Genomic DNA, 576,716 nt, shown 5'->3' with positions numbered 1-576,716 from the left:
TTGGTGTACCCCTCTGCTGACCTGCTGAAGGACTGCTAAGGGGTCCAAATCTACCAGTGAAACTCTCTCCAAGTTTGTAACCCTACCTGTCATTAGAGCTAAAAGCATTTTTAGTAGGAAAAGTGGGCTGCCTATTAGATGAAAAAATAGGATTTGGTACTGGAAGGGAAGCATGTCAAGGAGATAAAGGAGCTGTCTCTTCCTCCAATCCTGGTCCCCTGTCCAGAAGGGCACCCTAATATCTAGCAAAGGTTGGAGGACAAGCACTGGGCCACTGTAGCCTGTGGGTGAGGCCATTGAAAAACATCTGTGTGTGAAAAGATAAACCTTAAATGCTGCCAAGTTAAGTGAGACCTGTGGCATGATGAATTTCCTGACCACTCATTTATTAATTATTTTAAAGCTGCCTGTGACGTGACAGCTTTGCTTTCTTTTCTGGAACCACACTGAGTACCCCCACTGCACTGTGCTCCACCTCAGCCCATCACTCTGCCCGAGACTGATGTGCAGAAGACAGCAATAACCAGCTTGGAACACACAGAGCCAAGGCAGAGTGACAATGAATTTGACCTTCCTTCCAGACCTCAGCTGACTCCATGCAAAATCAGTTTGCAGAGCACAGTGGAATTACTGTGCAGATACGTCCACTGGCTCTGCAAAGAGCTGCTTTAAGTCAGCTGAATGTATTAATCTGGGAAAACATGCTTCCAGATAAGTCCAATACCAAATTGATCAGGCAAATATCCACACTGCTGGATCTATATCCAGTGTAGCTAGTTCATCCATTGTAGATTGTAGTCTGATTTCTGAGAAATCAGAATTAATTAGATCTTAAAAAAGCCAAAAACCCAGCAAAAGAAAAAAATTCCCTGAGGTACTTGGTCTTGTGAAAAGCATAAATATTAGTTTGTTCATTTTAGTTGCATTTTGCTTGCAAGATAATCTCGTGCTCCTTAAGTCAGAACTCAGTTTTAAAAAGGGGATGAATAATGCATATTTTTACATTGATGGAACATATTCTGTTGGGAATCTCTAAATATTTTGCAAACACTAAAGGATAAATCTTTCCAGCAGACCTCAGACGGAGATAATTATAAAATCATAGACATTTTATAGACGGCAAACTAGAGGGACCAGTTTAGCTCTAGGACCCACAGGACAATCTGCACAAAGCTGAAAATGCACACAAGGCTCTTCATATTTCTAGCATTTTCTGCCTTGCTTCAGCTTGACACAGCACTTCTGTGACATATTTACATTGCCATATAATACTTGGTTCTTCCAGATGATAAAGAGCTAATTCTCATTTAAACAAATGACTTTTCCTATAAATCAGGAAGCAGGCAGCATTTCCTCCAGCTGTCATACAGCAATCACACCATTTGGAAATGGTACCCAGTGATTTGTGATAGTGTAATCCCTTTGGAGTATGAAAGTAGTTCCAGAGTCAGGCTTGATTAGAAATGCCCAGCTGACTGCCAGGGACACATTTCAAACAGGCTTATGCTGGATTGCTGCTATAGTTGTAGGCATGAATCAAACAGCCAAACATACAAATGACCCAATCTGCATTTCAAAACTAAACTGTGCAGCTCTAAACCCATTTTCTGGCCTAAAGAGTGCTACGTGTCAAGTGCATAACCAGAAAAACAGTTCCTCATGTGCCCTCAATATTATAATAAGTGAGCAATATTAATCCGTGGAGCTCATCTCTATTTGCAGACTGTCAGCTCCAAACTCAGGGCATTTTTGTACCAGGAGCACCCCTCAAACATTTTGAAACTTACAGGCATGAAATGTTTTGCATACCCACAACATAAATTCATTCAGAGGACAAAACTAGTATTTAAAACCTGTGCCAGAGCACCTCAAAGTCTCTCCTCTGACTTGAAACCAGGCTTTGAACTACAGGGCTTTTTTTCTACCCTTGTTTAACATGAGACAAAATCCAACAAAGCCAAGGAAGTGACAACAGAAGAATCTCCGTGTGTTATCACTCAAAATCTTACTTGTAATATAGCCATTTTGTTTTTAGAGGGAGAAACCTGAGAGGTATTTTAGCGACTGAAATCAAAATTGTTGCACATGTGAGTAGATGAGAAATGAAGCAGATTCCTAGTCAGACAATTGGCCTGGGGACACTGAACCTGATGTGTGTGATTTCTCTCCTGAGTTGAACTCTGCTTTCCCAGGTGCTCTCCAGCAGAAAATCACACCAGGTGCCTTCCAAAAATCTGTGTGCAGCTGATGTAAAAACCCTCTGGCCAGACACCAAAGAATGCAGCTTGCTGAAAATAAACTGATTATAAGCTGCTGCTCTATCCTGGCAAGCAGATACACTAGATACCCCTCTGAATAGCTATAAAAATGATTGGATGTGTTTGGAAACCTGGAGCAGGAGGACAGTAAATTCACCAAAATCTCACCCAAAGAACATGAGGGAGAGATGGATACAGAAATATTAATTAAAAAAAAAAAAAAAAAAATAATTTAGAAATATGTGTTTATTCATTTTACTTGTGCAGACATTACCTTTCTACCTCCCTTAGAGGGGTCAGTGTGACTGTGGAGCACAGGAGAAGGGATGCTGGATGTGTGGGTCACATGTGAAGTCCAGCAGTGATGCTGAACCAAGGACCCTGAGCAGGCTGTGCTAGCACCAAAGCTCATCTTGATGCCCAGTGTGAGCCCTCCTGCACAGGAAAGCAGCTGGTTTCAAGTAACTCTACAGCAGTGCCCAGATACCCCAGGCCCTTTGGCTGTGGCACAGCTGCTGCTGCCTGTGCTCTCGGATGACCAGGGAGGGCTGTGATCCCATGGTCTCAATAGCTATTTTGTGGTGACAAGAAATGCCTTCTAAAAGCAGTGCAGCTCTGCAGGTCTTATAGCAAACTCAGTGGGGAAGAAAAAAGGAAGGATTTTGTTCTATGTCATACGATAAGAAGTGCAATACCACTAATAATAATGTCTGCATCACATTGAATTATTACCTTATATCTGGCTCAATTTCCATTTCAAGTTTTCATTTATTTTTCACTTCACTAGGTCTACAAAATTAATCTGGCATCAGACACATCCATTAGAAAACAAATTCTGACTCTGAGGGGAAGTGTGACAGGACTTTTGGGAGGGGCAGGTTGAATCTCCTTAACCTTGGTCTGCTGGGATGTGAGCACCCTGTCAACTTGACTTTCAACAGCATTATATGCCTGATGAGCATCACTCTTGGAAATTGCCCCAGCTATCACACTGCCTACTCACACTCACTCATTTAGAGCAATTTCTTTGGAGAGCTGACTTCTGAGTTGGCAGATATTTCAAAGGGCTGCTTTGATTCAGTCCTCCCTCTTAAAAACGGTGTTATTTTTGTTTAATCATTCTTGGAGGTAGGAGGCAGAGGCAGGTTTTGCCCCTTGAAGGGTGTGTTGCATGTCTGATAGAGCAACATAAGGGCCCTGGGTTGAGTTATTCCAGGGCGAGTCAGGTTAATCAAAAAAGAAATTTCCATTGGCGAGGTGAAAGAGGTATTAGATGCTAGTTATGATTACTATATGAAACAAGTAATCTCTTCTGACAGAGCTTCAAACAATGTGCCAGGCAGCCCAGACCTTAGTCTTGGTAAAGCTGGATGCATTTCTTCACATGCAAATAAATGTTGTTTCTCTTTTGATGGAGCTCTTCATATTTTCATCTCAAATCCCGTTTCAGAGGTGCAATTATGCAGAGCCTTGTTTACCAAGTTCCTTACCTGAAACAAGCAACAACTGCCACGAGTGTTCTCCCTTTTGCCTCGACATCAGGGGGATTTGGTCTTTCCCTGCTGAGCCACAGTGAGTTTTCCAGGAGCTTTTCATGGAAGGTGGCACCAGTCCAACCCCAAGGGCATTTCTGTTGAAAATGTGTATTATGTACAACATGAAAGTCACTCATCTTTGAGGAATCCAGCCCTACCCAGCTTCCTCTCAGGCTGCTGTTTAGTGATGAACAAAAGTGGAGCTCAGACTTCTTTGCCCCACAGTTCAGGACCACATACGGCTTCCAGTCCTGCTCAGGCTTGAAACTTGGAGCTGAATGCTCCATTTGCACATGTCCCGAAACCATCATAGATAAACATCTTCCTGATACTGCATAGCAGAGGAGCTACATCAGGGGGGCCCTGAAACCTCTCACACTGAAAAAGGGAGAGTGTATTTACTTAGATTTCGTGCATAGAAAGTGTCAGCCCTTTTGCCCACCTACAAACACATCTCAGCTTGGACCTGCCATGGGATGGAGAGGTATCACAGCTGCAGGACTGATCTCTCACATCTCTCCTTGCAAACAAGAGTTGTTACTCTGGGGTTCTTTTCCTACTGCTAAAATTTACTGCCCAGTTAGAGTTCACCTTCTGAGAACCCTTACACTTGGACTGAAGTGAGCGCAGATGAAATAAAGAAAGGAATTTTGCTTGTATGACAAGTAATTCTTTGTTCTGGCTTGCTTTTTTATTTATCTACTTATTCCTGCTTTACATTTTCAGTCCCTTTCTTTCCTTTTCTATGTGTTTCTCCTCACTCTTTCTTGTCACTTTGGCAGTAGTCCCTTTCTGATAGTTTTCAGATTAAGTTTAATTCCTTAATCACAAATACAAGTAACCATGGATTCCTCCTGGTCCTGATACTACTTGAAGAACCAGCAGCAGCTGATGGTACTGCTGTGGTCACAGCACACAGCTGAAGCTATGTTTGAAGTAGGGCCAACATGGGAACACTTTCTGGCATGTGCTTCAAGGTGTTTCTAGTTGTCATGTTCAATTAGTCTAGCTTTATTTATTCTTATTGGTCATTTTGCCTACAATATATTCTGATAAACTAATGAAATGACAGGACCAGACAAAATGATGTCCCTAAATTAGACACAGCTGATCTTCCCACATATACAAAGCCACTTTCCCACCTTGCCCAGGTCTTGCTGAGTATGGGCAGTAGCAATCCAAAGGAAGAGGGAGGAGCAGACTCTCACAATTGAAACCTCTTTTTCCTGTGCCCTGGGGAGGGAACTGTAGAGCCGCAGATAACTGCACACTGCGCAGCACACTGGTTTCCAGAGACTTGGTGGCAGCAGTGAGCAAAGGGTTCAGGTACCAAGCACTTAGCTGGTATTCAGAGCTAGAAAAACCTCTTTTCCCTGTAACTGTTCCCAATGCCCAGCCCTCCAGTAAGAGCAAAATGGCACAGGAACACTGGGATGTGCCAGGAGGAGGAAGAGGAGATACAGAGGAACAATCCTAGCTCAGACACACTTTGCTTCAGGGCACATGCAGCCAAATGGGAGCACTGGAGGGGACTGCAGAACCCAGCCTGTCCTAGGCCTTCACCCTTGCCTACCCTTGCTGTTCCTGTACAGCTCCTAAAAGAGCTCCAAGAACAAGATGCTGGTGATGCTCGGATTGTTTAACCCCCAGCATGGTGCTTGAGATGTCAGAGCAACAGATCACTGGTGTAGCCCACAGAGGTGTGTGAAGTTTGGTGTCACCTGCCCTCCTGGCAGCACAGCACCCCTGTGTCCCTCTCAGCTGGCAGGCAGCAAGGCACTGCAGTGCAGCCTGCCATCAGCACCCGCCTGCAGCTGAAACTTGTTTCGGTTTACACACCTCACACCTCCAGAGATCTACAGCTCCAAAACATCAAACTGCAACTGCTCTGAACCTATTGGCTTCAAAGGGTTACCTGATGTCATGGCAAAACCATGTGAAAGTGCTGAACTTTGTCAGGTCCCTCCAAACAAAAAAAACCCCAAAAAAACTAGCCAACCAACCAACCAACCAACCAACTAACCAAAAAAAAAAAAAAAAAAAAGGCAAAATAAAACCCAAAACAAAACAAAAAAAATCATACCCCAAATTTCTAATTCATGACTGAACAGAGTTTCAACCAAAGTTAATACATTTCATAGTGAAACTTGAAAACTTTTGCATGGGTTCATTCAAAAATATCTGTACAGCATCAATTACTTGTAGCTGTTCTATACAGCACATCTTTATACTTTGGCTTTATCTGCTGCTGAGTGAAGAGTATGTGAAATAAAAGTGTACTATTAAGACTAGCTTTTAAAATATCTTCTTAGAAATTTAGCTACTCATTATGGATTTTTGGACAAGTAGGATAAGGAAGAACAACAACAGCAAAAGAGGCAGCTGGCAGCTGCCTGGGGAGGAGCTGCAAAGCTGGGAAGAGCATTCATGAAAGTCAGGGCTAAGAGTGAAGGGCCAGACTTTACCAGAAGACATGGGAAGATGAAAGTACAGGATGGTGCTACACAGTAGCCTTTGACCAGAGAAAAGCCAAAACTCTTCTGCATCTAGCACAAAAGACAGGCTGGAAAATTTTCTTTCCTCACCTCTAATGAAATCAGTGATTTCTTCATTGAGCTGAAAGAAAAGAGACGGCAGGATAAAGAGTATAAATTAAATGTTTTCCTGAAGAACCTCAGGGGCTTCATTATTCACGGCTTTACACCCTGCCTTCCGTGGAAAACATGGCCAGTGGCTCAATTTTTACTGAAACAACTCTGTAAATGGAGGTCAGCATGAAAAGAGAAATCTCCTGATGGAACCAGAAGCATTTTAGATGACAGCATCTTCATTCTGAGAGGCATTGTAATGTAGTGGAGGCTCTCTTCTCACTCATGTAACACTTGCTGATCCTGCAGTGGAGTATATCTTGTGCAGCAGTACATCACCAAGGGTTACTATTCAGAGACACAACAGGAATATTTTCAGCAAAAAGCAGCAAGGGGTTGGTTTATGGTGATTGCTCATTTTCCTGGGCTGACTGTGCACCTCACTGTGCCATGCTCAAACCACCTGGCAGAGAGACTGCTGTACAGCAAGGAATGAGGGAGGAGAGGGCAAGAAGAGAAGATGCTGATGTGGAGATTGCATTCCAAGTGGCAGAGCTGGAGCCTGGAGGCAGGGATCAGTCCCCACAGGGAACTACACTGGTGCCACCTGGTTACATTGATATGAAAGGAGCTGTGCCACTGTGCTCAGTGCCCTCTGTGGAGGCAAACCATGAGATTTCCCTCGTGTGAGAATAGGCAGCAGTTTCACAACCCTGTATGTGCTTCTGAGGCCTGAAGGCTGTGCCAGGCTCTCAGCTGCTTTTCCATGCCTTCACAGCCAGCTCCAGCCAGCAGCTCCATTTGCCCAGGTGGCACATGCTGTGCCACAGCCCTGCTAGCCAGATGTTAGCTTTTAGGAGGTGTCCTGGAAAATAGCCATGTTCTGTCCTGCATGCGGTGGAGGCATCAACACTCCTTTCTACAAGCACACACATGGAGTGTGATTTTGCAGGAGATCTGTGCCCTGCCAGCTCGCTCTCTGCCAGCAGTGTTGTGCCGTGGCCCTCCTCCACTCAGCCTCCAGGGAAAGGCAGGAGACCTGAGAAACTCCCAGAGGACAGGCACAGAAATGCAGACTCCTTTAGGGCTTTATGATGGCACTTACTATCAGGGGCCATAAGCAAGACAGAGTTCTGGGCTGTGCAAAGAGTCCTACAGGTGGGGAAAAAGCAATCCCCAAATGCCTGGCAGTGACACAGCTGAATTTTGGCAATGGTTTGCTGTATAAATTTGTGTTTCATCTCAGATGTAGCCAGCAGATAGGAGAGCACAATGGCAAGTGTGTCTCATCATTTGAGACCTCACACACAGACCTACAGCCCCTGCTCCTCTGCCAGCATGGCTTGTGCCACCACAGGCACAGTGTGTCTGCTGGGCCACTGCTAAGCACTAGAAATGTTCTTGCATGCATACTCCACATCCATGCCACAGGTGTAGAAACCTCCCTCTGCCCTGCTCCCAGCTGCTGCAGAGCAAAAACATCCCATAAACACACAGGATCAGCATGTGCAGGCAGTGCAAGGCAGCTCTGTTGGCCCTGTGTCCACACCAGAAGTCACCACCAAGGCGGCTGGATGGGTGCTGAGCTGCACTGCCCGTGGTCTCAGGCTATCCAGGTTTGCTGCATATGGGGTCTTGGCACACTGCCACCTATGCAGCAGAGGCACCCATTAGGGCTCCTTCTGGAGGCAAAGGAGCTCTCTGTCTCATTTACAGGTGCTGTCCTGAACCCACAATCTTTCAACAGTTGAACCAGGCTCTTCATTTGGCTATAAACACATGTACTCTCACCTTGTTCCCCTCATCTCTACTTCCTTTCTTAACTCATATCTCGCAAGTTTAAGGTACTTCTTATCCTCCTGAGCCCATATTTCTCACTCTTTACACCTCCCTACATTGCAGAGGATGTGAGGAAACCATTTGTCACCTGTTCTCTGCCTGACTTGCTGTGCCCAGGTCTCCTTTGGAAGGACACTCAGCGTGGCTTACCCTCGATCAGCCCCTCTCAGAGGGCCATCTGTGCCATCCTGACAGCGTACAGGCAATTCAGCCCACACCAAGGCACAGCAAGGCAATGCTGCTCCACTACTTCAGCCTCCATGCTGAGTGTTGAAGACAGGGAGTTTTCCTAAATCATTGTGGCCAACTTTGACACAGTTGTAGCATCAGTCATAGCATCACAGAACGGTTTGAGTTGGAAAGGACTCTAAAGATAAGCTACTTTCAGTCCCCCTGCCATGGGCAGACACACCTTCCACTAAACCAGGTTGCTCACTCTTCTTACTGTCCTCCTGCACGGCCACCATCCATGGCATTTTGGAAATGCAGTAACAAGACTCATCTGGAATAACCTGTTAAGTCTTTATATGGTTCAGCTGCTCCAAAAATAGAAGGTTTCTAGAATAAGCCACTGCCTGAACTTGATTGGCCATATCTGAGCTCTTCTAACTCGTTAGCCCTGAGCCGATTATGTGCTGAAGGATAAGCATTAGCCACACAAGCCAGCATTCAAACTCACTGACTTCCACATGGGACATGGAAGCTTTATGGTCTCTATTTGACTAGTGGGAGTTCCTAAAGGATGTCAGGAGCTACCTTTGTTTTACTGTGAGTCACTTTCAGTGTTGGGAAGCATAACAAAAGCAGAGGAATGTATTAGGCACCAAATACACTTGTAGTAAAAGACACTAATCAGTGGGATTGAGGTGTTACAGCTGCCTGTGCAGACTGTGTCCTGGCAATTCCATCACTTCACTGCTAAGTGCTGTAACTCATATGTCTCACCTGGTCAGGCATTTTTTGGAGCAATATCTAGTATCACAAGGAAGAGAATCATACTGATTTTTCCACTTGCCTCCAGATGAGGATAGTAAAGCCATACACATATATTTTGAAGACTCCATGTGATCAGAGGTACCTACCTCTCTCCTCTCCAGTGAGCAAACTGTGGTGGTTTCCTTGTTACGACAGAAAACCATCAAAGGAACTTACCTCCCTAAAATGTATTGCACAACTGAATACCAGCCTTTTGCTATAGCAGAGTTCTGGTCTATGACATAACTGGATTGGTGGTCTCTGGAGGGATATATAAATAAGGCTTATGCCAAGCACTCACCTGTGTTCTATGTGACTCCAGCCATGCACATCTGAACTGGCAAAACTCCTTCAAGTACAAGCCCTGGGCTCATTAGATATCCTGATGACTGGGGGTTAAATCCACATAACCACAAGCAACACTTCCTCCAAATATCTTCTTTTTTTTTTTTTTCTTTCTCTGTGAGCTGAATTTGCCAGACACCTATTGACTCCCAAAGAACATTATTTTGCCTTCCTTTGCAAACCCTGCTTACAATGAATGTTCTTCTGCCAGGAAGCCTGACCCAATTGTCTCTCTCTGAATAGCCAGTGCCCATGCAAAAGGACTAATCAGTGATTCTGTGGGTGTTTTCCACTGAGTGTCAAAAATCCTGAACAGCTGATTGAGTAGATTCTGTTTGTAATAATTTTTTCCTTGCCAATGCAGAGTCTAATAAGTAATAAAGCTCTGAAATAAATCATCTTCAGCTAGAGCAGTAACATTTAAGTTAAACTTTTCTTTTAAAAAGGCAATGGAAATAAGCTAGAGGTCTGATGCTTTTTCATTTTTAAAGGAGGAGGAAGTGGCACTCAGAAAAAGAGGTGTTTTGATCAAACTGTAGTCAGCTGTCAGGGGCACTTAGGGACATACAGAAGTGTTGAGGTTTGGTTTTTACATAAGCTACAAAGATTTGACATGAATGAATGAGTTGATTAAAATCCCCACGCTCTCTTTGCACACACGTGCACTGAGTTGCCAGTACAGTGATAGTAGTTAATCCCCAGTTACATCTATTTTAAAAGACAATTTTAAACATATGTTCGGTGCTGATATATTTCTCTGTAGGTGGCTTTCTTTTAGCACAGTCTGTAGTTTACAGCATTTCAGCCAATTTCCCTCTGGGATATCAGTTTTCAAGCTTCTTATCTTGGTTGGGAAATTAAAACTCAAATGAACAGGCTGACATTCAGAAAACATGTCTGGAGCATTTTTAGTACAAGACAAGCAGACGTGAAAGCACGGGCTAAACAAGGAAAAATCAGGTGCAGCTATATCCTACCTAGTTATAAATACCAGGAAAATAATTGCTTCTATTCCAAATAAGTACAAACAAGTCTGTCCTTTAGCTACATATCAAAAGCCATATTTTTTGCAGATCTGGGTCCCTTAGTAGTAAATCTCTGGACACAGGTAACACCTACCTGGGGAAAGATGGGGGCTAGCAGACAGCTGGTCTTCGATTGTCCCCTCCCCATCTTCCTTTCTCTCCCTGCACCCAATTTTCAGACATTCTGGCATTTGTGTGAGAGTAAGAAGGGGAGAGTTCTGGGCACAGCTTGAGTGCAAGGTTTTTTAAGATGGGTTGGAGAAGGAGAACAACACAGTAGTGTGGGAGTAGCTGGAGCTGGCTGAGAAATGGCAAGGAGCTCTTCTGCTGTCAAGAATTGTTGAGCTTGTCAAGGCCAAAAAGGGCATTGGTTACCAAATTGCAGAATGGACTTTGGAGGAGCTTAGGGGGGCTGGGAGCAGGACATAAGTGCCCATGAAAGGGCAGTGAAGTGTTAAAACTGAAAGTACCAAAACCCATGGAGTATTTCCTGAGAACCACCATCCTCATGGAGTCTCCTGCAGAATGAGAGCTGCAGACACCACAGAGAAACTAAACATTTTGAACCTCTGTTTTCTGGCAACCCAGAAAGCAAGAAGCAGAGCATTAAGCAAGTTCTTAAGTTCTGGATATCCTTAAAGACACTGCTATCAAGACTTTGATTTTATCAGAGTATTCCTTAAGCAACTTTTTCTCAAGGCAGCTCAGCACTCAGCCCAACTGAGCTGTGAACTACTGTTACCTAAAATAATCTTACCACCCATTTTCTATGGGTGTTACGGTTTCTACCACGCCTCTTCATTTTTACACCTTGCCTGTTTGTGTTTTATCCAGCACAACAGTTTTAGGCTGCTGCCATCTCTCTGATTAGGTTTTCATTCACATTATGTTTTGCCTAAGCAGGAGAAGTGTGATTTAATCTCCCATATATACAAGTAAATTAAATTAAAAGGAGGGAATAAATAAGACATCAATTGCAGATGATAAATCATGAATGATTCATGTTCTCAACTGTGCTCTTTGAGAAAGCCATGACAGAAGCTGTCCCACTGTACTTTCAAGTGAATCTACTCCAAAGCAGTAAACTGCTTTCCCAATAAAACACATTCATTAAAAATTGAAGCCTGGTGCATGAATGCTTTTCTTCACAACTATCAATTGTGAAGAATTATTATCTTTTTAAGAAACAGGAATTATATTTTATACAATCCACACCAATGTAGGGAGACAAGACTGGATAGATTTTTGCTCCTACTCAGATAGTTTTGAGGAATTCCATTTTCCATTTTGATGCCTGAAATGCTGTACTGCTTCCATGACGAGCAGTGGTTCCAGCCTCCATTGTCCAGGACTACTTTAAAAGAAATTTTTTTAAAAAGATGCAGACTCCTTTTCTTTTGTAAGTTTATTTTAAAAGAAGTCAGATGAAGACAAGATAGAAATGAAGAAGAAATGTAGGTAAACCTGACTTTTTTGTCATAAAACTAGAGAAACAGGGAAGCACATTTTTATTGGGCATGACCCCAGAACTGGGTCAGCGCACTTGCCCTGCAGAGGACCTGCCATGTTTGTGATGTTGAGCAAATCCTTCTCTGCCTGCTATGGTTTCCCTGCCAGCCTCACACTTCTTGTCTATTCTGCACATCCCCTGGAGCTGGGGCTCTCTCTTGTCATTTGTTTGCACACAGCAGGACATTTTTAAGCACCAATAAATGCCTTTACTTTTGCTTGAGTTCAGCATTGGATCTCTGCCTGTAAAAGCCTCATGTCAAGGTATAAATTTGCTGCCAAAATTAAAAGATAATTTTTGCTCATTTCAAAGTGAAGTTTTCATCTCAACCCTCTAGCTTCACTGGGGAAAAGAGACATATTACTAAAGCTCCTCTAAACTGCTTTTTGTCTTATCTCTGCCAATTGTGTGTGTGACCTTTTCAGGGCTCCTTCCTGGTGTGAAGAGAGGGACATGGATTCTGGTGGGGGAGTTTATCAGAGCACAGTAAAGAACCACACAGGTGTTATATGCACTCTACTTTGATTGTCCCTCCAGGAATCAGATCAGGGGAGACAGATCCCAATTAATAGCTGCAGAACAACTTTTACAAATGAAACTGTTATCATTAACGGAATCCAAGCTACTACTTTTAATAGCAGGCACTTATATCAGGCAGCACACTCAATTTTTACACCCCCCAGGCTGGAGCCTGAGCAGGGAGGCCCAACACTTCACTCAGGAGTGGACAATCATCCTGATGTGCCACAGCTTCTGGGTGGGTGTTTGAGCAACCCCTCCATGGCTGCCCACTCACACCAGGTAGGTACACACATGGTCTTTGCACATTCTTGGTGGTGGCCTGAGTGTGGGGTGGCCTTGGACACTGTCAGCCAATTCTGGGTGTCCTGGGTTTCCCAGCCCTTAGAGATAAGCCAGGACCAGTGTGCAGGATGTTCACACACTCCTGAGCCCATATTTTTTCTCTCCTAGACCTGCTGTTTTCTGGTGACTGTTTCCCCATGCACCCTCACAGGTACCTACAGGTTCTCCTCACACAAGCTCACACAGAAAAGGTGTTTAGGAGGCTTTATGCTTCAGCACTTCCCCAGTTCATACAGCTGTTAAAAACTCTGAGGACCTCTAAAATGAAGTGACACACACTTTTATTTGAACTAACACTTCTAATTTTAACTCCTTTTCTAGAAGTAGAACATATCCTGAGGTGGAATTTATAACATATTCAGTAGGGTATCTTTGCTTTACCTCCTCTGGGGAATGAGATTCTGCCTACAACAAAAAGATGGAGAGAGAAAAGAGGAACTCTTTTGCTGTAGGAAACAAACAAAAGAAATACTCTGATTTTCCCAGTCCTTGTGCAAAAAATATGGAGTGAAATTTTATATGCAACAGAGAATATGTTGGGTATTTGCAAACAAAAGATTAGTTTCACTTTGTTTAGTAATTTGTAATAAATGCTACCAAATGCAATCATATGAGTGTAAATTTTTTTAAAAACAATTTTTTAAAACTTTACCTTTTCCATTTAGAGTTTTTATTTAATTTCAATGAATCTAGTTTCTGAGCATCATGGCAACCAAAACCCTGAAAAGGTGTTATCTGTGTAAATGAAGGGTATGTATATCATGACACACTTACAATTTTATTACCTGTTTGTGATTTATAAAAGGGATGGCAAAAAAAAAAAATTTTATCAGCCATTTTTCATCAGAGGCTTGTTATTCCAAAATGAGGAATAGTCATTCACACAGGAGTGATAATAAGAAGAATAGAGAGAAATGGCAGTTCTCATAGATGGACATTTTTTATGGTGGTGACTTCACAATGGACACTTTTTCCCCCTTTCAGACCTAGTCATGGGGAAAAGAGATATGCTAACAAAAACAGGGAATTTATTTGTATCAGATTAATTTAGGAAATCATCAGTGACTTAAAAGTGTGACTCATAATGATGCCCAGAAACTACTGTCAACAGAAGACCATCATCTTCAAAAACAAGTGGGTCAAAAAGAAACTCATTTTTACTGGGCAATTTCCCTCAGGCTTTCCCATCTGAAATATAAAAGTTTCTACTGAATAATTGAAGAGAAGAGCATATGAAACCAGATATGCTTATACATAAAAAGAGAATATGTTACAATGAAAGGAAGAAAAAGGCTACCCAGATTCTCCTAAAACCTGGAACAGGACTAGAAATTCAAGTGTTTGTTGAGTGTCAACAAAAGAATTCATTAGACTGACAAATTAGTAATAATTAGTGCATGGGGACAGCCAGATGCAGAGGTCTTGGTTTCACAAAACTTTTGCTTACATTTAAGAGATAAAGACTATGTACAGAAAGTATAAATTAAGAAAATATAAAAAATGTGAAGGAATTCTGCCAAGATGACTCTTAATACTCAGATGTTTATGGGGCTTTCCAGTAGCATCATGTGTTGGGCTGAAGCTATTCATTTGTCTGAACTTAAGCAAATGTTAAAGTCCTTGCCAAATGAAGGCCTAAATAGCACTAACTCATTATTGCCTGGAGCTTAAAAACTCTTGTCTATGTGGAACAAATTCCTGCACCTCTCTTTCTCCCTTCTCCCTTCTTGTAACCAGTGTTGGCTATAGTGAGCCCTGAGTCTGAAAACCCATTGGCTGAGCACAATAAATAGGCTGTGTGCATCACTGGGTCTCTGCAGGTTTTTATTCATCCCCAGAAAGAGCCTTGCAGCTCAATTGCTATTGATAAGTAATCACCAGACTCACTGAAATATGGGAGGTGGATAGCTTTATAGCCACTGCAAAGCATTACAATACATAATATTTCTATAAGCCATTATTTCCTTTTTAATGGCTTGCTCAATGTTTTATCACAATGAAAAGGTTCACCACTCAGCAATAATAATATCTAACTCTTGTTACTAGCGTGGCATAGACTATAAATATTATGTGGTGTCCAGGCCTTTCTAGACAACAAACAGATTTAGATATTTGACCTGCATGAAATATCTAACTCTGATTGCATTAGTTTAAAGTCTGGAAGATGTATTCCAGATGTGCTATGCTAATAGGATTATTTTATAAAAGTGCAGACAGATTTTAGGAGCAACACCCTGATTAAGCAGCTTGGAGTCTCCATGAAGCTTTTTTTTTTTTAATTTCTATCTGAATCAATGGTTCTTTGGTTTAACATTCATTTCATCCAGTTGTCATAGATCACAGGAGAGCTGTCATTTACTGACAAATGGTCATTTACTCTTTTCGATTTCTAGACCTCCTTACTCTGATTCAAAAGAAACATGATGGATGCTTTAGGTGGAATCTTGCTACACTCAGTGAGGATTTTATATAATTTATATATATTTATATAAAATATACACAATTTATAAATTAGTCAAAATAGTCAAATGCAAAAGTCAAAAGTGCCCAATGCAGTTTGCCACTCCAAATTTTCACACACGTGTACACATAGATACAGAAGAAGTACATTTTTATGTATTTGTGATTTATGTGTGCATGCACTTTTCCAACTGTAAAGAGCAGGCTAATATTAAAGATTCAGAATAAAGTTGGACAGTGTAAAGGCTGATATTTCTTCTTTGTACTTCATTTTAAAGCTGATGGCTGGATGAGCATGATTTTTCCTTTTGGTTTGTATTTATCCCCAAAGCATATTAAAAGAGTTTGCCTCATTTCTACTTTGAGTGTATCTGGTGCCCTCAAGTGAAGCCACTGACTCATGCTCCTTCAAAAGCCCCCTGGTGATCATTAATTCAGGAAACTAGACATAAGAGAAAATACTTGGCTTTGCTGTCTTGGAGAAAGTTAATATAAAAATCCTCAGCCATAGGACTGTCCTACAAGGACTGACTTTCTTTCTTCATTGGCTGGCCTGTTGTAGACAAATACCTTTCCCTGTATCTCCTTTGTGGAATTATGACAGAGCTGCTGTTTCTTACACACCATGTCAAACACAACTCAGCGATGGCTGCTGCAAAGCACTTCTGCAGGGAAGCCAGATGTGTCTTCCAAGTCATACTTACCTTTCATAATCCAAGATTACTCTAAGAAAAAAGAAAAAAAGACAGGAAATGAAAATCATAGAATCATAGAACATGCTGAATTAGAAGAGACCTATCAGGGCCATTGAGTCCAAGTCTTGGCCCTGCACACAGCACCCCAAGAGTCACACCAGGTGCCTGAGAGCATTGTCCAAACACTTCTGGCCTCTGTCAGGCTTGGTGCTGTGACCACTGCCCTGGGGAGTGTGTTCCAGTGCCCAACCTCACTCTGGGTGAAAAACCTTTTCCTGATATCCAACCTAAACCTCCCTGACAGAGTTTCACACTGTTTCCTTGAATTCTGTCCCTGGTTACAAGAGTGAAGAGATCAGTACCTGCCCTTCTGCTTCCCCTCCTGAGGATGTTGAAGACACACTGAGGTCTCTGCTCAGTCTCCTCTTCTCCAGGCTGAACAAACCAAGTGTCCTCAGCCACTCCTCACAAGGCTTCCCCTCAAGGCCTTTCACCATCCTCATGGCTCTTCTTTGGACACTATCTAATAGTTTAATACCTTTTCGATATTGTGGCTCCCAAAACTCCCCCCAGGACTTGGGGTGAGGCTGCCCCAGTTCAGAGCAGAGTGCAACAACCCTCTCCCTTGACCAGCTGCTAGGGCACACTGCAGACTCATATGAAAATACAGTGAAATTAATTTATTAAATTCCTATTTTTTATTCTAGTTGCAATCACATGGTGGTTTAAGTGTTGCAGTGGCTCTCACAGTTTTTATGGTTTACAGTTTGTCTTGTCCTTCTGTATATGAAAGAAAGAGATTAACAAGGAACAACCAAGAATTATCCTTCAAAATTTTTTGCCCATCATCTTCACGGAAGACTTTCTTCAGTGCCAGAACCAGAATTAGAAGAAGCTTTCCCACATGAATTCTGCACCACCTACTACTTACTGGTGACAGAACCACCTTATCCTCTCCTGCTTAGGCTAGTATTATAAAAGTGGCAATTCAGAATTCCACCCCCTCCAAAAAACTAAATCCCTGATTATCCCATCCTATGTATTATCACATGAAAGTTTGCTCAAAAAAAAAAAACCAGAGCAGCTTGGATAAAAAAAAGTTCCCTTTTTTTTGTTTGTTTTTTGTTTTTCTTTTTTTTTTTATTGTGTATATTTGTCGAACTTCAGCACCTAGACAGTTATGCATATGTTGGCTGATCCTTCAGGGAGAGCTGATAGAAAACAGTATTTTAGCTCATTATTTTTAATTCAATTAATACAAACCAGACATCAGGCTTGAATTATCCCTTCTGCCTTTCATCATGAAAACAAGTGTCTAAAACAGAGATGGGCCATTATATATTCTCTATGCATAGACCAGAATGCCAAAAAATACCTTGAACAGCGAATCATCATTGGAAAGCCTTATTTCTTTCAGGCTATATTTGTACATTGGATAACAATAAGCTCTGTAGAGTTTAATAAACTGTAACTGTCTATTGAGTAGCTTTCTGGATTAAAATATACACAGTCCATAAGCCCTAAAACAAGACAAATAAAAAACAGCTTCTGCTGGCTGTCAGTGCATAGACACAGCAGTATGCAGTAAAGGCCTCCAAAATAGCAAAATGGCAAAGGCCTACACCTTATATATTTCAGACACAGGATTTCAGAGAATGTAAGTAGAATAACCAGCACAATAATGGCAACAATGCTAATTTCAAAATTTTTTATGCAATTACTCTTTTTTACTCAAATCATATTCCAGTTTTCCTTTCTTTAGTCTCTCCCTTATGATTGGGTGCTAAGAAAACCTAAGGTTTTGTCTTAAAATGTTGTGTGAGTGGGAGTTAGGTAGTTTGACTTTCAGACACTGATGATCAAGATGTGAACAGCTGACCTTCTCAACCTGGCTCCTTCCTTCTCCAGTGACAGAAAAAGGCACATTTTAGGGAGCTATTCATTAGCCCTATTTTAAGCATTTGCTTTAGGGTAGGTGAATCAAACATTCACATGGTTTTTGTCCAGAGGGAACCTAAATGACAAACTCTGATGGAAATGCCTATACTGGATGCAGTTATTTCTCTCTATTGCCATCTGCTGCTGTGAAAACCCCCAGTCTTGGGGTCAGGTACCCTTTGGTCTGATGGCAGAAGGGACATTCCACTTTTGGGTGGCTCCTGGGCAGACAGCTGAAGCATGGACTCGTGACAGAGTCACAGCATGTGTTCCTTGATCCATTTGCTGCTAACCAGAAAAGTGGTTTGTGTGGAGAGAGGATTAGCTCAAATGAGAGGCAGGGGAGGTGGTGAGTGAAGGAGAAACAAGCTGGTGGTGTCTACCTAATGTTTTTCCCTAGAAAAACTTCAGACTTGTCATGTTTGACTCCCTAGGCTACCTTGGTTGTTGGAGAAGAGCTTACAAAATAAATAGTGAAACAACTGGAACTATCCATGAAACAGCTGCAATGACAATGGTGGGTTACTTCCCAGGGGCTGCTTGGGAAATGCAAAGGAAAACCTTGCACTGCACTGCCAGAACTAGGAGAACACTTCTGTGAGACTGAAGCCATGATCGCTTAGCCCGGTCATATAATCACACCCTTCCCTTCACTTACTCTTATCACACTAGGTATGGATTTGATTATTCTGTCAGCAAATACCCTATATCCTTGAAATGGATGAGCATGACATGTCTGGAAATATGGAGAACCAATAGGTTAAACATAATTCACATAAAGCTAATAAAAAACCAAAAATATTTACATATTAATCGCAGTGTTCCAATCTTCCAGAAGACAGTTGGAAAATTGATCTCTCACAAGTATAGACTGAGAAAATAGGTTGAAGAGGGAATTAAGCTTAAAGACAGGACATGGCATGACTTTCATCACAGGCAGCCTGAATTTAAAAGCTACCAATTTGGTAGGGAGGAATCAATTATCCACAGTGCATCAGCTCGTGCCGAGCACATGGGGATTCCGTAGTTGCTCTGAAGAAATTCACATTGATGGGACAAAGAGCTGCTTATACCCTGGTAAGCATGAGAAATCCATATAAACCTAGTGAGACGGACACACACTATGGTCATTTTAAAAATTACTAGATAAATTACAGAGTGAGAAGTTAAAGAGCAGCTCAGAAATACTTGTTGATCTTGTTCCTGGGATTAATGGCTATTGTGTTCTGCTCCTAAAACAGTTGTCAGCTCAGACACACAGCACAGGTCTGACAGCTGAACATTTTGTTTGTGTATGTGTTTGCACATGTGTGCATACACTGGAAAAGAGATGAGCTGAAATTACTAACTTTGCTTCCAAAATTAAGACTCCAGGGAGGCTAATTACAGCACATCATTGCTAGTAAGAAGGTATAACAGATAGAAGCATACACAGAAGTATAGTTAATGCACCAACACAAATAGATATGTGCAGTGCACAGCTCTGCAGATTATTTAGGCTTGATTGTGGAGAGATTCGGTCTATTGGTAGAATATTAATTGTACCATCATTTCAGGAAAAAAAGGAGGAATTCTTTATTCACAAAAGATTGGAATTGGCTGTGGAATCTGCCCCATACTAATTTCCCTAATGCCAACAAGTGTCCAGCAATACGTCTTCTGAAATCCTAACTATTTCAACAGATCCTGTCCTTGAAAACTCATTACTGTATCATTTGACCATGTGCTGTTACTAGTCTATGAACCTCACCTGGGTTTTTAGCTGAAGTTTTCCATGTAGCTTTGTGTATCAAATCACACAGCCTCTGGTTTTATAATATATATTTTATAGATATCTATTTTATAATACCTATTTTATGATATCCATTGAGAACAGTCTGGCTGCTTTTGAGAGGAGTGGTTAAAATAAGGTCCTTTGCTTATTTCAGAGGGGAAGAAAAAAGATTAGGATGACTTTTTTAAAGTGGATCCATGCCTTGTAGAAGACTGTGAAATTTAGCAAGGTGACACTTCTCCCTCCCCCCAGATTTAAGCATATATAATTTTAAAAGTTTGGGACTCTGTATGGTTACCACTACGTTTTTTTTTTTTTTGACAGAAGTATGATTCCAGGCTATCACTGAAATGAAAATATTGAAATAAAATTAGGCAACAGTCAGCCAAGGAAAAATGAGTCTACCTTTGTTTTCCTTTGTCCAAGCATGTACTGAACAAACAAGTGGTCTCTGGGTAGGAGCATCCAGTACACTGGGAAGCAAAGAAGATGCTGAGAAGAGGCAAACCCTATAACAAATCCAGTGCCCTTAGTATAAACATGTAGATCCTCTGGTATAAGGAATGTACAAAGGTAGAAATTAGAGTTTTTATTTTGCACTGACTAATATAACCAATTATTTCTTTAGCCACCTCAGAAACCTGAGATGCCCAGAGAGCTGGCCTTTTCATCTAAAGGCCAGCTATTTACAGTCACAGCCTATGATACGTGAAATACATATTTTCATTTTTAGCAGACTTTTGAGACATGTCTACCATTGTCCCAGGTCATCCCAATGATTCTTTCCTGGTATTTCTTCACCTGATCAAATAATAGTGAATGGGAGAAGGCAGTCTGGAAGGCTCACTTTCTCATTATCACACACAGGATTAGGCTGGGACCCCACACATAATGAGAGTGAGTTTTAGAAGGTCTACAGACATTGACACATACAGATGGGGGTTAGAAAACAACACGTATTTCTATTTTTGCCTGCACAATGCCTAAGTAAATACATGTATTGGCAGAGATCAAAGGAGACAATTACAGATCCACTTGCTCTGTAATGGGATGTATTTTACAGAAAGAGGTTCAGTTAAAGCTCTCCAGATTTATTCAGGCTTCCTCATGCTGAAGAATGTCACACTGGCAGGTTTTCTCCTGCCTCCTTCTGTGGTCTGTAATTTGGACCTATAATACAAGATAAGCCATGGTACTTCTAGTTACCATATTGGAAATAGGAGTTGCTTCAAGCACTGTTGACAGAGATAACTGTGGGGCAGCATGAGCTTTATTTAGTCAAATTAGGTCTGCCTGATGCTGCATAAAATTCCATTGAGACAGTTTATTCAGCATAAGCCAGGTGAGTTTCTTTGGCTAAATATGCATAAGGAAGGTAACAGCAGAAAAGATCAAAGTGCATCAAAACCCAGAGGTGATATCCAGTACTGGTTGTTTGTGGATATTTAGAAAACAGTTTAAAAACCAGCTTGGCCAAAGGTGATCTTTTCCCTAAAATATCTTTCAGCCTAAGCAGTCAGACACTTCTTGAGCCAATATGAGGCTTGAAATTGCAGAACCAAAGTTTGCAACACTGCACTGTATTTGACTGTCTAAGAGATCAGTGTTCTTCTGAGAAGGTGGACACAATTCTGCAGGCATGGAGTTACCTACATTTCACTACATTTTACTTACTTAACTCACGTCAGGGCAGGGGCTACCATAGGATTTTACACTACTCCCAAATTAAGCCCCTGAAGTAAATTTTGTTACCACCTACATCAATTAAAAAATGTGTTCAAATACTTCCTGACTCTGTGGTCCTAGTCTCTCAGAAGACCTGAAGGTGGGAACAATTGTGGCTGACCTTAGAAGATATTTTATCTCCCAAAATGTAGACAAACAGTTTGTATCAACACTGATGCAGTCTAGAAAGGGATAAGGACTCTCTTTTTGTACCTGTGGAGCACAAGAAGCGGAGTGTGAGGTTATTTAGCATCAAGGGGGCAAATGGTCCAGCTCTTTAGGAGATCTCTTGATTTCAACACTTCTCCAAGGCTAAGCACTGCAAACTGACTCCTCTGTCAGTCAGCAAGCTGGCCAGTGAGAGCTATCAGGTCTCTGAAACTGCCTGGAGAACAGAGAGATTGTTCCAAAGGAGGAAAGTTCCATGGTGTTTGTGTTGGCTGTGGGATCTAATTACCCAGCACTAGCGACATTGGTGCAGGGTCTAGAAGAGCTGGAGAAGGCAGGAAGATGAATGGACACACTTGACATTTCTCTTGAAAGAGCTGAAGTAGGAAGAGACTTCACCTCACATCATAAGCAATCCTGTACCTTTTTATGCCTTCTCTCTGAGCATTTGGCTTATAAACCAATGCAGCCCTCAGGCAGGGTCAGCCAAGGCAAGTTCTGTTTCTGGAAAGGGGAAAGGCATGCTCTGCTTCTCCAGACTTTTCTACAGCTGTCACTCATGGTGGATGGAAGGAACCAACTTACACCAGGCACTAGAGATTTTTGGAATAGTTTTCGTTCTGTCAGCAGCTGGTGGTTACTGTTCACGGTCAGGCTGCCAGAGCTTTTCTATTTCAGGTCTATATTTGCCCCTAGTCTGACTGGTGGACTCACAAACAGGGAATTCAGTTCTGCCCACATGTCTTTGAAGCCAGGAGAAACACGTTTCCAAAGCAACCAGGAAATGGAGCAACAGTCGAACAGAATAATCTTCCATATGCACTGTTCTTCCCTGAAAACAATCACCTGGAGGTTCCCCAGGGTCATCTCTGAGCCCTGTCCTGTTTTCAGGACCCATACTTGTTTGTTTGTTCATGTCTGAAAAGCTCAGCAGAATTCAAGTGTTACAAATTTCACCTCAATGGGCAAAACAGAAACAAGACTTGACTGAACAAGAAACAAGACTGAAGGGGAAACCTTCCTTTCCACCCTGCTCTGCAGGTGCAGGTTATTCCCTCCCTGTGATTTTATGTTGGCTGTAGCTGCCAGTAATGACACAGAGCAGACTCAGAGAAGAGATGTGGATAGAGTAGCACTGCAGCATACCCTATTATAAAATGCTAAGATTTTGTAGTAAGGTAGTTTGGAAAACCTTTCTCTGGCATCACACAACCAAATAACTGTGTCACCTTCTCCAGAACAAGAGTTTCCTGTTTTGGACACCCAGAGACACACACCAAACAGAAAAGGCAAGCCCACAGCCCACAGCCCACAGCTACATGCTGCCACGCTATGGGAAAGCAGGGTTGATCCTCAATCTTGCAAAAAACAGGAACTATTCTGACATTTCTGGAATAGATAAAGCACATTTCTGAGTGATTTTAAACTTGTTTAGTTGGAGATCTGTCTATCTGAAGTCTGGTCTTGTCTGTTCAGCTCTGCATGTTTTGAACTCTTGCACCTTTAACAGGCCCTTGTAGAGGCAGGGATGAAGGCCAAGCCTGCAGTTTGCATGGAATTACAGGGCAGACAGCTGCAGCGTGCTTTGGCTCTATGAGTGCCTTAAAATCTGAGACGGGAACATGAAATTAGTCTCAGGCAGCATACACAATTGTTCCAGTCTAAACTGGGGTGATTCATTTCCAGAGAGGAATAGGTTTGATTTAATTTGACAAGGCTCTTTTCAATACCAGTGGCTTTATCTTTCTAAACTTAACAGAATGAGACTGACAATGCCTGAACCAGGGTTTTCTGAGAACATCTGGGCCTTTATTTCTATCGTGCTTCCTTGCCAAACAAGAAGTTTTGTTCTGCAAATAAATACAGGAGCTCTAGACAAGGGGATGCCAAGTGGAGAGTGGTCAAACCTCAGCCCAGCCTTGTGGAGCTGCAGAAAAGCCAGATTTCAGCTCTAGCCAGCCACCCCACGTGCCAGGAGTACCTAGGGCTGTGGGAGATGATGGGACCTGCAGGACACGGGTCCTGTTCCTCTCCCCTTGCCTTCCATGGGGCCCTGAGGCAATGCAGACCATGGCCATACAGGGGGCACAGACTCTCAGGTGAGTCCTCCTCTCCTGTTCTGAGCAGGACTCAGCCAAAGGCAGACACTGGGCTTTGGCCCCAGGGGCTGCCACGTGTGGTATGGCATCAATTACATGTGAGGTGTTTTAAGAAAGGCAGTCCCCTGCAGGAAACTTTTCCCCTAGGGCAAGAAAAGCTCTTCTGAAATCACAGAACTTCTGATTTTGTCTGTTTGGTTCACAGCATGACACCTGTGTATTGTACAGGGCATAAGGCTATGGGGAATAATGGTTCCCATCTGCTCTCTATTCCTGAGCCTAGCAGCTTTCTCCCTGACCCTCACATCTCAAGAGTGGCTGCAGCTATGACAGCACTGCTGTGGTGACCAAGCTCCTCCTCCAAATCTGACAACAGATGCATAAAGGCATGCAGGCCAGGGGCTTAGGACAGTGATAAAATGGCTGGTGTCTGCCTACCCTGCTAGCCTTTTTCTGCCTCCCTTTTGCTTGGACAGCTTAGATGGCATTGAATCACCTACTTGTTACTTCACAATTTTCCTGGCTATCAGTACCAAAGATCTGACCCAGGTGATGTTCTGCCAGGACTTCTGGGGAAGAGCACACATCTGAAAATAGGACACCTGAAAATGCATGTGGATGCTGCCATTGAGATTTCTAATCCACTCCTACATAACAAGATGTAGAAAACGTACTATTCTACAAAGACAGCGAGACAATTCCATCTTTGTGGCCCCAGGAAGACAGGAAGGCCTGCCAGGTCAGGATGCAGAAGAGGCAAGAAGCTCCAGCCCCAGACCAGCACCTGCCAGGAAGGAGGTGTCTGAGGCACTGGGAATGGGATTGCCTTCTTTTGGTATCCTAGGAGGCCTAAGAATTGAGTTCAGCTGTTGCCTTCTGTTGAGAAGAGGTGCAGAAAACTGCTGGCCCTTCTCCAGCTGACCTAAGCCAGGCCTTTGTACCAGGGTGGCAGATTTAAAAACAAATCATTCTGATCAAGGACCTAGTCATACAAAAAAATGTGCAAGACCTGGCAACATTGTGTGAATGTTTCTTATAAAACTCAAAATCCCCAAGAGATCATCTGAGAATTCTGTCTGGTACTTCAAATCAACCTGTCTGAGTACTTATGGCTGTGGGTCATTGTGCAGAAGCTCCCCTCCAGGCAGCATCCCACCTTGGGGCAGAAGGCAGAGCAGCACCACTTGCCATGTCCTCTGAGAGAGGCAGTGGTGCAGACAGGCAGCCATCCTCCTCCTCCTCCTCCTCATCTGTTGCTAAGGGAACGTGGGGAGATGAGCTATAATTATACCAATAAAGCGTGAGAGACAGACAGAGAGAAGGAGATGTGAAATGGGCATTTGTGATGGTTCCCTCTTTAGTTTTATTTCATTTATTGCTCTGTAAATCACCAACAGAAGGCATGCAAAACACTTCTTGTGTTGGCAAATGGCTGAAATTTAAGTGAGGCCTTTTGACCAGTCAGCATCTTACTAAACACAATGGGATGAGCAAAAGTGATAAACTGCAAAATTTAACCCAGTCACCAGCACCTCCCTAGCTGAAATTCACAGAAGCAGAGAATTTTATTTAAATAATAAGGGGGGAAGGTATGGAAAGTTCATGGAATATGACATTATTTAAGGCTAAGCTGCATTTTGGGGAAGGGAAGTCCCCTACTCTGAATGCCAGCTTGTGCAGTGGGAATCACGCTGTTTCAGCCAGGGGTTTCCTGGGGAGAGAAACTCTCAGAACAACAAAGCAGGCTGGAGATGCTGTGGCACTTCCCACTCTTCTGTGAGAGTCCACCTCTCAGTGAAGACAACCCGTCCTGCCCTGGCTATGGGAGCCTGGGACAATCTCACACCATGGTCTTGGCTGGTGCTCAGGCTTTATGGGAAAGAGCAGTTCTATCACAACACAGTGCCTCAGCCTGTTGCCAGGGAATCCAGCACAGCCTTCCACTTCATTGAATAAACAATCAATTTCCCAATGGCTTAATCACTATTCAACAGACTTTACAATAACATGCTTATCCTTTGACCTAAAACACACCCTTTCTGGAAGAATACAGGCTGTTACTGTAAGCCTTACCCATCTTAACCACTTAATGCAAGCTACAGGGAGACGCTCAATCCAGGAGCACACCGAGTCATTCCCATGTGGAATTCCCATGGATTTGCTGCACAGCAGCAAAAGACAGTAGCAAAGAATCTACTAAAGGAAAGGGGGGGATAGAGGGAGAGAGAGGTTAGGAGGTAATCACAGATACTTAACAATCAGCAGTTCAGCTGAAGCCACTGACTCAGAAGACATTTCACTCACAGAAGGGATCTGCACATCAGGAGGGACAAGGAAGCACTTGCAGGGTTTTAAAGCCAAGCACCATCCCCTGCTGTATTTGTAACTGCAAGGAAGGGAACAGACCACCACAATGCTTATTGCCTGTACCCAGAAGTGGGATAAGAGCCAGTTAATGCCACTCCTATGGCCTGAGTTCTGCTCCAGCTCTGTGTACAAGGACAGCCTGGAACAGCCAGTCTTCTCTGTGCAGCAAAAAGGGCAATGCCCACAGTCCATCAAAATTATTGGCTGGCATACACTTTTTTGCATACACTGATTTTTATAAATTTTGTTTGGTTTGCATTGTTAAATGGATATACTTTATCAGTACCATTCTGATGCTACTAGGGAGAGAGCAACGTCAGGGTACAGCTCGGAAAAATTAAAAAATAAGTATATACACGCACACTTGTGTTAATCTGAAACATCTATTGAGTATCTGGCCAGATCAAATCTCAGATGAACAGACACTGCTGATTGCACCCAAACTGTAGATAGCTGTGCAGCATTGCAGTATGGCACTGTGCTCAGTATATATTTCTGCCATCACTGCAGGAAACAAGAAAGGCTTGGAAACAGCTCTGCTCTGACTCTGCCAAAGCAGACAGCACTGCAGTGAGGAATTTGGCCCCTACACCCCTGGGAGCCAGGGTGCTTGCTACCATACATTTCTCTTACTGTCCTATATGTGTTAGTGCACACACATTAGTTAATTACTGACTTTAATGTAACATGTCAGTACAATGCAGTTCTCTCAAATTCCTTTTAACTTACCCATGCTGAATGCTTGAGGTGGAGCTATTCTAAACATTTTGCATAATTTCATACGTGCCATTCCCGAGAAACACTATGCATCTTAAACAATATGAACGGGCCACAGCACTAATGAAGTTAAATGAAGCTGGCAAATGATAGTGAACTGGACATGATTTAGCAAATATGTCCTGAAAGGACAATATTTATGAAGGCAAAAATCTAACTGTGTGCTGAGGGGAAGCTTTCTGCAAACAGATGACTGTGGTTCCCAGGATTTCAGCTATCAAATATGCCTCTCAAAAAGAAGACCTTTCCCCCTCGTTGATTCCTCTACACTTTCAATCCTAAAATTTCCCATCTCAACGTGCAGGGTATTGAAGCCTCCCAGTGGAATCTTATGTAACCTCCACAGGAAACTATAAAATTTTTAGCCTCATCTGTCATTTCTGAGACTGAACAGTTTGCATCCACTCAAGTGTGTGACACAAAATCACCTTTTTTCTCTGGCAAGTCCTGCTTCTATCCCCCTTGTCCTCAACCTCCATGTGTTTTACAGATCACTAGTTCCTCAAAGCCCTTAATTTTGGTTGGGAGTCCAGATCCCACCTTAATACTTGCCAGTTTGAATTTTCCACACCAATTTGACTTTTCAGCATGTTGCTGCCCAAAGCAAGACAAGCAGCCCACGGCTGAACAAATGAAAATCCAGCCTGGAGCCAGACCAAGTTCTGGGTGAGGCATTTTTTTTTGACAGCTGGAGAAAACTTTTGCTGTGGTGCCTTTGAGAGCAGGTGCCTGTGCTGCTCTGCACACCCCTGTTCAGCAAGGGGGGCAGTGGGGAGCATTGCTCTCAAGGAAAGCCCATGGGAGGCTGTCAAAGAGGTTATTTAACTTGACAGAAGACAAACACAGAAGAGTTACTGAGTATTTCTCATACTTTCACATGCAAAACTTGTGAGCAGGCTTAATTTAAATGCAGTAGGGGAAACAATGAGGGTGCAGGCTGCCTAATGAGATGTCTGTGGACTGCAGGCTTCAGGCCTGGCCTAGAAACCCTGGAACAGCTGGAATAGGACTGCAAGCAAAGAAGACTCTGTCAGGGTGCCAAGGCATGGTAAAATGCCAGCAGCAATGACTGCAGAAGTGCAATATCAATCCAGGCATGAGGAAGAGTGATGTAGAGGGAGACTAAGGTGAGGACATTCCTCCTAGAGAAGGGCAGCTGTGCAGGAATGGAGAACCCTACATAGGACAAAAGAACCAAATGTTTTTAGTGTTTTATCTAGACCTAAGGACTTCTTGTGCCTGCTAGAGCAGCTGGGTTTATTTGCTTTACTCTTCACGCTCTCTGGGACAGATTATCAGAGGCATCATCCATCAGTGAAACTAGGGATAATAAACCTTGAGTGCCTTCTTAGTGGCTGATGGAAGGTGTGTTTATTGTGTCTTTCAGCTCAGATCAGTTCTGGATACAGGGGTGGGAGACTCTCATGTTTTCCAATATGAAACTTACAGCTTTATCTGAAGCCCACTGGAAATAATAACTTTCCCTCGATCTCACAGTTTTTCTAAAATAAATGGCCAAGAATAGTATCTCAAAGGCTCCTATTTTCTCAGCAAGTATTTCCATTATCTATCTTCCCAGTCACAAATACAATAAAATGTACTAAATGGAGACTGAGCCATTTTGAGCAAAGTAAGACTAACATCAGTTGAGAAAAGGCATAGAGGAGAATGATCAGTGATATAAAATTCTCAGAGCTAAGAAGCATTCCTGCCTGAAGTGGAACAAATTTTCTCCTGAAGGGAGAAATTTTAGATTTTATTTTCTTCGGAGAGAAGTGGAAGTTGTGATTGCACTTGTTCATTTACCAGTATATATAATATCAATGGACGTGATACTGGAACCCAGACAGATACAGATGGAGATCAGAGGCACAGCTGGATACCTGGCACAAACAAATGCCTCTGTGCAATTTCTGATCTTTTAAGTCAGTACTCTGAGGAAAAGGACAGCTGAATAGTGACAAAGGAAGGAAACATTTCTAACACCACTGAAACATCCCTCCCTAGTTTTCATATACCACTGATCCAGGCCTCTGAACTAGCAAGTCATCCTGTGCCACTTTAAGAGTTTTCCTGCTCAGGAAATTGTTATACCTCTGTTATGTTATGTCAGGTGGATTGTTATGTTCAGTCAGGTAGATCAACACAGTTACTTTGAAAGTCAGTTTAACATGATGGTTAGACTTTCCACACTGCTAGAAGTGTCCATCATTCCATCCATTTGTGTTTCCAATTACACCCAATCAACAGATAAAGAACACCAACAATGAGCTAAGCAGAATGACCCAGCCACAGGGAAACAGAAGGATGCTTATTGCTTAGTGATTTCCTTCACAAAGTGATTTGATCCTTGCTTTTAGGTTATTTTAAGCATTTGTTCATATAGTGCATAACAGCTGCATTCAGACACTGTTTTAAAATCATCTGCTGTACAGAGCAGGTGAAGAGAAGGGGCTGCACCTATATATCTGCCTTTCACTGCACTGAATATAGCTGCACCAGTCCTCTGTGTGGCACTGTGTTCTGCCAGAGATGGCTTACTCGGGATCCATCCATCTCCCCAGATGTGTTGACTCCAGAGGGTGAGCCCCCATTGTGGGGAGGTGGCTGGTGAGCAGCAGTGACCCCTGCCACAGAGTGTGCGAGCACATCCCTGTGATACACACCCACGGGCCAGAGCTACCAATTATTCCTGGACCTCAAAGACCCAGGATGTGAGCTCGTGGCATGACTAACCTCTGCATCCACCCACTCCCTACCCCTGCCTGCACTCATTCTAGAGGTCTGCCTCTTAACAACTGTATTTGATACTTGCTAAATTACCGTAAGCCAGAGATAAACACCTGCTTGCCTACATGACGCACGTGTTGGAGACCTGTGGATGGCGAGGGCAGCGTTTACTGAGTGCTTTAGGGCATCACAGCCTCTGTTTTGAGGCAGGGAGATCCAGAATCCCCAGATTCCCCGTGTCAGTTGATGCTGTTCGTATTCCAGACAGAGACACATTCTTTTGGCAACAGTATGAAAAATCTCAGGACATTCTCTGGGTATATATTGCATATTTACAAACTGTACTAATTGATTGTTTATCTATACACACAATATGCATCCGGTTATTCACAGAGTGCTGTGTGATTTGGAAAAAATCCCCTCCTAATTAATGGAAAAAAACATAATTTTCTTTGCTGTATTCCTCAGCAGTAGCTCAGACAGAAAGTGAATGACTTCTCATGAGGAAGATGAAACATTAATGAAACTCCTTAGATACTGACTTAATCCAAGTCAAAGGCCAGCAATTGAGGTAACTCCCTTTGAAGCTGTGGTGTTTCCTCATTGTTTTGCTGTATTTACCTTCTTGTTTTTAGAAAAACTCCATGCTGATATAGCAGTATGCATATGAAATATTGGTCAAGTAGTGGAGGAAATCAGAGAAAGGAATTTACATTAGAAATAAAACATTTTTCCATCATAAAGCTGAAGCATCTGTTATAAGTAGAGGGACAAAGAGAGTCGAATAAAAAAAGCAGGAACTTCTCCTGTGGTGGTTCTGGACCCAGGAGTTAATCATTACGCTTCCAAGAGTGGATGGGAAGCACCATAACTTCCAGTCATTTCCAAATTACTGTAATTCTGTCTGCCTCAGGAGGAGGCAGGCTTTCATGCATTCCCTAACCTGGGCTGTACATTTCTGCCTGCAGGAGGCTAAGCAGGAGTGCTTCTTGGTATCACAGGCTTGGGTCACAATGTCATCATGGAAATACTGCTCAGACAATACTGATATCAAATCATACGCTTATTAAGAAGGTTGTTTTTTTTTTTAATGGAGAATGAAGAAAACACAAAACCAGGCAAATCTTATAAAAGATCACTAGTGGCTATAAAGCAAGTACATATGTGGATGTGTGTGTATACCTTCAAAATATAAATACATGTAAATCTCTATGTGTCCATCTCTATGTATCATACCTGCAAGGAGCAGCTAGATAGCACTAGGCAAATGCTAAACAAAGGCAGATAGTTTTTTTTGAGAAGGAGTGCCCACTCATATTCATGTGTAGAGAGAAGCTGGCCAGCCCCAGAGGTAAAACAAGGAATAATACCTGCCTTGAGCTGCATCAGGTTTTCCAGGCTCTGCCATGCTCACTGCCTACAGGGCTGGAGAGTGAAGCTGTGGCAGAATGGGTGTAACACTGCAGTGCTGCAGAGAGCCAGGGCAATGGGTTCAGGCTTTCCAAACCCACAGCAGGATCACAGAGCTCCAACACTCTCATTTTTTCTAATTCAAAAAAATTAAAAAGAAAAGGAAAAAAAATAAATAAAATATCTATCCCTCCATGGGTCATTTAGTGCCAAACTTCCACCTTTCCCTGGATGCACTGAGGAAATAAATTTCTGCAAGGGGATTTAACTGAATTTCCTCCCTCAGTCTTCCTGATGGTGATTTGCCCCCACAAGCTCCAGCTAGAGATTATGTAGATGAGTGACTTGTAGATGAGTGGGAAGCAGGGGAATCCTGGTTCCATGTTTAGCTATTGACTCACAGTCAGACTGTGGAGGAGTCACTTGACCTTCACAAGACAGCACTCAGCCTAGGACTCAGCCTAGACAATGGGAAGAAAACCACAAAACATTGCTCTTTGCTGAAAACCCAGAAATCTGCTTTTCTGGGTGAAGAATAGCTGTAGGTTTCTGTTAAAGTGTGGTTCATCAGATGCATCAGCCACACTAAATCCTTTATGAATTCAATAATTTAGGAGGGTCTCTCTTGTTCTGTGGTCACTAGATGTAAGGGGGTCATTTGTTTACAGTGAGGAAAGTGTGCTAATTGCAAAAGAAAATCTTCCTGCTCCCGACAGTACTATCTCACTTTCCTATTTAAGCATTTCAAACACAAGGTGCATCTTTTGCTCATCTTCATGATTACATGAAAATAAGGGAAAAGAAAAAATACCCACCACAACTAAGCTGTTTACATTATAATGGCTGCCATAATTGCATTTAAATGCAATACACTTTTGCTGATTAATTTGCATGCAACTGAAACAAGAGGGTAAATAAACATTTAACAAGGGCTTTATTTTGCTCTGCTGTAATTGGTGTTCATCAGAACTATTGTGGTGGAGGTATATGGCAGCTAAATTGCTTTCCTTTTTGTTGAAAAAGAAATAGGGAAATGTAATTTATTTCTGTACAAGACCCTCCAAAGATAGCACAGTCTGAGAGTTTCCATCAAGAGTCAAGTGGATTCAAACACATCTCGGCATTCCAGCAGCCCCCTCCCACATTTAAGCTGCTATTCCCATGTGTCTGTTACTAAATATAGCAGCAGCTCCTCAGATTGACAGAGAGTTCCTGATCCAGGCTCCTGGGCTTTGCTCCATACACTCCTAATATGGTAGAGCACTGCAGCCAAGCGAGTGCTTGGGAAGGACTCAAGAGGGTAAACTGGGACCACAGGATCATCCCTCCCCATGCCATGGGAAACTGAGCAGCAGCAGGCACAGAGAAGCTGTGACTTAACCTTTTGGTGTCCTGGCTCCAGATCAGCTGTCAGCGAAGCCGACTGACTTGTCACGGAAGGGCACGGCTGTGCAATAACGAGTGACGCCAACCTCCAGTTGACACCAGCACCGAGAATTCCCACTTGGCCCCTCCATCTCTCACAGCAGCCAACCAGGCCACAGAAACATCTGGCTGGGGCAAGAAGTGGTCGTTGTGAATATGTTTTAGGCTCATAAATGGGTGTGTGAAGCAACAAGGGGGTATTTTAGTCACACTTCACACCCTGGTTTTACGAGTAAGATAAAGCTCATATGCAGTGCTGGCATATACATCTCTGCAGGGTATTGTGCTGTGGAGGCCATGGGGATAAAGCCCAAGAGATTATTACAGAGAGCAGTAGTTATTTCATCTCTAACTATTTGCCAATGTTTGTATTACTAATTTAAAAACCTTTCCTGCATGATTGCATGAGTTTTGCAGAAGTCCCTAAAAACATAGATCCTGAAAAATCAACCAGCAGAGCTACATGGAAGAAATTTCCCTCCCTGCAGAATGTCAGCAGGTTTGCATGAAAAGAAGCCACAAATATAGCACAGGCCTTTTTCTGCCCCTCAACCTCACAGTGACTATTTTTGCTCCAAAGTCTCAAGCATCTTTATCTTATTAACATCTCTGGTCCTTTCACCATCGTTCTGTAAACACCAGGATGCTCTGAGAATACACCATTTGGGACTTTGAGCTGCAGGCTGCAGTTTTCCAACCATAAAAGCACCCTCTGGGCATACAACAGAAGTGTTCATTCAGACACCTCCAGCTCTTTGGAGGCCCATAAGGAAACATACATTATAAAATACTGTTGCACAAAGGCCAGATGAAACAGAATTCATTATGGAAAAGGCATGGTGAAGGAAACTAAGGTAGCAACAAAATGTAACCACTACAAGCGTGCAGAAGAGAAGAAGGAAAAATTTCTTTGACACAGAATGTACTATTTAGAAGTGTATAATTTATAGTACATTGCATCCATTCTTAAATGGCTGTGAAAACCACTCCTTGCTTTTCACTGGTGGGAGGGAGAGGAAGCAATGCACAGAAAATCAAAAGAATTTATTAAGATTGCAAGGTAGGAGAAAGAACATCCCAAATTTTAAAATCTTAGGATAAAGGTCATCTCTAGCAGGGTCTAATGCTCAGGGAAGCTTTCACATCTTGAAAACATTTCTTTGTGGCTGCTGTGGGTGGATATAAGCTCCTGTAGCCCAGTAGGTAAAGGCAGATGGAAAATCCCTGCAGGAACTTCTTGCAATATGTTAAAGCTCCACTGAAGCCTATAGGAGAGTTTTCATCTTTTTTATTTTTTTTTTCCCTGTGTTTCATTTCCACTTTCAGTGATGCATGAAGGAAGCTAAAACTGCAAATAAATAGAGGTTCCTGTCGCTCAGGTTCCCTCAGTACTGAAAGTGACAACTACATATTATTTATAGTCAGAACAAGCTGGTAGCTACTGTGTGTTTCTAGCACTATAAATTGAGTAAATAGATTGTCCTACACCACCTTGTTAAGCCCCAGTGCAGCAAACTCCTCTTTATACATTGATCTAACCTACCAGCTAGAGCTCATCAACAACAGATCAAAAGTGTGATCTAAAATACCTGTCTTCATAAGGTAAACAGCAGTGGGCCACCAGAAAAAAGGTACAGATTGGATGTATTCCTCTGAAATGAAATACTCCGCCAGTGGCTCTTGAAAATGTTCATTGAGGGAAGATAATAATCTCATCTTTTTCAATATACTTCAGGTATGCATTTAGGCAACTCAGGGCTCGAGGGTATGAACACCCCCTCACACTGGAAGAGTTTGTTACAATCACCATCTCAGCTGACTTGTGCTGTACATCATTATTCTTTGATTCAAATGCCTATTTACTCAGGAAAACCTTAATTCTGTATGCATCTATCAAAATTGTACGTATAATACATAATTTCATCTCAAAAAACCAATTTGTTGGTTTTTGAATATCTTCTTCAGATAAGATCTCCACAAAAATCAGTTCAACCTATTTTGGAATGTTTAAGCAGAAACTCTGGGTTTCTAAGCATTTCTTTTTTTAAAAAATACTCAAACCTAAACAAAAAACAAAACAAAACAACCCAAAAAAACAAAACAAAACAAAACAAAAAAAAGAGGAAATAAGGTGGTGGTGCCAAATCCAAGCTTTCTGTAGAGAAGTAAAAAGTCTGCTATGATTGTTTCCATATCTCCCAGACTTAGATTGGTAGGCACTTCAAATTGTAACTGGGAGCTGCCCAAATGTCATAACAAAGTTGATGAGGTAGGCTAGGTAGAACAGATTCCAGAGGCAGCTAGAAATAGATGAGATATTGCTGATGCCCTCATCATGGCCAGGCAGCTCCTAGATTCTCTCCTAGAGGAAGCCTCACCAGGCTTGTCACTTGCAGCTGCCAGGGCAGCACCTTGCAATACACTAACCTGAAAATGAGACCAAGAAAAATCAGGGTACATCCTGTGGCTTGAGGTGTTGTGTAGGAAAATACTGCCTGGAATGTTCATTAGCCAGGAATCCAAAAGCCAGCAGATTTTAGTAAATACTAAAAAATGGCCAAACTCATTGGCAAAGGTGGCCACAGTTGGGCTGTGACAGTGCAGTCACAATTTGCAACTGCAATTTGGGTTGCTCGTCTTGCCCATCTCCTCACACCCTGCATGTCACACCTCCTCTTGCTAGGTTGTCTCCCAGCTGATTCTCATCCAGACATCTGTCTTGGCCAGGTTCAGGGAAAAAAGGGAAATTATACCATCTGGATCTGCTTTTAAAAAGTCACGGAGCAGAATGTCACCAGCATGCTGACGGCACAGCAGCCAAACCACAGCTGCCATGTGAACACTCAGCAGGAGCTGTGACAGAGCAGGTCTGGTGGGAAGCACCTCTAAGTTTACTGACAAAGGAAAACTGAGCTAATGATCAGTTCTTGCCAGATCCTGTCAGTAGAGGAATTGTAACTCTCTGATCAGCTTCATTCAAAGTTGTTGGCAGATGGAGCAAAGTTAGCAATGCCATTTTGACTTTATCATTTGTAGCAAGAAGACCTGCTCAGAGGGCAGTAACACCTCTGAGTCCTTAATGTGATCGGGGGAGTACAGAAACAGCAGCTGAGCCCTGGGCAGTGCTCTGGTTTCACAGACTCTCTCGAGCAGGAAGCCTTGTGCTGAGGCAAGAGAGCAATTAGAGACTGATTAAGACATTTTAGTTAGAGGTCAAGAATGGGAGTTGCTTAAGAATACTTCTGTAGACATCTGCAGATCCCACCCACAGCAGACCGAGGTGTTCACAGTTATCTCTTTCTCCTTAATGTACTCACCTACAGCCCCCAGTTCCCCTCATGCCTCCATATCCAACACAAAGCAGATCTTGGCCCCAGCAGAGGCAGAGAAAGACATAGTTTGGCACAACCCAGCCACTTGATGTTTTACTCGTCCTCCCAAGCTCTTCAGCCTGCTACATCAAGGCTGGGTTGGGAAGCTCTCCATGAAGCCACTGCAAGAAAGACGAGCACTGGGCTGTTGTTCGTGAAACTGATGAATATTTTGACCTTTTAATTCCATTTCATCTCTGTATCTCAGACATAAAAGGCATCCTGCAGAGGAGTTCCTGGTGGAGAGAAGAATTGAATACACAAACTCCTACATTCATGCATTTGAATGTACTGGCTGACTTTTTCCACACCAGAGACATGCTGTCCTTGAAAATGACGGTGATTCATCTCAATTCAATCACACACAGACATTTTAAACCCACTCATTTGCCCTGCATCATACAGACACTTGCAATCACATTATTATTTTTCAAAACACAGAGTGCTCCTTGGTTCTTACTGGCCTCCTCGCTTACCTCCTAGAAATTTTATGTTTTTTAATATTATGTGAATAGTGTATTTGGTCCGTTTCTCTTTTAAATCCTGAACCTCCAATTACACCAATATAATCTAAATTTTAAAAAATATATATATTTTTATGGACTTTCTTACGCTGACACAGAAAGCATGCCTTGGTCAGTCTTGGATGTAAGAAAGGGTCCTGCCACATGGATGTGGAGCTTGGAAAATAACTTTTATACATCAGAGACTCTTATACATCAGAGAGTGTAAGGACAAATGAGCCACATTGGAATTAAAGTCATCTGTGATTCCAGACAAGAAGGATTTGACCATTATCAGCCTGTGTAATCTCCCAGGGGTATATGTTTAGGGCTCAGTCCCTCAGTTATTCCGAGCCTGGAAGATGTTCAATTTTTTAAAAAAATGTTTCTTCTACCCCTTCATATTACCTGAGACTTCTTACAATCATAAAAAAGCCTATAAATTCTGGTATAAAATTCCTCTGTTTGTCTGTGAGGCAGGATACTGTGACCCTCGTCATCTCAGCTCTGTGCTGTCTGGAGTACCATGGAGCACCGGGAAGGCTGTGGAACTTGCCCAAGGTGATGGCCAAGCTCCTTCCATGGCAGTCCTTGCAGGACACACCCTCTCAGGGTGCAAGGCACACCTGGACATGCATGATGAGACCCCACAGCAGTGCTGGCAATGTGGTGGAGAGGGATGGCTGCTTGGAGGGTCACTGGGAAGGTGGCACTAAGGCCCTCCAGCAAGAGCCAGGCTTTGCCTCTCTCAAAAGGAAAACATTTCATATTAGACAGAGATGACATCTTGTTCTATCTAGAGCTGCCTCCCAAGTTTTGCTGTTCTAAAATATAAAGGTTAGTCATATTTTTCAACAAAGAGGACAATTACACCAAAAAGGAAATGCACATGCTGCCAGATGGCTCAAACATTGTGCAAACAAAGAATAAAGTTTATCAATGCATTATTTATAATCTTCAGACTGTAATGAGAAGTTGCTCAGTCTGGCCAGTGAAAGGCATGGAGAAATTCAGTTAAGAGTCCTGAAAAGATGAGTTCAGTTCATGAAGCAGCAAGAAAAGGAAAAGAAGATAGCATGGTGGCTAAGGAAGCTCTAAGGCTGCAGGTTTAGTTATGTGATGGCTGAGAGAGGAAAGGAAGTGCTTTAACCAGTCTTCAGTGCTATTCCAACACAGGTTTTATTTTCTTCCCCAAAACTATATGGACCAAAATGAACTTTGTATTAACTACAACAGCTTTCCATTCCATTTTCAGATCCCTGAAGTTCATTGACAGCCATGAATGTCACTTTGATTATACCTCTATTTCTGAGCAATGTCTACCCTTGAATATGTGTTCTAGTGACATTAGCTGCTCCACCATGTCCCTGCCCTCCCTGTAGTATCTGGTTTCACATCCTGCACAAGCAGGTCAGGTTCCTTTATTTTGTTTCCAAGGTGCCTGGTGTTTACCATGTGTGCAAACATTTCCCTTGGCTCTTTGTGATCAGCACTGAATTTGGGCAATGAAAACTCAGTTGACATGGAAAACCATTTAATTTTCAAGTATGAGATGTGATAGATGAGGATAGATAATCCTGCAAGAAAAAAAAAAAGGTGCCAGTTTGTCTTGCTACCATCTTAGGGATAAGTAGTTTATTCACTTACAGCTGGTGGCTGGCAGTCTCGCTTCTGGAATTCACAAATGTACAGAAATCCAATGTATTTACTTCAAGGCTCAGCTGGGGAAGGCTGGGTTGACAAGCACAAACCCTGATATCTGATTACTCCAATTTCAGGATTCAAGGCCATGGATGGAATCATTTGGGGAGTTGTATATAAAGAGCACGAATTCCACGAGGAACTAATCTGTGAGTGCAAGCCCGTGGTCAGTGCTGTATATTCACTCTGTTAACAACTTACAAACCTGTCAGAGGTTGAAGTCTGCCAATTTACACTTAGCTAAACAGAAATGGCAGCTTAAGCAGGTCCATTCTGGTCTGTCTTTACAGATAGTGATGAAATAAAACCTTTCCCTCTTTTACTATCACTAGTGAAACTCTATAATCATCTGGCTATCTTTTATGCATGTGCTCATTTTACAGCTGTATGATAGTTTTATGAGAGGATTCAGGGACACCCACACATTGATCCAAGGTAGAGAAAGCATGGGACCAAGCAGCGCACATTTTCTTTCCCATGCCCGCCAACAAGCTTCATTTTTGTAGTAGAAAAACCAGCCATAAAGACCAGGAAGCAACAACCTGATCTGCTCAGACTTTCACCCTCTGGACTCCAGCCCAAACTGTGATACATTCATTACTGAGCTGGGGCAGCTCCCCTTCCCCCACACCCACAGTGCCATCCATTCAAAGCCTTCCTGGTGGTGACGCCTATCACAGCAGCTGGCTGGACAAAGCACCTTCCACACTGAAGGCTCCTACAATGTTATTTTGTGACAAAAAGCAGCAGATCAGGTTTGTCTCTCTCACGGATTTTGAAGCACACTGCTTTCAAATGGACCCTGCTTTTTTATTAGGAGTGCAGAAGTGTATGCTTTTTGCTGTAAGTACTCCTTTTTGCAATCCTGTGGTTAGAGGGAACACAGGTAGCAGCTGTTATGTATGGCTGATATTATGCACGGTTATTTGTGTAAGGAGCTGAGACTCAGGGAATTTACTTACGCCTTGTTTGAGGATAGGAAAGGTGATCTTAAGTCGTTCCCCTCTTGTAATCAAGCCAGTCACCTTTGACATCGATTATAACTGGAGCTTGCTGCAAAAGTTTGGATTTGCATACATACATTACTTAAATCCAATCCCAGTGAAAACCTGTCATCTTGGTATGTTACATATGAATTTAAAGACTTAACCAGTTTGCCTCAGACCCACAAGCAAAAAGCTCCCCCCTCTCAGCAGGTTTAATATGTTCTTTACAACCAAGCCATCAAAGGACTCCTCCAGCGAAGCCCACCTGGGCTGGCCCTGGCAGGGGAACAAGGATGCTCTTCCTGGCTGAGAGGCTGCAAAGGCAGCCCAGCACTGGGAGCTCTGCAAAGGCTCCCCAATTTCCTCTGGAGAGCCAAGGGCTGCTCCTCAAATCCGGTGTCAGACGCATGCAAAGCCTCGTGCAAACAGCACATAACCGAGGGCTGACTCGCAGAGAGGGCAAGGACAGGCTGGCCTGGTCTCAGCTGCTGCCCAGGGCTGTGCACCCGGCTGGCCACGCTCCCTCTCGGCACAGGGAAAGGCCCAGGAGAGCAGCACTGCTCCGCTCCTGCTGGGGCTATGGGAACAGCAAAGACACCTGTGCTGGACAGTGCAGGGAAAACCTGGAAATGTGCACCCTGGGGACTCATACCTGACAGCAAAAGCCCTCCAGTCATCTGAAGAGTATTGCTGCATTGCACTGGTAATAGTGCAGCAGAGGAAAAAAAAGAAGAGTTGGAAGAGGAAAAAAGCAGTGGCTGGAAACATCTTTCTAATAAAGAAAGACAAGGACAAATGTTTTTTCTACTTATGGCAAGCTTTTCTGTGTAAAATTTAATTTTCAGACTTTTTAAAGTCCCCTTCAAAAGTAAACCTTACCATAAGTGTTGATACATATATATATATATATATATATATATATATATATATATAAAATTATAAATATGTAAAGTTTTGGCTTATGCTCCCTGACCTATCCAACTTTCATGACCATCACAACTAACTTTTGCTTCAGAAAGAGAGTAAATAATACAACTGACATTTATTAGGGTGAGCCTGAAAGTGACTTTAATAAAAGTGACTTTGAGATAAGCTTAAGGCATTCGTATAAATGCCAGTGATGCAACTGAATAAAAAATAAAGCAATTTGGGATTTTTGCTTATTTTATTCTTCTCCCTGAAAAGAACTTGTATGAATACACATATGTCCTTCCTTCCCTTCTCCTGTCTCTACAGTCTTCTGGTAATCCTGGTGGTCTGCATAAGAAATAGTGATGCCCCCTTCACAAACCCATTTTCCCCTTCCCTCTGTTCCCTCTGATGCTCTTCTGAAGGGTGTTGTACTCACAACTGACATGACTGGGAGTTGTTTAGACACTTGATCTTTCATAGAATCATTGACTCATAGAATGGCTTGGATTGGAATTCTCTCCTTAAAGATTACTTAGTTCCAGTTCCCCTGCCATGGAAACCCATGGAGGGTATCCTCCTGCAACACCCCAAAAAGAAAGGCTGTGGAAAAAGGAATCACTCCCATTTCCTCCTCTCACACTTTCCTGCACAGAACCATCATGCAGGAATAGAGAACAAGCCACTAGCACTTCTAGGCATGCACTGGTATAGCTTGTTTGGTGTCTGGCTAATTCGCTAGTGTCTGCACTTCACTGAGTTCACGTGTGTTCAGTGATTTATGGCAAACTTCTAGTTAAGAGTATAAACACAAGATGACACACCAATGAGTAACAAATCCCACAGTATTCATTTTTTGTCCCTTTATCCCTTAACCCAACACAACACTCAGAAAAGCATCTAATTGGATGGCTTTATTTTACAACTCACAGGAGATGAACAGCTGCTAAACAAAACGTTTGTGTCACCGCTCAGTGACAGCTGTCAGAAAGGAAGGGAAAATCCTTGGGACTCTTCCCCTGTAAGTTGCTATTTGTAGCCCACTCTCTGTATGGTCTTGCAAGCCTGTGATTAAATGTTGTGAAAGACAGGCAGCGCTAAGCAACAGAGAGGACAACACACAGGGAGCCAGCCCCCAGGTTGGAACAGACTTTGAGCTGTGAACTCAACATTTCCAGCTTTCGAGGAGCTTTGAATTTTCTCACACAAAGATTAGTAACCAAGCATGCTTCTTAAAATGGCTTAAAGCTAGTAAGGCTGAATCATGAAGATCTTTGATGCCTAAACAGAGCCTTCCTTCCCATCCACAGCTGTGCATGAAAAAGATGATAAATCAAATTAGCTATTGTTTTTCCCACTGTTTGCCCTGACTAAGAGTATGATTTTGGGAAAAAACCCAAACCAAAACAACTCTGGAATTTAACAATTAAACAAAACCATTCCCATTTCTATATTTGTATACATAAACTGAAAAGAAGAATTCCCTTCCATTTTTTCATTGTTCCCTCCCTACTCCCATAACAATTAATGAATATACATCAACTAGCTGAAGGATCTGTTGTCCAAGATTTTTCATTTTTGGCTTAGTGCTGATATACTTGGCATGAATCACACTAATTTAGAAGTTATTTGGATGCTGTAGCTTGCCATTATTTCATTATTTTTTAAAGTGAAATCCCAAAAAATGATTAATGCTCCAAGGAGAGGCTCAGTTGCAAACAGTGGGACTGTGACGTTCTGAAGAAAATAGCTCACATTCCCTTGGCCAGAAAAAAACATGCAGATTGAAGCTGGATGGTTCTTTCCTCCTTGCCAGATGCCTGGGCTACCACTGAAAGCACAAAGAAGGAAGCATCAGCTTTGTTATTTCAACTAAGTAGCCCCCAAGTCGAAGTAAATCACTATTACAATTCTAATGGCTCTCCTGGGAGACAGAAGTAGAGCTGGAAAATCAAAATGCAAAGGTTCCTCAGTGAGGACAAACAGCTGCAGAAGACAGGTGCTGATGGGTTCAGCATTCACCATTTCAGCAACAACCTTCCGAAGAAGCAGCAACTTCTCTGCAGAGGAATCCTCTGAATTGAGAGGGTGGAAGACAGTCCCTTCCCCAGGGGGCTGGCCACAAGCTACAATCCCCCACCTGTCTCCAGTAGCATTTCACACCTCTCAGGAACCTTAAATACATCTCCCAGTCCAGTTTTCTTTTGCTGGGATACAAGGAGTCCTTCACTTATAATCTTGGCAGGAAGGCTTGCTTCATTAACAAGTGTTTAAAAAGAAGCAGCAGATGCCCTTCTCCTTCAGCACGTAACAACAGCAAATAGCATAATCAGGGGCTGATTGCAAGGCTGATTTCCACTCTCTAATTTAAGACATGGAGCAGGTAATGGCATGTACTGCACAACCTGTGCCATAGCTTGTGTGCTGATCATTCCATGCCATGAACTCCTGCAAGACAAAGCATTTTCAACAGCATTTCTCATTTCTGAAAGGCTGTGAGTGACAAAATAATGTCCTAATTTTGCCTGCAACAAAGTCCGCGTTCTGAACACTTAATCCACAGTCCATAGGCTGAGAAGATCAGGAAAGAAGGAGGACTAGTAAAACTTGCAGGATGCATTGTGAAAATGTCAGCAACCACACAGGCTGTTCCAATGGCAACAAGCTCAAACAAGGTATTTAAACACAGTGATTTAATCACCCAAATGATAACCCTCATTATACTCTGTAAACTGTGTCACAGGTTAAACTGTGGCAGGAGCAGAAAGGGTATCACAAAAGGAAGATAACCAAAGCTGTCCTTTAAACACTGAGTTCTGAGTGAAGAAATGTGAAAGACAAGAAGCAGTTTCAATGGGAATTATCTAAGTTTGCTGAATAGAAATTGACAATGAACTAATAAACAAAATAAAACCTGAGCATAAGACATTTCTGGTACCATGAATCAAACAGGGGCAAGGAGGCACAAGATTTTTGAAGCTTGTCAGGCCACACTGAACATCCAGCTCATCCCTGGAGTGCCACCAGCATGCTCAGCACCACCTAGCAGAGGGACCTGCATGAAATCCATGGGATCTGCTGTAAGAAGAAGAAATTCATTGCTTGCAACCTGGCAGAGAAGCTGAGAGATGGTAACTTCACTGTGGAAGTTGAAAGGTATGCAAAAATAAAGAAATGCTATTTAGAGAGGAAAGCTTGGAGGTCTTGTTATATTAAACAACACAGTGTTTCAGTAGTTTGGGGCCCATTACACTGAACTTTAGCTTAATTTCACTTTCTACCACATCACATTTTTTGTCCTACCTCTCAAACCCCCTTGGGATACAATTCCTGTCTTGTCATCGTATTTACTGTCACTCCATCATCAGGATCATCCTTGGTCACCTGAATCTCCACTTCTCCCATGAGCCCATGTTTTCCCTCTTCACTTCTCCCCTTACCACCAGAACAATCTCTTACATCACTCATGAAAGCTACTTCCACTCACCCACCTCAAAGAGTGCTTTCCCCACAAACCACCCCAAAATAAACAATCTGAGGAAGGATGGTCATGCAGCAAGATGTGCTTCCACTCTCACAAGACGAAAAGAGGGTTCACACTGCCCCTCTTCCTGTTTCCTTTTGTTTTGCACATCACATGTCCTTGAAGACCAAGACTATGACTTTCTACACGTAACACTGCATGGGACCTCTGCCATGACCAGCTTAACTAAGTGCCATTGAATGAAAATAGCAGTACATTTCTAGTAATGAGACTTATAGAAAAACTCCCCTTGCATTTTACAATCACCTTAGTACCTGGATCTAAATTATATTAAAAATTTATATTTTCTTTCACCAGCATTTGTGAAAAACTTCAGAACTTGGAATCACAACGAACATGACATGCATGTATGCTCCTATGCATACACACAAAGACCATCAATATTTAGGCTTGCAGATCCTCTTATTAAAAATTAGGACCAGTTTTTAATAAAGATCAGAATTCACCAATATCACACACCAATTTTAATATTTATTTAGAGCAACTGTGACCTTTCAGAGGCTCACTCAAGAGCTTATTACATTTACCTAACCTAAATGAAATTGCTTTAATTTTAAGGCTTTATTTTTGCTACAAAGATGAGGAATGGCAGGGTACAATCAACTGTAATATGGCAGAATACAATAAATATGGTTTAGTGTAGAGGCTGACTGAAGTAACCCACAATACACGACACTGAATGAAAGCAAGCATTTTCAAATGGAAAGAATAACTAGCAAAGGTCTTCCAGCAAGTGAAAGAGCCATGGAAGGTGAGCTCTGAGTATTGAACTTGCCTCCATCCCCTTCCAGAAGCTAAGAAGGGAGAGGAAGGGCAAAAGTTTTTCATCAGAGGATCTGTTGTGGAAGCAGTAAGAGAGGATGCACATGCCATCAGTTTGATGGCTTTATGGACACCCTGGTCTCAGCATGTCCCAGGCAGGTTTGTGTCAATATTACCCAATTAGTGTGTGCAATGAGGTGCTCCATTTGATGTTTTTTAAAAACTCAATTTGATTTCCTCTTTCTTTCAAAATGCAAGATCCTAGGAGATCTGAGGCAGCCTGGCAGAAAGGCTGCCAGCTTTCTGGCTGTGTTTTGGCAGAGGTTTGCTGACACATTTATGCAAAACCTTTTAGTTTTCCTGAAACATTGCTGGGTGGCTCTAACAAACAAATCCAGCTTCTCGCTTTCCTTGCTACTATCCAGTGATATGCAGATCTCTATGGAAATACAGAGAGAACATACACTCATCTGAGAGCAGAGACTGAAATTCTTTTTTCTGAATCTTTTTAAGGAATCTTTTCTGGAAAAAAGGCTTTTGTCCCTGGAGAAGTTTTGTTGTTGTGGGAAGCAGGCTGGCCTTAAGCTCACCTTGACCTCACCTCTGGCTCATTCTGTCAGTGCAGCAGCTGGAGCCTCCTTCAGCCAGAGGGAACAGTTTCACTCCAGGGCTAGAGAACTCCAAGCATATTTATTTGCTGAATATGAATAATCTCCATGTGTTATGCAGCTTGACTATCTAATGTCAGTACTCACTCGGCACAGAAGGTAATAACTTGAAGAGACCCATCCCTGCCAAATCTATCAAAAATTTTCTTCCTCCTCCATGTTACAAACTGAATACTGTATTTTAAAAAGCTCATCTGTCTATCAGGATATCTACCACATTCTGTATTCATCCCAATAGCTGCTGAGCAGTTATTTATTTGTAAGCATTTGTCTGTAAAGTGGTAAAAAATATCCATTTAATTTTGACCTTTAAAGAAAGGGGGAAATTCTTAAATGGCAGACTGGATTGCGAAAGGACGGAGAGCCTTCACCCTTTGGACTGCCATCTAAAACGAGTAGCTTGTGGAGGTCTTTGGTGAGCTCAATCAGACCTGCAGCAGACGGCTGTGTGGCCTGCACCAGGCAGATCGCTGTGAGGGCTGTGCCAGGGCTGCAGTCCATCTCTCCCTGGCTCCTTCCTGGGGATGGGCTGCTCCAGACTGAGATGAGGTTGTTTGGCTTAGCTGGGCTGCACTTCTGCTGCAAGGGGGTGAGTGGGTTCAGTGGAACCTGGAAGGTATCAGCCTCTGAAAAATTGCAGAGCTGGGGCTACTGCACTTACTTCCCAGGGCTCAGCCTAGGGGTCAGGAAAGATGACAAAGAGAGAATACGTGAAGGGACGTAGTGAGAAGTTATTGCCAGAATTGTTATTGCCTTCTTCCATTTCAAAGCATGAAACTGAATTTCCTCCCTACACCTCTGATATAATTTTTCAGTGTTCAGCACTCTGCGAGGACTGTTAATATATAAACAACTAATTAGATAAGGCTCCATTTATCTGAGAAAGCCACAGCCTTCTGAAGGCAGGCTGACATCAGAACAGAGACTGCATGAGTTGTATAATGCACTCCTGGCTTTTGAAAGAAAGCCAGGCCAAGCCCTGTATCACTTTGTTGACTGAAGGCATACTCTTCCAAAAAAAATCAAAGCTGAAGTTGAATTCCTGAGCCTGTGTTTGAGCTTCAGAAGTGCAGCTGGATTTTCAACCTACCAATACCCTTGAAGTTAGCGTGTGTTCCAAGTATGCTGGAAGTCAGAGGAGTTATGTAGGAGCCAAGGTCTGGCAGCATGGCCAAGATGTCCAGAATGCTCTTCAGTGTTTCAGAGGTATGCAGGAAACCTTAGCTAAAAATCCTAGCCAAGGCATGGGCAACTATGTTGTTTTTCTTGCCCTCCCTAATACATGAAGGATTTTGGTGAAAACAGTCCTCAGACTTTCTTGTGCCCTTGTTGGCCTGAGAACTGTCCATCTCTGCTGGTGAATCACATCTAGGGTCTGGTCTCTGTTTCAGATTCTGTTATGTTTCAGACTCAGCCCTGGGACCTTAGACACAAATGGTGGGAAAGGGGAGAGATAGGAAAACATTAGCTAAAGTAAAAAATTAGAAGAAAACTCTGGCAGCTACCAAGCTAGATTTGCCATATATTTATCTGTCAGAAAGGGATTAAAAAAAAATAAAAAATTAAAATATCAGGCTTGAGAAAGCCTGTCTCTAATTATATGCTCTCTCTGTTGCCAGAAAACATTACAGTGAGCAAGAGGAGAAAATTCCCTACCCCTAAAAAAGGTATTTCTTATTGAAAAAAAAAAATTGCTCTGATCATTTTTGAGGATTGATGATTGACAAGGAAGCAGGAGAGTCTTTCTCAGATCTTTAAAGACAGGTCTATGACACAGGAATGTCTGAAATCAAGGACAATTTCTGTCTCTGTCTCAGTCCTCAGCAATGAACATAAATCAAATGGTATCATCTTGAACGATGTCTGCCCAGAGAGGTTTTTAAAAGGATCTGGAGGTGGAAGAGTGTCTCCAGACAATCTACAAAGACCACCTTTCAGGGAAGTTTTGGGAAAGAAGGGACATGCTTTGGTTTGCAGAAGGCCCAACAGCAGAGAGACATCCTGTGCCTTCAGTACAAAAAAAGCCTGTGCTGTCAGAACTTGCCCAAAGCAGCTGCCCAGGATCAGGCCTTATTGGCTGAGAGCTTTATAGATGAGCAGGTGAAAATCTTTCTGCTAACTCTCAATTTATTCTTGTTAAGAAGGTTATCTCTGCTGTATATACTCTGCTGTATATACTCTGCTGTATAGGCACTGAACATTTACTCAGCTATGATGTCTCCCTGTGCCGAGTGTACTGCAGTGGCTCTTGGTGCACTGCCTTCTCATATCCCTTGAGTATTTTCTACACATTTTTTTTTATTTACTTTATAATGCTATGCTACCATAATGAGGATGTTTCCTGTTTTGTATCATTTATCATCAAGACAAAGAGCAAGGAAGTTAAAGGCCAAAGAAATGCAAAACAACTCTGTCATAACAAAATAAAAATAAATTGTGTCTAGAGCTGGACACAGCTGGACTGCAGATTCTGTGCTGGCAGATGTCACAGGGGAATCTGTAGGGATCCCATCCATCCCTACAGGTTGAGGTGAAAATACTGAAATATTGTCTGCACCAAGTGGGGGTCCACCCTGCAATGACCTGCAAGATGAAGCGTGTGCAATAGTTAAAATGGGCCAAGATCTGACAGTATGTTCTTCCTGACACTGCTCAGAAGAGCAGATGAGAATAGCCATTATTTGCAGAAGGTGGGCTGCAGCTGTTGTGCTCCCTTCCCTGCAGAGGGGTGTGTGACAGGACAGGGAGTGTATGGCCAACGTGGTGCTAGCTCAGGGCTAGCGCCGGCCCTGATGCAAGAGACAGATGGGCTGGGAGAACGAGCCATGCCACGGAGCACCAGTCTGGCAGCAGTCACTGGAGCTTGGTGAGTGCAGACAGATATCTTCTGGTGCTCACAGGAAGTGCTGCAATGACTGCCCTGGCAAAAGGCACCCCGCTCCTTAGTGAGACATGAAACTTGGGGCAGACATCAGCACCAGCAGCTGCTGGCAAGTATCCTTTAAGCCGTTCTGAAAAGAGCTCATTGGGCATGAAGGGGATGGTTTTATCTGTCTTTTCAGCCCTTATCTTATTCATTCAGTCTGCTAGAAAAGTTGACAAGCAGTTCAAAATGACCTTGGCAGCTCTGTGACATTATTGGACTGAGACTGACAGCTGATTTCAAGTGGTCCAAGTAGCTCTACAGTTAAAGAACTTCCATCTCCACCAGTACAAACCCAGCAGATAGAGCCTGGTGTCCCATTGCATAAATGTCTTACATCCAGCATGTTTGTCCAAACAGTGGACTGTGGACCTGATTTTCTCTGAGCCTGAGAGAATTACAGCCCATCAGTGGGTGGTCTGTTCCCAAGGGAAAGTTTCTTGGGAGATCTCTCACTCAAGGACAACATTTGTAAACCATTTTACTTTCTCAAAACAGTTCTGTATAACTGCAGATAGTGTGTTTTCCTCTTGTGCCACCAATTGGACAAGAAGTGGTGTTCCCTTGACCAGCCATGTTAAACCTGTAGTGTAAGACCTTATAAAAGCTGAAAAGTTCAGAGAATAAAAGCCCCTTTTCCTAGCAACTCATTCTGGTGCATGCTGTGAATCCACACTTCTACATCGTGTCCAACAGCAACAGTGGACATAAGTTGCAACAAAAGAAATCCCAACTAGACATTAGGGGAGAAAAATCACCACAGGATGAACATACACTAGACTGGTATCCAGAGGGGCTGTAGAGCCTCCATCCTTGAAGATATTCAAAACCCAACCAAACAAATGAGCAATGTGTTCTAAGTTGGACAAGGTCTGAACAGGGGATCAGCACAGATAGCCTCCCAAGGTCCATCCAACATAAATTATTGTCATTCTTCTATAATTTCTTGAAGACTCATGATAAAATTACCTAGGCCTACAGTAGACAGCTTGGGGATATTGGGACTTTCCTACAGGAAAGCATCACTTGAGAGTCACAGCATTGGAGCGCACTTATCCAGTCCAAAGGCATGCCAAGAAGGTCCTAGAAAGCTATTTTCTCCTGGAAGGTTGAAAGATTATGTCAGATAGAGTGAATTTTAGCACTTTTACATGGATCTTTTGCACAGACATGGCTGTTGTCAGAATCTATCCAGACCGGTTGCCCCCTTGTTGGTCTGTACAATGCAAGGGCAAATCACAGCCTGCAAGATGCACCACGAGTGATGCCAAACCAGCATGGCAAGTATTGTAACAACGCATATAAAATTATACACAGGGCTCACAGAATCACAGTTACTAAATGCTTTAATTACAAAACACAGCATGAACAGCCCCTAGATGACGAAATCCATTCCAGCAGATCTGTGCCAGAAGGCTGACTGGGACCTTGATCAGAGCTGTTAAAAGCAAATCACAACAGTGATTTATTGCTCACACCACCCTCAAAAGATCCAGCTCAGTTGCTGAAATGATTGCAGTGCTCACAGGGTGAGAGAATTTTCTTTTCTTCTGCAATTAAGGAGTATAAAAATCAAAAGATACTGTGTGCAATTGTCTCATTGCTACTGTCATTGTGTTCATGTTGTATTGGTCTACAGTGTATCCACCTATAAGAAGGCCTAACTTTGGTTAAAAAAACTTTGTCAGATATATTCTGGCATAAATTTCTATACTTTTATACATTTCAATAAATCAGAGAGGGTTATTGTTTTGTTTGTGCTTGTTGTCTAGTATTTTAAATCATTTATTAAAAAATGTAAAGGCAGGTTGCAAAAGTGTAGTTATACAGACTGCACAAGTCATGGAAATAATTATGCTGCATTTTACATATGATAGCAATGAGCAACTAGATATCAGAATGATAGAAAGTTCTTCCAAATTGTTTCTTGCCATTAGAGAATAATGTTCCACATGATTTTTTTGTACTAGCCTTACCATCACAGTATCTTCAAAAAGTGGTTAACATCTTCCATAATGTTGCTTTCCCTTTTCTTATCCTCTCTTAAGAGAGGATTGTATTTACTGCCTACTGCCATGTCCTAATGATCATTACTTCTGCTGTTGTTTTACATCTTCTATTTACATTAGAGAAGCCAAAGTCACTTGAATGACCTGCAACCAGGTCACCAACTGGGTTTGGAAGGACTTAGGGAAGCTGAAGGGAAATGCTTGGGCTTGGAGGGGTGCAAGTGGAGCAAGTGGAGCCTGTCTAAACTCCCGTGCTGTCTGTCACCCTGGGGCAGTGAACACTGTGACTCCAGTGCTGGTGGCAGTACTACAGAGATGAAGAAGCAGGTAAGACTAGTTGGATGTTATCTATTTAAAGCTTCACATGAAGCACTTTTGTTTCACATTGAAAGCACATGCTGAGCATGATATCTGTGGAGGAGTCTGACTTAACAGATAAATGCTTACAAACTGTTCGGTATAAGACACAAGAGTAATGCTTTTATTATTCTGAAACACAGTCCAAACCCTAAACCCTAGGCATTGAATCCTTTGCAGAATGACATGCAAAGCCTCTCAAGTACATATCAATGCAGTCTTGAAGGGAAGAAAAATGTAATGAAATGATGTTAGTGGGGGTGTGTGTATGCATGCCACACCAGCCAGTGTGCTAGCACTCTGCATAGCACTTCGAGAACCCAAATTCTTCAATGCACTGTTGCAGCACATTGCAATCTGGATTTTTTTTTAGCAGACTTCAGGAGCAGCAGAAGGTACTGAGAGAATCTGCAGTACAGTTAAAACTACTCAATATCTATTAGAGTACTTTATTAGAGCCTTCCTTAAGGGAATCTTCTGTTAAGCATTTGAAATATAATGTATTGTCTTAGATAAATATGTAATATGAATTAGGAGTTATTAATGCATCATCAAAAAATCTATTCCAGCAAGAGTGGTTACCTTATTAACTAGAAATAGCAATCCTGAAGATTCTGTTATTTATATGATTTTAATTTAGTTCAAATTCTAAATGAAAGTTTAATTATAGTTGCACCTAATTTGCCCAAAAAATGAAAGGGCCCATTTAACAAAGGACATTCTGCCTTCATTAAATGATTACAAAGGCAACTATGAATTGATGATATTTTACTATATTGTTCCAAATCACAGGGGACTTGCATCAGATATGCTCCGTAACATTTAAGGGAATCCATTCTGGAACCCCAGTAAATGAATCCATAAATTACACTTTAATATCTCAAAGTGCTTCCCTCCTCAGATGGAATTTGTCACTCCCAGGATCAATATGGAGAGGACAAGGTTAGACAAGCTTTATGGAGAGCAATTCATGAGACTGCATCATTGCACATATCAGCGTGTCACGTTGCCAATGTATTCATATCTAAGCGAGCAGAAATCCCATTCTTGGAGCGAAGTCTAGCTATAAAAATTTTCTACAGGTTAACCCTGTTTTACAGAGGAAATTAGGGAATTTTTTTTTAAAAAAAACAACTTGACAAGTGTGTGGAGAAAAGCCACACCCATAAAAATGATTGAAGCACGTAACACTGTAGATTGGGTGTTGTGGTCTCAGTGCAGAAAAATCAAAATGAGTACCCCTATTTAGCACCAACTTAGTGAACACATATCTCTCTCTGGAGAATTAGACTAGCAAAATTACCTTGCAGTAATGTCCTGATAACATCAGCAAGTGAACAGCTTATTTAAACCACACAGAGGGAAAGGATTTGTGCCCCCTTTGTTTTATTGCCCCAGCAGTGGGAGCAGAGCGCTGTGAGGGATTTATTCGTCGGGAGTATCAGGCTTGTGATAGGAGCTCTCGTACTGGGACTCGGACTGAGGTGCCTCACTTCAAAGGCATTCTGTGTGGGTAATGCTACAGTAGCTTTGATGAGGACACTGGGACCTGCTGCACTGACACCAAAAGTCAGAGAGCTGAGAGCAAGGGAGACCTGTATAGAAACGTAAGAGTAATCCTATGCTGCAGCTGGGACATGCCAGTGCATATCCATGTGTCTGGCCCTGAAAAGGAAGACCAGCATTTTATTTTCCACCTACAAGTAAGGGAGAGAGTATGCAGGTATGGAGAGGAAAAAGGAGAAAAATCCTTGTTTCCTCTATAATAACTTTGTAGCGGAGTTCTCTCTGTTAGTGAGACCCATGGTGCAGCAGTAACCTGTGGCTGCTGGGAATCCTTTGCTTGCACTGCAAGCATGTGTGGATTTTTACTGTGGACTGGACATACTCTGTGTCCTCCAGGATTCCCTGCACATGGGTTGGGGGGTCCTGGTTGGAGGACACCTGCCCCACACTGACCACAGGAGCATATTTCTGCCTGCCATTTCTCACTCTAGAGGGTCTCACACCGAGGCCAGCCCATTTCCTCCTACAACTCATGCTCCTGGATTATTTCTGCTTGTTTTGGTTTGAGTTATTTGCAAGCAATGGTTCAGTGCCTGCTTGCCTGAGGGCTCCCTGGCCAAGCTGAGGAGCAGTAGAGCAGTGTACAATGTGGTCAGTCCTACAGAATGACCCCTGGCCCCTCCAATGCAGGATCCTGCCACCACCCTGTGTTCCACCAGGATTGCACTAACCCTCATCCCTCATTCTTCAAAGGGAGTGAGTTAATGGGGCAGACAGCAACAGACATCACTGGGCATCACAGGAGATGGGCAAAAGCTGGCAATGTGCTCCCTCGCGGTATAAGGGCTGAAGGTTTCTATTCTTTGTCTGCATATATATCTGCAAAATTGTCAATCAGTGCTGGGTTAATTGCAAAAAAAACTTGAGAAAATCTCACTGGTAGGTTCCCAGCAAGCGACTTCTTGTATCCACACTGCTTCTCACACTCTGCTACTTGCTGGGTCAAGAAAACCTGCTCCTCTTCATCAGCAGCTGACATCCCTTGCACAGGCCTCAGCTGCTCCTTGCTTCCTGAAAAATGGTGCAGCAGCTTTTCCTCCTTCTTCCTTTTCTAGGCTATATTGCCAGGGAAGTGATGCTCACTTTACCTAGGGGATTAAATGGAATGATCTTGAAGAATTCAGAGTAACAAATGGTGGCTTGGTTGCTTTTGCTGTAGAAACAGCCTGGACACCAGCTTTTAGTCACAGGCTGGTCCTATTATGTACCACAGGCATTTATTTGTCATGTCATTGCTTCTCATCTGGCTCTGGCAATTGCATATAACTGACAGGAGAGGCAGGCATTTTGTCTTAAAGAGGAAAAAATCCCTACAGAGTCCCTTGTGGTTTTCCAGCCTCTTTTAATGCTACCTGCACCCAGCACAAATCCAGTAATGAGACAGAGCATTAATCCTGCCATCAGCACAATTCACCATAGTATTCTTCTGTTTATTTTTGGAAACTGGTGCATTACCACATGCACATCCTTTTTCCCTAAATCTCTGCACATAAGACAAAGAACCACATTTTAATTTATCAGATGAGAAAAGAGAAATGTCTCCCTGTGAAAAGGTGCAAGCACACAAGGGGAAAAAGAGAAAGCAGCAAACTCCCCTCCTTTGACAAAGTTATCATACAAAAAAATGTAACATTTTAAGTGGTTTACTTTCTGATTGTCCTCCTCCACTTTGCTGAAAGGAGATTTTCTCAGAGTTACTCAGCTAAATAATTGAAGTAGTTAAAGTATCTCTCCTTTTACTCTCATAGTTGCAGTCAACATGTGATTATAAAGGAAAATACAAGTATTTTGGGTTTTTTATTTTTTGGGTCTGGATAGGAGAGTAACCTTTCATCTAAGACATTAAAGTTTCCAGAAAAGAAAATTTCACAGATTTAGGGAACAAAAGAATTATAGTATGGAAAACATTTTATATGTTGCAGACAGCAGTTCTCAGACAATGAAAAAATATAAATCCAAAATAGCACAAAACATGGGTTGCAACGAAGCAGATTGGCCTGGAGAAGCTATTCTGGCTACTGTGAAGTATGCATGCTCAAACTTGGGGGCAGGCAAGACCTCTGAAAGTCAGCCTCTGGGAGGCTAAATTTGGATACACAAAATTAGAGACCATTTTTGAAAATATAAGACTGGGTGGAAAATTTGGTACTGTACATAAGTAACATGCCATTTTCACAGTCTTATAACAACTCATTCCTATACCCATGTTTATTCAAATACCAAGTTTGGCCTGGATGAAATTATTTGACTAGTCAGAGTTCACAAAGTAAAGCAAATATAAAACCCAAACACAAACAGTTGCAGAATTGTAGTCTGGTATGTGGAAAAAATAGTCACCTTGTGCTTCACCAAGAAATGCTTTTAAAAGCAGACCCAGAGAAATAGACATCAAATTTGAGGTACCACAGTTTTTCCTTTGTGAACTCTGGGCTGCATGGGGCATGATGGCTTTCCTCCTCTTGGAAAATCAGCCTCCAAGATGCAGCTGCAGAGTGGCACTGGGTGATGCAGGGTGAGGTGGCCCAGCCAGCAGGGAATGGTTTTAGTCACCCCATGGGTTAGTTCCTGGCACCTGTGGGAGCCAGAATGATATCCCATATCAGCACTTCTGTCCTTCCTGCACAGACAGACATGTGTCCTCCACTCGGGCACATGAAATATTCTGGGGAGATGGATGGGCTCTGTGGGCAAGTGACTGAGCTGATTACTAAGAGGACATTCTTCTGGTATGATTATATGATACATACATTGTACAACAGTATGGACCTGTGAGCACTCACTTTCCTTTGCTGTTACCCAGTGTTATCCAGCACCAGTTTCAGTCATTTTTTTTAATTTCCTGTGTCTCTCTTAACTTGCTTCCAGGTAGTGGGAACAATGTTGTATTCTCCATTTACATTTAATTTGCCTGTATTTCCCCCCTGCATAGTTTGTACAAAAACAATCTGTCAATTTCTCCCTCAGAGAGTTAACACTCAGGCTGTCTTCAATTTCTTTTGACCCCTACTATAAAATTCATTTTGATGAATTATTTATCACTGGAACTCCCCAAAGAATTATCATTTGTGTCTTCTATAGTTTCTGCCTGCCACTGCCTATTACTGAATTACATCAGCTGGACAGCAGCTGTCAGTAACCAAACCATGTTCCTCCTCCACCCTGGCTTTTTGCGTCACCCAGTGCACACAAACCCGCCGGGGCTCCTAGAGCAGCTTGCTTTACAAGCCTGGCCCTTGCCCATTTTGAAGGCTAAAGTCAAGTTGATTTTTTTTTTCCTAATAACCTTGGTATGAAAGGCAGCAAAAAAGAAAAAAAAAGAAAAAAGATATTAAGTGCATTATAAATAATGCAAAAACCAAAATCTATTTTAGCATTGGACCGATATTTAGTTGCACCTTGCTATGTTCATTGTCAAGTAGAAACATCTTTATTCTCCTAAATTGATTTAATCTAAACAGTATCTTTGGGAAGCAAATGCACCTGCAAGCTCCCTAAGCCCTCCTTGAAAAATAAAGCAAACCCTTGGGTGTGAATATTGACTTATTCAGCAGTGGGCCTTGGTTGTCATCTCCTGTGTCATTCATGAAGCCAGACCATAATATTGTCATGTTTTCCTGTCACCACACAAAGGGAATTCTTTTGGGCTTAAGGTCCTTATTGTGACATCTCAGAGCAATTAGAAGCTTTACAGAAGCCCTTTGAACATGATTTCTAATCCACCCTGGCAATAAGAAATGTTTATGTGCATTAAGCTAAACAAACAATAAAATCTTAGTAGGATTTGAGTTTTAGTCAGATAAAACCTCTCTGTACAGAAAATCCAAATGTAGATATGCTTCATTTGTTTAACTGATTTTTTCCAGCAAATTTTCTCTGTCTGGAAATGAAAGGTCTATGCAAAATTTTCGCAGTGTTTTTAGTTTCATGTTTAAACTGACTTCCTCTGACTTCTTTCACTTTTAATCTGTTTTTGTCTTTCACTTTTAATCTGTTTTCTTCATTTTCCAGGCTCCTGTGGCAAAAAAAAAAAACCACCAAAAAACAAGTGCTGAAGAGGAATGAAAAAATTCTAAAGTGCAGGAATAAAATCAAAAGAAAACCTAAGATGTAAAAAATCCTGCTTTTGATAATGTTTCAAAATAAATATTCAAAATGTACTTAAATTTTTTTTCCCCAACTTTAGTTCAGTCATCCATTAATACTGTCTTGTGCTTCAATTCACTGCATTCTCTTAGTTTGTCCAGGAAACTTTGTATTGAAGGAAAGAGCTGGAAAAAAATCCCAAGCAGAAGTCTTTCTTTGCAAGAAAACTCCATTCTTATTTTACTGTTAAACAGTATAAAAAGGACAGGCAGCGAACACCTACACTGAAGCTTCCTCCTGGTCATCAAGGTGTCTTTGCTTGTTTTAGCGAAATCCCTGCCTTTGGGATGAACACAGAACAGCACAGACAGCACTAAGGGTCAATACCATCTAACCATAACACCTGTGGAGACAAGCCTTCAAATCTTTTCTCAAACTGATTTGTGAATCCTTCTCAAGCCTGCAACTTGGCATATCCAGCCCTTCTCACCAGCTGCAACCCTTTCATGAGTGACACAGGAGTGGGAATTGGCAGAGGCAGGGCCAGCCCATACATGGTTTTCTCATGACCCATGATAGGAGCATGCATTGCAAAGTTCAGCCTCATTATCAGTTCCTCACAGGCACTAAACTCACCACAGCAATTTTAAATATTTCCTGCTTTCCATGGCTGCTTTATTCTTATCATCTTCCTTCTTTGTCTCTTTTTAGAGTAGAAGAGTGTACCTGAGCCCTCAGCATAAGTCATTTCAAGGCAAGATAGCCAGGTATGGCTCAGCAAGCCCCACCACTCCTGACTTGATGTCTCTCCATGAAGCAACTCTAAATTAAATGTCTAGAAAACCAGAATTTTTGTGTCAAATAATACTATTTCATATCCTCTGGTGGCACTGAAGACTCTAAATGCTCTGAAAACCTTAGCACTATTGCTACATGCCCTGTAAATTCAGTAGTGTATGACTTACACCTGCTTTCTTTTTGTAACACCTTTTAAGTTGATTGGAATTGTTCTCTGGATTTGGGTTTTACAACATACTTCTTTCTGAAACTAGAAACTTATTTCAGTAAAAGTTAAAATAATTTAAATTGCAATAACAATTCTAGGAGAGAGGATTTGAGGAAAAACACCAGTTGAAGTCATGAGACATGGCAACATAAGTTGTTTTTTTCTGGTGTAATGGCAACACCTTGATGCACCAATGTTGATTAGAGCCAACTGCATCACATCTGAAACATAACTCTGAAAAATGAATGCTGAATATGATTATTTTTTCCTTACAGTCACATAATTTCTAATGTTTTAGTTCTGGCTGCTCCAATTACATATACTCCTGAGAATCACGAGGTTTCATTTCTCACAATAATAATGGAATTCTAATTGAACAAAGCCAAGTGGGTGCATACCAGCCAAGAGAAATTTTACTGTAACGTGCATCTCATCATCTGTGCACAGCACAAAGAAGGAGAGGCAGGGGAGCAGCCAAACAACTGAAGAATGGCCTGAATGGAGCTGCTGGCATGACACAGAGAAGAAAAATCCTGGGATGCTCTGGGTGAAGTATGGCAGTGGGCAGGGAGGGGTGTTTTTCATACTGCACATAGCCCTGCTGGGACTACTAGCAGGATGCCAACCACAGCTCCAAGAAAGATGAACTGAAGCTAGAACAGGTGCAGACATCTAGTAGGACAAGCATGGGGAGTTAGTTTTACTGATGAGACAAATATAGCTTAATAGCACTAGCAAAGGAAAGGTTGAGGGGGGTATGATTGCACTTTATAAATATATGTCCAAATACCAGCATGGCAGAAGAATTATTCAAGCCATAAGACAATACTTGCACAAGAACAAATAGCATGAAAAAAATCATCAACTATTTTAAGCTAAAAGCACATTTCTAACCATCAGAGAAACAGATAGCAGTCTTTCAACAGAAGCAGTAGGTACTAGCAAGCTAACTACTTCTGTAGTAAACAGGACATTTAGATAAGTGATTTTATTAAATGATATCTGCAGTGATAGTGAATGCCCTTGAGGGCCTATGCTCCCAGAAAAATTCTGCTTGTCTTGGCTAAAAGATTTAAAAGAAATTTACAAATATAAAACTCTGAAAGCTGAGATCCACGAGGGAAATGAAATAGTACTCCGCAGGTAACTTCTATTTTTAATCTCCTGAGCTTATGTGGCTTGTATCTGGGGTTTTTTTATACATAGGGCACTCATGGCTCAAGCAGGTGATTGCATTTTGATACCAAAGTCCAAGGCAAGAGACAGCTGGATAAAACCACCAAGAGGAAGAAATGATCCCTTTTTTATTACTTACTGCACGTTTTTGCAACCACCACGCTCCCTGTCTCTCCAACCTGCCCATGTACAGACAGGGTGGCTCACAAGGATTTCCTCAGCTTTGTCCAAAAGGGGAATTTGTCTGCCCAGCAGACACCTCCCAGATCCACCTCAGCCAAGGCCCACCTCAGCAGACACAGATCCACCTCAGCCAAGGGAAAAGACAAACACTGGGAACAGGAGTCCTACATTGATCCTCTGCTGCAGCTGAGATGGATTGTGTGCCCAACACCTTCCTGGCCAGAATATTCCAGATGCCTGTTAATGCCATAATTTCACCAGAGGAGAAAAAAACCCGTATTTGTATCTCCTCGAAGGCACATAGTAGCCATTTTTTTCTGTTTCTAATCTTGCCCAAGTGAGCCCACTCCAGAACCACCTTTTTGGCAATCAGATCAAGTATCTTCTACCAGGCGAGGAAAGGCTTCTGCCTTGCATCCTTCAAAGGGAGAGGCACACTTGCCTTCAGCTTCTTTTCACACAGAGTTCATTCAAGGGCTCTTACAAGGCTGCCAGTACCCTACTCCCACATAATAGACCATCAATAACTGCACGGGTAAGTATTCTGCTAATGGGCTTTGGAGCAAAAACCTGTGACTCCTGTAGTCATTGGCCATAATTTGTCTGAGTCACTATGAGGAAGAAGGAAATTTGGGATTGCAAGGTATTTGCTTCAAGAAGACACCAGTGTGCTTTTCTGTCAGCTCTGCTGGCATTGATTTGCTGCAGGCAATTCTCAATCAACATATGAAGAGCACTGGCAGGAGCTACCTCCTAATTATAAATAGTTTAGTCAATCAAAACATAGCTCCTAAGCTACGTAAAGATCTTATTTCTTCTCAAGAGCCTTATATGGACAAAACATGGAAATGCTGTAGCAGGAGGAGGGAAAAAACTTTATTTAAAAGTGACAAAAATGAAAGCTTCAGGATCCTGTTTGTGGTGTAACTTAAAGTAACTTAGGTACTTGTCAAAGCTAATTAAGACAGGCCATCTGCAAACGCTTGTGATTTGCAACATTCCCCCCTGTGCCAATGGAACAGTGTGTTACAGCTTCCTCACATCCCACCCTGACAGGTGCTAAGCTGCTCTGCCTGATGCTACCAGTCCCAGGGTAGGGACAACTTTCTTCCTCCTCCTGCAGCATGAGAGCACTCACCTAAGCACCTACACACACTTTGGCTGTGCTGTACACCAAAGGACAGGGAAAATGTCCCTGCCTCCACACACAGCTAGGGACAGGAACAGCCCAGAGGGAGCAGGGCCAGTGCCACCCCTCCACATGTGCACAGCTGGGCACACCCTGCCCGGTGCTCTATGGCAGCAGCTTCACCTGGGAAGCACCAGACCAGCTGTTCACTGCCTTTGGCAAGAAATTTGCAGACAGAGCTGTAGGCAGTGACGGGCTAGCTCAGGAGGAATGAGACCTGCTGCTCCACCCCAAAAGGGCACAGAGAAGGGTGCTGGCAGGATTGGGAGGTGTCTGTGGAGGAGCAGGTCCAGTGGGAAAGAACAGCTCACAGGACTGACATCCAGGCAAGGAGCAGGGCGGTCTCCTGTGCAGTGTGCACAGCCCTTGAGACACAAATGTTTGGTTTGTCTTTAGCAATGCTTCTCAGTGGTTTTGTCCATGAAGTGTTCTTTGTACCTGAAGGAAGCCAGAAGTGCTGGAGGAGTGCCAGTCTCCCAGGGCAGCCAAAAGCAATGCCATCTGTGAGCAGCATACACAGGGCCATCAGTCAAGGGTTGTCTTGGGCAAAGCACTCTACACGCTGATCTTTGGAAAAGCCTTTCAAATCTTAAAGGCCATTTTATATGTGTCACAGTTGGATAAGACAAGTACTAGGATGCCTAGAAACCCATTTTTAATTCCAGCTGTGGACCTTACAAACTCTGACTCAGGATTTCTTTCCTAGCTGAAGTTTACCAATCCAAGTCTAAGCACATTTGACTGAGGCTTTAACCACAAAGGAATTATTTCAGTTGCCAAGCAGGGTAAGCTATAAAAGAGCTCTCTCACCAATGAAGGTCCACTTCGGGAAAGGTGACAGGACCACCTGTCATGGGGGTGACACCTGACTGCTGCTCACTGAGCAGCCTCTGCCTCCAGCAGGAATGCTGAGGTTCACTGTGCACCCCTTGGTGAAATGACAACAACAGTGAGAAATGGCTTTAATGTGTGTGTCATGCAAAAATGTTGGACTTACACTGAAACTTCAAAGGGGCAAAGGGAAAACAAAGCTACATCTCTTTTTTTTTTTTTTTTTTTTTTTTGTAAAGCACTACAAAGAATACCTGCAGAATTTTTTGGTTTGTTTTCAAAGAGTCATATATGTGTACATACATGCATACCTATACATATATATTGTATACACACACATTCCTTAATTCTGGGTCCTGCTTGTCCATCAGGAGCTCTCTTATACACATCTAGATACATGCATACCTATACATATATATTGTATACACACACATTCCTTAATTCTGGGTCCTGCTTGTCCATCAGGAGCTGATATTAGAGTAGATGCCTATACCTAGATGGTTTGAGGAAAGTGTATTTTGTAGCATCTGCAAGAACCCACAGTTGGTGGGAAAAATAATTAAAGGAATTTTTACTGCCACACTGAAGTTGAAATAAAAATATTATTATTATGTCTTTATTCAGACATATTCTATTCAATTAAAGAGGTAGTCCTAAATTAATCAGTACAATACTTGAAACCTGCTCAAAAGTCTTTATAAAACAACTGCCAATTGCTTTTCTGCTTCAGGGACATTTCTCTCCCATACTATGTTCAATCACAGTTTAAGAGTTCAAAGCAAGGCTTTGCATTTAGACAGTCTTAAATGGATTTTGGGTGCTATGACGTTGGGTCAGATGGTCTTGTCTCTGAATGAGAACCTTTGGATTTCCCAGTGCCCAAGTTAGTGATAAAATAGTATTTCAACTCTTTGCAGCTGCTCCAGACAACATCTTTAGGTAACTAAGGAATGCATAGCTACCTGCAGCTTGCAGACAATCAAACCACAGGAAGAAATGAAAACAGTCTGCAAAACAGAGGAACCAGTTCCCACTCTGTTAGCAGGGACACTGTATTTGTCACTTCCCAAGGTGTTATGCAGAGCCTTCCAGTACAAGAATTTCTCAACAAAACCTTCCCTAGCTCCATCTCTATCCCAGATTTTCTCAAAAAAGATGTCATGACCTTCAACGGTAGTATCATTTTCCCCCTCAAAGTGATGGACACAAGCCATTTAATTCTGCAGCACCTGGCATTTCCACCAGACTTCAAGCAGAAGTTAAACAACAAGGTTAACAGCTGGCGTGGACCCAGCAGCTGGAGGTGAATGTGCTTTCCCTGTCTTGGGAGTTTGGTACTGAGCTAGACTTTCTGTTTATTGCTGGGAAAAAGCTAAAGAAACGTTTTTGCAGTATTCCCTATCCCAATGTGTTCGATAGCTGGCAGAGATCCAAGAGTTACCACAGCCAGAGGCTGGAAAGCACTTCTTAAAAACAAATGAACAAGCAAACAAACTGCAGACAAAATCAAAGAGGGAAAATGACACAGAGAAACCCCAGTTCCAAGAGTGGCAGAGGATTTCTGCAAAGGAACAGAAACCAGTTCTACCAATGCCACTTTCACTCTGATACAGTGTATCTGATGGCTGGGAGATGTCTAGTACCACGCACTCGAGAAAAAGACAAGGAATGTTCCTCCTCTCAGGAACTATAAAATATGAAACATAAGATTATGCTAGCAGCATAACAGCACTGTAAATCACATTTCGAATAGAAATGTATAATAACGCTTATAAAGCTCTGGCTACAGAAAAGATTCTTTAATGCTATTCTTTAATTATTAGCATAGAGTTTAAATGACAGTCTTCCAAAATACTGTTTTTTCCACTGAATTAATAGTTTATCAATTGTTTAAGACACTGAGAAGCATTTAAGACTTTCACATTCTCAACCTGATACTGCTGAAATTCTTAAAACATGCACTGAACCCTGAAAGATCATGCTTACCCAAAACTTGGCCCCATTTGTCTTACTGGTGCATATTTTCCTTCTCCATACCAACTCCTGACACAAACAGCCCTACACAGACACATTCCATGGTACCTTTTTCATCTCTTAAGTTTTGAGCAAGAGTAAAATTCTGCTGCATGTTTCAATAAGCAGATCTTTAAAAAGTGGGACAAGACAGCATTGTGAAAAGAAGCAACAGCACCTTGAAGTGAACACAGCTCCTGATGATCATTACACTTCTTGCATTCTTTACTGGGTTTTCTGTAAAAAACAAGAGATGCACAACCGATATCCAAAGGGAGACAGATATTTCACAAAAGGAAGCACTGTGGAGATAACAGCAATACAGATTGCCATTCAGGGTGGGATTCCAAGGGTCCCATTTTAGGGAGGGATCTGAGCTCTTGAAGACTAGGGAGGAAGTGCTGGCAGAGGGCAAAACAATTTCCCCACCAGCTACTGGTAGTCTCAGCAAATGGCACAGGCCAAAAGCCAACTTCCAGACAACTGAACTGAGATGGCCCTGACCGTTCTTCAGATGAAAAAGCAAAGTTGACAAAAAGACTCCTAAAGTTGTCAAGAGAATAAGCTGGAGTTAGTTAAACTTTTTTCCATAAAGAAGTTTAAAAGACCTTTGTCCTCAGAACACCATCACAAGTAGGCCACAAAGATGTAATTTTTTACTCATTGCTTTTTGGGGCTGTAAACTGTATTTAGCTATATTTAATATTGGTGGGGTTTGTGCTCTAAAATCTCCCAACTATGCTGAATAGGAAACACTAAGGAAGTCTAATTAAACTCCTTGATTTCAGCCTGGGCTCACCCAAAGCAGCAGCTTTTCAGAGACACTGCTCCATGTGCACACGGACATTACCAAGTAGAGAATGTGGCCAATCACTTATAAGACAGTTTCTGGTGAAATTACTCTGGATGTATTTGTGAACAGAACGTAGCTCCGTCTAGTCTGTTCAGTATGTTCTCATTATCCTGGGACTTTACAAAGTCTGACAAGCTCTGGAAACTCAGTCTGACACAAATACTCAAGCAGAAATCTGGGTATTTTAAAAGCAGATTTAAGAAAAAGAACATATACTGTACCTGTCTCAATTGAGTCTCTTATAAAATCAAACCTACTGTTATTTTAAAAAATCTTTCAAAAGCAGCTAAAAAATGTTAGAACAGCCATGTCCACAAAATTCCTGCCAAAGATATTCTCTCTTGAATATGGGGCAAATAAAAATACAAAACGTATTACGTTCTAAGTACTGAGAAGAACTTTAGAAACTTCAGGGCAAAAGCAGCCTTTGGGCAATATTCAAGGCTGTCAAGGCACATAAAGTAGTAGAAGAGTCATCCTCCAGCAATGGGTGGTTGCTCTATACAGATACCAGCAAGAAGCTTGGGGACAAAGGCACTGCTGCCACTGACTGAGTAGGAGAAGACCTTCCCCCATTTAAGAAGTGTCAGCTTTCCAAGGGCTCTCTTTACGACTACAAAAAAACCCAAAGTACAGTGGAGAGAATTAAAGTAGGACATAAAATTTTATTCTGAAATGATCTCTGGCCACAACAATAAAATGTAACAAATATTCACTAGAACAGTCTTAACTCCTGTCATCAGCTGTACAATACATACAGTATCATAAAACTGGCCACTAGGATTAAAACCCACTTCAACATCTTTAATGTTAAGTGGCAACAGCAGCATCTCACAGAAAATTATACATAAATATATACACAGTCCACATTCAATCATTTTTCACATGTTTTCAGTACACACAGTTGCAGCATATTACAGTCACGTGTCTAAGTCATTGCCCAATAAAAACCCAAGCTACTGCTTAGACGAAAATTGTAGCAGTTGAACTGAGTAATTACAATTTGTAGCAGAGATGTACAAGCCCCTAGAAACAATAATTCACAAATGTTATTTTATTTAAATGCTACCATAGTATTACACTGGGCAATATTCTAATCTTTGTTGACTGTAAAAAGAGTTCTTTTCGTATTTATCACAAATATTACTGATGGAAAAAAAAATTAACAAATGGAGAGCATTAAATAATGCACACCCTTTCTTAAAGATTTTAATATTGCCCGATGCTACTTATGTCTTTTAAGTGTTTTCAACATTCCCATGAAGTCATTTATAACTCCAAACCACCCACCAAGTTAAAAGTGGCTTAAGTGCCTTGCACCCAAATTGTAAAAATCCCTGGTCACTTTTATAAGAGCCAGGCACATATAAAAGGAATGCACTTTGGTTCATACCAAATGCCCTGGGATTAAATCACACTATAAAACTGAAGAGTTTGAGGTAAATTTTTACAAATACAGTTGATTTCTGTCTAGTGTCACTACAAGAAAAAATTATTTAAAAAAAAAATCAATTTGATGTTAAAGTACAACCAATGAGGAAGGGCCATCTTTAACCCCTTAATGAGACGGTACTACAAGAACAGAGTGTCCTCACCACCCTAACAGTGTGATTGCCTTATTGTTTCTATTAAGGCCTCGATCATCTACAGGATGTTTTAAGACAGGTATAGCACTTAAAAATAGATTTCATCCCTACTAAGCAGTATTCCAAGGGTTAAAGAGGCCAAGATGCATTTATAACAAAAGGCACATTGTTAACACCAAGGGCACAATCCATCCTCTATCCTTAATCTACACATCTTGCATCTCTCTCTTGTTCCAACACTTAAGTGGTAATGAACACACCAGTGGTGCAAGAAACTGAGCCAAGTGAGACTGCAACCAAAGACAACACTGTGCTGTTACTAAATCTGAAAATAGCTCAGACATCTCCAGACAATGGTAACATGTGAGACTAAGCACTGTTTCCAAGCCAACTTCTATCAGCCTAACTATCAGAGCCCTTAGAATAAAATCACATCAAAGCAAGAGGCAACGTCCTTCCCCCCTCCCCCCATTTTTTTCTACAGGGATAAATAAACTACAATAAAATGCAGCTACATCACTTAAAAACCTTGATGTAGCTGCTCCTTTAGTATAGAGGAAGTTCCACTGTATCTGGGTTAAAAAAATAGCTCTTCACACTATATTTTGGCCTTTAAGTTTCCGGTAGCATTTATGAAGAAGGTGGGTCATAAATGCGTTATTGGCATTAAGAACTGGTTACATGAAAAAGAAAATTTAGTGGTTGTAGCCCATTAATGACCCATGAACATCATGAATGTTTTCACCTTAAGTTGCTGCAAAAGGCAGGAAAATGTATCAATGTCCGCTTTTAAAAACATCAAGGGAGATGATTCTTCTTTCACCCTTAACATCAGCATCCCTATTTCCTGACTTTTGCAGGAAGAGTTAGGTAGAAAGGAGTGGTAAAGCCAAGTAGGTGGTGGAGGAAGTAAAGATTCCCTGTTACTGTAGAAAAACACATAGTAATGTATTCCTACAGTCATGAAAGTTAGTTAATTTTACATTAAAATTAATATATCTCTTTTCCAGACTTAGAATTACTGACCATAATTTACTGGATATTCATATTCTAAACTCCACTTTTCTTAGAAGTATTATTATATTTCATTTTTCACATGATTTCATACATGTTTACATATTGCACTTACACATATTGTATAAAGTTGTGAACAGTTAACACTAAATAATTTAATTTGACTAGAGGCAGGAAATTATTTTTTTATTTTAAAACGTAAGAAAAATGGTTGATTGACAGTCTAACTTTTACATTTATCAATCAACAAATAACATCCTCTACTCAGAAATTATTTTGGAGCTTCTTCAGGTGTTGACTTTTTGGCAAGAAGTTCAGCGATATGTTTCCTGAGAATTCTGTCATTTTTTTCTTTATATCCCTCCCCCAGTCATACATTAATTAAAACTAACCAACAAACAAAAATTAAGCTGTAAGTGGTAAATTAACGAATATGAAGGAGAACTTAACCGGAAACTTTCTTGGCCTCTCAGGGGACCATGCTTTAAGTAAATTTCATAATTCGAACAAGAAACTCAGTAAAATCTGTGCATATAAATGTTGTTTATAAGTAAAATTACTGAGGTTTAATGCAATCTATTCTAGTGTGTCTTGTTCTAACCCTTCTGGATTATTCTACTTTGTTTAAAATTCCCTTTATGTTTTATACATCCAATGTAGACCACAGCCACTGTACGCATTACAGTAGTGATCTCAGATTTCAAACTGTTCCTGTTGAAAACATGCTACAACATGTGAATACCTCTCTCATAGGTCTAGATACTATTTTTAGTAGACCATTTTTCTTCCATGAATGCAGTTGTAAGTAAAAAAACCCCAAGCATTAGCACACACACATGAACAAATCTACACATCTCTAACTCTTCTTTCAAAGTTAATTTTCATCTACAAATGCCAAAGATTAAATCAAATTCCAAGCACCTAGCTTTCCTTTGATGATTTTCCCTTATTAGAAGCTATCTAGGATGGTGTCTTCCAACTGAAAAGCTTTCCACTGAGGATCTTTCCTTTTCCAGTTAAGCTGTCTAAGGTGAAGTACTCCTCTACAGGAAGCAATGTAGTAACATCGTGTTTGCCCCTACATGCAGATTTGATCTGAAGTGTAAATGTACCACAGAAGTCACAGTCGCTCAAACGCTGTCAGAGGAAATAAAAGCAACCTTGAAATCCATGTAGTTTAACAGTCTGGAAGTTACAGTATAAAACTGACAGAATGAGCACTTCTGCCTAGGTGATTTTAGGCGATCAAGCTGCATGTTAGAAAAAACATAAGAGAAGAGATGGGGGGAAAAAAACAAAAAAGGAGAACCTGTGTGAATGCTCAGTGTTACGGATCTTAAACAAAGTTCAGAACATTTTTCTTTACCAACTAATCAGCCACTTTCAAATTCAGAGAAACAGATATATTGCCATTTTCATGCTTTCCAAGACTACCTGTTCCTCTCACTCTACCACATGGCATGCAAGGTAAGAGTCATTTTAGCCCCGGTGTTATTTTTTGCATTATGTTTAAATGATCATTTTAATCAAAGCCCATTACTTTTAAATAGAGAAAGCATTCCATAGGAGGTGACAGTATCCTTAGTGATTCCATGACTTTCTCTGGGCTACCACATAAAAAATGACAATAGAACACGCTATGGCTCCACTTTAAATTACAGGTTTACAAGTGTTTAACTGAATTATTTGAGTATTCTCTCTGGAGTCCAGTCAGTCATAGATGTGAGTGTGCACAGAAGACAGACCAAACCCATAAAATCCAAAAGGTAGTCTTTCAAATTTACCCCAGGTTAAAACTAATATGAACCATGGAAGAGAAAGGTTAATACCTTTGATACCACGCTGCAATGAATGACAGTCATGTTGTAACCAGTGGCCTGCCACTGATGTTTATTACTGTGTCACACTAGTTACAGTAAGGCTAATTGTACTGTAGAAGACAAACATTTTAAAAAATAAGTAGAAAAACTTAAAGCATTGTCCCCGTATTTTTATAAAAACAAAATTAACATTTTAAATTACATTTAAAATGAGTGCTGAAAGATACAAATGAATAGATTTATTGAGCAAATAAAAATGCATATCTGAGCTAATTTTTCATACAAATAAGGCTCAGCCACATTGTATCTCTCATATTAACAGCATTGGGTTTTTCAAACTCAGCTAACAAGTTTTGGCAACACTGTTCTTTGCTGAATATTCCCATTGGCATCCGTCATCTGTGCCAAATTAGTCCTCAGTTTTGAAGCTGAGCTTGAAGTTGGAGGTAACTTGGAAATTGAAGTTATAGCACCAGTACTCTCTGTAATTCTCTTTGCTGAGGCCTTTTCCCCAGAAGGGGGTTTTGGCAATCGTCTCCTTAGCCAGGGATGCCGCAAAGCCTGGCTGGGTGTCATACGGACAGCAGGATCCCATTCTAAACACTGTTTTAAGAAGTCAAGGAAGAGGGGATCATCACATCCCTTTAATGCGTTACCCCACTCTCTGCTCTCTGGCGGGCCACGCAGTTTTCCCCTCCGAGAGCGTCCACCATTAAGTATTACAGAGCCATCAGACAAGGTTGTGATGCTGCAATAGCGGGGATAACCCTTAGAGCTCACAAAGTTTTTTGCTCGCTTGGATGCATCTAAGAGTTTTGGAGAAGGCATGCCCAATAGCTCAATCATACAAGCCAGCTGGTCTCCTTCATCTTCTCCAGGTAAAAGTGGATAACCAGTCAGAAGCTCTGCTAGGATACAGCCCAAGCTCCACATATCTATGGGCATCCCATAACGAGCACCAAGGATGACTTCGGGTGCACGATAAAACCGTGACTGAATGTAAGTGTAGACACGCTGATGCTCGTAACAACTTGAGCCAAAATCAATCACTTTAATACCACTTCTACCCTGTTGTTTCAACAGAATGTTCTCAGGTTTAAGGTCACAGTGAATGATTCTGTTTTTGTGCAAAGCATCCAAGCACTGCAAAATTGAGTGGGCAAACTTCCGAACCAAAGGTAGGCTAAAGCCCTGAAACTTGTTTTTCTTTATTAATTCATAGAGGTTCATGCTCAGCAACTCAAATGTCATGCAGATATGGCTGCGGAATGTGAAGTTTTCCAACATGTGAATAACATTCATGTTGTTATCCTTATCTTGTTTCCGGAGATGTTCCAGGATCTTAATTTCTTCCGCAGCTTGGCGGTGGAAACGTTTTTCATTTCTCACCATTTTTAGTGCCACATGCTGATGCATCTTGTGATCATAGGCCTTCACCACCTGCCCAAAGCTTCCTTTCCCTATAACTTTCAGCACTTCATACCTGTATGCAATATGATCATGGGGTACTTGTATGTAAGACCCCTGGTCATCATCATACCCACAGTTGTTTGAACCACCAATCACACCTTGCCGCTTCTTCGCATTTGGACCCAAGAAGTATATTTCAGGGTAGCTAAAAATCTCATGATGCTCAAAAGCTGTTAATTTTTGCATGTATTGCTTCATTGCTTGCTCTGGTGTGGAAACAGAGGATTTCGCCTTCCCTGTTCCATCTGTAGATTTTAAAGAGCTGGAGCTCCCTTGTCGCCTGTGGGCACTCTCTGACTGTCTGTCCTGAACCACTGGCAATCCAGATTTGCCTAGCGTTGTAAGTCCATTTGGCTGAGTTGTCAGAACCGTCCTCTTGTTACTATTATCTTCAAAGAGCTGCTGAACCTGGATTTGTCCATGGCTACCAACATGTAGGTGCTCATTCATTGTGTGCTTACTGCCTCCAACCTAAAATTGAAAATAAATACATACCCAGTTAACGAGAAAGACATGAACTCCATGCTTCTACATTCACTCTCCAACCCTCCCTTTTCCCTAATCACCTCAAAACAAAGTGTCTTCTTAGATGCCAATTGTTTACAGAGAAGCTAAAAAATACAGCATGTATACTGTGATAGTGCTGGATGCTATTAAATTTCCTGATTCTTGTTTCTCAAGTGCTATTTTCACGACTCTCCAAAATGTCTGTAACAAGGCAACCACAAATGTGCTACCATGAGAAGCTAACAATATCTCCAAGGAACCTTCAAGGCAGCAGACCTGTAACATCAAGATGCATGCTAGAGGGACAGCAGACTTCATAAAAAATAGTAGCTGTTTTACAGATGCTGATGCTAACATACAATGCCTGCCAGAACTTACATGGCTTATGCTCTCATCACCTGTTCTCAGAAATCAAGTTCTTAACTTGTTCCTAAATTTGCTGTATATCAAAAGTTCCAGATACATTTTAAAGCAATAATTAATGTGCTGTGACATGCACAAAGAGGAAAAGAACACACCCATTTCTCAAGTTCAAGAATGAAACTTACTGCTTGCAATTGAGACGGTCACAATTCAGCAAAACATTCTGATCAATGAAGAATAAAGCACATCCTTTAGCACTTTCCCAAACCAGTCTAACAGTAACTTTTAACCAATACTCTATTTGGGGCCTTATGCAGACTTGAGTAGAGAGCAAATCTTTGCCTTGAGGAGCATACAGTAACTTTATTTTAAAGGAATGGAAAAATAGCATTAATAGATTTGAGAAATTAGACTTGCTCTTGACAGCATGCACACGGGAATAAACAGTAGCATTCAGCATTTTCAAGCAAACAAACAGCAAAGTACTGGGGTGTGAAAGCAACTATTTCTTCAAACCTTCTATTTTTAAGAAGAAACAAGAAATCTACAAGCATACCTGCCACTAAAATAGCTGTCTTAGAATTCCTCATTTGCTCTCTAGTAGAGGATAATTAGTTTGTCTTCTGCCTGGTCTTACACAAATGTGGGAAGAATTCCCCTGCTGTCTCTCCAGCTGATTCACCAGTCTTAATATTTATGTCAAATTACTACCGAAAAGTTCACTGATACTGTCAGACAGATGATCAAGCCGGGTTTGAGAGCAGTTTTCATCTGAACCGTATTTTTTTATAGGCAGCTAAGGATAACACATTCCCTGTTCACTTAGGGTTGCTGAAATGAAATCAGAAAATGACAGTTGTGTGCTGTGATATGAGGCAATGAAATCTGTGCTGCAACACAGAAGCGCTTCCTAATGAGAAAACCCAGACATGCGAGGCAGACTCAAGCATACTTTGTGCTTCTGTTAAGGCATCAATCTGATACGGCAGAAGCATATTTTTGTATATTCAGTAACTTGTTCCCAAAGACTTGCCAGCTGGACACCAGCTTCACCTTTGGACAGTATTTTGAAATTTGCAGCTCTGAAACTCACATAATGTAAGAACAAGGGCTCTCAGGGACTGCTTCTGCCAAGCTGACTGCTCTTCTGATTCCATTTTGACTGATGTCGAATAACTGGTTCATTCATCATTGCAGTTGGACTGTGTATGCTTGTTTGCAGAGAAATTTAGGCTCACGCGACCAAATTTGATCAATCTCATAGGAAGCACTACCACACAATCACAGTTTAGAGCAAAGACGTTTGTATCACTTAAGCATTGAAGATACACAGGAAATCAACAAAAACTCCCTTCTTAGTTTGATGTCTCAAAAGCACCAGAAATTAAATCATTAAGAGGACTTAATCATGCCTACAGGCAATTCCTTCAGGTCAAGTTTGAGGCGCACTGCAGTAGCAGTTTCCTGAAGGCTGCCCTGATCCTCTGTATAAACAGCAGTTACTGCAAAGAAAAAAAACCAAAATTGCCCCAAGAGCTGCTAAATCACCCATTTCAGAAGAACCAGATCTGGTTAGTAAGATGTGTCATAGGTTCAGCACATGCAGCACTGCAGAACTGTGGAAGAAAGGCATAATGAAGAAGCAGAGTAAACATACAATTCCAAAGACTCAAGCTAGGAAATTCTAGGTACAAAAATTTATTTTCCAACACTAATTGAACAAAAGCAGAACATATCCTGACAAACAGGGAGTAAGCAATACTAATGTAGGCAATGAGGAAGAAAGAGTAGCACTGCAAAAGTAATCTTTAAGAACTTTTTAACCCAAGTACTCATTGCCACAGCTCACATCTTGAATTTCTTTTTCCTCAAGTCACCTGTTTTCACGGTTAACTATTTTCCATCATTCCTAAGCACATCAGTATATGTACTAAGAAATTCTTCAGGGCTTGGAAAAAACCTGATATATTTATTCCCTCTCAACAGGGACTAAGAAGTTCTTTTTTCTGAAAGTGTGTTTGTGAACACATTCTAAAGTGTAAACCATGCCACTCTGCTTCTGGCATTTTCAGGCAGATTCATGGTTTCTCTTGATGCTAATAGGTTGGCTTTTTTTTTCAAGCAGCAGAATGAAACCACCAGCATTATTCCAACTTCAACCCAAATCCTAAATTACTGGTTTTGCCAGTTTCAGTCAGCTGCTGCTTGGGAATGCAAATGCAGATGCAGACAGTAGCACTAGTTTTCTTTGTAGAAAACACCACATTATCACAGGCTCTATTCCAAAAGCTGAGCAGGAGAAGAGAGCCCACTCTTCTTTCAAAAAAGTCCAACAGGAGTTTTAGAGCTATCAGACACAACACAACCACAAAGTCCATATGAAAAGCGGACTTTCCTCATCTGCTTACAACCTGGACTTCCACCAGTCCTTTGCTCTGCCTATCTACTTCTGGCTACTTGGGTGTCTGAGATTGCTGTCAAGCTCAGGCTTGCACAGCTCGCAAGCTCCACAGGCTTCAGCAGCAACACCTGAAGTTCCTGAACCACAACTAATGGGCTTGGCAAGCTACAAAAACTACAGCCTTCTCAGCCCAGTACCAAACTGTTCTTGGTATGCAGAAGCTCCATCAGCCTTTCAACCAAAACCACAAGCCTGAGAGGTTTATAACATGTCTCCATTTTGCTTCTGCAGATGGACCTGTAAATTCCAGAACCAACAACCTACACAACTGATTACCTGCATTCACTTATGAAGCTTGCCAATTATATATTGTATTGTCTGTGCTCAAACCCATCCACACCTTCTAAGATTTATGTATTTGTGTAGCACACATAATCAAAAACCTACTGTTCTAAGTCAATAAATAATAACTAAAAAACTATAAATAAAAAATAACTGATGAGCTTGAACTCATCTTCCTGAATCTTCTGACACCATCAATTACATAACAGCAAATGTTACGGTATTCCTTTTATTTCTTAGCGGTTTCTCATAACTTCAAAATCAACATTAAGATTTTACTTTTACTTTGGTATGTTCATTTTACAGAAGCTGATGACTATGTCAGAAACATTCACCCAATCTTTGAAGGAGATACACCAAGCAAAACAAAACAAACTACACCCTAAACTATGATAAATACATAAAAAAAACCAACAAAACTTTAATTTGAGGGTGGTGTTATTTGGGTTTGTTTTGCCTTCACAAATGGATTTTGGAACAGAAGTAGAACAGTAACTTACTATACTTCAGCTACAGACCTGTAACAACATGGAAGTAGCATAAAAATGAATCCAGCTGGCTAACAAGGTGGCAAACCCATTTACAATTCCTTTCCAGTGCATTCACCCAGTGCATTAATCTGTTTCAAGATCTTTTACAAGACTACTTACAGGACTGAACCCCACGAAGCACATACCTCTTCTCAACTTTATCCTCCAAATGCATCAAGATATTATGTAATTGTATCATATTTCATCTTTGTAACAGTCATTTTGTGTGATTATTAGTACCCTATAAAACTATCCAAGACAGACACATGATTCAGCTATATATTATCATTTTATTTTGAGCAAAACCACACAAAAAAGATTTTGCTGTCAATCAAAATCTAAAAAGGTTTGTAAAATGAATCTTAATAATAGAGCAATCATGATGGCCTGCTGAAATACTGCACAGGAATAAGATGTCATTATCAGCTATTACTTAGCACAGATGAGGACAAAGGGAGAAACAGTGTTCTAAAGTAGTAACTTAATTAAAGAATAATTGTTACACTATATACCCCTTTCTTCACAGCATTTCTGCAATGAAATGAAAGCATTTCTGAGTGTGCCAGTTTCAGCCCTACTGTGTCAAATACACAAGAGACATATGGTATCAGGTGTAGAATGCTTCACTGCCTATTTTGTTGACTACAAAACAAAAGCCTGAGCAAATGTACAAAAGGCCTTCTTTCTCCTTGATAAACTAATTCAGCAACATTCCTCTGTTCAGAACTAAAAATACTTGCTAATTAGTACAATGATAATAATACTGTATTATCCCTAATGATTTTATCTTGAGTATGGGTTTCATACACAAAAAAAGACTAAGCCTTTGCTGAGCTTGTGGCTCAACAAGAGTGGTAGAAGGAACACACCATTTGGATTTTTGCTGTTGCTGTATCTGGTCCATATAAGCTCATTTTTTGAAAAGTTTACCTTAACTTCATATAGCAAATGCTTTCACAGACTGAACTATGCCTCAAGAGTGATATGGATTCTTAATTTTTTTTCATTCTGTTAGGGGTGCAGTGAGTTTGAACACTTCTGGGACACCCTGCATTTATTATACATGATGAAACTCAAAAGGACAGTTAATGCACACAAAATTGAGCCCCTTGGGTTAGGTGAACTATACAAATATGAGAGATGTGCCCAAAAGTACTGCAGTCCCCACAGCACCACAGTCACTATCTGCTGGAATCCAAATTTCACAGCCAATCCCCACAGCCCTTGAAAGTTAAGACAGCCTCATATTCCCCCTAGATAAAATTTTTAAATAGAGGAAGAAACATCCCAAGAAAACTAGATATAGTAAAATCCAGGTCATGGCTGCATAGTTATTTCCACTCTGAAATGTGTGACAGCATTTCTGTGGCAATTTAATACAAGAAAACACCACAATAAAAAGGTATTTTCATTGGTTTTACCTGCTTTAAAGCAGATGACAACAGCAAAAATTGACAGCATGTGATCTACCAGATCTTTGTACGGACGGAGTCCAGGAACCTCTGTTCCATTATAATGCAAGTCAATTAAAAAAAATTAAATTTAAAAAAAAAATCAAGATTAATACAATTACTGATGCAAAAGTATATGGGTAAACACTCAACACTAGTGGCAAAAGAAAATAGGCTTACTGTACAGAAATTTTAGAAAGGGCTTGAAGGAGGGAGGGCACTGAATCATGCATTGTAATGGTTCATTCTACAGTACTAGACAGGAGGATAAAAACATTAATACTGCTCAAGAGAAAAAGGAACAGTGCAGAATGCAGGAATATATACCAAGTAAGAAAGAATTCCGACAGAGCTAGGCAGAAGACAGAGACGAGTCTGGAAGAGGGACTCACAGGTTGGGATTTACACAAGCAGAGCAGCAGGCAAGCAAGATAATCTCTACTGCAGCATGTCAACTGGATGTAAGAACATCATGAAATAGGAGAGAGTGAATGGAAAAAGGTTCCAATCATCAAGGCAAGAACTTAAGGCTTCCAAAGAGAAAGCAGTTACTTTGGCTGGAAAGGAGAATGAAGAGGACAAGGAGTTGGAAATAGGTTCATGTTTTCCACCATGAGGCTAAAAAGACAGCCAGGGATGGAAGAGTACACAAATAAGCCTAGGATGAAGGCACATTTAAAAAAAAATAAACAAAATCTTTCCCTACTACAACACACAACCCTGCCTGCTTAGCAACAAAGGCTGCTGTGCTTGTAAAGCCTACCACCAAAACCTCTGTCCCATTTTATGAAGCTTCTGTAAAACATCATCTTCTCCCCTTCTACCCATGCTATTTACAATCTACCAAAAAATGAAATTTCACTTGACAGTAGGAGACCACGGTTTCAGCAGAGGCTGGATCACACAAGCAAGAAATATGACAGGTAGTTGATTTCTTCCCTGTCTGCATTAAAGGAAAAACCCTCTAGCTAGCTTAAACAAAACATAAGTTCAACCCCAGCTTCTCTCACAACTAGTATACATACTATGCACACATATATAAACACCAGCAGTTCACCCACTTACGCACACTATACCTTCTGAAAGTTTGAAACACAATCAGAAATACTGTTTTTAGCTATTAAAGAAGCCAATAGATACAACAGAGATGGAAACAGGATAAACAAATGAACTCAGAGAAGGAAAATAATTTAAGAAAACTGAAAGGACCTATTTTAAACAGGTCTGATTGGAGGAAGTGTTGGGATGCAAAGCCAATGGTTTCAATCTGTCAGTGTCAGCTGAGGTCAGGAGGCCTAAGATTACAGAACAGATACTGCCCCCCCTTTTTTTTTTTCAGGTTAAAATCCAGTATTCTGGTGTCATGTCTGATCCTCACCACAAAAAGTTATGTTAGCCAACCACAAAATAACCACCTACAAAGGCAGCATGAGGCATTTCTGTAACAGCACCCAAGGCTAAATAAACACTGTAGAGCAGGCTCTTCTTTATCACAAAGGAAAGACAGACTTTGAACAGTCAGAATTTAGAGGGACACAGATTCTGATGCATAGCCATATAATGCTTGATCAATCCTGGATGCTTCCATAGTATGCATATATATGCTACATATAAACATACGCACACACACAATCATATACTTGTAAAGATACTTGAAACACAGAAATGTAGGACTTAAACACCCCTTGAATGCTTTTATAAAGACTGCATCTTTACACATATATATATATGCACAGATAGTATATATAATACACTAACACAAAATCTTCGTATAAAAATACCAAAATTCTGTACTTTCAGAATTAATAAGCAGTCACAGATAAAGCTGGACCACCATGCTTTCACAAATCCTAAATTATGTCTGGGCTCTGTTACATGTGAGCCCCTGATATTTGTGGGCCCTACTGTAAATGCACTTGCATGACTGGTGCCCAGGCTGTTTGTATTATGTTCCTTCCTTTACGATTTTACTAAAAACAGCCCCTAAGCTGTTGCCACAACTCTAAATCAGGCAGCACTTAACTGGTATACAAATGTGAAAAAAAATTGACCTTTTATACTAGCGAAATTCAGACATGTACTCTAGCTACATAAATACACAATGAAGTTGATCTCAAGTATGCAGCTCCACCTTGAATTTGCAGAATACTCTTCACTCCTTTTGGGAATACCCTGTCTAAATACTAATATTTTATTTTTATTTTTTAAGACAATTCTTGCTCTAAATGGATTCGAGTAAGATGTTTTACCCCTGAAGTTATATGGAAAGCCACTGGAACGCTAGTATCTAAATGCACAGTTTCACCTTCCGCTACTAGCTCATAATCACATTACCATTTAAAGCTCTGCCATATGTTTACAAAGATAGTATGTGAGCATTCACGAAGAACTCATTAATTCTAGGAAAAGTATGCCATCAATGCCTTTTGGGGTCAGTATGAAATCTTTCAGAATTTAAAAGGAAATGTATGCAATAAAAATTTCAGATATTTAGTGTTAACATGACAGTATATAGACCTCTCTCTCTACTTTGTCATGCCTTCAGGACAGAGATACCACCTCTTATCCATATATAGTGGCATACTTGTGAAGTTTCATTCCTAGTAGATTAACTAGGAGTGGGAGATAACGTGAGATATCACAGAACCGGAAAATAACATTCTTTTCACGCCATCAGCGGTTCTTTATAGGTAAACTACTGCAGCAATAAAGGCAGATTCATCCAATCATTGTCCCTGAGCACAGCGATTGCTATTTCTAGGGAAGACTGCGATCGGCCTGAGCTATCAGACACGTAAAGGGGAGAGCAGCCTTCATTTTTCACCACAGTTCATCCGACACTTTAATCACAGCGACTAAACATCTCAAAAAATGCATTCACCAGAACATCTCCTCTACGCGAGTGTGAAAAATCGACTTTGTCACTGAAAACGAGACACAAAACCAGACTGAAGGGCGGGGGGCGAGCTGGGGAGGGAGAAAGCAATGTGTGCAGTTCCAGGGTCCCAGCCTCCCAAGCAGCATGCACATTTCAGCGGAGCCTGCAGAAACCAGACGCGTGTTACTCCAGCACCGTGCGCTTCGGGGGGCCCATGCGCGCTCGGTCCCGGGGCAGACGCCCCTTCCCCGCACCCCGTCCACACCCCCCTGCCCGGGCTCACCGTGTGGGAAGCGTTGTTGGCCCTGAGCGGCGGCAATGCGAGGGGCGACGGCGGGCCTGTCCCAGCTCCTGCCCGGGAGACCCCGGCTCCGGTGCCCGGGGAAGACGGCAGCGGACGGCCGCTGTCCCCTGCCCTGCCTGCGGAGAGCAGAGGGGTGAGCAGAGCGGCGGGCGGCAGCGGCGGCCCCTCGGGCAGCGAGCCCGTCGGGGCGGCGGCCCCAGCGCTCGGCCGGCACCGCCGCCCGTCTTGCTTCGGGCAGAAGCCATTAAAAGCTAATCACCGCCGCGGCGCACACACGCACCGATCCGGCTAATAGCGCGGGCGGGCCGTGCTCGCCCGGCTAAACCCTTCATCCGAGATTAACCCGCCACCGGCAGGCGCCTAACCGGGAGAACGAGCCGGCTCTGCTTCGCGCACGCCTCGGGGCTGGACGGCTGCCCGCGCCCCCCGCCTCCCCCCGAGCCGTCTGGCCCGGCGAAATCCCGGCGCCGCCGGGGACCCGCCAGGAGTTCACAAGTCTGCCGCGGGAAGCGGCGGCGAGCACCGCTGCCCCTTGTCAAACGCAGCAGCTCCGGCGCTCGCGGCGATCCCCAGTTCTCCTCGGGCCGTTTCCCCAGGCGATTTCTCTCGGGCCCCCGCTCACCCCGCCCCGCTCCCCCGAGGCGAACTCGCCATCCCGCACAACAGCGGCTCGCCGGAGCCCAGCGCGCAGCCCCCGACGGCCCCCCGGGCTCGGCTGCCGCGGGGGGAGGGCGGATCATTGTTCGACACGCACGGCACCTCTGCGGCGGCGGCAGCCGCGGGGCCCCCGAGCGCCCCCCGCCTCCGTCCCCCTCCGCCGGGCCTCCGCAGCCCGGCCCAGCGGTGGCGATCGCGGCGGCCCTCGCTCGCTCTCCTTACCGGCTGGGAAGGCAGCACCAGCGGCGGCGCTAGCCGAGGGTTTTCTGGTTAACATGGCCGCTGGAGAGGAGGGAGAGGAAAAGGCATGTCAGGGTGGCTCTCCTCCGCTGCTCCTCGGCCTCTACGGGCGGCGACTGCCTCTCTTCTCCGATCAGCTACACCCAGACCCAGACACGTCCTGCGCTGCATCCCCCTGGCCCCGGGCCGGCCGGACAGATCCTCCAACGGCCCGCCGTCGCCTCCCGCCGCAGCCGCAGCAGCAGCAGCCACGCCGCCGCCGCAGCCCCCGGCCCAAGCTCATCACCTCCCCCGCCCCCGCCCCGGTCGCCCCGGTCCCCTCGCACGGAGGAGGGGGCAGCAGCAGGCGGCCGGACAGGACACTCCTCCTCGCGCGGCGGAGCGGGGACAAACAGCGCACAGGATCGGCAGTCCCCGCCCCGTCGGCCGCGTCCCCCCCTCCCGTCCCCCCCCGCCGCTCCCTCCCGTTCCCTACCGCTCCGCCGCCGCGGAGGCGGCGCGGCCCGCGGCTCCCCCCGGGCGCCGCACGTCCGCCCGCACAACGGCCGCGCCGGCCGCGCGCCCCGCCCGCACAACGGCCGCGCCGGCCGCGCGCCCCGCCCGCACAACGGCCCCGCCGCGCGGGCCGCGGGGCCAGGGCGCGCCCGGCCGTTGGGCAGCGCGGCCGCGCAGCCATGTTGGCCCCGGCGGGCGGGACGGGCTCGGCCCGGGCAGCGCCCGTGGCGCCAGGGGAGAGCGCCGTGTGTGGGAACCGCGTGTGGCGGCGGAGGAGCCGGGGGATGGCCGGCTCGTCAGGCGGCGGGGCCGCTCCGTCAGACCCGAGAGACAAAGGTGGACCCGTGGGACGAAGGATAGATAACTTGAAAGGCGTAGTGTTTAAGTGAAAACTTAAAAAAAAAAAAGGGAAAAGAAGCTTTTGGGAGTGCCCTGGAGGCGTAAGTGCTTCAGCCTAGAATGGGAGTACGAGGGGGGTTATTGGCCTTGTTTCCAAACTGCACGACGTGCTTTGTGGACTACAGTGCTTTGAATTCCTGGTTTGTCAGCTCCAACGTCATTACTGCCAAAAATAGAAGACTAAACATTTGCCCCGCTTGGAACAGCGTTGAAGTGAACTGCCCTACCTATGATCAGCCCTTTTTGAAGTCCTTACAGATCTCGCAGGTTTTTCTTTTTGAAAGAGCTGGTGGATGTATATATAGACCTCCCTTCATCCCCTTCCACAGAAAAGACAAAAACTAATCTCCCCTTTCCCTATGTCTAAGAAAAAAAAATAAAAAATAAACGAACCCATGCCTTTGCCTCTTCCAGTGCCACAGATACATGCATAAGCAAAGACGTTTCCTGTACTGGCACAAAGAAATAAACAATTTCTCTAACCCCTCCTGTCACGCAGAGAAAACAACCATACCTTCTCCTGTCCACACCCACCTAATCTCTTCCCTTCACTGTAGCTGAAAGAAAGCTTTGTCTTCCTCAATATCACCCCAGATGTCCACGGGCACTCCCAATGTGCCTTCCCATTGGCTGGCAGGTGTATAAATGGTGTTTTTTGATTACTTTCCGTATTTTCTCATTATTTTCACAAGCAGTGCATGCACGTCAAAGGTATCTGCACATCAAACACTCTGATAACATTAGTCTTCTGAGATACCTTAAATGTTTCAGGAATGGCAGACAGAAAAAAATAAAAGATACTTTTCTAGTTATTCAGGGAGGGGAGGGGAGGAGGGGAAGCTTGTTCATGCTCAGGCTGGATAAAAAAACTGGAATTGACACCAATTATCTTTTCGTAGGGCTTGCAGGAGTTCTTAATCTTGAATGATGTGTCTTTTTTGACTGTCAGTGTCACAGATGGATTCATGCCTGTTCAGAGGTTACTTGCACCTAAACACTGAGATAAGACAAAGCCTGCTAAGTGCCCTGTTTCAACCCTTTTCCAGTCGAGTACACCATCCACAGTGTGCTTTCCACAGTTTATTCAAACATTCTTGGACTGCTATGAAGACTATGTAAAAAATGGAGCTAGTCTATCACATAGTAAACAGTATTTAAATTAACTCAGTGGGAACACATTACATTGGTACCTGTCCAGCTATCCTCTTTCTAAGACTGCATGCGCTTGTAAGCATTAATCTTGAATCCTGTGAGTGGCCTTGGGCCTGCTTGGATGCCTTTCTTTCTCTGTCTCTTTCTTCATCTGCAACCTATCCTGACATTTGCTGTCAAGGGTAGTACCTGATGGAGTCTGAATTGCAGCTCAAGATCAGGGCAAGCCCACCTTGATTCCTTCTGAACGCAGTGCAAGAAACTTCAGTTTAAAAGCTCCTTTAATGCAGAATTTAGATTGATAAAGAGGAGGAACATGCTAATATAATCGCAAAATACCTTGGCTTCAAATAGGGCCGTTAACAGCCCTCTTTAAAATCATAGAGGCAGATATACAAGGAAAAGCAGAAAGCAAAACCTAAATACTCAAAGACGAAGCAAAGGTCAATTCTTTCATGCCAAGTCTTACACTAAGAAATCTGAACTATTTCCTGTTGAGTGTCCACAAAACTTTCTTCTTTGTGATACTGGCCATACTGAGCATATCGGCACTTTCCAGACCAGTGCTGCATAGGAGGAGATCAACAGGATTCCCAGGACAGAAATAAGTGTTAGGCACCTGACAGGAGAAAGTGTACGGTGCTCAAAATTAGAGAGTAAAATGAGTCAGGATTTTATTGATCCTTTTTCCTGCTCACTCAGCTTTTATTACCCAAAGGTGTGAACTAACCTGTAATGATAGAAGATTAGTCTTCCCTTTCTTGCAAACAAATCCACTGAGTATTCATGAGTGACAGACTACTGAGAGTCTTAGAATAGTTTAGGTTGGAAAGGACTTTTAAAAGCAGCTAGTCTAACCCTCTGCAATGAGCACAGACAGTTTCAACTAGATCAGGTTGCTCAGAGCCCCATCCAACCTGACCTTGAATGTTTTCAGGGATGTGGCATCCTCACCTCTCTAGGGGCACCAACTGTGACGGTGTTTCATCACCCTTGTAAAAGATTTCTTCCTCATATCTAGAATGTTCTTCTAGTTCTTCTCATATCTATAAATCTACCTCAAGTATAAAAACTGCACCCCTTGTCCTGTCGCAAGAGGTCCTACCAAAAGGTTTTCCCCATCATTCTTATAAGTCCCGTTTAAATGTCAAAAGGCCAAAATAAGGCTTTCCTGGAGCCTTTTCTTCTCCAGGCTGAACAACCCTGCCTGTCTCAGCCTGTCTTCATAGTGGAGGTGCTCCATTCCTCTGGTTGTTTTTGTGGCCTTCCTCTGGACCCACTCCAACAGGCCCAACTGGTACTTGCAAGGGACTTGTAAGGTAATGTCATCAAAGCAGTTGTTTTTAAGAGAAGTGTCTGAAAACTTTCTTTCCAGACAGGTATCCAAAGAGGCCTGTTGACTGGAAAGTTCCAGCTCAGTGGGACAAAGGTGGTAACTAGTTCTGTACTACAGTGGGCACCTAAGGAGGAAGGTGAAGGGGCAGTTGGAAGTGCTGGGAACAATTAGAAGGCTCCTTGCCACAGCTGTCTTGAAGAGGCTTAGGTTGGTCTCTTACAGATATCATCCTCCCATGATAAACTGCACCAAGTGTCCTGATACAAAAAATAACAAATATTTGGTAAAAATAAAGTGGCAAAATCACAACCATTAAATGACAAAATTAAAATTAATTTCAAAAAAAGCCCAACAGAACCAGAACATTCTAGAATAAACTCTGCTATCTGTAAAACCTTGTCTAAAAGTGTTCCTGCCCACATAGTACATTAAAATGCATTATTGAAGATATTATTCTAGTAGAGTGTGTAGAGACACAGAACATGCTGTGTTTCTTGAGCCATTCAGTCAGGGCCCTTGTGACCGAGACAGACATTAACTCAAAGCAGACTGTGAGGGGTTGCTGAGGTCTGTTCTGTCAGGCTGCCTGGGGACCCAGTTCATATCTAGTTGCCCTGTTAGAGCACGGTACCTCCTTAGCAATCCTGTGAAATCTCCCGTGCCAGTCCACTTACCTCTCCAAAGTGGATGGGTTAGGGTTTAATTAAATGGGGCTTTGGTATGTAGTTGTAGGGCAAGCAGGGCTGGCTGGTCAGTCACAAAACATCTCTGCCACTGTGGTATTAGCAAATGCTTATGTGGTCAGGCACCAGGGAATTCCTGAGAAGCCATGCGTGTCCAAAGCTGGGGTGATGACACTGTGGGGCTCCCACAGGGACAGGTGCTACGATTGCTCAGCACCTTGCTATGCTTTGTCCATTCTCACCAGGTACAGCAAACTGTTTTGGCTGTAGATAAATCACCACTAGGTAAAGCAAATACAAGGCAATCAGGGGGTTTAAGGACATTGCACTTAGTGACATGGCTTAGTGATAGACTTGGTAGGGTTAGGTTAGCTTTTGGATTTGATTAAGTAAAGAGCCTTTTCCAACCTAAATGATTCTGGGATTCTATGAAAAGTAGAGGTCAGACAAGCCTGGAACACAGCAAGTAAAAATGTGGTTTTCTGCCACCTTTAAATCATCCCCTCCTACTAATCAGCGTTTTCATGAAGGAGGATCTTTACTAATTCTCAACATCTTTTAAAATGTTCTTGTGAAGCAGACCTTAGATGCAGAGCTGGAGACATTAAAACACTTAGAATATGTCTCACCATTAATTAAACATGGGTCCAAGCCTTTTGTCTCAGCCAGTAATACGTATTTTAAAAGTAAACCCTTCAGCCCAGTAAGTGGTTGCTTCAGGATGGCCTGAACACAATCAGCACCAGATTCTCATTAATTTGTTGTGTATAATTTAGGCATGAGCAGGGCTGTGTATACTACAGTGTTGACTTTCAGCAGATCATTCTGAGAGCAGTGTAGGCACTTTAAAATACAGCAGCCTACAAATACTAGCACTGCAGATGGAAAGCACACCAGTCAGGACTCGACTAGCTCTCAAACATGCGCTTTGCTGTGTGGTACACATGTAAGGTTTGCAACTCCACACTCTTTCTGCTGTTCCCAGAAACTAAAAATTCCCAGCAGAGCATCTGCAACAAAAAATAAAATTGTATTTCAATGCAATTATAAAAGGTAAACTTACGTATTCAGAGCAGGAGTGCAGAGAGCTATTGCCACAAATCAGCTTACTAGTACATATTCATACTGACATGAGAGTATATGAAGCTAAACTGGCTTGCCAGGTTCAGATGTTTGTTGGCCTTCATTCCACTGTGTGTTCTGTTGAGGTTAAACTTCATTCTGTGTTCAGGGGTTTAAGAACTGCTGTTTAAGAATACATAATTCACAATTTCTATTACACTATTAAGACACAAGAAAGGATGTTTTAGTGGTCAGTGAGTAACCCTGAAAAGAAACTCTGAGATCTTGTAAGTTTGCAAGTATAAAAATAAATTTTGCTCTTCTGCTATTACAACTATTTTGTGGGAGGCTATCTCACAATATGTTTGTATTTTAGTGGTGTCAAATTGCATATTAAGTAAAATGCTTTTCCTTTTCACCAGACTATGCCAATGTTTCTAAATTTCTGTATTATATATTTCCTATATAACTTCAGGATTCTTATAGAATTAATATTATTGGAATATTAGACTTAATTCCTTTGTGTATACTCCCTGCACGTCTAATGGGAGAAGAAATATTCCTGTTTTCCTGTCTCACACAGCAGAAGCAATTTTGATGGAGTCATTGGAATAGCATTAATATAAAACTAATCTCAGGGAAAAAGCCTAATGCTGGTTGAATCTTTTCAGCTGATGCACAGCTTTTTTTGTGTTCTCAGTAGAAAAGTGAACCTCGAGAAAAATAAGGAAATTATGTATGTGTCTTTGGCTCTTCCTCTTCTGTGAAACCTTCCCTCCACGTCCTGAAGCTCCTCTGTTCCCCCAGCTACACAAATAAGGAAGATGTGATAATTGGAGAAACATAGTTAAAACTACTGGCTCTCTTGTCACTTGAATGTTAGTCTTTGCTAAGAAGGTCCTATAAAGCAAATGTTACTGCAAGTTTAGTCTGCAGATGATACGTAGGATTTCTACCAAACTGTTTCAGAGAGAAACCACAAACTTGTTAAACCTTATGTCATTTCTGAATTCAAGTTGCCTATTTATAACCACCTTGAAAATGAATACAGAAGCTCAGTGTAATCTTTCTTGCACTCATTGTGTGGGCCACTCTGTTTCAAAACCAGCTGTTCACACCTGGGGCTAGTCCCAGCTGTTGAAGCACTGGTAACCTTTGCTTGTCCAATTCCACATATGAAATGAAACAGATTTAACTTTAAAGGGTTTGTGGGACTCAGCTACACTTCACAGCAGTGTTTCATAGAAGCTGGGATTTAATTCTGTCAGGTGCTGAGAAGTTTCAGCTCCCCTGACTCAGGGATCCCAATATCTCATAGGGTGTACTGAAATTGAGAAATTACGTATCTCACTCACTTGTAATAAAGCTCATTAAAATTATTAAAATCACTGCCCTATGAAAGCACAAAACTGAGGCATAATTAAAAGATAATGGGTCAGAGGAACTCAGAGTCCAGAAGGAACTCCGACCAAGTTATTTTCCTCACCCAGGCTCTCTCTGGGCAGCATTTATTTATAATAAAGGGAAAATGAGTCATTAAGTCCCAGGGTCTGAGTGTTATATTATTAATGAGTATAATCTACCGTCAGGATTTACATGGTGACTTTTGAGATAAACCATGAGCCACCTGCTGAAAAGCAAAATTAAGGCTACATGCTGGGAAAGCACTTTCTCATTAAAATATAATCAAGATTTGTTAGGGCAACAAAAAAGAACCAACCTGATATGCTGAATTAAACTGAGTATAAGAACTGAAGGTATCAGACAGCTGTGAAGAGTTCTTCAGCTCCCTCTTTTGCAGGGTGTAAACCCTACATGGGCTAACCATGGGAAACACAGACTGCATCTCTTGAATGTACATAAAAGAAGCCCCTGGCCATGTTTCCTAAGAATATTATGTGCAACACATATGCTACTTTTTCTTCTGTAATGAGCCTCCTTACCCTTCTCCATTGATCACAGAAGTGAGCATGGTCAGGCTGATATTTGAGTAACAAGAGGGGATGTGCAGGCATGTATTTATAGTGTGGAGGGAAAGCTAAGAGGGATCTTCTCAGTGTTCCCTTCAGTACCACACTTCTGTTTCTTTGGTATGGAAGTACCCTAAGCTGTCCAGCCTCTCATTTGCACTGCTGTGTGAATCCTTGGAGGATGTCTGTATTCAGGTGTGAAGGGTGGGAAAAGAAGAATAGGAAATATGTGATGTGAAAATGAAAGAGAAGCTTTAATTTACTATCATTTGTAATCTCCTTCCAAAGGAATAAACGTGCATATTAACACACAAACAGTTCACAATAAATTCAGAAAATTGACACTTAAAATCATTATATAATTTGGAAAATAAAGTAAACAAAGGAAAATTCCTGCAGGCATTCAACAGATAGAGAAAAAGAGAAAAGAAACCCAAGGGGACACTTCAGTATGTGTGCTATTTTGTTCATAAAATGAATCCCAGTGATTTAAAAAAGACCATTCATACACAATTCCACCTTTAATTAGGATCCTAGTTATAAATTATAGAACACATTTTTTGCTTAGCTGAGATACTAATTTTAATTTGCAGAAAGGCAGAGGTTGCTAGCTACAGGTAACTCCCTATCAACAGATTTAGTTGTGTATGAAATGGGCAACACTAACATGTAGGGCTAGGCCTAGTAAGTAGGTAGCTCATAAAAGGAAATCACATGTGGCAGAAACAATAGGTGCTAATGCCCATGCTAGTGCCTGGCAAAGTGTGCTGGGGTGTCAAAGCAGAGACAGAAACCATAGGTGACACAAATACCCAGGAGATTCCCCCCTGCATGAGCTGGCCAATTCAAGAACATCTGAAGATTCTTTGGAGAAAAAGAGTCACTGTTGTCACAGGTTCCTCTTCTGTGCAGTAAAATAATGCCAAAAGCATTCATTTGGCAAAGTTCTGTGCATTGGACCTTCAGCCTCTGGAGATGTGCAGCAAACTACAAGCTGCTGAATTTGGAAGCAGGAATTCATGATTCACTGGGTCATAGAAAGAAAGTGTTTCAAAGAGAAATTAAAGATGAGAACGACTACTGCTGTGAGGTTAGACTTTAGAAGTATGTTTTTAATGTTGCATAAAGCACAGTAATATTCTGTGTCCCCAGTCCAGTCATGCAATATGCAAAGTTTTGATGAGTATTTTGAATCAGGTGGGTATTTTCAAATAGTGTTTAACTTCAGTTTGTAAAGGCTAATGGTCTATTCCTGTAAACAAAACACACTGAAAAACATGCAGTAAAAAGCCAAGAGGCAAGAAAGGAAGAAAACAAGGGTAGGAAAGATAACATGAAAAAGATTATGAAAAGCCACATATAAAAAGAAAGAGGATGAAGCAAAGCAGCAAAACACAATCATCTTTTATTTTCTGACATTAACTTCCTGGTAGTGTGACCTTTGTCTTTTTCTGTCTCTCTCCATTCAGTGCTGTTTTCACTAGTGCTCTCCTCTTTTAATTCAACATTTAGTCTCCTGGTCTTTGTTTGCTCTTCTAGTATTGTCTTTCTGTCAGTGAGGAGGCTGCAGATGGGCCACAGCTGTCTGTCTCCCAACAAGTGATGCCATTACAGGGCTGCTCCAGGAATTAGTGGGTGAAGATTGGAGTCCTGCTCTTTGCAGGGCATCAGCTAAGGAAAAGGAGAGCTGAAACTGTGAGAGAATGATGAGAGTGTCAGTGGTCTTAAGGCTGCTGAGCAAAGTTTCAGGGGGCTTTTCCTGAATGAAAATATCCTGCCTCTTCAGTTTATTTCCTGAGGACTTTGCTAATCCTACCCCTTGAACTGCAGAATTTGTGTCAGGGGCATTTACCCATGAGAGTTGCTGCAGCATAAGGAAACACAAGGGAGCAGGAGCCCAGCTAGTGACAGTCTTTTGGCAAAGGAATTGGGGCCCTGACAGATAAATTTTTTTTTAAAAAAAAGTAAGTTTAAATTTTCTAATAAACTGATTTCCTGAATGCTCTTCAGGTCAGTTAATTTTTTGCTAAATCCATATTTTTTTTGTTTTATTGTCCATTTTTTTTCTGGGTCCTTCCTTCCCTCTCACCCAGCTTAACAGATTTATCCTGTTTGCAATTGTAGGGTTGAGTTCTTCCCACATGCTCAAGTCCTCTGTTTCCACTGCTATGCTTTTTGTTGGCATGGAGTACTATAAAAATGAATGTTACCCCGGCAGCTGGGTGTTCACTGTTGCAGTGACATCTTCCCAGTTACCCTTCTGGACCAGATTTTCACCTTGCATTTCAATTGCTCTGCTCACTAAGGCACTTGTCACTGTGAGATAGGTGGGATATCATGAAGGACTCCACATTCCCAAGAAACACTTGTTGCAAATAGACAACAATTCAGAGCTTCTAAACCTGATGATACCTCAAAATGGCACAAAGATATTAATTCCTGAACCACTGTACACATAAAGATTCATTCAGACAGCAAAAAGGAATCTTCTCCTTCTGGAAGTTTTAATGAGATGCTAGACTGGTAACTTTACCTAACTGCAGTTTCAAGAATATGTTCTAAATGGTCTGAGATGTAACACAGGCCATGTGAGGTACAGCACATGTCTAACTAGGACATCTTCAGTACCCAGGGAGTGCCACTAAACAGAGAGGTGATATATATATTCTGCCCAAATGAAAGTGAAAACATTTTTTTTCATAGCAAGTGCTCTCTTCTGGCTTTTTAATGAAGTAATTCAGTATTGATATGTGTCACTAACTTTTTCTTTCTTCTTTTCATTTTAGAGATGGAAGTCTCTATTGGCAAACTGCCAGAACCACAGGAAGCAAACCAGAGGACCAGAGGCACAAGAGCTGATAGAAGGGGAGCACAAATCCCCCAAGGACAGATGATTATTTTTATGATGTATTTTTAAAAATCATTTTCCTGCTTTGGCTTTTAGCTAAAGTTGTGTTTGCTGCCTCCAAGACATAAAATAGAAACTCCACACTGCTCCACACATTTTCCCAACTCCTGTAAGAATGCAAAATTTGTGCATTTCCTAGGGTTTTCCCATGGCATTCATTTCAGAAGAGCTTTCTTTTTTCAGACTGAAAGTTGAAGTACAAATGCAAACTGCTTCATATATGTGCATACTTATTTTTTTAAATTGGAAGTGATCAAAATGCATTGATCCCTTGAAAAATAATGTTTCTGAGTAAATATTCAACTGTCATACCAATAGATGTGCTGAAACAATACCAGTTGAATATAACGACCCTCCCTGCTCATTTTGAGGGAGTTAATAGCGGTGGAGAGGAACTTTTTTGATAAGAAGGATATTCATTGTGGCCATCAATATCAGGCTCCACATCTGACTGCTTCATGGTCTTTACAGTGAAAGACATGAATGTTTAGAAGTTTTGCTATGCAGATTAGTATGGACAGAAGAAACTTCCTTTATTTATTTTCACCTATGCTGAAAATTTGAACCTTTTGCCACTATGGAGCAAAATCCTTCGTGATCTACAGGAGAGGGTAAGTGAGGATCAACAGAATATCTCAGCCCTGAAACATGACATCCTTTGAACACATCCCCAGGAAACATTTGCTTGGGAAAAAAACAAAATAAAACAAAGCAACAAATAACCTCGAGGAAGCAGATCTCTCAGAAGGAGGCATTTTCATCTCCCATGTTCCCCAAGGACTGTGATGTGAAGTCTTTGAAATGACAGTAGCTGCAAAAGACAGGAGCCCAGGCGGAGAACATGCCCTAGGGACATGTGGTTCCAGCAGCTGTGAGGAAGATATCCTCACAGCTTAGAAAACAGCACCCAACACAGCACCTCTGCCACAAGCATCCAATGGAAGAAGGCAAACCTAATTCCCAAAAAGCCAAGCCATCTGCAATCAATGCACTTAATAGTAACTTGTGGAAGGAAGTCTATTAGTTGTAAAAATGCTGTTCATACAATTCCCTGACTAAAACAAAATTGGTTTGACCACTCATATTAAAGCTTAAGGCATCGGGACATCAGGTGCCTCACTGAACTCTGGACTTCACATGTTTGTTCTCAAATATTGCCCTTTCTTCTGAGTATTATATATATTTTATCCAGAAAAATATCAGAGGTCCAGTTTTATTTAAGACCAGATTTAGAATATGACAGCTTCTGCTTTTGAAAGTAAATTTCTTTAGACACCTCTGGGTCTTGTTCTAAATATAAATCACCCATGCTATATGCTTGTCAGCTTGGACCAGACATGTTGTACAAAGGTTGGTTGCATTTGGGATTTTTTTCTATTTTTCACCTAGATATAAGCAAACCTTAATGCTGAAACTTGAACAACAACCAGGTTATTGTCATCTTCAGCTGAGAGAAAGAAACAGAAGCACTCTGCCTGAATCCTTCTTTCCCACGTGGCTCATAATAAGTCAAAACTGCCATTTTCTTCTCCTGAAGTTATTTTGCAGGTAATTTCTATTTTGATACAGATCCTGGAGGAACAGATAGAACATCCTGGCATTGCTTTTTTCTTAGCAGAAGAATGACCTGTATACTGACATATATACCAGACATCATGGCAAAGATGGAATTCTCTGTGCCCTGAATGGGAATGTTCAATACCAGCATGGTTCTGGTAGAGCTTTAGATAAATGTACTCTCCATCCAGGTCTAGTTAGGAAACACAGCTTTGCTGTGCTGTCCCCAGTGATATCGGGCCAGATAACAGAACTACATTTCTACAGTCTGCATCTTTAAAACCTGTTTCAAAACAGTGGTTTGATGCTTCTTAATCATTGGTTCATAGCACATATAGTCAGTGCTTGCAAAAAATTTAGCTTTGTGTCTTTAAGGGTTGCATGTTTCCTTTGAGACTGACACTAATTTTAGCAGAGCCTTGGGCAAGAATAACATGAATGCTGCAAGCCTGCATTGGGCTCTCTCCTCAACAGTGCTGTGGAGGGAGGATGTTTGCACATCCATGGCAAGCCCTAACCTTTCCTCCCACTCTCAGCTGAATGTGACTTTGCCCCCTCAGGCTATGATTGCCCCATCTTTCCATTTTTGAGGCTTTGCAGACTTTGATGATGTTGCCGACAGTGCTGAAAGCCAGGAGCAGGGGAAGGATGTGGTAAGGAAGAACAATGTGTTGAGATTGAGAGGGAAAACAGGGAATTCAGTATTTGACATGGCCTGTCAGTATCAAGTGGGTGCACAGCATGGAAAAGGAGGTGTGGACTGAAGGAATAGCTGGGAATACTCGTGGAGCAGGGCTCTGGGAAGATGGATCTCCCCATGAATAAATAGACTGCACACCACAGTTAAGGTTTCCTATTCCATTTAGTACTAATACCAAGGAATCCTTGTCAGCTCCTGAAGACTTTTTCACAACATATTGGATACCCTTTACATATGCAATATGAAAGAATCTGGCAGGCACATACAGGTTTGTCAGAAAGAAATTACAACTTTGTGGAAGAATGGATTGACACCTTAAACACAATGAGCTGTGAGAATGGGTCAGTAAGACTCATTCTCACTTTTGGTGTGAAGGAAATTGCCTTGGGTTGCAATGCAAGGTGTAACCAAAAGTATGTATTCTATTACCATCTGTCTAAACCAGATGTGGCAGTGTTCTTTATCTCTTCCATGACCCATCCCTCATAACTCCAGGGGGATATCTTCTGTTAATGGGCTAGCTGTTAAAACCAGGTGTGGCAGTGCTCTTTATCTCTTCCAGAACCCATCCTCCCTCCAGGATGATATCTTCTGCTAATGGGCCATTGAATCCCACTGCATGGCTGATAAAATTACATCATCCCGTTGTGAGATGCTCCACCCAGGGGGAGGAACCAAGCATTCCTACCTGGATATAATCTGAGACTTGGAACATCACAGGCAGCCTTTTTCCACTGGATTCCCAGAGGAAAACCAGACTGCTTTACATCACCACTGGACCTTCAGAGGGAAACTACACCCTTCTACAGGACCATTGCTTCAGCAGAACCACATCTGTCACTGCAGGAGGACTGCAGCCACCATTTAATTGGACTGTTATCAACACCCTGGCCAACAGGGTGTCAGGTGGTATTCTGAATGTCAGTGTTGGGGTTTTTTTGGTACTACTGCATTTTTATTTTCATTTTCCTAGTAAAGAACTGTTATTCCTATCCCCATACCTTTGCCTGAGAGCCTTGATTTCAAGATTATAATTCAGAGGAGGGAAGGGGGTTATATTTTTCCATTTCAAGGGAGGTTTCTGCCTTCCATAGCAGACACCTGTCTTTTTCAAACCAAGACAGGAACAAACTACTTGGATCTCCAGGAATCTCCTGTCACACACAAGTGACACAAAAAGTTGACAGTTCTGTTTGGTAATTTAGATCCTCCTGTAGGTTTTGTCTTTCTAGCCCGTCTGTCACATCTCACAAGATGGTGAAGTGGGAGCAGTTAAAGCTATAGACAAGAATTAGTCAAATCTGTGCTACCTGGTGTCTTTGATCTCCTTTCTGTTACCTGTTCTTTCACTTACCAAGCTTTTCTAATCAATGCTCTTTTATCAGTCTTGTCCTTGTTCTGTGCTTGAAAATCAACTGAGATATCCTTCGTGTAACCAATCTATCAGCCAGATCTAGATCAACCATTCTATTTTCAGCCCACAGGTATTCTTCTTGTTAGACAGCTCCTGCATCTAGACTGTCTCTTCAAAGTTCACCTTGCACAACAGCATCTGAATGGCTAGCAAGAGAAAAGGATATAAGAAAATATAGCTGTTGTCAGAAATGGAGACAACTCCAAAAGTGGGTCAAGAGAGTATTCTCCAGCAGGAGCTCTAAATCTATGAAATGGGTCAAAATGTAAATTAACCCAGAACTCTCAGCATCTACCTGGGACAAGTGCCCACCAGCACATGGATTTCAAAGCTGTTTCAAGATGCAGTTTCATAGGTTTTGAGTTCAGATGGCTCTATGATGATCACCTGGTCCTGCATAATACATGCCCTAGGACTCACCTAAGAAAAATCCTTCTTTAGACCCCACAATCAGTATTGTAAATACAGGAACTACTGAACAAACAGTCAATCATATTCCCAGTGATAGAGAACTCTTCAAACCCCATGTGTTGAACTTCAGTGACTATCCCCATTGTTACAATACTTTGACTTTGTTTCTGATCTGAATTTGTCTAGCTTCAACTTCCAGCAATTGCTTCTTATTCTAAATGCCCTGTATTACCAAAATTTAGCTCTCCACCTAGATTATCAAAGGCTTCTCTTACATTTGTATTGCATACCATTTTTGTGAGATAAGTAGACAAAGTAAGATTTATTATGTGTACATTCAACAAAAATACTAAGTTTTTCAAGATCAAATAATAAAATACTACAGGACATATATATTTTTTTTTTCAGAATGAACATTAACAGTCCTCACTCTTTACTGCACAGGTCAGATTTTGCTTGTTGACAGTAATTTGTGTTCTGATTGTGTCGTGGTTTAAAACCAATAACTAAGAAAATTACTTATTTCTTGCTGTGAGATATGGATTAGATTAAGGGCAAAACAGGCATAAAACTTAAAAGGAATAAAGAAAGTTTATTGACAAACAACAAGAATAAGAACACCAGAATAAACTTCTAGAAAAACCTTTTCATCTCTTATCTATTTACTATTCTCTCATTCACATGACAACAGAGACAAAAACTTTGGAACTTTGGTGGTTAAAACAGTCTCAATTTTTGCTACAGTCTTTTCACCTGTCTTTGTAGAGAAACAGAAGTTTTTTCCTGTTAATTTATGGAGTTTCTCACACGAAAACTATTTTTGTTATAGTTTTCCATTGCCCTGATATCAGCTGCCCAGAGCTGCTGTTATCAGAGCCCACCCCTCCCATTTTCACATCACTCTGAGATGTGTATGGGTCATGATTCGAGGGATAGCATTTTTAAGGATGAGTATTCAAAGGAAAAAAAAGTCTTCTTCATCTGCTTCTGTGAGCTTCACTAGACAACAGTTTTCTCATTGCCTTTCAAAGCTTCAAATGTCTCAGCACTTCACTATACCATAATCACTCAAGTTTACACTTTAAATACTTTATTCCTCCCTGCATACTTATCATGAATTAAAGGAGTTTTTTTCCAAGACTTCATTGTCCATCTCCATAGTTTAACAGAAAGACATTTCAGCTAAATTAAAGCATCTTCTTAATTCTCTACCTTTCTTGAAGTTTTTTTTCTTTCTTGTCACTGGTAGTTTATAAAGTCTCTTTTTATGCTGATCATTCTCCTTTTCTCTCCCTAGATAAAAAAGTTAATCCGCAAGTCTCATCTGGGTAATGAAAGAGTTAAAATCTTGCCCAGGCTGTTGTAGGTAGTTCTGTGGCCTCGGCTGGTGCAGGAACTGGAGCCGTCTGTGATGGAGAGTTCCTCATGGCTGCTCTGGAAAGTGTGGTCACCGTTTCTGCTTGCTGCAGGCTCAGAGCCCCTCTCCTTCTTCACTCGGCAGTTTCTAATAAATTCCATCACGGCAAAACCTGCAGCCAAGCCAGGAACCGGCCCGGCCCGGACAGGGCTCGGGACAAGCCCCCCGCAGGCCCCATCTCCCAGCCGGGAGATGCAGCAGGCCCGGCCTGGCCCCCGCCCGGCCGCATGGCCGGGCAGAGAGCGAGAGGCCGGACCTCTGCTACCTTTCACCGCCAGGAAACAAAGAGAACTCAGAGAGCTCTGGTTTTACACTTTAAAGTAAAGTTCACAAGTTGATCCCACTTTTCAATAGCCTAAACTGCTGTCAATTCTTAGAAATGACTGATAATTGGTCAGGAAGAAGAACTCTCATCAGCTATCAGCACTTCTAACTTCCCCTCTTTCCTCAGCTTTGCTTTAAAAGTAAAGCTACCCCATGACAGATTGCTACTCTGTATAGCAACCTAACATCCATTCTATTGATTGCAAAAATCAGATTGTTTAATTCTTGAGAAAAATTGCTTAAGCTAAGAATGCAAAAAACACAAGTCAAAAAACTTATATTTGTCTGACTACTAGATTATATTTCACCATCTAATGCAAAAAATAAATATATAACTCTGAAGGTAACAAGTGACAGAAATCTTGCCTCAAAGAGCTATTAGACATTTAGCTGTGAGCATAACCTCATTCATTTTTGTAACCCTTAATTTGATTTCAAAAGAAATGTATGATGCTGTAGCTAATTTCATCCTGATACCAAAGCTAATTTATTTTGCCTTTACATGCAACACCACATAGCTGGAAAGATTACTTTATTTGGATATGGAGTTAAGGCAAAAGTGCTCATTTTATTCTGCATGTGTACGGGTGTTTTCTCTGCAGCTTAGAACCAGTTGATTCCATTCTGTGCCTCCCTTTTTTTCAGGTCTGATCCTATTGCATTCTATTCTGTCTAATGACAGCAACATTGGAGGTTTTAGGCACTACATTAAAAAACTCTCAAGCAAGGGAAATAAAATCCTTGTTTGTAAAAAATAAAGTTATTTGTGTAGTAGCTATTTTATATTTATATTTCATATACCACAGCCGGAACAAAAAGATGTTGAGAGTAAAGGTGTAAAATATGTGATATACAAGATATATTTATGTAATTAGATAATGTACATTCAAAAAATTCCAGCCAATTATAGGGAATTAAATCTTTCCAAAGAATGCATAAACAACACCAACATCTTTCTCACACCAGAACATCAATCAAGAACAGCCTTTAAGAACTATGTTAAGTAATATATTTTTGTTTTCCATTGCTTCTATAAAATCTTTATGTAATATTGAGGTAGTTTTAGGTAAACAGAAGTTAATTTCTAGGTAAGGAAAAGTACCAGAATACAAGAAAAATATTTTCTGCAGGTACTCACAAACTAAGAGCAATCAAAAGCAGCAGCAGCAGTAGCAGCAACAACAATAGAGAATGTCTATTCTCTTTATTCTCCATACTTCCAGAAGTTTTTTTCCTGAAGAATGAAAGAAGGATGAAATTCAAAGCTAAGCGCTTAACAGGTGAAAAATATATTAGTACACCATGATTGCTTGCCAGTGTTTGTGGACATGAATGGGACCAGACAAAGTACAGCGAGACCACTTTGTGTGACTTCACACAACCATGGCAGTGAGAAAGAACTCACAAAGACTATAATTGTTATTTATTGCCTTATTGAGACCTGTCTTTACAGTCAGGGGAGAGATTAATATCAGTGAGAGTTAGGCTTGCAAGTGTCCAGAAGTACACCGGGAAATATGAATTGAAATAAGATATATGAAGGAGAGGCATAAATGCGTGTATTACAAAGCATTTCAGATCAAACAGTTACAAATTAAAAATGTGGTATTGGCTATTCAGGCATTTACTAGGAAATAAAGAGAAACCACATTGTCCTGATTGCTCAGGCCTCTCCTCTTCCTGTCAGTAAGCCAGGCGTCAGCAAACCCCCAGATCCAGAAAGGCACTGTCATCTATTTGGCTTCCAGGCAGAACTTTTCACACTTTGGTGAAAAGCTGAGAGCAGGGATGGAGCAGAATGCATTCTAACACACCAAGAGGACACTTGTTGCAGGAGAAAAAGATCCAAAGGTCTCCTGAGGGAGGCTCACACTTTCTTAAAGGGTCTGAGTGTTTCTGATGGAGCTTGGCAGGGGCATAGAGCAGGGCTGTTGAGCCCTGAGGAGGCCTGGAAGCAGTCTGTCAGATGGACATGGAATTCAGGTGGTCTCGGGCTCTGAGGGCTGATATTCAAAAGCTTGTTCTGTCCTTCTATCATTTTATCTGTTGGGGATGGGTAGGAAGGAAGACTTCTGCTGATCATCAAGTTAGTCTTTGGGGCCCAGAACACATGTAAATAAACAGTGGAAGAGTTAGATGAAGTGTGGTCCTAAGATTAGAGAATCATAGGCTAGACATCAGAGTATTATGCTTCTAAATGAAGAGGATCATTAGGGCACATTACTGATAGCACTGACTACCAAGGAGATCCCTTCCATTTTATGTGTTATTAAATTTGTTTCATATCTGGAAGCTAGTTTTAGGAAAATAAAATCTGCCTGATTAAGCTCTCGCAGGTACATATACAGCAATTCAGGTTCAGCTTCAGTCTGTGTCTAACAAATCTCAAGTTTTTTTCTCCAAGTGTTGACTATGGAATTTCTTTTTCCTTGGATCTTCTGGTGCCAAAGTCTGTCAAGTTCAAGCTGCACAAAGTGGCACTGTTTGTAGAGCCAGCATGACACATGGCAGTAGTGTGTGTGTCACTCGTTGAGTAATAATTGAAACTAGTTGTATAGAGCAAAAATGTTTGGCAATATTTAGTATAAAAAGTTTGGTATAGACAAAATTCAGCTTTGTGGCTTTATTCAGACACTTTCTGGGAATGTCACAGTTGCAGGCTGTTGTGAGCACCATGTATTGAAAACCATGTTCTCTCCAGATTCTTCTTCAGGAAGTAATTTTATTTTGATTGTTTCTGTTTTGTTGAGCAACAGTGTAAGTTTTTGCACGGAATATATCCTGTATCTTCCTGATACAGAGATGGGAGACCTGGAGTTTGTCTGCCAACATTAGCCAGTTTGGTTCCCAGTTTAAACTGAACTTTTTTTCTTTCTCTTATCAAGAAAGAGTTACAGACACAGCTAGAGGAGCTCACCAGTACCTATGTTTTTTGCAAGTAATGAGTCAGGAAATTCCAAGCAGCAGTTTCAAGGAAAAGGTTGGTTTAATCTTTTTTAGGAAAGGAGTGTCTTCTTCTTGAGCTTCATGGGTGACCATATAAGATAGAGTCTGCAAATCAAAAATAGCTATATTTCCAAATATAGCTCTGCTGTAGGCTTGGAGGGAGGTTGTAACACTAGAAAATGACACTGCTTCTATTACTATATGGATGACATAGAGAAATTATTCTTACTAAAAGTCTTACTAAAAGGTAACAGTTTCTCAAAGAATTAAATATCAAAGATTAAAACTAATTCAGCAATTCATTTTGTAGCATAAAGCAGTTTTTAGCATACAGATAAAATCATACATTTTTTAAACTAATGATAGGTTTTCAGGAGGCTGGCTGGGGAGTTTCATATCACAATATATATTTTTAGCTGGATGCATTTTCTTCAGTAAGGCTGCCAGTTTGTAAATTAGACCTATTTCATGAAACAGCAATCATTTGTTTAAACTTTAGCTTTCTATTTTTGCACATGAAGTTTCTGACAAAGTTTTTGAAATCTGTTTTCTTTCTCATCTGTGTTTTTCAGGCTAGGCATATTGCATCTAAAGTCTGAAGCAGGTTTTCTGGGACAAGCTATCTGGGACATTTAATTTTATTTAAACTTACTCTCCCAGTCCTATTGTCTTAGAACAGTAAATGCTTGGTAATTGTTCTGTATGCATATGCAAGACAATATCAGCCATTTCCCCAGTACAATATCAATTCTGTGAATTTTTTTTTGTGAAAGATGTACAATTCTCCTGGCTGTTTAGCCTGGGATCAGTATTTAAATGTACTCCAATTGTGGACTGCTATACACATTCATCAATGTGCACTGCTTCCACACATGAGCTGTTACTGCTTTAGAGCAGCTGGTCATGCATGATTATAAGCAGATCTAGCTCTACTTTCATCCTGTCTAAAATCTTGACATAGCTGTCCTCTGCTGAAAACGAGTGACACAGCTCCATGACAATTCAAGTGTCATCATGCTGTGTTAACAAGGCCTTCATATCAGCATCAGGAGGAAATGTGTTGACACCTTGTTTACAACCATTCTCTGTGGACAACCAGAACCTACTCGCCTTTCACTCACATCTATTTTACACTGGCACAGTTCCACTGGGTTTACAGGTATTTTTCTTGAGACCCATCTGAGATGAGAGTCAGATTCTTAATTCTCTGGTTTTGCTCATTCTGGAGTTCAATGTCAGTTTAAGATCTCAGACTTGCAAAATGCTTTGAATGACTTTGTGTGAAGTTGTTTTAATCATAAAAGTGTAAATATAATAGCGTAGTTATAAATTTAAAAAAGAATGTTTAAACGTGAGACTGCAAACATAATTAGGCATAAGCCTGATAACCATGTAAACCATATTTTTTGTTATCCTAGAATGCTGAAGGTTAGCAGTTTGATCCAGCCTTCTCATATGGACTAGTGATTTCAATATTAAGTCCCTGACATTTAATAAGATTAGGACTAAAGAGAAATTCCAGGTTTTTTTCTCAGTGATTAAAATCTATTTTTAAAGTTTCATGGCGTGGTAAATCTAGAAATAAATACAGATTTCTCTGTGTCTCTGATGCCTCTGCTATCATAATATCTGGCTTCAGAAGCTTCAGCACTCATCAAGACATCCCCACTACCTGTTAACCATCTGCTTATTGTGTTTTACTTTTCAGTTGATCCCAGACAGACCAGTAGTATTCACTTAAGTGCCTTAATACCATTCTTGCTACAGCTTTTGGGTTTCTTTCTTCTTTCAGACATTGTGTTTGCCAGTCACAGGGATCTATGATTCCACTGCTGCAAGAATCCTTCTCTTTCTCTCATGTTGCCTTTCCACATTCCCTCTGCTCTTCTGACACCTTCATTCTTCATTCATAAGGTCTGTTCTTTTGTGCATTTTTTCACCCCTTTCTTTTTTTCTCTTTTCTCTTATTACAGCCATCTGTATTATTGCAGCAGTATGGCTTTGGACCCATTCCTTCACTCCTCTCTATAGGATCATCTTGATTCTTTGGATAAAAGAAATCAGGGAGGAGGGAGAAATGGGCACCTGAGCTACATTCTCCACTAGCATGCATTCATTGTCCTCGTCTTTTCTGCATCGGAATACCTCTATTATTCTCTTCTGACTCATATAAACCATGCCTGGTAATATAATCTTCCTTCTGCATCTTGCCAACCCCATCATCCCTCAGCCTGACCCTGGTTGTGAGTTTCCATGTTCTTGCATTCCACCAGAGAAAACCTCTTTGCCCACACTCCATTTTGCTTCTTCTCTCATTGCTGTAGTGGCATAGTCAAGAAGAAATCAAGTCCAGCAGTTTCTATATTGGGCAAAAAAAAGTGTTTTTCCATTTCTCCCTGCCCAGACGGGAATGCAAGTGAGGAATTTGCACAGCTCTGGCTGCAGCCTCCTACTCGTGTCCCCAGCAGCTGCTGCTGCCCCTTTGCCAGCTCCTTCTCCAGCAGCCGGCTTTGCCAGGCTCCTCCTGCCTTTCAGACTCACCGGTGCCTTCAGGTGTCGCAGCCAATATTCACTTACAGCTCAGGGGACTGAAAATATCTGCTTACCTATAAATATGTACACAGGCACACGCTTACACATACAAATGTGTGCATATTCTTTTTTCCCGTGTGTTCATACGCATATATACATGTCTACATTCTCACATGGAAGCAAGTGACGTCCTGGTCTTCTCATTTCTCTCCATAGGACATGTAAGCAGGTTTTTTAAAAGTACAGGCATGGCACACCAGTTTTATCTCCTGGTTTCAAATCTATTTCAGTGAAAAATTACACCTTTGCATGTGAGTATGTATGTTTTGCATCATATGGACTTGGCTGGAGCAAATTTTTCCAAACACTTTTCATGTCCTGTATTTCCCTCAGTCTTTGCATTTTTTGAGGCAGGGTTTGGCTTTTCATACCTGTGGGCAGACCAAAGAGGCTCCAAACACTACTTGTGCTGGCAAAGTATGTTTTAAAAATAAATTATTTCTAAAAATATAATTTTCAAGAATAATTAATGCAGCTAGCTTCTGAGGTCCCAGGCTTTTCAGAACCCTCACTACTAGGTAGGGAAAAAAACCTCAGCTGAATACATTACAAGTGTGTTAAATGCAGCTTCAAAATTGTTGTGCTGTGGCCAACATGCTGTAATTTTTCACAGGCACTGCTGTGCTGTGGGAAAGAAGGAGGAACACATTTCTTTGTGCAGGAGGCTGGGTGTTTCTCAGCAGCTCTATCCTCTAGGCTGTTCCCTCACAAGCTTGACTCTTTGCCTGAGGCTGGCAAGAGGCAAGTCTCCTTCTCTTGTGTTCCTTGCTTTCTCTACAAAATCCACCGAGGAGCTCCACCCCTGCATTCTCACGCTTCTTAATGTGGCTATAAACAGCACCTTATTTGCTGCCAGATCAAGTTATCTGCATAGGTTATTTCAACCTAACTTTTGTGCCAATCCCTTTTTAATTCAGCCAGAATACTGGCAACAAGCTTTTCCTTTCCTTGGATTGCAGGAATGCTGCCAAATAAATTATCTACTATTTCAGAAACAAGAAATGGCTTAATGTAAGAAGCCTGATCTCAAAAGGGATGACTACACTGAGGGGAAAAAAAAAAAAGAACCAAGCTTGTGCTTTTCTCAACTGTACAGTCTTGAGGCTCCTTTCTATAAGTGGATCTTAATCCACTAATATCAGGGTTTCTGTGTAAAATCCCCTGTGTAGAAACAATTGATATCATCATCAGTATCTCTTTTTGTTGGCCAAAATCCCAAGGCAGACTAGGACTTGCCCAGAACAGTTTATTAGAAGCCTATGTACCAGGAGTCCTTAGCTAACTAAGCCAGAAGAAGCAGCAAATATCTATTTAAAAAAAAAAACCTTTTCAGCTCTCCTGGGTATAGCCTAGAGGCTGCAGATAGGACCACATCATAACTGATGGTTTCATGCATCTTCAAAAAAATCCCAGTGAATAAACTGACTCATTCATGTTACCTCCAAAGCAGCCCTGTCATCAGCAGAGACACTCCCTTTTGGCAGTGAGAGTCTGTAAGATTGCAGCTTCTCAATTGGGACATAGTTCTGCCCTCTTAAAACAGAACAAGAAGGGGACCCCAGGGTAAGAGGCAACTGTATAGTTGATTTCCAAAGCAGCTTATGTTGGGGACAGAAAGTTGTGTGTCTGAACACTTGCAGTCCAGGCTTAGATTAAATAGTGCACCTTGAGCACGCCATTGGGATGCTCCACAGTTGTACTCCTCTCTCCTTACCTACTCTTGTTCATCAGCATGTTTTGCCTCATACATGTGTCATCTCTATTTTAAATGGGCTGCAAGCCATGAGAGCTCTTTTGTCTGACTTTCCCTGGTAAAGGCCTCTGTGGCTTCGTATGGCCATCACACCCAGAGCCCAAACCAGAAGGCTGCTGGTCTCTCTTTTTTATATCAAATCCATTGTTGCAAATAATTAAAGAGAATATTGATAATGAGAATCAGGGTTAGTTCAGGTGACATTTCTGTCAATGTGGCTAAGGTTTTCAAACAATTAGGAGCCACACTTAATACCTGCAGTTAACTCATACAATCAGTTCTCCTGTCTCATTTCTCGACCAGCTCCACCTTTCTTTCATGCTCCCCTGCTTCAAGTTCATTTAAAAGCCTTGAGGGAGGGAGAAAAATACATATTCTCACAGGTGTTTTTAGCACTTGATGGAAGGAGGGGATCCTGTTCATGAACAAGGCTTGTGCTCTTATAATGCAAGTCAGTCAGATAAAGCAGTACTAACGATAATAAAGAACACTGTAACTGAGAGAGACAGTGGTGATATCTGGGCCCTGTTTTGGATTCACCTTCTTGCAGGTTTGAGCAATCTGAAAATCCAAACATTTGCAAGGTAACAATGTAAGGTCATGAGGAAAAATTGCGGAAAGAACTCTCAAAACAATCTTTCCAGGAATCTTTATGGCCTGAAGAATTCTAGGGGCAAAGACAACCCACAGCCAGCAGGCAGGAGGTGCAGGCATGCCTTGTACTGAGGACAGGAAAACAATGTGTGTTCTCTGCTGGAAGCCTTTGCCCTGGGGAAGATCAGCAGAAACAGTGCACACAGATTGTCAGTGAAGAAGCAAAGGGATTACTTATGATAGCTGTACATTTGGATTTTCTTAGGGCTTAAATATGGCAAAGCTTAGATGGGCATAATTGTTGGACCCTGACAAGCTGCTTCAGATAGAAGGGGCCAGTATGACCTCCTCTGAACTTTCCACCATTGCTCTCTGTGACGTCTTGGTCTTTCATAGGTGTGCAATAAGTCAAGGAACCTCAGGTGTTAAGTCTAACTTCAGGAGCCCTGTCTGAGGCTCATAGTTCAAATGACTGATGCATGATTATATTTCGGGTCTCAGCAACAAACAACTTGACTATTGTTCACATTAGAGGCCTGGGTGTTAGTGGGATTACACTGCTGATGTTTTGGCAGTATGCTGAAGATGACAAAATTTAAGTAAAATTAAAGCAAAAGCTTGTTTAACTGACTGACACAATGGACACCAACAGGGGTGGGAAAAAGCAACAGCAGGTCAAATTGGAACAGGAAAATGACAGGTTAGAAAGTAATTGCATACACTACATGTGTCCAGTTTGTCTTTGCCTGGTGAGTTCTGCCCCAAGATAGGGAAGGAGTTGGCTGAGACAGCCTTAAAGCTGCTTTCAGTTGTTCCAATAGAACTGTGGCAGAGCAGTGAGCATCCACAAGACTGAAAGGGGGCTAGGCTAACACCTACTCAAAGGGGAAAGCAAGCCACTGAATTGTCAGGCTGGAAAAAGTGAACAATCCCAGTCTTTGTGACCATCTCAAAGAACACAAAGTGGTGAGTAACAGCTGAGATGGGTCAGAGCAAATCTGATCTAATCCGGTCCAAACAACCTAATTTCACATGATGAAAAGTGGTCAGCTTACTGTCACTTCTCAGGCTGCTGTCAGCTGAGGCAGGTAACATATGCTTGACTCACCCCATTTGCAAAGCAGAGCTCTGTCTACAAATAAATGTATTAATTGATATATTTTTCTTCACAATTTGTGGGAGGTAAAAAGGCACACAGAAAACATCTGTTCAGGATTTTAATTTTTATATTTAGAGAACAGAAGATTTTCCCATTAGTCGTGGCAAAGAGAAAAAGAATAATCTGATCTCCATATGTACAATTCAAAAGAAAAGAATAGTCAAAGAAATATACTTAATGTGCAAAAGGAAGAAATCACATTATATAGACCAAAACTCTCTGATCTTAAGGATCATTTAGTGTTGGATTAGATAATGCAAATGCCATCATTTGTTCTTCTTAAGAACTGATGAGACAAACACCTGCCAAGAATCACATGGTTATTCCTCATACTTCCAGCTTTATTTTCTCTGGTTTTCCATGATTTAGAAATATTTGTGATCTCTCCTAGTGCTGATTAAACAAACCACACTTCCTCTGTCCAAGGAGTAAGATGCCTTGCACTTTGGGGAAACTCTAACTACCAAAACAGATACCCAAGGCAGTATTCTGTGACCCTCTTTCCTAGATTCAGTTCCCAGTCACAGCCAGTTCAACTTCTCTGGCTTTTTTTGATTTCACTTTTGCAATGTCTAAATCGGCAGTAGCAGGCAGCCCCATGCCATGCAGAACACTGTGTCTAGGGCAGCTTTCTGGTGTTTGTGTTGTGATGAGTAAGGTAGAGGGATTCAGTGTACTGTAACACCTGGAGAAGGGAGTGCATTCTCATAGAAGTGCTGATCTTTTTTGGATGCACAAGAATGCTAGATGGATGCTCAGCTAACACTGCTTTATAAAGCACCCCCTGCCTGCTATGCAAGTGCTTCTGGCAGGACAGGGCAGCTCCAGTCAGGCAGGGAGCCCTGGGCAGAAGCTCTGTGTTCTCACCATGTACCTTCAGCATCAGCTTCTGTTTTTAAGTCTTTCTAAGACAGGCCCAGAGAGCTAATGAACAACAGTTGGGTCTTGTGAAGAATAGAGCCAAGACAGCTGCAGGGGCTTGATTCAGCAATTTCTTTAGTCTGATACCTATTTCCCTCCCCCCTTATGGACTATTTTTCCCCCCCCACCCCCAACTTCAGGGTATCGTTTTTTAAGGGGCAGCAGGTTCAGTTGGAGGCTGGAACTCAGGGCAAAAAAGTAACCAAGAAACATGTATGGCAAAACCTTGCCCTTTGGCATTTATCCTTCATTTTGCTGGGCAAATATTTCTAAAATCAAATCTACTCCACAGGATTAGCTAGAAACACTCTCTAGAAATGAAGTGGTTGTGTTTCCTACAGAAAATTCCAGCTGAGAGAGCCATGTAACTTCTATTCTTCTAATTTCAGCTGGAAATCGGATTGTAAAACAAGTAATCCATTTAAAATTATTCTTCACATATTTGTCTTCCAGCAGAAAATAACAGAAGAAAGAGTAATCCACAGAGACCAGCAAAGATTCCTCTGCAGCCCAGTGGAATTCCCATTAAAGGATGACAACTGTCCTGAGTTAGCAGTTGCTGTCTTTGGCAGGGAGAAGCTAATTTTACTGGTACAGCCCTGTCAATTGCCAAAGAGATCATTCAAAAAAAGGGGTTGGTAACTGGCATTTAGGTGAGAAGTAGTGCTGAGGAAGCTGAATAGAAGTGCTTTACAGAAGGGAAATTGAAAACATGGAACAGGTTGTGCCAAAGGAAAAACCTGAAACAGACTGTTCTGATCAGCAGCAGGCAGAAATAATGGCTTGTAGAGGTAGGAGATGCCAAGGAGCACACTAATTTTCCATTGCTGGGAGTGTGCCTGCCAAAGACCAGCCTCAGTAACCCCTTCTGGCCCTTACATGTTCCCAGGTAACAATAAACTTTCATGTCTGAACTTGTTCTTTGTCTTAGAGTTCATCATCTTCTCTCCTTCTGCCTTTTAAATTGTATTTGAAAGGTTTCTCTGAAGGGTGCTCAACTTATCAGTGTCATTTATATTATCTACAGGGAAAACCAGAGTGTGAACAGCTGCTTCTACTCGTGATACACTCCTCTCTTTCGGCCTTCTGCTGATGACCTCTACAGTACATGTGTTGAAATCTAAAACATTTATCCATTGGAATGACACTGTTCTTCTAATTAGTGCAAATGATGTTTCATGTCTTTCATAGCATCTCCTCTGAGACAGCATATGTGATCAGCTGTGGCAATAAATTTGTTCTCTTTCTTCCCTTCATTCTCTCTTTCCTCCTGCCGTGCTTGAATCTGTTTTTATTCTTGGCTGAAATCCCTTAAGTTTAGCACTGTCACACTTACTGAGTATCTCAGATTAAAACTTGATCATATTCTCTCCAGAGAAGCAAGTAAATGTCTCTATAATAAGAGCATGGCTAAAGCAAGAGGAATAGTACAGAACCCTCAACCCCTTTAAGGTTGAAGCCGTGCTTTTGAATTTGTCTGGGATGCCAGATCTCGGGTGCTGTTCCTCCAAGTGATCTTACACAACAGCAAGCAGGTGGGTTGGAAGCAAAGGCAGCGTAAGCGATTGTGCTAGGACTTGTGCTCTGGAAGGAGCTCAAAGCCCTGCACAGGTTTGGCATTTTGTGAGCTGGAGCTTGATCTTTCTCTCTGGCTGTGACTCAGAAGCCATCTGAACTCTGTAATTCCAGAGAGCCTGGAGCCCTGTTCTACCTTGGGTCCACATAAGCTCTGTGATCAACCTTGAAAAAAACCAGAATTGGCTCAACACTGCCAGGTGTCATGGGTAATACTAAATTGTTTTATAACTTTCCAGAAGGCTAAGAGAGAAAATAAGCAGACCTGAAATAGATGCCATTCCAGCTGCTCACTGAAAAGTGTTGTGTAACACTTTCCTCAACACTGTGTAAATACGAAATCCTTCTGCCAGTACCCATGAGAGGAAACTAAGCATTCTTACACTCAGATGAGTAAATTGAGGCACAGAGGAGTGAGATGTCTGGAGCAGGGCAGTGCTGGAGGAGGCACTCCAGCAGCCTTCCTCCATTTACATGTTCTGAACTCTCCATGTATGTGCTCTACCTGCGGGGCCTCTATTGAAGCACAGTTTTTGATTGGGCTGGATTTAAAGCAGCTTGGTCATCTTTTCCCTGTGGCACAGCTTAGGGCAGCTCTGTCTCTATTCCTCTGCAGCTTCCCCCTGCCATGGATGGCCACACTGGTGCCCAGGGTCAGGACAATGGGCTGGCATGGTACAGCAGTGAGACAGCCAGGCTTTGCTGCTCCAGTTCAGCATTATCACGGCACAGAAGGTGCTGCTTCCTCCTTCTAGACCTTCCATTCTGCTCTGGCAGAAGCATATGGGTGATTTGGATCTTGATTTATAGGGCAGACTTCAGCAAAGTCCATTTTAAAGTCTGTAGTTGAACTGACTTATTTAAGCCAGCCAGAATTTTGTGAATTTTCTCATTCCTACACTGTCTCAGTTGAAAATTTATCAGCAAATTCAGTCAACCTTTTTGTTCCTGTATTAGAATGTACTGATTGTGCTTTCATAAATTGCAGCATGTGCTGCTTCACCAAAGTGAAAGTGTAGCAATGTTCTTTTTCAGGACTAATGCTTGGTTAATAATAATTTGTCACTAGGCAATATTAAAGTTTTCCTACAATCCTCTGTCTGCCTTATCTTTCTAATAAAGGGTTCTTTTGCCAGTGCTTTTTTCTGCTTTTCCCCTACCGCTTCACACAGGTACCTTTCAGCATCTGCATTTGGCCAGGCTGAGATGAGGGTGAGGGGACACCCTGGAGCACCCCACTGCCTGGCCATGGCAGGATGCCTTGGGTGGCACCAGACAGGGCGAGATGTCAGGCTCTGGTGGGGTGGATGGTGCCACAGGGCTGTCTGCTGGGCCCATCCAGGCTGACGCAGCTAATCCCTTTGCTGTCAGGGACAGCTGTCAGACCGTGCCGGCTCTTTGGTCACTGCCAGCCCGGGCCAGATTTAAGCTGGTGTCCTGGGAATGGCCTTGGATTGTTCCTGTGAGGGACTTTCCCTTTGTTTTTTAAAATGGAATTTATCCTGCCGGGTAGGCAGTGCTATAGGTGGTGGCTATAACTAGGTTGCTTGAACCTGGAGAGATGGGAGGCTGAGCCAAGCAGCTCAACATATTTTAATCTTCAGGCTTTAATCAGCACTAGTCTGCACCAATGCCTGCAAAATACAAACAGAAGGGTGTGTCCAGCAGTCACTCCAAACCACATCCCTGCTTATTGTAGTTCTGGCTGCAAAGGTCATGAAGCACTCAGATGAAGGCTCCTTCTAATTATTATCCCATTTGCAAAAAAAAAAAAAATCAAAACCCACAGTGCAGTCATCCATGAAGAAGTGAAGGGAGAAAAATATGTCTTATATAAGCAGCACCTTTGGGGATTTGCTTGATTTTGTGTGTGCATATGTGTGTGTAACATTTGGTGAAAAACGCTCTTTCTGTTGGAATGGATATTATTCATGAATATGGTTCCAGTTAAGCTAATTGCTCTTGACTTTAAAAAAAGAAGGGAAATTGCTAGTAAGCTGAAATACCTTACTTAGACATCCTTGAAATGAAACATTTCAAAGTGTCATTTTAAAAGAAAAAATTTGCATGATCATCAACCTGCTTCATTTTTTAAGAAAAAGGATTTGAGGTGAGGTAGAAAAAACTAAACAAAAAAAAAAAAAAAAAAAGGAAACAGCTGACCTAAAACTAAATTTGTCAGATATTCTCAGATATTCTAAATTTGGCCATCTGACTAAATGAATCTCTCTTTCACAAAGCCCCTTCTCAGAAGAGGTGAATTGTGATCTAGCCATTCAGGGTGAGCCTTTCACTCAAAAGCTGCTTGATGGAGAAGCCTCTGCATACCACAGGGAGGAAAGTAGGCCAATCTTTGTCCTTTAGAGAGGCACCTGAAGCTGTGTAATCATTGAGGATTAAAATCTTCTGGGACTCTCGCCTCCAAGATGGACAGATGGCAACTTCATGAAACAATAAAGGCATCCTTGCAAAATAAATGAAAGACAATTAGTCACTTCATACATATCAGAAGACCCTATTGCAGAAAGCAACTGTTGGGGATTTGAAAGGAATCAAACAACCTCTTAAGCTATATTTTTTTTGAGGCATATGGAGGGTAGAATTTAGGGCTGTGCAAATAATAGGACTGTTGGGTTTTTTGTTCTACAGCTGAATGAAAAAATCAGAATAGGAAATTACAAATTGGACTGAATGCTAGTTTTTCACCAAAACAAGACTTAAAAAAATAATTACATGTTCCAACAGATCCCATATATTTCATCTTCCCGTCAGCCATTTAAAAAGCCACACCAAGTAATGGTCCCTTTAAGAAAACACTACACTGTTAATACCTCTGTTTATTGTGATGTTAGTGATTACAGTGTTGGCTCAGGATGAGGAATACCAACACTGACTATCCCACTCTACTGAAGGGTCTTTCTGTGCACTTTTCCTGGACAGGGCTCATAGCCATGTGTGTGCCCTGGAGCTTGCTCTGCTGACATTATTCTATTTATTTTTATTTCCAAGCAGATGCTGGATTTTGAACAGCACTCCACAGCCCCAGCAGGAGTGCAGTCCTGGGGTGATAAGGATGAGTGCTGGTCCCTCCTGGTGAAGGTAAGTCAGGGATGCCAGGGGTAGTGACAGCTCTGAGAGCAGGATGGAGACCTCAGCTGTATGACATTGCAGCCAAGCACCTTCCAGCTCCACTTGAGCTCTGAACTGAAGCCTTCCTAGGGCATTATAAAATGCTGTCAGAAGTGTAGAGGTTTCTCCACGAGTATGCATGAATTTGCTTTCCTTCTGGCTTTCAGAGTCAACATTATCATGCCCAGAACTTGCCTGAAAATTCAGCCCCTCACTCCACCAAGTGCCACTACCTCATTCCTCTGTAACATTCCCCTTCACCCTTCTCCAGAGCAGCCCAAAGTGCTGGTACCAAAACTGCTTTTGTTCCACATTGCTCTGATCACACCAGACCTGTGAATTCCTTTACGCACCCAGGGGTGTGTGCATCAGGTTCCGAGTCCTTGTGTTTTCTGTAAACAGTTTCACTCCACTGTCACACCTGGTTCTCACAGCGCTAGTTCAGCCCCAGAAACCTTCCTCACCTTGGCCTTTGTGTTACTTCATACTGCTCACCAGGCCCTGCTCATTCCACATCTCCTGCTCACATCCATCTCATTCTCTTCCACAGTATCTGGCCACATTGTCTCCAGTGCCATCTCTTAGCATGGTTAAGGAGGCTTCTCACACTGCTCTCGCCCCAGGAAGCCTTAAACAAGTCACTTCCCAGAGGACAGGTCCTTCCTGGGATTTGCCAGGTGCATGGCAGGGCTGGCAGAAAAATTTTGATACATATTTCTTTCAAACCTCTACCCCTTCTGCTGCACTCATCAGTGCAGTGTTTCACTGACTTCCCACTCAAAAGCAGTGAGGGAGCAACTTCTCTCTGCATTTTTTCCCTTCTCTGCTCCTGATTGTTCAGCCTACAAACTGGCTGGGGCTGGTGTTGTTTCCCATCACTTCCTAGCAGTCTCTGGCACAAAGGGACTCTGATCTCCACAGATCTAAGCCCTGCTGTATCAATAGCTAATTAAAGTTTCTTCTGTATTTAGGACCCTAATCATCCCTTTACTGACAGCTCTGTGAAATGGCAGTGACTGGAAATCAGACTCAGTGATATGAAAAAGTAACCGACCAGACTGAACACATCAAACGTTTTCTGACCTGTTTCACTTTGTCTCCCTTATCTGAACCACTTGGGTGGAATTTAGCGCCTCTATTTTTAAACCTTTAACTTAGGCATTGACCTCTTTACTGCAGTCACCCTACGTTCCCTTTGCAGTCAAAGAAGAGAGAGGCACTTCTGGGGTGCAGTTTGCATGCCCTACTTTTGGGGTCTACTCTAGGGCAAGATGAAAGGGACCCCAGAAATGCCTGCTTCTTCTATTCACTGGCTGTGAACAAAGTCTTGGTAGTCATGCCACATGCTTACAGTGTCAATCAAAAGTGAATCAAAATGCTCTGAGCTTCCCTTTATACACCATTGTGCACAGGTAGCTCAAAATAAAAGGATTATTTAGAACATGCAGAGTTTTGTATGTTGCTCATATTATGTATTTATATGCATATAATACCAAATCCATGTGTTCATCTATTACTGGGAAGCTAATCAAACAGCTCCAGTTATCACTGTCACACTTTTCTTACAGTTTATAGGATGAGAACTGCATCTTCCAGCAACTCAAACTAGTGTTGATACTAGAGGAGAGTGTGTGGGGTACAGACTTGCAGGGTCCACGTCCTTGGTGATTCTTTGCCTTTCTGACAATGTCATTCCAGTGCCAGCCACAAAGTCAGAGCCACTCTCTGAGGAGTCTGGCTGGGGGTATTTCTTTATGTCCCTTCAGGACTGCATGGCAGCTTGCTGGGGAGTTTAGCTGGAACTGGTACTACTGAGTAATAGTAGCAATACCCCATGAAGCAATTCCTTACCTGGGCACTCCTGCCAGTGAAGCTTTTGGGAACAAGGGCTTGATGTGTCAGTGTGAGAAGCCAGACTGTTCCCATTTTTTTGCTGCAGCTGACCAAAATTAGGTCTGGAATTTTAAATTTACATTTTAATCTACATGTGGGTCACTTGATGCTGAGACTCACCATATGCAAAATTAGTAGCACATCAGTGCCACTGGATCTGCCTGATGAATGTTGTTAGCCACTCACTACATTGCAGCCTTCGAAAAATGGAAACAGGTACTTAGAGAAAATGATGTTTTAAAAGCACTCAAAATGCTATAGCCTCTGAACTAACTTTGCTGCTACATTTAATGCAGAAGAGGAGAGGATCTTGGGGGAGGCAGGCTACATATACCTTCTTATAGATGCCTAAACAATAGCTCTGAAGAAAGTTTTCATTTTCCTGTTCAGAACGCTCTGGGAGGAAGTAATTATTTGACTTATTTTTTCCCCAGTATGCACATGAGAACTGGTATCAGTCACAGCAGGATCGATGCACAGATGAGGGCATACATGCTACCATACATATAAATTACATGCATGTCCTAGGACCACGTTCTGACATCACTAATTTGTTTAACCTGCCTACAAGATAATATAAAAAAAATGGAAGGAAATAAGCTGCTGATATCACTTTTCAGCAACAGCAAGTCATTTGGTCTTGAGCACAAATATTACAATAAAACCTCTTGATACAAACACTATTTTGTGACAGACAATTCCATTTATTTCCTTGAGTTGGAATGCCAATTAAATCTGTCACTCGTTCTTCTGCCAAAATTCTGCTCCTACATCTGTGGGCAAAACTATATTTAAATATCCTTAAAGTCAGTAGTATTTCAGTGATTTGATTTATGAAGGGAGCATAACCAGGGAAAATGTATTCTGTTATCTTCTCACCTAGGAAAACAATCTGATAAGCAGATCCTTAAGTGGAGACATCTTTTGGTAATGGGTTTAACTCTTTGTATGGCAAATGAAAGTATTATGAATAATACCTTATAGTTTCAGTGTTTCTCTTTACAGTGATAAACTGCACTAAAAATCCATAGCAAAATATATTCCCTTTCTTCCTAAGAGTCATTGTAGCTGTTTTCTTTTATGCTCAGTGGAGCCTGCAGAAGTTATCCTTTGTGTGCAGCAATCCTGGCGCTCTTATATACCTTTAAAAAAAAATTGGCCAGCTGTACTGCATTTCTTATGGAAAGCCCCAGAGATCAGTATTCTCCTTCTAGCTCAAAAGAAGCCCAGACCATCAATCAATATCCCACTGCATTTAGGAAGTGGGTTTCCCTGAAGGAGGAGGACTTGATAGGCTTATTTGCATTTCCCCTTCCTATGATGTGGCTTTATGCTAAGTTTCTGAAAGATGAATAGCAGGTACTTGTACCTCAATCATGCTGCAATAGTGAACTGCAGCAATGCCTGTGCTCAGGCAGCTCCTAGACAGGGCATTCCCAGCTTTTCCACGGGGACCAAAACTGTGGACCAGGTCCCACCTTCTCCCTGTGGCAACACACTGTGACATGAAGCATTTTACAGGGTGGCAAGGGACTGGGTAACTTTTTCTGGACAAGCAAAGTGGCGTGGGGAATGACATCTGTTCTGTGAATAGAACAGTTGCAGCGGCAAGGTGCTCATGAAGGTGGATCTCGGAGGTCCCAGACATTCTGGCCCTGTTGGTGTTGTCAGGACCCCAACATGTCCAAGAAGGTGCTTGTTCTATCACTATTGCACTAAACTGTTCATGGGGCTAAGCTTGCAGGTTCTCACTGGGCTCCTTGTTTATAGGAAGGTTACTCCCATCCTGGGGGCTTATCTGGTGTTACAGGGGTTTTCTAGCTTGTACATGCACTTTGTAGCTTACAACTGCAAGCAAAGTATGGGCAGCTGGACCCTGAGGCTGGCCAAGGCCCTGATGTCTCTCCTGTTATTTAGGACCTTCAGAATTCTGTGGGATTCTGTTTGACCAATACAACCCAGATGTCCCCAGTGCAGCCCAAGTGTCTGGCACGCTGTGACTGCTCCTCAGACCTTTCCTCCTGACCCAGGCCCCCATGAGAGGCCCCTTCCTGCAAGAGGGCAGTGGGGATCCCAGGGCCACCATGGGTCCCTCTGCAGCTTCCAATGCAGCATGGGGGGCTGTGGGTGGTGTGGGCAGAGCTGAAGGGAGACACACAAGCAGAAGCAGCAAACACAGCAGTACTTTGCTATATTATTTCATACTTGGAAGCAGTATTTCACCATTATAGCAGCACACATGATTCCATGTGAGCCCAGAACAGTGCTTTCCACGGCAGTGGGGAGGAGCAGTGCAGTGGTGGCAGCTGGCTGGTGCCAGCAGCCTGCCATAAGAGCTTGGGATACACATGCAAGGCCCTCACTGCAGCTTAAAATATTCGTGATATGTAAATTGAAAAGGTTTAATTTTTCAGGACAATGAAAGCACACATGTCAGGTCACTCAATTTGGGACTTGCATGGAGCTACAGCAGCACTACAGTGGATATAAAGAGCTCTTCAGCCTCTCTAACTGATGCTCAGCTTCCTCCTCACCCCAGCTACCAAAGCATGGAGAGGCTCAGCTGCATTAGGTAAAATCTTTATGCTGAAAACCTATAGCAGATATCTGAAGGCAACTCCAGAGATTTCACACCGCTCAGGGATCCCAGCATCTTCCAGCATTAAGTCAGAATTATGGACCTTTAATGACCTCAGGACAGGGTCCTCAGAGCAAAGGTCTGCCTTGTTGGCAAGTGTGATTATTGTCCTTAGATGTCCATCAGCAATGCAGACAATGGATCTGTGTGTCTGGCTAGCAGCTGTTATCATGTAAGGGATCAATACTGCCTGCTGTGGCCCAGTATTTTAAGAAGGACAAGAGAGGTGCAGAAGGTTGCATGCAATGTCTCCTGTCCCTATACCATTCTTGGTCATAGGTCACTGGGTTATTTTAGCATCTGATATATGTAGGCTAATCCACTGGAAATCAATCAGATCAGCTGGGAATGGGCATCCAGTGATGACAGACTGAATTAATGCTCTTTATCACTGATTCAGTGACAAGGGTCTAATCCTGGTATTCCTGCCATGACATGCAGAACAGAGCACCCGTGGGAAAGCACGGACAAGGTAAGTGCAAACACGCTTTTAACTTCTCAAAGAGATGTACATATGAGTGGGATTCCAGCTGATGCTGGAATGAATAACTTACCCTGTATTTTTAGTAGAAAGTCAGGTCCAAGCAACATGTTTGTATCTTCCCTCACTCCCCATTTGATAGCATTACTGAATGATATGTACCTATTTCCTCATCTAGATACACACATTTTAATTATAGAGATGTTCCAGTTTCAGTCTTGGCTCCAAATATATCAAGGCTTTTAATGTTATCACACCTATCTAAATACTTTGTATGTCATACCTAAGTGCTGTCGTGGTCTGAGTTGTGTGTTATTTTATGTTGTCTTAATTTAAATACTACTTAAACTAGATTTTTTTGTTTTCCTTCAGCATTACCATCTTTCTGAAAGTGATGCAGCAGAAAAATGTAGTCTGTGTTTTCTCTGTATTTTCCCAAGGTCTGTTCCCCAAAGATCAAGAGGTAATTTTTTGAGTAACAATTGAGAATATCTTGAATTTTGACTTTTCAAGGGAAGTTAAAAGAAGTACCCAAAACCAGACAAAGTCACCAGTCATCTTTTAAAGACTTCAGCATGTCCATGCAGCTTTATCTGTAATTTATCATCACAGCTATCATTTGTCTAAAAAATAGGCTTATACACATGAATATAAGAAGTATCAGTGAGACTGCTGATAAAGGAAAGGTCAGCAGGATCAGACCTTAATATTTTACATGTAATCCTGTGAATATTAGGTCCCATATGCCCTGCTAATTCCAGCTTTATCTCTAATACGTGGCTTATTTCTTAGGATTAGATTTAGAAAAGCAATTGGCCGTTCAACAAACAGTGCACCAAAGCACCCATCTTGCAGCTACAATTGGCTTCTTCTGCTGGGATTGTGAAAAATAATTCTCCAGCTCAATATCTAAGCAATTGAATCTCTCTGTGATGAAATCTGTGCCTCCTAATGGCCCGTATGTATGTGCAGAAGAATTCCCTGATCTGCTGGCAATAATTATTTTGCAGCCATGGAGAAATCTGCGATGGCGACCGTTGTCTGAAAGCAATATCCAAGCCATCTATTACACTTGCCAAAATATTTCTGCCTCGGTGTGGCTGTTGGGCTGGGGTTTGCTGTGTGCTGCAAGCCCCTTTTTGCCTTTCACCATTGCTCCCTGTCAGGACAGGCCACAGCAGCGTGCCACAATGCTGCACAGGCTGCCAGCTTGGGTGGGAGCAGATGGTGTTTTGAGCTGCATGAGCAGGGAAGTGAGCACATGAGGCTGGGAAAGGTGCTGGAGGGTAGCCTGGACACGGGGGACAGCAGCTGGGCTGTGGAGACAAGGGTGCCTGTGCCTCCCACTGCAGAGCCCATGCTGCCTTCTGTCAGAGGCTGTTGCTATGTCCAGATTTCAGGGTACAGTGCCTGGGGCCAGACCCCTGCAGTGACCTCTCCAGGCTCCACATCGCGTCCTCACCCACACAGCAATCCAGCTCCCAGCTCCTTTTCTGAACGCCTTGTAAAGGCCCATCCTAAAGATAAGCTTCTTGACTCATGGACACAGTGAGAAAGAGTGAGAAAACAGCAGTTAAACAAACACAAGCAAGGCACGAGAGCACACAAAGTATTAGTTCACTTTCACATCATCCAGTTAGTCAGTTTTGTCCTCTGTCATTTGCATCATATGCCCAGGCAGTTATTTAAATGTTGGAGTTTTTCCTTTACCTTTTTGGCTTCCAGGGTAATATTCCCTTCTGTTGGTTGGCTGGACTCAGTGTCCCTTTTCCAAGGTCAGGATGAGCTGTGACAGTGGTGTCACCCCCAGGTAGGGTCCTCAGGCTGCAGGCTCATCTCCACTGGCTTGGGACTGGAGGTGCTGCAGAGCTTCACAAACAGCAGCAGTTTTTGAGGCACAGATGGAACAAAAGAAAAAAAAAAAGAAATTTTGTATTCATCTCATCTCATTATTGAGCCAAAACAAAGAAGTGTTTGGGCTTTCTTAATTATTCTTGTGGAGGGACAAATGCATTTCACTTATCCAAAATGCAGTGATTTATTTCTTTAGGTCCCAAATAGGCAAATCTCTTGAGGGTGTAAAATGGATACAGTCCCTCCAGCCCAAGCAGAAGGCTCCATGCCTTTCCATACCTCTTGGAAAACGAGGCTGCCCCCCTGAAAGAGAAACTTCTTCCTAGATACTGAAACCCCTCAGGACACAAGTAACTACATAACCTCCACCCTGTCCCTTTGTCCACCTCTCACAGTTGTTTGGCCACCGCTGCAAGGCTGCAGGCAGTGGCACAGGACAGCAGGCAGTGTTGGATTCATCAGCACTGCTCTGGATGGGGCTCCCATCCAGGTGGGATGCCCATGGTGTTCCAGCCCACAGAGGGCATGGGCTCATCCACTGCCTGCACAGCTCTGGCCAGACCCCCAGCTAGGGCCCTCAGGTTGTTCTGCTTGTTCAGCACGTGTGGGTGCTGCATGGTGAAGGCACGAGCTGTTTCTCGCTTCTTCCTCTGCTCTTTTTTTCCCCAATTTAAAGCGGTTTGCTTCTCAGAGCAGCCAACTTGTTGGGGAAAGGCTCCTGTCTGTCCCCCCTGGCACGTGGCGTCTCCCCAGTGCAAGTGAGCTGCAGGTATAAATAGCACCAGCCTCCACAGCTGGTGGTCAGCTGCCATGCAGGGGCTTAGCCCAGGGCTAATCCACTCCAATGCTGTCAAAATCCACCCTGTTAGCCTGTGGTCCTTCTCTGCAGAGAGGAATCATCTATCATCTTCCCAGCTTCCTGACTCTGCTGCCATGCAGGTCTGCTTCAAGCATCTCTCTGAGCGTGCAGGTCCCTTGGGAACAAGAAGCCACGAGCAGGCTGCTTACTGAGCACCCAGCCCATGGAAAGCCTCTTCAGTCTCAGCTGAATGGGATGGGACTGAACTGATAATCACTGTGCTTGTCAAAATGCCTGAGTATGCTCTGTGACCCCATCACATAAGAGCACACATAGCCTATTTAGGCTGATGGGCTAGATCTCTTTGTATTAAGCATTAATGAAAAATTTTTGCATTACTATTGAAAAAATAGGATTATGGACTTGCTGGGGTTTAATACTAGAAGGTAGAGGTTTAACATAATTTTGCTTCCTAGACTAATATTTTATGCAAGAGAGCAAGCTATGGCCTTGACACATAATGTTGCTGTTACCTGAGATTCACAAAATCCCAAGGACGATCTCAGTGCAAATATAAATATGTATGTTGCATCAGCAGCAAGTGCCAATATTTTGATAGGACATACAGGTTAAGGACTTCGCTGTGGATTCCTCTGACTAAAATTAGGACGTGGCAGACAGTGTCTGAGCCCTTAGCTCCAAGCCCCCTTCAAAATCAGTGGGGAGAAGTAGGCACCTCTATGATACAATTCACCTGATGTGGATTAGACCTGCCTTAGAATCCACAGATATCTGTGTGCCTGCTCTAACCACAAATGAGTCCAACTGAATAAGTAGTCCAGTGTGTGTGACTTTGGTTATGTGAGCCCCATCCCAGGTGAAAATGTAATCCCATAACAGGTGTCCTTATAGCAGAAAACTAGGAGAAGAATGGAAGGTAGGAGGCAATTGTTAACCATCCTCTAAGCTCTCTTGCTGTTGGTTTGCTCCTCTCAGCTTGGGTCAAGCACAAGACCCCTGCAGTGCCCTAGAAAGGAGGTACTGTCCAGTGGAAGGGAGAAAGAATAACACATGCCAAAAAGCCCCTGTCCCTTTTGCTGTCAACCCAAAATCCATTCAGCCTAGGTAGTTCTAGAGAGATTTTAAGCACAGGCAGGAAGGGTGGGTCATGAACCTGGAGAGGTGTTTGCAGACACAGTCATGCCTTACTTCAGTGGCTGCTGTTCAAGCTCTTCCCACAGCTGGCTCCAGCACAATCAGTGGCCTTGGCTTTCTGTATCTCTGGCACATCTCAAGCAATGATTTTTTTCCCCCTTAGACCCAGAAGCCTCTTTTCCTTAAAGAGTTTTTTTTTAAATAAAGCCTTCTCTCAGCATAACTGCTCCATCCCAGCAGCTGTGAGCAGGTCTTGACCCCCGATCTCACGGTCTGAGGACAGATTCCCCCCTGCAGAATACCTGTAATTCAAGCATTTGATTTTTCCCAGCAGGAAACCATTTCTGCAAATGAAGTCTATTTGTGTAATGAAACATCAAGTAGTTCACACAGGGATACAGAACAGTCACATAGGGAAAGAGCTCTCAAATGAAATGCCATGCCAGGAAAGATTTAATTGTAGTTACCAGACAATAATAAAAGAAAAGAGAGGGGAAAAAAAACCAAACAAGACTGCAGGAACAGGCTGTTTTCATTTCCCAGCAATTGCACAGCAGCAGGGCCGTCTCAGCGCTCAATAAGCTCCTGTTGGCACTAATTGGCACCCTTGGTGGTGGGTCTGTGTGGATGAGCTGAGGTCTGAATGGCTGGTGGGGGCAGAGCTGCCCCCACACCTCTGCAGGCAGCTGGGCTGCAGAGGGACAAGGTGCAGCAGCAGCTCCTGCTTGCGCTTGGCACCAGCCCCAGCCCTGGCAGCTCTCAAGACTTCTGCAAAAGAATGTCCTCAGATGTGAAGAAAGCAAGTGCTTGCACAGCCATGCTGGTATCAGATGGAGGACTCCTGCCAGGATTTTAAGTATAATTAGCAACTTTGAGGTGTGCAGGGACACCTACTCCTTGGGTATAGCAAGCGTGTAGATACCTGTATAGCTCAGAACATATGCTTCAGTGCTTTCTTCCATGAGGACCTCAAGAAGCCCAGAGTTCTTCCCTATCTTATTTACTAATAGCAACCAAGGTGATCACAGGTTTTTCCCAAGCTAATATTTACAGTGTTGTTTTTCACATTTCTTATTTCCTATGAACCTCCCCTTCTCTCTTTGCAAGTTGCCACTGCATTTCCTACCCTTGTCCCTGACAGGGTCCAGAGTTTTTTGTGTGGAGGGAAAGTTTATTACTGATTCTCAAGTGAATCTTCAGCTCAGGTAACCCAGGCTCTTCTTTTGTCCAGAGACCAAACCAGTCCCTTCTCTATGGTGTTTATGTACCAAATGGCAGCCTGTCCCAGAGAGAGAGGGTAGTAAGATAGCTCATGCATAAAGGAGTCAATGCTAAGTCTGTCTGTAAACTTTGAGTCCAGGTTGCCTTCGAACAGCAACTTGGGACTTTTGGAAAAAACTTTACTATGAACACAGAAGCACTCTGTCAAAAATTTCAAACTTACCAAATATTTTGCCAAATCTAGGTTTGTTTTTTCATTTGCTTGTTGGTTTGTTTTCTTGGTTTTTTTCATAAGAAAAAAGAAGAAAGAAATGTTCCCATGGCTTAAAATTATCTCTGCAATAGCTCTGTGTAATTGCTGGAAATGCACATTCATATATGAGGGATATCTTGCTATGCACAATAAGTAACTCTGTGAATGCATCAGCAATAAAAATGCCTGAGTTGTAAAATAAATTTCTTGCAATGAGGTGGAGAAGAGGAAAGTCTGATTGCCCACCAGTAAGCAATTTATTTTGTATGAAAATAAGCATTTCCATTCCTAATGACTGTGTAAGCAGAAGTGCTTATGACAGCTACTTTATTTCTACAATAACTGACTTCATGGGACTGGACAGCTGGTAGAATAGGGAAACTGCATGCACTGGTATTTGTCTGCATGTATTTTAGGTGGTTAAGAGGGAAGAGCCCTTATAAAGACGTCCCCAGTACCACAGTAGAATCATAGAATCACAGAATATGCTGAGTAGGAAGAGACCCGTCAGGATTAAGTCCAACTCCTGACCCTGCACAGGACACCCCAAGAGTGGCACCATGTGCCTGAGAGCCTTGTCTGAATGCTTCTTGAACTCTGTCAGGCTTGGTGCTGTGACCACTGCCCTGGGGAGCCTGTTCCAGTGCCCAAACACCCTCTGGGTGGAGAACCTTTTACTGATACCAAATCTGAAACCTCCCCTTATACAGCTTCATGATGTTTCCTCAAGTCCTATCACTGGTCATGAGAGTGAAGAGATTTGTACCTGGGTGATGTTGAAGACCGCAATGAGGTCTCTCCTCAGTCTCCTCCAGGCTGAACAAATGAAGCATCCTCAGATGCTCCTCACAAGGCTTCCCCTCCAGACCCTTCACCCTTGCAATTCCATAGAATTCCATACAATCTGTGCTTCTCTTCAGGTCTGTGCTTGCTCCTGGCCTTGGATGGGATGGGAGGGAACAGGGTTGGGTATCCCTGGCCAAGTCTGTCTGGTGGGATCCGGTACTGGGGCTTGCTACCAGGTCTCTCCCCTGCTCTGCTACCTCATCCAGCTCCTCTGCTCCCATCCCTGCTCTGCCGTGGGGTTTCTGCCAAGTCCCCTCCTGAGCCTCAGAAACAGCTGGCAGTCCCCTGTCAGGTATCTGTGTCTCCACACTGGATTCTGGCTCAAAGAAAATGGAGCCTCACTAGTGTTGTAGACAAGGCCAAAAATTAAGCACTTCTGGAAAGGCTTAAGATCTTACCTTCACCTCTCTGATTTTGGATCCCCATGCTTTAATTCAGCTGTGGTATGTGAAAAATATATTAATGACCAATAATTGTTTTGTAGGTAAAATAACTATGCTGCAAATCACATTTTTATTTTAAAATTGATAATAAACACATACCATAAATAAAGGTAACAATACATTACATGTCCACAGCAGTAGAGGATCCAAGCCTATTAAAACAGTATCAATCAGGCACTGAAAATGGTTTATATTTAGCACATCTCATTTTAGATTAAACAGACTCTGCTCCCAATTACGCAGCAATTACCTAGAGGCATGAAGGCATGTACACAAAGCTACAGCAAAGCGACTCTGAGCACTGGCTTACTTTGCTGTTGGTAAACTTTGTTTTGTCAGGATTAATTGGAGAGAAAGCTGGTGATGAACACATGACAAGCACAACACTCAATAATGCTTTAATAAAGTGATGGAAGCAAATGTTTTCCATCAAACCTCTTCAGCACGGGAAATGTGATTAATTAGGCACATTCATCTAATTACGGTGTGAATTCTCAGGAGGTAAATGTATACTCCAAGGCAAATGCACTGAGTTGGATTCCAGAGGCTATATTCAATCTTTCTTTATGTGGTGTTTTTATGCAAACATTAGATAAGGGCTTTTTTAAGGAGAGATGTTCATGGTGATTGGTTTCCAATGCTGGATCAAAGCCGATCCTATTCACCAGTGTTCTTCAGAGCTAATAGCTGGTCTTCCTTCAGAGTAACTCTCTGGCTTTTTTATCATCTCCAGTGAGACTAAGTTGTAGGAAAAGTGTAACCACCAAAATCTTTGTTGGATATTGCCCATGTCTTACAAGCCTTCTGCTTTCCTTTGCATTAATCGTGTTTGGGTGTTCAGGGCTGGAACTGCTTTTCTAATTAGCAGCAGCAAACAAAGGATACCAAGCTCCAAATTGTGTCCTAATGCTACTGCCTGGGCACAAGCCCTTTCAAAGGCAGGAACCATAATACTGCTGTCATTAATCTAGGCACAGCAACCCTACATCAGCAGCTTTAGGGGATGCTGAGCTCCCAGTCCTTTCCTCAGCCTGGTGAGGGAAGCCCACAGGCAGGGCAGGTGTGGTGACAGCAAGTGAGTGCTGGTGGCATTCTCCTCTGCCACCACTGCCAGCCCATTGCTGTCCTGGGGCTGCCTTCTAGCCCAAAGGAAAATTTACTTCTGCAATGGAAATCCTCATTTTGCTTGGGACAGGAGAAGCAGCAGCTGCAGGAACAGTTCAGCCAAGTGACCCAAGGGGCAGTAACCCCTGCTGAATCTTCCCTGAGGGCTGCTGAGGGGCTAGATTCCCTCCCCAGCTGCAGGGTGGTCCCAGCCACAAGGTCACAGGGTGGGAGGCTGAAGGGGCTGGCATGTGGGGGACAAGCAGACCTAAAATCACAGCAGTGCCTTGCTGTGGCTTTGTGCAGAAACACCAAATATTTGAGGTAGTGAAGCTGGGGAGAGGGATACCAAAACTAGCAGAGAGGGAAAAGCCGTGGCAAATTCCCACCACTTCTTTTAACGCTGCTTCTGCTCCATCCCCCTCTCCCTTCCCCAAGGGAAAACCCATGCCTGGTGCCTGTATCCTCAGAAAGATCATTGCCAAACTATAAATATCCAGCCATCAATTAACTTCATAAATGCCCACTGTACAGAGAGTTGTGCTTCTGAGCAGCTAAGGTGATTAACATCAGGCAAGCTCACCATCACAGGTTCTGCCATATTTGCCTCATTAAACCTTGGACTTTACCAATGTATTTATTTTAGAGGTTTATAGCAATCTAGTCCATAGTGCATTTAAAGTTAACAGAAAGACTCTGCCTGACTTCTGTGGGCTTGGATTCCTTCCAAGGGAAATATTTTCCTACTTAAGTAACTCTGAAACAAGGCAATCACACCAACCAAAAAAAAACCCAACCCTGGAATGTTTCATTTAAAAATATGTTGTTGACAACAGAAAGCAAAGGGATCCTTAGCACCGGGGATGTATTTTTAATCCTGCTTCAATCAAATGCTTCAGAATAATGAAGGACTTGCAAAATAAATTTGTTTGCATTTATGGCCTTCCCAGCTATGGCTGGGAGGGGATGGGGGGAAGTTCTGTGAAATTCTGGTCCAAAGGAAACAGCTAAGGAAAGCAAAAGCTTTCTCAGGCAGCCTGGCAGCTTGCTGGCTTCCCTGAGAGGGGCAGGGAGAGCAGAGGCTGGGGGAAGCCCCACAGCGTGATGCAGTCCTGTAGCACTGTATCTGCCACACTGGTGTGACCCCTAACCCATTGTAATACCAGCTCCTGGCAAAGGTCTGGAGACATTCCAGAGCATTTCACTAGGGTCGCTGTGCCTGGATGAACAGAAACAAGAAGGAATCCCCACGAGAGAAGGCAGGGCTCTGTTTGCCTTTTATTTGCTGACAGTAGCCCTGGGAGGATCCCACACACCCTAAATTGTTCATCACACATTGCTGATGCACCACAGGTATACAGAGCAGCAGCAGGTGGACATACCTGTGGGTAGGTGGATATCTGAGAGGGCTTCTGTAATCATTCCTGCAATGTAATCTGTTCTCTTCTCTATACTTAGTGCGTGGGTCCTTGCGTCACGCCGGCGAGATAATTAGTGCCACTTCAGCAGGGTGAGCCCAGACACACAGCATTGGAGCAGCCAGGTGACTCACCTGGGGCATCTGTTGGCTCCTGCCAGTGATAACCAGACAGTGTGGAGGAGGAAACACCTGCAGTGCTCACTGGGAGGGCAGGGATAGCACCTGCCAAAGTACTCAATGGTGCATCAAGATTCAAGCAACATCAAGTGAAAGCCAAACCTGCAGAAGTTTCAAGACATGCACTACTAGGATTTGGGAAGGCTGTATGATAGAGAGGTGACACATGGGCACTGGAAAGCCTGCAGGCATTTCTTGGCTCTCAGGAAAAGGAGAGGTCTGGTGCAAACTTGTCTGCCCTATTTCATAAATCAAACCCCTACCTAGGTACTGCTCCAGAGTGGTTGGTGTCTTCCATTGTGGGCACACTTGTGTGTGTGTGTGTGTGTGTGTGTGTGTGTGTGTGTGTGTATGTGTGTGTGTGTGTATATATGTGTGTGTGTGTTCTGGCTGTGAGTTGGGACACCAGATTTCTGTGTGTCCTGCTGGCATGTGCTAATCTTCTGACATCTTTGTGCTAGAAATAAGCTGGAATTGCTGCTTCCCTTTCTGTGATATTTGGTGATTTTTGTCTTGTACTCTCTGTCCAGAGGTGGACATTTCATGTGTGGCCAAGGCCAGTAAAATGCCTTGGGAAGACCTGTGTGCTGTGTTGTCTCAGATCTGTATCTAATTGTATGGGATACCTGGGAGAAAGGCAGCAATCAAACCCTCACTGGAGCGTTGTGAAAAGACAAGTGAAACTGGTGGGATGTGGGCTGCAAAGCCACAGTTTTTCCTCAGGTTTGAAAGAGCAATCCCAGAGCTCACTTTACTGACATTCATGAAGGGCTCTTCTCTCCCACTGTGCGCTTAAGGTGTGGATGTCAAGGTAACAGTTCTGCCATTTGGAAAGCTGCCACCAGGGATATGTTGCTTTGTGACACATATTAGGCAGGCACTGTGTGCCTAGGACATGTCCCATGCTCTCCTCCTCAGCACACCTTTGCTTACAAGAGGTGCCGTTTGAACTAGGCCCCCATCATGAAAAGCAAGGGGATTACAGCATCACAGTCCAAAAACTGGGTCTGTGTCCTGTTGAGCACATAATAGTAGAGGAGGGAAAATAATAGAACAAGTCCTGGAGAGCTTGAAAACATAAGAAATAGGAGTTGCATTTCTCAGTCCTGCCAGTGCCACCAAAATGGCATGAAGGGACTGCCTGAGGAGGGGCAGCTGTGGTCGTAGCCCCAATATTTCTACAGGAGGTGACCTGCAACCTCAGCCAACAGAGACCAATAGGTGTCCTGCAGCTGACACCCAGAAAAAAAGTCTCTGTGAATAAAAGGATGAAATAAAAACTATGGAGATCTCTATAAAAAGTCAAAATACTAGAAAACATTGACTCAGGCCCCTGCCCATCTATAAAGTGATGCGGTGCTGGAAGGGTGAAGGGCTGGGGCTGGCAGAACATGGGGGAGATGTGGTAGCAGGAGGATCCTGCCCTGGACTCCAGCTGGGCTCGAGTATCAGCAGGGAAAGGTTTGGAGAGGAGGCACTTTGCATTCAAAACACATATTCACATCTCTCCAGTTTTCCTCAGCTTCTCTCTCCTCCCACAGCTGATGGAATGGGTCAGTCCTTTACAGAAAACAGCCTACACACAGTTGTGAAGGCATCCTCTCTTGTTTGGCTGTATCCAGCTGTCACAGTTTCTTAAATATGGGCATATGGGCAAAATGCCATTTTGATGAAAGACTATAATATCCAAGAGAGCTGTGTACAGAAATAGAGTATGGGCTTTTGGAATAACTGGAATATCCGGACATGGAAGGATTACTAGATGCTGCTCATGCCATTTCTAAGGTGACTAAAGCAGCATGTTATTTCCACTCCATTGCTAAAGCATATTACTTATCAAACACATCCTACAATTTATATATAGTGAGAAATGGCTTGAAATGTGTATGTTTTCCTAGTGCTGGTCTGAATGAAAAAGAAACAGTTTTTCATTAAAAACAAGTCAGAGGTGTCTCACAGTGTCTGCTTCAGATTTATCCCAGAATTAACTGTGGATGTCCCAGGGCACATATTTGCTTTTTATTCCCCTTTTATATGATACTGAGCACAATAGGGCCCAGGCTTTGACAGTAGTTCTGAGATACTGCAGGAGTATAAAGGAACATATGGACCATAATTTGGCTAGGATTTTGAAAAAAAACAACCACAGTGATCCAGTGTCCAAATCCAAGGGCAATTTTGAGATGACTAACCTGTATCTTTAATTCTTAAAGAATGAAAATTACAGGAGGGTGTTCATGACTACCACAATGCAAAGCCCACCTTGTTCAACAAGCTCCTCACAGTACAGAAAGTGAATAATCACACATTTCCCTGCTACAGCCAAACTGTCCTTTTGTGTTTTGAGTGAATCACAGATTTCTCTAAATGTTTTATACTACTGACACCACAAACTGCAAAATCCCTTCTTGTATCGGTAATGCAGGTAATAGAAGAAGAATAGTACAGGATGCCAGGATCTGTGTGGCGTGCAACTTCAGAACAATAAAAAAACAAATGCTAAATTAAAAAAACTCAAGGTAGAGCAAGCATTTAGTGAACATTTAGTAAATACCTGAGCTCAGGGTAAGAAGACAACACATACATAAGGAGAACTGCTTTAAGATCCTGGGGATTCTTCTGACTAAGAAAGAGACAATGATTTTTCAGGCTTCCTGCCCAGAAGAGCAGTCATTCATTTCCAGTCCAGCAGTTCAAAGCCAAAGGTGTGCTAACCTGGCTTCTTGACATTTGAGAACAGAAGCTGTCTTTGACCCAGCACGAGAAACAAGATTAGCCTTTCCAGATGAGAAGGATAGTATTAGTAAAGTACCAGAGGGTTTGACATGAGGTCTATTTAATAGTGGCAGGCCTGGACGATAATGATGAAAGCAAAAGTTGCCAAGTCTATAAGGCAGGATGGATAAATTAATTTAGTTATTGCTTAAATGCTTCATCTGATAGTGAAATGCTGGTCAGGATAGACTGCTATAAAAGAAGGGGTCTTGGAGTGAGGTCACAATATACACCAAGAGTAGCTAAAATAATAAAAAGAAGGATTTTTAATCACCATATGAAAATTTCCAAAGCTTTCAGCTAAGTACATCTGCAAGGCAAGTAAGAAACATGAAACTGGGTGACCTGGCCCAAATGAGAAAGGGGGGCTCTATTTCTAATATCAGGTGTGCCTCTCCAGGGATATAATACGTAAACAAAGACTGTGTTAGCATTTGCAGACCTGCTAGTAATCAGAAGACAGATTTACCTCACTGTTTTGGAGTTTTCTACAGATTCAATAACTTTTCTTTTGACTTACTGCCAAATCTTAAACTAAGGACAGATTTCCTATGAGACCATAGAATTATGTGTGTGTGTTTTAGTCACTAGCTCTGGGATTGCACTGACCTTATTTTTCTCCTTGAGTTATTTCATTAACAAGATGACCCAGCAGAAGATAGCCAGATAGCCTCCACAGTGTCATTTTTGTATACAGGCATTGCTGAAGAATGGTGTCTCAATACTTTTCATCTAGTAATTTTTATTTGTTTGTTTGGCAGAGGGTGGCACAAGCTGTATGGCAGAGGCTTAATCCAGCAAACACTAATCCCTCAGATCAGGGCCAGAGTGCTGTGCTCAGCTTTGACACTCTGCTGCAGGATGTGTGGTACCAACCCTGCTCTGTAGTGTGGGCCTTCCCATGGAGCTGCATCTCTGTGAGGTGCAGCTCAGCTCTGCTCCCTTCATTGTGCTGTAGATACACTAACATGAAATAAAAACATTGGCCTTTACGTGGCAATTCCAACTGTTCACGTTGAATTAGCAAACAAGAAAAAAACCCATCAAATATCTAAATAGTTTTTATTTGACTGTGGTCTTGAATAGCAATGCTGAAACATGCTGCAAACTAAGATGTCTGTCCTCCTCCCAGAAGCTGAATCAAATCAACATAATGCTGTGCATTTGGGGCATCTTTCCCTCTTAGCTCAAAAATCCTATGAAAAAAGCACTGCTGGATTTGAAATAAACTACAAATAAATTGAGTTCAAATTCTAATTAATTCCTTGCTATGCTCATGGACAAGCACTGATTGGTTTCCAGCAGAAGCCAGGCCCTGTGGTGTGACATCCAGTGGGCTCACAGGCTCACAAGAGGGATGCTAAACACTGCTCATGCTTGGCACATGTGGTCAGTAGCAGCAGGCACGGGGTTTGCTGTTTGACAAACATTCATGAAAGGCAAAATAAGAGAATAAAAACTCCTCTGAGTGTTGCAATGCGAAATTGCTGCCCAACAGAGGTTAAAATAAGTCATGTGGATTCATGCTGCCTACCTGAGCCCAGGCAGGCTGCCATCAATGTGCACCATTTCTCTCAAAACCAAGCTGTACTTGCACAACTGCCTCATGCCGGGTTCTCCCAAGCACTTAACACCCAGGGTGGGCAAGAGGGCATGTTCTGTGTCCTCCCATCTGCAGGGGAGAGCAACCATGTCTGAGAACATGCAGCTTTTCCTTTTTTCTCTGACTAGCAGAGCACTGGCAGGCAACACCACTGAAAGCTCTCTGGTGCAGCCCAGGCACATGGGAGCCAATCTGGCTGCCACCAGTCTGGGAGATTGGGTGGTGGGCTTGGGTTTGCCATGTCCATAATTCACATGGAACACAGACTTGGCTGGTTTTGGGGAAAAAGCTCCAATGGCAAGGCAGCTTTTACAGTCAGAGGCTCCATTCTCAGAACGCTTTCCAGCAGTCAGATGAGAGCATCATCATTTATTGTCTTGGCTTAGTGATGTCCCAGCAATAGCTCTGCCCCAGCAACAGGGCTGTCTGTACCAGCCTTCTCCTTCCTCTGGGCAGCTGCCAGACTGCCAGGCTCCCTTGGCACTGCTCCAGTTTCACTCCACTTGTTGCTGAGAGCTGCTTCAGGTGTTCAGGGTAAGGCTCACTCCTCAAGCTTTATACTTTCTGTGCTAGGGTAACTGACCACTAAAATAAAACCTGACAGGACACTTATTTTTCTGAGTAAATGATTTCAGCAGAATTTCACGTATTGCTTCACAAGCACAGTTATTTAACATAGCCTGGAACCTTAATCCTTCTGTTTGTTTTTTTACTGTCAATAGAGGCAGTAAAAAAAAAAACAACTCTTTTTTTTTTTTTTTTTTTTTTGGTATCAATTCTGCTTTTTCTCCTTTAAAGGTAAATTCATTCTCAAAGTCCAAATAATCAATGTAACTCCTGTTATGGCAATAGTTGAGCTGTGCTCAGTTTCTCTCCTCTACCCAAACTTGCCTTTCACCTTACTAGCCCCTGATAAGAAAACAAGCTCTAAATCAACAGGTAGCAGTTAAGATATGTGGCTCACTGACTTTCATGTTGTTTTTAACAACATAGAGAGCCTTGACTTTCTGTGCTCCCCCAGCCAGGCCATGAACCCTGTGGGAGCCCAGGAAGCCACGAGCAGTAAGAGGCTGGTACAAACACAGCACCTGCCTGCGGGTTCTGACGGTGTCAGCTCTTGCAGGCATGGCTGTATTGCTCCAAGGAATAGGAAAAAGACAGGTAAAACCTTTCTGACAATGTTTTCGTGTCTTGCTCACAACCATGATGCCTGAAAACACCGATTCGGAATAAATTTCTTCTGAAAAGCAAGGGGAAATAAGGTGTTGAGCTAAGCTCACTGTGGAAACATATCAGTCTGGAACACTTCAATAAGATATTTTCAAATACTTTGAAATAAAAAGGAAATCAAAACTATTGTTGAAAAAACTACATTATTTCAGATTATATTCTCCAATCAACAGCAAACAGTCTAAAATTTAAAGGTTGACATAGACCCAAAAATTATATTTTATTGTGTTTTGAATTTTTTTTAATTTGAAAATTCTGTGGAGCAGCTCTAAAGCCAACAATCAGTAGCCTCTTTGCAAAAAAATAGGAATACATTTATTTTTTTTATTGTTTTTGATTAGTCTGCTTTCCCCTTCCTTCCATAGAGAGGGTTCTTATTTTCCATGCTTGAACAGCACATTTAAATTTTGTATTTTTATAAGAAAGCTTAGAGGTAATTTTAGATGGAGATACAAAGTAAGAACAGGGATTTTTATTTTTTTTTTTCTCATGTATTTAGATTACTGAACTAGTGAAAAAGGACACCCAAGATAAAGGTGCAGCGTGACAACACATCTGAAGCACAGCAATTTCAAACCATCTCTAAATCACCTCCTCCTCACAGAATTTGCCTTTGTTTTCCAGTGCCTGGAGAAAAAATGAAATTCAATAACAATTGAATTTCATTCAATAAGTGGTAAAACATGATAAAATGAACTCTGCAAAAATGAACTCAAATAATATAACTTGCATATTAATGAATTTGTGGCCTGTCAAGGGCTTCATAGCAAAACATCCTTTTTATAAACTACTTTGTCCAGGAAGGGTCACATCTTTTTTTACTCCCAGGGTGTGATGGCAGGTGCCTGCATTGAACCCAGCTGCCATGGTATGGCTGGGCAATAAAACTGGTGGGCAGGAACAAAACTGGTACTTAATCGTGTAATGAGTGCTGAAATTTGATGAACACTGCTCCGTGTGACCAGGTTATGGTGGAAGGGAGCTGTAATGACTGCAAATCCTGGTAAGGAAGAGAATTCAAGCCTTCTGACATTTCTGGCATTTTTCATGCTCCCTCCAACCCACCGCTTGTCTGAATTGTTGCACATGTGAGCTGCCTCTAGGTGAGAAGGAGAGGTGAGATGGAACACTGCACCTCCAGACTGAAAATCTGGCTGCCTTAGGAGCTGTGCCCTCAAGAATGCCCCAAACCACCCTTCTTTCCTTTTTTTATGGTGCTGAAAAAGAACAAATGGGGAAAAGCAGCCCCTCCTCGTGCTTAAACACTGGCAGCTCTTCCTTCCAAGACCTTTATTCAGTGTTTTTAACTTAGGGGAAGCAGGTGAGGAGGGAACACAGCCTCTCAGTGCAGAAAAATAACCCTGATAAAAATCCAAATTGATGATATGTGAGGCCATGCAGTCAGGCTGGGCATCTTTTTTAGAAATTGTCTGATTTTAAGCCTCCAGCTTACCCCTTCCCAGTGCTGCCTGCACTGCAGCAGTGACAGGTGCTGCTTGTCCCTCTCTGGTGAGTGCAGGCAAGGAAAGCTCTCTGGGCAATCAGAGCTTATTTTTCAATGCTTTACAAGTTCTGTCATCTCCCCAGAACACCAGGCACTAGTTCCCAGTTTTTATCATCCTCTCAGATCACAGCTATTTGAATGATATCTTCCACATTGTCTTTGATTCACATCAGTAGGGAAAGGGAACGGGTTCCTGCCCAACAGAGGTTTGGTGGGTTATAAAAACCCAGGCAGTCCAAGTGGCCTCTGAGAGTTGCTGCTTCTGGTATCTCTAATGCCAGTGGCAGCTTAGTCCCTGGGCATTTCACTGCCAAGTTAAAAAGCTCATTCATCACTTGATCTTAAAATGGCAAATTTTCAAATTTTCATATTTAATTTATTTTTTTTTTGTGGAAAAACCCACCTCCATAAATAAAACCGAGTTAAAGAGATTTCATTCAAGCTTTAAAGTGAATGAATTGCTTACTTTTTAGGCACAAAGCAAGCCTGGGAGAATTCAGGTGGCAGACAAAAAAAACGCCATGGAAACTTAAGGTGACAAATTACAGGCTCTGTGGTTTATCAGCCTGTCCTCAAGTGGCTGCACACAGCAAAAAGTTAGCAGCCCACAGATGTTTCAGCAAGTAGGGAAGCTCTCAGATCAAGTTTTTACTGTGAAATGACCATTTGAAAAATCTGCTGTCTTATCTATTTCTAGATTATACACGATTAAAGAAGTGTAGGAAAAAAGAGAAAAACTGCGATGGTATTTCAGTCTGCCTATGGTTGGAAGGTCAATTACCAAATAAATGAGGGATTTATAAAATCCACCCTGTTGGTCCCATCCCTCTGCCTGTACTGCACATTCACCATGACATTTTGGTCCAAAATTGATCAGTTTTGCCTTACTTCTTAAGCACAGTTTTCTTGTCACACACTAACCTGTTATTTTCTCAGTAATTTCCTCTGTGTGCCTCAGTCACACTAAACCAACCCAAAACCAGATATTTACTGCCACTGTGGACACAAATAGCATTTACAGCCACACAGGGGTCTTAGTGAGGTAACTCTTTAAGCCTGAGAACTATATAGGGGTTTCTAGGAGCAAAGTCTTGCACAAAATCTGGCTGTGGATCTTTTTATGTTGTGAGACTGCTAATGCAGTCTCCATGGGAGATGCCGTGGGGCCTCCTTCTCTCCAGTGCCCATAACATCAGCCTACACACTCTCAGCCTGGCTGGGCATCTGAGCTTCAGTTTTGGGGTGAATTATGTTGACAGACACAGGTCAAGCCAATGGCAAAGCCAAGAGGTGGCTCTGCCTGTCTATCCATTGAGATAAAACCTGTTCTTCTTCTGCACAAGTGCTCATTACCACAACCCTTGCTTGGCAGATGGGAACACCAGCATGTTTGTACTGATCTATTTGCTAGCTTTGCTAGTGAAGCTGCCCTCTTTGCATCCCTGCAGAGGCCTCACCTTTCTTTTTATTGGGTGTCAACATCAGATTATAACCTTTGGAGCCCTGCTATCCAGACTTGCATGAATTATAAACATATACAGGCCACGACTCCTGCTGAAGTGAAGGCACATCCCAGCATTCATTTCAGACAGTTTCTAAGATGGCTTCAAAGATGGCTTTTTGAAATTATGTTCCTAGGAGAAGGATGGAAACTCCAATTTCTAGTCTCATTGCTGTCACATTCCATTGAATCCCTGCTTCTCCTTGCAGCACCTGGCAACACTCCAAAAGTCAGCCACCTAAAAACAAATGCTGTGCTCCCTCTGGGCAGCTAGATACTTAACACTGTTAAGGATCTTTAGCTGTGAGTCCTCTCCTGGACTGAAGTCACAGAGCTGGAAAAAAGGAGACAGCAATGGGCTTCACATCAAATATTAGGTGACAGCAATGTTGACGGAAATAATGGGTGGCCAGGTTCAAGTCCCACACTCTTCTTAAACTTCTTCTGAAAGCAGGGATCCAAACCCCAGTGTCTCTGATTCCAATTCAGTCATTGGATACCTTTTTATGAAGATAAATTGCTCATGGTAGTTGTTCCACTACACATAAAAGAAATAATCACATTTTAAGCTGTAAGCAAAGTCAAAAGGTTTTACAGGTTGGTATTTAATCCCCTCAGAGAGGATAGCACAGTGAAAGCCTTTGTCATCCTAGCTAGAAGTGTGCACTGCTAAACCGTGTGAGCATTTTGGGGTGTGTGTAATCTCCACCCCACTCCTCCCAAACAGACACTGGTTTTGACAGCAACTTTTCAGTTCCACCATGACAGTCATTTCCCCACAGCCACATCGCCAAGTGTGTGAAAAACAACTCAATTCCATAATAAATAAACAAACAAACAAGCAAACAAATAATGCATTTCCTCCTGTAAGTTCAACATGAAAATACTGTGTTCTTGGCAATGGCCAACTAGAGTAAACCATTTGAGCATCATTTCATCAGCCACTGCTGAAATAGCCAGCTTCAGAATGGATCTTTCTGGTTATCCTAATGCTGCTTTACTAGTATTTCATTACTACAGTATGATTTAGTAAATACAGTGAAGAGTGAAGCATGGAAAGGTCAGAAAACTTGAGTTATTTTGTTTATTTCAATTATTCCTATAGATTATGGTCATTCTCCTAGTTCTTTTCCAGTCTCAGCTATCTCTCAAACGTGCCCAGGGACATCATTGTTCTTTTCTTAGAACAGCCTCTCTCAGGGCAAAACCGTGCCTTAGGCTCCTGCTGCCAACAGCAGCTTCCTGCCTGCCCCAGGTCAGACTCAGGCTGGAGGAGAGGCTGTGTCTTTGGGAATGTGCACAGCCACCCTGCAGTCACTTCAGGCAGACTGGCTGGTCAATGAAGGGTGACAGGCCAGAGAACTCAAGGCCCCTGCCCAGGGGAGAGGAGAGGGCAGCAGGGGTGAAATGTGCAGAGGCAGAAATTGCTTGTTGCTCACAGGCTGATATTCCCTCAGTGACCACCAGCATTATCAATACAATTGTCATTTCAAGTCCCCCAGTATCACCCTCCTCCTTTTGGACCAACCACAGTCAAAATTCCCTTTGCAAAACCTGACCTGTCATGAGCTGTTATGAAAGCACAGCACCCCAGTTAAAAGAGGAGCAGTTTGGGCGATGCTATTCTTGGCCAGACAGATCATTGTCCTGCAGACATCCACAGAGGCAGAGCTGGCCTTGCACCGTTCCACTGGTCTTCCCAGCTGGGCTGCCTCTGCCCTGTGCTCCCCAGCAGTGTGACATTACATACCCACTTGTCATTCTGGTGTCGGCTGCTTTGGCATCACTTTCAAGCAATGTTAGCTTCTGGAGGGGAAGGATAGGCTGGGTGTGGGGGAACCTGCCTGTTTACCTTCAGACATGTCAGTCATTGAACATAATCTAGAGTTCACCAGCAGCAATATTCCTGTTTCATGGGTTTGTTTGCTTGTTTTTCCCTTTTTTCTTTAATTTGAAAAACCACAAAGTAAAACCGAAACACAAAAAAAAACCACAAAAAACCAAACCAACAGCAAAAACCCCAAATGCCCCAAAAACCTATACCTTTAAAATTAATTTCTTTTGAAGGCGTAAAACACAGATGACTGTACCAGATTCAGTCCAAAGGCCAGCTTTTCAGTAACATTTTCCTGTGTTTGCAGCTCCTGCAGTGATCCAGAGCAGCAAAGAACATGGCACAATGCAGCTGGTACAGCTGCCTGCTGCAAGCCAGCATCCCCATCCACAAACCAGCAGCACCAGGAGCCCTCACAACTGCTTTAGTTGTACATCTGCAAGGGTAGTGAAACACAGTTACAAGTTCAAAAAGGCAACACAGCAAATGTTTTCATTTAACCACTTTCCTAATACCTCAATGGAAAAGCTGCTTGTTTTGAGAAGACCAAACAACTTGACTGTCAGTCCATATCTTCAGCTGGTTCTCCTGCAGTGGAAAGCAGTATGTGTGCAAACAAAGCAAGTGGATAAGTTTGATCACATTCTCTGTCCCTTATGAAAATAAGGATGTTCTGTGCAAAACTGTAGGCTTGCAATGAAGGACACTTTTTGGCAGTCTGAAGCAGAAAGCTGTGCCACAAAGAAACCATCATCTGTTTGGAGACTGAGGAAATATCAAGAAAAAAAGTGAGCTGTTTTCCCCTCTGTACACAGATATACCCCTGCATACTGCTTCCAGAACCTGGGAACCACTAGTGAATTTGTCCTTGCCAGACCAGCTGACACCATGTTACATTGGAGGAAATCTTTCCAGGATCTGTTGAACTGGAAAATATTTATGTTCTAATACACACTTATGTTTATTTATGCCATTTAGGCAGCAAACTGTCTTGTTCAAGGCTACAAAAGAAACTGTAGAAAAATCCCTGAGATGTATTCTGGTACTGGACCCCATCCTCCTAACCCTTTTTGAAAGTCTCAAATATCTGTCACAAGATAAACTGTAATGTTTTCACTTGCAGTTTATAAATAACCTATTTTGAACTCCCCGGTACAAGGTCTAACCCAGAAAAGAGAGAATGAGCCCAGCCCCTTTCCCTACACAACTACTCATGGTTTTGGACAGGGTACTCTCTAGAATGGCCTTTCTCTGTGCTTACAGGTAAATAACAACATTTACCTACTTCAAAATCATGGCAGTGGAGTCAAGACAGGATTTATAAGGCATTTGAAGGTTCTTGGAGAACAGCTATTACAGAATTACATGCTGATAGAGTATCAGGCAGAACACTTATTATTTTATTTAGGATTACAAAACAAGCTGCTCTGCCTTATAGCAATATTAAGAAGTCAAATGGAATGCTCTAAGCATGAAATCCAGCACATTTCTCTTCTGTAACAGAAGTCCCTTCATCAAAGGTTCATAAAAGGATGAATTGCTTTAACCAGTTGATGTCATAAGACAAGTGTTATGGGCATTGAGCTTAACTTAGAATTTCACCAGATTTGTGGATTTAAGTTGGAATTGGAAATGCTTTTGAACGTGCTTGTGCAGAAACGTGCATATTGCAGAGAAAAAAAAATTCAGTGAGAACTGCCAGTAACTGGCTGACAACCCAGCACAGGAGGTATGTTAGAACTGATTCACAGTCTTGTGCAACAACTCTGTTTTGGGTTAAAAGAGGGCAGAAAAGACAAACTCCATTGAGACTGTGTTACGTGAGTCCATGGACAAGGGCTTGACTTTTGATGTATGTGTATTTGGCAGTCAGTGCTGGAGATTTATTTACAGGGTGTCATTTGAGGTTTGCTCTGATATGCCCCACAGGATAACCACTGGGGTTATTTTGCTTGGGGCTTGCTGTTTCCAGCTGCCTTCTTTAACTTTCTTCAGCTGCCCAGGAGACACTTCCTAAAGGCAACTTATTCCTACCTTGCACTGGGCTCCAACATTTCTGGTGTTCATTCCTCCACTGCTCTCTCTTAAACCTTGCCTGTCTAAGCAAATAAACAGGAGGCCTAAATATGTCCTTATGTATGCACATGCCAAAGAAAATACACATTAATTCACCCAAGGCCATACTGCCCTGCTCCTAGAGGGCCTGCAGGCCCTCCTAAGGGAGTGTGAGTTTTCCTTTGCTGAAAATCCCTTTATTGCTGCAGCATGGTCACTCCTGAAAAGAGGTTACAGATATTACATGTTACCCTAGGTATGCTTCAGATGATGTAAGGCAGAAAGGTTTAACTTGGGTCAGATAAGGCTCTAACTCTGGAATATGACTTGACAGGTGAAGACATTTGAAATCAGTCTCAGGTCTGATTTCAGTTCTTCATCTGAATTGTTCAGGCCTTTATCTCACTGTGAATTATTTTATGGTTTCCATCTACAGCTTGTTATTAAATCAGTGAGTTCAAAATATGTTTATATTACACGCTCGATGAACACTTCTCATAAAGTTACACTAACAGTTGTGTAGCCTGTAAGAAATCACTTGTTTTCACTTAGTGTGAGATTCCAGCAAGAGCCAGTCAGGCACACAGCATCCATCAAAAATTGTCTCTGCTGGCTGAATCAGCCTTAAGGGACCACCAGGATCATCTGCCACCAGAGAGACTCTCACAGTCACAAAACCTCTTATTTGTAAATGAAAGCTAAGCTCTGCCTGGTGATGGCACAGCCTGTCCCTGCGTTAGTTTTAAGTGCTGCACTGAAATGTCACTGATGCGTAGTAGTGACTCCATTTCCCCGTGGAGAAAATACAGCCACAGCTTCAGCCTCTACAAATCCTCTCGAGGTTAGAGGACCATCTCTCATAATCTGATGTGGCTGTGTGTGCTCTACAAACTCTTTCCTGTTACTTGCAACTAGATATCACTGGCCATGAGGCCAGAGAGAAATGAAGGCAGGACTTGGGCTACTGAGCCCTGAACTGCTGGAAAGGCACACCGTTTTCCTCTGCTCTCCCTTCTTCCCTGGCTGGGACTGCTGTGAATCTGTTTGTTGGGTAGTGTGGCCAAGCACAGGACCTCTCCAGATGGGAAACAGCTCCCTGGGAGGTTAGCATGGGAAGCAGCACACAAGGAATGGGGCTGGGAGCAGCAATGATGGAGAGCAGGAGGAGCAAGGAGCAATTCTCCAGAGCATGAGAAGGACCAGTGCCAGTGGAAGGAGAACAAAAATGACCTTACAGCTTCTGCCTGTAACATGGCACAGAGGCAATTCCAGGGCTCCTGTGAGCTAGTCTCTGTTCCTGAATTACCTTCTCTCAGGTATTACCTTTCCTTTAATGTAGCTTATGAATAATAAAGAGCATATGTGCTGAAAAAATTTCTACAAACTTGCATGTGCAATTTTTTTACCAGCCTCTTTTTGATTTTCAGTTCAATTGTACAAGCAATTATTTCTAACAACAATTACTCACATTTTAATAACATTTTTCACATGAACATATCACCACTCAGTCCACAATTGAAGGTGAAGACCACTGCTGCTTACCAGCTGATGATCAGCAAAAGAAATGGGCCTGATCTGATCTGTTAAAGAGAGACAGATTTAACATTTTAGTAGAACTTATCTCTATAAAGCATCCATATTCTCTCCAGTTGCTGACCGAGAGAGACAGCATTTATTCAATGGAAAAAGGGATTCATTTATATTGATTGGACTTTCCCTCCCACCATGCACATTGTAGAACATCAGGGTACACTTATTCCACATCAGTAACTCTCAGCCCTGCTGCAGTCTAAGTGCTCTCCCATTAAATTATTCAGGATGTCAGCACGGGCAACCAGCTCAAAAAGAAAATTCAGAATTATCTAAAAAGAAAAGAAGGTTTTTATCTTATAAAAAAAAAACAAACAAAAAAACCCAAACCAAAACAAAAAACCCAACCAAACCAAAAAACCAAAACAAACAGAAAAACCCAAACAAAACCAAAAACCAACCCGCAAACCCCAACCCTAAACCAGGAATTGTCATGTTATTTTTACTTACAAAGATCTAATTATGGCAATATTAACTAATTTGTTTCACTAGACAGAAGCCTATAAAAGAAGTCAGTGTCATCAATATCTAGGCTAATGCTAATTTTTTCTTTAGCAATGAGACCTTCTTGCTGTAACTGAGGTTAAAAACAGACGTGTGAACTACACATTATTTTAATGTGTGAGAACGGAAGCAAAGGATGGGCTGGAACAATAAATGAGTTGCTTGCTTGAAAAGTAACAGTGAAGGGAGATCACTGTCTTCGTGTCCTGGTCACATAATCTGGTGATTGTTTTAAACAAATTAAAGCAGACTGCTTTCTTTTTGTGAGTTCAAGTAAAACAGAATTTTCAGCCAACTCAATTTTCCTGGCTAGTTTTTGGATGCGGGCCATGTGTGATCAGTGACCTATTTTCACTGCAATGAGATCAGCTATGTTTGTAGGATCCTGAATCAGCAGATCTGTCCTTATTCCTGGCTCTGCCTGCCAGAGCACTGAGCCAGGCTCTCCAAAGCTACTGGCCTGCCATAGATCTGTAGCAAAGGCTGCTTGGTCATGAAAGAGCTGTGCTGAAACCTAACAGGCCAGGACCATCAGGATCTATGGTGCACAATCTGTTGGTACTGCTGAACTTGAGATTTTGTTTGACTAATTGAAAGGGCCTAGGAATAGAAGAAATCTGTGCTGTTTATAGGAATTATAATTCTTCCTGGATAACAGTGCTATTAAAAAACGGGAGGGGCAGAGGCAAGAACCAGAGTAAAATCCTAGGGCTTCAGCTTCAGATCTGAAGCAGTTTTGGTCACAAACACCAGACTCTTGTTTTTGGCATATCTTGCAGTTTGCTAGTACTGCATGAATTATCATGTCCAAATGCAATTTTGAGGTCAGCTCCAAAGTATTCTGCTGTTGTTTGCCACCAAAGCCCAGTGCAGCATCTGTGGAAGCTTGATGGTGCTACTTGGACTGAGCCATACAGAAGTGGTTGAAGCCTCATAGGAAAATTTAGTCTGGAGGGAACTCTGCAAAGGTCTTCAAGTCCAGCTATCCACCCAAAGCAGGGATTGCTGAGATTGGGCTACTTGGAGACCTCTCAGTTAAGTTTTGGTGACTTAGAATTAAGTGCACTATGTCCGGGATCTGCTCTTCTGGAATGAACCTCATTCGGATTAATATATTTAAAGAGAGTTTTGAAATAAATTATTATTCATGTAGGGCTGCAGTGGAGACCAGAAATCTGACTGCAGTTCTTTTCACCTAGCCCCACAGCTGCCAGTGCCAGCAGCACTGGGCACTCAGCTGTCAGGGAGGAGAGGAGCTGGTGGAAAACAGGCAGTGGTCAAACTTGTCCCCACTGATCAGCCAAGGAAAGAGAAGGAAATAAAGATAGATTTTCCTCCTAGCAGCCAGGAAAGTGAAAGCAATCGGCAGTGGTTCACATCCTGCCTTCATTCACCTCTTATCCCGGGGCTGTTGGCAAAAAGAGTTGCTTTGTCAGGATTAGAGTATGGATTCTCATTTTCATTTCCCAGTGGACCATCTCTGGGATGAAGTGATGTAAGAAGGGATGAATTTGGTCTCGTGGTCACCAGTGAAAAGTATTGCTATGGATCACCTGGAATGTCCTCACAGTGCTCATAAAGACCCCATCATCACCAGCAACACTGGAGGCTTTGTGAGGTGCCATGAGGGGCTTCCTGGTGATGGAAGTCCTCTGGGTGGATATAGTTCTCTGAGGGAAAAATCATTTAATCCATTGGCAGAAGCTAAAACCGTCTCTGGTGAGTGTTGTGTACCTGTCTGCCTCTTACTGGAATCCTGTGGTGAGTAAAAGCACCGACTTCTGTGAATTTTACTCAAAAATACATATCATTTTGTGACAACCAACTTACACGCTGCCTTCCTTCATTCTCCTCTGTAGTTCAGATTACAGTAATTCCCTGGTAGCCTTTCTTTTTCACCACCACCCCTGTGTGATCCCAAGAGGCCATTAAAATGCCAAAAAATACCAGTGTGACATGAAGAGGGCTGGCGTCTCTGCCAGCACAACTTCACTGACGGCAGTGCCCTGGGGAGTTGAGCTATGCTAGGGGAGCATCTGAGATTTTAAATGTGAGCAGTGTCCCCTTAGTGGCATAGATATCCTCTTTTTGTATTCACGATGAATGACAAATAGAAATTCCTGCCCTCAGGCGTGTGGCAGCAGCATGGGATAGCAGGAAAAGCCAAGTTCCCTCTGAAACGCAGAGAATGATTTCATTAAGTTAAAATCTCCGAGGACTCTAGGCAGATGCAGGAGTGAGAATGACAAAAGCCATTACATGGGAGCCACGCTGTGGACAGCAGATAGAGCTGGAGCTGGGCAGGAGGTGAATGCAGCATGGGTTCAAGCGTTGTGATCTCCTGTGCCAGGAGACTGGGGAATTTGCATACATTTTACAAATAGCTTTGCTGTGACCCAAGTGCTGAGGCTTTCCTTTTGGATAGGCAGCATCTCTGCAGTTTAGCCATTTCTTTGTTGTTTGCTGCCTCCAACAGGATTACTGGGAAAATTTTCTCCAGCCAGTGACAAAAGCTGCAATAAGAGCCTTTGATACTCACAGAGGAGGGCAGAATGGTCCTGTGAGACAAGCAACAGATTTGCAGAGAAGTCAAGAGATGTCAGCTAGAAATTAGCACAACTCCAGATTAAAAACTCTCTCTTCATGGTAGTTTAACTATTAATGAAGTCACTGTTTAAAAGTTCATGAATAACAACAGATTTAAAAATCAAATGCTTTTTGGAAAAGAAACTAAGACAATTCCCCCAGTGTTGTTCTTGGAGGTTTCATCTCTGTGAAAGGGCAGGGAAAATAGGAGAAGATTGCTGTGGGTCACCCCTCAAGCCACCCCTTCAGATGCTGCCTAAGCTGCCTCTATGTTCTTACACACCTGCTAGCACTGGATCTTGGAACCCAAGTGCAAAGTCTTGGTTCATTAGGATTAATGAAACTTGAGCTTAAGCCCAGAGTTTCAAGAAAGGTCTAACAGATTGCTGTGTGCTAGAAAAAGCTGAGAGTGCTGCTTGACTTGGAGTGCAACTGCTAAACACAAACTCAAGTGTAGGTTAACAAGTGTGTGTGTGTGTGTGCATGCAGATTCACACACACACACACACACATGAAAATGAGAGGGGATAGAGGAAAAAACCAGGGGGAGATGTGCAATACCCATCATGTTCCCTACAGAGGACAAGGCAAAGAGATAAAGGGGATTTCTCAGAAGGGAAATACATGCACCAGTACAGAGTGGCCCATGGATGGATGGATGGATGAGGCCAGCTGCAAGTCTTCTCCTGAACCACGGAGATCCCTACCTCCCAGAAGCTCAACTCACTGGTCTACTGGACCCGTCAGTCACCCATTAGTGATTTTCTTACCAAAAAGGTGTTCCATGAAGAGAAACAAAACCAGCAAAGGAATATGAAAGAACTTCATTTCTGCTTTAACTCTGATTTTTCCACTGTGTAAGCAAGCTTGAATCTGGGGAGACATACAGATCTCAATATTAAGGTGCTTGAGAGCTGTGTGTTTATACAAAATTGTATTTAGATTAAAACTCTAGGACCTCTTAACATACACAAGTCTAAAAATAACATTAAGCACATGCTTTTTATCATGGTTAAAGCTGTTGCAATAAGCCCCATCCAACATCACACCCAGCTATTTGCTGTTATGTTGCATAGTAACAGTATTTGGCAAAAACAAAGAATACTTTTGGTCGAATGAGATGAGGAATGAAGATCTGAAAGCAGCCCAAAAAGCTCCATGAAGCGCTTGAAGCAAGATATGCAGCTGATGCTGTGGCATTTAACCTAAAGGAGACACAGGAAAGAGGCAAATGCAAACTAGAGACCAAGCCTAGTGCCATGACACCCAGACAGGAAATGGGATGGGGTAGGAACACATTTTCCTGAGAATCAGCAAACATTTTTTCAGTCCCAGGTGCAAGGAAAAGACACAGCAAGGCTGCAGCATCCTCCCCCCTGGCTGTGCTCTGAGCCATCTTGCTGTGAACTGGGAGCCAGCAGAGGAGCCCTTATTTCAGGCCACTCAGTGGGAAGGAAAGAGGGTCAGGTTGTGCCCACTTGAGCACATCTTCATGCAATAGAAACAGCATAAAATTAAATTAGTGAAATGAAGAATCAGTCCACAGACACAAAAGCATCAAATACCATGTCTATGATGAGCCATGATGATTGATTTCTTTTCAGTGTGACCCAGCTCATGCCCAAGAGTCTGGTCACATCCAAACTTTCAAATTCAGCTTGTATGGAAAAAAGAATTAACTCAGATATCATACACTCCAAAATACCTTCAGTGACATGAACTTCAGCATCTGATCTACTTTTCTGAAACTCAGCCAACACTTCTCTTCAGTTACTTAGGAGCAGAAAAACACTGTTTCTCACATCTTTCAGTTCAGCTGAGAGGCAACAGCAGATGCATTTGGCACTTTGTCAGTCAAGAAAGGAAAATGAGTTTATAAAGAAAATGCTGACACAAATGCTGGCAGGGCTGCTGGGCATCCCTGTAGTACGGGTGAAGAGCACAAGCTGTTACTGCAACTGAATTCACCCTTGGGAAGGCTTGCTGCTTGTGGCCACATGTGAGGGACACTGCTGATGTCTTTGTGCTGCTCTCAGCCTTGGAAAGGCTGCTGATGATATGTTTGATCCTCGTTGACCCTAAGTTAGAAGCTAAGCAGAAGGAGATAGCTAAAGGCTATATTCATTGTGAGAATGAAGTCTTAGCTACAACTCATAGCTGCCAAGGTTAAACTCCCTACTTTAAGGCAGAGGTGTTTTATACCTTTGCCACACTGCTGAGCATCACTGGTGTGCCACTTACAGTCCTCAAGTGATAATTTAAAACCAGCTGGTGAAAGTCAAAGAGTAGGTGAAGGATTTTCTTCTGTCCAGAATTTGCTTTATCCTTCCCTCATCACCTCTTTATCACAGTTCCACTTTGTTCCTGGTCTCCAACTTGCTCCTTTCCATTTCCCTCAGTTTTCTTGCCATATGGCACCTCTTTGTCTACTTACATCTCCCAGAAAAATCTGGGGAAATAACCTTGCCTTTGCCACTGTCCTATGATCCACTTCACTTGTCTGCATCTCCCCAGCCCTCTGTATGGCTTGTTGTTGCACAGGCTACAACAGGAACTGCCTGCTGTCCTCTGCTTTCACAGAGGGTGCATGCCCAGCTGCTCATATTGTCCGGCACACAACAGGCTTTTTACCACTACTGGGGCAAGGTTAGTGGCTTGAGAAACATCATTCGGCACAGTCAGCTATTTTGGGTTTCTTTTCCTTACAGGTGGTAGGAATTCCAGCCCACCCATCAAAGACCCCGTTTGCTGCATGACTTCCCACACTGGTCAGAGGTGGTCACTGATTCCTGGACTGTGTGGGCAGAAGATGTGCTGTCTTACACACTCTCTTTGCACCTGATTTTGTTTTTCCTGAGAAAGAAGCCACTAATTTTGGTTGCTTCTGCACAGACAAAGAGCAGATAGGAGAGTAAAATGAAGTTACTCAAAGGCACAGAGAAATGGGGTAGAGCTGCTGTCTGCTTAGGAGCTATTTCTACATCTATGTATAAAGATTTTAGTATGGTTTTGTCCCATGTGCCATCACCTTTGGAGTGATGAGTGGGAGCCAGGAGAGTAGAGGAAGATGCTGGAGATTATGAGCTCCATGGGTGCAGAGGCCCCTGAGAGCAGCCCCAGGCAGCTGCTGCTGACAGGACTCCTCATGGCCTCTATGTGTTAGTCTGTCATTTGTTAGGTATTTTTCTCTGAATTCAGCTTTTTCTTTCCCAAGGAACAATGCAGTGCTTTCTCTTTCCCCCTGTTTCTGGGAGCACATAGCACCAAATTATCCAAGATTTGTACAAAACACTATCCTGTGTGTGATTCTTTCTTGAAGCTGCTGGAAAAAAACAGCCCTGACTTGTTTCTGTCAAAGAGCTGGGGCGGGTCACCTCCATCTTCCACCACTCACAGAGATGTGCCCATCCACCCTGCAGAAAGGGAACTCTACCCACACCATGTTTTACTGCAAAGCTGAGGAGGCAACTTGAGCCAGGTCCCAAAACTGGGATCTGTTCATGCTGTTGGTTCCCTTAAGGCCCCTGTGCCCATGGCTCTGCCTGGCAGGAGGGTGAGCCCCTGCCTCCAGTGCCTCAAGGATGACTCGGAGAGGGCTGCTGCCATGCCTGTGGTTTTCCCCCACACTCCCCTCTTGCTGCAGACCCTTCAAGTCTCCCATGAGGTGTGTGTCTCACCCCACAGCTGCTCGGCCTCTGTGTTTGTAGGGCAGTGCCACACTGTCCCCTTAGACCTACGAGCCAACATCCCACATGCACCGCAGCCCACTCCCACCTGTGACTCCACCAACCTGCAGAGCCAGGCACGTGGGGCCTCAAAGTTGGAAAGAAGCTGTCAGACATCAAAAGAGGTTATTTTTTACTAGTGAGAACAGCACAGCTCAGCAGTGCCCGTGGGGCCAGGGGCCCTGTGCCCAGGAGGCCTGTGGGGTGTCAGTAGGTTCCCAGCCTGTCCTAGCTTGCTGTCTGTGGGACAGAAACCTCCCTGGGCTTCCTCCATCAGCTCCTGTCACACAAGGCACAAACAATTCCCCCCAGGAACACAGAATTGCTGTCATTTCACTTGGTTTCTAATCACCGGTCCGCACTTGAAACGCTCAGTAGATTTTATTTCCTATGGAAACACCACCAGTTCAAATTTGTAAGATGCTGAACATCAGCACAATCCTGTACCAGGCCCTTCTAATTAAGAGACATTTTCAGAGAGGGGTTGAGGCAAATGAGAACGGTAATTAACTGAGAAACAACTTAAGTTGTTCTCTCAATTCCCTACACACCAGGCTGAAATGGTATTATGGCTTCCTACAAAATTACATGTACCACATCAAAAGTAAACACTTAATCTAATATTCTAATTGTGAGTTTAGATAAACATCACAGTTATAAATCATTTTAATGAGTATATAAAAAAGAAGCAAATACCACATTAACTTTTCATTACCTTTTTAACATCCCCCATGGATAATGCAATTCATTTATGGGTATAACAGCCCCCTCTACTATATGCTGTAGATACACAGAGGAATTAAGTAGTGCAGCTCTGGGGGTGGTTAAGGTGTTTTAGAGTAAGAAATGGCTATGGCTTGTTGATGCAGTGCTCGTAAAAATAAAGGTTATGAATTTTAACGAAGAAGTCTGGGATGGAAACAAGGATAATTTGATCCAATAATTAAAAAGAAGACTTTTCTTAATTGCTGACCCTATACAAAAAGGGTTCTTAATGAAAGTAAAAGTGAACAGTAGAAAACTCTGAGGGAAGTCAACTTTTCTTGACAAGCTATTATTCTAAAGACTCTACAGTTACAGTCACGTCATCAAATCCATCCCAAAGAAACCATTGTTAAGGCAAACTAAACATCCCAACGGGTGGCAACTTCTTTGCAATAGTAATTTAATGGCTTTCAGAAGTGTAGCCACATGCTTCAGTAAAGATCAGAAATATCAGGGGGAAAATCATGCAGTTCTGTAACTCAGCAGAATTTCAACATTGACTTCAAAGGTGATCAGGCATTGGGAGGTGTTTTCAGTGCTGTCTTTTAGGGAAAAGTCCCTCTTTAGGTCATTTGGCTGATAGTGATAGCTTAAAAGCTATTCATCTTCAGATAAATTTGGGTTATCTGAGCAAAAGCAGTATGAAATTCCTATTTCTTTGAAACAATGTAAGCAAATATACCATGAAGCCTTCCTACAGCAGTACAGCTGTTGTTTCTGATCTCACATAATTTCTTTTTGTCTTACTCTTAAATTTATGTTGTAATATTTGTACAGGCAATAGGATTTCACACAGATCTTTGCAGTAGCTGAATCAAATAACAGCAATGATGAAGAAAATAAATTCTTTCACTGTATCCTAATTTATTACACTTGACTGAAATGGTTTAGAGGCATCTCTGAGCCACACAGCCAGTAATTCTCTGCTTCATGGACAAGACATGTTTTCCTAGACATAAACTAAATTATTTATATAATACATAGAGCACATGAACCATCCATTACCTGATACCTTCGAAACAATAGGATGGAGAGCAGCCAGCATTAATTGATCATCCAACTGTCCCTTACTCTGTGTGGGCAATTTATGCCAGATGCTATATAACCACGCTTTGAAACATTTTCCACAAATAAATCTTCCTTACAGAGGGAGGTGGTTGTCTTTGGAAAAGCTATTTATGAGCAGTGATTTGCCAGCTGCAGCACTTGGGTAGGACACGAGCCAAGCTCCTGTCTGTGCTGTACAGCAGGGCTGGTGCTCACATCCAGACGCACCTGATGGAAGGGCTGAGTCAACAGGGCACTGCGAAATTCTTCTAAGACAGGCTTCTGTGAGGTGTCAGAGGCAGTTTGGCCTGGCTAAGAAGAATCAGTTATTAAAATTATAGCTACTTTTCAAACCAGTGGTAAGAAAACCACCTTTGACAGGCTCCCCTGATGCCGGTATCTCGACAGGGCTGGGCAGGCAGGTAGACCTGCTGGTCTGTTCCCCAGAGCTGGTGGTCACCATCTGAGCAGCAGCTGGCTCATGTGGCTGAACCAGGCACCCTGGGACAGAAACAGCTCCAGCTCTGGGGCACTGCTCAGCACAAAGCCCAGGTTAAACAAACCAGCTAGAGCAGTGTGCCCCTGTGCACCAGCTTGCACAGAGCCACACTGCCTGGTCCAGAGAGGCCTCATGTGAGTGTCACCCAGAGCATCTGAGCAAAATCAGCTCCTGTAGCATCAAAGCATCACCTTCCTGTCCTATATCAGCATGGGCTATTTCATCCCATGCAAACACAGTGATTAATCAATTCATCAAATAACATGTTATTCCAGCCAATAAAAATGTCAACAAACTGGTTTTCTTTCTCTGATTGAGCTGAAATAAAAAAATTAAAAAAAAAGAAAAAAATGTCTCAGAACTTTCTGAGAAACTTTCTGCTCTATCAGTTCTCTCTGTTCAAATTCATGCCCCACATGAATACTTGGGAAAGGTTTAATTCCTAATCTCAACTTTCTATTCCACCAAAGAAAATACATTTACATCCAAGACCATCTGCCTGTTAAGTTTGCAGCCTTCATCTGGTTGGGTTTTTTCACTTCACAGGAGTTCTTTCTTTGGAAAAATCAGCCTTTGGAACATTCCTCAACCTACAAGGTGATCAGATGCTATACACAACTCAAATCAGGGTGACAGATCAACATGATATGTTTTAATAGACACCTACACCAAGTCCATAATAAGTTTCTAGTTTATCTAGTAAGATATTATACACAGTATTTTTTTTATTGCATATGGAAGAATACTGAAAAATCTGTTATGACTGCAGTGTAAATTTTCATGTGGCCTCAGCAGGAATGCCTGTGGGGCAGACAGAAACTCTGTCATGCACAAAAAATAATTGCCTTTCTTCATCTTCTCCTTGCTGCTCCACAAAACCTGGAAACAGGTAATCTTGATAGTCTGAGCAATTCACAGCTAAGCCTTTGCAATGACAAACTTGTCTTTCCCTGCATGCTGCAAGTCCCAGTTTCAAATGCAAACCATTTAGGACGTTCCACTGGCACCTACAAAGCAGAGCCAGCTGGTGTGCATGGGCCCTCCTGCTCTGGGAGGGATTTCTTTCATTTTCAATGTATCCTGCAGTTGCTATGTCCCTTCCTTCCATTTTCAAATCAGTTCATCTTTTCTTTTCTTCCTGACTCTCTCTCACATCTTTCTATGCCTACATTTTTCATTTTTTCCTCATCTAAATTTACATTCTATTCACTTCTTCCTTTATACTCCTAAAATTCACTCACTGTTTTGCCCTACTAATCCCCAGGAGAGGAGGTGATGGTGGCAGGACAATGCTGTTCCTCCAAGACTTCTCCTCCACCAACCCCTCTTCCCCTTAAAAGACATTTTAATTGTACAGAAAGTGATTACAGACATTATGAGTAAAATATGACAGTATCCCTTTTCCCCCATAAGTTAATTTAGATGGATGATTCAACTCAGTAAAGGTTTTGCTAAGGTACAGGAAGACTGCTACCTTTTCTGGACTTCTCAAGTAGAAAAGATTGCCCTGTACAAAATTATAGTCCCTCAGATCCAAGGACACACAAATGTTTAGTATTGTTGTTTATAAGAAGTGCCACTTAAATCAGTACCTGGGGTCTGAAGAGGTTTGCAGTGAACATGAGATCAGACCTGTCCACACAGATGTGTCTGCATACTTGAGCTCCTTCTCCCTCCTGGCATGATATGAAATAGTGAGATTCCCTACATGGATTTACCATGCATGGAGCTCAGCCTGCTGGCAGGCAGTGTTCTGGAGCTAACCCACTTCCCCATTTCCTGCCATCTCTGTGGTGAACTGACAGCTCCTCCAGGGATGCTTAAAACCAGAAGTGAAATACACCTGGTGACCAACTATTTTTAACAGAAGGGTTCAGTGTTTTCACTCACTATTGAAATACAAGTTGAGGCTCATGTGGCAAGGAAAATCCCCAGCTGAGCCCTCTCAGTGAGCAGGAACACTCAGTGGGTCAGAGCATGGTGCTGATCACCCTGAAGTTGTGAGCTCAACCTCCATTTGAGCATTCACTTAAGAGCTGGCCTTGATCCTTGCAGGTCCCTTCCAAGTCCAAATATTCCGTGAATCTGTGAATCTGTGAGCAAAAATGACAGCCAATTTTCCACCAAGCAAAGCTGACCAGCAAGCACCCTGGGACATGAGTCCTTAGCAAAAGGCAGGCAAAGGCTCAGCCCTCCAGGGGCTGCAGGGAAGGTTCTGGTCCAAGCCCAGATTTCCAGCCTGCCTTAGGAATGGATCTGCAGACCACATTCAAAGCGTGCTCTCACTGGCTCCAGCTCTGAGAGAGCAAAGGGCAGAACTGCTCGTGCATGGGGGAAAGCCTACACACCGAGGAAAAAGGGGATGTGGGGTGGACTTTACTCTTCACTGCTTAGACCTTTCTTTTGATGTCTGCTTGTCTGGTCCCAGAGAGCTCCAGAAAATCACAGAAAGGAGATGCCAAACTACATAGCCTAGATTTGATCCAAGATTCTCTCTAAAATTTGTTTTCTTCGCAGTCTTTTTCTACAAAAGGGGAATTTATTTACTTTTTATGGAGCCTTCTCATCTTTGCAGGACAGCCTAACTACCTAACTAGCAAAATATAGAGCCATAACAACACAGGATAATAACTGCTTGACTGCTTATCTTAATGATAATTTATTCTCTAACGAAGGAGGCATATAGCTGTGAGATGGGAATTTATTTACAGTTCATGCCTGACCTTTTTAACGTCTGGTAAAATCATGTTATGGAACTGCTTGAAAATTTATTGTCCCCATTTAACAATGCTGACATTTTGTGATTATTGGCTTTGGAAAATCTGCTGGCACTGTCAGGCAGAGAAAGTTCAGAAATTGCTTCCAGGGAACAAGAAAGCTCTGAATTTTAGAGTGCTGAACACTAACAGATCCTTTTTATTGCCTATTTTTAATATACACAAATAAGGAAAAACAAGATGCAAAGCAAATCTGAAAAAGGAAAAAAGAGAAATACTCTTGATTAAATGCAAATTAGAACAGGGCTTCACTCCCAGCTGTCTGAAGTCCATGGTAAAAAGCATCATTACTTCAAAGCCAGAGTGACCAGGTCCAGGGAGGCTCCAGGAGCGGTCTTGTGCCAGCTGGGGCTGAGGACAGGTGGAAAGCAGCTCAGAACAGTCCAGCTGGCAGCAAAGCAGCCCCACAGGAGCCTCAAGGCTTGTGGGGGGCTGCAGGCAAGGAGCCTTGGCAATTAGTGCTTGTGAAACTGTCCGAGTGCCCAGGCCACCCAGGCAGGGCTGAGGGTGGTCCCAGCAGGGTCTGCAAATCACCGGGGCCAAGTCACAGCCTTTGTGCATTTGGGGGCCAAGGGGTGCCCTCAGCAGGTGTCTGGCACACAGCAGTGGTGAGGCTGCTGCACAAGTAAAAATATAATCCATAAAATTGTCAGTGGGTACTAGCCCGACACGGTGCTCAGGCTGGTGTTGGAAAAACCTTTGGCAGGATACTTCAACTGTGTTCATGTACAGCAGCAAAACATTACTGCAGAATGACCACTTGCAGGCTTTGTTGGAAGATATCATGGTTTTCCTGACCTTTTGTTCTCAGTGATCTTACTTTTCAAAATTCTCCTTTAGCTCTTTACCTTTTTTTTTCACCTAATACTACAGAAATAGAGCATTATATTTGTAGAAATCAACAGCTTTTTGTAGAACAGTAAAAAACTACCTCCTCTGTCAAAGTGTTCTTACAATCCAGAGTGATATTGATCCACAAAATCTTTTCCACTGCCAAGATGAGGCAGCAGACCTCAGCTCCTGAAATACAGGTTCCTGGTGCCTGTGCACTTCTGAAGGAATTAGCTAGGCAGGGTTAATAGCTGCTGTGGAAAAATGCACAGTTAGCTGACCAATTAACCAGTTTACCACTGGGGGACATGAATTTCCCAACACACCAAGCTTGCCACAAGATCTTTAATGAAACTGGATTAAAAATTCTTTCAGAATTGCAGCTACAAAGAGAACCAAGAAATAGAAAGATTTAAAGCCTTTCAAATATTCCCTTTTCAGACTCAGTTTGCCATCACAACTGCAAATTCTGTAAGAGGAAATGGCCTCCCTATTGCACCAGGGAAGGTTTAGGTGGGATATCAGGAAAAAATTCTTCACTGAAAGGGTGGCCAAATATTGGAACAGGCTGCCCAGGGATTCTCCATCCCAGGATATGTTCAAAAGGCACGTGGGTGTCTCAGTTAAAAACATTGTTTAATGGTGACCATGGCAGTGGTGGGTTAACAGCTGGGCTTGGGATCTTAGCATTAGTCTTTTCCAAGCTAAATATTTCTGTGATTCTTCTAAACAAAAGCACAGAGTACAACAGATACCATAGCAGTGAATGACAAGAAATATGTAAAACTCTACAAATGGAAATTGTGAAAATTATGTTTATAGGGCTTTTTGCTATGATAGTTCTCAACCACTGTTATTTAGAACCAGCCGAGCACCACATTGATTTCATTGAAGTATAATGGTTTTTACAACTGTTCCTCTAAATGTAGTGACTGATCTAACGGAAAGTTCAATCAAAATAATTCAACTACTTTTTCATAAAATGCAGAATTTGCGCTTTCGAAAAAAGCACTTCCACTAGAAGCACACTGCAACTCAATAAGTGCAATAATAAACCTAAATGAGTTTTTCTTCATGGTGGTATCAGATCTATTCTCTCTGTTCCTAATGCACCAAAGTTATTAATCAAAATCTCACAATAAAACATCCAGGAGAAATTTTGACTCAGCTACTCTAAAGGTCTGGGTTGCAACGTGGATCATTGTGCACTGCTGCTGTCATTTATACAACAATAGAAATCTTTGATTATATTCTACTATCCTGCTTTGTCTGCTGCAGTACAGAATCCCATGGCTTTGCCAACACTTGAATTAATATTAACAATAGCTTTTGACTTGATGCAGCACCTCAAGAAGCTGTTAATTATAGGCCATTTTCAGGCTCTTTCGGCAGATATAAATATATTGTGCTCTCTGATGATATTTTTCATGGTACCAGTTCTTCATTCTTTCTGCAAAATGCACATCTTAAAAGTACTTGGTCCAGTATGAAGGATTGGAAAAGCAAGGTAAAGTAATGAAAGCCCCATCCCAACCCCAGTAATTGTGACAGGCTTAAACTCAGCAGGAGGAACACAGATAACTTTTGTGTAACTGAGCTTTGAGAGTAAAATGTTTATAAGAGTGACTGTTGTAAGAACTTGCCCCATTTTATGGTGGAGGTGATACCAGTTTGGATCAGCCTACACTTTTCTTTGTCTAACTATTGTCAGCCCCACATGCAAGTGATGTGGCCTCTGTGCCTGGCTGGCAAGGAGACAATTTTCAAATGAAATGTGACAGTCTCCAAAGCTAAAGTATGAAAGGAACAAATTTCTTGCTTAGGACAGACACGAACAGTGCTGGAAATGACGCAACAGCTTCTTTCTGCAAAGAGCCAGCAATGACTTCAGTACCCCCGGAGCATTCATGTTACCCTGTGGATCACTATTACTTCAAGTGCAGTTAATGAAGTTTAGGGCTGTAGTGAAGCTGCTGGTGTCTGGCATGCCAGAGCCAGCATCCTTGAGGAGGTACACTTTATCTGGTATTTGTTACCTAAACAAGAGCATTTAAACTAAGCAGAACAGCTCTAATAAGGCACCTTGAGGGAAACTTGCCTCAGATTAATCTATAGTTTCATTTTAGACTAGTGAAAGTTAAATCAAAGAAAGAGCAAAACCAGACTCTACTTCCACAAGATTAAATTGATTCTCTCATTATTACCTGCAATCTCTTTTTTGGAAATTAATAGAAATGTGAAATGCTCTGAAGACATTAACATTAGTATGATGCATGCAAATATTTGAACCCACAGAAAATAATTAGAAGTTATATTTCATTTTCTCTCCTACTCACCGTCTAGAACTTTCAGTGATTACTCTGGATTTTTTGCATTTTCCAGCAGAAACACTGAGACAGAAGAATATCATATCTCTTCCAGTATTCACAGCATCTTTGTCCAAATAAACATAGGCTATATTGTAATTTAATTTGTACAGTCTTTTTTTTTTCCCACATAAGAGGAAACAGAAAATATTCTTTCATTTAAAAAAAAAAAAATAAATAAAAAAGTAATATCATTAAATGTGGTAAGTGACCCCATGGCAATGATATGTCAGCCATTGGCAACACTGGGAAATATCTGGCTTTTCTTTCATTAGCACCTACACCTGTCTGGTGGCCATTCTCCTTGCTCACTTGGGCATGGGTGGGAAAGGGCTATTTCTTGTATTTTCTTTGTCAGTATTAATCAATTATTTTAAAATAATTTTTATCTCTATATGTGGATTTTTTTTACAAGGAACTACAGTCCATTTGTTCTTTCCTTAAAGGCTGACATTAAATCAGCAGCAAGGTCATGACTTGGCATATACTGTAGTACTTCTTGTCAGTGGTATCTAAATGAGAGGCTGAGGCCAGCACTCATTATTCACTTACATGTGCACTTTGATAAATTCCTATCAAGTAGCTCTCTGGATTTTAAAACAACAGTATTCTGAAGTGACTGTGCAAGAGCAGAGAAAAACCCAGCAAGAAAAGTGCAGCACTATCTCTACTAATCAATATTTCCATTTACATTAAAGAAAAAAGTGTTATCTTTGATTTTGGCATAGAACATATGTCACTAAAGGACATGGAATGATTCACATGGACACGTCTCAGTGGTATGACAAGAAAAGAAGTAACTTTATTTTCTGACTCCAGTATTTATAGATTCTTGACAATGACCAGGGATTGGGTAACTAAATTATCACCTTCCCAATCACACTGGTCATGCAAAACATCCATCAAAGACATTTCTTAGAAGGAATGTGCAAACACGATGTTTATAATTACTTTCCTGGGAAAGTAACTAGAACTATGAAAACAAGATCAGAAGGTTTAGTTTCCAGGGTGACAAACATGGTTCTTTCAGTTTTGCCATTACTTGCATGGAATTTAATTCTGGCCAGGGCAGCCCATTTTCACTCCTAACCACATAAAGGGGAACACTGTCAGAAAAGTGCCTGTGAGTGCTGATGGACACCAAGCTGGGCAAGAGGCAGCAGTGTTCCCTGGTGAAGGCCAAGAGCCTCCTGGGCTGCATCAGGCACAGCCCTGCCAGCCAGGAGAGGGGGGGTGATCCTTCCCCTCTGCCCATCCTGGTGAGACACACCTGGGGTGCTGGATCCAGTCCTGGGCTCCCTGGTGTGAGGGAGACATGGACAGACTGGAGCAGCTCCAGGGAAGGGCTGTGCAGCACCTGACATTGGGAGGGGGAGGTAAGCAAGAAGAAAAAGCTTTGTGAGGAATCTCACCCATGTGTGTAAGTTCTCGGACTGGGGAGGCAATGAGTAAAGGTCAGGCTCTTCTCAGTGATGTACAGTGACAAAGGGCAATAGGCATGAGTTGAAGCATAGATGAAACAAAGTAGGAATGGTCTCAAGTTTCTTGTTTGTTGGGATTTTGTTTTTTAATGGGGGTGGTCAAGAACTGGAACATGTTGCCCAGAGAGGTCCAGAGGGCTATTCCTGATGTTCTATTCCCAAAGAATTTTATACCTCTGGTACAGGGTAGTTTCTTTGCTGGTGTTTCATGGTCAGCTTGTAGCCTAGATGGATCAGAGAATGCCCCATCTCACAGCTCCCCCCAGCCCTAGAGATGAATTTATTGACCACAGCCCTACACCTGTGTTTACTAAACTCCTAAAAGCAATTATCTGAGGCTCCACAGCAGCTTCACACCGTGTCACTGTTTCTCCTTCAGCTGCCTCTCTTCTGATAGTAACTCTTTCCCGAATTCAGGATGCCTCCTTGCTCTGGAAAGAAAATCTTTATTGTCAAGCCAGTGCTGTGCCATTGATAAAGCACGCTAGATTGTAAGAGCTGAGTCAGATAACCTCTGCAGGGACAGAAAGGAGAACAGTATTTTTCTATCTAACTTGTGAAGTTCCTATAACTACTTTGAAGCTAAAGCAAATGCTTTAGAAAGTGTGAGATAATATGAAAATACTATTCTCAGAAGTTAACTGACATGACAACCACAGAGGATGCTATGTCCTTTTGTTATCCATTAATATGCACTTTGTGTTTTCATGGCCTCTGTAGACATGCTCAGATGTAATCTGTTTAAAAAACATACCAAAGTTAAACCAAAAGAGATATATTAATGTGTGTCAATGTAATCTGAAATTTAGAAAATTATAAAAATGGGTGATTTTTTCATACCTAGAGAAATTAACTGGATTATACACAAGGCAACTCACAGCAGATTTATGCTCTCAGTAGCTCACTAGAATGAATATTATGAAGGAGCTGGATCTGAAAGTTCAAGGTGAGCCTTCACATGCAGGAAACTACAATTCAGGCAGCAGAGCTGTAAAAACTGCAAATAAAGGCCCATCTTGGTCAGAATGATGCGATGTAACCTCTTTGCCATTATGGAAGCAAACCTACTCCTGAAGCTGGAGATGCAGACCCTACCAGAGATGACAACTGCTAAACAGTCACTTTTCCTATTGTTAGGGCAATGGTCATGTTCCTGAGTGAAAGGAGCTGACAGCCTGTAAATGTACAACCAAAGCAGCCCTTGTGTTTGCTCTATTCAGCTCCTATCTGAATTGCATTCTATCGTAGTGGTCTAACCACTGGCACCAAACTGTTTCACACTGAATTTCAGTTATGAGAAAAATTAAATCTCAAACATTTTCTTCTCATTGGCTTTTAACATTACATGAATTTAGCAAGAGAGTTTTTGCTTTGTCAACTAGATAACAGGTTTTTTTTAAATGGACAATTTATCCTTACTCCAATATTTACCATATCATTTTGGACCTCCACATATAGGGGGACATTTGAAGGCTGAAAAAAAAGCTCCTCATTGCATGCTTGTACATCTAAGATTACCCATTCACTTCTTAATAGCTGAGAGCACTCAAGCATTTCAGCTTTATTACATTCTCTGCAGCTTTATATGCTTTGGTTCTCCCACAAACAGCACACACATGCTAATTAGCACAAAACTGCCCCATAATAAGTACTGAGCAGTCAAGTAGTGTATACTTTAAAAAATATCTTTTTCCTTTTTGAAATTTCTCAAGCCTCAGGATGTTCCAGTTTTCCTTTCCAGATAAGGTGTGTTGGGGAGCAGTGGGGACACGCCTTGCCCCCCTCATCTTCTGACTGAATGGGATGATATTTAGAGCATCACTCTACGAATGAGAAAAAGACAGTTCTGTTAAACTGAATTTAATTTTGTTTTAACTAAGATAAAATTTCAGTTGGTATTTTTTTACTCTGAGGGCACTGTGAGAGTCATCCTTGACAAGCTGTTCATACAAAAAGAATTGTCACTGTCTTAGTAAATTCATTAAAATTTTGATGCCTTAAATCCAGGCTGTTCCTGTAAGGCAAAACTTGTAGTTGAAACTAGGTTCTGGCAAAACCAGCAAGTTCTGATGGCAGCTTAAACAGTTGGAGCATTAGCACATCCAGGTGGTAGGACAACTTAAGACTGTATTTGTAACTTGAGCTTTGAAATGTATACAAATGCTAGTTTCCTTTCCTTTTTTTCCCTCAGGTACACATCTAACTCCAAAACTTGCACACAAGTTTTTGTTGCAGTTTCCTTCAGCAGTTGTTCAGCTATAACGTTTGGGCAGATTAGCACTGAGTTTTATTACATTTAGACCCCAAGCAGGCACACAGAGCCCAGTTTCTATACCCATGAGAATAAATAAATTTTAAACTTTATTGTCTTCAAAATCTTCATAAATTTTGTTTCTGTTTCATTCTGAAGCTGCTTTTCAGAGACACGTTGAAGTTGCTCCCTGCATTGTACTTGACAGGAGAAACCACTCAGTGAATGAAACTCTTGATCTAGGTGAAATTCAGGAAAACAAGGTAGATCAGAGACACATCCCATCAGATGAGAAAACTCTGTTGATCTGCCACAGAAGCCAAGACATCGTGTACTTTTACTGAGAACATTGTAAAGGAATACCAGCAACAGTTCTGGGCTCAAAGAGACTGGGTCAGCATAAGAGTGACAAATTTAGATCCTGCTGAGCGAAGGAATCCCTCTTCAGGGGAACAGCTGTGAACAAACAGTGCTGAACAGGAAGTTCCAAAGAAAAACAGGAGGCTGATGGGCATATTGTATGCTCTGAGCATCACAGATGAAGCCACTGAGGAGCACAGGCTTGTTGGGCTTAAGCAAGCAGGGCAAAACAGCAAGGAGAGCTGGATGAGTTAGAAAATCAGAATCTACTTCAACTCACCAAACTAGTCCTTTCTGGCATTAAGACCTTCTCTTTCAAAATCTCCTTGACTGAGAAGGAAAAAACTCCTTCAAGATATTGGGAAACTAACAATGAAACTATGATGGAAAGGGGCAAAACGTGCTCAGGACCCTAGCTGGGAGCAGTGAGAAGTCAGTCCATGTCTCTGCAGTTTTCCCTGACACCTGAGCTCAGTACTTGCTGCTCTGCCTTTTTCCCCATTAAGAAGACCCTAACCAAAACTCCTTTACAACACAATGTGATGACAGACGTTATACTGTCCTTGGAACAAAGCATACTCCAGTAAAGGCATCCAGGATTTTTATTTGGTCTGGTGCTGGTTTGAGCTGTGAGCACCTAAGAGAAAAGCTCTGCTCTGAAGGCTTGAGGACCAGATAAAGGCTGAAATTAAAAGCAAACAAATAAAACAAAACCCTCAGCAAGACTGAAAATACAAAAATAGTTACAACTGAGATAAAACAAGCTTCAGCCAGACATCCAAATTCTGCTGTCTCTCATAGCAGCAGATGAGAAGAACATCTGCAAGGATGTGTTTTGGTCAGTGTTTGTCCTTACACCGGACTTGCCAGCTTTCTTTCTGCCTCTACTGCTGCCTGGAGAAGAAAGCAAACCTCCATCTCTGGTCATTTCTGCCCAGTTACTGCAGTATGGACAGATCATGCAAAACACTAATCACTTACTTTTCAATGTTCAGCACCAAATACAGAGATTTATAGCAACTATCAGATTTCTGGGGCTTTTTTTTTTTTTTTTGTCTTTATCTACACATTTGTATTTGCATTTGTGTATTTCAAATAGAATCCTATCCCTAAGAGCATCTGATACAGCAGCATTTATTTCAGTACTTGCAACATGAAGTGCAGGTCTGCCAAAACCACCTCAAAAGAGTTTGTGACCTCCTGAAGCTGCTATTGGGCTTGCACAGACATCTCCAGGGAAAACTTATGGGTAGTTACCTTTTCCAGCTTGTGTTACAATTATGGTACAAGTTGTGGTTCATTAGGATCACATACAGCTGGTTCTAGATTACTGGTTTTCCTCCCTTTGGTCAGCTTTTCCAGAAGGGAAACCCCAGTTCTGTATCATCAGAGAATATTACCATTGGAATTGGGGTTTTGTTGCATATTATGTTTAGTTTATGGTCAAATTGCAAAACAGTATCTGCCTATTAAAAATAAATAAATCAGTTACCAGGGCAACTTAGATAAGAAGTCTAAATTAAAACCCATCCTCTCTTGTTTAAACTCCAGACCTGCAAAGTAAGTCAGTGTCCTGTTGCCCAAACACCTGAACTCTACCATTTAAGAAGTGAATGCACCCAGTCAGGGAAAGGCAATCACTGCTGACACATCCATCTGCTCAGCAGAATCAAAAACCTGGTTTTGTGAGGTCTCTCATGTTAAGAGCCACCATTCCATTAAGCTGACTGCTGAAAGCCTGCAAGAAGGGAAATCATTAGCAAGGTAGAAAGGAAACATGGATCCATGCTACAAAATCTGCTTTTTCAGCCATGTAACTCAGCTGGTGGGGCCCAGGGATTTACCACACTCCTTGCAGCAGTACCCATCCAGACTGGACCACCAGCAAACACGTGGCGACCAGAGCACTGCCTGGTGGCCACCCACCTGCACAAAATTAACACTACAGAAATGAACCTTAGAAATAGCTTGCAAAGGATTGAAATAGAACTTTGAAGCAAGCCAGTCTTAACAGAAAGCTTCAGTAGCTTGTCAGGAAAAATAAAATTCACTAGATCCATTTCAAATCCATTTTTCGGATACCTGCAATTCCTTATCTGAGAAGAAACCTGTCTGGTTTTCCCCTCCCGGTTCGTTTGGTGTTTGTTAATGAGGCTACAGCGCCATCGCCTGGGAGAAAACAACTTGATGCAATTGCTGCTGAAACCTTGCATTTCACTCTGCACCAGCTCATAGGGTGGGTTCTGCCATGGCAGTGCAGCAACGGGGTGGGCAAAACAAAAAAGTGCTGACCTTTTTGTTTTTCTTAGTAGATACACTGCAATAATGAGCACTGAGAAAGAATGGAGAGGTTGATTTTAGCTTATACTCCACTTTCAAGAGACAACACAAGCAACACACTATTATAGGATCAGCACTGGGAGAGCACAAGCTCAAAAAACATTCACTGATTCAAATAAAAATGAAAGGGTTTCTGGTCCAAGAGGTACATATACCTTTTGGTCAGAGGATATAAAACCTGAGGTATAAAATGGCAGTAACACCCCATGATGAAATAAAAATACCTCCAGCAATGTTTTTTAGATTTGTGTCTCACTGCTTTAAAAAAACACTGAGAAACTATTAGCAATAAAACTACTTTCATATAAAAAGGGCCATTGTCAGAGTTAATTTTAGCTTTCTTAAACAATAAAATATTACTATATGGTTTAACACCTAGCATTGGAAAACTATCAAGGAATTCTTTGATTATTAGATGATTGATGTAACTTCTACAAACACAATTCTGATCATACAGGAGGAACCGTAACTTCAAAAAATTAAAACACCAAAAGATGGGAAACCCACTCTCAGTATATGTGCACAAATATGTACAGACAGTGGAGAATTTAAAGAGAGCCACTTGAACAAACAGAACACATTAATCAAGAATTACTAGCAAGCAGGTACTTTAATCTTGCAGTGATATGTAATATTAATAGTCCCAGGCACTTTGCTGTATTCATGGAGTATTCTGAAAACTCTGTTATGGGGCATAAAGCATGTACTTTATCATCCTGGGGTTACTACTGGCATTATCAAAAAGAAATAATAGTTGTTTCCTGGAGTAGTATTATTATTTGTGTATTACACCACTGAGTGGGACTGTACACACTGTGCACCTCCAACTCTACAACAGATTGAAAAAACAAAAAATACTTTGGTTACTTAAACCACCTTTCTTTCATTAAAAGGCTTCAGGGCTTTATATTTAAGGCTCTTTATGAAAAATGCAGAAAGGAAAAATTATAGTGATTTTTATAATCTAAGCAATGTAATATAAGTCTCAGGCATCATGGATCCCCGCAGAAAAATCCCAGTGCACTAAAACTGTATTCCAAAACCCTGGTAAAAAAGGTAACTTGGGGCTACAGGAATACCCTATCCACATCTTGCTTTTGAGCACAAAAATAACCTACAGCACTGTGCTTTATTCACCAGCACAGGATAGTGTATTTACTGGTACAGGCAGGCAGGAACAGCTGGATCTTCCTTTGGCAAAGGCCACTGATGAGCTGTGCAGACAGACTTCACAGTGCATAGCCTTTTCTTCCGCCACACGATCAAGCAGCTGTAAGAACAGATTTATCAAAGAAGCTTCTGATGTTGTTCCCAGATACTGTACTTTTAATAAACCTATTTCCACTACTTTGTCAAAGAAATAGCTGGTCTTCAAAATGGAGTGCCTTACATGTGACAGCCTTGTAGTCAAACATACTATTCTGCATGCAGACCTCAGACATTTTCTAGAGCTTCTGTGCTTCTCTAACATCTGCTTGTGTCAGAAATGGATGTGTTTTTATTGCTATAGGCTCAAATCTGAATAAAACCACAGAAAAGTACGCAAGATTTAAACAAGACAAGCAAGACTGGATTGTGTAGTGACATAAAACAAACAGACATTGCCAATAAGAGCCATAATCTGTTTACAATCCTAAAGTCCATATGTTGGAACATTTCTCTTGTAAACAAACAGTACAGAAGCTCAGAAGCAACACTGTGAAATTTAAGGCTAACTCTGCAAATAAATACTTAAATCTTGTATTATATTCTTTTGCCTTTTCAAAGCACCATCCAGAGAGAGTGCTCCTTGATGTGGTTCCAAGTATTAGCTGTACTTTACAACACTGGCAGGGCACTTTCTGAAAAGAGAGAAGTGGTCAGCTTTGAAGTTAACTGAAACAGGTTGCTAAGTCTGCAAATAAGTGTATTTTTTTTATTTTAAAAAAGCAGTGTAAGCATCCTTGATTTCAAACCATATTTATTCACTAGACCATGTTAAAACTCAAATAAAGGAGATGAACATAGACTAAATGCTCTCCCACTTTCTCTTCAGCACTTCTGAAGGCGGAAGGTGAGAAGAAAATTTGACTTGATTCCTGCAGAATCTTTCAGCTGATCCTAGAAACTGTGCATTATGCTTGTCTGCTTTACTTCATTAGATGCCATAGCAACATTTTAAGCTTCTTCCTTGGAAATATATTTAATTTATTAAATTATTAAAAATATTAAATCCTAGCTTCAGCTACTAATTGCTGCCAGAGGAATTTTTTTTTAATTTATATTGAGGTGAATTCTCCAAAAGAAGATCCATTAAGCTAATTTTTAGGACAAACCTTCTCTTGAAATGTAATTGTACACTTACTAAAATTACAATTAAAAATACACATAAAAAGTAGAGTATTGCATCCTATCTGATGTAGCTAAAAACATACAAAATGACATCCATATTGCAGTGGCAACCTTTGGGGGTTCTTTCAAACAGGTCTGATTCTCTTCTCTAAGTTTCAAGGAGACACTTGTTTCTCTAAGTTTCAAGGAGACTTCTCTCAGCTGGGAGGTCTGCTCCCACAGACATGCAGGATATTACCAGGTCTGTTTGGACAGTCATATTAGAATTTGCTCCTGGTATGCACTTCAGGACAGGAAAGAAAGAATACTTTGACCAAAGAATGGTCACTGTACTCTGCAGTGCTCTTCTTGACCTGTTGATCTGTACAAGTACCTGAACCTGCCAATGGACCTTTTATTTTCCAACCCTTCCACGTGCTGATATACCACAAAAAAATCCCAGCCTGTTGCCAAACTGTTTGACTCCTTCCAATCCCTCTGACAAAGACAACTTGGGTAACATGTCAAATACTGTGTTGATAGCTAAGCAGTCTTGGAGAAATAAAAACCTAGTGACACCAGTATTAAGAAAAATAGACTAACAAATACAAAACATTTGTCAAACAGCACTAGAATGCAGATTCACCTTTGTATGTGATAGCCTGCCTTTGCCCTCTTTTTAAGTTTCCTGAACCAGCCATGTTTAGCAACCTAACACACCTGAAAAAAGTAATTCACAGACAATGGGAAATTCTTACAATTTCAGAAAATTGTCTTTACATGGCCCTTGATGAATCCAACTGTTTTAACTTGAATACATGCGTTCAAACCATTAAAAACATTTTCTCCATGTATAAATAACCTCTCAATTGTTCTTGTACAACCACAGAATGACTGGATGCACAAGAGTGAAAGCTACTTAAATTAATATTCAAAAATCAAACACCAACACCACTATAAAATTACACAATTGTGGGGTTTTTTTCCTCTTATTTTAAAAAGTTTGGAGTAAAAAACTGCAAAAATAATCTGTCGTCTCCCTAGAAGACAAGGCCACTATCAGAACAGTATATAATTTTCCATGTCAACCAGCTTTTCAATCTTTATATTGGCTACCTTGAGATACATATATTCTACCATTTTATTAGAGTTGAACTCAACCCAATTTATATGTCCAAACTGGTACCAAAAGCAAAAGCAGTACAGAGTATTTCACTTTGGCTGCCCCCTGCCAAGGTATTAAAATCAACCATCATTCTCCATCTGCATCTTCTGCTCCTCATTTCAATTCTGATCACAAGATGGCTTTTGCAAACAAGTCACATTTCAAACCAGAGTCATGCATTTTCAACCTGCAGTGTTAGGACAGACAGGAATTCTGTAGAACTCAGTAACTTTAGTATATCCCTCTTTAAAAAGACTCATTTCATCATCTCCACGTTTGGAAAAAAATATGGTAATGTTGTTTGATTTTGAAAAAGAATTGATGATGGGAAATCCAAATTATTTTTTTTTCCCTTCTGTCAAATGTGGCTGACACTTCAAAGTTGCCAGCTGTGGAGAGAAAAGAATCAAAGTAGCTCCTACCACACATACCACCACCAGCAGGCAGAATTTAGCTGTTAAAATTCAAAACACCTTCTTATTGGCAAGCTGGCCTAGAGCTTTAGATCATTTGATACAGTGTGAGCATTCTGAAACTGAGAGGCAAGAGGAAAATTTCCATGAAGCCACATTCCATGGAATTCTCTAGAACACATCATTTTGTTTTGTCCCTAGATAACGTTAGGTATTTTCACTGCAGAGGGGAATGCCTGAGCTACAAACTCCCTCAAAAATAGCCTTCAGTTACATGTTAGCATGGCATCTCTGCATGAAATCCTTCTGTAAAATGGATACTGCATGCAATAAATGAAAACATTCTCTTGCACAATGGCATTATTGTCGACACAGGAGACAAGCCTGAACCTCCTAGCAAATAACCTCAGTAAAGACTGAAGAAAGAAAGTCTTCCAGAAGACTTGAGATTACAACATCAGTAATCCCCAGGAAGGGTGGCATCCGAAGTATCACAAATCAGATGATGAGGAGTCCAGTGTTTGTTCAGTTGAAGAGAAGAAAGGCTGGATGTTGAACAAAACTACAGACATATAGAACTGGGGCTTTTTACTCTATTAATAAGAGGCAGTGGAAAAGAAGGAATTGCAAATTTCTTCTAGAGGATTATCTTTACTGCATTGAACCAAGTGACACAGCTGATTTCCTAATGTCTTCAGCAGCTTTATTAAACTGACTCTCAGTTGTCAAGTGGGAGAAATCCACCTAAGAAGGGAAAAAATTTCTGCACAATAAAAGAAAAAACCAAAAATGTAACAAAACTAAATATAAACTCCTTCAGAACAAAAGTATTTTCAAAATTACTATACACTTTTATCAAATTACTCTTTTTAAGAAGAAGCAGGGAATAGAAATTACCCCTTTACGTTCTGAGATCACAGGCCACCACTTGCCAATTACTTTTTCTTTCCCTTTGTATTTCCTATTCTTCAAAAATATCAAAGGCAGAACACAAAGAAAATTATTTTAAATTAAAATAACCTGGCTTTGGTTTTGTCTCTTTCTCAGCAGGACATTTTAGTTAACATCTTCCAGCTGGTGTCCATATTGTTCTCAGAAACATGCTTTTATTTCTTCTGTAGTTCAGTGTCACGTTCTAAACCACAACACACAGGTGAACATCAGCAGAAACCCTTTGTTTTGGGGGATGGATGTCCTTTCTGATTAATGTTTTCTCCACATTTAAGATTATGTGGAAATAATAAAACTTCATGGGGTGGAAACAATTCTAAAGTAACTCCATACCACAACAAAATTGCCCAATTATCACACAAGACCCATTTGCAGAAAGCTTCCCTGTTTCACCAACACTGCTCATGGAAGATTAATTTAATTCATTATTCTTAGGAACTCCCTCCCCAGATTAAGATACAATGAAAAATTATAAATGGATACTGATGAAGAAGTTGGATTTTAATGTGAGAGTTATAACTATACACAAGAGCTCTTCTAGGGCAGGGAGCAACACTTGCTGCCAGAATTTCTACGTGCTCATGTTCAGCAGTGCAGCACTCCAATCTTCCCATCTCATAGCAAGGAGGAATCAAAGAGGGGAGAAAAAAATGTAATAAACTGGCTAGCATTTTTCATTTTTTCAGAATTAATTTTAAGAACAGCAACAACAAAATAGACATTTTATCTGAAGTTTAGAACAATAGGGAAATAAAACCCAGAGGCTGCAGATTTAACTGTTTGGTATTTGGCAGAAACAAGTATTATTTCAGTCAGAATCATCAGGACTCACAAAATAAAAACAACCCACACAAACACATTCAAGGCCACATGTTACTTTGCTTTAAAATTGGAGGCAACAGAGGGAAATTACCAGTAAATATGAGAACAGTTGCTAAATCCCTACTCTAAGTCCACCAGTACAAGGTGAACTTCTTCAGAGCCTCATTATTGAGAACATCTGTTAAGGCAAATACAATAGGAGCAGGTATGGATTTTTAATTCATATCTTCAAGTTGATGAAATCTTAAAATAATCCTTCATTTGAGGGAAGCAATGCTGTTTACATGCCTATGTGCTGCTTTGTACACCTCATAAAAATACAATTGGAAGTAGTACAGCTCTCTTTATTTTGCCAACTGCTATATTAGATGCCATACTTTGAAGGAAAACTATATAAAAAATAAATTTACATGATTGAAGTGCAATGTTCTTGAACTACTTGTAGGTTTCAATTTGTAATTTTAGAAAAAAAAATCTCTTGTAAGGATGGCAAGTTCTTTCACTGAAAAACAGAGCATGAAGTATTTTTGAGATACAAAAATATTTTAACCCAAGAATCTACAATGCAAGGACTGGCCAACCATTTTTATATTATGCACAAGCTTATTAATTGGTCTCAATTGTCTGTGTGCAAAGTGATGAAAAATACTAGAGAAAGTTCTAATTTTACCAAACATCCTAAGAATAGCCTTTCAGATTGCTAGTTTTGTTTTAGTGAGAGAAATTTCCTACTTCAGTTTCAAATATTTAGCATTTAAAAAACAGCTACAGGTACTCCTGACATCTTCTTTAACAGAATTACATGAATGTAATTGACCTAAAAGTATAAACACACCAGATTTATACAAATACTTGGATATACAGAAGGAAAACCAAAGAAAACTTTCAGTCTAGTGATCCAGTGAAAACGAGTGGAATTCCAACACCTAACATGGTTAGATTTTGTAACACAAATAAATTCTCTCAGTAATTATGGTGCAGTTAAAATCTTTATGAGTCTGTCTTCCCACATCACCAAAATAATTAACTGCTATGTGGAGACAACCACACTCAGAATTTCTGCAATTTTCAGTGAAGACTTAGTTCTTATGTTCCCACCTGCTTCATCAGTGGTCAAAGTGAAGGTTACTCTTCTGCAAGAAAGCATTCAGCAGGTAATATAGCTCAACCTTCCCTTCTGTCCGTAAGCTTGCTCCCCTGTAATGTACTGTAAAACAAAGTGAAGGTGATCTGCCTCCAGCACACCAGGTGTTTGTCATGGTAGTGCATAAGCACACACAGATCTGTCAACTACAATATTCTGTTCACTTACCATTGTTACCTTACTCCCTTTTCCTATTTTAGCCTCACGGTTCATGTTTGTCATACCATTCTCACATCTACCTTTAGATCTATAAAACATTTTAATATGCTCTGAAAACTTAACACAAGAAGTTCAAAGATTAGTTTGACAACTAATTAGCACAACAGATTCTTAATTAGGAGGCCTGTATATTGCTGCAATTGAAGTAGATGAGTTATACAGTAAGATAATATACACCTAATTCACAGTGCTTTTTCTACTGTATGGTTTCTTTCTAGTCATCCCACTCCTTTGTATAACATTTAGATATGTTGGTATGTTTAATCTCATTTATTTCTACTTCTAGAAGACAATTGTTACATTAGTATGAAGACTTTGGAGACAGAGAAAGCTACATTTTCAAAAATTTCTACAGCATTAGAATTGTTACTATTGAATGAGTTCATAGACTTCTTTGTTCAGGTCCTTCTACTAAAGTAAAATGTACCAATATCTCCTCTGCTTTTCCCAAGCTACAAGCATGTAAGGTGAAGATTTTGCCCCCAAGCCCCGATGCTCACAGGAAACTGTCTCTGAGGTCATAAAAATGAATGCTTTTTTAGTCCCGTAGCAGCTTATGCCATGTACCCATGTAAAAGTTTCCAAAATACCAAACTAGCTAAAAAAATACCAGTTAACTAAAAAAATTCAAATTAGTATCTGACCTGGGGGTGGGGGGGGAGAAAAAAAATACAACTAAGTAGTTGCATTAAACAAGTAATGAGGCAGTGGTCCCACTTCTTTTTGTTATTAAATTCCCAAATCCAGTTCATTGTGGGACTGCCAGGTATCCACTTCTGGTCCATTTCTAAATTACTTCAACATATCCACAGAAGAATATTTTCTTCTGTTTGCTCTCTCTCCAACCTTTTGGCCATTCCCTGTTTCCTGTCTCACCAGAATACTGTATGACACTGGCATCATTGCAGCCTACTGGTGCCAGAACAAAATGAGGGTCTGGCAACACTCGTCTAGCTCACACCATATATGAGTGCCTTAACAAAAGCTGTCAGATGAAGAATAGGAGATAGAATCCACTGAAGAAACTTCCTTCATACTTTTATAACAAAAGCAAAGTTGAATCCCGAGTTCAGGAACCACTGAGCAGCTCTTGTTTTCTCTAACTCATTTTATCTCCATCTTGTTTCCTTCCTATCTTGAGGTTTGTCCACCTCAATTCCAGTGGATTCAGTCTTTGGGAATGAAAACTGCAGAAATTGTCATGTTTACTGTAAGAACATCTGCATGGTCATACTACTGGCATTTTAAAAAGCCAGGTTAAGAAAACAAACCTTCATTCATCCCTTCCTGTATGAATGGCCTGTATGTCAAAATACCTGAAAACTGCACTGATACAGCAGAACTTATTTTAACTTGCATTACGAATAAACTGCACATGCTGTTTTACAGACAATATATATTTGTAAACTTGCTCATGCAAAATTAGTGTGCACAACAGGGATATTGGTTTTCTAATCCCCACATCTGTAAAAATGACATTTATGTCTGCTCTTTTTGAACTGTGCCCAAACTCTCTTTTTAATATAATAAATCTTACACATAATTCATCTGCCAGCCAAACCAATTTATGAAGCTGAAACAAAAAAGAATAAAAAGTTATACAAAAAATATGGTGCACCTGGACACTTGATTCCCACCTCCCCCCCCTTTTTTGTTTACAAGTAGAAAGAATGAATAAAAGAAAAAAAAATCATGGTCACAAAATTTCGACATTTTAATCCTAAACATTACAGGGCAAATGGATGTTGGAATTTATTTCCATACACCATGAGTCAACTTTTTAATTCCCAAATGTGGCCAAATCCACTAAAACAAGAGTGGTTAAACTCTGGACTATGGAAATACATTTCTGGAATAAATGCTAGAAAAGCAATTATGGGGAAAGCCAACTGTCTCCATAAAGGTAAATAAAGTGGAACAATGTGTAGATTAGATACTTTTTCTGTTTCTTACTCATAACCTGTCAATTCAGTGCATCATATGGTTCAACATAATGGTCCCCATTAGACAAACATCTAACTAGTGTCCATTGATTCCAAGTTAGTAGATGATGAATCTTTTTGGATACTTTCAAAGATGGCAGCCAGCTCAGGGTTAGAGCTTATCTGTGACTGAAATTCACTCATTAATGGACTCTTCTCTGCTTCTGGAATGGTTAGAAGTGCTGCTACAGCTCTCATAGCAGATCGTTTTAGTTCATCTTGCTTTTCAAACTCCTGTTTCACTGAGTTTGCCTTTACCTACGGAAAAAATGAAAATATGTTTGAAACTTAACTTTCCCTCCGGATCAATCTTTAAAAACGTACTTTAAAAAAACAAGTTTCCTCTCAAAATTATCTAAGCTCTTAAAAAAAACAACCAAACAAAAAAATACCCCAAATATCCTGTTAGCAGAATTTTTACCAGCAGTTTACAAATAAGACTGAAGCTTCAATACTGCAAGGTAAGCCGAAAAAAGTTGTAAGCTGCCAAGTCAACCACCTAATCAAAGCAACTACAGCAGCCAACAGCAACTACCACTTTAGCTAGTAAGGTCAGTAAATTACTTTGAACTGCTATTATCACACCCCCAGCTTCCAAAGAACAGACCTTTTTAAAGAAGTTGACCTTCATTGGAATAACTGCTTAACCTTCTGTTGTTATTCTCAAATATATTTCAGTGATACAAAAATAAATTAGAATTAAGGGCAGTCAATTTTCATGATGTGAAATATAGCAGACTAGAGTAATGGAAAAGCAAGGTAAATCAGGAAATAAATGACTGTCAGAGCATGCAGGTGAATCAAGACCAGAGCAGGACTGGAAGGAGACTAACTACAAAGATCCAATAATCCTGTAATATAAATGAACAAAAGGTTGGGTAAATGACAAAAAGTCTAAGAAAACTCTACACAAAAGGTCTAACAAAACCAGGACTACTTTACACTGTCTTCATCAGCCAAAGACTTGTCTGAAACAACACTATCATCAGAAATCAGAGAAAGTCTCAGTATTCCAGTTTCACTATTTATAATGAAGTGAGATTTCCAAGTTGCCCAAGTGGCAGCTAAATTTTTAAGGAACAAAAGAAAAGGCATCAAAGAAACAGAGGATTTTTAAAAAGAAGCTTACAAATCTACCTCTCCATCTGTAATTTAAATAAATTTAATACTTGTACAAAGATGCATTCATTTCTAATCTAATTATCCTGCCTACTGCAGCTTATCAACTGTAACTCAGGAAACGCTGCAGCAGTACAGAGGCATTCTTTAAACATGAGTTCATTTCTATTTCTATAAGAAAACACAAAATAATGAACTTAAATAAGCTGAAATACCTTAGTTGTACATGTAGCACGCAAAGGTTCGACGAGCCTGTCCAGTCTCTGCAGCACCGCGCTCGGACAAAGGGTAGACAGTCTCACCAACATTAAAAAGGTCAGCATCTAGGGTGAGGAAAAAACCCAGTTCTACAAGTTAGGCCTGGCACATATATGAAGATATATTTCCTATGATACTGTGTAACCTTTTGAACAGTCACACTTTAATGAAAATGGCAAATACAGTGAAGTACTTAAGCATATGAAGTAATATTTTTACCATTTCAGTCTATTCACTATTTGAAGTATTCTGACAAAGACACTGCTTTCACAGAGAAAAATAAAGCTAACCTTAATATCATAGTGATCCTTCAGACCATCTTCAACATGGTTTAAGAATTCAAATATATCTAGTCTATCCAAACAGCTATCCAATAGAGTATACATGCACTCAAAAGCTGCTTTCCTTATGTCCAACCCATCATCAACTGTATGCTTAAATGGTCCCATTTCCACCTGTCAGTGAATAAAAAAAAAAAAAAGGTTAGGTAATACACTTCTTTTAAAAATAATCTACTTACATATTTGGCACTGTTTTTCCTCACTTAACTTACCTCTCTGATTAATTCCTTTCTGACTTTTGTTTCATTGTAAAGATGAGGAAGCACAGTATCTAAGAGGTCCCTTATCAAAGATGGTTTATTGTGGGCAGCTGAATTAAATGTCACTAGGGCTACTCTCCTGACATTGAGATCTGGGTCCTCCAGAGTTTTCAGAAAATCACCTGCAAGCACATACAGAAAGAAAGCAACTTATGAGGATCTTTTTCATTTGAAACTTTAAAATATCTTTGCTTAGTTTTAAACTTTCAAAAATAGATACCTAATGCAGGAGTTATTTCAATGTAACAGACACCTGCTATTTCAGCATGATTGCACAAATAAAGGATTAATTATAACAATATGAAAAGTATTAATATAATCGATACACAGTATTTCATATAATGAAAAAAGTAGTAGAAGAAACACCATCAAAATAAATGGCCATCACAATGACATGAAACTTTTTTCTGGAGATACAGAACGTAAATTAATAGAAATTACATTTAACCTTTCCTTTTCTCCATTTATTAAAATTCTCTCAAAATACACATTAGAAAACAAATTTCAATTTCTACAGTTCAGGAATTCAAGAACACCCCTTAAGGAAACAATCAACATACTGATTTTTAACCCCCAAATTAGCATATACTGAGAATGCCTAAATTACTATAAAATAGACCTACTCAGCATGTATTAATGTAGCACCACCTCTCCCATCTCACCCTATCTTTGGGCATTTTTAAATTATATTTCTCAATACTTCTATAGCACAGCCTTGTTAAAATAAATGACTGCATGAATATATCCTCAACGCTTGTGGAGACTGGGAAGTCATGAAACAACTTCCCTGAGGAATGAACATTTTTTTAAAAAAACCAACAAGGTGTAAAAACAAAGGGACTCTTACTTCCACCAAAAAGCTGGGTAACAAAACTCAGAATTACAGATTTTTAAAGTACTAGATATTGATAGCTTTTTGATTGAATAATCAGTAAGTATTTCCAGAAACCAAAGGGGCAAGGCAGCTTCAGTGGGAGGGGAAAAAACCCTACAAGCATAATTCTTGAATATATTACTTAAAAAAAAAAAAAAGAAAAAAAAAACAACTTAGTGATAAAAATAACACACAGTAAAGTGACTTCATTTCCCTAAAAGTAAAAAACTTGCTCTTCATAAAACTTTATGCTTTTAAGCATAAATTTTTCCCTCCTATTAGGTTAAGAAACAGACAATTTTTTTACAGATCTTTAGACCTGTAATTAATCAAGCGCAAAACATCCGTAACATTAAAAAAATCTACAATACTTTGTTATACAAATGAGAAAAGAAACAAAAAGCCACAGCACTGCAAAAGTCTTTGTTATTCTGATGTTACACTGAAAGCTCCGATTACCTTATCCCTGTATAAAAATACACACAATTCCAAATGCTTTCAAACCACGAGCGTTACAGAATCACAACATCCTATATTTACAGTTCAAAACCTGATAATACTCAGAATAATTCAAACAAGCATACATGTTTTAAGCGACTGAATGTCAAATATTTCCAAGACCACCACATCTTACTGTATCAAACTGATATAATTTGGCAAAAACATGGGAAAGGAAATCAGCTTTTGGGTCCCATCCTACTAAAAGCATTAGTTTCTGGTATTTCCCGTCACAAAGTCAATACACAGAATTTTTAATGACACCATTTTTACTGCTCAGAATTCAAATAAATTAGTGTTAATAGAAATAAATTGGCTACTATGGAAATATCTCGTAACTCTTCCAACAGTTATTATTAGCAGCTGATTTTCAAAATCTTTATTTCTGGTAACACAAAAACCAAATTTTAAATGTAATTCTCTTGCCTGAAAAGATGGAAGCTGACAGTTTAGGTGGAGTACTTACCTATGCAGTTCTTCAAGAGTGGGTCTATGGGTTGTGGATGATCAGAAATAGTGAACTTAACAGCAGTAACCACTGAACTTCGAGCATATGAGGACCCTAATATGAAACAAAAGGGTGAACATACAAGATTGAAACAACAACAGAATCTAAATCATGCTCAATACCACTCATTCCTCTTAGACTTCTAACACTCTTAAGAACAGCAAACAAGAAATGCTATTTATTACTAGCAAGGCAATATGTAACTCAGTATGTAACTCAAACCCAGGGATGGAACAATTTAAACAGGGAAAAAATACCATAACATTGTAATAAGCATGTAATATTATCTCCTATAGAAAATTTGAGCAATAAGCCTATCAAAACAGATTATTTATGATCACATAAAGGCCTACAAAAATTCTCCTCTTTACAGCTGAAGAACATGAAGAAAACAGGTGAATACAGTTCTTGATATGAAACTGATTAATGAATTATGCACAAAGATCTTTCCTAACTCTTAAAAACTTCAGAGTCCTTATCTGAAAACTAGGAATATAGTAATTTACACCAGAAGATCAAAATATTGCAATTGGTTTTTTAATTTGTCCCTTAGTCACCCATGCTCCTTCCTCTTCAAGTTTATAGCACTTTCTGAAACATAACATTGTTAACAGAAATATGAAGTCTGAAAGCAGAACACAAGTAATTCTTCTTGTGTATGACTAACAACTTCTAGTAAAAGCAGAAAAACTTAACCTTTCATTTTAAGGGGAGGGGAGCACAACTTCAAGCATAACATTAAGCAAATAATTTGAAAAACTAGACCTGTTTATTAACAGGTATCATAAAGCCATCTGCTTCAATACTTACATGCATTACTATTCCTCACCTGATGCCAAGTATCCCTTGAGTCGTGGAAGCAGAGTCTCTGGGTCTATCAACGTAAGCTTGCCCAAGCATTCAGCAACAACATTCCTTGTACCCTCTTCTGCACATTCACAGTGTTTCAGGAGTAAGGCCCAGATGTTCTCAACATATGGTTTGAGACCAATCACTGACGCAGAGCTAATTATTTCTTTCAAGGAATGCAGAAGAAGGTATTGCCTTTTAGGCTGACTGGTTATTTCTTGTAGGACAAAGGGCAGGTACTCAGGAAGATTGCCAACACTAATACTGCCTAAGGCGTAGGATGCCGCTGACTTGACTTCTTCACTAGGAGAAGAGAACGCTTCCAGTATTACAGACTTGAGCTCTATTTGTCCACTTAAGTCAATGTGATGCCCAACTTCCCCAAGAGAAAGCAAAGCCAAAAGACGAATGGAATCTGTGGACCTCGAGTTCTTAACGTCTTGAATGAACTGACCTACAACAGCCGGTCCTTCCTTAGGGCAGGCTCGGGTAAGGGCAGCAACACATTTGGCAATGGAATAGTAAGACTGCTTGTGAGTAAGTGCTGTGCTCTGTGAGTACACTGGACCCGTTAACATGCGCAGTAAATCCATATAGCCTAAATTATTTGTACCAGTCACAACCAAAGCTTGGAAAAATTCTAGCATGGCACTAAGTGCTCCACCCTGAAGAAGGGGTGATCTTACCAGCCCAATAAGTTCATTGAGAATGGAGCCACTAATCTTTGACAGGGAGGAAGGATATACTTTAGCCAGCGTTGTCAGAAAACTGATGGCCATCTGTGATACGTGCATATCACTTTCGCTAATCAGAGGTGGGAGCTCATCCAGGACTGCATCAATCATGGCAGCTGTCAAGCTGTCACTGTAATTCTTAATTAAAATATCTAGTGCAGAAAGAGTGCCCAGCTTCAAAGCTCGCTGGTTCTTTCTCAAAAAAGAAGCAAGAATAGGAACTCCTTCCCCAAGGATTGGTCTCAAATCTATCTTCAAAGGAGAACCAGCAATCAATGTCATGGCCTTCACTGTAGTTAACCGAGTGATCTCATTCTTCAGTCTCTCTAGAAAGATCTGAAGTGTACTAGGCAGGTCTGTGCCTAGACTGTCACCAAGGCTACAAATTATTTGACCCATGCAAGATATTGCCCTTTCTTTCACCTCCTGGTCAATGTCAGCAGCCTTTAATCTCTTGATTGTACAAGTAAACAAATCTTTGATGTAAGGAGTAGCATCAAAGGAAGTAGGCTGGTCTAAAGGACGAATAACCTTCACAAGTTGTTGGGTAACCAAAAGTGCCTCTGATGTTATCTTGTAAAATGGGTCACCAACACAAGCTACAACTGGAGGTACCAATGCTTGAACATGAGGATGAAAGACTTGGGGAGAATGATTGCAGAGGATCACATACAAACAGGACAAAGCATCTATCTTCAGATTAGAAGAACTTGATTTGTCATTCAGTGAAAAAATTATTCCTGGAAGAAACCAAAAAATGTATTTTTAGAGCAGGTATTTATAGAGCCTGCTAGAACACTTCAAAATTTCCCAAGGAAGGCAGCTATACAGAATTTACGCCTTCCGGCTCCCCATCTTTCTGAATGCTTCCAAACCCCTTTCATCACTTTATTCAACCGATTAGCTCTTAAGCTACCTCATCAAAAGACATGGGCCATTCAATGGTTTATGACATATTTTCTTAATTATAAAGAAATTCAGAACCTTCAATATTTCCAGCCTTACTTTTCACCATTACTTCAAATTTTAACATTTCAAATTTTAAAAGCTAAACAGTGGAAAATATTTTTTTCTGTTCAGATGGAAAAGAAGGCAATTAGATCTTGTAATTAAGAATCAAAATAGCTTTTTTTTTTAAGAAAAAAATCTTCAATCTTCTTTTCAAGATTAATGGAAATACATGACTAAAGCAACTCTATGGATACACAGAATAGCTGATTATTTTGCCATTTTCTTTCAACAGAAGCCACACTTCAAAGTTTTGCAAAAAGCAGAGTCAGGACTTAAATATTTTCATGTTTCAGAACTCCCCATACCATTTATTAGTAAGTATTTAAGTTAATGCTGTGTTTCTCTTACCTGGAACAAGTACAGGAACATGTTGTGTTAGGGCTCCAGGTAACACATTTACTAGCTCAGTCAGCATGTTAAAGCAGCACTGACGAGTCTTCACACTTTTCTCCTTCATCTGTTTGTGCAAGGCTTTAACTATGTTGGGAACCTGTAATCATCACACATGCGTTAATTGATTCAATAGCTGCCATTTCTTTCATTATTGATCACTGGGGGGATATAAAGAAATATATGCATTCTAACTCCCAGATTTCTCTACAGAACTAGAGTAGTTGTAGAAACACTAGAAAATAGATTCAAAATAATTGTTTTTTTTTAAAAAAAAGTAATTTAGCTTTGAAAGGTGATTTGCATTAATAAAACTGTAGAGAGCAACAATTGAAATGTCACCTAAATAATTCACTTAGAAGAAGTTTCTCAGCATTATCCTTTTTATTCTGCAAATAAAATACGTTGCAGCAGATAAAACTTTATCTTGATCATTAGTGCTTACATCTGAATGCACAAAGGAACTTTTGCTTTGGCAATCTGGCTAAATGACACAGGGCATGCAACTTTTACAGGGGAGCAAACAATTTTGATTTAATAAGCACATTTGTATGAGTCAACTGCAGTTTCTAAGACTGCTGCATTTTTTTGGGCCAGTTTACCCAGCTTTCTCTCTACGTTAGCACTACAGGAATAAACTGTGACCTCTATATGAAGGAAGCATGACAAAGCACATTGAATGCATTTTCAACATGTCTTCTCAAGACACAAAGATAACAAAAATGTTCACAAATAACCTGACTCTGAAGCATTGTCAAAGGTGTCTCTCCTTGTTCCATTGCATCAGGATCACAAAGCCAACTTTGCACAGGTCGAGTTTGTTTTAAAAGAGAAAGATATGCATGAAAAACATCTGCTTTAACATTCTCTTCACGTTCTTTGAATCTGGCTATTAAAGCAGGAGATACAGTTTTGTAGAATTCTGGAAGCATTTCGTGTCGTGTGCTAACCACAGCATCCAGACATTTAGCAGCTGCACGCCTCACTTTCCAGCTCATGTCATCATCATCACTATATTCATCATCACTCCCTTGAAAAAATAAATTATGCATATGTTCAAGTCTAGACAAGCAAAGCATCAAGTTTTATTTTAAACAATTAAAAAGAACACAGTTGGGTTCTTTGCATAAGATGCACGAAGAAATAGGTTCAAAATTACGTTAAAAGCCACACACATAAAAACCCTTCTAAACAGCCTAACTTGTAATTCTCAGCCAATTTTTTCACTCTAGTCTTCCACACATATTAATTTAAACTGTAAATAGGAAAAGGAGCATCCCATCATATTTCAAGCCTGACTACTAATTTAAAGCATATTCTTTCTTATTCATGACATAAACAACAAAGCAACAGTGAATACTAGCTGATTAAGATTCAACAAATTATTCTGTCTGCTTCTTTCTAGAGGTTAATCAAACTATACAGTGTCCCCCAAAATAATAAAAAAGTATAAAAGAAGCAATATAGATTTTTCAGGTCTTAAAGCAACAATTACACAGCTCACTCCTTCCTTAAGTAATGAGAATTTACTCATTCAGTTCAGATCACTTGTGTGTCCAAGTTTTCACCAAGCTTACATCTGACAATGCTTGCCACAATATTAGCAATAAAACACCTTGTGCCTTTCAGTCTGAAACACTTTTATCCTACCAAAAAATACAGAGTCATTTTCAATCTATTCTGATTTTATGCATTAGGTACCAATATAGTGGAAAGCAGTGAGAAGCCTTTCCCATGTCATATGTGTATTTTCAATTCATTAACTGATGTTCTCACTTTAGTTCTATCATGCCACACACTTCTGCATTTTTCCACCTTCCAGGCTTTTTAAAATATTTATCTTGTATTTTATGCTCACTCTCAGAATTACTGATCTCCAGCAACAACATCCTAGACTTTTATTCCAAAAGTAAGTTCATTAGCCATGTTTAAAAGAGGTACAAAATTTGAATGGAAGTACACAGGTCATTCAAATGCTGGTATTCAGGAATATTACCACCCATACCAATTTTCTCAGATGGGTGCAGGATCAAAAGCTCATCCTCTCCCGCAAAACAAAAAAGAGAGCATACCTTGATCATCATCATCACCGCCATCAGCATCCATAGCATTTTCATCTTCATCTTCATCATCATAATTGTAATTAGGATCATAAGTAAGATATTTAAGACAAATGTTTATAATAGTAGATACATGAGGATAAACTTCTTTAGGACATCTGTGTAATATAAAATACAATCATTGTCAAATTACTTTGAAGTACTAAAATATTCCTAAAAGATTTCATGTTGCATAGTGTACTCTAGAGAGAGCAGCCCAGACAACATCAAGGCATCCATCTGAACTACAGAAATTCAAAGAAGGGAAGGTCAGAAAGGGCAATGCCACTCTGCAACAGGATCTGTTAGATTGGAAGGTTGCAAAGGACTCAGATATGCCTTTGGATACCAATTTTTTATCACCACTCTTGGACACAAATATTATCAGAATACTTCCCACCTCTTGTTTGTACAAGTAACAATGGCACAGTAGAAAGTTGGTAGAGTACAGATATAACATACTGCTTAAGAGTTAAGTTACAAGACAGAGTCATAGGAACTGTTCCAGCTCAGAGCTTGTAAGAGTATTTTGTATGAAGGAGGCTGTCTCTTGACAGCTTACAACTGAATGCCACACTATTAGATCTTAAGAAAGCCTGAAATAGGAACCCATGAATGACTTACCTCCTAACAAAAGATTCAAAGGCTTGAATGCAGTACTCTCGTAGCTCATCATCATCTACATTACAAAACTTTACAACCAAAGGAATTATTTTCTCAAGATATTCACCTGGTAAGAGAAAAAAATTAACTAAGCAATTACTCTCACTGAAAAACCTCAAAGTAAAGATAATTTATATATTTTTCTTACCTATTCTATGACCTGCTTGCCTACTGATAGCAGCAATACACTGTATATAGGTCCTAGTTGTTGACATGGAATCATTTTTAGACAGCTCTGTCAACAGATGTTCAATGAGGTCAACAAAAACCATATTGCCACAACTCATAACCAGGTGACCAAGAGCAATGATGGTTCTTTTCCTCACAGCAAGTCTTGGGCTGGTCAGCTGGGGGAGCAGACAGGTCAGAATTGAAGGATGGAAGTTAACAAGCAGTCCTCCTTGCCTTAAAACAGACAAAACACAAACTCAAAACCAATTGAATCTAAATAACTTTGTTCATATACTGTAAAACAATCCTTCAAATATTCCCCAAACATCACAAAGATTCCAATCAAATATTTAAATTTCTTTCTTTTTAAAAGAATAAATGAGTTTAAAATAGACCCTCAAAGCAATAAACATTAAAATAAGCTTAAAACTAGAGTTCTCAGAAGATGAAATAATAATTGATCTATCAACCAATTATCTTCAATACATTCACTTATTTTTTCTAAATTAAGTTTCATCTGTACTTAATATTGCCATATTATTTCATATGACTTTGAATAATTTAATTTTAACATTTGGAAAATTGAAGTTCAAGCTTTAAGGAGTATTTATGAGCATTCACCAGCATATTAAAGGAGGGATGTTTACCTGCTCAGCATATCAGCCATGATATCCAGTGCCTCCAGTTGAACAGACACATCTTCCTGCTTGGCTATAGCACTAGTGAGACGCCCTGTGATCTTTTTGCAAACATTAGCTGCTAATGCAGAACCTGAAAGTACAACAAAACCTCAGCATTTCCATTATATTAAAAATATTAATAATAAATATGAATACTATTTAATATTAATAATATAAATAATACAGATTTATTAAATATTGTTAAAATGCATAATATTAAATATTATGTATTAATAACATGTAATATTACAAAAATACAGCTTTTAACATTGGAGATGATGTTTGTGACTATGGAAAGCAACTCAATCTACAGAAAGAAGTTTTTTCTAGCCAACAAAACAAGCTTAAACAGCCACTCTGTTTGCTAATGTCATGTATGCTCTGCATTAGAGCTGAAAGACTATCTATGTAACTAACATACTAAAAGCAGTAGGGCTTCTTGTCCCAGAAGGTATATACACAACAGAAGAAAACTGCTTTTGGAAGGGCAAGCAATGGAAAGTGAAAGCCACAACAAGTACAGAGCAGTAAATGAAAGGACCATAGGTAAAAATGAAGGCATAAAGTATAAGGTAAGGAAAAGCACAGAAGTAGAGCCACTTCTAATGGCAAAGAAAAGCAAAATAAAATTATTTTGCACAAGAAACTACTTAAAAAGTAAGTACCTGAAATACTACTGAAACATTTGAGAAAGGGGGGCAGTGAAATTTATATCTAAAGTATTTTAAAATACAAGTAAAAATGTCTTTATAACAACTTCATAGTTCCCCCTTCCTCCAATTGTCTAAAGTTGTTTCAAGTAATTATGGTATGAGAAGGAATTCATATCATGGCAACGACTGCCCAGTGGTTAGTACTCATCTTCACCTGCATGAAATTCTTCTAGTCACATGTTGTAAATTTCAATGTGAAATCAATACCATTCCATCCTAGTTTACTTATATAATGGCTGATTCTTAACTACAACTAAAATTATAATATAACGAGTGGACAGTCTCATGTGTTACTATGGAAGCTAAGAGAAAGAGACAATAATCTGTGTTTGAGTTGGGAGCAAGAAATAACATGTTGTTTATTTTTATAGTAGGAATATTAATTATATTGAAAGACTTTGCCACATGTTTGTTAGAGCTTTACTTCCACCCAAAAATCCCCTTTTGTTTTGTGTAGGCAAACAAAAGAGTAAAAGCTTTAAACAACTGACTTAAAATTGGCTATTTATATAAAGCTTATGCATCTCACTGCAGCTTGATAGAAGCAAGATTTACATGTCAATTTTCAAAAGGGATATAAAAATCAGAGCTCTTGTTTTAATTCAAGAGACCTCAGTCTCTAAAAATATAATTTCCAAAGCCTTTTTAATCACTCTCTATTCTCATTCATATCCTGCAATATGATATCTGAAAAGCACTTGAGTAAAAAAATAATGCTATTAACTGATGAGCAGTTCAACATTAGTGTCTCTTTTAGAAGAAACACTGCCTTCATTTAAACCTGTGGGTAAGACTTTCACCAATTTAACGGGCAACTGTCAGGAACACAAGGTACTTCCCAAAACAATTCTGAGAAAGTGAGTCAAGAAATCAGATAGTTAAAGAAAAATACAGGAGTTATAATGAATTTTGAAGTGTATTATCAACCAAAGACCAAGATGAGATTTAGTTATTACTACGCCTAGATGTACTCCACCTGGTAATTACTAAAATAGAAGCTTTTACAACTTGTTATACTGAAGTTCACAATCTCCAAGTTTGTTTTCCACATTAATGCAATCCTTCAGTAAAAAAAAAGTTCTTAAACTAGTAAAAGTTGGCAATATAGTCAGAGAAGGAGAAACTGAAATGGTATTTGTGCCATGTTCTTACCCTGAAACTAGTTCCAATGCTAAATTAACTGAATCCTCTTCCCTAAAACCCCCAACCTCTTCATTTTTTTGAATTAGTAAATGACAGAACTACATAAAGTCTTTAGTACAAAATGGCTTACCACTGGAAGCTGGGGGAAGTTCTCCAATCACAGTTTTAAGACCAATGCTTGAAATGTCACGTAATTGTTCTTTATCTGAAAGCATGTTTGTACAGAGGGTATCTACAATGGTCTCCACTTGATACTCCTTCACTTTACTCACCAGAGGTCCCAAGCTGTATGAGCAAGACAAGAGTATTAAATTGACAATATTATTTCAGAATTTTGCATTAAAATTGCATTAAGGTTGGTTTTGGTAGCAACACAAAGCAGAATTTTAAAAACTGAAAACTTTAATCTCATTGGACTGCCATTAACTAACATAAATCTAACATTAATCTAGTAACAAACTACTTGTTTAGGACATGTTTTTTATTTGGAGCTGGAAATTAGTTTTGTACGGCTGTTCTGCTTCAGTCTCAAAACCAGAGTCCCTCTTACTTCTGAGTTCACAAGAAGATTTATAACAAAAATTAACCCAACCAGAGCCATCAGTTTAAATGCTTGACTATCAGTGACTGCATAATTCACAGACAAGTAAACAATATTCTTAATTACTGCATCTTTACTCTATACAACATCTGAATTCAGTCATGGCTCTATGCAGTAAGACAAACCCAAAATACATATTCTATTCCCAAAACTGTTGTATGTATCCCACTGCTGCTACCCTCTTTTCCCATGTCTAAGAATTAACAGAGAGAAGACCTAATTATTACAAAAAATGTCCAGCAGAGCAAAAGGCAGAAAGCAAGACATGCAAGCAAGTGGAGGACATGGACAAGTAAGCCTTTGCTCTAAAGCGCCGTGTGTGACTTACTGCACTATAGTAACCAGAGTAAGGATCAAAGTTTTGGCATCAGTGGTCTGTCACCATGTTAGGCAAACCTGGAGCTTCTCTTTTGATGGCCACGCTCACTACACCTTACCTCCCATGAACTCAGAACAGTGTTTGCAATTGAGGCACAACACTTAGATTAACACCCAGGCAATTCCCAAGGCAATCACACCTAGCAGTTTCCGTGCCTTCCTTCACAAACCATAACCTGCTTGGTTTCCTTCCCTCCTTACCCACCCTACTCATGTGGTAAAACCTGCTGAAAATACATGGCAGAGCAGGGGAAGAGTGGGCGGAGAGGCAGCAAAGGCAAAACGTATTTGCCAAAAATGAAGTATCACTTACAACTAGCTCAGTTTTGTTTTTGACATCTGAAACTGATGCTTTATGATCACATCAATGCACAAATTCAGGAAGATCGCAATTTACTTAATTAGCAGATTATTTAATGGAGATTTACAGATAAATACATGAGAACAACTTTGGGGTTACATTTTTAGAAGATACAGCATACAGGTAATCTCAAGAGAACTGTTAATTGAGATACTGACTGGTACCTGATCAAAGGCATAAAAAGAAGCCCTTTAACTGCACATAAATGAAGATGTAATGGATGGTTTCTCTCTTGCTTCAGCAGATCCTGCAGAAATTAACAGCACTGACAAAGCCCCCTTCCTTAAAAGCAATCAGAACTCATGCCCTAAACTGACACTGCCCTTTAATTTAGGGAAAGGGCACTGTACTGGATCCTTTAGATTCAATCAAACTATCTCTACAGTCACTAAACCCCTGAAAGTAGGGAGGGGTATAGAGGACTATATCCACAATCTAATCTGGTAATTCTACTGCTTAAATTATGTTAAATTAATAATGTAACATTAAAAAAATTTCTGAACACTAATACTGGTAAAGACTTTTTGCCTCTAACAAAAAAACTCCTGATAAATCTGTACACAAACACCTGCAAACACAGATTATTACCAATAATTATCTCTGAAACACGAATACATCAAGCCATCCCGAGCTGCAGTTGAAACATTTTCTCCAGTTGCTGAAAAAGCTCACAGCTTTCTTCACAACTTGATTTGACTCTTCAGTCAAGCTTTCCCTTCACTGTGATTCACTGACACATCTATACATAGTTTCTCTTCAAATACACAACACTGTCAGTCAGGCTACTCATAGCACTGTTGCACACATGTACTCTCAGTGCATAGTAAATTGTTTTGCAAGCAACACAAGCACAAATCAACTCCAACAGAAACCTATAGAATTCCAAGGTACAATGACTCCATAGTAGTCCAGAGAAATTAAATTCCCTGTGCATTTCAATCAACAAACTACAGTATACAAGGTTAAAATCCCCTTGTTTTAAACCTAAACTGCTGAACAACTACTGAATTCTTTTGATTTAAATACGCTTATTTTTCAAATGCAACCTATAAGAATTAATATAATCACAGCAAAGGCCAGTCAATCAGATTCATCTCAGCTAAGGATCGGAAACACTTTTTTGCTAATGTTTTAAAGATGACCAAACCACTGAATTATATTAACACACATTATAAATTACAGTTCCTGGAAAGTATTAAGCCATATTTTAACTGAATCGGCATCTTTGGTCCTATTTATTCAACCTATTAGTTCAGCAGAGCAGACATAACAATCGTGAAGTAATTTTACAAAAGATTACCTCAAGCTTTTCTGCTCTTCAAAATCAGTAAATACCACTTGTAGACCTTACTATTAGTCCCAGATTACAATCTTACCAGAATTTAAAAATAAACTATAACCTTCTTGTATCAAGTAAGTTCTGACTATAAAGCTTTTGCACTTAAGCATGTATTTTACACACTTGAAGGCTATTTTGGATAGTTTTGAGTGCTCTTCGATCTTTTCCCTTTCACTAGCCAGTAATTCGTGTCTAGGTTTTCTCAAAGTAAAAAGCTCATTCAGCTGCCTATGGAAATAAACAGCAACACACTGTCTCCTTTAAGCTACACACACCTGGAAATAAAAGAGTTCATAGCACAGCTCTGTATTAGGAAGCCGGAGACCAACATATAATCAATTATGATCTCCAACTGGCATATTTTAACAGCTATCGAATAAGCACATTTATTTACAAGGAAAAATTAAAATTCACAAATTAAAAAAAAACAAACAAACATTATTCAAATAACTAGCATAGCATGATGTACAGTAGTGTATTACCAAAGCATACAAAATGCTTTAAAGCTGCTGAACTGGATCAGCCACACAGCAGCCAATACATGCATCATCCTGTTCACACTAATGACTCAGAGCGTCAGGCAGAGCTCCCTATATTGAACAACTGCCCAGAGAAGTCACTCTGATAAATGCAGAGAAACTACAGTACCACAAAGGAAGAATCACTAAGAGTGCCTACTTTAATCCCATCTTTTCTTTAAGGATGGATAGATATGGGTGCATTTGGCTTCTTACTGGTTTCAGGAAACATTTCACAATGTGAACCAAGAAAAATTTCTATGTGTAGGTTTAAATGGCAGAATATCAAAGTGTTCAAAATGAGAAACAGTTCATCCTTAAACTGCAACACTGAACATATGAAACAATTAATATGCAATTTGGGCCAACAGAGCATTACCAATATTATCAGCAATGAGGAACAAGCAATACCAACAGAATACCTATGCTCAGGCAAACCACACTGCTTGACTATGCCAGATGCACATAATCTTAATAAAGCCACAGGCAGCATAACTACTGCTGCCATCAGCTGCACAGGATACCATCCTGGACCACACTATAGCTATAAACTAAGGATATGCTGTAAGAATAGCATTTTCCACATTGTCTGATGGTAAAACAGCCTATGACTATCAGGTAAAACATAAACCATTCCTTCAAAAAAATGGAGACAACAAAAATACATTGACTATTTTACATGCAATTAAGAAAAGGTAAACAACCTGCCGTTACTGACATAGGTTTCATCTACTGCCTGCAATAAAAAGCTTAACAAATAGAACTCAATTCCCTTCTTTGGGGTCAAGATTAGAGCAAGCCAACTTTTACTTCAAGATTATTAATGCAGCTCATTAATTTTTATTTTTATTCATATATGAACTGGACAATCATTTTGCAAGGCAGCTATCCAAATATCCATGAACTCAAAAACTGACTTCTGCTTTGCTTTTACATAGTTTATTCTGCCCCAAACTGGCATAATGTAATTGAAAGGAGCAAGACCATAATCACCAGTGTGCTTTGTAGAGATAATAAGAAAAAGGTTGATTGGCATTTTAACCAAAAGAGCTCTTTTTACTCAAGTGTGAAAGCAAGCAGCAGATAAGGCAGAACAAGGAACACTGCTCACTTGTTGTTACACTCACCTAAAAATAAATAGTGCTTTATGGTTGCTCCAAGTTGTTTCAAATCTGCTGTGTTCAGTGACCTCGAGAATCAAATCTTCAAGGAGTGACTCTTATGCAAGAGTTTTATTCAGAACATTTCCACTGATCTACCTGTAGAAGTTCCCCTAACAAGCTGCAACACTTTTCTCCCTTCCTCAAGGAAAAAAATATATCTCAGGCGCTGACTGAAAAGTACATTGGGTTGTCTTAAATCCTCTTTCTATGAGAGAGGGAATTGATACTTTAATGGGTCATCAAGGGTCAGATGAAAGTTACTGCTGACAGTCTCTAAAGCTCACAACATTTAAATTAAGAGAGAGCTAAACACAGTTTATGCTCTCCTTAGCTGGAAGTGCAAAGAAATCCTTAACAGAAATACACAAGAGCAAAAAATACTTAAAAAATAAGAAAAGCCAAGAAAAATATGCTGGCTGAAATTAACTTCCCAATGAATCAGACTAACACCCAGTGTTGTAATAGATGGAAGATTTCAGATCAGCTTGAACTGTCTTAAAAAATCCTACAGCTTACTAGTGTTTAGCCTCTCCCATCCTTCACCCCCACCAAAGCTTCTACCAACTAAATTGCGGAAGGAAAGCACTAAGCCAGAAGAAAACTAAGTCCCTAAACCAGTCTGTAACAAAAACAGGTAAGAAGCAGTGGGAGAAAAGGAACAAGGAGTACAAGAACAGCAAACAGCAAACAGGAAGCAGCAGCAGCATTAGGCTGCTCATGAACTGTATTGTGAGTACAATACTGTAAGCTGCTTTAAGAAGAGAATACTGGAGTGCTGAGTGGTTTTTTTTGTATTCAAAGCATAGCTGCAAGTGATTGGAACACAAACAAAAACCAAAAACCACAACTTGATGCATTCCAGAATGTACACATGTCCACCTTCTATATGGATGTTCACAATTCACCTGAAAACCTTCCCATTATGGTTCTTGCCCCATTAAAGTAAATTTAACACTGCTCCTTATTTGGATTTCTCAAAAACACTCCAAACTTGAAAGAGATTCAGTCACTTCAGTTAAATCCAAGAGTTTTATCAATATATCAAAGTAACCTTTAAAAACTGAAGAACTGTTAATAAGAACAGGATGTTCTTATTAACACACAGGAAATCATCTATTTTCTCATTCTCTTCCCTTTGCAATCTTTCTTTAAAGTTTTAGTATGCATTAGTTGTACTTTAAGTTCTAAATTCTAATACTGCCATTAAAGATTGTGATATTTGTGTCTATATGTATATCTAATCTAAACTTCAGGACAACTTTAGAATGTACATTAGAAATGAGTTTTTCATGTATGCTAAAATGTAACTTTTCCACAAAATGCTATTGCACACAAAGACAATTCTAAGCCTGAGCCAAGTTTCACAACAATATATTCTTCTGATTTGAGCTCACAAACACGAAACATTCTCGGGAACACTATATGCCTATTAAGAGAGCCCTCTTTAAAGCACACAGAAAGTCAGAATGGTTAAGAACAGAAACTCATAAGAAATGTAGCACATCTTCAAAAGATGCTCTGGAAAAGTCAAACCATATGTAAAGCTCAATAAAGTGAGGAAGAGAGGGCAGTGAAGCAACAGAAGTCTCTGAAAGGCAAGTACATGCACCCTGATCCCATAAAACATTTACAGTTCCTGTAAAGCTTGTAAAACCATTAGCACAATATTCTGAGTGTTAGTGAAGAGGTGAGTTCCACATTTGATAACCTAGGCCATATCTTTACTGTTTCATGTTTTCATCTCTGTTTGAAAGCAACTCCAATACTATAATTCTTCCCCTGCACATCATCTAAGGTCTCAGCACCAAGTATCAGTGTGGGAACTACCACTGAATTATAAGCTTTTTCCATCTATTTAACAATCAAGAATTAACACCAAAGAACAAGTGTGTCGCTCAAATACTTTCAGCAAAGACTGCATGTGCTACTTGGTGCCTGAAACCCCAAATATTAATCTCCAATGTCAACAAAACATAATTTTTTACATTACAACAATTAAGGGAGCTAGTCTACCAGAACTAGGTTTCATTTGTGGACATCAATTTCAAAATCATTTTGTGTAGCAGTGGTCTTCTGAGTTTTCAAAAGTGCTTTATATTGTTGACTCATTACACAATTCTTTACATCATAGGAAAATAATACCTACCATTTGACAGCTAAGTTTTGCACCTCACCATTTTTATCTTCCAGTAATTTCAAAATCATCTTCACCACCTTTCTTTCACTGTCATCATCCAGCTTGATAGAATCTTTCTGTAGTTCTGTCATCAAGTCATTAGTAGCCATAAACCTGACAAAAGATATGAGATAGTTATTGCTAAAGGGATATGGGTTATTCACAGTGCTCAGGATTCAAGATTCTCAGTTTCCATAATTTGTTATCAAACAACTCACATTTAAAATGGAATTATTGTGGTCTGTTTTGTGATGCATACACATTTACAAAACAGAAAGGAAGAAAAACTGCATTTGAAAATGACAGTAACTTTTGAGTTAGGTCATTATCTTTCTCTTATGATAACAACTACATATTTCACTTCCAGCATTTACATTATACTCCACATGATCTCTGCACAGAAAAACTAACACTTCCACAGATTTTAAATAATCCTTCGTAAGCTATGCTGATGTTGTAAAAAACAAGCTTTTTTTAACTTTGTTAAAAAAAGTTTATTTCTGCTCTTGAGTTTATTTTAAACCAAGTTTTAATCAAGAAGAAAAACTGTTTCTCAAACATTCTCCCATAAAATCCACAAAAGCCAAACTTTAATTAATGGAGAAATAAAAGTTAATCTTATGTTCCACATGTTTTTCATTTTCTTGCCTTGTACAGACTAGCTTGTTTACAGCCCAGAAAACAGCTGATCACATTTATCCAGCTCACAATACAGGGTACAACAGTAAAGAACAAAATTAATTCTTGAGAGATCAAGCAAATAAAGTCATCTTTCATATAAATTAAAAAAAAAACCCACAAACATTTATGCCTTCTGTTTCTTTTCCTTTTGAAGTCTGTTTCACAATCCATTTTTCTTTTGTAAGTGCCCTCTCTTCTCAGAAGCAGCAATACAGATGCATTACTCAATTAGAAATCTCACGGGCTTTGGTACTGACACCAACCTCCATTGAAAACTCTAAACAAGGGTCTGTAGTTAAACAGTTTTGGGTGACATTTGGACTTCAGGCACATCAGCCCCAAGCAGACATCACTTTAGCTCAGGTCATGCTTGGCAGGTTATCTCTGCAGCTTGACACGCCAGATACTTTTACTGAAAACAAAAGACTCTGCATAATCTTAATATGCATCACAAATACCAGATGCCTAACCTCACATGATGGACCTCAACTTGTTCTGTTTTTTAATAATTCCAGTCTAATGGTTCCAAGGTGTTTCTAAGGTAAGACTTCATCCCTTTTTCACTCATTCCAACAGTCCCACTGAAGCAAACCTGCAGTCTGACAGGAACCAGATGCGCACAAAACCAGGCTGTGGATGCAAAACATCAGCTTTTAAGCACAGTGATGGACAAAGGCTACTTGGTAAATAAATGTAACAAACAGATAGGACTTAATTTAAGGATATACATGAAGTCACACAGTACTAGAACATTCAAAAACTGTCTCCAAATTCCTGCTGTATTTACCTCCTTTTCTTAAAAACTGAATAGCCTTCTCTCACCTACTTGGTCAATAGCTCCTATTTACTAGCCTTAGAAGTTCATGTCCACTCATCACCTACTTGTCAGTTCCTAAATTAAGCAGCGCATGCACATCCTCAGCGCACCAGCAGCCTCTGCACTCAACTGCAACAGAGCTCTCCGGATAGAGTCCTCCACTGAAACATGCAAACCAACCCAAACACCACAATGGGGTGGCGAGGCCAGGCGGCATTTAGAAACATAGTTTTAAGTAGTTTCAATGTGACTTTTAGTCAGAACTCCCCCTGCCTGCACATCAAACTCTACCTGGTGCAAAGCAGGCAGCATGTCAGCAGCTCCTCACAGCCTGTATTCAGAGCAGTCATTCTCCTGCTACAGTAAGGACACTCCTTCTCCCGCAGCCAGACTGTAAACTGCCACCTTTCCTGACTGCCCGTTTTAGAACTTAAGCCCAAATTTCCGTGTGGACAATACAACCCTAAGTATGGACATCTTCCAAGAAGTACATGCTCCAGCTCTGCATCGGACAGGTCAGTAAATCCGAAAAAAGGAGGACTACATTTTACAGTAGACTGCTTACATGAATGGTTGTTTTACACTCTGCTTCCTGATATCTACAAGGTAACTACACTGTCCCTATTCAAACAGACGTGATCTAAGAATAAATGCACTTGACATTACTAGAACTAAATATTATTTTATCTGTTATGCAAATACACAAAGTTTCCTAAAATGTTACTCCACAACAGCCAGTTGGTAAAGGTCTATCATCACTCATTCTTTTTATGGTTTATGAAGTTAGATTTTAACCTGTGTTAAGAATTTTTTTTTAATATTTGAGAACTTCAAAGTTGTTCACAATTACTAGAACAGGTAATTTCTGAAGTGTGCTCTACTAAAGGAACTACGCAAAAAGTTTTAATTACACACAGCTAGGAAGAAAAAAGTGTTTGCTACAATAGCACTGGGCAGGTATAACCTACCCCTTCCATACAGAAAGTTTTTAACTCACAAGAATCAGTATTTACCATAAATTCACTGGGACTTACTGTAAGTCATCCTCCCCAAAAGTACAAAATGGAAATTTCACTTAATCACAGAAACAAATTAGCATGAAAACAGTACAAAATCTTGTAACATTTGGAGGAAAAAATGTTTCAGTCTAGTTTCAGAACACTTTAAAGAAATACAGCAATTTTAGTTTGTCTCTTTAAAAAAAAATAAGTAAATTTCTATTCAAAAATTTCTAGCCTGAACTCTCCAGATAACATAATGCTATTAAAATTTGAAAGAAATTCACACAAAAATCCCACATAAAATTTGTGTCCAGTGCTAAAACTGCCAAAACCTAACAAGATTATTCAAAACCCAACTTATATATCACCACCTCTTCCTTTAGATTTTAATATATTAAGAAGAGACTTGTTTGGATGTCATCTACTTTAATCATAAACTAAGCATTGTGATGCTGCAACAAAGCAACAAAACACAAGTGCATTTATAGCCTTTTCCCTGTCTGTATTGATATTGACAAGTAAAGCCTTCGAACTTGAATTTCTGGTTGTACTCAATACCAAAACAATGTAATTCTTTTTAATCTAATGCTTTGCCATAGAGTAAATATGATATCACGTAAATGTATTATCTGCTGTTTTTTAACTGTTTACTTGTATTATTTCATTTTCTGATATTTTGCCTTTTATCTATTAATTTATTACAAAGCAAGCAAATGTTCCAATGAAAAGCAGTGCTCCTGTGACAGATCCTGAACTCAGAATTAAATTCCAGTCTTGTCCCCATATGACTCAACTAGATTTCTCTCTCTGGATGCACAGGGGCAGCACCAAACTACATGAGGAGCACAAAACCCCACTGTCTTTTAGATGTAGCATCCAGAAGGATATGAGCTTAAGATCACAGAATCATCTGGGTAGGAAGGGAGCTCTGGAGATCATCCAGTGCTACTCCTCTGCAAACACAGGGTCACCTAGAGCAGGTGTCACAGGAACATGTCCAGCTGGGGTTCTAAAGTCACCAGAGAGGGAGACGCCATGACTTCCCTGAGCAGCCTGTTCTAGTGCTCTGCCACCCTCAGTGAAACAAAGTTCTTCCTCATGTTGAGGTGAAACTTACTGTGGCTTAGTTTAGGGCCATTCCTGAGCCCTGTCATTGGGCATCACTGAAATGAGTCTGGCACCATCCTCTTAGCACCAACCTTTCAAATAACTATATGCATTAATGAGGTCCCTTCTCTTCTCTAGACTAAGCACACCCAGCTCCCTCAGTCTCTCCTCATAAGAGGGATGCTCCAGTGCCTTTATCACCGTGGCCCTTCACTGCACCCTCTTGAGTTTGCCGTCCTGGCTGTCCCTTCCTGCTTCTATTGGTAGAATCACAGGACCTGTGTTTTTTGAAGCTGAGAAGAGACAAGGGAGGTCACCTCACCCGACCTCTGCTGCTCAAGGCAGGGTCAGAGACAGCTGATTGCTCAGGGTTTCGTTCCTTCGGCTTCTGAGCATCTGCGAGGTCAGGAATTCAGACCTCCAGCTTCTCCTGTCCCCACGCGAGTCAGCAAACCTGGCGGCCGCTCGGCAGCTCCCGGCTGCTGGAGATCTCTGCCCACATTGCGGGGAGGCCGCGGCGGTGCCCTCACCGCCGCGCCCCGTCCTTCACGGGCAGCGAAGGGGGGAGGGGGGTCCCCTCACGGGAACTTTTTTCCCGGCGCAGCACCAACAGATTCGCGCCCAGCCCCGCAGCCGCGGACAGCCCAGGCCCGCGGCACCGGCCCCGCCGCCAGGCACCTGCCCCCGCCCGGGCCGCCGCGGCACCAGGCCCGGGGCCGGTGCGCAGGCGGCCGCGGGGGCAGCGCGGCCGCGGGGCCGGCGGAGGGCGCGGAGGGGCGGCGGCGGCGGATCCCACCTGAAGTCCTTGTCGCTGGATGTCATTTTCTCCAGCAGGTTGGAGATGTGGTACGAGGCGCTCGCCATGTTGACGGACCCGGCCGGAGCGCGGGGAGGAGGGAGAGGCGGAAAGCAGAAGGCGGCGGCGGCGGCGTCTTCCCGGCCTCACCGGCTCCACTTCGCCCGTGGCTGCAGGGGCCGGGCCGGGCCGGGCCGGGGGCGGCGGGGCGGGGGCGGCAGCTGCGGCGGACGCGGCGGGAGGGGCGGGGAGGCGCGCGCGGCCGCTCGCGCTCGGCGCCGGGTCGAAGGCCGGCGCTGTTGATTGGGTCCGCGGGCGGGCGGGAGGCGCGTGCAGCCCTGTGACACCATGTGACGTCAGAGCGTACGTGGCGCAGAGCCTGCGCGGGAAGTTCAGGCGCCGCGGGAGAGTGGCGGGAAGGGGGGAGGGGGTACCGGTGAGGCCGGGCAGGACTGCGTGTCCCAGCGTGCATCGCGCTCGCGCCCAGTCGGGGCCATTAGCGGTGCACGCCGGGACGTGTAGTTCGGAGTGTGGAGGGTGTCCCGTTCCGCAGTGGCCGCTGGGATGCGGAGCCTCGTTGTGGCGCGGAGGAGACGACGGCGACGCGGGCGCTCCTGAGGGAGAGCGGGCTGGGGCGGGGCTGGAAACGAACCCTCGGAGCCTGGGTGCTCTCCACGTCGAAAGCGTTTGTCTCGGCTGCGGGGGCTTCGTAGTCCTCTGCCGGGCCATTGCGAGCCCGCGACGTACCCTAATGTTACAGAAGCCGCAGCTCCTGTTCCAGGCCCCCTCAGAGATGTACAGTGGCTCCCGTCGTATCTGAGCACGCTCAGAAAAAGTGTCAGCTGAAAGCTGAAAATACTGTGAAAAATAATTTTCTTGGTAAATAAAGGCATGCTTCCATCGGTTGTGGTTTGCTGAAAGCAATTTGAAAATGTGACTGCTTTCAGAGGCCTCGGAAGCCAAAGGACGTTTCTTGTCTACACCCTTACTGTTCATGTCAGTCTCATTATTTTTCTAGGCCTAATTTGTGATTTATAGATAGATTATATGTAGCATTAGGAGAACTGGGGAAATAGTTGCACATTATATCTCCCTCAAGGTTGATATTGAAGTTCAAGGACATAAATAAATAGACTTAATCCTCAGTTATAGGTGTGTACAGCAGAACTGAAGAAGTGGCTTTTAATCCCACTATTAAAGACTTGAACTATAAAGACAATTTCTTAGGCATTTATTGCTGCAGCTTGCAGGCAGCCTTGCACAGCAGCTAATGGAAAACGTGCTTGTTACTCAGTTGGTGAAGTGTGTCACCACTGTGGCCTGTCACCCAGCCCCAGTGTGCAGACAGCTGGCTCAGAAGATGCTCATGCTGTTCATTTTCTGGTGGCTGTGCTGGACAGAGAGTTTAATATATACTGGGGTCTTCCCCAGAGCAGCTCGGTGGGAGGCTAGAAATGCACAGCAAGAGCAGGGACAGTGAAAGAAAGAGGTGAGCAGCGTGGTGTTTAGTGGCACTGCAGTCGGGGTGGTGTAGGGATGGAATGAAGATGGAGTAGTCTGGAGTGAAAGTGTCCTGAGGAGGGTTGAGAACATCAGTGTGGTGGAAGTACTGAAGTGAGGGGGAGCACTCAAAAGTTGAGCTGACCCAGTGCTGACTGATTTTCAAATAGGCCATTCACTCCCTTGAATTTGCAATACTTAATTTAGTGGTTACCTTTTAGAGAGGGAAATTCTTGACTTCATTTTACTTGAATGCTGGAACAATACAGATGAAGATAGACTCAACCTTGACTTGGCTGTGACAGCTGAAAATAGTTTGTGACGATATTTTACACACACAGAAAAACTGTGTGGCTCCTCTTTGAAGTACTGAGGCATGAAAAGTTGAAGTACACATGTCTGACGTTTGCCACATTGATTCACATTTTGCCATGGCATGGTTAGCACTATTCTAAAATGTTTTGGTGACTGTGACTTTTGAGCATCTTACAACTTGTTTCTGGGACATTAATGTCCCACAGTTGACATATAGTGCAGGAAAGGAATATTCTAACCTGGTCTTTACTTACATTCATGACTTTGGTACTAAATGGGGATTGGGTGAAAGATCGTCTGTTCCAAAACATTCTGCCCAGGTGGTTACCATGATTCATTAAACTGCAGAAGCATTCTAAAACCAGCCAGACAAAAGAAAATCCTTCATGGCAGGTAGGGTTGAAGGGTTGATTGCTGTTGTAAAGCATTGCCAGTAGTCCCTTTGAACCACTCTTGGGATTTACATTTTTAAATCCTTACCATTTTCAATTAGATGCTAAACCAAGTTATTTCCCTCTTTGGGAATCCTACATGCATCTACTTATGAGTGTGTATGAGAGATTAAAAAATGAGAAAAATTCTGCTCTGGTCTGCTAGACAGCCTTGAACACTCTTAAAATTTTTCGTAAGTTCTCTGACATCATCCTTCCCTTGCCAGTTCCCATACCACAGTCACCTTATCCTGCCACTGCTCAAACCCAGTTACTACAAGAAACATAAGCTTTCACAAAGGAAGAAAGGATTTTTTTGTTCAAGTACATTTATTACGATTGGGATTCGGCTATAGGAGACATAATGTTCCAAATAAAGTTAAACACAGAGAGAGATTAATTGAGTTGAGATTTTTTCCAGCTGATAGCAAACAACTTCACAGAAGGAGTGGTACTCCTGCTCTGTTCCCTGTAGACATGCATATTAGATGCTCTTCAGTTCATTCACAAAGATAGCTGAAAGCTTAATTAAATGCTGTAGCCTGAAAGGATTTATCTTGCTTTACACTTGCAAATACATTCCCCAAATGTTGAAGAAGGGAGAGTTAAGAGATGCATTCGTAGCCCTAGAATGTGAACCCTCCTCATTCTGCAGTTTCGCATCACATGGGAGCTGTGGGGCCACTGATGGAACAGAGGATATCGGGAATGTGCTGCATCTCAGTCTCAATCCCAGTGTGGAGATATACCACACAGCTGAACTCATCTTTAAGGGAATCCTTTTGGATGACAAGTTAAAACCTGGTTATCATTTCTTTACAGCTGGTTTTGGGGAAATAAAAGGAAAATTGCTGCTCTAATTCAAAAGCTGCTCACTGCTCCAAGCAGATATTTGAACCAGAGAACCTTACAGTTGTGGTTTATCACTTAGATGCATGTCTGACTTTGAAAATATGAACTCTGAATTTTCACAAAGATTCCTGGAAAGAGAGTTTTACAAATTTATTGACTGGTTTTATTAACAAACCACAGATGGTTCAAAAGAAGTGATCTAGATTTAAATATTGAAGGAATAAAAAGGAATGGTATGTCAGTATTTAACTTAAGGCAACCAGTTTTAAAAAGTAGCATAACCTACACTGGAATGGTCTCATAGGTAGGTTTCAAGGCATAGGTGTGTTTCAAGGCATTAAGGTTATTATTGTATTGCATTGTATAGACAGTCGTGTTCCAAGACTTGAAGGTGAGTTAACTGTAGAACCTTTTTCTTGACTTTGGAATATTAATCCTAACTATATTCCGCCAAGGGTGGGTCTTTTTTCCCCTCCCTTATTTTCTATTTTCCTTATTTTTCAAGTTAGATGACATTTCACAGCAAATGATAGCAATTTCCAAGGTAGGACACATTTAGAACTAAGTAAATCATTATCTGCCTTTAATCTCATAAGTAGAAGTTTTAGTTAAGGTTTTCTTTCTTTCTGAAACAGAAATTTGTTGATGTGCAAGTAAGAGTCCCAAAGCATCATTTCAAATGGTGCTCCTCTGATATCCTGCTGATATTCACTTAAGATTGTTTCATTTCAGGACAATTGAAGGTACTGTTGGTTTCATTTAGGAGATATTTCTACACACTTATCAAGAAGAATAAACAGTATCTACAGCCCTGAACTGCCTTCCTAACCCAGATAATCCACTGCTGAAAAGCAAAGCAAAGCAAAACAAAGTGAGTATCTGATTCCATCAGCTTTAAAAAGAGAAAGATAGGAAAACAGTGCTGAAAAGAATGTATTCATCTGGATAAGTAATGGACTGAAACAACTGTCACATGAGCTCAAATTGTTTCTCTAAAAGAACAGAGTTCCAATAGCACTCTCATCATAAGATTAAGTTTCAGGAAACATAATATCTTAAAGAAAGAAAAATAAGAGTGTTTTAGTTAAAAGGTTAAAAAACTTTTAAAACCTCTACAATAATGCTAAAAGAAATTTTCCTTCTTATTGCTTAATGCTGCATAGCTTTTTGCAGCATCTGTGGTTATTTTCATATTCATACCTCAACCACCAAAAAAATAAAAAAGATCAGTCTTTCAAATGAAATCTGATTTGAAATATGACCCAGAAATTTAGATTCAAAGATTTTTATCGTATTATTTTCATGCTAAATGAACTTGGTTTTCAGAGCAAAAGGGTTTTTTCTCCCTCAATAACTCTCCTGAAAATCAGTCCAGGTTGTTTTTCTTTTTGTTTGACCATTTGCATTTTCATGCCTTATCACAACTTGAAATTTATAATTCCTTCAGAGCCAATTATGTTTCCCTTTATGTCAGCATACCCAGATTTTTTCACGTAATGATCTCAGCAATGCTTGTACTTGAGACACTTGTCTTCAATAAACTTAAAGCACTTGTTTAATTGGAACTTCTGTTATTGAACAATATTCTCTGTATTTCAGAAATTGTAAAAATACCAATTAAGTGTTTGCACTACTTAGGTTTATTACAACCAGAGGTAGCTGTACTATGGATTTTCTTTATTCTGGAAAGAATAAATATAATGATAAATTAATATTATTAATAAAATAATATGGATTTTATTTATTCAGGAAAGCCTTGACCATACCAGTAATTTAGAGATTTCTGTGTTAGTACATTGGCTAATTACAATATGAGTCAATGTTTGTCCAACTGGACATAAGGGCTAATCTGTTTTGTTTCCTGGCACAACTAAATTCTGTTGATTCTTGCCTTAGAAAAGCTTCACTTCAAGCCACAGAATGTGATACCCTGCATTTATGAGACTCAGTAACTGCAAAGTTGAAGAAATACAAATACAATTATTCTGCTATGCATCAGTGTGAACAGAGAGGGCTAAAATGAAATTGGAATTAATGAATCGAGGGAATGGAGTGTAACTGTGCAGAGTATGATTTCTCAGAGCAAAATTGACTCATTTGCAGGATCGTCCAAGGTAAATTGGAGCAGGTGATGCCTGTTGTCAGCCTACCATCACTTGAACAAGAAATGCAGTCCACTGCCTGTCAAGATGTGCCCCTGTTGGCTGCCACAAACTGATTCATGTTTTGATCTTTTCCATACTCTGTGAATGTTCTGCTGAAGGGCTTTATTAGTCTTTAACTCATATGTTGAAGCTGAATGGCTCTTAATATATAATGTGTGCTTTTCTTTTAAATTTGCTATTTTAGAAATAAATTAATAGTAATTACTCAATATACACTGTCACCTACGTTCTCAGAGCAGAATCTAAAAATAATTCCTGGCTTCCATATGCTCAGCAGGAGTCACTTCTCCAGGCATCTCTATGTAATTGACTGCAGTTTTTAGACCTGACATGTAATACCAGTGCTCAGATCCTCCTGAGCAGGAACACTGATCTTTATTAGAGACTTTTCTGGGACTGAAAACTATTTTCAATCAGCTCAAAAGTTCTTTGGTTTTTTGTTTGTTTGTTTGCTTGTTTAACTTTCTTTTTTAGTGAAATATTTTTGACACATAGTAAGCATTTATTATGCACAGAATCTTGTCAGGGGAGTACTAAGTTCAAGTATTGATTAGAGCCTGCCTGTTTATTTTCCTCTTGTTACTTAGTTTTGCAAAGAGAACAAGGGTAACAGTACCATGCACAGGAGCAGACTAGAAAGCTGCAGTAAGATTCCTTTTGCTGTTTGCACTGACAGAGCAGCCATTTCTCCATTCAAAATCTTTAAGTGCTTTGAATGGAAGCCTTCCAAAGGTCAGAAGTCAAGATCCAACCCCCAGAACTTATGAATCTGCTAATATGTAAGAAAGCTTCGTAATTCCTTGTCCTCATTAAAGCTTTTCCTAAATTTAGCTAATTCATTGCTCATTTATGCCAAACCTTTTTTCCACGTTTCCCAGGAGGCAGGACTGCTGAAGGGTCTGGGGTCTCTGGTGTCTTTCCATTTTCTGGCTGTCTTGCAAGGAGGTGGTGGCACCAGATTAGGGATGACCAACAACTAGTCTCTTCAGCTGAGCACTGAAGGTCTTCGTGTGTGTCAACTACCATTTTAACAGAAACAAGAATTAATTTATATTGCAGAAAAGTCTCACCATAACTGTTGAACTGTGGGGCTTAGAGTCTTTCAACATGATTTTGTTCATTCGTATAAATCATTAACCACATTTGTTTGCTACGGCATATGTTTGAACATGTCAGAGGCACCATTAAAATTTTTAGACCCTCTGGCTTTGTAAAATTTCTCTTCATAATAAATTTGTATTAAATTGAGGTCTGGCAAGTACCAGTGGCTTATTTGTGGATTTATGTATCTGAGAGGCAAATATGAAACAAAGTATCAAAAGAAGCATGAATGTAAGTTAATAATCTGGTATATCTCATGTGCATTATTCAAGGAAGAGGAGGGTCCCTAACAAAAACATCTACAATTAGTTATAATACTTTTGAAATTATTATATGCCAGGAAGAAAAAACATATATTAATTTTTAACAATAAAATTTAAACAACATGTTTAAATTTCAAAACAGTCTTAAGAAATGCCTTCTAATATTTTGCTGTCTCTTGGGGGGCTAATGATGCCAGTAGCTGAGAGATCTGATATTTTTTAATAACTTCTATCACAAAAGTCAACCCACATGCTACAATCTGATGCAGAGGCATGCCATTTCCAAAACAAAACTAGTTCTCCAAAACTTCTTAGTCTTTTCATTCATTGGAACTTGAGTCATATTATTTATGCTAAAAACATCTCCTGCCTGTCGCAGTGAAGGTGACTTACATGATTTTTAATTTTTTTACCACTTTTCTGGTACTGGCAGTTTAAGGATGTCATTTTATCTCTGTGTTCAGCTATAATGGTACTAGATCTGGGCTTTATTCTTTTATCTTGTAGAGCCAAAATTAGTCATTTTTTCTAAGATTTTTGCATTACTAGACAGTGCTTCAGAGAGACTAGAACAAATATATTGTTGAAGCAATGCCATTTGGAAGGATGAGATACAGAGAGACAATTGTCTGCTCACATATTGCAAGATAAAGATGATTTTGTCTCCCAACGATTTGTAAAAATGTCCTTGAAGTCCATTCCTACTGTGTTTCTGGAGGCAGTGCTTCCTGTAACAATAGAAATAAATACGCTTCTTTTTTTGTTTTCCCTTACCTGATGTCATCATTTACACCAGCAAATAGTCAGTGTGAAAAAGCTGCTCTGATGGCATTTTGCAGTCACTTTGCCCTGCTGTGAATAGTGACACCTTCTGCAGCTGTGATGGGCATGGATGGAAGAAAGATGCAGTTTTGCAGCCTTATCTTCCATCAGGAGGTCATGCCCAGATAGAACTACTGTCAGACCAGTGGATCTAGTGTCCTTCAACTCTCTCTTGAAACCTATGCTGCCAAGGACCAGAGAACTAGATGGAAAAGCACCTACTGCATTCTGCCAGTCTTGTCTCTGGCCAAGTTTTTTTTCAAGATACAGATTTATCCCATGTATAAACCACATAATCTCATTGTTCTCAGGTCTTTGACATGTGTTGCTTTCATTCTTGTCCTCTCAGCTTTTCTACCTGGTGTTATCAGGGTCATTTTGAGAACCCATCAAAGGCTTAGAACTGTTTGAAATTTGTATTATGTTTAATTTATACAGCATGAGTAGCTGGGGCTGAAAGAGAATTTTCATTACCCCTCAGCAATGTATAGTCTGAGGCATCTATCTGAGAAGCTGTGATACCATCCTGAAGGAATAGTTTGTACATGCTTCACGGTCAGCTTGTATATACAGATATTTTATTTCAGTTGAAGGATCCCATTTAATGTTCATGAGCAAGACATTACTAGAAGAATACTTACAGGAGTAATTTTTTTTTTTTTTTTCTGTTCAGAACTATTTGTCCACATCTGATGCAAAGAGTTTCTTGTTTCAGGAAGCCATCTCCAAAATTGTATTTCCTTGAGATGATTCATCTGGTGGTGCAGTAGTGCCCCTGAAAGGAAGTCAGAGGAGGTTGGCAACAGTCCATAGTGTTTCAGACTTCAGTGAATCATGGAACATGGTTGGCTTGTGTGAGACATCTTGGTTGATGCAAGGCTGGTTGAAATACAACAAAGAACTTAAGCACATTACTGAATTTTAAACCAGAGTGGCATCTTATGGCTTCACATCTGCTTATATACTGTGTTGGGAAAAGATGTTACTGTGTATTGCAGGTGTATCAAGCAGGGAGAACACCTTTATCACTATATAAGATCTGAGACTCAGGTCCTTCTTTAGTTCCTGTATTTAATTCATGTGCTTCAGATGTCAGGAAAAAAAAAAGTTTTTCTAATTTCCTTAATGAGTCCCCAGCTTGTCAAAGTTCTTAGCTCAAATTAGCACTTTACAACATGAATCCCATTTTCAGCATCAAGCAGGATAAAACCCTGACACATTTGCAAAACCAAGTGAAGTCAGAGATAGCAAAAACATTTCCAGAACTGTGGGAAGTAATCGAAGGCAACATTAAATCTACTTGATTCTCTTTTATTGGCAACCACCTGGGTGTCCAGATAGGTAATTCAGAACAAATGTGGTTTTTTGAGTGACTAGAAAAAACTGGAATGAAAATCCATTTTCACATCAATTGCTAAACACTGACCAAAGGAGCAAATATGATGCTGAACCATGTTCTATCTAGGGGGGGCATATAGAAGTCTGTCTGTCTGTCTGTCTGTCTGTCTGTCTATCTATCTATCTATCTATCTATCTCTTTTTAGATAAAGCACTGGATCATGTTTGATCAACTGCTGGAAGACAGAAGGAAAGAGCTACATGTCACAATTATTTCTGCATTTCCCACCAACTAAAACATCTCCTGTAAAATTGTTCTGTTTGAGGTTTCTGTCTCTAGATAAGTTTTGTACCTGCTGTTCAAAGATTAAATTGCATCTGTTGAAAAGAAACTGCCATTTTGGAATTTCACGTATGTTATCAAATGACTTTTTTAAAATTTATTTGTGCAGCTAGGACTACTTAATTAGGAAATCTGGCTCTTCATTTTGAGCTTTACTCTAAACCTTCATCATAAAATATTTTTGAGACAGTGAAAACACTAAGGCACTAGGTTTAATAGCAGGAAATAAAAGAAAAAAAGGATGTAATTTCTTCCTGGATTTCTCTATAATAATATATCTGTATTATTAACATTTCAGTTGCATAAGTAACTCTATACTCATCCAAAAACACTCAGGTACCTCAAAAAGTTATAGATTTTCATTATTAAATACTTGATTCTTTTACTGTCATCTCTAGTACATACTTTCCTCCTTGCCATCCTCACACCTTTGAATGACATTGTTGTCAAAGTAATATTTATGCCAAACACCAGTTCAGCATCCTTCTTGATGTGTGCAGAATATGGAATAAGAGCAATAAAAAGTAAGAGCAGTGTTTGCTTCTTTAAAAATAAGCTTTATATATGGAGATGTTCCCAACATACAGTCTTTTAGAATTTTTGCAGAAAGCTTATCATGTAGTTATTCCTAATATAAAATTATATTTCTCCAGAAAAGTTATTTGATGACAACTATAGTTCTTTATCTTTGTACAGATAAAGAAATAACTTAATTATTATAATCATTATAATAATAATTTATTCTAGAATAACTGGTCTTTGTCCAGTTATTCTAGAATAAATTCTTTATGTACACAAGCTCAGTAACTATCAACATTAGTAAACTAGAGTTATCTACATTCACTGTTTTTAATACAAAAAAGCTGAATAGCCAGAGCGCTTGACAAAGCAGCAGAGGAGTAATGCCTGAAAATACACCACTGTTTTTAACCAACTGGTATGAATTGCTCACTCCCTCCATGTTGCCCCCTAAATGTTGCTTTTTCTTTTGACAAGAGAAGCTCAAACTGCCTCTTCTGATACATACAGTTTATATCCTATATAAGATATAAGAGTCAAGTAAACCCCAGGTTTTCATCCTTTTTCCCATCCCAGGGATTAAAATTTCTATTTAAACAGAATCTGGTGATGATACAAAATGGAAGCTAGTAATTCAATTTGATATGATCTTAGATCTTGTAGTGTTGGTATACATTCATAGTTACTTCCAACTGAAATCTATCTCATTCCTATTTATTTTGTTTACCAACAGTTCCCAGGACAAACTAGTGTAAGAGGCTTAAAATGCATTTACCATTGTCCACACACATCTCATCTTAAAAGTCATCATAATTTATGCTCAATATAAATGCCTAAAGAGCAAGACTGTATTTCTAGGAATTGGAGCAAAATAGGGCTTCAGCAAAAAAATATTCTCTGGCTGGGTTATCTAGTACTATAAGATTGTCCAGGGTACTAGCAGTGATTAAAGAATGCAAATGAAGTGCAAAAGAAATTCATGTTGTCCTAAGTGCTGAATGATATCAAGAACTAATGAAGCAATCAGCCCTTTTATCCAAAGAGTCATTTTACAATAGAGGGAGAAAAATGTGGCAATCACAACCTATAATGTGATGATGGAAGATGCAGTGAGAATCATATTCCATTAAAGTTCATATTACATTTTTCACTAAAGATCAACAAGTTCAGTGATAGCTTAAGTCAAATTTCTATAGGCAGTTATTGTTTCAGCTGTCATTACCTCTTCATTACATGCCATCAATGAAAGTTTTCAAGCAGCAGATCTAGTCTTTGGCTTAGCTGTGCTCAACTGATAGACCAAAACACACTCAAAGAGGAAATACTCCAAGATCATTTGATACACAGTGACTTAAACATGAGGAAGAATTAAAGGAAATAATAAAAACTATGCACTGAATCACAAAAAGGAAATAGTTTCTTTTTGCTAATAGGGCTACATAAAAGCAAAAACAAAGCAGTGGATATGCTTCTGGTCCAATTGATGCTGACAGAATTAAGGTTCCTGATATTTAAGATTGAGTCACACTGTGTGGCAGTCATGGTAGATTTTCTCTTGGCTATACAAAACCCTTGTGATTCCAATAATAAAAACAGTTTCACTCAAATGCTGCAGCTTAATTCTTTTCCCTTCAAACCAAACCCAAGGAGCTGATGGCACAGAAGATATGGGAATTATATATCACATCAGTGCAGAATGATCTAATTTGCTCTGATGCAAAAGTCCTAAAGAAATATGCTACTGAGGTGATCCAATCAGGCAGGGCTTCTTCTTTTCCTGTTCTAGTTTAGAAAGCAAAAAAATGATCTGAAAACCAAAGCTATGCCCTCCAGAGAGTTACCTTATCACAAAATCAGTCACACATGAAATGCTTAAATCTTTCAGGGAAAATAGACATCAAATCCAACCTGGTGTTGTTATCTTCATTTTAGAGCAGTAATGATATTCCAGAGAAATTTATAATGAACCCACAAAAAGAAAGAAGTCTGGAAAATTCGTTTCCATTTCATACTTGAATTAAAACAACAGCTCCCAGACTGAGATCGTTCTCTTTAATCATAGTAAGCAAACCTACGCCTAAAGAACTGTCAAATAAAATCTTCCTAACATAAGTAGAGTGTACCAGAATGTCTTCAGACTTCATTTAGCCAAATGCAAAGGTACTGAAGTGTGATGTCTTTCTCTGCTACTAATAATACAACCAAGTATGAAGATCTAGAAGGCTCAGTGTGCTCACAGTTGTTCTCTTTTGTATCTAAGGTGGCAATTCAAATCCTGAAATAAGTGAAGACAGTGAATTCTGTTGCCACATCTGCTCTCAGTGAATTGGTCAGAGTTCCTGGGAAACTGGTATTATTCACATACAAAATGTCTCGTGATAAATTGTTGCCCCCTTAATCCTCAGAGAAAGAAATAATATAGACTGAAGCAGGCAGGAATAACAAAATTCTCACTGGTTCCGTAGGTTGTTCCCCTTTGGGCAACATATTTATATTGAGGAATTGAGCCAGGGACAGCAAAAGAAATCTAGCAACGCTTCCCACCTATATCTTCTAGTACCAGCCTTATGTGAAGCCAAACTTGGTCAATTTTGTTTCAAAATTCTTCATGAAAGGCATTTTCAGGTCTACATAGAACCACTAAATGACAGCTAGAAAAATAACCAATGGCAACTAAGGAAGTCAAAGCAAGAAATCTTTTTTTTTTTTTTTTTCCCACTGAGGAAAATACATTTCAGATTTGCATTCTACTCATTCTCTCTTAGTCGTAATTTATTCTTTAGTCTTGTGCAACAGGTCATTAACCTGCTTAACAACCCTAAATCTAGACGTTTTGCCTTTAGAGAAATGTAGTGAAAATAACAAATCTTTCTTCCACTTCATTTTCTTTGATAGTTTACAGGAATGCACGAACTTGGATTTTTCTTTCACAGTGCCAAATAGTAATTTAGCTGTTAATTACATGGTATCTAGATTTGGGGCCACATTCTATGCACAGTCTTTTTATCTGCTGAGTGTGATTATATTCAGATCAATATTCTCTAATGACTGTTATCATTGTTAGGTTATTTTAAAGATATTTCAACTTCCAACACCATTTGATAGGCAGAAGGTATTACTGCAAAGTTATTTGGTCATCTTGATCTTTTTTTTTTTCCCTAATCAGAAACAAGATGAAAATCCTTGAGAGTATAATTTAAATTTTTCATCCACATCTCCAATATTTTATCTGCATCAAAAAACTACATTTTTTCTTTTTTAATTTTAAAAATTAAATGCTGTTTAAAACAGAAATCATGTGAAGAAAGCAGAAGCTGGAGCTACTCCTGAAAGCCTAGTGACAGTTCAAATGCCTTCCTGGGTTTTTCTCTCAGTGGAACTGGTGGACAGAAGTTGCTATTCTAAAGTTATGTTTAGATTTCCTATGTTTCCTTTGAAGTTTTCAGTTTTGTTCTCATCCACATCAATGTTCTTTTCAAATGCATAACCTGGAGGCGAAGGCCAAAACCTCTCTAGCTTAGAAGCAAATGTATTACTTGTTTTTCTTGAAGGATTATAAAACTCCATCAACTCTCTGCCAGAGATGTTCACTGAGAGAGATGCCAGCCAATATGTTGTTCCAGGATTAATTAAAGAGTTTGTCTGCCAGACATTCTTTAAGTCTGCTATTTCTCATTTTATTTTTACTTTTTGGCATGTAATAGTGTTTCCATACTTATTAAATCCTGGCTGATAATTACATGCAAAAGAGCAATTAGCAGCAGACAATTTAGTGGCAAAGAATTTATAATTTGAACTGTTTACCATTCAGAGATGACTGAAAGTGATAGCAACTGCATTGAATGAAACTTCATCAGTGATATTGTTCCAGTGGAGGTTCCACCTGGGGTGCTCTCCATTTCTTCAGTCTATCTTTGCATTAAGCATAAAATCAAACCTGTAAGTGGACAGTTACTGAAATATCCTGTGGCATATCAGGTGTTTCTTAAAATCAAAACCTCATTTCACTGTTCAGCACTGTGTGTGCTGAGGGACCTGTGCATGTGTTGCCTCCTGTTCTTATTAGAAAGCCCAAGTGTCACAAGTTACCATAAAAGAAATTTCTTAGTCAAAGAAACCCTGGCTGAGTGGTTGAGATCTACACAGGTTTTCTCTGCTTGTTTTCTATACTTATTTTAATAGAAGCTTTACTTTTCTGTCTGCAGGAGCATAGATTCTGTGTTCCAAAAATAACAATGCCATTTCAAGCACAGTCATTAGGCCAGCAAATGTAGAACCCTTATCAATCAGTTCATATCTGAAAAAAGGAAAATATTTGATGGTTAATAAAAGGAGCTCATTCTGAATGAGACGTTGAGGGCAAGGATTTGAACACCTCTCTGATCACGAACTAAGCAGGAACCAAAATGTCTCACCATTTTGACAGCCCTTTGAGCTTGAAGTGCTCCAGTCCATTTATGTATGTTCAAGAATATGCACAGGCATTACCAGTTTGATAGGAATAATTATCAACTTTCTCTCATCCTTCTGACACATGTCAGAGAAAAGATTTGAAGATAGTGCTGGATAACCAAAAAGAAGAAGAATGTCTGGAAAAGAGACCCAGACTTTGAGGCTTAATTTCTTTATAGTATTTGCATGCTTTAGTCTTTTGCTCTTTTTCCTGAAGTTACACTGCACTCCAATTTATAATGCAGTTATCCAAGATTGCTTCCCCTGTGTAAACCTTGCTTTCAATTGTCACTTTTTATGGTCAGCCATCCCATTAGAATCTGCATAGAAAACTCAGTTCATTTATGATTCATCATTTCAAAGCAATTTGGTACTAGGTTATTAAGAAATACTAAAAAAGAAAAAGCTGAGATAAGGACCCAAGTTCATAGATCCCTCTAAGATGGGCAGGTAGCAGAGTGTAATCATGTCAGTTTTAATGCCCTTGCACCTCTAAAAAGCCATTGTGATGGGTTGTCCCTGGCTGGATGCTAGGTTCCCACCAAACTCACTCTGTCATGCCCCCTCTCAGCTGGGCAGGGGAGAGAAAATGTTAGGAAAGTCTGTCTGGTTGAGATAAGAGCAGGGATAGATCACTCACCAGTTACTGTGACAGGCAATACAGACTAAACTTGAAGACGTCAGTCTAATTTGTTACCAAACAAATTCAAGTAGAATAATGACACACAAAACCTAATCTTAAAATACCTTCCACCCCTGCCCCTCCCTTTTTCCCAGGCCCAAGTTTACTCACACATTTTCTATTCCTCCCCTGGAGCAGCACAGCAGGAAGAGGAACAGGGGCTGTGGTCAGTTCACCACCTGTTGTCTCTGCTGCTGCTTCCTTCTCAGGGGGAGGACACCTTGTACTCCTCCCCTGCTCCACCGTGGGTCCTTCCCATGTGAGACAGTCTTGCACAAGCTTCTCCGATCAGTCAGTCCTTCCCACAGGCTGCAGCTCTTCACAAACAGCTCAAGCATGGGTCCCTTCCATGGGGTGCCAGCCTCATAACAGACTGCTCCAGCACTGGTCTCCTGTAGGATTACAAGACCTGCCAGCAAGCTTCTCTCCATGGGACTGTGGGTCCTGCCAGGACCCTGCTCCAATATGGGCTTCCCACAGTGTCACAGCCTCCTTCCAGCATGCCCCTGCTCTGGCATGGAGTCCTCAATGGGCTGCAGGTGGATCTCTGCATCCCTGTGGACCTCCATGAGTGCAGAGGGGCAGCCTGTCTCACCATAGTCTGCACTATGAGTTGCAGAGAAAACTCTGCTCCAGCATCTGGAGCACCTTCTGCCCCTACTGCACTAATCTTGGTGTCTGCAGAGCTGTTACTTTCACATATTCTCACTCTTCCAGCTGCATCTGTTCAGGTTTTTTATCCCTTTCCTAAATCTGTTATCCCAGAGGCACTTGCCCCTGTAACTGATGGACTCAGCCTTGACCAGCAGAGGGTCCATCCTGGAGCTGTCTGGCATTGTCTGTCTGACATGGTAGCAGCTTCTCACAGAAGTCACCTCTGTAGCCCCTTGGATACCAAAACCTTGCCACAAGAACCCAATACAGTCACGTAGATCTTAGCTCTGTGTTGACCTGGAGACTTGTGGTGGCATAGCGCCCTTTCAAATACTAGTTGAAGGCTCATACAAAAGGGAGTCTGCTATCTACTGCTGAATGTTTCCTTCCTAATTCACCTACTATGTGTTTCCAGCCAAGTATTGACCTAATCAAAACTCATTTAGCTCATGAGATCTGATGTGACTGCAGCCTGACAGGTATGATTTGGAATATTTCAGAACTCAGCAGAAGAAAACATACCCACTTTGTATGTCAAACATCCAACCCTGAGCATGCATTTTGATTCATTATGAAAAAGCACACTGATGCTATTAACAGGAAAGCAGAGAGGATCAGTTTTGAGGCTGTGTTAGTTTGTAGATTTATTTGCATGTGTAAGTACTTCTTCGATGTAACTGACATAACAGGAAACTCTTGTTTGCTTTACAGTTGAAGTATAAGTGTAATGAAAAGCATCCTTCAGCATCTATCATGAATATACACACACCTGTGGCTCCATAATGACCTTGCAAGCCAAAATCAGGGAGCCTGGGAAAACTTTGGTATGGATATACTTGTTGCATCAAAGTCCTTGAGGTTATTGCCTACACTGTACTTAGCAGCAGTTTTAAAGCACCACAAGAGTTTGTAGCCTTCACATCTATGATCTATTGCAGAACGATAACTGCAGACATTTGGTTTAATTCCTCTGAAATCAATGTTCACTTTTACTCTGCTAACCATAACTCAAAACAGATAAATCCAGCAAACTATTCAGACAATACTGTTTTTAAGACAAAGGGTGTGTTTCTTTAATAAAGCAAGAGACAACCATGCAATAAGACATCAAAACATTTACATCTACAAAAAGGCAAGTAAGCACAGTTAGCCAGGCAGTATTACTTAATTATATTGTAATAGAATCTCCTGCTCTACTGGATGGATGGTTCTTTATGGAGGAGATCCTCATCCATAGAAAACAATTCCATCTGCATATACAAAAAAGGCACAAAACTTTTCAAAATAACAAGGGATCATTCAGGCATTGAGTTCTTATAACTTCTCTGTCCTAGTCTGGGAGAAAAAACAGTGTTGATGGTAGTTTGCAGGAGTCCATCTGGTCGGGAGGGGTGTGGTGTGTGTACCAGTCCTTTTCCCCTTTAGTGGGGAGATGTCTGTCTTTCCACAGAGCCCATTCTTCCCTGCCTGGCTGCCTGTGCATTAATAACAGGGAACAGAATCCATTCAGTGATTGATACCAGCTTATGCTAAACAATTTCCTCTCCTGTTTCCAATAAACATGGCTGTTCAAATAGATTATAGTGTCTCAGAGTGTTCACATCCCCTCCAATCCCCCTCCCCACTTCCCCCCTCCTGCCTTAGATGTCCTTTAGCTGCTCTTTTGAGATGGTAATGAAGCTAAACAGCATTTCAAAGAGGGCTTTGATTAGCATGATAACCATGTAGTGGCTTGATGGGCAGCATGGAATGGTTGTCTAGCCTTCCAGCACCAACAGCTTCGAAGAAAAGTTATACAACTTGTTAAAGGGCATGTATGGATGTAGATATGTATGTATGTGTGTTTGCATTCACGTGAATGAGGTATCAATAAAACCTGACAAGGTCCATTCATTGATACTCCCTGTTGGAACAGTGTTTTCTTGATGCACAGGCTAATTGCAGCAATTTGCCAAAACTTGCCTGGGTAATCCGTATGCATTTAAAGAGGGGACAGGAGGTGAAACTGCAGTAGAGCTCAGTAATTACTCATCATGTACAGCATCACCACATTGCTGCTACTCAAGCTGCTGGTCATTGCTAGAGACTGGACTTCTGGAAATGGCATACAACAGAAGGACTGCAGAAAACTCCATGTCTCAACACCTATGTAGTGGTGTCAACATGCACACTGAGGGCTGAAACTAAACTGACATGGCACCACTAAAATAGTCCCCCAGATCAGATCATTTAGGTTAAGAGCTTATGCTGAGAGAATGCCCTTTCTCCCTTGTGAGATTTATTCCTTTTTCTGAAAATCAAGTGCAAAGCAGGAGTTTATGCCTGGACTGTTGTTTTCTGACCTGCATTGTGGTTCTAAAGGCTTAGAGCCCCTCAATGGGATGGGGCAAGCACAAGCCCATTGGCTGTTTCACAGTAGTCAGACTTTATGGGACATGACTGACTCCTCTGGTTTCATTCATTTTTGAGTTTCAGCTTTTAGCTTCCCTGTTGTAATTATTTGAAGCACGACCATGAAAAACTGCCTTAATTGAAATAATGTTTCCTCTGGATTTCTTTTTTACAATGTTTGTACATATTTTGGCAGCCCATCAGGATGCTATGTTAAGCAAGTAGATGACAAGTGACACCTTGCTAGTCTGCAAATACTTCAGTTCCAGAGCATGAAGGAACTTCATGCCATTTGTACTAGCAACATCTATCTGCAATCCAAACAGAAAGTAAGAGAAGGTACATTGCAGAGGCAACAGATGAGTTCAGCAGCATCATGAAGCTGATCATTGTGACAAAAAGCAGTGTCACCTCTATAATGTACTCAAAACTGGCAGCTATGATTACTAAAGAATATCAAAAAGCCTTACAAAGTGGTTTATTTGCTTTAACTCTAGAAATACAAACAGCATTAATCCAATATACACTTTGTTATCGTATATGTGGGTTTAAGCAAATATTAACAAAAATATTCAAATCAAACCAACAAACCCCAAGGAGTTATTTGGAATAGAGAAGAAAACAGTGAGTAGCCTGATGCTGCTGTGTGAATTTTGGATGTGGAGGGCCCTGTGTTAACAGCTGGATGATCATGGGGGACTGAGAGCCTGGGGAACAGCTCTGTGGAAAGGGCTGGGATTCATGGCTGACAGCAGGATCAAATATGAGTCAACATAACGCCATGTGCAGTGGGGATGGCTGGGAGCATGTCCAGCTGTGTCAGGAGGAGCAAAGTGGCCAAGAGATTATCGCACTTAGAGCACAGCTGGAATTCTGCATCCAGTTTTGGGCCCTACAGTACAAGAAAGACATCAATAAACTGGAGTGAATTCAGTGAAGGGCTACCCTTGAAGGTCAAATCTGGGGCTCTTGCCTTAAAGGAGATACTGAGGCACCAGGGAATCTTCAGTCTGGGAAAGGGATGGCTATGAGAGAACCCGGCAGCACTAACTAACTACTAACCAGTACTTACTAGCACCTATCAAACAGTACCCCAGCCTTACTGAGAGCTTGGAACCAGGGTTTTCCTGGCAGTGCATGGCAGCAAGACAAAGGAAAATGGCCATGTAGAGCTGAATGGCAGATATGACTGGGTATAAAGGAAAATATTTTCCTGATGAGACTAAAAAAGTACTGGAACAAGGAACTTGTGCAGTTTCTACCATGAAGGTTTTCAATGCCTCACTGGATAAAGCCCTGAACAACTTAATCTGACCTCGTAGCTGACTCTGTTTTGAGCAGGAGGCTGGATTACAGTCTTGAGGTCCCTTCCAGCCTGAATTGCCCAGGGATCCGGTGTGTCACACAACTCATAGCAAAGCTGTACAACTTTGCTGCAGGATGCTGCAGACACTGTGGGTGTCCATGTAGGTTTCAGGTGCTGGCCAGGGTCACCAAAGGAAAATGCACTGATGTTTTGGATCTGAACCCCAAACACATGGAGAATGGAATGTGTTCAGAGGAAATACTACTGTAGGCTTGCTATAATCTCATATTCTTCCTTGTGCAGCTGCTTGTGGCCACTGTCTGAGTTGGGGACTGGCTGTCCATTTCCCAAACCAGTACAGCTCTTTTTGTCTTTTTATTTCTATAAACCACACCATCAGCATGATCTACTGTTTCAAACCTAGAATTTTGCAGAGCTTTTAATTACAGGGAAGTGGAGCTTTTAGAACGTCATCCCTACCCTTGGAAGGAATAGTAAAATAATGAAGCTTTTCAGACTACATTTTTCCAGTCAATTTTCATAATGACAGTATTTGGGGGGAAATTGAAGATTGTAGCATATTACCAAAAAGTACCAGAAATGTTGTAGAGAGATCTATTTTTATTTAATTTTTTTTTTTTTTACTTTTTCAGAAGTTCAACAAGTTGATTGCAATCTGCCTTTCAAGGTCATCCATCTGAATCAATGATCTTAGCTCCACCAGTTCTGATTTTTTGAATAAAATTGTAATTACCATCCTTTTAAGCACCAGCTGTTCTATTGAAACATGATACTGGTGGTGTACTCAGTCCTGGTGGAAAAATATCTGTGAGCTGCTCTTCACTGAAGCCTCAGAGCTGATTGCAAGAAGCATTTATAGTCACAGAATTAAAGGGGCCACAACCAGATCCTTTATGGATACAGTTCCTTCTCCTTTTGTGCATTACCCTGTTCAAACACGCCTTTGAACCTCCTGTACTCGTTCCTTATAAAATAAGGAAAAAACAGAAAGTGCAATATCATGCAGTGGAATGTGCAAAGGAATAATCTATGAGCTTGTCCACATGATGAGCCACATGAGAGCAATGCTCAGAAACAGAAAATGTTTCTCTGCTATTCTTTAGCAGGACCCATTTTTTTAGCAGTATGTACCATCTTTATCAACAGGCAGCCAAGGTTAACAATTTAAGAGGAAGGCTATAATCTACGTACAGTAGGATACTGCACTAAAGAAGAAATCAGTGATGAAAAGAGAAGCAGAAGAAGTGCTTTTCTAGCAGGATTTGCAGGAGAATTGAAAGGCTGATTGGCACAGGAAGTGGCATGGGAAAATAAAAGCAAGAGGTAGAATTTGTCTTGGCAGGAAAGTGATGTTCTACTATTAGAAATGCCTGCAGGCCAAAAAGAAAAAAAATCCTGTGCTGAGATTTAAAAAGGATTTTCCAACTGCTGTAAAGCTCAGATCCTACACTATCTTCCTAAAGCACAGAGAATTTGAGAAGTGCAGAAGCTTTTGGTCATGTTCAGGGAAGAGTCCAGTGAGTATTTATCCTCTCAGACTGGGATAGTGACAGTTTCAGTGCAGACAGGCAAGGTGCAAAGGAGCAGCCGGGCACTGGGTTGCACCTGCCAACTGCTGCATCCCTGCCTTCCCTCCTTTCCCCAAAAGATTTTTTCTTTGCATATTATATTGTAGTGTATTTTCCTTTTTACTTCTATTTTTATAAGAAATTAGGACAGTGGTAGTTCATCTGCTGTCTGAACAGTAATTCCTGCCAGGTCAGGGTGCTACCAGAGGGCACTTGGGCCTGAGGATGCAGAGGAGGGAACTTGCCTCGTCAGCTGCAAAATGTGAAGCATTGCAGTACTGCTGACTGCTTAGGCATTGCTATATTTTTCTCTATTAATTACATGGCCTTTTCTCTTTGCAAAGCCAGGAAAACGTCCACGCTGTCAGAAGTCTTTACCTATGAGGACACTCATCCCTTTGCAGTGTGCTACCAGGAATCAGAGAGCCTGGCAAGCCCCTGCTCCCTGTAAGTCTTTCCCTTACACAACAGACCTTGATCAGTATTCCTGTGCTCAGTGCTCCTGATCATTAACTCATAAGGCCCCAGTTCAAGACAGTCTTAATGCACATAATGACATACCTCTTTTCCTTAAGATTGCACATATTGAAAATACTGGTACAATTGAATGGACATAACAAGATTATTTCTTCTGTGATATTACTGTCTATCCCTGATGCAGATATTTGGCACGGTAATAATATTTTACTGCTTTTGTGTACAGCAGCTTTTGCCACAGCTGTTCTTGATCTCATGCCAGATCTTTAGGCAGTGCTGAAGGACAGGTGATAATAACTGGTAACAAGTATGGAGGGCTCTTGTATTCATTAAGGTATTTCTGAAAAGCAATGAGAGGAAAATCAGAATGACCACATGTATTAATAAAAAAGACTTGCTGACTAGAGAGATTAAATTATTTCATTTAAGGTAATATGAAAGATTGAGAATACATTTTTCTTTTGGAGATGCTAATTTTGTCACTTCTTTGATATTTGCTCTTTCTTTAAACAGTATATTCTTCTATCTTGATAACTGGGGTTGAATGGAGAGTCTTTTATTTTGAGGTATGTAACTCATCACATCTCCAGATGGAGCCACTGCAAATAGTCTGAGCACTTCCAGTTCCTACTTCTCACTGTGCCTGGCTTCTGCTAGCCAACACGAGGTCATTTTTTCTTAATATTTCATTGAATTGGTGTATTAGTAATACATCAAAGATGATGCCTTAATGAAATGCAGCAGCTGGATATAGTCACAGCATTTGAAAGCAATGTCAGAAAAAAAGCTGTTTACTCTGCATGGAAAGAGGGAGGGTTGGTGATATTTGATCTGCCGGAAGCTGGAGGCTCCAGCTCTGCAGTGGGTGAAATAGACAATATACATTTGGTGTTATGTGAATTTTAGAGCTGGTGATAGACATGTAATCTCAGTCAGCTGGCAGAGATTCACAGAGCAGGCAGAGGCTGCTGCAACCAAGTAAGCTTCCATATGCTGCCTTGTCTCAAAACTAATCTGGAAAGCAGGCAGAAAATACTTTGTCATACCGTAACTAATTCTTGGCTTAATAGCCAAAAGTCCTGCTGGGCTTTGTGACCAGCATCAAACACGTGGTACCTGCATTTCTCACCTGGGTGCTGGGCTGAGAGCACTCAACTCGTCCCACACAGGTCAGGGGTGATCTTCAGGGGTTGGCAGACCTTGGCCACTAGTGACTAGTGGCTGGTGTTGGAAGGAGAGTTCAAGGTGAAGGATCTCCATATTCCACTGTGCTCCAGGCTATCAAAACATTTATTTTTTACAGGAAAAATAAAGACTCCAAATTGTCAGTGGATATTTCATTAATTTCTTTTATTAGTGTGATATTTTCAACTCATAAGGATATTATCTGTTTGCAGGAGACCACTGCTTTTCTTCTACATCTCTGAGATTATGATTTTAGAGAAATAAAAAAGGGGTCCCTGCCAGCTTTTATGACAAACAGTGATTGCAGGAATACTGTACTTTGTTTCTCCTTGAACAGATTTCATGCTTTTTTTACAGTTTGTTCTTCCTGGTCATTTGATATCTGAATGTGTTTATTTCTGAAAGAACCTCACCCAGAAATCTTGAAAAACTGCTTTCCTCTAGAGGCCAGTGATATAGCTTATATATTACTTACAGATGCAATAAACAAAGCCTCTTCTCAACTGCAATCTCTTAAGATTGCAGAATAACTAATCAGGCTGTTGGCTCAATTTGCTGTCTGATCATTTAGTTGATAAGGTGAATCCTGACTCAGATTTTCTATGGTGGATCAATCAAGTGATGGAAGCTGAATATCACATTTTCTCACCCTCTGATAATCAAGAAAAGCATCAGCATCCAGTAGACATCTATTTTGGCAGGTAGTTTAAGCTCTAAATAGTGATTTTTATCAGGGACTAATATCCATTAAAAATAACTGCATTTTGGAATGACAGCAATCATGCTCACTCTGCTGTTGTGTGAATAGCTGTGTGAAGTGGACAAGTCCCAGGGGTGGCCCCAGTGTGTTTCTTACCAGTGACCCACTAGGTCAGTGTGTTTTACTGGTAGATAATTCTGCATGAGATTGCCTACAAATAACTAACAGGTGGAACACTCTCAACTAATAACAGAAGTGTGTAGTAGAAGTGATCTACACAGGGAATTATTGCTTTATTTTTTCCTTTTAAAAATAATTTTATCTTAAAAATTTATTCCTTATCAGTAAGAAGCCAATAAGAAAATTACTTTTGGGGGAACATAATGGCAAAGCAATAAAAAAAACCAAAAAACAAAAACCCAACAAAACAAAACAACAATCCAGAAAAAAAATCTAAATATAAAATATATCCTTCCATTAAGACAATAAGTGGTACAGTAATTGTACAAAGTTCTCTTCAGCTGATCAGAACTGAACGGTAATCAAATGGAAAACGTCTTCCATCTTAATAAACAAGAATTCTCCCTTAATATAGAATGCACTATCAATTACTGAAAATGATACTGAAACTGTGCATTAAATTCATTGTGTACATCTTGACTTTTGGAAATATTTTTTAACAGACTTTCCTAGTTTACACATTATTCTTTCCTTCCTTCAAAAAGTGTGCAAATCACCATGAAGTCCAGGCAATACCTATCCTTTACTTAACTTTTCACATTTTATTGCAAAATATCTTAAATCCTGTGGATTCCAAGCCCCTCTGAAATAAAAAATAATTCTTTAAAAATATATTAAAACAAAACATAAAATTTTCTGAAGCATTTTAATTAATTGTAATAATAGAAAAATTAGTGGTTTCTTTTGTTTGTGTGAGTATATAGATAATTTTTAGTGGCAAAATAAATAATCATTGATTTAAAATATCTTCACTGAAAATGAAGCTATCCAAACAAATAAAACATTCAATCCCTTGTCTATGTGCATCCTAATAAAGTTTAATTAGATGTAATTACCTGTCATTTCCGCTTCTCTTGCCTTCTGGAAGTGTGACATTATATAAAACCAGCTTGCCTTTTCATACAGGATTCAATTTCAGGAAATCAAAGACGTGTTTATACGGTCTGAATTTCTATATAAAGGTTTTTGAACTATTGACCACTTAAAAAAACCTCTTAACTTCTTACTTAGTAGATATTGCATCCTTGTTCTCTGTAAATTCTGATCTGAATGATTGTTACCTGCTATTAAATTTATCCAAGGTGGAATTGTTGCCTGTAGATTTTCCACGTTATATCTCAAAGTTACCAAAGTTAATACTCCTGACAAGTTCATACATATTGTTTTTTCTCTTTTTTGCCTATACGATCAGTTTGTTTGTATATGATTTTATTAGGAAATTCCTATTAGTTTAAAGGCATAAACGGCAGTATTTAGTTAAAGGAGAAGTAGTACTACTAGTTAAAAGTTATTATTCTGTGTTTAGGCTGAATCCAAAACTTCCTTTTTGTACAGCCACACTTCTGTTGTAATTATGTTCCAGCAAAACCTCGCCCAAATCTGCAGAAGATTGGTAGTTCATTTTATGAACTTTAGTACTTAAAACGGAAAAAAAATATCAACTCATCATTTTTAGGCCTTTGTGGAATTCTCTGTACCACATGGAAATTAACTCTCTTATCTGCTCAGAGACTGGTGTGAGAAAAAGCAATATCACCTCTGAATACATTACCAGGATAAAAGAGCTGCTTTCCAATAGAGGGAGAAAAGGAGGATGCTGGCCATGATATCCACATGCCTGTAAAGCTCTGTGTTTTGCTGATATCTTTATTTCCACACCAAGCAGAAAGATGAATCTTCCAGTTTCTAAAGGAAGTGATGCTGTGAAGTTGCTGTGAACTGGGTTTGGCATGATTTTTTTCCCATCATTCTCTTAAGTAAGTCCCAAAGTCTTAAGCTTGCTTGTTAGGCTTATAAATGCAGACTGCTTCCTTTTCCGCTCTGGCTGCTTTCCTTGATATTGACTGGCTTCAAAGGACAGGGAAGAGGAAGAAACATGCTGACAATGCTCACACTTTCTGCGAATCTCTTTCATTTATTGTAGCCTTTAGCTCATACGAATTTCAGCTTTGAGGCGTTTGCTTGTACAGCTGTCTTGTCACCGACAGTTTCTCCAGCTGCCCCAAATCCTTTCCAGCTCCACTCTATTTTAAGGACCTGGCTGCACCACATCTTCTGGGTGAAGAGAGAGATACAAAAATAAGTGTTTATTTGCCAGTGTCTTCTGGATTTAAAACAACTCAGCAGCTAACCCCTGCTGGGGAAATAGTTGCCACATTCGTTTAGTTCAGAGAGACCAAGCACCTTTCCTGTATCAGGGACTTCAAGCATTTCATTAATAGCTGCTTCAGTGTTTGCACACTTAATCCTTTTTATGCAGAAGCCACTGGGGATATTATAGATTAATTAATAAACCTAATTTTAAGTGTCTCTACATGGATGTTGTCATGTGGGTTTGAAGAGCTTGTTACAGGCAGTGGAGATCTGGACACTGCAGAACATTGCAGCTGGCCCGTGCTGGGAGTCTCAAATGAGATGTCCACACCGAAGTATTTTGTGCTCTCTGAGCTCTAACTGAGGCATTCACACCATGATGGTAGACATGAGGCAGCACCTCCAGGAGGTCCACATCCTCCCAGAGCAGCAGTGGAAGGTCAGGAGGGAGGTGCTAATGTGTCTCAGCACCAACTGCTTGTCTGTATCAGCTCCCTAGTCCTCTGCTCTGAAAGGAGTTGAATTTCCCTCTCACAAGTGTCTGACTCCATTGGTTTGTCATGTCAGCTTAAACACATGGCTTGCCTGTGGACAGTCACAATAGGCATGTGTCTTTAGGTGTCATAATCTGGAGCTGAATTTCTCCACAAGACTTATTGCTAGGCCCTCACTTTTACTGCTTTGTAGCGTACTGGGATTACACCACCAGGTTCTGGAGAGCTCCAGGAGTAGGTGTCACAACAAGGCACTGCATTCTCCAAGGAAACTGGAAATATGCAGTCAAAGAGCTTGTGAAACATGCAGATTTAGAGTGCCCTGAGTGCATGCACTGGAATACAATCAGGCCTTAAGGCAACTGAGCATACACGGGGCATGGGCAAATGTACACAGACAGGGCACTGGCTAATGCAAGTTAGAGCCGTCCCTAAGGCAAGTTGGTCCTAAATATTTATTGGGATTGATAAGCCACTTTTGACTGTTGTTTTTTTTTTTTGCCATATGACTCCTCAGACCCTCAGTACCAAGTATAGATTGCAGGATCCAAAGACTGGACTATTATTCTTCAGTCAGTCTTACAATAGAAAGCACAATTAACTGCCTAACTTGTCTGATGGTGAGAGAAAACACAAATTTAATACTAAACTCTACTGCCCAATATATTTAAAAGACTGCATCCTAAATGAAAATGCATTGGAAAGTACATATTGAATACCCTAAAAAACACATTTGAAAATATATTTATATTTCTGTTTCACACAACTCTCTGTCAGAGAAATTGGTAAGAAATATCAGTAAGGCTCATGTTGTAATAAAACTAAGATTTCTGGCCAAACTGACATCAGACTGGCTTTCCTGGAGTTAGTCTGTTGAGGAATACAAGAGTCTATTGTGCAGTAACACACAGAAGCTGTTCAGATCTGGAAATGTGTATCTGCTTTGGCGTGGCACTGCCCCGAGCATTTATGCTCCAGAAACAATATCTGAATTTCTCTGAGCTTTGAACTGCTGGCTCTGTATAATGCCAAGCTATGGCATGGGGACCTGCTGGCTCAGGTTGGCTCTAACTCAGGTGCTTCATTATACACCAGAAACTCTAACTTCACTATACCCCAGAAATGTGGCCTTCATGTCTAAAAATAAGCAGGTAAAAAAATTCAAATACGAGCTAACCCTCTTTTCTTCAGGGACTCTGATAATACATATAGGTAAGATAGAGTTGATAGGTTCAAGCAATCAAGACAGATTGCTCTACTGCCAAACTACAAACTTTTACATATTCACTGGTTGCTTAAATTGTTCATAAGATATTTGCCACCACTTCAATATCTGGATACACAAAAGACTGATTAACTCACATTCACATTAAACTATACAATGTATTTCATTAGTGTTTTAAGTAAAATTTCTTTGCTACATCCAGATTTCATCTTCTGTTGTTAACTGATGTAGAACTTATTCCAGGAGGGCTTTACCTCTCAGCAAAGACATGTGGTTTTAAAAATTCCTTGCGTTGTGTAGCAGACTTAACTGATGTGGTCCATTTATTTCCCCTTCAGCACATTATCTCCAGTATGTAAAATGAATTATTACCTCTTCTCCAATGTAACAGCACATTATGCTCCACAGAAGACCCAAAACTTGTAGTCTGTGTTCCCACAAAATGTTCCTCCATGGTGTCTGGGTGTATCTAATGACACTTATTTCGCTAACTGGTCATTCGTATTGTTCTAATCGTATTAAAAGTATATGTTAACATTAAAACTTTATTCAACTGGTTCCCAAAGGACATTAGAATCTAAGGGTGAAACTCATTCCCATGCAGCTCATTTGCCAGCCAAAAGAATACAGATTTTACGTGTGATTTATTGATGCACGGCCCAGCTGTTCAGTGTCTGCTTAGGATGTTCTCATCCTGGTTGCGTGAACTCTGGGTAAGACCTTGCTGCTGTCTCATAGGAGTCTTATAAATTTTAAATAGTACTATTTAAGTGTGTTAAGTGTGTAAAGCTCATGGCATTTATGTGAGAATCACTTTGTCCAGCCCTAAAATAGAAACCGCTTCTGACATAAAATACAACTGCTATATAGTACCTCTAAAATGCTGTAGAAATTTAAAGGTATATTCCATATTTCTATGAAACTACTACACTATGAAAGCAGTGTAGTAGACAAGAAGAAAACAAATATCTTTTCTAATATTAATACCATTATTCTAATTGGTAGTAAATATAAAATTCCTTCTAAACCCTTGGTGTGATCTGTTTTTCCTAAGTGAATCAGAAGAGAGATTTAGCAGCTATTGAATCATCAGCTGTGTTTTCAATAGCATGTGGGATTTCTCCCTTAAGTACCAGTGCAGCCCAATCTTGCTTAGGTTGTGAGAGCTGATTAGATCACAGCTTGAAGCATACACAGTAATTGCTATTAACTTAATTATTTTACCTTATATTAAACATGCTGCTGCATTTCCACTATTCTCTCTCCCACTATTCCATTCTTATCTTTTCAGTTGGATGACAAAATCATCCAAAAGTTAACCAGCATCAAAAAGAAGGCCACAAAATTCCACTCTTGCTTATTCTTTCAGATTTTTTTTTTTTTAAGGAGGCAGAGAAGTGTTGGTTAACATATGGCTACCCTTTAGGTTAATGCTTTTGTTTTGATGATGTTGCTAAAAGGGCTTAGAGGAACTTTTTCCAGTGTTTCCACTTACTGCAACTGCTGTCTTGGGAATTGTATAGCTTTATTTTTCAATAAGGGTTTAGATTTTATATTAGTCATACTGTTGCACCTATTCAGTTAGAAGATCAAAGCATGTTTTGCAGAAGTGACTAAGAGTTTAGAAAGAGTGGATCTTGCCTGAGCTACATATAGCTCTCCAACTATCTGTTTTGTCTGCCTATCCACCTACTGTGTAGTGTTTGCTTTGTCTTTTGGGGGTCTCTTCTGGCTTCTCTCTTCTGACCTTACAAAAGCTCAAGAGAGGAAAGGTCAGAAGAACTTCCTGCTTTTGGACATGCGGTAAATTGGAAATCATTAACAATGAAAGGCACATTGAGCCCAAATAATATGTTGAGATCCTAATTTATGGTGGTAAGGCATGGGAACGGGTCACCCAGGAAAACTGTGGTTTTGTTTCATAGCAGAAACTGAGAATGATAGAAGCTGAAAGCAATCAGCTGTGCCTGCTATTTACTTGCACTGTAGTGTGCTACTGGGATATCCTGATCATGGGGCTTCTTCTTGCAGGGAAGTCACCATCAAAGCCTGGACAGTGGTGTGAGTCCCTAAACTGCAGGAGCAATGATCTACAATGATGAGACGTGTGGGAGCAGGCTTTCTTTTTTATACAGGTGTAAATTTGTGAGGAAGATCCATCTTTGTTCAGGGTAAGACCATCCCCTTTTCCACTTGCATTTATCCTACAGGTTTGGGCCTGGATGGAAAGGAAAGCTACATTAAGACTAAGCTACACTGAGACTTTGGTTTGTGTGGTGAAGACAATAGAACAGGTTGCCCAGAGAAACTGTGGATGCCCCTTTGTTGGAAGTGGTGCCCATCACAGGGCAGGATAGGAGTACAGACAATTTTATTCATGTTGAAGACTTTTGCCAGTTTTACATTACAAGAAAAGCTCCTGTTCTTACTCAAAGTTCATTAAGGAAACGGCTCTGGGCACATCTACAATCGGTATCAACTAATTTTACACCTGGGTAGCTAATGGAGACCATCACATATTTTGTCTTTTAAAGGCAGGGAGTCATAGTGAGGTGGTCATTGTGAGTATTTGGGATCTTCAGACTCTTTTATTACTCCCAATGAGCATTCCCTGAGTGCAGCCCCATACCCTGAGAGTCTGTCCTGTTCCTTCCAGTGATTACTTATTAAAATGTCAAGAGTTCTTCAGAATACCTTTACTAGGAAAATTAGGCTAAAAGTTACTTTATCTTTTAAGATATATATATATATATATATAAAAATACTTTTTGTGTGCATGCATACGTGTGTGTCTATATATTTGTATATAAATATATGGGAGTGTCTATACACATGCACATGAGCACATACATGCACACACAAACACACTTCTGTGCCTCCTTCTTTTGAAATCTATTTTACTAAGCATGATCTACCCTTTTAAATCCATGCAGAGCCTCATGAGTCACTTTGCACTTGTCAACATTTTCTAGCTTGTTGCTGATCAGTGATACCAAATCTTCCTCCATATCAATGTCAGATAGAAAAAAAAACCTCATTATTTTTCTCTGGGATATCTGTATATTTGAGAAGGATTTTATTATCCTATTTTGGGCTCTCATTTTTACTTCTCTTTTAGACCATTAATTTGAACAATCCTGCCTTTTTTATGCTTATTCCAGTGGAGAGATATAAATATTTTATCTTAAATGTATTTCAGCAAAAGCAGAGTGAATATTAGCTGTCTATAAGGGTTAACCCATTACTGAAAAGCATGCCTGATAAATTGAAAATGTGGCTCTCAGCCAAGAGAGATTGGTATATTCTGAGCATTCATTTTCTGCCTTAGGAGTGGAAAACCCTGTTGCTGGTATCATATGTGATACAGCTTCTGAAACAAGCAACCTCAGAGGCAAATTCATACTTCACTATTCAGAAAATTATTCACTAACAGTGTACATGAATTAAGGGCATGCCTTACTTACAAAGTTATCGTTGTATCTGGAATTGGAAATTGTAACTGAGAAACAAAAAGAAGCCATAAACAACTTTTAAATAAGTCAACTTCCATTTTCAAAATATCATGTGGTGTGTCCAGTAATGTAAAAATTTTAAGATGCATTTATTAAGTGCTCCTTGACATATTTTTACCCCAAATATCAGTAATATTTTCTTCCATTCTGAGTACTAAAATAAGTAATTCAGTATTCAGGTGCCGTGATGGAATTGTTAATCCAAAAGCATTCCCATAGTCCCAGAGTGGATCAGATCTGGAAGTGAAGCTGTCATAGAACAATGTATGATTTAAGAATAACTAAACAGCAGTTAACCTTCCCATTTTAAAAGAAAATAAATATTCCACATTTTTTTCCGTACAGACTCGTTTGGCTTTATAATCCCTATTGCATAATTCCCGATCTGCAAACTTTAATTCAGGAGCTTTGTATTTAATTTACATTGTGTTTGATTTACACTGTGCTTAATTTACATCTACACAAGAGCAAGGAACAGAAGTCAGGCTTTGACAAATCCAGGCCATATTTAACCCAGGCAAATTCCTTCCAAAGGAAAAAATGCAGAACCCCAGTGCTAGTATTTCTTTGATGTACTGGAATTTATGGAAGATTATGTTGCTCGTTTATTTTAGTCACAGAGGTCTCACAGGAGGCTTTTGGGGGGCCTTCAGTTTCTTCTGGCAGACTATGAAGAGAATGAAACACACCTCCTGGGCATGGTGAGCACCTGTGTGCTTGCTGCCTGCTTCATCCAGTCATGCTGAATAAAGCCTTCACCAGTGCCTCCAGTGCACCAACGCTGTGCTGAGCATCAGAGCCAAGCCTATGGAGAAGGGAAGGTCTTGTGTGATAATAGGAGAGGTTAAAGTAGCTTCTCCCAGGTTTCTCTGCCTCCTTCTGCTCCTTCTCCTCCCTTCTCAGCTGGTGAGGTGCCTCTGTCAGCCCTCAGGCAGCTGAGGAGTGTTGGCAACAAGAACATTGCTGCCTGCAGCAGGCGAGGCAGAGCAGGACAGAGGTGGACGGGGGTGGGGAAGAGCATCCTAGGAGAGAGGGATGGGAGACCAGAGGACGAGGAAAAGTAGAAGGGCAGAATTCCATCCCTAAACACCCTTGAACTCTTTAGCACTCTACAGTAGCCCCTTTTCTCTTACTTTTCAAAGTTAGTTACCATACTCATTAATCCACATGCTTTTGCCTTTCCTGTTAAAAGACATAAAATCTGTTTTCCATATGAAATCATGTCAATTTTCTCTATAAAAGTATTTTATATGTTCAACTATTGCAGGACAAGCTCACATATGAATATATCAGGCTCTGAAACATCTAAACTCTATACTCCTGACATGCAGTTACTTGTTCATTAAGGAGAAGGTAGATATATTTTAAAGAACTTATATTTAAAAGGAAGTATTTTCTTTATTTAAGGAAAACTCATGTGTGCATATAGTTACAGGGAATGTATTCATTTATCTATCTTTCATACAATTAAATGATATTTGTAAAAGAGGCCTAATATGTAAAATACGATTGTTTTGACATTTATGAGATGCACTGACTAATAAGATTTTCTAGTAGATGTTCCCTATTGTTCAAGTAATGCAGAAGGAATATCGTTCCTGTCATTTTGCAAAACGCAAAATAATTTCCCAGTGAATGTTCTATATTTGCTCTGTCTCCCTAACATTTTCTGGCAGGGAGGAAAACATGTCAACATTTCATGTAGAATATGTGAGAAAAATTTCTTTTTCCCGGTGTGATTACATACTCTTGGTATTTCAGCAGTCTGTGGAGAAGAATCCTGTGTATTCATGCACTGACATAGACAAATTATCATTCTTATTGCCTTCAAGCTATTCAATGACATTATATACCTATCCACAAACAATTGTAATCACTTTGGGTTCATAATTCACCATTTGTTAGAACTTTCATACAACTTGTTTTTCTTTCTCAGAAACCAGACTTTGCAAGTTTCACCCGGGGATGAAATACTCTGAAAGAAATTTTACTACAGTATGGAAATCAAACCTTCAGAACTAAAATTCCAGCAACAACAGTTTTCCAAGATGGTTTTGCATCTTATTTTCTGATTTATTTTATTTCATTATGTATTTCAATAGTTATATCACTTTTTACAGAATTTCTGGGTACTGGAAACTGTTCCTTTGCAGTTTAATACGACTCCAAAGTGGTCAGAAGTCCAAGGTGGGTCTGTCTTCATTTTCTCTTGAAAGCAAACATCCAAATGCATGAAAATGGACTTTGGCTTTTAAATGCAGTGTTTTGTTTGAGCAGAAGCTGTAAACATTATTCCAAATATCAAGCTGTTGGCTTAGACATAATGTTGGTGCAGTTTTCCTGTGAAACACTTTTTTGCAATGTGAGATTTTTTTCCTTCAGGCTTGCTTTTGGTCCAGCAAAGACATCCTGGGCTGTAAGGAAACCTTTAAAATCCCCTCTGAACCCTAGAAGTCTTTGTTTTAGTAACCTCCAAGACCTGTATCCCTTAGGGACCTGCCACAAAGCCCACGAAGTTTTGGTGGGTCTGCAGGCTTACTCCTTGCTGGCTCCCCTACATTCCCTCTCTTGATGTGCTCTTGAAGCCTCCCCTCCAGAGAGTATTTCATTGCCCTTAGGAGCAGGGAAACTCATCTCTCTGCAAAGGGAGCAGCACACACTGAAACCAGTGCACTGCTGGCAGTATATGGTGAGCAGAATGCTTCCTTGCCACCCTCGTGCACTATGTCAAAAGGAGAGGTGTGAGCAAAGTAAAACAAGTGGCATCCACTGTATCTTGAAAGAAGTCCAGTAGTATGGTCATTGTATGAGAACAACTGATGAATGACACATTTGCAAAATAGGCACTTACTTTTTGCCAGCTGCCTTTGATTCAAAACCAAAATCTACAACTTGTATAGACTACCACAAAGAAAAATGATGCATGTAGAAAAGAAGATGGAATAAAAGGGTTACTCCAAACCCTTACCATACTGAACCTGCTTTATGATGCTTGACTTGTTTACTTTTTTCCTTTATTTTTCCTTCCATGCAATTACAGTTCCTGTGTGAACTAGCAGTTGTCACTAGTGCTTTTACAGCAGCACCTTAAAGATTCACTTGTTATAGTTTCAACTGGGGTAAAGCAAATCCAAGAACTTCAGCTGAGAAAAATCTCAGAAAATTTACAGTGAGCTTGTGTGCTCCGTTTTCAAACATGGGCAGCAATATCCTTTGGAACATTCTATATTTAAATTTCAGCAGTGATTATTTACTCACTGTCCACAAATGCTCCATAAATGTCTTTGTACAGTACCTGCTGTGAAGAGTTGGACTGAGATGTTCAAACTGGAAAACTGATGTCCAAACATCACTGGCAGAGGTGTGATGAGGAGAGGCAGTGGGAACACAGTAATTCCCTCATGCCCAGTGCATACTTTTCTGTAGGTTTTGATCCTGTATGAAACAAATCTGTGCTACTAGTTACTGTCATCTGGTCCTGCTACTAGCTGCTACTCCAGGGTGGTTCACTTACCTCACAGCTCTGGGCTAGGTTTGGTATTGTCAGCATATGCCCAGCTCACTGGGGGCTGACACAGTCAGCATTCACATGGAAGTGTTTGACCTTCTACAGCAGGAGCATTTCTGTTGTTTCACTCTGTTAATAATAACTTCCACTGACTCAGGCTTTTGTTTTTTTACCTCAGAGGTATGAGGGAGCTTCAAGGCTTCCCTGTTCAGACCCTGAAGAAGCATCTGAGAGTTTTGCTGGATTGGGAGGAATAAGAAGGTGACATGTAACCACACCAGGATCATCTCCGTGGTGGCTGCTTCTTGCTGCCCCTGTGAATTTTATGTTTTAGAGCAAAAAACATGGCAGTATCATGGCTCATGTGAGTGTTTACCTGAACACAAGCACAGGTCTGCACTCAGTGTAGTTTGAATTAAAAGACTGCTGTCCAAGCAAATGGCATGTACTACCTGTGAGCACGTGGAGGTGTCTTGGAAGATATTCCAGATCTTGTCAGGCCAGCTTTAGGTAAAGGCTGGGTGTGAAAGCAATGGCCCCCATCAGGTACAGGCTGCAGCAGCCCCAGGAGGTGAATCAGGAGCAGCAGCTCTGTGCCCCAGTCTGGACCTCTGCCTGCTGGGACCTGCAGGACAGGGCTTAAGAAGGAAGGCACAGGTGGGTGAAAGACTGGGAGAAATGCTCCCAGACCATTCCTTCCCTAGGAGCCCTAGTATGGGGAAGTGTAATACTGGATTTCTTTCAGAGGCCTCAGAGGCTATGGTTTTGATAAAGCTAAACTGGGCTATTATCCCCCAGAAAACATCAGTGTAAATATCCATTTTAAGCCACTAGAGTAGATTGAAACATTGCATTTGAATTACTTGTAATAGCTAATTTGTTGATCTACACAAAAGGTTAGCTGCAATTTCAAAGCTGGCTCTATTAGATTTTATATAATGAGCCACTTTATCACATTATAGGGCAGCAGATCCCATTGTTTGTGTGCTGTTTCAAGTGCTTTACTTTGCTGTTGAGACCTTGCCATCACACTGTCTTGGTGTCTGTAATCTGTTCTGTGGGTCAAAAATGGGCATCAAAGGACTTTCTTTTTTTTTTTTGAGTCAGTCTTCATTGTTACAAAGGCTTTGAGAAAGTTTCTGGTATTTTTGTGCAGGAAACTTGTAGGAGACAAAGCAATAATAGGCTGAAAAATAAAAAGCTCTTTCCCAAGTAGCATAATATCACTCTAACCTCAGGATGTATCACAGTGAAAATTACTAGTTAGGGTCTTTTATTAAGATATTTTCCATCAACCTGCTTATTATATTATACAAGAGAAGGTTAAAAGTGACATGTTTGCATTGTCTGCCATGGAGATGCTGTTTTCTTTGACAAGATGCTGTTTTCTTTGTTTTCTTTGTTACTCAATTATCATTATCTCACATTTCTTAATTTTCTAGTCTAACTCTTAATAAGGTCTCCAACACAGAAAGTTCTGTTCAGCAGCAGGCTGGGAAACATTCTCCAGCTCTTTTGCAGAGGAGGGTACTTCCAGGACTTGGTCTCCATTAAAAGAAATGATCAAGTTTGTGCCCCAACAGTTCACGATTCTCAAAAACATGCTGCTATTTTAATGTTCATGGTATTTTCCCCCTAAATATTTAGACTGTGTCATGGCAACAGCTGCTTTTAGTTCTAAATTTGTTTTTCCATCCTTCATTTAAGAAAAAAATGGCAGTTTCAGTTTATTCTCCTTAAATTCAATATTTTAATTTTTTATTAACTATAAACAGCTACCTCAATGGTTTGTGATCTGCTTTGGATTCTCTATGCAAATGGAAATTGTTATTAATTATGAAGAGGCACCTAAAACTATAAGATAAAAGCAAATATAAAGCATGTACAATACGTGTTGTAGGTTTTTTGGAAGGGGGATGACAAGTAGAGGGTAAGTAGCAAAATCAGTATTCCCAGTACATATTTAAAAATCAAGGAGTAAGCTAAAAATAATCGCATCATAACAGGGACAATCAATGGTCCAATTTTTTCCAGTCCAGTTAACTTTATTATGTTTACATGAGTGTAAAGCAGATTGAATAATTGAATGTACAAATTCTTGATATCAACAGCTGAACATTTTATTGCCCAAGACAAGGCTAGGGAAAAGGACATTTAAGATCCTTAAATGTAACTCTTAATAAATGTACCACAATTAATTGTTATTAGTGTCATTATTTCTGTATTAGGAGAGTGCTGGAAGTAAAATGTAGTGGATTCAATAATAACTAATTCTGAAGTGCATTTGGATGATTGCTTACCTTGGTCAGATAAGAAGAGACTTAATTCTGAAGCAGAAATCTTACATTCCTTTTCTGAGTAGTCTGATCAGCAAGTAAATCAGTCAAACAAATTTAATGAAAAAAATGCATGCAAGTGTTTTGCCTATATAAGCAATACACAAGACCTTAATGGGTATTTTATTAAGAAATAAACTGTTCTACTCAAATTCTCATTACCAACTGATTATTATAAATATTTATTCAACTTGTATTTTATATATATATTTATAAGGGAACAGGACAATGTACAAATATAAAAAGGTGCAATGACTTAATATAAAAAAGGAAATTTTTTGATTTTTTTTAAAACCTAAGTCTGAGAAAACCCTACTATTCTACTACCTAGTAGTACTGAGACTTCACCATTAAGTTGAAACATGATGCTATTTTTAGCTCTGAAGTGCCACTGCTTAATGACATGGTTAAGGCATGGTTAAGGATGGTTAAGGATGGTTAAGGCAAGGTAAGTACTAATGGCTGATGGACAACAAAAAGATTAATAATTGGATTATGCTTATTATCAAGAAACTACACCTTACCACAGGAGGAACATACATAATAGACATACAGATATTTCATACCAGTTTATTCTATGCCACACCTTCCCCTATTCGTTTTAGAGCAAGAGCATGAATCTATACATGCCACTGTGTGGACTGATTTGCATAGAACCTGCTGGATTGCTTGATCCAGGAAAGCTCCTTTCACTCTGTTAGTGGAAGTAACCACGTCATTAAAGTTACATTTTGTCATATGTGCATCCTCCTCTGAATCAGGGCTGTTAGCATTGAATAGGACTAGGAGTTGATCCTAAACACTATGTCTTCTTTGTAGAAATTTCATGATAAAATACTTATTATGCCTCTCTAATCTTAATGTTTTTTCAATGTTTTAAACAATTTCTGTAACAGTTTTTTACTGCTGGAAAGTATAATTGCAGGTTTTCTTCTTCTTCTGATGCAAGGCTTACAAACACATTCTTTAAGATCATTACATTATCTCAAGTACCTTTAAAAAAGCTTCTCTCTGATCAGCTCAATGTTCTGTGTGTATATGAGATACAGATAATAGAGTTATTCACATAAATTTGCATTAATGGTACCGAATTTCCTTAAAAGACTAAATTTAATCTTCATTTCAAAAAATGAAAAAGTGTGACCAATATTTTTCTGATAGGCACACTAGCTGAGCATCAGCTTTTTATGGCTGTTTGTCAAAGGAGATAGAAAATAAAAGCCTTTTCTTTAAGATTTAGGGCAAAACTTGGAAATTGTAAATGCATCTAGGCAGCTGAGGTCCCAGTCTTGAAAGCCAGTTGGACCACATCTACATTGCTATGTGCTTTCATGTGCTTTCATGTTCCAATTTGTCTGCTTCTGGCACAACATCAAGTCTCACATCGCAGTGGGGGCTTTTTGGGGGCTACTCCTCCCTCACCCTACAGTTCTGAAGATTTGGTGCTAGGGATGATGGGCCCATAACATCTCAAAACTTGCAGGTATTTCTAAGGTTTTCAAGTAACACTAAGTCCGTGTCCCTGTGCAATGTCAGTAGTTTTAACTTAGCTCTTACTTGAGGTACTCTGGAGATTGCACACTGGTTGTTTTCTTTCCTTCCACCTTGCTGCTGTTCATTCCAGCTTCCCTTTACGCTCGCCAAGCGTTTGTACAACAGGCAGATGTTCTGAGAAATGCTGGGTGCTGAACAGATTAACTCTTCAGTTGTAAAGTAGATTTGAGAGAGGTAGAATTGTATCAGTGTGGAGCAAAGGGTGACAAGCAGTGTCTCCACATCTTCCATCCCTGGAGGCAGATAGATTTCACCAGCTGTCCTAGGCCACCAGAAATGGGACACTTCTGCCCTGAAGTGGAAACAGTTGCCAAATAGAGGAGGTTACCCATCATAGCTCTAAGTCCATGACTGGGTCAGCACTGGCCTGTCATTATTCCTGGGCTTGTGAGGATTCATCAATCATATGGCCTGTGTGTGGATAATGGGTATAACTAATGTGCCTGAAATAGCAGCTGGCTTTCTGATAATGGACTTCCCAAAGTGCACTGAGTGTCATTAATAGTATTCATGGCTGCAGGTTGCTTGCCAGAAAAAGTAAGTAAATACATTCATCAGAACTCATCAGACTGGCATCAAAATGAAATATGCAGGAAAGACACGTAAAGAAACCATAAGTACCTCAGGAATCTGAGGGGCCAAATAGAGATTGTTTTGCATGGGCTGTTCTCTGTTACTGTGTCTTCTGGAGACGCGGAGGTGAACCCTGATAGGCTGCCGAACAAGGAGCATAGGAGAGCTGAAAGCAAAACTGGCACCCTCTAAACCCCTGTGCCCTCACCCAGCAGCATGCTGAGAACAGGCAGAACCAGGACCCCAGGAAAAATAGCTTTCTAAGTTTACCACATAGATTACCTGACATCCTTAATTTTGGATTGTCAGGGAAAGATTGTCAGTTATTTATCTGCTCTCTCTCTCTCTCTCTCTCTCTCTTGTTTTCCCAGTCCCTCCATGAAATCTGCCTTGGATCTTGAAAGACTAAGGGAGAAAAAGGTAACATGTGAGCTCTTCTCAAATCTGAAAGCAAAATCCCGTTTCATTACAGGCAGTTTCCTTGACAATAACAGTCTCATTAGTCACAATGAAATCAGAAATCATTGTCCATAATGCCTGCAGTAGAAACACCATGAATGGCAGTTAACAGGGCCTGGATTTGTTTCCTCCAGGTTGTCTTCAGTCTTTTCCCTAAGCATTCCTCATCCCAGGATGGCCATTCTTTTCTGCAGGCTGATCCCAAGTTTTTGACACCCTGAGTTGTACCCAAAACTACATTCCTTTTCTGCTGCAGGCTTTATCTCTTTCCTGTAAAAGTCAGCTTGACCATGTAGAGAACCAAGCATTAAAATGAAAGCCTTTCCTATGCTGACCACAGAAATTAAGCAGAACTTAAATTCTGTGGAGCCTTCCTCCAGGCAGGTGGCAGAGCCCTGAGTGATGGGTATCATGGACCTTGGTGCTCCTGAGTAGGACTGTACAGAGGGTTGTGATCACTTAATGATCTATGTTATTTATAATTCAATATCAGCACAAAAAGGCAGCATTAAGTCAGGGTATTAAATATTTGTGTAATTTTCTTTTTTCATTACATTGGTAATTGTGTAGCACTTTGCAGCTGATTTACACTACTCATTTTTTGTGCAAACAAAACAGTTATAAGCACTAATTAGAGTATTTTATTTTAGCAGTGCACAATCCCCAAAATTTTGATCTTGGGTACCTATATCTCTTCAGAGCTTAAAGCTTGAGCACACAGGGAAATGGTGTCTCTTTGTCTTGGAGCAGGTTACAGAAAGAGGAAAAGGCAAGTAGGTAGTCCCAAGAAGTCTGCTGTCTAGTGGGATTTGTGTTTGTTTGGCACAAAGATGCTGTAATGACCAAGAATATACATCCTCTTCTTCTAACTCTGAGCTTGTTTGCTGTAGTTCAAGGATATGAGATAAAACCTTAAAAATGTTTTCTTGTAAGGGAAATAGAGAAAATCTTCCTGCCTCCTTAAAACACCAGACAGCTAAATCCAAAGTCACACAGGTACATAACATGGGCAGCAGGTGGATTGCAGGTTCCTGAACACACACAGTCCATCAAACTCCCACCTTCTCTTCTTGCTTATTTGAAGGCTGTAGCAAACTTCCCTAAATGAATTGTGCTCATGTTTTGTCTGATTCCTAAATCTTTTTGGAACTTGTCTGATTCCTAAATCTTTGGAACCAGGTAACTTGAGTTTTAACTTCCTGATGGGCCCATTTCCATAGGCAGGCTCAGACATCCTCCTCTTCTGCTGGACTCCCCAAAATGCAAGAGATTCATGGGACCATACACAGAGCAAGCCAAAGGGACCATGTCTCCTACACTGGCCTAAGGTGAATATTCCCCATTATGGCTGATGATGACTGGCTACCACTCTGTGGCAGGATGTCCAACTACATTTTTTTAAACATTTGTTAAGAAAAGTCCAAAACTATGTCTAAAAAAATTAAAAAAAAAAAAATCAATTGTTGGTATACTCCTTATGTCTCATCTGTGAACTTTTTGACCTGATGTTCAGCAATGTGACAATAGCTTTTAAGATAAGACAATTTTATTAATAGAAGGGAAAATGTCAAAAGAGAAAATAGAAGAGCAATGGGCAGAGAAGATGCTGTATGGAGTTCATCCCTGGTCTGCCTAGTGCTCAGTTCTGGCAGGATTGATATCAGTTTTTTAAAGAAATCACATCACATTTAATGTGACTTGCACACATTTATGTAACACTTAGTAAGAATACAATAACACAGCCTCAGGTTCGCAATGGTGACCAGTCCACCTAAAAAAATCAGAACTTACCCTTCTCCCTAGATGGCACAGCCAAATACAACAGAGCCATCAACAACAATGTGGTATGCTCAAATATTTTTATCAGAATGATATGGAAGTTCTGATCCAGAAACCCATAGAAGTTGCAATATCTTAAGTTATTTTAGGTAATTTTTGACTTTTATTTGCTGAAGAGATTTTCCTTCACACCTTCTAAAGCTCCTTGTAGTTAAAAATGTGTATGCAAACACAAAAATATCAGTTACTTAGTAAAAAATAAAATGAAACAAACCTAGTGGTTTAGAAGACCCAGAAGCTGAGGCATCTCTCCTAGCTTAGAGGTAATTTATAGTGCAAATCTCCAGTTACTGAGAAACATTGTAATCCTCCAGCAACTGAATCCTCTGCCTCACCATCTTCATATTTCTCCTGCCTAACTTTTAGGAAATGCGCAAGAAAAAGGAAATTTTTTAAAAAAATAATCTCTTCTTTAGAATGCTCATAGAATAAAACCTTTCCTCAGGAATATGATACTTCTTTTGCTTTTAATTAATTCTAGGGTTGTACATGCTTCAGATGACCTGCATGTTGCAGTATCAAATAAGAAGAAAGAGTACTTCCTTGAAAATCAAGATTTGATTAGTTTAAAATTCTCTGGGGAAAAAACCTGTAGACAGAAGATTGCCAAGAAGTTTATAGATACCTGTGTGATATACTCGCCATAAAATGCACATCTAAATCAGGTGGCTGCTTTCTTCTATTAGAAGCATTGGGATATGCAGAAACAGTTGTTCAGTGTAAAACAGCTCATGTGGGTTAGAGAAAGCAATTAAATTAACTTGAACCAGGCACCCATGCAAGCCTCTCCCATGGCAAAGAAATGTGGAATTATAGTGTCATTGCCTTAAAGGATTTATTTGTAAAGTACTGCATAAGACAGAGAGAAGCATACATATTCTATTTAATGATGCAAGTATTGTCAACTATTTAATATGTAATCTATTTGTTCCTGAGAAGCCAGTGATATTTAGAAAAAGTAGGACTTATCCCTCATTTTGAAACACATTTCTGGAGCAAATCCAAACCAGCAGCTGGGATTTTATGACTCCTGCAGAATCCTGAAAAATCCCACATTCAGTCCTAAGGAATTCTTATTCACATTCAAAGTGATGACACTATAAAAAAATAGCTAGAAAATGGCTTATTGTGGACTGAAGAGTAGAGCAATCTACTTCTTTATTCCTCTGACCTGCAATTTTGCAGAACTCCAGTGCTGGCAAAAAAAATCAACTGGAGGATCAGAACTACAGTGTTAAGGCTCAATGTTTGTATTTTTATCATTCATAATGGAAATGTTAGGAGTAAAAGGTGGACATCAGAGGTAGTATGTAAGATTTAGGACATGCATGACACAATCATCTGGACTTTTATTTCATTCCATGGCCCTTGAAAGTCCAGGTGTCTTTTAAGAAATGGCAGAGGTAAATGCCAAAGTAATTTTCTTTTTAAAGTAGTTATATTTCTATACACTTTATTGCCTTTAAACCTGTTCCTGGCTGTATATTCTATGTGTTTTCTGCACCTGCTCCTTGTGTTGGTGCCTGCTGGGCTGAATAGCTGCAGAGTCTTCTCTCTCCATTTTCTCTGCCTGAACACCCCAAAGGCATCGTGTGGAAGTTTTGCCCTGAGTGAGCAAAGAATCTAGATGGAAATCTTTATTTTATAGTGCTTAGAAATTCACATACGCACTGATATTTTTCTTTAGAAATACCAATATCACCGCCCCCAACACACCCCAAACATTATTTAAGTAAAAGGACTATGAAAGGAAGGAGAAGATTAGCATAAATATATCTCTTCTAAAAGAAAAGACTATATAATTGTGGTTCAAATATGCAGGAAGTCCAAATTCAGCGTGCCCAATAATGAAACAAAAATATCAATAGTCACATGATTCAAAGCTGACATAAATCCAGTCTGACACTTGTAACTTGGTAAAACGTTTTTGGTTTGTTAACAGCACGTTGCTGGGTTTTGGTCTAGATCAGGTATCACCTGGCTGCAGGAGTGTTGTCAACAAAAGGAACTCTTCATCCCATTCTCTTAATTCAGCCGAAATCCAGGATATGCCTCCTCTGTTTGGATCACTGGTACTGCTCAGTGATCCTGCAGCATTGCTGATGACAGGACTGCAGCCCAAGTGCAATCAAGGAAAAGCCAGGAGCTGCAGCTTTCATCAATGGGATTTTAAACAAGGGGTTTTCATGAGTACCAAGACACATTCTGCTTGACATGCTGGCACAAAGTCAACACAGAAGAATGCTGTGTCAGGAAATTGTCATGATATTTACAGCAGAAATTAAACCCTTCAAATTTTCCTCTGAATAAAGGGTTCACATATAGTTGTTTGATTACATAAAATCAGATAATTTCTATAAATGTGAGGATGTTACAGACAATATAAAAATAATCACAACATAATTGTTAGGCAGGATGAAGCTCTTATAAGAGTTCACTCCCAAAAGTGGCTCAGAAAATTAAAAAGCTTCATCTGTATTGCTATCATTATTTTCAAATGACATTCAAACCTGCCACTTTGAATTTCTTTTCTGTAAAAAATAAAAGGAATATTTAATCATCACAACATTAGTCTCCTGTTAGGACATGGCTGTGTCAGAAATAATTTTAGTAGTGAGATTTAAGGCCTTTTAGTCAAAAGGAACTGCCTGTAGTACTGACAGAAATTTGACCTGTCACAACCGGGTCCTGGACTCTTTCTGGTGCAAATTCTGGTTTATTTGATCGGGGCCCGTCCCTGCCCTTCGTGGGAGCTTGCCTCTGTTTTAACTCCTTGTATCCCAGCTTTCGCACACCGGGGTGCGGGGAAAGTGGCCACTCAGGATTTGCGGGGGGAAAGGGACGAGCCCTTGTGACTGCAGCGAGCCGAGGGACGGCGGCACGGCCGCGCGGGGGCCGAAACTCAGACCCTCGCAGCGGTGCGGAGTGTCAGGGAGCGTCACGGCCACAACCACAACTACAGCCCCAGTCCCGGCCCCGGCCGCAGCCCCCGGCCCGCTCCCCCGGCGTGGGGTCGCTCCGGGCCCCGGCCCGCACCTGGCGGGCGAGAGGCGCCGCGCCCGCCCCACCTGGCCCGGCCGTGCCCGCCCCGCGCCCTCCATTGTGCGGCCGCCGCCTCGGGCCACCTGCCGCCGGGCAGCGCTCTCCTCTGCCTCCCACAATCCCCCCGCCCACCCCCTCCGCTCCCCGGCTGAACCGGGGCGAGCCCGCGCCTTCCTTCCGCGCCTGCCTCCCTCCCGTCCCCCGGCTGGCGGAGCTCCGCCGCCTCCCCTCCCCCGCCCTCTCTCTCCCTCCCACCGCGCGGCCGCCGCCCCTCCGCCGCTGCCCGCCGGAGCCACCGACTTCCCCCGAGCGCGGGTCGCCGCCGCCTCGCCCTGCCATGAGCCGCCCCCCGTCGCCGCCGCAGCAACGCTGAGCGGGCAGCGCGGAGCCATGCCGGGCTGGAAGAAGAACATCCCCATCTGCCTGCAAGCCGAGCCGGAGCGAGGTGAGCGCGGAGCCCCGGGGGCGCCGGCCGGCCGGCCGCCGCCAGGGAAGGCGAGGCGTGCGGGCGGGCCGGGGTCTGCGGCGCCGCCGGGTGCCCCCTCCGCAGCCCGAGGCCGGGCACGGCTGCAGCCGCCCCGCGCTGGGACGGACGGGCGGCCGGCCCCGCGCCTTCCATCTTGCTCCGCCGCCGGCGGGAGCGGGGGCTGCGGGGGGCGGCTCCCACGCCGGGCCGGGGGCCGCGCCGGGCCGGCCTCAGCAGCAACTTTACTTTTCTCCGCGGTGCTGCCGCCCGCGCTGCCCCGGGCCGGGCTTTTCCAGCCGGGGGGGCGTGAGCCGGGGGGCTGGGAAGGTAGCTCCGAAGTGACTTCGCGAAACTTCCCCGCGTGTGGCTCTGCCGCGGGCCGCTGCTGGACCCGTCCCGTCTGTCCCGGTGGGCGCCGGTGAACCGGCAGCGATCGCGCCTCGGCGCCGAGCGGTGCCCGCAGGAGCTGCCCCGGGTCCCCACAGCGGTCCCGGGATGGCCTCGGGTCCCCGAACCCCGCCGTACGGGTCGGTGATGTCGGAAGAGAGATGGTTCCTGGTCACTTTTAAGAATAATCGATCTATTTATTATAGTAAAATGGTATCTTTGCCCCTTCCTCAGAGAAGGCTTCTGTCGTGGGTGGGTGGTGTGTCCCTTGCTCCGTCTTCAGCTTGTGAGTCAGAGACAAAAAGGCTGGGACATTATTAACTCTCAGGTACGCCGGTCGAATTATGCCTTTGATTTGCAGGTTAGTTCCGTGGTAGCGTGTGGAGACCTGAGGCAGGACATTTGGGTTTGGTTGCTGCCGTGTTGGATAGCTCGCTCTCCTGCTAGGAACAACAATTCACCGAGTATTAAAAAGGAGGAGGTTCTGTTTGCTGTGTGGAAGAAGTCTTGTTCCCTTGTATTGGAGGTGGAGGTCTTTTGCAGAGCTGCTGCCCTTCTGACTAGCAAATCCTATCTCTAATGGGAAGTTCATCCCAAACATATGACATCATGAAAATAGTTGCCGAAATAAGTGCAAAGTATTTCAGCTGTGGAAAGCGAGCTTATGAGTCTTTACTCTTCGTAAATACATCATTACTAAAATCTGTGGTCATATTTCTTTGTGTCACGAATGCGTGTAGCGGAGGAATCACAGAAATAGGATGGATGACAGTTGTCAAAATATATCAGATGTGTTTACAGATGAGGGAACTTTAGAAAGGGTCTAATCTGGCTGTGTCAGAAACTGGAAAGATTTTCTCATTTCATTCTGCATAAAGGTTGTGTCATGAGCTGTAACATGCAGACTTGTCTTTACTCAGAGTAAACAATGGTGGTGGGTTTGCTCTGATGGGTTTAATGTCAGTTAGAATACTGATTTGTTAACAGTTCTTGTTTATTCCTATTTCTCTTTAACCTCTTTCATCTTCATTATGAAGCCGAATAGATTTATATGTTAATCGTCTTACCACTGATGCTTTTCTTTATTGTATTTCAATTGTGTAAATAAAAAAAAAACTACTGTGCCTAAAGTAAATTATTGCCTTCTGAAGTATGTTGCATTGTATAGTGCTTAAGTTTAGCTAGTAATTTAACAGGATTCCAGTCACTGGAACTTTCTTGATTTAGTCTTGAAAAAATATTAAATGGTCAAAATATTTAATCAGTATTGAATTTAATCCTTCTTGAGTATGAAGAATAGATGAAATAAAGCTTTCAAGCTAGACAGAAAAACTGCCAGCGCAGTAATGAAATGAAGGTGCATCTTTAGCTAATGCAGGAGTTTAGTGTGGCATTGAGTAAAAGGCAATTACAAATACAGTTAAATTCTGGTTCAGAGCCAGTTGTGCTAACATCCCCCTCTTCTGTTTCTAGAAAATATTTCCATTCAGTTAGTCTGCAGAACGTTTTATGTACATTGTGCTATCAGAAGACTTTTGTGAATGTAAATACTGTTATTTTAAACTAACAGCTGATAGCTGATAGCTTTCTGTGATTTAGATATGGAGTAATACTGGATGTGAAATATCTAGTAATTTAAATTGTATTTATGTCACATATACAAGTATGCCTTTATTTAAGATACAAAATATCCATTTATCCATCCCAAATGCTTGTGAATATAGGATAAGAATACTCATACAGAATATAAGAATAAGAAACATTCAAATGCTTGTTTTTTGATTTTATGTTCCTGTAATCTAATTTTTTTAATTAGTGTTTTGTTCCTGTGAGAGGAGCTAGTCTTTATTCAACTCTGTGAGCACCAGTAGGACTGACTAGTAGTAATTTTCCTGTATAACAACACAGACCTGCTAAGTTAATTTGGTGCTGAAGTTTTTTGGGGGTGATCACTTGTAAAGCAAACTACAAAATGAAAAGGAATAGAACAACCCATCGAAACCAGAAAAGTACCCTGCAACCACAAACCAAACAAGATCTCAGAAAAGTGAGCAGGTAAGTAATGCCAGTTTATCCTTGTGCCTCCTGCTGGCTTTCCCCTTCAGGGAAGCCTCCCCTGCTGGCTTTATTATATCCACAGTCCATACCCTCCCTTCTCTGTCATCATAACAGGTACTGTGCTGTTCTAATTTCAAGTCTAGTTGTAGCAGCCCATTTCAGCTGGAAAAAGTCAGCTCTGGAGGTGCTGGAAAAACTGGGAAGGCAAAGATTTCCCTGTGGTGAATTATGAGTGGCCTGTACCAGACTGTTTTTCCCTAGGCTTTTTCCCCTGAAATGTTTCAGGCTTTCTTGAGAGCTCTGTGTCTCCTTCATGCACCTGTAGGAAGCTGATCAGGCCCTTGGGTCCTCAGCAGTGGAAGGAAGGAAGGAAGTTGTGGGCACTAGGATGTGAGGCTTGAGAGGTGGGGGGGTTTGTTAGAGGGGATGTGGGGGCTGTGTCCCCAAGGCACTGCAGCACAGAGGGTTCACTGGGTGCCAATACTCTTTTCTTACTCCAAACCAGTGCAGCATTGCTTTGGGGAGCACTTCAAGGCTGTTGTATTTCCCTTGATGCTCAGTTCATCTCAGGTGTCAGGAACTGGATGGCAGTGCTGCCACACTGCAGTGCAAACCACAGAATGTTCTGGTGCAAGGGATCGGCTAAAAAACTACCCGAGGAGCTGCATTGTTTTGGTGTGAGGAGCTCCTGGGATATTGCAAACGGTGATAACCTTGTGCAGACCTCCTGAGTTTGCTGCAGGTGGGGTTATTTTAGTGTATTGGTATCCTTGTTTGCCCCTTCCTTGCTTCAGAGCCCCCCTTCTATATTGAATATCTGCTGCAAAAAGTCCTTAGCGCAGCCTGTGATCGTTGTTCCTACGAGTCATGCGCTGAAATGGAGGTTATCCAAAAACTCGATAAAATCAGAATTTTGCTAATGGAAATTGGCCAGTCTTGCTGAAATGAAGTAGCAATGGTCAACACTGTTGGCTCACCTTGGCAACAGCTGATATTCTGACTAAAGGAGAATAACCTGGGATAATGTTTCAAGCATCAGAACCTGTAGGGTTTAACATTCGTGAGAGTACTTTCTGGTGGGGAAGATTCTCTTCTGAGGGGTGGCAATCAGTGGCATTTCAACAAGTATTTTTAGATGTCTTGACTGTGGAAATTATGTGGGATACTTACGTCAACTTAAAAAAACCCTCATATTGTGCTGGTTTTCAGTGACTAAAACCATATTTAAAATAGGAAGTGGAGAGCTGCTTTTCTGTGTGTACTGCAGCACAGCTCCTGGTATTCTGATGCTTGCTCTGTAATCGAACAGTACTCTGCAGTGGCTGTGCTGCTTCTGGCTCCCACTGCCACAATTATCACAAGAAGTCCTCTCCTTCTGACGAAAGAAACTGTGCTCTGTGTTAAGTAAAATATTTGTAACATATACCTGATCCAGTGTACTCTGTCAGTTCAAAAATGACATGAAGATGTGCTAGTGTAAGACAGTGTCTTTAAAATTCAGGCTGCATTTCCCTCCCCAGTTTTCTGCCCAAGGTGTAAATCAGATCTTGTTGTAAACCACCTAAAACACTTCCTGGGGCAACATCTTTGTAAATACTTTAAGAAGAAAAATGTTACTGGAATTAATTTTGTTCAATATTCCGTCTAATCAAGTTAAATGAAGGTGTTTTGTGGAACTCCTGTTTCAGATTTATAGTTGATCAAGTTTTCCAGGAGTACAGAAAATACTATTTGTACATCTTGTTTGCTCACTGTGGGACTGCTTGAGATTCCTTAATGTACATGCATGTTAATTTTATAAATTAAAGCATCTAAGTATGCTTTGGTATTGATTTTATTTTTTAAGTAGTATTCCTTCCGCAGTTGTTTTTCCTCTGTTAAATAGACCGGTTAGGTCAAGGAAGAAGGAAATACTGTATTTTTATTTTCTGCTTTTCTATTCACCATTGCCAGTCAAGGAAATTAGGTGAACTTCAAGGAAACGTTTTAAAGGAAACATTAGGAAATGTTTTAAACCCCAGGACTCAAGGATAAAAAAATGTGCAGGTAATTTGTGAATCCTGCCTCAAATACAAAACTAGCATGTTCTCATGGAAGATGTGCTGACAACAAGCATCTACCCCTGAAGTTACTGCTGTGTGAGCTTGTCTGCTCATCTTAAGCTGGAAGAGAATCAGTTTCTCAGATAAGGGAAAGATATGTTACTGAATTTAATCACGTTATTGTGGGTTAGCAATTTGCATCTGATCAAATGAGGCCACTTCACAGTGGATATGCTTCATGCTCTTGCCAGGTATATGTTAAAAATCAGCTTATTTTCAGCTGAAGGCTGAGAGGTGACTGTTCTTTGTATTTCAATATTTCACCTAGTAAGGCAAGAGGAATCTTTTTGTTCTTGAGCTTACATGGGTTCTTGGAAACTGAAGAGAGCTGCAGACCTAGGATTAGAAACCTTGTACAGAGGCTTTCTGTCTGTCTTTATCTGCTTTCTCATGTGTATCACGTGCCTCCTGAAAAGTTAAAGTATAACCTGGATGACAAAAAACTTTTGTGAGGAGAAGATGTGCTCACAGTGGCAGCCCTAAGAATCAGGACTGGGTGTTGGGGATGAATGTTTGGAAAGAGATGCATGAAAGATCATCTTTTACCCCAGGGAAAGCATTGCCTAGACTTAGTGTGGCATGTAGATACCAAATATGTTCACACAGGTGAGACATTTGGTCAGTTGTGGTATGCAAAGTGCACTCTAGTTGGTTACGTGTAAGGTGAAGAAGCGATAAGGACAGAAATGGAAGGAAACGTCAGGTTCTCAGCTGCTGACACGAGAAGCTGGATTTACTAGCTTCATTCCTCTCCTCCAGTAGCATCTGAAACTGCCACTAAATCTCAGATTGGAAAACACTAGGAGATAGATTATTAACAAAATACTAATTGAAAACTGTATATATTTTGTTCTTGCTGGGACTTGCGCCTTTTCATCTCAGTCTTGACTGAACTGTGTCTTGGACATTGCTTTCTCCATCTGCTAAACTGAGTGTTGGTGAAGACCATTTGCCAGGTGGGATAAGATGGCTCTAGAGCTGGCTTTCAGCGGCATGCAAAGGGCACAGGCACGCTGTGTCAGTTTTTTCCTTCTTTCTCTTAAAACCAGCTGGGGTGGGGAAGATGCTAACACAAGGATGGAAAAAAGGCAACAGTTGCTCCCTACTTTTAGCATGAAAGGAACTGAGAGCGGGCAAAAATCGTCTACATCTCTTGCCATCTGCATAGCCAAGTTAATAGCATTTTATGACCAGTGGTCTTAAAAGAATTTGTTAAATCTTGTAAGATCTTCATGAAGGTCTGGTCTTCACTGATAGCTGAGAGATGATCATCTCCTGTGTCTGGGTCATAACCAAGGTTTTTTCCCCTCCTGTAGAAAGTGTGAGATAAATGGAAATGAATGATTTCTGTTTTTTGCAGAGGTAAAAGTAGTTTTTGTTCATGTTTGTAAGAAATGCAGTTAAGATTTGTCAGCAGAGAGTGATGGCAGCAAAACTCCAGCTTGCCTCAAAGAACTGCGACATGTAGAATTTGAAGCAGTAACAATATTTTCCACTGACAGGCACAGTTGCTTTTTTGTTGGTATCTGGGATCTATAAAGGGTATAAGTTCTGAACAACAAGTTTTTGATCAGAGTTTCTTGCACACTGAAACCTTATAGACACGCATAACTGGAAATACAGAAGCTTCAGTGTTAGATCCTTCAGCAATTTACATGTAGACAACTTCTCTTGAGTCTCGGTGCATAATTATGTCCCTACTATGGGTTGTTTTCTATTATTCAAGATGATCTGAGCTGCCACAGCTCTAGGTTCTCCCTGATGAGCTGTGAAGACCATGTTGCTCTCCAGTGGTTGCGGGAGGTAAGGCTTGATGATGCACCTTTGCCCCACTTCTTGTATCTGAGTCCTCTTTAGCTGTGCTGATGCTTTTGAAAAAAGATGCACTGAGTCAGCAGGTATTTGTAAGGGTCTGTTGATTGTGGTTGTGAAATTTGGATGTGTTTGAATGTTTTACCTAAGTGTTTTGAATTTATGCACATTGAAGTGTCAAGAGTACCATCCATCCTGACTTAAGAAAAACAGACTAATGAGATGTGTCAGCACCCTGTGTGGATGGGGACACGGTGATCATCTGCTTAGCCTTTCATTTGGGCAAGATGAATGTGAGACCCTGCAAAATTCAGGGTAGAATAATAACATTTATATCAGATACATTTATGTTATGATTACTGTATCATCCTGCTGGTTTGTTTTTTTGGTTTTTTTTTTTTTTTTTTTTTTTGTTGGTTGGTTGGTTGTTTTTTCCTCAGTTTCTCTTTCTGCTAGCATAGACTGTGCTGGGTGGCTGAAGAACACAAACTCACAAACTTGTGGTGTGTCCTCTGGTATGAGGTTGCCAGCTTTATTATGGTTCTGAATGACAGTGATGGTCTAATGTCTGGTTTTTTTTTTCCAAGTCATTATCAGTGCAAGTTCTGTGTGTCACTGATTGTGCATCACAGATTAGAAGCAGTGTCTTTTGCTTACTGTTGAAATAGTTTAACGAGACCATTCAAATAGAAAAGACAGGTAAGCAAAGGGTGACAGTTTTGGTACCAATGCATATTCCACAAGGAGTTTTGTTGTCTTTTCTGTTTGGAAATCACCACAGGAATTGAGACTGCCTGGTATGACTGACTCAATCTCCATCTTTTTTGTGCCCTAATTTCTTGTTATTAGTAAAAATCACCACTGAGAAGAATCTGCTACTGTGAAGAAAACTGCAGAGAGTATTTTAACAGTTTTACCATCTTCTTTACACACTGAAATCCCACAGATTCCAGAGTTCCTCAGTTTCTACATGCAAGTTTAAGTCTTCTCTCAAAATAAGAGGAATTATTTCCTGAAATACAGGGATGTAATGACAACAGTTAAAAGTAACTGTCAGTGAAACTTCACAGATTTTGGTTTTATTTCTCAGTGGGGTGAGACTGAAGTCTTACCACCACTGTTTTGTGGGCTAGTAAATTTCATGTTGTGTAACTGAACACAAACATTTCCTTATTGAGAGATAGAGTTTTGAATGTTGTAAAGTATTGCCAGAATGTGTCTCCTCAGTAGCTGACTTTCCTAGGAAGGCAGGAGAATTTAAAATAACTGTTTTTGTTTACTAAGCCACGCGCTGTAGTTAGCACTTTCTTCCTGATGCAGTTTCCCAGCAGGTGAATGTGCAGTGGGACTTGGTCTCTCTGTCCCACACTGCAGTGTGTGAAATAAAACCAACACGTTTACATTTAATCAACAAAATGAAGAGGAACATATGGGTGACTGGTGTGTAAGTGAAACAGATCTTGTTTTATTTCTGTGGATATCATTTAGTGACACAGAGGTAATGCCAGCTTTTCTACAATTGCCTGACATAGAGACAGGTGTTCTGCAGTCCAGCACTTGTTTGTTTGTCAGTTTAGCAGCTTCTGCAATTGGACAGTATTCATGAGAACAATTTTTGTAGGCAAAAAAAATAAGAACAATAGCTGCCACTTTTGTGGGGGCTGTAATAACAGCTGACATGACACTGAATTCAGCAGTCAAAAGTATCTGTGTGATGTGTTCTGCATAGGCAAGAAGAAACAAGGTCATAGGAAATGGTTATTGGAACAGAAATAACAGATTTGTGGAGTATTTGAATTGTATTAATCTTTTTTTATTTGGTTTATTGTCTCTGTGGACCAGTTACTAAGTCCTTTGTATTTCTGTTGTATTTTGTATTTATGTTGCAAAGAACAGCTTCCCCTGCTTTTTTCACCTTGATTACCAGCTCCCCTTTCCTAAAGGTGAGCAGCAACCTGGTGCTGACAAGTGCTGCCTCTCACCGGAGAAGTTTTTTTGGCATCTGAGCAAAGCCAAAGCCTTTCCAAGAAGTGAGTTGTGTCAAGCTCCCTGCTATGCTTTCTTGAAATCTCTTTAAAGCATTGGTAACTGGCAGGATTTTGTTGTCTCTTGTACCTGTGCTCCTCACAACAGGGTTGAGACCTGAGTTTGAGAGGAGGCAGTTGTGGAATAAACACATTGTTTTACTCTGACAAAGGTTTAATCTCAGTGGCATTTTCAGTGAAGTATTTAGTTGTTTTTGTGTTAGGAATGGATTATTTACAAAACAAATGGGCAGGAAGTAGAGTGGTAGTCACAAGAGCAAATACTCTGGGGAGTAAAATTCACTGCCTGTTAAATGAATGCAGTTGTGCTGAATTCTGAAGGTTAATTCACTTGTGACAGCAAATTTACTGAGCCCTTGTACCTGTTAGTGGAAGCTGTTTCTTAGTCCAGGCTCTCTTCTGAAAAGTCAGAGAAGACTGTTGCCAAAAATACATTGCTTCCCTCATGTATATCTGCCAATTTTATTCTTCTGTATTTTTACATTTTCTGGATCATATTTGTAAATGCCTCAATGTTATTGAATGCATTGAGAAGTTTTGAGCCTGAGCCTTTCAAAACACCTTATATATTTGTTAAAGCTTCCAAATTTGTGAGGAATATACCTGTAATTTACTTTGACTTTTTTTTTGTCTAATATTAAACTCTCCCAAACCAAATGATATACCCAAGATGTGGGCTTTAAGTTAACTGCATTGTTAAAGATTCTATGTGCATCATGATTTGAGGAACTGAAGAAATGTCTCCTCTCTTACAGAAATGTGTTTTGAAATTACAATTTATAGTTCTTTTAACTTCACCTCCTATTAGGACTGTTTGCAAAATGTGCAGGCCACAGAAATGTGCAGGATTTGCATGTCAGAAGTGAAGCAGTTGATGAAATACTTTCAGCTGGGGTGTGGGCAGCTCTGTGGAGAGGAAGAATGAAATGGGTAATACAAAAGGATAATTCAATATCTTTATACTTGCAGTTTTTGTGAGTCAGTAATTCAGGAATGTTATGGGCCTCAAGCACAAAGTGTTAAAACTTGACTCATGTTTTTTATGTATTCATTTTTATTTATTGAGAGAACACATCTTGCGACTTAAATTTCATATTATCTTGATTTGAATACTATAGGGCTTTAGTATTCCCAAGCTTAGCTGTCATTGCAGCCACTGACAAAAATGGTGCACTAACTTGGGCTTCTCTTATGGTCACTCTTATTTCCTTTGCCTTTCTTGAGCGCACTAATCGTAAAGTTTTTGAATTTTCCTGTCTGCCTAAGGTGTTTCTTTCACATGTCCACAGATTAAGGCATGCAGTGCTACCTGTATTTATTTAAAAAGAAATAAAAAAATCAAGAATCCTATATTGTAGTATTCTTGTATTATATCTTGTATTCTAGTATTAATGTATCAGTCTGTTTAGATACATTTCTGATACATTCACTTCTGTTTGTTTCAATATTTAGTGTGAACTGGTTCCTACTTTTCAGAATACTTTAATATGAAATGAGCTTTAATTTTCAGATAACTTTCCCCCTGCCATTAAAGATATATTTTTCAAACCAAAGAAGGAAGATTCAGCTGCTGGCTCTGAATTCTATTTTCTGCTTTCATCAAAGATCAGGGTAGTAGGTAAGTAGTGCCTTAAGCTATGTTCCCATACATATGTTTCTTTTTCGCAAAGTGATTGAAGTAATTTTAAAAAACACAACCTCTAAGAATTTTGTGATGTCTTCCTCTGGTTTAAATATAGGAAGCATCTGTCTAGGTGAGTTATGGATTCCCCTGTCATTTAAAGAACCAGTCTTGAAAATTTTTTTGCCACCTTATAATAAACATCCAGGTACTTTTGACCGTCGTCCTTTTCCTCCTTTTCCATCACTCCTTTTTTTTTTTTTTTTCCCTGATCTTACCAGGGTTGGTGGTATTTTTTTCTGACCCTTTTTTGTACTTAGGCATATTTAGTTCCTAAGCATATTTAGTTCCTCTTTAACTGCAATGAAAGGAGTCAGCACAAAAACTAAAAATAACTTGATTGGTCTGTTCATTGAAACTGAACAACTGTCTGGTGTTTAAGCTGCTACTTTGAGGAAAAGTAGCCTTTAACTGAGTTATTTCAAGTGTTGCTTATTATTTCCTTAGTGGAAGTTGCATGAAATAATTACATAAAATGTCTTTTTTAATATGTATGGTTTTGCTTTCAGTTCTTAAAATGAAAATTCAGTTTGTTTATATGAAACTTCTAAATCTTCTAATGGACAAAACAGGATTTTATGAATTCATTATAGTTTTTTTGGAAGCTGATGCTCAGTTATAGACTGTTACCTACATAATTGTGATACTCAGAGTTGTAGTTACACACGTGTAAGGCTTTGCAAGGTTAAATGTAAGCATTTTCATTATATTTAAGAGTATGCGTTTTGTCATATGCCATGCTAGTAAAGTACAATACACAGGGAGTAGAAATGAAGGCCTTTTCCTGGGATTGTTTGTGACAGTATTCTTTAAATTGAACAATTTTTATCCTAATGTAATGAATCTGTGTGTTTAAGTTCAAACACATAAATTAGCATATTGGCATGTAGATTCCAGTTAATAATCGATAGCACACCGAGGATTAAAAGAAAAACAAAAACTTGTCTTGGATTGACAGTATGTCCAAAAGATGTCTGTTAGCACAAGGTGCACATGAAAGGGTTGAGCCAGCAAACTGTCCTGCATGGAGTGCCTAATCCAGCAAAGTATTAAAAAATATACATATTTTCTGGGTCAGAACACAAGCTAGACTCTAGCAGAATGAATGGATGATGCATCTGGTCCCAGTTAATTTGGTGCTCATCTGAGAAAGTTCTCTAAGTCAAGGGTCAAGGTCACCGAGATCTTTGCTGCTTAAGTGTACAGATAGAATCATAGAATGATTTGGGTTGGGAGGGACTTTAAAGGTCAGCTTGTTTGAACCTCTGTGCCATGGGCAGGGACACCTCCTACTAGACCAGGTTGCTCAGAGCCCCAGGCAACGTGGTCTTGAACAGGGGCAGGGTAGCCACAACTGCTGTGGGAAACCTGCTCCGGTACCTCACCGCCTTTTCAGTAAAGATCTTCTTCCTAATAGCTAATTGAAACCTACTCTTTTTCAGTCTGAGGCCGTTCCTGCTTGTCCTGTCACTGCAGTTCCTGATGGAGAGAGAGAGTCCTCCTCTGGCTTCCTTGCAGAGCCCATCTAGATACTGGAAAGCTGCTCTGGGCTCTCCACACAGCCTTCTCCAGGCTGAACACTCCCAACTCTCCCAGTATGGCTTCAGAGGAGAGGTGCTCTAGTGCCCTTGCTAACTTGGTGGCCCTCTGTACTTGCTCTAGCAGTTCCTGTCCCTTTGACAAGGGCACCAGAACTGCACACAGTACTCCAGGTGGGATCTCAGGAGAGCAGAGGGGGAGAATCACCTCCCTTGACCTGCTGGCCATGCTCCTTTTGATGCAGGTATTGAGAATGAATAATCCTTCTGAAGTTAGTGTGCTTAAATTTATGCCTGTGACTTCTATGCTTAAGTAGATCAAAGGGTAGTTCTAAAAAGAAACCATTTATTTTCTTTAATTAAAGATCATTCTCATGATATGTGCTAATATCTGTTTTGGGGGGGAGAGAAAGTCAGTATAAAGGATTTAAAATACTGTAAATTTTTTCCCTGTGTTTTTACTAAAATACTGGGGTTTGTTACCAGAGAAAATGTAAAATATGTTTTTATTTTGTGATATTTCTCTGCTTATTCCTCATAATCCTTGCTTGAAGAGAAGTTAAATGTGTTTAACTGCAGAATGTTAGACTTTCTTTATTTCTGGTGGAAAAACTTCTTTTGTGGTCATTGAAAGCTGTTGCATTGTGAATGTAAGTAATGTGCAAAAAATGTTTACTTAGAGCTGGCACTTTTATCAGCAGAAGTAACACGTACTGTGTACTCAAACAAGTTTGTGATCCCACTGGGTTTTCAGAGTTACCTGATTTATTAGCACAAATTCTATATCATAGTAGAAGGAACAGTCTTTGTCAGAGTGGAAATATTGAGAGGGTTGGATTTTTTTTAAATTTTTCTTTAATATGAATTCTAAAACCCACAGACTTTTCCCTACTGTATATTTGACTGTAATAGCACTGAAAGCAGAAATTATCAATATACAAAATAGGGTAGCATCTTGGTTGAAATCAATAAGAATTTTCTGTTGAATTTGTTGAAAGTAGGATACCCGTGCTGTTGCCAGTTGGGAAAGCTAGAAATTTGGCATAGATTTTTTTGAAAACTGGAGTATGGCATTGGATGGAATGACAGGATCACCTCTTAAGAAAGAGAGATTAAACACTCTGGGGCTGTTGCTGCGAATTGGCATTGAAAGGAGGAAAACTAGTGATGCTATTTTTGTGCCTTGTTCCTTAATTCCCAGGTAGTTAAAATAGGTATACTTCTGGATATTCCTTCCTACTTTGATTTTGTATTCCAGTCTTTCTGCTGACTTTGAAAATGTGTTGACACCCAGGAGGTGTTAGTGAAATTAAGTAATAATTGAAACATTAGAATTTCTAAGGAAACTTATAAATGCTCCCAGACAAGTCCAAATGTCTTCTGCTTTGTGGATCAGAAAAGAGGACTTTGAGTTCATTAGTTTGTTTCATCTTCAGAAATGGTTTAAAACCTTAAGCCTTCCTTCTTTAAAATGAGGTAGGTATTTGTGAGAGAAAAAATGGGACGGATGTGTGGTTGCAAGGTCATGGTAAAAGATCTGCTTTGCAGTTGGAACTCTCATGTCTTGTTCTTCAGTCAGTAAAACACTGTAGTCTCTAGTCTTTCCTGTATGAAGGAATTCTTAAGGTTTCTCTTTAATAGTTGGTTAGAAAATACAAATAGAAGAAAACAGATACCGTTTTTTTTTTTCCCAGAAAAAAATCTAGACTTACTTGTGTGAATACAGTATGTGGGAAAGATTGTAAAAATCTGCATAAACCCAATATTATTCTGCAGTATGACATTGCCATAAAACTCTTCTAATGCTTTATAGCTTTCCAGTCATTTAAAAAATTAAATAAATTCTCTGCTAACATACAATACTCATATGTCTTTAAATAGACTTGAGTTTTGCTATGGTAAAGAACACTGGTGTATAAGTCATTAAAGCTAATGGATTTTTATTTGTGTATGCTAGTTTCCTCTTCTACTGGTGCTTCTCTGTGTTTATTGAAGATTTCCTTGAGGAAAAAGTCTTAAGGGAACATAATTTGAACATAAATGTTTAATCAGGGGAGAGAGGGGCTTTATTTTCATAATGAAAATGTCATCTTTCCCCTTGAACTGAGGTGCTGCATAAAAGGTAGACAAGAATAAAAGCACTTTTGCTTGTCTGATCTCCAGGGGCAAGTTTATGATCTGTCATTGCATGGTTTGGGAGCTGATAATCTATGAGCCCAGTTGAACAGAAGAGAGGAAGCAATTTTTTCCTTCTCATGTAAAACCAAGGATTTACATTTAATCTTGTGAAAAATATACTCTGCCAGTACTGAGATGAGAACACCAAGGTACCTAAATTTGTACAGAAGAATTGTACCAAGTTAGAGTTGGCAGTGCTAGCTTTATGGTTGGACTTAATTGTCTTAAGGGTCTTTTCCAACCTGAATGATTGTATTATATTAAGTTCATCTCTAAGAGACTGATTTAGCTATTAATCTTGATTCTTCCTCCTGATGTCCCAGTAATTTGGGTGATGCTGGAGACAGCTTTGGTCTCAGACACCTTTAGGTTTTACTTCTGCTTTACTGAGCTTCTAGAGTTGTCTTTTTCATGGTGATGGACTTAAATACCTCAGCTTCTTCCCCCATAATGTGTAACACAACATTTACCATTTGTTTTCTGTCTGACTGAGCAGGTACTGTTCTCTTTTCCCACAACCACCCTTTGGCTTCCCCTAAGCTGAGAACTTCATTTGGTGTAGAAGAGAGCTGTAAATAGTTTTTGCATTAGGTTCTGCATTCAGCTATCAGCATCATGTTCTGCTTCTTCCTGAAACAGTTTGGAATGCAGTTTTATATAATTTATCCTTTTTGTGATATTTCAAAGTTGCAATGAACTAGAGCAGTTACGGGAAGAATTTGAATCTTCAAGGCAAAGGACAGGTACAGTGAAAAATACCTATAAACACCTATAGGCAAACAGGTAGAATATATTGCTAAAGCAACCTTATTAAATTGGCAGTGATGAGAATGCCAGATTGATTACTGCTTCTTCATAAGATGTTCTATTAAAAAAGAAAAAAGTAAAAATCACAAAATCTTAGTAAGTAGGGACTGTGCTATGATGTTCAAAGATGTGAACTAATATTTACCCATTCAAGGAAATACTTTGAAAATGTCACTTTTATTAGAGAACAACTTAAAGGTCTAGAGGTTCCTTCATCTCCTTCTTTGCATACAGTATAGACTGTGTAAGCATAATTTGAGATTCAGAATAGGATTTTTTTAAAAAGCATTTGTAATTTTTATTCATTAAAAGTCAAATTAAGATATATAAACTAAGGAATAAGCAAAAAAATAATGGAATGAAATTGTTTGAAACTGTTTTAATTATGTCTCATGTCATTCTGCAAATGTTTTAATTTCTTTTATGGTGAAGTGTTTAATGAACATAAACAAAATGTTGTTTAATGTTTTATTTAGTTACGTTAAAATGAGCTATTTCTTAAAAGGAAAACCAAGAAACTGTTTTCTAGTAATCCACATAACCTTGCCTAAGCCCATAGTTTATCTAATATTTTCATTTTCCATTTTGTCTATTAGCCTTGCTGTCTTCATGTTATTGTATTTTGCTGTTTTTGTATGGTTTCATAATATTTAATTGTTTGTTTCCTTTATCAATCCTCAGCTATTGCAATGCTTTTTTTTTTTGACTGATTTTTGTTTTAACAGAGAGAAGAGGGGTGGGCGAATAATGTTCAAACAGAACACTGTTTTTCTTGGTCGTTGTGTCCCTGTCCTTGTCACTGCTGTCCGTGTTCTTTGTGGCAGAGGCCTGCTGCGCACTGATTGTCTCTCCTTCACACCTATGTCATTGGTCACTGTCTTTCCTCAGTCTGGAAGACTTGGGTCCAGAACAACATCGAGATTCAGATCCAGATGTTCCTGTACTACAGCATTTGAAATCCACAAATCCATCCTTCTTCCTGCTTTTAGAGCCACTGTTGGGCTTTGAAGAGAGCTCATCACTGGATTGTCCATTGGTCCTCTGCTATTGGGTTACCCAATGAGTACATTTTCCTCAGATACCCTGACATTGCTCATAGGTTGCTCTTCTTTATCACTAGAAGTCTGTACTGATTATGCAAGAATTATTAATCTCATCAGTTATCCCTCTTACATGTTCATTGTCAATGTTTTTCTGTTTTGTTTCCTTTTCTAAAGATCTTTTCTTCCTGGTTTAAACACATTCCTAGCCCTTCCTGGTCCACATGAATTGATGGAAAAAATCCACCACGACTCATGGAGTTAAGAAAAGTCAGAACTCATCCATGAGCATTTCTTTGAACTCAGTTAAACCAGTGATAAGGTTGATAATATTTTTATTTTTTTTTAACTGGGTTGACTATACCTGCTTATATGTACCTTGCTGATGTAAGATTTTTCTTATTGTTTGGGCTAAATGTTTGAATTTGCCTTCTGCATGATGAATATATATAATTTTAATTTATGTATCAGTCAGATAACTTGACTATTTAGGAGATGAGTGGGAGAAGAGGATATTTCTGCCTGTGTATATAGGAGTGCTTGGAAAACATGGCCCTCTGATTGGGAGCTTTTGGTTTGGGATTCCTTGCTGTTTAGCTGGAATAGATTCCAGCTCCTCTTACAACTTGAGCTGTGAGTTTCTAAGCTCTGTGTCTGGGAATAGGGAAGCCCTGAAAGCCCAGATAATTTCAAAGTGTAAAGCAGGAGCTCTGGAGCCCTCTGTCGCTAGGCACTCTGCATATTGGAATATCCTAAAGCCGTGTATCCAGCAGCTCAACATGGGAATTACCAGAATTCATGTATGTCTGGATTTTTAATAAGCGTTCTGTATGGTGAGGTTATGTTGTTTCTTTTTCTTTCCCTTGAAGCATTTATGTTTTGACAACTCAGTAATTGGGAAAAATGTAATTGTCATTGTAAGGATTGATAACAAATAAAGTTAATATGACTGGCAAGATGTGAATTTACTGTTTGAACTCAGAAGAATTAAGTTCAGTATAGCACTTTAGAGAGAACGTAACAAAGAAAATTGTCATCTGATCATATCTGAAAAATGTGCATACTGATGATGAAAGAGGTAACTTCTAGGAAGATGACCAAATATCAAAAAGCGTATAAGTTGGAATAGTTGGGATTGCATGCTTGGTATTGCCTGTGGTATTGCTTGTGTCTTTCTGGAAGTAGGATAGATGATTTGATGTGCCTTGGACTGACTTCCTCACACTGTCAGCCCATCTGCACGTGTTGTGAGTGCTGTAGCAGAAGTGAGCATGGCTCCTGCAAAGCCACTTTTGTCTCTTGCCTTTAATTGGAGGTTAACTGCTCCTGAGAACATGTGTGTTCAACAGCGAGCAGAACTGAGCTGCTCTGGCAGCGTTCCTGCTTCGCTGATTGCTTTGGAGCAGCAGCGGATGAGTCCTGTGGCAGCCATGGTATTAAAAGTTTAGGATTTTCTGTGAGTAATTATTCATGAAAATAAATAATTAATCAATGTACTAGCTTGTCTGTTTTTTGATTTTACTGTACATCTGGCTTTGTCTCTGGCCTGGTATGTAGCAGGCACAAGCACACCCGGCAATACTGGACAGTTTGCTCTGTTTCAGCAACTTGATGGGCACTGATTGCTGTAGTTTACACCCAGCAAGAGGAGCAATTTCAAGGAATACCTACAAAACTCAACAGTTTCAACTGTTGATTTACTTGAGGTATTGGAAAGCTTTTTCCACTTGAGATTCTGTGCATGTGGTTTGCCATTCTGGGTCCTTTTCTTTGCTTGCTTCTTCCAGCTCATTTCAAGAAAAGGGTCTCTGAACTGCTTCCCCTCTTGCATGTCACTTGTTCTCCTTTTTTCTTTCTCTGTCACTCTTTTTTCTTTTCTCATTTTCTGCCATCTTTTATTGTTACTGCAGGTCTTGAGTTACCTCTTTAGACATGCATTATAAATAAGTTGCACTGTACTAAGAGTGAAGACAAGCTGAATAAGATGAATGCTTGTTACCTGGGCATAATCTACAACAGTTTTGCCCACCAAATAATAATATACAACAATAATATATGGGCAAACTGCTGCAGAGAATCAAGAGGCAAAATGCTGAAAAGGGACTGTAAAAGTAGTTTTGTCTAGTGTTATTCAGCCTGTGGTTCATGAATCCCTGCTGGTCCATGAATCGCTATATAGTGGTCCATGAAACAACTGCAGCATGCCTCAGGCACACACATGCTCCCACACACTCAGCAGGATTGTGTACAAGATCATGGACAGGCACAGTCAGCAACTGGCTCCCAGCCTGCCTGTCCAGGCCTCATTAAAATGTTTATTGCTGTCCACTCTGAACTTATTCAAGTTCTGTTCATTTACCCAAATATTAGATATCCCTGTTCTGAACCTCCTGTGATGTCAATACTTAGTTAAACCGCACACTTTCTGTGTGTGTCGCTGTCTCTGGCTTGCAGTCCAGATCTGGTATTGCAGAGAGTTACAGGTCTGATATCTTGTCTTTTAGTAGAATAGTTCTAGATCTCCTGGTTCCATAATACCAAGTTTTACAAGTTTTGTTTGATCTTCCATACATACGCGGCTAATATATTTTTTCCTATCTTGCTTCCAACTTCCCCAAGTTGTTGTCCTATTCTTCATGTTTGCTGTCAAGCTTGTGGTAGTATGGTGGTCATAAGGATCACTGAATTTTTTATGTTCTAGCACCTACATTCTGTATCTGATTGTAAAACTTCGGGCGGTAATTCTTGGAGGAAAAGTTTGGTTTTGTCCTTGTAGGCTTGAAATGTAGTATGCTTAATGAGATTGTAGCTAATTCTTTCTTATGGGCATGCATCAGAAATCTAAGAAATTAATGTGATAAATTCTTTCTGGCGAACAAGTCTAAGTACCTTGTTTTGTGATTGGTTTTGGACTGTAGCTAAATTCAGGTAATTTTCCATGCTACATGTGTGACACAAATTTGAAATTCTTAGCCTAAAGTGTGTAAATGGGAGGATATTCTAAAGAAAAGGTACTGCTATTTTGGAAAATAAAACTTCAAGTATATTCACTTACTTAAAGTATGATAAAATCCTTCCAACTCTCTGACCCAGTTGGTTGAAGCAAGAGCAGTAGGAGCAACAATCACCCAGAGGCAGTTAATTAGCACAGATTTTAGTGCAGTTAAGATTTGGCAAAGAAACAGATACCTACAGCAGTCCTATGTTGTGAATAAGTAGCAACAGTAATAATAGGCAGTACTAATAATGAAAGCATTGCAGGAGAAAGTCATTCCTGCAGAGTTACCAGAAGCTGATTTTCACTGTATTGAAGGAATATTGTAAAGAATGAGGTCATCTGGTACGAATTGTACTGTCTGGTTTTTCTTCCTACATGGGAAGGAGTAGAATTCAACCTCCCTCTTCCAAGAAGAGCAATTCAATAATATTAAGATTGAACAAGTCCAGGTTCTTGCTTTTATTGTTACAAGGTGAAAGAGTTATCTCATGCAAAAAAAAATACTTTCTGATAAAGGCTAAAACTCTAATTTAAAAATTCCTGGCATCCAGAATGAGCAGGCACTGATAAAGAACACTTTTAGTAAATATTTCCCCATTGGACCTGCAAAGGAATGTGACACTAATCTACACCCTGCTTTAGGAGGATGTAATTAAAATAGAGTGGGAGCTTCTGAATAAAACAGGCAATGTGTGAAACCTTACAGGTCTGAGGAAGAAAAACCTGTTTCATATTCATTTCCCCAAAGTAATGGAGGAGAGGCTTTGCTCACAAAAGATACTCTTATACCAACTGCATGAAGGGGGTGATTTTTCCTAGGAAATAAATAGATAAATAAGTGGAATTTCTCAGGAGTAATGATGGGATATCAGCTATGCTCCAGGCAGCAGTAGATTCTGCATGGGTTTTTCAGGGCTCCTAGCCTGAAGACCACAGCCACACCGTACCCAAATGGCTGGGTTTTGGCAGTACTGGTGGTGTTCAAGTGGGCTTCACAAATTGCTGCTTTGTGGATGTGTTTCTTGATGGTGCATTTCCATTCTTGGATATGTCCAGATGGTGGCCAGAGCAGGACAGATCTCATGGCTCAGTCTTAACATATATCACTGCAGTGTCCACTGGCAGTAAATGTGCATCACCACAAGAGGCCGAAATCTTGATACTGTCTCAACCGAGACAAAAAATTTTAAAATCTGCAGTTTAATACATAATCATGCTTAAGGAGAGAGGTAGAAATTCTAGAGAAGCATCATCAAATTTCATGCATAGTGGAGGCTGAGTAGAGCAGAGATGTACAAATTAATACATCTTTAAGGTAGTAATTAAAATGATATGTTACATTTAATGGGCACATGTGGCTTGGCAGTCAGCGTGTATGTAGCTCTGAGCTTGTCACAACATTAACTAGCCTGCCTTGGTAGGGGTGTTAAAAGGGATGTGGAGAGGAGCTTCGAGTGTGGAAGAGTGTTCATAATGGTGAAGGTGGAAGAGGGGAGTGTGTGGAATTCGAGGAGGGAACTTTATCAGTGGGGAGGCAAATTCATGGTTGTGCTGCTGCTGGTACAATTCTGTTATGTCCTACAGCTATCATCTCTCTGTCAATTGTACTTTCTGCATTTACAAAGGCAGACTCTGCCTTTATCACAGGTCTCTAGGAGGAAGATGACTTTGCTGTATCAATTTTGGTCTTTTTTTTTTTTTTTCCTCCAAAATGTTTTTAAATTCACGTGCTCTTTAAAAATAAGAGGTGAATTCAGACTAATGTGTTGCATTTATTATGCAGAATTTTACAAGGGGAGTGGAGTCAAGGTTGCCTTAGAAAAAGGCAGTAGTCAGACTTCACTGACTGCATGTGTTAAACATTCCTTAATTACTGTGGATGTGTGGGTTATATATTCCTGCATATCAAAGCAATCTGCTAATTTTTTGGCCACTGCTCACATGCTCCCCTAGTCCTTTTATCGGGTAACAGCATTAGGTAAAGGTTTTCTGTTCCAGTTGCTCAGTTGTAGATTCATTCCGACTTTGGCAGACTACAGGGAATTGCTGCAGGCTGGTGTTTTCAAGCTTTGGGCAAAGGAGGAAAAAGACTGGATAGGACTGGGTCAGTCTGTCTTGAGACTGAGGTGCAGGGATTTTCTGGGAGGGGAAATGAAGGGTTACCTTGAGGGCAGTGTTGCAGGAGGACCAGTGCATGGGTAGTCTTTCTGAAGTCCTGACTCCAGTAACCTTCAGCCCTCTCCTTTTAGATGTTCATGATTTACACTGGCTCCTGTTTCAGTGGTTCCCCTTCTGTTTTCTGAGCTTCTGTTCCTGCAATGCTCTCGAGCACTGTGCTACAAAAATGCTATAAAATTTGTATGTTTGGAGTTTGTTATGGCACCAGTTGTGTCATGGTCAGAATGGGTTTCCCTGTGTCCATTTTAGCTCCTGATCCATTATCTACTGCTGCTGCAGACATTCTCTGCCTTTGTCCCTGTCGTCCCATGCTCATGGGAATGGGTGTCCTCTTCCAGGCTTGGGTTCCCTCAACAGATTTGCCTGTGAATGGTGGGTGCATGGACAAATATCCCCAAATGAATGGATTCTGCTAAAATACTGATTTTTAAACTCCATAAGAGCTTTAACAAATGTGTACAATTTAAGGTCTAAGCGAGTCTGTCTGTCAGCCACCGCTGTGTAAGCCTATGCAATCCAGGCTCTAGGATGACCCTGCTTGAGCAGGGAAGCTGGACCAGATGACCCATGGTGGTCCCTTCCAGTCTCACCCACTCTGTGATTCTGTAGGGTTTCTCTGGAAAGTCTATGCAATCTTTAGTACAGAACCTTCTCTGCTGGGCTCCAAGTGCCCTGAGCTGAAAAGAAAGTATCTAAAGCTATTGAAAGAAAATGTTGCCCGAAAAGAAAGTTAATGTTATGTAAAGGATTCATCTTTTCCCAGAATGTCTATTAAACATAAAAATGGAAGGAATTTGTCATTTAAATCTGAACATACCATGAGAAATTTCAGCTCACCAGTTAAAATCCAGCCAAGCAAGAGGCACATAAAAGCTGTGTCAACATTAATAATTGGCACTGATATTGGCTAGAATAAATATATATATGTCTTAAAATTGAAAACGTTTTAGTCTGACTAAAAGAGTAGATTGGCTTCTCCTGTTACCTGAGGAGCTGATACTTTTGACATCAGTCCTGTTTCCCAGAGGGAGAACTGAGTTGGTGTGTCATTTCTCAGGAAATAAATGAGCAAGTAGGATATTTATTTTTACATCATCATTAGTAGAACTTGCAGAATGCTTATTGCTTAGGTTCTGGTAGCGTGCTTGACAATATAGTATGAATTGTATTTGAAGCTAGTATATGTTGACCTGATGCAATTGTTTCAGAGTGCTTTTTTGGGAAATGGTTCTTCAGATTCTTTAGAAACTCAAATGTCTGCTGAGAAATGGAAACAAAGGACTTGATAATGAATGAAACTTGGGGTAATGAAAACATCTGTTTTGTTTTTCTGTAGTCTTTTCATCCTACCTTTTATATGAAGGTATTTTATAATACTGCAAAGCATAACATCCCAGGGTGCCCTTTACATGTGCTGTAGTGATGTAGGATGATTAGGCAGTCTGACCTCATGGAAGACAAATTGCACAGTGCCTCTGAGTCTTCAGAAAAACTTCCTTGTTAAAGTCATGTTTTGGATTTTAAAGACTGTATGTGGTGGCTCATTTGTTTTGCCTGGTTATTGCTTTTTTTTGTGCAATGCATTATTTGAGGAATAGAATTCTTTCAAAATCAGCATTCAGAAATTGGGAAAGGCTCAATCTTGTTGTACAGCTCCTGCTGGATTTTGGAAAAAATATTCTTTCAAATTATTAGATGAAAAAAGAAAAAATACAAAGACTGTGCTGCTGTGAAAAACCAAACAAATTTAGCATTTTTGAAATGTATAGTTATAAATATTTAGAGAATCAAGCACTTAGAAAAACATGAGGTTGGTGACATCAGACATGTTCTGTATTTAATAACTTTTTAATTAACAAGTATAGTGAGTTAAGGACTCAGGACAGATTGTCATAATTTCCTAATGTTTTTTTAGCTATTTAAGCATGTATTATTTGCTTACATAGTAAGCATTGTAGGCCTTGTCTGTCTTAGATTTTCTCAAGAGTATTGCAAGTGCTTCTACCTGTTAGTATTGAGCACTGTTAAAATCCTGGGGGAAGTTGCTGCTCAGGAATGCAGCTAATTTAGACCATACATAGTATTTTTATATGAGAGCTGGCTGCTGGCTTTAGCTTTGGCTGTCATCCTTGCTTACTGCTGGTTGTTTGAGGCTAGACAAGCTGCAAACTCAGCTAGACTTGGGTTTGCATTTATAGACTGCAACTGGACTGCTGTGCTCTTGGACTGGCACTGTCCTGCTTGAGCAACTTTATGGAGCACACTTGGCTGTATTAGGTAGTTTCTTGTAGAAATGACAGATTCTAACATTTAGATCTCTCCTCTGGGCAGGCTCTCTTCTATCTTCTCTTCCAAATACTTTTATCTGTTCTTCAGCTGGGCTTGCATTCAACACCATGCACTGACAGTGCAGCCAGTCTCAGCTTCTAAGATATGCTTCAAAAATTCAAATTTTTGTTTCTTCTCCCTTCCTTCAGGAAAAATAGCTTCAATGAAATTTGTATTTTTTACTTTAGTTACCATAATTTTCATGGTGCTAGTAAAGACAACATTCCACAGAAATACCTTTCTTGCATAAAGTGGCTGTTCTGGTAGCTTCCATTTTAAGCTGTATGACACTTGAAAAATACAGACTTCAAGTTTTTAGACACAATTGTGCTAGAGTGGGTTTATTTCCAGTCATGCTTCTATTTGACTGGCTTCAACTTGCTAGCATTGTAGCAAAAGCTCATATAGAATATTTTGTGGAAATGAGAGGAAATATGTCTAATTAATAGACAATTACCCTGTGTTTTAATCTGTATACTGGTTGGGTAAATTGAATTTGTTTTAGGTGTGGTCATGTAAATCACTTTGCTGCTGAATGCATTCTATTTGGCTTGAGAGTGCAGTAGGTATCTTGTTTAGAAAGAGGAGGTGTGGGTGACACTCCTGGGAAGGGATGCCATTCTGCTTTGCACATAGGAGTTATCAGGACTCCCATCTGAGAGTAAGGGCAGTAGCTAGTGCTACACATTGGTAAGATTTATTCTTGCTTATTCTGGAATCAGCTGCTAACCATATATGGGGACTAAACTAATTTCAGTGTTAAATGGTTCATTAATTCTTAGCTTTCTCTATCATCACATAATGCAAGAGACTGGAAATGAAATGTTTGAATGTTTTAACACCATGGGTACATTTCCCACTTCTTGTCAGTACTTGGTCACTTTGTATGTTTTTAATTTTTTATGTATTTATTTTTAGTTAAACCCAACCATCCACCCAGAAATATGTCTAAGTGCATACAGAAGTTATTGGCAACCCACCTTCCCTGCCACAAACCAGTTGCTTTTTTTTCCACGATGGAAACAAAATTCAATTGGAAATTCAGTTTCAGCAAGCTGTGTTTGCATTTTCGGATGATGTGAGCATCATGCATGTGTGTCTTAAAGGAATGGTGCTGTGCCAAGTGCTTTCAGTGACATTTATTAGCAGAGTCTCACTACTAACTAGTTGCATTTCCAGGGCTTCCTGTGCTCTGTTTCAAAGTACTACACGGTCTTTTTTCCTGCTTCTTCCTCTATATGTTGAAAAGCAGTAGTATCTTTACTGCTAGTTTGGGTGAAGTTAATATTTTGTTATCTGCTACCACTTGCAAAAAAATTCTGCTGCTCTTGCATCTTTTGTTTAAGCTTTTACAGATGACCTGCTATTACTAACCATCTAAGAATAAAGTGCAAGTGGGGATGAGGATCATGTTGCAAATGTACAAACCAGCAGCAATGCTGAGGTCCTTATGTGCTACTCCGTTGTGCTGAAATCCTGTCTGTCATTGCAGGACTACAGGTTATTGTTTATCCCATTTTGGGTTTCTGTGTCTCTGCTAATGGTGCACAGTAATTGTGTTTTTCTGGGTTTGCATGGGGGAGCTTTGGAAGATGATTCATTCCAGAGGTAGATTCAAGGTTTGTGCATGTAAAGAATTCTACTTATATGAAGCTGTGGAGGATCTGGGTGGGCCTCTTAGGGACATTAATTTTTCCCAGTTATCCCCTAAGCAGGGTGAGCTTAAGTTTATATCAGAGGGTTTTTCTTTGCTTGGGATTTAGAACACAGCATTTTGTTGTACTTTCTTTAAAAAGAAATAGAGAAATAAATCATACTCAGTAAAAGTTTTATAAATGGCCTCTTATTATGTATGTTTGTTGTCTTCTCATTCACTGGAGCTGCTGCTTGACTAGACAGGATGTCTGTTCATTGAAAGCTGTTGTGCTGTTGTCAATCAGTGGCCATTGTCCTGTAGATTTGCACTTTGAAATACTACCATTATTGGCAGTGAGTTTTGTGAGTGCATGTTTGCTGTTTCACTTTTTTGTCCCCATTCCTTTATTGCTCATTTACTTGCAGGGATTTGAATTGCCTGACTTCATTGAACTTGAGTTTGAAGTTGCTGATTCTGTGTCTTGGGTCTAGACTGTCCTTTTAAATAACAGTAACGAAGCGCTGTCACGATGAGTGTGTTGCTGTCTCCAGTGTGGGAAAATCGTCTCTGCTGCTTCGGAAAGCTTTGCCTGAGGTGCCTCCATGTAATTGTAACATTTTAGATAATTGTTTGTAGCTTGTACTGTGCTTTTTGCCTGGACTGAGAACTGCTTGAAAATGGATAGATTGAAACCCCATCTCTTCCTTCTCCACGTTGCTAATGACATAATTGTGCATGATTGGAGTTTTAAATATTTTTTGGAACAGATGCAGTTTGTGTCATTGTGTTTCTCTAAGGTGGATATGTTGCCTGAAGAGGACTTGTATGGTGTGAGGAGGTATGAATTAGACCTCTTCGGTCACACAGGGGTTTCATCAGACAAGGCAGGTGTTTTGGTGGGATTAATGAATTGTGATTTTTGGTTTCACTGTCGGAGTCAGGTGGTTTATAGTGTTTATAGTGTTAACTTCTGTTGTCCAATAAACTCTGTTCTGCAACAACTATAGGCAGCCTGAGGTTGCAAGTCCCTCACTGAAAAATCTGGGCTATACATGTGGGATTGTAACTGAAGGGCTATAGGAGCTGGTCCCTGTGCTATGTAAATGGGGGTGTGGGAGGATTCCCATGCATTTGTGCTTTAACCTTGCTTCACTCATATCAGCTGTATCAGTTTAGCAGGGCAAGGTGTGCTTTGGCTGCACTGCTGCTCTTCTGTCAATAGCAGATCTATCTAAACTGGCATTGTTTTCCCATTTCTCATTTGTCCAGCTGTCTCCTTCCATTTCCCCAGAGAAGGATGTTGGTTTTCCTTGTTGTGGCAGTTATTCTGTAGGTTCTTTCTCTAACCTTGATCTATAAAACGATCCAGGTTAGGAAAAGAACTTCACACTGGAAAAAAGGGAAGAAGCTTCAGACTGATCTGTCTACATTGTAAGAAAAGTATCAGCACTTTGTGGAGATGTCCTCTGTGTCATTACTATTTTTATTTTTTTAGAAAATCCAAGTAGGAACAGAATGCAGGAATTACTCATATTGAGTCAGACCCAAAGTCTGTCTAGCCCCATATCCTTTCTGACAGTGGCCAAAAATGAAAAGCTTGAGAAGATTACAGCAACAAGGTAATGACCCCACCATCTGTCTTCTCCCACCCTTCAGTGGTATGTGACTCTGGATATTTTCCTGATAGGGGTGATTTCCATGTGGATATTGACTGTTACTGCATTTCTCTTTTGTAACTGTTGGGCCTGTCCTTAAAGCTGTAGGGTTTTAGTAGCCACAGTATCTTATGGCAGAGTCCCATGACTTAGATCAAAGTTGTGTGAATACTACTTCTATTTCTTCATTGTGAGCATGCTGCTGCTGGTCTCCAGCTCCTGGGCCACAGGAGGCACAGCTCTTCATGCAGGCTGTGCCGGCGCTGAATTTTATTAGCCGCTGTTATATCCTGGCTCCTTCGTCCCCTTTCCAGGCAGTGGGGGATTAGCTGCTCAGCCATTGATTATCTGAGGAGAACACCAGGACTGGAGGCAGTGTTCAAGGTGCAGGCCCACAGTGGGTTTAATGGCAGTGCTAAGCTTGTCTCTGTCTTGTTCTCTCTTCTGCATAGCTTTTAATAGCCTGCTGTTTTGTTGTGACTGCTAAGCATTTAGCTGATGGTTGCCTGAAAGCATCTATTTTGTCTTGGAGGAAAATACATCGTGCTGGGTCGGACAGCCTTAGAAAAGCAAGGCAGCTGCTGCTTCGTGCCTCAGGGCCGAGTGGTGTTGAGGCCGAAATGTATCCCCAGCAGGCATGGATGTGCACTGTGTGTGTATGCCAGGGATAAGGCAGGCAGAGAGCACTGAGACAGTTCTCTTTGAGCAGGAGGGAGCTCTGGGAGTGAGAGTATACGTATATACATGTTGGAGGAGCCTGCCGTCAGCTGAACTCAGGTGTTGGGTCTGCCAGGCTGTCCTGGTGTTCCCAGTTGCTGCCACCTGGACATATGAGCTCCCTGGTCCCACAGCCACCATCCCAGGTGCTCTCATCTGCAGGGACATGCAGGTGTTCTCAAGCCCATAGGTGGCCCTCAGAGAGCCACTGTAATCCCTTGCTCCCAGCCACTTCTGCTCTCCAGCTGGGTCTTTGTTAGCACTCGCTGGCTCATGAACCTTAGCAATCCCAAAATGCCATTCCCTTTCATCCCACCATGTGCTGTACACCCCAAGGCTCCTTAGTTGGAAAGGTAATGAGGGGCAGCTGCTTCCTGCAACTCATCTTGCTGGGTTCCATGCCTGGACACTGTGGCTGAGATTCTCCTGGGACAGAGAGGCTGTTACTCAGCTGGGGCCTTGCTTTGAGGTCCTGCCTGCTTCTCTTCCACTGCTCCTCTACATTTGTTGAGATGGGATTTGGATGGCCTGGGAGTAGTATGGAGATATATTATTTGTGTACATGAAATAAGATTATAAACCCAGAATTACACTTCCAAGTTGAGTAGGATCAGAGCCCATTACTTTATGTGTGAAATGAAGATTGACTTTTTTCAAAGTGCATGGCCTTTTTTAAATGTAACTTTTAAACCTTTTTTTTTTGCAATCAATCCTTTTTTTTTTTTGCTAATTTAAAATTGTCAACAAATCTTGCACCTTAGTATTCACTTTTTTTTCCCTAGTTGTATTAAGAATATTCTGAGTAGCACAGATCTTAATGCAGCTCTACCAAAGTACTGATGGCTTCCCCCTGACAGCAGATCTTAATCTTTTCTGATTTTGAAAAATTATCTATGCAAGAATAAATAAAGTACTATTTCTATCTAGAAAAGAAAGAAGTTATCCTTATTTTCAAGTTTTGTCTGGTGTAGTGTTAGGCTTGTCATTGGCAATGATGCTTCTGTCATTTTCTTTTGGAAATTATTTCATAATCAAATAGCCTTTTTTGTCAGAATTTATGTACTGAACAATTTCATTCTGTCATTCATAATAATTTCCCCAGCCCTTGTAATTTTCTGAATTAGTCCTGTCATCCTTCAGTGTGAGGAGGTTCCTATTCAACTTCGTTAAGCAGATGAAATATATTCAGCTTTTCTAACTTTTCCTTATAAATTCAGTGCTTCTCTCACATTTCAGGTCTTAAGGACTTCCCTCCGTCATCCAGCAGAGCTGAGTGTCTTGCTCCATCTGTGTTCTTTCCTATTTGCAGGAAAAGCATTTCAGAGCAATATTACACAATGACCCACTCTGGTTTTTAGAAGTGTGAAGTGAATTATTAGAAAACTTTTGTGTTGGTTAAATATGTATATATGTATTAACTTTTTTTTAAAAAAAAGTAATATTTGCCCATGTTTTACTTAGGGAAAAAAATTACTGCCATAGTACACTAATTTTGAAAAGGCATTGCTTTTTTTTTTTTTTTAGAAAATTATTATAGTAAGTGCAGTAGGCATACAAATAAAGAATGCATGTATTCCTCCCTAGTTACCTTTAACATAGTAAATTGAATTTTTTTTATTCTTAACATTTTCTACAACACAAATAATAATAAAAAAAATTGACTTTGTGTTATCATTTTCTCCTAGTTGAGCATACCCAGTTCTGATCCTTTTCCTGAATTCTTTGCAGAACCGTTGTTTTCAATTGAATCTATAATTAAATATGCCTCTCTTGATCATTCCATATCTCTAGTCATTTGACTTTATTTTCTTCAGCTTTAAGGATGTTTGTCAAGAGTTTTGTATTTCTGTAGTGTATCTGCAGCTTCTAGTCAGACCTTTCTGAAGTCCTTCAAGCTCTGCTGTGGGATCTGCAGCAGGGCACTGAATCACCTCATGGGCAAATGTGCTTATGCAGTGGCTGGCAGGAAAGGCTTAGCTGGGTTAAAGTCACACATATGCACAAATAACATTCACTGTGGAGATTTTTCTTTTTTCCTAGCCCCAAGCTATAGTGATCTGTTCCTGTCTGGAGTTTTTGTCATTGGAGATGGGAAATGCTTTTTGCCTGAATTGAGCTGGGACATTCACATTTTCTGGTATAGGAATTCTATAATGATCTGCCTGGAGCTTTGGAAATAATTGCTGATTAAACTTAGTGCTCTGGTTCTGATAGGGTGACCGAGTATCTGTTATTTTAGCAGACATAAACTTTGTAGCCCTTCTAGTTTGGTTACTGAAGATCCAATGTGCATTAGGCTGAAAAGGAATAGCATGCCCTGGTGATGTATGTGCTGTGTTGTGTATGGCAGTGGAAATCTTCAGATACAAAGACATCTCCATCTCTGATCACCAGTCCCTCAGAATTACCTCAGAATTGCTATTTTTTGGTTTTTTAAGCAGCAGCATTTCTTTCTGCCATTATGGAGCATTCAGAACCAAAGTTGTATGCCTCAGCTTAGCTTCTTTGAAATATCAAGTACTCGTCTGCAGTTCCTTTAGAGCTCTTTTCTAAAATATGGAAGGTTGGAAGATTGTTGTTGTAAATAGAGATAAATGAGAATTTTTTAATCAAATGGAATTTTGTAAGTGGAAATGTACACATCTGGAAGTAGATTTACTACCGGTCTCCTCATAAGTGACTTCATTGGCAGCTCCTATCTCCTTGCAGCTGTTTTTTTAGGTAGTACAGAGCCTGTGAAGGTGGGAGTGAATGGTTCCAGTGGTCTGTCTCCCTGTGTTTCTGGTGAGAAACAGGTGCTAGCGTGGCAACTACTGCTTGGAAGCTCTGAGCAAGACCAAGCTCTTTCTGTGCTAAGTGCCTCATATACAAGAGCCTGTGCTTAGGAACTGGTTGTACAGACCAGGTCAGAGTAGGGAAGAGGAAGCTCTGTTCTACCCTTTTTTAAAAATAGTTGAAGCTAAGGGTGACTTAATACGATGTAACTTCAGATTGGGAGCTCTTAGGAGGGGAGAGGATTAAGCCCAAGTATTTGGCATGGTAGAACACGACTGATTAAACCCAGACTTTCATCTGACTCTGTTATTGGAAAAAAAATAAAACCAAACTGGACTTTAAAAGTTGAAGCTGTTACTGGAATGTAAAAGACAACTATATGCTAAATTTCATGCATCTCACTTAAGAAATATTTTGCACAGAATTAGCTACAGCAGTGCTAACCACTTCTGAACTGAAACACTTGTTACAGGCCAGCTTAGAGCTTGAGGTGTTGTTTCACATCTCCAGGCTTGGTGGAGGAGCTGTGCTTTATTCTTAGGGCAGTAAGTCTGCAGCCACACAGAATGTAGTATGATCTGTCTCTGGGGAAATTAGTCCATTCTTCTCATCAGAAACTGGTTCTGGCAAACAACTGGTAAATGTTATGACACATTATTGTCTTTCTACTGTATTCTCTCTCTCTGTCTCTTAATATGTGTGCATATGAAATGTATGTGGTGATTTGAGGTTATAAACGTACTGGTATAACTCACAAGTGAAAAATGAGCATCAGTTAAAAATTTCACTGATCCTTCCAGCAGTAACAAATTACAGAAGCAAGCAGCAGTGTGAGTCACTTAGCTGGAAAAGAAGAAATATCTAGATGCAAATGGCATTTGGCAAATGAGTGATAGTATAACAATCTGAATACTGTACAGACCATGACCCAGCTATTGGCATTACTTTTAGTGTCCTGAATTGCTCAGCTGCCACACTCTTCTGAGGCTTCAGAACATCATAAATACTTAAGTTTGTATTCACTGGTTTAAGATGTTGCCAAAAGCATTAAAAGAATTGCTGTCCTAAATTAATTAACTTTTGTTTGTTGAACCTGTAGCGTGGAACAGAAATGTCAGTTTTATTCAGACAAAAGGGAAGTTTCATCTCCAGGCCATAACTGATTTTGCCCTGGCTTAACGAGTCATATATTTCCACTCGACCTGAAAGAGAAATTTTTTTTTTAAAATTATTGCTTCAAGCCACATATAACCTCATCATTTGCAGCAGTGCAATTTAAGGGATTTAATGTAAACTACTTGAAGCTTTTTGATGATGTGATTGACCTAACCACAAGGAAAAAAAAAAAAAAAAGCCTAACCTTCAGTTATAGTAGCATAAGAAATAAAAGTCAGCAGATATGAAATAGTTTAAAATGGCACAGTCTGCCTGCTGTGCTACATGGCTGCCCCTTCTCTTGCTTTGAGCACATCATTGCCCACCCTCCTGCCTGGTGACATCTTTCCTGAGGCAGAGGCAGGGGATGTGTGAGGCTGGGTCCTCTGCCTGAGCTCTGCCCACCTGGCAGCCCTGCGGGGCTCAGCACCATGTGCTGCCCTCCCAAGGACTTGCCATCAGGAGTGAGCACGGTGATGCAGAATAGCTTGCTTTGATTTACTCTGCTCTTTCTAGGTGTGCTGTGATCTTTAGCCATAGGGACAAAGCACGTCAAAGTGAGAAGGCTGGAGTTTGCCATTGTGCTTGTTCTTCTTCTATTTTCCCTGACAGTCTCTGCCAATCTGTTCTTTTTCAATTCCCTTACACTGGGTAGGGATTGCTTTGGGGTGGCTGGTGGAAGCACTGCTCTCACCTGCCTTCATACCTGTGTTTTCCAGCATAATTCCACTTGAATTAGTTCATGTAAGAGGTTTGTAGATCTTAAGAAGAGGTTTTGTAGTCACAAGGTTTCAGGTAGACTGCAAATATGTGATTTTTTAACCTGCTGTTACTCAAAACCATAATATTGATCTCAGCATTGCTAAAATGAACTTCTTCAAATAAATAAATAAATTCTTCAAATAAATGGATTATAAAAAGTGAAATTTCTTGTTGGTATGAGGAGCTATCGTATCTTTTCAAGTCTTGTAAATGGAGGGAGTGGATGATGTGGGGGTGTACTGGGAATTGATGGCCTTTTGGAGCACTAGCTCTAGTACCGTGGATGTGTCCAAAAAAATCACTACAGTCCCTTCAGCATCCTTGTGTACATGCTTTATCAGGTACAGGAGAAGTGCCATGATGCAATTTAATGACATTGAAATGCAGATGGGAAGGAAGGAAAGTGAAGCAGAAAAAGATCTGTATATTGACTTGAAGAATTACATGCTGTATACTTATTTGTCATGCAGCTTTGAATGCTGCTTGTTTTTCTGTCTCTATGTCTTCATTCTTTTGTATTATCTTTGTAGTGTCAATATGAAAGGGAAATGTTCTTCACCACAGGTTGTGAAATCTTCTTCCAAAATCAATTCCTCCACTAGGATTTTTTCTTTCTTGGATAGGCCTTATATGTTCTTTTGTAGTGGGTTTTTTTTGTTCTTTTTGTTAGTGTTTTGGTTTCTTTTCTTGGTGTGTGTGTGAGTTCTTGTATCTTGTGGACTTAAATGGCAAAAGATTATCATTTTATATCTCAGGAAAGGCAGGTATTGTTTTCTGCTGGGATGCAGTATTTGACTGTAATTGAAAGAGTCTAAATCTTTAATATGAAATACTGGAGCTTTTGTATTCTGAGAAGCTGTTTTTGAATATTCTGGAAAGTTTTAAAAAGGTGTTAGCTGTATTTTTCTTTTCTCATGAATCCTGGTAAGTGTTGAACATATAGCACAATGAAGTGCTGTGCTTTCCAGGAGGAAAGAGAAAATAAATGGAGAGTATTGAAAGCTCTGTAAACAATTGCTGAAGTAGTATTTCAGTAGAAGTATGTTGTGTCTGTAGAATATGTGTCTTGTTGGACAGTAAAGATTTTTTTTTTCCCATCTAATCAGGACACAGGTGAATTGAACTCTGTACCTCATTTGGACATTGAGGTTGTACCATTGTAGGAAGTCTGCAGTTGGTACTTCACGATTCATTCTCTGCTTTTTTCTGAATCTGTAATTTTATAAACTATTTTCATTTTGTCTTGTAAGGATGCTTCATTCTGCAGCAGTGAGTTGTATGTATGTATTTTTCATTACTTTAAAAAGTTTGTTTAAATATTTATATTCTTAATAGTGCTGAGCTTTGAATTCTACACTTATGTTCTATCCTTCATGGCCTGAGCAGAAGTAGTGGAAGTAGTGGTACCTATTGCTGCAGGTTGTTTTAGATGAATTTTAAAGACTTCTGTGGGTTGCTGCATGTGTGGCAAAGTTTCTAACATTTTAAGCACTTTTAGGCAAAGCGGTTTAAGGGTGATTTATTTCTTGGAGTACATGGATTTTAACAGTGTTATTGGAGCAATGAAATCTTAAAAAGCTGATTCCATACACCCATTAAAGAAGTGTTGTTTGTGTAATGTTGAAATCATAGAATGGCTTGGATTGGAAGGGACCTTGAAGATCAGCCACTTGCAGCCCACCTGCCATGGGCAGTGACACCTTCTGCTAGACCAGGTTGCTCCGAGCCCTCTCTGACCTGGGCTTGGTCACTTCTAGGAACTGGGCATCCACAGCTCTTCGGGCAATCTGTTCCCATGCCTTACCCCCTCACACTGAAAAATGTCTTGCTAATTAAGCTAACCCTTTTCATGTTCAAACCATTCTTCCTTGTCCTATCTACAAGAGCACTGCATGCTCCTGAAAATTTTCTTTCCCTGTCTTTCTTGTGGGCTCCCTTCAGGTACTGGAAGGCCACAATTAGGTGACCCTTCTCCTCCTCAAGCTGAACAAACCCAACTCCCTCAGCCTTTCCTCATAGGAGAGGTGCTCCATCCCTCTGACCATCTTGGTGGCCTCCTCTGGACTCGATCCAACAGGTCCTTCCTGTGCTGGGGACCCCAGAGCTGATGCAGCCCTGCAGGTGGGGTGTCACCAGAGCAGAGCAGAGGGGCAGAATCCCCTCCCTGCCCTGCTGGCCAGCCCAGGTGCAGCACTGTGCACTTGGCCTTGTTAAACCTCATGAGATTCCCACAGGCCCAGTTGTTGAGCTTGTCCAGGTCCCTCTGGATGGAATCCCATCCTTCAGGTGTGTCAGCTGCATCACTCAGCTTCTGCAAATATGTCATCTGCAAATGTGCTGAAGGTGCACTTGATCCTTTTGTCTCTCTCATTAATTAAGATATTAAATAACACTGGTCCCGATATGGACCCCTGAGGAGCACCACTTACCCATTGAGACTCTGAGCCACTGACCATTATTCTTTAGATGTGATTCTCCAACCAGTTTCTAATCTATCTAATAGTCCACTCATGAAATCTGTCATTCCCCAAAGCCATCCATGTCTTCATATCTTTCAAAGTGAAGGAATGGTATACACAAACATAATAACATGTCAATTTTTTCAGCTTTATTTTTTAAAGATTTTAAATTCATTTCATGTCTGTAGAAATACTATTTTAAAAATGGCAGCAGTGATGCAGCAAAATATCCAAAGAAGATATGTTTTGTGGTGTGCTTTTCCTCCTTGCTTTTCTGAGTTGACTATCTCATTAATGAATTCACCGTAACTCAGTTTATTTGGATGAACTTTAAGTTACCTGGTATGACTCAAGATCCCTCTTTTTCATGTATGTAATTAACATAAAACCTCAAACTGGAAGTCTGCAATATAGTGTCTCATCACAAAAGCCAGCTAACTGTAAAAGCTGATAATGTTTGTAAAGCACGTTAAGCTCCCTGGGTGAAAGGTACCACAGAAATACAAAGTATTAAGCCAGTAGTTTAATTATAAGATAAGAAGTAATTGAAATTTTCCAGCACGGTTGCATGTAGAAGACATTCTGGTGATTTGCTTTGTAATATTTAGGTCAGTGAATTGAGATGTCTTTCTAAATCCTTTATGAATATTCTCTCATTTAAGTGCATTGCTCGAAGGTGTCTGATACATTTATTTGGCTGGCTGATACTGCAGTTTAAAAATACCACATTTCAAGTAGGCAGGGAAGTGCTGTATAGAAACCTTTGAAATAACCAACCTTCATCCTTCAAAATGACAGTTATTGTGCTATAATAATTGTAGAAGTACTGAGTTTGCTTCAATTGATTTTTTTTTTTTGAATAGTAGACTGCTCATTTAATACACAATGCCTTCAGAATTTTAATCTCCATGTCCCTCTTGTGGTTTACGATTTGGTGCAGATTTCCCTTGAGATATTTTTCCTTGCTTTATGTATATCTATATAAAAACCAAACATTTTATCCCGAGTACTAAATCCTGCTTTATGGCACTTAATGTGCTGTCAGATAGAATGATTCATAAGGTGAAATCAGTACTTTTATGTGGCATTAAGTCCTGAAAACTTTTGTACTACTTCCATTTACAATAAAAGGTAGCCTGTAACAGCTGTATGATATTTTTGATTCTGAAATGTCCAAGACAGATCTTAATGTTGTAGTAGTTCCCTCCCTGTTGCTTCTGTTTCGATGGTAGGAACGTATCAGTTTAGGTGCAGCTTGGATCATCCCAGCATCCCTGCATTTCTTCCCAAGCTGCCTCCATGGTCAGTAATGCTTGACACAGCAGACACCGTGTGGGACAGAAGGAGGGATTTGAGTCTCCATCTTGCTCTTAGACCCTCAGGGGGAATTTCCTCCTTGGTCCCCTGCAGCTTTTCTCCTCTTGCAGTCATGGCAACACTGCAGGACCAGGAGCAGCCTTGTTTCCAGCCCAAAACTGTCTTTCATGACTCTGCTGGTGGGAGTTAAAAAACTAAATGGATACCTTACTGCATTCTGCATGCAGTAGGACAGTGTTTTAGCTAATTGTTAGTTTATCTTTATTAGGAAAATAAAAACACTGAAATATTTTAACCCTTTTTTTTCCCTGCACAATAATCCTTTTTTCTGAAGAGGGAAATCTCTTTATTCTTTCCCTTTCCCTGTGATTTTCTGTCATGGAGAAAGAGCCCTGTCCTGTGGGACATGGCTGCGGCAGAGTCGGTATTGGCCGAGGTGTGCTGCAGAAACGTGGCTCAGACGGTGCCTTTGCCAGGAAGCTGCTGAGCCAAGGAGAGAGGCTGTTCTCAGGCAGTGGTCAGGGGTATTTCTAACTATGGTAAAAGCTGATCTCTAAAATCTTACAATCTTGAGCTCACAGGATGCAGAAATTTTTAGGGAGAGCTGAATTTGGCAGAAATGGCAAAAGATTCTTCTTACTAATGATGTAAAGAGTTTTCAGGTTTAAATTTATAACCTGGGCTGGACATTCTAAAACTTGAATGTGAAAACCAGATTAAGTTTAGCTGCTCAAAAGTTGTCTTGTGGCTGCAGGGGTTTAAAGACAAATTTAATTTTGAAACTAAGTATCCTTAAAGATTTAAGTTTTGAAGAGTTGACCGGATTTGCTGTGAATTTCAGAATGTGGAAACCTAGGGCTAAGTGTGGGGGAGTTGTTGGTATCTTCATGGCAAAAGGCTGTGGCCTCCATTTCTTGCAGCTGTGCTCTGGGGCCATGCTGGGAGGGCAGTACGCTGCAGCCTTACAGGCCTGGTGCAGCTCAGTGCCTCTCTTGACAAGTAGAGAAACTAAAAGGGCCATTAATTCTCTGAATTATGGTTTGCAATGCAGGGTGTCCTCTGAGGGATGCTGAACAGTTTGCCTATGGCATCACACAACTCGAACTGAGCTCTAAGCACCATTTGCAGATGTGCAATCTTGTCGCTTTATAAGGAAAACAAAATTTTTGCTATGAAGTTAGGGGGAAATTTGATTGTCCCAAAAGGAGGAAGCCTTCCTGAGAAGAGCCAGCTCAGTTCCTTCTGGCATCCTGGGAAGCCCCCTTGGCAACATTTTTGTCCATACTCTCTATGTACTATCAATCCCCCTTGATTTTCCTGCTCATTATCCTTTCCCCATGTCCTTAACCCTGTTTCATCCTGAATCCCAGAGGAAAAAAAAAAAAAAATCCACTGCAGCCACCCTGCTGCCATTCCCCCAAGGCTGTTGCTTTGATAAACCCTGCCTATGGCCTTGTATCCCAGTCCTGGCTGTGCTGTAAATCCCCTCCATGGAGGGGCAGAGGGGGTGTGGAGGTTGTCCTGCAGGGCTGCAGCCATGCCACAGGAATGAAAACCTTGGCTCTTCAGCGTGGTGCATGGCAGCAGGTCAGCTGCAGCCAGCCAGCATGGTTGGAATGGAGCACAAGGAGGGCAGGAATGTGGAATCACTCAGTAGTGTCTGTCAGCAATTTCTTGCCTTATGTAATGGATTGAAAATATACTTAGTCATAGTCTAACTCTGCAAATCAGTGCACTTTTAAGATAGAGTCAAGTGTAAGAAGTAAGAATTCCAAGTTTTACTTGGAATGACAAATCTTTCATTACTGTGATTGAATGCAATTGAATTATCTGTTTACATACTTTATGTATTTGGTAATATTGAGGTGACCCTGTGTCAGTTGGAATTCAGGCAAATTTTATTGCCTGCATATTCAGTTGAATGCTATCATGCTTCATGGACCATGAAGTTTAGATTGTATCAAGTAAATGAGCAAATGCTTTTTATAAATAATTAGTCTTCTGCTTAATTACTGGACTAGGTTTTCCAGCACATTTGTCATGTGATCTATGTATATGGTGTTGCTGTTTCTAATTGAATGTGAGAAATAATCGGCTTTCTTTAAAACTTTTGAGTCAATACTTGCCTCATCAAACTGTAGCTGATGGATTTAATTTGCTATTTACGGGGTTATTGATTAAATAACTTAGAATTCTTTGAGAGAGAGGCAGTTACCTGGAAACTTAGAGTACTTCTCCTCTTGAATGCACTGGTAAAAACAGCTTTCTAAATGTTACTGTTGATTAATAGTTCACTTAGAAATAATAAACCCAGCCTAAATTAAATATAATGCGGTGTTTCACCATGTAGTAGACACTTTCTCTTTTGAGGTCATATTTGATTTACTTGCAAAGTAGCTTCTACTTTTTACATAGTACTGGGAAGCTAAAATGTAAGGTGTTTGCTTTATAGGTGTTTCATCTCCAGTTTTTATTGAATAAAACCCAACATTCCCCCCCCCCCCCCACAAGATTGTTAGGGGTTTTGTTGAAAAAAATTAGAGACTGGAAAATTACTCAGTCTCTTAAAAATATTTACATTAGGGAAACTTTTGAAAGATGAGCAGTGATGTGTATGATGCTTAAAAGACTGGTAGAATTCAAGAGCTTTCTTCCTCTAGTAGTGTCTCTTGGTGCCCTCTGTTTATAAAGCCTGTCTAAAGTCCTTCTCATTCCAGGCACCTGCAGGAGCAGCTTCTTCACACTCATCCCAGCCTCCTCACACTTTCCCCTCTGTCTTTTATAGGTGATCCAGGATAACTACTAACCAGTGTAATTACCTTGGATGTCCTTCTTATGATATAGTTTCCATCTTTTGGATGATGGAATATTTGTCTTTGGATATCTGTTTGCATAAACTACCAATGTCAAGTGACATTGAGTTAGTATTAATAACTGTAATCCCTTCTTTTGTAGTAAACACTAAAATGGAAGCATATCTTTCTTTAAAGGTTTGTTTTAAAAATAAAAGATTTCTATGTCAAATGAAAAATTTTAAAATATAGTTTCATTTTGTTCAAAAATTAATGTTTCAGCTTCAGTTTTTGCTTACTTTTCTAAGTGCTGTCTACTGATATTCTTGAATCTTTCTTTGGTAAAATTTGCCACTTGCGAAAATAAGGATATACATTAATCTTTTTATGGGAAACTCCTGTAAAGAGAACAAAAAAAATAAAAATTGAGTATTTTGCAAATTTATATCAGTGATATGAAGGGAGATGAGGACAACTGAATGGTGATCAGAATCTGATTTTACTGTGGGCTACATAAGCTTATATACCATTCTAGGAAGGCTAGTAATTTTTATTTTATTTTTTTTTTACTACAATGATTGGGTTAAACATCATACAGACATACAAACAAACTTATGAACATCTCTTCTACTTGATTCAATCTTTTTCCCTGTAGCCAGGCTTGATTCGATCTTCTTTCAGTCTTCAAAACCGTGCTTGTTCCTGCCAAGGCGTCTTGACTATCAGATCTCTTATGCTAATCAAGTCCAAGGTACTTTCTGACTTTACCATAAATTTATTATTTGGTTAAACTTGTGTCCTGTTACAGATCTGGATATCCTGAATTTTTAAAATGAAAAATCCTTATTAGAAGAACCCTGCCATATTTTGTCCCAGTTGCAGTAGTACTGTGTGTACAATTTTTCTTTGACAAATATGCTACTGATCTAATGTGCATTTGATCACAAACCTTGGCTTAAAAAAGAAAGGAAAGCAGTTTTTCTGGAGGTGCCTTTTCTAGCAGTTCGGTTTCAAGAAACCCTGAAGCTCTTTTGTCTGATTTTGCAATTAGGTTGAAGTGAAGTGGTGATTTTGTGGGGACTGTTAAAAAATTGTAAATCACCACTAGAGGAGAGTGCATTATACATCCTGCTGCTCTGGGCTCAGGGGGAAGGAAAAGTTGCTGCCCCTCCCCACTGCTCCTGTACCAGTCCCTCCAGTGGAAAATCTGATGGCTTTCACCACACTTCTGATAGATAGGTGTGGTTCTAGCAGATCAGAGAAGCCTTTGGCTTGGTCTCTAGTACTGATATTCTGGCTGACTCTGCAGGGTTTGGTACTTAGATTCTTTTTTCCTCTGGAACATGCGAGTTAGGCAAACCCATACCATTTATCTTAAATAAATAAATATATCTGCTTTCAGAGCTCACAGCATGTGCAGCAAAGGAACAATAGATTGAGAAGACTTGTACAGTTGAATCTATATTGCCATGATTTCCTCAAAACATTTGATTTCCTGTAAGCCTTAGCAGTACCATCAGTCTGGGATCTCAGAAAGTATTTTATTTTATTTTATTTTATTTTATTTTATTTTTTTTATTTTTTCTCCATTTCTCAGCTTCTGATAAATCACCTACTTCTACTACTAAGTCTGACAGCTTTTTTGTCTGATTCCTTTCATCCTCAGTTGATATCTTTGAGGAGCAGATTTTGCTGGTCCATGCAGAGCTGGGTACTGTTCTCTAGGTGCTGGAATGCCTTTGTTTTCTTTCTGTTTTGGAGTAATGCAATCTTCTAAAATGATGGGAAGGTCTTGAGATGTATCCGCATAAGATGATGATGAATAAGCATTCCATTTAGGCTTACTTACAGCAATGCTGGTTGGAAATGTTTCTGTGGTTCAGATTAAATGGGGTAACTTTCTTTCCTTTATGCCTTCTTGAGCACAGGGCTTGTCCCTTTTCCTGTCTCAGTAGTGTAGGGCAAACAGTCCTGGTATCATAGACCCCTCTCCAGAAGTAGCAATGATCTTGGACACTTTTGTATCATTTAAAAAAGTTTCAAACCTGTGTTTTAATTTGATAGACTGTGTTTACTGATTGACATATAGCAGCTGTTTCTGAACTACGGAAGTAAACACTATGCACAAATGTTTTTTTCCAGAGAAAGGAAAATAGTTGCTGTGCATCTTTACATCTTCTATTCAATTTTTGTATATGTTGTTTCTGAGAATTCTAGATTAAATTTTTTCATGCACCCAGAAATATTGACCTGCAAATTTAATGTGGCTGTTCTGTATTACGTATGGTTCCCCTCCTTTCTCCACTGCCCAAGTTTCATCTCTCTCTTCTTTCATGTCTTTCATATATGTACACCTTAGGACCATCAAATAAATCCTGGCTTTTCTTCTGGCAGATTTCCAGTGTGCTCTATTCTGCCAGCTGCTGGAAACACTGGAGGAAAAAAACTTGTGTCAATCTCATCACTCCATTATTCAGCATGGGTGAGATTTTAAGCATGTCACAATCTATGTGGTAGGACTTACTGACCTCCTGTTTCAGTGATGCTGTCTTATCATGGCTAATGGGCTCCTGAATGAAAAAGCCAATGAATGGGACCATCTCTCTTACAAGGAGGGGCTGGGGGAGCTGGGCCAGTTCTTGTTCTGACATGACAGGGAGGGGACCTCTTCAGTATCTGAAGGGAGAGTGTCAAGAGGATCCAGTGGTGCCCAGTATTAGGACAAGAGGCAGTGAGCAGAAACTGATGCACAGGAAGTTCTACCTGAACATGAAAAACTTGTTTACTGTGTTGGTGACTGTGCACTGGAACAGGTTGCCCAGAGAGGTTGTGGAGTTTCTCTTGCTGGAGAGAAACTTTCAAGAGAAATTTTCAAGAACTGCCTGGACACAATCCTGTGCAGTGTGGTTTTGGATCATCCTGCTTGAACAGGGAGGTTGGACCGGATGATACACTGTGGTCCCTTCCAATCTGACCCATTCTCTAATTCTGAAAAGCAAATAACAATCATAAGGCGTAGCAGTTGGGTTGCTGAGCATAAAAACTAATGAAGCCTGACTTCGTTAATTGTCAGCACATTAACTGTTCTGGCCTCTTTTTTCCCTTGCCAAACTCCTGTCCAGAATAGGGCAAAAACTCTTCTCCCAGCTGTATCCTAAAACCTGTCCCTTTTATGAGAGCTGGCAGGTGCAGCAGCCAGTGACAGTATGGCAGTCAGATGCTGCCAGCACTTAGAGGGTTGTGCTGCAGCTCCTCCATTGCTCTGTGGAAGCTGCAGGTATTGACACTTCCCAGCAGCTGATTGTTGTTGTTAAATTTATAGAAGCATAATTATTTCAAAGGGTTTTTGTCCTGCATAGAATTAAACTAGAATCAGCCAGCGGGCTTAGAGAGTGCGTGGGCAGATAATGTGATAAAATAATCTGAATTCCTTTGGAAACATATGGTTAATTTTAAAAAAGCTCTTTTACATGAAGTTCTTAAATTGAGTAATTCAATTTATGCCACAGTGACAGGAAAACTTCATAGTACTTTGAGATCCTAACTCATGGGTGTAGGGAAAAATTGGCTATAACATGGGAGTTTTACTTCCTAAGTAGGTGTGATTTCGTCCTTCTTAATAGTTTCGTTGCTGGGCTGGAATAGACAGTTACCTGACATTACTGGTGGGAATGACCTCCCATATGAAGGTAAAAAAATAGGTTATCTTTAAACAGATTTCAGTAGCTAGTGTGTATTTGAGATTTTTGTCAATACTTTATCACCAGATGTAAATCCTAATGCTGGATGCAGACATCATATCTGATAGCAGAATTTAGAAAGCTTTAGAAACAGGCTGGGGTGGAAACCTTGAAGATCTATGTAACTGAAGCTTCAGAAGGAGAGAGTCTGCCTGTAACATTTCTGTTCTCTGATAGAAAATGTCATAAACTTCCTTTCATCAACTAAAAGTAGACACAACAAACATGCTTCCCCAGTGGAAGTTGTTTTGTGAAAACAAACAAAAAAATAAAATTGATTTCATGTATATATATCCTCTACAATATCCTCAATGTCCTGATTTGCTCAGTTCAGTAATCACAAGAATTATATTTTCTAGTTTAGTACTAAGGGTCAAGTACAAATTGCTTATTTTCCATGCAGCTGTCTTCTTCCCTATATTCCGTGACATAGTGCCACACCTCCCAATGACTCCAAAAACAACCAAGAAACCAAATTTTTGTGGTTAGTGACTGCATATCATAGAATGTCAAGGATTGTGAGGGACCTTAAAGATCATCTAGTTCCAGTCCCACTGCCAAGCAGAGTAAGAGTTGCAGCATGCAGATTGGTATGCCATGATTTCATTTCCAAGCTCATGCTGCTGATTTCTCTTTTCTCTGAGGGTATGGCTTCCCTTGGTGGGTGCTTCCCATAGCCTTGTGGTACATTGGCTATGCTCCAATAGCTGCCCATGTGAATGGACTTGCCCCAGGGTAACAGTGAACTTGTGATATATATCATAGGTTGCAGATCACACTCTATTCATACTAGGTTGTTTTTTTTTGTAGCTGTAGCATTAATGTGTTTTGGACTGTCTGTGCCCTGAGATACTTACAGTCTGTGTTTGCTTTGATAGTGTGGACAAGCTGCCATATGCAGCCTTGCTTTTTGGATAGAGACTGCTGTTAGTATGTGACACTTCATTTTGACCTTATATGCCTTTTGGGCAAGTCAGCCTTACTTGTTATTGCTTTCTTCCTTGAGGGTAAAGCACTTTTCATCTCTTGGGACGTGAAGTCAGCTTCTGGAAACTTACGTTAACAGCCAGATAGAAACTGTAGTTGAAGTGGAACAAAATGTGTTTATGGACTACAGAGGACAAATAAAAGGAAAAAAATATTTTATACCAGATGTGCCCCTATGTTCTGGTTGAGTAAAGTCACCCTAGCAGTACTGAGGTATCAAGCATTAGCATTAAATAAATTAGCATTTGTTGGCCTATTAGAATGCTGGTGCATAGGGTATGGTGTGAAGGGTAATAGTGATGTTAGCTAGTTGCACTAGGTTTTCTGGGTATGCATCATTGTCTTGTGGGTGAAGGCTATCAATACTTACTCAGGGCAGCACCACTTGAGAGGCAGAGCTGGAACAGATATTTAGGCCATGACTTTTTAAACATTGGAAAAAGCCAGGCTGCCTATTGAAAGGACGGTGCTTGAATGAGAACATGGGAAAACTGCGCTTAGTTTGCCTGAGGACAATGTGCTGTGTCCTTTGGGAACTCTTCCTGTCTTTTAAAGCTATTGGCTCTGCAGCAGTGAACCTGTTCCTGTCCTTGCCATAACAGCACGGGGAGGAAGCTGCTTTGCCACTGAGCAGGTGTGCAGTGCTGATCAGGAGCAGCAGCCTCCTGACACTTCTGTAGGCTGTGTGCTCTGATCCTGGGGCTGCCTGCAGCTGCTGTGCACCATGCATGGGCCCATGGCTGCTGTGCACCATGCACAGGGCTGGCTGCACCCATGGCCTGGATGGCTTGTTTGAGTGGACAAGACCTCCACTGCAAAACTTCAAGTCAGCCAAAGGAAGGACATAAAGTTACTGCTCATCTCTTGTTTACTGTCTGTGCATATCTGCCCCTTGAGCATTTATTTTCTCTTTCATGAGGAATAACTCTCCTCATGATCTCATCAGAGGCATTATATTGAAGTGTGGTGTGGGTTTACTGGGTCAGTGATTTCATTTGTTTAGTATTTCTTACCAATCACTTTGGATGACACGCTTGTTTGTGCACATTATCTCAGTTGTCATCTAATTAACATGTATGTGGTTAAGACATATTAGAGATATTTGACCTGCTTCAGACTTCATTTTCCTTTTGGGTTGCAGAAAACTCTGGTTTATCATTTGACTGGGCTTTGGGACTGTGTGGGACTGTGTTTTTCACTGCCCTCTCAACCAAGGATGGAATTTTGTAACCTCTTGTTGGGTCCATGTGCACTTTGGCTTCCTATAAAGTACACACGCTGGTCCCAGAAAAGCATATGCATCTCTTCTAGCAAGTGTTAAGTGTACAGAGGTAACACTTGCAGAATTTCTAGAGCTGTCTGAGAAAATGAAGCCACATGTTTTGAGTAGTTCACCTGCAAAATTCCCATTTTCATTGTTTCCAGCAGCTGTGGTCTCAGACTAAGCCATGCATGATTTTGAAATTGTTGACCATATGAGTTGAAATACATAGAAGCACAAGAAATTTTCTTTAAAACTTTTTTTTTGTAGACTCCAGTACCTCAAAAATAAAATTCTGATTGTTTTTGCAAAACTGTAGCTTAATTTGCTAAAGGAAATTGGGAAATTTAAAGCAGTTTAAGGAGAGTTAGTGTCGTGCCAAAAGCCCACCCTGTGTTGTCTTTCAGGTCACTTGGGTTGGAGATACATGGATGTATCTCAGTGTTTGGTTTGATGGCCTGGAGCAGAACCACTTTTAGAAAGCTTTTGTGAACTGACATAATTTCAAGGAGAAGTGAAGCTTCTCAGTACTGCATTCAAATGAGCTAATGGTGTTTCACAATGCGCTGGGAATAATGAGCAATGCTTGTTTTCTCATCAGGTACCATGTACCCAGAGAAGAGGGATGGGAGAGTGTGAGAGCATTCTGCAGTATGGCATAAATTACCACTAAATTATGCTTTGATGCTTTTTTATTAGTATTATTTCTGCGTGTCATATATTAAATATATGATAATTACATATTCAGGGATGAAATGTGTTTTAATATCCTGTCTGATGTTCCCTTTGGGAAGAAAGAAGGTAATACTGTTAGCATTTTGCCAATTTGCTGTCATATCTAGGAGTTAGGGGTATTGTCATAGAGTCAAAGGTAACAAAAATACAGACAACAATAAAACAAAATATTCAAGATTTTTATAGAATAGCTTTCTTCTAGATGTTCCCTTTGAGCAATTAAGCTGAACAGAAATGAAAAGGAGGCTAAAACTTAATTAGCTATTGCAAAATGGTGAGTCTGAGTTTATTTAGCTCTTTAAGGCTGTGTCTCTGGTCAAGCATGAGAACACAATGACACCATTTGGTGTTTGTAGTAGAGACGTAATGTTTTGTTCAGTATTTTTGTTTTGTTTTAAGCAAAACTTCGTTTTCTCTTAGACAATTTAATTTTCCATTAGGCAGAACTTGAGCTATGTTCAAGATTATTTTGAATTAAAGGAAAGTGTTTACCTGTAAACCTAAAATGGATGAAAATGAGCATCTATTTCGCAGTCACTGCTTGTTTATATGACATCCTGGGACAAGAGAGATTCCCTGCTCTTCTGTTGTGCTTTACTGCTGCTCACACAGACTCATATATGGAGTCAGGCATTTCTCTTGCTGGGGCTGGCAAAGCTGCTGATGCTTCAGCACACACTGATCCCTGCGGCTGTGCATCAGCTGCCCTTGGGGAAAGCCAGCTTCTTCCCTATTAGATGCATTGCTGAACTGCAGCTCAGCAGCTTTCTTTGTATAAATAAAAACATTTGAAATTTTCCTTCGCTTCTGCCAAGATAGCAGTTTGATCTGTAACTGAAACTGTAAATATTTGGAAAAACTAGAAATGTGAGAAAAGGAGCTACAGCTTCTGAATCTGTATGGCAAGCTACTATCCATGCTTTGGTGGGTACCTAGGAATAGGTCACTACACACACAAGTCTGCCAAAATGCTAACAGATATCTAGTCATCTTCCAGCTCACCATTTCCCTAGTTTTCCAGGATCCTTTGTTTATGGCCTTTTCTAGTCTTTGCCTCAAAAACCTTGCCTCTTTTCCCTTCATATCTTCTTAAAACTTGGTGGCATTCTTTTGCCATTTAATATGTTAAATTTTCACAAATAGGATATGTGCCCAACTTGACTGCTCTTTCTCCTGCAGTGTAGTGCATAACATCCAATGCCACTTTTTCAATTATCACCTGAACTTTACAGGAAAATTCATACACTCCAGCGTTGTTGAGGCAAGCCTATGCAGTCTTGCTTTATGGAGGACTGCATTCAGTTTTTGTCTTAATGGTCAGAAAGCATCAGATGGCCTTACCACAGTTCATAATTCTGTACAGTAGTAAAGATTAACATAGACTGAATGAGAAAATGCTGGAAATAGGTTCAAATACTATGTTGAAAACCTTACTTACAGTGGAATTTTTCTTTCTTCCTTGTAATAAGATGAGTGCAACTGCCTAATCTTTCATACTTAACTGTTTTTGGTTTGTGTAAGTTGAATTCATGACCATAATCAGATATGGTGAGTGTTAACTAAACAGTTATTAGTAAGTAGATGGGGAGATCATATAATTAATTTGGGTAAATCAGAATATCAGAAGCAGTGAACCTTGCTTATAGTAATTTGCTGCAACACACATATGTGCAACACACATATGTGCAAGGGGTAAATATGCATTTAAATTGTCATTGTGTTGGGTAGGCAAGAACTATGGAGCCTTCTCTGAGGATTGCAGGAAGCAAAATCTTGGATGCTTTGATCAAAAATATCCATGTACCATCCAAGATGGTCCTTTTAGTCTTTGGCTTGGTAGTTCATAGTGTTACTAGAGAAGTATCTGAAAGTGTTTGGGAGCCTTTAGGTGATGCACCAGAGCAAGTATGTGGCATAGGTGTATTTTGCTTTCTCTTTGAAATGGTGAAGGACTAAAAAACCCCAATACCTTTACACTCAAAAGAAAAGAAAAAAAAAAAGATAATTTCATAGGCCTAAATGTGAATAGTAAGTCTGTGATATGATTAAAGAGGGTAATTGACATGGTGCTTGTGTGGTGCTGAAAATTGTATTCCAAAGATAAATAGTTATTGGCTGTGGTGATTTGATTCTGGCAGGATGCCAGGTATGCACCAGAGCTCCACTGTTTCTGCTCTCTGCAAGTGGACAGAGGATAGAAAATATAACAAAAAGGCTCATGAATTGAGATAAGGACAGGAAGAGATCACTTATCAATTACTGTCGTGGGCAGAACAAACTTAGCTTGGGGAAATTAATTTATTACCAATCAAATCGAAGCAGAATAATGAGAAGTAAAACAAATCTTAAAAACACCTTCCCCCAGCTGCTCCCTCCTTCCTGGGTTCCATCCCCTCTTCCCGTTATGGCACAGGTAGAAGGGAACGGGGGTTATGGTCAGTTCAGCACAGGTTGTTTCTCCCATTGCTCAGGGAGAAGGGTCCTTCCCCTGCTCCAGAGGGGGCGTCTCTTCCACAAAATACAGTTCTCTGGGAAATTCTCAAGTGTGAATCATTCCCGGAGGCTACAGCTCTTCATTAATTGCTCTGTAGTTGGTCCCCCACAGAGTGTAGTTCTTCAAAAAAGCCTCCCCTAGTGTGAGTCCCCCAGGGTCAAAGGTCCTACCAGGACACTTTTCCAGTGTGGGCTCCTTTCTCTACCAGTCTTTAAGACCCTGCCAGGAGCCTGCTTGAGCACAGGCCTCCCACAGGTTCACAGTCTCCTCTCAGGAATCCACCTGCTCTGGGGTAGGTCTCCTTCATGGGCTGCAGATGGACCTTGGTATCCTCATGTGGCTGCAGGGCCACAGCTGCATCCCCATGGGCTGAACCACAGCCTGAAGGGGAATTAGCTCTAGCACCTGGAGCACCTCCTGCCCCTCCTCCTGTGACCTTGCTGTCTACAGAGCTGTTCTCACATATATTTTCACTCCTCTCTTCTCTGAGAGCAATTACATCTGCCTAATAACCTTTTTTTTTCTTCTTAAATATGTTATTCCAGGTAATTTCTACCATCTCTGATTGGCACGCTTGGCCTGGGCCAGCAGTGGCTGTGTCCTGGAGCTGTCTGGCACTGGGTCTGGCAGACATGGGGGAGGCTTCTTGGGTTTCTCACAGAAGTCACCAGCCCTGTAGTCCCCTGCCACTAGCAAAACCTGGCAATGCAAACCCGGTACGCTGGTGTAGACATAAAATCCTGAGCAGCATTTTGGCAGACTTGTGTGTGTTGTGATGTGTAAGAGCAAAACAGGTGGAAAAAAACAGAGCTGATATCTGTAAAACTACATCTCCAGGTCTGGCCTGTGGCTGTCCTCACTTTGACCATCCTGCACCTCATCTCCGGCTGGTGCCATGTGTCTCTGGGTCAGCTGCGGGTCAGATTTCCCTCCTGCTGCTTCTTGTGCTTTGCTGAAAGGGTTTTACTTTAGAAGAGGGAAGCTCTGGGGCTTGCTTTCTTTGAGCAGACCTACTGATCCTGGAAAGCCCCACTCCTTCCTGGCCCTGCTGGTGCTGCCTGAGGAGGGGGATTTCTCCTGCATATGGTGGTGGGTCCTGCTGCTCTACTGCCCAGACAGTTGTTGGTGGCTCACGTTGCCCTGCCACCCCTTCATCTTCCATGACCATGAGGGGAAAAGGGACTCTCAGGTGGACTGGTTGGAAGAAGGGACTTTCCTGCCCTCCCTCTGGGGGCATTTGAACATCTCAGCCCAGGAGCTGCCCCTTCATCTTGACGCTCCCTTAAGGACAGTGAGGTGAGGTGACACCCCAAGGGCTGCTGACACAAAGTATTAGGGCAGCATGGGTCTTCAGGAAGGAGCAAAAAGACTTTGTCTGTCTATGGTGCAAGTGAACAGTTGTGGTCTAAAAAAAAAAGTTAGAACATAGAGGTTTTGTTATCTATGTTATTCTCCCTCATATATTTTCCTAAAATAATTGAGAAAGTGTCATCTGTGTCTGGAGAAGTGTGGCATTTGATCTCAGATCTGTGCTGAGAAGAAGATGGGCATCCTTAACACAGAGAATGTGAGAAAGTCTTGTGAATCTCCTCTAGTTCTAGGTTATACCATTTTTGTTTTGCTGTATTGTTTTCTTCTTAACAATTTTTTATGAAGGGTCTTCTGTGTTTTGTAGTACTCATTAGTGGCAGTGCAAGTAAAACAGAATTGATGGGAGATGAGATCTTTGACCTAAGGAAGTCTTTATCATGTGCTTACAAATACAGAAGGAAATTAATGTGCTTGACTTCATAATGTATAAAACATATGTACAGTATGTGGAAATTTATTTTTTAAGTGGAGAAAGGCATTCCAAGTAAATAAAGTATGCATGCATATTTGCCTCTGATAGTAAATTTTATTGGATGACTTTTTCTCTAAACTGAATCACAGTTGTTTACAACATTTGTTACCAGATAATATGCTTTCCCTTGGTAGAAATCTTATCATAAAGTCTCAAATTGGGATAATTTGATACAACTAAACTAGAAATAAATTAAATCTGACAAATCTGTCATAAACTGTAAGTTTTAATAGAAGCCTAATACAAGCTTTCATGACTTTGTCAAAACCAATAATGTGTCAGCAGCTAGCTCTAAAACTGGTTATGTTGTACCACAGGACTGCAAAGGTTAACAGGTTTTTAAGACCCAGCTGTGAAGTTGTATACATTTTAAAATGCCTTTAGCAGAAGGCATATTATGATCAATGAATGGAAAAATATTGTGTGTTGATACTTGTTTGAAAATAATGTTCTTTTACAGCTAATTTGATAATTCCTTGAATTGAATATGACAGTGGCGACTGGATAGAATTTGGGCATGAAGAAAGTAACAACCATATTCTGCTGTCTGTTTCTAATGAAATAAATTCAGTGTCAGGGCATCCTCAGATAAGGCAGACAAACCATAAAACATGATGAGACTTTCAACAATGCACCACAATTCTTGTTTCATAGGTGACACACATAGAGAATCAAAGGTTTTGTCACTGACAGCCTATAGAGATGTTGGGATATCATGGCTTTGTAGCAATCAGATTAAGAGAAATACTTGTTAAAAGAATATTATAGAATGATGAAAGTGCTTCATGAGACTATTTCTTCATTAAAATTCAATACAATCTATGTGACTTCAGGGAGAATTATATTGAGTCAAAAGAATAAACTGACCCAGTTTCTGTATTTTTAAAATTAATAAATTTAATTTTTTGGAGCCACTGCGAAAGTGAAAACAAAAGCGTTGTCCAGAGAGACCAAACAAGGAAAATTCAGGTCTTGAGATGACTCAAGAACAATTATATGTGCACTAATTGAAGTTTTGTATCAAGCTAAGTAAATTTGACATGATCCCCTGTTTACTGTGAAAGTGTTGATACTTTGCTGGTTTTTCGGGATGGAAGGAGGTTTTCAGGGAATTATGACTTAAAAAAGAAATTAGCAATGAAATTATGCACAGACTAACACACAGTTTTAGTATTTGTGAGGATTATTAATAGTTAATGTTTTGTTGGTGGTTGGTTGGCTTTTATTTATCATAAAACACAGCTAATGAGATGTACTCTCTCTGGGTGTTGATGAGGAGAAAGGGATGAAGTGGTACGTTCCTGTTGTGGTTACTTTTCTGCTATCAATGTAAAAAGTCCAACACTGAAGAGTTCTTAATGAAAGCTGTGTCTTTTTAGGTATAGAAGAGCAGTGATACCTACTTAGTTAAAAAATGCAAATAGCAGTTCTAGTGTCAGAATAATAATAAAAGTCAAGACAGATGTTTCATTTGTAATAAATTCATAAGTTTTTTTTCTTAAGCACATAAATTTAGGCAAATGATTTGTGAAACAAACTGTAAAACTGATGTATGTCAGACATCTGGCTCATGCTTAACTTTTTAGCTTGCAGTTGGTATTTTACGCATGACAGCAAACAGGTGATCATGATTGAGTGTCTTTCAAAAACATCAGCAAAAATTATAGGTTTCTGAAACGCTAATGGTAAGGAATGACTTACTGTAATTGATGTTTTCTCCAACTCTTTAATGATTATAATTTCTAAGTCATCTTTTACGTTTTATTTCAAGCTTGAAAATCTGGAAATTCTGAGGTAGGAAGTTAAATGCTGAAGTAGAAAGGGATGCAAGTGTCAGTGGGCTGCTTGATATTTATCTTGTTTTTCTATATGAAATTCAGTGAAACTGTTTCAGAAATTAATCTGTGGTTTGTCACCTGCTCTGATTACAAAGGGTTTAATCAAAATCTTTCCCCAGTACCTGTGTGACCAAGCTGAGTGTGTGATGGCTGGCCCTGTGCTGGTCTCTTGAGGAGCTTGAGGTATTTGGGTTCATTTTCTCAGAGTCTGACAGTCTTTGCATGAAACATGACAGCTGTACCTCTTTTCATTGAAAACTTAGGTGTTGGTGTAGGGCCTTGGTTTTGTATAGCTCAAATATGAAAGGTATTTATACAGTGTAGCAATTTGCTTGTTTTGAAAGAATGGACTTTGTTTCAGTGCCTTCATCAATATGAAGGACTCACAAAAGAGATTTTGCTGTTAAGGCTCAGTTGTAACAGGGTCATTCTTATCTCCTGTTAGTGAAGTTGTGCAGGAAAAACTTACTCATAGAGCAGGAGAAAACATGTATGTGGAAGAACATAGCTCCTCTAATCCACTGTGTTAGAAAATTCCTCTGGAGGAGGAAAGTTTTTACTTCTGCAAGCCTGGGCTTCATTTGTTTGATTTTAAGTGGCAGTTCGGTGAAATGTGTAGATATGATACTGTGTACATACTGTGAGACAGTATTGGGAACTGTCTCAGCTATCCCCTTTTTCAGCAGAATGCTCCTGTCGCTAAAATACAAGTTGCTTTGTGTTTTCTTTTTGTGGCTCCATAAATTCCATAAATTTGGTATTTTTCAGAGTGGATCTGAAAGACTAATGTCTTTTCTCTTGCTGTGATTCCAGTCCCATTTTCCCACCTTCCTTTCTTCCCTCCCTTGGTGGTCACAGCCCTCTTCTGGAATGCTGGACTGTTGAAACAGGGGCTGATCTGTGTCTTACAAAGTATAATAAATGTATTTAAATATAATAAATTAACAAAATGTATTTAAATTTTTAAGATTTATTTTAAGAACTCCAAACAGATTTTAAAATTTAGTCCAAGCCTGCAAAAGAGACTAGGGCACCTGAAATCAGGAAAGATGTGAAGTCCCATAGCCCAGGTGCTTGTGGATGTTGGACTGAAGGCTGCAGAGGGACCCTAGCCCCAGGGATGGGAGCAGTTTCATATGTCTTGCTGTCCTGAGTATGGGCAGAGTACCCAGCTCACCTGGCACTTGTTGGATCCTGTGGCTGACATGCTGGGTCTCCCAGCTGATCTTGCTTGCTGCTTTGGAAGCCTAGACATACACTGTAATGCTGCAGATTTGCTCCTGTTGGAGCAAGGCTCTCAAAAGTGTTGTCCCTCCAGTGTGTGGATCTAGTCCAGACTTCTATTAAAGTCCTCTACCATTTAAATGACAGGGGTCCTGTTTATTTTATTGGGCTTTTAAGCAGGCTTCAGAGAGTGTGGTCTAATGAATTTCTTGCTGAAGAAGCAGCCTTACCCACAGCATCACTGCTTGTGTGTCCTTCTGGAAACTTTGCTCTGGAGGGTGAAGCAACGTTTTTGGAAAATAATTATTATCTGTCTTTATTCTGGTACGCCAGGATATGAAGGTGCTTGGCAGTTGGTTTTAACATTTTTGCAGAATCAACCCATTGGTTATCAGAGTTAACTGCTGAATAGACTAATGCATCCTGCTGTGTGTTCATATTCATGCTTATATTAAAATTGTCACAGTTTTTCATTTTAGACAAAAAAAATTCCCCAGAAAACTCTGGCAAACTGTTTACTTTGGAAGGTATTCTCCCATTTTAGAGTTTGCTCTGTTTGCATCTGCTGACAAGTGTCCCCAGGAAAAGCAGAGTGTGAGCAAACATCTAATTGTGATGTGTTCACAATGTGACAAGGAATCAGAGTCTGTGTGGACGATGGGCCTTGGTTCACAGTGGAAGTCAGGCAGACACTTGGATTGTCTTTAACACTGATGGAAAAGCAGAGAGTAAACACTACTCACCCATGAAAAACAATAATGGGCCAACCCTTTCTCTATAACCTGTGGGGAATAAGAACAGTCACTGTCCAAATTGTAATCTGGTTGGATTTTCAGTCTGTTGGATGTTTGGCCCTGTGTGACTCTCAGCCAGTCTGGGAAGATTAGTGTGAAATGGATGTCTGTAATCAGGGTGACTTTGGTGCTTTGATAGTCTCTATCTTTCACCCTTTTCCTATTATATATAAAGGAAAATTTTTATTTAATTATAAAAGAAACATTTGCCCCTGGTCTCCTATGTTAAAAAATCAAATAATACAATAAACTCATGGGTGCTTAAAGGCTTCACAGCTTTAGAGACTTCACACCTTTTCACCTTATGCAGATTGACTTCCATGGCCAGTTACATGGTTTGGGATGCTATTGGCAAATTCAAATTGTAATGTAGAAACCAGAGGAAGCAGTTCTGGATGATACAGAAAAATTGCAAACTGAACTGCATTTGTGAAGCAGTAATGTTGAACTGCTTTCATTGAAATTGTGCTAGTTCTAATAATGAATGTGGAATTTAGTCTTACAGCTAAGTTAGTTGTGTGGATAATGTGTATCACAACAACATCCATTCAGTTCTGGCTCAAAAAGAGAGTGCTACTCTCTCAATCAGAGTAAAAACATTCCAGGAAGGAGCTAACAGCTGACTGTGCAGAGGGCAAAAGTGATGAAAGAGGGGTTTAAATTTTTCTGAAAGAACAACCAGCTCTTGGTTCCCCATGCTTGGTTGAGTGAAGGACAAAGCTGTCCTCTGCATAGACTTGAAGAGGTTGCCCTTTGCAGAACGGCTGCCTTGCTCTTCTCTCTGCTTTCTAAGGCAGTCCCCTCTTTTCACAGTTCCTGTTACAGTGTTCCTTAAGGGTAAAAACATGCTCATACAACACAGCTTGCACCATTCTGTGTCAAACTTACATATTTTATTCTGTGCATTCCAGTTTCTGTTGCACCCAGTAGCAGAGGGTAGGCTGCCATCACATTTGAAAGCAGTGGTGTTTTCTAGTAACCGTCCTGGGAAAAATGAGAGTGGTCTTTGGGGAACTGGGATTTAGCTTGTCAGAAGGCACCACCGAGTTATCAGTAATTCAAATGCCTTTTTTCAACTGGAGTCTGACAGGACTGAAAATAGAAACTGTCAGCCTCCTGATTGTCTGATTATGTAAAACCATCAGTAAAACCAAAACAAACCAGGTATGATAGGATTATGTATGTGCATATATTTTTCTGGGAGATATTTTTATAAGGTTTATAAAGGAAAGAAATTCACTTCCAGCTGTAGATCTTAGTGTTTTGGAGAGTGGGCAAAAAAAATGCTGTAAGTCTTCCAAATGTAAACTCATATTTTTGATGCTGTTACAGGTTACAGTGGTAGTCTTTGAGGCTGATCAAAATAATAATGAAATGCTTAATGATTAGAAAAACAGACATCTTTGGCAAAATGATGTGATGTACAAGACAATTTTCAGCTGTTGCCCAAATGAAAACTAAAAGAAATGTCTTGGAGGATCCTCTACTAAAAGAGTGTTTGGTTTTGGATCAGCTCTGGTCTGTCTGTACAAAATATGTACCAGAAACAGTTAGAGATAGGCAGGTACAAGTCTGTGACACTGTTGTTACCCCAGAGGGCAGTGAACTCCTCATTCCTGTCTGCCAGAATGAAGAAATACTTACAAAGCCTTCATGTAATTGCTATATGTAGCATTAATATACAGCTAGGCAACTTTTTATAACTCTAAGCTATCAGTCAGGAATACTTCTGTACTTAATGTGTAATATTGCGGCTTTGCTTTTGCTCTCAGTTACTCTGTTTAGAGTGACTGTTTCCTCTAGTGGTGAAGTGAGCCCAGTATTTCATTAGACTTAAAATTCTTCAATTTCTAGAAAGGAAGTTTCCCTAAGAAAAAAAGATACAGTGGATTATGTGCTGTTTTAAAACATACCTTCACATTTAAACAGTAGCCTTTTTGAAGTGAACAAGAGTAAATAAATTATGTTTAAATGTTACTGGTGAAAGTAAAAACAATTTGCAGCGTCCATTTCAAATGGTAGAGTTGCACTTTGCTTACTTATAAGTAAAAATTACTATTTTTTCTTTCACTAGTGAATAAAATTTTAGCCTGGGCAACCCTGTTCAATAAAAATACATGTTAATAAAGCCAGATTACTACTTAGCATGTAGGGTGTTACTGCTGCTGAATTACTGAGAGATCTGATTTAGAGAAATCTGTTTTTTCATAGACTCTGGTTTAGTAAATTTTATGGAAAAGAAAGTTACATTTTTGAGACATAATAGTGTTTGACAATATTAAACAGGTTTTCTGAAGAGTGAATTTTATTCCATCTTAGAGAAAACCGGAATAAATCGGTTTTATGTAAAGACCTTACAGGTGGCCTACAGTTCAGTCCCAGACCTCTGTCAGGCCCTGGGCTGCATCAGAACTGTCCTTTGCAGATTTATATTCTTGCCTTCAAGGGTGGCTGAGCAGCCTTGGTCCCCAGGGCCATCTGCAGTGCAAGGAGACACAGCACCAATGTCCCAAGAGGGTTTGTTCTGAAGGCTAAGCCTGAAAGACAGGCCACGACTGTCAAATTCATGCCAGCTTTGTTTCACTGTGCTACTCTGAAAAGTTATTCTTGTTATAATTGCATTTTGTGAATGTGACTAAATAATTCCCCCAAAGTTCATGCTGATTTTGACCCTAAAAATGGACTTGTCCAATCTGTTGTCATTTAAGTGCATTGCTAAAAGAATAATCAACTTGGTGGACTAAAATTAAACTAGGGAGGTGACAAGTTTTCTCTTTAGAAAAAAACCCAAACAAACTGAAGAAAAAACAAGCAAACTAAAATCCCAAAAAACCCCCCCAACCAAATGAAAGATGCTGAACTGAAAACTAGCCAGCCCTCGGTTTCATCTGTTTTCTTCAGGTTTGATCAAGGGAATTTGTCCATTTCTTTATTTGTCCTTAGCAATCCTCAGCTAAAGAAAAGCCAACAAATTTCAGCAAATAATATTGTGTACAGTGAAGAATCACATATCTTCTGCTTTGACCATTTTTAAAGATCCTCAAATGCAGGGCTATTAAGAGCAGAGAATCAAAACAGTATCTCAGCTAATGTTGAGTTTGACTGAAAGTGCTCTGTGGTCCCCCAAAGTTTTTTTTTTCTGCACAGTACAGACACTTTGTTGTTTGTTTTTTTTAGATAAACTTTATTGTGTGCTTCCTGCTGCAGTTGATAATGATTTGAAGAGAATTAGTTGTCTGTACTATTGTGACTCCCTTAACTTCAGTAGGTAGAAACAGATTATATAGAAAAGAATGGGAAAATTAAAAACACAGAATAAAAATGTGATCCTGTGAATATCCTTTTTTTTTTTTTTCCCAAAAGGATCAATGAAGCCTCACATGAGAACCTAAAAAAAAAAATAAATCGTAATTCAGCTGCTGTTACACTGTGAAACTGAAGAACTTTCATGGGTGTTTTGCAGTCATGCCTGAGTGGAAACTTTTATCACATAAGGTACCATCAGAAGCTGCTTGAGAGTTTTACATTTATTATTAGTCTGGAGGAATGATTGAGGTATAGTATTAGTTTACTGTACAAAGGATCTGAGAAACAAGCTTCATAAACAAACTGTCAACAGCATTCATTGGCAAATTCCTCTGTTGCTGGAGTTCAAGAAGTAAAATTATTTGTGGACACCAATAGTTAATTACTATGTACAAGCCATGAGTTCAGATTGCTGAAGAAATATCTTGCTTTGAGATGAATCTGTTTTACAGAGAATCTGTTTTACAACTGCCATGCTATATAATTTTCACCGTTTTAGAGTAGAGAGATTTTGACATGTCAAGTTATTGACTGAAATAATCTTCCTTTTTCAAGAGTTTGGGAGTCAGGATGACTTGCTTGTGCTCAAGCCCTACTAGTGTTCAAGTAGTCATGTCAGACCAACTATGCTTAGTTTTGTTTTCCTGCAAAAATCAGTGGGAACACAGAAAAGATAATGGAGAGTGTACATGAGCTGTGGTGTTAATGAATCAGTCCTTATTACTTTCATCTTTGGAACTCACAGAAGCTGACTTGGGCTGAAAGTAGGGGCAGCTAGAGCTGAGCAAAGCATTGTGTACAATAGGTTTTGGGAATCTGTGTCTTGTTCTCATGGGTTCTGCTGCAGCCAGTGAAATGCAGGGGGAAATCAGAGCTTGGAGAGTCACCTGTGGGTTATATATCTGTAGCTGTATTACACAAATAAGAACAATAGAAACAGGACATCATGATTATTATTATTTTAATTAAAACAGGACTTTAATTACGGAAGCTTTGTTTTCTGGATGAAAACAGCAATACTTTCTAAACAGATTACTTGAAAAGCTGTCTTCTCAAATGGACTGCAGTGTATTGATTTAGATATTTATTTTACAAAAATCAGTTTGATTTCCAGTTTATGCTTCTGAAGCCCAAAGGAGCTATCAGGGCATAACTCTGTAAAAGTATCCTTTCTCTTATATTTTTCATTCAACTTTTTTTTTAGAGCAAAGGAAGTACGCTGCATTCTGGGGAGTGATAGTTGTTTCTGGTGGCTGTCTTCAGAACTGGGATTTAGTTTCCTGTTGTGGCTGGCATTTTTCCAGGTAAATTCTGTGGATGCTGCCTGGAAAGAGGCATGGAAACCTTTGCTCCTTGTTAAGACAATGTACAGCTAGACTTTCAAGACCTAACTGATATTTTTTCATCAGAATAACTTAGGTTTGTCTATTTTCCTTGTTTAACATGCAAATTAGCTATTCAGAATGTTTTGCTGCTCTAAAATTCTCTCAGTAGAGTACATTAATTTGCAAGCAGCATCAGTAATTTAGCAGCATACATTTCACGGTTGGCAGGGCTGGTGTGACTCCAGAGAAATATTTGTACCTTCTATAGTTAGTTCTCTGCATGTTCATTTTGTAATTGATGAAATATCACGGTGGGTAAATCGGATACGTTTAATATGACAGCAGCATCTTTCATCACCTCAAAATCTGGGTTTTTTCCCATGTCTTCTGCTATTGCTGTAGAGACTGGACAACTCCAGCTTCTTCCACCTTCTAAAACTGAGTCTAGATGCACTTGCCATTATTGAGATAGTCAGGAAAAATCAGTTGCAGTGTTACTAACCATCTGCAGTATTGTCAAACCTAAGCATTTGAGAAATCACAGCATAAAATTAATTTCTTTGCTATTTGAAGTTTATTTTCCTGTTTCTTAGCACAATGTTCTCCAGCATTTTTATGACTGAAAATGAAAACTTGACAGTCATCTTGACAGTCATGAAGTTTGCTCATGATGTAGTATTTGAGATACATCATCCTCACCTCCATGAAGTGTCCATACCTGCAGCACTTTTCATTTCATGTAACAAAGAAACTGAAAAAGTGTAAAGCAGTAGATTGAATTCTTTATTGTTTAGTGAAAGATATTTGTTGTAGGAGTTTTCAGGAGAACAGATGCTCCTGAGAATGGGTTTGAAATACAAGCACACTGTGGTGGTACTTAGTTGCATGAATAAGAATATATTGGAGGAAGAGCAGTATGGAGCAGCGTTTCCAAAACGTCGCAGTGGTGCAGTGGTGCCTGTACCTGCAGGATGCTGAACACCTCTGGGTGCTGTGCATGCATCCCTCCTTGTGCCTGCAGGGAACTCCCTGGGGCTGTGCTGGGGAACTGCCCCACACACCTGGCTGTCTTTCCTGGCTCTTGCACAGTAGTAAGTCATGGGGAGAGAGGCTGAAGTGCTGGGAGACCTCAGATGTTGTTAATGTGTGCTTGGAGGAGTAAGTGCTACTTACAGGCTGGGTTTTTTCCTGTATTGGCAGCTCATGTTACCATTTAGTGGCAAAGGCAGAGCAAATGTGTCTGTTCTCCAGGTCAAAGTGAACTTTTAGGCACTTGAAAACAGGTCTGTTTAAGGTCTCTGGGGAAAGAAAATTCTTAATGGATAAGGAAGGGAGACCTTGAGAATGATTCAATTGATAAGGGTGGAGTAAGAATATCTACAGATAAGACAGTGCATCTCTATTTATTTATTTCAGTGCAGACTCTGATGAAGTAATTATGCTGTTACATTAACCCAGAGATTTGCTGTGAACATTTAATTGGCTGTCTCCAGGGACATGCTTTTTTCCTTCCTGTATTACCCTAAAATATATTAAAAAGTATATAAATCAGGTGTTTATGACAGACACTGTAAAGTGGAGCAAAGTGAACTCTGAAAATTGGTAGCTTTCTTTGCAGTTTGTGGTGGCATTGGTTGTTAATGAGGGAATGCAGTTAAAATGCATATTAATATTTAATTGAAGAAGATTCACGTAAACCCCAGCTGTGACCATAAAAATTGGTGCTTTTTTCTGAGAAATAAAACCAGTGGTTCCCTATGGTCTCATTTGATTTCTTTATTCAACAGCCACCCTATGTTAGCATACATCTGTGTAGCTTTTTGTAAACTTGCAGGATGGAATATGCAGTCCTCAGTCTTATTTTGGTTTAAAATGCTAGTGACAAAATTGCATGTTGCTGATGCTCAAAGGTTTTAAATAACTGTCATGAGGTTTTCTTTGTCATATTGGTGGTTGGAAGAATTGTACATAAACAAATGTACAGCAGATGGCACTGCACTGTAACTGTAGAATGAGAGGTTTGGGTAGAATAAACGTGTTCATTTAGGGTTTTGTCCCTATGTATGAAATTTTTATTTTCTTGTAAACAGCAATAAAAATCAGAAGGTCTGTGTGTTTTAAAGCAGAATTTTTTTAAACTTGTGTAAGATACATGTCAAGTCAAACTTTCATGATTTTTTACTAATGGTGGTCAGTGCTGTTTCCAATGAGTTTTCATCTTTTAGTGAAGCTCTGCTGCTAAGAGCTTAGGTGTTACTGAGAAACACTGGAACTAAGGCAACACAGAGCTTTCTTCTGCTGCAGGACACCAGATCGAGAAGTTGAGTAGAAGTTTTTAGAAGAGAATTTCTCCAGGACATTCTTCAACTGGGTAGGAATTTTTAGCATGAGTTTTATCAAAAATTGAGAAACAAATACAGCTATGAGGAAGGAGAGCATTCTGTGAAGCTGCTGCCATCTTCCCTTTGCTCCTTTTCTTCCCATACCTCTGGCACCTGTAAGAACACTGACTTCATTGTTCCACTCAGACATGAGTGACACATGAAAGGAGCGGCAGACCTCAGGCTGCTCTGCATTTCTACCTCATACATGTGTGTATTGAAAAGGCTTTCCAAACCTGATAGCTTTTCAGTGGGGGTAGTAAAAAATTACTCAGTGTCGCTGCGTTCCTGTCACCTCATTGGAATTTTCCCCTTAACTAAGTGTAGCCCTCACTACCTCTTGTAGTGAGGTGAGTCTAGTGAGCACTAGATTACTTATGAAGGACCTAGAAGGCTTAGTGAGTGCAAGTTTTTGTCATTCATGCCTCAAAATTTGTAAAGTTGGGTCAATGTTATGTGCATCCCATACAAAAAAAGAAAAAACAGGAATTGAAAGGGTTAGAAACCTTGGGATGATTTCAGCTTGCTGCTTGGTAGGTCACTTCTGAAAGTGGACACTATCTCTCCAAAGACTGAGCTACAGCCAGTGACCCCCTTCCTGTGATGCTTGGTGGTATTATTTAGCTGCAGCCTGATTCTTCTGCTTCCTAGGTGGATTTAGGGTCAAGTCATAAACAGAGCTGGGTCTTAGGAAGTAAAAATGGAATAAAAGAGGAGACATCAGCCTTTTCAGAACTGATAGGACCAAAGCAGAAATAGTCAGCCAGTCTGCATGCTGGTAAATTTAGCAGTCCACATCCCTTTGGTTGGACAGGAACATGGTTATAGCTAATTTAGAAATGATTTTCTGCAGAGGACTGTAATAGTAAGCATTCTTCAACACATCTTAGGTGGCTGTAGTTCTTAAATCATCTTTAAAGTAGAAATTCATATTTCATATTTCGTAGCATACCAACTTAGCATTATAAGCAGAACTTGAAGTCAGTGGTAGATGTTTTATTCTTATACATTTAATTATAAGAGTTAAAAAATATACTTAAAGATCAATTTGCACTGCTGCTTCAATGTTATCAGAAGCAGAAATTTGAAATGGGAATATGACCAAAAATGTGGTGAATGCAAGGAATGATGTTTTGTTGTCAACAATCATGGTATGGTGCACATAAGGTCCTCTAAGCCTGGACAAGTACTGCTTAAGAAAATTTTCTTTTATGCATGCTAGTGTGCTTCAAGGAGATTAAATCAAGATGTATTTACAGTGAGTTTAATGGCTTTTCTTGTTTAACTGGAGTGTGATGTTAATAATGAAGCACTTCTGAGAACCCTCCATTAAAAATTGACAGCGATATTCATGGGTAACTACTTATGTGTAAATCTATTAGTAAATTAATCAACTGCGTGATCCTGAGAAAGGACACTAAAATGCTTTATTGGTTTGCTGCTCATTGCATTGATTATTGAGGGCTCTTCTGAATATGCTTCTTTGATTTCTGCTGCTTGCCAATTTGTCATGGCAGTAGTTAAATAACATTTTGCTAGCTCAGCATTCTCGTCCTTGCTGGATTTGTAGCAATAACTGAAGGTGATTCCCTTTTGCAAGGGGGACATAATTCTCTAGAGAGGGGAATGTAAATGCACTGCTAGCACTGCCAGTGTGTATTTTAATAGTGAACTTGTCTTCATTTACATTACCTTCAGATCTAAAATTATGAATTAGTTCACTTTTTAAAGTAACAAAATTAATATATATTCATCTAAAGGTCACATTTTATTGCTGAATAAGTAAACTATCATGAACTGAAATCAGATGGGTTTTGTACTTATTTGTGAGTACAAAGTATTTCAGTTGTAGCACTCAGGATTTTGCAATATGTAAATAATTATTCTGCAAATAATATTGCAGAAACATTTGTTTTCATTCTTTTTCATGTCTTAAAAATGTGGAGAAAACTGAAATCACTAAGTAATGCAGGTATGAGATATTGACTTTTTTTTTTTCCTTCATTTGAATCCAGGGGAGTTATGATCAAGGTAAAACAGATCTTTATTCTGTGATCTGTTTCTAGTTACATTGTCTTTATTATTAGTGTTCAGACTAATAGGGTAAAGTACACTGATATTTTCATCCTCTAATAGTATTGAAATTGGCATGTGGGATGTAAAGTAGTATTGATTTTGTCTTTGAATGTCCTAGATTATTTAAGTAGATGATCTTCAGTGTATATTTATCTAAATGAAAAATATAGAGGGTTTTTCTGCATTTTTTTGAAGATGTGCATTTTCACTGGTGGTGTCCATAAACCCATCCCTCAGTAAGGTCTGCATGTCCTGAGCTCAGGGGAGCTAATAACTTACTGACATGGAGAACTTAGCACTGTGTGAGGTATTTGGTCAATGGAAATTACTTGGGAAGATGAGAATAAAAATGGATGTTTGAAAAAAACCAGTACCTATCAACTGTCACTTGTTGGTCTGTTTTCTTCTAAACCTCCCAACCTGTTTTCCTGAGGAATGAAAGAGTGTGATTTTTGAATTCCTTAGAAGTCTGATGTAGCTGTGGTGTAAAAAGGGCCAGACCCAGCTGTGGGGTATTACCCTGGTTTGAGCACTGGCTACGACCTCTTGAGGCCCTCAAGGGCTCCCTGGGTTTCTGGGAATCTCTCAAAAGCAAAGCTGAGTCTCGGGGAGAAGGCTTACTTACAAGCCCTCTGCTCCTGTGTGCCATATGTGAGCAGATAACCTCAGCTGTTATTTATATTAATTACCTGAATTTCATTAAAATTCTTTTTTTTTCACACAAAGCAGTAAATATTGAATAGCAAGTTATAAAATAGTAAATGTAATTATTTCTGCTAGCCATTTAATAGAGGCAAGTCATTAATACTGATGTATCTTTTGCTTCTTTGTTCAGGCTGCTCCTCTTTTGAAGTAGCAGTGATACATAATAAATCAGGTCAGTCACATAACTAATCGACTGTGAACCAAGGCATAATTTTCTCAAGCAGGAAAACCTCACTGAAGAACTGACATCTCCTGCTTGCTTTGAGTCAAAAAAAATAAATGTTTTATTGAAGTTTGATTTAAAAACTCCACAGCCTTTTTTCTTCCCTAGTGCTGTTTTTTTACCCCCAAAAATTTTAATAAAATTTTAGTAGACACTTCAAAATAAAATGACTGTTTAAATGGAAGCCTTAGAGATGCAGTATGTATTACTGCACATAATATGTAATGTATTATTTGAAATTATGGAGTGATTCAAACAAGTCTGGCTAATATCTTTAGAACAGTTTTCTCTCCCACCTTAGTTTTCTTTGTGACTTGAGTTCAGGTTTGTGAGATTTGCATGACATTGATCCTTTCCTTGGGCGATGCACAATTTCATAATTCAAGTGCGACAGCTGCTGTAACCATCATGCCAGCTGTCCCTGCAGATGCTCAAAAATCTCCAGCTTCTCAAAGATGTGTATATGTCCCTGGGGCAAACCATTTTTCTAAGAGGTAATGTATGAAGTATCTTTTAAAAGGGTTACTGTGCTGGCAGTTCTGAGTGCGTGGTGCATGTAGTGCTACTTTTCTTGACTTAAAGCTCTTCTGTGTGTCACCCTACATGGCCCATAGGGGAAAAAGAAAAGAAAAATTGTCTTCTAACCCCCCAACAAAGCAAAATACTCCTGTCCATCTGTTACTGTTTAATAACTAAAGAAATGAGGCTGTTAAATAAATAAATAGATGGTAAAATTTGCCAAGTAGGGTCCAAACTTCTGTCCAAGAGAGATGTTTACAAATTTGGTTTTCCTGTTTACCAGCTTGCAGAGGATTTACCTCATGTAGAAGAGATCCTGGATGAACTCTTGTGTCTGCCGGACAAAGGATCATTCCTGCCTGGATGTTTAATGGAGCAACTGCTAAGCTCCACTGCAGTTTGGCTGGTTCAATTTCCAGCTAAGCTTTGTGAATTCAGATCATCCCTTTGGGCTGGTGCTGATCCGTGGTGCCAGTGCAGGCGTGGGCTGTGAGCTGCTGTCTGCCTGTGTCTGCAGCACTGAGGGAATGAGGTGGGGTCTTGCCCATCTGGGCTCTCCATTTCCATCTTGTGTCCAGGGCTCTGCACAGGGGCTGGGCTGCAGTGCTCGGATCCTCTGAGGCAGAGCCAGCACATCACTGAGCTCCTGGAATGATTCATGGCTTATGGATGAGTGCAAAAGCCTTTTCAGTATGTTGAGGAGTACCCTGCATTCAGACAAGACCTAATGGCCCTTATATGAATGGAACTGATTTTTTTAGTGTGTATTCCACAAATCATCTCCTTACCTTAAATTAACAATATGTGAAAATTGTGGAAAATTTTAAAACATTTGTGATTAAATAATTCCTTAGAATTCCTAAGAAACAAGGAAATAGGAAAGTAGCAATGTGAATATTCCACGTATGAATCCATATCCCACATGTTTTACTGCTTCTCTTCCATGACAAAAAAAAATGTCAGTCATAGGAGTCCATTAATAAGAAATGCCTCTAGAGGCTGATGTTCCACAGAACAAAGGCTTGGAACAATTCAGGCTAGAATTAGCCTTTTTTTCTGCCCAGTCCCTGCTTAATGTTAGGCTAAAAAGAGGTAAATACAGGTTTTATCTAAATTGGTCCTATCTGAAGATAATCACTGTGGTTGTGAGGTTAAGCCTAAGTTGGAATGGCATCCCTATCTGTAACTTATGTTTCTTGAATCCTATTCCCTCCTAGTAAGAATTAATAATCTGGTCTTGCTACTGCCTCTTCTTGTTATATCCAGTTACCTTCTGAGATCCTGAGAACAGCCAAAAGTCCTTTTCCTCTGCTGTGACAGAGTGTGGCAAGTGTGAATTTTATAGTCAAGCTAACATTCTGCCTGGAAAATGCAACTTGCAGAAAAGAGAGTTTATTTCTAATCAGACCCAAAATTATACATATAACTGTTTTTGAAATGTGAGGACTGTTTTTGAATTGTGACTAGAAAAATAATTGCATTTATGGTTTTTTTAAGTACTGTGCCAAGTCCCAGCCTCTTTGCTTTACAAATGTGGAATTTTCATGATGCCATTCTTGCAGTTGAAAAAACTGTTCACCTAGGGTTCAGTTAAAGATCATTAAAATCTACTTATTTTTCAAAGAGGTTTCTGTAAGATAATTTCTTCAGAAAAATGTTTTCACTTTTTTTCTCCTTGAGAGAAATCCTTCAGAATTCCAAAAAGTAGTAAATTTGCAAGAGAGGGAAAACAACAGTGCCAAAACCCAGAATTTAATAATAATTTAATTTATAATGATTGTTTAGAATGGGGGCAAAAATTGCCAGCCCCAGAGCATGGTCTTTAATAAGTAAGCTTTTGATGTTGTTTTATACTTTATTAGCAGTTACAGCTGTCAGGTGAATTTCTTCTCATTATTTCACAAATAGACATTTATTCTAAACTTAGAAACAATTTCTTAAGATTGGAAGAAAAAAAAATTAGCTGATGAATGAAGGTTAAATTAAGAACAAGAAGTCACATCCTCTGAATGCTTTTCATCTCAAAACCAAGCCAATTTTTGAAATATCGTTGTAGCATAAGATAATCATTTTATTAATCAGACTTTGTAATTGTGTCAGCAGTTGGTCTTGAAAGCAAAATAAAATGAGGGTATGAAAAGTACTTCCAAAAGAGACTACAATATCAAGAAAATTTTTCCTGAAGCTATAAATACCTTAGGGCAAGAATAGTAAGATCCCAGTTAAAGTTCCTAAAAGCTGGGCTGTTTAGCATTTTATTTTGATGTATTGGAGACCTAAGGGCCATGCCATAAAGTTTGCTTAGTCTCGTGGACCCAGGTTTTCCTTAAAGTGGGTGCTCTTAACAAAAGTGTACTTTTCAAAAAATGTATTTCCAATTATGTAGTTCTTGCTGGAATGGAAAATAATCAGTCTTTCATTGTAAATGGATGGGAAATAAGCTGCTTTTGGGAATAAACACCTTGATTTCGCTACAGTGTTGCTAGTTTGCAGCAGCTGTTTATGTCTCTAGGCAGAATTTTTCAGATAATTCACTTTGACTTCCTGTATAACACGCATTTTTTTGAGTTACACCATTTATTCCATCGCTACCGTAGAATTTGGTATGTCTGCAGTGATCTGCACCCACCATATATGCTCTGAGCTGTCAGCCCTTGACCTTCTTAGCTCCTTGTGTGCTGCAGAGTTCATGTACAGGATTGTTGTCTGTCCCAGGTGCTGCTCTGGGAGAAAAGAGGATTTGGAATAAGGGTTTGATGAACAGATGTTGAGCAGCTGTGTGCTGGGATTCTGGCACGTCTGTCTGTCATTTATTACTTTTGTAGACTCACACCTGCAAGCAGGCTCTTCTGTCTCTACTTATCCCCATTAGGCTGGGCAGACAGACTGAAGGTGTTGAATACACCTGCAGGCAAGCTACAGACTTTGAGTCCCTGCTTATTACTGCATATCAGGCTATTCAGAAAGAAATTAGATTAATAAGCCCTTAAGCAGCCATTCAATTTTCTTCTGTTCACAGAATTACATGGTATTCAAATAAAACATCTTTTTTTCAGGTGACTCTAGAAACCATTGAACTAGATATTATATATATAGCTATTAAATATAAATATTAGGTGTTTAAGGTGGTGGGCAAGACGTCAGCTGTGGTATTATTGCCACAGGGATAGAGCAAAAGCCCTTTGATTCCTCACTTAAATTCTGTGTGAGGGAAGAGAAGTGAAAAAACAGCAGGACCTGTAAAGAGAAATATATGTGTGTGTGTGTGTGTTTGACCTTTATGCCATGCACTGAGCAATGAAAGCGATGTAATTGGGTCCCCTTTAAAACTTCATAACGTCCTGCAGCAATAATTTGTCAGCTTCTAATGCCAGTGTACCTTCTCTTGTAAGTAGCCTCTGCATCCCCTCATGAAACAAAAGAGATGCTTCAGGGAGCAGGGGCACATAATCCATTTCTGAGGGCTTCCCTATTTGAGGAGTCCTGCAGGGACTGGATGTACACCAAAAATCAGATTTTTGACAAACTGATAATGTCATAATTATAAAACAGATAATGCTGCCTCTGCGTCACATCCTTCACCTTGGATCCCCATCCCACAGGTCTAAGTCTCTGTTAAGCATATATCCTGTAATGCTTTGCTGGATGGCACAGGGGAGAGCGTCCTGGGATTACTCTTCAGCAGGCTTCTCACTGTCTGCAGGGAAAAGGCTGCCACCAGTCCACTGAGAATCCCGCCAGCCAAGCTGTATAATGATTTCAGCTTTAATTATTGGAAGGTGGTGGTTTCCAGAGGCTCAGTTCTGCTGCTGATCCCCTTGGCTTTCATGAGGAGATACATCTGTTTAGGCTGTTGCTTCATAGATGCCTTAGCATTACATGTTCACAAGTTTTGTTAAAGCATAGGACACTGGTTGGTATTCCTGCCACCAAATATCCCTCTCGAATAATTTTCACTTCTGATCACGTACTAGTTTGTCTTTTATATGTCTCTCCCAAATGCATTAACTGGAAGATTTCTGAGTAGGTATAGATGTGAAAAAACTGCTTTGGTATCAATATTTTTTCCCAACTTAGCAGAAGATGATGGCACAGAGCTCTTTTCCCAATGGGATGCTCACAGAGTTCTTAAAAAAGCAGGGTATTTAGTGCATCTTAGCTGTCATTCCTCTGCATCAAGGGGGTTAAGAGCAACTTCTCTGTGTGACTTACAGCTGTAGTTGCAGGACTGGTGTCAAAGGAAGTGGAAATGTCTATGCACTTTTGTCAACTTTGGGTCAACAGAAGCAACTGTTTGCTTTCTGGGTTTGGTAGCTTAGACGTATACAGTAATAAGTTAATAATTTAGACCTGACTAGATGAGTCTTTTTTCTATGGATCACAATTTTGTTTGTATCTTGTTTTCTTCATTCCCCACAAAAAATGTTCCACTTAAACCCTTGAACAAAACATCAGTACTTCCCCCCCACCCTTTTTTTTTTATCCTGGGAAGCTTAAAAACAGAATGAAGAATTTCTGATTTCGCATCTATGAAGTTTAGTGGAGATGACATAATTAGGCTTGAAGAGTGAAAAATAAGGCATTATTGGTATTGTTCAGCTCAAACTCAGTTGCTTCTTATGGCTTTGCAGTGGTACACGGGAAGCTTTATCTTTTAGATTGGTGAGTTGTGATGAAATTCACTTAGAACACCTTTAGCCTGTCGTTCCCAGCATTTGGTTTCTTCCTGCAGCTCTTGTGTATGTATTCTGTCCTCATATCACTTGCATCCTTTAACATATTTTGGCCAGTTCCTGTGCTCTCCCAAATGCACCTTCTCTCCTCCCCACATGGTCCACTCCTCCCAGTCCCTGAGCAGATGTGTATTCTTACTCTTGGGTGGCAGCCAGCCTCTGGATGTGGACTTACTACTTCCTCTTCTGTCTTTACTCTCCCTGTTTTATTTTTTTTTCCCTACTCTGCTGATGACTTAAGTGAGGAAAGTGCCTGAGTCCAGAAGGGCACTGGCAACCAATCAGGCACAAGCTCCTGTCTGCTTGCAAAGGCCTTTTGCAGTGACAGAGTTCCTATTTATTATATTTGAGCCAGATGCTGTGACTTTCCTTGATGCTGCACTTAAAGTTCTTTGTGCAATCCTGGCCGAGGGCTTTTGGCAAGTGCAAACCAGAGGCAAAGAGGGTATGAACTGCTGAATGCTGTTATGCAAGGCAGTGGCAGCCCACCAGAAATCCTCTGAATAACAACTCCTGTCACAGAGAAGCTAATGAAAAAAATTAACTCGCACACCTCCCTGCCCTGTCCATCTGCTCACTGTCCTGGTGGGGCCATGGTGACACTGGGTGGCTCCTTTGGCTGTTGGGCAAGTGATTTCTCAGCACTGACTAAATGGGAATTGGCAATCAGCTACTGATACTTGTGTCAGGCTTGCCACAAGCAGCACATTTACCATTCAGGAGGCACACCAGACAGCAGAGTTAGGTCTCGGGGATGAACAGAGTGAAAGGAATAGGGAGGAAATACTCACCATGTTTCAGTTTTGCACAGAATGCAGTTAACGTGATGCTGGCTAGGCTGTGTTTTTAATCATCATCCTTGCTGTCTAAAGATCTGTGTGTGCTATCCCTGCCTCATTCATTTCCTTTTTTGCATTCCTGAAGACCTCAGCTGGGCTCTGACGCTGGTTTTGATTTAATCTCTGAGTTTGTCCTTTCATTCATGTTGGCATCATGTTGTCTTGAAAATTCACATGATCCTCAGGAATGTCTCTGGGTCAAATTGGCAAACAAAGCATCTGAGGCATGTCTGGTAAGAACACCACTGAAGACAAGTGAACTAGGAAACCACCTTTGCCAAACCAGGGAGGGCTCAGGGAGCAAGTGTCCATGTGGCAGAAAGAAGGGAGGTGTTAATTCAGCAGTGGAAAGGCTTTTTCTTCAGCTGTGTGAGTGCTATTTTATGGCATTACTGGAATTTTTCTGTGTATTTAAAAGAAAGCATGTGTTTGCATGTGTACATTTGGAGTTTAAAGCTGTTGTGTTTATACCAAAAAGAAATAACATCAGATTTTCAGTTTGTTTATGTTTGATGAATTATAACTAAATGTTTGGAAGTTAGTTGTGGCCAGTAAAGCTGTAACTTCCCATTTTAGTAAATCTGTAGCATGGTCCCACTTGCTCAGTCTTCTAAAAACTAGATTTCTACCTGTAAGTCACCTTTTTTTGGTTTAAAGCACAAGTTTCTTGGATCAGTTTTGGCTGCAAGTGTTTTTCACTGGATTCTAGAGGTCATTATCACTAACTTACATCCTTGATATCTATGAAAGAAAGAGGGAGATGTTACTGAAAACATGTTATGGGACTATGTAATTGTTAACTGGTTTAGGTATCATGTCTGAAGACAGCAATGTTAAGAGGGGGGTGTGTTGTTCAGACTTGGTTGCAAATGGCAGATGTGTTTAATGGTGGCTGGTTACTTCTGTGTTAGGTTAAATTAAGTATTCCTGGGCTGGATTGACAACCAGCAAAAGTAAAATTTTGGTTTACAAATTCCTTCTATGCAGCAGAAAATGCTTCAAACAGTGTGTAACTAATGTGGGTTTGCACATTCCTGCTCAGAAGACTCTTTTTGTTGGTACACATGCTGCACTTCACAGCACAGGGCTTGAGCTTGGGCCAGCTTGATGAGCCTTTACCACTGGAAGCTGTATGTAAACCTATTTTATGTAATTTCTGATTGATTTGCATCCTAGCTGGTAAGATGACTATTTGACTTCTGAGGATGAACCTTCTGTCTCCTTTACATTACAGTTTAATATACTTTTGCAAGTTTGTATAATAGCTGGAGGCATTTCTGCAGTAGGCCATATGCTTCTGTTCTCTTTATCAGTGCCTTTTTTTAAGGTCAGAAGAGTCAAAATTGGCTCTTCTCTGTGGTTACTTGTATCTGCAAGTGTATGGTGTCAATCTCTTCTATCCAGTCCTGGTACACAGGAAACTGCTCACATGATGATTGAAAAGCTATCCAAATAGCTCCATCAGCCAATTCCTTCACTGCAAACCAAACCCAAACATTTAATCCAGTAGAGCATTTTGCCTCTGTGCATTCTTTTTCCTTAATCAATCCTGAATAGCTCATAATCAAATTTTTTTGTCTTGACACTTGGGGCTGTGCATGGCCTTGCTGGCTGGGGAGCAATCATGATGGCCTCTGGTTCTGAAACCTGGACAGTAATTCTGTTGTTCAGGTCGTTGCTTCTTTAGCTTTTGCTTGAGACAGGTTTCTTTATTCTTAACAGATCCTTAACCTGAAACTTCTATCCCAAAATTCAAGATGCTTTTAATATAATCCTTTTCCTGTTCTTACTCATCAAGAAAGTTGCAAAGTATTCCTTTTTTAATCTCTTCTCTTTTGGGGGTGTTGTTACATAAGCATCAAGGACAGGGTGGATGTGCCCATGTGATAGCATTACTGTTAACAAGATGAAAAACAGCAAATCATGCCTGAAAGCTTGAAATAGTCTGTGGAAGGATGAAAAATTGCAGTATAACTTTCAAACAAATATTTTTTCATATACTATACTCTTTTTTTCGCTGACAAGTTAATTCTTTCTGACAGACTTGGCAAGTGAGCAAGTGTCTCCAAGGCAGACACTGAAGCTGTTTCATGAATTCATGTTACAGTTTTTCTGATATTGTTGCTCTGCTCAAATGGTATTTTTAGCTTTATTCACACCTTGCTTTAACATTTCTGCAAGTGAGGAAAATTTTGTTAGCCAGTCCTAACCAAGCCATGGATTAGTGTTTCTCATTGTTATTGTTGTTTCTTGAAGAAATTGTTGCAGGACCTAGACTCACTGGAAGGGAGCTCTCTGTCTTTGGGAATACTTAGCCAAGAACCTCACTCCAAAACTTAGACCTCTCACATTGCAAATTTATAATATTTAACGAAAACTTGGAATAATTTCTTTAGAAATAGAAATATTCAAATTCCTAATAGAAAAAAAAATCTCATATATTGACTTAGTTGATATTTATTTGGACTGTTTTGTCACACAGTTTTGCTCACAGGATATGGTTTTTAGCTGAAAGTTTTAAGATGAAGGAGGTAAGGTCCTTCACTGACCTTTGCTTTGTGTTCACTTCTGCCTCATGCACTGTACTGTTAGAGAGGTCTTGTCGAGGGAGGGTGTTCAGTGGAAAGCTGAAAGCACAGGAAAAAATCTCTGCAAGATGGAAGTACAGATTCATTTTTTTCCAGAGCCAGCAGCACAGCACTGTATTTCTTGTAGGCAGTGTCATCACAGGTCTGCTAGTCCCCAGCTTCCCAGTGCCTCCATCCTCTGCCATCCTCTAGAAAGTCTGGTAGCTGATTACCAGGTGCAGTAATAATGCTCAACAGAGCATTATTATCCTGTTCCTGAGACAGCAGGGCTAGAAGTCTTCTCTTGGCATGTATCAGACATGAAAAACAGAACCAAAATGTAAACAGTTAGGAAGGAGAGAGGCTCATGGATAGAGACTCCAGGTTCAGATTTGTTTTAGGTGTTCATCATTCAGATGCTGGTCAAAGCCAAATAATGGAAAAAAACTTTGAAGTACCTGTCTCAACAATATCTCGAGTTGGAAAGTTATGCACTCCTCTGTTTCTCTGAGATGTGTCCAAAAATGACAAATGCCTGAAGAATTATTGAGTAGTTCTTCCTTCTCTGAGTAAGCTCAGACAATCCTAGTGTGACAGAGGTTCCTGTGGTTAATATCCAGTCCTTAACTGGGGTTCAGTCTGACACAGACCAGTGTTGCCCTGCTGCCCATGGTGCAGCTCAGCACAGGTGATGGAGCCTGCCCTCTCTGCTCATTGTGATGAGCATTGCTTGTGATGCTGCTTTCTTCATTCGTGTGGATGCCCTGCTGGTCTTACAGAGCAGGAGTTGGGGAAGAAAAGAAAATTAATCTCCTTCAAAGACAACAGTGAAAATTACTTGAGATCTGCATTGGATAGCCTTGATGGAGCTTTAGGAAGAAATAAGTCTGCTCAAGAGGATGTGGAAATGGACCCTTCTTACAAAGAGTAGGTTGAATCACACATGTCAGCTGCAGCAGCAGCAGAGAAAAAGAAGAGAAAATCAATTTAATATTGTAGGTTTCAATGTTCCTTCCAAAATAAGTACAGTCTAATGATAGAGAATGTTTTCAAGTGGCAGATGGCCGCATTAAAGCTACAGCTGTGCCATCATTTTGGAATTTCTATAAGGCACACATGAAGAGCGGACAGCTGCCTATAGCGTGGGTGCTAGACCCTCTTAGGAAAGCTTATTTTTAACTTAGATCTACTCCCTGACTTGGTTCGTGGCTTGATGTCCTGGGCTGCTTTCCCAGGTCAGCAAAAGGAGCAGTGTAGAGATGGTGGGACAGGAGCTGTAGAGGCTGTGTGGGGAGAGGGAAGGCAGAGCTGGGGCTGCTTGCCCTGAGCTTGACACTGGCAGGGGCATCTCTGGAGTCAGGAGGCTTGGTTCAGGAGGAGTTGGGAGCCAGTGTCTCATGCCAAAGAGAGTTGGGGTGCTCAGCAGCATCTCCCAGTCCCTGCTGGGTTTGTATTAGCATGCCTAACCTTTAACTTGAAAATAAAAGCACAGACATGTGTCTGTCTGTCCACATCATGAAAGGGATCTGAAGATTTAGAGACAGAGATGCAGTTTTCTTGGGCTCCAAGCAGCTGTTTCAGAAAAAAATAGAAAACAGAAAAATTATTATTTCAGAAGCAATGTTCTCTTAATGGTCACAGTTGTTGCAATATCTGGAATATTTGCAGAGATATTAGAATTGGACTATGTACATTTAACTAGCTCATAAGAGAAGGAAATGTAGTTTGTGCTTCTTGTGTATGATCTACCATGAGTCTTCTTGGGGAAAAAAAATACATGCAAAAATAAAATTAAGGTAATAAGGAAAGGAAGAGGATTTTTCTTGTTAGAAAGTTGTGTCAGCACACAGACGTGTGTGTGTATTTTAAAATCTGAGTATTGGGGTTAGGGGAAAATACACACACGAGACATGGTAGAAAGCAGAAACCAGAGACAGTGGGGGAATCGACAATGCAAGACAGGAGCTGTGGGTTGAAAGGGGAGCTGGCAGGAAGAGCAGGTGCTGAAGGAGGCTGCTGAAACACCATTTCTCTGAAAGAACCTTTGGCTTCTTTCCTTTGTAGAAGCAAAGTAAAATGTTCACTAGCTCTTCTCCATTCCTGCTGGTTTCTGCTGGGATATTTAACCTCTCTCCATGGGAAAGAAAATCAGCTATTGAAAACAGGATGGGCAATTTCAGGATTAAAAGTGATTTTAGAAGAGAAGAAAGATTTTTGGATGATAATGAAAAGGTAAAGAGGAGAGGGGAGAAAGAAAAAAGGCAAGAATGCAGGAGAAGTCGTCTGTAAGTCGAGAAAAAGTCAAGTGGGAAAACAGCACTAAGCAGCACAGAGAGATTTCATATATGAAGAGTTACACAGAATTTTTGGAGTGGTGATTAAGAAGACAACTGGAGACTATGATAATTAAAATAAGTTTTCTAAACTTGACAAAATCACATTTTCCAACACTTGCAGATGATGTTTGTGTTTGAGTGTGTTTGTAATTAATAGGGTTACTTTTAGTGATTTATTTTTTCTAGCCTCTTGGGTAACTTTTAGTTTTTTCTTGCCTTTTGAATACACCAAATGGCTAGGCATTTATTTTGATGTTATTCAGGGCCTTTTATTATTTTCCATGCAAAATGTTCTGGGTTGTTTAAAATATACCTTTCAGTGATTTTGAACTTTCAAGTGTTTGAAGTTGTTAGAATAGCACTGCAGAATATAAAAACTGATGGATCAAGATTCTTACGTTTGAGAAATGAGAACAGCAAATCCTCTGATGTGTTTCCTACCTCTGTAGTGCAGTGCTCTACACAAAGACTTCTGCCTGGTGACACTTCTGGTTTTACCCTTAGAAAGTAGAGTTAGTAGTCTGTGCAGTTTATTGAAATTTTCTAGCTCTAAGTAATCCACCTAAGTTTTACAGCTCTTAATTTAATCCAACTACTGTTTTTGTATCTCTCCTGGTCTAGTAACAAGTTTAGCGTGAGAACTCATAAATTAACAAAGCTATATAATTGAAGTGTGTTAAAGGCAATGTTCAGAAGAGAAGTGGTATTAACCTAATCCCTTTCCTAAGTCGGTGTATCAGAATCCTGCATGTCTCTTAAATACAGTATTTTATGGGATCAGATTGCAACAATTTTTCCAGCAGCAATTACCTTGAGTTTCTTTTTTGCTAAGGAATATACTTTAAAAATTAAGGAAGTCATTGGTAGTACCCATTTGCAACAAGCTGGTTAGGAAACTAATTTGATTAGAATAGGCAGTGTAAAAAAAGGAGATTTTACTTTTTTCAAATGCACAAAGTTACAAATGTATAAAATCTTCAAAAGCTCCCCACCCAATCAAGCAGCATTTACATGAGAAGTATCATTATTGACAAAGACTGCTGTCTGACTGTGTGCCTTGTTCTGTCAGTACCTAAATGTCATGTTCAGACAGCGCATAAAATGTTGTGACAATTTCTGCTTTTCCCAGAAGACACGCAGTTCCATAAAAATCCTACCCCTGGAACTTTGCACCTGCAAACAGTAGGTTTCCTTTGTAAATTGAAGCAGAAATTTCTTTTCTTGTAGGTAACCATTCATACTGGAGAGAATCCCTGTCAAACATCTCGGCATTTCTCTCAATTTGGCACGTTGAGAATAATGTAATTTTTTGAACTCCTGAGAGCCGCGTTGTTCTCTTGTACCAATAGTTTAAAATTTTTCTAACAGGATGCCAGTTGGTTTTGAAGGATAAAGCTTCCAGCAATGATTGCTGAAAAAGTACAGAGTATAAAATTATAATTTTTTTCCCCAATTTTCCTATTATTTAGGAGGGTTAACTGTTCTTTTTTTCTGCCATTAAATTATTACTGAGGTCAATACTTTGATTATAGTAATGATGAGATCTTTAGCTTGAATGTAGGGAAGTGAGAGGAAAATGACTCACTTCTAGTGTATATATAGTTTCATCCAAGGTTTAGAATTTTTATTCCTATTGCACATGCATTTGTTCTTGTTTCCTGGGTAACAGCATGTTTTACAAACTCAGATTTTTACTGTGGTAGAAGTAAGAAAAGCTAATCACAGATAAGTATATAGCTATCAAAATCTTACTAAATCTTAAGCTTTTAAAATCTAAATTTCATATTTCAGTAAAATGTCTGCATATACATGTCTTTACATATATGTATATAGGTTCTGGAAGATAAAGGCATATATACTTGATTAAATTGTAGCAGAATTGCTAATTTATTTGATTTTATACCTACACACTTTCAAGATTAAAGATCTCCCTTTATTCTCTGCGGGTGGTATGTATATATGCATACTTTATGTAGCTGAATCACCAAATATACTAAGAATTACTCTAAAATGAAATGTGTATATATAGTTATAAAAGTAGATGGTTTATATTCAGGTTGAGATTTCAGGCTTCTCAGAATGTAAGCATTCTATTGTTTTCTGCCTATATGAAAATAAGATTTTTTTCTTGGGAAGCTTGTGAGATGCATCTAAATAACTTTATTCACTGAGTATGGGAACTGTCTGGACTATTCTTTGAACTATAATGTTGAAAGACTTTTACAGCTTTAATTTGGGGAAGGGCAATCTTGCCTTTTAAAAGAGTTATGAAAAAATAGTCGACTGGCCAACATTTCATGTGGTAATCATGTTTTTTTCTTACACAAAATATGTCAAAAAATATACATCTTGATAATGCAATATTTATTTTTTCAAGCTGACAAAATCAGTCACATTAAGTAATTGTTATTACTGTGGTCTCTCCTGCCAGTAGTGCATTAATGTAAGCAGTTCCAACCAAGCTCTTTTATTTTTCAACAGCTTTTTTATAGTGAAGAGAAAGCACTATGTCTGCATCTTAAAGGAAATTTGTGTTGGTGTAAAGTTTTAATAGAGCATTTTTATTTTGAATTTGCACATTCAAAATAATCTCCAGGTTTGAGAGAGGAAATCACAGAATTTTGATTTTATAGTATCTTCAGTTCTTTTGTCAGAAGGTATCAGCTTAAGGTTTAGTTCTTGTCAATGCGCTGCAAGCATCATCACTGCTCTCTAAACTCTGTGAGATATGGAAAATAAGGCTGTATGATCATCCTTCCAATGTAAAATTAGTTTTAGAAAGCTTATAGGTGATCAGCTGAAGGATCTTTTTTCCTGCCTTGAATATTTTTGGATTATCCAAGTAAATTCCCTGTGTGATATAACCAATCTCCCTTTGTCTTTTGTGCCTTAAAGGCCATGAAAGTTAAAAAGGGCTTTTAAAAGTGATTGTGCACCATGTATTTCCTCTCTCACTACAGACTGTCAGCTCAGCACTCAGAGAGGATTCCAGTTTTGGCTGTCAGCGAAGTGTCTGAGAGCCTCTCTGGGAATTGCAGATGGCCTAAGGAAGTATTTGAAAATGGTATTTTATATGCTGCCTATTGTAACAGTCTCCCCTATAATTTTCCCCTTGTTTTCCATGCAGTTTGATATATAAGATTAATTTCTGAATGCTATTACTATCAAATTTCTAAGTATGCAATATACAATATTTGTTTATATTTATAACCCATTAGCTAAAATGAATGAAGCACTGTTCATGCAAAAGGGAGAAAGCTCATGCTCTGCCTGAATATTTATTAGTGCCTTTCAGTCTTGAGAACTGCTGAAAAAAATAGCTGGAATGAACCTCTGGAGGTTGTATAGTTGGTCTCCTAACCCAAGGCACTATCTTTGTCATTCCTCGCAGACACTGTAGAAGAATTGAAAAATTTAGGTAGGAAGGAACTTCTGGTGGTTGCCTGGTCCAGCCTGCTGTTCAAGGCAGGGCCACCTTTGAAGCTGGGTCAAGTTGCTTAGGGCCCCCATTCAGCTGAATTTTGAATAACTTTGAGGATGGTAAGTCTTCTCTGAGAAACGTGCTCAGAAAAGTATTTCCACGCCTCCATGATTTTTTTTCCTCTCTTCTATCTAATTAGAATAATTTGAGTTTCACTTTCTCTAACTTATATCTGTAGTCTTTTGTCCTTCCACTGAATCTCTGAAAAGAGCCTGGCTCACTCTTCTCCAGAATCTTTAAAACAGCACTTTTATTTCCCTTAGTCTTTTTCTGAAGGTTGGAAACCAAGCAGACTCAGCCTCTCTGCATACACTGCAGGCTCCATCCTTTCATCACTGCCATGGCCCTCCACTGGGCTGGCTTTAGAATGTCTCTGTCCTGGAGTGCTCCAGGTGAGACAAAACGCTGCACATGCTCTCTCTCAAGTGCTGAATTGTGGTGAAGGACCATTCCACTTTACCTGCTGTCTGTGCTGATTCAGCCCAGTATGGAGTTGGTTTTCATTTCTACAAGGATGCACTGCAGGCTGATGTGCAATGTGTTGTCAGCCAGGGCCCCCCACTCCTTTTCAGTAGAGCTGCTTTTCTTTCCAGTTGGTGCCTGTGCTGCAGGTCTTGGCATTTGCTTTAGTTGAATTTCTTGGGGTTTCTGTCAGATCATCCCACTGCCCTTATCTGCTAAATGTTTTATCTTCCACCTGAATCTTCCAGACATTTCTGTAGAAAATGGAAAATAGATTTTCTTTCTTTTTCATGGTCTCTGATGTTTCTGTGTATTCTGTTTCCACTTCAGTCCTCTCTGCTTCTCTTTATTTCTTATTCTGATTAAATTTTACAGATCTTTAATCCATGCACACTTTTTAAAAAAAAACACAATTCTGACATCTTAAATGTGGACAGAAAGATCCAGTTCAGACCTTACCAGTGTAGGAGAGCAAAGAAACAACCCTGTGTGCCACAATGCTCTTAAATATATCTGTATGATTGAGTAGTTTACCATAGTGGGTGTTGTGGAGCTGGGTTTAACTATTGAATGATTGTGGTAACCAGATGCTTTTCAGGATAATACCTACCTAATCACTTGTTCTTCATCCCCAGGTTATATAGTTGCATATTCCTGCTTATTGGAATATCTTGCATTTCTCCTTACTGAAAGACATCTTGTTTCTTTCAGATGATTACTTCAGTCTGTTTATTTTCTGTTCTAATCTGCTCATCCAGAGTGCTTGCATTTGGTCTAAGATTGGTGATGTCTTGGGATTTATTCGTGACCTAGATAGATAAAAATGGAAATTGCACATAAAGGATTGCATATGCATAATATATAGAAAGTAAAATATTGAGTAGCAGTGGATCCACATCTTCCAAATAATTTCTTTTCTGTTTGGACTCAGTATAGCTTTCCAATCAGTTTTGCATTCACCCTGACATAGGCAAACTTTCTTTAAGAGAGTGACATATATTGAATAGTTGTGAGAATATTTAGTTAGCACATATGACATCTGTTGTGCTCTGTCTACATGGTTTGCTGTCTTGCTGCTAATTTGACATTATTTAATCATGAGAGATCAGGTTGGCTGTTTGGTTTTTTTCCAGGCGTTGTTTGTTGATTTATTGTTTAAATGTTCTGTTTAATTTTTTCATCTCAGTATTTTCTTGAATGAAAGTTTAATACAAATCATATAAAGATCTTCCTCTCCATCCCTCTGCCTGCTTTAAGACCAAAGTTGACCTTTTCTAGTCATCTCCATGAGTTCTCAAAGATGACAACTAGTGGCTTTGAGACTCCAGAATCATAACAAGCCTGGATACCACATCTCCAGTTGCACTACCGAGGAAAATCTTCCTCATGCAAATGTAGTGGAATTACCAGCAGCTGCTGAGATTTTGTCCAGTAGTCACATGTCTTACATGAAAGTGCCATGGGCTCTTTAAATACTCACAGATGACTGATCCTTTATTTTAGATCCACTTTGAAACTACTGGAAGAATCTGACTCATACTGGCTGTAACTGTGACTGGGAAGAAGAAATTAATTCTCTTTGTGCTTAATGGATGTTGATGTGCCCGTTAAAAATAAATACACATGAGTTTGAAAGAAGGTCCTCACGTGGCTTGAATATTGCGTTTCTTCACTTGCGGTCAGGCTATTTGCATAATTTAAACATTGTTTGGCATAAATTTTTAAGCAAATGTACACAGACATTAGCATAACCCCGTTTCTAAATGACCCCCTGCAACTCCATGCAGCCAGTTTAATACTGATTCAAGTACTGTGCCTTTATCTTCTGGCACATTCACTATCTACTGACTTGCTGAGAGTGTAAAAAAAATCCTCAAAAGTGTTTTCATTTGGTGAATACTGTGTGTAACTCCTGGAGTTTGTGGTGTTGTGGTATTTGGCCCTTTGAACTCAGACTGCCATTGTAGGGGCAAAAGAGTATGAATGAGTGAGAAAAGGAAAGATGTTGGTAGGATGAGCCAATGATTAACCCATATGCATTACTTCATTGTTTCAAGGTGCTGGAACTCTTTGTAATTCTATGAACCACTGTGATCATAGAAAAATTTGTGTTGAAAGGAACCTTAAAGGCCATCTAGTCCATCCTGTCCCCATTTCTGCCATGGGCAGGAACATTTTCAACTAGATAACATTGCTCAGAGCCCTGTCCAATGGACCTTTAATGTTTCCAGGGATGGGGCATCCACCTCCTCTTTGGGCAACCTGTGCTGATGCTTCACCACGAGCATTATAAAAAACTTGTTCCATATAGCTAATCTAAATCGCCCCTCTTTCAGTTAAAAACCATTGCCTGTTGTCCTATTGCATCAGGCTCTGCTAAGAAGTCTGTCTGTATCTTTCTTATTGGCCCACTTCAATCCTGAAAGGCAGCAATGAGATCTTCTTGGAAGTGGTTGGCTCAAAGTCAGCAGTACTCTACCCAGAGTGAAAGGGCAGTTCTACTGCCTCAGTTATGAGCTGTTGTCTCACAGAAATATGGAATATTTTTTTGCCTTGTATTTTGTAAATGGGCTTGTATTTTGGTTTTCTTGTGTTTTTCTCCTCCCCCTGTTTAGAAATACAGAGTTTTTGGAAATGTTAGCTCACTCTATAGGTTAGCTCTCACTGCACGAACTTTGAAAGATTCTCAGACTTGATCAGCTGAACAATATTGCCAATATAGGAATTCAAAATACTGTACATAGAAAAGGGAAAAATAAGGAGAAGGATAAATTCAAAGAGTTAGTGGTGAAGGGTCTGATTTCATTTGCATTTTGTCTTTTGACTTGAAGGATGTCTTTAAATTACACTTTCAAGATTGCCTCTTAAATCTTGTCTGCCTTAAACTTGTACTTGAACTACAAGTTGAAATTCTCATTTACTTTAGTCCAGCAGCTAGTTTTAAAGCAGCTTATGAAATATTAATAGGCACACAATGCCTTCAACAATGTAGTTTTCAGAAACAATGCTGCCAGCCTAATATTCAGTGTCACGTTTTCCCTTTCACCTCTTGGAAGTGGAATCAGAGGGGATTCTGGGAAGATTGACTGCATTGGCAGATAGAACCCATCTCATTAAATTGAATTTAAACCCTTGCTTGATGAGCTTAAACCTGATTCATAATTTTTTATCTTTCCCTCAAGAGGTTATTGAATCCACTAGGTAAAATAAAGGACATAAATATTCATAAATCAATCATGTGTTCCCATTAGTATGTACTTGATTTAAACCCAACTGGTCTACATACTATTAAGGAACATAGTCTAGTGTTCCTAAATCAGAGAATCAGACCTTTTCCAAAATTAGTGACGGAAATTCTTCCATTCCTATGTTCATTTGGAAAAAAAAAAAAAAAAAAAAAAAAAAAAAAAAAAAAAAAAAAAAAAAGGCACTGTAGCCGGCATCAATTCTTTGTGCAAATAGAAGAATTTAGAAAATAGAAATTGTGCAAATTCTTTGTGTGAAAGGATTGATGTATCTTAAAGCCAGGTGTACAAGTTGGATTTTTTTCCTCCAACTCTTGCAGGCTTTGGTTTTGCAGATATCTGCCAAGTGTTAGCTTTTGGATTCATGAGTAACAGTTGATGACATCAAGGATGTGAGCTGCAAAAGACAGGGTCTTTCATGCTGCCATTTCCTTTTGGTTGTCATAAAGTAACCACTAAAAGCTTGCATCTGACAAATACCTATCCTTCTAAGTCATAAAATCATTGGATGGTTTGGGTTGGAAGGGACCTTAAAGATGATCTAGTTCCAACTCTCCACCATGGGCAGGAATGTCTTCCCCTAGATAAGGTTTCCAGAGCCTCATCCAATCTCAAACATTTGCAGGGATAGGGCATCAACTTCAGACAGTGGAAGTTTTCCCACTGGCTTCAGCAGATGCCAGTATTCAGAGAAGGCATTTTTAAAAGTAAGAGTAAACAAAATAAAAGAATTAACACAGTGACCAAGAGAGAATCTGGTCGAGATATTTTGCATTTTAAATCCAAAATCAAACTATGTACAATTTAGATGGAAGCTGTGTCTGTTCCTGGGCGTGGTGGCATGAAGCTCAATTTTAATTTTTTTGCAGAGTCTTTCTGATTTCAAAGTCATTCTATCCCTGTGGAGAATCAGTTATTGGGATAGGTGTTGGTGAGGTGTGGACATGGTGGATCTTCCAGAAGAGAATCATTTGAGACAAAAAAAAAAAAAGAACATACTTAGAAGCAACCAAGCAGTACTACGAATTAACTTTTGTTTGCTTTTTATTTTCTTTTTTTCTTTTAGGATGCAAAATGCTTATTTTTCAACTTCTTTGTTTATTTACAGTAGTTTGAAACTCATTAGAGATCCTAAGTCCTTTTCAGAGTTTTGCAATTCTTATTCAGTTAGTCTTCTTGGTAATTGGACTGAAAAAAATGTTATTTGATGTATTCAATAAGATTTGAAGTGGTAATGAATCATTATGTCTTGGAACCGAACAGGATTTTTTTTAGGTAACTAAATCATTAATAAAGGTTCATTGTTGTACCTTTTATATTTGGCCGTACTCTGGTGTGGAGTATCAAATGCAGTAGGAGTATCAGAAAACAATAGCTATCCCTTAAGAAAACAGCATTGGAATTTTTCCTTTACTTTTCCCTTTAAAATAAACATCAAAGTAGATTCAGCCCACATGAAAAATCCTGATGAATTGATGCCTGTCTTCTGTAACATTTCATCAAACTTTCACACAAGGCCATCTATTTTCACTGGCTTCACAAACAGAAAACGTTTGGTTTTCACAGTGTATTAGAAAAATAGCATACAGGTTTACTTTTTATGTTTTGACTGTAAAAATAATTCTAGGAGTACTACATATATAAAATATTAGCTTCATTGTCTCAGCATTTTTAATTTCAAAATGGAATTTTTCATGACGGTTCAGACATATGGTTCATTAATGCACTTTTAGTGACTCAGTTTGTAAAGTCACTGTAAAGTGAAATCGGAGTAAATGTGACCTAACTTTGCAATTCTGCAAAATGTGTAACAAAGGGACTAGCAAATTAAGTGACTTCATCCATCTGTGGAATATTTCAAGGTCACACCTTTATTGGCTACAAGATTTCTAACTAAAAAGACAGAGGATGACAGTACTTACAGTTTGATAATGTTTGCTTACTAAGCGTGAAATGAAATTTAACAGTGCAGCATGTCTACATTTGTAAATTTATTGTGGTTGTTTAGACTTCTTGGAAAATGAAATGTCAAGCTACTGCTCTTGGCTTCCGGGATGTGATTTTTAGGCCCAGCAGAAAAGTTAACTTTGTAAACTTTTCTTCTTTAAATGAGTGTGACTTTAATTTTTTAATGTATTTCTTAAGCAAAACTAAACTCGTGGCATGACTGCATCTGAAGTTAGGATGTGGCAATACCAGCGCAGCTGAGGGTATCTGATGCAGCAGCTGCTGATTTTCATGGTCCTTGCTACCACCAGGCATCATGTTCAGCTCAGTGGGACAGTGAGAGATGTTTACCTCTTATAAGATTACTAGATTGACATCCTATATCATAGCAGTACAAAAATTGTGTCATCTACACCTGAATAGGTAGTGCATGAAGTAATTTGCAGGAAAGACAGCTCCAAGAGTAGAGATTAGGATGGTCAGTTGTAAATACCTGAGACACCTTTTTTTTAAGGGATTGAACTCAGACCTAAGGAGATTTTCTTTAAGGAGAAAGAAGAATTGCAGAATAGTTTTGTAGTTAATATAAATAAAAGGCTTTTAATTGTCAGTCAGTACCATGTGATAGTCTGCACAAAATGGTATAAAACCAGGCAGAATGCATGAGCGTGTCTATTGAATTGTTCTAGTGCTTCTGAGCAAAATGTTAATGGTTGGGTAATCCAAATACCAATAATTAACAAGTCAGTTTGTAAAATACACATGCTGCCTGAATTTGCTTCTTTTAGAGTGATAGATGTATTCTGAGCATCTAAAACAATGAAAAGGTTTCTTGGGATATTTGCAGTAGTTACAAAATTGTTTGGGATAGTGAAGTTTTAGCTGTGTCAGTTTTGCACAGTAACTGATAATGATTTAACTGGTGTGGTGTAAAATTTCCCTAGTATTTTCTTTTATTATTTTGTTAGTGTTGGTGAAAACAGGTCTCCGAGTATCTTGGTCTCTTGAATCTTGAGGGGATTAATGACAAACTGCCACTTCACGTATGTGTTAGGAAATAAGAAATTTGCTCTGAGCAGTATATTAATTTTCTATGACTAATAATTAACAGAGACGAATGCTATGTATTTCTTGATATGCACATTTTTCCTCATGTGACCAAATATATCATACCGTACAAAAACTCCAGGAGTTGTGAATTCCCACATCACAATCTGTGTATCAAGACAGAAGCAATGCCTGAAGGTATGGATTATACTGAAGAGCACGGGGCAGAGTGTGAGGATGAAAATGATTGTTAATAAGTGTTGTAAAGTGGATGTGTTAGGGTTGGCTTCTTGAGAACAGCTTGAAAAGCATTTGTATTTACCATTGATGAAGAGTGCCATGGGAGAAGAATGAAGTAAATCCTGGTATACAAAGCATCACTAACGAGAAGTTTGAAAAATCAGACTACGTTGTCTCTGCTGAGTGTCACGGAATGTAAAATCCAAGTAACCTTTTGTTCAGGAGCTATCAGCTTTCAAAGAGAAGAAACCTCAATTATTCTGTTGCTTCTGAAATGTATGCTGAGGTCAAGGATCTCATAGTCTTTACAAGTAAAATCAGAATTTTTTGTTATGGCCTTTATTATTACCCTGTAAAGAGTGCAACACTGAACAAGTGATTATATTTAGTCCCACAATTTTATATGGCAAAGTTGTTACTGAAAGAGTGAATTTACAGCAGAAAATGTCAAACTGTATAGCAGAAGTAAATGAGATTCAGAAGCCTAGGATGTGATGCTTGCTTTTATTTTTTTGTTTTGTTTTGTTTTGGTTTTTGTTTGGGTTTTTTTTACTCTCTTTGGTTTGCTTCTTAACATTCAAACACAGGAAGGCTGTCCTCGTGGAGGACAGAGCAGACAATTTTGAAGTCTGTGCATTTGCTTTGTCTGTATTTTCCTTTGTTAACATCTTAGGAGCAGCATTAAGCAGATTTTCTCTCTTTTTTTTTTTTTTTTTCCTTTTAATTTTTCTTTTTTCTCTTCCCCTGGATGGAAAAAGCTGGACTTGAACTAGGAAACAAATTACAAGCTGAACAGCAGAACCTGTTCTGTGCCCTTGGAATGGGAACAGAAGGGAAGTGAAACCTCATACATAAAGAGGTGTCAGCAGCTCTCATTTCCCAAACTGCGGTTTGGCGTGAGAGAGATGAAGTACCGCACTAATGTTCAATGGGCCTTGCTATTGAGGGCTGGTGGATGGAAACCTCGATCCTTCAGTGCTGTGGACATGTACTTGGGCCTCATTACTGTGAGGTTACATGTGAAGTTGTCCTTTTTGCCTTTCAAGTCTCTTTATTGTTCTCTTTACTGTATGCTTTGCAGTTTCAGATGGTTTAAAGACAACAGGAATTACTTAAAACTGGACATGGAGAGTGTTGAGAGAGAAGGAGAAGGGTTAATCCATCTGAAGAACTGGATACTTCATTGCAATCATGTTGGCCTGTGCCTCTAGGGCAGTGGACTCCAGATGGATGATTTAATTTGCATATATATTTACATAGTCATTTCTTGTAAATTCATGTGATCATAATGAGGAATTTCTCTGTAGTAGTCTTTTCTAGACAATTAAGCAGAATTTTCTTCTTGTCAGAGCTCACCTGCAATAAAATATTTCTATTTATCTACTACATCTTGACCCTGATAAAATGTGGAGCTCAGGACATAGCTCAACTTTCTGTATGCCTGTGGTTTTTTATCCCAGAGGTACTTCTCCATTACTTCAATTTCACAGTTACTTCCAGATTTTTCATATTTTTCCCTTCCGATTTCTTTCCCGTTGCCCATCTTTTATTACTTCTAACTGCTGTTTTAGTTTATTAATTATTTAAATAAATAAATTCATAAATAATAATTTATTTATTTATTAATTCAGTCAGTAAATTACAGACGTTTCTTGTTGCAATAATTGGTTCATCAGAGAAATGTAAAATATATGACTGGTGGATGTTTTCAATAATGAAATATAACAAGGTGTTTACTGCTCTTCTAAACTAAATATTGGTAAGACAAGAGGGGGAAAGCAGAAAGTCTCTTGCATGAACTCTTACATGTAAAGAGATGTTGAATATTGATTCTCCTGTGACTTATCTTGAATCTCACACAATGTATTTAAAGAGGTCTTCCATTGTCAATTAACTGTGAAATCCCACTTTCTGCAACTTTGTTTGATGGCACACTATATCTCCTGTGGTCTGCAGCCTAAGAAAATATTTTGATGCTTTTGTTCTAAGAATTTCATTTAATGTATTAGGTTGGTATTTTTGTTCTGGCCAGCTGTAATTTCATAAATTAATTATTCATGCTTTCCAGTGCTCTATGTGCATTTTAATTATTGTTTAGAGTTGAAATGTACAGTTGTTGAAAAATCAAAAATTAGGGAAATATAACGGCTTTTTACTCAGGGAGGAGTAAAAACAATATCCAAATTCTAAACCACTTCTTCATATGTATTTCATAGTTGATTTGAGATACCCTTTGTGCATAAAACAGACACATGATGCAAAATCTTGGTAGTGTTCCCTCTAGCCATTTGCTACATTCCTTTAGAAAGATGAAAACACCTTTAATTCAGACTTTCCAAAGAGCTGTGTTCTAGTTTTAGTATTTTAAATTTCAGTCTACTGCTTTAACCCTGAAGGGGTTTTACGAATGGTTGAAATAGTTCTCTGCTTAGCTTTTCTTGTAGAATGATTATTGGTGTCACAAAACATTAAGGAAATTCAAATCTTTTTTGTACTTAATTTTACCTGAGCAGTATTTCCTTGGTGGTGGTAAAGTTAGCATATTTGTATATTCTAATTAGTCACTTACTTAAAGCCAAATAGGTTAGAAAGACAAAAAAAAAATAGAACGTATGCAAACGGCTTTAGCTGAATTGAAGGGAGGAAAAAAAGTGTCTTTTTCCCTGAAGCATACATTCTGCATGAAATTCAACTTGACAAGTGACCCTTTCAAAACAGCACCACAAAGATTTCTCGGCATTCTCCATATATGAGAGGCAGCATTCTGGTATTGTACACACAAGCAGTCCCCCAGTCCCCTCTAAATGAAAGTAGCCTCTTCTTCTGTCCTTTGTGTTCTTTTTTACCCTCATCCCTGTGTTGGCATTCACATTTCTGAGCACACTCTTATGTGAGAAAATTTTGCAAAAAAGCAAAACCACTGGGGATGTTAATACAAAATAACATATATGATAAAATACAGTAAGGAACTCAAGTTCTTTATTTCAAAGTGTTGAAAATGTGTGTGTTCACTTGTAAAAAAAAAACGAAAAAAGAGGTAAAAGAAAAAATATTTGACAGTTAACTTTATTTACAACTAGGTGACGCAAACGCTGAACTACAACTCTCAAGTCTTGCATTAATTTAGGACCAGAAGACAAAAATGTTCCATAATTCTGTGTGAGCAGTTAATAATAAGAATGTATGACTTGTGCAACTGAATGTAATGCATTAAAATCTGAGCAAACTGATAATTTAACAGTGTATAACAAGTATCAGATCTTAAAAGTAGCAGTAGCGGATCAGCAGTATTTTATCACCATCCAGTTCTCCTGGAGCAGCATTCTAGAGAGAATGCACTGGTTATCCTGCATGTATATAAACTGTCAAATGGGAGAGATGTACAGTGTAATACTGAGTATGTCCCATGCCTTCAATGCTCTTTTTAGATGTCTTTAAGAAGAGAACAAAACTTGTGTTCAGAATCTGGCTTGACAACGGGGTCTCGGGTGGGGCAGTGGTACCTCAGGGGCTGTTGGGCTGCTGCTAGGTACTCCTCACACACAATATTGGCTTTGTGCACAGCACTGCTTCTGCATATATGGGCCATATGTTGTTATAGCGTGTAATAGATTGTTGATTACAGGAATTTTATCATTTTCAAATTGATAAGCTCACATTTTGCACCAAGATACTTAGGGCAAGGAGTGGAAAATTGCAGCCTTGACATGAGCAATTATCACGGTTGAACAAACATCACTTGAAAAACTAGAAAGTCAGGAAAGATGATACTGTAAGATAAATAAGGGGAATAGTTCTTTCGTTAATTATTGCTGGTCTTCAAAACAATGACAGCAGATTATCAAAGACATCCCTCAGCTGAAGGAGAACTGGAGAAGAAATGATTGGTTGTTCTCTTTGAGGTCTGCTGTTCCTTTATGCTTAGGGGTTTGAGGGAGGTGGGAAAAAACCTCTCTCATCTACTCAGCTAGCCTCCAAGAGCTGTTTATATTAATCTTAATTTTTGTATTGTCCATGTAAAATTCTGTAGTTTTTTTTCCACAAGAGTAACCTGAAGCAGGTAGATCTCTGCAACTGCCATTCTGTGCGCTCTTACATCATTGCCTCCCAGTCAGGGACATTCATTCCCCCAGCAGAAGACTTTTAGGGGCTGCCCAGAGAAGCAGAGGGAGATACAGGAGAGTTCATATGTCTAAAATGTTCTGCTTTTAAACACTGAAACATACTGATTAACAGGGTGCAAAATACCTGCCCCAAACTGTTAATATTTGGTGCGCATTCCATTCTGTATTTATGATGCAACACATTAGAGAGTCTTGCTTCATATACAGGCTCTGGTTTCAAAGCATCATGTTTGCAAGTCCACTCAAATGGAAATACTTGTTAAATATTTACTACCTTAGTGTCTTATCCTTGGATACCAAGATGTTTTTCCTGCTGCTTTTCCCAAATACTGGGAAAAGTGCTGTAGAAAATAAGTCTGTCATTTGTGAAAGTTTACCTTGATAACTGTATAGCTAATTTTGTGAAAATAAAATATTGAATGCAGATATTTCACATGATGAGAAACCTAATCTTTGCTCTGTGTGGGGTATAAAGACAAGTCTAGAAAATTATCCATGGCTGCAAAAGCATTTATGCTTCAGTTCAACTTTTCAAAATGGACTGTCTTATTTATGTGGGTTTTATTATTGCTATGAAGTCTTTTCCAGTAAGTCACTGACAGGAGATTGACCCAGTTTGATGGAGCTTCTCCTTAACTTAAACATATTAATTATCATAATGGAGTATGCAAATATCATCTAATCAGTGCCACATGGCAAAATTTTTGTTATGCCAATCATGCTGGAGACAGCACGACAGTCCTTGCTTCTTCTAAGAAGTCCACTTGGAAATGGTAATAGAATGTTTGCTTTGATTGGAGTAGGCAGAAAGGATGAGCCAAAGAGCTTCAGACATATTTACATTGCAACTTTCTGTTGTGGCATTAAAACACCAGAAAATTGATTCTCCAAATTCTGGTTCAGAGACAACTTCAGAATATAAACCAACAGCTAATTTTATGCCCTCTGGGTATAATTATCCTATTCTCTTTGTCATTAAGGATGAAACTCATTGTCATCTCCGATGTTTTGCATTTTAAAAATTTGAAAGCCAGTGTTTGTTTCTTTCTCTTCTTGTCCTGTACAATCAATATGCCTTTCTGAAACTGCTGTATACCTCTATTAGTTTCTGCTTTTTTATTTCTTTTCAAGCAGAAGGTTGCAAGAACCATGTTCATGTTCATTAAGAAATGAGTTCTTCTTCACAAGAAGCTGCAGAAGGGTGAATCCTGAATAATGGGGAAAGCTGTAGTTAGCCTGTTTATTTGTGGTTTTTTTCTAACTACTGTGTTTATGAAACTGAGTTCTCTGTGTACACCTTTGAAAGTAGGGCTATGATTAAATATTTACAGGTATGGCATGAGGAGTAGCTAATGAATGTCTCCAGTATTTTCAGCAAACAGTAACAGTGGTATGTAATGCATATGAAACAAAAGTTTTGTTCAGAAGTCTTACTAGTATAGTAAAGCACTTAATGCTCCAACTTGTATTGATATATAACAACAATGTCCTCAGTTAAGGGGGAATGTGGAGAATACCACAGTATTTTAGTTCAGAGAAAATCTAGTCAAAAGCTTAGCTTGCTCTATGTTTTTTTTCAAAAAGTATGTAAAAATTCTGAAGTTATGTGTGTCTGCTGTTTGCATTCACGTAAAAGGAAACGAGTACATGATTTACATGCTGGCAGGATTGTCAGTTTGTGTGTTAGAAACCGTGGGGCTGCTTCTGCATCTTGGGTGTAGGAGATGGAGCCCAGTGTTTGTAGGGAGCAGTAGGTGGTGGGATAGAGTGAAGTGCAGCAGAGCTTGGAGCCCCTCTGCTTATCTGGGGAGAGCTTGTGCTTCCCCTCAGCTGCTTCGTACTTTACACACAACATAGGTGGGAGCTATTGCCATGAGCACTGGCCAGTAATACCATTTTGTGCATTGTTTTTTTGCTTTACTATAGAAGCCATATAGCTGTGTGATGCACCTCAGGAGCATGGGAAAGATGGGGAAGTCCATTGCACAAGGTAATAATGTACTTTCCAAAGCTCAAAATTTGCCCAAGCTTACATCGGTTCTCTCTAGAAAGTGGTCGGGTAGTTGATGTCCTGCACCTGCTGCTTGTGCTGCTACTTCAGAGCATTTGGTTGCTCTCTTATCTGCTTATTTGCTTATGTTTCTTGTTATGGAGAGGACCAAAGTCTCTCTGGGATGTGCTGAGGACTAGGGAAGCTGCTTCTGCTGCTGCATGTTTAGTAACAGAGGCACTGGAAAAGGTTGTATTTACTTAATAAAAACCAAGTGTGTCTGCTTGATTTCAGATTTGAGCTTTCATTTAGAAGACAGTTTAAAAACCAGAAAGTTTAACATTTTCTCCTTTTTTAAAAAACTTTGTAATTTTTAATTGAACTTAATTTAACTTCATGGAGCAGTGATGGCTGCAAGACTTCTGTCTTGACTGTTTCTGACACCTGCAAACACCTTTTCCACATCTGTTGGGGAGAGTCCTCAATGGGGCAACAAACCAGCATTTCCCTCCCTGAGAAGAGAGAGTGCTGCCTCTGCTGTAGGCTACATCTTTGGTTTTCATGTTTTGTGACAGTAATGTTTTTGCTGCTTGGTGGCAGAGCACAGAAGAGATGCAAGTTGAAACCTTTAAAACATACAGTGATCCCTTCCTAAAGTCCATAGGTGAAGTTTTATTGGCTTGTTTATTTTTGGTAATATGCCTGTGATATTCCTCTAAGGTCTTTACCATTTGAAAGTTGAAAGCTGTGTGATAAAAACAGACTTGTAATGAAACACAACCTCCTTATAGAAGTTTCACTAAAAATAGTTCTGGTGGTGCCCTGGGGGTGTTCATCAGCTAGCGACAGCGGCTGCATTTTCACAGCAGGAAAAGCAGGGCTGGTGAGGTCAAGGAGGATGAGTCTGTATCCCTGTGGGGAGCTTGGCAGGAGCATCCAGGGGTTTTTGAGCTTTTACAGGTAAAATGAATGTGGGTTTGTGACAATATTGTTTTAAAATACCTGGAAAGCTGAAAGAAGCGCAAAAGAATTCCTTTTCCATCTTTCAGTGTGTGTTTGTTTTAGGATCGTCAGGTATTAGGTCTAGCTGACCTTTACTTAAAACTTTCACGTTTCAAAACCAGAACATTCCAACTTAATATTGATCAATCTCTGCATACTTCTTTTGAAACAGAATTGCTAAGTTACAATCCTGGTTTTTGCTTTACTTCTTTTGTGCTTTTGAAAACAGTGCCCTGATTTACTCTTTGCAAAATGACTCACTGAAATGTCTGCATTTCCTAATCCCTACTCTGCGTGCTCTTCCTTTTCCAAATGATGAACCTGTAAAATCTGTTTTACAGGAAGATTTTCTGACTTCCTTATGCTCCTAAGTGCAAAATGGTATCTCTTGGGAGCCTGGATGCAAGTGACCATGTTCAGCACATAGTTTGACTGAGGTTACTGCTTGATCCCTGACTGGTGCCAACAGACAGGAGAGGTCCTGCTGGACTAGAGATTTCACTGGGCTTGCAGGAATGTGATTACAATAAAAAAGCCCTGACAGATGTCAGCGTGATAGGATTCGAGCAGTCACTGCTTTTGTTTTTGTGTGGGAGGGAAACTTCATCAGAAACACGGATGAAATTCCAGCCTTATCTTAGGGAATGCATGTGGGTTTCAGGCACGCAGCAAGAGAAGAGAGCCAGTGCCTTTTCAGGCTTTTTGCTTCTCTCACCGTGTGCAGAGGATAATCTGCTGCACCTTTATTTTAAAGTTTTTTGAACTCTGCTGGGATTTGAAATGAGTATTGTCATAGTGTGCTTGTGATGTCGCTTCCTTTGTTTGCCTATTGCCATATGCCCTGGCCAGCTCCATAGGAGACCTGTCTGGAGTGCCTTTTAATGTTTAGATCCAGCAGTGATTAGAATACACTAATGCCCAGTGGGTATATGTGTCATTTTTTAACAGCTGCCGAGCTTTCTCCCTGCTGCTCCAATTAACACATTCGGCGCACACTTGCCGGTGAGTGGGCTGTGTGTATGGATTAAACCACTTTGCTGTTTATTCATCCAGTGCATGAGATGCCAGAAATGGATCGGCGTGTTTCCTGTCCTTACAACAAATGAAATCAAACGTGCTCCTGAGCCCGTGCCCGGATAGATATGAGGGCAGCATTTAACTGCTGAATGGAAACCTGTTTTGCCTTGAGATATGGTTCAGTCCATTGACTAACATCTATCCCCGCCTCCCAGCCCCTCTTCAAATGATGGAGACACAGGATAGAGAGCTCTCAGTGCTGGGCTTCCCCTTGCTGGCAAGCAGGTCTCTTCAACTTTGTCCTCTGATGCTTTAATAACAGCTTGAAATCCTGAAATTCTCCTTTTGCTTCAATGCTTTCCTCCTTTATTTATTTTCAGGTTGAAATATTCCAGTCACTAGATTTGATAAAGTGTCTCTGTGTGTGTTGTCCCTTTTTTTTAAAAAAAAAGGGAAAACAATATGCTTCCTAGTCACAGCTGAGATAAGGGAGGGGTTGTTTGATGGTAGCGGAGCGGCTGGTGGGAGCTGCAGCTCTGCTCCAGAGCTTGATTCATGCTGGGACAGCTCTTTGTGAAGCACAGGGCAAAGGGGGCTGCTGGCTGGGGCTGTGAGTGAGGAAGGAGATGGAGCGCTTCTTGGGCTTTGTCAAGCAGATAAGAAGATCGAGAAGAAGAAAAGGCAAAAAGTACCGGCCAGAGGAGGATTACCACGAGGGCTATGAGGATGTGTACTATTATGCCTCAGAACATTTCCGAAGTAAGTATTTTGCATAACCTCGTTTTCCTTTGGCTGTGATAAATGTTATGTTCTTAAGATGCTTAAACTCCAAAAATGCAAGCGCTATTCCTCCCTTGATAGAACCTGAGCCTCATGTATGTATTAAAAGTCAGTTCCTGTGAGAGCTCTTTCCGTCTCTGCTGCCGATTAACAATACAAAGCATCTGAAGTGGCACAGAAGCTCACAAAGTAAAGAGGGTCTGTCTGCAGACCCTGGTGAGATTTCAGATGCAGTTAATCCAGTCTGACTGCTGGGAACCTTTTGTTAAAACGCTGTGTTGAGAGGTGAGTAGGGTGGCGGTAGCCCTTGTAAAGTGCCTTTGGAAGGCTGTGTGGATATTTTTAAAGCACTACAGAGGCAGTGAGCGCTCGTTTGTAAGTTGAAGTTGATGATTAATGTTTGGTATTGAGGTAGAGTCAGTTTACTAAGCCTCTGCTGTGACCTGGTCTTTTCAATAGTGAGTAAATTGGGTGGGCTGGTTCCTCGCTGCAGGTCCAGGACCACTCCTGGAGAATTAAGTGGGGATTTTTTTTGCTGGCACTCACGTGATGGCACTCAGCAGCTCTGCCAAAACCTAAATAAACTACCCACTCAGAAATCCCTGTGTGAACTGTATGCTCGACCCTGCAGCCTTCTTAGAGTTTGTCAGGCTTCAGAGCTGCTGGCCTGCCATGGTCTTCAGGAGGAGAGGATGTGCCCAGAGATGTCCCCAGGGAAGGTGGGAAGCAATGCTCAGCCCCTTCCTGGGGTCTTGTGCAGCACTGTCAGGGCGAGGTGGTGGCAGTGGAACCAGCCATGAGCAGAAATTGCCTGTTTCTGCTGTTTTGGCCACTGGTTTGGGACCTTTGCAGTGAAGCTGTGCCTTGTTGAGGTGCTGAAGTTTGATGCACTTTTTTGTTGTTCTGTACCATGTGAGTGGCTGTCAGTATTTTTTTTGCTTCATTTTCACTTTGCTGAAATACATCATGGTGTTGTTTGTTTTAAGACAGAATGATAAATGTGATTGTGCCTTACAGCACCAGAGAATTGCTGTCTTGTGGAACATTAGGAAACAAAAGAGTTGCTTTTATTGGCTTTCTCCCAGTGTGCCATGCTTGCCTATCTCCAAGAGAAATTGATGGAGGGTGCTTGGTTGTTTACTGGGCTGCTTCTTGATACAATTTTGTTTGTTTTTCATTTTTAAGCAAATTCATCATGCTGATAGTATTAAACTATGTAATTTATCTATGTAGTTAAGAGGGAGTTCTTGCAAAAAAAAAGACCTACTGGGGGGCAGTGCAGTCATAATGTGTAACATAGTGACATAAATTCTGCTACACAAAATCTACTACAGAAGAAGCAAAAAGTTTTAAATCTGTTAAGCACTGCAAAATTTGAAAATGATCTGTTTGTGAAAGCATGTAACTTTTTCTCACTTTAATATGTAAATCAAAATAACATGTCAAATCGGTATGTCAGAATATTTCCCTAGCTGATTGTTGTTGTTGAAGGTCCTTTAAAGAAGAAAGCAAAGCCCCTTCAAAAACTGTCAAATGTAATAGTGATTTCTTGAATGACAATTAATAAATTATTAACTCCTAACTTAATGTATGGCACTAAGATTGAGCCAAATATCTAATAGGTTTTTCCTTTTACTCTACTTAGAAAATAAAAGAATAATATACACTTCAGCTTGTGGAGGTCATAAGTATTTCAGACTGGATGAAATGTGTGTCAGATTTTGAAGTGCTGTTTACAGCAGTGTTCAAGTACTCAGATTGAATTGGACTCAGAATAGCACCCAGCCCTATGGAGGTGGATGCACAAAGAGTTAGCTACTTCTTGCAGTTACTTAAACCAAACAGTCACAGGAGATTTGAGCCATGCAGTCTTCATAGAGATATCATCCCAAGCACAGTTCCTCCTCAAGTGCTTTTGTCTGGTCTTTCCATGTGCTTTATGTGTTAGTTTTCCTCAGATAGGTGTGGTAGTTTCTTAAAGCAATGTGCAAAATCTGAAAAGAAGCTGCTGGTGCTACTACAAATGCTCTCTTCAAATTGAATTTCATGTATTTGGGACAATGAAATGTTTCATATTTAATTTAATTACGGTCTGGTGTTACACTGTTTACAGTACAAATTTAGAGTAATTGCAGTGCTTTTAATAGCCATTCCTTCTGCAGTCGTTTGCTTAGAAGAATGTGTGCTTGCAGGAAAGATTGTATTTATTGTTACGATTTTTAGAATATCAGAGCTAATGAAATCAAATGCCTATTGTTCATTCAACTGAATAGAGCTGGAGCTTTTTTAGATTTAGTTTCCTTTCTCTATGTTGTTAGGCATCCCTTCTCCATCATCATTTATGAGTTATATATCCAATTAGCCAGTACGTTTGAAGATTGTCTGAGACAATCACTTTATGAGCTTGTTATTCTCTCTCTCCCCCATTTGTAATACAGCTTAGAGTGTTGTACAGGGAGGCAGAATTAATGGAAAAATGCAGGAACTGCATTAGAATAACCGCAGGATCAAACAAAGACAACAAAGTTAAAAACAAAATAGGCCTCTGGGAATCACAGGAAAAAGGTGACTTTAGTTTGTCCTCAGCCCAGCTGTGCCTGGATATTCACATATTGTCACTCCCACTGTTTGGTATACTGTCTTTACTCCTCCAAAGCTTTACCATGGAAGGTGTTAGCTGTGATATTGGGACACAGCTGGATGAAGAGAACATGCAATGCTGCCTAAAGCTTCCCAAGTTAAAAAAGATACCCCAGCTCCTGAGGCAGATGTGTTTTTTCTTGGACATTTCATCCACTTGCGTTCAGTTAATGGATAACCTTATTTTAACATGCAACACCAGCTCTCCTATCTTTCTGAAGTGTCTGTGCTATGTAATGCTAGAAAAACTGAAGTAATAAAAGTGATTTTGGTACACAAGCATATACTGACATATACAGGCATCATACTCATTTCAGTGCAGCTTTGCAGTGTGAACATAGTGGGTGACGAAATTGCTACCCAACCTACTCAGACAAGTTGGTGCTTATTGTATAAACACTTAAAAAAGCATCATGCTTATCTTGAGCAGCATTACGGCACTGCCATTCAACCTATTCTTTACAATGAGGCTTTGCATGAAAAATGCCCTTACTATATTATTACAAAGACTGTTTGCAAACCATCAGGAATGCTGTGTAGCAGAACTTCCCAGAATGCTCCCAGAATGACATATCCTATTGCTGAAGTCAGGGTATTGTGCCAAGAGCTTTGAGTTTCAGCCTAGTCTTGAGTGGGAGTGTGGTTTTAAGGCATCATGGGACCCAGCCTGACTTGGTCACCTCTGACCAAAACAAGCACTTTTTCCCACACCCTAAAATAATTTCAGCAGTAAGTCTTTATTTTTCAAAATATTTGGAAGGATTTGCATTTCTTCTGACCTATTTTGGAACTTCACAGGTTTCATGAAACATGCAGGCCTAGAGGGGAAATGCATCTTGTTAAATTTTGCCTTATGTTACTTCTGGTGTCTGTGATCCATCTCCTGAGAGATCTTTTTTTCTCATTGGTGGTTCTTATGATGATGATGTTCTTCTCAACATGGTTCACAGCACAGTCTGTTGGCATAAAGATTTTAGTTTCTATGTAGATGCAATGGCAATATTAAGTAAGGATCAGAAAAAGCAATGTTTGAAGAATTCTGCTAGTAAACACCTACTAACCTGAAAGGTCCCATGATTTTACCCTTGACCTTAAAATGTTCCATTTAGTCACCAGGGTCCAATGAATAACTTTCTTCTATCCTTCATCAAGGCCTAGTGTATGTTGTGTAACAAGAGCATTGATATGTTAGACAAAGTAATCTGCCATAGTCTGCATCTGCAGTGTAGTCATGTATCATTTCCCTCTCTGCTGCCAGTTAATTATTTCATAATTCTGGTGTGAGAATCATCTGGTTCCTTAGTTAAGGACCATCAACCTCTTGAAATTTGTTCCCTAAATACATGTGATGGTCTTTCCATTGGTTTGTCCTTCTCCCTGCCTGTGTCATCACTAGAAAATGAGGGGAAGGTATTTGACTCCTAGTCTAACAAATAAGGTAAAAATGAAAAACTGAAGGTTTTATATGACTCAGAATTGAAAATGTCCTTTTCGTTGGCCAAAATCCGGGAATTAATAAAATTAATATCGTACATATGATATACTTCTTGGGATGGTATCAGCAGAAAAACTCCACTTAGGTGTTATTCTCCAACACAGCTCAATGTTATGGTGCAGAAACTCCTACGCCATAGCTGCCAAAATGTTAGGACTAAATGTCATTGCATTTCATACCCGAGATGGTTTTAAAGCTGTATTAAGTACATAAGACAAAACACCAAGGGGAGTGACATGCCTATGGTTTCTTAATACTGTGGTCAGTAGCAATATCATTCTTGTCAAGATTTTCTCCATTTTGTAAATTGGAACAAATAGTTCTTGTTTGCAGCAATCTCACTAATATGATTTGGGTTGCAGAAGAGTTAATAATTTTAAGAGTCATGTGGTGACAAGGGAATTGAGTATCTCTTGCTCAAGCTGCAGAGATGTTAATTGATCCTGAGGATGAGGAATGGAGGACAACTGCTTTTCATTTTACAATGATTGTGTGCTGCTAGTTTGCAGTTTAACTGGATGTACTTTAGTGTGGGGGTTGTTCTTCACCTATCACAGATCTTGTCATGTCAGTACAGTAAAATCTCAGCTTTCCTACAAACTGAAGTATTTGTTGATGTCTACGAGAAAAAAAAAGGCTTGGTAACCTGAATAGAGGATATCTCAGACTTTGAAAACACAATGAAAATAATATTTAAAAAAAATAACTAAAATTTATTGAAACATCTTATTTCCTTCATCTTAATAACTATTTTATGGTTGTTGGAATCTGGAGATTTCCATTAATGGACTATGGGTCCTTAGTATTTCTGCTTTCCATAAACCACTTTTTCCTGAGATCTGGATACCCCCAATGCCTCAGGTTCATCATGAGTGTGATGTCCAGACAGGCTCTGTCATCACAGGGCTACCTTACCATGTCAGTCTGCAAGCCAGCCACAGTGACAAAGGAAGCTGGTGTATTTGAGCTTTATTGCTGGGACAGGCAGTGTCAACTTCCCCATTCAGAATGAAACAACAGTGGTAGCAAGTGATGTTGTCTCTGCTTCCACTGCTAAGACTTCCGATGTGACAACTGCAATATTTTCCATTTTGGGTGAAATTCACACAGTCGTTAGATAAAGGTCTACCCACATGCTCTTTCTCTTGCTTTTTCATCTGCTTCAACACACATAGGTGTTAAAATTGTTAAAAAACTGTTGGGTTTTTTGTAAAATAATTGATCATTGCTTCTAGTGCAGTTTTATATTTCATGACAACCATCCTCTTGCAGAGACTCGCTAGACTTCTGTTGAGTTTTGTGTGTATTTTGGAGATGATTCCATTTATCTACCTTCTTGCTCATCACGGTTGCAAGTGACAGTCAGTGAAAGTGGAACCCAAGTGGAGGAGAAGAATTACATACAATCCTCCTTTTATAGACAAGTCAAGCAAGTAGGAGTAGGTAATAAAAAGAAGACTGTTAGCACTCTTCAGCCTCCCATGAAATTATTTATGTTTTCTAATCCCATAAGAAATACACATATATTAAAATCTTACTTTACTCCTTTTCTGCCTTATATTAAAACAAGTAAGTCTTGGCATGAGACTTGTGTTTGTAGATGTTTAGTCTGAGTAGTGGCTTTAGCTGCATTATGTTGTTTATATAATCAAACTGTAATAAACTGGTGGTGTTACTTGTGCTGCAGTAGCGTGATGCCCAGCCACACAGTTTGTTAGTGTGGCACCTAAACCTGAGGCTGTGGGGTTCCCTGTGGGACTGGAGCAACACATCTCTTCTTTCTGGGCAGGTGTGTGCTGGTTTTGGTGAAATGTTTTCTTTATTTGTGAATCAGGCCACAAAAGCCTAGCTTTATTTTTTCCTTAAAACTGTGGTGCAACAGCCACTTTTAAGCTTGTTAATAGTAGGATTGCATTTTTAAATGACCCTTTGTTGCTCTTCTACAAGTGGCCCTTAGCCTCCTGGGGCAGCACAGAGCATGGATAGTAAAACATTGGTTTGGAATTACTTGAGGGAAAACAGCTTATTTATTTGAAGACACTGAAATAATGAGACCTGAGTTATGTAGTTCTTTGCAGAGGAAACACTTCTGCCTTCTAGCAATTACAAGTATACAATTTCTGTGCTACTTTTCTTTCATTTACTTTCCAATCTAATTCTTTACTGAATAACTAAAGATCCTGATGGTCCCTGCTCAAGAAATTTACTCATTCTAGGTCTTCCTCTTCTTATAGTGGTTGCTGATATAAGGTTGTACTTTGATGTTTTAGAGAATTTGGCACCCTTTATATTTTAGTGTGTCTAGAATATATGATGTTCACATTCAGACAAAGAAATTTAGAGAGACCTGGGCTTCCTACTTCCTGAAATGATGTGTAAGTCCTTGGTTTTAATCATGGCTTTGTCAGTTTACATCATGAACATGTAGTGATGTGATTATTTTTTCCCCTTGGATATTGAAGTCAATGAAGTATCAGGTTAAAGTGAAGTGAATGAAGTATCAGGTTTTATGAACTAAGATTAAAGAGAGAGGTGGAAGCAACTACTGAGGTGTCAGTTTTAATATCGGCCTTTGGCTCCAATGGAAAACTTGAAACAATTAGTGGAACGAAGAAAGAAGCAATTTAAGTCCCCTGCTGATGAGATTATAAACATTTATTGAATGATTGCTGTGTTTTTTTAGCAGGGCATGACAGGAGCTGTCATTAATCATCTTGAGTACAAACACACCTGTTTACCATAGTTATTATTTCTGTAAGACAAATGCAATGGTACTCGCTGTATGTACAGAAATTATTGGGCAATTTTGTTTAATGTTTTTCAGCAGAAAAGCACAGGGGTTGTGCAGAAAAGCACAGGTACAGGGGTCTACAATGACCACACTGCTGATGACCCAGGCACCTTAATGCTACTGATTTTGTTCAAAGGGCTTTCTAGTTTCCTTCTGAAACCCAGGAAATGATACACAAATCAGCATTCTGAGGACACATACTCCAGATTTAAAAGGCAGCAGAACTAAGGGTGCCTCTAGGATCTTCATTTGGCCTTTCATTAAAGAGTTCTTAATGAAGAGTTCTGATCACTTTTGCTGTAGTGCCGGTGTGACAGAGGCTGTACCAAATCCTGTCAGGGCTCATCCCTCATTTTCCTCACATGAGACCATGAATTTGCAGATGTCTGACACCAGTTGCTGTAGCCAAGGGAGGTTTGGTTTGTATATACAAAAATTACATAAGTCACAGTAGTCTGAAAATCCAGCCATAAGGCATCTCAGGCTGCAGCCTTTCAATTCTTAAATACCTTTGATGATAATCTTCCAGTTCTCTGGTTTTCTGCCTCTGAGATGGGGTTAATGGTACCTCTCCTTCATGGATATGCTGTGGAAATATGTGTTTGCTAAACTAGCAAATGCTACAGTGATGAGCACCACAGAAGAACTTGGGGGGAAATTAATGTCTGTCCAGAGAGAAGGGCTTGAATAGTGGGTGGGAATTAAGGTATGGAATTACATTTTGAGCAATGAAGGGAAAGCAAGGTCTTAAATAATTTATCAGGTAGTTAAAACAATTTCTTTTGGGCATTAAATGAAATGAGCTCTCGTGTAAGAAGTAGATCAGGTAATTAAAGACTGTGTTGCAATGCATATGCAAAAGGAGGCCAAGCTGAGAAATTCTTAAATCTGTAACTTTCAGTTTGCTTTTTTAATGTTTTGTGTGTGTGCACATGCATGCAGTAGAGAACATGGAGCCAACATACCTTGGGATTTAGCATGTCATGGAAATTTCATAACAACATATTACAGATGTAATCTTTGCTATAAATGAATGAAAATTTTCTTGAAGTTAAGATGCAGAAGTAAATTTTGACAAGTGGCCATAAGATCTGATATCACGTGTTTCACTTCAGTGCATTCTGTAGTAACAGTCCCTGTGCTGACACTGTGAGGGAACACTGTGGGCAGCTGGGGGACAGAGGAGGGAGAAACCAGATTTACTTTTTGGCTGTCTCTGGGTACTTTGAACAGATGATAAGAGACACTTGAAAAGATTACCATGGGAAGAGCCAAACTTTGGAAAGCAGAAAGGAGAAAAGAGAGATTTAAGACAGCTCTGGGGGAAATGCTGTTTGAATGAAACCGTGAAAAAGAAAGTGAAATCAAAAGTACATAGCTATGATGTGAAGTATTAACTCAGTAAATTGATCTCAAGTCTGTTTGCAAATGCTTCCTTTGGGTGTGTTTAACAAGCTCTGTGGCTGCTCAGGTCTATATTATTTTGATAACATTGTCTCTCTCCCAGAAGGGTAAAAGTCCTCACTTAACAGTGCACTCTGTTACTATTGTGTCAGCTGATAGCATCTCTATTAAAAGAGAAAATAAAGTATTCACAATGTATTACAGGTAAATGCAGCAAAATATGAACAGTGTGAAAACATGTATTAAATGCGGAGAGCTTTTTGCCTTTTTGCCCTTGATTTCTGCAGGTTAGAGTAGGGAATATTTTAAAGCCCTGATGACCTCCTACCTGCAGCCCATTTTTAGGAGCCCAGTTAAGTTGTGTGGTCATCAAGGGATGAGTCACAGCAGTAGCTGCGGGCTGTGGTGCCAGCATTAGCCCTGAATGCTCGGAAATCAAAAGGGATGTTTGCCACACTGTCTGATAGCGACATTGCATCTGACAGCCCAGTTTAGGGAAAATGAGAAAATGCTTGTGAAGGAAAGTTGGGAGAGAGCCCGGATCTATGGCAGAGCACTGCCAGCAGCAGCAGCAGTGCTCAGGTCAGTTGTCAGTAAATCTAAATACGTCTGGTGGCATTTACAGTTTGGAAGGCAGGAACACGGATTTTCCATTGCGTGGTGGGAGAATGTCACGTGGCCTGTCATGAAAATGCTACGCTCCCTTTCATTGCTAAAAGGAGACCAAAATGACTTCTGAAGTGAAGAAACCAAAGCTGGTCAGGCTGGTGTTTATAGCTGCCCATCAGTAATTAAATAGAGTGCAGCGTGGTGGTGGAACTCTGAAATCCCCATGAATTTAATGATTTGTGGTAGTCTCTGAAATGCTCCCTCTGTAGCTTGACCCATATTTCACCTGGGCTTCACGTATTTTCAGAGGAGTTACACAGGCTTCCCCAGCATTTCTAAATCTGTTGGCATTCACTTCTGCCATACCTTGGCAGGAAAAAAGAGAGAAGTCTTCTGAAGCTTAGGTTAATTATGATTTATCTATGTTTTTCTTGGTTTACACTAAACATCTCACAGAAATAGAAGTGTATTTATGAATGTGGTAGGTTTTGAAAACAATCAGCTGCTCTCCCAACTGTCTTAGCTGGCTTCTTCAGGCAGGGAATACCCAGCCCTGTGCTACAGGAGAACAGAGAGGAAGAGGTTTGTCTGCTGGAAGAGCACAGCAATCCCTTTAAAATGCTCCCAAGCATATCACAAGAGATGGAGAATGCTCTGAATGGTTTTATTTTGTAACTGGTACTTGATTTGTGTGCTGAAATTCGGTGTTTGTATTTTGTTCTAGGGAGGGTAGAAAGTAGTGCTCCTTTCTAGTTTATTTTGGATTTTTTGGTATAGTTTTTTTCCTTCAGTACTCCTTTGAACTCAAGCTCTTAGAACAATATGTAAGGCTGTGGATTTTATAGGGCAGATTATGTCATGCAAATTGTTTCCACAGACTGAGCAAAACTGTTGAAGGCTGTTCTAGTTACAGCCTGGAGTTTGTGGTCCTTTGTCTTGTACAGATAATTGAGCTTTTTACAGCCACATGTCCATTCACAATAGATTGTTTTCTTCCTTTTAGATAGTAAAAGAAGTTTATTAGCTGTTGGTTTAAGTCTCTTACAGAAATGTTGCTCATGGCATAATTATTAAGGAGGTTACATCAGTGTGAGTAGAGGAGCAGGCCAAGGTAACACAATGATCCATTGGAAGAAAATAACTTTAATATATGGAAAATGCTCAAATCTTATGTCTTTCTCACAAAATTGCAATAAAGACAATTTTTAACATTCTGTGAAAGCAATTGATTGGAATTAATTCTTACACAGCTTTAATATGTCGGTGTTCCATGCACTGGTAAAATGTTGGTGGATTTTCAGGTAAGGAAAATGTAGTTTTGGTGAATGAGCTCTAATTTTGTGATAAAATGTCTTTTAAGTCTCGATGACTTGGTAAATATGTCTTATGTGATGAATTAATGGATGGTTAATAGCAGCAGCTTAATGCTTTAGTTTTATGTAAACTACCACCAACTGCTACAGGGATGTGTACAAATAAGGAGAAAAATGTAATTTGATTTTGAGTTACCTACAGAAGGTGATTAATAAACACATATGATCAGTTCTGCTAATTTTAACTGCTTCTCTAAATAGTTAAAATTGTTATTGAAATTACAGGTAATTGATCACAAGTTATATTTTTTAAATGCACTGCTGAACTAAGCTGAAAAAAGCATCTGGGAAACAAGTAGTATTTAAAAATCTGTAATAGTTCCAGAGGTGAATTTTTTTCTGAGTTTTTCCTTCGATTATTTTACTTTAGAAAATGATCAGTGCTTTCCAGAGGATCATCCAGAAGAATGGTTTATCTGTCTGTAGGCTTCTAGATTCAGCTTGTGGAATCTGGAAAATTAGTCTAGTTTTGAAGTTCAGTCTAACATAGTAAGAAGGACCATGGTATGGAGAGAAGGGTTAGGTGATAATATCTAAATGGGAGAACACACATTTTGGCATTCTATACAGCCCAATGTGGCAGCATTTATGTTTTGATTGGTTTTTGGTTGGTTTTTTTGCTTTTGTTTTGTTTTGTTTTTTAATCCTCCCCCAACCCCCTTTCTCTCTGCTGATGTATATAGTTCTTTAATTCTTCAGCTGGGCCTTGGGCAATTGAGTGACCCTGTTTTTCTGACTTGGTTTGTTTTTTTTCCCAAAAGTGGAAATTTTATGTGTTTTCTGAATTGCACACATGAAACCCCTTTCTCCTCACATATCCTGAAGTCTTTTAAAGTACTTGTAAAATAACATTAATGGCACACAGTACCTCCTGAATTTGCAGTGTAGTAAAGATTTTTCTTGCAGTTTTGTCATAAAATCAAACCATTGTTGCAAATGGGAGATAGCTGTGAATCTAAACCGCTACAATAGCCAACTCATCCCATCTGCAGTCATTTAAACCCTCAGCCAAGGAAGGCTTTCTAGTCATATCCAGACAGGAAAGGGTGTATTCAGAGATGTGTGTCTTACTAATGCAAGATGGAAAACGCCTGCTCCTGGTCTACAATGCATGGTTTACTTTTAGAAAGCATAAGTTACTTGTGTTCTGGCTGCCAGCTGCTCTTTCTGCTTACTTATTTATTTAAACAGACTAGTGTGTGCTGCTCAGCAAGCCAGGGGGATGGTCAGTTGTTAAATGTGACAGCACAGTCTAGAGCTCAAGATGAATGTGTCCTGCCTTTAGGCTTGACCCAAAGCTGCTGGGGATGCCTTAACTTTAGGCTAGGTCAAAAAAATGTGAAAAGGAAGCTGTTTGGGAAAGAAGCAAAGGAAGGGAAGTTCAAATAGCCTTTACATCTGCAAATTCAGCTGTTTTAGTCAGAGGTTCTGGTCTTGGGTTTTAATGTGTTTTTCTGTGCATCTTAAAATGCATGGGAAGATTTATTTGTTTGTTTATAGCTGCTGCATGGAAAACAAAGCTCTCAAAAATCTGTTTGCAGTAATTGCACTTTTTGTGCTTGGTGTTTATTTTATCAAGCAGATTTGCAGAGCTGACAGTGGGAGTGCTTTTTCAGGTTTTGTATTGTCTCAGCTGTGCCTTGCTGTAGGCCAACCAAAGACTTGGTCCTGCAAATGTCAGGCATGTGACTCCATTAGTGTGAGTAGTGTCATTGGTACAGGTTAAATGTAAGTCTGTGGCTGGGAACCTGAAAGAAAGTGGTGTGTGTGAGTAGAACAAAATAGTACTTTTAATGGTTTCTTCACAGTGTTTGTTGTCTGTACTGTGTTTCTGTACACTCTACCCATTTCTGGCAGAGATAAAACATCTTTTAACTGAGAGATCAGTATCTCCGTACTGTTTCCTCTAAGAGAATTTGTAAGCATGGTGGTTCTATTTCATTTCAGTTCTCAAGGAAATTGCTCAGACTTCAAAAACAAAGAGAGTTGATTATTTCTACATTATTTCATTTCAGTGCATTTTTTCATTAAAGCTGAAGAGGAAAACCTGCTTCTGAAGGACCACTGTTGACGGGAATCACTAGCCTGGAGCACAGAATTCAATAATCATTGATTAATACACTTTATTGCTGATTTCTTTTCTTTGGAAAAGCCAATTATTCTTGCCAATATCTTTTATACATGAGCCTTCACTTAGAATTTAAAATTGTAACCTATAATAATATTAACATTTTAAACTGTATAATGCTTGCTGGAGGGCAGGAGGTGGGGAAAGAAGGAAAAGAAAGACAAAAAGTGAGACTTATTTGATGCTGACCCTAAAATGCTGTTCCACTGGAGCAAAACCTGAAGTAGATAGATGTATTGTAGTAAATATTAAATGTGCTCAATTGCCTGCCAAGTACAGTGATTTTTTATTTATTTCATTTTTATTCACTCTGAATGGAAAATGGGTTTGTATGGAGTTTTATAGAAGATGTGACTACTTCTCTTTACTGTTTGAAAGCCAATTGCTGTTACAGAATCCAAGCAAATGAATGTATGCTCCCTTTGGTAGGGAGGCCAGTGGGGATGCTGTAGCTGTAGACTGATTTTTGGACAGGATATGTGTATGTGCACATAGAAAATGCACGTGGGGTGGGTAAGTGACAGCTTGAGGTTCTTTGATAGGGTATGAAAGATTGGAAATGTCAAAAGATGAGCTGTGTGTTTATATTGATCTCTTTGCTTAGAGCAGCTCAGAGTTTTCTTCAGATGTGTGAAAAGAAGGACCTGAAGAACTTGCAGAAAAGCAAACTTCTGAGGTGCAGTCACTATAGAATAAATCATTTACATCTGGAAGATCAAAGGCACAAAGCTTTGGTCTCTGTGTCTGCAGTTAGACTTAAGTCTAATGCAGAACTTAGTGACCACCCTTGCTGTATGAGAGTCCTGTTGGTGTCCATAGGGCAGGGGGGAGCAGGCATGGGCACTCCTTCTTCTGAGCTACTCCTGGGAGAGTAACTATTAAGGAAAAAAAACCCTTGATGCTGTAGTATCAACTCAGATATTTCAACTCAAATATCTCAGTATGTATACATATATATATATATCTGTTTCAGGAATCATGAGTTTTGATTTCCGAATGACTTTTTTGCTTTTTTGCACTTCCTTCAAAAGCAGCATGTACAAAATCCCCTTATGCTGCTCCTTAAGTGTAGATAAGCCTGCATTTCTACTCAGTGAGCCTGTTCAAATTGTGGAGGGGGAAAAATGAGCAATCTCCCTAACAGGCAAAGTTCCTGTATTCTCAAGAGTTCAAACATCTTCAGAAACACTTCAAACATGTTTGGGTTTTTATCTGGAAATTATTTTCTTGGCTCTGTGTTTTGCCATAGGATATAAGGAAGTAAATATTTATTTGACATGAAGACTTTTTTCTGTATTGCATGTGTTGGGGATGCCTCCCTCTCAGGCTTGTCTGCAGGCTGCCTGTCTGTCCCCTGAGGTTGATACTTCTGTGCTGCTCAGGATCTGATGGACAGCACTTGGCATGGGAGGACACCAGCAATTCTTTTACTAATATTTTCTAATTGCAGATAAATTGTGAAGTAAATCTTACCCTGTCATTTCTTGAAGAATGATTGAAATGTAGGAGAAAATTTGTGGTTAATTTTTTTTTCTTCTTTTTTCTTTTTTTTGTCATTTTCTTTTTACTTTGCTGGTAGTCTATATAGATCAGTTTCAGGTGGGAGCAGAGGTATTGGGTGAGAAGGTGTCAGAGAGAGGACAGTGTCCATGTCCATTTCATAGAATAATTAAAGCTGGAAAAGACCTCTAAGATAATCAAGTCCAACTGTTAACCTAACACTGCCAAGCTCACTGCTTAAATGATGCCCCCAAGGGCCACATCTAGATGGATTTCCAAAAACTTCCAGGGATGGTGATTTCACCACTTCCTTGGGCAGCTTGTTCCAATGCTTCACAATGCCAGTGAAGAAACATATTCTGTTATGTAATTTAAATGTTGCCCATGCACATCTCTGCTCCATAGCAGGCAAAAGTACTTTTTTCCTAGACATACGTCTAGCACCAAGTCTGGCCTCCGTCCACCTTCTCCTTGGGTACATCGTATACAGTCCTACTCAAGACAAAATAATGTGTGATTTCTGTGTGAGTTTCAGTTTATCTTGACATGGTGCTGAACTGGTGAAGGCTAAGAATAGTTTTGTCTAAATAGGATTCTATTAAATGTGCAAATGGAAACAAATAGATGGGCTTCCTCCCACCCCATGTATTTTTTTCTGTAGAGAACAGTATATGTCAATCTCAAGATTGTGAGTCTACTCTGGAAAAAGGGTTTGTGACTTTTGGATAACCTTTAACTCTAGGAACCATTCAGAGATGCAGAGTTGCAAAATTATTTTTAAATGTCAGCCTGTCTACAGCTTGTTTTTCAAGTATTCTAAGACTAAAACTGCCTAAAAATATTGCATCTGTGTTTCTGTGTTGTAAAAGTTGTTTTTACTAAGCCACCTATGGGACCACCAATATTGTAAACTATTGAAGACTTGTCTCTTCACTTTATTTACTTTGACTTCTTCACTTTATTTAATTTGAAACCCGTCTCAAAAAATGTGAGGGCATGAGATTTATTTCTACAAAAACTGAGCTGACTGGCCCACATACACCCTCAAGTGAGACCGATGAATGTTAGAAATGCAATACCACGTATAGAGCACTGGTGTATCAGACAGGAACAGTATTCAGTAGAAGGCCAGAGGTTCCTCCTGATGTCTTGGCCACCTCCTCTGTTTGTCTGTTCAGGTCTGTGTGGGACCTGCTGGGGTTTTTTCTAGTTTTACACGCTGCTAGAAGCCCAGATTCACGAGTGCTGGCATTAAGCTGATATGTCATTGTGCAGGACAGGTGATGACTTGGCACCCCAGCCTCAGTTCTCCCTCTCCTTCTACCTCTCCTGAAAGCCCTCTTCATAGGTGGACACCCCTGATGCAGCAGCTCGTGGTTTTAGCTTTTGTTGGGCCAAATCAGATCCCACACTCACCCACCTAACTCGTACTTTCCTGCAAAGCATTTAAAGCATTGATAGGACAAAGAAAGGCTTTCTGAAAACAGCGAGGAAGAAAAAAGAATAAATAGTTAATTCTTCTTGTCACTAAGTTGTATTTGCTCTTTACTTACAGTCATAAAATGCTTGTAGTGGTGAGTTTTTGCTTGTCTAATTAATACTGGCTAGATATTGACTGTGTGTATGATTATTTTTTCAGAGACACCTATTGAATTAAGGAAAACAAAAATACTTTGCAATTATTAAACTTTCACCTCAGATGCGTTTGGTATTTTGATGTACAGCCTTTTCCTGTTCTGACTGATTGCCTAGCCTGAATATTTTATTTTCCTCTGCATGTATTTGTTCCCAAGTAAAAATTCTGTCTATGTGAGAAATACTTATTAATGTATTTATATATATATATAAAATATATAAAATTTGACTTGTCTTCCTGAGCAATCTTCATGCTTTTTACTTTGAAAATGGCTGAGCATACTGAATGAAATTAAATGTAGCTTCAGTGACTGCAAAGATACTATTTTTGGAAATTGAATGTCAGGCTATGTAGGGAATACCAAAAATACGTAAATCTGTTGAGTAGGGTTGTGGGGAAACCAGACTGGGGGTGTATGGATTAAGTGAAGTGTGTTTAGATGTCTAAAATAATTGTTTCCAAGCAACTACTGCCAACTCTTGAGAGTAAAGTTAATTTGCTAATGGGAATATTGGACCCTTTGAAATGCCATTTCAAGCACCAAGTTCATTTTAGAGATTTAATAATTAATCAAAGTGACTGTATTAAATGTCACTGAATATATCCATGTGTTGCTGTCATACCTCTCTCTCACCACGAGTTTCCAGGCTCTTAATGAGTAACACAGTGGGATCTATAATGTAGTAGCAATTCTGGTGCTCTGGAAGGCACAGTATCTCTTGAACATTCTTACTGCAAATTCTTTAGCTTGGACTTTGTTATAAGCAATGGATATAAGGGGTGCTTTTGATGGATTAAACTACACCCACATCTTGCTTAGAGGTTGCTTTTCTTCACTTCAGAATTGAATCCAAAGATACAGGGCAGGCTCTTCAACTCCCACTGTCACCCCCCCATGGCTTCTCTGTGCTGCTCTGCTGGAATAGAGATGTTGCAAGGAAGATGCCAGGGCTGCAGAGAGGTGTGGTTAGCACAGGGAGATGGGCTCATAGAATTTGCCTTGTTGGTTTCTCTCTATTTCATGTGCCTAGTTGCACATTTAACTATTCATGTGGTCATTCAGGGTGTGCTTATCCTGTGAAGGAGGATTAAAATGATAGAAAAGTCTCATTTTACCTCTGCAAATGTGCACAGATCATTCAAGGCATCCGACCTGGTAATGCAAGCAATCATAGCAGCTATATATGATACAAATAAATGGAAATTGCAACTTGTAGCATGTTTTTCCCTGACTGTGGTCATGGAAAAGCAGCAAATCTTTTGCACTAGCAGAGGTCTCTCTGTGGTTGTACGCTGTTGTTGGTAGTCCTGTACTGCAGTGGATTACTCTCTGTGTGTCTGTACACATGCACACACTTGAGGTAGTTCAAGAAAAGCCTTCCAGCCTTCTGGGAAGGAAGAAATCACTCAGTTCCTAAAAATCCACTTATATGCAGAACAGTGTACTGTCTAGAGTGGCTTGCAGTGCTCTCTAGAGCAGCATTGAAACACCAGACACTTACTCCAGCATCTTCATAATAATCTTATTTTTGAGAGAGGCACGTGCTTCATGCATTATGATAGATAAGTCATGTTAGCAGTGAATACTTGTGTAATGTAGTTGCCATATAATCATGGGATAGACAGGTCAGAAAGGACTCTGGAACATAAGGTTTGGTAGTGGGCTTTTCAAAAGCTTGTGGCTCAAGCTGGTGCTTGAGGGAAGGTGCTCTGGACAGTGGGCATGCTGTGTTAAGAGGATCCAGGTCATAATGGTCTAAAGAGCGCTACTGGAGCTCCCAGTCAGCAGACACCATTGGTTCCCTGAGGACTCGAGTCACTCGAGGTAAGCTGCCAGGCTGTATTCTTTTGTTATCTCCCATAGCTTCTCTTGTTAGAGATGACAGTCGAATTGCACAGCTTAAAAGGTCTTGGGGGCAAAAAAAGAGAGGCTGTACTTCTAAATGATCAAAATTATCAGAAGTCCAGCATCAAAAAAGACAATGGATTTGAAAAGGCATATTAAAAGGCAGTGGGATTTGTGGGGACTATGATTATTTCAGAGCTACATTTTTGTCTCTCAGAATCTGTATGGTTCTTTAGAAACTTCATTGCCCATAACCTTATATCAGTAGTGTACAAAAATATTTGCAACAAAACATTGAGGGAAATATGGCCTGAATAAGAGGCCTTTGAAGTAAGTAAGTGATATAGCATTTGTTTCTGCAAAGATCGTGGTGAATCCAGATAGTCAACATATGAAAGTAATTCCTTTAACTATACAGCTGCCTGCATCCTGTTACACTATGAGTTTTATTCACAACTTTGTTTTCCCAGCGCTTCAAAAAGTTGCTAATTGAAACTAATAAAGTTAGAGATTACTTCATATTTTTTATTAGACATAATTCAAATACAGGGTTGTTTTTTGTTCTGGCTGTAACACTCAGCTCACACCACTTCCCCCTTCTGGGGGAGCTGGTGACTGCTCTTCCATTCAATATGTGCTCATCACCTGCTGGTGGATGTGTATGGACCACAGCTGGGCTGCTGCTGGCAAGCCAACAAGAGGTCCCTGGAGAAGCAGCCCCTGAAGAAGAGCACCTGGTTGGATGTATACTGATGCTGAGCCATAGGTTCAGTATCTCTGGGCTGCTGGAATGCATGGCAGGACTGCAACAGTAAACCCATTGTGAGGGAGTGTTCTAGGGCCCAAAGAATAAGGAGAAACCAACAACTCTTAAAGCTAAAGAGAAGCACCTCCAAAGCAAAGCAAAAGATTGGGATTTCTGTTTGGAAGTAACAGTTCTTTCCCTTGAATTCTCTATGGTCTTTGTATTCTGCTCTTAGACATGCTGACTCAGTGGTGGACACTGTAAGCAGTTTCACAGACATCAAAGCTTTTGATGACAATGAGGAGACCTTGCTAGGTAGAATGGGAATTTTCAGTGCTTCTTGAGCACAAATTTAAGTAGAATTATTTGTTAAAAGAGTAAAAAACGAGGTGTTTGGGGGTGGTGTATATATCTCTAATTAAAAACAAAAGCTAGAGGGGTTTATCAAAATGTGAAAAATGCAGGGGGTGATTGTTATGTCAGTGGGCAAGAATTAATAGAGTGCAGTAGAGTCAATTGTGTGCTACGAAACCGTATTATTTTATCACTGAAACTGTGCTGTCACTGGAGGCTTTGAAAGCATTTTGTGGCTATGGGAAATGTTTTTCTTTGTTTACTGAAAAATGTCTCAACTTCTGGATGTAACACAGTACATTAAAAAAAGATACAATTAAATGTTGCAATGTGCCTGTTTAAAACCTAAAATGGAAATTGCAGGGAAAATTGATTTTTTTTTTTAAGCCTTACTCTGCTAGAATTTCTCATAATGTGGAGATTGTCAAAATCTTTTTCTTTTGCTCTGCTGAAATTTGGCAATAACATCCATGTTTGTAAACATTTTCATGTTTATACAAGATTGTCAGAGTAGTAAAACAGGGATTCAAATACTGAAGATCATTGTTTTCTTTTTCTATTTTCACTCCTAACATTTACTTTATATAATTTTCTTTTATAACCACTTCCTTAGTTGTCACTGTTTTTATCAGCCTTTGCTGTAAAATTAGGAGAGAGTTCAAAATACTGTGAAAATTGACATAAAAAAGGAAATTCCATCCACTCCAGCAGATAGAGCAGAGTAGAGTGAGCTTGGGTCTGTTTGCTCTCATTCATGCAGCTGTACCCTGGGTTTCCCCTGAAGTCTGAACTTTTCTTGTTAGTTTTCCTTCTCACACACATAATTGTATAAATCGCGTATCTCTAGATATTATCAGCACATAGGTATGTAAATAGGTAAGAAATCCAAATACATCAGAAGGCAGCATGTGCCCTTGCTGCCTGTGAGGAGAGGGAGCAGGCGGAGCTGAGGCAGTGCCAGCTGCGTGCCCAGGCCCTGAGAAGCACAGCCGTGCGTTCCACCGGAGCGTGAAGCATCACCGAGGCATCGCTTGAGCCTTGACTGCCAGGCGTGACGGTAGTTCTGCCCCGAGAACATGTCAGAGCGCCTTGAAAGACTCTTATGTCAGGAAATCCTCTGGGATTAATTTCATTTCCTCTGAGCGTTTTTCCTTTCAGTCACCTTCTTCCCAAATTTCAGATACAGGAGCTGAGAGGGGAGATGAGTCACCAGAGCTGATTAAACTACAGGAGAGCAGCATATTAACTGGTGTTCTAGAAAGAGCTTCCTCCCCACAGCACATGGGAGCTGCCCCAGCTCCATGGGGTAATTTTCTGCATTTACCAGGTCAAACTGTGTGGTAAACCTAGAAACCAAAGTGAATTCCCATCCCACTCTTCCTCTCTACTGTGTATAAGAAATTGACAGACACCCTTTTAATCCTCATCTCCTTGAAGAGCTTCCTAAATGTTTACCTGATTTCATTCTAGCCCTGGTGAGTCGCAGTTTCAGAAATGGTCCAGATGGGAAAGATGTTTCCAAAAGTGGTTGTTCCCTTGTGCTATGTGTTTCTGGAAACATAGCTGCTGACCAAAACTACTTTTATGGTGGAGGAATCTTTGCATGTCCCCACAAGTTAGCAGAGTGGACATGAGATGGCTATATATATATGCATACATATATGGTATGTAAATATGATACTAACTTTCAGATCTCTGGACAGCTAAAATTATTTTCCAAGTACTCCCCATAAAGGTTTGAAACTGTGTTTTTGTCTTTTTCTCAATATTCTACCTCAGTTGTGTATCACAGAGCTGGGCTCAGCAGTCAGTGAGTTGTTCTTCAGGTCGTAGAGAGGTCTGTTTTGGAGAACCAATTCTTGATAAAATACACATACTTGTAATAATGAAGGTAGGAATAGTAGCACTGAGGTTGTGTGATTGCTTGTAAAACAGAAATGCAGGTAGTAGAGACTAACACAGATAAATTCTTCTGTGGCTACAGCCAGCTTACTTTTTGGTTTTCATTTGCTTTTCCCCATACTGTAGTCTTTGGATGCCACAGCTTCTAACACCTTCATTTGCATATGCTTTAAAAGAATGGAATTCCCTCTTGAACACCCTTCTTCCCCTCAGTTTTGTTGTACTTGACCTACTTTCCAGTGCCTTTCCCATCATTAACAAACATCCTCCCTAACAGGCAACCTGTGAAGAACAGCTAAATGAGCATCCCCACCCTTCATGACAGTGCATAGCTGCCTGTTGCAGAAAGTGCATACCAGTAGTTCTTGTGGACTGCAAAGTACTCCCTGATGAGTTGCACTTGTTTCCTTTAGGCTGGTTTTAACAGCAGCACCCACAAAGGAGATTGCTATAGTTATCTTCAGGTAGAGGAGCAGTCCCTAAGCTGTGCACTCAGCTCTGCTAACATTGAACATATGTCTGTAAGGGGAAAAGGTGAGAAAATTATCAGCAGAAATGATGGTAACTTTTATTTTTGGAAACTATTACAAGCCAGTGCTTTGACAAGGTGTTGTGAGAAAAAAATCAAAATAACCATGTACTCCAAAACAAATCTTGACATTTTGAATTGACACTAAAAATCAGAACAAATGGTATTATGATGCACAAATGTCAAAGGATTTTCTAGATACATTTTTGAAAGAAATTTACTGTGCACGTAGCTCAGTAAGGTCAACCTGTGCAGTGTGGCTGCAGGCCTGGAAACAGGGCTGGATCCTTTGCCTGGTTGAATCTTGCACAGTTAGCATAGGTGAGTTTCTTAAACACAGCATTCATTTAGCCTGTTGAAATGACCTTCATACTCTGCATGTGGGACCCAAGCTCTTTGAGCCATGAAATACTTGGTTAGCCAAATGGTGGACTAGTACGTGCTTGAAATCAGGAGATTTTGGAGTAGCAGATCCCCGGATGAGAGTCTAATAGAGGCTGTGTGTTCCAGGATGCAGTATGTGAGCATATGTCTGTGCTTTCCCTATAATCTTCCTGTGTGATGCTCAGAAATACAGTGCAAGTAGTAAGCCTGCTATTGTTGAGAGAAACTCCTGCAGATTTGCTGTCCATGCACATTAAATTCAAAGACAAAGCTTTTGCAACCTAGTGGAATTTCAGCTCTTAAATTAATCTACTGAAGAAAAATTCCTCAAGATATCTCTAGAAGTCTTAGCTAAATCAAAGCAAAAAAGGAAGGTAAGATTATATGTAAACTTCAGGAGATAGTTTGTGTGATGTGGTATTTAAGGTGTTTGTCAGAGACAGCATGAAATTTTTATTGTGACTGAGAGAGCTGAAGTATAAAAATATCTAAGCTTTTATCCAGTTGCAGCAGGTCTGTTTTTAGTCAAAATACTCATTTGCCTGTGTTCAGAACAGTGCCTGCAAAGATGGAGCACTGGACCTCTACTCTGGCAATGTCCTGCATATATGCTGTTTCTGGTTGTTGGACACAGTGGAGGATGGATTACACTGATGAAATACATATAACCAGTTTGCAGATGATGAGTTGTAGCAAATTACACTGAAATCTGCAGTGTTTCAAGTGTCATATCAGGGCCAGTCCTAAAAGCATGATCAATTTCTGTCTTCTCCAACAGCTAAGAGGGTCAGAGGGTTTTGAATATTTTTGGTGAGAAAGGGCACAAGCTTGTTTGTAAGTCTCTGTCCAAAAGCCTTCTCCAAGAAAGCAAAATGTCTGTGTATTGTATTATCTGCCTTGTTCTTTTGGGAATTTTAATCAAAAGCTGCAAGTGGAAAGAAGCCCTTGTTGGGATTGCCAGGCATCTCAGTGGTGGCTCACTAACTTTTCACAAACACTGCACCTAGAGCTTGGAAATAGGTTAAGCTAGAGAAGCCAGTATCAGAAATGGAATTGTCCCCTAGCATAGAAATGGTCTGTTTGAAATGTAGAGCAAACCAATCTTTTTTCCTCATTCCCTCAAGAGCAGTTTTCCATAGACAGTGTCTTATTGTAGTGTATTGCCCATAAGACCTAAGCACATTTCTTAAAAGGGTAAAATTACTAAATATTGAAACCTGAAGCTAGTGGAGAAATAGAAGTATGATTTTGTATATAGGAGGCCACTTGTAACATACTGTTGCTTAAAGATGAGTGGAAACAGGTAATATCCTCCTTCATGTTAAGAATGTCTTATTTATGACACAAATTAAAATCTGCTCTCTTGACTTTTGCATAAGGAGGAATAGAAAATAATTAAACACCTGTTGGTTCAGGTACTAGAACTACTTTGAATTCCCCAAATTGTTAATTCCAGGTAACACTTGCTGAGTTGTTTTCTTTCCTGAGAAGGAAGGCAAGCAACACCTGTCTTTGGTTAAACTTGCCTTTTCCTTACCTAGTGCTGAAGAGCTCTTGCAGCCCATTATAGGTATTAGGTATGATTTGATTATGAATACTGAGGATTTACCAGCACCACAAGGGTTCTTAAGAATTGCTAATTCAGTAAACACTCCAGATGAAACACTTTTGGGATTAATTTATCTCAAGAGAAATTGCTTAGGCAGTTACGAATGATGTTATTCTGGGAAGGTGAGGAGGGGCTGCTCAGCTTTCCATGTGAGAGAGCAGCAGGGATGCATGGATCAGACAGCTGAAATCTTATGGGTCAGGCAGAGTGCACAGACCAGTGTAGGTGACATTGTGATGTGTGTTTGCTACAGACTGCCCCATCAGGAAGAAGCAGTGCATGATGCCTTCAAGCAGCTGGAAGAAGCCTTGCATTTGCAGGAGACTGGTCTTGGTCCTCAGGGGGACTTTATATCTATTGGAAGAATAAGTCAGCAGTGCATTAGTAATCCAGAAAGTTTGTGGGGTGTACTGATGATAATAACTTCCTAACACATGTGATCAATAAGCTGATGAGTGGGGTACTTTCCTTGACCTCACACTTACCAGTGTGAAAGAACTGGGCAGATGTGTGAAGGTTGAGCAGTCTTGGCTGCAGTTTCCATAATAAGGAAGAATTGAGGATCCTGCAAGGAAGGAGCAAGACAAGTAGCAGGGTCACAACCCTGGACCTCAGTCCAGGGTGGAGAGAAGGCTTCTGTGATAAGAGACCTGCAAGGAGCTTGTGAGGAGGATCCAGGGAGTCACAGGTTGGTTAACTTCATATCAGGCTGTGGGAATGTGATGGAGCAAACAATCCTGGAAAGCATTTCCAAGGATCTTATGGGCAAGAAAGTGATTTTGATCTGTCTGCATGAGTTTAAGAAGGCAAAATCATCCTTGACCAACCTTAATAGTTTTCTACAATGAGATGACAGCTAAATGGATGAGCAAACAACAGTGGATGTTCCTTATCTTGACTTTTAACACTGTCCTCTGTATCATCCTCATAAACTATTGAAATATGGAACTAGGTAAGTGGTCTTTGAGCTGGGCTGCAAAATGACTGAACTGTGAGGCTCAGAGGATTCTAATTGGCACCACCAAGTCCAGCTGGAGGTCAGGCATAGATGGCATACCCCACGGTCTGATAGTGGGACCAGCCCTGTTAAACATCTTTAATGACCTGGATGATGGGACAGAGTGCACCTTCAGCATGTTTGCTGGTGACACAGTGCTGGGAGGAGTGATGGATATGACACATAGTTGTGCTCCTTTCAGAGGGACCTTGACAGGCTGGAGAAATGGGCCAACAGGAATCTCATGAAGTTCAGCAGAGGGAAATACGAAGTCCTCCATGTGCTGAGGAGTAACCCCATGTACTGTTCTATTCTGGGGTCTGACCAGCTGGGAAGCAGCTTGGTAGAAAAGTGCCTGTGAGTGCTGATGGACACCAAGCTGGGCAGGAGGCAGCAGTGTTCCCTGGTGAAGGCCAAGAGCCTCCTGGGCTGCATCAGGCACAGCCCTGCCAGCCGGGAGAGGGGGGTGATCCTTCCCCTCTGCCCATCCTGGTGAGACACACCTGGGGTGCTGGATCCAGTCCTGGGCTCCCTGGTGTGAGGGAGACATGGACAGACTGGAGCAGCTCCAGGGAAGGGCTGTGAAGATAACTCTGGGCTTGCAGCACCTGACATTGGGAGGGGGAGGTAAGAGCTGGGGCTGTTTTGCCTGGATAAGAGAAAGCTCAACAGGGGTCTTATCAAAGCATATGATGAGAGTAAAGAGGATGGCTCTTCTCAGTGATACCATCAGGCACCAGTGGTGACAGGGCAAAGGTCAACAGGAACAAATAGGAGAAATTCAATTTAAAATAAGAAAAACGTCTCATGAGTGTAAAACGAGAGATTGCCACAATAAAATATTAACAAATACACAGTAAGTAGACACCTTAATAGTACTGTATGTACTGCTCTGACTGTAACAATTTACAGAGTGCCTTGTCAAGGACAAGGAAGTTATTAATCATTGTAAGTAGCAAATTGATCTTGGTTTTACAGACCAACTAAAAATAAATGTTCAGCAGAAAATGAGTTGATTCTTTTTCATTTTGCTGTTGTGCCAATTTCTGCTAAGAATGCTGTCATGATTTTAGCTGTTTGTCAAAAAAGGCATGATTACATCCTAAGTACTGTCAGGAAGAATTTAAAATTCAGCACTCTTGTGAGGGAAATAAATGAAAGCATCTTATACCTCTGGGTTGCTGGCAAAAAAAGGCATGCTAACATTCATCCAGAAGTGCTATTTTTAGTCAAGCTATCTAATAAACTTTCCATACGTAATTGTTACCCTAATTATTACTTAGCTTTTATTTGTGGTGATTATTCTTGAGTAATATAATCCTTTCTATTAAATATCAGATAGGTACTTTAGAATTAGAATTGTATAATAATATAGATGGGAAGGTTGTAATCTTTATGGGACAAGGAAAATAATTCATAGATCATGTGCAATAAAATGTAAAGAGGAAAGATTAATGTACCTCCATACCTACAGACCACTAAACTGGTTGTAGTGATTTCTAATAGATGTAAAGGGGAAATCAATTCTCTAGTCCATGTCATAAATGGTCAGTCTTTTTCTAGCATCTTGATTACATAATGCAAATGCTTACAAACTGTTATTTTAGTAATGTAATCTTGTCTCATCCAGCTGACAGACAGGATGCAGATAATAAATTTCTGGATAAAATGTAATGTCAGTAAAAGTTAACATTTCTTGATTCTTTATATATTATGTTAGGTCTTCCTGATGGAGTATTTTTTACTTCATGCCTTTAGTAAACTTGCTTTGAAGCTCTCTGGTGCTTGTCTTCAGTTATATCTTCAAGATATGAACTCGAGTTAAAAAAATACCAGGAAAATAAATTATTAGTTCAAGAAGTGTGTGGTTGTGGTACTTGATCTTGTATTCTGTTTGTGGAAGATAGATGAAATAATGATTATAAAAATGGCAGGGAATGCAGCCAGAGAAATACAACCAAAGTATGATTTTATATGCCAAACTCTCATTCACTGAGACTGAGAGGACATGACTACTGTGTTTTTATTGAATGTGACTGCTCTGTGTTTGAATCTTACTGTAACATGATTAGCATGCAGAAATGCAAATCTAAAGAAGTAAGAGAGGGACATGAAAAGTGTGTGGCACATTGTTAGTAAATGCTTCAGAAAGTGGAAACTGAGCATTTACCACAATATATAACTGGTTTCTGTGTTTTCACTCGGAAAAGCCATTTTCTGAAACAAGAAAATAGCCTTCATTGCACATCTGCACCTTCATCGTGGCACAATGGGTAGTTAGAGCTGTAAGCAGCAAGCTATCTGATGGTGCTAGCATTTGTCTTCCTAGGGAGTGCAAGCACCTGCTTCTCTATAATTTCTGTCACTTGAATAGAAAAGGAAGACTTAGCAAGTTTTAAGGGAAAAAGTGGAAAACAAACCCTTGGGTAATCTGGGAGAATAATGTGTGCTTAGCAGCTGGCAGTGTCATTTTTGATTTGTATGTAATTATTATTCAGTTTTCAGTGGTGCTTACATTCTTTGCTCCTGATGAGAAGATTCATTTGTACGCATCATTATTATCTCTTTTGACATATGCCTTAGTGACATTAATCTGTGTTTTATTTTCTGCAGTGGTAATAGTGGGGTTGTCTTTCCCTAGCTTTATTATGTTGTCGGGCATTCTGAAGTCGTCCTCTTAAGATAAAGGAGAAGTATAGCATAGGGATCTCGGGAGAACCAAGTAACACTGAGTGTGGGGGAAGCAGCTCCTCTCATCTTGCCTCCTCCTTGCCAGGCTGTGATATGCTTTACTCACTGGTGGGCAGGTGGGCAGAATCACTCCTGTTTCAAGTTGTGCAATTGAAAAATACTTAATTAAATGTCTCTACAAAGGGTGCAGCCATAGAAGCTTTATATTCTTGACAGGAACATTTAAATCCCTTTTGCAGTTTATTCTGGAAACGTGAAAGATCGTTGGGGGCAGTTTGATTTATTCATTTTTAGCTGGACTGAAATAGCCTCATTACTTTCAAAATGAGAGCTGATAAAATGACTCACTCATTTGAAATCATTCAAATGGTGTTTTTCCAGAGCCTCTGATACTCTTTGCTTTATTACGAGATGCTAATGAGTCTTGTCAGACTGCTGGGGAAACTTCAGGTGCACTGCTCTGTGGCGTATCCTGGCTAGTGCAGTGGTGTAGGTGTACTGTTTTCTTCTGTTGTCATCTTGGTTTCCTGTTTTTTTTCACTACACTTACTTTTTCCCTACGCTTACATTTATATATACTTTATGTATTAAGGTCTTTGTTCTGTCTCAGAATCTTTTTTTGGATTTTCTATGGAAATACAATATTCAACCTTTCACATCTGAGTCTACTATTACTATAACAAAACCATGATATAAAATGTAAATAGAGGATGGAAGTTTAACCTGAGTAGCTCCATTTCTCTTTCTATTCATGTTCTTTATCCTCCTCCTGTTTTGATTAAATACTGTATCTGAGGAAGATACTGATATATATGCACAGCAGCCATGTAAAGTAAATACATCCATATTAAAAAGTGAAGGATTAAAATTAGGGGGTTTGCCTTTATTTCTAGTCTGCCTGGTATCATTGCTTTCCCCTTATTGCCTCCATTATAATACTTGGAATTTATTCCTTATCATATAAAGTCTCCATCTTCACATACGACTGAGTTTGTGTTATGGATACTTATTTTATGAGAAAGGAAGAAGATTCCCTCTCTTTATGATGTTGTTGGAAATGTTACCTATTTGTTACTGAAATTTAAAAAAGGATATCTCAAGAGTCCATGACTCTGAACCATCATTGAGGGCAATGTGTTCCATTGGTGTGGATAGCTAAAAGTCTGTGGGTAGGGACAAAGTGGTGATGGTGGTGGGTTGATTCTAGCTTATGCATGGTCTCAGGTCCTTTTTTTTTTTCCTCTCCTTTAATAAAAGAAGCCAAGGAATTGGGGTATCCCTTGCTTTATTCATCAGTATATTCACATGTCTTGGTGAGGAGGAGATGTTGCAGTTGGAATGTGATATATACCTCTTTAGAATGGAATTATATTCTTCTTTTCACTGAAAAACCTGAAAATATAAATGATGTGTATGTTTTCCCAGAGTTTAAACAACTCCTGAAAATTCTTGTTTCGATACACTGCAATTTGGTTCCCAAAATCCTGCAGATATGGCTGTACTGAAAATTAAAGCATAATCTCATTGTCCTTCAATTTTTTGCAGCATAAAGTGAAAATGTGAGAAAACTGTTGCATTTTTTTCCCCTTTTCTCAGACTGAACAAAAGCCTTTTCTTCCACAGGCGTTTAATCCGCAAACAAATAAGTCTAATTACTTGTTCATCCGTGTGTTAAACTATGCATCACTCTTTAATGTATCTGCAGTTCTGAATTTGTGACTGCTTTAAAATAGTGATAAACACCTCTTCATGCTGTGATTGCTTAGGAGTGGAGATACAGGGTGATAGTAATTTTGGCAAAGCCCTATTGACTTTGGGGTTGTCACACCAGTAGTGGTATCTCTTTATGTTACTGCATAACCTCAATTACTGGTGTCTTTGCTTGGCAACATTTATTACAGTCATTACTACTTTTACTTAGCTTTTATCATTAATATTTGCTTTATTGAGACAGTAATTGGAAATTTTGAAGATGAGCGGTTAGTAGAATAGCAATAGTTCCTAAAAATACCAACTCGGTAGCTTTTAGGGTGTGAGAGGATATACCATTGCCATTGAATACAATGGATCCATCAACACCTTCCCCTGCAAAATAATTCCCTGCAAAAAAAAAAAAATGATGGTCACCTGCAAACAAGAACAGTAAGGCTCTGTGCTGCATGGAGAATTCTGTATTGTGAGCTACAATGTAGAAAATGTTACATCCTCTAAATTAAAATAAAGCTTTTGGTATTGTTGCCGTTTTAAGCAATTGCCTTAAAGATCATTCCACTTGTTTTTCATACAACATGGACAGCTCACAGGACCATTCATCTGTGTTTTTTCTATCTTTTAGTAGGAAAGACACTGCTTTTGCCAAAGATCATAGCAAGACCGTAGTTATTTGGCATTGTTCTCAATGTGTACAAGCTTTCTGGTTCTTAGCATATTGCCAGAAGTAGGGATTTTCCTACTGAGGGTTTTTCCTCCTGAAAGGTAAAATGTATTGGTACGCTGTTGTGTAAATTCAAGTAAAGCAATACATTAGACAGTCATTTTGGGTAGCAAATGAGAAACAAAACAAGTCAAAAAGTAAGTCTCCTCTCAGGAAGAAGGTAAGAAGTCCTGCAAGATAAACTTTCAGTGCTTGAAAAGAATTTCTGCAAGTTCTTCAGGAAGAGGTCCTGTGCAGTTGGTCCACTACTTGAAGAGTAGTTGGATGCCCCTGTTGTACACAGCTTGGTTGATGTGCATCCATGTAGGATGGATGCACAGTGGTCCTGGACATGCTCTGTCTGTCACCTTAGACTGATGTTGGTAGGAGGGTATTTGTGTGAGAAAGCCTGGTCACAAATACAGACACTGTTGTCTCTCCTGTTTCTAGTATCTGTTAGAGGAACATGTAGCTCTCAGCAAGACAAGGGACCCACAACGATAAGCCTTGTGTATGCAATTAAAAGACAGTTCCTGCCCTAGAGAGATCCTTGATATTGTCTGTGGCACAGATGGATAAAAAACAAAAGGAGGATGACAAAGAACCACTGTTGCACTGTTCTGATGGAGCTGTATGGTCTAAAGTTTTCAGCTGTACTTGTGTAGTTCATGGATGACTGGTTTTGTGGTGAGGGCTGAATTTCCAGCTATCACTGCAGGCTTTCATGAGGATACAACATACATACTTTTGAAGCCTGCCTGTGACCTTATCTATAATGAGTTATAATTGTAGCAACTATTAACCTTTTTATAAAATTTTTCATTTTTTTTAGAAAAACTGTTGAGCAAATTCTTATAAAGCCACTCAGGCAGCCTGAGACTTCCACAGCTAAGAGATTTGCAGTTAGACAGCAGTCTGACTGATTCCACTCTTGATAATGGTAATAGGAAATATGTCTCTTTTTAATAAATATTTTCTCCAAAGCAATATTTCTCATGGCTGTAAAATCTGGTGCTCAGCTTTCCAGTCTACTCCAGTGATAACTGATCTCCGTGTCTTTGAAATTCAGGTCACTTGGGCATGGGCAATTAGATTTAACACTCCAGCTTTAGTCACCCAAAACTTACAACTCAGATGGCATTTTTTCACCCAAATCTCTACCCACTTTTGAGGAATGAAATTGTCTTAATGTGAACTGATAATAAAGTTAAACTTCATTATTTACTTTCCTTGGCGCTGTTTTCCCCTGTGCCCTATTTCTTCCATTGTTTAAAATGAATAGGCTGTCTCTGGCCTTGCTGACTAAGTTATTGGCTCTGCTGTGCCTCTTACGTATTGCTTCTGCTGAAGGGCACACTTCCCCCAGCTTTCTCTTGGAAGAGAGTAAAGGGATTGTTGCTGGTAAGATAAACTTTTATGTGGCTGGTGATTCCTTTGTCTGCACAAACCTCCAGCTGTACAAGCTGTAAGTTGGTCTGTGGACTGAACCTGGTTCATAAGGCATTATCAAGCCTTGGTACTCTACAAAGGTAGAGTTTGGCAAAGCCAAACACAGTTAGGATGAGCAGTGGCATGGAGGCAGCAGGTTTTTGAAACATCCAGTATTGTCTGCCTGAGTAGGTTCCTTGTTTGAGGATGCAGGTTGAGTGGGATAGGAGATGTGCAAAACTGGGGGTGACAGGAAAGCTCCTTCAAGAGGAGCGTTCCCGAGCAGAAAGCTCAGTTTGGCCTTGGTTGGGTTTGCACTATGCAGAAAGCTGAGGAGCTTTGAAAATGAGTATATAAGGGAGCAGTTTCCCTTCTGGGACTCTGTGCTCAGCTGAGGAGATACAGACACGGGTGATGGGCAGTGGTGCTTGAGGGGAGGTTTGCAATGCCCTTTGACTGCTCCATCAGGACAGGGAGGTATGTGGCTGTCATGGCTTGGATTTGAGTTTGAGTTAAAGGTCACCATCACCCTTCAGCAGTCCCCTGGTAGGAGGTACCATGAGTGTGGGGTGCTGGACCACTGCCCAAGAAACAATATGGAAGGCAGGGAAGGGACCATGAACTCTAGAAAAATTAAGGGTATATTTGGAAGACTGGGGCTTGTCTCCATAAGAATACCCATAGTGTCTTACTGTCTTGTCTCCACCTGTAAGCAGCTGCCTGTGGAGTGGACAAACCAGTGTGCAAAGAAAGACAATACTTCTTTCATAGCCTCAGTTATTTTTTCTGGTTTAGGAACTTGGAAGAAGTGGTTTTGTAGTTAATAAGGATCAAGATATCTTTGTTTTAAGTTGTCATCCATTTTCCACTTTAAAAACATTAAGCAACAACAACATTCTTTGGCAGTGAGCTCCCCAGGTGTTCTTGGCTGCTGTCTAGGGTTAAACCATGACCAAGAGCAATCATAGAGGTCTGTTGTGCATAAAGGAAAGCTAAACATGGCTTTAACACAAAGCTTATTTTCCTGAAGCAGTTGTAAAAAGCCCATAGTGATAAGGCATTTTTTTTTGTTGTTTTTCAGCACAGTAAAAAGTCATTTAATCTAAGCAACTGAAAATCATTTTCAGCTTAGCAACATGTTGAGACAAATGATAAAGTATTTAAAACCCTCATTTTACTGAAGAATAACTGTCCTTAACAATTAAACTAATTTTAAAATGCTTTGAGAGAGGCACAAAAGAAATTTAGCTTACAAAATTGACAATAATTTGGGATTTCTGATTATATACAGCATTGCACTGATGGTTTCACTGAAGCTTCAAAAATACAATAAAGATCAGGTAATGTTGAAGACATTGGCAGGTTTTGTTTTGTTTTATCACTGTTCCTTTCCTAGTCTGCTGTTTCAAATATGAATTATGCTTTACTGTCCCTATTCTTTGTTGGTTTTCATATTCAATGTGATATAAATGTCAAAATGTCATCATTCATTTCAAGTTTGAATGTCTCAAAATTCTTAGAATAGTGTTCATGTTATTTATATCTCCCAAGAAAAGAAGGAAAATAACATGCTTCATTTTGTTATGTAGACACTAAATTCAGACTTGAAATAAATTAATTTGTTTCTATAATCACGTCAAGTGGTGTGCTCATTGCACTAAGCCTGTGCTTGGCCTTACAGCTTTTTTTTCATACTATTTGGTATTTCACTATGCTAGAATGCATTTGTAATTATTTTTACTGTTGTGTTAATTAATTATTCAATACATAGTAATTTCCATTTGAATGAATTCCCTTGGTTTGGATCACCCAACAGCCATTGGCATAGGCGTTCCAGTTCTTGACTGATGCTGCATGGAAAAGTTGTCATGGGACATAGCTGTGTCCAGAGAATAACTTGCATTCAAGTCTGGCTTGACAACAAAAGTATTTAGAAATGTCTCTATTTTGGAAAATAACTTTCAAAAATACATAGAAAATCTAGCCTGTTTTACCCTGCATGTTTCTTCAGTTTCCACTATACTCCCAGTTCATAGTTTTCCTTGGTCCTACAGCCACCACAAGTTTTTCCAGACCCTTCCTTTTGCATTGCTTGTGCTCACCGATTAGAAGGTCTTGTTATATTGGTTTTATTAATAGCCAATAATCTTTACAACCTGGACAAAAGTTTGGCATACATTTTGTGATTATTTTATCTCTGTAGCTGGTGAATCCTTTCCTCGTGTTGATTCAGCTTAAGTGAAATCTTTTTTAAACCCCAAGTTTTCATCTTTTCTCCCTTCCTTCTATTTTTAAAGAATTTTAGTTTGAAAACAGTTACTGCTTCAGTGCCAATGGCATAAATGTAGACTAGGCATTGCATACATTTTTTTATATGTACGACTATCCTGTAACTTTAATACAATTATATATATTTTTTGTTTAGTATAATAATTCACCAAATTTTGATTTCTGTCATTGCTGTATGCTGCCCTGTCCCCCTTCCTCCCTCTCTCCCTTAACTGGACTCTTACACAGGATGCTTTGGGGTTTTTTAAATTCATATGTCTAATATTGTTTACAAAAAAATTAATTCAAGTTTGTAGGTTTCATAATTTTGAGACTTAAAATTTCTATGAAATGTTACCAATTGCACTTACTGAACTTCTATACTTGGAGACTTCACCTAGGTTTATGATAATACATATTCCTAATTTTTATCCTTTTTCAGTTGTCAAAAAAGATAATTTTTTCTTTTTACTCTTCACATAACGTGGCTTTCTTCACAGAATTACAGAATGGGCAGTTTTGGAAGGAACATAGTGGGTCATCTGGCTCAATCTCTGTTCAAGCAGGGACATCTCAGAGCACATGGCATAGGATAGCAGCCAGAGAGTTCCTGAATATCTCCAGTGAGGGAGACTCCATAACCTTTCTGGACAATCTGTTCCAGTCCTCAGTCACCCACACAATAAAGAAGTTCTTCCTCACATTCAGGTGGAACTTCCTGTGCATCAGTCTCTGCCCCTTGCCTCTTGTCCTATTGCTGGGTACCACCTAGAAGAGCCTGGCTCCCTCCTTGACATCTTCCCTTCAGATGATTATAGACATTGATGAGGTCCCCTCTCAGTTGTCTCTTTCTGAGGCTGAACAGTCCCTGCTCCCTCTTGCAGTCCCTTGTAATGTACTTGCTTTATTCAAAATGTGCTGTTTTCCACATACCCTGGTTGCCATTTTGATGAAATGCTTCAATTTATTTTTTTAATATCATGTCAGTCCACTCAAAAAATACAACTTTGCTGGGTTTTATTTCTCTATCAAATTGGGAAAATTAACTAGGCATATTATTGTGCTTTTCAACCCTAAAAATTAAGGTTTTCATTGCAGACACTGTTGGAGATCTTCTGTATCTCTGTGTTGTGTTTTATAGTGGAATTAAATCAGTTCCTTTTCAAACCATCTGGCTGGGGTTTTTTTCATTATAACTGCAAATGTCTAAATGTAGTTTCAGTTTTTCAGAGTAAAAATTATGATCGTTGTAAATAAAGCTTTAATTGAGTTTTCATCTCCTCTTTCTGCAAAACTAAGCTGGTAAGCCACAATGAAGAAAAAACGTAAAAACCAGAGCTGAAAGAATTGGACATTTGGTAAGTTAATTAGGCTCAAATGTAGAAGAATGAAAAATGTAAATGCCTTTTTAAGACGTATTTGCTGTGTGATAAGCACTACACAGTTAAATTAATGAGAAAACATAAGAAGACAACAATAGGTGCACTTTTACAGATATGCAGAAAGCTGGAAAAAATTGCAGATAGAAATATATCCTATCCTATATATCCTATCTGGAGTAGTTTTTAAATAGCATTTATTATTTGTCTCAACAAATGCTTAAATTATTTACCTATGTCTTTTTAAAAAAAAACAAACAATAGAAATGTGATATAAAACCTCCAGCACCACAGTATTCAGCACCACTGTATTTCAGCACCTGTGGTGTGATGGTTTGGTTGTTAGTGAGCTTTCTGATGTGTTTGGAATGTGGGCAGGCTGGAGTTGTTGGATTGGCTCCTTGTCCTTTCTGCCCATCTCTACCCTGGCCAGCACTGCAGGCTCTTTGGGGCTTACACACACACTGTCTGCTGCACTCACTGTTTCAAATTATGTTTGGAAACATAATTTGGCTTTTTTAACTCTTAAAGTTACCAGTCATCAATGATTTGAATTGGTATGGGGTACAGTTTTCATCAGGTGTACTCAGCCTTTACTTATGGCTTCCCAGAACTGGCCATGGTGTGGATCTCAGCTGTTGTTTCTGAGAAATGGTTTGGCAGTGTTCAGGCTGCTCTGCAGTGTGAGAGTCAGGCTGGGGACATGCCACCAGAACCTTTTGTCACCAACTGGTGAGCAGGGTGTGGGATTGTGGGCAGGGCCCACCAGAAATGCAGCTGCCTAGTGGGTGTGATTTTTCTAGACATACTATATCATTATGTCTTGGAGCTCTGCCTGAGGGATTTGAAAAGGGTCACACAGCTGTAGGGTATGCAGGAATGAAGCTCAGTTCTGTGTTAGCTGAAGAATCTTTCTCATTTGCCTTTAACATGTAAAAGTAGCAGACAATTAAAAGCTTCAGGAATAGGAGAGGATGAGATAAATATGGGCTGTGGTATGTCTTGAGAGAGAGGAGAAATGCAGAAAGGCTGTAAAAGCTGCATGAATCAGAGACAAGAGTGGAGCAAGCATTGTGTAGTCAGAATGTGGCCTCCAGAGGCCACAAGGGCTGGAGCAGTGAGAGGCATTTGAATTGTACTTCAGAAACTCAACATCTTTCGCAATGGGGACACTGCATTAGTGAAAACATGGTAAATTAAGAGCTAAGAACAATTTGTGTGTGCTGTTAGCGACAACCTGTCATTTCAGGCTGCACCATCCCCAGAGTCACCTGAAAGCAGCTGTGCATCAGATTTGGAGCTGAATGACAGCAATAAATACAGGCTCTCTCAGAAGTCCACGTATTTCAGCAAATGTGTGACTGGAGGAGAAATACTGATGGTTCTAAAGCCTTCCAGTAGGATATGATTTTGTTTATGATGTGTGGCAATAGTTTCAATCTATGTGATGCACTGTGAGCCACACTGGTTATCCACCAAGCTTGCAAGGAAGTAAATACACTGTGTGCTCTGACTGTCAAGCAGTATGACAGATAGCTGAGGTGTTCTGGGACATTACTCCTAAAAGTTGTGTTTTCCTGTTTGTTTTTTTTAATGTGGTGAGGTGGTTGTTGTTGTTGTTGTTTGGGGTGGGGGGGGAAGAGTAGTGTTGTTTAACCAGATTTGTTTTTATGATTCTTAGTGCTTAAAAATTAAATACTTAACTGTTATGGTTTTTTAAGGCGGGCAAAGACTTTCAAGTTAGCTCCCCAAAATGATCTCTGAGCAATCTCTTGTGTCATTCTTGCAGGGATGCTGCAGAGTTGTTTCCAGATTCAAGTCCCAGATCCTAACACTGCCAGGTTTTTAAAATTAATATTAAACGTGAAACATCCCCAGAGAAAAGCAGTGCCAACTTACAGGTCCAATGTCTACATTAGAAATTTTTCAGTATATTATAATGCAGCAGTGTCTAATGCCATGAACAGGTGGAGGGGTTTAAGGACACCACTGAGGCAAGAAGTAGCAGAAACACTTGAGAGATTTGCCTGTCTGAAGGCTTCAAAAGCCTTTTTGGCTTGAGGTGTAGCACTTCAGTTTTGCTACAGTAACATTTTCTAACCAAGTCAGTCCCAAAATCTCAAATCAGATAAAATTGTTAATTTACCTTTTTCCCATCTTACCTTTTCAAAAAGGTGAGAAATGCCCTTGTGCTTTGAGGCATGCTGAGCTCAGTGACAGGGTTATTGTAACTTACGTAGTGTTTTACTCCTCCATCATCTTTATATGTCAAGAAAGATGGAGAGGATCAGTTCCTCCTCAATGACAGGATATTTCCTTCTTGCCATCGATGCTATAAGGGCTATTTTTCCTCTGTGTCTTGGTTTTAGTTTCACTATCATGAATGAGAGAGACACAGGATAGATTTAGGAAACAGGTCTGTGCAGTGTGAGATGGGATGGTTTGAGGCAGGAAAACAAATTGTGTTTTGGAGGTAAGTGAACTTGATGGAGAGAATTGGAAAGAAATAAAATGAGAAGTACTTGCTGAATTCACAGAGGAAAAGATTTGGCATGAAAAGAAAGGAAATGTGCAGGGGGGAGATAGGAGGAAAATAATAAAGCACCAAAAATGTTTCATTACAAAAAGAAAAAAAGCTAAATTGGTCGCAGCAGTGTGCTACAATTAAATTTAAGGCCTTGAGCAGAGAGAGTACAGGCTAGGAACTCTAAATTTTATAATTTTTTTTATTATTACTGTTTTGTTCAGACAAATAAATTATTTGACAATAATTAAAAGCTTCTTTCAGGCTGAGGCTTGTGAGATTTTCTCCACAAACACGTTTGTAGAGTTTGCCTGGAAATAGATAAAAATGAAAATGCTGATACAGCGTAGAGTGTGGTAATGGGAATATGCTTCAGAAACATGAGACATTTTATTGCATTATGTCTTAGGATATTAGTGTTGAATAATAATTTCCCATTCATATCAGTTTTGTTCTTCCCTCCTTTTACTCTTTTTTCCCCATTCTTCCTCCCAGTCTGAGAGTACTTAGCAAGCGCTGCAGAATTCTATTTTGTGCGAGCATCCTCCAGTGCACTTCACTATAATGGTGAATGTGCTGCAGTTGCCAGCTGATTGCTCTTGAGCTGGTGTGTAGGTCATCACCTCGTGCTTTGCTTTGTCTTGTGTCCAAGGAGCTGCTGAAGCTCACATTGCTGTGCAGTGGCTTCCCAGTGGCTCTTGCAGGTTTGTTACGAATCACTGTCTTCTTGCTGCACCTGCAGCACAGCTTTTTGCTCTTTGCCAGGCATAAACAGCAGGTGGTCCCCTTATAGGAATATTTTATGTAAGTGAAGCTTTTTCACATTTAGCTCTGCTCCTGCTTCATTGCCACTTCAGGCAATAGGCAACAGCTCCTCAGAAACATCTCTTCAGAAATGCACCTTGGTGAAACAGTTTTCTGCAACTGCTGAAGAGTTAAAATTGTTGCTTAGTTCAAAAGATATAGTCTTGTATGTTGGGCACTAGAATGGGGCTCCATTGGGGCATATATAATTGAATATACATTTTTTATTTTATTTCAATCTCTCATTCTCTCTCACTTGAGAGGAAGCTGCATCTCTCCCTCTTTCAATAGTCTGAGCATTCATATGTCCTGTGTTCCTGAATGAATGAACTGAAACAATATGCAATTTCCTATTACAGCTGGCTTTTATGAAAATCAGTGGCCAGCAGCGTTAGACTGACATTTTGTTTTCTACAACTTGAAATTATTTGCAGAATGAGGCTCACCACAGCAGTGTGATGCTGGCAGCACAGGCACTGTGGGTACAAGTCTGCTGGGTCAGTTCTTCAGTCACATGCACCAGTTTCCCACAGCTGTAGCTCCAGTTGCCACATCTTCCCAACTCTCACTGGCATCCACCAAAAGGCAATTCAAGTTGGTTTTCACATGATCTTGAAGCTGATTTAAAAGCAAAGATAGCACTGTGCTCAGCCTGTAACATTGCTTCTAAAACATCAGTGTTTGTTTTGCCACCTCTGTGCTGAGTTTGTGCATCCAGGGCCCAGAGGCAGCTCTTGAGGCCATTCCAGAAGCACACAGGCATCCACAGAAGCGCTTTGCCAGGGATGTGGGTGACGTGCTGATTCAGAACTTAGGGCTGCCCATTCTCTCCCTGTGGGAAATGGTGATGCCATCACTGCTCTTTCACAGAGAGCAATTGCTCCCCTTCTAGAATGACTGGCTCCAGCTAACTCCATGGAGAAGGAGCATCTCTAAGCCTTCCTACCCCGTTGATGTGTCTTTGTGGAATTGCCACAAAATATCTTAAAAATTTAGCAAGATTGAGTGCATCAGCAGCCATACACAGCTGTAATGCTGGGGTTTCTTTTTAAAAGAAAACTAGAGGTTATGGTAAGACACAACCTATCTCCAGTGAAAAGTTTTTACATGAGGAAAAAGGGATAGTGGGGCAGGAAGGAGTAAAATGGAAGGGAGAAGTTTACATGGTCAGTGCTCAGGGCTGTCTAGAAAGGAAACAGAAAGTGTGGGAAAGAATGTAGAATAGGAGACTGAAGGTTTAGGTTGTTTCAAATCAGGGGTGTCTGTTGGCATCTACTTCAGAAAAACTTAGAGTATTTACTTCAGAGTACTTAGAAATCAGCTAAAAATATCTTCCAGTCATTAGGGTTCTTAAGAAGCCATGGAAGGAGAGAAATGCACTTTGAGAGGACTAGGGAGGGACAGAGATGAATGCCCTCTCTAGCACAGAAAGAGAAGTTATTGGTAACTATAAAACAGTTATATTTCAAAAAATGGAATACATTATTAAATAATTTGCAAGTACTTAGCAAGTAGCAAGGGAATACCCAAATGGGTTTGTCAAGAACAAATTATGTTGTGCTAGTCCAGCTTCCAGTGTTGACAGACGAACTGGCAGAAAGTCTAAGAAAGAAGTATTTGATGCAATCCATTCTGACTTTAGTAAGGCTTTTGACACTATTTCACTTGACATTGTACTATGCAAACCAGGGAAGTAATTTAAATGAGGTATCTCTGAAGTGGCTTCTGCAGTGGTTGAAAAACTGCAGCAAAGGTTTGGTTTTCAGTGACCTGATAGTCCAAGTGGTGGGAATTCATTTTCTCAAAGGCTTTGTCATGTACCCTTTTCTCTTCAGCATTTATGATTTGCGTAATGAATTTAAAATACTTAGGAAAATTGTGCATGGTGCTCAATTGAAAGGGGTTATGAATGTTTTGCAGACAAGACAGACTTCAAAATATTCTGGATAAATTAGGATAAGGGCCTGAAATAAGTAAGATAGTATTCAGTGGAAGCCACAGCTGGGAAGGAAAAATCAAATGTAAAACAGGAAATGAGAAGCTAAGCAGCTGTGCTGCAGAGCAGAATCAGTATTCATTTTTAGTGGGTGACAAATTAAGCAGCTTAGTGGTGTGATACCACTGCAAAGAGCAAGAGTCTTGCTAAGTTTTTATAAAACTGTGTGTCCCATGTGAAGCTCTTGTGGATGGTGTCTGCTGTATTTGGGTATCATACTAGGAAAGAGATAGGCAAACTGAATGTCGAGTGGGAGGGAGAATTGTTTTAGAAAACGTGATGTGAGACAGGGATGAAGAACTAGGAATTTTTTACTTGAATTTAGTAATTGTCCGTTTTTCTGAGCTTGTTAATTTACAAAGCATACCATTACTCTAGGAATAATACAGCATTTTCAGATCCACTGGATTAGATAAAAGAAGAAGCAGGAATTTGCACCATCTGAAACTGGAGAATAGGAGGTTGAGCAAAATGAGTAATACTTCAAAGAAGTGTACAGTTCATGGAAAAACTTTGAGGAGCTTTGGGGTTTGACTGTTTTCTTAGCAGAGAGAATTTGAATTCTTAATTTTACCCTGTTACTCCTACTGCTTATCCCCTGCTGGCATTAATAGCACTGCACATAATCTTAGTATTTAAACAACCTCTAATTAGGATGCCAATGAGTTTGCCTTCCAGGTTCTCCCACGAGTTGATGCCATGCTGCCTTTTCCTCTTCTTGTAAAGGAGACTGTCCAAGTCATTGCCTTGCCAGTCATACTGTCTTCAGACACCTCCTTCATTCAAACTACGCTTAGGTATTTTTTCCTCTTCTCATAGGGAAAATGCCAACTCAGATCCCACAAAATTACCATTTTGCTCATGTTCTTTAGAATAACTTGGTCACTGAGAAGTTTTCCATGCTCTTTTGTTGTCCCTGATGCACTTTTGTCAATTGTTTGATGATGTTAATTGGCTATGGATTATGGCAGCTTCTTAGGGGATTTAATTCTGTTGGGTCTTGTGTCTGAGAAGATCTTTCCCTCTGAGACTGGAGCAATAGTAGTCTGTCATGTTGAAATTTCTGTATGGCATTATGATGCATTACAGAAATTATTAATAAAATGAAGAATATGTAGTGGGGAAAAGCTACAAATACATCTAGCAAGAAAGAACTGGAATGACTAATGTTTTATAAAGACAGAGTGAGAATCTATGTACCACATAACATCCATGCAGATTTTCCCAGGGTATTCAGTATAAAGTCTATGACTTCAGTATTTGCTCTATTTGCAGAATTTCTCATTCTGTTAAAAAAAAATACCTTTCTGTGTATGAAATACCTCTGGCATATTCTGTAGTCCTGAGATGACTACAAACTAGTTACAAACAGTTATATTCTGTAACAGAGCACAAGGGTGAATATTTTAAATATCTGTTCATCAGATTAAAAAAGGGTTTTGGAACTGGATGTGGCTGAAGTCACTGGAATTGTGCTTTCAAAAAAAAAAAAGTGTTTCGTTCACCTGACAGTGCATTGAGGTTTGGTTCAAAACTTGATGCTGCTGATGCATGAGGAATACATAGCAGTGAGAAATATGCTGAGGAAGGGGGAAGGGGGAGTGGAAGCAGAGTGGTTGCACCATATATGAAAGGAGAGGCAAAACCACAAGGGAGGCTTTTTTTATTTTTTTCTCTAAGCATCCCCCTTTCTTTCATAGCCCATGGTGTAGTTATCTCTCCCTTAATCTCTGGGGTGGTGGCAGGCTGCAGCTGTACAGCCTGTTGTTGTGTGAGTTAATGATGTGAGGGAAGTCCCACAGGAGTTCTATGGTCTCTGGGGGAAACTTGTTTGGTGCTGCTTTCCGGGTGGTGAATGACATTTCAGGAGCTTGACAGAGTCAGTGAGAAGGGGGACATAGGAGCAGTGAGAGGTTTTCAGGCTGGTACTTCTTTGGCCTTTTCAGGCAGGTGGAATTTGGCCACATGCAGAATGAAAGCCACAGGTGAGTTTCCTTACACAGCAGGTCTGCCTGCCAGGCTGTATAGGTCCGCTTGTTTTCAGTCAGAAGAGAGGTTGCTTTCTTTTGAACATTTTGGAAACATTGATAAACTGATATAAGACAGTTCTACATGGTGGCAGTGTAGTTGTTCACTCCATCAGAGCCAGAGAGAGCTGTGCAAGGCCTCCAGTTGCAGAGGAGTTGAGTGTCAGTCACTTCATGTGCACTTAGGAGTCTTGCTATAAACTGCATAGGGCAGGAAAGGAGGGGGCAAGTGTGATGCCTGCACCTAGAAAAAAAAGGAAAATGTTTATATTTGAAATTAAAATGTAGAAACAATAAATAACAGTTGCATCTATTGGTGCCATTTTATAGTCTAATTCTGAATACAAGCTTATATTGAATCTCATTTTACTAATAAATACATTCTGCTGCTTAAGCTGCCCTTGAGATGATCACAGTTTACCCATGGTGGTTTATTATAGCTAATGCCGATGCAGATGTTTTTTCTAAAAAGAAATCTCCAATAAGCAAATGACAAAAATACCCAACTGTAGTGTTATGCAGAATTATCTTTTTCACTTGTAGATCAGATTTCTTCAAACTACCATGTACAAAGCTGCAGTCCTATTTTCATATGATCTAATTGCCTGAATACAGGTCTTTATCCCTGTCCTAGTTTTGGATGGGACAAAGTTCATTTTCTTCCTAGTAACTACTCAGTGTTGTGTTTTGGATTAAGCACAAGTTGAATGCTGATATCACGCTGATGTTTTTGTTGTTGCTAAGTGGAATTTACAGTAGGTCAAGGACTTTGCAGCTGATCATCCCCTGCCAGCAAGAAGGCTGGAGGGACACCAGAAGTTGTGAGGGGCACAACCCCACAATTGGCCAAAGGGATATTGCAGGCCACACAACACCATGCTCAGTGTGTTAGCTGGAGGAAAAGCTGGCCAGGGGGTGCTGCTCAGGGACTGGCTGGACATCACTTGGTGAGTGGTGCCTCAAGCATCACTCGTTTTGTATATTTAGTTCTCTTATAATTACTGTCGTTATTTTCTTCCTGTTCTGTTCCATTAAACTGTCTTTACTGCAACTTGTGAGTTCTTTCACTTCTACTCTTTTGAGTCTTCTCCATCTCACTGTGGAGGGGATGGGAGGAGGGGAGGGAAGTGAAGAATTGGATGTGTGATGCTTAGCTGCTGAGTGGAGTTAAACCATGATACTCTCACATACTTAGCTGTGAAGGGTCTGTCCCTCAGCATCATTGTTCAGGCATAGCTGAACTGAAGCTGACATAGATCAGAGTTGTCCACTGTGCAGGGACAATACTCTGCTGCAGGATGTCTAATGATTCTTAGATACAGAAAAAGCCTCATCAGACAGAGGCTCTGCTGAAGGAATTGTAAGTTTAGACTGCTGTCTTTTAATCTCAAAGTAGAGACTTCCGTGCAAATTCTCCCCTTAGAAATCTTCTCCCTTCCGCAAGACAGCCAGCCTGCTCCTCTCGGCTTCTCCAGAAGGTGTATTGGGATACTTCAAAGGTGAATGACTTTGGTGTGATCACCTGTGGCTTCCTCTACATCCTTGGAAGAGGTTGTGGCCATGAGGCCAGCAGAGCAAAGTCTCAGTGCAGATGGTGAACTTTCCCTGCTGGGGCTGTTCCTGTACCAGCTGATATGAAATGTAAAGCTTGAACTTTCAAACTGCAATTCGCAGGGAGTGCTTGTGCAGGGAAGGTCAAGCTGATGGATTGTCAGCTTTAGTCAGTCCCACAGGGAATGGCGTGGCCTGAAATGTTGAAAGTTCACTTCATCCTGCCTTGGCACAACTTTTCTTTTTTTTATTTTCCATTTTAATGCCAGACTTTCTTGCTGCTGACTGTTTGAAAAGATAAGTGAATTTCTTTCAAGTCCTTGTGGCCAAGCTGGCTACATCCCAGGGATTGCCTTGAGGTGTTTCTGGGCTGTGTTGTCAACTAACATTTAATGTTAGTGTCTGTTAAATTTACTCTTGGATTTAGACTAGACTGTAGTCACTGGTGTTGCTTCCAAGGCTAGACTTGCATACCTGACCTTTTGCCATGTGTATTTTTAAATTATTGGGTTCTAATAATGAAACTTAGGATAGTTTATATTTTTAAATTGCCTCTTTCAACTAGACTTAAATTGATTTTTTGGATCTCAGTTGCTTTCACCTCCACCTTCAGTCTCCCTTGTCTTAGTTTCCAGTCCTCAGGTTGCTTTTCTTTATTCATTAACAATCCTTCCTTTGCTTGGGGTTGCTCACATTTGTCAGAGATTTCACTGAGCTAATGTTCAAAAAGAAAAAGAGTTTCTCTTCTTTGTGAAGAAGAGTTTGCAAATCTTGGATAAAGCTGTGTAAGAAAACATTTTGTATCATTAGTAAACAGGGCAAGGCAGAGAGTTGATCATTTCATTTTCTTTAGAGAAGATGGATTTTTTTATGCTCTTTGATGTGAGCAGGATGAGGAAGGGAATTTATGTATAGTGTGTCATTCTCCTGATTTTAAAATCAATGGTTTTGCCTCTTCCCTTTCTCCCCAAACTACTCAGACTTAATTACATTCTTCAGTTGGGAACATAGGATTTATTTGCATTATCAGTTATAATTAAAGAAAAGTCCATGGTAATTACTGTCTAATATGCATTATCATTATTTGCAAGTGTTGAATTCTTGCAGACAGCCTTATAGAGCCAATTAAAAAAATGATCTTTTTAAGATTAGGTTCTTCAGGCTTTTTCCATTCCACAAATAGGAATCACTTTGGCACTGTATTTGCTGGCTTTAAGAGATGGCTGAGCTTGAGGAGACAAGTTGTCATTTATAATCATGTTCTGTTTTCCCCATGCTTTAGTTTTCATCGCTGCTGTGTGTTCCTTTTGCAAAGCTGCAGTAACACTTTAGAGCTATAGAGCTAGAGGTAATAAAAACTTAGAGTTTTTATTAACCTAAGAAGATTAACATTTACTAGGATCACCACCTAACTTCCTTTATGCTACACAGAGGTGCCACCTGTAATAAAAAAGCACGTTTTTGAAATAGTGAGCACGTATGTGCTCAGCTTCCTTTTTAAATGACTTAAGTATCTTGTGGTTTCAGTCACGGTTACACAAAGATGATGCTCTTGGGGAGAGGGAGATGTCAAATTAAACAGCAAGAAGCCCCGAGACAGCGCTGCTGCCTGGAGCCTGCTGCCCTCTGCCTGTGAAATTCGGGAAATGAATTTTGCTTCTCCCTTCAGCATTTAACCTGTCACTGCAAAACTCGCAGTTTTCCCTTGGAGGGATCTTAGGAATTCCCTCCCATTAGGAGAGTTTCTTTGAAGAATTTTTTAACATCCCAGCTTTTAGGGTATTGTTACTGTTTGCTAGTCATGCAATGAATTATTACAGCCATGCTTTCTGTGAGGAGAACCTTCTTTTGGTTATGATATTCTCCTTCTCTCTCTCTCTCAAAAAAAAAATAATTTAAAAAAATCAGCTTTGTGCCTGTAGAAGCTGTTAATGGTGGTGCATGTGGGCCATGTTGCCCAAAGGATCATCCTACCAGCACTCCCACTTTTTATTTTATATAGGAAGCCTTCTGGGATAACAGGAATTTTCTGGTCCCAGTTATTTTCTGATTTTTCTGATAAAGGCCTTTCTGAAGAAGCATGTGGCATTCAGAGAGTTTAAATAAAATATAAACCGTGTGTCTGGAACTAAAGTAGTAAAGCAAAAAAAAGATAATTTTTTAAAAATTATTATTTAAATGGTTGTAGTAATGTCAGGCTTGCTTATGATTTGAAAAAGTTGTTAATTTTTGCAGGTGTATTCCATTTTTATGATATGTGCAAATCACCAAGTGTACAGATAGGTATTTGTGTGTTTAGATATGAAGGATGTTATATGAACAGTGTAAAACAAAAGCTCTATGTTTGTTTAGTAGAGGCTTGTGTACTTGTGTCAACCTTATGATTACTTCATCATACAAAATAAATTTTTTAGAATTATGAAGAACATTTCTCCCTGATGAAAAACATCAGAGAGAGAGCTTTAAAACAACTTATTGAAAAGAGCCATAACATCTATCTCTCTTATTATCTTAATGACATTAATTTCTAAATTTGTCAACAATGAGTTTGTTGAATGCTGACATTTATAGAAACTGTGTGTTACTTTAGCAGAATACAGCATTTCTATGAAATGTGATATCAGGCAAAAAAAAAAAAATAAATCCAAGAGATCAACAATTCACAGGTTTGAAATGAGAGGCAGATTAAGTAATGGGTTTGTCTTTGTAACTAATTGAGCCAAAATTGTATCAGGTTGGACCCCTACCAGGTCCCTCAGTTCCAAGGGAGAGTAAAGGCGTGTGGATGGTAGGGCTGGGGCAGCTTTGAAGCCGGTCATGCTCCCTCATGCATATCCAGCCTCTTGCATGTCAGATTTCAGAGTAAAATGCAAGCAGTGATTTTCTTTTTTAGAGAATTCCATAAATATTTTAAATGAAACAGAACATTCCTTTTCATGAATCTTGCATTATTTATTTTAAGCCCGCTATAACAACAAAAATCTGAAAGTTTGTGGGGAGTGAAAGGCAAACAGAACCCAGTTTCATGTCTATGAACATTACTGTGTGAACTACAATTAAAATTAATACTGGACACTTATTTGATGCTTATCTGGAACTTGCTAGGAAGCAGCTTAGATTCTTGGAGTAAGTTATCTTGCAGATGCACAATGCCAAGCACTGGCCACCGGCACTGGATAAGATTTGGCGCAATGTACTGCAATGTTCATGTTGTGCAGTGCCAGCAAAAATACAGGTACTTTTTGGAAGAGGAAAGTGGCAGCTCTTGCCAGCAGAGGGAGTCGATGGACACTGATCTGGGACTCCACATCTGTGTGCAGGGGTGGAGTGGTGTGAGCTCCACTATGTATGCAGACATACTCCAATTTCTGTATGCTTCAGTCTTTTTTATTAGGAAAATCTTGATAGGGATTTGTGCTTATGGATCAAAAAAGGTGAATAAATGCGTCAGTGTAACCACATTTCACTTTTAAATAAGAGGGATGAAAGTTAAAATAATTACCACCTTGTTACAGACACATCAGACAAGGCAATTGTTTTCACCATTTTACTGTAATTTTGATAATATCTAAGGATTTAGCAAAAGAAGGTCTTTCTTTATTACTCAGTTGTGTTCACAGTAACCTTTTGAACCTTGGTGTCAGAGGGCTGGAGGCAGCTCCATCCCCATGGTTCTGAAGCTCTGGTAGGAGGAAAAGGCAAGGAGAAAGGAAGCAGCTGCGAAGGACTGACTACAGGGGAGCATTCCCTGGCAGATGAAGAGCTGCTGCACCCAGTGATGCCATCTTTGTGCTTTCCAGCCTGGGAAAGGACAGATTTAAGAGAGTGTCTGCTCAGTGCATTAAGAAGTGCTTTGACCAAAGCAAAAAAAAAAATTAAAAAAAATTACTTCATGGGACCCAGGGCCTTCTGTCATTTTACTGATTCCTAACACCTAGATTGAGCATCTCTTGCTTTGCAAGTGGAATAGTTTTCTCTAATTGAACAGTGGCTGTTGTTCCCCATCTGCTGAGCAGATCTAGCTTTAAATCCACAGTTACCATCATTTTCACTCCACCATCAGACTGAGAGAGGAGCGTGGTTCTCTTGTCAGCTGAAAGGTTGCAGTTGTTCCACATTTGTGTCTTTGTCTCCTGGGCTGCCTCCTTTTTTTTGATGGTCGTGGTGGGGTTTCCTGAGGTGTTTGGAAACAAACTGTCCCATTTCAAAAAAAACCTCTAATTGCTGCTTTGGCATAAGTAAAACCGTATTCATTATGTTTTATCAGAAGATATTCCCATTTATTGTTACACAATCCAAACCAGTGGGGTTTTGTGTGCTGGTCACTCGGTCACTGCTCTGGCATCTGATGGCACATGTCACTTCAAATCCTGTAGTGCAGTCACAGGGGACACTGTGTCCCAGGAGGGAGGTAACACACGATCCCATTAATCCCATTACAGACATTTGAACCAGTGTAAGGAATCAGTCTGAGGCCAGAGACTGCAATGTGTGACAGTGACAGAGCCCCCTCCGAGGCAGTTTTTCAAGTTGGTTCATACTTGGAGAGGATTTAAAAGAATTCCAGCCTTCTCTGTTTCCTTTTTCAAACATGAAGTAAACTTGAGGTTTCAGTTTTGTCTTCCCACCAAATGCTCAGTTCAGAAATGTCCAGGTGCAGTTTCGTCTGGTGTTGCTTCAACAAGCTTAAAGTGAAGAGGAGGAGTAGGAAAGTTTCATTTAAGCAGCATCCAAAAGATGCTGAAAAAAGAGCACTTGACTAAATGTGAAATGAATAGATGTTCCCCAAAAGCTGTTTGTAAAGCAGAAAATAAAATGCAGCTGCCTTCCCTGAAAGCTTGTTTCTTGCACCCTGCATAGAGCAGAGGAAGCTTCTGCATCGTCAGGGATTTGCAGCAGGTTCACCAGTGCTCTGATGTTGAGTATGTATTCTGTAGCATAAAGGCATGAAGGGAAACTTATTTTTGATCTCTTAAAAAATCAGAGCCTTCTTTTATGATACCTGTTTAATAATCTAACATAGCAGAGTATGGAAAACAGCTCTTAACCTTGAAAATCAACCTGGGAAAAATGCTATGAAGAGGATTTGTATGGTGACAAATGTAACAATCCACTGAATTGCTTTTTCTCCTGATGTGCACTCTTACAGCTGTCCAACAGAGACATGGTATGAAACACTAAAAAAAGGTATGCTTTCAGTTTTAGGAAAAAAAATGTATTTGTATCCAAGTTTAAAAAGCAGTGAGATACTTATTTTTTAGAATAATACAATTTACAAGAGGTTCTTTTACATGTTTTTTTTTGTTGTTGTTTTTGGGGTTTTTTTAAAGTTTCTAATTGGGTCTTGCTGAGTTTCTTATTCAGTCTTACTGGGCTGGTTCATTACTGACTTAAATCATATATATCCTCTCCACTCACAAATGAAACACCACATGGTTCAGAAGCAATTGGAAAAAGACAGGAAGGACAGGATTGTAGATTTTGCCACCTATGTCAGGGAGATATTTTACATATTATATGTAACATATAATATAATAATTTGTATATGAAGAATGGAACAAAAAAAGACTGGTTGTAAAACCACCAACAAGCAAGCTCCAAACACCTTTTCATAGTATTAAAACCCCTGACAAGCAACAGAACAAAACCAAATCAGAGCAGATTTCTAAAATACAGTAATCTTTTGTGAAGAGTATATGATGTGGGTCTTCTGCTTAATTATAATTCCTAGATCCCACTGGTCAAAGACATGACCTTTCCTTGTTAACTAAATGATTCATTAGCTTCTTCAGAAGATGACTTTCTGTGTCTAATGCCACTCTGTGCTGAGATTTTGAACAGGCTCATAATATGCATCATGTTGTATTTTCCCTTGCATTGTTCCTGTAGCTTTTAATTGAGGCTGTCTTTTATTACACTGGTTCATACTGCCATTTCACTGTAACCCATTTCCTTACAATTAGGTATGCCCCATCCCTGAAATGCAATTTTCTTTGTGCTGGTAAACACATAGTGCAAGTTTTACATGATTATTTTCATGGGACTTTTGTGTTTGATTAAAAAGAAAACCTGGGATCAGAAAACGGTGCCCCCAAGGCTGAGTTTTGCAGTACCTGAAGCACTTAAGGGAAGTTTACTGTGGCTGGGGCAGAACTGGCACAGATTGAAACTAGGAGGAAATTATCTGTAAAAGTCTTGAGGGTGGGTTGTGGGTGTCTGTCATTCTTACTCACCACTTAGTGTTTTGTCAGTCTCTGTGAAACCCAACTGAAATGAGCTTGTTGATCTTGACAGAGAATTAACAGAGAGGAGGCAATGTGGTAGAACTGATCATTCAAATCCATTGCTAATGGCAGAGTTTGCTTCCAGAGCCAAAGACAGGGCTGCTCCCAGCAGGAGCTGTGTTCAGGGAGCCAAGTGCAGGTGGGCTACACACCAGCCATAGTTCAGTGCCTTTCTGCAGGGCCTCATCCTTCATCCTGGTTAATGTATGACTGCACTTAGTGGATTTGGAGGATCGAGAAAGAGCCTGTTCACCAAAACGTGGTTTTAAAGGAAAGGCAAATATTACAATGCTGGCATTTTTTTGAGTGAACAAAAAGTAGGTTTTTGTTAGTAAGCCATCATATATAAGCCTACTAAGTGTACTGTTCAAATAAAACCATGATGGGGGTATTGAGGGATGTGCTGTGCTATAACTGTAGGGATGTTCTTTCCATGCTGAAGTTTAAAGTATTTAGTTACTTGTGATTTGTTTCTGGTGTCTGGGCAAAAGTTTCCAAGCAGACCTACACAAAGAGTGTCAAGTTGCCTCTTAATTAGTATTGAACCTTCTGGGAAAGGACTGCTGACTCACTATATAACTCACTCTGCAACTTCTTTGTCATTTGTCATACGCCACTAAGCAACTCTTAGATATTAGAAACCATCCATCAGTACCTCCCTCAGCTGGATCCAAACTGACAGCTTACAAATGAAAGCCTCCCAAAATCAAAGTCAATCTTCTAAGCGATTCAATCCTTTAAAACAATGTTTCAGGTGGAATAAACTGAATATTAATAGCTCTGATAAGAAGACAAACTTCTGCCATTTTCTCTTCTTCTTTCTTCTCTGTCTCTGAGGGAATGGGTAGTCTTCTCCTGGTTTGCAGCTCTCTGTGGGGTTGAACTCAAGACAGTGTGGGCATTTCATATTGGTTCCACCCCTCTTCCCATTCCTCTTTGGCTTAAAGAGCTAAAAGAGAGAACAAGAGCCTTTAGGGACTGAATCCTGCCAAGGGCTGGATTCACAACCACAAATTCTGGATGAGACATCTGTTGTGCCTCTGATCATATCAGTGCTGAAGCTTATTGCATTATATCTGTAGTTCAGAAACTCAACCCTTTAAGGGAAAATACCAGGGAATATGTTTACTCATATAGGCTTCCAGATGTTACATGAAAGATTAGAGCCAGTAGTTCCTATGAAAGCAAGTGGAGAGAGGAACTTCTCAGACCTTAAAGGGGTATCATCAACATAGGGTTTGTTTCCAGGCTTTATATGGGAGGGCAGGGGGTGGGAATCAATATTCATTGTTGCTTGGGCACCCAGATACTTTATTTAAATAGGTTTGTATTTTGCAGTTCAGATTTATATGTGCTTATCAGAGAAGGGGAAAATGGACTTGGAAAGAACACACAAAATGAATATGAATGAAGTACTTTAAAATTTATGAAAACTACTTACTTTTCCTCATTGTTTTTGGTGATAACATCTGGTAAATTCAGTATTTTCAAGATTCCAAGTAGTCTTTCTAATACCTGCACCAACTTTATGCAAAAAGTAGGGGAAAGATTTGTCTACACCTCAGATGCAGACACATCTCCAATCTGTTAATTTAAAATGCCTGGGAAGAGGCCAGTGGGAAGTGCAGCATCATGCATCCAGCAAAAGGTTGTTACAGCTGTGTCACTTGGAGATTGCCCAAGTGAAGAGCCCTTGGTCGTCACCTTTTCATAGATTTACAAGCTTAAAATGCAAAGCCTGAAATGAGCATGTTAGTGGAAAATGTGCTGCCTCTCTGAGTGGGTAGTGTGTAAATGTGGATTATTATTTTTAGGTGGGACTTTTTGTTACACTTGTTCTGGAAAAAAACCCAGAGCATCCTTACTGAAGCCTCATATGAAAATGACAGTAGCTGCAGGCTCATCTTCATGTTAGTAAGATGTGAATTGACATAAATGAAACACCTCTTTCAGGAGTATGCTGTGCTTCTAATTTAAAAAAAAAAATCAAGGCATAGACATGTTGTTACATGAGGGAATGCGGGCATCCCTGTGTTTTGACCAACTTAAGGAAGATGCTTCCTCTTTTGAAGGCTTTGCATATCCAAATGAAAGCAAGCATAGATTTATTATTTTTATATATGTATTTTTATACTCTTGTTGTTCATACTACACTGAGAGTGTGTATCTACTTCCTGCAGCCTCACCCATTTTCCCCAGTGTGTGTTTGGCATTACTACAGGAGCCTTGTTGCTGGACCACAGCAGCAGCAGAATTCAACCAGCAATAGCAATTGCTGTGTGAACATGGGTCTCATGGTTGCATTTTCTCTCAGTAGTGCTTCTGCCCCCCAAAGAGGGACTTCACCATTCCCCTGGCTTGGAATGTCTGGTTTCTTTGTTGAGGCTGCACCATTAGGGTTCTCCTCCATGACCTGGAAAGTGAACCCCAGGTATGGCAGGCATAAGCAGCTTGAAGCCCCAGCTGTTTCCAAGTAGAGGATGAATCTTTAATGCCTTCTACTTGAGCTGCATTGCATCTTCATGCATCACAGAAAGTGCTGCATTCAATCTTTATTTAGATTTTCCTACCAGGTATGAAATGAGCTGATGGCAAAATCTGCAGTTACTTCATATTTTTAAATGATGGAGATAGATGGCTGTAATCTTCTGTCATTTGACATGATTTTTACCCCTATGTTTTTGTGCCTTGGCAGAAATGATGGGAATTCAGATGGTAATGAGGTGGCATCCAGATGCACTGCACAAACATGCGTATGCACAAAATATTGATTTAAATATGTCCTGACAAGCTGGTCAGGCAGCAATCTGAAGGAAAGGAAACTTCTGAAGTGAAAGAGAAATAATGACAATAATGAATAGGCAGAACATTGATTTTAATATGTAGCAGCAGTATGGAGATCTGGGTCTGATGAATCAGAAGGGGGAAGCTGGCACAGGAACACACTGTGATTTGTTGCATACATTTGTTTCCATTTTTATCCATTAGCAGCACTGTGAGCATTCAGATGCAGATGAGAGATTGGGAATGGGGAACAGGGGGAGGGGAACTTGGGCTGTTAAAACTTTGATAGGTGGTGAATTTATATCAGCTAGCTTTCTAATTTCCTGTTATTAAATGTCCAGGCCCCTTTCTCCTTGACTTACTTTAAAATAAATAAATAAATGTCACAGTTATTCTATATATATATATAGATATACCATTTCTGCATTCCAGGCAGCAGCTTGGGAGTATTTCCATCACCTCTACAGTTTTATGGACCTTTCCAGTAAGGCAGCATGCCCTGGAAGTTGGTGCAGTACTATTAGCATATGCCTCTGCAAAATATTTCATCATTTTGTGACTCCCTTTTGATCAATTAAGTTTATGTAGCTCTTTCCAAGTAAGTTCATAGAGAGAATCTGTACACAGCAATCTCTTTTTGGTACCAAGTTTATTTTCATTGTTGAAGTGCAGCATCTGGCACGATGCAAACCAAAATGTATATTGGGAAAAAACAGTGAGTGCATCAGGAGAGAGTGTGTTGGGGGAAAAAAAGTGCTTTTCAACAATTCCTGGATGAGCTGGAGTTTCCATAAAGCCTTTGACACATGAACAAGCATAAAGAAATTCAAGTGTACGTTGTTTGCCACTTTCTGTCTCTGGCTGTGAACACAGTGATCTTTGGTATCGGTCGGTGGAACCTGCTTGTGCTCACCCAGGTAGAGTTTGACATTCTGCTTGAATGGAAAGCTAGTGACATGCCACAAAAAACACTAATATGTGCACTTAAAAAGAGGAGAGGGAAAAGAAAGACAAATTTTGAAGGAAGAAGAAAGTAAGTTTTGGCCATGGTCTTCTCCTTGATTTAGTATTGGTGTCCATAAAATTTCAGTAATGAAATAAATATTGAATAAACATTTAAGAGAGAGAACGATTTCAGGTCTTGAAGGTAATATGAACATAGTTAATGAGCAGTAAAAATTTGTAAATAATGACTCTGTCACAGTTTGGAATATAATACAAAACCAATGGAAGAAATACTATTGCTTGATGCAAATCTGCTTGATGCAACTCTGCAGGATGTTTTTGCATCTTTTAAAACATTCAGTGTACTTTAAATGCTTATGATATAAAAAGGGAAAATACCTCAAAATGAGTTGGCTGAGAAACACCCCCAGGAGTTGACTCAAGGATAAAGACAGCAGTAGTGATTTAACGCCCTCGTTAACTGTTGATAAAATTAGCAGATGAAATTAGATCAGGAGACCTACATAGTAATAAGAATGGAGATGTCTTTAACTAGTCTTTAAAACAACTAGAAATGTGTAATACTCAGAAGAATATCAGATGACTTGGCAAGTAAATGTGTCTATGGGGAAATAATCCAAGATATGATGATATACTATGAATGAAAAGCCAGGAAATCAGCAGTGCTTAGAGGGACCAGCACATATGGAGAAAAGCAGTTAGGTTTGCTAATCACTAATAGCAGCAATACTTGCAAAAGGGAGTTACTAATGCTGTACTGAGATCATGTCATAGGCATAGGAAAATAACTGCCCTTTACTTACTCAAGTGTCTGTTGGACTGCACCAAGGCTATTAAATGTAGTTGTGGCTGCTTCTCATATTGAAACATAGGAGCGAACAGAAAGGGTGCAGTAAAAAGCAGCAGATGGATTTCATGCCTGACTTGTTGCAAAAATTTGTGTGTACAGAATATTTGTATACAATGATTATTAGAAGAACCCAGATATCTATAAGGAGAAGAAAGTTCTATGGGAAGATTTGAAAGGTCACAATTCTTACAGTGAAGTAAGGGGAAATATAAAATTATTGTTAAGAAATTTTCATTGATAGTTATGGAGGCATGTGAAACATGCTCAAAAAAAAATAATTTGTGACTGTGTGACATGAAGAAGCAAGGAGTCAGCTTTCAAAGCAGTGTGGATGGCAGGGGTGTGCTGTGGCTGGTACAGCCCATGAGTGGGCAGCTGGCAGAGACATTCAGACGAGTCCAAGCTGGAGCTCTTCTCTAAAGCAAATCTGAGACCTTTGAACTCATCAGGAATTCAAGATGAATTGTGCTTTTAAAGAAGATAATGCAAGTTCAAAATTACTAGTTGGTTAATGAAGATGTAATACAGAACTTGAAGTTTGGTGTTTGTTGATAAGCTCTAATTTCATACCTGACAGCGCAAAAGAAATGTTTGAGAGGGTTGTATAAAAATGTTGGAGTATTAGAAAACTAATTAAAACAGGGGTTTGTTATTAGTTGATAATTTATAAGTGATACATCCACAATACTACAGGAAGGCCAGTGCTTTTTTTCCAGTTTACCAGTTTACCTTTTTATTTTTGCAAGAGTAACATTTATTTTGCTGATTGACATATTTTAGTTTTATGTTGGGCTGTTCTGGAATGTACTGTTTTGCCCTTGTGTCTAGGTGTCCCCAGTTTTTTATTGATCATTTTTGTATACAATACCATATTTACTTTAGGAGATTGTAGGATTTCTGTGACTTAAAAAAAAAAAAGGAGGAGAGGGGAAACAAAACTGATAAATATTGTATACAAACTTTCAAGTGTTAATGTTTCTGGCCAAGATACTTTTTAAAGAGTATTTTAGAAGGTACTATTAAAAGTGTGATGAATAGCAGTGGGACACCACTAAAGCATTAATGATCCATGGAGGAATAACACTAAAACAAACTTGAGGCTATCAACCTTTCACTTTTGAGACTTACAAAACAAATATTTCAAGCCTATGCCTAGTAATCTTTCCATTGTTTGTTTTTATGATCTAGGAGGAAAGCACAGTAATAATTTTGTATGAGTCATACATGCTATATATGTATAATATGTATGAATTTTCCTGAATGTAACTGTGTTGCTTTGCTCATGTGTGTTTTCTGGTTGTTGCTGTGGTTCCTATCCCTTCTTTTACAGCAAAAGGGAGACGATGTGTGTGGCTGAGGATGGTACACAAAAGTTTCCCTGCTTTTGAAATGTCAGCATTTTGAGAATGTGGGGTAATTGTGGTGTGTAATGGGGCACTTTTTCTAGCATATTAAAGATTCTGATTTTATAAAAAGATTTTAACATATATAATATATATATTTTAACATATATAATATATATGTGTTAATTATATATTTGATAAACCATTTTGTTTATCTATGTATAGCTAGTCCTATCTTTTAATACCGTTCTATTTGTAAAACATTTCATGTGCAAACCTGATGAGTATTTTAAGGATGAAAATAGGCCTGAAAACTCTTCCAGTCCATTTCTCAATGGTGTCCATTTCTCTTAGTCAAAGCAGTAGTTACTGACAGTAGGAGGCCATCAAAATCTCATATCTTGCTTCATTTGCTAAAATAAGAGAGGGCGTGTAAGATATGTGAGGAGGTTGTGACATCCATCCTGTTACTGTTACAGCAGGTCAGATAACTGGTGTTTTGCAAAAATACATATTCCAGAAAGGCAGGTGGGCTCTTCTGAGAACAGTTTTGGTAGTTTTATCTGTCAGTAGATCTTCCAATCAGCAAGTGATCAATTTGGATTTTAACACTTGTCTATCAAGTGACGTAGAAGCTCTTCAGCACTTAATGTGTCCATCCCATGACAGCTCTTAGGCACTGTCTAAACAGGTCGCTGTCCTAACTTTCCCAATCTGATATTATACTCCCTCAGACTGGCACTGCACAAGGCTTTTTTTTTTTGGTCAAATCACTCTTGGTGCTCTTCTCTGCACCCTGTCTGGTTTTTCAGCCTTTTAGAAACAAATCTAAATTGAACAAATCCCATCATACATGGCAGAGCTGAACACTGGGTTCTAGTATAGGTCTCTGTACACAAGGCAAGTAGCGATCTTTGCTCTTCTTGTTCTCGGTCTGCCCCCATTTGTACAAGCAATAATTCCATTAAACCTGTTGCTGCAGTTGCAAGTTGTTGGCTTACCTAGAAATTGTCTGCTCAGTTGTTTTTGTAGTCATCATGTTCTGGGATACACTCCCTGGTGCTGCCAGTACCAGTTCTGCTTCTGGGATGGAATAGTCCATGCGGCCTGGGAAAGTGCAGTGGTTGGTGCCAGTCAGCTGGCAGCTGCTCAAGCTGCAGGCAAGCATCCAATGTGCACCCAATTTCAGTATAGAAATCCATTCTGTTCTGGTAAAGCAGCTGCTGCTATGTCTTCCTGCAGCTTGCACATGGTAGGAATAGAATTGTATCAATGATTCAGCCTTGCCCTTCATCTTGCAAAGGCTTGAAGCTATTGCCAGTCAAAAGTCCTTGTGCCATCTTTTCTTTTTGCTGCATCTCTAGAGCTATAATATTCCATTGCCATACTTTTTGACCATATCTCAAATACAAACACTTGCACATAAATACTTGCAGAGTTAATTCCCAAAAAATCTCGTCATAGATTAAATGACTTTACATTATATTCTAGACTCATACCTACAAATACACATTTTATTTTCTAGTGTCATATTCCAATTTTGTGACTACTTAATGGGTTGATAAGAATATGGGTACAAAGCAGTATAGTTATAGAGAGGTGTAGTTATTCCACTTTTGTTCAAGTGGTTTTAGTAGAATCATAATATATTTATTTTTTTTAATGAGAGTAGAAGCAGCTGCTTTCTGCTAAGTGTAGGAGAGAGTCTCTACTTCCAGTATGATAATTTTGAGGGAATGCTTAGCTTTGTTTTGTTAGAGACTGATGTAGCAGTTGGAAGGTCATCATTTTAATTAATTTAAAAAACCCTCTACAAAGTACAAAGCTTTACAGAAATTGTAATTACATGAGTCTTTAACCATGTAGTGCAGCATGTGGAAGCTACTTGTAAGACAGAGTCATCCTTTAGTTTTGAGATTACGTTAAATCCCAAAGCCTGTAATTATATGCATGTTGCTGGCAGGAGCCCATGCTGGGCTGATTGTGTTCAATGAACGGGGTCGTTCCTTGCTGTTTCTCTCCATGAGACCTACAAACATCCTGGAAAGCACAGTACCTAGTACTTTCACTGCTGCTTCTGCTGAGAGGGCAGACAGACTACTTTGGATTTGGTTTATTATATTTTGACAGATTTTCAGGTTCTTTACTAGCTGTCAGTTCAGAAGATTCAAGGACAAATTATTAGTAACGCTCCAGAAAGTGAGCACTCTCTTCTGTCATTGTAAACCAAACCAAAGGAAGGGTACAAGCGTGTACGTACTGGAAATGCAGCAATGCCTGATTCATGGGCTCTTGATTTTGTGAGGAGACTCGATGCAAGGTGCACATGGGTTGAGACAATCCTGAGCACAAGCACGGGCTGGGCAGAGAAGGGATTGAGAGCAGCCCTGCTGAGGACTTGGGCGTGCTGGTTGATGAGAAGCTCAACATGACCCAGCAGTGTGAGCTCGCAGCACAGAAGGCCAGCCACATCCTGGGCTGCATCCAAAGCAGTGGGGCCAGCAGGGTGAGGGGGGACATTCTGCCCCTCTGCTCTGCTCTGCTGAGACCCTGCATGGAGTAGAGACTCTACTGCACCCAGCTCTGGGGCCCTCAATGTAAGAAGTACATGGACCTGCTGGAGCAAGTCCAGAGGCCCATTAAGATGGTCCAAGGTCTGGAACACCTCTTCCGTGAAGGCAGACTGAGACACCCTGGGTTATTCAGCCTGGAGAAGAGAAGGCTTCAGGGAGACCTTAGGGTACCTTCTAGTAATTAAAGGGAACTTAAAAAAAGAGACATGGCAATTTTTTTACATGGACAGATAGTGATGGGATTAGGAGGACAATTTCTTAGCTAAAAGAGGAAGGATTTAGGTAGATGTTAGAAAGGAATTTGTTACGGTGAGGATGGTGAGATGCAGGAACAGGTTGCCTAGAGAAGTTTTGGATGCTTCATTCCTGGAAGTGTTCAAGACCAGGCTGGATGTGGTTTTGAGCAGCCTGGTCTGGTGGATGGCAGGGAGATTGAAACTAGTTGGTCTTTAAAGCCTTTGTCAACTCAAACTCTGCAAAGATGATGATGATGATGACTTGTTTCTGAAACAAATCTCAATTAGTTGTGACTGTGCTTGAAGTTACCTTTGAGACGCTACTTATGCTACTAAGATTTCTAATTTTCATAGTGTATACTGCATCTTCATGTTTTCCAAATCTTATAAGTCTGTAATTATTTTTAAACAAATATTTGTGGCTAAGAAGGGGTGAAAAAAGCAGTGTGTTTGCCAGTAGCTGAAAAGTAGTTGAGTGAAAAGTCAGAGTTGTACTCAAAGGTTTTTTTAAGATCTTTCTCTAGTAAGAAACATCTCTTAACCTTTGTATATCAACACAATTTCACTGAAAAGGACAGGTTTCATTTTTGCCAGCAATTGAAACAGACTGGTGAGATAAAGATTTTTTTTTAAAACCTCTGGTGAGGGATTCTTGTAAAGGGTAATGTAGGCAATGCTATTCCTTCTGTTGTGCTAAAGGGCAACATGCAGTGGGGAGTTATTTTAATGTAGAAAAGATGTATGTATTCTCTCTCCTTTAATACTGCATTATAATTTTTTAAAAACATATCATTAAATCAGACTTTTAAAAAGGTAAATTAAAATGGGAATCCGTTGTATGGTAAAATACTAAAACAAAAAGCCATCCCAGGATGTGGCAATATTGACCGATTTTATCACCACTTAATACCTACTGATTTAAAAAGGTTAATGTTGCTTGGAGCCAATAAATGAAGTTTTTCGGTTTTTTTAACCTAGAAGGCCCCTAAAATATTTTTCTTAATCTCTTCCTAGGCAATGAAGCTAAAATACTTGCATGGTGCAGCAGTGTTTTGGCATCAACTTAGGTCTTTAACAGAAGTATTCTTGTAATCTGTTAACCACTTTCAACACACACGTCCTTGCTTTTCAGCATGCTCCATCTCGTACGTGACATGTTCTCCAGTGAGGATCTTCTGAAGCCAGAGCAGCTTTTATGACTCCTAATGACATTCTTCTGCAATGTCTGCGTGAAATTACCCATCAGTGTTGCAGAGGTGGTTAATAAAGCTAGAAAATAGCTGCTGTAGTTGATTTAATAAAAATGTAAATTTACAAGATCCTCCAAATTATGCAAAGCTGACAAGTTGTCTGTTTTGATAATCTGAGCACTGGGGAATAACAGGGTGTCTTTATTTCACTCGCCTTTTTATTCCTTCTCCCTGTAGTGAGGGGGAATCTTCATAATGGAGCAGTATTCATTGCAAAATGCAGGACTGATTGAGCCTGCTGCTGAATGGGAATACAGTATTCTCTTTGGGATGGAAAATTTTGTTCAGACAGAGATTTCTGGTATTGATATAAGGTTGTATCAAATACTATAGTGGAAATATTTTCATTTTCAAAACAGAAGTATCCGTATAGCAATTTTTTATTTTCAGAGCTAAATGAAGTCTCTTTGTTCCTTAAAAATCTGACTTTCCATTTGACTAATGTGGTAGGTGCCAGTGATAACTTGTAAAATGATGAAACAAAACACTGACTTGTACAAAATCCTTATGCACTCAGATTTCATAACATTTCATTTCAATTCTCTTAGGCAGGTAGATCCAGCAGGTACTACTGTATCTTCCTGACACATGAAGCTCTTGATACCTGCATGTCTTTCTCGTTGCCTTTATGATTTGCTGATAGGGTTGTTTGAATACATTGCTGTCCTCACTGAACCCCATGGGTTGGCTTTCTTTAAAGGTCTGGGTCTGTGGTGGACGTCACTGTGACCAGATGAGTTCTCTGTGGTGCATCTGCCTCAGTGTGGTCACACACAAACTTAGGCCATGAAGAAAAATAGGAGTATGCAACACCCAAAACCGTTATAGCAGCTCATGTGGACAAATCCCCTGACAAGTGAAAGGGGGGGTGGTGTGTAACTGGTTTTAAAGTGTTGTTCAGTCACTGTGTGAAAGGAAATGTTTGATGCAGCATGAGGGGAATTTTACCTAGGGTGTCTTCCAGGTGTGTATATTCTTGTGAAACAGAAGGCTCTGTTTTCTGCATAAGAAGTTCATTTTTTGCAAACACTTTTTTTCCCTCTGATTTCATATTTTGTAGAATTTTTATTCTTCATTGAATACTGGTTCTTCACAGAAATTTCCTCATTGTAACTAAATGTCACACTGTATAAAGACTGTAATCTTCAATTTAATTTAGAGAAATTTCATTACATTTTTTTTTTATCCTAAAAAGAAGTGTAATAAATAGTAACATTTTTGATTCATTTATTTCAGCTAATGCGATCCGATAAGATTAACCAGAAGTTTGTGTTAAATATATTACACCACCTGTCCTATCGTATGAAAATACAAGCTTCTTTCATCTAGTGACCTTCTACTGAGTACTTAGGAATAAAAATTCAGTTGATAAAGTATTTGTGTGTTATATATATTCTAGATTTATAAATAATCTTTCAGACTCCTGAAAAAAGGAGTGAGTGCAGCAATAAAAGTGATAAAATTCATGCTGCTGCCCAAAAGGATCACAATGAAGAAAGATTTTTACAGATGAATCCAGAGGAAATTGTAATTGAATATGTAGCTCTGTTAATTAATAAGGAAGAAATATAATTACTATAGTTTAACCGGTGTTATATAGACTATAAATAATGTTTTAGTAGGTCTGAGGATTTTGGATCTCCTAATATTATATTAGGAACCTTTTTGTTTTTACCTCTTCCTCCATTTTTCCTCCTGAAACCAAGTCTAGCAGCAGAGTTGAATGGCTGACACTTCAGAAAATGATGGCTGTCTTTTGGAATGTTGAAGCATTTAAAAACCACAAAATACTTGATTTGGTAAAAAAAAATAAAAATTATATACATATATACATATATATATATATATAAAAAACATGTGAGGTATAGTTAAATTAACTAGAGTAGTGGGAGTTTGGACAAGAACAGTTCTGTTCATCCTCATGATTGTCATCCTCAAAGAAGATGATAAAACCATGTCTATCATGAGTGAGTATTTTAGAAATGGTTCCAATAACTGGATCTTTTCTAGACCTAGCAAAAATGAGGAAAAATATGCAGTACATACAGTAGATCATTATGTTCCATGCTGTATTTGAAGTATGAATTCTTTGTCCTCTGAAACCTTTTTGAGAAATGCAAATCTGTACATGACCTCCCTTGGCAAGGACAGAAAAATTGTCTCAAGAAACATAAGCAAAAAATCATCCTATTGACTTGGTTGGAAGTGACTATTGCAATGCTTCAGAGGCTATTTAACATACACACAAGTATTCTGGAAGTACTAAACAATACAATAAGCTTTTTGGATCAAGGAATGAATGTATTCTTTCACTGTTAGTAAAGCTTTATCCGAGCAAGTCTCTATGAGTTTTGCATATATATCACAGTTTCTGTACAGTTATTGCAGTTTTACACATTTCTACTTAATCCCATTGCAACACAGCGTTTCCTTACATAAAGCCTTGAGTTTTCTGTGGTGTCTATCTTTTGCAGCCTCTTAGCTCTGTAAGTGTCTTCTGTTTTGCACCCTCTGCCAAAGGGGCTGAACCAGGGTAAGTCATGAAGTCACATCACAAAGGCAAGCAGCAAGCAGTTCTTCCTCATGATGTAGATACAACCTCTTGCTATTCTCTGTCCAGCAGAAGTCTTCAACAATGTTAAAATCGCACAAAAGTGGACTCTTGATTTGAGACCTGCTTACCAAAATCATCATCTTTTGAAGGGCAGAAGGAGCACTGCAGGCTGACCTGGCACTGATGCCAGCAGGTAGTGGCAAGGTCCAATATGCCATATCCAAAGAGGTGGGAGTGGAGACCTTACTGCCCGGAGTAGACAATGCTGACCCCACAGCTGACTGGGAAGAATCAAAGAACAAATGTTAGGGCAGCTAAACTACCATCTTGCTGTATCTTCTGGTAACATGAGTTAAGGGCAAGTGATTAAACTGGTCTGCCTAGGTCCAGCAAGGTTTATGGCATCGAGGACGGGCATCTGGCAGATGAAAAGGCAGTAATAGGGATCCTGGATGCCAAACTGAAGAAAGAGAACAGCAAGTTCAGGCAGCTTTGGCATCTCAACCCTGAAAGAGCTGTGAACAGGGTTTGTGTGCTGAGCCATAGCCTTTGGTTTCTGGAACAGCTTTCCCAGGGGAGCAGAGAGAAAAGAAAGCAGATATAAGGTGGTATTTATTGGTATTCTTGGTGTGAAGTCCTGTTACTTGAGCAGGAGGTGGCAAGAAACTGGTGGCAATTTTTTTCATCTATAAACATATTGGCAGAGAGAGAGACACTTTATGGGAGAACAAGAACACACAACTTCTCTCCCTTTTCCTCTCCATAACAGTCCCAAGATTTTCTGTTTTCTTTCTGGACTACTGAATTACACTGATGTAAACCTCCACCTTCATCCTCTGGTTTCACCCCTCCTTGTATGCCCTGTCCATCCTTGGCCAGAGGTCTGTGGTTACAAGGATGGAGCCATCTGTTTACTTCAGGTGCATCTGCTGTCCCACTGCTTGGGTTTTATGGTTCTCTGGTACAAGAGCAGCTACAAGAAGCAATTAACAAGGCTGGTGAACAGATGACTCCAATACCCCTATCTGGAGTTACTGAAAATGAAATAAAATCAATTTTCACCAGGTCTGTCTAGGCAGTTGTAACACTGATGATGGAGGGTTTCACCTTATCCTTGGAGATAGGGCTGTTGGTCTAACCAATAAAACAAAAATAAGAAAAACAATCTAATAGTAGTTGGAGTTGTACTGTGGGAAGCACAGAACTTCTGAAACAGTGAAGAGCAAGCAGGGAGAGAGAAACATCTCAGAGTGTGGAAGCTGTCCATGTTTCTTCCTGACTTTCTGTAGCTGTGCACCATGACACTGGACCATAACATTAAATACAGTGATGGATAAAAGATGGCAGAAGATAAATTTAGCAATTTTGTAATCAAAGCATGTGAATGGGACAGAATATATGAAGACAGTTTTAAATATATCACTCAAGTGAAGCATAAATCTTGAGAAAGAAATAATTATCCATTGTCTGAAAGGAGAGTATCTGGGGTTTTTGCACAGATTTGACGTGAAAAACTCTGTATGGAATGTTTTGGTTTGCTTGCTTGGTTTTTAAAATGGGTATGGAATTTTGTCCATAAAGGTGGTATAGAACTCTAGTTTAAGTGGTATGCTCTACTTCATAATTTGCTGAATGGATTGTAAAAGCAGGTTAATTTGCTGTTTGAATAGGCATGAGAGGGCATAAAATTCCTCACGAGCTGAAGAAATCTTACAAATGGTGCCACGTTTGGTTCAGCTGCTCTAAAATCTACTCTCTTCTCCCTTTAGTGAAGGCAGAAAACTCAATTTGCTGTGTGTTTTCTATTCAGCATCATTTTATTTTGGTGTGATCAAATGCTTGGTGGTCCTGCCCACACACAACAATCCATCAATTCCCTCCACTCTCTCCCTCCCTCCCTCCCCCTGTGGTCTGTGCTTCATCGGCTGTAATATACTTGTCCACAATTGTCAAAAAGCTTTCCTGGTTATCAAATCAGGCTTTTTCTTTTTTCTTCCTTACAGATTGGTAGGATTAAATCTGTAATGTGCTTTGATTGGAATATTTCCATTTGAAATGGGGTCCTTCTCTCGCAGAAGTAGGATTCCTTATGTTTTTGCCCTATTTATCCAGAGGAAACAGTAAGGGAAAAAGGGATAGATATGAGGAAGGAGGAGAAAAATCACCATGTCTTGTTGAAATGTGGGGCCCTTTGCCTGGCACAGCAAGCATCACTCCCTGCAGGGTCAGGGAACGCGAGAGGCTGGGGGATGCGTCCCTCTAATTTCCACGTCTGTGTGTGCAGCTGGATGTTTTGTAGCTCCTAAAGAAATATGGCTTTTTGAGCCCTCCATCTCCTCACGCAGGTGGTGGTGACGGCGGGAGTAGTGAATGACACAGCTCTGCCGGATGACACGGAGCTGATCTCTGCATCAGCCAAGAGGAATTAAGCTTTGTCACTCCCCGCCGGGGCTACCTTTTGCCTGGTATGTGCGGGAGGAGGAATTCACAGGCTGCTGCTGCATTCACCCAAGCAGAGCCCCGAGCGTGCTTTGCCAGGGGAGGCAGGCAGCCAGAATGATAGCTGTCTCTTTTAAATGCCGCTGTCAGATCCTGAGGAGACTTGCTAAAGGTAACGTGCTTTCCTTCTTACTCGTCCAGGGGCTCCGGTGCATCCTTCCAGAGACACAGCCTGATGTTTTTACTTCTAAATATGACCGTCCTTCCAATGTACTGTCAGGCAACAAAGAACTCCTGATACAGGGGCTCATTCACTTAACATTCCTACATGTCCCAGGCTACGATCCTGCTAGGAAGATAGATTCCTGGGGTTTTTTCCTCTCTCTCTCTCTCTCTCTCTCTTGCTCTTTTTGTTATTGCTAAAAGGAGGATTTTTTTCCCAAGTGAAGTGCTGAAGTTATTGTGGGGTGTTAATGTTTTGTATTTCTGCTGACTGCTCGGAGGCAGACATCCCTCCTGGGTCAGGGCATGCTCTGCCTTGCTGGGAACAAGTGACACTGCTGTCCTGGACCTGTATCCAGGGCGAATTTCTGTTGTTTCACGTCCCTTGCGAGCTATTTTTACCTGTGTTTTAGATGCCGAAGACTGCTGTGTGTGATGAAGCAGTGTGTGTTTTTTCAGGGCTGCACTCGCGTGTCACACTTTTGAAGTTAATTTGCCTGTTAGAGCAGTAAGCATTTTATCTTACTGTAAATCTTTGCAGTCTCTTGTTTTACTGCTCAGAACTTCAAAATACCACCCTGAGTCCGTGATTGTTAAAGCAGATATGTGGAAACCTGCCCGAGACACCTTCCGTGTTCAGGAATGAACATACCTTATTTTCTAAAAATAACTTTCATTTTTTGAAAAAAAAATCTGTTCTATTTGGTAAATTTTTCTTTCTCTGTGTGAAAAGGTTTGACTGGGGATTTTAGCTTGATGCTTTCATGGAAACTTCCAACGTTGTAGTAGCATTATGTATCTGCAAATAAGAAGGTTCTGTTTTTTATCTTGGATGCTGTGAAATGTTTAATGGCCATTACTGTGCAGCTAGATATACATCTGTATGTGAATGAAACTATTTTTAACAGCTTAGCTTGAAAAATCAGATATATTTGATTATTAGTCAGGGTAGCTCAAAATCAGTGGTTTATTTTGCAGAAGCATGAAAAGGTAGCATGCTAATACAATGAAATCAGTAATAGGAAAAGAGAAGGAGACTGCAATCAAACTTATATAAGCATTTTCCTTTTATTTAGATTGCTCAGTGGGGCCATGCTGTTCAAAACATAGGAACTTAAATATTTATTAATCATCCTCTCAGTAGATTTGATTCTCTTTCAAATCTATGGTGGGCTATGCCTGTTTTTCTCATTTGTGTAAAATGTTTCTATTCTGATAGCTCTCTTACATGTTTATCAGGTTGAAAGTCAGTGTGTTCTCTTTTTCTGGTGTGAGCAGAGCAACCTTTTTGTCTGCTGATGTCTTTATCAGACAGATCTGGGCACTAATTTAGTCTCTCACTGATGAGAGTTGTTGTTCCACTTAAGTACAGTTTCCCTGTGAATAATCAATAATCTTATACATCTTAATTATTAGCCATCTTAATTATTTCATGCTTCCATCATTTAACAGAACTCAGGCTGGTGGGTTTTTTCTCCTTTGAAATAATGTTAACTACCATTGAGACTCCTTGCTCCTCCCACTCCCTCCCAATAGGAACTGGCATGATACTATTGATTTTTTGCATTAGTGTGCCTTATGCTTGTCTCTAGTTGATAAAGACAGTCTAGAGGTATGTTCATATATTCTCCTGTAAGCTGTTTGCACGCTGGACTGGCATTGCTGTGCTAATTGACAAGTTCCTGATTTCTCACTGTTTTGAGTGAAACCTTTGGCTTTTTATCTAATTCCTCTGGGTTTTTTGGCCTTGCCATTTGCATCTCAGACAACAGTTAGGGACTGCTCAACACAGCCTAGGTGAGGACAGGAATGGACCTTCACATTATTAGTGTGGAGAGGATTCTTGCCAACAGCTGGCAATCTCCTGCTGCTGTATCAGCTGGAAGGTCTCCTTTCCTTCTAACCTGCTAGTCATGTTTTTGTGCATTCATTGAGTTCCTTTGCTCCAAAAGCAGTTTTCTTTGCTTTAGTTCTTGCCCCCATCCTGTCTCTCCTAGGATCCTTTTCTTCTGTACTAATCCTGTAGCTTTGTGCAGTTCCCCAAAGTAATTTATTTTCTGTCTTTCAGGCCCTACTGTGGTGAAAAGATACAGGTGTGCTGCACACTAGATTAGTGTCTTGTGTTTTTAATAAAAGATGTGCAGTTAACTATACATCAAAATGTGAAAATATCTGCTTTATATATGTTATGTCATTTTTCATGCCTGTCTTGACAAAGTAAGCTTGTAACTTCATTTCCTGTTCTTTCCGATAGGGATGTAAACAGAAATGCCTCATCTGAGCAACGGGAGGCTCTCTAAAAGTAATTCTTTCCAATAGGGAGGTGTTCAGGCAGTATTTTATTTTACAGCAATCATACTCGCCTCTTCTTGTACTACATCCTAACATTTCAGAGCAAAAAGGAGAGCTTTTTTTTTTTTTTTAATGTTTATTTATTTATTTATTTATTGTTGCACATGCTTCATAATTGAAAAAATCTGGTGGGAGAATCGGGTGTTGTGAGCTGATTTCAAGGCAAAAATATCCTATAGTAGTGGGAATGCTCTCCAAAGCCCAGTCAGTGACCTACTCCTTCCCACAGTTGTGAGTCAGAGCCTGCAGCAGATAACCCTTACCTCTGTTGACCTTACCTCCAGGGTCATCTTCAGATGGCAGCATTAGTCTTCTTTGTCCTCTGCCTTCAAACTTACACCATTCATAGGAGACTGGCACAATTACAGAATCATAGAATGGTTTGGGTTGGAAAGGATCTTCAAATATCTTTTCCAGTCCAGCCCCCTGCCCCTCAGTCCTGTTTCACTGCTGCCCCTGCCCATGCACTCCTTCTGTGCAATATTGCCTCTGTGGGTACAAGGGCTACTGTGGCTGCTGCAGCTGCTGTACAGAAGTCTTCTGTGTTTCCACTGTATCAGTCACCCCCTCTTAAAGCAAAAGGTGTGGCAGACAAAAAGTGCACAATAATTACTCATGCAGGAAATTTAGAAGACTATGAGATTAGATCCCTTATTATGCTTCAGTTTTGTGAGTCTTCATTTTGGAGGTCAGTACATTTTCAGTAATGAAACTGCACATTACCGAGGTCAGATGGAGCTTCATATTTGTGTCCATTAACAAGCAACCATGAAAGAAAAGTACTATGTTATTTGATGATGCAATTTGCAAGAATGATGCTGTGTGAGACTGTTTTCTCATAGGTGTGGAAACATGATCTGAATTTAGATCTAGTCTATCTAGTTAAGAGCAAAAAAAAATAATCTGGTTTTTACACCTGTGTGTTGTTTCTACACCAGTCAGTTGTTTCAATGCTAATTTTCCATTATGCATTTTTTTAATAGCTATTAAAATGTTTATTGTGGATGGGAGTTTGTGCTGTAATTACCTGATTTCTTTCACTAATAAATCTTTCATCCTTTTACTTTCGAGCTGAAATATTGCTGGGTCAGTGTTTTTATTGTGATTGCCTAACGTATTTGAATCTCTACATGTATGTATATACATTTTAAGCAATGTTGGAAGTAGTTAAAAGGTTCTGAAAAGAGAGAAGATACCTTCTTACCATATTAGGTACTAAAATTTGCACTGAGAAGAGAGTTTTGTCATTTTTATATATTATTTTAATTTTTTATCTCCTTTCTATCCCAGAAGAGCAAGGTAAGCCAAAAGCTGCATTAAGAATCTGAAGGAGTAGCTGTTTTTGTAGTTTTCACTATGAGAAGTACTGGGCTCAGAGAGAATGGTAGCTTACATTTGGACCAAGTGAATATAAGGAAAGGCCACATTTGTAGCTGTAAGAACAACCACAGATCTGCACTTCATACAGCTGCTTGTATTGTAGGATGATTTTTTTTTTGTGCAGTGGAGAGACACTAGGGTTTTCCCCCCACCTAGTTTATTCATATAAGACCTTGGGCATTGAGCAGTATGCTGTGCATATCAAAGAGCCCGTGGTAATCCCTTACATTGCATATATATGCTAAATAAAAACGGTACCATTTGCAGTTGTTAAGTACCACAGTGAACAATATACATATATAGCATACAATAGTGAAAAGCTGCAGAAATGTGTAGGCTGGTCAGGTTTACAGGTAAATGAACCACTTTATAGTTTAAAAATTGCCTTTCGAGTATTGCATTAGAAAGCCTTGGTTGTGGTTAATTGATGTATGGACATGTTTGTTTTTTCCCTTTATTAGCCAAAAGAACAGCACTTTTAGGAAGCTGTGTCTGTAGTATAAAGTTGCTTACAGAAATGGGTCTCTTCGTTAGAGTCAAGAATGCAGTTTTTCACATACACAGATCAGTGAAGTTATTCTGGATTTTATTATAATGGAAACAGAATAGGAGCACTCTGATAAAGATGTCAACTGTTGTTACACAGGGCATAGTGTGAGGAGCTGAGTGGAATGCCTCACCCATCAAAGCTTTATAGCCTATCTTCAGGATAATTTATCACCTACTGCGCATACAGATTCTTTCTGCAGACATATATTTTTATTCTCCCAGTATGCTTCCAATACAGCAAGATAAAGCAAGCTTTAAAGGCAAGATGCTGCACTCCATTTTACAAGATGATCAGTTATCTAAAAATTGGATTGGGGCCTAAAGCATCAAAGGATGAATTCTGAATGTAGCTGGACGTTGGTTATACTTTGCTTTGCACACAGGCAGATACAACACAAACACAGAATTTGTTTTTAAATTATGGAATTAAAATGGTGTTAAAAGACTGACATTGAGGCTATAGAGTATCTTATTACAAAGTTGCTAGTGTTTCAGAGAGTCATCCGTGGTTACCAGCCTTTAAATTATTTAATTGTAATTCTAATTATGTGGTCTCTTTTTATACAATTTGTATACAAGTTTAACCACTACAGCTGAGTCAACAGCTTGCTTTGAATGAAGTAAAAATCACAAGTAACAGTATCTCTAGGGACATTAAACATAGGTTGGTTCCCCGTCTTTCTAAAATTAGTTCTGAAAGTTCAGAAAACTCCTAAGTGTCAGTTAGTTCTATAAATAGGCAGTCAGTATGGATTTGTTGGCTTTGTGCATTTGGATGGGATTCCAGAAATACACTTTGAGGTTTTTCATACTCAACACCTGTTTATCAAAGTTGTCCATATCTCCAAATGTTTTGCATTTTATTTCTGAAAATGATTTCTATGCTTCTTCTGATTTAATAAACAAACTACAATTAAAGAATAAAGAGTAGAAGCAAAATCTCGAAACTTTCTTTTTCTGGGAACTTCAGGGCCAGCTCCAGAGTTGCAGCCCTTCCCCAGCCATTAGTGGGTACTTCATGAGAAGACAGGAGAGAGTCCACAGGAGAGACCTGTGGACATCTGTCAACAAGGAAAGTTTTGACATTGCTCTTAGTGCTTGTAATGTAGTAAATTCAATTAAAAAAAAAACAAAACAAAACAAAATAAAACAAAGCCATTCCTTGGTACTACTTGGAATTTTTGTTTTGTTTTGTTTTGTTTTAAAAATTATTTTGTTGCAAGATTTGTTTATCAAATAAGAAAATGAAGGCAAAGAGTGGCCATGACCTGTCTTAGGTCACTCAGTGGGTCCATGCTAGTCTTGGGGATAACCCTGTTCTCCTATTCCCATTTGTTCATTACTGGTTAGGAACAGTTACTGAAGTTGGCAAAGATTATGAGAGAACACAGAAGACACTGCATGACTTTTTGCCTTCAAGATTTTTCACCAGTTTTGACTTTTTAATTTGTACTTAAGGATGCCTTTGGCCAGGATTGTTTTAGGATTGCTTTGAAATTGTACATGCCTGCATTTTGATTGCTGAAGGAGAGGGAGAGAGTTGAATTTTTGTTAAGATATTCCTTCTATAATTGGTATTTAGGCTTTCCAGCACTGAGTATGTGAAGAACAAAAGAGGCAGATTTATTATATTTAATGAGCATTATTAGTTCACAATATTGTCTTTTTGTTCAAAAGAATTCTTTGAACTTATTGTTGTAAGAAGTAATGAAAGGAGAAAGGATTTTCTCTTCTAGAGCAAGCTGATCACAGTTCACAAGTTCAAGCAATATTTCTTCACCACTAATATATTCAAGAACTGGCAAACTCTTTATTAATTATTCAGGATGATCTGAAGCACAGCAGCATACTAACCAATCTGTGTGATGCTTTGACAGAAAAGAAAGACATAAAAATACTTTCCAAATCAAGCATGTACTACTTAAAGTAGGAACAGTGCTGCAGCCCTTATGGTCTGAGGGTGTGTGTATGATTGGAGTTCTGCAGAGAAATTTTTTTGGCTTAGATAAACAGATATAATTGCATGCAGGCGCCTGTGAGGTGTTTAGAGAAAGCTGCAGTCATATAAAGAGATGGAAAGTGGCCATTAGCTATCTTTTATCTATCAGATATTACTAGCTGTTAGCTGATGTGATAGCTCTGATATCAGTTACACTTGGAAAACATGGGAAGTGTTTTCTTCTAGCATGTGTAGATTTGCAGGATGGGTTTTAGAAGTTGTTGGCTGGTTCCTACTGAACTTCTTTCACAAGAGTTCAGCAGGTAATTGGGACTTTGTGCCTTGTTCTTAGTGGTTTAATGGGAATAGCTATGTTTCTCTCTGGAGTGTATTCTGGGGAAAACAAAACAAAACAAAAAACTACCATGTGTCAGTTTGTAGGCTTTCTGAATATTAAAGGTGAAGTTATTCTAAAAAAACAGTTTAGTGGTAAGTAACGCCAGTTTCAATATGAATGCAGGCAAGATAATTGAGCTGTAAGTAATGAAACCCCAGACTTGCTCATGGATAGGAAGGGTGTTGCACAAACATCCTTCCAAGCAGCAGCATTGCTGCAGGATAGAAGTGCATTGCAGATGTTTCGTGAGTTTGTCTTTGGTGTCATTGCTGCTTCTAGTTGTAGAAGACAGATATTCAAAAACAGCCCAGGAGCCCAGTCTGGGTGAGCATGCCAGAGTGGCACAGAAGGTGTGAGGAAGGCTGGAGCTGGGTGCTAGGCAGGAGCTTGTATCAGGTACAGTGGGACAGACACAGAAAATGTTGCCAATCTGCAAAAAGCTTTGGCTATCCTTGCCTTCACATAAGAACACTGGATTTTTCTTTGCAACCAAATTTGCTCTCTCTCCGTGCCTATCTGGTGCCCGTGGGAGTTTTGATTACTTTGAAATATCTTAATTCCACAACATTCTGTGGATGGAGCCTGAGGAAACAGGGGAAGGAGAAGGGTGGCGTGGGGTAGGAGGGAGGAGGTGGCACACACTGCAGGCCTTTGCAAAAGGCTTTCTTTTGTCCCCCGTCTCTGGGGCACTGCGGTAGCGGGCGAAGGAGAGCTGAGCTGCAGCTGGGGCAGCGAGCAGCGGGAGATACAGCACTGCTGGGAACTCAGCACAGCAAGCAGGAAAGAGGAGAATGGGGAAAAGAGAAATGTGAAAGAGAAAAGGGGGATGTGGGAAAAGCTGGAGGTGAAGCAGACGTGGCATGTGCTGTGGACACAGTCTCTTGCTGGTGGAAAGGCACATGCGATGTGAGGAAAAACAGGAACCTGAGCTGCCGAGAGTAAAGCAGCAGGAGTTAAAATCTGACATTTTATGGAAACTTTTTATCCCATATAAAGTTCAAGTCTACAATTATGTAGTAGTACCTACCTAGATATTTTAGGAATATATTGCAGGCTAAGGCTCCAGGTGGAAATGGGCTCTGGTTCCTTGTGTGAAGAATGGACTCACTCTCTCATGAGCTTTCTATAATCTTAATCTGGGGGTCTGCTAAATCTGAGAAACACTGTGCAGTAGGGATGAGAGCATATCTGCCTTCTGGGGTATTTCAGATTTCTGCAGCTTCATCTCTCTCCCAGCATGACTTTGTCTGCTTAGCAGTGCTCCATCTGCATTTCATATTGTGCTGCTGCTGATGTGCTTCTGCCATGGGAAGGTCCCGCTCTAGGCATGGCCCCTAAGCAAGAGAGTCTGTCTCTGTCAGCATAGGTTACAGCACCTCTCCAAGCAGCTGTCAGTACATCAACAAAGGGTAATCTAATTTCTTCTGCCCTGTCTGCATTCCCTGCAGGAGTTCTGCTGACCTGAGGAGATGGCTGCTCAGTGGGGCATGCAGGGAGGACTGCCATGGTTGGAGAATATCCCAAAGGGCCAAATTTAGAAAGTTGCAAGCAAAAAGAAAGTGGCTCATAACATGTTCTGTTTTTTCCTCAAGGGAAAAGAAAATATATTAAAATTTTGAAAATGTATTAATTATATAAATCAATAGAATCTTCTGAATCAAAACTGATTTACCATCATGTTACCACAAGCACCATGTCATTCCCTCACTCTAATAAGATAATTTAGGGTCATATTGATTGAAAAATACCTCTAAGATCATTGAGTCCAACCATTAACCCAGCACTGCCAAGTCCACCATTAAAACATGTCCCTAAATACCCCACCTACCCATCTTTTAAATACCATTTCCCTGGGTAGCCTATTCCAGTGCTTGACAACCTTTTCCATGAAGGAATTTTTTGTAATATCCAATCTAAGCCTCTCCCAGCACAACTTGTGACCACTTCCTCCCATCCCATCACTTTTTACTTGGGAAAAGAGACCAACCCCTACCTGTGTCCTTTCAGGTAATTGAAGAGCACAATGAGGCCTGAGCCTGTGTTCTCCAGGCTGAACACCCCCAGCTCCCCCAGCCACTCCTGGAGGGACTTGTGCTCCAGACTCTCCACCAGCTCCACTGCCCTTCTCTGGACCTGCTCCAGCACCTCAGGGTCTGTGCTCAGTGAGGGGCCCCAAACTGAGCACAGGATTCAAGGTGTGGCCTCAGCAGTGCCAAGTACAGGGGAATGATCACTGCCCTGATCCTGCTGGCCACACAGCCTCTGATATTTCAGAAACTGCAAGCCAAGTCCTGTTGGCATCTTGCAAGTGTAAAAACATCTTCTAAAGATGCTCATTCTTTATGCTTCCATTCTTTTTTTGAGTGTTTGCTTTAAAGTACCACTTCTGTAATATTTAGGAACCTTTTGAGACTCTGGGCAAAAGTTAAAGCTTCAGCCCAGAATGTTGTTATTACAGAAAAAGGAAAAGTATTATATAAGTCTCTACTGCAACCTATCATATCCCTTGAACTGCTCATGTGCAGTTTTTCTTAATGCTGTTGGGAATTATGTTGTTATTAGGAAAGGAGACTTCCCTGAAAGTGTATTGGGGCAGAAAAATTGCTCCATATTGGACTGATTACAAAAAGATGAACACTAGACATAGTTTTGCAGAGGAAAATGTTTTACTGGAAATAGTGTCACATCTAACAGGCTTATTCTGCCTTAGCTTCCCAACAGTGAATAGAGAAATATGTTATGTGAGGAAATACCAGCTATTCCAGTGACTGCATTACCATAGTGCACTGGTAAATGTCACCAATAAAGCACAGTTTAAATCAACACTGCTCTTAAGGAAACATTTATATTTGTAGTGAACTAGAATTTGACAGCTCTGTCTGGCAGAAGTTGTTTCTGGTGTTTAGTTTTGGTTGGTTTTTGTTTTGTTTTTCTGGGCATGCAGCATGTGTTGTGACCTCTTAGAGACCACTGCAGATTTGCAGATACTGTGGGCATGTTGTTCTCAGCTGTATCACAAGCCAGTGATGAAAAACAAAGATGAAATTTCCTACCATGTTAGGAGGCTTAAGTTGATATATCATTTCCTTCTCCCCAGCAGTCCAAAAGGAGGGCACCTTAGAGTATTTTAAGCTTTCCAGTGACAGGGTTTATATGTTATTTTTTTTCCTTTACTGACATGCCTATGCACATAAATTTCTGTAGACCCTAAGATAATATGATATTGTTATAGCACCTGTGGGTCAGGAATCCATTTTGCTGAACCTGAGCATAAACTTACTGCAGATTTTGTTTCATTGAGCTAAAAGGAGTTAGGAATTGAGATAAAAGCTGACAGCCTGAGCTAATATGTAATATGAACAGTTCTTTTTTACTGGACAAAAAAAAACCCAAAACCTCCACAAAAAAGAATTTACATTCTTCAAAGAGAAACAGACATAAACCCTTTTTATTTCATAGCTGTTTCCACAAAAAATGAAAAGGAGCAGAGAAAATGGGGATTCTGGTTTAGGTTTTGTCCTTGGGAAGTTCAGCAATACAGAAAATTGTCTAGTTACATCTTTTGTCTGTTTTCACTCTGGAGCTGTGTGATGCAGTGATAAATATGTCCAGAGGCCAAATTTACTCAATGTTCCAGAGCTTCCAAGACAGCAGGAGCCTGTCCTGATGAGCAAGTGGAAGGTAGGTTGTGCCTTTGGAAGCGCTTGAGCTCCCTTTGTAGAAGAATACAGTTCCCTCTTCAGTGCTGCTGTTGTGGCCCTTGTCAGGATGGTTCAGGCAAGGCCACCAAACCAGCAGCAGCAGTTTCTGCAGATGCCTGTCTGAGGGCCACTTCCCATGTGCATATGCTATGGAATATTGAACAGCAGCTGCTCGGTGTTGGCTGACAGCTGCACTGAGGTAGGAGCTGTAGCCCCAGGGAGTAAGGCTGACTTCTCTTCTGTTGCATCTGTGGCAGTAGCACAGTGTAGAAATCTCCTTTGCCCAGCATGACAGAAAATCTTCATCACTTACTCCCTGCAGAAATGTGAGTATAAACTGCCCTTATTTTTCATGGGATTCCTCACAATTTATCCAGATTGAGAACTTGGAGTGGTTGGGCTGGGATGTTGTGTGCCCAGTACTGAGCTTTTCAGCTGTCTCCAAGATTTCAGATCTCAGTGTAGCCATAATTGAAATGTTCATTAACAGTTCTAGACAAGTCATATTGACTTTCAACACATATTTCAGATCTGCTACAGTCTGTGTTGCTCTCAGTGTACTGTGTGTTTTGGTGGTGGTTTTTTTTTTACCTGACTCCAAAAAAATGCCTTTACTTTTGTAAATAGGTAGCTGGGTAGAGGAGATCTCAAAGGTAGTACTGAATCCAGGCTATTTTTTTATGGTTTCCAACTGAATAGGGAAAAGACTTCCAAATATTTTCTTGATTTCTGCAATTGGACAGTTGGGAAGGTTGGACCTTCTTGAATGGGCATTGGCCATGTGGACTACATACCATTTTGAAGGGGTTTGCACGTTGTGTCTGTACATGGAGTACATTTTGAGGATGTTGCATCCAGGCCAACATCCTAAAGGCAATTGTTCAGTTTGTCAAGGGCTCAATAATGCCCTGGGTAGCATATTATAATAGATGACTCAAATACATCTGTGAGATACCAAGTGTGTATAGGAAACTTTGAACTTACTTTGATGGCATCTTCAGTAGAGAATTTTAAGTAATATGGTCTTGATACAGATGTACAGCTGCCTTAGAAGAAATTGGGACCCAAGTTGACATTTCCAGCATAGTGTCCCACTGAAGGTAGCATTCAGCAGCATTGTGCATCCACTCAGATGCTCATTCACAGTGTGATAAGTTTCTCTCCTTCAGGTATTGCTCAGGAATTATGCAGGAGCCAAAAAATTACTGTAATGAGTTCCCCCACCATCTATTTAATCATAATTAGTTGTAGAGTAATGAAGTAAGTGACATTTCCTGTGATCTTTTCACAGCAAATTCTACTATCCATGTTACCATAAAAAGAAAAGAGCAAAGGGATGATGTTGGAAAGAGCAACTGGCTTGTTCATGGTGGTTCCTCCAAAGTTCCCCAGTCTGTTACACAGTGACATCTTTTTGATACCAAAAGATACCAGAAGAGATGGAGCTTAGTAACCTATTTGAAACATTGTGTTTTCAGACATTTGAGTGATTAATGGTTAGCTGAAAGAATACTTAGATTCTTTTTATTGATCTGGTTTTCTGCTTGTTTTCTTAAGCTGTTCAAAAATTACATTTTCAGATATTTTGTTGAGGTTTCACTATAAGCCCAAGTTTGAGAATCAGAATGTGATTTAATTTTATTGGTTTAACTCTGTTAACATTTGTGGTTCGTTGTGATTGAATGTGAAGAAAGAGGAAAAATGGTGATTTAAACTAAAATCATTGTGTTTCTTATACAAGAGCAAAAGATCTATCTAATGTGTTGTATATCTACACTGGTTATCTTTGAGACATCAGCTGCAGTAATGTCTGAAGCCTGTGCCTTTACAGATGGAGACAGAGGAATATTTGAAGGTGTCAGAAATTGTGGTGGATAGCAGAAGGATAGAGTAGGCAATTACTGTTCAGAAACAAATTTCAAGATTGCTTAGTGTTGATTACAAAGCTGAAGCTAACATACCAAGTGACTCTTGCAGAGTTATGAACAATTTACAAAGTCAGATGAAAAAATCTCTATATAATTCTGGCAAAACTTAATGGGCAGTGTAATGGGCAGTGACAGCAGAAAAATTACATGAGAGGCCCATGGATTATTCAAAGTCTGTGTACTATTTTCAAGGGGTCTGCAAATGAAATCAAGAAAAGAAAACTTTTGTTTTGCATTTAATTTTCAATGTTACAGGAAATACTAAACATCTGAAAATCATAAAAAATGGAGCATATATGTGTTTGTGTAAATGCACAAGTGTTTATATACACACATATGTGTACACATACATACAGTGGCTATCTTACTGCTGAAGCCAGAGGTTATAGCTAACAGTTCAAATCCCAAATAACTTCAATCAAAAATTTGAACAATGTAGGAAGGAATAATACTAAATTTTAATTTCCTTAGAAGAATGAGATAAAGCTTCAACAGTTACATTCACTGCAACCAGTCACATTACTATTGTTATATATCTGCAAGCAAAAAGATTGACATTTGATGTATCTGTAAAGATGATTTTTTAATAAATTAATCCAGAGTGTAAAAAAATAATATGAGAAAGAGTGCTGCAGGACATTTGAATAGTAGGTCCCAAATTCATAAATCTTTGAGAGCTGAAGTTATGGGAGCTAAGAGATAACCACTGTTCTTCCAATTTGGATGATAAATATGAAATAGGTAAAGCATAGTAACTTTACAGCATGTAACAAAAGCTTAATAAAATTCTGTTCACTCCATAAACGTCATAAAACTTGAAAAATGATAGCTAATCTTTCTTCCTTAAGAGAACTTTCTGGAAGACATACTTGCTACATACTTTATGACATGTATCTCATATTTCCCTGCAAATGTGGAGGGGGAAACATGTCCGCACTCTTAAGGTTTTTTAAATTTTAATTAAGAGTTAAGATGATCAAAATCAGACCTCCTATTTCAACCTTGTCTTAAACAGGAAGAATAGCAAACATGGGTTGTGTAAGCGAAACAGAGAGAATGTGGTTGGATTAAAGCTTCTTCATCCTTGTTTGCAATCAGGGTGTCACTGCGATATCCAGGAATGTTCTCATGCAGAGAGCGTAAAGCTCATACATTATTATCTGAGCAGCTGAAATACAAAGAATGTATGGTAATTTATTCTCTTGGCTGGTTTTCATTACAAGGGTTTTTATTCTTGGTAAGCCTTTCTTGCAAAGGGGAATAGTCTTCCTATAAATGTAGGTTTTGTGACATGAATCCATGGGGACTGTCTGTCTGATTTGAAGTTGCTAATGGATTCAGCATATTGCTGAAGCATTTGCTCGTCTAATACTACCTCCTTGAATAATAAATTGCATTCAGGTTTTGTTCTTGGCCTTCTTCTCTTCAGCTTCTCCTTCTGTAGTGTCTGTGCCAATGAGACCATCCAAATCTATTTCTGCTTCTAATCTTACTGGTTAAGATTTGGTTTTGAAAGCATTCTGTGTAGCTGTTCCAAAGAAGTTTGGAGAACTAAAATTGTAGGTGCAAATGCTGAAAATCTGAATGCTTACTGTGCTGTAGCCCCTGGTGTCAGATGTAATAAGAGATCCTTTTAGTAAGGAAGAACTGGCCAGGATCTGATTGTGAAGCTTCAGATACATACATACATACATATACATATATATATATATATATATATATATATGTGTGTGTGTGTGTGTGTGTATGTATATGCATATTTTTATATATATATATAAAAATAAAAATGGTTGTGTTATGCATGAGATAACTACAGATGCTCTGTATTTGATGAGCAGCATGGCTGAGCTAGTAGTGGTGCTGCTGGCTAACCTGAACCACTCTTTTGGGAGCAAATGATAAAGCACAATGTAATTGGCTGGGAGTCACTGCCTTAGGAATGAGCTCTCTGCACAGATAGAGCAGGACTCTTGGGAAGCCTGTGGAGTGTCCCCACTTCTGTCAGTCTCACAAAATAGGTGGTACCAGTGCTGTGGTGCTTATCCTCTTTGTGATGGTTTTATGTAAATAGGAAGGACCATGCCCAAACGCATTGGTCATCTCTGCTGGACAGATCTGCTTTGATGGCTTAGACAGATGCATCTACTGACTACAGGTGCTCTTTCTTTCCAGGGTGAGGAATCCTAGGTTTGTTTCAGGCTTTTATTTTTTTCCTTGGGATGCTATTAGCAAGGTACCTGTAGATGAGATCAGAAACCTGTTTATCTGTTGCCCATGGAATAGTATCTTACTATACTAGAAATCTCCACAATTTAAACATCACTTTTCAAGAAAAAACAGTAGTCCATGTGAATATGTTACTAAAGTCCTAAGTAAATCAATGCTTCTGTGGTCAGTTGTTTTCCTGCATTTAGTTTTCAAATTCAGCTGCCTCCTAAATGTCTCTAAATGATGGAGAGGATTGCAACATCTAGACACTTTTATGTCCATAGCATTCTTTGCCAAAGTTGTCATGTTAAAGAGGTTAAATAGAACAGACATCTGGCCATAAAAAGTTCATCTGGCCTTGCTTTTCCTGACCCTGGCTAGTGAAGCTCCAAAGTAGCTCTGAGGAGAACAAAAACTGATGAGCACTGCCCCCTCAAAGCTCGGAACATGTGGCTGGGTGTGGAAACTTGGGATGGTATGGCTTCTGAGAAAGATGGATGAAAGCAAAGCCTGGTAGGATGAAAGCTCTTATCTAAAAGGAAGCTCAAACTTTTCTGGGTCAACAAACTTTTCTGGGTCAACATGACCAACTGGCAAGCATATATGCCAGTGCAAATAATCACTCATAGTCATGGTGGGAAGTTTGGGATGGAGTGACAGGCCAAGCCATGAGACATATGTGAGAAGTGTATTCTATCACCATTTGTAAAAATGAAGTATTTTTTGTAAGAATGAATTATTTATTGGAAGAGATAATCTTGGTGAAGAGACAGTAAAAAAAAAAAAAATTCCTGTAAAAAAAAAACTGTAGAGGCATCAAAACTGGCTAGAAAGTGCAGTGAAGAAACAGTACTTGCAGCATTGTAAAAAGTAGCTAAGGATGTCAGTGCAGTATCCCAGTATGGTCCTCTTCAGGAGATGCTTAAGCATGGCATAAAACCACAAGAAATAAACATAATTGATCTCCTTCATGAGCAGAAGGAAAACTATGTCAGGGGAGCTGGTTTGATTCTAGAAGCCAAATGCTGGAAGTTTAGGCAGGAATGTTTTCCTGACATACGTGTCAGGAGGTCATTGAAAGTTATGAGTCCAGAAGTGTAAAGAAAACCATGGACCAAATGTGTCTGAGGGAGTTTCAACAAGATTGTCAACAAGATTATAAGGCTCATGGAATCACTTAGGTGGGAAAGGACCTGTAAGATCATCAAGTGCAATCATTAACCCAGCACTGCCACATCCACCACTAAACCATGTCCCCAAGTGCCACATCTACTAGGCTTTTAAATACCTCCAGGGATGGTGACTCCACTGTTTCCCTGGGCAGCCTGTAGCAGTGCTTGACAACCTTTTCTGTGAAGAAATTTTTCATAATATCCAAGCTAAGCCTCCCCTGGCACAACTTGGGTCCATTTTCTCTTTCCTATTATTTGTTACTTGGGAGAAAAGGCCTACACCCACCACTTCCACTGAGGAAAGCCTTGATCTAGATGGACTGAAACAAGAGAAGGAGCAGTGGCCTTTCCAGAGGACAGAGGGGCCAGGTGAGATTTGGAAGGGATTTTGAGTCAGTGATTCGCACCTGAAATGCAGCTGAACTTCATTTATGAGTTGACTGGAGAGCCATGCCATTATTTGCAATGGAGATAGACCAGGGTTCAAGCAGCTATGTGATAGTTAATGTTGGGAGATTTTAATTTCTGCAACACTGTAAAATCTATCACACTCAGAATAGGTAAGAAATCACAGATTAGAGTTTTGAGGGGTGGTAATTGGTGAACTCTTTGGATGATCCCTAGATTATTTTCAGCTGTAATGCTGCAGGAGCAGTACCATGTAGACGTGAGGGCTCATCACATAAGCTTAGCTGCAGAAATGCACAGCTTTTGTATAGCATTCTTCATTCTTTAAGTGATCCTTGGATCCCTAAAAACCTTAAACTAATGTCCCTTCCCTAAGGAGTCAAAGTCCTTCGTCTTTAAATGTCCCTGTTCTCCAGCATTTCATGTTGCTAAAGGTCACAGCTATATCTGGCTGTAATTTATTAAGGCATAATAAATTTATGGTGTATATCTTAACAAGTTGTTGCTGCACAGGTGCATTGATCAAGAGACAGAAAGTTTCTTTATAATAATGTCATAGAATGCTTCAAAACACTGTTTTACGGATGTGAAATGTATCTGTCAGTATTACAACTTGGATATTTTAGAAAATTGTTTAAAACATTATCAGTTTGAGAAATGTTGGCTGTAATTTAATTTCTGTCTTTATATTTTATCAAATGATGCCTTACTTCAAGCATTTCTGAAGCAACCATCTTAATACTGCTGTTGTACAGTATTCTCAGAAGTGGAAGATGCTGTCAGACAAAATGCAGGTGTTTCACATTGCTGCTACCTAGCTGGGATAATATTTTTATATCTATGTATTTATATAGATATATAAATATATTTTTCTCTCTCTACAAATCAAGTGCCTTTCTGACTGAACCCTTAAAACTGTCAGTATTCAAACCTTAGCAGTTATACCATTTCATATAGTTTTATTCAGAACATCTTACAGCACTTCTAGGTAGCTGTATTTTGGGTGTTAATGTTTTCACGAGGCAGTAGTTTGGGCTGTCATTAAGAATTGGTAGTCACTGCTTTATGCATTGAAGTTGTACATAGTTATCCTTCCTTTATCATGAAGATTTTGGCTGAAGTAATACCTGAAACTCTCAGATTATAAACAATTGGTAACTTTACTTTTTGCTCAGATTGAGAGCCATGTTTTTGATGCTCTAATGAGTTGACTGTATATTCTTTTCAAACTTGATTTTGCAGATCCCTTAAAAATAGTTTTAATCACTGTTGTATTCTGTAATACAGTTTTTTGTTTTGTGGTTTTTTTAACTGGTATCTGTTTATAAGCAAAATGAAAAACACTCCTGAGTGGAGAATGGTGAGAGAATTGTGGAGGTTAGACTTTGTGAATGTACATAATTATAACTCTTCATTTTGAGTGAGGGACAACTAAGAGGATGGTGACAGTGTTTCATTCCAAGGATGGCCAAGAATATTCTGTTTTATTTGGAAATACTTTTAATTCCTCATGGTCATGTGGTATCGTTCGTGCTGAACATCTCTCACTGCATTATATTCCACATCAGTAATTTGGCAGAGATGTGCTAGGATTTTTTAAGTTCTTAGCACTAAACATTTGTGTTTTCTTGTTTCCTGTCTGTGTTTGATATCACCTCTATTCAGTTCTGTAAGAATTTTGGTGTGTTTTTTTTTTAATTGCCTATTCCTTTGTTACTTGAGGGGGCCTCTTCAGAGTAAAATGTGTCCTTTAACTGATTTGGCAAACCCTGCAGTAATGTGGTGACAGTAATTAATGTAAAATAGGAGTTTTCTTTGATTTTTTATAAGATTCCAGAATTTTGTCTCCTAGTTTGCTGTGCAGAAAATAACCCAAATTGTCAGATAGTGTTTTTATAGTGTAAAAGTGATTGGTATTTGTGCCTCAAGGCAATTGTGGTCATATATTAAAGAAGTTAAATGGTAAGAGGTTCTGTGTACACTACATTTTCATGTCTTTCCTGTATTTGTTTTCTCCTTTGTCAAAACACCCCTGACTTCAGGAGCAGGAGTGGCTCCTATTTGCATACACAAACTGTGAAGCCACATGTCTTGGATAAAATACAAGGAAAGCATCATTAACAGCTGTGGTCCAACCTAGTACCCTCTTTATACTCAGCAGTTCCCATGGGCTCTCAGTGAGTTTCCAGTCTCGTTTTATCCTCTGTCTAGGGATATTAGACAAAAATGGTGATTCAACCCCATGATGTAGCAAAAATCATTTGATGCTTGTCTTTTTTTCTTTTTTTTTTTTTTTAGAGCCTTCCAAAGTTAAGGTTGGAAATGTTATCCTGGTTTGTGGTAGTTTGCTTCTGAGCCAGGGTGCTGTGATTTCACCTGAGGACTTGAGTGTGGGGATCCTGTGCTGTAATTCCTCCCCACTGCGTGTGGGGTTAAAAACTGGATTTAAACTGCCACAGGAAACAAACTCTGTGAGGATGAATCTGATGGGGATGAGCAGAGCCTCATGTTGTCTGGCCACACTTCCTGCTTAAAATTCTGGGAGCCAGGAAAAGATCTGTAATCCCTGACCTTGAATCTGGGTCCTGACATTCAAGTGTAAGAAAGCAAATGAGCTTTTGCAGAAACAGCTGTAAGGAGAGGGACTCCGAATGACAGGTGTTAGCTGAGAAGACATCAGTATCTCCAGATCGTGAGTTTTTGGTTTAACTTCTAGGAAACATGTCTCTATCGAAATACTTCTTTGCCACTGAATTTGGTTTTGATCTCCTTCAAGTTGCAATTTTCACTAGGTATCTTTGTTGTTTCGCACTAGGTATTTGTGGAAGATAAATTGTTTCAGAAATTAAAGTCTTGCTGCAGTTAGAAATAGCCATTCAACATCCATATGTCATTGTGTGTAAATAATGTCATTTTCACAAATATGTTGAATAATTCATGTTATGTAAAGAAATTTCAAAGTGCTATCTATGGAGGCATATATCAATCAGGAGAATGACATATCCAGTTACATCTTTTTTTGAGGCAGAGGGGAGAGCCAAAGTCATTCAAATATTTCCAAACATGCAACATTTCTAACTACTAATGCAATGTTAGTTTCCTAAATGCGTCATTAGGTACTGGTATGGCCTTTGAGGGCTTATATTCCAATTGTGGTAAAAGAGGATGATTCTATTCATCAATTCAGTCAAGTAATTGATAACAGCTTTAATTTCCTGGGGGATATATGCAGCTTTTCCTGTGTCACCCCAAAACTTCAAACTGTGGATTTCATTTATTTGCTGGTTCTAGCTCTCTGATCAGTGCATGGCTCCTACCACATCCTAGCATTGTGAATTATATAGTGCACTTAAGCAAGAAAGTATAGTGATGACAACTAAAGAATTGTTTTAATAATTTTGTTAAGGATGGATATGAAGAGGGATGTAACTGGAAATTAGGATGATAGGAAAGACTCACTGCATTAAATTACATTGTGTTGGTAGTTTTACCATTGCTATAGGTATAGGCAGCTGTACCAACTGAATAGACAGAGTTATACTGCAGTTCTCTCTGCCTTTTGTACCAGTCACATTGTTGTAGTGCTACAATGGCTTCTCTCAGTTCATCCATTCATCTCTTTTTCTGAAATGTGTTAAGAATGTCCAGCAAACACCTGCTTCCAAGGCACAAAGCTCTTTTTTCCCCGCAGTTTTTGAAGGAAGCTCAGCTTTTATATAAGGTCTGATGCCTTCTATACTGAGGGAAAACAGATTTGATGTGTTCTTCCTAAAGATGCATCCTCTTAGTTGAAACACTTAAATGTTGTCCTGTAAATTGATAGGACTCATATAAAAGAAATACCAATAAATGAAAGCATTTGAAAAATAGCACCAAATATGTCTATATTTCATATAAAGTTGTAAATAACTTTATAGAAAGAAGCAATATTTTAGTATTCTAAAGCTGGGGAATTTATTTTCTCAGTAAAAAAAAAAAAAGTACATTAAGTATGCTATTGCTTTCTTCACCTGCAAATTAAAATGTGTATTTTTACTTGGATTGTATAGAAAGCTTTTCATAGAATTAAAGTTAAATTAGTTGTGACAGTTGATCGTGATTAATCACCAGTTTTTCACTGAAATAATTCTGTTTTTCAATATTGAAAAATACGATTCCACACAGAATTATACACAGTGGGAAACATCAATCATATTTGTATAAAATCTGAAAGATGGAAAGCATGTCATATTAATAGATGCTTGTGTATTTAATTTGGAGGTTAGAGTGACCTTCCTTTTGTTACCTTAAAAATAAGTAGTGAGGTGGAGAGGGAATCATAGAATTTTGGCTGAAAGATGACTGGCAGGTCACCATGTCTTTGAGAGTTTCTCATGGCCTCCCACAATTGCTTGGTGTAGGCACCAAGGGTAAGGGAGAAATATTAAGCTGGATATAAGTGCAATTTGATACAGGGTTTCATGAAAGAAACTACTGCGTGTTTCTGAGCATCATGAGGGTTTTAAAAGTTGTTAAAGGGAGACTGTGTCCCAAGAGCCATGAAGGAACCTTAAAAAACTCATTTTATGCCCTACTCAGCTTTAGCTTCTGAATGAACAGTACAGTAGGTGAAGTACTAAGTGGCTCAGTCTTTCTTCCAGGCTGAAGCTTAACATAGGTGTTAACATTGTAATCTTCTGTATTTCTGTGACACAAAAATTTGCAAGGACTTAAAAATATTACAAATAGTTATTGTGTCTGTACATGCAGCATTAGTGGTTGGGCACAGATAAGTATTTGGACTCATTTTGAATAAAATTCTGATATTTTACTTGGTAGCAGTTTCAATACAGGGATTTTTTACTGTGCCACAGATAGAGGAGTGCTGTATATAAGGCATTCAGGTGAAGTTCTAATTGGGGATTAAATTATTCCCAGCCTTAGTAAGAAGCTAAATTCCTTGGGATGAGGAAAATTTTCAAAGATTGAGATGAAAGATTTCAAACAAGATCACATTCTGTTTTATAGCTGGTTCTTAATGAGTTTTACTTCATAAGTCCATGTTTTAATTATCTTCTGTGTATTAGCATGAGCCATCCAGTATGTTTGCATGTGTTAATTCTGTCAAAGTTATTTATATATGAATAATTTTATCTGAATTTTGTGCACATTAATTAGTCTTGTAGGGTTTGATTCTCCAAGCATCTGCATAAGTATTTGAAAATTGTACCCCAGTGAAAATACTGCAGCAGCTTATGTCTTAATAGAAATAGTAAACTTGTTGGAAAAAATGACATTACAATGAGTATTGAGAAGCATTTTGCTGTCATTCCTACTTCATTTCATCAGAATTCTGGTGATAGTTTGAGTCTGGTAACTGTGTTAACAACTGTGAAATGCAGGTCATTAGGGAGATTAGGCTGGCAGCCAGTTACATTGTTATTACCTTTCAAACCTAAGGTGCTTGGTAAATTATGAAGTACTGCAAGAGATGTAGCTGTATGCTTTCTGTCTTTCTTGAAAACTTTTCAAGGATATTGTATATGCCAAACAAACATTTCTAATGCTACAGTAGGGTTCTTAATTAGATAGAATATGTAATTTACAGTCATAGATTTCTACCCCCAGAAATGATAAATGGTAGTGGTTGGAGTTGCTCTTATGCAAATGTAATTACTGGCAGGAAGAAGCAGCACTTCACTTCATTATGCATTCTGCTTTTGTCTTTTTGGTGGCTATGTAGCATTATGCTTTTACTATGACTATCTTTGGTACTTGTTAAAAAACTGTGTACCATATTTATGCAGGTATTGGGACAGTAAGCATGTATTAGTAGGTGAGACATTTGGAGGGATATAGATTTATGTGCACACAGGAAAGCACATATGGCATGCATCTACATAATGCTTTGTCTTCTTGCACATTCTGAGAGATACAAAACTTGTTATAAGCAAAATCAGCCTCAAGAGAATCAAACTACAGTGAAAGAACCTTGAAAAATTTATATGTTGACACCCATTATGCTCTCAGTTGCTGCTGCAGAAGAATGTACTGAGCATTAGATCAACATTTGACATATGGCAAGTGTCTTATTTCTCAGCCCTTACAAATCCCCTCCCCACATCTAAGTATGTATATCCAGTTCAACTGCAGTAGCTCAGGCACTATGACATCTTCATGTTCTTACAATAAAGAACATTCTCATAGATTATAGCAAGATTTGGCAAAAGTATTTAGTTTGCAGTGAGGGGCTTCTGCAAGTCACCCTTCGACTTGCAAATATTGTTTTTAGTTTTTCCTACTTTGTTGAAACAAATTCTTTAAAACAAATAGCAGAATTTTTATGTAACTTTTATGAACTCAGGTTTTCAAAACCTTCTCAAAAGAGCTTCAATTTCACACTTGCATTTCCTCTGCAGAACTTTAGGAAGCTAGGACGTGTACATCAGATTTCTTCTCACTTTGAGATTAATAGTTCAGAGAATACAAAAGAAAAAAAAAAAAAAAAGAAGCCTGTCTGCTTCATTAACACTGTTGTGATTTCATTATCTATTGCATTTTCAAGTCATGTATAAGAATCTTGGTAATTTTTCTGGTGATTCAGACTTCTATAAAATTTGTCTTCCAGAGAGGAAGGTTGTTTGCGAAAACAGTAAGCCTTTGAGTCTGTGCTCTCTCTCTATGTCTTTTTTAGTGCAACACCCTGGAAATTCCAATACTGAATAAAATGGCAGTGATGAAATTCTTTCTATCTGCCATAGTATGTTTAATTAATAAATTAATTTTAAAAGCCCTTAGGTATTTGCCTGTAATGAAAATGAGGATGTATTTGAGGGAATAACTTGATGCATCTTTTACCTGTGTATAAAATAATTTGGACTAATAAATGTAATATTTGAAATCTATAGCATGTGTAAGATTTAGAACTGTTAGAAAGATTTAGAACTCTTTTAGCAGTTCTACATTTAACATTTCTGAACAAAAAAAAGTTCAGGTTGTTTAAAAAGTCTCAGGAGGAACTATTAAATCAAGTATGACAAGTGATAGGAAAAATTAGCTTAAACCATTAATACTTTAGACAAGAAGTGTGGGAAAGCCAGTAGGTGAAATCTAACAGGGTTTTTCACTGAGATTTAGAGGCTTAAGTACCCACATCAGTTTTGAAAATGTTAGTTTTGTCATTTTGGGCTAGATCTGCACCTTGATGCTGAGAAAGTAGGTGCATCTTTAGTACACCTGACCCTGAACACACAGACCTCCCGTTAGATGCTCCTGTTAGTTACACCCCTAAGCAGTGTACATGAGAATTTGCCATCACAAGGTGACAGCTCAGCTGGACAAAGATGTCAGCAAGAGCTCGTGTGTTGCTGGCACACCACTTGAATTTACAAGAGTTGCTGCATTTTGTTGCTGGCTTGAATTAGCCAGCAGGTAACACTGAGAGCGTGGTGAGCTGGGGGTTCTCTTGAGTCAACAGAAAGATCGAGTTTTCCACCCCAGCTCCCCAGCCTGTGCATTGCTCTTCTGAAGCTGCACGCCTGTATGTACCTTCCTTCACGAACTCAAGAGAGACAGAGAATGGAATGGAAGAAGCCACTCTTCTCTTTAAAAATCTGGGTGCCCCCTGTCAGTTTGTGAGGACTTAGGTTCCACTCTTTAATCCTGAAGAACTCAAACCTATACCTTCCACCTGCACATGACAAAAGAAGTCCCTGAGTCACACCTGTCTAATGGTTGCGATTACATGTACTCTTTTTCTTGTCTTGGTGCCCAGTAATGGAATTTCTACTGACAAGGTTTTGGACAAAGGTAAGAGAAGGCAGAAGAGAAATTGTACCCTTGCATCTTACAGGAAATTTGCCTTCCTGGCGTAGGGTCTTTATGACTTTGCCTTCAAAGATTATTTCACTGTTTCACATGAAAGAGATTGCAGGTTAAACCAAATTTGTATCCTTCTGAAAGGCCACCTGAACAGTGGGTCACATTTCCTTTATTATGCAGTTTATCCAGTCAATGACAAATGATCTTCTTAAAATTCTTTAAGGTCTGATTTAATTAAATTTCTGGGGGGAAAAAAATGAAATCTCAGAATAAACTCAAGGATATGATAGACTTATTTAGGCAGAAGGATGACTAAAATTTCTGAGTTAAAATCAAATGCTTCCAGCTGCTTCATCCTGTAAAAAACAAGATACAGAAACTGCTTTTTCAGTTATTTTGGGACCTCACTTTACATGGAAATTGTGGAGAGGTGCATACCTTCAGAGGCTGATGGCACAGAGCAAGGATTTTTAGGGTTACATTATGGGAATCTGGAGACCTAAAAGTCATTATGAAGTCTCTGTGTAGGTATACAGCATCAACATTGAATCTATCCTTCAAGCTGTCTTGAATCTCATTGCTGATATTTCATATTCTGTGGTACAATAAAAACAAATGTGGTTTTCAGTGGCATTTGTCTTTATAGAATGTGGCAGATGGAAACTGCATCTCTCAAAAGTTTGAAGTTTGTTGTTGTTTTTCTTCATCTTAAATGTTGTGTGGAAATTTATCTGCCAACATTCAGCTGCCTGGGATAGGGAAGAATGGAAATTGTATCCTTGCCAATTTAAGAGTCCCTGCAAGGCATTCCTGACTTTATATATTTGCATAATGAAGCATAGCAGTATTTCTGTAGAAAGTTTTTGCAAGATTTTCACTGTAATGTATTAGTTAATATTTAGATACTGGATTGAGACAATCCACTCCAACTCAGGATAGCATTTAAGTGCACACAACTGAGCTTGCTATTGCTGAGCAATAGGCTTGCTTACATCTCATTGGCTTGGTTTAAGTACAGTGCTGAATTATTAAGCTCCTCAACTAGTTTATTTGGAAGTATTATCTTTGTAGTTTTATGGTCCTGGTAGCTTGTGAGATATTTCAGTGGAAAAGGGAACTTGGTTTTCTTGAAGCTTTTGGTACCTCATTGTTCTCTAATTTCTTTTAAATGTTGGACAGATTAATTATGATCAGACAATTATAATCTTGACTGTGATATATTTTATTGCTGTACAATAATATCAAGAGAGAACAAACCCAAATGCCCTGTATCAGAAAATAACAGTAATACTAAGTCACGTACCCCAGTATAATGCATGCATTCCTGGGTGCAAAATTGTTTCCTTACCTCTTAGTATCCACAAATAGATGGAAAAAAAGGCAAAGACCATTAGAGCAATCTCAGTATTATTTGAACAGCAGTGGGAAGCTTTTTCCCAGGGCACCTGGGTCAGCATGGGAGTCTCAGATATTCAGTATGTGTTACCTGGCTTTCCATTATTAATGCAGAACCGGCTACCATGTGTCCATTTCTGAACAGGACTAATGCCCAACAAAAATGCCAAAATAGTGTCATAAGCTCAAACCCAGTGAAAAGAAAATGTGTTTTCTTTTCATCAAACTATACATCAAATACAATGCATTTTATCTTAGTTGAAAAAATCAGCTTTCACTTGTAGCAATCATGAATTGACAGAAGTGAAATTATGTTTTCTAAGTAACAGTAGTACTTTTGCATCTTTCAGAGTTGACAAATTCCTTGTTGGGTATAAAATCCTCTCTGAGAGTATTAATCAACCTATTTTACACGGCATTAAGTGCTTGTAGCTTGTTTTATTGGACATCGCTGATAACTTGACATTTATAGAAAGCAATGCCTCTGGTGCACATATTAGTAACAGTCATTTCAAATTGGCCATTTGGGTAAAACTACAGATATTGGAAAATACCAACTTAGCCAACAATGGCATTTAAAAGGATGAGGTCAGATAGCTTGAAAACATGCATAAAATGACAAAACTAACCCACTCAGCCAGATCATCTGTGTTAGTATCAGTTAGGATATTGTGCAGTCAGATTTGTAATGGGATTCCAGGACATGGCCCTTTTGTCTGTTGGTGAAGAAAGGTGTTTTGTTGCATTTTCTCTTTGACAGTTCTCATGTTCTGTGTGATTTCTTGTTCCATTTAGTTTTGGACAGGGATTATGGTGAGACTTGTGCAAACTGCTTTGTATCTCTCCTCTAATTCCCACTGGCTTCATTAGCAACACATTTTCTCTTATATAGGCTGCGAAAGTGATAATTACCTCCATCTTTATGAATAAAGCTTGGAAAAGTCTTTTTTGACAAGTCATGAATTTGCTGAGAAGCAAGAGTTTGAGATCAGAAATATGTGCATTTTCAAGGATGATTACTGCCAGTAAATTTGACTGAAAAAGAAAGATGATTTCCCCAGATGCTTCAGTGTCTTATTTCAGCATTTTCAAAATTAGATCTGTCCTCTTCCCTTTCAAAATATTTTGGAGCTTTTTACTGTATTTTTTTTTCTTTAAAGAAAACATGTTTTTAAGGATTAAATAACTTTAAAATTAAGGAAAGCATTGCAGCATTTTGGATCAAAATTAATACTTCAGGTTGACCCAAAAAGTCATTTATTACTGTATTATTTTTTAGTATTATCTGTGTCTTTAAATTCAAACTCTTCCCCCCTTTTAAAACTTTTTTTTTTTTTACTTTTCGTGTTTAAAACTGTCATCAGTTCAGTTCTAATGTAGAGTTTGTATGAAAAATCACTTGAAAGTTTCCAGTAAAATGGATGTAATTTGTGTTTCAGAATATATACAATATCTCCTCATAAACCAGACAATTGCCTCAGAGTATGTTATTAGAATATCGCACTTTACCAGGCAGCTGGTGTATGTTAGCAACTTTACAAACAAGTTCTATAATAGTCACACATGAGAGCAGATATATTGCTTCCTCCAGTTTCCTGGAGGGAGTTGCAAACCAAGAACTGGTGGCTCCCACTGAAGTCTTGTATTTTCAGAAGGCACAGACTCAGCCTTCTGAGGTGATGTATTCAATCTGTTCGATGTGTGACTGGCAGCATGCCAGGATCCTGAGCCAGGATGATGCAGTTGTGGGGGTTCAGAGAGGTGTCTTGTCTCTGCAGCCCTGTGGAAGATGGGAATTGACCATATCCATCAAGAATGAAAGCCAGAGTAATTGCTGTGGTGTGCTGCAGATCTGTCCGTATTCATTCTGTTGTGTAGTAATTTTGAAAGTTAAAATGACCATATGGAACATCAGTTTCTATTGTATCCCTTCTGATCAGACAGCCTGTGAAAGGAGAGGGACCCTTTCCTTGTACAGGTCTGTGCAGTGGCCGCTGAGTGTAGCTTCATGGTGTTGCTGAGTGGGTTTTTGATGCAGTGGTGCTGAAGCAGGTGCTTCCTTCTCTGGCTTCACTGGAGCTTGTCTGGCTTGCAAGGGGGGACCTTGGAGCTTCTGTGCCTAAGGCAGGGATGGTTTCCCTTGCTTAACCCCTTCAATCTTCCTGCTAAAAACTAGTAAAAAAACCACTAGGTTTTTTCCCAGCATTTGATTATGTGGATGCAGTTTCTCTTCTGGTAAGTAGAGATTGTTGTACCTAGTTAGCGTGCATGGAATGTTTCTAACCATGCTGTATTAACTTCCCAATAAATAATTGTCTATTTAACAGCCTTTGCACAGAAAACAATTCAGCTCTCCCTGGGGAACAGGCAAATCATGCCACTATTTGGTACATTTCAGATATATTTTGTTGCCTAGTCTGTTTTCCTGTTGTCTCACATAATCTTTTGTGCCTGCATGTGATTGTCAGGTCGAGTATTCTGCAGCTGAGAACACAGGAGAATCTTTAATTTAGGAAACAAAATGTTGTATCAGTGCATACCAATTGAGTATGTGCCAAGTGACTGTGTGCCAGCTGTGTTTGGGGAATGCTGGTGGGTCACCTTGGTGGGAAATATTACTCATGTTCTTACCCATTTGTGCTTTTCCTCTGCCACCTCATGTCCCAGGATGCAAAACCCATGTTTCAAACTTCTGCTCTTCATTCTTGACTTTACATTACAACCAGGAGGTAGTGCATCCTTGGAAGTTGACATGGACTGTTTATTTCTTGCCGTTAAGGGAAGTATAGTAAATACTTCATGCTGTTACTAAGAGCACTAGGAAACTCCTACCATCTGCAGAAATAAATTTCCTGGAGCAGAAATGGTTGTGCATCAGGCTTTAACGCACAGGATTTTTTTTGTCCATGCCTTTTCCGTGTATCTTTATTGTACGTGCCTGGAGTTGGGCAACTTCAGACAATTTTGCTAGAAGTTGAAATGTCTGAGAGATTCAGGGGGAAAAAAAAAGATGGAATTGTTGTGTGGTGGCCTCTCCAAGAACAGCAGTACCAGAAGTTGTTCAGTTTTGTAGCAGAAGATGAACATACTCCTGTACACACCGTGGGTCTGCAACCCTGTTCACATAAATTGTCATTTCCAAACACAGGAAAAGATGGAGTTGCCACCTTGCCCTGCATGTTTCTGAAGGCTGCAGGAACATCCTCCCCCCTCTATGCTTAGGGCAGGCTAGGGGGAGTGGGTAACTCTGTGTTTCCCGATGTACAAGAAAGCATTTGTGTCGTTTTACCAATGCTGGTAAAAACAGCCATGGTTTGTCCCTCCTCCCCAGGAAGAATGCCTGTTCCCAGCAGTGGCTTCTTATGGACCCATTCCCACGTGTTTTCAGAGGTGAAATTCGCTTCTTCCAGCCTCTCTCTCTGCTTGGTTCTTAGTTTTTTGTCTGTAGTTGTGGCTCTCCCTCCCTTATTAGCTGGTTCTTAGGGAAAGACACTGGCAATTCATGGATGTATTGAGTGGGGATTATGCACACACTGGAGGCCAGCACAGCCCAGTGTTTGCTTACACAGAGGTAAGCATGGCATACATAATGAAATCAGTGCTGGTTTCTTAATCACATGTCTGTCTTCCAGGACGGTGCAGGAATGACCTTCCGTTTTCTAAGTGTCCTATCCTTAAATGTGAACTGCTTTGGGATGGTTTTCTCCCACAATTAATTTAGAATTTTATAAAGGTTTCAAGAGATGGTAGGAGGGGAAGAGTGGGAAAGGGCTTTGTAGTCTTCCATTTGTGGTGTTCCTTGCACCTACTTAGCATCTTTATAGAATCATAGCATCACAGAATCATTTTGGTTGGAAAAGGCCTTTAGTATATATTTACTGAGTCCAGCCATTAAAACAGCACTGCCAAGTCCACCACTAAAACATGACCCCAAGTGCTACATCTTTTAAATGCTTATGGGGGTGGTGACTCAACTGCTTCTCTGAGCAGCCTGTGCCAATGGATTATAACTCTTTCCTGAAGAAATTTTTCCTGATGTCCAGGTTAATTTGGGTGTTTCTGGCTGACCATGCAGACTTTTCCAGACTGAGGTGCCTATTCCTTTCAGGCAGGTATCTGGTAAACTCATTATAACTCCCCAACACTGTTTTGGCCAAATCTCATGATTTACAGGTAACTTGTCTGATACCGTATATGAGACAGGGTCTTTCTGTCCAGCCTGAGAGTATGGGTGCTGCCTTTGGTGCTGGTCTGGGGCTAAGGAGGAGACACCTGAGCCTCTCCTGCTCCTTTGGGCTGGGCTCAGGACCAGGACTATGTCAGGAACAGTCTCCAGCCTTGCCAAGGGCAGCTGCAGTCCTGTTCTCTCCAAGCCATGGTGGTGCTTCATGGTGCTCTCAAATTACTCACAGTCCAGAGGCAACCCTGCCAAAACTCTGCACCCTCAGTGGCACGGCCAGGGCCATCTCCTCCCTCTGCCACATCCCCTTGCTGCCTGTCCATCCCTCAGCAGGGGCTGCATGTGTCTCCCTGCCACTTTGTGGCACTCCATGGTGCAGCTGGCCTATTGGCCAGTGCATCAGGCCTCGGGTGACTTTCTCAGCTCCTCAGCATCTGTTCTGGAGCCTTGGAGAATTTCTGTACAGCACCATCATGTGTTGGTGGCTTTGATAGCAGTGTGGTTCAGCAGTAATGGTTATCTCTGTGTACCTTTTAATTACCTTAAATACACAGTGTGTATCTCTGGAACAAACTGCCTGATGCCCCTTAATCTTCCTGTTTATCACTGTTTGCTCTGGTTATCCTCAATATGCCAGTCAAATACTTGAAAAACGTCTGCAGTGATTGTGTAGTATGACTTGTGTAATACGAGTCCTTGATTTCCATAAATTAAGGAATTAATCCTATTTAAATTTGAGCAGCCTGTAGATAAATATTGATCTTAATTTTAAAAAATGTTTAGTAATGGAAAATTAACATTATTGCAAAAGTGTTACTGAAAATCAGTATTAATGATCCAAGAGCTTTTTGGCTTAGCTGTTGAATCAAAGTCATCCAGACCTGCTAATAGTGGACTGCCTACCTTGCTATTGTTGAGCATCATTGTAACTTATTGTTGAATTCGAAATATACTGTTATCGTCATGAGAAGTTATGTAATCCTTTTTCTTTTTTTTTTTTTTTTACAGTTGTGATTCTTCTTTCTAAAAATACAGCACAGAGATTTTGTAGGGTTTTAATTTTCCCAAACACAGATTTTTTTTCTTGAAGCCTCAAAGCTTTTATAGCAGATCTCTACAGCTCCTAGTTTGTGGTTTCTGTGCATCACCATCTACTTCTGCTTTCTCTCATACCAGTAAAATATTAGTGACTTGTAAACTAGGAGCAGCACTTCTACATGGCACAACATCCCCTTACCTGTTCTCAGTCATATTCTTTTTTCAACAAGTCTTAATTTTGCATTTTAATTATCTAATTATGCTTTTCTTCTCACTCCAGTACTTTTATTATTTTCAGTTTAAATTTTTCCATATCCATTAATTGTTCTGACATCTCCTGTCTAGCACGCAGTTTTCTAGTTCTGATGCAGACAAAATTATCTTCCTACTTTCCATCTTTAGTAATTTAGTAATTTCAAATAAATTAGTTTCCCAAACCTTGATTTTTTTTTTTAAATTTTTTTAATGCTAGATGAATTTTTATTCTTTTGTTCTCTAGCCATCCTCTCTATATCTCTATTCTCTATATCTATATTCTCCTCAATCCTCTCTAGCCATTCTCCTTTTTGGTATTAGTTTTATTAACCTGATTGACCTATTTCTTACAAGGTTGAGTCCCTTTCTGCTGAGGACACCTGGGTTGTCAGCCCTTAGCTTTAAGAAAAAGGATATGTCCCATACAGACAAACCCTTCTGTCTTTGAGAGTTGCTAACACATCTGTTTGCTGGGTTAATCTTGGAACAAAGGGAAGCCTAATGTTTGACAATCAATGGTGATTTGGGAAGATGTGCAATAGGGAACAGATGTTGCATCCAGATATTTATCCCAGTGCATCCCCGTGCTGGCCAGCAGTTCCAGTTTATCCGAGTTGGACCCACACCAGCTGGCTTTTATCCAGATGCCAGACATTTGTCTAAGCAGGGGATGAGAAACCCCAGAGCATCTATGACAAGTGGCATATCACACCAGACTTAGCAGAGCCCAGACCTCTGCAGGCACGCCTGTGGCTTCCTGTGGGAGCACTGGTGTGGGAAGGCAGCCAGGCACAGGCTCTCTGTCATTGCCCATTTCCCTATGAACCTCAACAGCTTCAGTCATTTCATGCTAGGCGCAGGGCTTTGCTCAGAATGGCTGACCCCTGCACTTTTTACAGGTGGTACCCAGAATGGGCAGGCTGTACTTAGCTGTCAGTTCAAGTGTTCTGGTTTGCACAAACCACCTTTACTCCTGTAGTACAGCATTTTGCACATGCAGCAATTAGGCTGCATGGCTTGTGAGTGGCTAGTATTTCCCAGCTGCAGGGAGTTTCACTGAAATTCTCTGATCATTACAAATTCTGCCGTTGTGCTGCTACCTTTGAGAGGTTTGTCTTCTCTCTTAAAGAGGAGCCACTCCTCTATCTGCCACACTTTGCTCTCAAGCAAATAATGGGTTTCCTTTGCAGCTTCCCATGATATGTGGAAATAAAACTCTATAACTCACAGAGTAAGTTATAAGAGTAGGTATGAATTTATTCATCACTGAGGTGCATGGGGGATAGCTCCTCATGATAGACATGCACACCTTGGAGACTTCCCCTCCTCTTTTTATTCTCTTCGAACTAGGGTTACACAATACACCTAATACATATTCATTTCCTAACCCTACCTGTCCCCACTTCATATTAAAATTAGCTCCACACCTCTTTGCGGCTGTGCACTGCTCACTGTTGGTCACTCTGGGGGTCATCTGGGGGTTTTTGGGATGAAATCAGTGATTTTCTCCTCAATTGAACTTTTCACCTTGTCTCTTTGCACATCCTCCTTTTAGTCCTTTGACCACCTTTCAGACTTTGATACCAGTTCTTCTAGCTTAGGGGTCCAAAGAACTCCCTTGTCTTGTGGTGCACATCTTTGCTTCCTGTTTGTGTATTCTATCTCTTTATCTTGTAGTCCTGCTCCCTTCCTGCTCTTGTGGGAGCAGTAAGCATTCCATAGGGTTTGGCAGCCCCTCTTCTAGTCAAAGTATTTCTTTATGCTTGTTTCTTAATTCTTAATTTGTGTGTTTCACCCATGTCAGGAACTCTTGCATGCTGTGGTGGGAGAGGTGCCAGCGAGCGCTCTGTGTGCGCTCTGTAGGCAGGGGCAGTGCGGCTGAACAGGGGGGCAACAAGGGGAGGATGGCCCAGAGAGAGCTCTGGGGGGCACAGCTGGCAGAGCTGAGGGCACCCTGACTAGATACACAGCTGCAAAGGTAAACAGGGTGAGGGAGAAGGAGAGGAACCTAAGCTGCAGTGTGTGCTGCTGCTGCCCCTGTGGCACTCAGCACGGTGACAGCGCCGGGGCTGGGTGTGCTCTGAGCGTGCGAGGGCCCCGAGCGCAGTGGGGTCAGGGTGTGCTCGTAGGGTATGGAGCTGTCCAGCTGAGTGCAAAACAAACTACATCTTTTCAAAATGCTCTTTCCTCCTGGATCTGAGCTAACTTTGGGTCTGGCAACTTCCATGCGCTCAGAAACAGTGACTTCAGAATCACAGAGTTGTTTAGGTTGGAAAGGACCTCTGAGATCCTTGAGTCCAAATGTTAACTCGGCACCACCAAGTCCACCACTAATTCATGTCCCCATGTGTCATATCTAAATGGCTTTTAAATACCTCCAGTGATGGTGACTTAATCACTTCCTCAGGAAGCCTGTGCCTGTCCTTGACAACCCTTTCCATAAAGAAATTTTTCCTGATGTCTAATCTAAACCTCCCCTGGCACAACTTGAGGCCATTTCCTGTTGTCCAGTGACTTTTTGAATCGGAGAATGCAATTGGAGTTAATTCATTTGTTTTCATTAAAAAAAAAAAAATATTCTCCCTTTATATTACTCCTTGCCTGCTGTATTACAATTGTAAAAACATTAAATCTCTAGTGACAGTACTTTGGGGTGGGGAGATAAGGTTTAAGGTATGTAGATGACTGCTCAAGAAAAACAATGAGAGGAAGCCTGAAAAAGAGGGAAGAGACTGTCAGTAAGAGAGTGAGAAACTTCAGGCTTTCTTGTTTTTTTTTTTCATTTGGCAGTTTTTGTTGTTATTGTTCCAAATAAACCTCACATCTCTTTTTCACTTAAACATGAAAATATTTGTTTGGGCCCCGGTGTCAAAGCAAGCAGAAACTTAAACTTAAGAGTCTTGTAAAAAGGTAATAAGGGAAATAGGAGATAGATTTTAATTCCACAAATCATCTTCTAACACCTTCCCTTTTGCATTTTACCTCAAATCAAGGATAGAATGGAAGTCTTCTTGTCTGAAGACAGTGCAGTCATGTTTATTCTGCTTTTTTTTCCTCACAGACTCTTGGTTGTTTGAATGTCCTCATTCAGAGGACTTTGGCTCAGGTCTTCCCTCAGTTATAGATCCAATGAGCAGCACCAAGTGCAGTGCTCAGTATGACGCTCACGGCCTATCCTAGCAAGGTCACATCAGCAGAGAGCTGAGAGGTTCATGGTATGTTGTTTTCTTGTCAAAGGTGAGCTCTACCAGTCAAATTTCTAAATTTGTAGCCAGCTTGCACACTGATACATGCACCAATTCACTGGGTCTGTGTTCAGGCTGGACTCTCTGGGAAGGTTGTAGTGGACAAAATGATGGTGGATAGCCCACTTATATGATGTAATAATAGAGATCTACAAATGTAATCTTTATTAGCCCAGAACCACCTTATTTGCCACTAAGCCATGTCCCCAAGTGCCACATCTGCACGCCTTTTGAACATTTCTTGTTCATACTTGAAAATAAAGTAGCCTAAGTTCTAGGCCATATCAGTGTACAAATTTTTCAAAAGCATAAAGGACACTCTACAGGACCAGAGATGGCAATATCTTGTTTAACCTTACTTTACAGCAGTTACTAAAATTTGATTTTATGACTCTGTTGGTCCAGAGTGAATAGTGGTCAGCACAGTTAGCTAGGGAGCCATGTTCAAAACCAACCAAAAGAGCAGAGCAGTCTCCCTCCCTCCTTCATGCTCACATTCCTGGGGGAGATGGTAGCTAGACACCAAAGGTGAAGGCAGGCTAATGAGGAACATACTTGAGGATGTAAGGGGGAAGTCAGAGATACAGTTATCCCTGGTAATATTAGCATGCCATTTTTTTCTCCTCCTTAAGGTGTTTTAGCAGCAGAAATCATCTGCTTTCAGCTTGTCAACTCGCTGCTGCAACCTTGAAAATACCTGCTAGTTTCAGTGAATGTTTCACTTGGCTATAATAGAAAATATGCCTGCAGTGGGTCTGGGGAGGATGTTGTCACCTCCTGTGGTGGAAAAAGAGTGCTGCTGGGTGGCAGCTACAGTTCTAGTCCCAGTAAGCCATGAACCTGATTCCTTGCATAGGTTTATGTGGCTGCACACATTTACAAAAGCCCAGAGTCTCCATTTAGCATCAAACGTAGCAGTCCAGGTGAAACATGGGTCAGTCAGCACATAGCTGTGCTTTGTTCTGCATGGGCTCAGTTCAAAATCTCTCTCCTGTCTGAAACTCGTCTGGGAGGACACATGTAATTGCCTGCAGGATCATTTCTCCTTTTTGCTGACTGCTTCCAGCAGCCGTGTGTGACAGCAGGGAAATGCTCCATGACAAGTGGAGCCAGGCTGGTGCTGGCCATCAGGCCATGGTGAATTGAACCTAGATTAACAGAACGATTTCTTGCAAGAGCTGGAAATGATCATAAAGTGCACTTCATGAAGATCTCTCCTTAAGATTTAATTTCCCCATAGTAGCTGTCTCTTGATAAACTCAAATTACTTCATAAATAGTAGATAATAAAAAATATAAATTATCTTTTACAGAAACAAATTTGTGTTCCTTGCACAATGTTCTTGAAGAAAGAAGAGAATAATCGTTATTTTGTGAAACTCTAGTACTAGGCAGGTCAGATGATACTTTATTTGGGGGGCATTTCTGAGGTCAACTGAAGTGAAGATGTATTTTATCCAGAGTCTTTATTGCTTCATTTTTAAGTGTAGTGTCTTACAAATGGAATTGACTACATAGTCCTTTCCTAGGGAGAAAATGTGGATTTTAAGTGCGATAATAGCTCTATAGACTTTTCAATAATTTAAATGCCTTGGCTTCATGCTTATTTGGCTTTTCTGCCGGTATTGATACCACTATTTATTTTCCAGTTTTAGCGAGTTCATATGGAATGTCTCAAAGGTAAGTCTCAAAACCCACAAATCTGTTCACTGAGGTGGTAATGGATGTTTTCTGTTTATGTATGATCTCACTGAATTTATGTTGTAATGTTAAAGGTGATCTTTAGCAAAATCCGGTAGCAAGAACTTGAGAGAAGCAGCTGTTGTATTTAAAATTAGCACATAAAGTGTCATTAAAATAATGATAGAGGTTCACAGAGTTGCATGCTAAGTGCTAATCATCCTATCTTGTGGATGAGTTGACTGCTGTGCCTTACTCCACAGTGCTTCATGGGCTTGGATGATTGGCCTAAATTATTCTGTAAAAGTCTGGAGGTGATAGAAATGGGAGCACATATATGCGTAATGTGTGACATCTGCCTAATATCTGCCCGCTGAACCCATCAATTAAATTAACATTTTCTTCTCCATCCTTGATCTTTGCCAGTGTCACTGTCCTCTCTGGGTTGTCATGAGGATTTTCAGTGTACTGGCTTGAATTGGCTGGGGAAGAAAAACTTACAATGGACTGGGGATATTCTAAGTTGTATGGGGAGCTAGCAAATTGCCAGGATCAGAGTTACTTTTTGGCAAGCTAAAATGTCAACACGAAGAAATGATGATTCAATAAGATTGTCCAGGAGAGCTGTAATTATAATCTATAATGGCTTTTTCTGTTCATTTAGGCAGGTTTTCTTACGGGAACTGGGTCAGTTAAAATCAGCACCCATACCTTTACAAATCCACCCTACTCCTTTATCACTTATCTGTTCACATAAAATCATTGTTTCTATTGTACAGTGGGAAGGAAAATTTGTGTAAGACTGGAGATTAGTTGCAAATAATGCATGAATGGTTGTGAAGTCTTTAAATACTAATTGAAGAAAAACTAAGGTAACAAAGTTGAGCTTATTTTAAATGGAAAGCTACTGCAGTGGTGGTTTTGTGTAGATCACTGTCTGTATGCATGAATGGATTGCAGCCTCTTTCTGCACTTTGATGTACCTTAATAAACTTCTGTCTATTTTAAAGTGTGTATGAGCACACAAAAAATTTATGAAGAAAGGGATGGTAGCCCACACATCTGGGAATTTTCAAATAGATTGTGTGTTTATGAAAAAATACTGGACAATCTTTTATAGCCCTTTTGCATCAATGTGCTGTTATTCTGAAATTGCTATTGTTTTGTCTTGTAAATCACTGTGCTGGAAACATTTATTTTTATGAGCTTTATAAGAATAAATGTTACAGTATTTTTTTTTTAGAAGAGACTAAAATGATGAATGTGTGACTTCCATTATCCAGTTTTTTATTCTTACATAGAAATTGGGTGTCAGACTTGCAAACAGCCATGCTCACTGCAGTTTGCCAGGGCATTCAGCAAGAGGCTGCTACAGTAGTGGCCTGTTTTGTTATAGCTGCACTTAGGAATGTGATATTAAATGCCATATTTTAGAAATGCTTGTAGAAATGATGGTGTATAGATTTGTGATGGATTTTTGCTTACTTTTCTTTACATTATAAAACATAATACAATATCACAACACAGAAAAATATATTATTGTACGTTTTATGTAAATGTACATGTCTTGACTGTCTCGATGTACTTAGAGAGCAAAAGGCCCTGCATGTGCCTGAATATCTGCAAAACCAGAGCAGGAGAGCATCCCAAATCAGAACAGCATCCAGCCTGTGTTTGGATCTAAAGCGGTCTGCTAACTTTAAAATCCCACTGCCTTTTCATTTGGCTTTAATAAGAAGAAATGATCCCTTAAACTGACATACTTTTCAGAGCAGGGTCTTAAGGAAAATTATTGCTTTTACTATTGCTGTAGTAGCCAGTCTGACTAAACTGAAGCTACCCTGGCAATATCAATGGAAGAGTAATCCTTTTGTGTTCAACTTTCTTGTTTTAACTTCTGATTTAATTTGAATAAAACCATTAGAAAAGGATAATGGGAACATTTTATTCTTTATCATAATCTTTATTGAAAAAACATCTTGAAAGAACTTATACTGCTTGTATGAAATGTTACATATATATGGATCTTGGCATGAACTTGGGGAATAGACATTGTTTGATCTCTGTTGTCATTTTATTCAACTTCTAATTAACTTTTTACATGCAAGTCTCAATAGACTTTCATACTGGTAGTAAAGGGAGCAATTCTGAGACTAACCCAGTCCCTGAAAAAACCATGCTAGAAAGAAAAATGTGTTCAAAACAGTGGTGGTTAAAGAAATAATTTGTCTGCCAAGACCTTATGTTCACTTTGTTTTGTTTTTAAGTTGTCATTGACACGTCTATATTTTTATTTCATCCATATAATGACAGCAGTAGCCCTATCACTGTTATGTGTGCTTCTCTACTAAGCAGAATATTGAAGAAATTATCTGAACCAAAAATTCTTGCATGGTTGCAGAAGTGTTAAGAGTTTTGTTTCCTGAACTTCCTAGCTTGTTTTCCCACTCAGGTTCCTTGAGCTGGTGACAGTGACAGAAAATAAACACAGCTCTCACTGTCTCCCTTGTTCACTTCCATCTCACTGGGAGAAACATTAGCCTAGAGCAGAGGAGAGTTTGGGAAGGAAAGCAGCAAAGTATTAGTTCCTGTTGTGATTGTGGTGTCTTGGTGTTTCTTGCCAAATCAGCTTCTCCAGTGGTTTCTCCACTGGCCTTTTGCAATTAGGAGTAGGATCTCATGGCCAAGGACTTTTAACATCTGTGTGATTTCAAACCAGGCTGCTTCAGTTGTACTGTGTAGTTAGCAGGAAATAGAACTTGTTAGGGGAATTTGGGAAGCAATCAAGAAGGAATTGAGAAGTGGGATTAATCTCTTCCCATTCATCCTCTCCCATACTGTTACTTCCTTTCCTTTTCCTCTGCAACCTTATACAGTTTGGTTTTGTTCTTTTCTCCCTCTTCCTTACTTGACACACATCACCCTATGCATTGCATATATTTATTTTCTGTTATGTTTCCTGTCAGACCTCATCTCATTTCTTTATTCCTTCTATTCTGTATACACTGTTAAAATGTATTGACCCTTCAAAGGGAAAAAGTGTGGACTCAAAGAAGCAGGCAGAAGTAATGATGCTGCTGTGGAACATGCAAAAGCACAGCTTTGTTCAGCATCCCTTGCCTCTGGTCTGACCTTACATGGAAATATGAAGCATGGGAGCTGCTTTCACAGGACTGTTTGGTGGAAGTGTCTTTTGACAGAGAAAACAACATTTTTATTTTAAACTCTGAGACAGAATGGGTTCAGAAAGCCTAGGGTCAATACCACCAGCTCAGGTGCCCTACAACTCCCTCAAGGACAAGTCAGCTTGGGTTTGTACTTTACATGGAAATGGCAGGTGACTGGCAGCTTTGAACACCCATAAGCCTCATAGACAATGAGTTTATTGTTATTTATTCTCTTACGGCAAGAAGACAGGAGTAGTAATGGCATTTTTGTGGAGTATGAGAGACAAGAAGGTGTTAGTGAGGTGTTTTATAAGCCTCACAAAGAATAATTTGACTCCTGTATTATGCATAGCAAATGGCAGGGGTTTTGCTGGTAGACCACTTTAGGTGGGTTTTAAGGTGTTTGTTTTTCAGAGTGATTGATGGCAACCCAGGCTGTTTTTAAAGTACATCTGCCTAGACATTTAACTTAGAGCAAACAACCTTCCTCTCCTCCTCCCAGCCCCACCCTTCCCCCCCCCGCCTACCCTTCAAGAATTTTGGACCAAACAGGTTCTACTTATTTGTGTATTGCAAACTCTGACAAGGCTTCTCCTTCTATTTGCTGCTCATACAGCATACTCACCACTGATTCTTGTTACCTGGCTGTACTTTCTCTACTCTTCCAGCCTCTACACCCTGCCCTGCTGATGCTCCCACCCCTTATATGCTGGTGTACTCCCACAAGAGGTAGATGCCCTTCCTCCATGGGTCTGCCTCTGTTCCCCATGCTTTCCGCACAAGGAATGTACCAGAGAAGCACATTGAGCTGGCACTGTCCATCAGAGTTAACAGCGCTTGTTCCGCAGTCCAAACTCCTGTTTGGAAATGTTTTCAGAAGCATTTATGTTTCTGGCCAGCTAAAACCAATGTAAAAGCTGGAAGTCAGAATGTGTTGGCTTTGGAGGGCAGAAACTTGTTTTGTTGAAGCTCTCAGGGCAGATGATGGTGCCTGTTAGTCTTAATGGTCTTTATTTTTCTTTGTTTAGATACTTAGTTGTGTTGTACACATTAAGAAATGCAGTAGAGTAAAGGTATAATTTGTTCTTTAGGGCCTTTCAAGAGATGTTTCACAGTAGTGTGTAATCTTTCAGGGCTTGACAGAAAAAGGTTAAAAGCCACTGCCTTAATCAACAATTGTGACTCTCAGTGGCTTTGCTGTTCTCACAGTCTAAATGAGTGTGTTCAACTCAACTTTCTGACTCTGCAGCAAACCACTTGCTTTATGTAATATAGAAATCATAGCTTGAATTAGTTGTGTTTTTTTTAAATACCAGTTATTTCTTGAAATACTTTAAGATCAAACTTGTGCAATTGTCTATAAGACATTGTGCCCTGGTTATTGGTACAGATACTGTCCTCTGCATTTTCATGTTGATTTGGTCAATACCATGTCAGCTGTGCCTGTGGTTGTACTGTCTGCTTGATGGGGGTGTGCTGCTGGTTATATAGCTGCTTCCTGGCAGGTTTAATAAGATATTGTTGTCACCTGGATTGCTAAACTGCAGCAAGTAATTGAAAGCATTTTGCTCCTTGCTTGCATAGGAATGTTTCTCCCTTCCTTCTCAGTTGCAGTTTACATTAATGTGTACTGTATTCTGCACCAGGCTCTCCTTTTAGAGACTTCACATCATGAAGGAAATAGGAAATAATGTCTCTGTGAAATAATGATGTGGGCTATTTTTCTTGACTTTCTTTTTTCAGAGGTTTAGTATAGATGTATTCCACAGCCTGAATAGTGTGCAGATGTTAATAAATTTAGCACGTCATTGGGTCTGAAGTCTTACACACCATGTCTTATTAATAGTTATATTCTGCTCTGGCTCTTAAAATCAGCTTGGTTTCCCTCAGTCTTTCATTATAAAAAGCCTGGACAAGGCACAGGCTAGCCATGATAGAGTGATCTGGACTCTGGCATTCATCATGCTGTTGGTCTGCCAAAACAAGGGCTTATTTGACCTTCATGGTATGGCCAGTCTGGAAGGTCTGAGCTTTTGCCTAAAACAGCATGCAGATTGAGTCCTTTAGCTGCATCAGGTTAATTTGACTTATTTTTAATATGTGATGTTTCTTGGTTTTTTCGGTTGCTTTCTGTTGCCTATTTTGAAATTATTAAAATCCATTGTTAAAATTAAACACACATGCACACACACATAAACATATTGTTATAGATCTGAAAATGCTGGCAATGTGCTGAATACACAGAAAGATGTAATAATTGCAACACCATTAGTGTTGGGAGAAAAAGTTTAAGTAGAATTTTCACAGTTTGAAAAACTAAATCCATATTTATTTTTTTCTGCAGTTGTGGCTGGCAATAAGTTAATGCTGTTGTTGTTTCTAGGAGATTCAGAGCCAAAGACGTGTAGGTACAACTGTGAATTCCTGAAAGAGAAGGAATCCTAGTTGAAAGGCTTGGGAGATTTGTGCATAGAAAGATTAAAAATTATTTGTCCGCATTATTGAAGGTTATGGGGGTATAATTTTTTGTGTATGCCATACATTCATTTTTACCTATTTCTTTATTGCTGTATTTTCCACAGGATTGCAAAAGCATGGACTAAGTTGCATGTAGGAAAAGATGTGAGCAAGCAGATCTAATAATTACCATTTTACAGAATTTGAGGAATACTGCAGACAGTGAACTGCTTGCCCTAAATAAGCTTTGAGATTAAATAGGACCCAGGAGACACTGGCAAATAAAGATTGTTTGACAGGTTAAAAGCCTTGCTGTAAAGAACTACATGCATGGATAGATGCTGTCTGGAGCACAGAAGGTGGCCTAGGCTTTATGTGAGCTTTAAGTAAGACAAATATGTATATATTGTTTTGTCAACTTGACATCTCTTCTGTTACTATGCTTTGTTCCCACTTCTGAAAGCACACAACACTTTATTTAAAAAGAATCTCGCTCTGCACTGTGTTCAAACTTGTCACATCTTCCAAAAACAATGAAGTTTTGCTGACAAGTGAAGTTAGTCTAAATTATTGCGCAGTCTCTGTGGATATATTGAGTAAACTCTTCCAGGGAAGGGGCTGAAAGTAGGACAGTATTTCACAAGGCCATGAGGAAGGTGCCAGGTTTATGGCCTGACTCTTGAAAGAAGTGCAGTCTGAAAGATCTGTTTTTCACTAAGCCTGAGCAGTGCCAATTTGTACTAATGTGTGTCATTTGGACTATAAATAAGAGGGACAATCCCACTGGCATGCCAGTATAAATACACTGGTACTGGTATAATGTTTATGCAGCTCCTAGTGGCATCCTGTGAATCAAATACAGCTTGTTAGTGGGATTAAAAAGAATAACTATAATGCTGCAAATGTATACATTACAAAGATGGAAAAGTATGCTTTACTCTTAATGTTGTCCACATTAAACATGTGTAAATTCTTGTTTTAAAATTAAATGGGACACTCCACCAAATGAATATCCTTGTCGGTGTGTACACTGTGCTTTGGTGACAAGATCAGCCAGTGTTTGTGCTAAGCCAGGCACAGCATGGAGAACTGGTCGGATCTGAGCCTAAAGCAGTAGGCTCAGTAATCTGTCTGGTTTCTGGAATGAACAGAATACATGAGAGATATTCTTAATAAGATCTTCTGAGGAGTGGAATTGGGTTATTAGGAATAATACAATGACATTTAAAGCAAGGAAAGAAAGTTGCAGACTGATGGAGGGATCTATTTTCCAGCTGTGAGACCTGATGCATCCTGTGGAGCAGCTTCCAGAGGAAGGTGATGAAGATGTCATCACTAGAAACACTCACAGACACAAATAAGGCTGAAAAACACATTATATAATTTACTGCAAATAGCAGTAGTGCGGCACCAGAATTGAAACGGGATAACTAACCTCAAGAAAAAAATATAATTTCTAACTTCTTTTCTCTGAAGATAGTGTTGTGACTTTGCTTGTTCCTGTTTTCTGTGAAGCAAACTAAACACCTGTTTTCTGAACAGTTTAACATATTTTACTTATATTTTATGCAACTTGAATGACAGTCTCACTGGCTCAGCTATTAACCTTTATCACTGGCTTCCCCATGAACACCTGCAACTTGCTTCTGCTTTCCCTGGCATGCAGTAGAGAAGTTCCTAGTTGACATCCTCTCTCCCCCAATCCCTTCCAGCTGTAATGTCAGCAGCCTGGGCAGATGTTCCTGATCTACTTTGTGTTGCAGTCTGCACTCATAAAAGATGCTATGTCTCATCCTCTCTTCTACTTCCTCATCTTAAAGCAGCCAGACTGTAGGGAAAACCTCTACTGAGACTGGGCCGAACAAGCACAGGCATAGTTGGTGCACAAAACATCACTGTTAAGATCTGCTGGTACAGGAGAGGTGCCATGCAGAACTCAGATGACCAATATATATTTCTGCTGCTGCATTTTAACTACAAATGTAACAACAGATCATACCACACACAGTGTTTGATTAACACACAGTGGAATGCTGTTGGCCAGGAGGCCAATTACCTTTTGTCCACAGGCGGCACAGTGGTGGGCAGCCACAGCAGTCAGGAGCCATGAGACATGGCTTGGCCCCTTTTCTCCCTATCAGCTACCACTGTCTTCCCAGCTCATCAGGGAATAGGTAGCTGAACCAAGGGTAGAGAATTAAAGGCAGCTGATGCATTTTAAAAGTTAATAGCTGTTCAAAAAAGTATTTTTCCATGAAGTGTGACATTAATGCTCAAATATTCTTGAGGGGTGCTGATCTAGCATTTCCCAGTGTTAAAGTAATTGAATTTATTAATTATTAGAACTTTGTAAAGAAAACATTTTTCAATGTATTTTTTCCCCCAAAAGCTAATGTATGGCACTTTCATACAATGCCAGCATGCAGCAGTACATCAGAGCTACGTATGTGTAACAAACACCTGGTATGGACCAGGGTGTTCAGCATAAAATTGAAGCTTGAATATGTGGTAATGCTTCTTGTCAGTGATACCTGTGACACTTAGGAATTTCCTTTTAAATTAAAGGGTTTATAGCCCCGTCTTCTAGGATAAGGTTTTCTGCATAAGCTGTATGTACTGAAAAATTCCAAGACTGTGGCAGAAATCAAAATAGTTTGTATCCCCAGTTTCTTCCAGTTCTTCACACACCAGCCTCTTCAGTTTGTAGCTGTTCTGGGAAAGCCTCACACATATCACTTATGTGATGCCTGTATTATTTCCATAAACAATAAACAGCAGCTCAAGACAATAAAGTGAAACTCAAGTTGAATTTTAAAATTATGTAACAATTCAGTGATGATTCTGGTTTATGGCATTCGTGCTTAATGCTTGATGCTGTATAAACAAAAAGACATTTATCAGATTTGAAGTAGTTTGTGGTTGGGGTATTATTTAAATAGGATTACTTCTTTATTAGATAATCCACTGAAGTGAATTTCACCATATGCTAATATCTCTCGAGACACATTTTGAGCTTTCTGCAGATCCTGCATGTTTTAAATGGTCTTGGAAAGTTCTGAATTTTCATGAGCAAAATAGCTTTGGGAGGAGATCAGCATACTCAGTCATTTAGGAAACCAAGCATTTCCATTCAGGTGCCTAAGCACAGGCGTAGGAAATTAACTTTGCACAAGCAAACTTGGAGGATATTCAGATCATTTTTCAAAGAGTCAAGTTTGCTGAGGTATTGTAAATATCAATATGAAATGGATTCACAGTTATGCATAATTACAGTACCCTGCTTCTCTTGCTTCTAGATTAAAACTGAGCTGCTACTGTAATAAGTAACCATATAATTCAGAAAAAAGATAATTACATTTACATAAAGTATAATAAAATTGAATAAATTTTCACTTTAGAGAGACAACACAGTTATTCATTGGTAGTATAACTGTTAAAATTAAGTTTCTAAGAAAACCAGAAACATGTCTGCTAAATGTGGAAAAGAAAATTACCAGGAGAGCTATTCTAACTCTTCCTTCTTATAATTTTTCCATGTCACACATACCAAGAAACGCTACTTATGGAAGCATTTGAAACCCTATGTTTTCTTAATAAAGACTGCTCTCAAGAGCACTGAGCACACAATTTGATAAGAAAGGATTAAGATTAAATACATCCATATTTGTCCTACTTGGAGCCTAGTCCATTAATGACTACTTTACATGCAATTCTTAAAAAAAATGTAGATAATTCTAAGCACTGAAGAGCAGCATTGCCATTTCAATAATCAAGTCTCATTGGAAGTGACTGAAGCCATAGCTCTAAAATGAACTTGAAAAATTATTATTCCTCTGCACCAGTAGGAGAAATGAATGCTTTCTTTCATGGTTGGAGCTCCCATAACACAACTGAAAGGTTTAGCATATGGGCAAAGCAAATTGTTGACGTTCTGTTGTTTCCTGAAGCATATACATTCAAAATCTGTACATTACACATCTGGTGAAAAAAGCTGAGATAATTTTGTGTCTTTTTTCAACAGTTTATAGTCTCTTATGCTCTGATTCAGCTGTAGTGACACTGTAGTAACCATGAATGTTCCAGGATGTTATTTTTTCCCTAGACTTCTGCATTATTTAAAAGGGAATCTTACAAAAACATCCTATATCATCCTTCTTTCCCAGGAAAAATATCTTCTCTAAGATTTTTTTGTTGTTGTTACTTTTGTCAGAGTGAGCTAGCAAGGCTAGAGAATTGTGTAGCTGGGAGTTTGGGTACTTCCTGTGAATGTGAGGATGAGTGGGCTTCAAGTCCCTGCTCCAAACAGTGTTTCAGCTTTCTCACAGAACTGAGTATCTTTAACAGAAGGGTCTGAGTTTAGAAGAGAGTCAGTTGCTGCAGGAATGATCCTAAAAGTTCTACCAAGACTCTTTGTAAGCCTTCCCCAACTTCAGAGCTTCTATAAACCACAGGCATCAGTGGATACACGTTTATTTTTATCTGTAAAAGCCTCTAGCTGCAGGCAGTGAAGATAATGAAGAATGCTGTAGCTCAGAATTTACTGTCAATGGTATGATATTGTGCAAAGAAAATATGTTTTTAGATAACGTGAAGCTTTATGCCATTTAAAGATAAAATTCAAGATGGATTTCAGATGTAGGAAGTATGAGAACCTATGGTATTTTGTGTTGTACTGGCAGGATTAATAAAAATCCATTGTTTTAGTGAAAAATACTCTTCTTTATAAAGCTTAGGAACAACAAATTTCAGTGAATGGAATATTACAGATCTAGGAATGTGTGAAGTAACAACCGGGACTCTGGTGATTTTATTTTTTGAGGAACTAATCTTGGGGATGTTCTCTCAATTGCAGCCAATCCTCTTGACAATCTGTGTGTCTCTATCTCTGTACAGACATGTGATTCTCTACTTGTCTGAGGTGTATGCTGTCCCAAACCGTGAAAACAGCAGCACGTGAAGTTGGTTTTACTCCTGTACACTGAGACAGCTGGAGGTTAGCCTGCTGAAGGTGTAATGTGCTTCTCTGAGGAGTCTTGGGGCTTAGTTGGAGATTGTTCACAATGGGGAACATTTGAGGGACACCTCAGATTTCACTTGCTTGGGTCATGAAGTCTTGGGACCTACATGGTTATGCTGTAAAATTGTTTAAATTCAGTTTTTCCTTGGCCAAAGAATGGCGTGTTCTGTGGTGAGACATAAGTAAAGCCATCAAAGAATGGAACATGAAGAACTGAAAGTTGGAAATTCTGTTCTCCCTTACAATGCTTTCACATCTGCTTTTGAAAACATGTAATACAACTTTCAAGCTCCTAAGTATTAGAAAATTCCTGTGTTTGAAATTACTCATGTATAAATTTGATGTCACATGCTCCCTGTAATGCAGGTTTTGCAGTAGACAAGCAGGTACAAATGGTGACATAGAGCTGAGAACAAGTGAAGCATGTTCACCTTTCCTGTCCATGCAGGAGGGGCAAAGTGACAGCTGCAGAGTTGTTCAGGAGCTGTTCCCAGTGGGATGGGAAGAAGCTTCCCCTTCATATCAAACAGGCTGTATCAAACTAAGCTGTTCTTAGTCACCTTCTGGGGCCACCTAGTGCTGCACAGGATTTGGACACACTTACTGGGTTCAGCAGTTATCATGGACATGTGTGGCAGCAGCAGTGAAGGAAACATCCCCTAACCCTTTTTGAAGAGTTGAAGGGGAGGGAGTGCCCTCAGCCTTTACCACACCTGTAAACAACATTCTTGTGTCAATAGCTTTCACAACCCCCAAGAGAGACACAAGAATAGTTCAGTGGTCATAAACTGCCTGAAACATTGAACATCTAGACTTGACTGTTGAGGAAGTATCTTTAGGCCTTCCTTTTATTGCCTCTTAATGTGCCCCCAGTTGGTATCCTTCAAAGGGTATTAAACTAAATACAGCAAATATCTAAAGATTTCACATGGTCATTTTGCTGACACAGTAACAGGCACTTCAGATATAAATCTGTACACATTGTCTCATGTATATTCTTTCTGGGGTTACATTACTGTTCTTTCTCACAGTCTTTAGAGCCTTTAGTCTTGGACAGATGTTCCACACCTGTATAGTAAGGACAATGCAGAATGATATATATAAATGGGTCACAGCACGGTCCCTAACTCAAAGATTGCATCATTCACTTGCAGGATAGAGATGCCATCAGGTTAAAAATAGGGAGGAAAGTGCAAAAAAAGCTGTTTATCTACCACACATGCAAAAGGCAATAAACCTACAGTAATAGCTGTAATGAGTTGGAGTACTTCCCTGTCCACTTGATGTTATCTTTGTAGTCTTTAATGCTATGCAGAGCTTTGAAAGGATCATGTGCAAGCTGTTACTGGTGTTCAGGGCTGTTTGGTGAGGATAAAAAAAGGAGAAGATAAAAAGGTCCCTTTGATTAGGTTAAGAATCCTAATAATCTGCAAGGTGTCACCTCTCAAATTATCACTTGTGTTCTGCCAAGAAGGAGTGAATTAATATAGTGTACATCTTTGACTATTGCACATTTACAACTGTAAGAAACATGCAGAGTATGAATTTGGGGGAAATGACCCTTGCCTCTTAACAGCCTAAGAGGGTTGGTTTCCTGTACTCACTGAGTGAAGAGATATGCTGGCATAGCTTGACACTTTTTTATGACCTACTGACTAGCTGAAATTGTTTACTCTGAGTTGTCTGAATTTTTTAGCCAGAGGAATTACAAGAGGAAAAAATGCCAGTGGTGTATCAAAAGCAGATGCACAAGTGGATGGGTGTAGCTAAGCTAGTAGGGAATGTGGCCACCTGTGGAGTGATTCCTACAGAAGCAGACAAGAACCAAGCACTGGTGCTCTGCCTGGCAGGGTTTGCAGCTGTGTGTCCAGGCAAGCCATTTCTGTGCTTTGGGGCAGTGCAGTTTGGCCTGTGAGTTCTTTATGGACTGTGGCTTGCTCCCTGCTGATGATGTGCTACTATTAAGGGTGTAAACAGATGAGATTTATCTTTCTGAATCTAGCCTGTTTCTCCCTCTGCTTTGTACGTGTGGTGTCTTAAATTATATCACTTTTTTCCCTGATACTGAGTTATTATCTCCTGTTTGGAGGGGGAATGCTTTATATCCTTCTTTGCTCCTTTGCTTTTTCTGTGTGTTGGCTTGCTGAATTGAGTTTCATCTCCAAATCTATCAGTGCTGGTAATACAAAACTCTCCTACAAATCCCCCTAGGCACTGCTGTCATAAGACATTTTTGCATTTTTAAGACCCTCCCTGCTAACTGTAGAGTGGATGAAGGCATCAAGAAATTTTAATTTGATGATAAATTCTTGTGGCTACTCATGCAACTTCGTTAGTACGTAAAACCAGATTTTTTTCCTTTGGGGCACCACCGATGGTGTCTGACAATTCAAGGCTATCAGGACTTCCTTGTACCTCTAGTTTCTTTAGGATGACATGTATTTCTGCATCTGTCTGATCTTTATTTTGCTTTCCTGTCTCAGTTAAGCATCGCAATAAGAACTCTTTGTATAGATGGTTGTGTTTATTTTCTTTTGCTCCTTGGAGTCATTTATACCTATTTCTAGTCATGTTTCAGTCTGATTTTACTGTTAAAAGGGCATTGGAAGAAAATTCTATCCAGTTCTGAGAACAGCTTACCAGTCCAGCAATGGCTCATTGTTCTTTCCCAATAATAATAGTGTATATTTTGCATTTATGGGGTTTCAGAAGTTTATGAAGAAACTTTTTGGGCCCTTTGTTTTGCTATGAGAACCTGTGAACTGATTAAAAAATGCAATGCAATATAATTTCATGCCTACCCAACCCATATAAGCATCTGTTAAGCTTTCAGTGTTAATAGGCTTAAATTAAAATACTAGCTAACTCATCTGTGCAGTCTTACTTACTTTCACATCTGCCAGTTATTATGTAGAAAACATTTTTGCTCAGGCTCCCTAGTAAGTATTTGAACATGCAGTCCCCTCCCCTCATTGGTGTTGTTAAACAGAAAAATCTGCAGATTTCCATATTCTGAATTCCGAATAACCACAGGTACTCCTATTCCAGTGCAATATTGGGAAAATTTTCTTTCAGTATGGGAGTGGAGATGATTTACTCATTTGCTCAATGACAAAGATTCAGTGGAAAAGGTCTGGTTATGAAAATTCTTATTTCATTTTTTCCTCTCCCTCAATCCGATGGCAATAATTTGTATGTAAGAAGTCTGACTTGGGAGGACTGTTTTGTTCTGTAAATTGATAGATTTTTCCTAGGTAGGGCATACAGTCAAATAGGGCCCAGAAGTCATCACTATCCATCAGTTACAGAGAAATTGTATTATGTTTCCTGCCCACTTTTTAATAGAAAAATGTGTGCCTCACACTATCTGCTGTCACGTCCAGAAACTGCAACTAAGTAGTAATGGATGGGACATATAAACCACATGTTCAGTTTCTTTGTCTTAAGCTTTGTATTGTGAGTTCAAGCTCAGTGGTGCCTCTTCTGTGAAGGGAAAAAAGATAAGTGCTACTACTTTCAGAAGCTTTAGTTCACTCTTACTGTATTTTTTTTTCATTAATGAGAGAGTGTATATTCTATATATGCAATAATATTAGCTTAACCACTTACCTCAAATGGAAGGATAAGGCTTTACATACCTGTTTCTTAAATTATGTACCTGGACCCATGTTAATTTTTTTTCCGTGCTTCTCTATTTTCTGTAGCTGGCAGCTTTATTTTGTAGGTGTTTGTACTAGTGTGCAGTCTAATCAAGTCTGTTACTCTTCCGCTTGTAACATTGTAGTCCTAAAACAACTGCAGTTCATTTTACTGTAGAAAACACAATTATATTGGCTGTTGGGCTATTTTACCAATACATATTCTTCGCTACTTGCTGTATTTTCATCAAGGTTTATGGCTATAAATAATTATTTTGGCTTTTCCTTCTTTTTTTTTCCTTTTGAATTAATTTAAGCTTTTTGTTGTTGCAACTGCCTAACAGTAGCAGACTTCATTACAGAAGTTCTGGTTCTAAAGGATAACCAGCTCTTTCAGTTTCTTCTTTGAGACCTGGTTTTAAATTAAATTATACTGACCAAGCCCTTATCTCACTGGTATGAAAGTGGACTGCTGCCTTTGATGCAAGTTTCTAATGGAGTTTGAGACCTTGCCAGATTGCCGGAGTGCAATCAGCGAAGAAGGATTATACTGTCAAGAGTGTCAGCTGAAAAGATGGTTCTCCAGAAAAAGTTTATATGGTTCTGTTTGATCTGAGGGTGCTATAACAGATAATGTAGTCTTTGATTCCTCTACTCATTGATCAGTATTTAAGCATGTATTCATGCACGTGTATAAATGCATCAGTCATTTGCAATCTGACTGAAAATACACAATCAGAAAGATTTGTGACACTTTAAAGTCTTTGAGCACTCAATTAAAGGGAAACCAATAATTGAGCATGCAATTAAAGGCAGAAGCCTTATTTCTTCTTATTTCTTTCTTTTGATTGAAATAATAAAATGCATATACTATTTCTTCTCTTTATTCACATCTCTTTCCTGCACTTATAGCTTGTCCTTTTCAAAGCAACAATATACTTGACTTTTCCCTTACTGTCATTCTGCTCTTGAGAGGGATGTAGAAGTGACTCACTTTCTGCCTAATGCTGCTCTAATTGGTGACTCATCTGCTCATCCCACCATTAGTGGTCTTTTATGCACTGAAGTTGATCAGTAGGTGTTCCACATAGCTTCCTATTTAGACACAGACAGATACAGTGCTGTTCTTGAGGCACAAATGTGCCTGGCCTGTTTGGCAACAGCTTTCTGATGTTTTCCCCAATCAACTTACAAAAGAAAAAGGAACAACACACTGACAGATCCTAAAGGAAAAGGAGTGCATCTTCCCCGCCAAAATATTCAAAAGCTTCTCTAAGCCTTTTACTCCTGAACAGGGATAGTCCCTCTGTCATTCAAATCTTCGACACATGAAGCTTCTAAACATGAGAAAAGGGCAATTTCTATCATTATGTTAAACCTGAAAAAGCCTTTGTATATCAGGCCTGTCATCAATATGTGTTACCTCCAATTTGAGTTTTAGCACATCCTTTCCAGCTCTCCTATTCAGAGCCTTTGTCATCAAATCTAAACATGGCATTGAGCATTGAATTAGCATTCAGAAATGCCCATCTTCATCTGGCTCACAGCATCTCTTGTGATCCGCACTGCTAATTCATACAGTACCTGGATTTTTTAAAAAAATGTTGTTTTTAACATTATATTTAACAGTAACTGGAGGTGTTGCTTGTTTCTATTTAGATGAGAGTCCTTACACAAAATCTGCAAACCAGGCAAAGGCACCTGATGGAGCACTGTCTGTGAGGAGACAGAGTATTCCAGGTAAGACTTGCTTCCCTTTTTGTAATGACTAACTTGTTTTTGAACATCAAGATAATACTAATCAAAATTCAACTAGTTATAAGAAGCAAATGTATTACAATTGCTATCAAGCAACTTTATAAGGAAAGTTCCAAGAGAGCTGTAAGTAGTTTCCACAGTTAGGTTGTCTCGAGCTTTTGCTGCGAAGAGCATCTCCATATCTCTGTCTTTTGCAGCAGATTTGAGACACTGAGCACAAACACCTTTTCATCAGAGGCTTATATATTTTCAGGCCCTCTCAAATCTGTGCTTTGGTATCTGGTTTGGATAGCAGAGGGAGATTGGCTCATATTTTCCACTACTCATCAGCCAACTCAGAAGTCTAACAGAGAAACACTCTGCCAGAGTTCTTGTCTTCATGTGACTTTCTGCCACGTGTAGAATCACTTGTCCATCCCTGTCTTTTGTGTCATCACATCGCACAAAGCTGGACCATTGGGTCAATGGTTAGTTAAAATAAGTGATCTTTCAATCTGTGTCGCCTTTAATTACTTCAGACAAGTCTGATACACGTACAAGTTTGATGTGTAGACTGTGCAGCAATCTAAAGGGATTTTCACCTCAAGTAATATTTTAGAGACCTTTTAATGAAGACAAATGAACGCTGACAAAGGTTGCACTCAGGTGGAATTACTGATGTTGCTGTTCTCACCTCAAGCACGGTAACCTCTGACTCGAAGGGAAGATGCATTGCAATAGAAATCAGCAGCTCTAAGGTCATGTCACCCACCTTCTAATGGTAAATATTGCCTGTGCTAAGTGGTTTTATTATTGTACAAAGACACACAACCCACAGAGAGTCTGTGGATGGGGGATGGAGCTCAGACCTTTGCACTGCTAGGCTCTGATCACATCCCAATACCTATAGTGAACAGCCAAAGCACATTTTGTGGATGCTTTGTGTGCATGTTTCTATGTGTGAGAGAGAGCAGGCTGGCTTATTTAGTGTTACTTGTAATGAACATTCTTGTTCAATATTGAAAACATCCTAGTGATTTAAAAACTGTTATTTTTATGGTAGAATTATAAAGATCATAACCACTGTGAAAAGACATCACTACAGCATCCAGTATGCAGTTATTCTTCTAAGAAAATAATGAATTATACAAACATCAACCAGTTTTTTTAATCCAAGTCAATACAAATTGATATTCTTTGTTCTTCAAAGTGAACAAAGACCTCTATAGGATACTTTTCAGGGAATACTTTAGCCCATAGGCGAAATATTTATGGCCTTGAAAGTATTCAACCTTTTGATTTTTTTGCTGTGATCATAATAGTTATCGCTTATAGTGTGGATACTGTGTTTATAAAACACCAAGGTCTGAGAACAGACTGAAGCTGGTGGTTTCACATGACATTTTGAGAAATCCTGATGATTTTTGCTTGTGTTCTTTAATGAGAAAGTTTGGTGGTAATGTACCGGCACAACTTTTTTTCAAAGCATCTGCTAAGATTAGGAATCTCAAGTGTTGAGTAATAGTCATCATGACTAATGACCATTTATTTTAATTTTTTTACCATTTTGCTGCACATTCTGGAATTTTTGAGAGCATTGCAGGTAAATTTTTACTGTGTGCTCTTCATAAGTCACAGTTTATTCTGAGAGATAATACAAGTGTTCGGTGAGATGTGCTTTGCTGTATTTGAGATGTTCTGAAAACAGCTGATTTAAGCTTATGTATATTCTTTAGCTTTTAATATAGTTATGACATTTATCTGAAGGCCTTATTCCATCTCTAGACCTTAGGAACCCCAAAGGATAAATGAGATAGAACTGCTTGGATACTTAAAAAAATTGTAATTAAAATTATTCATGCCCTAGCAAATTATCATTGTAGCGCAACGGATGTTGTGGGTTTAGATACATAAAAGGCTTTTCAAAACCAGGCATTATTTTGAGAATTAACTTGAATATTTAGGAGTTGACTGAAGTTTCTGAAAATAACCTATAAACATTTATGTCGCTTGACACCGTGTTTTGTACGTGAGATAGCACCTTAAATAGTTTCTATTCTTGCTTGTGTGTGAGCATTTTATTCACATTGTGGATTAGTCCTGGCAGAGGTGCAGAAGCATCCCAGCTAGCCAGCTTCATTTGGCAATAGGAAGTTCACTATTAACTAGTAGCATTAATTAGTACAGGACCAGAAGCAGAACAGCTGCTTTTGCTTGGGAGCAGGATCACATTTCTGACATTATGTAGGTCAGCTCCAAATAGCTTTGGAATTGGAAGGTGTGATGCAATGAACCCAGTAAATTCTGCTGGAGCTGGATGGGAACATGTCAGCTGGAGTTACTGTCAGTAATCCTCACATGGAGATCCTATCCTATATGGAAAGCAATCATTTCTATCTCCCCAGATGGTATGCCTGATAACACATAACATTCCTGAGCTGCTGTTTTTTCGAGCTTGAGGCATGGGAGTACCTTTGACAGTGTAGCTGTCTATTCCACTTGATGTTCTGTCATTCCTAAGACATGGACAGCAGATGTTCTATTCCCAAGGAATGCTCTGCCCATTGAATTAGCCAAGAGAAAACTTCTGGGTTTTAGCAAGATAATTGATTGCATGCAGAGTTTTGCACAGGTTTGAGCAGTCTGTGAAAAAAATACTGCTGAAAATATACAGGGTGTGAGATACAAATCTTCCAGCCTGGTAATGGGATCGTGGCATCTCCCTGTGTCTGGTGAAAGTTCCTTCTCCTGACATTTGAATTCACTTTAAAGGATTTCACTGCTCCATCTTTTTGACAACTATCAAAAAGGGGAGCTTTTGTTGCTGTGAGGCCTGAAACTACTATACTAGCTGCAAACCTCTAGAGGTGGGTTTTATCCTTCCATGTGAAACTGTATTGAAAGAGCAGTATTGATGAGCACTGACTGAGTGCACAGAGAAGTAATGTAATTCTGTAGAGGTTACATGAAGCTCAGGCTTGGTTTATTTTACAGGAAAAAATGTTGAAATAATCATTTTATAATTAAAGTCAAATGAGCACACACTGTGAGATCAGTGCACTGAGTTTAATTCCTTTCATCCCCAGAAGGAAGGAATGGATTAAGCATCTCCCTGGAGCAGAACTTGCTTTTTTGAGATGCAGAATGCATTATTCATGTGATGAGACTACATGTCATATTTACCATGTCTTCACATGGTGCAAAATCAACAAGCAACAGATCCTTTCAAAGGGATTTACAGCATTGCTGAAATAATAGTTAATTCAAATGATATGCATTAATATAATGCGGTTTGAAACTTGGACTTTTTTTTGCATATGTGTAGGTGTTTAGTTACAGTTACATATACATGATTGTTTGAAACGTTACTTAGCTTCACAGTCAAAATTTCTTAACTTAAAAGTAAGGCTTGAGGTAATGCTAGCATGAGAAGCAGCTTACAGTCAGAAACAAACAGATTTTTCCCCTCTAAGCATTTAAATTTAGACTGTCAAATAGAATGTAATGAATTTTTGCTTTATTGCTACCCTGTCCTTACAGAAGCCAAGGGAGTGAGTGTATTGTGCCCTGCTGAAGAAACTGTCAGTGCAGGACTAGTGTTAAGGCACGTAAATGAAAACAATCTGTTTCAGAAGTCATGGGTAAGACCCTTCCATCAGAATCACAGATGCAGCTAAAGACAACTGTAATTTAAAATTGAGGTATTTGAATGCCAGCCTCTTGAATCCCTAGGTTTAGATGGATGTTGTTCCCACTGAGTTCCTGGACTGAGGTTTCCTGATTTGCTGAGGGTCCAGGCAGTGCCCAGCGAAGGGCAAGGGTAAGGGCAGCAGTGGGTGAGCCAAAGGTGTTGTTCCTGGCATTGCTTATTCCTGCAGGAGCTTTGAAAAGGACATCAGCTATTCCTGTGGCACTGCCACAGTGTCAAGAGCTCATGGCACTGTTCAAGAGGCGTTCAATTGAAGAAGACCTTAATATTTACTTCAAGACAAGCATGCTCCTGTGCTGTCTTCAATATGGACAGGCTGGACAGCTGTTGCCATGATTTCCAAAATAAAATCCAATGTCCTCTTATCTGTTTTTACAACATGGGTAAATCAACAGTAATGCTGTGCAAACTGTTCACTTTATTCATCTATTTCTTTGTTTTCAATTTACTTACTGAAAACTGGGGGCATGGAGTGGAAAGAAGTGACCTGACACAAGAATAAAAATTACTGCTTTGCGAAATGAGAATAATACACCATAAATTTAAGACTGATTAAAATATTTCATAGAATCTGCAACAGAAGTTTCGTTTTGTGTCCATGTTTTTAATTGAGACTTAAAACTTACCATTACTGAAAAAGTATAGTAAAAAACACCACAGTTTTTTGAGGTGAAATGTTTTAGCTTCTCAGTGCTTCATTTTTGTTTTGCTTTTTGGGAAAAGTGAATCTGTGCCCAATCTAGTCAGCATTAAATTTTAAAAAAATTAAAAATCCACACTTTTTCGTTCTTCTGTCTACTGACTAGACATGTGCACTGTCTCAGACTTCTAGCTATGTAAAGTCTTGTTGCCTGAAGTAGTCAAGGGCTCAGAAGAACTATAGTGTGAACTACACACTGGGAGAGCTATTTGAATCATCTGTGAATTCAGAGATTTTGTTTAGCCAGGACGATTGCAGTTGTGAGCTGTCTCTTTCTTAAGTAAATTCTTGTGCAAGAAATGGGCACCAAACAACAAAGCTTAGTGGAAATATTTCCTCAAAGAGAGGAGTTTTCCTGTTCTCTGGGGCAGAAGAGTAGCACAGCTGCCTGCCTTCTGCCCTGCTCAACACATCTAGCAGAAGGCCCTTGAAGTCTTGGCCTCACCATGTTGTCCAATCCATGTCCCATGTCACCCTTGTGCTCCAGCTCTGCCTGCCTCTGGGGCCCACAGGAGCCTTCCCAGGTCTCATTCCAGCCTCTGTCTACTCCACAGTGATCATGGATCTGCTGAACAAATTATCTGCATTTATGGTGAGAGCGCATGCCAACCTTTGCAGAGACAACCAGGAGAAGACCAAACCTAGATGTTACAAATCATTCTTTTGATGTTTTCTCCACCAACAGGAGCATCTTTTTCTCTCTAACCATTTTTTTTATTATTATTATTTGTCATTTGCAAGTTTTGTACGCAGCTGCAGGGAGGTACTAACAGGTCAGTTGTTAAAATAGGTCACTGTGCTCTGAAGGAAAATTCTCAAGACTTTGAAGTCTGAAATTAAAGTGACTAGATTTTTCAATTCCTTTGTACATGTGTAAATACTGCATTTTCTTTCCACACTACCTGATTCTTTGAAGCATGCTGTAATACAGGTTTTGTATTTCAGCACAGTGTTTGATCTCAGGAACAAGGGTAGCCGTCAAACTGGAGGGAAAATAGAGTGTATGTACAGCCCTGAGCACATCCTCTGCAGTGGCTCAAGATCTGGAATTGCTGTTAGTAGATGGTTTGCAGCCTTGTTTGGGGGGAGCTGGTAACAGGATTTTAATGCAAAAATAAAATGTTAAACAAACATAATTTTAGGGTAGGCTGGATCTTGAACTGCTTAGCTAGAAGGGAGCACATGCAAATCAAAGAAGCTTAAAATGCCTTGAAAAGATAATATTTACTGATACTAAAAGAGTAATTGCTGCATGATGTAGTGTCCTCAGTAATTGCTTAGGACACAAAATATTCCTAAGAGAAGTTATGAAATACTAAATTATTGTAATAAAACCAATAATTAACATCCTGGGAATTTTCAGGCTCTGAAATATTTAAATACACAATGTAAATGTCATTAGAAAGAAGTAAGACGGTTTTCATCCAGTCCTTGGCTCGGAACACGTAGAGGAGCTGTTTACAGAAATACAGAGGTATGCCTTTTTTCCCCCTCCCTGACCCACAGCCTGCTGTGCAGCAAATGCTCATATTCTGTCTCAAGCTGCACCAAATCTGGCTTTTCTGAGGGGTTTGTCTACTGCCCACAACTGATGAACTCAAATGTAGGTCAGGTGGAAGCTGAAGAATTTTAAAGACCCTTCTTTCTTCACTATGACTCTTGGAGTTTTGTAACATCTAGAAATGTCTGTTTTAATAAAAAAAACCAACATGTTACTATCAGAAAGCAAGCAGAGGTTCTGAAGAAATAAGAAAGTAATTGAATTTATATATATATATATGTATGTATGTATGTGTGTATATATGTATATGTATATATATGTGTGCATATATCTATGTAAATTCCATAATGCAGTCTAAATTAAAAGCAGAACATGTGATCCAGTTATGATGTAATTGAGTTGCCAGTACAGAATTGTATTAGCTGAATTTAATATCATGTGTGCTGTGATTTAAACAAGGAAAAATTCTGTACTGCATATCAGAATTGTAGAATAGATGGGGTGCATTAATTTTCTTTTGAAAGATAATCTCAGAAAAAAGTGAGAAATCTGGAAAGTAAAATGGAGAGATAAAAGTTGTTTTTTTTTTAAAAAAAGTCCACATTGATTGAAAAAAAAAAAAAATTAGATTTCTGAAGTGATCCTGGGATCTAAGTTCCATTAAGTGTCAGTGCTCAGGAGGGAAGACAGCTCCCAGTTATTTCTGTAGCTCAGCTCTTAACATCTGAGCCAGGCTCTTGGTGACTGACAGATGTGACAGAGGGATGATGCATCCCTGTGGGTACGTGTTTACCTATGTGCAAACACAGCTCCAGAGCCTGTTTTGTTATCTTGGTGATTAATATGGCAAGACAGTGAGTGTTCAAAAGCAGCTCTTCTCATGCTGCAGTTAACTTGGTCCAGTTCCTTCAGGCTCCTCTGCTGAGTAAAACTGCAGAAGATTTAAACGATCCCGTGATTTTTTGACAGAGTGCTCCTAACATCAGCAGGCCCCCTTGCATCATTTGCTGCAGTGCAGCCACCTTCTCAGGCAATGTTGCCTGACTTGTGCAGTCCTCAGGCAGTTTTTCCATCCTTGTCAAAAGAAACCTGCCTTGCCTTTAACTTCAGCTTCCCTCAGAAGCACTCTAATATGGCAGATGCAGTGCTATGTTACCTATCCTTCATCCCTCACCAAAATGTGAAGTAGTCTTCATTGGCTAACTGGTTTTGCAGAGTGAGAGCGTGATTTGCCTGAGAAAACCTGCCAAAATCATCCCTGACCTTTTTCATAGTTCTCATGGTGAGAAAAAAGAATTCATTGCAGAGGTAAAACTTGAAAATAAAACATTCATGGGTTAGGAAATTCAAGTATGTGTCTACAAAAGCACTTTTTTCCCTCAATTTGCATTTTTCTCATAGACACTTGCTTTTACTATGTACTTCTTAAAATCAGCACAAAATGCCACTGAAGAGATTTTAAGCATTTAGAAATCCATTAGCTGTAACCTCTGCAGTCACAGTTATTATGGTAACGATCCTGGGTGATTTCCGAGCAGAAGCAAGTGTTCTGACCTGTGAAATGCAGATCACAGGCTAGTAAGCTTTTCTGCACTTGAGGTGTTTATTATATCTGCAAAGTCATTTGCTGATTTTCATGTTTGATGAGAGCCTACAGTTGCTGTATCATTTGCAGGCTTCCCTGTGTGTTTGTTTAACCTGCTGGAGGTTTACCAAATGGTCTGTGAAGCAGCTGCAGAGCTATATGTCTTTTCCTTCCCACTGACATTGAAAATTTCTGAATTTGCTTTCACATATTTATTATTGAAGATTTCTTTCTTGTCCTTCCTCCTTTTCATCAAAGAACTTTGTTGGAAGGACTTCATATGTCATTCATGTTTCATACGTAGATATGAAATTTCTCTCTTGTAGAAAATTAACAAAGGTCACTGAGCTCTTACCTAGTTGAGATTGCTGATGATTTATTCATACATATTCCTTACAGGTCTGCTACATGCTGGTGTTTTTCAGCACTGAAAAGGATTAGGGTAGAGAACAGTCTAATTTGACTTCTTTTACCACAAAGGAGAAAATATATTAAGGGCAATACTGTACATGAGGGATGTGCACTTTTTCAAATACCCAACTGATACAAGGTCTGAAAATTTAACTGACTTTAAACTGTTTTTGCTACTCACACAGCAGGTTTTGTTGCTGATGGCACCAAACATGTTAATTCATGTGTATTTGGATTTAATTGCATATAATTTTGACAACCTTTAGCCTTTCAAAGTAAAATGTCTTAATTTATTGCAGCTGCATTTTTTTCCCAGAAAAATCAGTTTAGCTATATGTGTTATAGGATGATATATATGATATAGCATCTATAACATCATAAAAAAACTGTCTCAGCAATTTAGCTGTTGCACACACACACACACACACACACACATTTTGAGGCAGGGATGGGCAGCTCCAAGCAAATTGTTCTGTACTCAGCAAATGTGCTTGCAGTGTGTACATGTGCTCGTACTCCTCTGGCCATTTGTTAGTTTGAAGCACGAGTCCCTGGCTCCTGTCTTCCAGTCATGGTGATACCACAGGATTTTTTAGTGGAGCTTGGAACCTGAAACAGTCTGGGAAGCATCAGTGCATCTCCTGAGGTTGGGGTTCCCATCTTCCAGGACAGTTGTTTTCCTGCACAATTCTGGCATGGTCTCTAAGCTGCAAAAAAGGGAAGATACCCTTGTGACGCTTGGTTTTGTTCATTTTAATCAAAATGTTGGTGATGTCTGTTGAAAAATTTATTCTTCTTTAAAGGTTTCAGTTAGAAGAAAAAGCATGGTGTAGTGGACATGTGAGGAGAGGAAACTAGGTAAAAATGAAAGATGGTTAAGATGAGGTTTGAACTAGGAGCATGGAGACAGTCTCTGAAGGAGACACCGGACTAGCTGAGTGAGCTCGGAAAGAGGAAGGAAAACCATATGCTCTTAAAAGGTCATGGAAAGAGGTGCCAAGCACAGGGAGATTTGTAACCCCGGGATTGTGCAAGTGATCACGATCTCTTCCTGGATAAACATAAAATTTACCAATCCAAATAATCACTGCTGTCTACGAGAAGTTGTAAAACTTTGTGAAACCAGACGGACTGTTCCTTGTGGAGTACAGCAGCCTATTACAGCTACTAGAGGTTCTTCTGGGTAACTGGTAAGCTAAAATTTAGTATTGACCTCTTGAAAAATCACTGCATTTTGACAGGATAGCCCAGCTGGGCTTTCTTGGGGCAAGAAAAGGGAGTATCTTCAGAAAAATGTATAGTACATGAGAAGAAAATGCACAAGGAATGCTCAGGTTCCCCAGTCTGTTCAGAAGTAAGGAAATACATTAAAAATTTGTCAGGCAATATATTTTTCTCTGAGTGGAAATCTATTTAAATGTTCTTCTCTACCCTGCTATTAGTCCAGTATTGGAAGAAAAATGTGTATTCAACAGCAAAAATGATTTCTGCCTCATTCAGTTGAGATCCAGTAGAGATACTCATGGATCCAGTATCTCTGGAGAGGAGGAGCAGGCAGTAAATCTGTGTTTACAGAGACTGTGTCAGTGGATTCAGTAGAGACTGAATAAATTAATTGCCAAGAGCCTTGTATGTAAATATTGCAAAGACTGAGAAGCATTGTACTCTCTAATGTGACACTACTGGGTGTCAAAGAACCGTAGCAGGGCCAGGCTGGGCAAAGTAGGCTGGCTCTCATTCTCTCCCTAAACCTCATTTTCTTGCTTTCCAAGATGGAGCGGGATTAGATTGAGTGTTGATCTGACCCAGGAGGGCATTCCTCTCTTTCAAAAGTCTTGTGTTGCACAATTCTGTAGACAGAAGCATATGACTAGCAAAGAAAAATGTTCCTTTAAGGTCTGGGAAGTTTGCTCATCTGAGAAGTTTGGGATAATATTTTTATCATTTGCCTGCTTAAGTCTCTTTGCACGTAATAATTTCTTTTTATCTTATAGTTATAGATAATTAACTTGATGTTTTTAATGTTGCTAATATATTTTCTAATACCTCTTTAACGGACTTAGTACATAATTTCCATCTGTTCGGGTTTTTTTAAATATCTCTTTCAGCTTCTTCAGTGATTATCATTTCAGGGTATGAAAATAGTAAGGAAATAATATATACTATAATATATAAAATATATACTATAATATAGTAGCTTTCCTCTTCAACTGTATCAGTGGTTCAGAGCTGCTCATTCTCACTTTACACCTTGATTTATACACAAAAATCTTAATATTTTTTTGTTGCTATAAAATTATATGTCCATTTTGCCAATATGAAAGGGCTCACAGTATTTTGTATGGATGGAAAAAAAGGTTATTTCTTTGCTTGTTTGCCTTATAGCATTTTTGTGCTTTCTATTCATTTCTTACAATCAAAAGAGGAAAAGAGATTCTGGTGCTCTTGTGTCTTCCTCATCACATCTGTGGTGCATGGGACAGACAGAGATGTAATTGCATGCCTCATAGTGTAGAATAAAAGAAGTGGTTTGGTTTGTGCAGGATCTGGAAGACCAGAAGTTTATTATAGCATCAGTGCAAACTAGCTTTTGTTTCCTTGCTACTTAAATGTGCAATGGTAAGAACAAAGGTCCTGTCTGATCAAGTTTCAATGTATATATTGTGAATTTATGGGGCCAAAAGAGGTATTTGTGACTGTCTAAACAAAGCATACAACTTGCTGGTATTTATTTGTATCTCAACTTGTATTTTAATTATATTTTAGAAGGACATTCAATCTATTTATGGTTGCCAGTGATACAAAACCCATCACAACCTTTTGTGGTTAGACACACTGCATTTAGTTTAGTTTGAGTATGCACAGGTTCAGCTTCACCTCATTTGTAAGAAAGAATTGTTTTTCATCAAAATTTATTTCATCCTTTATAGTCACTTCACTATGAAATCACCATTTAATCTTCCCTTTGTTAAAGTAATCAAGTTGTGCTTCAGGGGTGTTTGCTCCCAGGCATTTTTCTTTAACTATTGTGAAAACTCTTTCATGACTTTCCTGTCTTCTCCTTTGTTACTAATGTATGTGTCAAAAGAAGGAGAAAAAGCATCTGAGTGACAGGCACTACTTCACTAACACAAAGGTGTACTAAGTATTGCTATGTTAAACTGTTTTCTTTATATATTCATGATTTGTATTGATTATTCTGGTCAGTAAGAGGTTGAACACCTGGCAGGATGCCCAAATAACTTCTTGGCCGCTTTAATTTCATAATTAATTTACTGGGCACCTGTTGGGGTTTTTTATATATAGGTGCACACATCCATTGACATCTTTTACATTGGTAGAGTAAGGTGCTTTTTTCACTTTGTAGGTGATATACAGACTAGGAGAATGCAGATAGTCATCTTCTTTTGATTTCTTGTCCTTGTCCGAATCGCAGATACCTCACTTTATGTCCATGTCGTTTGGGGATTCCACTAATGTTACTTGAATAAACACATAAAGAAGTCTCTTCAGTAAAGTCTCCCTCATTACCAACCTGAAAAGAGTACAAGAAAGCAAAACAAGGAGCATTTTAATAGGGGAAAATAGTAACAAGGCCAAAGTCAGGACATTTCATTGCTCTTATTCACAGAAAACATCGGTAGAAGGACACCGTGAATATCAATCCAAACAGGAACAAAAGTCAGTCTTCAATGTTAATTGATTTTATTGGTGAAGCAAAACGAGCCCAGCTTAATAGTTAACTGTGAGACAAGATTCTGGCAAGACCTTCCTATATTAGATGACACTGTGACCCTGAATACTTGTTGAATAAATGGTATAGAAAATGAGCATTGACCTTTGAGGTACTAAAGACGTAGTGTCGTAGAAAAATGAGACATGTTGGAGCTGAACTTTAGATACCACTGCTGAACAATGAGTGAGCATACCTGATAACACAATGTGACTGTTGAACCCCAAAATATTGCTCTGTTAAGGAAAGTGAGAAGTAAAAATTGATAGAGGTCGTACAGGGAAATCATGCCATTATACCAAGACTTTAACAAAATGGACCAAATCTATCAAGAATAAAAATGCTGCAGTGCAGTTAATAATTTCTAAATAACTTATATTTTACATATTCACATGGGACTGCAAGTGTTCTCTTCCAGAAAGATTTCAGATTTATTTCTGGAATTGAAATTTGAAAGTCATTACAAACTTGTAGCTACAAACCCTAGTACCTAGTAAGGAACTTATGCAATTTTATGATAAGGATGGTACGTAACTCTGATGAGGCCATTAAAAGCCAAGGGCTTTTTCCTTAGCCACTAACAAAAGGTAATGGTGCAATAGAGTGCATATAGTGGATGGGAATATCTAGCCAGTCATGAAGCTTGACTTACTTAATCACACACCACAGAAAATAATAGGAAAGCTGTTTAAGTCATTCCAGCTTAAGTGCTAGCCAACGAGTATGATAGCTGGATATGATTATAATGTATGGTTAGACGTGCTTTTCATGGCCTGAGTTAAGCATATTGGAGAAATCAGAATATTTTTGACAAGTTGTAAATACATTTTATAGACCCAGTTTTCTCTGTGTATAAAATTGGATAGAGACTAGAACATTTTATTTGCTGATCCACTGCAAATTTTAATTTATCTACTACCCTATAAAAATATCATTGACCAGTAGTCAAAATGTGGGAATCAGAAGATGTCAGAGCATCATCTTGTCTTTTTTAATGCATATATACTTAAAATTAAGCATTAGGAACTCAAATCCATAACTAAGAGTCTTACGAGATTGTAGCAGCTAACATTAGGCTGATTATCTCTATCTCCATCATAAATAAGCTCTGGGTTTTCACTGAGAAAAATATGATGAATGTGCAGACCTGTTACAGGTCTTTGGTAAATCAAGAAGGGAAAGAAAAACTGACTCTTTTACAGACATTTTGTAAGACCACAGGGAGCAGAAGTTTGTTTCATTTCAAAAACACCACATATTGATTTATATGGAGAAGAAAAAAATCTCACTTGTTTGTGCAACATAGCAAAGCTTTATACCAACATGAAACCATATGAAATGTAAAAATTCCCTAACTTTTTCTCTAGTTCTGATTAGGAAATTGTACTCTCAATGGTAGCAGAAGATCTCTGCACTGAAGCATCTGTATTGAGAAAGGCCTGCTAGGTTCCTTAAGTGATTTCTGTGAACTTAAAATAATTTAGAATTAAAATGCTTTCTTTAAAAATGCTGGCAGTACATCCTTTACAAGCAGAGGATAAAAAAACAGAGATAAACACATCTTGTGAATTGGTTGCATGGAGTCAGCAACCTGAAGAAGTGCTCTCACGCTGCAGTTCCCTTCTGTTTAAGCACAGCCTTTATTAAGAGACAGCTTTTTCACAGACTGTCTTACTTTAAAAGAAGTATTTCAACAAGCCTGCTTTCAATGGTGTTAGCAGTTTCCTCATTTGCACCCTCAGTGAGATTCTGTACATTGCACTGTGCTTGGAATTAAATTATTAAATTTATTAAAATTAATTATTATTAAATATTAAAGCCTCCAGGTAGTACTATTTAGCTGAATCTTTATCTGTTTCAGTCTATTTGAAGATTTTAGCTATTTCTTCAATCCATATAAACATTTTTCTGTTTTAACCTTTTGGTCACTGAAAGAAGAGAAGGACATTGCAATAGACCCAACTGACAAGATGTGTTTTTGAAGTAGAGGTGAACCAGAGTATATAGAATTAGAATGTCTTAATGTTTTTGGAGAGGAAGGCAGGTGTAGTCTTTGTTCCTTTTCAACCAAGGTTTCTGGAGGATAAGAGTTAATATTGAAAGAAAAGCCAAAAACTTTCCTGTGAAATTTATGTTATTTTGAAGTTTCACAGAGGAAGGTCATTTTCCTATATATAATATAGGTTATATATAATAGAGGCTGCTCTGAGATAGTATAAGCCTCTTATTGATGTCATATTCAGGTTTTTGCAAAAACCTGCAAACACCTTCTTGAAGTGACGTGAAGCTGTGAAATGTTCCTGTTGTCTCACAGGCTAACATGTGCAATGTCACTATGTGCTAATATGATGCCATCTCAGTTTCTGTGCTAATTTAATGGGATGGTGACAATTCAGATGAAAAAATAAATCACATAGGTAGATTCTTGCAGCTGGGTGTTTTATTGTTTCGCTGCAGTGGTTTGTTCAGAAAGCTTGACTATCTAATAAGCTAGTTCATGCAAATTAAGGCATCTGTCTTCATCCTTCTTTGCCATTAGTTCATTATGCATACATTAAACTTCAGGGAATAAGTGCAGAGATTGATTAGAGAGTTCCAGAGCACAGGTTAGCAGCCAAGAAATGCCTGAATTATTCTTTTTGTTTTTTTCCCCCTTTTCCCCCCATTTTGGCACACTTACTTTACAGGAATAGTAAATTCTTGTGGATCTTACATGCTTATTGACATCTAAAGTCATCACTATTTCACTGACTTGGTAAATCTTAATATAAGCCAGTAGCTTATTTTGCAATTCTTTAACCCTCCTTCTCCATTGGCTTTAACTGTATTTTTTCTTCATCTTGAATATTGAGTAAGTTAATGATCTTTTGTCACAGGCATTTTTTCTTTAACTATAAAAAGCTAGTAAAAAATCAGTGCATCCTATTTGTCACGTTGCATATTAAATTGCCCCCTAAGCCACCCTTGTAACTTTAGTTTAATATCAGATTGAAGTATACAAAAAGAATGAGTCGTTGACAGATCCCTTTTTAAACCATTTGTAGCAATGCATTCATCCAGCCTGATTTTGAGCTACCATCTTCCAGAGGTCAGCATTGCTGGGTTGGGGTTTTCCACAGAGGTGAAGAGTAAGCAAACCGTAAAGATACCAGCGGTCACTGAGCACAAAGGACAAAAGGTAAAGTGTGTGGGAAGCATTCACTTGCATTTTCCATATTTCTCATCTCTCTCATCCATATCTCATTTTCACAAGGATAGCCTAATCTTCTACACAGAGACTTTGATAAACCCTTTTGTCATTCCGAGTCTCCTTCAGTACTACCAAGTAGAAAGACAGGGTGTGCATATCATTCAGCTCTATTTGTCCTACAAACATTTATGTATATGACCCCTAAAAACTTAAATATCTGTTCCTGAATCCAAGTACTAGGAAAAGTTCTGTAGGGCCATTCTTCCAAATTTCAAATATTTGAAAATTCACCACCCACTATTTGAATACATGAATGACAGTTTTTCTAAAAGGGAGTGACATCATTACTATATCCTTTTCTTACCCTTACTGTTTCAGTTTTACCATGACACTAGAGAAAACCACTGTCTTGTGTTAACTAAAATGTTACATTATATAGCAACTGTAGATCATGACAGGCAGTGCAAGGTACGTTAGGAAAAATAAATGACAGCTCAAATGGAGAAATGTGATTTAATGACGCTATTGCTAAAATTTACCTGGTGGCAACAGGGTGTTAAAACATTGTGGCAAAACATGTCTTAAATAGCAAAAACCTAAGCAGTTCAGACAGTTCTTAATCTAAAAGGGAAAGAAGATTAAGAGGTGATTTAATGGGAGGTTACAGTTCTGTATCACAGGGACATCCTGAATGTAATAGCGGGACTGTAATGAGATCTCGGTCTTCAAGGCTTGTCTACTCCCAATTCAGATAGACATTATCTATACATAGAGCAGAGTTTTCATCCTGTGATGCTTTCAAAGTCACGCTGGATATCTTTCTAAAAGGTAATCCCTAGGTAGAGATACTGCCATATCAAGTTTCTCTGCTTGTGTCACTCAGGTGATGAGGGAGAGGATTCTTTTCAGTGTTTTTTTCCTGCTTTGAAATGCACAAATGCAATCAATCCTGTAATCAATCCTGCCTGATCCATTTTGGTAACTCTAGAAAGTAGAGAAACTGCAACAGCCAGGCTGTGTTTTTGTGAGTAGTGACATATCAGTGCAAAGAAACACAGATTATCAAGAGTTCCCTTGATGTTAATTTCTCATTAAAAAGAAATGAAGAGGAAGTGGATGTGAATTCATAAGAATTATGGGAAGAAATTTTATAAATCTAAATTAGTGTCAGTTCTGTGCTGTTCTGCACAGTAGGGTTTCTACTAGTGAAGGAGGGTTAATGAGCCCTTCATCCCATTCAGACAGAAATGTAGAAAAGACTAATGTCATGGGGCTCTTTCTCCATCAGTAGTGTCAACAGAGACATGCAGAGGAGTTCAGGGTAGTACTGCTGATGCACGAGCCATTCTTGAGTTTAAGATTTTGTTGCTTATCTCAGGATCAAAATTTTCAAAAGGACATATTTGTTTCATGTGGGAGATATAAATTTGAGATAACTATGGGCATAACCTTCAGCTCAAAAGTACCTTCTACTACCCATTCCCCACACAATCTAGCAATGATATGGTGTGGAAGCAAGGAAGTTTGAGCTCTGGAAAGCCCTGCTGAAGAACTGAAGGTAGGGACCATCAAGTCATTCATCACTGTGCTTGTTTTTACCTTCCAATGTCCTCACTTCATAAAGCTTGAGTTTAGCGAGCTGCTCCGGACACAACAAATGTTGAGGAATTTGACTGCCATCATAGATAATGAGGAAGTAAAAAAAATGCTTGAACTTTCTGAAACAACGAGTGTCCCAAGGTGGAACTGGAACACATCTGAAGATAAGGAAGTTGATGGCTGCAGATTTTCAGGTGATCAATGGACAGTGTAGGTACGCTCTCAAAGACAGCCATTGAAGAAAACACTGGAATTTCCCAGCAGGCTTAAGGAAGAAATGTGCTTTCACTAGACTACATAATTGAGCAAATTGCACTGCATCTCTATTCCAACTCTACTGCAAGGTGTCATGTCAGGGATAAAAATATTTTCTTTATAGATAATAATACAAGAAAAGGTTTTGTTGTTGTGATTGTTGTTGTTATTAACTAAATCTGGATATACTTACAGTAATATATTAAAGTATTCGTATCTACTGAAACTAAATGTTATAATGTTTTAATATTTTTTTTAATAATTTTTGCTCCAGCTTAATTTCTCTGCTCAGGGATTATAAATGGGGAATGAGTGTGTTTAGCCTGAGTTTTCCAGTCCTAGATGTAGAGCAAAAAAAGAAAAAGTACAGAAAAGGAATTCAGAAGTGTTCACTGACAAAAATTCCCAATAGACACAGCTCTTAGAAGAATCAGATGCCATCATCTGTATTAAGATAACTCAAGTTGATCCCTTTGCACAATATCTGTCAAAGTAATGTCATGAATAATTTTGGGATGATAGTACTTGGAATATTTGGGAGGATTTGGAGTATCAGCATCTGTTCTCATTTTGTTTTCTGGCACTATTGTGCAATTCAGTTACGAATACAAGAAAACAAAACAAATAAAAAATGCTTGAAAACTCTTTCCTTGGGGAATTTTTGCAAGCAGTACTATCCAGAGGACCAAAACCCTGTTGTCCCCTCACCAGCACTTGTCTGGCTTGAAAAAGCCTCTAGACACGTGGCCATCCATCTCTTGCTTTAGTCTGCATATTTGCCACAGTTAGCCTGGAGAAACCTCTCTGCTTCTTACACAGCTGCTGCCATGGGCCACTTTTTCCTCTAAGTTCAAAGCAGCTTTCTTTTGCACCCTCACATGAAGCCATCCCTTTTGCAAGGTGAATTTACAGAAATCATTCTGGTATTTTCTGTATGAAGCTGCTTTAATGTGGAAACTGATTTTACACCATGCCACACTTTTTTTTGTTTTTCTGGCAAATGTTCTCTACTATTCCTGTCTCCAAGGAGTGGATTCAGACACAAGTAGGATGTTGGACCTTGAGCATGTGCCAGTGGTAGCACGGCTGTGGAGGAGCACTGGGGCTGCACTGGGGCTGCACTGTAGACTGTGGGGTGCAAATGTTAAGCTCTGGGAAGATAATAATGGTTTACTCCAGTCATTGTTCACTCCTGAGATGTAATTACTGGAGTTACTGTAGTGTGCATTGATAACTGTGTCATATATGTTTCTTCCAATAATCTTCCACTGAAATTGGTGAGGTTCTTTCATTAAGAATTAAGAGCTTGCTTTTTTTTTTTTTTTTTTTTTTTTTTTTTTTTTTTTTTTTTTTGTCTGCAGCTGGCTTTCTGGTGGTTATTTGATTTTTCAGGCCTATTTGTATTAAATACAAATTTAATATTTGTATTAAATTCTGATATTTTAGTTAGAATTTCAAATATAATGCTTACGTTTTTGGTTAAATTTAAGACCACCTTTGTTGAATGCCTCAGTTGGGATTTAGAGAGTGTGGCTGCCAAGGATTCTGTGAATATGAAAAATTTACCCAAAACCAAATAGGCACAAGAGCTAAGCTCATTTTAGACAAGCAACCAATGAACCCAGGTGTGAACTGTGCTGCTGTGTCCTGCAGGCCTGGTCTTTTCAGTGAATTATGTGATCATGTCCTGTGTATCACTGCTTGTGATGGGTCGTAAAATACCCTTATTTCCTTTTCTGTGTCATGCCTAGGCTAGGCAGAATTTTTCTACTCTATAAGCACTGGTGGAAGGTATTTGGTTTTTAGGTAATATTTTTACAATGGCAAAGTCATCTTGTAGATGCTCTTATAGCTGGGAACAACAAAAAAAAAAAATAAAAAGGAGATAATCTAATGCCCTGTTCACAACCAGAACAGCTGTCAGTGTAAACTGAATCTGTTTTAGACAGTTTTTTGCAAGTGTCTTAACCTTACCTATCTCCTTTGTTTTCACTGAAAATGGTACAACATTTCACCTGTACATTTATACAGATTAAGCTGGCTGCTGACCCAAGGCATCCTGCATTGGCAGTGTTTAAAATTCACAGTCTTGTTGGTAACTGCAGTGTGTTGTGCCTTTCGGTGTGCTCTGCTGCACCTCATACCAGTTTGTCCTCCACTGTGGGCTGCTGGCTTCTGAACTAGGACTGGTTTGGGGATTGTCCCCCCACAGGCTGGAGAGGAGGCCACAGGGCAGGTTGTGACCAGCCTCATGTCCTCAGACTCCCTACTGATGTGGTTTTGTTTGTTTTTGATAGAAATTTAGGTGTTTTAGAAGTTAGTGACAGCCAGTCAAGAAAAGGGCAACAAGGAATGGACTGTTATCATCTCCTGACATCCCTCTTGTCACACTAAGAGAAATACACATACCCACAGGACTTGAAACACTGAGTAAATGTGATGTCTCCACTCTAACAAACTGCTATCTGTTCCCAAAGAATTGACTGTATCTTTATGTAATTTCTTATTAAGCCAGGAGATGCCTACTGGGATGTAAAGCAAATTGTTTTCTCTGCAGAATTTCTGCTGACATACAAGGGAAAATCCATTCAAGGACAGCATTCACTATATTTTCAGCAAACTTACCAATTACTTACTTATTAATTATAAATAGTTTTGGTAGAAAAATGTCAATAACAGCAAGTTTTGGTTTTTGTTTTTTTTACTTCAGTGTTCAGTTCTATATATGCCCTGTTTGAGCTGCACTTGACAAACTCAAATTCCCTATGTGGAGAATAGAAGCAAGCACTTGACCTGATGGTGTAGATTTTGGACATTTTTTTTTGGTTTTAAAATGAAATTTTCACAAAAGTGACTCAATATATGAAATGAAGGTAAATATTTTTGAGTTTCACTTTAATTGTGCATTAAGATATAGAATGGTAGCACTTTAGAAAATAAATGATGAAACTTTTGACTAAGAATTTTCTCAGCTTTCAAGTATTTTTCTGTGAAAAAAATCTCTTCTGTCATCTGGTACTGTTTTATTTTTGAAAAAGTGAATAAAGTCCACGTTCATAGGTCTCATGAGAATTTATTTTCCATGCTGTTTATTCATTGAAAGGTATTATTTACATACGCCAAAAAGTAGAAAATGGCAAGAAGTCTTGTATAAAATACAAGAAGCTTTACTATGTTGCTATTATCTTTGAAGAAAAATTAGTCATGGTATTTCTTCAATTTTACCTACCTCCAATTTTACCTGCAAGTTGTTCCATGTGTTCATCCTCTCACAGTAAGATTTACCCAGTCTTGAATCTGAGCATCTGCTTATCTTTGAAGCTTTCTTGTGCTATGCTGAGTATCCCTGTAGTCCTCCAGGCTACATATCGTAGTGTGCAGATCATAGTGTGAATGCACTGGCTGACCTGGCTGCAAGTCAGGCACATGCAGGCATGGTATTGCAACAGCAAGCCTGAGAGAAGCCTCCAGACCAGTAATTCAGAGAACAGCAGCAGTGTAATGTTTTCTTTGGAATTCAGCTCCTGTGTATGCTCCTGCTTACAGAACTGGAGATCTAAGGGAAGCTCTTTGGAGCAGAAACCTTTCTTTTTTATCTTATGTGTGCCTGTGTGTAAAAGTGTGCACTTCTGCACTTCCCTTGCCAAGCCATCTCCAAGATTCAGCGGGATTCCTGAACCCCATAGCAGAGGTAGGTGGATGCCAAGAAAGCAAGAGTGGCTGGTGCAGCATGGACAGGCATGGACCAAGGATTGTCCCTGCAACAGCAGGAAGCAATGGAAGTCCTGAGGCAGTCCCAAGACCCTCTCTTGGCTGAGGGAAGGCAAGTCCCAGTGTGAATTCGTAAGAAGTCTGGGAATAACTTCTGTGCTTTCTCTTCTGATGCTGACTATGTTAATATTATTACCAGTATGGGAGTACATGTAGGAAAGAACAGACTCCAGAGACTTCTAACTAATTAGGAGTTTCCTGGTTGGCATAAGTAATGAATTGTGAGTGAGGTGATACATGTAGTAGTCTGGGTTTTTTACCCTCAAACTGTAATGTAGCATTGTCTTGACTAGGAAATAGAGATTGACCTTGCATTAGTGCTATTCCCATAGAGATGTGGTTGCGTGTTGGATTGGAAATGAAGTCCCAGGGTCGTTCTGATATTGGGCATTTCAATAATACTCCAGTGGGATTAGTCTGTAATAATAATGCCAAAGCAATGCAGATGAGTAAGCATGTCATATATAGCATTATAAGAACAGTAATCATGTGCGATTTAAGACAGTAAAGATGAAAATCAGAATGATGAGGGTATCAAATGGGCCTGGTTCAGAGCACTTGCAGGGATAACAGTCTCTTGTAAGCAAAACCAGCTTAGGTATTTTAATTTCTTCCTGATATGACTGATATATACAACAGAAGCTACAAAATCCTTCAGAGCAGCAAACCTAATGAAACTACTGTGCATGCCTAGATGACCTTATTTGTCTGAGTGCAATGAGCACTTTACACCACCCCTCCCTTACAGTGCTGGTGCATCTTTTCCTGCCTGCCTACCAAGGAAGAGTGCCTAGAAGTCATTGTTCTGTTGGCAGAGGTTAACAGAAATTTGTCATAATAGATGGTAAGAAAGAACAAGCCTGGTCGTCTCTTTCCGTGCCAGTAGTTGAAGGGAATTGTATAATTGTTAGCCTGCTTAAAATACTGCTTGGACCTTCTGTTCCACATGTACTTTGGGCAGCAGAGTATTGCCCAGCATTGGATTGCAAACTCAGAACCTATGTAAAAGATCAAAACATATGACAGTATTATGCTATGGCAAAAGATTAGGCATTGCGTTGCAGTGCATTGTTTATGTGCTGTATACACATTGTGGCAAAGTATTTGTTTAAAAAAATTTAATCTTAGATGGGTACTGAAAGCCAGGTTGTACTACTGAGAATTACAAAGGAAGGATTCAGCTTGGGAGTTGGGAAGAGAGGGGAATTTCCCTTTTGACTCCAGATCTTATGGTTGAGTAAACTGTGAATAAACATGTGTCACACACTGGCAGAGCACCTGAGGTTGCCTCATGGGTGCCAATGTACAGTATATTTGATTGCAATAAGTACTGTGACTAAGTCTTGTATTCATTATGAATACTTACAGTGTTTTATAAAACTGAAAGCAGCACTTTGGTCCATAGCATCTCTACAGCTATGCAATATGTCTGCATGTTCAGAAGCAGGTAATCACATCTGTTCCTTCTGAACTGTCAATGAGGCCAGATGTGAGCAAACATTATGGAAGCTCAACAGCTTCCAGATGGTACCAAATGGTAGTTTGGTGTCAGCCAAATTGGAGAATGCACCGGTTAGCTCTGCTGCTGTCTGCTTCTGACAACCTGTGTTGCTGAATTTTCTGCATTGCAGAATTTTGTTGTAGTAGAAGCTTTATAAGCATAGAGGAATTCTTATCCAAGCATGACAAGAATTGGAGAATTCATGCTGTATAATGGTAAAATTGTGAATGACTGAAGTGAGGTCATCATCAGTGGCAAAAGATAGAAGAGCCTGTCAGCCACCTAGAAATGGTCAGGAGCACAGGATGATGCTACATCAGAAAAAGATGTGGAAACAGTGCACATGTGGCTTTCCAAAGAGTTGCAGTCCTGCTGAAACTGCATATGTAGGTTGCCTTGTCCACCCATTTGCAATAAGGACATCTCTGTTTTGAAAGTCTGAGGCTTTCTGTTGCATGTGACCTGCCTTTGTTGACTGTGAAATTAACTTACTATTTTCCAAGAATGGAGAAACTGCAGAAGAGGGTGTTTTAGCATGTGAGGGAAATTTTATATACACTTAATCATTATGAAAGGCCTTCATTTACTTTATACCTGTTCTGCAGAGAGCTACAGTGGAGCTGTATTTATGTAAAAATAAAGAATAAAACTGTTAAGGTCTGATGTATCTCTGTCTGGGTTCTTGTTATATTCGGTAGTTCCTATTAACATGACATTTGCTAGGGGCCTCAAAGTGAGTCTGAACCAAAATTATAGTTCTGTAATATCATTGTGTGTTTTACCCTTCTATTTAATCAGTTGAAGTGTATTATAAAACATAGAGGTCGGAGGTAGAGAGCAGAAAATGAGAAAAGATAGCTTTTTTAAAATGTGAAACAACTATCAGTAGTTATAAGTGTTCCCAGACTTCATATTTATGGGTTCTGTATAGTATACTAGCACGTTGGTGTAGTTTTTAATAACCTTTTACAGAACATATGGCTCAAGATTTATCTATATGCAGAGCCTTGTGGACAGAACTTGTGAATTATAACATAAAAAATCTCCAGATGTACATGTTATTTCTCACTAACACAACACAGAATGATTTTCTTGGGAAGAAGGTGACATATTAGAAAGGCAACATCTGTGTTATTACTTACATTTTAATAATGTGAATAATTTTCTTTCAACAGAGGAATTCAAGGGCTCAACAATAGTTGAATTAATGAAAAAAGAAGGCACCACCCTAGGGCTCACAGTATCGGGTGGTATCGACAAGGATGGGAAACCAAGAGTATCTAACCTTCGTCAAGGAGGAATTGCTGCTAGGTAACCACATCTCTAGCTACAAAATGCATTATAAGATGTGATTGCTTCAGAAATATGTACTGCATCAGAAAGGTCACCTAAAAAATATGTGACTGATGCATCTATAATGGCAGCCCATCACACTGGAGAACCTCAGAGGGAAATGGCAACAGCTGGTCTTTCTTTTTGCTCAAGGCTGATTAGATAAAAAACCAGAAATACCAATGAGATCTTTGAAAGTTGTCATAAGACTCATGATATTTCTTCTAAATTATATATGTTTTATTTCTCTATTTTCTTGTCTTTGAACAAAAATTTGAGAGAAGCAGCATAACATACTGAGGGGAAAAAAAGCCAAAATGGAAACAAGAATGACAGTGCTACCATGATTTAATTCTTTTTTAACTCTTCATTAGATAGCTTTGAGATTAAAAAGACTCTAAAGTCATAAGTACCTTGCTTATTACTACAGGGGAAAGAAAAAAGCTTTTAATCATGAGTGAGGCAAGTCAAAAAACATAAGGGTTGAGCTAAATCATCCCAAGTAACTGAGTAGAACATATGCTTTTGGCCTGGCCCATCTCTGTTGTTATGATGTTAACTGTGAAAGCAACCAATGTCCAAAAATGTCCATGTTTGGACATTTGCTAAAGAGAGAGACAAGGATGGGGACATGAAGAAGATGACTTTCCAGATCCTATGCCCAAACCAGTCAAATCATGCAACTCCTTTATTGTACACCTTGTTTTGTACCTCAGGAATGAATAATGCAACAATGTTCTTATTTTAATATTTAACCAGCTAGAGCATCTTAAAATGCCACTTTCTGTTATAAAAATCAACTCTTTTAAATCTAGATTTATGGAAAAAAGAATTCCTACAATCACAAAACAGTAATTTAAGGAATTTAGTTTGGTTCATCAGATCTGTCTTTCACAAAAGGAGTATGTACTTTTCCCTAGGAGCGACCAGCTGGATGTAGGGGACTACATCAAATCTGTGAATGGAATCAACCTGACCAAATTTCGCCACGATGAGATCATCAGCCTGCTCAAAAATGTTGGTGAAAGGGTTGTGTTAGAAGTGGAGTATGAGCTGCCTCCAGTCTGTAAGTATTTGCAGGGCAAACTGAAAACCTATAGCAGAATAGCAGATGTAGTCAACAGTGAGGTGGGCAAGGTTGGTAATAGTCATTTTAGTAGTGGTTATTTTTTCATTTTCTATTCCTAATTTTATTTTTTCCTGTGGCTTATCACAGAGCGTTGAAGCAGTACAAAAGAACTGGCAGTACAGAGGGATGCTCTCAGATGTTTTATTAGCAGAACTCCCAATAACAACAGAGCAGAGTTGTCAATCTCTGCCTTTTGTTGGTTTGTGGTTTTCTGGGGGTGAGGGTTGGTTTTGGTTGTTTGATTGGGTTTTGTTTTGGGATTTTTGTTTGCTTCTTTGCAGTTTTGAATACTAGAAATTAGATTAAGTAGGTTCCAGGGCAAGCAAATCCTTCTTTTAACAATAAGATCCTCTGAGATGAGACCAGTGAGTATTTGCTAGTTCTGCCTCTGCTTTTCCCTTTCTTCTCTCCATTTGCAGCACCATCCCTCTCTCCTAGGTAAACAATATCCTTTGGGACTTTTCTAGTCTTTTCTGGCACCACGTTTAGGCAAAATTTCATTTCTAGAGCAGAAGACACAGTGAGGTAGGCCATAAGGATACATGAACTTGAAAGAAGTGTGTGACTGAAACAAGGGCTTTCACTGAGCAGGATTTTCTTCAAAACACAAGTTTATGCTCACACCAAACTTACAGAGTGTTACTGAATGTTTTCCTCGCCTCTCTTTTGCTCTGTCTTTATGTGCCTGTGTCTGTAATGGTGTGCCTGTAGGACAAAATCAGTGTGAGTCAAGTCTATCAGGTATGAAGTGAAAGCCAGAGAAGCAGTGAGTTGAACACCTGGGACCTAAAGTGAAGGAGTGTAGGTGGCTGACTGCCACCAAAGGGGCTGCACCAGGCACCCTTGAAAGAGTGTGTGCTCATTCATATTGCTCACTGGAGGGCAGAAGATGTGGTTTCCTGGTATCTGGCCAGAAGAATCTCAGGTGCCAACTGGGAAGTTCTTGTCTCCTTAAATAGTTTCCTTGCAATAGAATCCAAAAAAATCCATCACTGTCCTTGATGCTCAGAAGCTGATGAACTTCCCCACTGCTTTCTAGCAGCTGGAGGGTTAGTCTAGTTCCATATTTGTTTTTTGATGAGACCTCCTGACAAGCACATTAAAAAATTTTGAATGTTCTCTGTTGATTAGTGTTTGCATGTGGTGAGGGAACTTCACATTCTGAAGCACAGTATCTGAATTAATCAGCTGAGTTCAGAGTTACTTTGCTGCAGATGTAGTTGTTTGACCAGCATTATTTGTTTTGCATTTATTCAACTGGGCTTTCTTTGGTTTTCATCTTCTTTTAGCATATGTGCCATTCTTGTTCACTGAGACTGGATTTTGACACACGGGTTTACAGTGGTGTTCGTAACTTTAAGTCCTCAGAATTTCCAGCCTCTCCATGCAAGCATAGATAATAAAGTTGGAGATACTTAGCAGTCTGTTTTTTTCCGTGAACTACTAGTGAGCAAGCTGTTTTTGTTAATCATGTAAATTTTCCAGTAAGCCACGTGGAGAAGTCCTGGCACTTCCTTCCAAGCCCCATACCTAATGAAATTGTACTCTTGTTCCTACACTTGCTCCCTCAGAGAGAAGACTGTCATAGTTTCAGTGTTGGGAAATGTCAATCATTTAATAATGATGGATTAAATTTGGCTGAGGAGTGGTAATCCCACTCCCTAGTGCTTCCTTCCATTTCTGAAGTGTTCACAGCAGGAGCATCCAGCTGCTATTTTCAGCACGAGCCACCTCGGTGTTTAAAACTGGTGGGTGAGCAGTGTCTCACATTTGCCTTTTGCTGTTGGCAAGGAGTTGTTGGAGTCTTTTCCCACAGCAGTCTGGGGCTGGGATGCAAGGACAGCCACTGAGTGGTTGTTCCCAAGTGGAAGGATGCTGCTGCCATCCCTCAGTGCTGAGCTGCAGGTTTCACCTCTCCCCAGGGCAGGTTACAGGCCACACCAAACAGGGAAGTGTGGATTCATCCTCAAGACTGCTTTCTGTCAGTAGAAATGGAGGCAACAGTTGTCTTCTCCTCGTAATTCTTTAAGTCAGTAAAACATTTCCAACTGAAAAGAAAGCAACCACATGGGCTCAGTAACACAGTCATGATCTTCAAGCTGTAGCAGGAATTACTACAGCACAGAGCAGTGCTCTGGAGAGCCATCTTTCACCTGTTTTCCTAAGGAAATGAGATTTGTGTCATTTCACTGGGTAGTTTTCCTGGTTCCCTGCAGTAACTTTTTTAATAGGGACTGAAAAATTCCCCAAAAAAACTGCATTACATACAGTACATCTCCTGGAAATAAACACTTGAGTGAGTTGTGAGCAGGGAAGTACTCAGAGAGAGAAAGAGGGGCAGAGAGAGCCCTCTGCTCTTCCTGGTGCCTTTCATGATTGGCAGCACACACAGGGTAGCCTGTGGCATCCATTGCCCCCCTCAGGGTATCCTGACAGGGAAACTCTGGTTATTGCAGGCAGGAACATTAAATGACACAAGATTTCATTAGTTCTGCTGCTCACAGAGCATGTATTTTATAGAGGTGGGTTGGTTTGGTTTTGATTTTTTTTTTTTTTAATTTTATGTGTGTTTGTACTCGTTACAGTATTTGACTGGAAGGTGGAAAGTGTAAGCGCATGTAATTTTGCAGAGTCCTTTTTCCCATTGGAAAAGAGAATTCTTAGACCCTGCCAAAATTTTACTTGCAAAAGCTAATAGCAAATTGTCTGCTGGTCTCTTAACAGCAGTGGTTTCAAATTCTGTAAAGTGGATTATCACACCCAAATGCAATGGTCTGTGCATTAGGCTTCTCACCTCCTAGTCCAGCTGTACACCAGTTCTTTAGTACTTCAGAGAAAATACTGACTCAGCTAGAAGCCAAAGAACTTTTTTACTAGCTCACCAATTATGATTTTTAGCTAGTGCTTTAAAACCACCACACCAATTATGAGGGAACATATTACATTTTGAAAAAGAAAAAAAAAAATCCTTATGATAATAAAATGCATTATGCATCATAATCTAGCAACCTGAGATCAAAGAAACACCCCAAAAATCTTGACTGTCTTCTCTCTAAGTGACAAAAGTAAATTTTCATAGCTAAACAACAAGCTCTGTAGACACTCTTAAGAATTTTGTGTCATTTTTGTCTCACTGTGTACTTCCATATTTTCTAGCACTCTTCTGTAACTATAAGAAAAGCAAAATTATGCCGTAATTTAAACAGTAATACTCAAATTCCTCACATGCTATATACGTCTGTGTCTTTTTTCCAAACCATTGTCCCTTTGCAGAACATCTAGCCCAAAATTCTCTCAAATAGGCAATGAGTTCTATTTAATTGCAGGTCTTCTGTCTGACTGTTTTCTAACTGAGTCTTTCCAATTGTATGACTCAATATGTACCTTAAATTAGAAAAGGTGTAAATCTGTGCGTATAATTAGAAAAATAATAACCATTAAGGTTTTGATTCTTTTTCTTTTAGCTGTACAAGGATCAGGTCTCATCTTTAGAACTGTGGAAGTTACTTTACATAAAGAGGGGAACACTTTTGGATTTGTAATAAGAGGTGAGTTATTTTTGAGTTTGAAATCTGTATTTTGTTTAAAAAAAAGTGGCCATTTTTTTAAGTACTCAGAAGGCTTACAGTTTGTAAAAATCAATATATTACATTTTCCATACCCTCATGTATTGCTTTCATGAGCTGCTCTAATTTTTATTTGTGGAAGAACCTTAAGTAATCAACTATGCCAAGGACACATGACAAACTCTGGTCACATAAGACCAGATTCTGCTACCAGTGAAATCACCAGGAAGATCATAGTTCTTAAAAAATATACTTACCTGTAGTATTGTATATATTAGGCGTGAAATTTGATTAATACTGCTGGTGGTCTGAATTGTACAACTAAAATATTATCACTGACTTGGAGAACAGAAGAAAAGATGCAGCTGTTAATCAATATACCCCAACAATGAATTATTACTTTCCTTGGGCAAAATGTCTTTTTTATTTAATACATAAATTTCTTAATGAGTGGTCACTCATTATTCTGAGTATGCATAAAGTACAGATTTTTTTTTTCCTCTGGGCTGCAAACATTGCAAAGCAATGTGTGTGTATACACTGAGATCACATTTTCAGAGTAAAGGTTCTAAGAAAAAAATATGCATTTAGTAGGAATCCCTCCATAAAACTGTTTTTTAAAGATGCATCTATATATAGAGAATGTTGATTTCATTTAGGTAAAATTCAGTGAAGGGTCATATTAATGGCTTGGTCATTTTTTGATCTTTTTAGCCCATCTGTGAAAGTGCATGCTACAAGATGTAGGCTTGCCTTTTGGAAATGAGCTTTCATTAAAAGCATAAAATGAAGGTATATTTCCTCTGATTTTTTCTTTCTAGGTGGAGCACACGATGACAGAAATAAATCTCGTCCTGTTGTAATAACATGTGTCAGACCTGGAGGGCCTGCTGACAGGTACAATTCATCTTTTCTCTTGAGTTTATGTGAAGGAGAAATGGAGAAAGGTGAATTATTTGGGACAGAAGTTAAGATTTTGAGTGAAATAGATGCATTTAAATACATCTTTAAAATTCGTGGGTTTGTCTTTAATTGTTGTAATAGGAATAATAACAACTGCAGCAATAGTAATGGGCAACCACAGAGCCTCAGCACATTATGCTGTGTGTGAACTTGAATTTAGAATCTTGCACCTAAAATAATTAGAATAAATTCCTGCAATAGGTCAGAGCACATTTTTTGCATTCTTCAAACAGCTGATGTATCTCTTGCTTTTTAAACTCTAACACCATAATCTTTTACACTTGCAATTCAGAATAATACTGTGACAACGTTGAGTATTGTATTATTCTGTTAAGATGTTTGTACATTTCTGCATGTGAGGTCACGCATAACTTTAGCTAGAAAACTTCTGAGTACAGATTTATGTTCTGGTCATATCTGTATATAATGCCATTTTGTAAATATATAAAGAAAGAATATTCACTTTATGTACAAACTGTATTTTCAGAAATGGCATTTGTGTGCTTAAACCAGTACAGAAACTCAAAGGGCAGTTTCTTTAAAGCATATTGGTATCTCTAGCCTATGCTGACATTTTTGACCCTGGAAACATTAACTGAGAAGAAAATGTTTCAAGAGAGCATTACTTCTGTTCCCTCGCTTTCTTCTCTCCCTCACCTCCTGGTTTCCTTGTTTTTTCTCCATGATTCTTAAGCTGGCAGTGTTAGTACTTCATTTTCTTTTATAATTCTGAATAGGTTATAAGATATGCCTAGGAGACAGAATTTTATTTTTAGAGCTGAATTACTTCCAGGTAGGAAGAAAGGAAAAATGGAATTATGCAAGTAAAATATATTTTTAAAGAAAATCAATAAATGGACATTCATATTTTGCAATCTGCTTTAGCACCCATGTGTTTGCACCTCGTGTTTATTTTTAAGAAAACATTGGAGGAGGATGTGTTTATTTATGTATGTATGAAAAGAGAGTTGTGTGGACAAGGCAGAGAGAAAGCATATGTTGAGCAGAAGCTATACTTAGTTGCAATTTAACGTGACTTGATTATTTCACTGTGTGGTAAGCTGTTTTCCAGTCACTGACTTTCCAATTAAAGCAATTTCCTTTCCACTGCGCCCTCTGATCATTCTCACTGTCAAAGTAAATGTTAAGTGTTAAGGCAAGAGGGATGGGTGTCAGGGACGGTGCAAGAGAATCGCTTTGCATAAAAATGGTATTATCTCCAAATCAATTTATCTTACACTAACAAAGATCATTCCTTTATTCTCCCTTCAGAGAGGGCACAATCAAACCTGGGGACAGGCTGCTGAGTGTTGATGGGATCCGACTGTTGGGAACAACACATGCTGAGGCCATGAGTATTCTCAAACAATGCGGACAGGAGGCGACTCTGCTGGTCGAATATGATGTCTCAGTGATGGGTAGGTTGTGGGATAGGAAGTGGGGCTGCAATACTGGGAGCTATCTGTGATGTTTCCCTGCCAGTTCTCCATGAGCTACTTTAGAAGTGATTGTGACCTGTTATGCTCCTGGTAGCACTGCTATTCCCTTCTGCATCGTATCATTAATCTTGGGTTCATAAGGAGGTGAGCGGTATTTTACTGTAATTCAGCATTCTGACATTGCGTGGTTTGTAGGCTGAAACTGTAGTGTGGGTTCTAGCAAAGTAACTTTTCCAGTGACTAGTTTATAATAAAAGTTAATGAAGTGTAAGCATGTCTATGTCACATGAAAGAGGGGAATACCTGATCTAACAAGAATTCTTTTGCCTTTTGCCAGTACTGCTAGTTGGACAAGACATAATTAAAAAGTCACAAGACTGCCACAGAGAAAAGAATAGGGAAGATTTGTTAAGAAATACCTAGGTGGCAAATCACAGCTTGAAAAATGAGCATACAAACCTTGATTGAACTCGCTGAAAATATGGAAGTCAAGTAGACCAGATGATTTTTAACAAGAGATTTGGAATTTACTTGTTTCTATTTGTTTTGGAAATTGTCATATCCCCTCAAGTTTTTCAAGATACAGAAAATTCATAGCAGCAAGAAACAGAAATACTCACCAGTCAGCCTGAAATATTTCTCGACTGTTTGGAAATTTTTCACTTCTTTTTCTGCTCAGTTCTACAGTCAGGTTTCTAGCCTAGCAGTATAGCAGCCTCCTAGGGATTTGTGAAATAGCACTGTCAAACTTCAAAGCCTTGGAAAAGATTAATACTGAAAAGAATAATGTCAGATATTTGCTTATTCTGGAACAGCCCTCTTTATTCTTCTCTGACACAGAGATTTCTCTTTTTTTTATTACAATATATGTTTCTGTTTACTTAACTGTCAAGAATTGAAGTGGCAGGTTTGTGTAGTGTCTGGCAGGCCTGACAGACAGTTGTACAGATTCATGTCCAGAAAGGTGGAGACAGCTCAGATGAGCTCTAGCTCCTGAGGAGAACTAGAATTTAGATGTTTTCATTTGTTTCTTCTTTTTCTTCGAAAGACGATGGATGACCAGACCCTGTCTATCATCACAGTAAAATCAATATCCTTTCTACTCCACTTTTTCTAAAATGAACCCCTGGCTTTAGACAAAGTTCCCAGCAAACTTTAATTATACCCCAGTGGGAGAGTCAGTCTCCATTTCACCGAGGATCTTTCAGAAATCTTTGCAGGTTTGTGTAAGGAGGAGGCCACATGGTGAAATACTCTGTTGTGTCCTAAATTGCAGCTTGTTCAAGGCAGGAATCTTCTTTTCAGTACTATCTGGATGGAGCTCAGTTTTGGAGGATACAGAACCTAGTTGGAAATTTCAGGCTTTTAACTCTAAAGGCAGCACCTACCAATCGGTCTTTTTCTCTCTGCATAAACTATTGTTCTCAGCACCACATCTGGATTTATCATCCCTGCATTCCTGGCAATGAGTGTGTTATCCAAGAGAAATTAAAGGAGGTAGAAGAACCTCCACAAGAAGACTTGTGGAGTCAGAAAGAAAGAAAGAAGGAAATCAGACAATGGGGAATGTATGGAATGGTGGTCCAGCAGAGTCTGCAAGAAGAAATAAGGAGGGAACCAGTAGACTGTCTTTCTAATGCATTGTGATTTTTTAGATATTACCTAGCCCCCCAGCAGGTTTTGAATTTTTTTCCGATTTGTGTGCCCTGCATAGTACTTTAGCAATGGTGTGAACAAAAGATTTTGTTGGGATGCTCTCTTGTGCAGTTGGGTTATGACCATGGTGCCAAGGCTGAAAATAATTCATCCTAACCCATTGAATCCTGGTCCAGGAAACCTTTGCTGATTTGAATCTTCTCTTAGTTCTGCTCCAGAGCAGGAAACAGTGTTGGGAGTAACATGAAAGAGAGAACATGAGTCATGAAGTGAAATTTAAGAATTACAGAAATGTTACTCTTTTCCCCAACTCTTGTGTTGCCCATAAACTGTTTGTAATGCTATCTAAGGGTTGTTGTGAATTTGAAAATAGGCTAAAACAAAGGAAGAGCATTGGGTAAGGTGACTTATCAATAACAGATGCTTGAAAATAGACTAGTAGGTTAGCCTGCTTGGAAGGGGCAGAAACAATCCAAAAGTTACACAGAGGTCTAGTGTATTCTGTAGGGTCCTCATGGTATAAGCTGTCAGTAGAATATATTACTCCTAGAGATATAATTGTACCACTAGTTACTTTAATACCTTCTCTTCTGTTAGTGGATGGTAATGTCCTGTAAAGTAGCATTGCATGTGGCCAGAACTGGAAAGAGCTATAAAATACATTCTGATAGCATGAAATTGGAACTTGATTTGAAATGGTTTTACTAGACGAAGAAAATAATCCTGAACTATTTTTCAACTACAGTCTTGTAGTGTGTAACTGACTTCTTATTCCTGTAAGCATAAGCTGTTTCAAAGGTGCTATATTTCTCAAAGTTTAGTTTTTCCAGCTGAAGTCTTCAAGAGGTCACTTGGGAAGCTTGTACATTTTATTGTTTCTGGACCCTAGACAAACTGGAGTAAAAAAAGCATCAAGGGGTTCTGTGCAGGGTAATCAAGTGTGTATATAATGTAAGAGATGTGGCTATTCCTGTTGAACTCTCTGAGGTTACACCTGTGCTTACTTAAGTACATCCTGAATTCTCCTGCTCAGCTGGGTCCCAGGAAATAAACTTGTCAGTTCAGCTTCTTGGAAGAGATTTTGGTGTCTGGAGTGTACTGCTGTGTAGTTTCAAAGAGACTTTGACATAGTAGGAGTTTGAAAATACCAAGATAATCCCTGAAGAAAATTGGAAAACCTAATTTCTGAGAAAGTATTTTATAATGTGATAAAAGTTATATTTGAAGTTGTGGAGGATGCAGTCTTTCAAATGCCTTTCTGTTTTGCAAAACACATTCTCCAGTCTTGAAGTACTGTGATTGCTTACCTTTCTTGTTGATTTTAGAGGAAACTACCTGCGTTTTTTAATTTTGGGATGCTTTAATAATGCTGCACGTCATTGTTTGCAAAGGACATGGATATGGTGACCCGCTCTACATAAAACTGTACAACAGAAATAACATGATCTTCGTGGGTTTCATTACTTTTTTCTGTAATCCTTACACCTTAAGTGTCCAACCTTTCTGGCCATGTGGATCACCTATTTTAGTCTAGTGGTGAGAAAAGTCTGCACAGTACAGCTCTCTGTGCCCTATGATTTACACCTGCACCCTCATATTGAGGAAGGGGAGAAGTAGAGGCAAGGTGGTAACTAGCAGCAACTTGCTGCCACTGTCAAGATAATTTTGCAACCTGAATCCTTTCCTGTGGCAATCAAATATAAAATATTAATTCCAAGCTATAAAGTTAGGTTGGGGAGGCTGAAATTCTCACTGTTAGGAAGTGGTCAGATTAAGTATCACAACTAGCTGCTGACATCTAGAGAGTTAGAATGCAACACTAATAGCTACAAAGATTCACAGTGCCTCTGTCTAAAACAAGAAATAAAAGTTTATCAGTACATTGATGCAGTTTCCCTTCAGGTTCTCAAAGATCTGCCATTATGCCACTGGGCTCCATGTTGTCTCTAATTGGGGTTGCATCTGCATGGGTAACCTTCCATATTTTCTCTGAAACAGAGCAATCAGACAAGTTCAAAGGTAATGACTACCTTGAGTTTAAATTCTCACCATTTCTATGTAACTCCAGTTCATAAATGGCTGTTGGTGATCTTTTGAGCAGCCTACTTTTTAAGTCTTGGGTGCTCATGCTGTGGTAATCTTTGAATCAAGGACACTGTAGTTAAACAAAACTAATAGCTTTTGCCAGAACTTTGGCACAAAAGGAAGTTTTTTTAGTTGTTTGCACTTGTGAGACAACATCTTTCTCTCTTATCTCTTCAATGGGTGTTTGTTAGTTCAGAGCACTCTGTGGTGTTCAGGAGTGAAGGAACATATGGCACTTCCAAATTCCATATGTTTCTCTGGCTTCTTTAAGAGTTCTAGCTTGTATTTGAGCTAGAATAGATTTGCTGGAATGTGGCACTCTGTAAGTGTTCTCTACAAAACAGAAATAGTCAGCTTGTTTTCTGCTGCAAATCTACCAGAGTCACCCTGACACAGAACCACTCGATTTTAACTAGAGCAGCACCCTCTAATTTCTGAACTCAATGTTTAACACTGATAGAACTTTCTAGAAAGGGGATTATTGATACAGACATTTGCTAGTAAATCTTTTTGCTAGCCTCATCCAAGGCTTTTGCCTCTTTAAGATCACCCATTAAAATAAGCTAATTAATTAATTAATTAATTAATGATGTAATGATCCTATGAAAGTATATTAAAAGAAATCTGCCTCTCCTTTTAGCAATTCTGCCTGACAAGAAGAGTGCCAGGGCAAGAAAATTTGCACAGTTTAAAGATCAGGTGAGATAATCTGTGGTCTAGTGTAGACTTTCAGTAATTTGTGGAAGGTGAGAAATAGAGAAGAAAAAATAATTTAGGGGCTGACCGTTAAGTTTCATAAAGCCATATCATTCAAGTGTATCCAGAATTGTGGAGACCCTTAAAGCTAGAGATTTTACAAGCCCAGAGGAACAGGAGTCCCAGAGACTCCAAGGACTGATTTAAGATCTCCATAAGCCCTACAAGTGTTTCAAGACCTTGGAAGTTGAAGTCAGGAACCCTGTAGGATTCCACACTGCCTTTTTCTTTCTGATGCTTTAAAAACTTAAAATTTACATTTCCTTTGTCTCATATAAGGTTTTGACAGAATAGATAGGTAGCATACTCTAGCATTTGGCTGCAGCTTCAGGTCTTCTGGAAATAGATTTAGATCCCTTGAAACTCTAAGTATGAATTAATTGCTTAAAACCTTGAAGAAATTTTCTTATGTTGCTTCAGAGACAGAATGAAAATTCATGTGCAAAGCAAAGGTCATAATAGCTGTATTAATTGAAACATTACTTTAAATACTGCTACACAAACATATACACAAGTTACATTACAGAACAATGCTGGAAGTCAAAATGTTGAGTGTTGCACTTCAGAAATGTCAGAAGTGAGACTGTCTGTCAGCCATTGTCCATGCAGATGTGTGCATGCAGTACAGTCACAGGAGAGATAATAACCTTTTTATGCAGCTATTCATTTTGAATTTTATTTCTGTCTCCAGTGTGTGACCACAGGCTTATTGAAGGCACTGCCCAGATCCTTGTCTAAATGCAAAGTTATTAATTTCCTGGTGTTTTTTCCTGAGGCCCTAATCCTGCCACAGTTTGAGTGCTTCAGGGAATATGCAGATCTCAAGGAGAAAACCTTTGAGTCCCAAGGTCATTCTGTGTGTACTGGATCTTTCTTACAGCAGAAGATGACACAGACATAGCTCTAACAGTTCCAGAAATACCCACTCACAGATGTGTCACTAGGTAAAACACATGGGATTTTCTTGTCTCTTGTGGAGGCTAATGAGTGATTCACATTCACTGAGCAGATACTTAAATCTACATTTCACGTTAGTCTCATCTTACTGTGCAGTTTACTTGTTTATCAAACACACGGCGTGTTCTGCTGTCGGTGCCAGATGCCTGCAGCAGGGACACCAGTATAAAAACTGACAGTCAGCCGTGGATAGATACACAATAAATAACTTTTCTCTTTGTAGTGCTAGCAAGCTGTGCTAAGGCACAGGGAGGCAGTTCAAGACAGCCAGCACAGCTTCACCAAGGGCAGGTCCTGCCTGACTGACCTATTGGGCTTCTCTGATGGAGTAACTCTATCTGTGGACAGGGGAAGGGCTAGAGATGTCATCCCTCAGGACTTCTGTAAAGCTTTTGATACAGTCTCCCACAACATCTTTTGCTCAGAACTGGAGAGAGATGGATGCAGTGGGTGGACTGTAGTTAGATGGATAAGGAATTGATTGGACAGTCACATCCAGAGGGTAGTGGTGAATGGCTCGGGGTCCCAATGGGCATCAGTGACAAGGGGTGTCCCTCAGAGGACCGGTGTTATTTAATATCTTCATTAGTGACACAGACAAAGGGGATCGAGTGCACCCCCACCAAACTGGCAGGGGACAGCGAACTGAGTGGTGCAGCTGACACACCTGAAGGATGGGATTCCATCCAGAGGGACCTGGACAAGCTTGAGAACTGGGCCTGTGGGAATCTCATGAGGTTTAACAAGGCCAAGTGCACAGTGCTGCACCTGGATGGGGCAAACCCTGGTACCAGCACAGGCTGGGGATGAACAGATCAGAGCAGCCCTGCCGAGAAGGACCTGGGGGAGCTGCTGGAGGAGAGGCTGGACATGACCCAGCCATGGGCACTTCCAGCACAGAGAGCCAAACGTGTCCTGGGCTGCGTCCAAAGCAGCGTGGGCAGCAGGGAAGGGAGGGGATTCTGCAGTTCAAAGGTGTTTGCTGAAAGAGAAGTCTAAGGCTTCTGGATCCATGTTCCTTCCTGTCTATTTCATGGAGGCATGATGCTTCTTTACTCTATTCTCTGTTCTTATCCTGGTTCTGAGCTGCATTACTGTCTTTCTCCCAGTAGCTGCTTGATTTTTCCTTTCTCTACTGACCTAGTTTGAGTCGTCTTTTCTAGAAGGTCCTAAATCCCCAATATGCTATTCCCTCTACTTACAACCCAGTTTTTTCTGCTGTCTTTTGCCAAGTAAAGCTTAAGTAATTTTCCAACACATTTCTCTCACAGTTCTGATTTCCCTCTTTTAAAGGCCTTTTGCAGTTTACATGCCTGTTCTTCTTGAGCTCTTGTCCCTGTCTCTTAGCAAACCATTCCCAAGTTTCTTGTTCTGCAGCTTCTTCACAGATCAATAACCTGCTCACCTCAGTTCCTCCCCTTCTTGCCCAAAAAGTCCTTCTCTCTTCTCTTCTTAGCTCTTGATTCCCAGTGCCAGATCTGTCAGGTAGAGAAGACACATAGGGAATATGAATTTCCCATATAAAGCCTATAGAATTTTTAGGGGGTGGGGCAGGGAAGGTGGGGCAAACTATGGCTTTTCCTAATGACCTGTTTCATGTAAAAGAACTGAGGGGAGAGAGAAAAGAAATCACACAAAATATTTGTCCTTTGGCCAAGTTGTAAGTTACAAGCAATTATAAACAAGATTTCTTTTAATCAGAATAGTATTGTTTCCATGATTCCCAAGTCTATTTGCCTGATATCTTTTCTCTGTCTGGTTGTGATTTGCTGCTGCATTTTAATAGCCATCTTGCTAGCGGGTGATTGCAGAAGGGAGGAGTTGTCATGTTTTACAAGGATTTCATAAGTCTTACAGGTGTTTCTTTCTTTACAAACTTCTTGATCATCCCTAAAGAGAAATAAAAGGAGTTTAGCTGAACCATAAAAGTTACAAATTACTCTAACAGGTCCAATTAAAATTTACCTCAAGTGCTTTTGAAGCTACAACCTCATTAAAAGCAGCTTAATAAACATAGCTTTATATGAAAAGCTATGTTTATTAAGAGAAAAAAACTGTAAAGGTGAAATGAGATGTCCCTGAAACAGAAAACTAAAGGTACAATTTAATTGTCATAAATAACTAGTAAGGGGGAGGAGTTCCACTTAATGTATGCAAATATACTGTTTTACTTACTGAGTTCTGAGAGTCGTGGAAAAATTTGTCATCAAAGACTTATCAGGAAGGTGAAACCTGTATTTGTATGCAGTTAATCTAAATAGTCTATTATTATAAGAAATCAATCTGAAATATCAAATGTGTTTCATGGTGGGCATTCATTTAAGGAGACCCTTTGCTAATCTGTGTTAGTATCTCTTTACAAAGCACATGGTCTCAATATTTTAGATCCTAATTCAAGGGCTTAGATCCTCAAATGGAAGCAGTCTATACCTTTTAAAAATATGCTGTTTTGCTTCTTTTTAAAAGTCATTAAGGACAAATGATGAAAGGAGAAGATTCTTGTAGTAATCTCTCCTGTCCACCACCCAGGCTTCAAGACAGCAGAGCAAAGGAGCAAATAACCCCCAAAGACACTTAGTAAGAGATGGAAAATAAAGGATTGATCAAATTTTTCTCTCCACATGAGGGCTATCCAGATACACCATGAAATATAGTGTGAAAGAGAATTGGCATCTCTACCACATGCTCATAGCTCTGGTCAGCTGGAAGTGGGTCAGTGAGTTGGCTTTTCTGTTATTTAGCATGCTGGTCAGCAAGAGACTATGATAACAACAGGATAATGAGGTAACCTGGCTTGTGATCGTCTGAAAAAAAATTAAGCAGGTAGCTGCAGTACTTAAATTCAGAGTGCAGAGGTGCATTACAGAAACGGTGATAATTAAGTTTTGTGGAGATTAAAGGATCTTTTGTATGTGATTTGTATTGAAATTCAAAGCAAGAGAAACTTTGTAATCTGATCCAATTAAAAGAAAATACAGATTTGTATTAGTGCCATTGCAGTCATCTGAGAGACCAAGGAATAAGAGACAGATCTGATTTTCTTTATACTAGAGAGAATTTGTGCTGTAACCCCAGAACCTGTCTTTGAAAGGGCCTATCTCTAAGGAAATAACAGCAGAAAGGCACCAGTCCTGCCTCCATTCCTGGGAGAGGAAAACACTAAATGTCTCCCAAGACTTCCCCTGAGGGGAGGCATTTTAAAAAAAAGCTGAACTGCACCAGTCCATCCTCTTGACTTTTTTTCATGGGTATGAGACATCTGGGCTGTCCCTGACAGGTTAGGTCAAAGGGGAAAAAACCTGAGTCCCTCAGGTCATTTCCTGGAACACCTGTACCAGGCATAATCTAAGAGGTTAAAATGGAATGCAGATTTTTATTCCTTTACACTAAGGTTACTGGTTCGTTCATCATGTCACAGAACATTTATGCTGAAAAGGGATGCTTTTCAAAGTATAAATATTTTGCCTAAATATGTCCTCAGTTAATGGTGTTTTAATGCAAAACCCCTGTGTGAATGAGATCTGAAGCTGATCTTGTGAGAATGCACCATCTAGTACTCAGCACCTGGGAGATGTGTACTGCTCAGAGAAGACTATACTAAGGTCTGTGAGCTGGAAATTAGGCAGTAGGGAAAATCAACATTTAAGGTGAACAGGTTTATCTTGAAATGAACATAGTTCCTCAAGATAATTGCACCAGTGCCACATCTTACAGCATGATCTTGTTGCACTTCCAATGGTGTTGCTCATCTGTACAATGAGTGAATGTTTGATTTATTCAGAAGACTTTCTTTAAGAATCTTTGTGATTTCAGCTGGGATTTAAAAGAGGACCCAAAGTCAAAAAAAACCCCCAAAAACTCATGTCCTATGTTTCAAGGGCTTTGCTTAAAGGTGAATAAACAACAGACCTGTGTTTCTTTGTCCCCCTCCTCAGTTCCCTCCAAATGGACATCTGGTTTATACCAACAAATATGTCTTCTGCCAGCATAAAAGTTTTCTAATTTAAGCACTGTTTACACCACTAAATCAATGTTTTATTTTCTTGCCAACATAAGGTTAGGGATTCTACAGCCAACTCAAATCTGAAGTGTAGAAAAGATTTGTATTGCAAATACTTGACTGATGCAGATTACTTCAAAATTGTGATCTTTAGAATGTTCAATTACACTCAGTTACCACTCAGTCCTCTCCTTTCTACAAATGAAAAAAGAACATGCTAGGCCCATTTTCTCTTCACCCCTTTGCTAAGATATTTCTGTTCTGGTACTCTAGCATTAGCATGGCAACAGGGTGTACACACATGAAATAGCCAGTACTGTGCTAAGTTTTAGAGGTCATCTCACTTTGGATCTAGATCACAGCAAAAGTCTCTACCTTTGAACATGCCAGAGAAACTCTTGGATGATCAGCCACCATGCATTTAATTTTATTTTGTTTTTTGGCTTTCACATAACAGGCCAGATTTAAAATGTCAGCATTTGATTTTATAAATCATGGCAAGGTATTGATGCTGCTGGTCTTCTCAGTACATCCTGTCATTCTCTAGTTGGATATGGAATGGGGAGAAGCACCAGCTGCTAGGTTTAAACCAGAAATCAGCTGCAAGGGAAAGCAGATGGGAATGCATGTGTCCTTTCTGTGGTTCTTTAAGATCTCCCTTGCTGGAGGAATGGCTTTTTGCTACTTTCACAAACTTACTCACAGTTAAACCCAAGATTTTAAAGATAAACCAAAGATTTTTTTGTGTATATGGGGGAAGTTTTTTCTTGTCTTTGCAAAGTTCCTTTCAGTTCAGCTCTTCAGGGATTAGAAATGAAAGAATTTAAGATGCCCATGCAGCCTTACTCAGATGCCTTGGTGCATATGGTACATTACAAATTTTAATTGGAATGATTGCATACATTTTACCTTCCAGTCACCTGCTGCACAGTACTAAATGATCTGAAAAACAATCATGTGAGAGAAATGTTCTAAAAAAAGCTGATCTCATCTTGATGCAGATACCTAAACTGGGGCAGGTGAACACATTTGTCAAATTCCAGTTTTCTTGGGTAGAGAGAGCTTAGGCTCAGGTGTAGCTGCTTCAGGTCTGTCCTACAGAGGTCTGCATTTTGGTGGAGTGAACCCCAACACAAGCATCCTAAAATGTCCTGTCCAGACAAATGGATGTTTTCAACCTTCATTTCTTTAATCCTTGGTTGTTTATCTCTGCAGTGGGAAAAACACCATGCTTTCACTCTAAACTGTAGTTATTAGAGAAAATCATTAATAAATGTGTGTTGTAGGGAATACTCAGAGGCTGCAGCATACAATAGCTCTCCCCCACCACATATGCTCAGAGAAGATGGAGAATACTGTTTAGTAATTAAGGAATGAGCCTGGAAAAAAAGGGAAAAGTGTTCCTACTCATTAAATATTCACTGTCTACCTTCCACATGAGGCTCTTGAAGAAGGAAGTATATGTGCTTATTTAATTAAAGAGGGGAGGTAAAAATAAGTACATCCAGGCAATATTCATTCTGGGGATCATTAGGTGTGAAGTGCTTTGTGCCCACATGGTGATTGTAATATTTTCCTTTTACTGTCATTCTGTTTGTAAACAGATACTTCTGATCTTTATTGGTGTACATGTATTTTTATGATGATTTATAATAATGTTCTGCAGATTTTAGTCAACTTCACATTTGGATTTTTTACACCTTGCATAAGCACAGTTTTTCTGTTATGGTCAGCTCAGCAGTGTTGCTCAGAATAGCCTTCTTCTGAACACGGTGACCTCTAATTTTTCAAGGTCTTTGCAAAAAACGTAGGTAAATTTGGGTGGATTTCACTGGTAAAAGAAAAAGAACGACCAAAATCAAAGAAACAGACTGAAAAGAAACACGGATAAAAAAGGCTTTTCACAGTTTCTCCTTTACAATTTTAAATTCGGTAATCGCTTAATTATAAATATGAGCAATGGAATATCTTCAAAAAGATAAAAGTCACCAGACAGGGGCATGGGAGGACCTGGAGCCCCTCTGAGCCTGGCAGCAGGAACTGCTCTGGCAGGAGATAAATGTCTTGTCTTGCAGCAAAGGAGGAGCCACATGGGAACCTTGCCAAAGGTGACCCTGGCAGCAAGCTGGCAGGCTGTCTGCTGAGGTAGCAGATGATAAGAGTGCCCTTCTCATTGCTATGGCTATAACAGTTATGGGCCACTTGAGTTTCTAGAGGTTATTGCTTAGCTGGGATTTTGGGAGCAGAAATGTGGGGAATTGGTTTTGCTGGAAATGTATGCTGCAGAGAAAAGGGGATATAGAAGCTTTCTTTTACTTTAAATGTGTGAATACTCCCAATAGTACTGTTCATGTATTCTTTGGAACAAGAAGAAGAAGGAAAGGGGAAAAGGTCAAAATATATAGACAATCCTAGATTATTTTTCAATGAGGGATGAAAGAGTTCATGTTTAGAACCATGGGTTGGATTTAAGGGCAATTTACCTAAACTACTTTCTCTATTTCTTTGAAATGTTTTTGCTGATCTGCTGAGGCAGTACCAAAGCAGAAAGAGAGGGCAGTTAATAAACTTGTTTTCTGACTCATTTTACCAAAGTTTATGCGACCCCTGAGGGCAGAAAAAACCTCTCACTCTGGTCCTCAGTGCACAAACCTCCAGGTCAGATCTCAGCCTTGACGTTCTGCATGGTAGCATTTTATAATGTGGTTGTGCCAATACATCATTTATTTTAAAGGCATCTGTGCTAGAGCACAGATTATGGAAGAGACCAAAGTTTCAGACAAAAAAAGTTGTACCAATAGTACATTTGTAGGATTAGAAATTCATATTATCTGTTAATGTAAAAATTAAATTACTGTAAATTACTGTAAAACAGTAATGCACAGTTTAATTTTTCTTTTCTTCTGGTTCATAGTTACCTGATAGGCTTTGCAGAGAAGTGTTTTAGACTAGTCTGAACTGCATGTTCAACCAAACCAAGTTAGTTGATGTCAATGTTAGCAGAAGCACAGCCAAGGTCAGCTTTCCAAGCTAGAGACTGCAGTTATCTTGTCTGCAGAGGTCACTAGCACATGTGAATAATAAGTAACCATGAATTTGTAATACAGAGGAGCCCTGGGCAAGGTCCAATTGTACAGCTCATGTACACCAAGCACCTGTATGGGAATAGGGCTCTACTTGTCATCCTGTTGACAAGCAGAAGTGGCTGTCACAGGCTCAGCATCTTGCTTAGGTGGCTCTGCTGCTTCCAGGGCTTCAGCTCGCACCGCTGTGGCAGAGAGACGGGGATATCTCAGCAGCTGAGGTATCTCACTAACACAGCACTGACTCATCCATACTTGCCTTAACTGTTCTCTTATCCAGGTGTCCAAACTATCCATGGCACAGCTTTGCTCTGAAGCTTTTGGCATTATCTGAGATGTCCTGTCCTGGTGGAGACTTGGACAGATGGGCACTGTCAGCTCAGTGCACAGTTTGGGTGCTTGGGTGTTTGCAGGGCTTGTTCCCATCTATGAAGTGGCAGCAGTGAGGAGGGAGCTTTGTGCTCTGCAGGCTTTAGAAGATAATCCAATCCCATTCTAATTATTACTGTTCCAGTTAGCTGGAACTTAGGGGCATTGTGTCAAATAGGCATAATTGATGGGTACTGCAGCTCTTTATATTATTTGTAGTGTGTACTTACAGATATGCTTTTGAGGTTGGCTGATGTAAAATTCAACACACCAGCTGTGTCTTAGTTTGCAGGCTGAGGTGCAGATTGTGTTGCCCTTATTTGTTCTATATGTTGTGACTAGTCAGACACAAAAGCATGCAAGAGATGGAGAGTTTTGAAGGTATGAAAGTTCTTGTGTGTTTTATTTTCTGTCCTGCTTGGAGGAGAAAATAAGTATGGGAATTTCTTTTGGACATAATGCATCTGTCCATCAGGCCCAGAGAAGTTTTGGATGTCCCATCATTGGAAGTGTACAAGACCAGGTTGGACTGGGTTTTCAGCAACCTGGTCTAGTGGAGAGTGTCCCTGCTCATGGCAGGAGGTTGGGACTAAATTGTATTTAAGGTTCCTCCCAACCCAAACCATTCTTTGATTCAGTGGTTCTTTGATTTCATCCTTGCTTTGTGCAATAAAAAAATTAGTGTTTTGTTTTGCAGGGCCTCAGCAGAGGGCATATTATTTACACTGTTTGGGGGTCTGTCTCATTTTGGAAGATGGTTTTCAAAAATAGTTATTTTTAAGTCCCATTCCTGGAATTAAATGCAGGCAGAATTCCATTGCTGCTGACTTCTGCAAACATTTTACAGTCAATCTAATGCTATATAGTGTTTCAGGGCAGTTTTCAGGAGCCATCCTTCAGTGGAAAGGTGGTATTTGAGGCACAGGTTGCCAAACTAACCATAAAGGTGTATTTAAAGACTCCCAAGTTCTGAAACCATGTGCTGCCATCAGGGATAGAGATTTGGGTTTTTAATAGTTCTTTAAGTGCCACCTGAATTTTCTATGTGGTTTTCTTTCTCAAGGTAACAAAGGCAGAAAGTTGCAGGGACTAGGCTTAAAATGCACTCAGACTATCCTCAAAGAGGCAGATCCAGGATTTTCTGTACAGGCATCATCTACCAAGTTGCTTTTGTGTTGTAAATTGGGCAATAGACAGATCATGTTTTAGATTAACAAGGCACATGGAAAGAAAAAATAGAGATAAATTAAGAGATTGGGGTTTTATGCAGCTTTTGAGCAGGGAAGAGGCCTAGTAAAAGTGAAAGGTGTGAGCTTGAGACAGTTAATAGGAGGAAGCAGCATCCTGAGAATGGGGGGAATGTCTTTTGAGCTGAGGTTCTTTAGGCAGGATTTTATGATCTGAACATAAGAGAAAATCTGAGACAGTCCCAAGCTGATTTTGAATTTATCCACATCCACACAATGGGAGCATTTTGAAGGCAGAGATGGTTCTTCAACTAGTTAGTGACATTTCTTAGCTGAGAAGGATGGTGGGGTTAAGGTTGCAAATTGTGAAATTAGGTAAAAGCAGCTCCTAAGCTTTTGATTTGAAGAACTTGGCTAAATTAGAGGCATATAGATGAGCTGCAGGAATTAGGCAACAAGAGGAAAATGAAAAGACTGTGCCAGTCAGCTGACAAGAATATTAAATTGCTTGTGTATAGAGGGGATAATAGGTGGCACATTTGTTTAGAGAATAATGTCTCTGTTTTCCATTCTGAGGTTGAGAGGTCTCTCTGATTTTGCTATCACTCAGTCTGCTGGCATCCTCTTGGAATTATTCCTATTTATCATTTTTGAAATTTGATTATTCTAAAAGTGAGAGGGTATAAAATTCCATTGGTGATTTTTTTTTTCCTCTAGCAGCAATTTTATGGGTTTTTGCCTGAGAACTCTGTGATCTTTCTCTCAGTAGACCAGGAGCTCCAGTGTTGTCCTGTTACTTTCAATAAAGGAAACTACACTGTTTTATTTATCTATATTTTGTACTGGTTTTTTCCCCTCTAATTCTAGTTCAGCCAGGTGAAATTAGAACAGCTTCTGCTTATTCTACAGCCTGCCTGAAGCACACAATACCCCAAAATCAAGAGACTACAGGGACCACACATATTTTATGATAGATTGTAAGCTGGGCCTTGGAGACCAACACTGACACTTCAAACAAGAACAATATTTAATTTTTAAATAGTGGTTCTATTATTAAAAACTGCTATCCTTTCTCCACAAATATTATGTGTAATACATTGTCAACTTACTCTATTTTATAGAATCATAGAATAGTTTGGGTTGGAAGAGACCTTAAATATCATCTAGTTCCAACCCCTTTTCCATGGGCCACCCACTAGACTGTGTTGCCTAGGGCCCAGTCAAACCTGGCCTTGAACACCCCCAGCAATGGGGCATCCACAGCTTCTCCAGGCAACCTGTACCTGTGCTTTACCACCTTCTGGTAAAGAGTTTCCTCCAAAGAGCTAAACTAAACCTCCCCTCTTTCAGTTTAGAATTGGTCTGCCTTGTCCTATCACTGTCCACCCATGTCCACCCTATCACTCTCCATCTTTTTTATAAGCTTCCTTCATGTACTGAAAGGCAGCAGTGCCTTTCTGAAAGTCTTCCCAGAGCCTTCTCTTCCCCAGGCTGAGCAGCCCCAGCTCTCTGAGCCCATCCCCACAGGAGAGGTGTTCCACTGGACCTGCTCCAACAGGTTCACAGCTTCCTGAGCTTTTCTTTGATTTTATTTTGCCCCTAAGATCTCAGATGAGTAAAAGGTTACTCTGCTAAATGAAGCATGAAAAAAGCCAGGGTGCAAACATTATGCAATATTAGTAGAACAGGATACCAAAGCCAGTACTGTGAATCATGCTCTGTGTGTGGCTCCTTTATGACCTTTAGTCACAAATGTATGAGGAATCAAATAATATTACTCTGAATGAGTAATAATGGTGCTACCCAGCTGTAGGGCATCTTGAATGTTGTTCGTATGCCCTTTAAACACTGCAGAAGTCTTATTCCTGCCTCTCTTCCTTGCTGCTACATTCCCTCTTGAAGCCATTGACCCATGATCCCCATCTCAATTTCTTGATTAGATCATCTTTAAAAATACGTAATTATGTCCTTTCTTTGTGAAACAGAGATCAAATAATCTTTGCAGTACAAGGAAAGGGTGTTACATAAATAAGTGACCTCCCATGCTCCCACCTTCAGCCAAAAAAAACAGTATTTAAATAACCATCACTGAGTAGGAGACTTGGCTAGTCATCCAATTGCTAAAAAAAAAAAAAAAGAGTAAATTAAAATGCCCCTACAAATGAAATTTAAAATGTTATCAAAATAGCCTAAGTGTTTTATGTTGTAGATGAAGAACAGGGGCAAAAGTGGGGTTTTTCAACTCTTTTTTTCTGTGAGTTAGTGAAACCTGGAGAAAAAAAAAAAGAAAGGTGTAAGTGAATTGAAGAAGCAGAAAGGAAGGAAAAAAGTAGAGAAAAGCTTCCCTACTTGCAGCAGATTTTTGTCTTTCACACACATTTCTGGTTGTGTTTCTGTTTTGCAAGAGATCATGGAAAAGATAGACAGGTGAGTTGACTGCCTATCTCTGTGGCAGTCTCAGGAAAACATGAGAAGAGAAATAGAGGAGCCACAGCATGACAGAGGACTGGGAATCTCACTATCACAGCTAGGAATGCAGTCTTGCACCAGACTGTGAGGAGCTGGGACAGCTTTAAGTGCATCAGTCTTAGGGAAAAAATGTGTTAATGGACACCAAAAAATGGGGGATTTGGGCTGGTATTCACATAAAATAAATAGTCCTTAAGAGTACAAAAACCACACAGAGAATGACAAGATTCATGAAGTGTAGTTTAAGATACTGTCTGACAGTTATGAATAGTCTGTGGGTGAATGAAGAAGAGTGGATGTAAATGCACACAGAGTCCCAGAGTTCTTTTATGTTGCTGTGCTGTAAGCTGAGCAGTACTGTAAAGGACCTTGCAAAATGGTCTGGATGGAAAGTGTCACTGCTAAAACCACACATCCTAGAAATTAAATCCATCAAGCCTGTTAGAAGTCCTGCCATTTCTTTGGGTTGGTTGTCTGGTCTCAAGTTTGTACAACTAGCAGTGGGTTTCAAGTGCCCTTTAAGATATGTATTGGCTTTGATTTTTGCATTTCAGCAATCTAGCTTCCCTATGCAGTGGGAAATACTCAAAACTCATGGCAGTAAGCCTGTGGTATTTTGATCCATTTCTGCTACAAAAAGCAAAAAGCTTTAACATTTCAGCCTTTGTTTTTTAACACAGTAAACAGGAAGGTTCATCCCTAGCATGCTGATTCTGAATGGACTGGCACAACCACACCTGCTGTGCTTTCCTCACCATTGATTATTCCATCAATCATGGAATGATTTGGATTGGAAAGGACCTTAAAGATCATTCAGTTCCACCCCCTGTGCCATGGTCAGGGGCACCTTCCTCTAGATCCCATCCAAACTGGCTTTGAACAGTGCCAAGGATGCAGCGTTCACAATTTCGCTGGGCAACCTCCTGAATCGATACATATGAACCAAAGAGCTTCTCCTACTTAGTTTTTTTCATGTAAGAAGGGAAAAAGTCAAGCACTTGGATTTCTTCAAACTGTTCTGCAGCTTCTCTGGGTAACCAACATTGTATGTTATTCTCAACTGAGATGCTAAATAAAGGCACAGATTTGGCTGCTTATTCTGTGCCTTTCACATCAAACTCATCACTGCTACTTTTAAGTACCTTCTGCTTGTGTGCTGAGTGCTGACAGTGGCTTGCTGGGATGTCTCAACCTTTCTGTAGTAAGTACTGACTGCAATGGAGTGTTCTGTATTGGACACTTTCTGGAACTCACACTGGATTGTGTACACAAATGCACACACATACTTCCCCTCCATTCTGTTGGGTTTTGTTAAAGAAAGCAAGTTCAAAGAATGGCTTGTGCATTTCTGCATTTAAGAATTTGTGAGTGTCATTGTATGAGTTTACTCAACAGGTTCTTTGGGGAGCAGTCAGTGATTGTCCCTTATACATCAGAGCTGTCACATATATGATTGCTGAGCGGGTACTGGAAAAAGATCATTGATTTTTGTGAATTGAAAAAAGAACAGAGAGAGCAGAGGAAAGCAATAATATAGTCTAAGGCATTTGGGAATGATGGGGGATTGAAACTGATTTCTTCAATCATGACTTTCTGTAAATGTTCCAACTTTCTGCACTTAAAGGCAAGAGTGTCAAAGATTTCAAGATTTTTTCCAGTTCTTAACAATCTTCCTTAACTTCACTAAGATATGTTTCTGTGACACAAGCCAGCACTGGGTATAAAAATTAAGGGTACAGAAAAGGAGAAAGAAAATAAAGTTTCAGTTGTACTGACAAGAACTGAATGGAGGAAGGGGAGCTCCTACCTGAGGGAGAGATTGCTTTTCTTAAAATCATAGAATTATTATGGTTGGAAAAGACCTCTAAAATCAGCAAATCCATCTGTCCAGCCCTACTTGCTATCTGTAGGCTGCAAAGATTTTGTATGAAGGGAACAGAAATAGTTGTGAGCACACTTCTTTGACCAAAAAACTGTTTATGTGAAATACTGTCTTCTGTTTTTAACATAAGTGAGACACATTTAGATCTCTGAAGGCACTGCTACAAAAGTGTTAAAACTTTACACTGCAAGAACCACAAGGTTTGAGGACCTATGCATTTTTTCTGGTCTGAACCAGCACCTTGCCAGATTTTTCTGACTACTTTCAGTCAGAGAATCACAACAGAGAAGGCTACAGGAACCTGCTATGTGCAGTTTTAAGGTACAAAACTTGTTAGTCTGTGAACACCTAATAGGGGAAGAAGCTTGGAAAATTAATGTGAGACAGTAATATATCCACTTGTTTGTCACATCACTGCTATAAAATACAGCAGCATCCAGGAGAGGTCAATAGCAGTCTCCTGAAGCTGTGTGTTTAAATTGGTCCAGCTGGCTTTTTAGAGTCAAAATCTATTTTTACATCCTTCCTCTGTGTCAAGCTCTTTTAAGCTACTCAAAAAAATGGTTTGTACCTTATGTTGCCATGACTTGGGAAAAAATGAAAGAGCACCCCATACCTTGCAGTTAGAGAGGTGAGAAATCTGCAGAGCACAGGTAATAGCAACAGAGCTCAGTGCTCCTACAGGAGCAAGCTCAGTAGCAGTACTTCCCAGTTTTAAAGGAAGGCTTTGGAAAGGAAAAAAAAAAGCATCATGGACTAAAAAAGTTTTGTTTCCTGTGGATTTAGTGTCGTTATTGATTGCAAGCTATGACTGAAGCTTTTCCCTTTCTAGGACATTTAAAGGTACTGCTTCACATGTAGATCCTCTGCTTCCTAATACAAGCAGCTTGCTTTTTGTTTTCCCCACTGTGGGAATCCTAATGGTTTTTGTCCTCCACCACCCACCAGGTTGGTGTTGACCTGGATTTCACATACCATAAGGACCAGTAAAGATTAACAGATATATACGTTTTTGGGGACATAAAGAAACACATGTAATGTGATGTCTTTATCAGGTTAAAAATACGTTTTTCAATTTTCAAGATGATTTGTGATTATTTTTTGAGGCAAATGCAGTTGGTAGCACTGCTTATTTTATCCAAAAATCTTCTAAATACTATATTGTATATGATTCATACTATACTAAACATAGTATATTTACAGATAGCAAAAGTATATCCGGAATAAAACCCCTTGTTGCCAGTGATTAAAGCAGTCAAATAAAAAAGGTATGCTGCTATCTAGCTGAAGAAATGTATTAGCATGCAGAAAGCAATGCTGCTTCCTCTGGGAGGTTTTAATCAGGCCTCTTGTAGTGATTGAGATGCAATACTCTAAAATGAGAAAAATTATTAACAAAATCAAAAATCTAGAGTGTCTTTCACACAAATATTCATCAGTGTATCTTATGTAATTACATAGTCGATAAATCAACATACTGTGTAAGTGCTTCAGTCATGGTGTAAATATCTTAATGACTGAAAATCTTCACACATGAATAATTTATACCTGTATGATTCATTTTTCATATCCATGCTTTACTTCAACATGAAAAACTAATTCTTCTCTGTCAGAGTGTGTACTTGATTATTGCCTTCTGGTTTCTCTTCCTTGTGCTTCCTTTCCAACGTTAGACACACTCCATTTCTTCTCTTCTGGTTCCTCTAATGTAGTTATCTTATTTATTCATTCTGTCTGCCTTGGTTTGCATTCCCAGCTCATTTCAACAGGCACCTGGGAAATAACACTCAGGCATAAGCTGCTTGTGCTTATGCAGTTTCCCAAGTAACTAGAAAAAGGACCAGCATCTTGAAAGATTTACACATTCTCAACAGATATTTGCATTCAGTTTCCTCTCCTCAAGGCAACCATTGCAGAAGGAACTTGTGCAAGTTGGGTTTTGCCATTTTCTGGGTCAATGTGAGTTAAAACCTTTGTCAGCTGGTGACAAACATTGTTTGAGTCTTCTTCCCGTATATCTGCAGATGTAAAACTTGTGTGTAGCTCCAGAAACCACTGGAATGTTCAAGATGAAAATAATTGTTTCTCAGTGCAGGAATGGGAATAGAGAATACTTAAATTCTGCTCTGCTGCACATGTTTGTTTGGCTGTTTTCAAGGCACTGTATGTATCCTGCCTTAGTTAGACCTTTAACCAGGTCACCTAAGACAGGAATTTCATTGTGTTAAACTCCCTCTTTAGTTAGTAAGAGAAATACAGGCAGCTGCTGAGGGTGGTTCATCCAGTTTAAAGCTACTTAGTGCTTGAAGCTCCAGGCAGAAGTGCTACTGGGTGGACTCTGTTCTTCAGTTTCAGAATTTAAAGATCAGTTCAGGAATTGTGGAGCAGCTTATTTTAGTAGTGCTTGTGAAGGCTGAGCCTTTAAAAATTCTGCCCTAGTTGTGTACAGAAATTGTTCATTCAGATTTAATGACCACTTTCAAAATTGCTGAATCGTACCTTCAAACCCTCAGATTTTGAACTTGAAAAAAAAAAAAAAAAGAAAACCAGCAGAAATATAAAAGTTATTTCAAGTTGTGGGTGGAAAAGGAGTTCTAGGATAATTAACTGACACTTTTCTGGTATTTTATGTTATTCCAGCCAACCTTTTTTCACTCCATTTCAATATGCAGTTTACCTAAATTATGCTCTAATGAGGAAGAGCAACTTCTCTCAGTGTTCATCACTCTCTCATTCAATTTCTTGTATCATTATATGGATTGTTAGTTTTGCATGCTAATACAGTTTCACTGTCTTTTCTGTGCCAGTATTACATTTTTTGACTTTCTTAGATTTAAGACTGAGTGGAATATCTTAAATCTGTCCTCTCCCCCGAACTTGGAAGCCCAGCTGCAGTTCTTATACAACTTCAATCTTAGTGTCTTCCGAAACACATCACAATTGAATGTTGTCTTTGTATCCTCACAGTTGGTTCCAGTATGTTGTGAACACCAATCTCTCCTGTTTGCTGGCAGGACATTTGGTAACTTAAATCCAGCAGAAGTCTTCATCTATTCAGTTTTTTCTTATTCTGATTGTAAGCACCTCCAAAGACTTCTGATAGCACTTTTTTTGTCTCAGTCTATTTATATACTTAAAGGACATCTTCCCTTACTGCGCTGAGATGAGTTATTGATCAATGGCTATTGGTTAGTAACAGTTCTCAGCCAGTCTCCAGAACATACTTCACCCTGATCACTGCCTGCTTTGTTGTGGCATTTAGGAAGAAGTCTGCTGTCTTTTTGCTTTGTTGTGTCTAGCACTTGTCCTCTTGGGTAGCTTCTCACCACAGTCATCGCTCGTGACTGTTGCTCCAACATACTTCCCAGTTTTCTGTATTCAGTGTTGGTCATTTGCTATCTATGTCCTGTTGTAAAGCAGTATTTTATCCAGTGACAGGATGCTAAAAAAATCTTCTGAACCTCCTCACGTATATTTTGCTTTAACGTCTGCTACTTCTAGGTGTCATGCCTCCTGCATTTTCACCGTTTTGTCCTTTCTTTTTCTGAAGGATTTCTTGTGGACCCTTTTTTTATCTTCTTCATTTGATTGTTATAGCTGCTGTCTACAGACCTTCATCTTCCTTTGTGAAAATTAATTTAGCTTCCTTCTCTAACCTATTCATTTACTCATTTTTTTTTCAGACAATTTTCTACTTTTTTAATTAATTCTGTTTATCCAGCATGTCTGTTTAAATTCCAGGTCATGTTTATCTTCAGTTGCTCGAGAATGATTCACTAACACATCCTGTTTCCCTCATCTGGTCCATCTCTGATTCTGACACACTCTGAAACTTTCAGACATCCTAGATTCACAAACGCCCTCTTGCTTTTATCATTTTCAACATCAAGAGCTGATTATTGACACCTTAAATTATGTTATTCCAGTATTTCTTGAAATGGCATATTATCTGGTTAGAGAAATAGAATACCCATGGAGAATTTATGTGGGGGAAACGTGAAAATGGCATAAATACCACATTGGTATAATACTGATCTTTTGTTGTCTAATTTCAACAGATTCAGTAGCAACAGCTTCTGGGCCACTGCTAGTTGAAGTTGCCAAAACTCCTGGTGCTGCTCTTGGGGTTGCACTAACTACCTCGATGTGCTGCAACAAACAGGTCATTGTCATAGACAAAATCAAATCTGCAAGTATTGCAGACAGGTGAGTGTGACAGAGGACTGACACTGCAGGTCCATGCATCCATTTTGCTTCTTTTTCTGTTTGGTCTGGTTTTAAAGGAACCCTTCCCTTTTTTGAGAAAAACGACTGAACCAGGTCCTGTCAAGGTTGCATGTCTTAAAATTAGCACTTTGTCAGATTGCTGTTCCAGTCTAAGACTTCCAGGAAGCCACCTACTTTAGCTCATTCATGTAGTATTTGGTGACATAAGCCAGCCCCCATGTAATATGTGACTGGCTGCTTGCACTGTGCAGCACAGGAGTTTAGAGCTCTGCTTTGGCTGTTAAATGTAATGCTGTGGCAGAGATTAGTATTTAAAAAAAGAAACCATAACCCGCTGGAATTCTTGAAGTAAGCCCACCATATGGAACAGCTGTCCAGGAAAGTAAATTTTGAGGCTTTGCAACCTTGAGGTGTTCTTTTAGAATATATTGCTCATTCTTGTGGCACAGTGAAATGGAACTCCTTATGTCTGGATTCTTTTACTGATATTTTAGAATACAAGTGAGGTATAAGGAAGACTGGCTTCTGTATTTCTAAATTGTTTTGCTGTAATATTTCCACTTTATTTAAACCTTTAAATAATACCATTTAAACCATTAAAATTATAGCTAGATATTTTTCCCCAGTGGTCTGAACCTCTGGAACAGAGTTGTGGGATCTTTGCTGGGGTGTGTGTGTGTGTGTGCGTATGTGTGTGTTTATACATATACAATATTTTTCTATATTCATGTCTCTATCTAAATTTTTTTTAAATATTACGTTTCAGCAGCAAATTCCTCCTGCATGTCCCCAGTCACCCTACCTTGTAACTCCTCTTTGGCAACGGTGCTTTTGGTAGCACCCACTTGTAGCAGTGAGTCTACAGCTCCTCTGTGGGCTTTTCCCTACAGTAGAAACTTTGAGAGTGACGGCCATTGATCCAGGGGTGTTCTCCAGTTCAATGGTGCAGGATGCTTTAATTTTCTCCCTCTGTTTTCTCCCATTTCACAGGGGGTAACCAATTAAAGGAGCTGTCCACTTGACTGGTACGTCGGGATGCTGACTGCTGTGTTTGCATTTCTCAACTCATCCAGTAGCCAGTCTCGAGTGCAGCGAGATTTAGCAGATAGCCCCCTCCCCACCCCACTCCTAGAGTCACCATGCTAGCCCTGGTTTCATTATTTGTTTGACTACTGCATAATTTCATCATCATTTACAGCTTTTGTACTAATAAATGTTTGAACTATAACTCAAAAAATGATGAACTGGGTGCTTGTGTGAGGGATATGTGACCAAGTTATTCGAGTCTCCTTAAGCTCTCCTCATTTTATCCTGCTGCCATTCACACATATTTTTAGAGTCAGCTACCCCATTGCAGTTCTGTGAGTGATGTCTTGGCATATACTGTATTAACTGAATTGTTTTTAAGGTTTGTACTAATAGAGATAAAGTCTGACCAGTGACAGTGCCTACAAAACACAAATGTCTCTCGAAAAAAAAGAACACGTTCATAATTGTCATGACCAGTTTGAAGGCAGAAGAACTCATTGTGCAAGCAGAGAGCATACCTGATCATACCAAGTTTTTCCCCTTCTATATAGATGTGGTGCATTACATGTAGGAGACCATATTCTGTCCATTGATGGCACCAGCATGGAGTACTGTACACTGGCGGAAGCAACGCAGTTTTTGGCTAATGCAGCGGATAATGTCAAACTGGAGATCCTTCCCCACCACCAGACACGGCTAGCACTGAAAGGCCCAGAGCACGGTAAGAGGATCTGTAACACCAAATACCTCTTTCTCCTTCTTTCTTTTACTTTGCCCGCCCATGCTGAGTGGCCAAAGCTATCGCTGCAGTTATGTCTGTAAATGTTGTTTCAGCTCCCCAGGTTATGCTTCTGCAGTTTCTGAGCAGCTCTGTGTTTTCTCGGTCTTAATGAACCCTCTGAGATTCCTATGGACAGAGAAGGAGATGTTTTGCTGACAAAACTTGCAAATGTACATAAAGACACCTGTTGATTCTGCTGTTGCAGTTGTTCTGGGTGCTATGAGTTACATCAGTAAATCAATCTCTACATTGTTTCTTAAATTTAGAGTGGGGAAGTAGTACCACAGCCAACTTATTTTCAGCATATTGACTTGATGGTTATGGTCACTTCATTAATAACACCTGTTCTCCCCTAAAATACGTAAACCCCTCCTGTATTTTCACTTGTTAATGGCATTATTATTTATTGCTGTCATCTTTTAAGGTGCTTCTGAGATTGCTTCATGGGTTCACTGTCAGTGCTTATGAAAACTGTTTGGAAACAGTTCCCTAGATTGCAGACCTTTTCACTGCAATACTTATTTCATACCAACATGCTTGAATAGAATGGCTTTCCATTCTCAAATCAAATATATATAAAACATCTTTTGAAGATGGAGGCTGCCTGCCTTGTCTTCTAACTAATAGTGAGAAAGTGACTAATTCACAGTAATCCATTAATTCAGTCTAAAATAGCACACGTTGATAGACATCAAAACAGTAACAAGGGTTATCAGATGCCCAGAGAATAGATACATGTGTTGCAGCATAAATCAGTGGTAACATTTTTCTGAGCCTGTGGTACCGTGCTTCTGCCTTTTTTAGACCAAGACAAGATTTCTGAGGTCTCGAAATGTCAGTGATGGTAAATGCTTTGGGCCATCCATGCAACATCCAGGTTGTCCCTTGATAAGTGTTGTTCTGGACTTTTTCTCAGAGTAGGAAATACTGAACTAGAGACAAAGGAGACATTAGTTTCTCCTAGACCAGGGTGAACAAAAAGTAACCTTTGCAATTACATGTTTTCCCTTTACTCAGCTCTTCCCCTTTTCTACTTAAGCTGGTTAGAGCTACAAGGAGCAGAGAGGGTGGTACTGCACAAGCAGAACGAGGTGGAGACCAAATTTACGATTCCTCTCAGTGATGACACTACATTGCAAACAAATCTTTGTTTTGTTTTCTTTTGCTTTTTCTTTTTTTGAAGCAAGGATGTCATGCAATTAATTTCTGGATGGTTAAAGAATTTTAATAAAGACTTTTTGAAGACAAATGCTGGAGCCAGTGATTTGTGTAGATGATTGTATTACTTGAAGCAGTTGATATGTTAACCAACATTTATAACAGAATGATGCTGTTAATGTTCTAGTAACCTGTGTAGATGCTTAGAAAAAGCAATGCTCTTGCTGTGCCAGAGTTAAGAACTGTCTGTTACAAAATCATATCAAGGTGATCTGCAAAAGATGATATACAAAAGCATCTTTTGGGGGAAAGTATCCCTAAGGTAATAGAGTTCTTTCTTCAGTAAGGCAGAAAAACTAGGATGTTTACAGCCCTTTCCAGCCCCTCACCAGGTGATGCTACAACAATATCATGACCAATTCAAGATATAACAAGCTTTATAGAAGCAAGTGCCCTCTTAGAAACATCTTTCATCAGGTGTGGTATGATCTAGAGGCTGCAGAGAGTGAAAATCTCCCTTGACATGTCTGGAATAAGCTGAGTCATTAGGGCTGTATCTGCTGAGCTCAGTTATTGGTCTTGGGGGAATATGTTAGGAATTTAAAACGGGCAGGAAAGTCAGTATATAAAATAAACTGAAATTTTAGCCCTAAAATAAAGCAAAGAGTTCTATAATAGGATTTTTTTCATGGTTTTTTTTTTTTCCTTTATACTGTGCTACTGACATTCATTTCTCTTGCTGCCCCATTAGTTTTATGTTTACTCTACACAACCCTGTACTGGAATAGTTGAAATTACCACTAAATTACTGTGGTTACACACAAAAGGATTTTCTTTTACAGAACTTCTGTTGAATTGGGACTATTCTCCTACAAGCTGAGCAAACTGAATTTGTGTACTTTCCCACTTTGTAGGACATTTTTATCTCTACACTCGGCATGAAAATAAAACATTAAGCATTAAGAAAAAGTCTCAAGGACTACCAGATAATTTCCTGCTGGAAGCAGTCTTTTTAATTAAACAAGGCTCACAGCAGCTTGAAAATAATGAAAATCCACCTGGCCACATTGTTCTTATCAGATTTTAATTTTTTCACCATAGTTGAAGTTAAGAAATCTCTCTGTCTGTGCATGTAATTGAGGAGACAGTTTCCTCTGAGAAGACACGCTAAGTCTCTTAGACACATAAGGCCCTATCAGGCTGCTTCTGATGTTCCTGGCTAACATGAGATTTTCCAAAGTCCCTGAGGGTGGTGGTGCCACTGGGTGAGGAACCCCAGAGGTGCAGACCCAGCCTGGTGCTGACATTGCAATCCCCCTTACTTTTGATATCTGATGTTGGGGCAAAAAAATAATTCTGTTGATTGAGCCCCTGTGCTCCCCTTTCCCTATCCCTTCTCTGGTGTGCACTCCATAGATCCACCTGTAGAGATAGGCATCACTTTTGAGTCAGAAAGTGATGTACAGTCAGGCAATTAGCAGATCAGTATTCATGTAATATGAAGTGAAAGCAAAGGACAGCTTTCCTTCTGCCAGGGCTTGCTGTGGTGGCTGCCCTTTTCCCCTCTCTTTTTGTCTCATTACAAACACAAGGTGTAGGTCCAACCTAAGTGCTCAAGGTTTTGGGCTCCTGTTAAAGGCCAGCCTGGGGACAGACAAGTCTGCAGCCATAGGTGTAGCAGGTAATACAGCTCAGGAAACAAAGACAACAAACTCAGTTTTATAGAAACAGATTTAGAAACATGTTTGGATTAGATATTAGGAAGAAATTCTTCACTGTGAGTGTGGTGAGGCACTGGCACAGGTTGCCCAGAGAAGCTGTGGCTGTCTCATCCCTGCAAGTGTTGAAGGCCAGGTTGGATGGGGCCCTGAACTACCTGGTCTGATGAAAGGTGTCTCTTCCCATGGCAGAAGGGTTCATACAAGATGGTTTTTAAGGTCCCTCCAAACCCAAACCATTCCATGATTCTGTTGGTGAATCCCTTGGTCTTTTAAGACAAAAAATTCAGTGAATACTTCCAAGTTTGAACTGTGCTTTTATAGTTAAGCAAGGATACAGACATGCTGAATTTAATGATGAATGTACTCTATTTAACCAAGGGAGACTTCAATCCCCCTCCTTTTAGATGTGACAACTGAAATGCTTCCCATTCTCTTGGTAAATACGGGTCTTCACTTTCGGTACATCCCAGATTCCACATATGTAGAACCCACAATTAAATAATCAAATATGGTCTCACATTTCATCCAGTGAAGGATCATCTTAAAGTTTTTAAGAAATACAACCAAAAACATGAAGGAAAAACATAAAATTACACATCCAGCTAATCAATAAGACCTCTTTTCTTTATTAACCAGGTTTCAGGATACAGTTTTCCTGCTGCTGGCATTGGGAAGTCATTTACTGCACAGAATAGCATAATGCCAGCAATAGATTGTGGCAAAATTAAAATGTCAGTACAGTAAATTGAAATGGCAAGGAAGCATTTCCATTCTAGGCAGTGCCATGTAAAGTATCTGGTTGGTCTTTTTAAAAGAGATGCGTGCAAATAGAGAGTTTTTAACCTTCAGTTAGTGGTCATATGTAGTACCTTAGTATTTTCTGAGAAAGTTTGCAGTCCTAGCCCCAAAGCCAGAGGGAGATTAGAAATTGAGTCAGTAATCATAATTTTTAAAACAAATACAAAAAAGAAAAAAAAAATTAATTATAAGCATTTTTTCTGAGAAAAAATATTATTTCTGCTCCTTTAGAACCCCCTGACAAAAAGGCAGGACCAGGTTTTTTATTATTTTATTTTATTTTCAATTTATTTTCTTTCACTTCTTGTTTGTGTTGGGTTTTGTTTTGTTTTGTTTTGTTTGTTTGTGCAATTCAGTTACTTTTACCTCTTCTCTGGTCCTTTTGTTTTCTGATTTTCCATCATCCCTTCATGTGGGCAGTGAAGGTTGAAAGAAGCAACAGGCAACTTACCTGGGATTCGTGTGCCAACAGCCACAGCAGGCTCCTCACCTACCACCATTATAACACCTACCACCCTGACCATTGCAGGATGCCAGCCTTGAAATTCCAGAAAGCGCCTCCTCAAAAAAGCCTTCGTAATGTTCCACACTTTTCCTGCTGACATACTCTCCTCCTCCTCTTCTTCTTCTTCTTCTTCCTCCTCCTCCTCCCTCCCTTCCTCTTTCACTCATACTTTCCCATTTCAGGCTCTAAAACCTTTTCAGTTTTACGGATGCTACGCTTTTTCATAGCCATGCCAAGGTTATTTCTGACATTTTACACCTTTTCCTCTCTTTAAAAAAGCAGCCTTTGTAGACAGGAAAAGGCCTGAAAATTCTGAATGAAACAGCTCTTCTGTGTATGAGTACACAATTGGATTGGAGAAGGGTATATAAAGCATGATTATTGAATGCAAAACATTGCTTACAAACCTTTGTCAGAAATTACCTACTACAAAAAGGCATTTCTAAAGTCAGTGTATCTAGATATATTGATATGCATTAGTTTGGGGATATGTGTTGAAATTTTTTTTATGCTTTTTTAAAAATTAAAAATTAAAGATTTTTAATGCTTTGCATAAAGTAAATGGTATACTGTGAATATTCCTTTTTGTCTACATTATCTTTGTTAGCTTCCAGCAGGTGTTGTCATGAAATGCTGGCTTTACTTTTTCCTAGGATCACCTGTGTGGTTTAATGTCTTTATTACTGGAAATGCACAAACCATTCCTGTGCATCATACACAGCCTATACATACAATGTTTGATTCATTGATGAGTTACAGGCATGTGCCACACTCTTCTGTGAAGACTGAATGCTGTATGCCAAGTGTTTGATTTCTTACAGCAGCTCTGGTGTCTTCATCCTTCTCTCCTACCTCCATGAGTGCATACAGCCTGAGTTCCCTGAACATGGGGACCTTACCTCGCAGCCTCTACTCCACCAGCCCACGGGGGACAATGATGAGGCGGAGGATGAAAAAGAAGGACTTCAAAAGCTCCTGTAGGTGGTAACAGCATTTGCTCAAAAATGTGCAGTGAATGAATGGGTGGAGGAGGGGGAAGATGCAGAAAAAAAGTTGCACAGTACCTTAATTAATATACACATATTCTAGACAAAAGAGAGAGTTTCTGGTAGATGTAGGGAAACATAAGGGTAAAAATATTTGTCCAATGCTAAAATGAGATGTGTAGATGCTATGCAGCATAACTATCTCATCTGAAATTTATAAAAGAATGTTTTCTTCAGACAGTGCTGGAAGAGTTTCCTACACCGTTACTGAAGTGGTTTTCAAATTCCTTTTTCAACTCTTCCAGTGTCCATTAGGGAATATAATTCATAGCTGAATAGTCAAAAACAGGCTGCTAGTAAGCTGAACCAATTGTCACATTAGGGAAGGCAGAGTTTGCCACAGCACCTCCTAGGTAGTTCTAATGTTTACATCTGCTCCATGACCTGTAGAGCTGTTTTGGTGAGGGAGAGCAACAAGTTACAGTGAAGACTAAACAGCCTCATTTGACCACTCTCTGTGATTCTAAGCATGGATTGCCTAGGAGTCAGTCATTTCCCAAGCCAGAGTAGATCTATTCAGGCTGTTCCACTTTGCATATTGCTAAGCATTCAATGTGCTGGCAGGAGTGTGGCTGTCAGTGCACATTTTCCCAGGCTCCATGCGAGTGCCACTTCTCTTTTGGCTTGTACATCTGTGTGTGATCCACAGCAGCTCAGTTCCTCCAGAGCACGGAGGTGAGAGCTGCTCTGTAAATCATTTATTTGCTCTAGGTAACAATGCTCAGAAGTCCACTCTGGAAGAACTGAGCTGCTGCACGCTACAGCACTGCTGCTGCTGTGTTTTAAAGATTCCCCATGGTCATACTAAAACCAGGGCAAACCAGCAGCTTCTAAAGCCAGGCACTACAGAATTGTGAGAATACATTAGAGAGGAACTGAGGTTTTGCTTTCTTGCAGTTTTTGTTGCTTGCTTGTTCCTTATTTCTTCTGAAAAGCTCATATTTTTCATAACATTTGCCTGTAAGTGCATTTTTTATTTTTAATCCAATCAGCCATTTTTCACAGCTCATCTGTTGACATGCTAGCTTTTAATGCATTCTTTTGGGTCCCAGGGGGATACTGTGTCTGTCGTGCTATGGTATCAGGAGAGGTCCAGCTCTTACATGTTCTCCTTTGCACATGAGAAACAGTAGTAATGTTATATTAGCAGTAATTGATTTGAATAGTAAAATCAATGCAAAAAATAGTTCATCAATTGTGCTATGTTAAAACTATTCAACAAAGGACGAAATCCTCAGAGCTAATCCTGTTATGGATCTTGGACACAGCTGTAACTTGTGTTGGTAAATTTTTCAGATATTTTTCCTTCAAGGAAGCTTTGTCCATGTTATCTTGCAAAGACTCAAAAGAAAGTCAAGGATGTGGCATTTAAGTGGGACAGTCACATAAGCACTGCAGCCCACCTAAAAGATTCTTCAAGTCAGAAGGCCCTGGGGATGACAAGCTGCTATGAGTAAACAAATCTCTAGATAGGAGAAGTTAGGACAAGGCTTAGTTGTGCAGCATTTACTACATATTCATATTGTGAAGTCTTGATATAGAACATTTCAAAATATGTGAAACTCACTCTGTCACTGTGTGCTCAGTGCCTCATTACAACCAGTGACTACATCAACTACCCTGGACCAGAGCTGGCTTTGGAGGAATTGGCTGGCCAGCCAGACTCGTTTGCTCTTTTTGTGAGGTTGCTTATTAGCCCGTGCAGAGTTCCTTACTCAGTTTGTAGACTAAGACCCATACTTGTGACAGCACTAACAGCCAACTTAAGAGACCCACGCTGCTCTGAATGTCCTGCAACACACCAGGGTAGAGAATTTCCTGTACCTTTCCACTATCCATCAGCAAGATTTGGAAAACCTCTCCCTTTGTGGGACACTCATGAGAACCAGGTAGATTGACTGATGTGCTATTGGATCATTTGAGTGTTTGATTTAGACAAATTTTAATAAATCTTTTAGAATGTCACTTGGGAACAAAAATATGTAGGTTGCTATAAAGTTTATATTGTCAATTACTTAAGAATACTTGCACAACATCATGTGATCATGGCATAATTCATGATGATGAAGTGCAATGGCACGAGGGGTTACAAGACTTTTATGGTCCTGATTTAACAATCATTGCATTAGTTATGCAGACCATTCTAAATATGTGGCAGTAAAAACTGAGGGCATGCCCTGCTGCCACAAGCTTTATTTATGCCACATGTTTAGAGTTTTTATTTTTCCTCTGCTTTTGTTTCTTTGTTTAAGGTGTGGGATTTGTTGTGGAAACACTTAGATTATTATTTCATAAAAGTTTAAATCCTGAATATTTTGTAATAGGTCCCTATTAGTAGTTGGAAGTGAGACATAATTTATGCCAATTTACTTTACTAGGGTTGCATATCTGGTAGAAGTTGGAAAGGGGTTTAGACATGCATGGGTGCTCTTTTCTCAACAGCTCTCAGGATGAATTGCAAACATTTTTCAGTTTCTCGTGGGCCAGAGTGGGAGACTGGAGGCATAATAACCCATATATGCACCTTGAAACAAGTCTTGTTCTGCTTCTCATATAACTGCAGATACAAAAGTAACAAATACATAACCTTCAAATTCAAGATTGTTATTTACATAACTGCAGAGCTTATAGCAATCCAGCCCCCAGGAATGTTGCTAAGAGTTAGGTGAGAACTATACAAGTATGCTGGAATGTACTCCTAGCAACAGCAACCAGTGTTCACTGGAACTGCAAACACATCCATGTCCCTTTTTTAAATCAACAGCACAGCTCCCTGGCCTCTAAAAATTATAATCCATCCAGGAGCCAAAAAATGTCACTGTTTCTTCCTACAGTTACTCTTGAGTTACAAACCCCAGTATGCTCTAAGTCATGGGTTTGGGTACCTGTGACATTTTACGGAGTCATAGGAAATAGGTATTGTTACATTATTAGGAAAGGATATTTTCATCTCTGGGTTTCTTTTTTTGTTTCTGTTTCTCTTTGATTTTCTTTCGGAGTGGAAGGAGTTCCTAATTGTCATACTTAAGTGTTAACATCATCAAAATGTTTATCAGAGTGAGTTTTAAATCCCACAGATAGTGACTTAATTTCCCAATTTGAATTAAAATTTTACTGCCCTAAAAGTTGAAATAAATTTTATGAGACATTTAGGTTCTTGATAGGAAGTTATAAAAAGAGTAAGAAGGTTACAGAGTCAGCTAGATACCTGCTGCATGGGAGGAATAGAGACATAAGTGATGGGAAATAAAGATGAAGTTAACAAGTACTTGTTATATGACCTTTAAGAAAGGGAAAATGGAACTTTTCTGAGACTGGATGCCCTAAATTAAGATGTTTCTAGAAGGTGTCTTAGGTATTATATTAATTTATTTGGCTTTGTTATATTTTAACCTTTGCAGCAGCAAGGGCTGGAGAAACCTATTTCTCACATGCAGTAAATCCTAAAGCTGATGGAAGTTTCTAAGAACAGATTTTTAGTATTTGCATTTGTGTATAAGCATATCTTGCTGAATGTAGATAAAAGAAACAGTAAGAAGGAAGCTATTGAGTATCTGCAATAATGCACAATTCTTACAAAGGAAACTTGAAACAAGATGTGAGGAAGAAGTCACAGTAATTTGGAAAAGACAATTTTCGAGAGACAGAAACTTGTGAGGTTTTTGGCAAGTGAAAATTTTGCAAAGAACTGTCATTGCCAACTGTGATATATCAATCAGACTTATACTAACTGATACAGAGCACAAGTCTGATGCTTGCAGTCCCATAGTGTGAGAAAATACTTATATAACCTCTGACATCTTTGTACAGTTGTGATAATATTATCTATAATGTCAAAAATTTTTCCTGAATCCAAGAGACATAAAAATGCACAGGTAAACTATCCCTCAAATAAATCATAAAATTTTACCTAATTTTTAGCAGCTGCTGCAGGCAGAAAAAGATTTTGAAGGAAATTAGAGGTGGAGAGGTAATGACACAGACTGAGAACACAAAACCATTCCAAATCCTTGGCATTGGAGGGATTATCATTACTGAACAGGAATTCAAAAACTCCAGCCTTCTGTGTGTGACATAATGAGAGGCACTAGTTTGTCACTGGAGAAATTCAAATAATAATACAATAGACATTTAGACAGAGACCAAGGAAGCAAAAGTGCAGTCTCATCCTTTCATAGGTAATTGTGCTGAATTTCAGTGCTGTTTTTGTCTTGATTTGTTCGGTACTGCAGCCCTTCAGAAAAAGTGTGAGTAAAGCAGGAGAACAGAAGTATCTGCCTGAGATTCTCATTAAAGGTCTCCCAGTGGCTTTGAGAGACCCCACAGAACTTTTCTCACAATCCCTTGAGATATGCTGGTTGCCACAACAGAGTGGTTTGTTCAGCTTCCTTACATTACCCAGTAAGCCTAACAAATTGCTGACTTATAGTAAACATGTACAAGAAGGCATTCTTACTTCTTGCAAGCAAGCCTGGTCCATGTGGTTTGTTGCTAACAAGGATTGCCGTGAGAGGTTCAAAAGCTGCCTGAATAACAGCTGGACTTGTGCCTCCAATTGCCTTAGTTCCTGTTAAAGCCCTGCTTACCCATGCCTCAAATCTAATGCAAACAGAATTCAAGGTTGTCCTGAGATTTTGGAGTGGGGATATCAAACACATTTATTTTACTCAGAAAAAGAACTATCTTTTTGCATTCCAGCATACGACCAGATGTTTTCTATTAGCTTATATGTCATAACTGTTTATACATAATTTATAAACTTTAGCCTAAATTGACTTTAAAAGAGACATTTGATTGACTAGATTTATTGTAAAGATCAATTTTCTCAAAAAGCAATGGAACCTGTGCTGTATATGAATGTCTTTCCTCCTGGTCTGCTCTGTTTTATAGTGTCTTTAGCCTCTAGCACTGTTGGTTTGGCTGGGCAGGTCGTGCACACAGAAACCACAGAAGTAGTGCTGACAGCTGACCCCATAGTAGGGTTTGGGATACAGCTCCAGGGTAGTGTGTTCGCTACCGAGACCTTGTCTTCTCCACCTCTCATTTCCTATATCGAGGCTGACAGTCCTGCGGAAAGGTGAGGCTCTTTAATTGACTGCTAAATACATCTGGTGGGTGTTCCTCGGGTGCTTTGGGCTTTTTACTTCCTTTCAGTTTGTGATGAATTGCAGGGCCTTGCTCAATGGAGTGGGGTAAGTAATACACTTTCTCTTCTGACAGTGGTGTTTCATGCACTTGATCAGCTATGAAAGAATGACAAGCGCCAGTGTTCTGACCATGCACAGTCCTCCAGAAGGAGACTGGAAGCTATATTCATGCAAAACAAACAAAAAATAAATCAGAAAAATCCATGAAGTCAAAATACTGATAATTTAACATGCCAGGGGGAAAGTTATATCCATCTCTGTTCAGTTTTAAGGTATCTTAGGGAATTCCAGAATTTTGACTTAATAATTTTTTTATTACATTTTTATGCATATATATGTATTTAATCAGGTCATGAAAAGGATAGCAGTTGCACAGACAAGCACCAGCTGCTATTTCACCTGCAGCCCAGGGTTAGAGGCAGAGATGATGTCCAAGGATGGGGTGGAAGCATGAAGACCCCTCCCCAGCACCTAGAGGGCACAGACCATACTGGGAGTGCTTGAGAGTGTCATGCTGCAGAGGGGCAACAGCTTCTGTGCCTGGGCAGATTGTTGAGTTGCCACAATTATCCTTCAAGGTCTGGTTGAATGTTTTTGATCAGATGGCTTATATCAGAAACTGTGTGGCCAGCCAGACCAGGGCAATGATCGTGTCCCTGTGCTCGGTACCAGTGAGGCCACACCTCTAGTCCTGTGCTCACTTCTGGGCCCCTCTGTATGAAAGATATTGAGGTGCCAGAGTGTGTCCAGAGAAGGGCAGTGGAGCTGGTGAAGGGGCTGGAGAACAGCTCTAACAAGGAGCAGCTGAGGAGCTGGGGATGTTTAATCTGGAGGAAAGGAGGCTCAAGGGGAACCTTATAGCTCCCCACAACTATCTGAAAACAGGATGTAGCCAGGTGGGGATAGGTCTCTTCTCCCAGGTAACATGCAACAGGACAAGAGGAAATGGCCTTAAGTTGTGCCAGGGGAGGTTTAGATTGGACGTTAGGAAACTTATAAAAGACACGTAAATATGGCAATTCCACACAGAAAGGGTGGACTTTTCAGTGCTGGGTTAATGGTAGGGCTCAGTGATCTTAAAGCATTTTCCCAACCTAAATGATTCCGTGATTCTGTGATTCTGCTGGTTCTGGTAACATGCACATCTGATGATTGTTTTGTATCGTTTTGTACCAAGGTGTGGGGTGCTGCAAATTGGAGACAGAATAGTGTCGATAAATGGTATCCCAACAGAAGACAGCACATTTGATGAGGCCAATCAACTGCTCAGAGACTCCTCTATCACCAACAAGGTCACTTTGGAAATAGAATTTGATGTTGCAGGTATGAATGTCCTGTTATTCTGTCTTGCAAGAAAAGCGAAGGAATAAATCCCAAGTACATTGCAAGTGTTTGGCATCTGGGGTAGAGGTTTTCTTCTCACATCTACACCATTAAGTTTTCAAGTGACTTATTTGAAACATGTTTCATTTCATTTCAGACAGCCCTGCAGTCTACTTCAGAAAGCAAATAGAAATGACAGTCCTGTAGTAAGATCTGGTGACTGTCTCTCCTCTGAGTTATTTCCAGACATTTTTCTGGCCTGAGTTAGAAATGTTTTGCTAAACAGAGACAAAACCTCTACAGGCCAAATAATGAAATATTTTGCAAGACAGAAAAGTATTAAAAAGTATGGATAAACAAAAAAACTCTCAAGGTGTTTACAGTATCACTAAATAAAATAGTAGAAACTGAATTAATAGAGGCCAGATTAATAACTGTTAATTTTTCAGTTATTATTACTAATGGCATTCCTTTATTCTGTTGTGTGTTTAAGCAAAAAGAATATACCCATGAAATCACAAACTGTCCATATCAAACAACTGCACATTATGTATGTACACCACTGGATTCCTTTTCTTCCCACTTGATGTTAAACCCATGGCAATTACCTTTGCAGACAGTTAAAAGTAAGTGATAGTCCTGCAGCAACAAAGGTCGGAAGTCCTTACGACTCAGTCTCCTGTCCTTTTAATTAAAAGCTGTCTGCCAGCAGTAAAATTTTCACTTGTGCTCACAGAACTTGCATATGAGCTAAAAACCTGCAGTCTCAGCTGGCTGCTGGCCCCTGCAATCTCCACAAATTCAGTTAAACCTTAAAAAAAATTGAGTTACCGTGAAATTACCAGTAGAGTTATAAATCATGCCTTCTTCATTTTTGCACCCGTGTTTCATCCCTGCCTTATGACTCTGATGTGATTTCATCAATTTACATGTATAGTTCCATGCTCATGGAACTGCTGTGCCTTATAAATGATCTAACATTTTAAATATTTTTTTATAGAATCAGTTATACCAAGCAGTGGAACATTTCATGTAAAACTACCAAAGAAGCATAATGTGGAACTTGGCATCACCATAAGTTGTAAGTAAAAGTGCTTATTTTTCAGACCACGTTTATGGGATAATCTGTAGATATTAGTACATCTTGTAGTTACAGACTCAGGGTGTTTTTGGTATGAACTTCTTTTGCCTTTTTCTAGCTTCTTTTATTCCTTGTTCTCTTTTGCAATCCTCTTCTGTAACATATTTATACTCTCCTTCAAGTAGTTAACAAAGCCAGAAGTTTGCCAAATTGAATGTTTCACTTATTCCTTCATGCATAGGACATATTTAATTCCTAATAAAATTATTTATTTAAAACAAAAGAAAAATAAATCAGCAGAAATAGGTCCATGCAAAAGTATTTCCATAGTTGTGAAGTTTAAAGCAGTTTGTCATGGTCTCTCACAGACTCTTGAACAGAACCCCACAGAGAACAGGACATGAGGCTCCACATGTGTAGGGTTATTTTCTCCTGCAGAACCCAGATACATCCTCAGTCTCTAGAACGTGTGGACAGTCCTGAATGTGTGGGTCACAGCAAAGTCCCCTTTCACTAGGGATTGCAGAGATTGCTGAAGAAGGTCACAAGGGCCTGCATCAGTCTGTTTCTCAAAAACTAGTTGTTGCTGTGGTTTGAAATTAAAAGTGTTTCTATACTTTGTGAGGAGACATTAACACAATGTGTTGCTGGATTTTGATCAGGTAAACTCTGGCATAATAGTTCAGCTCTTGAGGGAAGGAAAAACAATCCATATCAAAGTTAATGGGCTTGACACTGCAGAATCTGATGTCATCAGAATTAACATTCTTTTATGGCTGTGGCCTTTCTTAGGCTATTAGTCTTTCTTTGGAGTTACTCATATCTCTTGGGGGAAGATTGTGCTTTGACTTGCATTCTCAAAGCTTTTACCAGCACAGTGGAATATGGTTAATCAAAGGTACAGCAGGGATCTCAGTGCTAAGGATTACATCTGAGAAACAAATGGGAGACCCTGCAGGTCTGTTTGCTTGTGTTGCCCACTTGAATGAATAACTGTTAGACTCTGTAAGATGTGATGTGATGCTTGAAGCAAAATCATACATGTACATGTATCTGTGCAAATGAAAATTGAGAAAGGAGAAAACATAGAGTGAGGCTGTTCTATGTAAATGTTATTCTTAGGATTGATAAAGGTTTGTAAGGTTACTGAAAAAATATAATCTTCCTAGTAATTTGATTCGTGTTGTTTTCTAGAATGCAGAAATCTGCTCTTTTTTTGTCTGTAGGAATAAGCTTTTAATGGAAAGCTAATATTCTTGGAATTGAGTATTTTGCACTCCTCTTCCAAACTTTGCATGCCTTACTGATCTGGAATTTCATTCAAAAAATTAGTGCTTTATAAAATCAGTGCCGTGTATAATCAGAGTAACATGTGGTAGGTCTTAGCTCTGCTCTTGTGAATATACAGCAGTAACTTTAATATTTAAATTTAATTATCTGTTATGTACAATAATCTCTTTAACAATATTCAGTGCATATGAAATTTATCTAGGATTAATTATTTACATGGTTTTAAAGGGTTTATATTAATAACTGGTAGAAGTCTTGAATTGCTGCATTTCACACTTGCTTTTCAGTGTTTTGCTCTGTTTTACCTAATTAACTCCTAAAAAAGGCAGTATGATTTGAAGAATGTAAGCATTTTATATTCATTTTGTGAAATTTCTGTCAGGATACTTTAGCGCATTAGCATGCCATTTATTACTGATATTTTCAGAAAGCTGTGTGATTTATTTTAAATAACAAATACTAATTGAAACTTGGCAGAGTTGGTATGTCTTAAGTTAGCAGGGGGATGGAGGTGATCAGATTTATTCACTTGTGGGCTTGATCTCTTAACAGTGATAGAGACCTGTTTCACCCTCTTCCAGAAAAACCTTTTTTATCTTCCATATCCCCCATTTAGCTTGGGATTTATATGAGAAAGGCAGGAAATTACCTAATCTGACAGACAAGACAGATATTTTTTGTCAAATGGGAAACACAACTTCACATTGGGTTGGCATGTAAACATATCTCTATTTTTAAGTCCAGGAGTTCTTCTAGGTCAGGTGTTAGGAGTCACAGATCCTAGGAGAGGAATTTATTTCTCTTTCTTGGAATTGTTTTCTTTGGTAATGAGCACCAAGAGTGCTTGCATGGAGTTACAACCAGGTGCTGTATTGAAGGCATGTCTGAGGTGACACACAGCACTAAAGACAATTAAGCTAATTCATGGTCTTTGAAACACAAGACTTGTAATAGGAGAAGAGACTTTCCTTAGTTTCAAATTTCTTAATCCAAGAAAAAAAAACCCAGAAAAAATTAAAAATCCCCTTAGCATAATTCCTTAAAAGCTGGACAGAAAAAAGTTTAATGAGCATTGTTGTTAACGATGAGCCAGGGCTCTGAGTTTTGAATAGCTCATGTCAGTTACTGGTCTTGCCCACTGCTGCCTTCATACACACATTGCAGTCGTATCATTCATCCCTTGTCTCTGCTTTATCTGTCTAATTTTACCAATGACAGATACTTACACTCAACAAAGAGCTTTATTTCATATTTTGCAAATACACGTCTATATATTTAATGCTTCATATATCACTAGTTCCACACCCAGTTACCTGATTGCAACAAATAGAAAGTCTCAGTTCTTAAAATTATATCATCCAAATAAAGCACAGGAATGTTCCTGTGCATGTGATTATGACAGAATCATTCCCTAGAAGAAGGAACACTTACAAGTAGTGCTAGTAGTACTCAAAGCTGTTTCTATTTATTTGCCATTGCCATTGATTTTAGACCATGTAATGAATATAGATTTTTCTTTTTAAAGACAAAAGCCTTTTTTAAATGGTTTTGAGTCAACTGGCTACTTTATCATAGACTATTTTTTTGTCAAGTACATTGAATGGTGTCCAGTAAAATGGCTTACTAGTGGATTCTGGTAATTGTAGTTAATACCATTTTTATTTTCCTTTCCTTTTCTTTTTTTTTTCATTTTCTTTTTTTCTCTCTTATGTAAGATTCTGATATCCTTACTGGTAATGAACTGCAGCACCTTGCTTCATAAATAATCTCTCTGAAGCTAGTGGGACTGCTCAAGGAATAAGAAGCTGCAAAGCTGGTAAGAATATCAGAATCTCACCCAAGCTATCATCAGTTTCTCTGAGTCATCTTGACTAGCAGCTATAATGTAGTCTGCTCTATTGTTTTTGTATTTCATCAGAAACAAGCTTTGTAAATATCTACAGATACATTGACTATGAGAATTTATTTTCTAAAGCATGTTTTTGTATATTTTGTGATTTTGCCTGGCAAGATCTACTTAATTTTGAAATATTACAAGCGATTCTTTTCAAGACAAAAGAATACCAACAGATTTCTCAGCTGCTCCACATGAACCAATACTTAAGGAACAAAAGAGCTGCATCAGTGTAATTTTAAAAAGCTCCTTCATCTATTTATTAATCACACTATTCTTAAAAATATCTTCTAGCTGTAAACCAGCATTGTGGATAAATGGGCTGACTTGGTATAAAAAGTATTCTTCCATCACATGAGCATTTTCCTTTGCTTGTTCAGTTTGTTCAGAGCTTGATCAAACTCCAAAGTTTGAAGCCAGGCTGAGAGTGAATTTTGTCTGGGTGGTGGGTGAGATGTCCACTCCAAAATCTGTCGAAGTCACTTTGTGGGGGGGGGTTTGTTTGAGTTAGCAGTTTAATAAGAAAGGAACCTTGTTTGAGGGGCTTTTAAATGTAATGGAACAGCTGATACACAGAACTGACAACACTTTATTGAACTTACTTTCAAGTAGCTGGGAAAGTTTAGTAGAATAGGGTAGAGACCTGAGATGGAGACTTAGGATCAGTAATTTAAAGAGAGAGAACAAACAACTTGTTTTAGAGCAGCCTTTTAAGTGCAACACTAGATTTAGTACCTGCACAACTTTATGCATTCTTCAGTCCACTTGTAGTTGTTCATACAAGCTCTAAGGTCTCTACAAAAGCTGAACATTGGGTAGAATAACAGCTGGGATAGGGAGGACAAAAGATGATATCTTCATTGGATGAGCAGAATGGGACAAGGACAGGAAACAAGTGTAAAGCTGTAACAGAGGCCGCAGATGAGGGGAGAGACTGAGCTGTGGTCAGGATTAGGGGCAGCTAGGACTTGAACAAGTAGACTGGACATGAGTGAGTGGTAACGTGCTTCGTTTTTAGCAGCCTCTTAAAACCAGAAATAATTCTGAAGTGGAGACTTGAAGCCGTACAGTGTCACTTCAAGCTTGCATTAATTGATGTGGATATATTAACTGGTCAAATACTGCTTTCCCACTGGAACTGTGGTTTCTCTGCTCTCTGGGGAGAGATGAAACAGTGGTGTGTAACAAAGGGGAGGGAGGCTGCATAATGAATGAGATGGAGGATTGCAGAAAGACAAAGGAGGCGATCTCATGGTCAAGGTGTTTTAATGCTACCCTGGAGAAATTAGGGTGGTTTTTCTTTTCTCTGCAAAAGACTCATGCTGAGACAAGTCATTCTGGGAGTGGGGGTGGAGATTTTCCATAAGTGGCTGCTTGATTTTGAGCTGAAGCATTGAGATCCTGGGGTTGCACTCAGAGAAATTCTACTCATCTGCAGCTGTTGCTGAAAATGCCAGTAGTTGTATTTCAGACATAGAAGCTGTTGCATTCTACAAACTATGGTGAGATATAAAGGCAGGGATATCTCAAATTGCTCACTGAAAAATGTCATACTTTGAGTTAAGTTTTCCTGTTTCCTTTCCTTTTTCCTTTCCTTATCTGTAAAATCAGGATAATAGTACCGAATCTTCTTGCTGGAGACAGCATCTGTTCACCAGTTTTTGGGTGGCAATCTTAGGCAATGTAATCTTAGGTAATGTGCAAAAAGGTACAAAAATTCAGGAGGAAATGAATGATTTTATTTCTGCAGCACAACTTGAATAATTTGTAGGAAGTATGCCATGAGCATCAAACATTAACAAAATGAAGTGTGGTGCATCTGCTTCTCAGCATGGGGGGATTAATTTCACACAGGGCTGTGTTTGGTGCCTACAAAAAGGCTTTCATTCTCCAGACCAAATAATAGCCCAGGAGAACTCATAAAATACTGCTGGTTCACACTTCCTCAGTTTGAAACTGTGATACCTTTGTGTGCAGCACCATACTCTTTGCATCCACATGTACTTTGTGGCTCTGCTCTTTGAGCTGTGCTCTTCCCCTCATTTTGGTTCCTCCTCTCTTATTTTTACAACAATAATGGGCACTTTTCATAAGTTCTGGAAATTTTGTAAGACAGTTTCATAAAAAGTATTTCAAGACCCAAACCCTGGTCTGCAGTGGAGAGCATATAACCTCAGAGTAAGGCAACCCAGAGGGTGAAAACATAGAACTAAAAAATCACCAAAGTGATAGTCTAAAATTTTAACAAGATACTAGTTGGTAAAACAAATCCAAAGGATTCAAGTAAATTATGGAATTGTAATGTATTTGACCTATGACATGAAAGTATGACGAACAAGCTATGAAAATTACATCTCTTATAAAATTTAATTGCTGTTCTCTAAATTGCAACATAATCATTTCCTGAGAGCATGCTGTTTTAGAAAAAATTCTAAAAATTCTTCAAAGTCCTTGTATGTCCATCTTCTGGACTTTTGAGACATTGCATTTGAAATATGGCTCTTCTTGAGTTCTTGAGCAGTTTCTTTGGATATTCAAAGGCTGTCTCAGCCAGGGCAGCTAAGGTTAACAAGACCTGTTAGCATACTGTGTTGGAAATGTCATTATTAATTTATCATGTGGTTGCTGTAGGTGAAGATCTGTCATTTTGCATCAAAGAGAAGATTCATGAGCTGCTAAAGTAACTGACATCAGGATTTTGTAGGTGATCCTCCAATATGGGCAGTTTTTTGGGTGATTGTCATTTCAGGCGTGGGAGCCTAATGGAAACCTTCTGTGAAAGAATGCAGAGGGCTCAGTACACAGAGCAGAAATGGTGTGGGGCAGTTGAGGAACCATAACTGTGCAAAACTAATTAGTGCTTTCAGGAGAGCTGAGAGCATCATACCGCATGGCAGTGTTTCAATATCAGCACACTGTTTGTTAGCAGTCCCAAACGTCAGTCTGTGTTCCCCATGTGGAGCACCTCCTGGACAGAGCATCTGTAGGTGATACTCTTCCCAAAGGTAGACAGCATGTGCTACACAGTTGTCTTAACGATGTGTCTTCATCACCCTCAAGTTCTAAGCTGACTGCTTGCCCTATCAGATCTTCAGTTTTCCATCAGCAAATGGATGAACCCTCCAAAACAATGGAGCTCCTTCAAGAAACAGTCCTTCCTCTGGTGTATTTTACTGCTTCCTAGGCAACTAAAGGTCAAGCAAAATTGCAGACCGAATTTCCTGGCCAAGGAAAGCTTATCAATTACTTTTGCACAAGTTAGTAAAGAGTTGCAGTGCCTGGTGTTGAAGAGCAGAGCATCTTTTTAACCATGAGGGACAGATAGAAAAATTGACCATTAATGTCAGATTCTTCCAAAAGGAGATGAGTGTGCAAGGAGAGGAGTGGTAGGAGTTTTACTAAACTGACTGGAATTGCGGTGCTCCTAGTAGGTATCCCCAGTACAAAGCTGGGAGAAGCTCACTACTCTTAAGGTCCAGCAGCAGTACAGGGGGGCAAGGTTACTCATGGAAAGAGGCACGGGTTGCTTCAGAGAAAGCAGAGAGCTCCAGTGAAGCAAACATCAGTGTGATGTAAGCTACACCTGTGCAAACATGGCAATAGAGTATCAGCCCAGTGGGCTGTATGGCCTCTGTCCACAGCATCTCCTTTATTGGGAAGTGGATTCCTCCTTCTCACCCAGCACACATTGCCTTCATACCTCTGTCTTAAGCACTGGATGGGACAGAAGTTGGTGGAAAGGATGTGGACTAGCCCACTCTAGATACATGGCCAGAGCAGCTCTGTTGGTCAGGAATATAGTACAACAGGATTTATTCTGGCAAAAGATCATCAGTAGTCACACTGGAAGATTGTAAGACAAAAAGTCTTCCTTATGTGTTACAGCTACACAGCATTTTATGACAGATCACTGGAGCTGTACTGTGGTGTCTTCCCGTGGCTCAATCCTGATCTAACCCAGAAATCACACATATCAGGCTAAGTTCATTTTGTACCAGTCACTTCAGTTCTGAAATGTTCTCATTTTTGAGGGGTGTCCAGTCTTGCCAATATGCTGCTGCTGTTTGTTTGTACCTGAAGTTCACATAATTTAGGGGTGGGGGAGGAATATAACACAAGTAAAGAATGTGTATGAAATATTGATTTATGGTCAGAACTAGTCCATCTGCATATCTAGAAACAAAACTAAATGTCTGTATATATTCTTGATTACAGCTCCATCAAGTAGAAAACCAGGGGACCCTCTGGTTATTTCTGATATCAAGAAAGGGAGTGTTGCTCACAGGTAAGACACTAGAGCTCCCAATAAAAATCTGTTTATGTGTGTAACCAGCCAAATTCAAGTTAAACAGAGAGAGCTTGTAAGAGACTGTGCGGGTTTTTTTCTTTTCTTTAATAAAAGCTTTTGTGAAAAGTTAGAAAATAGAAGGCATATTAAGAAGTAATTGTCCTAAAAATCCATCTTGTTTCTGTAACAATGTTTAGACCTTTTAGGATACCTTTCTTTTAATGTTACTAGAGTTCCATGTAACTTTTTCGCAGAACTGGGACACTCGAACTGGGTGATAAGTTGCTGGCAATAGATAATATTCGACTTGACAACTGCTCAATGGAAGATGCTGTCCAGATCCTTCAGCACTGTGAGGACCTTGTAAAGTTAAAGATCCGCAAAGATGAAGATAATTCCGGTATTAGCAATGACTATTGCAGATTCATGTGTATTTTCAGGATTTCTAGTGCAAAGGGGATTTCTTTTAAATTTTAGTGAAATGTTTTTTCTAAACATGTCTGTTTTATGCTAATGATAATCAGAAAATATGACCTAAAAAGAATTTTAATGGTATATAAAGTGTTGAATTTTCTCACTAGCTATATTGCTTACAGGAGCTGCACTGCAAAATTAGGTCTTAAGTTAGCTGAAAAGACAATTGCCCCTCAGGTGCAGCCATATAAAGTTGATCTGTTTCTTACTAGAGTATTGGGATTTTCTCTGCTTTTAAGATTGGAATCATGGTTAGCAAAGCATGGATCTCTGGGCTTCAGTTCTCCAGCAAAGTGGTGTAGTGCGTGCTTTGTCCATAAACTTAAAAATTTGACTTTGGTACGACTGTTCACATGCTCAAAGGTAAGTAGTACTTTACACACTGTGCTGGATATCTGATGGAGGAGCCATGCCTGATCAGCCCAGTGGAATAATGGACCTGCCATAATTTTCCACACCTACACCTATTAATAGTCTTGTGTCTTCCCCATTGTGGATTTCATAAGAGCAGAATTTCTACCTGGAGATAATAAAGTGAGTTCTGTTATGCATTGTTGTGCAAACAAAGGCAGTTATAACTACTATTACTGCTGCTGTTTATATTGCAGTGTTATACCCCCTGGAGATTCACTTCTCTTCAGCTCTATTCCATCTCACAGCAAAAAGGCACAACCTGCCACACTTTATTATTTCAAATTAAGTGCAACTCTTGAAGTGGTGTTTAGAATTGCACTAGAAGACTCTTTTCCTTTTTCTTCCTCCCTCCTAATTGTTCTGAAAGCAAACAAAGTATCTTCTTAGTATTATATTACAAAGCAAAGGCAGCTGCATTTAGTACTTGTGCAAATTGTTGCTGTAATTGAAACTTGGATTTCAGTCTACACCCATAGAAAATAAGATCTTTGCTCTCTTACCATGAACACCATGGTATCTGGTACAGATTTTAGTGTCAGTGGGGTTCTTATATCACACTTTTCTTTTACACACTCAGGTTGCTTGTTTTATTAGTTACATAATGTATCTATATCAAGATTCTCACACAACTACAGTGTTTTATCCGGACATGGCTGGTATAACTGAACAGATTCAAATGTGACTGGACAGTTACTCAGAAACCTACTGAAAAGAAAATACTTATACAAATTGTTCTTGTAATAATTGACTAAATGTCAAAGCATAAATGGAAGTATTATAGCAGATTTCAGATTCTTTGAAATTTGAAATGAGTGTCTGCTGAAATGTTAAAGAAAAAATATTTAGGAAACAGTGGCATAACAGGAGCAAAAGTGTAACAAAAAGTGGATCTCAGTTAAAATAATTCTTTGCATATTTGCCATTAATATACTTATGAAAGTTTTTTCTTCTCACAAAGGAAGAAATGTGCTGCTCAAACTCAACAGAGGAAAATAATAAATTCCTTGAGAAAATAAAAGCCTGATGCTAACTGATGAGTAGGCATGGAACATTCCAAAACGTTTTGTAAAACACAGAATAAGATTAAGATTTAAACTTCTTTTTATTTTTCACTGCATGCATTTTCACTTTCTTGAGGAAGGTGAGGCAGGGAGTAGGGCTCTCAGAGCTGTGTTCCTCTGAGCCTCCGTGCAGCTGAGGCCACAGCAGCATGATGCATGTCAGGTGCTCTTTGCCCTTGTCACCGTGTTGGTCAGATGTTTTCTGATGAGCAAGAGGCCAGTGGGCAGAGCAGAGGCACTGTAGCACAGAGGATCTACTGTCATTAAATGTGGTTTCCAAGAATTATCCACAATTGCATCACAAGAAAAGAAAGATAGAAAGTCTCCAAAACATGGGACCCATAACCATAGTACTTCAGTTATATCTTCTCCCCAGATGGAGGTATGTTTCCAGCAATTTTTCTCTTTCCTTTTCTTCTTGCCAGCTTCCCAAACTGAGGACAAATTTAAACCCAGATGAATCTAATGGCTACCTCCATTTCTTGAATACCACCATTCTTTGCTTTCACGGCAGAACTGACCTTCCTGGTGAATTCAGGGCACTTGTATGCCCTGTTTTTGGATAGCTCCAACATTCTGCTCAGCATAACATTCTGCCAATAATTTTCTGACCTACAGCTACTCAGAAAACAGACACAATGGACCAGTCTTCTTTTCAGTCATTCACTGAGATCAGTAGACTTCCAGCTCCCATGTGGAAGGGCTGCTGATAATTAGTAACTTCCTATTCACTTCCTGTTTATAGCAGAGAAGTGTTAGTATTGTGTCAACCCTTAGCAAGTGCTGGCTATTACATTTTCAGCTGGCACGTTGCTTTCACCCCTCAGTTGAAGTCTTGCACCATGTCCATGCCACTGCTGCATAAACAGCACCAGCATTTGATCCCAGGGGATTGCTTGGTGGCTGCTCCATAAATGCTTTAAGCAAGCAAAGCTGCCATTGTGCTGCTGTGCACATGCTAGCCCACTGTGTGCCACACTGGGGCTTCCAGGGGCGTCTGTCTGGGTGCTTCTGGAAAGAGCACGTCAGATAAAGTGATGTGAACTGTACCAAAACACTGATGGCAATGCCCCAAGTAGGTACAAAAACCCCAGTATTCTTTGCTGAATAAACTACTAATTCCTCTCTCCTTTGATTCTCTGTGTGTGGCATTTGCTGTACATGGAAAGCGAGGAGGAAATAGAACAGAGTGGAGGGGGAGGGTGTAGGTGAAGATCTAAATTTTCTGAAAATTGGGAAAAAACAAAGTAGCTTCAAAGACATCAGTGTTCCTCCAGCTCTGCCTAAAGTACCATGTTCAGTATTAGAAGAAGACAACTCTTTGAGCCTTTGCTAGTGATGTAGGTTTGGTTTTTTTTCCCTTTTTAAGCTTGTCTCTTTACGGGAACAGAAATGGTAACATTTGAATTTTCTAAGTTGTTGTAGTTAGTTTTAGTAACATATATGGAATGTGTATCCTAGACATTTTCCACATTCACTGAACTGCTCAAAATGTCACTACCCACAGATGTAGGAAAATTTGCCCACCAGACCAGCCATCCTGGCTGAATACCAATATCAGAACATCAGCTAGAAAGAATTTGTTATTTTGATTTGGGGAGAATTCTGGCATTTTAAATTTTTAAATATTACTTCACAACTCAAAGACACTGCAGTTGATTGCTCTCTTGCTGTGGTTGGGGATTTTTTAATAATATGTAAAGACCATTGTATAAATACAGGCACATTTCTTGTTGATGCAATACCTATTGAGTATTGTTTAAGGAAATACATTATATTTAAGTTTACTCAGTGATGGACTCTTTCCAGTTCTGATAATTGTTTGGTGTGATAAAATTTCAAAATAATGCAAATGACTTCATGCAATATCATGCAATAATATCTAATGGACTTACTTAATTCAGTTTAGTAGATAATTCAGTATACAGAAGATATTTTTGATTCTGTTACAAAAATCTCAAAACATGTCCATAAAAAATATGGACTGTTTTACAAATACAGCTGCTCATCTTATAATGACTTTTGACTTTTCCCAGAATTCCTTTAAGAAAGTTTGGGTTTAAAACTTTCAAATTACCTTTAATTTTAAATACCTTCCATTCAGTTCTAGAAACAGATGAGTATCAGTATTTATACCATGGTAGTAACTTACCTTTTCTGTAATAATGTGACGCTGTGGCAAATAAAAACAGTGTCCTGGTGTGCAAGAGGCAGAGCTTGGCCAGCAGGTCAGAGGAGGTGATCCTTCTCTCCTGCTCAGCTCTGCAGAGATTTCTGTGGGCTCCCCAGACATGGACACACAGTGGATGAAGTCCAGCAAGGGGTGACAAAGGTCAAGAGGAGAGCCTTCTCCTCTGAGAAGAGGCTGGGGGAGATAGGACCTCTCAGCCTGGAGAAGGCTCAAAGGGGGAATCTTCTTTGGGTGTATAAATTCCTGAAGAGAGGGTGTAAAGCAGACAGAGCCAGGCTCTCCTCAGAGGTGCCCAGTGGCAGGAGCAGAGGCAATGAACACAAACTGAAACATGTGTGTGAGGTTCTGTTAGAGTGTCAGGAAACACTGCTTTACTTTGAGAGTGACCAAACACTGGCACAGGTTGTACAGAGAGGTTGTGGAGTTTCTGCACGTGGAGATATTCAAGAGCCAGCTGGACACAACTCTGGGCAACCAGCTGTAGTTGGCCCTGCTTGTCCAAGGAGGTTGGACAAGGTGGCATCCAAAGATCCTTTTCTATCAGTCTGTGATTCTGTGACAAAAAAGCCTTAAGTTATAGTTTAATATAAAAGGAGGTCAGATCTAAGATCAGAAAATAAATCAGACCTAAAGATTTTAAAGAGAGTAAAATTTAGACTTAACAGATCGAGGGGAGCTTTTCTCTTGACATGTGTCCAGGTTTTGGCAATAAAAAATTGTATAATGGGTAATTTCTTTTTTTTAATACTCTAGTAGAATATGATTCAGAATTGTATCTGAAATGTGATCTTTTGATAATGTTGTTTGATTACCAGTCACTAGACTGAATATGCTATTTTTTTCATTCCTTCTTTCATAAGAAACCAATTGCATCCCCTTGGCATTTATTGCAGATGAACAGGAGAGCTCTGGAGCAATTATTTATACTGTTGAGCTAAAGCGCTATGGTGGGCCCCTTGGAATTACAATCTCTGGTACTGAAGAGCCCTTTGATCCCATAATCATTTCCAGCCTTACAAAAGGAGGATTAGCTGAAAGGTAAGTTGGAAAGCGCATTATTTTTAAATGTTCTTTCTGTCAAGATAGAGGTTTGTTTTTTTAAGCTAAAACCCCTAATTTTCATGGGTAAGCAATTGATTTCTTTATAATTCTCCAAATTGGAGTTTATAATATTTTTGCTGTTGTTTTTTGATCACTGCCAAGCTCCAGGAGCATGGGCAGGATGTACATTAGTATACAAGGCAGAGGACTGTGGTCCCTATTATGGATCACCAAGGAAAACCTAATCAATCAAAGAAGCTCGGTCACAGGAACATTTTAGCAGCCTTTCAAAACCAACAACCTTGCACAGTACAATAAGTAAAGGAAGCAATTCATGTGTCCAAGTTTATTGGAACTCATCATACTCTTATCTGCCACTGCATCTGTATGTGCACCTACATACACCATAGGATGCATTATCAGAGGAGAAATGCTCCTCATGGTAAGTGACAGATAGAGAATAATGAAAATTATAAGGATTTCTGTCACCTGTTATTTCTCAGATTGGTTGAGTCATTGAAACTTGTGCCCTTGGTGGTGGTTTCAGAGAGAACTTACAGCACACAAAACATGATATTGTGCACAGACATTTACACAAAAATCTTTTCTTTTCTTGATTGATCCATCCTGAAGGCCAGGTTTGTGAAATAGATGATTGCTTGCTCACACTGGTTTTTTTTTTATATTGTGAGACTTAGAAACTTGACTCATTTTAGGGTTTATTAAGCTGTCTGAGATTGCTCATGAGTGGGTGGGCTGCAGTGAATATCATCCACAGGTGGTTAACTCAGCTGTCACAGTAACACAGAAATCCACATCATGCCTCAGCTCTGCTATTGTCACTACAACAAAGGTGACTTGCTTTAAGTGTCTCTAACAAAAGAATTACTCTGTGACACAGCAATAAAAGCAAAATAAAAGGAAGAAAGGGAGATGGGACTTTCATGCTCCAAAATGCCAAGAAATTGCCTTTGTTGCCTTTTACACTCTCTTCTTAATGTTTTACTTCTCTCTCTTATTGTAGGACTGGGGCAATTCACATAGGAGACAGAATTCTAGCAATAAATAGTAGCAGTCTGAAAGGAAAACCTTTGAGTGAAGCCATTCATTTATTACAGATGGCAGGAGAAACTGTCACCTTGAAAATCAAGAAGCAAACAGATGGTGAGTGTGGCCAAGGGTACCATCCATGATGGTTAATGCATGTGTTATTGCAGATTAACAAGCGTTTAGGCCACCCATGGAAAAGCTTTGTGTCAGGAGTAAAAACCAGATTCTCAGAGCTGCAGCAAAGCAAGGATCAACACCTCTTTTTATATAATCCTATTCAGCTACCAGTCCCAAGAAATTTTCTGTGCCTGTGGGTCACGTGAGTGAACTGAGCGATGCTGAAGATGAAAGCTCTGCTGCACAGAAATCTGGCAAGCTCTCGGACATCTATTCCACTACAGTCCCAAGTGTTGACAGCGCAGTGGAGTCATGGGATGGCTCTGGTATTGACACCAGCTTTGGAAATCAAGGTACTGTCAAAAATACAATCCACATTTAAAGCAGGAATTATTGCCTTCATGGTTGACCTTCCTTTGCCCTAAGTAGAACTTTTCATCTGTACTAACTTTTAACCCTGCACTTTATAATGTGCTGCTGTCTCATTATGACCACACACCTTGGCAGGCAGCATGATTTCTTGCACTTGGCTGGCCTCAGATTCATTCTTTCATGAGGATGTGATGTGTTACAAAGCATTTATCAATACATTAACAGGCTTTTGTTAGCTTTACTGACATCTGTATAGCTTGGTCCATAGCTCATCCACAACTAAATGAGTTTATCCTTCAAGTACAGATCAATGCAAGGCGCAGAACACTCTGGAGATGTTCATGAATTTGATGCCCATATGCATTAATTTTTAAATGACAACAGATTTATTATAAACTGCTGAAGGGCAACATTAGTCACTGCCTATGATTTGTAAATCTTTTGCTTCTTCCTCATTCCTGCAGTATTAACATCTAACTCTCAGCTGTCAAAAACAATCATTCTATTTAAAAATGTGATCTTCCATAATGAGATTTTTTTTCACCTCTCTGTAACTATTGTTTCATGTAGGATTTTCAAATAATTTCAGTTTGTAATACGTTTATTTAGGCAGTGAAGGATACAGACGTTTTGTAATATTCTTGATAACAAGAAAAACAAGTTACACACAACTTCAGTTGTTTGTTTTTTTTAATTCTTTTTAAAATGTTTCTTTCCATAGTAAACCACGTATTCCCATTACCTGGGAGATATTTGGACAGATAGGTCCTTACCTCAAATAATTTTTCCACTGGAGTTAGAATTTGGATTTATTTGACCCCTTTCCTTAACTGTGTTGGTCAGATTATCAAAACAATTTATATTAGATTTTCTTCTGATATTTTTAAGTTGTAAGGAGAAGTGCCAGAATGGTAATTCTCATTTTCTGGATGAATTGAAGATATCTGGAGCAAATTGTTCAGCTGTGGAAAGGATTGAGGCCCAGAATGCTTTCCAAAGTCCTGATGATTCAGATGCTGTGCCAAAGCTGAACCAGTATCTCAAAGAGGATTTTTTTTAAACTCCCTTGAAAAAAATCTGCCCAGACTTGGCTGGATACATGGCACCTCTGCTAAACAGCCTGAGTGCAAACAGATTTGTGGCTTTATCCCTTGGTGTTGTGGTGGCCCCCATTTCTATTAAAGTTCAATCTGTCTTGACCCATCTGAGTTTGGCTTTTCTCCAAACCTTTCTTGGCAATATGCACAGACTAAGCAAATTGAGGAGTTTGGGGGATGTTTCTGGAGCACCAGACAATGCTTTATCCTATTAATTACCAATTTAATGCTGGTGAGCTGCCTTTTCTCTCCTTGAATCAATACCCCATTTTGTACCTTTGTCTTATGTGTCTGCCTTACTAATCCAGAGCCTTCACCACAGCAGTCACATCTTCCCAACCAATACCTTCCCTAGAATCTGGGACTGTGCTAGTATCTGCCAGTTTGCTGGAAAGCACTCACAGCTCTGCAGTCACACAGAATTTGAGGGAGACAGGTCTAGACTGATTTATGGAAGCAAATTACCCTCTTTAGAGGGGCAGCAGCAGTCACAGTACTCATCAACAAAACAGTACTTCCTAATCCAATATGCACATCAAAAAACACCAACTGTAGAGCCAAAGAAGCAATATATCAAGGTGAAGTATATTACATATATATGTTATATATATATATATATGTGTGTGTGTGCTTATTTACATACATACATGCACACACATATATACATATACATATATACATATAAAATGTGTATTATCAGTTCCACCATAATGGATTTTGCTTACTAGATCAGCATCAGCTTGTGACCCCTTGATCCATGCGTTCTTCTTGATACATCACTTGGAAACTGCTTCCTACTTGGAATTCAAATGACACCTGGTTTCAGTTAAAATACTATTGAAGCAATACCTGATTTGCTAGAATGATAAAAGCACCCAGAAATAAACTCTGCAGGTATAAAAACCATCTGATGTCACTTACACGGCCTTGAGACACTTAGAAATGGGTGATAGAGATGGTGTATATTGGTGCTGGGAATGTCTGCCCATTGTGAGACAGGCCTTTCCTGAGCTCTCAGAGCCCTAGCAAAAGGGGGCGTGAAAAGCCAAGTTTGTGGGATTTTTTAATACATCTTTGGAAACTTTTTTCAATACATCTGAAGCAGTTTTCTTAATAATTTAGCTTTAATTTTGGGCATGTTGCATATGACCATGTTAACACATATTTAACACATCCATGATTATTTCACTATTGATCAGTCTAGGATGTCGAATTAGAAATTGATAAATTGTGGCAGTATCTAGAACTAAATGTAGAAGCAGCTGAGACAGAAAAAGTAGGAGAACAGTGTTAGATATATTTAAGATTTTACTTCCAGTGGACATTCACAAAAGAAGCTCTAGAGCACACCTAATTCCAGCCATAATCTAGGCTAAATAATCTGCCAACAGAAAAAAAATAAAGTAACAATGACAAATTCAACAGTTCTTGAGAACCCTGCTTCAGAGGTGTGCTTTCCCATCATTTCAGCACATGCATTGCTGTAAAATAGTAATTCATCATTTTAGGACACACCTATCAGGCTTCAGGATACAACTTCAATGCCTATGAATGGAGGAGTCCCAAGCAGGCCAGTTTGTCCCCCCCAGGCAAAGCACGGACTCAGCCATTCCACGATGCAGGGCTGAGCGACGACGAATGGGATCGACCTGCAGCAAGCACGTAAGTTCCCATACGACTTTCTCTTCTCTGGTCTGCAGCTGCTGCTGCAGCGCCTCAAAAATAAACACTTACTGTCTTGAAAGAAATGATGTTTTTCTAATGAAGTTATAGCAGCTCTTCCTTTAAATATGAGATACAGTACGCTCCTTGAAACTTACTGGGGTGGATTAGTGGTTTTATAGAGGATTATGATGCCAAAACCAAGACATTTATTTATTTCAAGTTACTTCAGCCAATGAAACATAGCGTTTATCCCTTAAGAATAAACAAACAAAAAAATTAGGGCATTTCCCTGGGCAAGTTTCAGAAAAAATCTGATCTGTTTTCCACTCCACAAAAATAAACCTACAGATAATGTGGCTAAAGACAACTGGTGTGTTAATCTTTCGTCTTCTGTGAAAATTCTTTTTGGTTTGGGCAAAGAAGCACAAATTACAGTTTTCATCCACAAATACTTGAGACATTCACATTCAGTAGGAGTAAAAAGTGATCCAGGTACAAATATCTTGTCCAGACTGTTGGTATTTTGCCATGCATTTATTCTTCCTCTTCTGAGAAGTAAATCTCTTTTTTAGTTAATTTCTCTGCAGACAAAAGAACTTCCTGAGGAGGAAATTTTTACTTCACAATTCCTGGAGGTAGTGAAAGACCCAAAAATCTTTCATTTTCTATTCTAAGTCTTTTCTTTTGGATTTGTTAGTGGATCCACTGCAGAGACTTGGGTAATTTCTGCCAATGGACAGTTCTTACTCAGATGTGGGAAGACAGGCATCACAGTAAAGAGATTTCTGTGCTCTTTGCACCTACCCTCAGAAACTGCAGACATGCATGTCCTTCATGAGAAATACACTTTCTTGGTGTGCCAGCACAGTGAGCCTGAAATCCCAGTCTGTGAAAAATTAAAGTTTAGTACTGAAAAAAACATTCCTGGTGCCTGTATAAACATACTGTGTAAGGAAATCCATGAGATCTAGTCTGTAACCTTTGAAATACAAATCAAGGCAAAGTTTAGATGCTACTTTCAGATTCTGAATGACAAACCCTCTGATACAGCCCACAGCTTTGTGGCATTTTTGTCTGGAGACAAGCCTGGTGAGATGACAGCTAAGATAGGAGTGAATTCTCAACCCTTATCCAGCTCCTTTGGTCCCTACTGCAGAAGCACACTGGCAGTTTTCATAGGCTAGTAGTGGACAGTGTTTAATAAAGGAAATTAGATAGTTTTCTTCATACTGCCCATTTTCTTTTTAGTTTAATAGGGTCTTTATCCACAGTTAGAGCCCATATTTTGTTTCTCAAATGAGATGCAGCCATGGATTCCAGAACACCTACTGTTTTGCAGCTGTGTAAGTAATGGGCTGAAAAAGTTGATGAGCAGTGAATCGGGGAGCTGGATTGTAAAATAAAGAATCTTCTAAATGAAAAGCATGTGTTATATTACCATTTTAAAGCACTGTGCAGCCAAAGGTATGCACATTAGAGCCTTGTTCTGCTTATCAATGTGACTTACACCTGAGAGAACCTAAAATAATGGTTACTTTTATGCTGTATCTGTAAAATGGATGGTGCCACATCTGATGGTGTCGCCATCCCAAGTGCTGGAGTATTTGAGAAGGTTATGTCTGTTCTTCAAGCCTGTTACAGGAATCCCCAGAAAAAAACCTCTTCTCTTGTAGTCCTAGCTAAACAACTTCTCTTCCTCCCTAGCTCTAGAGAGTAACTTTTTCTTACCTTTGTTTTGTGTAGCACAGCTTCCAAGAATATGTGGCAACAGAAGGAGACGGAGACATTGGGAGAGAATCAAGAAAACCATTTAAAGCAAACATCTGTAGAAAGATCAGGTGGAGAGAGCATCAGGAGTGTGAAGAAAGAGGGAAAGATGTGGAAAGGTGCCTCTGGAGGGCAAAGGAAAGGTGGGGGACAGCTGGAAGAGTGGAATACTTCCAGGTAGGAAACCAAAAAGTGCACGAAAGTGAAATCCAGCTGGGCTGAGGCAGAGGTGGGGGTGGGGGGTGTGAGAAGACAGGGGAAGAAAGGAAAAACAGTTGAAATGAGAAAAACAGGGCAAAAGCAGAAAACACCACATTAACTTGCTGTTGATGGACAAGGAAATTTCAGTGGGCAAGCAAATGAAACCAGAGAGCTTAAACCATTCTCTAGCCTGGTGTATACCTATCACTGGTAGGTAGGACAAGTCTGTTGCAGTTCCTGTTCCAGAGAAAATGTTTAACACATTAAAATATCAATGCTTGTGGGAATGAGTCTGTCAGATCCAAGAACCTCCTGATTAAAAAAGCTAAAAGTCACAAAGATTTTTTCTCTCATATGGCAGTAAGAACTAAATCATAGACACCCTTGTTTTCATTATCTGTCCTACTGCCTTGCCTTCAGACTTCTTATGCATCTGAATTTCTAATGGCTCTTTAAATAAGTATCAGAAAAACAAATATGTTCATTATGGTCACAAACAATATTTCATATGACTTAAAATCAAACTCTCAGGTTTTAGATTAAAAGAAATCTAGATAAATTAGATTTTAAAAAAATCTAGATAAATTACTTTGGTACCTCTTTTGGTTTTTTGATGTAGTAGCTCAGCTACAAATTACTCATGTGGCTGTAATGAAGATGCAAAAGTTGAGATTTCACACACCAGGAGACAAGACTCAGGGTAAAAGCAAAAGAGGAGAGGAGAGCTGAAAAAGAAATAGCTTCAACTGAGAAGTCCAGACATAGAAGCATCATGATTTTATATTTCACAGAAGTCAGAGAAGAGATGGACCTCCAGTTCTAGGAAATACAGGTTTTGCTGTCGCAGACAATTGCCTCAGATTATCTTGTTCATTAGCTTAAGTTCCATTTGATATCATTAATATGCAATATAGCAAGAGATATTGGAATAGATAAATTAGTCTACATTCAATATTGGCTATTGAAAGAACTACATAGATTTATCGAAAAAGTTCATTTCAGAAGTCAAGGATCTGTCTAAAATCATGTTTTAAATACTTTCTTGTCTTGCCTGGGAGGAATTGCATCTGTGATCTGAGTAGGTATTCCTGCCATTGCTGTATCTATTGCAATATCTTAGAAGAGACACTGATGCTAGGTGGAGAATCATTGCAATAAGAGATTGAAATGGCTGGCCATTGTCTGCTTGACTGATTGTAGCTGTAAGAAAGCATCTCTGAGGCAGAGTATCATGTGTGTGAAGCATTCAAGCTGTCCTCCCTTGTGCTGGACAATTCTCCTATTTAAAAGCTACTGTGTAAACAGAATTACATTCACGCTATTCTCAGTAATACATTGTTTGTCAAGCAAGGCCTCAGATGCTTCCATAATAGTGTCTGCTCTGTTTATGTGCTGTTAAGCACCACTAGCTGCAGTCCATGGGCAGCTGCTCCAAAGTAACAGCTTGCTGCCACCAAAAGGGCGAATTGTCACTTTCCTTCCTCATCCTTCTTCCCCTGTGCCTTTCACATAACCAGCCCTCTCCCATGCAGCAGCTCTGATGCTTGTGTGAATCTTTACTGAGCTGCTTCCCCTTGCTGAGACAGGAAAACCTCCTGCTTCCCTCCCTGTATACACACATACACTGGAAAGGTGTTGCTTTGGGCTGTGCCACCACAGCCCAGAGTTGTGGTTTTTATCAGACCTCACTTGCTGAGCAACTTCCCTAAGCATCACTGTCACCAACATCTGCTCAAGAGTGCTTTTAATAAGGCTTTGGTGCATTTATGAAACACCAGGGACCTAAGTTTCCATGCAAGACAGTGGCATCACTGAAAGTTTCTCTGTTTATGTATGAAATTATTGGAGCAGTTTATATTACGGTGATCAGGTGGGCTTAAACTGATAAATGCAGCTTAGGCTGAAGGAATCAGGTAAAAAGCACCACCAAGCCTCTTTTGCAAAATGTTGTTTGCAAAAAAAAAAGAGGACTCTTTTCATATTGCCTGGGAGAAGTCTGTGAGCTTGAAAGGTTTTATTGCAAATATTTGTTGCACGGAGCAGCTCCGCATACAGCTACTGGTTGATTCATTAGTTTTCATAGGGAGGTTCCCGTTTCAATCCAGTAAAAATGTGTATTGAACTGTTCTTGGAATCCATTTCTCTCCTTACTGAACAACTGGCTGCTCAGATCCTGCCAGCTGCTAGTGACTGCCAGGTTATGAGAAGGCTTGTCTGTCATGTGCTCTGCATGTCCATCCGGCCTCTCCTGATCAGCGACTCTTCCCCACTCTCCTGCATAACCTTCTGTCATTCAACTTGCAGTCTGTGGCAAGGCACGTGTGTAATATATATATATTTTAGAGGGGGGAAAAAGTCCACAATTTTTTAACTTCTCATTGTAAATCTAGCTTCACAGGTCCCCATGATAACACCGAGGCTGACCAGGAGGAAAATTTCTGGTCTCAGGCTCTGGAGGATTTAGAGACCTGTGGCCAGTCAGGAATTCTGAGGGAACTAGAGGTAGAACAATCTTAACCTTTCTTTCCAATTATAGAGAAATATAATGGTTTTGGTTTGGTTTACATTCATTTTATTTTCTCCTTTTTTCTTTTAAGTTGCACTAATCACACCGATTCATTTAAAAGCTTTAACCCCTCTCCACAGGACAAGGCTGACAGGCGTCTGTGTTTGAGAAACATGACTCTCTTGGTACCTACCCTTTACCTTTATACTTTTGCTTGTGCAGCTGCCTCCCCTGCCCCTAACCAGAGCTGTTTTCTTTTGTGCAATGCAACCAAAATTCTATAAACATGTTCACCCCAGTGCTTTTGACTTGCAGCTTCTGCTGTGCATAACCATCAATGCTGTCTGTACAGGCAGCAAATGGCACAGAACTTCTAAGTGGGCATAACCTTCCTGCAGCAATACATTCCATTCTCTGACAGACGCTTCATGCAGCTTTTCTTAGCATGTTGTAGGTTGTCTTTTAAATTGCAACTTAATTTGATTAAGATGAACATAAAAGAAAATCAGCCTTTCAAAATGTTTACCTATAATCACACCACTCTGAAAGAAAAAGAAAAAGAAGCTGCCAATGTGAGAAATGTTCATTATACAGCAATTTCTTCACCATGTAACAAATTTTCATATTTCATCCTTAAGTTCACTACAAATCTAACCATGCTTTGTGTTAGATTGTGCTGAGGGCACATCAGGGGAAGAAAACAGACACAGAGTAACTTGGGAGTCTTTAATTTGCTAATCACCTTTTCTCTAAGTTATCTAATCAGAGCAATTACCGTTATACTGCCAATTGAAACCACAGAATGAAAGGTCCTAAAATATTTTCTTTTATGTTCTTTTAAATTCCTGGAGCTGCAAAACTGGCAGAATCTCATTTTCATTTTTATGTTATATAAAGTCCTTTAGCAGCCAGGAGGAATATGAATGGCGTAACTGGGTGAAAGTTTTTCAGTCCAGATTAATTTACTTCCTCAGATTTATGGCTTTTGTATTGCATGTATGGGTAGCAAAATGTGATTCTCATATATTTGTTTTTGAAAACCAGAGAAATATAGGAGAAAATGTTATACTGGCTTAATTCTATAGTTAGATATGATTCAGTACTGCAGGCTTCTCTTGCAGTTTTCAGTATTCAGTGCATAATAAAAGGATATGGAAATAGATAATTCCAAAAGGGAAATAGGTCATCCATGCTGTCCAGAATTCAGTTACTTCAACACACTGAATTTTCCTCAGTCTTTCACAAAAGGGAAATTCAGAACTGTAGATGTACCATTTATAGCAATGCCTCGTTGCACAACCCCCAGCTCTGAAAAGAAAGCCAGACTCATTCTGTGTGACAGGATGCTGAGAGTGGCCATGCCTCTACTTTATGAAGTGCCATGGCATAGTCAAGGACTCCTTATCATTTTTCATTTCAAGGTCTTCAGCCAAAGAGCAAAGAAGGCTGTTGTTTGCCAAGTCCTCTGGCTGCTTTTGCTCCATCAGGCAGTAATATCAGTCATTACTGAGCACAGAAGAGTGTTATGGCTTCAATCCATTATCTCATAGTGAAAGTAATGCTGGAGCTGTGAGAAGGAGGGATGACAGACATGCTCACCAGAGTTATAGGCAAACATTTATTTGTCTGTTTTGCCCTTATTTTTCACTTTTCCTATTCAAGCAGGCTGTCTGTGTCCAGTCCCAGTCAGAGTTCAGGTTATGGTCTTTAAATTTCCCTTTCCAGTTGTCCATCAGAAGAGATAATAAATAGGAAATTCAGCTCACCCTTTCCCCGCAGTGCCAAAGTGCATATGCCTCCCATTCCCCAGAGCAGAAGATCTTCCCCAAAGGAGAAGGCTCCTTGCTGTGCATGGATGCTTTTCAAGTTAAGTCTGTTCCACCCACTGGGCGAGGCAATTCCCATCATCTTCTTTCATGATTTCACCCTCCATGTATTCTTGCATCTGAAACAAAAGGCTGTCTTTTACTGAGATTAAAACCAACAGTGAGACCAGGGCCAGTATTAATGGTGAGCCAAGGCAGTCACTCTTGCAGTGTGCATGTCATACAGAGTTTCTTTCCAGGCAGTGAGCTCACCTGCACTGAGTTTTCCCTGAGCTTGGGGTAGTACCCAGGCACTCTGCCCATGCTGGCTCTAGAGCTACCTACATATTCTGCTGACTCACATTTTTTTACCTTGCACACACAGTCTGAATTGCAAATGCCTTCCTGTAGTTCCAATTCCAACAAATGCAATTATGCCACAACTTAGATGTTGTTTTATTTATGTGTAAAATATTTTTTAAATAAGCAATTACACTACATACTCTTCAGTCTGCCAGGGGACTGGCTTACAAGCATAGCCATTCTGGTGCTCAGTATTTTAGTTTGAAATGCCATCTGAAAACTTTTGCCCAAAGGGTTCATATATTGTTATTGTGTTTTGTTGTGGTCCTTTATTTTATAGTGACTTGCAAGCAGATTGAACATCTATCCTCTTGCCTTTTGCTGTGCCCTGAGTGATTGTGTTCTAACAAAGAATAGAGGTGTTTTTCCTACTGCTATGAATTAACCACTTACTTAACCCACATTCTGTGCTACAAATTAACCTGTTCATTAATGCTCTAGGCCACAATCATGTCAGGAAGTACAATGAGTTTGAATCATGAAAACCCACAACCTCGTAACCAGCTGGGAAGACAAGCCAGCTTCCAGGAAAGAAGTTCTGTAAGGCCACATTACAGTCAAGCTACTCGTAGCAACACATTGCCTTCAGATGTGGGGAGAAAGTCCATGGTTCTGAGAAAATTTAAGCAAGAAATGAAAGAAATCATGTCACCAACTCCCGTGGAGTTACACAAGGTCTGTAATTTTTCTTCTGACAGCTTTGAAATAATATATTCAGCACAGGAACTCTAATTATATGGCAACACAGTAAGCACTTTTTATAATGACTCCACAGATGTAATTTGGGGGCCATGCATATTAGTTCTTACAAACACATTAATGATAGATCCTTGTGGGGGAAAACAAATGAATAAGATGCATCCTTGTCTACTATTTCATTTTACAATAAATCCTCAAAAGGCACTGCTCTTTTGAAAGGAGCATCCGCTGGTAATTTGAATTGACAGGGCCAATAACTCTCCTTTGCAAAATGTGTTCATTAAGAAATCAAAGTTTAATTTCTAGAAAATACATTTCTTCAGGAAATTACTCAGGAGGTTTTGGGGCTCCCATAAGTCCTTTTTTAAATTAACACTCATTTTCAATCAAATACAAGAGATTCGATGTACATAATATAGAATGTTATTTCCAATTAGGTATTGCTTCTTTTCTCTTTAAAATTCCTTTGATGTAAAAAGGATAAATAATCTTCAGACTATGCAGCTTTTCACTGCTCAAGATGGTTGAAGTCACTGGGTGACACGGAGGTGGCTCTGCACTCCAAGCCAGTACTAGATAAAGTATCTTTGGATATGCACAGCAAACACCCAGCCACTTTAGGTCTCAAGTTCAGTGGGGCCATGAGAGCAACCAGTTTCCAAAACTTTGAGGGACATTATAATGTTGTTCTCCCTGATGAGAATGGGCACCCCAGTGGATTTAGGTACTGTGCTCAGCTTTTCAGAGTAGTGAATAAATGCGAAATATAAAACCAAAGTATACCAGTAGGTATTTCACAGTGTGCTCACATTCAACAAAGGCACAGTTCTGGATTACAAAGCCAGCCTTTAATGTTAATGAGTCAGTGGTATTATGTGATAGTAACTAGCTGTTAGAGTCCTGAGCAGCACAAATAATTTCTCTTGCTTCAGCTGACTATTTTTAAGATTGCTTTGACCTTTCCTTTGAGTAATTTCCAGACTTTGTTCAGACAATATACTGTTTTTCCTTGTCTGCTGAAGTGATGCTGAGTTTGCTTTTACTGTCTGTTCTGTCACCCAGAAAAGAGTAATTTCCTCTCTAAAAATCTAAACATTGAACCTGTACCGAGGATTTTCCAGGTCCTTACAGTCATTCAAGAAAAACAGAACTAGTGACTGGATCTTATGGTCTGATTCCCCAAAGTGAGGTTATGCCCCTGTGACACATGCAGGTTAGCCCAGGCAGCATGGACTGCTTTTTATCTGAACAAGTTCTTGCTAGTTAGCTTTCCTACTAGCTCTTGTGTAGCAGTGTGTCTGCTACCTTCTCCCATGTATTCATGTTCATTTTTGTATTAGACCTCTAATTTAACTCTAATAACCTGTTCCTTTGGACAGCTTGTCCAATCAGAGTTTTCCAAAAGAACTGCAATGCCATGGGAATGACTTCACTGTCAGAGAAAAGCCTTGGTTGAAGTCTTTTTCATGTATCCTCTTGCTGGCAATGTGTTCTGCCTTCTGCAGGCAAACATCTTAATTAGCTGGGCCACTGAAAAATAGGAAGATTTGGAAAACTGTGATGGTATGGGCAGTTTTGAGATACAAGCTAAGACATAGTTTGTCTAAGACCTCGCTCAGCAGATTCTCCAGCATGTGCTTGCCCACGTGCTGCTGAGCTTCCCCAGTTTCATGGGCAGGGCAGGGCAGGGCAGGTGCCTTTGTTGTGTGTCAGTGTGATGAGTCTGCATCCCTGCTGAGGCAGGGGCTGTGTGCCCACAGAGCTCACTCTGCTGCAAGGTAACCTGAATTCTTCACTGCTCTTTCTTTCTGCATTGCGTTCACCAGCAGTGCACTTGAACTGTCTTTGTCCTGAGCAAACTAGGATTGAGATAAGTGTCCTACAGATCTCTTCAAACATTTGTTCTAGATGGTTTAATAACATTTAATTTAGCTGGATAGTGTATTGCTATATCAGTACCCAAATTTAATGAATGCCTTTAATGATTTTATCTGCTTAGATAATAATATAGATTAACATTTTCCTAAAAATCATAGCAGACCATTTTTTAGAAGTTTCATAGAGCACTCATTCCTCTGAGAGCAAAAATATGCACTAAGATCAGATAATTTTTCAATATTATTATTGCAAGTAGTCATTAACCTAAAATTACAGTCAGTTAAAATATCTCAATAGCTGATCTGTGCAAGATGTATGAATTTAAATTAAGCATTTTCCCATATATTTGAGAAGGAGAAGAGGCATAGGCACAGATTCAAAATGTATAAGCTTGTGTTTAAAATTTGTAACTATTTAATTGCTTATGAAATATGAATTAAATTTCCAAATCGACTTTCTTTTTCCCTTAGGCTTCTGAAGTAAATTTAAAAGACTAACAAATCACCCAAATGGAGATTTTGCTATTGAGATCAGACCTTCCAAAGAGTTGTGATCAGCAGTACAGATAAACCAGCATGATTTAGGTGTTGTGTGAATAGTCTGAAGTTTTATTCCCTTCAGAGAGGGCTGCTGCAAATCAAGATGAGGAACCTATGGTAGGGCTTTGTCCATACCCATTATTAAATAGAAACTGAGTATTTCAGATAGCAGAGCTTTTATCAGACATTCTCTTTGAAGAATATATGTTGCCCTAGGAAGAATTAGCCCCAAAATTATAACCTCTAATACAAAAGAAAGTTGTCTGCAGATGACTTTCATCTGAAAAATGTGACAGCTGTCAAACATGCAACAAAGCTAAATTGCTTCCTCATCCCTGAAGCCAGCATCAGCTTCTTTAAGATCCGAGCTCCTGTTAAACACAGCAAAGGTCAAGAGAAGGTAGCCATAAAGGAAGCAGTTTGTAAAAATCCAGAATCTCTAGATCTGAAGAACCACAAACATCAGAAAATATTTTGAAATGTGTAAGTTGTGACTTACAAAAGACTTCGGATGACCATTCCCAAGGTCTGTGCCCCTCCCTGTCCCCTGCCTTGCCTGCTCCATTGCAGTAACTTCCCACTGACTCTCTACAGCAAAACTCCCTTTCCATGCCCTTTATCATTTGAAATGCTCCATTTTTTGTTTCACAAGGTGGGCATGAAGTAGCATGTGCATTACTACAGACAAGATACAAGTTAAGGTGAGCTGATGTGTAATGGCTCTTCCCATAGATTTGTATTTGTATGTGTTCTGTTGGCTGATAGTTCATTCACTAAAAACAGGGGAAAAAGCAACACTATCATAGAACATATGAATGGGACCACCATCCATGGTGAGTTAATTCTCCACTGCAGTTTGGCTTTGAGAAGGTCTTGAGTGTAATAGTGTCCAGTTTGTGATCTGAAACTTAAAGAAAGATGCTGACCACATGGACAGGGTCCAGAGAAAAACAAGCCTTATTTTACATCACTGCAGAGAAAGACAGAATAAAGTGATCTTGTTCTTTGTGGATGGCAACAGGCTTAAGCCTCAGCAAGGGTGATTTAGTTTAGACCCAATGAAAACATTGGAAGGACTGGAAGGGATTACTTTAATAAACTGCGGGGTCTCAATCACTGGAGATCTGAAAAACAGAGACAGATAAATGTATCTCTGAAATGGTTTAGGTGCAGTTGATCTTGTCTTAGGACAAGAATACAGTCTAGATGACTTCAAAGAGTCCTTTGTTTCACATGCTTTTCTAGTTTATCTGGGGCTGGATCCAGCTCCATTTGACTCCAGTGCCTGAAGAAGGGGTAAAGGACTAAGTGGAAAAGGGAAGTTCTTTTCAAAAATCGTGCCACCAATGCTGGAACAGGACAGAATATTTCAAGTCTTCTTCTCCTAGGCATGGTATCCCCTTTTTACATTAACTTTTCAAGGCTTCTTTAAGAAGCTGTTAACTTAAAGCACTTCTGTCCTTTGTGATGAGGATAAAAAAGTGACTTTGCTAGAAGATAATTTGGTCTAGAAGGGTCTTGGTCTAGAGCTAGTTATTTCTAATTTCTGCCAGGAAGTGCACACAAATCTGTGTAAAATATATCTCAGTAAAATAAATCTCCCTGCTTTTTTTTTTTGATGGTCTAACAGCACTTTTGTAGGAGCTTCGAACACACTTTTTTCAAAGCCATGTTAAACATGCTATGATATCACAAAGAAAAGCTTCTGTTCATACCAAATTATTAGAATTTCCCTGAGTCCTGTTGATATAGCATCTGTTGATACAAATTAAAATAATTCTATGATGAATTATTGTGAATTTGCAGATAGGTTTTTCAGTAGCTGAAATGCCTACTGACTCCTAAAGTTCATGCAGGGATGGAGGACATATCCAGCAAGAAGGTATCTAGGGGGAGGATGGAGAAAATAAGGCAAAAAACTTAAACACCACAGTCCCTACAAAGTATGAAATGACAGCTCATACCCAAAAATGTTACTGGCAGGAAGAAAACCTTTAGCTTTAGGTGTGGCTTTCTGCTTTGCAGTGCTGTTCAGGGAAAGAAAAATACGGGAAGAGGATGAGCTGGGGTAAAGTAAGGGACGAACACGATGTGGGGGTGTTTGTGCTCGGCACAAGACACTGATGTTTTCACAGCAGCTCTGCCATGCACATCCACATCTACAGAGAGAATGGTGCTGCTGCTGCAGCTGCTGCCATTGCACCCAGCCTCTCTCAACTGCTGCCAGGACAGCTACCAAACTTACTAGTCAGTGTGATTGCATTCTGGTGAAAGCAGGGCTGATACACCCCTAAACCCTAGTCAAGAAAAATGCTAAGAGCAGGAAAGAAACCCAAATCCCAAATCCTTTACTCCTCTTTTGAGACAACCCGGTCTGTTCTGGCATACCTTTTCACACTGGCAATTGAGACAGCAGCTCAGCTGCTCTCTGAAGGCAGCACCAACCAGTGCTGTGCCTCAGCATCCTTCTGTGAAATACTGGCCAAGTCCTCAGCCTGCTTTGAGCATGACACTAGACTAGAAACTTCCCAAAGTCCACTTCAATTCAAATGATTCCACAATTCAGAAACATCAGGAAGGAATATAGAGGCTGGTGCAGACACAAGGATGCAACACATAGAATATTATTTGTACCAAGTCATTATAAAATTTTGGAACAGTTAATGTTGCCATTTTTGTCAGCCAAGGTATGATAAAACCAGTGCATTTTTAATTCAAGGTGATACAAGCTACAGCAGTAAAAATACAGGTCTGACTGTCCAACTGTATCTGTGCACTGGCACACCACTCACACAATTTACTTGCATAGGTCAGCACCCCTGATGTGAGGAGGACTAAGGAAAAATAAAAATCTAAGCATGCCACTTTCCCACAAAGAAGTCTCTATCTGTCAAATAGCCAAATCCACAGAACTATCTGTGAAGACTTGTCTTCTGAACACCTGAAAAACCTTCTCCTAACTATTTTATTATTTTCTATTTCCTGCTTTTGAATGACCACCTCATGGTTGTGTAACTGTAATAACACTGCCTGCAAGCTTTTTCAGAAGGAGCCTTATTTGTACTTCCTTAAAAGATTGCATTATAACTCTCATACTGAGCACTTCTGAGGTGAGGCTTTACAGGGTGGACCACTGCCTGGTCTAGACACTAGATTACACTGACAATGGTCTTTATCCCCTTGACTGCAAGACACAACACCAATTGTTTGATTGAGGCCAGGTCTTCATACTTAAAGCAAAACTAAGCCTCATCTTGTACTCAGATCCTGGCAGCTAGAGAACAGAGAAATCAAACACTAAGAATCAAAAAGTGACACCAGAAAAGGTGGGCTAAATACCACAGCTGACAAGCAGAAGTGAAAAGGGCTGTTTATTTACAAAAGGATAAGGTGGCATCTGAGAATATTAACATAATATCAAAATGAGGACAACTTTAATACTGTAAGTACCAAAGAGTAGGTAAGTGATCTCTCTAATGTGAAAAAAAAAAAGTCACCAAAACCATCCTAGTAAGAAAACCTGACTCGTGCTTCTAGAAATGGGGACAAAGTTTTTTTCTTTCTCATCACATCACCTCTCCTCCACAGGTAACTTTGTACAAGGACTCTGATGGAGAAGACTTTGGGTTCAGTGTCTCAGATGGTTTATTAGAAAAAGGAGTGTACGTTAAAAACATTAGACCAGCGGGCCCTGGTGATCTGGGAGGTTTAAAACCATATGACAGACTTTTACAGGTAATGTTTCTGACACTCTGCAGGTTCAGCATGAAGGGACATGACATACAGATTACTTTGTAAAAAGGTTTATAATCACACTGCAGGGTATTTGGGTATGCATCTCTGGAGAGGTGATTGTGGAAAACTGCAGTTTTGCAGCCTTGTTACTTGGAACAGCCCTGTAACCTACACTGCTTATTATATTTTAAATAAAGAGCACCAGTTTGTTTGTATTTCTGCTGGGAAGGGATGTGTATAGGAAGGATGATGTGATCAGGAAGGATCATATTGACAAATGGACAAATGACCATAATTGCTCTGCACCACAGGTTGTGCTGTGTAGATTTCTTTCCTTGGCAAGGCCGAGGCTCCACTTCATGGAGCTTTGGACTTTATGCAGTGGCACTAAAGCTGGATTTTCCTGTGCAGTCAGGTTTATAGAAACAAATTCTTTCAGAATGCTAGATATTTTATAACTCCAAAGGAGACATACAAATGCTCACTATGAAGCTGGAATTTCCCACAGCATTTCCAGACAGATTTTTCTTTCTTGCTTTCCTTGATACAGTCGTGAGAATTATTTCTTGTGTTTAATCCAAGTGCTGACTGACACAGTTGGAACTATGTAATACTCAGCACCACACTTATCACAGCGCCAAGATGGACTCTGATGAAAAAGCCAAATTATTTCTCAACTAGCCTAATAGAATACTTTATATAAATTTATATATATTAGGTGAAACCAGAGAAGACTTGAACTGAATTGAAATTTCAGATGTGTTCTACTGCATTTAAACTGATGAACACCATGAAAGACAGAGAAACTATGTGCTGTTAAATGTCATTATTGGAGTGAGCATTGTGAAAGCTGGCAACAGCCAGCACCAGTGTAAATATCCCCTTCAGCTACATTCTGTTTAAAAGTGAATGGAAAACTTAACTAGTCTTCAGACTAGACATCACAGTTAAATAGTCTTATATTGTGCAGTTCTCTACTTAGAATAGTTAAATCAAGCTCTATAGTCTCAAGGATAAATGTTTTTCTCTAGTGATCTCATTTTTTCCCCTAAAACAGTGACAAAAATCAATCTTCTCATCAATCAGGTAAACCACGTTCGCACCAGAGACTTTGACTGCTGTTTGGTTGTGCCCCTCATCGCAGAATCTGGCAATAAGCTGGAACTGGTCATTAGCAGAAACCCACTGGCATCTCAGAAAGGAAGCTCAGAACACCCTTCAGGGAGTGGGGAGTGGAGCGACCCGAATGCTGCCTTCCTTCAGCAGAGCGGACACAGCAGCGTTAGCACGGAGACACGGGACCCTACAAATACCTTATAGCCGAAACCATCGGAGCGGCACGTTCGGTAACAAAAGACAATTATGGTGCTAAATCCATTCAAGAGTTCTCTGAGATTGAGGCTCAGATGCTGTACAGCACTGAAAAGCACAGGAGGTCAGTTGGTATGTCTCAAGGCTTCTATTAATCCACAGTTACTTTGGAAATAGTTTCATTCTTCATTAAGTCAAGTTATTCCATTCTAAACAATCTAGGATTAGTAACAGTAAAAAAATACATAAGGGCCTTTTTTTTCCCCAAATAAGAAACTGGGGAGATGTTTTAAACATGCTCTAAATGTTCTCCCTTCAGCAGCAGCAGCTGTTTGAGGGAAAAACATGAGTTAACCTCTGCTAACAAACAGTAGTGTCCAGGTTATGCAGTTTTTAAAAATTCATTTTATCAGAAAGGTGGTGCTGTCTGTTGGACAAGGCAGAGTGGTTCACTGCACTTGGTTTTCCTGGGAAATGGCTACATTTCTGATTTTGAAAACCTTTATTCGCTGGCGAGAAGGGTGCACTCATCAAAGCAGGGTGTAGATGTTATAACAAAATGCTTGCAGGAAGCTGCAGTTTGCATTGAACATTACTCCCCACTTCAGCAAACTTGGTTAGAACATATGTTATTCCCTATGCAATGAAATATTTAATGGTATGTCTTGCAACCTGTGGGGATTTTTAAGCAGAGACTTTTTTAGTGGGATAAAACCTCTGATGGGGGATTACTGGAAAGAGTGAAACTGAAATGAGATCAGACAAATTAGAATGGGTTTTTTTTTAAAAGAAAATGGCTTTTTTAAAATTCTGTCAGTGGAGATTGATACAGAAGCTCTTTAATGATCCATAAACCTGTAAAACTTGTACTGTCACACGTGAGCTTTTTAAGTCAATCAGTTTCTTGAAGGAAGAAAGGTCCTATTTAATATGCTTTGTTTTCAGCCTTCTTTATGATAAACATTACCCCCTGCAACACATTTTTAGAATTTAAAATTGTAAATATATTTTACAAACACATCACACAAATTGTCTCCTCTCCCTTCTTCCCCCAAGCAATAAAAGACTGCCAGTTGCTTTATATGCTCACCAGCAGCTGCATTGGTTTATTCTGGTATTCAAGTTGTTATTGGTAATTATTGTTATTGGTGAATATAAAGATACTGGATTTGTACATTTGTAGAGTCTCCATATCTAAGCAATCACCTTACAGAGTTGTTTCTGGTCAATTTAAACTGTTTAATGTATCCCTGTTGCTGTTTCCAATACATAAACAAGCTCACCTGCCCTGCACACACAAGCATCTCTGATTTCTATTTCAGCACTGCCAGAAAAGGTCAGAATGACACTCAAGGCTGAATCATGTAAAAAAAAAAAATTGAAAAAAAAAAAAGAAAAAACTCCAAGGTTCATGAGTCACTTAAATATGTATTTTTATTTGTAACAAATAAGTATTAAACTGTAAAGTATTTTTGTACAAATTTAATACTTTAATAGCATGATATTTATCGTCTATGTTATGTTTTTTGAAATTCAAACTGTTGCAAATATTTGTATGGAAAAACTGTATAAATTGAAATAAACAGTGATTTAAAGACATTAAAAATGAGGTAGAGTTTTTCAACTTCATATTTTTCCCAGTGTTTTAGAAAAAAACACCATTTTTATATTTGTGGCATACTTTTTCCTACCCTGAGTGAAAAGAAAAAATGTTAAAGGTAAGCAGGTTGTCTACATTTTAATGGACATCATATGTTTAACAATCAATTTATTAATCTTGAAATTGCAGCCAAGTCCTACAGTGCACATGAGAAAGCTGAAAGCAGAATGTTATTTGAACTCTGATTTGGAGTTTTGCTTTTCTTACCATGATCATCATAGATCAGCATAGAACTATTAGCTAAAGTTCTACATCATAGAAGAAGTTTTCTAAGTCACTGATTGCAATTTTCTTGTTATGTCTTAACAAGATTAAAATCCATAATCCATCAAAGCTCACAACACCTACACCCCTTAGTAAACTGTTTGATTTACTCAAGGAAATGATAGTTTTGGCACATCAGTAAGAGCATCTCATCAATACTGTAGCATTCAGACATGGATAAATCTTGGTATGGACAGCTAGGAGTCTTAAAATCAAAATACATCCTTGTGTATTTTTTAAGGGAACATCTGGATCCTCAAAGACCTGTAAGTTCATTCTTCAGCAAAACAGAAGAATTACATGATTTTTGATGACCAATACACCAGTGAATCTACTAAAAATGGATCACTGAAAATGTAAATAAGAGGCACAGCATAAAACAAGCTGTTTTTCATAGAACATGCAAAACCAAGAAACCCCTTGAAAGGCACCTGCATATTCAGCTTCTCCATCCCAAATATCTTGAATAGGTTCAGTAAAGGTTCATACCAAGACCAATTAATAATTGTCTGTTAGCTTTTGAAAAGCTTCCTAGGAATTTGCTGACCCAAACTTAGATTCTTAAGTCTGGAAGATCCAAGTGGAGATTCTTCTGCTGTTGTCTGTCAAAACAAAACAAAAATGTTACTCAAGTTTGAAACAGACCTAAAATACTTTAGCTTCTTCAAAAAAGGCTCTTTCTCCACAAGCTCAGAAATTAGATGTAATGAAAAAAAAAAAAAAGCATCTGTTAACAGGTCTGACTTTATAAAAATCAATTTCAATTATTACACTTTATACACATCTCATAGCACATCACCTAAAAACTGACATTTGTGCACAGACCATAAGCTGATACAGGCTAAGCTGGTCAACAGATCACTCTGAGAGTAAAAACATGTATAAGTTTGTTAGTATTGACATTAAACCTTTTTTTCTGTATTAGCCATACATTACTCTGCAAAGACATCTGCCAAATTTGACTGCTTCACCAATTACTGGTCAACTTGAAAATTATTAAATAAATATTAATAAAACATCGTAACAGTGCCCAGGTGACTTGCATTGGTGAAAGAGAGTGCAAAAGTTTGTTTTAAACTTTCTCAGTAAGGAGATACTTACAGAAGGTATTTTTGTAGCATCCTCAGATGCAGGAATTTGTCTTTTACATGGACTTTGCTGCAAACTGATTGTCTGCTCTTCACTGAGAACTGATGACCTCTCCTGTATCACGAGGTCACTTTGAAGTTCAGGTGGGTCAGGAGCACTTTGAGTAAGAGAAACAGACTGAGTCTCAAGCTCTTGACTTTGCCAGCACTTCATCAGGGAAGAGGATGTTCGTTCGGGACAGCTATTGGTTTCTGCAACTGCCTCTCTCAAAAACCTCTGCAAACGTGTTTTTCTGTTTATCTCCTTGTTCCTTACTGCTTTCCTGAGGTGCAGCTCCTCAGCCACGATATAGACCCGGCAGCGTCCCCTGGTCACAGCTGTGTACACGTGCTGCCAGTGCTGCCGGCCCGCGTTGCCAACCACGTACACCACGGTCCTTTCCTCGGAGCCCTGAAACGTGGGAAAATGCTGGTTTTCAAAGGCTGATTTCCAGGAAATAGTTAAAAAAAAGACAAGAATGAGGAAGTTGGAGGCAACTGGGGATGCTCTCAAGAATATTTTGTATAGGGAATTCTAGTTTCAAGAATGTTTCTGATTCATTCATGAGTGAATACAGTGTATTAGCTCCCAGCTGCTGTGTTTTTACCTGGAATGTGTGAATAGTTCTGGCCCAGGCATGCTTTATGTGACACAGCTTCCTCAGTGCCTTGTAGTTCACAGTGAATGTGGAGCCGCCGTACGTGCTGCTGATGGTCAGCAAGCGCTGCTTATCAATTTCTGCATCCTAAAAGAATAGCACAACACTCCGCAGTGAGCCTGGATCCGCAGCTGGAGCAATGTCTGAACTTCCCTATTCTAGCTTTCCCTGAAATTACAACACCTGCAAAATCAACAAACTGAAAGTTTCAGAAGACACTAAACCAAATAAATTGCTGCTTTTCACTGACAACCTTGAAGGAAAACAGTTTTCACTGTTCAGGGATTACCCTAAGTACTGGTGCTTTCACTGCACAACTCACTGAACCCAGCAAAAAAAACCAGTTTTTCGTTGCTGTTAACTTTTAGGCCAGCTTGGTTTTCTGCCAGGGAAAACTTTAGCTGTAGCATTACTCTTTACTTCAGACTATGTTAAACATTATCTATTTCAATTACAATACATTTGAGTATTTACAGAATGTATTTACACTGAACACAATCAGACCAACTGAAACACTGTACAAAAAAGCCCAGAATTGAGGTTTTTTGAATTCTCTATCATACTTTGTCTTTTTCATGTCTTTTGCATGATTGTTTAGCCAAACTAAGTATGTATTATGGGCTAAACTTATAAAGCGTGAATTGTTTTGTTTGGGGGATTCAGCAAGCACTGAGTAATTTCCCACCAGGTTTTCTTTGTGCAAGTTCTTGCAGCAAAGACTTACCTCTGTAATGAAAAATATATCCCCATTGCAGAGTCGTTTGCCCTCCTCATCAGCCTCTGCAGTGAGTGTGGTTTCTGCACTTCTGCATTTCTGGCTATTAGGACCCTCTCTGACACCATTGGCTGCCAAGAGATCCTTGAGATACACATTGCGCGTGCTGGCAATCTTGTCCCCGTTTTGAAATAGAAGTCGGTTCTTGTGGTCTCTGGGCCACAGAAAGAAGAAGGGGAAAATGTATTTACAAAGTGTGCATTTACCACATCTCAGTATTTTTTCTCTTTTCGCTCTCTATACTTGACCCAAATTGAAAAACTTTAATATTAATCAAAATAGTTAGGGTAACACATTTATGTCTTGAACTTTTGTAAAACCATTTGATAAAAAACAGTAATATAGAGTAGCAGAAAAATATTTCAGAATCTATTTAGAAATCATACCGTAGCAAAAAAAAAAAAAATTAACCTTATGGGGCTTTTTTCATGTTGCTTTTATATGGATTTTGAATATTCAAAAGTAACTTAAAATCTCAGAACTCACACAATGAATTTAAATGAAAAGCAGTTTACCACTGTTCAAAATGAGATTAAAGTTTATAAACTTTATAAATAATAAATAACTTTATAAATAATAAAATAAAGTTTATTTTATAAATTATTTATAACATAATCAGTTCTAGATGAAACACTGGAAGTTTTACAACCTTATTTACAATGTTGTCCCGGCTTTCAAAACAAAAATACAACTTTCAAAACTCTCAAAACAAAAAAACTTTCAAAAACAAAATTACATCGGTCACAGGAAAAATGCGAAACACTGGCTTACCTGGTTAAATGATTTGAATAGTGTTGGCAACAAAGTTCATTTATTAGATCACAATCTTGCCTAAATCATACAAAACAAGAACATGAACAAAATCATGATATACAAAACATACAATTACAAGCAATGTCACATTAGCACTAATTTATAATTAATGGAAAAAGCCCCTTTTCTCTCTAATGATCATCCACCATCTATTAAAAACAATTACTTATTCAGAGTTTAATTTCAGAGTTTACAGAGCAGTAAAGGAACAGTTTTGTCTAAATACCACAGAAAGTTTTTGCACTGTACACCTAGATTAGTTAGATATGTTTTTACGATAAAGAAAATTAAAGAAAAACTAAAACCTGGAGAGTTTATTTTCGGTGGATATATTAAAAATAGCAAGAAGATTTATTTGCTTTTTAAAGACCTGGAATTTTAACTTTGAAATGCAGCTTAAATACCTATAAATATATTATAGAAGAATCATACACAAAAATCACTTATAGCAGTATTGTATGAATAACAATTTAATATATAATGATAGCAGTATTGTACTAATATACAGTATTGTACCTGAATGCAGACTGGAGGAAAAAATTGATAATCAGAGTTACTCAGCATTCACAAATCACTTATTAGCTCACTGGGAACCTGTAAATAGTAGGGGTTTTTTTCTTACTGAGAAAAGGTTCTCCACAATTAAAGGTGAAGGAGCTTTTTCCTAAGTACCCCTTTGTGCAGAACTCAAGGTTATGGACTACTGGTACTAATGCACTTTATCCCTTCCATCCCTTCAGTGTTTCTTTGAAGCCATGCATACTATTCATGCTCCTGTGATTACTAACTTCCAATCTTTCTTCCAGGTGTCTTAGAGCCCTACATCCACCCTTCTTATGTGATGAGTACTCCAAGTATCCAGCAGTTTTATGCTACTGCCACTAGTCTCTCCAGCTCAACACACTCAGCTATTTTTAGACTGTGGCTGCTAGCAAGGACTTTTTCAATGTCTGCCTGCACACTCTGTTACCTTCTGAAAGCAATGAATTGTGACTGCTTGGCATCCTCCAATCCCGGCCCTTTTTTAAGTAAAAGCTTTATTGCAGTTTGTAAATCTGTTTTAAAAGACATAAAAAGTAAAACATAAAAATACTGAATTTAAACAAGAAAAATATAATTCAATATGAAACTGTCTTGGCTTATTTCTTGCTTTAATGACATCTCAACTTGTTTAAAAAACAGAAAAGAAACAAAACCCCCCCTGAAAAATTCCCACACAAAATGACACACCCTTCAAAGAAACAAATACACACCACAAAACACCCAAGAAAACATCATACAGTTAATCCACTATTAAAATCTGAGAAACTAGAGTGATATGGAAAGAAACAAATTCTTATTTCTGTGTTAAACAACAAGTTGCATGGAGCATATTTCATGCAAAATAAGGTTTAGATACAGCACATTGAAGACGTAAAGAATAAATATTTTCAAGCTACAGACCTACACACTTGGATTTCACAGAAGAAATCTGCTTTTAGTATTCTGTTTGCTGAGGATTTTGCTAGAGTAAGGTAAGGTGATAGTGTTTGTACTATTATTTTTTTCCACATTCCCCTTGGAGCTTTTTAATATATATAAGAGAGGCCACTCAATCTACTTATACCCAATAAATGTCAAAAAAACCCGGTAAACAATGCCTCAGCCCCGACCCCAAAACATGTTAAAAGAAATACTGGCATCCCTTCTTAGAATTTTCCTAACTCAATTCTACAGCTGGGAGCACAATCCTGTCCAGCACACCATACTGTTACAGTTGCTTTTTGCTCGAATGATTGGCCTCTGAATCGATTCTGAAAATCTCCAAAGGTTTGATGGCTCCAGATACAATATAAAAAGACAACCACATTCAATTACAGTGGTGGAAGCTGTCCCCCATTTCAAAGTCTAACTGGTGAGCTGCAGCTCTAAAGCCCATTCTTTGCACTTACACGTCTTGCTGTCTTGCACTTATAGAAGGCAAAAGACAAAACTTTGAATGCAGCATTTAAATTTATACCACAAAGCCAGACTAAAATATTCCCAAAATTTTTATTCCAGACAATAGTCTATGCTTTACCAAAGGGAAAATCAAGATAACAAACTGACTATACACACATACTCTCACAATTCCCGCCAGCAGGCAAAGCAATAAAAATAAATTTCTTTTCCGGGATTGGCATTGTCATTTCCTCATTCCAAGCAGAAACTCTCAGCACCTCATCAAATTCAGGAAGCTGCCGGTGAGAGATTCTGGACCAGAGCATTGGAGGGAAACCGGAAAGTTATTTTCAGTTAAAGAATTCCAGTGTATCATCATCTGCATCAGCCTAAATTCACCGCTTAGAAATTTTTGTCATCTACACTACATGCCCTGGAAACTCTTTCCTCAGAGCACAACTTAATTTCACATTGAAAAAAATTGGTAGTTTATACTCTAAACCCTCCATCACTTCAGCAGATACTTAGTATTACCTATACAGTTCTTCCCATGGGAGCAAAATGGACTAAAACAGAAGTGTCATCAAAAAACAAGAATGTTTGTAAAACGCTTCTAGACCTCTTGCAAATGTTCAGAATATTCTCAAATTCAATTAACATCAAAATCTAGATTTTGTTCTTAGAGGTTTAAAGAAGAAATCAAGTACTGATAGGAAACAGGATTATTTACAAAACAGAAGTAATGCAAATTCTGGAAACATTTAAACTCTTTAGGTATTGATACAGAAAAAAATAGAAAGAAACAGTGATGTAATGACCCTTGACATCTAAATTCTCCAAGCAATTCAGTCTGTTTTAGATGTCACACTTATCAGCAATATCTTTAAAGACTCTTTAGAGGAGCAATTGTAGGCCATTTTAGAAGGCATAGAGTCAGCTGTGCATTTACAACTCATTTAAAAACAACAGAGAGTATCTGACAGCATAATAGTGAAATACATCCCATAAAATTCAACAGTGTTCCCGCACACACATTTTTTTGCCCAATATATCCTTCTGAAAAAATCCATAGGGTTTTGTTGTTGTTTTGGGGGTTTGTTTGTTTTTAAAACCAATGTTACAGATTTGGACTAAAAAATCTTAATAATACTACAGAGTCAAATTTGGATGCACTGCTATTTACAGGTAAGAGGCCAAGCAAGAATTACAAGAATTCTTCATACACACATTAGGATATCCTACCTTGATGCATTATCTACAATTAGTTGTGATTCAGCTCTGTGGTTAGTTCGCAGTTCCACAGAAAAGCCTCTTGATTTTAGACCCTCAAAGATATCAGCTAACATGTTTCCTGGGTCTATGCTCGGTAGCTGTCTAGTATCACCTAAACAGAATGCATGTTATTTTTTGTGAGAAGAAATAACCCATCATCTGTTGAAATTTGTCTTTAAAAAAAATGAACACTGGAATGAATAAATACTCAAGCCTATACATTGTAACCTCCATCCTTAATACAATTCACATATTATAAAACTTAAAAGAATCTAAGAAACTTTAGAAATAAGGTTGCAGTCTAGTTAAAGTTTTTTTTTATACTCCTCACTCAGCCATGCTTTACTAGCAAGTGCAAATCTCTCTGCCTGATGAGCACTGACAGTGATCACATCTTACTCAACCACACTTTGAAAGCTACATATTTAAAAACAAATACCATAAATGGCATGTCAAAAAGGAAACCTCTAAGAAAGCATAAAAATTTGACTTTACATTTCTTTGCTTTCCTTTTTAAATTAAAACAAGATGATCCTAACATTAAGAATGGCATGGAAACTCCCTCCTAACATACAATTAATTCATATGCTAGCAAGAGCTCCTTCAGATTTAAGGAAATCAGAAAAGTTTTCCAGTTGCAAGATGTAATAACCTACCACATGGAAGTCAGGAAAAGACAAAACACTTCTAAACAAATAACAGAAATAATGATACTTTCATACTGACCTTCGGAAAATTGTCTCTCTTCTCTGACCTTAAGAAACAGCAGAAATATCCAAGTTCAGAACAATGTAACATTCTCAGATTTTTAAGATACTATGTGGGAGCTGATAGTTACACTGTGTATTGTGCATTATTACACATTGAATAATGTTAAATTTGCTGTTTCACTTACCTAAAATAATAAGTTTAGCAAGCTGAGCATGCTCACACAAGAGTTTTAAAACTAAACTAAGAATGTGTACAGACACCAAACTTCCTTCATCCACAACGAGAACTGTAACTGTAGAAAACTTCCAAGGCTGTGCTTGGTCACTCCGCCTCCACGATTTAAAACTATAGATAATCTAAAAACAAATAAAAATAAAGCAGGCTCTGACACTAATCAACTGTAAACTATGTTACAAAAGTAGACAGTGTGGTATCATCTAACGTATGTAGAGCTATCACCCGAAATTCTGAACTTACACCTGTAAAGACCCAGAAGACTCGACCATTCAGTCTTATTTTCCAGCTCAGTGAATACATTTCTAGCTGAGATTACCGACACTGATTTACATAAAAGCAGTGTCTTTTTTTTTTCCTACAGGAAAGACACAAGGTCAACCATTAGGCTGCTCAGTAACAGAACACCTACTACAACTTGCTGTGGTTAATACTACCCAAAATTGCATGGGGAAGGGGAACAGGCAACTAACTATCCAGTCCCCGAAGATAAAATAAGCCAACAGTACTTTTTCTATTATTATAATTTCTATTTATATGGGTTATTCCACAATTCCAATGTCTTCTTGGCACCTTTTGCTACCTAGAATAAGAGAGACTTGGCCTAATTTTATTAACAGAGTATGCTTTCTACTTTTTTCTAAAAAATTCCACAATACCTAACATTAATTAAGAAAACACTATGCAAATGAAATTTCTCTCATTATTCAACCCCAGGCTACTGATCTTTTCATGCATGTGCTGCTATAATTGCTAGGCAACAGGATCCTAGAAAACAGCTCTACCACCTAGAAATTATTTTTGTCTTCATTAAAATGAAATGCAAAACTGAGAAAACCCGATGCCCTAGAGAAGCACAAGTTTCAGATGTGTATAAATAGTAAAGAAACCAAAGTTAGCAAATAACGTATTTCAAATGATTTAAGATTTCCCCAAAACATAATGCTGACTTTCAGATGCTGATAAGCTGTACTCAAGCATTAATGTTAATAACAAAAATAGGCTACACATTTCTTAAGGAAATCTCAATAATGAGCTTCAGTTTTTTTTCCCCAAAACAAAATGGACAGTACCAAAAGGTGTTCCATAACTTAATTAAAAAAACAAAAAAACAAGAAGAAACAAAACCCAGAACAAACCTTACCTGATGCAGTGTATATGCAGGAAGCTGCGTTTTTTCTCTCAAAAGACTTGTTGCCCTCCCTGTAGGTGCAGTGAATAGTACATTCAATATTTTTTTTGCATACATATTCTCTGATTCCCAGTGGTGATCAAAGGTATTCCATTCCTCAGATGCATCCAAGTCTTCTTCAAAGTCCTTAGAAGCAGCTTCCACTTCTTTTTCCATCTGCTTTAAGTGACGAAAAAGGGAACTAACTATTGTACTCTTCCCACAGCCTCCTTTTCCACTGATGATTGTGACAGGATTAGAACAAATTTTTTTTACAGCAATCACTTGATCTTTGTCTACCTCTGTTCTACTTTGGATACCAGACATAGAGCCCACCTCCTTTTCAGGAAAGTGATTTTCACCATTATGATTGTCTGGATTATTTTCATCCATTTCATGTGCCTGGGTAATATCCATTTTGTTATCTACTGTTTCTCTTGGTGCCTCAGAAATGCTAAGTATCTTTTTCACATCCACATCCAGTTTCCATGTGTGGTTTGATAGAAGGTCACCTACATACATTGCAATATCTTTTTCAGATTTGTAAAGATGAGGCAGAAACACCAGCTTTTTCTCCTTAATCACTACATTCTGATCTTTCAAAAATTCAAGAGACTGCCAAACATGCTCAATGGACATGTGTTTGGATACAAAACGAGCTAATTCATCTTGATCTTCATATGTGTGTCCCATTTGTCTACAGCGTGTCTTGAGCTGATCATACAGAATTAATGCATTCTTCTGCAAGTCAGGAATATTCCGGAGGAGATGTTCACACTGACAGAAGGCAGCCCACGTTGCCTCACAGTAAGGAAGGTTCAATTCCTTATACATAATCTTCTCCCCAAAAAGAATAAAAGCAAACATAAATTTATTTCAGAAGTTGTTAGCTTCTTGTTGAATAGCATTCCTCATAGTAAATACAAATTGCAATTCAGAGGGTAGAAGTTTACAAAAATGTATGTACTTTTCAGAAAGCAAAATACTTAAAAGTAAGATGAAATGATAATTCCTCTTTAGTCACCCTTCTGTAGGAAACGGAATTTTTAAAAATAAAAATACCTGGCACAGAAATTGGGTATTAGGGAGAACTCATGCACACCAAATAACGTATTTTCATGTAAAGGTACACAAACTGTAGGGACTGAGCACAGGAAAACCATTACCCAGAATACTGTACCCAATTCTGAACATGTCCAAGAAATATGCCACACTATCACAAAATAGTGAAAGATTGAGATATGCAATCATATTGCATATTGAGAGCAAGAAAAATTAAATTAACTTGCTCAGTCATGAGAGAAAAAGCTTAAGAGAGTCTTCAAGCAATAAAAAACTGCAGTGAGACTGCAGGTCCTTGAAGCAAGAGAGCAACAAGTCCATATTGCACCAAGGAACAGTCAAATTGGACATCAGGAAAATATTTTTAAAGTATGAGAAACACTGGAATATATTTGCTACCCTGCTGAATCTCTGAAATTAGAGCTCTTAAAGACAAGTCAGAACATTCATCAGTAAAGCAGCGGGAAAACCAAGCACATTTTTGAACAACTAAAGCTGTAGCTCCTACGTGAGGTACGGGACTGCTAAGATGATGTGCAACAGCAATGCTCATGGCAAGAACAGCAAAGGAAAACAGGAAGGTAAGCAACCATTGCAAATTCCATTACAAAAAAACAAACTACTGGACCAGATGACCTCCTACAGAGAAACTTATCTACCTTACTATGAAAGCACAGATACTGCTCTACATATTAGGAAAAGAAAGTCTCATTTACCGGTATAAAATTGAAGAGAACAGCTGAGGATTTTAAATTACTTAACTTTCAGCCCAATTACCTCAAACATTTCATTTTCTGTCTCTTGTAGACAATACTAAACAAATGGTTGTAACAAAACCACTTTCAAAAATCTTCTGAGATTTATTCTAGACCAACTGGAAAAACAAAACCCTTTGCTAAAACTGAGTCCAGTACATCATCCATTTCCAAATGAACTATGCTTAGCCCCTACAAATGCCCATTTAATCAAGTGAACCCAACTAAAACAGCACTATAGTCTAATGCACCTCAAATGCAGCAAACACCATATTTTTACTGTACTTAATATTACTTACCCTGCTGAATCCAAGTTTCCATGGCTCATCCTTTAGTATCTCATCCAATTTTGTTACCATCTCGTCAGTTACCTCCTCACCATCCGTATCAGCCTTTCTTTGCCAACACATCTTATCTAACAGACAGCAAAAGTGGCGTGGCAGAAGAATCGGCAAGAACTCCAGTATTCCCGGAAAAACCAGAGCTCCCAGTACCGCCTTTCCTGCAACTGCATGCACCACAAGCACAGCAAATTTTATGTGATATACAAAGACTGTTGCAAAGCAATTTACACTGACTCTGGCTTCATCCTTCTGCCTCATACACAAGACTTCACAAATTTCTCTCATTTTCTTATTTTTCATAACCCTTTTCAATTTTTTTAAAAGTCTTTTTTTCCCTGAACTGCCTTAAGAAAAAAACAGTGTAAACAGATGACATAAAACCAGCAACTAAATGTACTCACTTGGAAAATATACATATTATGCACTTGGTTTAAACTGCATACTCAACAGCATTTTGTAGAAAGTCAGTTCAGACCTCACCATGCCTGCCTCTTACCTAGAAGTAATTTTCATACAGATTTCACGTATTTCAAATGCAAAATACGAAAAGAGGCTTCTAAATTTGTAGTATCAGGTCAGTAGAGGAACTTACCAAAAAAGTGCTCACCACTGGCTTTCTCAATGACCCCAAAATTAAGCTATCACTTTCCCTGTTTACATCAGTCATGGGCTGAGAGAAAGGAATAATGGAACTGATTTGCTCCATATTTTGCTTTAAAGAAGTAATTTCAGAAGAAAGAAAATAAGATGTAAAAACAAAGTGAGACTTTCAGAAGCTTTATCTTTTGGAAAAAATAGTCTATTTTTAAGTAAGTGTTAAGGAAAATTTAAAACACTAGTTTTTCTCACTTAAGTATTTTTTTCTGATCACTGTCTTACCCTCATAAAGACAAAGATAAAACCTTTTCCCTTCTAAGCAAGTACTTAATTTACATGCAAATCATCAATACACACAATTTCTACACACAAAAAAAATACAATAAAGACTTGAAGAAAAAACTAGTCAAGCCCATAACAATTAATGACAACCAAAAAAATTTACAATATTAACAGTAGCAACTGGTATAGGGTAAGGGTCTATGTTGCTCATGGATAGAGAAAGACTAAAGCTTAAAACATAGCATATCAGTTTAAGCTAGATACTAGAACAAAACCACCAGCTACAAGAAGGATGAAGAGAATACATAAGCACACTGTGCAATCTTTTCTATCATTACAAAAAGAGAACAAAATGAGGCCAAAAAAGTCTACAGAACTCTGAATATTTTCCTGTCATTACACATGGGATTTGAAGTAGAGTCTGTCCAAGTCTAGCAGAGGCTCTGAACTCTCCTGTTACACATAATTTGACATCCAAAAGCATCATCTCCATCATCTGACCTGACACTGCCCAGTAAACCAAGTACTGGAAAACTTTGCTTGCTTACACATAACTGTAGATAGACCCAACCTGTCTGTACAGGTTATGGAAACAGATCATCATAGCAAAACAAGAGCTCTAATGCTGAGGGCACACCTCAGACATCCTGACCTGTGTATTTCAGTGTTTTGCTTTAGACCAGCTAAGTCTGGTCCCACAGATTGAATACCCATTATAGATCAGAGTACCTCAGGAATGCAAGTAGAACACATTGTTTGGGTTTCATCCAGCAGGGATACAGTCAGTGCTCTCAGAGACTGCATCACAGTGGGGACAAGGGGGATGTCTGCTTCAAAAGCACACTCCTGATCCAATTTCTAACACTGAGGTGGTCACATTCATGTCACACACACCAACACTGCCCACAACAGCATCCTCAGAAGTCTGATCTCCATGTGGAGACATTCCAGTGCTTCCACAGTCTGCTCCCAGCCACACCAATCTGCTGACAGGCATGATTCAAACACACCTAGTCTATTTAGCACAGCTGATTAAGACTATGCTGAACTCCTTCACTGATCCCTGTATTACAGAGAAGCACCTATACTACTTTTGAACATGCACAGTCCTAAAAAGCCATCGTCACCATGCTAAATTAGTGCTGAACCCATTTTTCAATAAGCCTTGTTATAGCTGAATAAACTATATAGTTTATAGTATAAATAAACTATATAGGAAGTACCAGTGCCTTTGCATCATAGAATCACAGAAGCATAAAATGGTTTGGGCTGGAAGTGACCTTAAATGTCAACTAGTTCCAAACTCCTTCCACCTTCCACTAGACCAGGTTGCTCCAAGCCCCATCCAACCTGGCCTTCAGCACTTCCAGGGCTGGAGTATCCCTAGCACAGACAATTCTACTTAAACTACAGAATCCAGCAAAGTCTTTCTGTATGACAACCTTTAACTCATCAGTTGTCCTACTGTCCTGAATTATTTTAAAATAAAATAATCATTTGAATTTACATTTCAAATGAATACATCTTAGTTTGAATTCAGTATATGAGATAGAATACCTTAAAAAACAATTAAAACAGCACAGGATATACCTACATGATTTTGAAACATAATAGAAGATGTCATAATCCTTGGTATCTATTTGGCTTCTCCTTGGCTGTAGCTGTGAAACTTGGAACTGTTTTAGTTTTTCTTCAAGATTGCTAAAGCTCAGCACAAACTCCATAGGAAGCCAAGCAAAAAACTTTTCTTTCCAATTTTCAGGAACACCACATTCCTTAAGAAAGAGTGAAAATACTTGTCGGTTGTTTTCTTCTACATCAGTCTGCAGAAAATACGATGGATATCCTTGCACAAAGTACTTTGACCCCATTTTTTTAATTTTAACATTAACTTTCCACCAAGGGTCAACTAATGGAAAACGTCCAACTACTTCATACTGCTTTTTGGTGCCACATTCCTGTATAATAACTGAAAAAGAAAAACAAGTCCAGTGTTAACTGAGAGTCATAAAAATTAGAAGTTTGTGTTGATTAAAAGAGATTTGTTGTTTCAATGTTTTTTTTTTATTCAAAGGTGGTTCAAACATTTCTGTAAGTTGCAGTAGTAAAAGCAAAGCACGGCTTTTCATAAACTCCTGATGCCAGTCTCTCCACTAATATCTAAAAACAAAAGTGAACCCAAACTCAGAAACAAGTACTAAAACTCCTTCTCTAAGCGTGAGGAATGTACCTGGCCTATGAATTTATTAATGTAATTGAATATGTATAATATTACAGTTTACTATTTATTCCAACTCAAGTTTACAACTGAATTTTAAACAGTTTTATCACAAAGTATTCTATCACAATGCCTCCATAATTTCACAGAATTACTACGTTGGAAAAGACCTCCAAGATCATGGAGTTCAGCTCAGCCCTAATACCTCAACTAAACCATCACACCAAGTGCCACACCCAATCTTCTTTTAAACACATCCAGGGATGATGACTCCACCACCTCCCCAGGCTGATCATTCCAGTACTTTGTTACTCTTTCTATAAAAAACTTTTTCCTAATATAGGCTGGAACCAATATTTCCCCTAGTGCAGTTTAAGACTGTGTCCTCTGTTCTGTCAGATGCTGCCTGAAGAGACCAATCCCCACCTGCCTACAGCCACCTTTCAGGGAGTTGTAGAGAGTGATAAGGTCACCTCTGAGTCTCCTTTTCTCCAGGCTAAACAACCCCAGCTCCCTCAGCCATTCCTCACAGGGTTTGTGTTCCAAACCCCTCACTGGCCTCGTTGCCTCCTCTGGACACGCTCAAGTGTCTCAATGTCCTTCCTGAACTGAGGGGCCCAGAACTGGACACAGAATTCAATGTGTGGCCTCACCAGTGCTGAGTACAGGGGGAGAATGACCTCTCTGCTCCTGCTGGCCACAGTATTCCTGACACAGGCCAGGGACCATTGGCCTTCTTGGCCCCCAGAGCACACTGCTGGCTCATGTTCAGCTGCTGTCACCAGCACCCCCAGGTCCCTTTCCATATGGGCACTGTCCAGCCACACTGTCCCCAGCCTATAATGCTGCAGGGGGTTACTGTGGCCAAAATGCAGGACCTGGCACTTGGACTTATTAAACTTCATCTTGTTGGACTCTGCTCATCCATCCAACCCTTCCAGATCTCTTTGCAAAGCCCTCCTCCCTTCCAACAGGCTCCCAGCTTAGTGTCATCTGCAAATTTACTAATGAAGGATTCAATTCCCTCACCCATGTTGTCAATAAAGATATTGGACAGAACAGGCCCCAGCACAGCCCCCTGAGGGACACCACTGGTGACTGCCCCAGCTGGATGCAGTGCCGTTCACCACCACTCTCTGGGCCAGACCATCCAGCCAGTTCCTAACCCAGCACAGAGCGCTCCTGTCCACACCATGGGCTGCAGCTTCTCCAGGAGTGTGCTGTGGGAGACAGTGTCAAAGGCCTTGATGAAGTCCAAACAGACACATCCACAGCCTTTCCAGCATCCACCAGCTGGGTCACCTGGTCATAAAAGGAGACCAGACTCTTCAGATATGTTTGTATACCAATTATTTCCCGTGACTGAAACCACCAAAATTATAAGGAATTAATATAATAAATTCTCAACATTTTGTATGACCTGGTTTGCCTCCTCTTTGCCTTCAAAAAAATAATACACCATTCCCTGACTGACAACTGAGGACCAACTGCTATGACCAGAACAAAGTGGGCATCTATGTTTAACAGGGCCTCTTCCTCACCAGGACAGCTCTGTAATAACTTATTTATTTCTCCCTGGCTATTTAGCCCAGTCTAGCCATTTTAAAAACAACTTGCAGATAAAGCACTTCCTAGGCAGAGGTTATTCCAAGTTCACCTACTTTTCTAAACTCTAAGTATAAAGTTGGAAATTAACATAAAGTATCAACACTCTCATATGTCATCAAAGAAAAAAAAAAAAACACGTGTTTTTCTCGTGTAAAGTAACTTGAATGTGAAAACCTTATGTTTTCTTACTGTTGCAATCCTGTGCCCGTAGAAAAGCACAGATCCCCTTTCACTACCTGTTCATCACCTGTTTCGGTTTCCTTTCCCTGCCTGGGTCAGTTCAGCGGGGAAGGCCCGAGCAGGGACCTTTCCCACACGGAAAGCGCCGCGCACTGGCGGCCGGGCCGGGGNGAGCCGCTCTTGGCGGAGGATGCGCTCCTGGAGGCCGGCGGGCGGGAGCTGGCGGCCGCGCTGCCCCCGCGCAGCGCCGGTGAGGGGCGGCGGGATAGATGTGTATAAGAGACAGGCCCGGACCGCCCCGGCCCGTCCCGCCGCCCCTCACCGGCGCTGCGCGGGGGCAGCGCGGCCGCCAGCTCCCGCCCGCCGGCCTCCAGGAGCGCATCCTCCGCCAAGAGCGGCTCCTCCTCGAAGTCCTCGTCGCTCTCCTCCTCATCGCCCGGCGCCTCCGAGCGCAGCGGCCGCAGGTGTCCCCAGAGCTCCAGGGTCGCGCCCCGCTGCCCCCCGCACTCCGCCATGCCACCCCGGCGGAGATCTCCCCGCCCCCGCGGAAAGGCGGGACGGCGGCCTGAGGAGCCCGGAGCGGCGCGGGATGGGCAGGAACGAGGAGACAGTTTGGGGTTTTTTACAACTTCGGGACATAGTTCTCTGTCTTTACATGACCCTTGTCACAAAACCATCAGATCATAACATCATACTTCCTGTATATCGGATTATGTTTCACCCAGCTGCCCCCAGAGTAGTTTAATGTACAACTAGTAGAGTGTTCTCCGGAAGGCCCTCATTGAAAATCACCCTTCCTTTCCTACGCTTTAACCTTGGCAATTGCTGCTTAGTCCTCGCTTTTGCTCAGCACCAGATCCTTGCCTTTTCTGAAATTTTGTGACAGTTCATTGTTGAAATACCAAGATTTCTCATATTCAGTGTTGATCTCTCACTGAAGATCCCCAGAAATCCTGCTATTCAGTCAGAAAGCAAGGCTTTCTACAAACCATTTTAAACTGATTTTCACTGCTTAGTAGTTATCAGGTTAATATTTACCATTTTTTCATGTAGCTGTTTTTTTAGCAAAATTTCACAATTGTATTTTTGCATGTTCACGCCACTAGCAAGCATATGTTTTCATCAATTAATTTAGTTTTGTGAGATTTTTTTTAAAAAAAATCATTTTGCTGACTTCTGTGTTTTGATTTGCCCTGTCTCTATTTCTTTATTTTCTTCCAATTTTTTCTTTGTTTTGCTTAATACAGTTTTGCTTCACTCAGTACACTGGAGGCCACTGTGGATGTCTTGCTGCTGCTTCAGAGTACTGGCAAGCAGATTAAAGGAGATGCAAAAGCAACAGGAGCTGGTGCAAGGCTGGTGGATTCTTCTGATTGAGATTAAATAACTGGGTGGTTTCACACCCCAAAAGACCAAAGTGCAACACAGAAATGCCCCCAATACTACACTAAATGGAATGCAGCAAATAATTTGCCCAGCATCTGAGAAGCTGTCAGCAGCACAGACATACCCTTCAGAACAGTAGCATAGATTATTTGTACGTGTGTTTAGAACAAGTCATGTATAACAAAATCGATAAACATACAACAATTACTTTTGGTCTAACCTAAAAGAGACACAATTCTTTCCCACGTTGTTTCATGACTCCTTCCCATGCATGATCCAGGCGGCCTTTCACCCACAGGTCTACCCTATAAGGAATGTCCCCCTCTTTGCCACCTTCCTCCTAACAAAACTAAAGGGCCTTCAGCTCTCTCACACAGAAGCATGGGATTCTCCCTCTGTCCTGGCATGGTTCCAGGTACTCCATCCCTGGAAAAATCTACATTAGTGTGTCAAAGTAATACCTATAACATGACAGAGACGTGTAAATATTGCTGTTGCTGTTTTAAAACCCAGCTGCAAATCTCATGCATGCATAAGAATACTGAAATAGTTGTTCTCAGTTCTTATGCGATAAAAATTAGGATCCTTTCTCCAGCTTAATTCACAGATAATGAAGTAACTGCTTTACATGGCAAGCTGAAAACACATGGCCTATAAAAGGGAGACATGAGAGGGAATGGAAACATTGATGTTAATTTTAAAAATTTAAAGCATTAGCTTACTGAAGAGTTTAATGGTGTAGGCAGTCATACATTTGAATCAGTGCTTTAAGATACTTTTTTCTTATGAAACATCATTTCACATTCAACTATGTATTTGTCTAAGTGAAACTGGATATCTGACTGCCCCAGTCTATTCTGAACATGCAAATTTAATACTGTATTCAGCAAGGCTGACTGGTATTTCCTTATCTTTCTACAATCCATACTATATATGCTGAATTTCTGTATGATGTCTTATATTTCCATTTCTCCTTATCATCCAGTAGTATGCATCCTGATTATGAATGTCTTTATGTGTGCCCAGCTTTATTAGGTATGGCTTGATTTTCAAAAATGTCACTACTTGCCACTCACGTGAAGTCAGACTGGTTTTCTAGAGATGGGTGAAGATTAGATGGTTTTTTTGAATATTTGAGACTAAATGTTTTGCTCCTTTCAGGAAATGAAATGAAATTTTGTGATTTCAGTGACAATCAATTGGTCAAGCTTCAGTCCTATTCTCTGCACTTCATGTTATTCCATTCGCTTTTATTGTTTTCACTTAATTTCAGAATTTTCTTCTTTTTTAGCATTTTATTTCTTCAACTTCTTCTCCTGTCTCTTTGTTTACCTTTCTTCCCTGATTTTAGGATTTCAGTGGGAAGAATTTTCAGTCCTTTATACTGCACCTCATTTAATCTCAGTACATTTTGTTATAGTCACTCCATTTCCAAATTTTCTTTCTTTTTTTTTTTTTTTTCAATTGCATTTATTTTATCATATCTCCTTTCCAGAGTATTTGTTACACTTTGTTCTCTGATTTCAAGATTTCATTTCCTTTCCTGTCACAAAGATTTTAAATCATACTTTGAAAAATACTTGGAAATCTTAGATAGCCTTTGGGGACTAGCTTATTCCCCATAATGTCTCACTTCAAATATCACCCTAAAATCCAAAAATGCACAGTAAACAGAAACATGCTTTGATAGCCCTTTAATTTACCCTCCAATGCACCATGATATCACTGCCATGATAATTAATGATTCTTAAAGTATAGTCTGTCATGACACATGACACATGACTGCTCTTTAAACTCTTGAAGTTACTGCAGAAGAGTAGTGTTACTCTTCTGTCTGTGGATAAAAAAATCTGTTTATAAATTTGAACCCAATATTGGTGCATTCATTGAAAAAATGCAAATCCCTGCAAAGCAAAGTCATGATGAACAAGGATAGATAATTTGCTGAATCTTACTGCTTTGTGTCTTGTCCCACAGTAGCAAGTTTTCATTCAACAAAAAGTATGCCCATATAAATCTCCCTTTTTTAAATAGGTGTGTGAAATCCTACTCTGAAAACAATTTTCAGAACATTCTGACAGGTACCATTTATACAATGAAGGGTTATATTTATGCCAGCCTCCAGATTTAAGTAAGACTTGCTACATTTTTTAGTGTTTCCCCACATGTGACACCCTTTTTCACAGGATGACTAGCAGTTCATCTTCAAATCTGACTAGGACTGGGAGTAGGGGGAGATTCCCTAGTCTCAAATTTGCCTGCATACTCACTGCTTCCTGATCTGCGCTGGGATTCAAGACATTCCTGTCTGCCAAGTCCAACAGTAAGACTGAGTTTGCCATCTGGGAGCATCTGGAAGTCCTCAGATGATTAAATTAGGTGATGTATCTAGCACAGCAGGAGGCAGGAGCAGCAGAGAAAGGGTTAAACTGCCATTCCTCTTGAGATGGAAAGGTTTCAGTTTTACACTGTGGTTTTTCAGGGTGTGGCATGATTTGTATGACAAATCATATCCACAGAAATACTTTTCAGGAAGTGAAATTATGGCCAACAGCAACGCTGCCCAACTGCCTTTTGAGTTTTATTTTGTTTTATTGAAATATGTTATATTATAATATGTTATATTGAAATGCTGGACCCAAGCAGCAGCGAGCTGTCCTTGCTGCTAGCCACGAGCCTCCTGGCATACAAGGTCCACAAGTAGTCAGCTACCACCAGCATGACTTAATAGTGGAGTGTGGAGATTTTTGAGATCTAGGGATCCCATACACAGGTGTCAACATATGGAAGCTTTCAGAGGGTGGTGGCTAGTGACAAGGGGCTGTAAAATGACTGCAGGTTAATTAGCACTTTTAATTGCCAGAGTTTCTCCTGTGAAATCTCTTCACAGCTGGGTGACATTTCTATAGATGAGGCAAAAAGTGGTAACTCCACTGACGATTTTTCCCTAGACAGTAAACTTCAGAAAATGTCAAACATGTCATGTGTTAGATATATATGTCTCACAGTCTTCATTACAAATCAAACTGGTAGAACTCGAGACATTTAAACATTAACATTTTTTTTTTAAAGTGAGAGTTGTTATAAGAGCATCATATTGCAGCATGCTCAATCATAGTCTAGAAGAGGGGCTTTCAAAAACTTGACAGGGGTAAGATAGAGCCCCCTGGTTAGGACAGACACAGTGATACAACTTGGAACTCTGCCAATGTAAACCAGCACATTAGCAATAATGTTGAACTCTGCTTAGGAAACATGCTTGGCATTGTCAGGGCCTTAGGAGTCAAGGCAGATTCTTTGCATTTAATTCAAAGTTCTAAAACAGGACTGCTCCTCATTAAAAGCCTCAGAAGAAAACCAAGACAACCTTTTCATCCTCCTTTCTTCCCAAGCCCACGGAATGTTTGCAGCATCTGGTATGCATTTCCCCTTACAGAATGGTGACCTCATCGAGATATGGGATCAGAGTCACTTTAACTTAACCATACTGTTGTAAAGCATTTTAAAAAATTGTTTAAAAATTATTATTTTCTGTGTCTGAGGGAGGAAAAAGCAAATCCAAGGGGGGAAAAAAAATCTGGATAAAATGGCTGCTGTTACAGACAAAATAAAAACAACCACCCAAATTACTATTTTTATAATTAGATGTATGTGTACAAAGATTTCTGCTTGAATATATTACATTCATTCACCAGGCTTTATGTCATAATTGCAGGTTTGTATATCTCAGGAGGGAAATCCAGTACTGTTATCTGATTCGCCAGGAACACATAAAACCTCCCTTAACAGTCTTTCATAGTCAGTAATATTTGGAAGTACTTTTTCTAAAACAGTAAAAAACAGTCTCTATCTGGGTGGTTTATAGAAAAAACCTCCTCTGTTTATCCTAATGTGTTCCATTAATGAAAAGGCTACAGAAAACAGAAACAACAACAACGAAACCAAAACTAAAACAAACAAAAAAAAGCCCAAGCCCCCAGAAAATGAAAGACAGCCTTCTTAAGAAATGCCTGAAATTCTCCAGTTCTACTTGTTACTTTATACTTGTAAATGAAAGGATGGGTGACTTTAATGACCATGTGATAATATTTTGGTTCACTTGTCCCTGGCTGCCCTCCCTCAGCATCCATTCCCCAGCATCCTTTCTTAATTAATGGTTTGGAGGAGAAATTAACTCCACAAGTCTACATTTTTGCAAGAGAATCCCAGAATTATTCTTTATGTTTAAAACTTACAGAGCTATGATGTTCTGTAATGGTGTAATCACTACATTCCTGGTGAACCACACAGCAAAGATCTGGTTAATAAACTAAAAATTAAATAGAATTCTCAGAGAAGGAAAATTCTCTGTCTTTTGAGACTGTCAAAAAGGATATTAGGAAATATGTTTTAAGTATTCTTGTGTAGTTGCTCATCTTTGCTTTTTGAGAATATTTTTCTGATAACAGGGAAGACTAAATGGGGGTAAGAGGGGGTAAGAGGGTAGGGTGTATGTTTCCCTCAGGATTTGACTGAAGACTAGTATTTTCAGTGCTTATTGGAATGGGTTTTTTAATTTTCCTAAGCAGAAGGTCACCCTGCTGCCAATAGTATCATACTGTGAGGGTGTGATTCTGGGTCCAGTTTCCATCTGTATTTGCAAACTAACCTGGGCCAGAACAGGGCCTGAAGTGGAGGTGTGCCACCATCCACAATGTCTGCAGCTGAGGCACTCTGGAACTTTTTGCCCTGTGTCAACAAACACCATGACAGATGATGCCCAGGCCCCGAGAGCTTTTCTTTCCCCGCTCATAGTTAAGAATCAGGACAAATGAACAGATCCTGTTTTCTTTTCTGGTTCAGAGGTAGCTACTAAATCTTCCCAAGTCATTTACCTGCATACAGTTCTACTTTGCAGCTGTTTGCCACCAAAGACCACTGCTCCCATTAGCTCTATAAAGCCTTTTGTGATACTCAGATCTGGAAAGCATTTGTAGCCACTTTCCCCCTCTTTAGTTCTTACCTGGAGCTTTCCTTGAAAAAGAATGAAATAAAAATGAGTAAGCACTTTCACAGTCTAAGATCTGGGACTTTTTCCACAGGGTTGAGAGCCCTTCCAATTATTTGCCTTCAGCTGGGCTCCTGAGTTTAGCTAGTAAGTTTTCTTTATAAATAAATCATGTCCGTGCACTAACCCTTCTTTGTTACTGTTCCCCCAAAATTTCTGTATTTTTCTGGTAACAAATTTAACACAATTTTCTTCATGTGGTCTCATAAACATAATGAGCAGATGGAAGTGCTCGGATTACAGCTAAAACCAGCTTAAATGCAGCTGTTCATCTCCTTTTGTAATAAAATCAATGAATACAAAGATTAATTTCTAAGTTTAATTTGTCTATTATTCCTGAAACAGCCACTCCCAATAGGTGTTCTGCTGGAAAAAGCAAGTTCCAAGAAGGATTTACAGAGGAGAAGGGATGAAGAAGGAGCAGATGAGAGATACTAGTAGAGTTGAGTGTGACAGGAAAGAACTTTACAATCCTCCCATTCATCCCAACTACTTCCAGGTCTGGATAGAGAGTTATCAGACTGTAAACCCTGCCTCTTGATTTTGTGTAAGGCACTTTGATACAAAGGACTTGTGGTTAATAGAAAAACTATTAACAGGGAACAGGGAACAGGGAACAGTGGTGGCGTCGTGTTGATTGATGCTGTCAAGCAGCAGTGGGTATAAAGGCCAGGAGGATTTAAAATCCACTGGGATTTAATGTCACTATGCACTTTACTCTGGGATGGCTCCCATCCTAAATAAACCACCTGGAGAATGGAAGTAGCTTTGACAAGAGGGATATGACAGCTCTGAACTTAATCAAAAGTTAAAATGCTCACGTAACACAGTGCTGGGTCACACATCTAGTATGGATTAGAAGATACTCATGGAAAGTGAATGTACAGTGACAGCCAAATTGCCCAAACCATGTGGCTTTGTTAGCATAGCAGTGATGATAAAATAAAGAATAAAGCTCCCTTTGGGGTCCTCACACAGAGTGAAATTTAAGTTTTCCAGACCAAAATGCCAGATGCTGGTAGAAATGTGTTGTGTTTTGGGATTGATATAGTGCTGCAGCTATTATCCCTTTCCTTTGGAAATGTATTAGACCTTTAGTGATCACTGCAGGCCAGGAGTTTTTTTTATTTCTCAGAAATAAAATTACAGGATGATTTTTTGAAACTTAAAAAGCTTATTCAGACTTGATTGCATGTAGCAATTGTTTTGTGACCATGAAACCAGAGCCTGTTACCTTCACTGACAGGTTTTCTCCCTTTTTGTTGATATACAGCAGTTCTAGCAGGTAGTGAGTTGTATGTTCCCGGTTTTGAAGTTTCAGAGATTTTTGTTTGGCATAGATTTGCAACGAACTTTTCATGTTTTCTGAAGCATAAAATTTGAGACAACACATGGAAAATAGATAAGATAGAAGGGCAAGTCTAATGTGGAGTTTTAACATTTGCAATTTAGCCAAGATTTCTCTCATAAGTGATGGAAGAGTTTGCAGTGGTAGCCATGGTGTGTAGGAGTCTCTCCCCACATCTCCAGTCATGCAACACTCTGGAGTAGTGCTGACAGAGCACACAGAGCAGGAGGGTGGAGGGGAAACACAGGAAAATGTCAGGGCTACCTTGAACTATAGGCTGAAAAATTTTAGAAGAGGCTGAATTATGGAGGAATGGGGGAAGATGTGAACATGGAAAAGAAAAAGAGGTCCTTTCTGAGGATGGGGAAGGAAAAAGTAGAAAAATAATGTAAAATAAAGAAAGGCTGACTTTCCATAGTTGTTTCTCAAGGAAAAAGCCCAACACTCTTAATAAGCAGTGCTGTCTCCACTAAACTCATTTAGAAAGCAAATCCTGGCTAGAATTTTGATTAGTAATTATGAGCATGTTTCCTTTCACCTACAGCTTTCCAGGGAGAGAGACAAAACATTGACTGAATCCAGTGATTTCTCTTTTGTATTAGCACTATTCACACGTCATTCATAATGCCCCAAACAACAGTAATGAACATATTCTATACAGTGAGCTACTTAGCAGTGAGCAAGGGAAATGATTTGTTTAATAATAAGATGACCCCTGGAAAGTTAGTTTTAAGATGTAAAGCAGACAAAATTATTTCTTGACATGACATGTGGTAAAGGTTTTCTAACACACAAAGATCTTTCTACTACTTTGTATGAGTCTACTCATGTAACAGCTATTCAGAAAATAATACAAATTTGTTTATATCAATGATAGTCTGACACAACTGAATATTATCAGCTACCTATGCTCAGGGCATTTTAGCTCTTGACCTGTCACAGGGTTAAGGGGAGAAATCCAGATTTGTTTGAAACAGCTCTGAGAACAGCAGTTAAAAATATTTCTTGAACATACCATATATATACCTTCTATTATGCAAACATTATTTTCCTTCATTCTGATATCAGAGATGTGAACTATCTTCAGAGAATGAAATGCCATCTCAAGATAAATCATATGGTTACTTACTAATGCTGCTCTATCAGAGCATCCAAGTCAGTGCTAAGCAATCTAGCAAGTGGAGGAAAGGGTGAGTCATTATTAAATTTATGAGAAGCTGCTTCATAAATCCTATATAATCACTTTTTCTGAGTTGACTTGGGAAAATCCTTTAAAGCTGCCTCATTCTATTTGGCATCCACAGTAGCTCAGTGTGATAGAAAAGATTTACTTTTCCCCAGACAACTTCCCAGAGCCCTTGCTTTTCAGCTGACATCGAGGAAAGAGCCTGTAGCAGTGCATTTCAATTTAGAGTCAGATTTAAAGTCTTCGAAGGCACCTGAATTTAAGCAAAGATTAGGCACATAAAACCAAAATTACAACTCAAACCCCCTCTGTAATTCCCTCATTCTGGAATTATTGAACCACCCTGGGTATCTAGCTTATTTACTTCAAAGCTTTCCATGTCTCTGCCCAAAGCTCAGTGAGGATTCACAGCTGGGGTGTTTCTCCTCCTAACTTTCCCATGGGGTCTGCTTCAGCAGCCCTCCTGGACAGCTAATGCCTTAGGAAAATCAAAGATTCATAGGTGGAAAGTAAAAGAAAAGGAGCAAGATGCAAGCCTGATGTTGAGAACTAGTCTAGGGCAGGGAGGTCCCAGGGTCCCAGTGGATATTTACAGTGGCTTCTTCATGTCACATAAGCTCCTCAAGCCTCTCTCCTGAGCTGCAGGCTCCAAGCAGCTGTATCTGGCCATGTCCCAAGATGGGCAGGATTTTGGATGACACATAACCCTTGATGCACCCTGCTGGATGCTCCTTGCTGGCCCCTGATACAATTCCTGGCAGCAGCCAGGAAACAAGGGCAGGGCTCTAAGGTCAGTTTCAGTGCCCAAAATCTGGAGTGTCAGAGCCTAGCTCCAGCTCTCATCAGTCTGGTCCCTGGAGTGGGAGAGGAGTCTGGGGCTCACAAAACCTTGCATCCACAGCTGAGTTTCTCCTGAGCTGAAACCAGAGTCTGGAAAGCTAGAAACTGTAGTAGTGTGCCAAGAGGGCACTTCAAAGCTGTCTAAAGCAATTATTTTATGCAACATTTTTGAAAGATTGAGATGTATTTTTCATCTTTGAATTGCTGAATGACAGTTACATTTTTTTACTTCCCCACAGCTCAGGAATATTACCCAGGTCCAGAACAGAATTCATTACCTTGCTAATTTTGAGGGGTTTGACTTTTTTGATGACCAACCCTCATGTTACTCCTAAATCCCTTAGCTAATCAACAGATCTATCAGGGTGTGCTCCTGAAGTGTATTGTGCTTGCATTTTACATCAGTGACTACTGGCACAGAATCAAAAAGCCTAATTGGGATTAAATATTCATATAAAATAGAGAACAGTGTCAACAGCAGAACTCTTACTAGCATGTTCCTTCTTGCATGCCTTTGCAATAGCTGCATCTCCTTCTTTTACTCTGTTGTCATTCTTGACTTTACTGATTCCTGCTTGTCACTGAGTTTATTTATAGGGTTTTCCTTCCCCTTTGATTTAAAACAGCAGTTGTAAGAGCTCAGCAGCTGCCAGGGGTATTCTTTTATTTAAGCCATCTGACTCACTTTGATATATTAATAAATGAGAGACCCTTTTCTTAAAAATGCTTTTTTCAGATTTCTGCCAGCTTAGAAACAATTTCTCCCAAAATTTACAGTGCTTGTGAAGATGAACAAAGCTCACAATGGCTCAATTCCCTGTAAGCATAGCAGATCTCAGCTTGAAACAAGACAACCACCTAAACTATACATTTAATGTACTGCAATTTTTATTATAAGGTGCTTCTTATATGTTTAATTATTTTCTGCAGTATTATTAAAGACAATCTAATTCATTATTTTCTTCCAACAAGAGAATTTATTATCTGAGGTTTTTCTTGTTTTCATTGACATGACCAAGCAATGAATAGCAATTAAAGTCTGAGAAGAAGTTTACTAATACAGAGATTTTTAAAATAACAGACAGAAAGCAATTTAGGAATAAATTATCAAAAACTAGCCCTGAAATTTTTTGGTTTAGTATTTTTTTCCTTGATTGATGGAGGAAAATTATACTGCATATATCTTCTTATTCAATATTGGTTTTGTTTGGTTTTCCTTCAGAGTGTGTTGATTTTGACACTATTTTTTCCTTTCCTTTGCAGAAACTCTAAAGACTGAACATCCTTCAAAACAACTGGCGTGACACAAGACCGGCAGTGTGCATGTATAGATTATCAGGACCTTAAATAACTCTCACGTTGCATTCAGTGATCTGAATTTTCATGCTGCAAATGTAAATGCCATGTTCAATTTTACTTTCTGCTGCTGTACTGCAAGTATGAATGTTGCCATTTTCTGTAAACCCAAAAAGATTTGGCAAAGCAGCACTGCTCCTGGGCTTGACAGTGATGGCAGTGTTTCAGCTTCCATTAAACAAATGGGAAAAGACTTAAAAAATTAAACACAAAGTTGAATATTTCATAGTGGCTTTGCTAAATGGGACTGGTCTGTCTCTTCCAGAGAACTCTACAGAAAGTGACCTCTTGTGGCAGCTGCATGTCCAAGATGTCCATCTGCAGCTGTGCAGGGACTCCTGCACCACAGCACGTCTCAGGCAAGGTTTTTTTCAGCTGGCCAAGCCAGGGGAACGTGGCCCCAGAGATCTGAAACCCAGACTTAGGAAAAGACTGGAGAAGTGCTGCTGCACTTAAGCACCTGGCCCTGCTTCTGTGCGACTGCAGGGAGATCTCAGATATCCCCCCCTTTCCTCCCTAGGCTGCAGAGAATCTGAGATGGATCTTATCTGTGCACGGGTTTATATATGAGCTGAGAAAATTAACAAATAATGACTGAGTTTTGTGTTCCATTTCCATGACAAAAAAGAGATTCCCACAGTTTTCAGGTGCCATTTGTTGATTTCTTCCCAGCATTGGGTGATGCTAAGGGGTTGATGCCCAGACCTCTGATGTAATGAACTCTTGTGCTACTTCGGGTGTGTCTGAAAGGTGGAGGGGTGGCTGTGGATCAGATGTGTGCAGGAGCTGACAGCACTGGATGTGCTCTGCCCAGCACTGGAGGAGACAAATAATGACAGTGAGAAGAGTCAGAGCTGCAAATGCACCTGAACAATCAGTCCACCAAACAGAGGCTGTGTCAGGTGATGAGACCTGGAAACAAAGACGTTCCTTGTTCAAGGAAGCCAAGGGGAGCTCAGTGAGGAATAAGGTGATGCTATTCAACTCATCATACCTCCTCTGCAGTGAATGAACTGAGGCATCTCTGCTCTGTAAAGCTAAACAGTAAAGCAGTTGCTGTGACTTATATCCCATTTTAGTTTCCCTGTGAAGTGTACAAGCTCCATTACAAAATAAATAGCCCAGCAAAGATCTTCTGGATAGTTATGTGTTAACAGTGTTTTGAGGATGTTCACATTTTCTCTGTGCGCTTTCATATGTATGCAAGCTTCTACTGGAATTGATCCCCTAAAAAAGGGCTTATGGCTAAAATATTCTACATAACATTTGATAAAATTTTATAAAATGCAGCTCATAAAATCCTGCAGAATGTCTTGTATGGTACAAAGCTGTGAAGTGCATCTCATAAAATACTCTGAAACCTGTATCTAGAAGCAGAGGATAGATCAAATGCTGCAGCAAATGAATTTGGATGACACCTGGCTTTCACAGTGATAGGTTTATTATTGGAATCTGCTCTGCTGGAAGAGATGCGAGGAGGGAGGGGAGAAGGTAGGGGGAAGGGAAGCACAGACTGCCCTCTTGTGTGATGAGCCACCTTCAGCTAGGGAATACTTGCATTAGTGTTATAAATGAAATCAGCCAACTTTTGTCAATAAGGATTTTATTGGAAAATTTGTAAGATCGAATTTTGGAACAGCCACAATGAAAGTCAGTGTTGAGCCCAGGGTCAGCACTGGGTGAACTCTGAACCAGCCTCTGTCGCACTGATTTCCCCAAGTTCACAAACTGTCTTTTGGAGAGTTGAGTTTTATACAGTTTTTTCAGTCTGAGGCTATGCAGCTTCAGTTTCTTTCTCTTTCTTGTGTTGTTACATATTCATATTTCTGGTCTGTTGATGAGTTTTTGAGAAGGGAAGAGAATTTGAGTAGTTTTTCGTAAACTGGACATTGAGATGTATGTTCCTGAGGATTTTGACTAGATCAGTATCAGGCATTAATTGCTGGGTAGTTAGTAGGCTGTCCTGCTTGGGTGGACCCAACTCTTCTCCTTCTCGGTGTTATCTTAATTGCTGGGTCATTCTCTTGCAAATTCTTGGGTTTCCAGCAGCTGCTTTTGCAATCTCAAGTTGTTTGTGTTTTATACATAAAACATGCTTTTATACTTGATTTTATATGTGTACAATAAAACACGAATTATACCAACATATATTACATTAGTGTTACAAGAAACTTTCTTTCTGACCTTTCTGTCCCTCCCAGCACAATCCCTGCTCTGGGCAAGGAGCAAATCCATAGCAATCCCTCTCAACTGGGCAAAGCTGAATAGGCAACAGCTCCCTGGAACATGGCAAACACTGTGTCTGCCTTCCCGTCTCCTAATAATATATATGCATGTTTCCCTTGTTTTGTGTAAGATGCCACAAGAAAGAAAATTACTCCAGCTCCTTTCTTGGGCCTGTCAGGACAGATGTGTCCCAACTTCCATGTTCATGGAGAGGTTTTGTTGGAGGGAAGATTTTGTTGTAGGGGTAAGGTCTTTCTGGAGAATGATGCTTCCCCTTTCACCAGGGAAGAGGTGATGGAAAAACGGAGCCTTTTTAAGCACTTGGCCATTCTGACACCTCTGTCACAAACCACTCATGCATGAGATGTCAAGCTGTCACAGCTTTGTGACACTGGCTCACACTTTAAGCATGTTCAAAATACCATGCATTTGAGAAGTCTTGCTAAATTTGGAGAAAGTAATTACACACCTGGACTTGTCTACATGGTCCCTGGGAGCATACTAGCCTGAAGGTACATTTGCACCACAGTTGTGGTTTTAAACATATGCTGATCATACACAGACTCCTGGCAGCTCCTTCGGTGTCTCAAGGCCCACGATCCCTGCAGCAGACAGCAAGAATTTGCTCTGATGTTT

At 39.8% G+C, this 576,716-nt stretch overlaps 4 protein-coding genes across 18 annotated transcripts; 1 reads left to right on the top strand and 3 right to left on the bottom strand.

Annotated features, from left to right (window-relative positions):
* Nucleotides 1-63,785: 63,785 nt before the first annotated feature.
* Nucleotides 63,786-79,081, bottom strand: DYRK2 (dual specificity tyrosine phosphorylation regulated kinase 2). Of its 2 annotated transcripts, XM_015629171.2 has the most exons (3): nt 78,686-79,081; nt 77,786-77,922; nt 63,786-69,501 (listed from the first exon to the last, which is right to left on the bottom strand). In XM_015629171.2, the coding sequence occupies exons 1-3, from the start codon at nt 78,738-78,740 to the stop codon at nt 67,900-67,902; spliced, it is 1,794 nt and encodes a 597-aa protein (XP_015484657.1). In that variant the 5' UTR covers nt 78,741-79,081; the 3' UTR covers nt 63,786-67,899. The 2 variants fall into 2 exon arrangements, with proteins under 2 accessions (XP_015484657.1, XP_015484658.1); XM_015629172.3 differs by lacking the exon at nt 77,786-77,922 and having other exon boundaries at nt 78,686-78,976.
* An 85,346-nt stretch (nt 79,082-164,427) lies between these two features.
* On the bottom strand, nt 164,428-191,549 carry CAND1 (cullin associated and neddylation dissociated 1). Its single transcript, XM_015628748.2, has 15 exons — nt 191,364-191,549; nt 186,932-187,075; nt 180,556-180,710; nt 178,537-178,660; nt 177,867-178,123; nt 177,680-177,785; nt 177,029-177,174; nt 175,694-175,986; nt 174,915-175,056; nt 172,802-174,295; nt 171,931-172,026; nt 170,045-170,214; nt 169,782-169,946; nt 169,449-169,556; nt 164,428-168,372 (listed from the first exon to the last, which is right to left on the bottom strand). Exons 1-15 carry the CDS (start codon nt 191,429-191,431, stop codon nt 168,148-168,150), a joined length of 3,693 nt encoding a protein of 1,230 aa, XP_015484234.1. The 5' UTR covers nt 191,432-191,549; the 3' UTR covers nt 164,428-168,147.
* A 44,047-nt stretch (nt 191,550-235,596) lies between these two features.
* On the top strand, nt 235,597-546,418 carry GRIP1 (glutamate receptor interacting protein 1). Of its 12 annotated transcripts, XM_015627679.3 has the most exons (26): nt 328,934-329,450; nt 445,560-445,640; nt 468,768-468,903; nt 469,845-469,990; nt 473,518-473,601; nt 474,441-474,516; nt 475,855-476,000; nt 498,524-498,671; nt 500,273-500,442; nt 504,600-504,755; nt 505,509-505,661; nt 510,621-510,807; nt 512,055-512,200; nt 513,201-513,281; nt 520,681-520,750; nt 521,008-521,153; nt 525,787-525,931; nt 526,959-527,098; nt 527,266-527,454; nt 530,079-530,232; nt 531,979-532,179; nt 534,594-534,705; nt 534,850-534,894; nt 537,319-537,552; nt 543,582-543,728; nt 544,815-546,418. In XM_015627679.3, the coding sequence occupies exons 1-26, from the start codon at nt 329,318-329,320 to the stop codon at nt 545,046-545,048; spliced, it is 3,660 nt and encodes a 1,219-aa protein (XP_015483165.1). In that variant the 5' UTR covers nt 328,934-329,317; the 3' UTR covers nt 545,049-546,418. The 12 variants fall into 12 exon arrangements, with proteins under 12 accessions (XP_033370134.1, XP_033370132.1, XP_033370138.1 ...); XM_033514243.1 differs by lacking the exons at nt 328,934-329,450; nt 504,600-504,755 and adding an exon at nt 235,597-235,769; XM_033514241.1 differs by lacking the exons at nt 328,934-329,450; nt 504,600-504,755 and adding an exon at nt 235,597-235,769 and having other exon boundaries at nt 505,506-505,661.
* Nucleotides 546,419-546,455: 37 nt separating this feature from the next.
* On the bottom strand, nt 546,456-563,221 carry HELB (DNA helicase B). Of its 3 annotated transcripts, none has more exons than XM_015627688.3 (13): nt 563,014-563,221; nt 560,280-560,654; nt 557,762-557,970; nt 555,619-556,482; nt 554,425-554,596; nt 553,500-553,641; nt 552,439-552,569; nt 551,308-551,392; nt 550,296-550,355; nt 549,474-549,678; nt 548,699-548,836; nt 548,065-548,502; nt 546,456-547,565 (listed from the first exon to the last, which is right to left on the bottom strand). In XM_015627688.3, the coding sequence occupies exons 1-13, from the start codon at nt 563,204-563,206 to the stop codon at nt 547,476-547,478; spliced, it is 3,102 nt and encodes a 1,033-aa protein (XP_015483174.1). In that variant the 5' UTR covers nt 563,207-563,221; the 3' UTR covers nt 546,456-547,475. The 3 variants fall into 3 exon arrangements, with proteins under 3 accessions (XP_015483174.1, XP_015483175.1, XP_015483176.1); XM_015627689.3 differs by lacking the exon at nt 554,425-554,596 and adding an exon at nt 554,256-554,283; XM_015627690.3 differs by lacking the exons at nt 552,439-552,569; nt 553,500-553,641.
* Between the last annotated feature and the right edge of the window lie 13,495 nt (nt 563,222-576,716).

The sequence above is a fragment of the Parus major genome, chromosome 1A (genome assembly GCF_001522545.3).
Source record: "Parus major isolate Abel chromosome 1A, Parus_major1.1, whole genome shotgun sequence".
Taxonomy (NCBI): domain Eukaryota; kingdom Metazoa; phylum Chordata; class Aves; order Passeriformes; family Paridae; genus Parus; species Parus major.
The sequence above is the reverse complement of the archived record's forward strand: the minus strand, read 5'-3'. Positions and strand labels throughout refer to the sequence as shown.

Excerpts from the sequence above, each read along its gene's own strand:
- DYRK2 (XM_015629171.2), bottom strand. The coding sequence starts at position 78,740 with ATGTTAACCAGAAAACCCTCGGCTAGCGCCGCCGCTGGTGCTGCCTTC. Across the intron at positions 77,923-78,685 it reads TGGTGCTGCCTTCCCAGCCG|GCAGGGCAGGGGACAGCGGC; the intron begins GTAAGGAGAGCG and ends TGCTCTCCGCAG. Across the intron at positions 69,502-77,785 it reads CCAACAACGCTTCCCACACG|GTTGGAGGCAGTAAGCACAC; the intron begins GTGAGCCCGGGC and ends TTTCAATTTTAG.
- HELB (XM_015627688.3), bottom strand. The coding sequence starts at position 563,206 with ATGGCGGAGTGCGGGGGGCAGCGGGGCGCGACCCTGGAGCTCTGGGGA. Across the intron at positions 557,971-560,279 it reads CTATTATGTTTCAAAATCAT|TTGCAGGAAAGGCGGTACTG; the intron begins GTAGGTATATCC and ends TGGTGCATGCAG. Across the intron at positions 554,597-555,618 it reads CTGCATATACACTGCATCAG|ATTATCTATAGTTTTAAATC; the intron begins GTAAGGTTTGTT and ends ATTTGTTTTTAG.
- GRIP1 (XM_015627679.3), top strand. The coding sequence starts at position 329,318 with ATGGAGCGCTTCTTGGGCTTTGTCAAGCAGATAAGAAGATCGAGAAGA. Across the intron at positions 512,201-513,200 it reads AATAGAATTTGATGTTGCAG|AATCAGTTATACCAAGCAGT; the intron begins GTATGAATGTCC and ends ATTTTTTTATAG. Across the intron at positions 537,553-543,581 it reads CTCCCGTGGAGTTACACAAG|GTAACTTTGTACAAGGACTC; the intron begins GTCTGTAATTTT and ends TCTCCTCCACAG.
- CAND1 (XM_015628748.2), bottom strand. The coding sequence starts at position 191,431 with ATGGCGAGCGCCTCGTACCACATCTCCAACCTGCTGGAGAAAATGACA. Across the intron at positions 178,124-178,536 it reads ATGGCTGATATGCTGAGCAG|GCAAGGAGGACTGCTTGTTA; the intron begins GTAAACATCCCT and ends GTCTGTTTTAAG. Across the intron at positions 177,786-177,866 it reads GCAAGCAGGTCATAGAATAG|GTGAATATCTTGAGAAAATA; the intron begins GTAAGAAAAATA and ends TTCTCTTACCAG.